This window comes from Drosophila suzukii, chromosome 2R, assembly GCF_043229965.1.
Source record: "Drosophila suzukii chromosome 2R, CBGP_Dsuzu_IsoJpt1.0, whole genome shotgun sequence".
Classification (NCBI taxonomy): Eukaryota; Metazoa; Arthropoda; class Insecta; order Diptera; family Drosophilidae; genus Drosophila; species Drosophila suzukii.
Genome location: NC_092081.1, coordinates 21564006 through 21991932, shown reverse-complemented (window position 1 = coordinate 21991932; position 427927 = coordinate 21564006). Strand labels below are relative to the sequence as shown.

The 427927-nt window shown below is 41.7% G+C and overlaps 40 protein-coding genes, 3 long non-coding RNA genes and 1 other non-coding gene across 78 annotated transcripts; 22 read left to right on the top strand and 22 right to left on the bottom strand.

The window, feature by feature from the left end:
• Positions 1–12755: 12755 nt before the first annotated feature.
• LOC108008249 (putative serine protease 42) lies at positions 12756–13416 on the top strand. The gene is made up of 3 exons (XM_070994772.1): positions 12756–13007; positions 13074–13128; positions 13182–13416. Exons 1-3 carry the CDS (start codon positions 12785–12787, stop codon positions 13414–13416), a joined length of 513 nt encoding a protein of 170 aa, XP_070850873.1. The 5' UTR covers positions 12756–12784.
• Positions 13417–14263: 847 nt separating this feature from the next.
• On the top strand, positions 14264–19385 carry Uba1 (ubiquitin-like activating enzyme 1). The gene is made up of 4 exons (XM_017074130.4): positions 14264–15336; positions 15944–17665; positions 17749–18057; positions 18115–19385. The coding sequence occupies exons 1-4, from the start codon at positions 14563–14565 to the stop codon at positions 18898–18900; spliced, it is 3591 nt and encodes a 1196-aa protein (XP_016929619.2). The 5' UTR covers positions 14264–14562; the 3' UTR covers positions 18901–19385.
• A 2838-nt stretch (positions 19386–22223) lies between these two features.
• On the top strand, positions 22224–23761 carry LOC139352475 (uncharacterized). Its single transcript, XR_011603682.1, has 2 exons — positions 22224–22686; positions 22746–23761. It is a non-coding gene; the product is annotated as an uncharacterized lncRNA (long non-coding RNA).
• Positions 23762–24855: 1094 nt separating this feature from the next.
• Mmp2 (Matrix metalloproteinase 2) lies at positions 24856–103503 on the top strand. 4 transcript variants are annotated; one of them, XR_011603681.1, is made up of 8 exons: positions 24856–25883; positions 42079–42180; positions 42274–42476; positions 69145–69433; positions 89792–89851; positions 99223–99363; positions 99737–99882; positions 100904–101164. XR_011603681.1 is itself a non-coding variant. In XM_017074322.4 (8 exons), the coding sequence occupies exons 1-8, from the start codon at positions 25473–25475 to the stop codon at positions 102673–102675; spliced, it is 2373 nt and encodes a 790-aa protein (XP_016929811.3). In that variant the 5' UTR covers positions 24868–25472; the 3' UTR covers positions 102676–103503. The 4 variants fall into 4 exon arrangements, 3 of the variants coding, with proteins under 3 accessions (XP_016929811.3, XP_065719322.2, XP_070850769.1); XM_017074322.4 differs by lacking the exons at positions 69145–69433; positions 89792–89851 and adding exons at positions 101653–101794; positions 102131–103503 and having other exon boundaries at positions 24868–25883; positions 100904–101586; XM_065863250.2 differs by lacking the exons at positions 24856–25883; positions 42079–42180; positions 42274–42476; positions 69145–69433; positions 89792–89851 and adding exons at positions 53046–53674; positions 101653–101794; positions 102131–103503 and having other exon boundaries at positions 100904–101586.
• TRNAM-CAU (transfer RNA methionine (anticodon CAU)) lies at positions 49683–49754 on the bottom strand. The gene has a single exon. It is a non-coding gene; the product is annotated as a tRNA-Met (tRNA).
• Positions 103504–104514: 1011 nt separating the features above from the next.
• LOC108008436 (retinol-binding protein pinta) lies at positions 104515–106572 on the top strand. Its single transcript, XM_017072286.4, has 4 exons — positions 104515–104670; positions 105396–105729; positions 105789–106161; positions 106226–106572. The coding sequence occupies exons 2-4, from the start codon at positions 105416–105418 to the stop codon at positions 106478–106480; spliced, it is 942 nt and encodes a 313-aa protein (XP_016927775.2). The 5' UTR covers positions 104515–104670; positions 105396–105415; the 3' UTR covers positions 106481–106572.
• Positions 106498–107585, bottom strand: GstT2 (Glutathione S transferase T2). Its single transcript, XM_017072284.4, has 4 exons — positions 107375–107585; positions 107214–107316; positions 106832–107148; positions 106498–106776 (listed from the first exon to the last, which is right to left on the bottom strand). The coding sequence occupies exons 1-4, from the start codon at positions 107490–107492 to the stop codon at positions 106628–106630; spliced, it is 687 nt and encodes a 228-aa protein (XP_016927773.2). The 5' UTR covers positions 107493–107585; the 3' UTR covers positions 106498–106627.
• Positions 107586–107807: 222 nt separating this feature from the next.
• GstT1 (Glutathione S transferase T1) lies at positions 107808–108838 on the bottom strand. The gene is made up of 4 exons (XM_017073255.4): positions 108634–108838; positions 108466–108568; positions 108085–108401; positions 107808–108023 (listed from the first exon to the last, which is right to left on the bottom strand). The coding sequence occupies exons 1-4, from the start codon at positions 108749–108751 to the stop codon at positions 107875–107877; spliced, it is 687 nt and encodes a 228-aa protein (XP_016928744.2). The 5' UTR covers positions 108752–108838; the 3' UTR covers positions 107808–107874.
• Positions 108839–109166: 328 nt separating this feature from the next.
• Positions 109167–120921, bottom strand: LOC108009146 (alpha-tocopherol transfer protein-like). Its single transcript, XM_017073250.4, has 4 exons — positions 120783–120921; positions 110650–110961; positions 110223–110589; positions 109167–110158 (listed from the first exon to the last, which is right to left on the bottom strand). Exons 2-4 carry the CDS (start codon positions 110946–110948, stop codon positions 109886–109888), a joined length of 939 nt encoding a protein of 312 aa, XP_016928739.2. The 5' UTR covers positions 110949–110961; positions 120783–120921; the 3' UTR covers positions 109167–109885.
• LOC108009148 (alpha-tocopherol transfer protein-like) lies at positions 111886–113414 on the top strand. Its single transcript, XM_017073251.4, has 3 exons — positions 111886–112282; positions 112342–112714; positions 113084–113414. The coding sequence occupies exons 1-3, from the start codon at positions 111984–111986 to the stop codon at positions 113336–113338; spliced, it is 927 nt and encodes a 308-aa protein (XP_016928740.1). The 5' UTR covers positions 111886–111983; the 3' UTR covers positions 113339–113414.
• Positions 113528–115011, top strand: LOC108009145 (neuropeptide FF receptor 2). Its single transcript, XM_017073249.4, has 3 exons — positions 113528–113661; positions 113716–114345; positions 114405–115011. Exons 1-3 carry the CDS (start codon positions 113635–113637, stop codon positions 114948–114950), a joined length of 1203 nt encoding a protein of 400 aa, XP_016928738.2. The 5' UTR covers positions 113528–113634; the 3' UTR covers positions 114951–115011.
• clos (closca) lies at positions 115154–126876 on the top strand. Its single transcript, XM_017073246.4, has 13 exons — positions 115154–115413; positions 116486–117339; positions 117397–117571; positions 117627–117793; positions 117849–117914; positions 117969–118703; positions 118764–119853; positions 119910–120295; positions 120357–120538; positions 121165–121934; positions 121991–122167; positions 126028–126442; positions 126501–126876. The coding sequence occupies exons 1-13, from the start codon at positions 115242–115244 to the stop codon at positions 126823–126825; spliced, it is 5514 nt and encodes a 1837-aa protein (XP_016928735.2). The 5' UTR covers positions 115154–115241; the 3' UTR covers positions 126826–126876.
• On the bottom strand, positions 115415–120920 carry LOC108009149 (RWD domain-containing protein 2A). The gene is made up of 2 exons (XM_017073252.4): positions 120783–120920; positions 115415–116339 (listed from the first exon to the last, which is right to left on the bottom strand). Exon 2 carries the CDS (start codon positions 116335–116337, stop codon positions 115471–115473), a length of 867 nt encoding a protein of 288 aa, XP_016928741.2. The 5' UTR covers positions 116338–116339; positions 120783–120920; the 3' UTR covers positions 115415–115470.
• On the bottom strand, positions 122163–124055 carry Map60 (Microtubule-associated protein 60). Its single transcript, XM_017073247.4, has 2 exons — positions 123603–124055; positions 122163–123539 (listed from the first exon to the last, which is right to left on the bottom strand). The coding sequence occupies exons 1-2, from the start codon at positions 123875–123877 to the stop codon at positions 122486–122488; spliced, it is 1329 nt and encodes a 442-aa protein (XP_016928736.2). The 5' UTR covers positions 123878–124055; the 3' UTR covers positions 122163–122485.
• On the bottom strand, positions 124370–125779 carry LOC108009144 (putative N(4)-(beta-N-acetylglucosaminyl)-L-asparaginase GE19290). Its single transcript, XM_017073248.4, has 2 exons — positions 125563–125779; positions 124370–125510 (listed from the first exon to the last, which is right to left on the bottom strand). The coding sequence occupies exons 1-2, from the start codon at positions 125670–125672 to the stop codon at positions 124421–124423; spliced, it is 1200 nt and encodes a 399-aa protein (XP_016928737.2). The 5' UTR covers positions 125673–125779; the 3' UTR covers positions 124370–124420.
• On the bottom strand, positions 126831–173094 carry RpL31 (ribosomal protein L31). 2 transcript variants are annotated; one of them, XM_070994666.1, is made up of 3 exons: positions 173084–173094; positions 127118–127371; positions 126831–127053 (listed from the first exon to the last, which is right to left on the bottom strand). In XM_070994666.1, exons 2-3 carry the CDS (start codon positions 127339–127341, stop codon positions 126903–126905), a joined length of 375 nt encoding a protein of 124 aa, XP_070850767.1. In that variant the 5' UTR covers positions 127342–127371; positions 173084–173094; the 3' UTR covers positions 126831–126902. The 2 variants fall into 2 exon arrangements, with proteins under 2 accessions (XP_070850767.1, XP_070850766.1); XM_070994665.1 differs by lacking the exon at positions 173084–173094 and adding an exon at positions 127653–127671.
• Positions 128307–128982, top strand: LOC108008386 (transmembrane protein 234 homolog). Its single transcript, XM_017072231.4, has 3 exons — positions 128307–128435; positions 128503–128808; positions 128864–128982. The coding sequence occupies exons 1-3, from the start codon at positions 128420–128422 to the stop codon at positions 128968–128970; spliced, it is 429 nt and encodes a 142-aa protein (XP_016927720.2). The 5' UTR covers positions 128307–128419; the 3' UTR covers positions 128971–128982.
• Urod (uroporphyrinogen decarboxylase) lies at positions 128968–130480 on the bottom strand. 2 transcript variants are annotated; one of them, XM_017072230.4, is made up of 3 exons: positions 130286–130480; positions 129420–130163; positions 128968–129364 (listed from the first exon to the last, which is right to left on the bottom strand). In XM_017072230.4, exons 1-3 carry the CDS (start codon positions 130298–130300, stop codon positions 129053–129055), a joined length of 1071 nt encoding a protein of 356 aa, XP_016927719.2. In that variant the 5' UTR covers positions 130301–130480; the 3' UTR covers positions 128968–129052. The 2 variants fall into 2 exon arrangements, with proteins under 2 accessions (XP_016927719.2, XP_016927717.2); XM_017072228.4 differs by lacking the exon at positions 130286–130480 and having other exon boundaries at positions 129420–130244.
• Smyd4-1 (SET and MYND domain containing, class 4, member 1) lies at positions 131007–133605 on the top strand. Its single transcript, XM_017073086.4, has 4 exons — positions 131007–131696; positions 131753–132773; positions 132912–133233; positions 133290–133605. The coding sequence occupies exons 1-4, from the start codon at positions 131038–131040 to the stop codon at positions 133556–133558; spliced, it is 2271 nt and encodes a 756-aa protein (XP_016928575.2). The 5' UTR covers positions 131007–131037; the 3' UTR covers positions 133559–133605.
• Nt5c (5' nucleotidase C) lies at positions 133512–135864 on the bottom strand. 2 transcript variants are annotated; one of them, XM_017073087.4, is made up of 7 exons: positions 135497–135864; positions 134963–135366; positions 134587–134882; positions 134337–134523; positions 134136–134276; positions 133934–134085; positions 133512–133873 (listed from the first exon to the last, which is right to left on the bottom strand). In XM_017073087.4, the coding sequence occupies exons 1-7, from the start codon at positions 135759–135761 to the stop codon at positions 133669–133671; spliced, it is 1650 nt and encodes a 549-aa protein (XP_016928576.2). In that variant the 5' UTR covers positions 135762–135864; the 3' UTR covers positions 133512–133668. The 2 variants fall into 2 exon arrangements, with proteins under 2 accessions (XP_016928576.2, XP_016928577.1); XM_017073088.4 differs by having other exon boundaries at positions 135546–135742.
• On the top strand, positions 136380–147467 carry Not1 (CCR4-NOT transcription complex subunit 1). Of its 3 annotated transcripts, none has more exons than XM_017073085.4 (10): positions 136383–137205; positions 138672–138878; positions 138940–139467; positions 139528–139990; positions 140055–141272; positions 141369–142151; positions 142417–145022; positions 145110–146281; positions 146344–146703; positions 146864–147022. In XM_017073085.4, the coding sequence occupies exons 1-10, from the start codon at positions 137101–137103 to the stop codon at positions 146931–146933; spliced, it is 7512 nt and encodes a 2503-aa protein (XP_016928574.2). In that variant the 5' UTR covers positions 136383–137100; the 3' UTR covers positions 146934–147022. The 3 variants fall into 3 exon arrangements, with proteins under 3 accessions (XP_065719617.2, XP_016928574.2, XP_016928573.2); XM_017073084.4 differs by lacking the exon at positions 146864–147022 and adding an exon at positions 147140–147467 and having other exon boundaries at positions 136385–137205; XM_065863545.2 differs by lacking the exons at positions 145110–146281; positions 146344–146703; positions 146864–147022 and adding an exon at positions 145077–145100 and having other exon boundaries at positions 136380–137205.
• On the bottom strand, positions 151635–154662 carry Alp6 (Alkaline phosphatase 6). Its single transcript, XM_017072361.4, has 3 exons — positions 154504–154662; positions 152625–153781; positions 151635–151957 (listed from the first exon to the last, which is right to left on the bottom strand). Exons 1-3 carry the CDS (start codon positions 154571–154573, stop codon positions 151637–151639), a joined length of 1548 nt encoding a protein of 515 aa, XP_016927850.2. The 5' UTR covers positions 154574–154662; the 3' UTR covers positions 151635–151636.
• Or45b (Odorant receptor 45b) lies at positions 155184–157195 on the bottom strand. Its single transcript, XM_017072839.4, has 6 exons — positions 156422–157195; positions 156174–156361; positions 155690–155865; positions 155536–155634; positions 155329–155481; positions 155184–155267 (listed from the first exon to the last, which is right to left on the bottom strand). The coding sequence occupies exons 1-6, from the start codon at positions 156943–156945 to the stop codon at positions 155217–155219; spliced, it is 1191 nt and encodes a 396-aa protein (XP_016928328.2). The 5' UTR covers positions 156946–157195; the 3' UTR covers positions 155184–155216.
• LOC108010209 (uncharacterized) lies at positions 171504–173641 on the top strand. Its single transcript, XM_017075053.4, has 2 exons — positions 171504–171886; positions 172500–173641. Exons 1-2 carry the CDS (start codon positions 171565–171567, stop codon positions 173453–173455), a joined length of 1278 nt encoding a protein of 425 aa, XP_016930542.2. The 5' UTR covers positions 171504–171564; the 3' UTR covers positions 173456–173641.
• A 936-nt stretch (positions 173642–174577) lies between these two features.
• Positions 174578–175518, top strand: LOC108008856 (uncharacterized). The gene is made up of 3 exons (XR_001767420.4): positions 174578–174790; positions 174846–174946; positions 175171–175518. It is a non-coding gene; the product is annotated as an uncharacterized lncRNA (long non-coding RNA).
• Positions 175519–179768: 4250 nt separating this feature from the next.
• brp (ELKS/RAB6-interacting/CAST family member bruchpilot) lies at positions 179769–216927 on the bottom strand. 9 transcript variants are annotated; one of them, XM_070994661.1, is made up of 22 exons: positions 216834–216927; positions 215285–215727; positions 212402–212770; positions 210725–210841; positions 209814–210247; positions 209042–209288; positions 208921–208976; positions 195239–196609; positions 192226–192315; positions 191920–192165; positions 190735–191223; positions 189710–189748; positions 189218–189334; positions 186737–186919; positions 186318–186638; positions 185769–185957; positions 183711–185492; positions 183202–183432; positions 182698–183140; positions 182208–182342; positions 182072–182135; positions 179769–182007 (listed from the first exon to the last, which is right to left on the bottom strand). In XM_070994661.1, exons 3-22 carry the CDS (start codon positions 212535–212537, stop codon positions 181972–181974), a joined length of 6726 nt encoding a protein of 2241 aa, XP_070850762.1. In that variant the 5' UTR covers positions 212538–212770; positions 215285–215727; positions 216834–216927; the 3' UTR covers positions 179769–181971. The 9 variants fall into 9 exon arrangements, with proteins under 9 accessions (XP_070850762.1, XP_065719627.2, XP_016928687.2 ...); XM_065863555.2 differs by lacking the exon at positions 195239–196609 and adding an exon at positions 188566–188586 and having other exon boundaries at positions 190729–191223; positions 216834–216925; XM_017073198.4 differs by lacking the exons at positions 189710–189748; positions 195239–196609 and adding exons at positions 188566–188586; positions 190388–190420 and having other exon boundaries at positions 216834–216925.
• Positions 216928–218146: 1219 nt separating this feature from the next.
• On the bottom strand, positions 218147–229251 carry Wnt2 (Wnt oncogene analog 2). 2 transcript variants are annotated; one of them, XM_017072482.4, is made up of 5 exons: positions 228148–229251; positions 220538–220755; positions 219501–219784; positions 219248–219435; positions 218147–218638 (listed from the first exon to the last, which is right to left on the bottom strand). In XM_017072482.4, exons 1-5 carry the CDS (start codon positions 228201–228203, stop codon positions 218326–218328), a joined length of 1059 nt encoding a protein of 352 aa, XP_016927971.3. In that variant the 5' UTR covers positions 228204–229251; the 3' UTR covers positions 218147–218325. The 2 variants fall into 2 exon arrangements, with proteins under 2 accessions (XP_016927971.3, XP_016927972.3); XM_017072483.4 differs by having other exon boundaries at positions 220538–220750.
• A 3976-nt stretch (positions 229252–233227) lies between these two features.
• On the bottom strand, positions 233228–269967 carry Camta (Calmodulin-binding transcription activator). Of its 9 annotated transcripts, XM_017073711.4 has the most exons (21): positions 269503–269967; positions 265517–266124; positions 264920–265454; positions 248298–248389; positions 244731–244798; positions 244116–244251; positions 242952–243023; positions 242734–242878; positions 241712–241767; positions 240390–241649; positions 239354–240316; positions 238697–239295; positions 238516–238629; positions 238353–238462; positions 238139–238255; positions 237364–237431; positions 236524–237296; positions 236386–236460; positions 236276–236303; positions 236045–236158; positions 233228–235984 (listed from the first exon to the last, which is right to left on the bottom strand). In XM_017073711.4, the coding sequence occupies exons 1-20, from the start codon at positions 269579–269581 to the stop codon at positions 236045–236047; spliced, it is 6012 nt and encodes a 2003-aa protein (XP_016929200.2). In that variant the 5' UTR covers positions 269582–269967; the 3' UTR covers positions 233228–235984. The 9 variants fall into 9 exon arrangements, with proteins under 9 accessions (XP_016929200.2, XP_016929203.2, XP_016929197.2 ...); XM_017073714.4 differs by lacking the exon at positions 238139–238255 and having other exon boundaries at positions 239354–240313; XM_017073708.4 differs by lacking the exon at positions 236276–236303 and having other exon boundaries at positions 269503–269966.
• Positions 269968–275578: 5611 nt separating this feature from the next.
• Positions 275579–283432, top strand: ced-6 (PTB domain-containing adapter protein ced-6). Of its 2 annotated transcripts, none has more exons than XM_017074632.4 (7): positions 275579–275970; positions 280004–280319; positions 281277–281713; positions 281774–282015; positions 282075–282497; positions 282564–282694; positions 282753–283432. In XM_017074632.4, the coding sequence occupies exons 2-7, from the start codon at positions 280041–280043 to the stop codon at positions 282810–282812; spliced, it is 1572 nt and encodes a 523-aa protein (XP_016930121.2). In that variant the 5' UTR covers positions 275579–275970; positions 280004–280040; the 3' UTR covers positions 282813–283432. The 2 variants fall into 2 exon arrangements, with proteins under 2 accessions (XP_016930121.2, XP_016930122.2); XM_017074633.4 differs by lacking the exon at positions 275579–275970 and adding an exon at positions 276335–276486.
• A 9-nt stretch (positions 283433–283441) lies between these two features.
• Pdk (pyruvate dehydrogenase kinase) lies at positions 283442–291958 on the bottom strand. Of its 2 annotated transcripts, none has more exons than XM_017074755.4 (6): positions 291179–291958; positions 286161–286368; positions 285914–286104; positions 285274–285848; positions 284863–284961; positions 283442–283909 (listed from the first exon to the last, which is right to left on the bottom strand). In XM_017074755.4, the coding sequence occupies exons 1-6, from the start codon at positions 291300–291302 to the stop codon at positions 283859–283861; spliced, it is 1248 nt and encodes a 415-aa protein (XP_016930244.1). In that variant the 5' UTR covers positions 291303–291958; the 3' UTR covers positions 283442–283858. The 2 variants fall into 2 exon arrangements, with proteins under 2 accessions (XP_016930244.1, XP_016930243.1); XM_017074754.4 differs by having other exon boundaries at positions 283442–283753.
• Positions 291959–292382: 424 nt separating this feature from the next.
• Positions 292383–294796, bottom strand: prel (preli-like). The gene is made up of 3 exons (XM_070994659.1): positions 294408–294796; positions 293958–294335; positions 292383–293243 (listed from the first exon to the last, which is right to left on the bottom strand). The coding sequence occupies exons 2-3, from the start codon at positions 294274–294276 to the stop codon at positions 292849–292851; spliced, it is 714 nt and encodes a 237-aa protein (XP_070850760.1). The 5' UTR covers positions 294277–294335; positions 294408–294796; the 3' UTR covers positions 292383–292848.
• A 682-nt stretch (positions 294797–295478) lies between these two features.
• On the top strand, positions 295479–297103 carry LOC108008990 (cilia- and flagella-associated protein 53). Its single transcript, XM_017072933.4, has 4 exons — positions 295479–295800; positions 295854–296156; positions 296406–296628; positions 296690–297103. The coding sequence occupies exons 1-4, from the start codon at positions 295505–295507 to the stop codon at positions 296846–296848; spliced, it is 981 nt and encodes a 326-aa protein (XP_016928422.2). The 5' UTR covers positions 295479–295504; the 3' UTR covers positions 296849–297103.
• Positions 297104–301986: 4883 nt separating this feature from the next.
• wun2 (wunen-2) lies at positions 301987–305427 on the bottom strand. The gene is made up of 6 exons (XM_017072299.4): positions 304435–305427; positions 303030–303181; positions 302751–302969; positions 302508–302684; positions 302272–302448; positions 301987–302209 (listed from the first exon to the last, which is right to left on the bottom strand). Exons 1-6 carry the CDS (start codon positions 304748–304750, stop codon positions 302192–302194), a joined length of 1059 nt encoding a protein of 352 aa, XP_016927788.2. The 5' UTR covers positions 304751–305427; the 3' UTR covers positions 301987–302191.
• Positions 305428–306414: 987 nt separating this feature from the next.
• Positions 306415–319475, top strand: wun (wunen). Of its 2 annotated transcripts, none has more exons than XM_017075070.4 (7): positions 306415–306634; positions 310341–310820; positions 315557–315708; positions 316048–316266; positions 317233–317412; positions 317484–317660; positions 318012–318160. In XM_017075070.4, the coding sequence occupies exons 2-7, from the start codon at positions 310544–310546 to the stop codon at positions 318078–318080; spliced, it is 1074 nt and encodes a 357-aa protein (XP_016930559.2). In that variant the 5' UTR covers positions 306415–306634; positions 310341–310543; the 3' UTR covers positions 318081–318160. The 2 variants fall into 2 exon arrangements, with proteins under 2 accessions (XP_016930559.2, XP_016930558.2); XM_017075069.4 differs by lacking the exon at positions 318012–318160 and adding an exon at positions 318942–319475 and having other exon boundaries at positions 306416–306634.
• A 468-nt stretch (positions 319476–319943) lies between these two features.
• Positions 319944–320537, top strand: LOC108008687 (dolichyl-diphosphooligosaccharide--protein glycosyltransferase subunit 4). The gene is made up of 3 exons (XM_070994658.1): positions 319944–320052; positions 320238–320350; positions 320422–320537. Exons 2-3 carry the CDS (start codon positions 320250–320252, stop codon positions 320441–320443), a joined length of 123 nt encoding a protein of 40 aa, XP_070850759.1. The 5' UTR covers positions 319944–320052; positions 320238–320249; the 3' UTR covers positions 320444–320537.
• l(2)k10201 (lethal (2) k10201) lies at positions 320393–321236 on the bottom strand. The gene has a single exon (XM_017072579.3). It carries the CDS (start codon positions 321185–321187, stop codon positions 320534–320536), a length of 654 nt encoding a protein of 217 aa, XP_016928068.2. The 5' UTR covers positions 321188–321236; the 3' UTR covers positions 320393–320533.
• Positions 321237–321710: 474 nt separating this feature from the next.
• On the top strand, positions 321711–324101 carry Non1 (nucleolar GTP-binding protein 1). Its single transcript, XM_017072101.4, has 3 exons — positions 321711–321876; positions 322001–322275; positions 322339–324101. The coding sequence occupies exons 1-3, from the start codon at positions 321829–321831 to the stop codon at positions 323972–323974; spliced, it is 1959 nt and encodes a 652-aa protein (XP_016927590.1). The 5' UTR covers positions 321711–321828; the 3' UTR covers positions 323975–324101.
• Positions 324102–324305: 204 nt separating this feature from the next.
• ODA-Dnal1 (Outer dynein arm dynein axonemal light chain 1) lies at positions 324306–325210 on the top strand. Its single transcript, XM_017075257.4, has 3 exons — positions 324306–324667; positions 324730–324841; positions 324908–325210. The coding sequence occupies exons 1-3, from the start codon at positions 324516–324518 to the stop codon at positions 325208–325210; spliced, it is 567 nt and encodes a 188-aa protein (XP_016930746.1). The 5' UTR covers positions 324306–324515.
• A 327-nt stretch (positions 325211–325537) lies between these two features.
• Positions 325538–330149, bottom strand: l(2)03659 (lethal (2) 03659). Its single transcript, XM_017075254.4, has 9 exons — positions 329997–330149; positions 329838–329923; positions 329459–329767; positions 329194–329402; positions 327653–329142; positions 327108–327577; positions 326792–327057; positions 325656–326585; positions 325538–325594 (listed from the first exon to the last, which is right to left on the bottom strand). Exons 1-9 carry the CDS (start codon positions 330071–330073, stop codon positions 325538–325540), a joined length of 3894 nt encoding a protein of 1297 aa, XP_016930743.2. The 5' UTR covers positions 330074–330149.
• A 603-nt stretch (positions 330150–330752) lies between these two features.
• Positions 330753–417754, top strand: LOC108009354 (uncharacterized). 7 transcript variants are annotated; one of them, XM_017073655.4, is made up of 8 exons: positions 330753–330889; positions 348923–350336; positions 350966–351656; positions 351740–351845; positions 352643–352789; positions 353754–353829; positions 353894–354023; positions 414396–417754. In XM_017073655.4, the coding sequence occupies exons 2-8, from the start codon at positions 349284–349286 to the stop codon at positions 414521–414523; spliced, it is 2331 nt and encodes a 776-aa protein (XP_016929144.2). In that variant the 5' UTR covers positions 330753–330889; positions 348923–349283; the 3' UTR covers positions 414524–417754. The 7 variants fall into 7 exon arrangements, 3 of the variants coding, with proteins under 3 accessions (XP_016929144.2, XP_065719340.2, XP_016929143.2); XM_065863268.2 differs by lacking the exon at positions 330753–330889 and adding an exon at positions 332159–332484; XM_017073654.4 differs by lacking the exon at positions 330753–330889 and adding an exon at positions 332159–332665.
• On the top strand, positions 361947–362358 carry LOC108009356 (uncharacterized). Its single transcript, XM_017073656.3, has 2 exons — positions 361947–362071; positions 362126–362358. The coding sequence occupies exons 1-2, from the start codon at positions 362018–362020 to the stop codon at positions 362264–362266; spliced, it is 195 nt and encodes a 64-aa protein (XP_016929145.1). The 5' UTR covers positions 361947–362017; the 3' UTR covers positions 362267–362358.
• Or45a (Odorant receptor 45a) lies at positions 370341–371615 on the bottom strand. The gene is made up of 2 exons (XM_017071893.2): positions 370454–371615; positions 370341–370403 (listed from the first exon to the last, which is right to left on the bottom strand). Exons 1-2 carry the CDS (start codon positions 371537–371539, stop codon positions 370341–370343), a joined length of 1149 nt encoding a protein of 382 aa, XP_016927382.2. The 5' UTR covers positions 371540–371615.
• LOC139352474 (uncharacterized) lies at positions 375975–380592 on the bottom strand. The gene is made up of 2 exons (XR_011603680.1): positions 379253–380592; positions 375975–377815 (listed from the first exon to the last, which is right to left on the bottom strand). It is a non-coding gene; the product is annotated as an uncharacterized lncRNA (long non-coding RNA).
• Positions 417755–419370: 1616 nt separating the features above from the next.
• On the top strand, positions 419371–424478 carry Myd88 (myeloid differentiation primary response protein MyD88). The gene is made up of 5 exons (XM_017073595.4): positions 419371–420541; positions 422108–422397; positions 422460–422628; positions 422705–422891; positions 423348–424478. Exons 1-5 carry the CDS (start codon positions 419995–419997, stop codon positions 423781–423783), a joined length of 1629 nt encoding a protein of 542 aa, XP_016929084.2. The 5' UTR covers positions 419371–419994; the 3' UTR covers positions 423784–424478.
• The last annotated feature ends 3449 nt before the right edge of the window (positions 424479–427927 follow it).

The following is a 427927-nucleotide window of genomic DNA, read 5'->3' as shown; positions in this document are numbered from 1 at the left end:
GTTCTTGAAATATTTTACAAGCACTTCAATTTTAACACCATTTTAGTTTTTGGAACAGTCATTTAAATTATAGAATTTTTAAAGATTTATTTTTCTTCTTTATAAAATTGTCGATGTTTAAAAGTAATATTATTATTATATTATCAACATATTTATACCCGTTACTCGTAGAGTAAAAGGGTATACTAGATTCGTCGGAAAGTATGTAACAGGCAGAATGAAGCGTTTCCGACCCCATAAAGTATATATATTCTTGATCAGGATCACTAGCCGAGTCGATCTAGCCATGTCCGTCTGTCCGTCTGTCCGTCTGTCCGTTTGTCTGTCCGGATGAACGCTGAGATCTCGGAAACTATGAGAGCTAGGCTATTGAGATTTGGCGTACAGATTCCTGAGCTTCTTACGCAGCGCAAGTTTGTTTCAGTAGACTGCCACGCCCACTCTAACGCCCACAAACCGCCCAAAACTGTAACTCCTACAGTTTTGACGCTAGATATAAAATTTTAACTGAAATGTATTGTTCTCGTCAATACCTATCGATTGACCTAAAAAAAAGTTTGCCACGCCCACTTAAACGCCCACAAACCGCGAAAACCTGTGACGCCCACAATTTGCATGCTAGATAAAAAATTTTAACTGAAATGTATTGGTGTCGTCAATACCTATCGATTGATCCAAAAATAAATTTTCCACGCCCACTCTAACGCCCTTAACGCTTAAATCTGTCTACCGCCGGTAGGTGGCGCATTTTAATCTCGCTTTGCTGCTTGCATATCTCCATTTCCCTTTGAGTAACGGGTATCTGATAGTCGAGGTACTCGACTATAGCGTTCTTCCTTGTTTTTCTGTGTACTGTTGCTTGGGAAAGAAAATTTGTCGCTGCCTTTTGGGGTTTGAGGGAAATTAAACGGATTTCCTCGAGAGCTTGAGCTGACAATGTGTGATGTGGTAGTTGCTTGAAGTCATTGTCGAAGCACATGCTAATTAGATTTATGCACAAAAAAAGTTAGGGAGAAAAAAGGGGAAAATGTGAGCTGAATACCCCATTCAAATGGCATCTTTAAACTTTAAGGACCGTTTACTCGTCCGCTTGTTAAACCGAAAGTAAGTTTTAAGCTGTAATTTTCTACAAGCTTTGATAATAAGAACTACAATTTAACAAGTTGTACTTTACAAAATATATTTTCCTGTCTTTCAAGTACACAATTTAATTAAATAAAATAAAAAAAGTACTTCATATCTTGTTTTTCTAAGCCAAAATTAAATTGTCTTTTAATCTCTAGAGGATTGCTATCTCAAAGCAGTTTGTTCCCATAACCTACTGTCCCGCATTTTTCGACTAGCCCACAAACACACAAATCATTGAGCGTTTTCCCTTTCTGATTTTGGTTTGAAAACGCATTAATAATAATTAGTACAAACATGGAAGAGTTTTAAAGGAACTGCAACTCATGTCATTAATGGTCTCTTTCGAAACGGAAAGTGAGGGGCTTCAACAGCATTTGGGCGTGGTCAGCAGGAAGCTTGAATTCATTTGTCAGTCGAGTCAGAGGCCAAACATTAAAAATGGTCCAAAGTCAGCTAAAAATAGACGCGGAAATTAATATTTTTAGCGAATATTCGGCCATCAAAATATTTACTGGGCTCGTAAAGATGCATACTTTACGACGAGCCAACGGAAAATCTCTCTATGTAATTGCTTATAATTTTTATAGGACATCCGCAGGAGCAGGAGCCTCAGCAAGGGGTAAAGGACCGAGGGGAGTGGAGAAAGGACACTCCCATTGATAATGCGAGAGCAGACATCAATCCGTCCCAGATTCGTGAGTTTCCTTTCGCATCCCGGTCGTCGTTCCTCTGCCAAAGTGTCAGGACAAATCAATAAACTTCTAATTTTATTACGAACGTTTCAGATACCGATCTGTCACTTCACATTGTCGAGCTGACAATTGATATCTCACACATCATTTGGTTCGAGTGCGCACAATGAGATTGTTTATGCCATTTTTGGGTAAGCGACTTGCGAAATACTTCCCCCGGGTAGTTCTACTTCTATTCCTGTGGACCTTCTCGCAGGGATTCGTCTAGGTATCGAGTTTTCACCTTTCCCTTTTTCGGTCTCAGATGCCGCTTTCTACTTTCGTTTCTAGGGGTTGTCTCAACTTGCGGTTTTCCCTGAGAAATCGACGTGATTTTTCCGCATTTTCTGCTGGCATTTTGTCCACTTAACGTTGCTCTGTGGTCAGAGTTCAAATATGGGACCATTGACTAATGACAGTTGTCCGCAAATGTTTGCATAATCCTCTGATCAGATCGGATCGGCTTTTCTGGGTCAATGTGCTGGGTGCCGAAGGAGAAAGCGGGTGGGGGATTAGGTGAAAGGTCCTTGCCTAATAATGCGGTTTATGACCTACTTGGCGTATTGATTTTAAGGATTTTGGATATTAGTAATCTAAGTAGGTATTTAAAAAAAGGGGCTAAGCTGGTTAGCCTAAGCATTTGTTAAATCCAGTTTTTAATTTTTCACTCTAAATAATATTAAAATCCATTTTTAAATAATTATTGATTTTTATAAAATGGTTTCTTGGTATAATATAGTATTTTAAAACAGTTTCTTTAGTATTTGAGTACCGCCAACAGTTTTTGGTTCTTAGTGTATATAATGTATTCCCTTAATCTTCCGATATTTCTCCCTCTGTAATATGTCATTTATTTGGCATAGGTAGATTATAATTTATAATTATGTCAACTTTCCCATATCTAAGGACCTTTCCCATAAATCCCCTTGTAAGACTCTTGTAAACCCCAACTAAATTATGCAAAAGCCACGCTCTACATCATGTTAAGGACTCGAGTGATCAATCCCAGTGATTTTTGAGTTTCTGACACTTTTGCAGGCAGATCCTGCCAAGGACAATGGAGAAAGCGATCCTTGTACCAGTTTTCCAATTCGCCATGCCCGTCGCACTTGGATGTTACTTTCGCTTTCGCCGATCTGCAGATCAATCAAAGTTGGTCACGCTGTCGGGAATTATGTCACTCGCTTACTCAAATTGCAGGATTCGCAGGACGAGCATGATGAACTGACGGTTAAACTGATTTGCATATGAGGAGAGCAGAGTTTTCCTCGGCAGCTGCGGCTGGGTTTTCCCATCCCCATCCCCAGGGAAAACTTTACTTGACAAAGGTTGAAAGTTTTCTTGTGTTTTTTCTCCTTTTTCCTTCATTTTTTCTAGGTTTTTTTACTGTCAGCACATCAATCATGCATTTTATGTTTGCATCTTTTAGGCAAAACGATCTTTTGTAACTCCGTTTGCAATTAAGTAAAATCTTTTTAATTTGGCAGCCAGGTTATTTGATACTTTCCGAGGCTTACCCTAGTCCTTTTTAATTCATATGGTAATTCGGCCTGCTGAAAGCTAATACTTTTGCGCCTGCGCAGATGTGAGAAAATTCGGACGAGCAAACTTAAATGAGACATAAGGTCTAAGGGAAAAATCAGGCCAGCTCTGCCATATATCAATCAATTGTCATATGGCCCATAAACGATTTTATAATGACCAGCTGCCCGATAGTGATATAAAATCATTGGATGGGCATGCCAAAATCGCACTTTATGGCCGTATAAAATTGGGATCTACTCCCGAAAAGCAACCAAAAAAAAAAACAGATGTGGAAGTGCCAAATTAAATCCAAGATTCGTGTAAGTCCAGAAGTTATGGCTCACCCTCCATCGAGGCACTCCGAATCAGACTTCCTGTGTGCCCATCGCTCCACTAATTGCCCGAAGGATGCGACATTGCCGGGACAGGAAGCGGAAACTAAAGTGGTCGGGGGTGAGGGACATTCGGTCCTCTAACTAAGCGACTAGCTAGCGGCAAAAAGTCATAACACCAAACAAAACACACGCAATCTCCTTAAGCAAATTTAAATTACGTGAGCTCTTCCTTGCCCCGGGTGCATTCATTAAATGTCTGGTCCTCTGCCCGATAATTAACGCCCTTATGTCCGGGAAGCAGTGTCTAGGAATTCCCCAGTCCGCAAAAAGGGACACTTCCATAGGCCCATTGTCCTGCCTCCGAGGGCCATTGTGACTAATTGATTTGCTCTAACAAATGTCCCGTCGCTACCCTCAGTTCGTCGACTTAATTTTGTATAGAATACCATATACCTGGGCAAAAACATTTGAATTTGCGGCGGCTAGTTAATAGGATTCTAATGCGGTCTTGAGTATATTTTAGTGGCAGGACAAAGGAGAATTTGTCATGGGAGGATGCATTTCAACTTGAAATGGCAACCAATAAAATATTGAGCATAAATTAACGGCCAAAGGAATAATACAAAATCAAATTTGAGACGGAAACTTCATTAAAATTGCAGCATGTCTTGCATATTTTATTGCCCACAGATAAACTCCACTAGTTTATTTTATGCGATGTTGAGAATTAATGTGGGATACATTTCGTACAGATTTAATTTTTTTCGTTAAATAAAATCAATAAGTAATCTTCTTTGAACTGCTCAACAAGATAGAAATCTAAGTCATTGAAATCTCCAACTGCAGATTTCAGTTTGTCAACAAAAATACAAATTTCTATGAGATAATAAATTAAATAAATAAATAGTTTTTAATAGCTACTTAATAAACTTTAACATAAAACTAAAGATACGATTTTACGAATTTTACACTTAAGTGCGATGGCAGAATAGCGCTTAATCCAATTAGAATAAACAAAATAAATGATATAAAAACGAATTTGAAGTAAACTAAATCAAATATTGAAATTCCAATTTGCCTGAATATTAATTCCTTTTATAATAAAATGAAATTACAAGACAACTAAAATAAATGACAACTATATGACCAATTATAATTCTAGCAAAATCAGTGAATGTAAATTAGGAAACACAAATTCGTTTTACCTACCAGAAACGTATTCACTTTAATGGAGTTAAGGGAAACTACCTTAAATTTAATTTAATTTTATCCAACTACATGCAACGAACTTTCACCTGGAGTTTCCTCCCCGATTAGCAGCATCACTGCAGCACAGAATTAAAGTTTTGCCAGATTTTTAATAAAATTTCTTTGTGCCAGTTGGCAGATGAGTTTACCTGATTTCGAGCAGCTTTCCCTTACATGGCAGCCACCCTTTTGGGATGACCATTGCCGAGTTTTCCTCTTATTCCGCAGGACCAGGAAAACCTTGTCCAGAGTCAGAGTTGTGAAAACAAAGGGTTTGCAATCGGGAAAAGTTCTCAGTGCCCGAGAACCCTTTTGTTTTTCCCACATGACACATAAATAACTGCAACTGGTCAGCCTCAGTTTTAGTTTCCACTGCAGATTCAGATTCATATTCAGCTTCGAATTCAAATTCAGCCTCAGCTGCTCTGTTAATTGAATCATTAGGGTTGTGGAACCAGAGACAATGCCTCCATAATCATTATGAGTGATTGCAGGCAGGCCGAAAACAAAGGACCGGTGCCCGTTTAAAATGTATTTGAATAAGTCACCCAGCTGGCCATTTCACTCGTGTAACTCCAGATGCAATTCCTTGTAATCCTCTCAAAGGGTTGCCGAAAACCGGGAACCACTTGAGAATCGGGTTTGGAGTGTTCCCCGTAGATGATCCACCAAGTCGGGGAGGATGTGACTTGAGGATTTTCCAGACTGATACACTCCAGTGCCCCTGGTACGGGTCAATAACTCTATGCCGAGTGCAATGGTATTATTTTTGGAGAGTGCAGAGGTCGTGGGCTGCAAAACGGAAGAAGTTTCTATACTTTCTTGTCTGGTTTGAGTCTCAAAATAAAATGTTATAAATTATATTATATTTTCACTTGGAAAACTGGGTTACCATTTGAAGCATATTTGTTCTATTGATACAACATAAAGTGAACTTGTGACCCAAGGTAAGCTTATTCGTAATATTCTTACCATGAATCTTTGTTAACTTTAAAGTGAGAAATGCTAATATGTCCTTGTTTTCAAGTTCCATAACTTGGTATTTCATCTAGCTGTGCTATCGATATGCCTAGATGCCTCTTTGTTCCAGGCCAGGACAACTCTCCTCAGCTCATCCGCAGGCAAGCTCATCCTTTAGTGGCCCAGCTGTTGTCTAAGCTCGGTTTCACATCCATCCCAGAGTGCCAGACTCGCAGACTCGAAGCCACAGTGTCGGCTTACTGCGGGGATATCATGTCAACGCTTTGACTGGCATTTAACTTGCCCTTGTCGCCGTGTTTTACCCAGGCAGCAACATTTAGGGCTTAAAACTTTAATTAAAAGGCGCTGGAACAGGGGCGAGCACAGCTGGGTCCTTTGGCATTTGATCTATGCGCTGACAGGACGACGGAGGAGAAGGCTCGTCGCTTTGGTTCCCAGTTCGCAGTTCCCAGTTCCCAGTGCATTCCGTAATCGGATACTTTTATTGCTGAAAGGATAAACCGCAAACTGCTTGGCACGACCATCACATAATACATTTTATAAGAATATTTCTTGCCCCGCTCGCGTAAGCAGCTTAAAGTCGCTGCCTGCATCGAAACTTTACGACAGTTGTAACGATTCCTGGCCGATTTTTTTCTTACTTTGCTGGCTTCTTTTGTTTCAGGAAGTGTCGTTTTTGTTCGGGGGCTGATCGCAAATAAAAATATATTCCTGGCTGGCAATAAAATTGATGGATTCGTTGCGGGCCGAGCTCAATAAAAATGTTGCAAGCGGGGAAAAAACGTATGGGGAGGCATCAGAAAGACATTAAACTCGGGATCCCGATTCCCAGACAGGAAGTGTTTAACACACCTCGAGATGGGGACTAAGCACATTATAGCGTTAACTGGGCATTATTCAAATGCTGTCCGCAGTAAGCACATTAAACGGGATTATGCATGGGCAATAAAACGAACCCAGACTCCATTTATCCTATACTTCCTATGAGCTATATATGCAAAGTTCATCCGATCCTCGCTGCATTTTCGGTGGTGGCACCAAGGGGTTAGAACTGCTGTATTCCACGATTACATATCATCTGCTGTCTGTCCGTTTTGCAAAATCCCTTTATGTTTTCTTTCAGTTGAATGAAATCGTCGCATCTTAAGTAGCTGCCGAAAAGGGTTGCAACTGGGTGTTGTAATAAAATGTTTACAAATTTCTGCAAAATGATTTTGCATGTGCCAAATTGAATGGTGATAAGTTCTCGGTTGATTTATCACTCAACGGGTTTTCGCGAAGTGGGAAAGTATAGGAAAGTCTGCTTGATGGCTTGATCAAAGGGAGGGGAAAATCTGTGGAGGGAGTGAGAACATATTCTTGCATATAAGTAGGTACATATTGGCATATCAATCATATGTTGATAAGGAGTTTTTCATAGTTTAGATTTAGATAAAGATTTAAAGTTAAGCTTTAAGTTAAGCTTCTAATCATGAAAATATTGTCTCATATTTATAGTGAGTATAGTTTTGTCTTTACATTTTATCTCTTCTTTTCTCGATTACCCGAATATGAAATATCAAACTCATTGATTAACCCCTTTCTCTCCACATAAACTACCAAAATTTCGCCTAAGACTTAGTGAATTTTCCCAAAGAGCAAATTCCGAGCCCATTAATCTATGTTGAATGTAATTTGAATAGCCAAACCCTTTGGCCATAATGAAAAATGACTCGCAATTGAAAAATGACGCCAATCGTGGCCCATATGCAAATTTACCCAAAGACAAAAAACGGAGAGCTGAGAACTGAGAAATGTGTCTCTCGATATTCGCGCATTAATTACAAACGCAATATTTACAAAACAAATGTGTCGCTTTATGCAGTCTCCCTAGAAAGTGAAAAATGTAGGGGAAGTAAAGGGAGTGAGGCAGCTGTCCGCTGTCAACCCCTTGGAGTGACAAAAATTACAAAGATTACAACTTAATTTCGACTTTCAGCCCTCTGGGTTGAGTGCTGGACGGGCATTTACATACATAAATCCTGGATCTCCTCTGACTCGGCCTCTTCTGTGCTGGAAAAGACACTCGAAATAGTTGAAAATATTTTGTCGTGCCCTCCATTGTTGGGAACCCCTTCTTGAGATCCAGGTAAGTCGGCATTTGCATTTTCCTGACAGCTCTCACAGCTCCGCATTGTCCTTTCACACCTTTAAAACTCGAGTTCCTTGCCGAACTCACACTCCACTGCATTTGTAAATATTTTGATTGCATTCGGTGGGACTTTTCTATGCACAGATAGAAATACTTCTCTATATCAAATTGATGTGGGCAGTTTAAATAAGGAATACTATTGTAATATAATAGAGTTAATAAAATGTTACAGAGAAACTTATACCGTAACAACCAGAAGAACAACCAGAAGAAACTAGAGTAAGCGTTCTTCTCATTAATCGAGTTAAAATGTTCTTGATATCAAGACAAAAGTAATTTCAAGCTTGTTTTTAAAACGAACGAACCCTTGATTTTCATTTTCAAGACGAAAGTAGTCATGAAATCCGAGAAGTCTTTATATTGATTTAAAGAATTTAAGATCAAATCAAACTTAATTTCCTTTGAACTCAAGAGAACAGTTTTGAGAGTATCTGAGCTCTTCTGTGAAAAGGACAGTTTCCCCCTGCTTTTGTGTTAAGTTTGATTTTGATATTATGTTTTTATTCTCCAGACTCATACATCATATCAGTTGTTTCTCTGTAAGACGAAAGAGTTGTGCTCCACCGAAGGCACCAATTAGCAGTTACCTGGGCAGCGGACGCACTCACCTGTGGCCAACTGTCTACGCCCTCGTACAACTGCAACAATGCCATCGCCTCGGGGCCAAATCAAAATTGCAGCCAGCACTTCCTTCGGGGTTTCGTTTGAGCTCTGAGCTCTGAATACTGGGTTCTGGGTTCCTTCCCCCGACTTTCACACGTTATTCAGTGAGCATAAAGCGGCGCGTATTTAGGCCAGAAAAAAACAAGAAAATAGGGGAAGACCAGCAGCAACTACAATCCACTTGACCAACTCGCTGGATGCCAAAAGCCAAATCGCCGAAGCGTTGGATTTGTAACGTATTTTCCATTTACGAGAAGTCAGAAGGGGACACTTCTTTAATTGTTCTGACTGTTAGCATTTACGCCGGGGCCACCGTCTTCGTTTTCTCCTTATAGATGGTGGCTGTGCGATAATATATATTTTCCCAGACAATTAAAGTGAGGGAAAAACTCGTCATTTGGTGGCAATAGAAGGAAGATCTGGAGATCGCTATAAAAGATATATTTGCTCCTTGATAAACGCAATACGAGACACTGGGCTAGGATAGTTCTTTGGTTATTACGGGGCAGTAAGGAGCAGTTTTCACTGCCTGGGGTTAGTTGAAGAATTGATGTTTCCGAAAATAGTAGTAGTAGCAGTAGTTAAAAATTTAGGCCACCTATGACAAAAGAAATTGGATCTACGTTTCCTTTATTGTTTAATTTCTTAAGGAAATTGTGATCTAACAGTAATGACACAAATGCCAATAATATGTATAAGCTGTTTTGAAAATTTTTACACTTTTCTTGGATTGTGGAACATTTACACATTGAGATTCTATTAATATAAGGGAATTTTTAGTTTTTTAAAATGAACATACATACATTTTGAAGAAACATTACCATTTGCCAATTGTCCATTTGCTGTTAAATAAAAAACCCAAAGCCATTTGCCAATTTTGGGAATAGGCATTCTACCCTGCTGTTGACAGCAATGAAATTAATAGTGCCAACCATTTTTTTACCGAGTTTTCATATTCAAATTACATTCCAAATTGATTAATGGGTGAAAATTTGCATAGGGATGATGCGGTGCCATATGTGATGAGGCTTAATTAAGGAAGGTAGGAATGTTCGCCACTCTCCCCGAGTGCATTCTCTATGTGCACCCATTTTATATATCTCCTCAAAGGCACGCGATACAGGATATTTGGAGGACAGATGGGCAGCAGACACCCCCGCTTTGTGCAGGATCAGTATGCTAATTTATCCTGAATTTCTGTTATTTTCGGGTTTTACCACGCGACAAGGACGAAGGACACACCGCACGCGATAAAGTCCGCGGCTAGTTTTCATTACTATCGCAGATCAGACTAAAATTAGAGTCCCGAAGGGGGGAGAATTTTCCAAAACGGGAGCAGTATTTCGCGCAGCTGTAGGCGTAAATTAAAATGCATTTTACGCAACTGTGCGACGAGATCCGGGTTTTAGATCCTGCAGCTGTTGTCCCTCGTATTTTCCTAATGGCACGCTCTCAACACTTGAAAAGGACACCCCCGCCGCACTGTGAAAACCGGGATAGCTCTCTGTTTTTCGTGGAAATTTACGCATTTTCATGCTCGACTACCGTTGAACAGAACGAGAACCCCCGACCGAAAATAGATTAGCCGCTCTCAAAGGATATTGAACCCGGCCAGGACGAGGGGCAGCCAAAGGACTTCGCTGTAGGTCAGCTCGAGAGTTGGACAATCGCCGAAGGGCACGCGCCGCGATCGGAGTTTTGGCCCAGGATAATTGCTTCAAGTGCCGACAGATTGATGACTAGTCCCATTCAAGGATATATTTCAATTCACGACTAATGGGTTAGAAAGTGAAAGAAACTGAGGTAGAAAGACAATTACTTTTTGATTTTGAAAATTATTACTTTTTATTTTCAATGTGTTGACTGTTTTTCAAGATACCGACATACAAAAAATGCTCAATGAAACATTTAAGTTTAAAACAAAAATGTATGTGCATATACATATGTATACAATTTAACTGCGGTTTTTATTAATTCATACTTAAGTGCATAAACAATTTTTAAGACACAGAAAATTAAAACTGTACTACTATTGTACTACCGATAGTAAAAACAATTTGCAAATAAATTCAGTAATGTCACATTTCAATATAACATTTTCGATACACTCAAAAAATAAACAAAAGTCAAAAAGTCCTAACATTCTAGTTCGATTTCTATACCAAAGACTCTCTATTTTCGATTTGTGGTATTATTTCAAGCCCAGGAAAAATTAAATGATTTTCATCTATTAAAAATATGAAAACAAATTATAAAGTATACTTAAAGATTTTAAATGTAGGATATTATGAGTTTATTTATAATTCAACTTAAATAGGCTTAAGTTAACCAAATATTAATAAACTTAGTTAACCAAAAAAGCAAAAAAAAACAAACGGGAAAATGATTAGTTTACTATCAAATTCAAAAGTGGCGCCAAAGTACATTTACCAACACTGGCCTTCGAGACAACCTATCCAGGTCTCCTAAAAAATATGACACAAAATAGTGCTGCCACTTAAGGGTCAAGTCTTTGGTTTAGCCGAGCTCTGCACCATCAAGAGTTACTTTTTCCAATTGGAATGTCCTTAGGAGGTAGTTAAATTGTGTTACAAAATTCGTTTTGAATCGCCATTTTTAAATGTGTTCTATAAAAATTTCCTCTACTCAAGAATTCTACGAAAAAGAACGTCAAATTTGAAATATTTTTTAAGAGAGATATTAACGAAAGAAGACATAGGTAGAGACAAAGGAGCATTACATTTTGAGGACCCACAGCAGTATGCCCAAAAGCATGATTTTTAAAATTACAACAAAATCTTGTTTCTAATTATAAAATCAAAAAATTTAATTTAATTAGATACCTATATTTTTTAATCAAAACAAATCAAATGCGTACAAATGAAGCTTTTAAAATACAAATATCTATGTGACATATATGAGGTAATTGGTTATATTTTTACTGAGGTAGAGTGAAAAGTACTTAAAATTTTACAAGTATTTGGAGTCTAGATACTTCATGCTTTTGATTTTTCCACATGTTCCACCGCGGTGCATCGTATCCATCTGATGAAGTGCGAAGTTTTTTATAAACAGCTGGTCGAAATCCGCATGTCCGGTCAAAACTTCCCCCATACGAGGTGATTCCGGCTAGATATTGAAATTCATCCATCCCCCATAAAATATGTAATTTACCGATTATAGTTAATATAAAGGTCTTAAAATTTAAATTTAATATGAAAAAATATTGGTTTTAATGATGTAAAATATTTAAAGAACACTTTTAAAATAAACCTAAGTTCTACCTGATTTAAATATTTTCTAATTAAATCACACAATAAAAATTAAGTTTTTGTATTTTTATCCCATATTTAATACGAAAATTTGAATTCTATAAATACATTTATATGTATTATTCTAACTTTTTGAGAGAATTAAAATAAAATATCAACGAATAAAGTCAAAAAGTGTAAAGACGATAACCCATAACCCGAAATAATTTCGCGGAATTCGATTAGATTCGTCGGAAGCTTTCCACGCCCATTAAAGTTGTAAGCAGGAAATGTGTGCAGTCTTGGGAACAGTCGCTTTGTATATCTCCATCTTTCCCTCCTTAACTATATCGTTTTTTCTTGTTATACCCATTACTCGTAGAGTAAAAGGGTTACACTAAAATCGTCGAAGAGTATGTACCAGGTAGCAGAAAGTGCTTTCCATTTTAAAAATTGTTGTCTTTTTCGAAATCTAGGGGCACTTTTAAAGTGTTATTGTGTAAGCTAGTGTAATAAAAAACTTCGGTTTGGTACAAAAGCTTATCACATTGAGTGTTTTATAAAAAAGATTACTTTTTAAATGTTTCTTAAATTTTGCCTTATTTATAGATTGGTATAAAATTGTATTTGGAAAACCCAAAAATAATCTTTCGAAGACAATGAAAAAGCTTCGGCTTGCTATAAAAGAATATCGCCCCTGATGCGTGATCAGAGTTCAGTCTTCGCCTCAAGATGAAGATCGTCTTAGCTGGAATCGTGGTGGCAGCCTGCCTTTTTCTGGAAGCTAGCAAAGGATCAGCATCCTTACTTGACGAAAATTGTGGAACTACAAAACGTCCTTGGAGAGTTCGGCGGGTAGTTGGAGGCGTTTCTGCTGATAGATTCGCGAATCCTTGGATGGTGATGGTGTTCTCTAAAAACAGGTTCATGTGCGGCGGCTCGCTTTTCACCTCTCGTACGTATTTTCATAAAATATTTTTATTTAAATTGGTATACTTAAAAACGCGACTGATGCTTTTAGGCTTCGTTCTGACAGCAGCAAATTGCCTTTCTGAATTTCGCTTATTTCCGATCAGGTAAGTGCAGTGCTTTTATGTTCAAGTAGCATAGCAATCTTATTTTCTTTTAGTAAGGTGCGTCTTGGCGGATTCGACATGGATATCAGCGAAAACACTTATGAGGTTAACATCGATCGGAATATTTCTCATCCACAATTCCAATTAGATGGATCGATTAAGTATGACATAGCTCTCCTTCGAATGGCTCAAGAAGTTTCGTTTTCAGGTAATTATTTGAGATGGGCAAACAATTCCCCATTAAATCAGAGGCACCCTTCGAGTTTTATTTTAGTTATATATCTTTAGGAGTGGGGTCGGTAGGTTTGGACACATTCTGTCTTCGGTCGGTTTTGTGGTTTAATTTATATTGATGATTGTAACATTTAATTTTTTTAAACTTTAAATTACGCATACAAAAAATCAGCATAGAACGAGGTTGGGAGCAAATGGAAGCTATAGAATTTAGACCGATCGTCCCGCGCTTTTCCCCTGTTCAAGGTATGCATAAAAAATATGATTTCGAAGGATTCATGTAAATGGATTTGACACTGCGCGAAATATCTTTGAATTTCGCATGTTATATCCGATCGTTCTTATGGGAGCTATGAGTACTTGATCTTCGTCGGATGGCTATATTAGACATGGCTGATAAAAGCCAGGCCAAAAGTAAAGAATTCGTTGGTGAACATTTTAGGGAATACTTTAATTGTAATTTCTTATATATATTTATATATTTTACGGTATTTACGATTCAATTGTAATACCATATTGCCATCTTCTAAAAACACGATACTTACTCTTCAAGTTGGTAATTAAATGAAACATTTAGGAACAAATCTCTTAGACAAGTGAATTTTCAAATTCTGCCGCCTTCGCGTTTGACAGTGGTGAGTTTCAAAACGGTCCCGATTGGCCAAATCCTAAATTAAGTATAAATCGAGTAAGCTAAGGAGGCATGGTCTGCGCACTCAATTCACATGCCATCCTAATTTAAGACAAATAGGGGCTACCTATTAGTCGACAATTCAAATCTCGACCCGCCAAAAGAAGATAACCGATTAGTTTTTCTGGCAATAACGCTGGTATCGATAGGCATAGATTTTTTGTCCACCTCTAGCCCGCTCTGTGCCACGGGCACACTGGTTTGGTTTGCCAATTTCAACAGCCGCGGCCACACTGATGCGAATTCTATATTGCAACTCGATCGTGCGTGTTCTGTATTTTTGGGAGTGCGAGGTGTGAAATTTCGCCACGAACGGGATCCGCTGTCCTGGAAAGCCTGCTAAGTCCTCATCCGCTGGAAATCCACTTCCCAACGCCTTCGCGTGTTTCCGACTGTCCAGCCGTGTGCGTGTGTCCGCGTTCAGCAGTGTGCGTGTGTGCGACAGAGAGAGGGCGAGCGGTGCAGCCGCAACTGGGAAATTAGATTGCCAATATTTCAGCGAGAAAACAATGTCGAGCGGTCAGCAATTGATGGCCGATTCGCCAGCCTGCAGCTCCACTGACCATTCGCCGCTGGCCAAGAAAAGGCGATTGGAGCTGGTGGGTGACGGTGAGGGGCGAGTGGGGATGGAGGAGGAAGAAGCCGGCGGAGCGACGAGCAGCAGCGGTAGCAGCAACAACTACGAAAATCACGACAAAGCAGCAGGCGGCGTTGACATTTCGAGCAAGTGCCAGAGCGAGACGACTAGTGAGCGCCAGCTGGAATTGTGCGTATCGTCGTCCACCTCTGACACATGCGGCGTAAATGCGACGACGAAGCGGGCCGAAAAGCAGAAACCGAAACAGAATCAGGGAAGCGGCGACGACGTTAGTACCTCGTCAGCAGTGGAAAAGGAAGGAAGCAAGCGGCCGGAGAAGCGCAATTACCTGGACACCACCACAGCAGAATCGCAAGAAGCCTCCTCCAGTGGATCCAGCACCACTACCACCACGAACAACAACAAAGTCAGCTCCAGCAACAACAATAGCAGTAATAACAGTACCGATAATCGGCAACCGGAGGGCAATAGCAGCATGACTGGAAACAGTGCCGCCGCCGGCGGAGATATCGATGAATCGCTGTACTCGCGCCAATTGTACGTCCTGGGTCACGATGCCATGCGCCGGATGGCCAACTCGGACATCCTGCTGTCGGGACTGGGAGGACTCGGTCTGGAAATTGCCAAGAATGTGATTCTGGGCGGAGTGAAATCGATCACCCTGCATGACACAGCAACTTGTGGGGTATGTGTGTGGGGGCGAAGAAGAAAAAATCGATAATTTTCCAGGCAGACGCGGGAAATGCCCGGGAAGGCAGTTTGTCCAGCCCTGGTCTTCGGTGATTCATTTAGAGTTTTTCATTTCATCCCAGTGTCTGGACTCCGCGCGAATTTAGGTTAGGTTATCATCTCTATTTGCTTGCAAAAAGGTTTTGTGTGTGTAATTCGGTTTTCCTTCTTTTTCTATTTGCCTCAAAATGTCTGCGCCATGCGAAAAGTGTGCGAGCGGGACGACCGTATGCGCACAGCGGGCTGCAATTGTTTTTGCATTCCCTTTTGCTCCGCTTATTCGCTTTTGTTTTATGCACTGAAAGATACAATTACGTGGAAACATAAATTTAAGAGAACTTGAATGTTGTAACTAAAAAGTACCAAGTCAATATATTCAAACATTTACATTTGTTAGTTAAATATCTTAAACTATTGGTTAAATATGTTAATTATTTTGATACTAGGATTTTCGTTCTGTGTAGCTGGAAACTCAACAAATATTCTTTTGTTAGTCATAGCCTGTCGCCTTTGCTAATTTCATCACTTGTGCAATATATTAATTTTCGGTTTCTGCCTTGCAGCTCCATGATTTGTCATCGCAATTCTATCTTACGGAGGCCGACTTCGGCAAGAACCGGGCGGAGGCCTCCTGCGCCCAGCTGGCCGAGCTAAACAGCTATGTGCGCACCTTGTCGCACACGGGACCGCTCACCGACGAGTTCCTGCGCCAGTTCCGCGTCGTGGTACTGACCAACTCGGATGCGGAGGAGCAGCAGAGGATCGGCAAGTTTGCCCACGAAAACGGCATTGCTTTGATCATCGCCGAGACGCGGGGACTGTTTGCCAAGGTGTTCTGCGACTTTGGCGATAACTTCACCATCTACGACCAGGATGGCACCCAGCCGGTGTCCACCATGGTTGCCAGCATCACGCACGACGCCCAGGGAGTGGTCACCTGCCTGGATGAGACGCGACATGGCTTCAACGACGGCGACTATGTCACCTTCTCGGAGGTGCAGGGCATGCAAGAGCTGAATGGCTGCCAGCCCCTTAAAATCACCGTGCTGGGACCGTACACCTTCAGCATCGGCGACACCAGCAAGTTCGGCGAATACAAGAGCGGCGGTGTGGCCACACAGGTTAAGATGCCCAAGACCATCAGCTTCAAGCCCCTGGCGCAGGCCACCGAGGAGCCCGAGTTCCTGATCTCCGACTTCGCCAAGCTGGACTCCCCGGCCACGCTGCACGTGGCCTTTAATGCACTCTCCTGCTACCGCAAGGCCCACAATGGAGCCTTGCCGCGGCCGTGGAACGAGGAGGACGCCAACAGCTTCCTGGAGGTGTGCCGGGCCAGCAGCAGCGCAGAAGTCGATGAAAAGCTGGTGCTGCAATTCGCCAAGATCTGCTCGGGCAACACGTGCCCGCTGGACGCGGCTGTTGGTGGAATTGTGGCCCAGGAGGTTCTCAAGGCATGCAGCGGAAAGTTCACTCCGATCTACCAGTGGCTGTACTTTGACGCCCTGGAGTGCCTGCCCACTGAGGGCGTTACGGAGGCGGATGCCCAGCCCGTGGGCTCGCGATACGATTCTCAGATTGCCATTTTTGGCAAGAAGTTCCAGGAGAAACTGGCCGACGCCAAGTGGTTCATTGTCGGCGCTGGAGCCATCGGTTGTGAGCTGTTGAAGAACTTTGGAATGCTGGGCTTGGGAGCTGGCAAGGGCCAGATTTTCGTCACCGACATGGATCTCATCGAGAAGTCGAATCTGAACCGGCAGTTCTTGTTCCGGCCGCACGATGTACAGAAGCCGAAATCTATGACGGCCGCCGACGCCATCAAACGCATGAATCCGGAAGTCAATGTCACCGCCTACGAGCTGCGTGTGGGCGCCGAAACGGAGAAGGTCTTCTCCGAAGACTTCTTTGGCAAACTGCACGGTGTAGCCAATGCTTTGGACAACGTGGATGCACGTATCTATATGGATCGCAAGTGCATCTTCAACCGCATCCCGCTGGTCGAGACCGGAACACTGGGAACCTTGGGCAACGTCCAGGTGATCGTGCCGTTCGCCACCGAGTCGTACAGCTCGTCGCAGGATCCTCCCGAGAAGAGTATACCCATCTGCACGCTGAAGAATTTCCCCAATGCCATTGAGCACACTCTGCAGTGGGCGCGCGACGCCTTTGAGGGCGTTTTTAAACAGTCCGCCGAAAATGCAGCCCAGTACATTGCTGATCCCCAGTTCACTGAGCGAATTGCCAAGTTGCCGGGTATTCAGCCTCTGGAGATCCTCGATTCCATCAAGGTAAGAATTGCTTTAATTTTACCTTAACCTGTTCTCAAGATTTTACAATCTCTAACCGTTGTATTTTTCTGTATATTCTGTAGAAAGCCCTGATCGACGACAAGCCCAAGAGCTTCGCCCACTGCGTGGAGTGGGCCCGCCTCTACTGGGAGGATCAGTATGTCAACCAGATCAAACAGCTGCTCTTCAACTTCCCACCCGATCAGATCACCTCCAGTGGTCAACCGTTTTGGTCCGGTCCCAAGCGGTGCCCCGATCCGCTGGTCTTCGATGTCAACGACCCCATGCATCTGGACTTTATATATGCGGGAGCCAATCTGCGAGCGGAGGTCTATGGCATTGAGCAGGTGCGCAATCGGGAGACGATTGCGGAGCTGGTGCAACAGGTTAAGGTAAGTGGTCGAGTTTAATCCAGTCGAAAACCATCTCTCAATTATTATAAATTATAGGTGCCAGAGTTCAAGCCCCGTTCGGGCGTGAAAATCGAGACCAATGAGGCAGCCGCCGCCGCGTCGGCCAACAACTTCGATGATGGTGAATTGGACCAGGATCGCGTGGACAAGATCATCACTGAGCTACTCAAGAATGCCGACAAGAGCTCAAAGATCACACCTCTGGAGTTCGAGAAGGACGACGACAACAACTTACACATGGACTTCATTGTGGCCTGCTCAAATCTGCGCGCCGCCAACTACAAGATCCCACCTGCCGATCGCCACAAGTCCAAGCTGATTGCGGGAAAGATCATACCTGCCATTGCCACCACTACGTCGGTGCTGTCTGGCCTGGCTGTGCTCGAGGTGATTAAGCTGATTGTCGGCCACCGGGATCTCGAAAAGTTCAAGAACGGCTTCGCCAATCTTGCTCTGCCTTTCATGGCGTTTTCTGAGCCGCTGCCCGCTGCCAAGAACACATACTACGGCAAGGAGTGGACGCTGTGGGACCGCTTCGAGGTGACCGGCGAGCTGTCGCTGCAGGAGTTCCTCAACTACTTCGAGGAGAACGAGAAGCTGAAGATCACCATGCTGTCGCAGGGCGTTTCCATGCTGTACTCCTTCTTCATGCCCAAGGCCAAGTGCTCGGAGCGCCTGCCGCTGCCCATGTCGGAGGTTGTGCGTCGCGTGTCCAAACGCCGCCTGGAATCGCACGAGCGATCCCTGGTCTTCGAGATCTGCTGCAACGACGTCGACGGCGAGGATGTTGAGGTGCCCTACGTCCGCTACACGCTCCCCTAAGTCCATATATATTCCTAATTTAACCATTAAATTATTTTACGATCCCGTTTTGTTGTCGGCGCTGCGTTTTGGAATCGCATAGCCCTAACGCAGAAGTAATGTCTAGCTGTTTGCATTTTAATTTTCACAACCACCATTACGAGGAGCAGCCCAGATCTAGAAATTATATATTATGTGTGTGTATCCTCTAAGGAATGGCAAATGAATTCGCATCATACGAAATACAAAGACTCGACTTAAAGCAAAAACTTAACTGCATCTGAAGAAACTCTCTGCTCAGCATAGTTGTAAAAGTAACAAATTGCGGAAAACTGAAGGCGGATTTTAATCGCATTGAGTAATTGGAAATTGGAAACTGAATGAGCCAGACGGAAAATTTCACACTTCACTCATATATTTTTTTTATATGAAAGTATAAACTAATTACATCATTGTATTAAAAAGGAGTAAAGCAAATGAATAAAGCTGTATATTTCATATGGTAATCGCCCCTTCAAGATGACTCACATAATTTCGTTCAGCACTTGACGTCTGGTAATCTCATTTCCCCCGTCAGTTCAGAAATTAAAATTGTAATGCATACTGCTCTGCAAGTGGAGTATATAAGGGATGCCATCTATATCCGTACGCCAGTCAGTTGGCAGAAAGTTACGTGACACAATTAAATATTTTATGCCCTGCCCTCCCAAGACGTTTATGCCACCCCCGAGGAGGCGGCTGCCACCAAAGTGCAATTGGCAAGTGCCGTAAAGTTGCACTGTTCGAGGATGGTGTGGGCGGGATGCAGGGGCGGCGTCTTATAATTAAATATTACACGCAATGCAACTGAAGTATGGCCAAAGTTAGGCAGTTTCGCTTCTCACTCTTGGCCTCTTGCGGCTTTTCGGGAAACTTGCCTGAATTATGCAGTTAATGAAACAAACAGGCGGGGAAAGTGGATATGGCCGAAAAGGATAGACGTGGAACCCCGGTGGATCCCGACACACCACTCCTATATTCGGCTAAGAAGTATGTTTCAGGCAGGCCAATCAAAGTTTTGCGTTCGTCGTCCGATTCATGATAGCTTCTTGTTTTGGCTATCATTAATGTACAAGTTTAACTTATTATTTAAAACCTAAAGCTGAACTATCTGTTAGGTAGGAATGGATCCAGCATATTGTAAACTTTTTATCGCGTTTTTTTTTCTAAGCTAATGATTCTCAAATTGATAGTGTCCAATTAATTTTCGCAGCCTAGTGACTTAACTTAACTGTAAATTAGTCGGAAATGCCAAACGAAAATGATCCTGGATGGATAATATATATATTGCCAGTTTCAAGCTACAACCTCTGTAAAGTTCGAAAGATTTCCAAATATTTTGTAATATTTAAATAATCAATTTTAAATTTCAATCGAGAAAAAAAATGTAGAAAACTGCAGGCTCTTACAGGTTTAAAAGAAAGTGACAGAATAGTTATTTCTAAGCCATGGTTCCGTTTTATACGCTCATATTTGTTGAGCTCACTTTTGGGCTGAGCACACTTTGTAAACCAGTACCAGAGGTGGCAACACTGCCAAGCGTTATTCCTGGAAATATTTGAATTTAAGACAAAGGCGACTTCTTGAAATTTGCTTTGCAATCTTAAAATTCAAAACGCTCGTTTGAGTCATGACAAAAATACGAGTGTTTGATCTCTTCTTTAAAAACACGACATCAATAATGTTGTGGTTGTCTTGGAAATGACTATGTCTGATTACATGGGAGGTCTTGCATAATGATTACGTAATCATTTTATATATATTTTTCAAAAATCACCGAAAATGTAATTACGTAATATATGGACAGCCCCTTATGTCAGTAAAGTCTTTCTGGGGTAACCAGTAAAATTTAAGGTACGTATTTTAGTTTACCATGCGTACAAGAAAACTTCCCTGAAACTGATAAGACCCGAGTTTTTGATTCTTAGTCATTGAAATGCACACTGTCATTTGGAAATTTCAAAAATGCAATCCAATTCCTGTCAATCACATTCGTCCAGAGATGTGATTCTACGTACATTCAAAATACTTTCTTTGTTCGGCCTGCCGCTTTCTGTGTGATTCGTGGGGATGAGCCCATAGATTTAAGTTGTGCGTCAGTTTTTTGGCTGACGATCTGGGGCCTGTTGACTCATTGGATAAAGAGGGCCACCGGGGGTATTTTTTATTCTCTTTTGGAAATCACTCACCCATGGAGCTGCTTTTACATAGGTGTGAACAGAACGCAAGAATTATACTCGTAAATTATACATCGAATACCTCGACTTCGGATCGAGCTAAAAGCTCTCTGTGTGGTTTTCAGGGTAGGGCGTTAAAATGTCGTTCAGCGCCAGCCAAAAATTAAAATCTTTTGTTTTATTACCCACAACCTGTTGGTTAATATACAAAGTATGCGGTGGTCTCATTACTCGGATTTTTCGGTCGACAGGTCGGCATTTCTCATGCAAATCGGATGTGGAATTTTAATGTGTACTTGTTTTTATATTAATTGTCTGTTTCTCTTGCCATTGAGTGAGTGAATTCAATAAATTGCACGTTTGCCGTGTGACACTTTCTCGGCGATAATGAGCCAAACTCCTCCGAATGTGATTAATGGACCTGTTAAATGGAAATCACTGGATGCCGTTTTCCCAGATGGACACATCAAGGCGAGGCGAGAGCATCGGACGAGTCCAGGGAAAGCGGAGAGCCGAGTGCACTGGATGCATATTTTAATTAATTACTCGGATACAGATACATCTGCCCGTGGGCGGGGAAGGTCAATTGGGCTGGCATTTCCTGCCCATTTGGCCATAAGTCGCACTTCGGTGTGTGTCATGTTGAGAAAGTTTGGGGCTGTGTAAAACACAATTAGTAATTGCTTTGATTTCCTGCCTGTGGAGGAACGTGTTCGATTTCGCACGCTTGGGAAATGGTAGTATGTAAATCGCATGTCCGACCATTTTGGATCAGCCGAACACCTCAAATTGAGTCATTGTAAAATGGGAAGTGATACCCCCACCCCTGAGTGCACTAACAAAAATGATAAGCCCATGTTATGAGGCTTTGTAGAATATAAGACTTGTGAGTTGGATACATCTATAAAAGTTTGTAGCTGGACTTTGATATTCTCTGTATTTTAATACTACTGAGTTTGCTGGCGTTATTTTATGATGTTCTCAAATGGCTTGGTTATGAAGTTGTAAATTTGATATACATTTAAATGTATCAATCTAGGTAGCTGCATTTTTCCGAATGATGAGATATGAAATGGGAATGGAAAAATATGCTTTTATACTAAAAAAAATTATTTACTCTTCAAAATCATCAAATAAAGGTGAAAAGGTAAAGTTGTTTCATAGTATATCTTATTTTCGAACATAAGCAGTTCGACCTTTAAAGACATTTCATTTAATATCTTCTATATAAACACATACATTTTTCAGTGTAGGCTCAGGAACGCCATTCATTTGTAGACACGCATATAAATAAATAAGTTTCCCCATATCGGCCCGACGTCCATGCCACCACCCACACAAATAATGCAATACTAGTACGAGCAGCCCGACAGGCGGACGCATCGGAGATACCCATACCCGTATTCCGTACCCGTAGTCGTACACACTCCATAATTGATATATCACGAACTTGCTCCCGGCGATCTTAAATCGAGGACTGCTCTTCCGACCGGCCCAAGTGGGATGGAAAGAGCTATAGATACGCTTATCAGCGCTCGTGGAGAAAGGCAATAAACATGATAGTACCCCGCTGAGTCACTGACATTAAAAAGTTACTAACCTTTCTTATGCTGTCGCCGATCCGTATTATCGTCTCTTTCCCTTCCGCAGGAAACAGTCGATAACTGACTTCTCGATCCTGACCATGGAAACCGCAACCCAGAACGGCTATACGTATATATTAAGTAATGAACACAGAGACCTATTCCGCCGAAACCCACATATCTTCCATTGAGTAATGAGCAAACACCTTCGAACCGATAAGCCAAAAATGAAGTGATTCCGTAGCCTCGAAAATTACGCACCTTTCGAGGGCTGATCATGTGTCACTGCCATTTGTTCTTAATTTAGGTCAGCTGCAGAGCAGAATCGGTTTTGCATTCGTTTTCGTGTTCAATTATCACTTGAACTCAAGACCTCAGTCTAAGTTCAGAAATTGCCGGCAAGTTGTTTCGGATATCTGTGGATACAGTGCTGCGCGACTCAATAAGATCAAAACCGATAGATATGATATGATATTCGCTCCGAACTTAAAAGAATCTAAATAATCATATATCAGAATTCTAGTTAAATACCTGATTTCAAGACTACTCCTAGATTTTTTTAAGTGTTTAACAGGGCTGACCATTATCATTTTGTCAAAATTATCTTATTTTTGTGGTTACGATTAGTAAGCTGGGTTTATTCTTGATCTACGCACGTAAAACCCGTAAATTTGTTCCACTTTCCTTCTAGTCATCAATAGACAAGATCAACTTGAGTGTGTTGTAAATTCAATTTAAATAGACATTGATCATTATCATATAAATTTTTATCAAGCTTGTTTGTGCTACGGAATTATCAATGACTTTCTGGGATTCCCTAATGTTGTGATAAAGTTTCTGATACTGTTGAGTAGTACGATGAGTAACCGGCTAGCAGTCAATATTCGTGCGTAAATTGATTAGCCGTTCATTCAAAAATAAAACCGGTACGTGGAATGAGGCACAGAAAAATGGGAAACCAAAATGAAACCAACCAAAATTCGTAGTCTTTTTTAAATTTCTTTTATTCACAACATACTCCATTGATAAACATATAAAATCTTAGATCCTAAAATATACCATTTCTTATTTAATCCGTCACCATTTTCAACTCTTTTAATTTTCTTGGCTTTGACACAGAACTGATTCATTAATCATTATTAAACACTCTGCTTTGTATGTATTGTGCAATCTGTGGTGGCTCCAGTCTTGGTAAAACCGTGTTGTGTCTAAAATTATTTAGGTAGCCAAAATCGCAGACACCCACAACGATCATATGCTCTCTCTTAAATACTTTTAAGAGATACCGAAAAATTATCCATACAAAAGAAAAAAGGAATATTTAATAAAAAAAAGGCCATTAAAAAAAACCTTAGGATTATTCACATTTATTAATTTAAAAAAGATTTTGAAAATTATGGTCTCCGTTTTTCTCTCTTCAAAAATACTTATTAATATAATATATATGTCACGATTTAAGTTGAAAATGGTACGCAATTTTATCAAATTCTACATTTACCTGGACTTACTAAGTTTAAAAAAGATTTTTCAGTTACCTAAGAGTGAAAGACCTAAAACATGATATTATTGTTAAATTTAGGTGTAGTCAGAATCGGTTTTGCATTGTACATACTGCTTGTACATACTTTTCCTAAATTTCGAAAACATTGATGTGACTTGAATCTTGAGTGTACCATGTAATTTTAAAGTGATACATCTCATAAAATACATTCTCTAACTATTTAAAACATTTGTATTTTTTTTAATCTTTGAAATCAAAATTACCTGGTTGACTTGATCACAAAAAAGATTTACAATTTTTTTTTTTTTGGCTTTCTTTGGAAAATCACTTTAAAATTATGCAAGTATTACCAATAAAGGTAATTATAGTTTTAAAGAGCTTAGATGTTTCTGTACATAGTAAGTATATAGTAAGTAAGTATATAGTAAGTAAGTACATAGTAAGTAAGTATATAGTAAGTATTGATCAAGACATATTTTTCTTTTCTTTCTGTGCACTTTTAAGAGAGCGCGAACTACATGCGTTTTTTACCATTTAGAAAACGAACGTTTTCGAAAATTACAACGATCGCTTTCTCTTGCTCTCTTCTCTCGCGTTGTGTGCGGGAAAAAAGAGAAGCGACCCGCTCTTTGAGCTCTTTGTGCTCGCGGTGGCAAGTCGCTTCACGTCGCGTCAAGTCCACAGTCACCGCCAGAACTTCACGCGGTAAACCCGCTTTTTAGCGGTCTAACGACATTTTTCAGTTCGAACAACACAGAAATAAATAAATGTGAAAATCAAAAAAAAGTCCACGGGATTTATGCTTACACGAAAGACGCGAATAAAGAGAGCACCGCCCACCCGCCCACTTCTTGTCTATTCTTTTGTGGGGGCGCGAACAAAGCCGCGAAACGGTTAATGGTTAACGGGCAACGGGAATCGGGAATCGGTATCGGGAATGTACTAAAAAACGAAAGAACAAGGAAAGTCTCTCCTTTGTGCAGGCACTGCGTGCTAATTAATTGTCTTTTTGTGACCAAGTGGCTAATGTGCATTTGATATTGAAATTCACATTTAAATTCAATCCAGCCCAACCCAATTCAACGCCCCCTGCTCCTGTTTGTCCCCCCATTCGTATGCGTCATATGTAAAAGAGCGGAAAAAGGGCGAAAAGGAGAGAGAAAGCCAAGAAGCAGTGGCCACAACAAAAGCAGCAAACACAGAACAAGAAGCGCAAAACAGAACAACAAGGGCACCCCCCACCCTGCAACTCCCCCCCCCCATTGTGGTTGTTGCTGTTGCTGCAGCTGTTTTATGCTGCCGGCTATTTGTGTGCGTGCCGCCAATGCGCATGTGTGTCTGTGTCAACCCCCGCGGACAAAAAACCACAACGAAAACAAAGCAAAAGTGAAAAGTTCTATTCCCTGTTTATCATCTGGAATCGTTAGTCCGGCCCATCAATTAATTAGGCCTCGAAAGAAAATAAAGAAAAATTGTTGTGATCCGAGTGATCGAGGAAAAGTTTTAGAGTGTTCTTTATACCGGGAAAGAAAGAGAGCTGGAAAATCTAGAAAAATGAGTTCCACAAGTGTCGTCGTCGTTCTGCTCGCACTCGTTCCTCTGGCCTCGTGCATCCAGGACCTGTCCCTCCCACACCAAAGATCTCCGCCCACCTCCGAGCAGCTGGACATGCAGACAACCAAGCCCCTCTCCCACGATATTTTGGTGAGTTATACCTATTAAGAAATAGAGCTGTTTTCCTTAGTCCTACGTTTCAAAAACATAGAAATTATAATGGTTCTAATGTTATTTTGATATTTTTATAATCTTTAATCAAAGCGAATCACAATATTAAAAATTATAAACCATTTTCACATTTGTAGCTTTTATAAATCGCTTCGAGTGTCCTATCTCCCATTGAGTTTGTCAAGTATTCACTTAAATAACCCACAAATATAATCAATCAATGCATAACTGATGATAAATGCTTAAACACTGTTTGACACAATTGCCCGTTTCAATAAAAATGCATCAATTATTAACTTTTGAACCCCCTACAGACAGTTGAGTGGTTGTATAAAGTCCGCAAATGTTTGCGATACAAATTGGAACAGCCATTGCTGCTGCTCTGGCATAAATAATTAAACTTTATAAATAGGAAGACGTAAAATATGAAATTATATTTATAGGAAAGGTAAAAAATATAGTCAGTGTGTATTAAATCAGCATACAGAAGGAGCATTCTCATTAGAGTGGCAGTTGCATCTTCAGATAGTCAATCCGTATCTATATGTACGGGAGCAGACAGTAAATCGGGGCTGGGGTATCGAGATAAGGCGGATCTGAAGGCCCCAAACATCCCCTCTTCACTCCGCGATGCAGATGCTGCTGGGCTGCTTATGCCTATGACCTGAAAATCCCAAAACGGTCTACATATGCATAAACAGCACGAGTCATGTTTATAATATGTAATACATCCCATTTTAAAAGACTATGTTAAAACTGTACAAAACATTTTAACAAAATCCTTCAAGTTTTTTATTTTTTGGCTTTAAGCTATTATATATTTTAAAGGTTTAAAATATAACATAAGAAGAAAACTGTTAAAAAATATATTTCTGTAGATTTCTGTAGCAACAAATTACTATAACAAAACAAATATACATTTTTAACAAAGGACGCACTTAAATTAGCGTTTTAGAATGTTAAAACTATTTCAATACTCGAAAGAGAGAATTTAAGGAAGTTTTGTAATAAAAAAAATAAAAAAAAAAAAATATTAAGGAACATAATGAAAGAAAAAGAAATCAAGTTTTTTAATAAAATCTTAATTTCATTACGCGGAAGAAGCCTTGTTGATATTAAGTATGTCATTTGTTTTCCTGAAAGAAGATCGTGTTAACCTTTCGAAACGCACTTTACATGTGTGCATTCAGACGCCACGAGATGGGGGCCCCCAGTAGTGCTGCAGTTCGTACTGCACAATGCACGCTTATTGTTTGGGGCCATGCATCCCAATCCCATGGCTCTTAATGCATTTGTGGGTCCGTGCCCCCCTTCGTCGCCGGCCATGCAGGGCCCTCGCCACTAGGACATTTGCTCGCGGATTGCTGCAGTTAATGAGCGCGGGCGCCTTTTTAATCAGAATAACAAAATATGAGCAATTTACCCATTATGGCTGCCTTTTGTTTTTGTTTTCTGTGTGCCAAGGAGTCGCCGTGGAATTCTTGAAGGCGCGCCAGGACATTGAACCCGCGCCACTGACTCAACAGCGCCAGACATGCGAGCCGGCCAGGATGAACTATTTATGTACTCCGCCAGTCGGCCATTCAGCCATTCAGCCAGCCATTCAGGCGGTTCTGCTCACATGGCAGGCCGAATCTTGGCGTTTATTAAAGTGCGAAAGCCGTAATTGAAGGGTCTGAAACGTTTGGGAAAAATATGAAAGATTGAGCGAAGTAGGGCGCATATAAGCCCTGTTTCGAGGATGTAAGGCAAAGACTATCTTAGGGATTTTCTTAGAATTTAAATAATATACGTTTTGCATGAGAACTATTTTATATAACGCTTTGACAGGAAATATTAAGAAATAAAAATTAAGCTTTAAGACAATGAAGATTATGGGGCTTTTCCTAGAATTTACAAAATTATAAACAGTCAGACCTTTTTAATTAAACATCTCAGTGAATATGTTTAATATTAAAAGATATTTGAATATTCAAACTGACTCATGTGACTCATGTGACTCAAAACCGTACCACATCATTTTAAAATACTGGCTACTATTGTACATCTCATAAGAGAACTTCCCCATATCCCTCTGGCGTTATATTCTTATAATGTTTTATAGTGATAAAAGTGTTACAGTTGACCCCATTAAATCCGCAATCACAATTAAGATCTAAATATAAACTGTTAAAATTTAATATTTAAATTTATTTTTAAGTATAGTATAATTAAACGATTTAACTTTAATCATAGATGTACTGCTAATACAAAACCTAAAGTTAAAAAATTGGTATGGTATCATATGGTATTCCTTGCACTTTATCCCTGAAACGGTGTTTAGGTCGAGGTCGTCACACAGCCCGCATATTGTTTATTTAATAAGGATATCGAAAGCGATGGATGTCCCCGCTCTTCAGCTGCCCGTTGGATGAGGCGAACATATGCCATATAGAGATAGGTACATATATGCATATGGATATAAGAAGCACTATATATAGCTGTGATATGAGCGGAACTGGGAAGAAAAGAACTGAGTTGGGAAGTCGACTCGGCTCGAGTTGAGTTTGGTTGGGTTGAGTTCGACTGAGTGTCGCCAGCTAGGCGATGCCATGAAGTCAATAAACGCACTCGTACTCCCCATCCATCACCCCCCTCACACACACACACACACTCACGGCCCACTCACACACTCGCTGGATTGTTCGAATACACTCACGCTTATGAGTGGCGTGTAATCAAATAAATGATGAAAATGGAGCCAAGACGAAGCGAAAGATGCCGTACACTGTGGAAAAAGACAGGACTTTATTTGTTGAAAAACTAAATATCTACTGGAAATTAATAGGTTTTAAAATACCTCTTTTGTGTGCCGAAAAGTAGGCAATACTATTTTTATATTAGTATTTTGTAAAGAAACATATAGTATTTATTCAGTAAATAAAATCTATTAGGAATATAAAATTATAGCTTAACTATAAATTATAACATAATATTCGTTATGATATCTCCAAATAAACTTAAAAACTTGGATGTTTTACCGTGTAGTGGGTTTATTCTTCGGGGTGTTAGGGGAGGGCCTTGGATAGATGGATGGAAGGAGTGGGGCTGGCGGGTGGCAGGGTCACGGCACTGCAGTGCGGTTGCATGCCCCAGCGGAAGTAGTCCGGAAAATGTACAAACACACATAGAAAGTGAAGTGAAGTTAACTTATCTGCACAACCACACACATTTGCATGTCGCCACGCACAAGCGTCTTTATAAAACTGTGGATATATCTGTCTGGAGAAGAAGGGCCTCCCGAGATATATATAAGATCCCGCTGCCACTGACACTGAGACAGGGACAGGGACAAAATGGAAGACAGAGAGAGAGACAGAGACAGCCCTAACAAACTGTTGCAAATTTGCTTTCGAGTTTTCGCAAAATTCTAATTGGCACAACTAAGGAAACAGCAAAAGGAAGCGTTGTCATCCGCAGACTTTGGGGACTTTCAACTTCGTGTTTGTATTTGTAATTGCTATTTGCGGCCGGGGTCTTTCTGCCACTCGAGGGTAGTTTTCTAATGAATTCCGCAGAAGAAAGCACAAAGAAGTTTTGGTCAGTGGCAGGAACAGGTGTTTCCTGTTCGTCATGGGAAACGAAAGCGATCGGAACGTGTGCATGATTCATTTCCAATTCGAAGAAGACCTTTGCAATTTCTTGAGAGTTCCAAACACTTTTGAGGCATGTTTCCAAATATTGCCAGCTGAGATAATATACAATGTGAGGTTTTCATATATATATATATATTTGAACACCATTATATTAGATATTTAGAACACTAGCCATCATTATAAAGTATAAGTATAATTCGGAATGGTATGTCAGGCAAGATGACCTTTTCAAAATTTTAATATTGAATGATTACTAAAGGCTTTCTCCTATATGGAAAATTTCCAGTAAGAATCCCTGCCATGATGCACAATCCTTATTTATGCAGCCGTTTAAGGCAGTTTGCACAATGTAGTTATACGCTTTATTACTCATTTTTAATTGATCCATTGTCGGGCCCACCGAATTCCTTAATATTCATCAAATTCCTCATTTTCGGAATGCAATTAACGCAGTTGCAACTGATGGAAGTCATTCTGGGCATTTTCGTTGATTGTTTTATGGCTTCCTGGTAGGAGGGCCAGTCCCCAGTTCGAAATGCAACCCTCCCCGATCGGTGGCATGACTTTTATGGCACTCTCAAGACAGGGAAGGGCAACCCCGAGCCTCTGACAAAAACAATCGGCCACTTAATAGGCTTATGACAATTCTTGGAGCGCCAGTTGAATGCGCCGAGCGGTAACAGTCATATAGAGGCAGCCAGATCAGATCGTATAATTTTTAAATGCCAACTCCATATGCGATAATCTGAAACAGGAACGGCGAGGGAGTGATTCGAGTCAGATCCAACTTGGTACAGATTAAAATTGCCGCTATTAATTAGCCGGCGATGATCTCCAGGCACATTAAGTCTCAAGTCAGAGCTGCTGATTCAGTGTTGTTCCGAAAGTCGTGGGGATTTTTAATAAATTGATCCGTGCATTAATGCTATTATCAATTACAATAACAGATATTTCCGCTCGAATCGTTGACACCACACCGATGCCCGCTTCATTCGAATAAATTAACATTTTTGTAAGTTAATTTGTCAGCCAATGAGTGCGACCCACTGACAAATGCCGCTTGACACCTGTAAAATGCGTTAATGAGACCTGCCCGGCTACTTGGACAGCTAACTGAATCGATTCGAGAGTAGGAAATCCCTGATCCCATATTAAGTCAATGACTAACAGCTTTATACCACTTTTTGCGTGTCATGGGAATATGGAAACAATGAAGGCATACGTTTAGTGATGAAATATATACTTTTAATTTAAAGATCGTGATTCACAGCTTATCAAAACTCACAAAATTAAAAAAATTAAGTACTATCAATCCTACGTGATTTTGCCTCTTAAAAGGCAACGAAAAAGGTAGTATACAAAGCTTGCAAATACAAAAGATAAAGAAAATAAAAATGAAGAACTCGTAATAAACTGAAATATACTTTTAAGTTTTCCAAATTTGTTCTGCTTTGTTCAGAGGCAAATAGAATTCATTTTAATATTTTTGTGGAATACCTTGTTTTAATTAGAGTAGGTTTCTATGGAAAACGCCAATTTTCCACTGACTTTTAACCGAGCACAAATTTAATCCTGTGTGAAGTAAAAGGACCCTGTTAACTGGCGCCCCCTGCTGGCCAGCCATGCAACATGCACATGCATTTACCTGGTAAAAAAGTTTTTATTAAATTTCGCTTTCAATACATAATGCTGTGGGTGGCAGTGCAGTCGCTGCGGGTTTGCTTTCTATTTATTTTTTTAATTGTGTCACGTAGGGACCTATAGAAAAAACCCAGCTGCCTTTTTGGCTTTACTTGCTGGCTGCCCAGGAAAAAAGGTAGAATAAACTACATCCGATACGTGTTTGTGTGAGTGCTGCCACTAAACACGCATTGAAATGCAAGAAGCGGAAAAATTTTCGAGCCGAGCACAAGAACAAATAATGCCCAATTTGCATTGGCAAAAGAGTGGAATACAAAGGCACCGCTAATACCAAACGGAATTTTATGCACTAAAAAATGTGTGCGGAAATAGGGAAAAGGGAGGCCTTTGTGGGATATCCTGATATCAAATATATTTCAAATATGAAAATAATATTTGAATGTATATCAGGTTTTATTATAAGAGTTCTATGAACTTAGCTGTAAAATATAATTTACAGAATAGATTTTTTGACGAATTTCTTATAAAGGTATTACTCAGAATTTTATTTTAAATATTCCATAAATGTTTCCAACATCCTACATAAATTATTTAATTTTGTTGAGGTATATCCTGCTTAGTATTCTGTTGAAGCTTAATTCTCTTAACTTTTTAAAAAAAGAGTAAAGACAGTCGTGTTTTTAATATTGCAATCTCAGCACTCTCGACTACCTTACAATTACACGGCTTCGAAATGAAAACGTGCTCGTTTCAGCTAATGCATAAGAGATACACGAGTATATAGGAAGCATTTCCAATTATATATATATACTTAATTAAACACTGATAACACACAAAAAGTCGCATCCAAAAGGAAACACTCAGCTGGGGCGATAAGCCTGCGAGCAGAAGCATCAACAGAAGCCGTCCGATTTCCATTGTTGTTGTCTTATTCATTAATTTTATGTGCCATTGATTGATTTTTAATGTCATTGGGGGGATGGGAAATTCAGAGGGAGACAGGGAAAATGAGGAGATTGAAGTGTTATCGTCTGGCCGACCCACGCAGCGTATGATTGATGCATTTATGTTGATTTTCTTTCGCTTTCCGCTCATTTTTTCGTTGTCTCACTGCATTTTATGCATCATTATGGCTGCGTACCCAAAAATATGAGACATTTGTTGTGCATACACAATTTCTGACAGTCTGCCCGCCAGCCAGCGCTCCACTCAATCTGCATGCACATTAGCCGATGGAACGCCAACGCGGATACGGATGTGGACGTGGATGTGCATGTGGATGTGGATGTGGATGAGGATGTGGATGTGGATGTGGATGTGGATGTGGATGTGGATGTGGATGTGGATGTGGATGTGGATGCGGATGAGGACGCGGACTCCAGTGCGGACATCCGTACGGACGACCAATCTCCTCGTCCAAAAACTTTCAGCAACATATCTACATATATATGTTCGCTGAGCTGTCCCCAATTTTGGTTAGCAGTTTCCATGATTCATGCACACATGGGTAGGGAAAAAATTCCTGGTAGAAGAAACTAATAACTCATATGTTAACAGATATCATTTGTGTGTAAAATAGTCTTCAGGTAATAATAATAATGGATTTGAAGAAACGTGAGGATATATATTTAATAAAAATAGGGACCAATAAATAATAGGCGATTCAGATTACAGAACAGAGAGTCTTGTGTGATAACACCTTAACCTAAGATAACCTGAAAGTGTGTCGTTATACATATATGTTAACACACATTATCTCTTAATATAAAGGTAAAATGCGTATTTCTCTCAAGTCCTCCACTATAATAATACCAAAGGAGGGCACCATATGATTACCTCAATTGACATAAAGATATAAATTTATTTATGTCTTAGCCATTCGTGCATATCACTCAAGTAAGTGCTGAAAAACCGAATAATGCATTATCGGAATTGAACAATCGTTATTGTTATTGTGAGTGCGGAGAGTTCCAGCTCTATCTGCTTTGCATTTCACTGGAGCACAACCCAAGAAGGATTGAAAGATATACTTATAAAGGGGGTGCAATAGAGGAGTGCTGAAAGGAGGTAGGAGGATCGATCCGGACGTCCAGCCATTAGCAGAAACACATGCATCCACACTCAAAATACCGTATGCAGATTTGTTTCCAACGGTCTATAATGGCAGGAAGAATAAAAGCGCGATAAATCCAAGAGGTTGGCGCTGGCAAAGGTGGAAGTGCATAAATAAATGTATATGTACGTATAGCCCAAGCCAGAAATTCGTTGGCGGAGTTCTAAGAGGGCCACGAAAAGCTGCACAAAAGAAAAATATAAACAAAATATAAAGCAATTGGATTGACCCAGATTCATGGCTGCCTGCCGTCGGTTCATTCCCTTTATTTTGGATTTGTGCTTGTATTAATTATCACATTTTTGTGCCCCAACGCGCGCTTTTGATTGCAGCAGCACAGAACGGGGAAAAAATACATCAACAATCGGGAACATATAAAAACAATTTATTTTCGATTTATTTATTTTGGCTTGGCTTTATTTGGGGGAACCGAAATGCCGAGGAGCACGCGAGCTAACGGGAGTTGTTAAGCCCCAGCGAGGGGTACACTCGATAAAGAATTTGCCCAGGAACCAAGCTGCGGCGGAATGAAAAATCTTTGACATTTTGGCAGACGGCAGTATGGCAGAACGGCAGAGTCTTGATTCCTTGACTTGATTTTAATGATGCACATGATGCCGCAGCTGCTCGGCCTGGCCTTTTCCGGAGAAACATCCAACCAACCACTGACATCCAGCAGCAACAATGGCAATGACAACGCCTTTTTGGGCGACATTTGTGCAGCGAGCAGGTTTCCTTTTAAGCGCTGCATGTGCCATCAATTATGCGGCATGTTGCCCGATCTGAGGCTGAGGCCCCAGCTCGAGATCCAGCCGCAGTTACAGCCTCGAAACCCGGCTCCAACTTCAAAGCCAAAGAAGGTACGAAAGGAACATCAAGACTCGTAGGTGTTGCCGTGCGTGTGTCAGAGATTTGTGCACTGAAACAAAATTATTACTAATATATTGTGGGAAAATAATTTCAGAACTAAATTCTTCTCTAACTTTAAATTACTTGAAAATCCCATCACTCAGGATTCAAAATGCTCTTCCTTATGAAATATATACATATTTGTTGAGAGATCTTAAGATCATTTAAAATCACAAACTTTAGGAAGAAAGTAATAATGTCGCACTTGATTATATATTATTATGTACTTTAAGATCTCAATTTACGCAAAGAACAATGAGTATAGAGTTGTAATATTGTCTCAAATAACGATATAATGTAATCGAAAATTAAAAGACGTTATCTGTAATGAATTGTAACATTTCAGGATTTGATTAACTTTGAGTCATTGCTATGAATTTTTAACATTCACTGATATATTTTGGCAGTGTGATTTGTCTGCTTACCTGTTTGCCACCAATAATATTGTAAGCCCTGTCTTCTGAGTCAGCGACATTCCCTGGGAGCTCTTTCTCATCTTCACCTCATCTTTGTCTCAGAGTGCACAAATATTGACCAACTCATTTGGCCGTTCGGGGGTTTTATTTTTCCGCTTAGCCACCTAATTTTGCCACACTCATCAGCGACTCAACTCAGCTAATTTCATCAAACGGTAGTCGGGAAACGGGTTTTGGCAGTGCCACAAAATATGTATATATGCAGCCAGATGCTGGCGATGGTAATCCAACTAGGCTGTTCAAAATAATGGCAGCTTGCAGCAGGTTTCTGGATTTATTTATATAAGACTAACTACTAGACCTGGCGCCAAACAACCAGTAGCACTGCATGAGATAGTATCTTGACTCAGTAATATTAAATGGACTTCGTATTGCAGCAAGAGATTAACCCAAAAGAGATCATATTACGGGGATGGAAAAAATGTCATGAATGAGTGATTGAAAAGTTTTAAAGAAATCAATGACATACCATATTATTATATATATTTGTAATTTATTATAAATTGAACATTCATATTTATTTTTATAAACTTTTTTTTATGGCTATGAGTCAGTAGACATTTTTTATAATGTCCCACAGAACCGTGCTTCGATTCCAGAACTTTAAGATCCCTGCTTCTTTTGAATGTTCACCAACTTATGACTGTTGTTTGAGCTGCTGCCACTGACCAAGGGAATAAAGTTAGTTAAAATACGGCACCCCCAATTGAATTATTAAGCGAATTTATGCACTATCCCCTGAAAGCAGAAAGCTGACTCTAAACCACGGGAGGTGGAGATATCCGACAATATATCACCGACCATATCGAGTTGCCGCCGCATTTATGTGCCGTCTGCAAATGGTCTTAATGTCACAAGTGAAAACCTTTTAGCCAGGCTGGTTGTGGTGACTTTGCATACGAGTGTAATTGGCCAGCCATATGCTGCAGCTATTCCAGATTTCAGATTTCAGATTCCAGATTCCATATTCGAGATCTCGGATCTCAAGGCGTTGCATGTCCACACATCGGTTTCTGTTTATTTAACTGTCGTGCAAAGTCATTGAACGCAAACTTGGGTGCTTTGTTTTTGAGCGGAACAGAGCGCCAGAGTGCGTTGATATAAATAATGATTTATTTGTTTATTGCAAACTGCTCTCGGACACAAAGCGTAGTTAATCAAGAGTGCAGTTCGCCTTGGCGTCCCGACTCTTTGCCATTTCCATTTCCAGTCTCATTTCCATTTTCCCATCTTTGCTATTAACGCGCCCCTCTTCGGGGGACCGGACCCATTGTCTGGGGTGATTGAGGGCGGGCATAGCTATGGTATGGATTGATTGGGAACGGAACAGAATGATTGAGGTTTGGGGGTTCGGGGCGCCTTTGATGACTTGTTGCTCGGGCGCGGCGACAAAGTAAACGCTCGAGCCTGGGGAACCTGGCGGCTGGCTGTCAAGTGCCGAGTATCTCATCACTTTCCCATAAACTCTGGGCCCCAGATGGGGCTGCCAGTCGGCCGTGGGCGGGGATATTGCAATTTACGTCCTGTGGTCTAATTAAAGTGCAAGCACAAACACAAACACCACCGCCAACTCAACTTGTGGCAGGTTGAAAGACGGACCACGAGCCATTCGCCAGGCGCATTGAACGTTGCGTGTTTGCAGCTTTGCGGTAAGTTCATTTGATGGACTACACTGTGGATAAAAACTGTTGTCCAGAAAAAATAGACTACTTTTTAAAAAATAAATATTGGTTATATAACAAAACAGTATGAAAATTCTGAGAACCCACATACTAAGGTGTTTTTAATGTTGTCTTTAAAATAACTAACTCTTAGAGGTATATTTAATGGTATAATGTTTACTTAAGGAATACTTAATGGTTTTTGTGGTTTAAAGCACGTACACTTTTAAAATACAGTTTTCAGAATGTAATAAAATATGAGAAATTTGTTTTTCTTATGACAAAGATAATTATGATCATATGATACGTGTCTAAATTTCGACTATATAGCTATATATAGGTATATTAAGAAAAGTCAGAGAAAAAAGTTGAACTTATAATAAATAAATAAAAATATTAATGTTTACAGCCTATATATCTAATATCTTATATATATTTGGCCATTACTCTTTAATTATAAGCACCCAAAGAGTTTGTCGGATTTTATGCAAGTCCTTAGGAAACTGGACTAGATTGCTTGCCTTATTAACCACCAATTTCTCTCGCTGTACTGACGACTATAGAGCCAACAAAGCAACTTTCAATAATATAGTATCCAACCCTATCTCTCTGCTCTCTTCTTTGGCTTCGTTGCTTTTCTTATCCCACATTAATCAATGTTGATTTCAATTAATTTAACCATCTCTTCACTTTGTCCAGCCTTTTGAAGGAGTGTGTGGGTGGGTTGGTTTGTTGAGTATGTGTTTTTTCTTTATTATTAAATGTTTGCAATGGTGGGCGTGGTCATCACTCGAGCCGCTAGCTGGCACATCCTTTTTATTAAAATTCGCAGTCTATAAATTGCCAAGGAGCTGCAGTGGGTTGGATGGCCGTGGGATTGGATGGGATGAGGAAATGGGGTATGACTCGCGCACATGTTCCGAAAGACGTGTGTGTATCCAAGACTTTTATGAGACAGCAACAGGAAATGCATGGGAATGCTCTGGGCAGGGCCCCCAAAAGTGGGAACGTGTGTTTCTTTAAATGGAGCAGGTCAACCGAAGAATGTGGAAGAATGCGTAGGGGACCGAAAATAAAAGTCCTATTTTGCATACAAGATACACGCCCAAAGAATTATATTAACAGAACTGTTATAGAGGTTGAGTAATTTAGTATAAAATACAAGATTGTATAATAAATAAACATATAACACACATATATGTACTCACAAAGAAAAGGGAATAGCATTTAAACGAGATTTTATAGCAGTAAAAAACATTACTTTTAATTCCATTTCCCACGTAAACCCAATAAATCCATTAATATGATTGATTTAGGAACCATTTCACACACTCACTTGCAGTAAATTTGTTTGTGGCAAGGACCTGTTGTCCTGCCGACACATTTAAGTCCATTTCCGTGCGACTTGGCCTCGATTTCATGCTCTTTGTGGTTTCGCCTTCTCCAGTTCCCTGCTCTATCTGATTTTCCTTTCTCCATGGCGCATTTCCCAGAATTTGTGGCAGGATCTAAGGCAGTGTCCTTCTTGGCAGGCACCGAGTGCATATGATTCGGGGGAGTGCGGAGGGCCTAGATGGATGCGCTCGTTTGTTGCAGTCGCCTGTCATTTTTATAGGTTTGTTTGCCTGCCGATCCGGCGACATTTGTAGGTGCTTTTTATTAGCCACTGTCGCATGTGGGGCAGAGAGTTATGGCCAGCATATGAACCATTATGATTTGTTTTTGCGGTTTCCAACGCCCCAGCATAGAGTTCTAAAATCTGAGATTTTTCCAACCCCATAACCTATAATATTTAGAGATCAGTAACAGTGAAATCATGTCTTAAGCATCTGTGAAATAGTTAAACATTTTATGTAAAAAAACATATTTGGGTCAAATCACATCCAATTTATTATCAAGTTTCCCTGGAAATTGAATGTTTACAATGACTTTAAATATAATCCAAAGTATTGTAAAGTATTTAAAGTAATCTTCTTATAATTTCAGTTTCAATAGCTTACCTCAAGTGTGATTTTAATTAATTTTCCTCCTTGACCCTTCTACACATTCCTTAATTATCCCCCTTCCCCATCAACAGAACAAACTCTCGCCCGGAATTAATTAAATTAGGCGCCCGATAAGCCCTTTATTTTTATTTCTGTGCGACTCGCCCTCGTATAATTATAAGCCAATAAAATAATAAACATATCGCCTCGTTCATCGTTCAATTTACTTTCACACTTTCACCGAGAAGTTTTCCTTGTGACACGCCAACTTAACTAAATTAAGCCCCACAATTATTGGATGGCAGTGGGGAAAAGCCGTACCCTCGTACACTCTGGCCTCTGGACCCCGCCTTTCGCACTTTTCTCAATTGTTTTTTCGATATTGCTTTCCGTTATTATATTTTGATAACATGATTTTGTTTACACGACAAATACTCACGTAGCAATGTTTTACTATTATTGTTTCTGATACGATGCTCTCACCTCTTTTCCCTCGGCTTTTTCCACTCCACTGGCGCTTTTCTATTAGTCAGAATCATGGCTTGGCCACGTACGTAAACCCCGCTGCCACTTCCCCGCTTTTCCCGCCCGATTTTCCAGCACGTAGCCCGGGCCACAAATTTCCCATTAAAAACGCAAAAGGCCAATGCATAAATGATTGATACCAAAAGGGGGCGGGGGACTACGTTGTTTAAAAGCGCTGGTGGGGGTGGTGAGTCCGTCGCTCGAAGACTTGAGCAATTCATTCACATACCCATCCATTCATAACTACGAATTATAGTTTATTGTCGTCGTAAAATGCTCGGCTCTCTGCCATTTGGCACACCTTTCCCCAGAACTGTTTACAGTCCGCAAAGCCTTCGATTAGCCAAATTGACTAGTTGAGTTCGCTGGAAAGGAACGCAGGCTCTACCAATTGAAATACCTCCATTATCCGGGCTCCTCGACGGACAAGTCTTCCATTCATTAAGAAACTCGAAGCGTCTGCAGTTGTCTCCGCTGGCCAGACATTCGGCTTCCGCTGTGTGCCACATTATTCTTATCCCCACCCGCAAATGGTACAGGCAGGATTGCCTAAAGTAGACACAGCTTGTGGTTCCCAAAAAAATTATATTCCATTATGATGGTTTAAATATTGTTTTTAAGATTGATTAATTTTATTTTGTTATAAATTTTACTTGAATGGAATCTTAATTGTAATGTTATTATAAGGTTTTAAAAGATCCTTCATTATTATCGTAACTAGTTGTTTATTATTTTAACGTACAGTTTTCATTGAAAGATTTTAAATGTTTATTTTACAAAATTTCAATTTATTGGTAACATAAGGTTTTAAAAAATGTAGTTATACATAAAATATTGGATATAAGCATTTTAATAATATTTAGTTTTTGAGTTTGATATATTTTTTTCAAGATAAAGTAAGTTTATATAAAAGTGAGATATAGGTACGACATTGGGTATAAAGTTTTTGGAACCCACGATAGTGCGAGCTTATGGAGTTTAGGGGTTGAGTAACAGATATTAATAAAGTATAATACATTTTAGGCACCTTTAAGTACATTTGTTTATCGAATTGCGACAGTACTTGGATTTCTCCTTTGCATTTCAGCATACATATATTAATTGATATTGTTTTCGTGTAGTTGACAAAGGAAGGGGGGTTCCTAGGGGGAGACAAAGACAGTGGCGGAGACAGAGAGCTCTCATACATAGCTGTGGGGGATCGTTATGTGAATTTCAATTCCCCAGTGTGGGCTTTCTTACGTTACCCGGCGTTACGTATGGCCGGTGACGCGTTCCGAGCAACGTGACAACGGAACCCATTCAGGGAGATTGAGGGAGGGTCTAAGCCAACTTTTTTGTGACGCACATTTGGCTGGAATCAGTGCTAACCGGGGGTCAGGAGCTGGTTTATGCTGCACCTGCCGCAAGCCCAGCGCTGGGTTTATTTCCATTGCTTCTCCTGGGTCCTTTATTGCGGACCCGATGCACTTGCATCGCTGCGGGAGTTACGTAAAAAAATAATAAATAAAATGGCAGAAGCATACGAAATGCAGCCATTCCGACCAAGAAAGTTTCCTTCTGGCTTAAACTACAACATGTGGTTACTTTAGTGTGACTTTTGTGGCCTTTTAAATGCCGCATTCGGGGCGAAAGTCACAAAAGTGGAATCAAATCTGCTTACTTTTATGCTCCTTTGAGGGCAAACAATTAAAAGCAGAATGTTTTTGATCTAGAAAGTAGTGGAGCAATCAACTTAAGCTAACTTCTTTAAAGCCCAGTTAGCTGGAACCCAAATCAAACCTGATTTCTGCATTTATATGCATCGCACATAGCTACTTTTCAGCACCTAAACACGATGTAGATGGGCCATTCATCATTCGAAATAAATCCCAACTAATCGCCACACATCACGTTGCCTCTATAAGAATGCCAATACCCATCCAGCCGCAACTTTTGGCTAACGATTCTTTTCATGAAATTTGCAAATCGTTTGGCCATTCAAAAGTTTGTATTCCACGCAATTTTTTAAGCGACTGACAATAGCAAGTGAGTCGAAAATCGAAAAGTTCCGGGGGCGAGGGATTGGAAAAACGTGGTGCGAGTGTGACAATTTTCTCATATGTGGGGAAAATGAAAGAGAAAATTTAATTTGCAGGTCACGTAATTTGCTGGTGTATGTGTCAAGTTTGCTCGGCGTGCCAGTGTGTGCGTTAGTTAATAAATATATGTATGTGTAATATATGTAAAAATATGTAAATCCAGAGGCAACTCACATATGGCCACCGAATCGAGTCGATATTCGAGTTGGGTTCTATTTGTTTTCTGTTTTTCTGTACTCGCACTTTACAGTTATGACCCAGTATACATGCAAACTTTGGGTCTGTACCAAATTCCCTAGGGAATACGGCCATTTGATGGGGGAAACAAGAGTCCAAGTAACGTAATCCCCAAGATAAACTTGAAAGCGTGTATGGGCTGGTTAAATATCAAGTTAAGATCAAGCCTTTTAAAGTCTTTTAAGATATTTTAAGAGCTTTAAATATGAATAATATGTGGCAAGTTAAATATAATTACAGTATAATAATTATAAATATGTGGTTTATATAACTCTTTTATATAATAGATATGCAGATAACTCGTAAGGCAGCAATAACAATTCTAAATACTTTTGCTAGGTTCGATTCAGGTATATCCTAAATCTTAGGTATATATAGTTCCCAAAATTCTTGACAAACTCCATAGATAGCTGATAAAACATACCTAAATGTATGCAATGCCTTTAAGTGGCCCTCGAAGGCAGCTTTATGATTGCGGCCAGGAGATATGGAAATGGCTTAAAATGGCTGCCAAGCTTTCTTCCTTCGAGCACTTCTCCATCAACGTTTCCTTGCACTTTTTTCTGTGGCATACTTTTTGGGTTATTAATGTTAAAGTTTTTGTTGCTGTTTATGTTTTGTTGTTGCCGCCCGCCGCCCTATCTGGCGTTGCTTTTATCATTAACTTTATGCAAAAAGTTTTGGTTCTGGTCCTTTCGTTTTTTTGGGACTGGTTTTTTCCGTTGTTGATGCTGGCAGGCAAGCAGGCAGGCAGGCAGCATCATTTGCAAAACGACAAATAGTTTGGCTCACCAAACTGGCCATATGGCAGGGCATTGCAGGGCAGGGCAGACAGGGCAGACAGGGCCATTGTTGCGATACCCGTTCCTTTGGCACACTTCCCTAATGTATCTATCCATCTCTCTTTGCAGTACAATTACCTCATGCAGTTTGATTACCTGCCCAAGTCGAGCCTGGAATCGGGTAATCTTCTCTCCGACGTGAAGCTGACACAAGCAATCGAGAATCTCCAGGTAAGGGCCATTCCGATACCCATTCCACAACACGGCACCCCAGTCCCCCGCATCCATTATGCACAATTTCACAACTAACATTACCGTCTGCAGACTTTTGGCAACATTCCAGTTACGGGCAAAATCGACGCGGCAACGGCCCGGCTAATACAGAAGCCCCGATGCGGCGTGGGCGACGACCAGTCGGCCAATAGCTTCTCGCCAGATAATCTCTATCACGACAGCGGCCACGGTCTGCGGGTGCGGCGCTACGTTCTACAGGGACCCAAGTGGTCGAGGACGGATCTTACGTGGAGGTAAGTCGCCTTATTGCTGGTTAATGGAATCGGAACAGGATAGAATTATGCAATGAAATGAACCAAGCTGAGGGTTACAAATACGATTTCCCCTATATTTGATGATTAGACTGTAATACCTTGTACATAGATACTGACTGTCTCAAGTACACCCAATAAACAACATGTGTTGGTCCTAGATTACTTAACAATTTCAAAATTTTCGTATTTATTGCTGATCTATTTTTTGGTCATCAATTAGTAATACAATAAAGTAGAGCAACTATTAACGAAGTTTTCAGGTATTTTCTTGATTTATTTTTGGGGAAGTTAATAGTATCATTACAACTTAAATCACATTATTCAAAATTTTAAATATTGCTCTTAAATGTCTCTATTTCAAAAAGTAAAATTGAAAATGTTTTTAAATTAAAATATAAAATATTCTTCCCATGGGAATTTACAAAAGTTTTAACAATTATATTTGTTGTTTTAACTTAGTTAAATTTTTTCTATAATAATAAATGGTTTATCTATTCAAAAACTCAGGCTAACACATCTTTTAGCTTCCTAAAACAATTCTATAGTTAAAAGTATTTAAAATGTTTAAAAATGAAAAAGATAAATTTTAAATTATTAGCCTAATCTTGAGTTCATATACCTTTGCTACACAGGGAAGCCATCATTGATGTAGACTAACAATTGTGAGCTTAAGATATTGATATCATCTCCTGCATTTTTCCTAATTAAAAAGGTTTCTTAACCTTGCCGATTTCGAGGGGGTTTTATGCACTCTCGATTCACCTCGGAAAACCCCTCATTGTGAATTTTCCTGGGAAACCCCCCATCTACTGACACTCCCTTTCGCCCCGCCCCCTGCGGATGTTCATTTCAATTAAACTGCATGCAGTTCATTAATTTTGCAGCGTTCATTTAGATGCGAATTTATAATTTTACAAGGAGCTGCTGCTCCTGACATCCTTGGTCCTGCTCCCGGTTTTTGCCCGGTTGTCCTGTGCATACGCGCTGTCAATTAATTCAAAACTCAAACGTTGCGTAGCTTGTTAATTTTTATTACGGCCATTGCACTCGCCCCCAGAATGGTATTGCATAATTTTGGTGCCTGGCCAGGGCTTGTTTTTATTTTTATGCAAAACAATTCAGTGCTTTCCGGGGTCGAGCTTAGTTGGCTGCTGTTCTGCCGTTTTGTTCCAAGATGACCCGCTGGGCAGGAAAAACTTAAAAGGGGGGTGCGCTGCCTTTCATTAAACACTTTGCGCCAAATTGAATTTTACGATGAGCTGAAACGAAGGCGCTCTGATTGCAGCTGTCACTTTTAGTGTTGTGTTTGATTTTTAATGCGCAGCTGCATAATTGCGCTTGAAATATTAAACTCGAAGCAGCGGAGGAGAGTGGAACGAGTCTATCTCATTAGGAAATTTTCCAATTAAATTTGCATAGCTTCGAGGAGTTGGTCTTTCGCCAGCGAGTTGCATACTTTCGGGCTGAGCTGGTTGAAAGTTGAAAGCTCATCGCAGCCACATTGCACATACGCCGTGGTGGCCCTGCCCCTTTAAACTGCTGCTGGTTCGGTTCATTGGGGTTCATGCAGCGATAGCTATTTAATTATTTCTTGTGTCGTCTACCCTTAATTGGCCATTAAGTGGCAAGCGACCAAAAGGGGCAGAAACGGCAGGACAATATTGCGACTAAATTAAAGCATTACGCAGCATCCAGAATCGTGAGGACTCCCGTATCCCCGGATCCCCGGATCACAGCGGTGGCTGTTCGCTTCAAATTGACTTTACATGAAATATACATATCCCGATGAGGCGGTCCCCCCGCGGGCGATGGGATATCAATATGTATTGACCTGGTTTTGGTCTAGCTGCATGTGTTCTCCTTAATTGCTGCACAAAGCGAAAACGAGGCGACGAAATGGAAAGGGGCGGTGTGTTGTGTTGGCAAGTGTTTTTCCATTTCCGCTCAGCATGGAAATTGTGGGACGGAAGTCGTTCTTAGCAGTTTTGTACTCATTTTGTTTTCACCGCATTTTCGCGAAAACACACAATGACAACATCCTGCCACAAAGTTGTCGCCATCTCAGAATTCCTTAAGATATTAACTGTTGGCTGCACAGAGAAAAAGTGTTGGAACTGCAACATTTGGCATACAAGAGGTATATAATGGGTTTTATAAAAGGTTTTAGTCAAATGTTTGTTACTATAAAATATATTTTGTGTATTATTTAGACCCTTTAATTAAAGAAAGAGGTATATTATAAGGATCATAAAGTTTTGTGATATGAACATTTTCAGAAATAACAATATTTTGTTCTAAGAATTCAAGATAGTGTTGATAGTATTCCCCAAATTTTCCTAGTTCAGTTATGGGTAATACAAGTACATAATATATAATATAATATGTAATTTTATCTGTATCTTGATACATTTAGCTTTCAGTGCAGCCACAAATCAAGTGACAGCAGCAGCTTCAGCTTCAGCGGAAGTGACCAAAAACTTGCACTTTGCTCAAATGTTTAAACCAAATTGGCAATTGTCCTGCAGGAGAATAGGGGGAGAGTCCTTGTTTGGCAATGGCAATGCTCGTAATGTGGCATTTACTTGGCTGGAAATGAAGCTTTCACACTCTGCCCATTGTGGAGTGTTGACTCACTTTTCCTCTAACTTAAATCTGTCTTAATTAAGTTGGTTATGCAGTCGAGCTTGTCGCCCAGAGTCAACTTGTCAAATGGCCATTGAGTGGAGCAAAAAATGCTTTTTCTTCATTCACTCTGTTTAAGCTACCATTTTTCATTTTCCATTTTCCATTTCTCCCTTAATGCATCGGCAAACAATTGTCCAAGCTTGGGAAAGTGTCAATAAAAGGCGAACTAGTCGTAGCACCTGTTGCTTTTCCCCATTTACCTTTTGTCCCAGCTTAAAGTGTACTTCATTCATTTCAATTCTTTTTGTTAGAAAGCCTGGCAAAATTGTTTGGAAAAATTCTTGGAATATTGCAAAGGGAAAGTTTCCCCGAGCTGTGCAGAATTTTTTGCCTAATTGTTGAGTGTTTCATGTTGGCCAGTTTGTTTCCACAGCTTTCTCTCTATTAGCAGCAACAATGTGGTTGGTCAAGAACTGGCCATTAATTGCTCCTTTTTGTGGCATTAATAAACCGCAGCGAATGTGCATTGCGCACTGGCTGGGCATTTGTTAGATTTTTAACAACATTAATAAAGTGCACGCTGAAGTCAGGGGAGCAAGGAGCAAAGGATCTCAGGGAGTCCTTAGCACGCACATTCTTGCGTTTGCGTTTATGCTTATTAGCGTGCATGCGAGCCATTAATACGGTGCACTGAAAGAAAAGTGGAACAAGAATGGGGGACGGGCACGTGGCCCAACCTTTTAGCTGCTGCCGCATAAAGAGGCGACGTGGACGGATGCCTTGTGGCAAACGTCATAAAAACTTTGCGCCACTCGGCAAAATATCGAGGAGACAAGGACCTGCCCAAAAGCGCCATCTTGTTGTCCATGTTACAATGATAAAAAGTAATTTTATGACGGCCACTCACACGCCCACAAAAGAAAAGGACCGGATCCTTGGACCAGAATGCAGCTCCACCTCGAGTTGCACTCATTGTGTCCTTGGCCCGTTTGGTGTGCCAGCTCCTGATGGGAAAGCTTTTAACCAAAGGACGTAACCGGAAACTCGCAGGAAAACTCCTGATCAAGCTGGGATCAAAACGTAAAGTGTTGAATTTTTTCCGGTAAATGTTTCTAACACTTTTTCTCTTTAAACTTTAAAGTTTAATTTTCTCCAATTCAATTATATTCTTATTTATTTTTTTAGATATAGGGTTGCATCACAAATCGTTTTAAACATCATTGTCATTTTAGGTGTCTAAAAGTATGCAGTAAAAATTTTAATTCATTGTACTTCATAGTTTAATATGTAGTCTTGCATACTTTTAGACACCTAAAATACATTTTAAAGTGCTTTCAAAACCCTTGTGACCGATAGAGTAGAATTATTATCATAAAATCTAGACTAAAACGATATTTTCACCATCTGTGGCATATAAAAGTCATTAAGAAGAACTCAGAAAAGAAGTTGATGTGTGGAAGGGGAGATGGTTTTTGGCTAAATCAATTTTGGATTGCAAAACAATAACGAAATTGTGGTCAACTGACCACCCAATTTAAACATATTAAATCTCACCATTTATGGTTCCTTTCCACATTTATCCCTCTTATACTCTCTTTATTTATAACATATTTTTTACGATTTTTAATTTGCATAAAATAATTCGCTGATCAACACCAGCGAGCGTTTTTCTCATCATAATTTATTCCCCAGGCGGAGTAAATCACACGCACCAGGCTGAAAGAGATGGCAGCTACGGAGTGCGAGAGAGAGGGGTATTTGGGGGAAGAGAGAGAGGGAAGAACGGGGGCATTTACTGCCGCAAACAGAACATGGCAATAGTTTTATGCTGCTTCAGCTTCTGTTGCTGCTGTTGTTGCTGTTTATTTTGCAGCAGTCATTCGCAGAGTTGCCTTTACTGCACTTTGTCCTTTCATCCTGCTCGTCCTTTTCCTCCTCCTCCTCCTCCGCCTCTGACCCCCAACCCCTGCACTCTCCTGACATTCCTCAGTTTGTCCGCTGTGCATTTTTTCGGTGGGCGGTCAGGGCTAATGGGCGTCCATTGGCCATAGTTTTCTGACTTTTCGTATGCTGTCAAGTGCTCGGCACTCGAAATTATTATCTGCCATTAATCATGGCCATAATGTTTGCCAGCTATAAAACGGAGCAAGTGCAGCCAGAACAGCACTGCAACAGCGAACCGGACTGTACTCAGTAACTGCCGCCAGTAAGCAACTGGCAGAGGGCGGCTTTAAGGAAGTTCCCTAATGGAATATTATAACTTCGAGCTGAGCTATAAAGGTAAAAACATGTTTGGCTAATGGAAAGGCTCTTCAGCAGGTGAATTTGGCAAGCTGGAGATGGTAAATAGGCGTAGAAACGCAGCTCTGCCGCCACACGCACAGTGTGCTGCAGGCATCTCAATAATAACCAGATCAAATGAATGACAAGGTGTCATTAGATAACATTTTTCGCACTGTAGGTATTTGGAAATTAATATTTTAGTAGATACTATTACCTTTTACTAGATATTCAGGACCCTTTGTGTAGGGTCCCAATACTCTATGATCTGCCCTCCAAAGGGTCAGTTATAATTTCGTGCATTGCTTTATTACTGTGACAATTATTTTAACTGCTGGAGATTTTTATTATGATATTTTTTTCATAGAATTCCATATCTGTGCGCTTTTTTAAGTCATTTGCCACTTGTCTGGGGCGATTTTTATGGGCCAAAAGAGTGAATAAAAGGGGGGGAGGGATGGCACAGGGAGCCCGAGAAACAAAAGTGCCGCGTACAGTAGGGAACAAAAGCAGCTTGAGGTAAAGCTGGCAAGTATTGTAAACTAAGCTCGTGCATAAATAAAATCCTCAATTTGGGTTCATATTAAAATAGACATTTTGTGCTGAGCTCAGACGGAGCTCAAGGAAACTGTGTCAACATCTGTCTGTGTGCGGGCAGTGTCTGTGAAAGGATTGCACTCACCCACACAAACCCCCGGCAATTCCGTGATATATGCCAAATTTATGATGTGGCATATTTTCTTATGCTGGCTCTTGGGTCTTTGAATTTTGCATGAACTTTGATAGCATATAGGTTAGGGTTTCCCCTTCCTTCCCCGCCCCATACCGATATGTACGTGCAGTATATCCTTTGTCTTAGCGATTACTCCTTGAGTCGGCAATCCGATACCGCACAAGGTGTAGCATTTCAAAATTTAATAACCGAGTGGGCTGCAGGAATTGCCACCGCACAAATGCCTATAAGTCCCTCGCTTCCTGTTCGAGCTGCGGGCGAACCGAATTCGAGCCATCGACTGGAGGACTGGGCTTCCGAGGGAGGGGCGGGACTGGAGGAAGAGGGGACGGAACCCATTGAAAACCCATTTGCCAACCGCCCGCTGACACAGCCGCAACAACAGCAGATGGCGGGGGGAGTGGGGAGTTGAGCGGATGGACGAGCGGTCCGCTTCTTTGTATGTGTCAATTCTAAAGGGTAGAAGACTGGTTTATGCACACACAAAAAATATGTTTCCATTTCATACTTGTTTTACCCATTTTTAAATCCCATACTTTGTTTCTTTTAGGAAAACATGCAGAAAAAGTTAGGAACTGTACTGAATTGTTCTTATATAACGAAAAAGTTAGGAACTGTTTTGAAATATTCTTATATAATGACATATATAATAAGTTTAGAAAAGTTTAACGTAGGTATTACACAAAAATACCTATTCATTTAAATGTTTCCGTCTCCATCAATTTAAAAAATATTTGTTTTTAAAAGTATTCCATGCAATCTAACAATCCTAACTATCTTTATAGGAACATACCTTACTTCGCTGTAATAACAGTTTACATAAAACACTTTATTTATTGATCTACTTTCTTTTCCTTAAGTTATAATAGTTCTTTAATATATTTATGTTTCTAGATTGCCATTTAATTTTATATTATATCATATTTCATGCCTCATATTTCTTACAAATTACTATATTATTTCTGTGAAAGTACCCTGTCAGTTCTCCCCAGTGCAAAGTGTAGGGTCTGTGTTTTTCCACTGGCTACTAGTCAGTCAGGCTGGGCATTCGGTTTTTGTGCCACATCAGTCACTGCGCCACAGAAACATCAGGAGCAGCACAAACACACATCCGCCGTTGCAGAACGTCCTTTTTGGGCAACTTAACACTCGCAGGCTGTCGCTTAGCCATCTATCCACCCAGAATCACCCAAAAGCACCCCAGACCACCCAGACCGCCCACTCTGCCCCACCGAAACCGTTAGTGCATCAGTTTTGTGTGCTAATTTAGCGTCTAATTTTCCATGGACAGCAAATGAGCAGCTTCAGCTGACGCTTTTCGGATGCCTTTGTTGCTCTGTTGTGTCAAAACCATCAAAACGAGATGACGCTGCAATCGGAGGTACATACATGGGAAAGCGATTGCGTTTTGTCACTTTTGTGATTCGACACTGAAATTCGCACAGCGAAACTCCATTAAAAGTGGACAAATTGTTGAGTGACATACTTACCTGCTGAAGTAATAGAGGAAATAATAGTTCGAAACTCAAAAAAAAAAAAAAACCCTATAGCAGAGCAAGGTTTCGATCCTCGGACCTCTGGGTTATGGGCCCAGCACGCTTCCACTGCGCCACTCTGCTCATGTGAAGTACTACAAATAGATGTCTGGTTATAAGGAGGCCAACAGGCAAACTAAAATAAGATACAATACCAATGGATCTGGTGAAATAGAACCAACAAATTATATGCTTGATATTTAGTAATGATATAAAAACTGGATCCTATGAAACCAGATTAGATAAAATCGGGTATTTCGGTGTGTCGATTAAATATTATGATGGCTGATCAAGAAGTAGCACTACGAGTTTTTGCAAATTGGTCTTCAAATCAAATGTGTTAGAACTTAAACTGCTTTTCAAACATTTTCTAAAACCATTGTCTCAACCTTACAAACTAATAGTTCCTGAAAATTCTATTCCCATTTTAAACGCATCTGATAATTGGCATAAATTGGCCAATGCCACATTATATTGCCATAAATTAACCTCTAGGAAACTCAGACCATGACGCAAATGCCAATGACGCTGACCGAGGATTCAACGCACACAATTTATATATCTATATGAAAGTATACGCGTTTTGATCCTGCTATAATATTATACACGTCTGTGTAGCATTGGCATCCGCGTAATTATGTTTGCTTCCGTGGCCGACGACGCCAGGAGCAGCGGGAACCGCAAGGATGCGGATACGGAATGCCAGGACGACCAGGATGGCCAGGATGCGGGGTTCGGGGCTCGGAGACGGAGCCAACAATGTGTGGCTTGAAATTTGACACTTTCACAGTTGGTCAGTTGATTTGCTCGCCCCCGAACCAAACCCCCTCCCCTCCTCCCCTCTGCAGGCTGTCTGCATTTTGTTAGATTAATGTCCTGTTCAATCATCAATGGTTCGGCGTAGAGCGCCATCTTTGTTTGTATAGCACTTGTTTATCGCTGTCCTGGCTGAGCGGAGACATTCGGAGGGCAGGAATAAAGGTGCACTGGGAAAGTAGTATATATGATTGGGGAAAATAAATTATAGTCATTAACACAACTGTACTAGGTGTGATTCAGGTAACAAAATTCTAAAAATATTTTTTTGGATTAAAGTTGTTTAAGTATTTATGAAATACGATTTATGATTTGATGATTTATTTAGGAAATGCTTTTATTGAAATTACTAAAAATGTCAAAGTCTTTAACGTTGTTTAAAAGTATCTTTTAATATAAGATGGTGTATCATTTCTATATAATATCAATTATTAACTAATTACATTGATTTATGATTTGATGATTTATTTAGAAAATGCATTTATTGAAATTACTAAAAATGTCAAGGTCTTTAACGTTGTTTAAAAGTATCTTTTAATATAAGATGGTACACCATTTCTTTATATAATCAATTGTTAACTAATAACAATGTTGGTTCAATTTTTAGTTCAGTAAAATATTCTAAAAATCTTCCCCGTATTTTCATTTCTAAAAATGAAAAAATTGCTATAACTTAATAAGAAATGAGTTGGGTACTATTATTTTTCCGAGTGCAGGACTGGTCAGCGATAACGGTCATTGTCGGTGTGCCTGTGTGCGTAAGCGTTCGCTGTTTGTGTTGGGTTTCATCCTTCGGTTGTTCCTGCTGCTCTTTGGTTTCCTCTTCTGTAGCTTCTTTTCCTTTCGTTTCCCGTTCATTTGCTGCTTCGCTCTGTTCCCGATTCCTTCTGCTCCTTCCGTTTATCGCTCTGCCCTGTGCATTCATCCTTTGTTTTGTCCTTTCGTTTACTTTTAATTCATTTAGGTTTCGATTTGATTGATGACCACTTTAATTGCGGATATTAAATGACAAGCGCCAGAACCAAATCGCACCGAAAAACCAAAAAAAATTGGGGGTTCTAATTTTCTGGCATTTTTTCTGACCAGAATTTTTGAGAACATGGGATTTAAGGCTTTTCGCAATGAGTTAATGAAGGGGATACAGAATACTATGCAGAAAATATTCATAAAGTAAGAAAAAACTATATCCCAACGATATATTTATCAAGTTCTTGGAATACTTTATGGAAAGTGGTTTCTGAATTCAGTTAATAAAGTAAGCTTTCCCCTTGAAAACTTATTTAAAAAACTAGCTCTTATGCTCAGTTACATTTCTTTTTCTTCCTTGTAATTTTCCACCCACTCTTTGAGGCTTTCCCGTGAACTCTGCACTACGCATAGACCCAGGACCTTTTGATTAAAGGTCTCTTGTCCACACAATTTTACGCCTTTGATGTGGGCGCGATATAATGCTGTTGATCTAGGGTTGTTGTTGCTTCGGAAGGGGGAGGGGGAGGGGGGACTGCAATCGCAAGTGGGTTATACCCGCTGTAACTACATAATAATTCTAATGAAAAATGTCAGGAGGCAAATTTGATTACTGGCTTTGATTGTCAATTAAAGCCCAACAACAATTTGCCGTGCGGTGAAATCTCGTTACGTTTATATGGCCGCCAAGTCGCCGGCAGACAATCTATATACTTTGTGCACACAGAGATATTTATGGCACTATGTGTCAGAGTTGATGACGAGCGAATCCTAATTAATTTTGCAGTACATATGTATTTTCGGGGGAGCCGTGCATTAAGTGACACAGCAACGAGTCACAGTTCGCCTGCTCATTAGCCGCATTAATTGATAAATTGATATTGGCTTGGGGGTCTGAATGGGTGGGGATTGTTTGGAATACCGGGGAATATGAGGTCCCGAACCGCCCGGTTATGCTGCACTGACCAAAGTTTCCACTCCAGGCTGAAGTTTTCGGGCGAATCGGAAAGAACAACATCAATTCCGGGCATCCTTTCTCGGCTGCTGGCTTTCTGTTTGTCTGGCTGTCAAATCAAACTTTGATTTGATTCGATATACCAACTGGCCGGCGTCCAAACTTTTATTCAAACTGACAAGTTTCCCTGCCCAGGGACCAACAACAATCAGTTAATGCAGGCGGTACGCTTACTTTTTCGCCTGTTTTTGGGTGTTTTTTTGGTGTTTTCAGCTCTATTCTGATCCCCAGTTGATTAATAGATGGTAGTTTTAGTGTCACAACTGTCTTGATTAATGTTTGGTCCTACGGAATTTGTTTGTTTGCTAAAACCGGAAGAGAAAAAAAAGTGAGGGAGGCCAATTGTTAATTGTGGTTAAGCGCTTTTAATTTTCACATGTGAGCCGAGTTGAGCAGGCACGAAGGAAATGCAGCCGAAGTAGGGCCAGCCGAACCCGAACGAAACCCGAGTGGCAATTAAGGATGCGCATGCGCAGCAATCTCTTATACGCAGCCAAAAAAGCTCTGCGAAAAAGCTCCGAGATCGAACCGAGCTTGGTGACAGTTTTCGTTGAAATACGGCGGCACACTTGCCGCACAGCTCAGTTGCTGCCAAGTGGTCAGTGCGAGTGGTGCTCCCCAGGAAAAGCAATCATCAGGAAAATGGAAGGTCTCAGGAGGAATAGGACCACCAAGATCATCTGCCAGAGGAAATGGAAGTGGAAATGGAAGGGGAAGAGGAAGGGGAAGAGGAAGTGCCACTCTAGACACGAATCATGAATCAGCGGCGCATTCAACGTCAACACGTAATCCTGCCCAAGGACTCTTCGCTGTGGCGGCATCATAATAATGCCCCCGATTAAAGAACAAAAAGCCAGGCTGAAGTGCTGCAAGTCATTTGTGTGCTCATTGTGCAAACAGATCCCGGGTCCTTGTTCCCGGTTCCCAGTTCCTTGTGCCCTGTGCCTGATTCCTGATTCCTGAGTCCTGATTCCTGCGCCGGAAACGCTTTAAGAGCCCCCCCAAGCAGAGGGCTTAGTGCAGGCACATAATGTCTGCTAATATTTGAAGAGTGCGTCGCATTAATTGACATGAAAGAAAGTCACGAAAAAAAAAATGGAAAAGGACGAAGAGCAAGTGCAGTCGGCAGAAAAGGATGTGGATGTGGATGTGGATGTGGATGTGCTCCTCCTAATGAGTGCACGACAAAGAGGAGCCTTCTTGATGGGTAAGTGCCTTTGGCTAAGACGGCTTTGGCCCCCTTTAACCCCCGAACACAACCCCTTTGAGTGCTGTGATTTTAGCCAGTGATTTATGCGCCAATAAATGCAGGCGGCCACAGGGCATTAATATTAGATTGCACTACCGACCATCTGCCGGGTCATATATTCTGGTTCGAAATTAGCCCCGATAGCCTCTGTGGATCTCCGATTCCCAACGATTCCCAACGATTCCCAACGATTCCCAACGATTCCTGGCTCCATGTTAATTAAGTGCCGTACGAATCTCTTCATAAATTACACAATTTTCACCCGCTTTTCCGGCTACGGCCATTAGCCCTACTGGCATATGGCAGCAATCAATTTGAAATTATACACCACAATTTCTCATCGTTGTTGTTTCTGCCGCTTGTCAGCCTGCCAATTAGGCGATATATATATGCTTATATATATAGCTATATAGCACTAAAATGCAAATAGGTTTGCTGATTTTTTGTTGTTGTCCCCACTTTGTCTGTCCGCAATCAACCATCAATTGTCAAACATTTTCTAGTTGATTACTGGCTTTTTTTGGTCTGCCATTTCTAACGATTTTCATTCTTTGTTTGCCATCCTCGTTTGGGGTTTTTAATTTTGGGGTCATTCAGCTTTTCGACTGACTCTGAATTAATTGAATGTTTTGTGAAATTTATATTATTGATTCGGCTACGTGTTGTCCATTAAGTAATTATATTTGCATTCATAATATTCTCTTTATATTTAACGCAAACATATGCTTATTGTTACGTCAAAGCGATTGTTAAAAGGTAAGAGGATTAGAATATTACGGGGGAAATTGGTAAACTGATTTTTGTATTATTTAACTAGATTAGGGGACATTTTAGTATTTTAATGTGTTTAAAAGATTTAAAAAAAATTGTTCCTTTGACCCTGAAGATAATTAAATATATATCATATATTGAAAATATATCTAACTCTTAATATCCTCTATGAAACATATAAAATCCAAAGTTAAAGTATCATACCAGTCTTAAGCTTTAGCCGATAGTATATGTAAGATATTCATAGAGAAGTTATCCTTGGAATATGCCAAATTAGCTCACCAATAGCTTCCTAACAAACTTTCCTTTCCACTGCCCCCTTCTCCATAAATCTCCGGCTTTGTTTCGAGCCACTCGCCACAAAACAAAACCAAAAGATTTTAAGCCAAAAAGTCAACCCTCCTCTGCCTTTTCCCCGTTTTGCCCCGAGTCCTGGCATCTTTTGTAGATTTGCGTGAGAAACAAAGACCGGCTAAAAATTCAATTAAAGAGAAAGGAAGTGAAAATCGTTTGTCGCTGGCACAAAATGCTCCATATTATATTTAAATGGAATTAGTTTTAATTAAGTCCCTGGCTAGGTTAGGCGCAGCCACAAAGAAAATTCCCTTCCTGGCCAGAAAAATGTTAACAGACTCAAATTACCAGCTCGCAGCCCCAAAAACCCCTCCCGAAAAACCAAAAAAAAAATGAAGGACCCAACCAAATTAAGCAACAGCAACAAAATGAAACCAAAATGTAGCCGCCGAAGGAAGTGATTAAAATTTTACCTAGCCCCAAAGCCCCCGAAACTCGGAACCCAGTCCCCAAAAACGAAGACCCGTTGGCCTTTTGCTCCCTTTTACCTTTTCGCTGTTGTATATTTTTTTGTAATAAGTATTAATTAATGCAAAAATGAAGACGAAACGTAAGTAGGGCTTCTGCTACTGCCTCTGCTGATTTTGCCTCTTGTTTTACAAAAGGGCAGCCGCTTGGCAGTTGTTTCCCTTTTAGTGGATTTTTTTTGTTTTTTGCTGAAATTCGAGACCCGCCGTCCAAGCAAAGTGACGCAAATTAAGAGAACCCCTGGTCAGGAACAAGTCAAGCAGAAGCAACTTAATGAAAACGAAATTGACACCTAGCTACCTGGGAAAGGGAACGGGATGTCTGTCGTCCTCTTTTCCCGACCGCAACTGTAAAGTTATACGCACGTCTGGAGTTACTGGGTGTACATATACATATACATGTGCCATGTGGAAGGGCAGCTTTTTAGTTTTCTTTTTTTCCGGTGGAAAGGACATGTCAATAGTGGCCCGCTTCGCACTTCCTGTGACATTCTGCTGCCCATCATCGGGCGACACACACACAGTGTGCTGTCCTGTCGGCTCATAAATCTTCCGCTCGCATATTTCTGGCTGTGTGTGTGGGCTTTTATCTGGCTTTCACGCTTCCGGGCGCTTCTTCAGGACCCCCCAAATCCCTATCCAGAGGTCCAGAGGAACCCGCTTCCAATACGAAAGCCCAAAAACCGAACAACCGAATTGTGTCTCCAGTTATTTGAGTTTCGTTGTTTAGCTCATAAATCTGCTTATCTGGGGAGTCGGATCCATCCCCTGCAAAAGGGCTAAAAGTTTTTGTTTTTCCAGCTTTTCCAGCCAAGGGCTTTTGCAACTTGACCCTGTTGCAGTCATGCATAAATTTCTTAGATTCCCAGCCAATTGACAAGCCACACGAAGAAATATAAATTAAAATATGTTTCTGTACTCGGTAGCAAACCATATTGGGGCCCGAGAGTTATAAATATTTTTGGGGGAATTAATTAAGCCCCTGCTCGGGCCAGGACCAAAATATGCACAAAATGGAATTAGAGCCGAAAAAAGATAAAAACGTAATGAAATGAAATGCGGCCTAAATGTTTTGGGACATTTTGGGATTGTCGCAGCCGGTGGAAAAACAATGAAGGGGCAATAAATTGGCAGGAAGCTCGAGAGGAGCGGGAATGGCCAGGGGAAATTGAAATATGTTTGGCCTACAAATGGGTTGAAAGGATGCTGTGTGAACTGGAGTGTAAAGTACAGGGCTCCTAATGAACGATTACGAGGGGCGGGGGAAGTGCCATAAGGATTATGGCTGCAGGTTCGAGATGATCCATTGTTATCGGCAGAGAAACCAGAGTAATATATATTATGGGGTGGGGAAATTGGAAAAGGGACGACGGCAAAGTCAGGAAAGGACTGCCCAAATAATGTGGCGTTAATTGTGAAAGAAAGTGGAAACGAAATATAGCAATTATATTAAGACGTTTAGCGTATTGAAAGATGGTCTTAAAAGCTTTATGTAATTGAAATTAACTTCGACTGTTTGCCCAATTAATAACTAAGCCTCTAATTAGCTGGGCTTATGGAAATGGCCATAATATTTTTAGGTATTCAACTTTTAATCTCCTGAGCCATTTAATTTAAATTTCGATTTGCGGTCAAAAATTCCTGCCCGGTCATATGCGACAATTTCTTTCGGTTATTTCTATTTTATGTGGCGCACGTACATATTTTTTTCCTTGGCCGAGCAGCAGGATGCGGACAGGATGCGGACAGGGCGCTCTGCAGGACACTTTCGGCTGCAGTCTGCATACGTCATCGAACTGTTGACCGAGTTGGCGGCGAGCCAACATGTTGCCTGTTGCCTGTCAGCACAATTTCCAGATAGTCACGGACTCGGAACTCGGTTCTCTGGACTCTCGACTGTAGACTCCAGTGGCAGGAGCAGGCAAGATTCAGGACCCAACTGCAGGGCCAGGACACGCAGCTAGGACACACTGTTTTATGCATGGCAGGCACTAAGGCGCAAAGTGTTGATAGGGCACACCCAAACCCAAACTTGTACCCATTCCCCAGTACATTCTCCCCAGGACAGCGACTCTGACACAGACAGATGCAGATTTCTTTTCTGCTGAGGCTGCAGGGGGCTCCAGTGGCAGGACTCGAAGGATCCTGCAGCTGGCCCCGTCATAAAGAGGAAAACTGAGCCAAGCCAGAGCCAACTGCAGTGGCTACAGTGGGGGCACACAGAACCAGAACAGTGGCGTCAAAAAGTATACTATCTTGAAATTATAAAGAGCAGAAGGCACAAGTTGTGTAGGTTTGCATGTCCGCCTTGAAAATATATATTTTTTAAAGGTTTTATTAGTAAGAATTAGTGTTCAGATGTTTATGTTAAATGGTGTCCTTCGAATGGTAGTTTGATATCTGCCATAAGAATATTGTAACATTTAACCGATAAAGTACCATTTAAAGACAATAATACTTAACTTCATTTTTCTGAATATTTACCTATGCCAAATCTTGGATTCATCCATTTTCCGGGTAAAGAATATTATTTTTTAAACAGAAAAATTAGAAGTAGTTCATCTATAATCACCTAGTTTCAAAGTCAGCTTCAAACTAGCCATTTAAAACCCAGAAAAAGAAAGAAAAAGGTGTTTCCCCCCGTTTGATTGACTGTAGTGTCACTTTAGGTATATGTGATTCGGCAAGACATTTTTCTGAATGTAAGCGGTAACCGGGTAACCGCAGAAAAATGAGTGGAGGCCAGTTTCCACCTGAGCGGCCACCTGGAGCCCGTGGATTCCGTGGCTGCCGTGGCTCCGGTGGCTGCCATTCTGCCACTGATGATGCCTGCTCCTCGGCTGGCATCCATCAAACGCCGCCATATTGAATCAACGCAAAATAATTGCTTTTTAAATGGGTTTTTATACTGGCAGCGGGGTGAGAGAACAGGATCCTGGACATGGCGGAAGGCCCATAAATTCAAGGCATCGCCACCGCCTTATATTATGGATCCACAACTGCCCCCGGGGTGAAGTTTTTCTCTCCTCGCGAATCGTTCATCGCTTTTCTTCTTGAATTCCCGCCGATTTGTGAGCTTTAATTTTGAGATTTATGCCCATGGCTGCAAGGACATTTTTAATGAGATTTCGCCTGGCTAGTCCGAGAAGGATAATAGGGGGAGTGGCAAGAGAAAGTCGAGTCCGAGGCGTTGACAGACACAGATTATGCGAGATATGCCAAAAAGTCAGTGCGGTTAAGCAGCTGCCTCTGGTGGAGGGGATTGGCATGGAATGGAATGGAAATGGATGAGGGCTATATGTAAGCCAACTTAAGTTCTCCATCGGATGATGAAAGTATACATAATTTGCCCAGTCCTCCTTTCTCGTCCGCAAAAGTTTCCCTTGTTTTCAGTAAATTTGCGTTAGGAAAAGTGGTTAGAATTTTCTACCCATCTCCATCGCCATGGCCATCTTTTTCTCGCAATGACAACATAATTAGCTCATTTATCACTGAGTCTGTTTTGGTTAAGATGAGTAAATCAAAAGTAGAAAATTTATATTTCAAGAAATTTACAACTATTTTAATTTACTGATTTTTCAGTTGCTATCGGTTGGTCACGAAAATGTAGAATAAATTTGAAAAAGACGTTATCATAAATTAGCAAAAAAAATTAAGAAAATATTCTTCTCAATATCAAGACTTATTCTAAGGAATTCCAAACTTTTTTGCTTTAGAAGTTATTGATTTGTGGTCCCAAAACATGTTCGCTAAAATATGAACCAAACAAATATCTCACTTAAAATCTCGATTTATTTCTTTAGCGTTTTAAAATTCGATACAAAAATAGAGGCAGTTGCTAAAACCAAATTGAATATTTTGTCGCTGACAGCAATCAAATACAATTTGCATCGCGACCGAGGGGAAAATCAAGAGCCATAAGGAAGGGTAGACTGTTAGGGGGAATCCATTCGAGTCATCGAGGTTGTTTATGCACGAACTTAATTGAGTTCAACTGAAAGTGTCAAGTCATGTGGCCGAACTTCAATGCGAGATTCATACGCAAATCGAGAGCAAACATTTGTATCTTATACCTACTAGTAAGTACACCAATGAATGGGTAATTTATGGGGCAGCCAAGCAGCTCATATCACTGCCCAGATAATTGCACACATCGGCAGGATAAAAGATAATGTCTGGCTATTAAAGAAAGGGCGGAGTTGGCATAAAACGCAGCGTTTTAGCATTTCCGTTTTGGCACCGGAAACGGAAGTGTAACTGCCGCAGGGGCGCATGTGCTTTGTGTCCTTTTTGTCCTGCCACGCCCCCTGCTTTGAGCCAAGGCGTAGCCGGTTGCATTTATAATTAACATAATGATGGCATTTTGCTAAACACCGTTTTCCGTATGTAACACACACGGCCAAAGAGATAGGTTGAGTGGCAAGTGGAAGATGGGAATGGGGATGGGGTGGGGCTAAGGGTTTCGGGGTGGCACTCAACAACGGCTGCATAGTTGACATGAAATGCCAACTTAATGTCAGAAAGTTAACATGCCACTTGAAATTAACAAGCCGCGCCGAGTCCTTCTGTTTCCTTCTCCCCCCTACAACCTCCGCCTCCCGAAAACCCACCTCATCAACGGAATCCTTTCTGCATTGTTTTGCGCATGCATACATATACCCACATTTATATATATATATTCAGGTACACACTCGTCCTTATATGTGTCCTGCTGAAGGGCCTGGCCCGACTTGACACAGGCGACTGGCGTGTCAGGTGAGGCGCATTAAAAATGTAGAATTTCATCTTTTAGTCAGCAATTGTAGCGTTTTTTGCCAAGTGTTTTCGGCCCTGTCTAAGTTAAAGGGCCTCGAGTGCCTGGCTTTGTTCTACGGTTTTCGAAAACTGTCGCGCTATTAAAAAACCACATGCGACACATGCCGCATCCCTTTCGCTTTACATAACTAATGAAGCTCCGTAACTCTGATAGGCAAATGTTGTGCAACAATGGATATAACACAATGAACTTGGCTGGCTGGCTGCCCGGGAGAATTGCGCGGTTCATTTGGCCAGCCAAAAATTGATTGGATGGGAAACATTCGAACCACTTTACTAACCAAAAATGCAGTTTATGCAACCCGAAAGAGTTTCGCCCAATTGAGCTTATGATATTTGTGGCATTTCCCTGTATAATCTGTCAAACGTGTTGCCATTATACAAAGGTGTTTGTTTTTGTAGCTAAAAATACACCAAATTCCTGGCATACTCGAAAAATGCGAAATATGTATTAATTAAAAAGAACAGCATGAAATTCCTGTATCAAGCACACACGATTTTTTACTCAGCCAGAGAAACCCGAACTCACTTTAAAATACATTTAATTTAATATTCAAAATACATGCGTGTAAAAAACAACAATGGCTCGGGGGTAGATATTTTGGGGCCCAAATTGGTCGTTAGCACATTGACGGGGGTGAAGGGTGGGGTGATGGGTGATGGGTGGGCGTGGGTGGAAAAGGTCGCTGCAAATTACACGTGACATGCTAAATGGCTGGAGGTGAGGATGGGCAGGGGCAGGAAGACGTTTCTCGGTTGACACCAGCACACGTCCCTCCCGGCCGCCGTGCCAAAATGATCATAAAATTAGCGCGCAAAAGTAAAACATATGAGACGCGATTTGAATTTGACGCCATTACCTTCATTTGGTAACAGTCATTTACAGTGAGAAAAAAAAATAAACCTAAGATTAAATGGAAAATATTTCAAGGCTACACAACAACTAACTAAAGTATACCAAACTAAAAGTAGGATAAACCAGTTTGGTTTGAAAATTACAAAAATTTAATTTCTTAAAGCTAAAGATTCTGTTAAGGTGTTAAAAAAAAATAAACTAAATTATCCCAAAAACATTTAACATTTCATAAAGTCAATCTTAAAATTTTCAAGATTAATTAGAGGTTAGTCGCTTATTTAACAATCGATAAAAACTTTTCGAGGTAATATTACGAAATTCCATTTAAAACATTTTAAGATTCTGTTAAGGTATTTTTACTAATTAATATAAACATTTTTAAGATACATTTTTGAAAATTAAAAAATTCTTTTTGATTATAGTTCCATTATAATCTAGTTTCAAATCAAAATTTTAGCGCTGTGCACCATTAGTTGCTGAAGAATCCATTATTTTCAATTTCTAAAATTTCTAGATTGATTTGAGATTGGGTAAAACACATTTCGAGGTAAAATTACGATTTTATTATCAACAAATTTATTTAAAAATTTTTACTATCAACATTTTTAAGTCACATTTTTCAAAGTTCAAAAATTGTACTTGATCGAAGGTTCCATTATAAACTCCAATATGTAATTCTTTAAAAATGTCATATGTTTCAAAACCAAAATTTTAGCACTGTGCACCATCAGTGGCTGAAGAATCCAGACTTTGGGGTGGGGGCGGGAGACACGCATAATGACGCACCAGGCGCCAAAGTCATTTGCATATGCCAACCTAACCAAAAAACGGAATCGCCCCACTCTTCGCTGAAGAACCGAGGGATATGGGGGAGTTGTGTATTTTTATTGGCAGCTGCCTACGGCGGAGACTGCGTCTGCCTGTCTGGCATACTAAGTGAGCTTTCACCACCCCCGTGGAAAGTGGGGAAAAAACTGGAAGAGCGGGAAAGCCCCCTCCCCCTTGATAATAATCGTACATTATAATGTGTTTGCCCACTGATAGCGTTAATTATGCAGGGGCCGCAGCGCTAATTATGATTTGTAAGCTTTGAAAGTGCTCCGTGCTGCCTACTTGCAGGCGCCGCGCTTTTAATGAACCCATATCGTACGTGTTCGCCGGCCAATCAATGGGCCATTGTATTCCATTGGATTCGAAATTCGAACTGAAAATGTGCGCAATCTACAATCGTAGAGAGGGGGTTTCCAGGAGGGTATGGCTAAAATGCCACTTGAGGAGGACAAAAGGATGCAGCAGCAGCAGAATGTAGCTGTAGCGGATACAGCAGTCCCGCAATTATGTTACAAAACGTTGCAATTAAGCAAACTGTAACAAAGGCATGACCGAGCGTTGTAACTAGATATGAAGTGGAAGGGGGATTGGAGATTCGGCTGACAGGAGTTGGAAAAAATCGGAGAAACAAAAAACTTCCGCTGTCAACGCTGTATCTCCATCTCCATCTCCACCTACCTCACTTTCCGCACTCAAGTGCACTCTAAGCTCGACAACTTGAGGAGGAATTCGTACTGTATTGTGTGTGTGGAAACGTGTTCAATTGATATTTCAGAACGCGCAAGGAAAAACTTATAAATAGCAAGGGTCCCTCCGCCCCCCCTTCCAGCAACTTGAGCCAAAAACTGCAATATTGCTTTTCTTCCGCTCCTCCGAAAAGCCAGACTATGGTCTAAAAATACAAACGAGATATGGTGAGAGTGGGAAAAGGTCACTTGAGGCCAGCTTTGGACTTAAAAAGCTGGTGGGAGCGGAGCCACTGGAGCTACTTTGCCTCGAGTCTTGGCCGGGCCAAGAAAGCCAAACAAGTGGCTGCTCCATATTGATTGCTGAGCCAACGCTCCGGGCTGCACTCGAGTTGAGTCGAGTCTAGTCGAGACTGGCCCACTTCACCCCACTTTTTGCACTTTCGTTTAGATGTCACACCCCCAACCCAACACCAAATGAGCCCCAAAATACCTGTGCACTCGGGGAAAACTTTACTGGATTAGGCTGTCGAAATTGGGAAAGTTTCGCCAACTGATCGGAAATATTCAATTGAAATTCAATGATGATTTTGGAGTTCCTAAGAATTTAAAACAGAGTTTGTGGCCCCTAATGTACAGCTATATAATATTTTTGTAAATTTATCTTGGGCTTTACAAATTATTTAAATAATATAATGGTTTTTCAAATAAGGGGCCATTGTTGAGGTAGCTTAGGTAAATTTTGAATTTAAATTGTGGTTTTCAAGACCTTTAGTGTGACTCCAAAAGTACATTCCAAGATACTAACAATTAATAGTATATTTGCAAATTGCAGCTAAGCTGTATTGTATTTTTAACTTAAAGCTTAAAATCTATATATTATAAATGATCCCTTATTATCCATTGTTTTTATTTTCTAAAAATATATTGGTTTTTCCTTTCAAGAAGCTATTAAGTTCGATAATAGCTTTACAAATGGTACTTCTACCCAATATTTGTTATCCCAAGATTTGTAATATCCTCTGTGTAACCAAAACTGAACGCCGAGCCACCTGCCCTGATGTTCAAATGACTTTTCCCAGCTGCATATTGAAATTTTATTGCATTCGGCCCAGAGGGGCTGAAAACCAGGGGGACTAGAGAGGAGTACGATTCCGGAGTCAGACTTTTGGGGTCGCCAGTCAAGTCAGTCAAGCGGCACAAATTCAAACATTTGTATTGCTGAAATTGAAAAAGGTGTCGGGATGAAAATGAAAAATTATCCCAGGGCTGGTGGGGAATCCTGGGGGGCAGGGCAGTCATAGTCCACCGACTGGTCAGCGATGATAGCAGCAATGTTTTGTCTTCATTGCCGTACTGCCTCTATGGGTCTGCTGATGGGATGACCGATGTCTGGCCGACTTGACGGGCCCTCTGATGGTTCTGATGTTTCTGATGGTTCGGATCGGTTTGGTTTGGTTAAAACAAGAGTTAACCGTTGATTGGCTGCTGCTGCTGGTGGCTTAATTGTTATATACCAGCCACATTGCCGGGGCTTAATGAAATGAAACACCAGCCTTAATTGATCGATTACATTCGCATATACAAATACGTGTATGATGAACTTTATTACGTACACTATCGGCCAGTGACGCCATAAATCATTGCCCTATAGTTGCGAGTACATAAATTAATGCGGTGCATAAAGAAAATTGTTCGATTTATATTTATGACTTTCCAAAACTATTAAAACTGGTTATTAACAATGTTGATTTATCGGGTGGCATGTGCCAATGCTTTATATCAATTAATTTGTCGATGTCACGGGACACCGAATAAGGTTTTAATTATTTTTGGTAATTAATATTTAAAGTCGAGTTTAAAGGGTTATTGCAAAGGATGAAGTATTTAAAATTTATAAAAATATAAATGGGAGAGCCACAAGTCACTAGGGTTGTGAAATCTTTTTTAAATGTCATCAGAGGTGTCTAAAAGTATGCAACAATATCAGAAGTACAATGAATTTATTTACTGCATACTTTTATGCACCTCCCAAATATTCCATTTTCAATATTGTTTAATTAAGCAAACATATTTTTATCTCTTCGCGAAATCCCCTTTTTGATTGAAACTTTTCTTATTCCGTGATTTCCGGATGTGTGCGAAATTTATCTTTCATTTTGACACTTTTGCTGATGCCACAGTTGGATTTTATGCAAACATATGCGGCGTGAACGGCAAAAGTCGCGATGCGGCCTCGTGGAAAAAAGCGTAGACATGCCAAAAAGTTTTTGCCAGCTTTTCCGAGGCAGGGGCACTCAGTCCGAGGCATGAGCCTCGACCAGACAGCTGTCAACAGTCAAATATGCAGGCAGCCAACAATGCAGGGCCAAAAAAGGAAAAAAAACCTGGCCAGAAGAGCGAAAAACCTATGCGCGCTTTCATTTTCCTAAAAATTCCTAGCTGAGACTGACATATGTGAGGTACAACCGAGCCGGAATGTGTACCTTCTATTTAGCTTATTTCGGCTGGTCGACAAAATCTTTTTCACACTTTTTTTTAACCAAAATATGGGTACTTAATGATTCAAAAGGGGCGGACAATTTATTATTCAGGCGTAAGCCCCATTAAAACAGCTGACTCTAATGTCAATCCAAAGCGAAGCCATGGCTTAAAGCAAATTTCAATAATTCTAATTTAGCAGGAAAAACACGGCGGATGGCTAAAAACTCTGGGAATGTTTACCGAGAGCAAACAATGCCCACAGACAGGGGATAAAATGGGGAAAAAAAAGGACTGGGTAGGGATGCCTCATCCCCTGGAAACGTGCAACTCACTTGGTCGTTTTGTTATTTTGGCTTTTTCATGCTCCATTTATATAACCAACGTTCCCTGGGTTCCCTGGCAGCTGAGACGGCTCCTTGGTCCTGGGCCCTTGGTCCTTAGTCCTTAGTCCTTGCCCTTAACCCACCGATGCCTTCGGTCTGGCCAAGAATTTGACGTGTGCTCGTTTATCATTCATTTTGCGCTCGCTTACATTATTCGAACGGAACCTGAAACATTAAATTTTAGCACGTTTTGCGCTAACGTGCGCTCATTTCTACTTTGGCATTACGCACGCCATAAAGCTTAGCCTTTTTCCCCAGCTTTTCCTTTCACCCATTTTCCCCATTTTCCCCTCCACCGGCTTTTCATATACTTGGGCATCAGCCGTAATGAAGTTAAGTGACGGCATTCTGCTGGCGGCTTAACAATCTTGTCGGATGGGCGAAATTGTTGCCACCATTATTGTAAAACAAAACAATAATGTTGAGTCTGAAATCCTTGAGCAAATGGATTCAGGAGAATTAAGAGAGCCCCTTGATCGCTTGGCTTTTTTCAAAGGATTTTTAAGGAATTGCTTAAATCCCTTTGGTATGTCAAGAAAATCAGAATTTAAGAAAAATAAAAAAGTACCATTGGTTAAAAACCTCTCTGAGCCACCCGAGCTAATTGACAAAAACCATTCGAAAACCGATAATCATTTAAATATTTTAAATACTTTTTCGATTGCATTCCCATACTTTTTTTTAATCCCCTTCGACATGTACAATATTGACCATTAATCACTATTAAACACACACGTAGTATCGTCAATTTTTTCCACTTTATTCCAGTCATAAATTTGTTTTATTTACGAATGTTCACTAAGTTAGTTTGGAATAAATTTGTAAATGGATTTGCCATTGGCTTATTGCTGTTTGCATTTTTTGCGCCACTTTCAAAGTGGCTTTTATGACGCAACAATGTTTTAATGCTGTTTGCCCTGTCCATTAGTCCCTCAATATGAGCGGCAATTTAATTAGAGCACAGCGAAAAATAGAGAAATAATTTATTTATAGAGCGTATGGCGCAAGAAAAGCGGAAGTAGCACATGACTTTAAAACAGGTGAAACGGCCATTTCCGCTTTTGGTTGGGCTAAAAGCCCCACAGTTTTGCGACATTTAAAATTCAATAAACATAATTAAATAGCCAAAATGCCAAAAGGCAGTTGAGGAATCGCTAAAAGCTCCACTGGGGAAATCCACCGAAAACAAAAAAAAATCCGAATTCAGAATCAGAAATCAGAAATATAAACCGAGGCAGCAGAAACAACAGCGAGGCATAACTTTTAATGTTTCTAACTACTCGGCAAGCAAAGTTGCCCCATGCTCCTCGACGTGCAGCCATATAATGGAAAACTTGTTTAAAACTTTTAAATTAATTTTATTTTCGCCCAACTTCAGATGCAGCGTTAGATTTAGTTTTCGTTTCGTTCCATTCGAAATGGCAGCTCCAGCTGAAATTTCCAGCTCCCATTTCTCGCCACCCATTATTTCCGGTTTCATTTGTCTAGAATCTGGATTGTGGACTGTTGGATTGGATTGTTGGCCCGCTTTTTGTCGCAGTCCGTGTCAGTCCGAGCCAGCAATTAAGACAACACAATTGCACACAAGTTTTGGTCGCACATCTCCGTCTTTGTATCTGTATCTGTAGCTGTATACGTAGCTGTATCTGTATCTGTATCTGCATCTGCCTGAGAAGTTCTGGCTCTGCAGTCGCATTCGCATTCGCATTCATTGAGCTTTAGCTTTCGACTGTCTGCAGTTAGTTATTATAATTGCACTTGACTCTCGACTTGGCTATTTGGCTGGGGAAATTGCCCCGGGGGAGAGGGGAGAGGGGAAAGGGGAGGGGGCAGGGGCAGGGGCAGGGGTCATCCCCTGGTGGGAATCGGGTTTAGTCTGCATAAATTTATAAATGGCTTAGCTTTCTTCCGCACAAAGGGATACAAACTGTCGCAATTTATTCTTGATCTGCATTCACAATAAATGTTTACTTAAGCATTATATAACAAAAGAAATAAGTCTCAGGGATATTGAGTTTTTAGGGGTTAAAAGTGTGAATAAAGGTAGAGTACGAAAAATATTGATGCATTCTGATTTCATTTCAGGCAATTGATAACCCTAAGAACGCATTTTAAGTTAACTTAAATGTCTAGTTTGGCTTAGTAAAAATCTAATAATAATTATTGTTATTATTACTACTTATTGTCACAGGCTTCCTAGAATATTCTCAATAGATGGAATATTGGTTCTTAAATCTAGGGACATACTTTGTTATATAGATTGTTGGATAATATTGCATATTTTTAAGAAACATGTTAGATAAGAACTTCTATGAAAAGCTTTAATAGCTTACTCTTGTTTATACTAATGATAAACACACATTAATATGTTTCTAATAGATATGTAACTTATGAACTACCCAAATAACTATTATAATGGACAGAAACTTTAGGAGGGAAAGTAATCAGAATCATTAATTATTCGGTCTAATATCACCATTAATATTGATACATGCTTGCGTTATGGCAATTGGATCGTAATTATTCATAAGTTATTAGGACTCCATTTTGCTATTCCCCCGGAAGTCCTATTGAATTAGATTGACGCAGATTGAGTCCGCTCGGATCAATATTGTCGAAGGTCTATTTGGAAAAAGTTGGACACGCAAACAACCTGGTCAAGAGTCCTGGGGCAACAGGATAACAGCAGTTAACCCAACCAGCCCCTGGGCGTGGCAGCCAGACCATTTTGCCAGGACCCGTAAGCCGTTGGCCGTGAGCCCATGTCGGCTTTTTTCATGTACGGGCATTTTGTTTGTTGTCGCGGTGTCACGTTAACCATGACACCCCCTTCGCCCCCTCACATGCGCGCCTATGTACACAGAGGAACACCCACCCCCTGCCAAGAAGTGCTGACTGATGAAACACGCACAGTTTGATCAATGGGGGGCGGAAAACGGATTGGGGGCGGGGCCGACAGAAAAAAGGACGACGCTGACCAAGTGTTGTTTACCAAAAACAAAGCGCCAGCAAAAAGTTTTCAAATTACATTTTGTGTTCTGCGTTTTAACTTTGTTGTGGCTCTTTATTTTAACATAAACATTTCTGATCCTATAGAGTATGAATATTGGATTTCGGAAATATCTGTGTTTTACATTCTTTTTGGTATAACATATACCTTTGATCCTGAAGTAAAAATGGCTACGTTTCCTGAACTTGTTTTTCTGATAGATTGAGCTATGGGAACCCCCTTTTTAGTATCAACGTCAATATCACGTCAAAAAAACTCCTTAAAAATGTATTTAAATTAAACTAGATTATAAGATGACTTTATCTTGAAAACTTACAATCCCAATGATCGAACTTAAAACCTCTTGACAGATTTTCTATCAATATCCTTAGAAAATTATTAAATAATTGATCTAATCTTAAACATGATGATGAGGTGGCATTATCTTGAAAACTAAAATTCGCAATGATCTGAATTTTAACATACCTCATTAGAACAGAGAAATAATGTATCATATAATTTTTCATATTGACTGACAGAAAACTAACTGTTTTATTTACTAATTATGTATTTAACCAGCGGCTAATAGCCACTTTGTCCTATAAGCTCTTAGCATTTTCCACTGAATGAAAAGGTCATGGTTGTCCCTTAGCAAATGTCTTTTTGGGCAATGCCAATTAAGAAAGTAGATGGCGTAACTTGTTCGAATGGCCATGGGGCGTCAGTTGACTGAAATTTTAGCGGCAAAGCCTTTATTAATATTTCCCAACCTCTCTTTCCGTCTCATTGCAGGTATGTATCTATATCTATCGATGGTGGGCAAACGTCAAATGGCGAGAAGGGCGCCATTTTCCGCTGCCGCGGCGCGTTTTCAACTTTTCATTTCGCAGCGGAAAAGTGGAAAACGGGAAAAGCGAGGGGCGAGTGGAGAGTGGGGAGGAGCTCACAACATGCTGTCGTTATGGCCAAGGCGACAGTTTTCCACTGCAGCAGACTTGCTCCATTTCGGGTGCACTTGGTCTTTACTCTTTGCCACTCGACTCGCTGTAATTTCTTGGCGTTTATTTTTGTGCTTTCTGCGGTAAGTTTTTGCGCTTGCCGCTTGCCGGTTGACAAAGTTTCAAGTGTTCGCTTTCTAATGTAATTAAAATGCTTACAAATGTTTGCCAACAGCGATAAAATAATCATTTGAAGCTGCCAGTTGAAGGGGAGAAGGGAAAGATAAGGGTCTTGTACCCCAAAAAAAAAAGGAACCAAATAGAATTATAATTTAAGTGGAGCACGGCAGCGTTATCAACATCTAATTTGTAGCATCAAATAAAAATCAAATAAAATTATCAGTGCAACGTGTGAATGCTTAACAAATTGACGAAAGCCAGGGCCCCGGGTTGAGATACAGATACAGATACATTCATACACTGCCCGCACATCCACGTGGCCAACTTCGACTCACTTGGGCTCCCAGCTCACGTAGGCGATAATGTTTGCCTGCCAAGTGAGTTGGGTTCTCGCAAGGATTCTGGTTTCAGGATTCTATGTTCAGGATCCAGGGGGCGAGTCAGACGCCCCCAGGCTGACATGTCACGTTAAAATAGAAGCAAAAAATTGCAAAATAGTGCGACGTGTCGTTTGCCGTGCTTTCAGTGTTTTCATCCTCACATAAATCTCCTTGTTTAACATATGCAGGAACAAACGTATCCTCATATATATTATACATATATAAACGTATATATTTCCATGATGTCACCATTTTATGTGTTATAGTCAAGTGGAAGTTCAACTTTTCACACCGCTTGCAGGCAGACAAGCAAAGCTTATTATTCATTGACTTGTATTGCAGTTTCCCCAAATGTAATTAAACCAATTTGTTCATTAAAAGTGACCTTTTATTTATAAATGGCTCAACATTTCAATTAAGTATTGGCATTATTACGCAACCAGCAAGAGGGAGTGATAAAAAAGTAATGAATGCGTAAAACAGGAGTGTTCACAGTGGATTCCTTGTGGGAAGTTCATGAATTTGACAGTCACTTTTAGCATTTTACTATCTGTCTAGAATGGAAATATTAAACTTTTATTAAATGATAAAGTTTAACTAACTAACTAAACTAAAATATTTATAAGAACGAGTATTAAAAATTTGAGCGTATACGTTTTATACTTGATGTTTTATACTTACCACTAGACAAGAAGACAATAAACCTTAGTCCCAGCTTATTAAACATACATGGAACCTGCCCTATGTTGATCCTAACTACATATGCTTTATATCTATAGTTTACTGTACCGGCCATAAACCGTTTTCGAGTACCAGGCCGACCTATCTCCCTCCCACCCTTTTGGCCATTGTCACGCAACCGCAAAACAAAGAGCGGAAAAAATGGGAATAACGAAAAAAGACGACCATAAAGCTGCTACAATGCCAGATATTTATCTGGCTTTATTGACAAAAGCGTTTTGTCGATTGTTCAAATAAATTATGCCTTTATCAATAAAGTCTAGGTTCCTCGATCCTCGCTCCGCCTCACTTTTCCCACTTTTCCATCGCTTTTCCAATGGCTGTTGCTACGTGACGTCGGCTGTAACTGGGGCGAAGATTTGTTATAGCCATAATTCAGACCAGACCAAAAATAGAAGGAAAAAAAATCTATGACAGGAGAGGAGAGTAGAGTAAATCCAAAATCAACTGGGTTTTATGCGTGTATTTATGAACTGGGGAGCGCAGAAAACTCTATAAATCTTTAAGCATGAGGGCTGAGAATCGGGGCCTAACAGGCAGGCAAATCAAATATCAAATTGTTTAAGTGATTTTTCATTTTGCGCTTTCACCTTGTTACCGTTAACATAATTTCAGGGCAACAACTTTGCCATAAGTGATTTCACCCATACCATCCCCCAGTTCTTTTTTTTTGCCCACCCAGTACATTTTGTTGTTCCCACTTTGATATAGATTGTTCTGAACAAGGAAGCTCGGGGATGTGCGGCACCAGCCGTCATTTAATTTTATCGTGCGGAAGTTCTAAGTGCAATGAGGTTGTAGGTTGTTGTTTCTGTCAGGTGGGGGAGTACCTTGAACATTGCTTAAAAGCCCGCTAAAATGTTCAATTTACGTGTACTTTTCATTTTTTCTTGTCGTTTATTTTGAAACATTGGAAATAAATTGGAACTGCTGGCTGGCAGTTCGGCTTTTCGCCCCCCGAAAAAAAAAATAAAAGATTAAAAAGGTTTGCTGACAACATGGGACCCCGTCACATCACTCTGTTGTTTGCCTGCACAATGTGTAATAATAAAAACTGTATTTATTTATTATGATTTTCCATTCCATGCCGAGTCGGCAAAAAATTTAAAAATTGGCACAAACTGCGCCCCCGGGCGCTTTCCTCCATTTGCCTTAGCCCACACCATTCGGGCCCTGTGAAAACATTTTTTCCCTTGTTTAACAACGGGAATGAATAGGTGGCCTGAGTGGGGGAAAAAGAATGATGTTGAAAAGAAATTAAGGAAAATATTTAAACTGTCCTCGGGGCCAGAGAATATACATTAAAAAAAATACAAAAAACCAAAAAAGAAAACATTGAAAACTAAGTAAACATTGGTTACATGATACGGCAATGATGTTGATTGTGGGTATAACAAGGTTTTTTTTTGCTGGTGACCATCCAAAAAAAGGTTCATCATTCAACTCTTATTTTTATTTCGCTCCATGGAACTGCAGCCATAACAATAAATGAGCTCATTGCTCATGTCAGGCGGGTATAAAATGTAAATTTCTGTGTATCTATCGTTAAATCCGTGGTAAAATATATACCCCGAACTTTCGGCGCGCAGAACATATATCAAGCAATTTTTCAGAGACTTGTTCAAGTACAAAGTCAGTTCAGCTGCAGTCTCGCTGCTCCGCTAGTCATACATTTATGTACGTGTCCTTAGCAGCACAAGCAACTCAATAAGCCAGGCCACAACTTCCGCACAAAAAACAAGGAAAATGCGCTGGAAAAATCGCTGGGAAAAAGAAATATACATAAAAATAGCTCGGGAAAAAGGAAAAACTTTCAACAAATTTGCCCGCATTTTGTGCGCATATTTTAACTACAGCGCATTATGTTTTGAGTGATTTACGGGCCCAGATGGTTGGGGAAATGGGGGAAATGAGTGGCGAAAATATAGGAAATAAAAAAGAACGGGGCCCTGTTGTTTCTGCACTTGAGCAAATGATTTGCGACGAAGACCCAGGGCAAAATGCTAATGCTGCGAAGTATGCTACGCAATCCAGCCAGGGCTGTTGTAGTTGTAGTGCCACTGCCATTAGTGTCGCCAACTAACTTTAGATAACTAATTAGGGAGCGACGGCCAGGCCCCGCTGACTTAACTGTAGTGCTGTGTTAACCTTAGCGCAGCTAATTACATTTAATGTGTCTAGTAAGCAACTTGGCAGCGCGAATTGTGTTACTTCGGCGGGCCAAGGGAGTGGGTTACAGCCGGCTTATTAAAACACTTGGAGGCGGCACGTAGAGTGCTCAGGACTACGGACTACGGGCAACGTGTGCTCCAACTTAATTATAACTAATTTGTAGCATATGTAGAGGCGGAGGGCTAGATGAAAAAGTGGACGCAACAAACCTCAACTTTGTCGGCTCAAGTGGCCATTAAAGCATTAAAGCCATAGCCAAACGATACAGCAATTAGTCGTGCGCACGTGTGTGTGGTGAAAGCACTCAGAAAAATTTAGGTATTGATTTAAGGAAGTTAGCTTTTAATATGTGTACCAGAAGGCGTTACAAATATAATTAAGGAAAATGAATTTACCGCTTCTGCAACGGAAATACTGATAGAGATCCAAGAGAAACAAGGTCGAACAACTCACAAAGGGCTCTTGCGACGCTATAATTCCCAACAAGTTCTAGCGTTGCTTGCATGTTAAGCCACTTCTATTACAGTAAAACCTCTTCGTTACTATTGTGTGTGTTAACATAACTTCGTGACTTAGGATTCTTGAAATCGAACTTTAAATTAATCGTAAAAATTCGAATTACAGTGCTGCTATAAAAAAGTGAGCAACGTATAAATAGGGGAAATAGGGGAAAATCTGTTCGACGCTAATCGCATTTGTGCGCTCATCGCCCACGCATTTGCATAATTATTAACGTTGATTTTCAAGTGCCATTCCAACTTAACACCCACTTCCTGACCCTTTGGCAAAAACCAACTAACCAACCAGCCAACCGACCAACCGACTAACCAAGTGAACGAGCCACCGGCCAAATGATTGAAATTAAAACCACTGGCGAACATAAAAAATCGCTTACGTTAAAAGCTCATACAAGAGATACAGCGTAGAGCGGTTTGCCGGAAAATCGGAAAGTGGAAAAGTGGAGGAAAAAAGGGGGAGGATGGGGATGGGGGAGGCGGCACCACTCCAATGAATTCACGTAACCGCATAAAATCAAACGAAATAAGCCAAGCGCCGTGGAAAAATGGCAACAAAATGCACTTTATGCCAAACTACAAGGGAACAACTCCACGTGCCACTCAACACCACCAACCCGCCCACTTTTCCGATCGAGGAGAGGTGTAATAATGGCCAACGGCACGCACGTTGTACCAACCGCAAGACCCACGGACAAATGTTCTCTACGGGTTTTTCAGGTTCCCCGGGCTTCCAGTTTCCCCAGTTTCCACAGTTTCCCTGTTCGGTGGCCATCACACAATACTGAAATGCATTGGAGAAGCGGAGAAACTGTTGGAAAAATCCAGAGGATAGTAGGTGAAAAAAAGTGCAAACTTTTAACCATAAATGTAGAGGTAGCCACCCAAAATGGCCAACCGAAAAAACACAGAGGCAGCAAGAAATTGCCAGAGCAAATACGAAAATCAAGTTTAAATTTGGTGAGCTCGAGTGCGAACACAGAGTGCCGGATAGCATGACATTGGGTTTATTTTGGGGAAAAGGGGTAGGAAAATTGGGTGGCCCAGGTGCCCGAGCAGAAAATATTTAATTTTCCAGTAGTAGTGAGCCGAGATTGCGTTAAAGTTTCCATTACAAGTGCTCTTGCTTAATGGTTGAATAAATGCAGTGCTGGGAGAATATTTTGCCAATTTTCCGAAATTCCCCAGAACTCATTAGCCTGCAAAATTCAAGTGGAATTCGAAGCTAATTACGGAAGTTTGTTGAGAGGCAAACTAGCTACTCCGTGCCACTAATTATATTCCCAAACTTGAGTATCAATAACTCTGTTCGGATTATGAGACAAGAGTGTAGCTCAAATTACTCTCCATAGCATATGCAAGGCACTTCCTTTGGATAACTGAAGTGCATTTAATAAATGACATTATAAATCCGAATATGTGATGCACAATTAATCAATCAATCGATGCTTAACCCCATTCTGACTAATCCCCTTTTGAGTCAGTCGCCCAAAAGCACATGCATAAAATCCAATTATCTTCAGGTGTGCGGCAAGTGCTCTCGCCTGAGGCAAACGAAATCCCAGACTAATGCCAAATTGTCGGATAGTCCATACATATGTGTGGGCTCAGTCAATTGGCCATGGACAGATATCAGCATGCAACATGCAACATTCATTGCCGACGGCAGATCGCACGGCAGGCATTAAAGATTGCGGCTCCCTTGGGCCGAGTTCGGTTGCATTTCCAATTCGGAATGCAACTGGAGTAGAAAGACAATAACCCAAATGCAACTGCCAATATTAGTTACGCTTGGCAACAGCTTGCACAGAATCGGATCGAATCCAAACGAATCGAAACGAAAAATGCTGAATGGATTGGCTTCGAGTGGCTGAGACGACAGATGGAGCTGGCTTTGAATGGGGAATAGAGTTGGGCTAACGACATAAACGACATATACGTGCCAGAATTGCAGCACAAAAGGAGCAGCAGCAGGAGCAGGAGCAGGAGCACCAGGAAAGCTGACAGCAAACCGTCAAAAAGTAAATATGCAACAAACAATGGCATTATATAACTTAAAGTGCACAACGTGGCTCCACCAGCTCCACAACTGCCAGGCACAATGGCTCGGAAATCGGATTAATGCAGCTGCTGCTCCTGCTGAAAAGCGGGGAAACCCAATCCGCAATCCATAGAGCTGCTCCTCCGCTAAATACAATGAAAACTTCCACCGAAAGACACACACACTCGCCTCTCGCATGGCAGAGCCAATAAACAAAAGGACAAATGCGACGCGTCGCGCCGCCCCAGAGCCAATCAATCGCTATGGCACCCAAGGGGATCGGAACCCCCCCGAAAAGGGGGTGAAAGGGGCGTAGGGGGCGAGGCGATTGAACGCAATCTGACACGCGACCAGTTCAATGCACGTTGCCCCTCGCATAGGTCAAAACCAAAAAGCAAGAGCAGAGTAATAGATTTTTTGCCCAACACTAGAGAATTGAAGCACTGTGAAAAAAATAAGTGGCGCCCAACGGTGGGCATTCAGATATTACGTCAAATAATCACTATATATTAAACCGAATTTTTTGGGTGTATTATTTATGCTGGATAATATATTGAAATTTAAAAAGTTATAAGACTATGTGTTATAAATTTGGTATTTTAATAGAACACATTTTCAACAATTTTTTTAAATAGTAAAAATATTTAAACTTATGTCCTGAAAATCGAAAGCTGCTCAGCTGATTGAATAACTGCATCCAAATTAAACCAACCAGCTTACAACTGAGAAACCTTTAATGTAAAGCTCACCAACAGTACGTTTCATATCCCCCTTCACTTCCGATTAATGGTGGCTCATGAAATCGGTTTAAGCCTGAAATCAGCAGTATCGGATGTTGCCCCAAGTTACCCTGTATTTGACCGGGTCGTTGTCTCTAGTCGCCTAATTCAATTACATAAACCGAAACCAGCAGCAGACAGTATTCGGAAACTTTAATTTGTATGCAAAGTCAATGCGAATGGAGGGGAAATCGGTGCATGTGGATCCACAGGGGTCTGAAGGGAGGGTCATACCCCCACGTAGACGAATCGCAGTGCTGTCATGTCCTTGCGCACTCAAGCGCTTAATCCTTTGAAATTGCCACGCAGCATTCGGTACATCGCTATATGTACAACGTACATGCGGTATATTCGGTGGCCCGGGGGCGTATGAATATTACGCATACGCCGCGTGCGCTGCAGCCACTCATAAACAAACTAGACAGCGAAATAACATTCAATTTTATGCAAAAGTGTTGCATAATAAGATTACCAGCGCTAACTGGCGTACGAAATCAGTTAAAAGCCAGAGAAAAAAGCAGGACCAGCAAATAGAGCCCCTCATTCATTTACGAATAATATTCGGCATTAAAATTGCATGGCATAAGCGGAGTCCCCTTCGTCGTCCCCCGAGCTGAAATATTTTTCTCATTTCCGCCAGCGAGCGAAAATATTTTTGCGATTTCCGCACGGCCATCGCCGGGATCCTGCCGAATCCCGCTGAATCCTGAATCCTGAGTCCTGGTGCGGCGGCCCAGCATGAAATATAAATACAATACAAATAAACGCGTGTCGTGCATATTGTACAATCTGCAGTGTTGTATTTATTTACACGCCAACAGCAATGGCAACATCGATGGCAAACAGAAAACAGAGCCCGAACCAACAGAACTGAAATGGCAACAAATGTTGGTTGTTTCCCTGTTTGGTTGTTTGGTTGTTTGGCTGTTTGGCCGTTTCACTGGCTGGTCGCTTTAACAATTTGTCAGCCACCCATTTAGCCAAGTTAGGGCCACATAAGCTGAGCAGCACAACGACCTCGCATGAAAATGTTTGCAAATGTGCTGTGAAAATTTGTCGCGCGCTGCATTAAACTCGTGTGCACAGCCCCAAAACACTGGCAACAATAATAAAATGGCACTATAAACTATCTGCTGGAAGGGACATGCCAGGATAACAAGGATGGGGAGTACAATGTGGGCACACCCCGGCGGCTGATTTAGATTTAGATATTTATTCAAACAAATGGGTTGATGGTAATGGTGATTTTTCAGAAGTACCATCTAATATAATTTCTAAAATTGTAAAACAAAGTAGAAACTTTTTTAGATTATATACTGAAATTTACCTCTATTATATTTAAAACCACAGAGCTATTCCAGTAGAAGGCCTCAAAGGTCCTTGAGTTTGTTCAGTTCAGATATTTACACTATTATAATAGGCACCAATTTCCTTACTCTTGTTATGTTTTATTTGGAAGTTTAGAACTATGTAGGAATCCGTTTTCTACTTCAGTTTTATATATTTTTGCTTTTTCTTCTCTATAAATAGTAGTCTAAGTTCTGTTTTCTAAACTATTTCCAAAGAATCAGAATACCAATACAGAAAGTTGTGGCCTTAGTAACAGGTAGTACATCTTAATAAGACCAACACTTCAGGGTTTTCTTGAATATAACCGAATTGTCTTTACGTTTTTGATGTGCAAATATGTGTCGCCAAGTTAGGAAATGTGTTCGCAATGATATGCATATTTCTCTTTCTCGCATGGCCCCTTCATCATACCGTTTCACTTTCCCCTTTACCCCAAAAGAAGCCAGGCAAAGGGCAAAGGGCAAAGAGCGTTGAAGCAATGAAATGACTTTGCACGCGCTCATAAATATTTTACATATGCATATTGGCCAACTCCGGGGGCCGTAACTCAGTTCGCAACCTGAAGATGTTGGCTGTTGCTGCTGCAGCTACGTGAAATGAATAGATAGACACAACACGCTCTCCCAACGAGGCTGCAAATTATTGTGACATAAAGTGCTTTGACGGCGACACCAGTTCCGAGTTCACATAACACAACAATCACACAGAAAGAAAAAGTATGTCATATATCGATTCAAGATAAGTCTAGGTCTAGATTTTAGGTGTTCCAAAATTCCAATATAATGAAAAAATATTGTTCATATTATTGTTAAATCATACTTGGTACATTAGTACTGCTGATAAACAAGGATAGAGACGAATAAACTAAAAAAATTTACAACGACATTACAAAAAAGTAGAGAAAAAAAGACCTCCGGAAAATAAAATGCAATAGATTTCCTTTTTGCAATATAGAAAATCCGGATAAAAATCTATAAGTATATAATACGATTTCATAATAATTTTCGAGCTTCAATAATAAATGTGATTATACTAGTAAAATAATATGTAGGTAGCTGAAGGACTCGAACCTGGCCCTAAGCTGAGTCAAATGTTCTATGCATAAGCCTCTTAACTATTTTTCCTTTTTTATAGCATTACGCATCAGAACGATGTGATTTCCCTAAATACCCCTGTACTTGACTTGCGAATATCGAACTTATATTGAGCTGCGACTTTTTTTCCTGTGCAGATCCTGGGCATTCGCATCCACATCCGCATCCTGGCTGACATTTAAGCTGGATGGCGCTGCTGTTTGTGACATTCATGCGCTACATATTTCATTGCACACTTGGAGGGGCGTGTGCCGGCATTGGAAATTCAAATGCCGAGCCGTGTGATTAGGCGGGGGTGTCGCTGGTGTGCACATGACATATTTAAGTGGGTTATGTGCCAGCAGGCAGTGCTAACATTTTTGCTCATTAAGCCGCGGGGCGGGGGAAAAAGATTGGGGATCGGGGATTGGGGATTGGGAAGATGGTAAAGCTCGTAAGTCCTCGACAAATGCAGCACGCACTCGCATAGACAGAAGCAATTACTGTCTGCGTAAGCGTCTTAGCCATGTTGGGAGGCCTTATTGCCTCATATGCATATGAGCCAAATGCAAATTCAGCCAGTCGTATAAATTTAAAGCAATTTATGCCTGCATCCCACTGCTTTTTCGACAGCGTAAAGTGTGAAACTAATTACAATTTGGCCAATTTATTGCATTAGCAAGAGACGAGCCGACGGGCTTTCATTTTAATTGACGTCTCAATTTAATTACCAACTGTAAGTGGAAATTCTGACTCTTGCCGGAAAAGCCTGCGTTTATTCAATTGCTAGGCTAAATATCAAACAAATTCCATGACATTCATGTAGAGGCGGCAGTCTGTGATTAATCACGTGACATAACTTAAGGGTAAGAAGTGTTTTTCCCCATCCGATTTTCCAGTGAAATGTCGTAACGTAAGCTAATGAGATCAACATCTGGCCATTCCGTTTGCTTACGCAAATCACTTAAGGCGGTGGAGACAACTGTCAGGCACTTTTCACCGGCTTTTCCACGACTTTTCCACGGCCTTTCTCACGATTTTCTTCGCCCAGGACACTTGTCGCCTCGTGACGGCTTAATTTTTTCGTTATTTCTTCCACTTTGCCTGATCCAAAAGCAATTACTTTCCATTCAACGTAATAATGATGCCTGGACAATGATAACAGCGAGGGTCCTGCGAGGGGAATTAAATTATGCGCAGGACTTTATATTTTTTTCCGACCTCCCAGGGAGATGCCGCAGGCGCGGACAACACTTACAATTGCCGTGTTGGTGTCGCATGAAAAAATAAAAATAAACAAAAAATATTATAAGAGAGGCGACGAAAAAATCATACAACAATAAGTGCTGCCGGCAATCTCGTCGAGGTTTGTTGAACGTAACCATAAACCGGCTCAGTGCACTTGATCGACGGGGAAAATGGCTTTAGCTTTGGCCCTCGAACACCCCGTTTTTCGTCCTTTTAGGCCGGGGCCAAAGTGTACGCCTCGCTGGCTTTGTATGCGTTTATCAGACCCGTTCGTTTATGCTATATGCTATATGCTATATGGTATGGTATGCTATGCTATGCTACATAATGTGTGCTATATTTTGTACGTATTTTCCGCTCCTCGCCGGCATTATCCGATTCGTCTGCTCCTCACGCCATTTCCATGGCCTGCACATTATAACAAATTTCTCGCTTGCATAAGCAACACACTCAACATGCATGAGTGTGTGTGTTTCGGTGTTTGGCTGTGTGAGTGAGTGTCCTGACGGCTCTGGGCATATTTTTCAGAGGTGTGTGCGTGAGCTGAAAGTTATGGATGATTTATTAGAATACTTTACAGATATATTTTAGGCAAATCGAATTTTTATAGAGCTAGAATGTGAAAATCTTTTCCTTTTTCGTCCTAGAAAAACCATTGAAAATAATTAGAATCCTTTTTTAAAGCAAGTTTAAATTTTAAAATATTAAATTAAGTATTTATGACAAAATAATACCATTTGTTCAAGTCGAATTCGATTAAAGTACTGGCCTGATAATTCCAAAGTTGGATATAAAGTAATGATTTTGATATAGGTCTTGTTAGGATAATGTGTTTCTTATTTGTATCCAAATTATATGATCTATGTGATGGCTTCTTCCTTATCAGCCCATCTTTATTATCAAATAAAGCAGAGTTTTCTCCTATTTGTCCAATACAATCTGTCATCCTGTTTGGCTTATCACGCACCCATCTCTAATGGGATTGTTATGTAAAGCACACAAAAAGCTGCTAGGCCAGCCTGATGCCATATCACTGCATAACAAATGGCCGACACACACACACTCACACTTGGGGCACAAACACATGCTTAGAAAGGAGAAAGGAGAAGGGAGAAAGGAGAAAGGGGAAAGCGTGATGGCGGCAGTCCATAAAAATGGAACGGAACTGCAAGTAAATTAACAGGCAGGACGCATGAAGATGAAGGCGGCCAAGACGTCGGCGAGCAAAGGCGGTACATCCTGCGGATCTGCATGTGTGTGAGTGAGGGGAGGGTGTGCAAGGATGTGTGTTTTACATAAGCAGCACACCCCCACACTTCTTCCCTCTCTGTGAACCATCCCCCTTCTCCCATTTCCCATTTTCCATTTCCCATTTCGCATGCCGGCTACTTAAGTTACACAATGACATTTTTCAATGTGTCAGAATTTTATTGTTGCAACTTGGGGCATTGTTGTTGACAACTGACATCTTTCTTTCTGCAGCTGTCAGTCGGCGTTGGCTGCTTTTGTTGCTTCTGTTGCTTTTGTTGCCTCCCTGGCTGCTGATACCGTAGAAGCTGTTGCCACTGTTTCTGCTGCTTTTGCTGCTCTTGCTGTTTTGTCTTGGCTGGAAATGTTGACAACTGTTTTGCCACTTTTGCCGTAATTGAAAAAATGTATTCAAATTCAGAGCCCGGTCTACGAGTTCAGCAAAATGTAAATACAGGGCTGGCCACACTGTCTACACAGGAAAACGGAAAGTTGCATGTTCAGCAGAATAATCAAATAGGAGTGGAAGGAAAATAGTTTTAAAACCAATTAATAGGAGTTTGAAATCACTATGGTTTTGAAACCACTTTTAAATGTAATTTTGGGTGTCTAAAAGTATGCAACAATATATTTAGAACTCAAACTTTATTTACTGCATACTTTTAGACACCTTTGTAGGTTCACATGTGAAGAAAACTAAGCTTACCACAACTAAATAAAATCTTGTATAACAAAATACAAGGAAATATACCATTGAAAAGCACTGCTAAATTTATTCCAAACTTAGTCGATGCCTTCTTTTGAATTCAATTCAATCAATTTTAGGCAAACAAATCGGCCAAAGTTGTTGTATTTTTTCCTTCGATCTCTGGTTTATTATTTGATTTGAAGTTGATGCTGTCTGCTTTGCAATTTGCCAAAAATGTCCACAAACTTGGCCCAAGAAAGTGACGGGCAAAAGGGGTCGTTAATGGATTAAGCCAAGCTGCACAATGAATAAATTTGTCAGATTGCTTGACACAGAGAAGGCAGCCACAGGACCGTTTCTTTGCAGATAAAGACCTCGGAAGTTGGAAAGGAAGGCCGGCCTAACATTTCAATACCATCCTTTTCGACGGCCCCTCTTAAACTGTTGCAAATGCCAACTGTCAACTTTTTTGTGCGTGGCTTTTGTTTCGAAACTTAACTTTTGCCGCCTCACAGACACCGCAAAGGGATAAACCGAAAATATTTGCCATTAAACCAGACCGTATACCCATTTCAGCTCAGTTCAGTTCGGTTGGTGGCCACTTTGATTGGACTTTAAGCTGTGCGTGGGCCTTAAATGCCGGCCACTCCAATATCCAATTTTGCAAATCAGCGTGCAAATTACCCGAGCAGAGCAGCCCCCTCCCTCCACAAACCCCCCTTCAAAATTTGCTTTTTGGTCCATGTAGTTGGCAACTGTATTAAGTTCATTTTTCATCTGGCGCTCATGCATTAGGCAGCGAAGTGAGTTGCCCTCAGGACTCACACAGATACTCACAAACACAGCAGCAACACACACAGATACAGATACACATGCCGAGTTACTTTTTCACTTAGGATCTTTGTGTGCTGCCTTTTGGCATGCAAATAAACCGGGCAAGGCAACCCAAAACCGAGACCAAAAACCAAGCCAAGTTAAGCCCAACACGTTAGAGAACACAGCGCGCACAATTTGCTGGGACCCCCTTTCCCATTCCCTTTCTCATCGCCGCCTCTGGAACAATAAGAAAAATGTTCAAGTGCCAGAATGTGTGCAAAGAACTCAAGTTTGCCGCGCACACACACACACACACGCGGGGAAGGACCAACGAGCAAGGACCAAGGAAACCAACTCCAAACTTCAACTTTGGATACTGAGTCCGGTTACACAAGTCCGTTTGCATCTTCAGCAGTTCACACTGAGAGAAAAGGGGATTTCGAGAAAAAGGAAAAAGCAATCATTTCTTATGTACTTCTTGATACGTTGATTGTATTAACAGCTACAAATATTTTTTTGAAAGGGATTTTAAATCTTTTGAAAGTTTGCCTAAGGTTGGCTTGCTTTTTTAACAACTATTGATTAACTTCAATACTAATATAATACTTTTCTTGAAATGAAAAACTAGAACGTAGCTCTTAAACAGAAAACAAGAAAATTTTTAATATTTTGAAATATTTGATTAGTAAGCCTAAAAGCATGCTGTGAAAACTTTTTATTTATATGGGGACCTAGGAATTTGAAAGCATATCCTTACCCCGAAATAATTTATAAGTGAACGTACTGTGATCACTTTTCCCCAATTTCTCTGGGTTACGATTAAAGGATTTTTTAAAGTTGGTTGAAAAAATGATTTAATATAGTTACAACCATTTTTTCACAGTGCATAGCATTGTTTCGCTGCATTTTCGCTCGTTTTGCCGCTAACAGATAATTTGAATTCTTCCCATTTGCTTGCTTTGGCTGGTGTTCCTTTTTGGAACCCATTCCCATTCCCTTCCCATTCCCATTCCCTTACCGCCTGCTGGTGGCAGGTCAGTTTCGGTTCAGGTTCAGTTTCAGTTTCAGTTGCATGCCTCGCCGCTTTGCCTGTTTTAAGAACTGTAAATTGCTTTAGTTGGCGCACAATTTCATCGCGCGAGAGAAAGCGGGGTGCCGTATTTATGGATGCGCGGATGGTAATAGCAAGTGGTTCTGTTCTGGGTTCTGTTCTGGGCTCTGTTCTCCTGCCAGTTATGCACGAAACTTATAGCATGTGCTTATCTATGCAATGGAATGGCAGTCGGCACTTGTGTTTCTCTTTTTCTCGGTCCCCTTTTTATTTGCTCACAGTTGCACTTCTTCGGCACTCGAAAAATGTTTCGGGGAATTTCTTGAATTTCTTGGGCCAGGAGTTGGCGGCGCTGAAAGCTACTGCTCTGGTGAAAATTAATTTGCAGCTCCTTCCTTGTGGGTTGCACCCTCAATAAATATTCCGCTTCGATCCCTTAAAATGCATAAATTCCATTTCGTGTTCTGTTTAAATTGCAATGCAAACTGCTGGGCAATTCAGTTATAACTGTTTGCATAAAAATAAAATTGATTAGCAGCTGCAGTACCTTGAGGCTCAAAATTGAGTTATATTGGAGTAATGTTTGTAATGTAAACGGTAAGGAAATGCAACTTTTGCTGCTTGCAATTTACAAATCTTTCAGGATTGATTGATTGTTGCATGAGTTATGGGCTTATGACACTTGCTTGATTTTTGACTTACTGATTGGACTTATTTTAACAGTCATGGGAACCAAAAATTGATTTAATAATTAGTATTTGTTGTTTAGGTGTATACTATTTTTACTCTAGGTTGCCAGGACCTTAAATAAAAATCAATCAAGGCTCATAAGGCAATTAAAAAGCAAATAAGTACCTTTCTTAAACTGGATAATAACGGCTGGATATATTATTAAAGCAAAAAAACCTCCAAAAAGGGCTTTGAAAAACATTTACCTCCATATGATTAGATGTCCAAAGGATTTTTTGTAACTTTACTTAGTTAATATAGTAAACAAGTACCTTCTGCAGTTTTAACTGGATAATTAGGGCAGTCCAAATTTTCAAAATATAATATTCCCCCAATAAAGATTTTAAAAGTAGTCCCCCTTCTTTTGGTCACCTGCCCACTAGGTGGCCTACTTTTCGGGGCTTACACCCGCAAATGCAAAATAGCTGCTGCTGTTTACGCAGCCTGACAGCTAATGCACTTAAAACTTCAGAAATGTCTTGTCAGTGTTTGAATATGGCACCGACAGCACGAGTTGCAGGTGCAAGTGCAACACCCCAGCAGCGACTGGTGGCACTTGCAACACGAGCCTTGGCGACTTGAGTGCAAAATTCAATTAACTTGCTTAAGCACGGACACATGCAAACCGCACACCCACACACACACACACTCACTCGTATATGCACATGTGGGTGAGCTATCAATTTCATGTCCAATCAACCTGGCAGACAGGACTCACCCACCGCCCACCACCCACTGCCACCCCCTTTCCGGGCGGAACAGGACCATCAGCATCTGCTAAAGGCCAGGTGCACTGCCATGGCCCAAAACCCCGGGCCACTTAAGCAGATGTCAGCTTGATTTTTGCATATGCGACAGCGCAGGGAGCTACGGGTATATATATACGGATATACGGGTATAACTATGGCTATAGCTCCTCGGCACCCGATTGAAAAACCTTGGCGTGATTTCGAAGGATCTCGACCAGCTGCGGCTGGCTCCTGCATGTCCTGTCCTGCCTGCTAATTGTTTTGCGGTTCATTGTTTAATTATTATGTGTGTACGTACCTCTTCGTATATGTAGTATGCACTGGGGAAAAGGTATACGAGGGTTCCTCAACAATTACTAGGTGTCTGAAAGTATGCAACAATTTATTTTTAGCTCAGTAGTACAATATATCTGTTCTGTTTAACATTTTTACAAAGATAAAAGGTTTTGGTGTTAAATTACCATTCTATTACCATTCTAAAATTCTTTAGAAGGTTTAACTATCAGAAAATCAGAGAATGATGGACTATGAAAAAGTTTTAACATAGATGATGAAAAGTAAACTTCTTATAGGTACTTTGAACTTTCGTTTTGGAACTAATTTTTTTTATCCGTAAAATACTTATAAGGGAACTACATAAATACAGTTACCATGTAGTTTTCTCAGTGCTCACCGGCTACATTACTATTTAGCGCAGTTCATTGTATGTACGATGTTTTGTGGCCAGATGGAGTTCTGGCCGAACTCTAATTAAAGCGCTTTGCATAATAAATCAGGCGTGGACTGCGACTATAATTGTGGCGCCGCCTGTGGTCGCAGCTGTTCGCTGTAACGTCGTGTCACTGCCAAATGGCCTGTCAAATAAGAAGGCATTTTGTCCAAATGTTGCCGTTGCCAGCACACGAACAACTGGTATGGCCAACCAGTTTGACATTTTATGATATGACCACATGGCCCCCGAAACCCAAACCAGGAACCCTTCAACCACCTAACCACCCAGCCAACCAGCCATCCTTTAGCTGTCAATTACATCAAAATTGTGAATTTTTCTCGTTATGCATTTGACATTTTCGACTCAATATAAAACGGAAATAACTCACAACCACTCGCTACATATTCATTCGGGTTGTACATACACATAAACCATATACAATTGAATCTGTCAAACAACGCTCGGTACACCTTTCGCATGCCATAAATAAATAATCAATGGATTTGTGCCCATTTCAATCCGAGGCAACCTCGCAACATGCGACGTATACGTAATATGCTCAGCAATTTGTTTGCCATTCAAAGGATAATTTCACTTTGTTCTGATTTATATAACGGAAGTGACGAAGAAAGAATGGAAATTGGCATTCTTAGTATCGCATCGAATTGAATTAAATTGAATTGAATTGAGTGGCAAGTGAACGATAAGCCCTAAGTAAGTAAGGCTTTCAGTCCGAAATAGCTAATAAATGGGGGATATTAATGCATCAGTTTCAGTTTAACAAGCATTCATCACACAATGCGCAGGGATTTTCTGCTCCACAGGAAATCATGTATAATTCACAATGGGTTTGGAATTAATTTGAGTTCGCTTATTTCGCCAGAAGTCTGAAACTGAGCTTTGACTTGTGCTAAAAAAATTGCTGCACTCAAAGCCATTCAACTTTGCGACAAAACTTTGGCCAAACTTTCTGTGGAGGAAAATAGAAAAATCAACACCAGAAATAAAAATGCTAAGTAAACATGGAAATACCAGGCAATCCCCTGGGAATAAATTGGCAAATAGAAAATTGAAAGAGAAGCACTGAAAATAAGTTTTAAATAAGTGATTGCACTGCAGTATAACACTATAACAAATAGGTAAATAAAACGCTTTTCGATTAAAGTAAATTGGTACAGGTCACTTCTATGATATAGATCAAATTTAAAATTCATAATAATTTTTAAAATCCTCTTGAATACGGAAGTTCCTAAATTTTATTTGTATTTTTAGTTGAGCTGCATTGCTTAAATAGTAAGGCATAAGTTTCTCTGTTAAATACCCCTCATCCTGCCTAATACCATTTTTGTTATCCTGTTTCGGGACAAATTCTATCCACTTTCTTTCGGATTGGCTTTCGCCCAGCAGTTATTTTTTCCCCCCGGCTTTGGTTTAGTTTTCTCTCATATTTTTTTTCACCTCCACCAACTGCAAGGATAAACGAACCGAAAACCCAAACAGCTGAAGGATAACGACGGCCAGAAGAAGGAGCAGGCGGGGCAGGACCAACTCGTGTTAACTACACATTTGGGTATTTGTGTATTAACACTTTGCCAGGGAGCCAAGCCAGAAGGATCCAGGATACAGCATACAGGATCCTGTGGGGCGGCAGGATCAGCAGTGGGGAGTTGGCAGTCGGTTTAACACAAACAGACAGTGGCCAATGGACTGATGTTCCTGGGGTTCAGGGGCTAAAGTTTAATTGGCTAGTTTAATTGTCAGAGGGACGGACAAACACACACACTCCCCAATAGAAACAACAAAGAAATTTAATCAAGCGACGAACAATTGCAGGGGAACATAAATAAAAAGTGCAAACGTTTATTGAGTTTAACGAGCGCCGTCTGCACTCAGTCTCTCTTCAACAACTGGATCTGTATTCGAATGACAGTATCTGTGTGTACACGAAAGGACTTTTAGCGATGGTTAAGGGGAAATGGGTTGGTATAGCGATGGTTTGGGGCATTGGGAAACGGCAGCAGCTTAATTTAAATGTCACCTGCACTAAACAAATACGCTAAAAGGGGGCGGGAATAGCAGGGGGCGGCGGACAAACAGAGTATGATATTGTTAGTGACACTCTTTCAGCATTAAGTGTGTACATGACAAGTTCCCAGACCCACACACTCTGCACCCACACGGCTCTACAAAGGGCATTACATATGCCCCGCTCCCGGGGAATTCTCTTCAGAAGCCGCTCAACCCATCAACGAACCAACCAGACCGATTTGATAGGATAGTTTTAAGAGGGAAATACTGGCTAAAGGCTTAGTAAAACCCGTTGGTTAAAATAATGCGCTTAGGCTCAGCTAAAGGTTTTGTAGTCTTTTCAATAGTGATCTCCATACCAAAACTTAAGCAGGTAAACTATACTTACCAGTAACTATTGACAAAGCGTTTAAATTTCCTTGAAAAATCTTCATTTATTATAGTAATGAGTTAACATCTATCAAGTTTAACCAAACATTTTATACAGGAAAATGCTGAATCCCAAAGATCTTGAAGCTAAAGAGCCAGAACCATACGTCATAGACTGACACTTGCTTATCCAATTTCTGCGCTTTCTGCAGCTGCTTAAATATTTGGATTAAATGAAATTAAAATAAACAAAGTCCCCTCAGCAGGACTTCAGCCAGCTCCATTTCCATCGTCATTATCACAGCCAGAAATCATAATGATGCCAATAAAAATAAATAATTGACAAGTCGGCAAACTGTGCGGCGATGACACTGGCCATTTGGCTAAGCAGAAACGTCAAAGTGGTTAGCAGTGGGTGGTATTTACAGATGGGCGGGGCTTATATGGCATAATGGCAGGACCTCTCTAGCTCTCTAGCTCTCGGGCGATGTCCTGTGCTCCCTGCGTGTGGGTAATGGGCCGCGTCTCGCGTCCCATATCATTATGCATCATTAAGTTGATGGTCTCCCCAGCATCGAGACACTTCGATTTTATGGATGTAGCATATGGATGGCAGTACAGTCCAGTCGAGTCCCTTTGCCAAATGCTCCGCCATTGCTATTAACCACATATTACTCATCGAACAATGTTTTTGTGGCCCCTTTTGAATTGCCCATAGTTTTATGTGGCGAACTATGCGAAATGTGGGTAATATTTTGATGGGCTTTGTTTGGGTCGTGGGGTGCTTAGAACTGGGAAACTGACTTTGGGAAGTGTTCTGTTTAAGTTGGGGAAAAATATTGTTGTGAGATATAAAACAGATACAAGTTGAACCCTATTTTGGAAATATTTCTTATATAAAAAGGTTTATATATCGCCCGAGCTTAATTGGCCACACACCATACTATATAGCCTCAAAATATTAAGAGGTAGACAATCAATATATTATAAATTATATATTAAATCTTGAGCATATTTAAATACATAAAATGTTGTATTAGCTTTATAACGTTATTAGCCAGATCTACTAATCTAATTGGCAATATAGCGCAGTTTTTGTATCAGTTTCATAACGTTATTAGCCATATTGAGTCCATATTTCTCGCAACCTGTTAGGTGTATTATATTAACGCTCCTTCGACTGGCTGACGTAAGTCCTTGCGTCATTGCATTAAGGATTCTCGACCGTACTCCTTGTTTGTCCTCGACGCGCTGCTCCTTCCTGCTGTTTCTGTTTCTGTTTGCCTTGCCCTGTTTGTTTGTTCGCCATAAGTTACCCATTGGCTGGCATCAACTTTTGGCACATTTGTTTGACAAATTGTTTTGTTTTTTGGCCCCGCCGACGTCACCCGGTAATCGATATGTGAGCGAGCAAGGATACAGGACCCACACCTCAATCCAGGGTCCTCAATCCTTGGTACTCAATTCTCAGTTCTCAGTTGTCCCCGGCAACCAGTTTTCGCGAGCTTAGGTTGTCAGCAAAATAAACATAAATATATGTATACGTACATATGGCGTGGTATATAAACAGGGAGTGTTTTCGCTATATACAATTGACTAAAATTTCAATTTCTTTCTATGGTTTCTTTGCAGGTGAGTTTGCCTTTCGAGACACTTTGGCTTTGCCTTTGCCCGACGGGTTGTAAAATCAAAGTACGTACTTCGGCTGACACCTCCGACACTCCCCCAAAAGTAGCACAATGGGAAAAGTGGAAAAGTGGAAAAGCGGGTAGCTGGTGGAATCAATAAAGTCGAGCGTATCCGGCTGATAGCTGTTTAATGTTTACAATATGTCTTTATCTGTCCTCCACCACCCGGTATATGTATGTGCATTGCACGCCCTTCGAAAGCCATGACTTTGACTAAACCTTGGGGCCCAAGTGGAGAATTGACTTCTCCTGCAGCGAGTGCCATGCAAAACGCTTCGATAATGCCAAGCGTTATGGCCAACTGCATCTGGAGCTGTTATGATAGCCCAGGGTGCGAATTCATTCTCTGAAGGGACAAAGGAGGGGGAGGTGCACTCCTAATGCCAAACAATTTAGTGCAGTGTCGACGCCCCGGCAGGAAAAGGTATCCTCCATCTCCATTATCCGATTTGCATTTAGGTGAATGCGCTCAAATGTGCAATTCAATTTGAGCAAACTCCATCCCAAACAAACAAGGCAGTACAAGTTGAGCTGTAGGTGCTACACTGAACATTTTTATTTCATAGTGAATTTCACCTTTAAAATATAAACAGATAAAATTTCAATATTATGCATTGTATGTATATCTATTATAAGCATTTATGACTTGATCTGAACAATATAAAGTACCATCATTTTGAAATTTACACAGGGAAACAATACAGAGGAAAAATGTATCTAAAATCCGTTATTATACTTATTATTGAAGCTCGAAATAAAATATTTCATATTTATGAGCTTACTATAATAACTTGACATCGTATTTTATGCAAAACAGTCTTCTTAATATTGGACTCCAGGCAAAAAAAATATTTTATGAATCTGAAAAAATAATTCTTGAAAAAAAACTAACTTTGTTAATGATTATCTAAAGATGTAATCAAGACTATTGGTAAAATAATTTATCTTGCATAAAGGTTCGCATGTTTAGAATAGGTATTTATTTGACCCAACGATTTATGATTACTGACAACCCTTTCTATTTAATTTTTTCATTTTTTTGGTATTTTTGATAAAATACACATTAAATCAGCTTTAAATACACCGCTTATAGTCAGTAATCAGTTTACAATCAAATTCCTTGAGCATATTTCCGAATTGATAGGAACTTTCGAGCTGTGCTTTTGGGGGCAACCGGAGGACATGGGTTCGAGGCATGCAGTTAACCAGAAAAGCAGCAAAGCAGCTTAGCCCGCCTGTGAACCGGAGGAGACCGCTTGCCGGGGTCGACTTAGCGCATAAAAAATTCAAAGTCAGTGAAACGCAGCTTAAGCTGTTTTTTACACAGCCAACAAAACACACAAAGAGGGGCGCACAAAATCGGGATAAACACACATGTACAACACAGATGTTGGCGGATGATGATGGGCTGGAGTGGAAACTGGGGACTGGGGGTCAAGGGTCGGGTTTTCAGGATTTCAGGTTTCGGTTTTCGGTTTCGGGGGAGGGAAAATCCCACGGAAGAGCCAATGGCAAACGGATGGGAAAGCTGCAGCATAAGCAAAGTAGATTAAACACCGCAAAGCAGTAAGCGCCCAATGAGTCGACAGTCGCCAGTGTAAATACCGTCGAAAAGTTGCTTTTTGGGTCCGAAAGCAAGGCCAAAGCAAAGCAAAGCCGACAAAAGCGCGCTTAAAAATGTCCAAAAAGCAAACCAGGTCGTCCTGCTGCTGTCCCACTGATGGAATCAGCTTTTGGCCCTATCCAATCCCTGTGGCTCACAGAGTTTAAATATTTAGCAACAGTTTTCGGTCAGAAGTTTTTCGGGGGTCTGACCGGCAAAGTTATGGGACACATGATATATGCCTGATATTTCTGGCCCTTTTGGGACGAGCTGTAATAACGTAATTAAGTGGCTCACTTGTTGAGAGTTTCCAGTGACTGGGTTTCATTTTTTGGTCACTCCATCGGAAGCAAAGTTGCAGTAATAATGAAATATCACAAACTTTGTAATGAGTTGAGGCAAATATTTGTAGTAAAAACTGTAACTTTGGCCAGCACGAAAAACAGATTACTATTAAAATTGTTCAAAATTAAAATATTTTGTGAAATTCTTTTGACTGGCCACTTATATTCCCAAATTGTAATTTGTAAAACACAACCCCTTGAATAAACAATTTTGTATTGTTTTATTGGTCATTTTGCTAGCTTGTTTCTTATATATTTTCTAACTATAATTTTGTTCTATTGTACTTTTTCCTGTTTCTTGCCATAATAACCTACCTATTCAAATAAATTGGAAAGCATTTGCGTCAGGAAATATACATGTAACGTGTAATTTATTATTTATTGCACTTCACTTGATAACTTTTCTTTGTGATTTTACAATTGCTCAACCTTTTGGCATATTAAAGTACTGATTATAAAGTAACTTCCATGTACATAATTATATTAAAATGCATTTAAGGATGACAAACCATTAAGTTGGATATACGAAAAGTGCTAAATTCTACTGACAGAGTACTTTACTTTTAATTATTATGCTCATCAAGCTCCCAAGACATTTTCCACATTGATTAAACCTTAATTTTCAAACTTATTAAGATGCTTGAGACATTTTAATTGCATATATTGATGGCCCGAAGTTATGCAAATTCATTTAAACATTTGCCACCGCCTGACACACAGATTGCATATTAAATATGCATTAACCGCAGTTCACTTTGTGCCTTTCCTGGCTCTGGCTGGGGCTCCTTGGTAACCAAACCACCGCATATCCGCAGGATACCAGGATACTCCTGCCCCATGTGGCCCCAATTTGTGTGTGCTACACTTTCCTCCGCTCGGTAATGTGTTAAATTTTCACAGTTGAATTTGTGTCGTCTGTGTGCTGAGTAAATTTGAATTTGATTGAAAAGCGTGCGACAGCGCTTCGATCCTTTTACCTGATGGGGGGGGGGATTGGAGGTTACCTTTCCTTTTACTGCCCTGGCAAACCCAGACCACATTTGTCGAAGTTTAGATAACGTTGCGCATCATTTGGCGCCCAGGCTTGACTGCTTACTTTGCCACGATGTGGTGCGCCTTTGCTTGTCAAATGGTTTTGTATAGATCTCCCCAACCCCCATCTATTTCCCTCTATTTTTTCCATCTATATGGCATGGGTTTTTGTGACAGCTTGTTAGACGTATCCTGGCAGTTGCAGGAAAAAGCGGAACTCTGAATGGGGCATTGTGTCCTGACGGCGATGAATGTAAGCGATTTATTTTATGATTTATTGCGTATACTTATTGTGTATGCTGTCCAAGGATTCACTATACCCACACACATTTATCTGTGCCCCATTGTTAGCACTTGCAAATCGCCGGGCTTTTCAGATTTTCCTTTTCCTGCGCTGAAGCGTTTAAAAATTTCAATTCAATCAAGTGTCAAATTAGTGCGGATTCTTAATTTAAGCAGTCGTTCCACGTCAAGTCGGCTCCTTCTTTTGTTTCATTTTATGTGTTTTTGGTACCCTGCTCCGTTCATAAATAAAACATGCGACTGCCACTCAATTAGGGCGAAAGTCCGGGTCCGGTTTTCGGGTACGAATCTTCCGGACTCGGACGTACAAATCAAAAAATGTATAAAACATGCAATTTGTTTGCCAAAAGTCATGCGTAAAGTGGTCCCTTTTCAGGCCCTTTTTTAAGGTCTTCAGGTCTTCAGGCCCCAGGAAGCGGACTTAGTCCCTCCACTTCAAATTGAAACTGTTGCTGTTGGCCCGAGTGTTAGTGTTATTGTTACCCAAGGCCCGGCCAAAGTTGCCAAATGAAGTGCCAAAAGTTGCTTGTCTAGACAAAAAGTGAAACCGATGCAAAGTTAGCAGCTTTTGTCTTGCTTTGACTCACTCAACCTGGGTGTGATGTTATTTCGATATGGTATCCATCACAACCTCCTTGAGTGAGCGATAGCAGGACAGAGTATCCACGAAACTAACTGGCACATTTACGAAATATTGAAAAAATAGTTGAAGAAAATATAAGCAACACAGATATATGTAGAAAATCTATAAGATGTGTATACGAAATATTACAAATTAACGTTAACTAAACGTTATACAAATTTAAAGATCATTTTTATATAACAAACGACTCAGGCGCTAAACTTTATCTAAAAATAGTCAAAATAATCAATGACACATTTAAAAAATAACAATGAAAAATAACAATGTGCATCTATTATAATATATATTAAATTCTACAAAAAAAGTGTTTGAAATATTTCAAGTTAAAGCAAAACCAACAATTCAATCTTCAAACCAATTTAAAAAACAAAGCACACACAAATGATTTAATATTTATGAGAATGCGTGAGGTGTTTTCCATATTAAAAACAAAAAAAGCACTCCAATTATGAATAAAAAAACAACCAGCGCTTTAAAGTAATTCGTAGAAAAAGCAAACTGTCAAGAAATTTTTGGAGGCCACGGGCGAAATTCAGCAGCATGTCAGTTTAATAATGCTTAATGGCTAGAATCATTTTGGGCAATAAATTTATAAGTGCATATGGCATTCGCAGGGGAAGGAATGCCATTTGATACCGCCAAGCTCCGGAAGTCTGGGGCACCTCCTCCTCCTACCCAAACCGCCCCCATTCCTGGATTTCCTCCCCGGGGGCAAACGGATGGCAGGATGGCATGATGGCATACTTCGGGCAGCTTCTTGTGGCAAATATTTACCTTTTGGGGCCTCTGGCATCCCGCATGTGTCGGTCGTCCGTCTGGTTGTGTGCTCTCTATGAGAAAATAACATTTGCAATTTTAAGCACTTGAGACTTGTCACTGGGAAGTGCCTGGGATATCTGTGTATGGAGACTCTGTCAATTTCTGGGATCTCTGGCTAATGGTAAATTCCCATTTATAACCATCTCGTACTTTTTTTTCGTTATTACTCTTGTGGCTAAATTGCGATTATTTATTAATTAAATTTGTTATGACAACACAAGATGCAAAGTCATTTGTTTCCCTCGCCGCGTGTGGGTTATTGTGGCTTTCAACCGGGGAAAATCCAGGGAAATCCAGGGAAAACCACGTAAAGCCCAGTTGGACAGTCTGACCGGGCTATTATTTTAAGACTTAGCCGGGTGGCTGTCCTGCTTTTAAGCTATTTTATTGAGTTTTCCACTCCAACTCCCACTTCCTGATGTAAAAACCCTTTTTGGCCCACTCACACACACACTTCCCATAACAAAGGCTTAAATTTTTAATGTTGAGCAGACGGTTAAGCATAATTATGTTTGTCGTTGGGGCGGAGTTCAGATTTTCGACCCCGAGAACAGGTGCACGAAAGTAAAACGATATACCCACGGAATTTTGAGGTTGGCTCAAAGACAGTTCGCCTGCTTTAAATTAACCCAGCGCTTTTGCCTTAATATCCAGCGTAAATTCAACTTGAGCTCGACACTTATAAGACATGTTCTTGCCACTTTGCACTTCGGGGAATATTCCAGCCCCCAGCACTTTTCACTCTCATGTCGAAATGCGTCCAGCTGAGCAACAAGAGTTATGTAATTGACTCAGAACATCCACGGAACATTTGAAATTTTAAGCAGGAGCAAAGTTTTCGCGCGACGACAAGGAAAAATTGCCAGAAAAAGAGAAGATTTCTTATTTTCCAAGCGTTTTAATTTGTGCGAAATTAAGCAAAAAATAAACTCATCTTGCTAGCTGCAGCAGCCGAAGCACAAACATGGGGAAACTTTTTCGATAGCTGTCTGACAACAAAGCGAAAATCTAAAAAAAAATAAGATATATATATGTATACCCGTAGAATGCTGGGAAAACTTTCGGCGGAAGTTGATGGCAGGAAAACTCAAGTAAAATGTGCACGAAATTGTCTCTGCGCGAAAGAAAAATCTATGCGATTGAGGAGAAATTGCAAAATTCAATGCCCGCAGTCGTCTGAGCCGCCGGCCTTTTCCATTACGGCTTTTGGGTGTTTTTTCCTAGGTATTTTGGCCATGACTTAGTTGCCGACTTCATGCAAAAGCCTTTCCCACTGCCGACGGTGATTTAGTTGTTAGCCTGCGGACAAACATTTCATGGCCCGATGTGCTCAATTCAATCAATTGCCATCGACAGACGACTTTCCACGACGGTGGACTGCAAGGATACCCCCGTGATATCCTGTGATATCCCGTACCGGTGCAATTTTAATCAAAATTCGCATGTGTGTGTCGGCTGACATATTGCGGCTCCACAACCTTCAGTTGTCACAGGTTGGCGTAATGGCGACGTCGCAGGAGATGAACAAGGATGCCATCCCAAGGATTTGCTTGCGTTGAAAATATCAAAGGCTTACGAGCAGGTTAAGCCCTTGTTACCACACTTGATATTTGCAAATGTCGGGCATTACCAATCTGTTTCAATCGACAGAATCAAGTTGTTCGCTACCCTACCTACCCCATTATTACAATAAAGTCTTTAAGAAACTAGTACTAAAGATCTGAAATACCGCAGAAGTGGATAAAGATTTCTTTTTTCCATATTTAGAAATCATTGAATCTCGTGGTTCTTATTCCTTTAAAACTCTTTACCAAGATGATGCAGTTTGAGGTAGGAAGGATAAGATTAAAAACAAATGTTTAATTTATAAAGGTGCTAAACAAATACATTATTATATGTATAGTCCTTCATAATTCAGAGTAACGAATGGCATTCTTTTATATCTCAAGGATGCGGTGGATCCACATTCGACTGTTGGCCACCAAGGACCTCGTATAGACTGTTTTCCAGCTCAAAGGACTCGCATGCAACGCAGCCAACTGATTTCCTTTTGTTATTCAACGGCCAAAAAGGTGGACTCCATCCATTTGGCTAATTGTTCAGTTTGTTTTACGTGTAAGGCTACAAATTGGCCGAAGCACACGTTTCCCCAGACAGCCAGGCAGTTGGAACCCCAAATGCACGTTCCGGTTCACCCTTTTCCCCGCAGAACCCCTGAAAAACCCCTGCAAACGTCCTGCCGTCCGTCAGGTTCATAATAATTTAAATGCTGGGCACACAGAGTGACATGGCAAAGACAAACAGAGGTCAAGCTGCAGCCGAGGGGGCGACGGCGACTGTTGCAGCAGAAGCAACTGCAAATGGCTACGTGACCGGATGCACTGCAGCGGTTTGCATTTAAATCCAAAGGCGGCAGCAACAGAATTAGCACGACAAAGGGTCGCCAGTCGGGAGTCGGAGTGTCCTAACAGCCGGGGGATTAGAAGGTGCCCCCTTCTTGAGTTAATTTACCCTGGCAAGCAGCAAGCAACAAGCTCTGCGCAAATATCAAACGACAAACGGTCCTTAGTTCCACTACCCTATCAAAACCCTTCCCGAACCCCTTCCCGAACCCCTTCCCCAACCCCTTCCCTAACCCCTTCTGTAACCGAATCTAAAAGGCTTGGGCCTTTCAGATCAACGGCCGAGCAAACAAATGGCGTTGCAATTGAGCACGTTTTTGTCGAGCGATGGAAATGAACTGCGACACGGTGATTCAGTTTGGCCAACGGCAAGAGTCGAACCGAAAGTCGCACTAGGAGTCGGAGGTCGGGCTTAAGTTTCAGCCTGTCCAGAGACCCCTTCCTGTTCCTGTCCCCGGTTCCTGTCCATGTGGCAGGTCAAGTGGCATGCGGCAGTTGACAGCACGTGCGTCCAAAGATGTTTTCGCAGGATGTGTGTGCCACTGAGTAAGCAAATTGCTGGGAGATGAGTAGAAGCTAAACTGCGCTGAGTCCTTGGATTCCATTGCAATGACAAATTAAGGAGTAGCAAAGCACTTTGTGATGAAAGTTTCTCTTTTTTACTCTCTAACAGATAATATTATAGTCCATATTATAAGGTTATATATTATAGGGATGTGTATAAGCCAAAACAGTGAAACTCTTTGCATTGGGAAAAATCCCATTTTACACTCTCTTACAAAATAATCTTAAACGGAACTCATATGAGAATGAAAACCTAATCCCTAGGGATCCAGATATTCAGAAAAGGCAGGGAATACTATAAATAATTATTTTAATGAGACTTTATTCAAACACAGACCGTTTTCTCATTCACATGTGAAACTAACCAAATATTTTGAGCTTAAAACCTAGAGTTTAACGTACAGACAAGAATCGATCCTTAAAAGAGGGGCCAAACCGAGTTGGTTAACCACGTTAGTTTATTAGCAAAGGCATTTTTTCGCTTCCCGTTCTCCGGCCAATATCAAAGGGCTTTATTGGAGGCTAGGGAATCTGCCCGTCCCCTGGCTTAATGGCTCGAAAAAATGTAATTGGAAGCGAAGCAGTTTGGAACAAGAGACAACAAGGCTGTCCCTTTTAAGTGGACCGATCACTCCGGCTGCAAGTGGCTAAATGCCTCAATGCATATTGAAGAACAACACGCACCTACAGAATCCTGGCCAAAAAGTCAACCCAAGGGGAGGGAAAAAACCCGGCAAATTGGAAAGGAGAAAGCATACGGCAGAGAGGCAGGCAAACAAGGTCCTGGCCAGACCGCAAAAGGGATCAACTTTCGGCCCTGTATTTTTTCTACGCTAGTTTGCTGCAGCAGCAGACGGGTCCGGCATAAAAGAAACATAACTAATTTGCATAAAATGCGGAAACACGGCAGCAGCACACAGATATCTCAGTTTGCTCGGAACGAAGGGAGCTGCTAACTTTGTTGACTGAAATCGGGGAAAAGACGCCAGTGCAGAGATGTCCCCAAAAGCCAAACCCTCTGCGGTTTCGACCCCGGGCACCCAGGTACACTGTGTGTGTTTGCCAAACTTTGCGCAAAATTTACCAAATACTAAACTAAGTGAAAACCACTAAGGTCCGTTCCGCCCAAGTCTTTAAGTGAGCGAAACTTTTAGCATGACAAAGTGAAAGTGGAGTGTGTGGGTGGGTGAAAGTTGGCACTGGCCACCATATTAGCGGTTTGCAAAATATTCCAAGATAAGACAAGGACCCAAGGCCTACATGGGTGCAGAGAAAGAAATATTTAGGGATCTTCTTCAAACAGCATTGTTTTGAACTACTTTGCTTTTTAAGCCTAAATGAATATTTCCAAGGACTGGTTAGGTGAGTTTTACTCAAGGATTAAAAATAAATCAAACGCGAATTCTTCAGGAGGGGAAAAAATTGAGTTTTGGTATCATTAGAACACTTTGTATGATTAGTAATATTTTTCGAGATCTGGTTTTAATATTTAATAATAATGATATAAGGTTGAAAATCATAAGTAAACTCTTAAAATCACACATATATTTCTTCCTGTGTGTGTAAGAAACTTTCCCGTACTTTTTGTATTATGTAAAAGAGGGAACGCTTACAAAGTGGAATATCTTAGCATGCTGATATCATGTTTCCCGTCTTCCTTTGCAGCCTGGTCAACCGGACGATGCCCGATGCCCAGAAAGTCCGGATGATGGTGAGCCGTGCCCTGAGCGTTTGGGAGAACAACTCGAAGCTGACTTTCCGCGAGGTCTACAGCGACCAGGCCGACATCCAGATAGTCTTTGCACGGTGCGTACTCGAAATTCTAGGGGATTGAAGATGTATCCATATCCAAGAGCACTGGTAGGTGGGGAGATCATAAAAAGCGAGTCTTTAGTGCCATAAACAAGCGCACATAAAATTGCACTTAAAACCAGGCGAACGATAAATAAGCCAAGTATTAAATCCATGGAACGACGTCGATGATGAAATGCCACCGATGACAAAGTCGATGGCCGTGCCAGGAGCAACTGGATCCTGTGTGAATCAAAGAGTTTATGTGGCTGCTGCTTGTTCCTAGATAAGCTGTGAATATGATTTCTCCCTGGCCGTGCTCGTAATTCCTCTGAAAACCCATACTAATCCGGGGTATCCACTCTGGATCTCCGTTTCCTCTTCACAGGCTCCAGCACGGCGATGGCTATAAATTCGATGGACCTGGCCAGGTGCTGGCCCACGCCTTCTATCCCGGCGAGGGGCGTGGCGGAGATGCCCACTTCGATGCGGACGAGACCTGGGACTTCGATGGCGGAGCCGATGACAGCCGCGGTAGGTGCAGTTCATCAAATCTGATGGAGTCCTTGCCACATAATTGCATTACGCTCTTGACGTTTATTAATTGCATTAGCGGGCAATAGTGTTTTTTGGCGGTGCCATCTGGTCTGCGGCATTTTTGGGCCTACACTCGGGGAAAGTAGAATGCACTGAAAACTTTATGATTTGAATAGGCTTTAAACCTTTTAATTTTTTAATTTATAAAAGTTATCAATTTTTTTTATAATTGTCCTTCAAGTAAAGCGTTTATTGTTGGTTAATAACCCTTTCTAAATTCTGAAACAGTTACATTTTTGTTATTCTTAGTCAACAATATTCTTAATTTAAAGCAAACAAAATTTCCACTGAATTTTGAAATTAAATTATAAAATTCATGGTAAATACTTTTTTAATATTAGTCAATTAAATTATTACCTTTTCTTAGGTACCTAAATTAGTATTAATTATAATACCGTCAAGCAGAATCTAATTTAATTTAAATAATGCATTTTTTTACCTAATTACCCCCCTGTTTTTGTAAGTGCAGGGCGTGAAAAACTGAAACCACACGCGGCAAAATCAATAAATGCTGCATACGTTGCGGCGGGAAATGGGTCGGGTAGATGGGCAAACCCCGAATCCTGGAGAAAGTGGAAGAGGAGACCCTGACTGGCGACGCGATGCCTGCAGGCTGCCGCTTGCGTTTTGTAATTTAGCACAATAAATCGTCAGGCCAGACCCCAGACCCCAGACCCCGTAAACCCCGCTGGAAACCCCTGAAATGCCCGAACAGCTCTTCGGCATTTTTAATGGTTTTTAATGCCAATAAAAAATTGTCAGCATGACGCGTGACGTTGGCAGCCATTTTAAAATGTTGCAAGCGTCGCCATTTTTATGCCACTTACAAAGTCGTCAAGGCGACGAACGCGTCTTAACCCCCAACTCCCCTCCTCTGTCCTCTTTTGACCCCCTTTTTTTTCGCCCGCCATTAACCAGTCAGCGTATTTATGTTGCATTCCGTGTCCTGTCGTTGCAGGAACCAATTTTCTGAACGTGGCCCTGCACGAACTGGGTCACTCCCTGGGACTGGGCCACTCCTCAGACGTGAATGCCATCATGTATCCCTGGTACCAGAACAACGAGGTGGATGGCAAGCTGCCCGACGACGATCGCCATGGCATCCAGGAGCTGTACGGCTCGAAGGAGAAGACCTGGGGACCCTATAGACCGCGTCCGACGACCACCAGCACCACCACGACGACCATGCGAACGATGAGCTACTACCCGGACAAGCCAGTCTACAGACCCAACAAGGAACGGGAGCGGGCCAGGGATCGCCAGGAGCAGGAGCGGAAGCGCCAGGCGCAGGAGCGTCAGGAGCAGGAGGATCGTCGGCGGGAACGGGAGTGGGAACGACAGCGCCAGGAGAGGGAGCGCCAGGAGAGGGAACGCCAGGATCGAGACCGCCAGGATCGGGACCGCCAGGATCGGAAGCGCCTGGAGTGGGAGCGTGCCGAAAGGGAAAGGAATACAAGTCAGAACCCAGTAACTCGCCCAACACCAACCACCAGGAGACCCACTACCAGGCCATACCAAAATGGATGGCACCGGCAGAGCCATCACCACAACAAACCACGGAAGCCCAAACCGGACACCTGTATGACCTCATACGATGCCATCTCAATGATTCGCGGCGAACTGTTCATCTTCCGGGGACCGGTAAGATTTACAAGACAAGAAATAATAATACCCGGAAACTTATAGAAATAAAATCTTTTTCAACAGTTCCTGTGGCGCATTGGAGCATCCGGCTTGTATCCTGGTTATCCCACGGAGACCAGGAGGCATTGGTCTGCTCTACCCGAAAACCTCACTAAAGTGGATGCTGTATATGAAAACAAACAGCGACAGATTGTGTTCTTCATAGGTAAGTTAGAAAATGTTTTAGTAAATACTAAAAACTTTGTTATTTCAATGTTTCAAACATTACTGATGAAAAATAAAGTATTATATTGTTAGGTTTTGCATCCAACATATTAAATAAAAACATATTAAATCACATGATATTCTTCACTTTAACTATTCACTTAAATTTTAATCAGCATTGTTAAAAGTAATAATTTAAATTATCAAAGATTAATAAAATGGGTGTCATATGTTAGACACTATTGAATCCTAGTATCTTTTAAAGTATGAAAATGCATATCATAAACGTGAAAACAGTCATATCTCTTGTTTATAATATTGATTTTTCTCCTCGTAGGTCGTGAGTATTACGTGTTCAACTCGGTGAACCTGGCTCCCGGCTTCCCCAAGCCGCTCTCCAATCTGGGTCTGCCGTCCACTCTATCCCACATTGATGCCTCCTTCGTGTGGGGCCACAACAACAATACCTTCTTCACCAGCGGCACTCTGTACTGGCGATTCAACGACACCACGGGTCAGGTGGACCCATTTTATCCGCGGGACATGAGCATCTGGTCGGGAGTGGGCTACAACATTGACACGGCGTTCCAGTACTTGGATGGCAAGACTTACTTCTTCAAGAACCTGGGATACTGGGAGTTCAGCGACGACCTCATGAAGGTGGCCCATGCCAGGCCCAAGTTGTCGTCCCGGAAATGGATGCAGTGCGCCCGAAGTGCCAACGAGGTGGATGACGAGCAGCGATATACGGCGTCCTTGGTTTCCGGGGAGAACGAGGGCGACGGGAGCGAGGAAACGGGGAGGAGTGGCGCCAGAGAGCACAGGATCAGCCTCTTCCTGCTCCCGATCCTCCTGATTGCCTTGACGATCTGCCGGAGTTAAGATTGAATGCAGGGCTTAGGCTAAGCAATCTCTAGCATTAGGATCCACGGTTCGCCTCGTATTTTTCACAAAAGGCCTTTTTAGGACTTGTTCCAAATTTGGGTTCAAGTGAGAACCATTTTTTTCTCTCCAAAAAGATAGGGACTACATTGTAAATTGTAATAATTAGAGCAGATCTAAGAAGATCTATATAGCAGAGCGCAACTGTGTGACAGTCTGGCGCTTGAATGCCCCCAAAGACGACACCGAGCGGCCTTTCCTTAGATATAATGGAAATAAATCAACACCCAAGTGAGATTCGCAAATAGATGAAAATTCTACGATTCGCCCACTGGCTGATTTATTCATGGACACTTGCCAATTGTGCACACTGGCGCCATCTATTGAACAAATAGCAGGGCTGTTTTACCAGATCTATATACCATACTTATAAGATAAATCAACATGATTATACCGTAACTATAAGTCTACTTAAGTGTGGAAATAAATAATGTTTTAAGTATATACAGGAAGCGTCGAATATCCAATGATGAAATTCGAAACCACAACTGCCTTATAAATAAGTATTTTATTGCTTTTTATTGACGAACGTATGCTCCGCTTTTCTTGATTTGACGAACCTTTCTAACTATTTATATTTATGAATGTGATATTATCATAAATTTTGCGCGATTGTAAACGAAAGAAAAACTGAGCTGAGAACGAAATTCTTACATTTTGGTTAGTTTTTAGTTCAGTTTATATAAGATACTTAGCTGCTAACTATCTTTTTATATACATTGTACCGAAACAAAATCAAATAAATATGAATACATTTCGACACAAAAAGGAAGTAGTTTTTCTGGGAAGTAAAATGTAGTTAAGAGTTTCAAATTAACCCATAGTAATGCTGAAGTCGGCCAAAACCAATTCTATTTTAGTGCCTAGCGAATATGCCAGTTTTTCACAAAATGCAGGGTTGAGGGTGGAACTGTCAGAATTAGAATCGTTTTTATTTTAAAATTTTTACCGTCTAAAATTTTTACGAACGTCCAAAGCAACTCCCGTATTTGAATGTCATAAATCAATGAAATAAATGTAGTGAAACACAGTAAAAGTAACGATTTTATTATCACAACTTAACAAGCCCTAATCTATTTGGAAGTCAGAAAAAAAGTAAGTTTATTTTCATAATTGAAGGATTGCGCAAAAAACCCCCAAAGCATATCTACCAACCCCATTTCGAATGACCTGATGCACACAAAACTGACATAACCATGATGACGGAGCTAAAAATGAAACAAAAAGTCCATTCCGATATTATATTATTGTATATGTATTATCGTATCACTGATATAAGCAAATGTATCGTTAGCGATAATATCGTTATCTTCATATATAGAAAAGTCTATAGCAAATCTGAAAAATTGGTGTGCAATAATGCCGGGTGTCAGGAGAATGTTTGGGGCGCTCTTCGTGTAAGGAATACTTATGGTAGGTATATATGGAACATGCCGACTGAAACGGAACTTTCTGTTGGTTCATCTTTGACCCAGTGTTATCTGGAGCAGTGTAGATCCCCACCGATCGTGATGGTATTGTAATGATTACACCGCCGGTAATGGACTACAATGATGTTATCTTATCACCGGGCATTAGCTGCCGTTTGACACAAGTCAATTCAGTCACCACCTGGTCGGTAATGGCTGTAATATGTGGGATCTTTCGCTCCGTTATACCTGAGTATCGCTCTACTGTCATTAGGCTATGCGTCACCTAGTAATGACGTCCACACAGTTCCACAGTTCCACCGTTCTCGATGCAGTCCCGTCCCAGAACCATACCCAAAATCGGCGATTCCACGGCGACTCGGTGACAGTCGCGCGCCCACAGTCAAGCCCAGCGGTTCAACACTCGATTTTCGCGAGGAGGCGGCATATATCACAAATATTCTATATATGTACATTCACATGCATATATGTATATAGCGCAGCTAATATTAAATTAAAGACAATTGTGAGTAAAGGTCGCGACAACGTAAAGCCAGACCCGGTACGGTTGCTTTTGATCCCAGTGCAAGACAACCTGATATCTGGGTTTACGAGCACTTGAAAACTGATTGGTGATCCCTGTCGATAAGGGGTATCTTTCGTTGCACTAAGGGGCGGTGTGTTCTTGATTTCGAATAGGACGTGAGCCTCCATGCTAATTACTAGCTAATATATTCGGCTGATAGCAACCGGGATGACTAAAATTCTGTTTTACTGAAGTAAATATGAATTACTCCCACTGATCGTTGTTGATTATTCTATATTTATCACCTAAACAAGGCCGGTGCTTTGATATTTTGATCCCTGGTTATGCACTAATCCAAAGATTAGACATCGCAAACAAGTTGATTATATATTGATAAGCAATATCATTACTTTGCAACGACTTAAGATTGCTTTTCAAGAGCCTTCATGTTATTAATCACTTTATGGCTGTCCCCAACTGGGAATCCTACAAAGATTTAGATCTTTACTTAAGTGGGAGCTTCTTAAATCTAATCGAAAACAAGACTATGTGAAACTTCAGTGACGAAGAAATGGTGGCCATATGGCAAGGGTACTATCTAATCAGCTAACCAAAGACACCAGTTACTGTCATAACTAGGCGGAAATTGGGGCCAAAAGCAACCGGTTGACTAATCGTACCTGAAAAAATTTCAATAAATCAAACCTATGCTTTGCATCGAACAGGTGGTGATAAGAAAATAACCATGTCGGACGCCCACTCGAATTCCATACGCAGCCTGAGCCCAGAGTTGGCCAAAAAGGCGCACGACGAGCTAGGGGAGGTGCCCGAGAGGATCGATGAGGACATCGAAACGCTGCGCACTTGGATCTCCAAGCAGCCGCATCTGAATGCTCGCCAGGATGCCCAGTTCCTGATCGCCTTTCTGCGGGGCTGCAAATACAGTTTGGAGAAGACCAAACTCAAGTTGGACAACTTCTACGCGATGAGGGGAGCGGTACCAGAGCTCTACAAGAATCGCATTGTGGGCGAGAAGCAGCTAAGCATTCTGGAAACAGGGTGAGATATTATATAAGGTGTTTTCAGGGTACCCTGTAATAATATTTGTTATCTTACAGTTGCCTTCTTCGCTTGCCCCAGCCATTGACGCCAGATGGTCCGCGGATCCATATTTCCCGCTATGGACAGTACGATTCCAAGAAGTACTCCATTGCCGAGGTCATCCAGGTAAACACCATGTTCGGCGAGATTCAGATACGCGAGGATGACAATGCCATGATATCTGGATTTGTGGAGATCATCGACATGAAGGGCGTTGGGGCAGGTCACATATTCCAGTTTGATGCTGTTCTAGTGAAGAAACTAGCCGTTTTGGGCGATAAGGCTTATCCATACAGGCCCAAGGGTTTCCACTTTATCAATGCTCCCGCCAGTGCCGAGAAGTTAATGTCTATTGCCAAGAGTCTGATGAGTGAGAAGATACGGAAACGGGTGAGTTCTTCATATATAAATATTAAGATATCGAAATATCTAATAGCGATATTTGATCTCATAGTTCCACATACACTCCAAACTGGAAACCCTGTACCAATATGTGCCCAAGGAATGCCTACCAGCTGAATATGGTGGCAGTAATGGAACCATCCAAGATGTCGTCAGTACATGGAGGACAAAGCTCTTGGACTATAAACCCTTCTTCGAAGAGGAGGCTTCCTATGGCACAAATGAAAAGCTGAGGCGAGGACAACCCGTCAATGCCGAGTCCCTGTTTGGAATCGAGGGATCCTTCAGGAAACTCGATATCGACTAACCTACAAACACTCTATATAGAAAACAGTAATTTTTAATCTTTGTACAAATGCAGACTAATCGGAACTAAAGAACAAGTTAAATTTTAATAACTGGCAGGGAAGCTTAATATCAAAATATTTTTGTTGGGTGGTTAGTATTTCAGTCTTTACAACTTTGCAACAGTTGCCTGCTTTGCCTTTTGGTTAATGAACTTTAGTCCCTCGTCATGGTAAGGATTAGTGGCTTCCCTGACGCGATCCAGCCATTTGACCACCTTCGGGAACTTTTTCCCATCCACTTGGAATCGGCAGAGCCCTGAAATGAATAAAGATTAGTTCCCTTTAAGACTCTCCATTCTATTTAAACGTACTCAGTTGATTGATTTCCGAAGAACCGAGGATATCAGCCATTGTCAGTTTCTGTCCCACCAGAAAGTCCTTTTCCAGCCACAGAAGCTCTAGGAGACCCAAGTTGGTTTCTACTCCATCAATCAGCGATTGAAGCTGTTCTGTCTTGGGTTTGGGTGCTATTCCATTCATGGGAAACAGCCAGGCATCTCGGAAGTACAAGGAACAGGCTAGACGGATATTCAAGTGCTGCCACTCCAGGAATTCATCCACTCGAGCACGAGCCTCCACTGATTTGGGGTAAAGCTTTTCGTCGAACTGACCTTTGTCTGCGAGATAACTATAGGGGGCAATGTACTATCTAAATACGCTATGAAAGCAAATATAAGAATACAAGTACCTTACCGTATGATGGCGATAGTTTCTGATAAATGGAAGTCGCCGTCCACTATAGCGGGCACCTTCTGGAACCTATTGATCTTCTTGTACTCGTCGGTCAATTGCTCAACTGAAAAAATGAAATAAATTAGCCGCTGAAGTCTATAAGGTTTACCTCTACTACTCACATTTACGGAGGGCAATGGGGCAATACTCAATGGGCGAATTGCCCAATTTTAAAGCTAACCACAGTGCACGGGAGATCGGGGACAACAAATCGTAATAGAATTTAATTGGCGTGGACATGGCGGTCAATTGCTATGGTTCCTCAATCCAAAACTAAGCAGCCGGCGAATGTTTTGATCCCAACAGCTGGGAAAAAGAGAAAATAAACAAAGCTCCAGTCCAAAGATCAATAGCGCCACCTTGCAGCACTGGTTTGCTTTTATGGTTGTCTCGCTCTTGTGGGCATATTTAAAGATATGTACTAAGTTTGGAACTCCGAATATGTGTATACTTTATAAAGAGTCGAGACAAGGATACTTTTTTTTATCAGAATAAAATCTTTAATTTAACATTAAGAGATTGAACACAGTAAACACATAACAAGGCACAAACTGGTTACAGTAATGTCTTACAATTTTAATATTATAAATGCAAAAAAAACAAGTGATCAACATTAAAAAAATTAAATTTTAGCACTGGCTGCCTGCTTGGAGACCTTGTACAGAAAACTATGGGCCTCGTCGTGGTAGGGATTGGTGGCCTCTCGCACGCGTTCCAGCCACTTGGCTATCTTGGGGAATTGCTTCTCATTTACATTGTATTGGCAGAGCTCTGAAACAGATAGGTTACGATATAAGATCATATTCTTCTTATACCTTAAGCCAAGAGCTACTCATTTGATTGATTTCCGAAGCTCCAAAGATATCCGCCACTGTGAGTTTATTACCAACTAGGAAGTCCTTCTCTAGCCAGACGCGTTCCAGGAGACCCAAATTGCCCTCCACGTCCTTTATAAGCTTCTTTACAGCCTCGGGTTTTGGGGCCGGAGCCAGTCCCTTTGCCGGAAGAAGCCAAACTTGACGGAAGAACAGGGAGCAGACCAGGCGAACATTGAAGTGCTGCCACTCCAGGAACTCATCAACACGGGCACGATCCTCCAAGGACTTGGGATACAGCTGCTCGCTGAAGACACCTTTGTCCGAGAGGTAACTGAAATATAAGAAACATATAGTATGTAGTGCCAATATACCTATGGAATTGATAGGAAACTTACCGCACTATGGAGACACTCTCGCCCAACTGGAATTTACAATCCACGATGGCCGGAACCTTTTGGAACCTATTGATGTTCCGGTACTCGTCGGTTAACTGCTCTTCTGGAATAAACATTTTCGAAAAATTTCATAGGCCGGCTTTATGATTAACTTGTTGTTATTCTTACGCTTTCGCAGGGCAACCGGGCAGTCTTCAAAAGGGGTCTTGCTCATTTTCATTCCAATCCAAAGGGCGCGTGATGGCTGCGACAGGAAATCATAATAGTACTTGATTGCCTTTGACATCTTGACAAATTATGTTTTTGTTTAACAATCAACAATTAAGGAAACAATTTTTAATAAGGTAAACAGATGGAATGTCAAAAAGCTGGGGAGAAAGCTTTATATCGTTCCAAAGTTCAAATGCGTCGGTTTTCAACACTGTACTCGAAAAGATATAGTTATCCCGCTCTATTAATAAGCGGGTAAAAATTTAAATTCAAATTTGTAGGGTAAAATATATATTACAAAGAAAACCACACAATCAAATAATTTCCGTGCTTTTGACACACTTCAAAGTATATTTATATGACTCCTACAAACTTTTGTCCAAGCATCGACACGCTATCCAGACTTCAGGCGTTTATCTAAACCAGATAAAAAGTATTACCCCCATTAATACAGAAACAATACCCCCAAGTAATAAATCTCTTTACTTAAATTTTAGTTGTACCGACAGTTAAACAAATTCGCTTTAATTTATTAACGCACTCAACATGGGGTCTACAATACATTGTCACTTTAACTGTAGTCATTTAACTATGTATGTATTATCCATAAATATAGATGCATGTATATATGTAAACTAGTATCAAAAATTAGTAGAAACGACACTTAACCAACGGAAAAAAATATCGAAAATATATGTATATATATATACTCATGTACCGTATGTTTGCGATAAAATAAAAGCCAACAACAACTTAGCACGCAAGTATTTAGAAGACGTTGAGGATTTCACCATGAAAATGCAGTATGGGATCATGTTAGGATGAATCGATCGGGTATACTCTACACTCGATACGACCGGACGTTAGAATGTGTTTAAGTATGTGCGTTGATAAGAACAACAATAAATTAAAATCGACAATAATGTGAGGTTTTTGTTTGTTGTGCCATTAAATGGCGTTCCATTTTCTTCTTATTTCTTTTTAGTGTGCACTTTTTATCATATTGTTCAATTTGCTTTTAGTTTCGATGTTGCTCATTTATGTTTCCATTTATAAAATATCAGGTTCTGCTATGACCAATGATCGCTATAGCGCTGTAGTGTCTATACATTCCAGTGTGTATATATATATATTGGGCTGTGTGTGTGTTTAGAGGGGCGTACTTATAGGATGTGCATCAGAATATACAACTAACTGCCCGGTGATCGCCTCAATCGAAGTTCAGCTTCCGAAAGGTTCCGTCGTTGGGCACGCTGGCCACCAAGGGAGCGGACCTGTCCTGATCCTTCTCGCTGGCCGCCCGCAACTTCTCGTTCACGCCATACCGCTCGTCTTCCTTGAAGTACGTGGAGAAGCCGATCAACTGGGTCTCGTACCGGGACATGGCATCCGCCAGGGAGCCATTTTCGCCACCCAACTCAGCGGGCAGGTACTCCTTGCCGATGGCCTTGTTCAGGGACTCGATGTTGGAGTGGATGTGCAGCTGCATGAAGGGATATCGTAAATTTAGATTCATAATTTACACAGGGTTTTCCTTTCAAACTCACCAGCTCCTTTTGTTTCATGACATTTCGGACTAGACCCAGCACAAACTGCGTCTCCCTGGAAGCATTGACAATGTGGGTGGCCACTAGATTCGCCGGAATACCATGCTCTAGGAAGGCGTTCATCCGCTTGAACATCCCCGGATCGAACTGCAAGAGCAGGGAGTAGGGGATTTTGGTAAAGTCGATGATCTCCACCACGCCGGACACGTTCCAGTTGTCATCGGTGTTGACCTCGATCTCGGCTCGGAAGGCATGGAAGCGGAAAATGTCGCTGACGCTGTGCTTGGAAGTTTCGATGTGGCCCATTCGTGTGTAGTGGATGCGGGGGCCCCCCGGGCCAATGGGGTTGGGCAATGTGGCGAAGATTCTGCAAAAGAAGATTCTATAAGAATTTGTAACTTCAGAGGTAGGGGAATCCCCGACTTACCCTGAGCGAGCCAGTTCCAGCAGCTTATCGTCCACAAGACGACCCTTGAGCAATTCGCGCTCCTTGGACTTGTAGGTGTAGTAGAAGAGCACCCTCTTCTTGGCGTCGTCCACGTCCCAGCGGCAGAATCGCAGGAAGGCCACCAGGAACTGGTCGTCCGTCCGGGCCTCCAGGTAGTTCTGTTCGTTGATCCAGGTCCGCAGGGCCTCGATCTTCGTTGCTACGGCGGAGGGGTCTTCGCCCAGTTGCAGTCGAGCCACCTCGGCCAGCTCCGGCACCAGCGATCGTATCTTGGCCATGGTCAAAGGGGATCTGCAAAACGATCGAAACTTGCCTTAAATTTTGAGATACGATGCCAAAGGCTTGGACTGTGCCGAGGGGTGTGTGTGTGCTGTGCCCAGGTACGAGCACGAATAATCGAAAAATCGGTGTCGGCCTGCCTAAACTCTGTTCCGAACTTCTGATCGGAACGGGAACCCTCTCGCTTCGATAGCAGGCACACTGGTGCAAGAGCCCCCGAAAAACGCTGCCAGATGGAGCAAACTCAGAGTGACACACCATTTGGAGCGCCAGATTACGCGATATCAGAGACCGATAGAGCAAACTCAAATAGACGTGTTTTTAAGATATGATAACCACCCGGTCGATCTACCTGTACTGAAACTAATCACATTGGTTTGACTTTCATTATATATAATAATGTTGTTATACCAATAAGAGATTAAGCTACTTGATAAACATGTTTTTAAAGAACTGTTTACGTTTGATTAATGGTAATAATAATAGTTTCTGTTATTAGTTCTTAGACAAGGTGAACGTGACTATTTTTTAAACTTGAACTGAACTGATAGGATCTTAAAATAGACTAAAAATAGCTAGAGGGCCTCTTGAAAAGTTATCAACTTTTAGGGCCCATAATTGGGTATTTCCATCCAACTGTGCCTTTTAGAACCGGCGATAAGATATGGGCCTGCATAAACACACACACCCATTTAAACTGTGGCGTGGTTCAATTCGTAGACTCTGCAATAAAACAGCTACCCGGCAGCTGCAAACATATTCCCGCCACCGATGCAGTGGAGCCGTAACCTTATCTCCTCCGCCGAGAGACTTCGACCGCCCACTCCGCGGATCGGATGGAATCTCGTGGGACGACAAGCCAAAAAGAGAGAGTGGCGGGAGTGGCCAAGTGCGCTATCAGCTAAATGAGCGGCCATAAAGGCACCAGATTAGCTTTTGACGGTTACGTTTCGGCCGGGGATCTCGGCTAGCGTTTGATTACGAGAAGCGTTTAGTAGCCTTCCAGCTGCCACGAAGCAAGCGACTCCCCAGAAATGGCCAATCTGCGTCCCCTGAGCGCCGAACTTCGTCGCATTGCCGAAACGGAGCTAAACGAGGTGGAGGAGCGGCTGCCCGCCGATCTGCAGGCTCTGCGGGATTGGGTGGCCAAGCAGCCGCATCTGAGGGCCCGTACGGATGACCAGTTTCTGGTCGGCTTCCTGCGGGGCTGCAAGTTCAGCTTGGAGAAGACCAAGTCCAAGTTGGATCACTTCTACACCATCAAAACCCTAATGCCAGAGCTCTTTGGCCGTCGGGAGGTGGACGAAAAGACCCTAACTTTGTGTCGAACGGGGTGAGTGGATTTCAGATACACCAAACAAGGACTATGGATAATCTAAATATTAATTACAGAACCTATGTTCGGCTGCCTAAGCCCTGGGGACCCGGTGGCCCCCGTCTGCAGCTCACAAACTATGAGAAGTTCGAGCCCAAGCAATTCAAGTTACTGGATCTCTTCCGCTACCAAACTATGATATCAGAACAATCAATCATTGATGATGACAACAGCAATGTTAGTGGTTACGTCGAGATCATCGACATGGCCAAACTGAGTGTTAGTTTCCTAGCCCAACTGGATTTTACGCTTATCAAAAAGATGGGTATATTCGCGGAGAAGGCACAACCTACTCGCCTAAAGGGAGTACACCTATTCAACTGTCCCAAGGAGGGAGTTGCTCTACTGAATCTGGCCAAAAGCCTTATGCCCAGCAAGCTTCAACAACGGGTGAGTAGTATTCTAAAAAATTCGGAATAGTCGGAGGCACTTTAGCTAATTTATTTCCGTGGCTTATCAAACACTTCACGGGGATTATCAGCTAGCCTGGCAGGCAACTGATAAGCGTTGAAGTGTTCTGCCACTCTCTCACCCTTGAACTATTAATTAATATTTCATAAATCACAGCAATTAACTTTCGAGGAATGCTCGCCCATTGTCAAGAGTGGAAAAGCATTGCCTAAGGTCAGTTGACCACGCACATGGGCTCTTATCATTAAAACGCTAGGCCGAGGCCTAGAGAAAAACAAGGGGATATAAATATTTATATCATCAGATAGGCTGCAATCTATATCGTGACTAACACTTTACTCTTCGCAGTTTCAAGTGTACAAGAATCTGGAGAAATTAAACGAGGTGATACCGCGAGAATATCTTCCAGAGGAATATGGCGGCACTAATGGACGTATAGCCGATATCCAGGCGGAGGCTGAGAAGCAATTGCTGTCCTACAAGAACTATTTTGCAGAGGAGTCAAAGTACGGAGTGGATGAGCATCTGCGGCCTGGCAAGCGGGTTAGTGCCGATTCCCTTTTCGGCGTTGAGGGATCCTTCCGCAAACTCGACATCGATTAAAAACCGAAAGTGTTCAAATTAGTTGTATAATGAGATAAGGGAGAAATGTCTCAATTAAAAGCAAATGCAATCCTCACCAGTGCCTACTACTTGACTTCATGAGAATCGCCGAGAGAGGCGCAACAGATGGCCAAATCGCAGAGCCATTAGCTTTTAGCGAGCACTATCTGTGACACTTGTTAATAGCTTTGTCAATCAGCAAACTGAATTATGTGGGATCAGTCTTCGGTCATGTTAATTTGCTGCACGCGAGGACAGTTCCTCTGTGGAAGGTGTCGAAGCAGGAAGCCAACAAAATGACCACGCTCTCAAGCAGCAATGAAGTTCGTAGGATCGTATACTCTAACTACATGGTTAGTGAAACCTTTATCCTTTAGTTTGACTTCAGCAAGTGGGATTTCCCAGCCGAACGCATCTGGCTGCACAAGTCCAACGGCGAGATCACATGGAAGATCTGCACCTTTGTACCTCTGATTGCCTTTGGTCTGTATGGAAACTTCACTATGGTCTATCTGATAGCCGCCAACCGCTCATTGAGGTCGCCCACCAACCTGATCATTGCCAACATGGCCGTGGCGGATCTGCTGACTTTGGCCATTTGCCCGGCTATGTTTATGCTGAACGACTTCTATCAGAACTACCAGTTGGGCTACGTGGGTTGTAAGATGGAGGGTTTTCTCGTGGTGGTATTCCTCATCACAGCCGTTCTGAATCTTTCGGTGGTCAGCTATGATCGTCTCACGGCCATCGTTCTGCCAATGGAGACGCGTCTCACTGTGAGGGGTGTCCAGATTGTGGTGGTCTGCACCTGGATCCTAGGTATCCTCTTTGCATCACCCTTGGCCTTGTACCGAGCCTACAGGGTGCGGATCTGGAAGAACTTTACGGAGCGTTATTGCAAGGAGAACACCTCCATTCTGCCCAAGTACTGGTATGTGCTCATTACCATCCTAGTTTGGTTGCCTTTGGGCATTATGCTCATCTGCTACATAGCCATTTTTTATAAGGTAAGCAAAGACAGTTCCCTTATCTTGGTTCTTTCTCTAACAAGTCACCCTGAATCCAGCTGGATCGATATGAAAAACGAGTCCTAAGTCGCGAGAATCCACTTACAGTCAGCTATAAACGCAGCGTGGCGAAAACGCTTTTTATTGTGGTCGTGGTTTTTGCAGCTCTTCGGCTGCCATTCACAATCCTAGTGGTTCTGAGGGAAAAATACTTCGGCGAGGATGTCTCCGTGAGCAGTGGAATGCAACTCTTCTGGTACATCTCGCAGTACTTAATGTTTTTAAATGCCGCCGTCAATCCATTGATCTATGGATTTAACAATGAAAACTTTAGACGGGCCTACTATCAAATCTCCTGGGTTCGGCGGTGGAGGGAGGCTGCGAAAATGAGAAAACTTTCTGGAACATCAAAACATTGCTGCTACTGTGACTTTATGAAGAGGGGAAAACCAAAAACAGATGAACCACAGCAGTCAGGGAATGTTGAGAGGGATATGAGTAAGACGTTATCCACAGAGGAACCAACGGCCAAGTCAACTGAAAGAATTCGAGATGATCCGGCTGATTTACTTGCGACAGAAATCGAGGCAGATGGGTTTATATAGGGACCACTTTAAACTTATAATACCACCAGTGTATAACTTAAATTTTAATCAAAACTACTACTAAATCAAATAATAATAATAATAATAATAATAATACCCTCTAGTTCTTGTCAGTTATAATACACACTATACATTAATGGGTAACCAAACAGCTGACAATATCTTTGAGACAGAGCTTTAACAACCGTTCTAGAAATATTCTCTTGGTAGTAAAAAGTATTTGGCAATCAGTGCACGTGGTACAATTGTACAGAGTATTTCGTTTTGTATCGTTTACAAAAAAATAAATATATGTATCAAATGTGTCGCGTTTTGTTTATATTGATATTTGCCGGTGTGTTTGCCCAGGGGTTCAGTTTTGAAGTGAACTTCCAGGAATCCTATCCCACACACTACCTCAGTTCGGATGACGAATCTATTCTGCATAAACGAGCGCCGAACGTGCCTCAGTTTTTCGACCAAGGTTTGAAATGAAATAACAAACTTTATTTACAACTTAAATTTTGCGGGCCAAACCCGCTCAGGCTAAACCAAACAATTCAGACTTCATGTATCCAAAGCCGTGGGCCTCTAGGAATCGGATGAACTGGCCCATGTTCATCACGCCCTCCTCGGCGTTGAACAGCTGTTCGCTAAAGTCCTCGAATCCCCGCTTTCGTTGACGTGGTTCCGTTCGCACCACGCTGATCTTTTGCCATCGCAGTGCCTTGATGGTGCGCCAGAACTCCTGGACATTTTCAGAGTCACCTTCCACGCAGATGATGCCCGGTTTTCCAGGTCTGCTGAAGCCAGTTAGTTGCAGCTGGCGGGCCTGACGAATCAACTCCTGCCGCTTGGCGGTGGATTTAATGTGGTGCGAGTAGATCCACATTCGTTCGAGATGGGAGGCAGCGGGTGGCGGGAGATCTTGTGGTTCTTGGGCAGGCTGCTCTGACTGAAACTCGGAGGCAGGACGTTTCATTAGATCTTCGATGTGCTCCTGCAGCCAGCTCAGCAACTGATAGATGTACGGCTCAGGCTCCTCCTCTCGCCTTTCGCTCTGGAACAGCTCCAAGTCTATTTTCAAGCGCTGCTCCTTAGCTTTCCCTAGCAGTGGTGTATGAACACTGACTCTTGCCTGCTCTAAAAGCGGATATAGATGTGGCAGCTCCACTCGAACCTCCACACTCTGTTTGGCGGGCAGGCTTAACTTCACCATGTACTCCAGATGTGAGCGGAGATTGGCAGCGGGTTTATACTCCTCGAGGAACTCATTGAAATCGGCCACGACGCCCGCATCGAGCATTTCCAGCTCTCCAGATGCGCAATATATGGAGCTCATCAGCTCCAGCTCCTCCAGCTGCTTGCCAATGCAGCGGCGGTACGTTTGCAGCTCCTCCTCGGCCATGGCTGAGAAGAGAATTGTTTGGTTTAGTCAGCGGACGGCTTACGATCCTAACCTACAGAATGACTTAAAGATCAAGAAAACTGGTGGTTAATCCAAGCAATTAATTACATTTTAAAGAGAATCTAAAACTTTTACAACCCACTCCCAGCTAGTTTTAGTTTCGATGGCCTGACGCGAGTGTCTTCCGTGCCCGTGTCCTTTCCCCTGGACATTTGCATGCTCCAATTGCCCACAGTTAAGTATGCTACAGCACTACACAAAGATGCCACTGGACTGCGTCACTTTGCCGTGTTCACCTGGCGGCCAGCAGAGAAGGATTATCAGCTCCTCGTGGAGCTGGCGGCCCCGCAAGCAGTGGCTCTGGATTGCCTGGCCTTCGCTGGACGTGGCTACGTGGCTGTGAGCTACAACCTCACCGAACCCGTGGGCCAGGCACGTGAGGGATCACCCATCTACGAGATCTCCCCGGAAACAGGAATACGGACAGTGCAGTACTTTTCGGGAACACAACTGAGGGGAATGTACCTGCGGATCAGCAGCCAGGAGCTGACTCTGCTGCAGGCCTTCGAAAAGGAAGCACAGTGCCCGTACTTCAAGTGGATGGGCATGAGTTTCCAGCGGCTGGGAGCGATTCCCTGCAGCAATGCTCGACGACTGGAGGCCTTTGGAATCGACTACACCGACTACGTGGCCGTGGCCAACTATGCAGATGCAGAGGGACGTACTGCGACTCGCTCGGAGATCTTTAGGTGGGATGCCAAGTCCCAGAGATTTCAGCTTTTCCAACGACTGCGCAGCAATGGAGCCGTGGACGTGAAGTATTTCAGTCTCCCAGTGAACGAGGTCAGCCGTAGGCACTTCCTCATCCTGAGCAACACAATTGGAGGATCCAGCTCCGGAGTGGGAGAGGCAGACACTGTAATCTATGTCTTTGAAAAGGGTCAGTTTGTGCCCTATCAGCGGTTGAGCTTCTATGCAGTGGAAAGGGTTCTGCCAGTTCAGGTAACTTGCGTTTATATAGCCATAGTCATCACATTATCAGGATTCCCTACTTTTCAGCACTCAATATCCGAGAAGTTTCTACTCCTGGTGGCCTGTAATAAGCAGGATGTCAAGATTTACAACCTCAACGACTGGAGATTTGAGGAATCCAAGGTGCAGTTCACTGAAGGAGCTTTAAGCCGTGGAGTGGCCAGAATGAGAAGCTATGAGGAGGGGGATTATAGCTATTTGGGTAAGCAGTCATAGGATTATTGATATATCATGAAGTGAGATCTGATTTTCCTCAGTAATTGCCAATGAGAACATGGCTGCCAATGAGACGAACATATTCCAGCCGCTCTACAAGCAGGATGAGCATGCCAATATACTCCGCCAGCAAATCATTGATTGGGCTCGGGACCAGAGAAAGCGATTGGAGCAGGTGAATGTGGAGCAGCTTTTGAAGAGACTGGAGGTAAGTGGATTACAAATTATAAGATTCCGTGATGTTAACACACATGAGTATTTAGGAAAAGCTGAAGCAACGTGAGGAGAAACTAGGGTGGTCAGAAATTAAAGAAGTGAAAGCGAAATCGGTAAGATGGAACCCGTAAAATCAAATCGTATTGTTTAGTAACTTATTTCTTTAGTTTGAGGATAAGCACATGAAGCTAACACCGAACTACTGGAAAGCTCTACAGCTAACCAAGCAGGCTTTGGATACAATCGAAGAGAAAATAATTCCTGCCAGCACCAAACATCCCGTCAAGAGATCGTTGGACAGGCTACATGAAGAACACGATTTCGAGGAGGTCACAGTGGACACTCTGGTGGTGCACGGAACCGTAAAAGCAGACCATATCAATAGAGTTGATACGAAGAACCCTGTTTACGAGTCCGTGACGGCCAGTAAAGTATATGTAAGCGAGAAGTACACCGAACCTTTAAGAAAACAAAGGAAACCCCTGCTAGAGAAACTGACAGTGAAGGAACTGCAACTAGAGGGTAGGCTCAATGGCCTCAAGTGGTCAGAGCTTCAGGATCAGACCCTAAAACGCAGCGGAAAGGATGTGCAGTTCATCAAGGCAGCCGTGGACTTGGACCATTTCCAAGCGGATGCTTTGCAGGTCAACAGCAATGAGGTTAACGATCGCCCGGTGAGTCAGCTCATCCCTGTGGACGGTGGAGACTTCGTAGTTCAACAGGATGTGCAGTTTGCGCAGCCTGTCCAGGTGAATCGACTGCTCATCAACCAGCGGCTTAACCACATCCATGTCGATCGTCAGCGTTTCGATGTGCTGCTCAGGCAGGCCAATCACACGCAGGTAATCGAGGGTGCCAAGCGATTCGAGAATGTGCGTGTCTTGGAACCAATTACCATTGCGGTGAGTACACACAGGTATATAATTATTTGGAAGTAATCTAATAAACTGTTATCCCTTAAGGGTCAAATGATGGGCGCTGAACTAAGAGCCATGTCACCGGCAAAGGTCAACCACAAATCGCTGCAACTCCAGGGGGATTTCGTTATAGAAGGCGATGTGACCATTGGACGCCTGTTGCAAATGAGGAATTTAGTAGACGAGCCCACTCAGCGATCAGCCGCTGAAGCTTTGAGTCGGGGCGTACGATTGGATCAACTTGTAGAGAATGTTAATCTGAACTTTCTGCAACCACTTATTGCCAACAACACGGAACTGAGCTTCCTCAACACCCAAGATTTGCAAAATCTAGTCCAACTGAACGTGGGTAAAGTACAGTTGGTGCAGGCCACTAAGACGTTTCCGCAAAATGTGGAGATAACCGATGGCTTCGGTGAGGTCAAGTGGTTGAATGGCATTGATACGGAGAGGCTCCCAAACATGCTGCTATCCAAGAGTGGCAACCAATCTATTTCTACTCCAATACAACTGCATGGCTTGGATGTGGAGCATATAAATTCATCCCAGATCTTATTGAATGGCTTGGGATTGGACGACTATCTTCAGTTTAACAAGGATCAGAAGTCAAATGGAACCCTGTTCGTAGACAACTTAAATGCTGAGGAGATGAGCGTGGAAGATCTGCACCTCAATGGCCTCCTCTTTGGCCAACCATTGTCCTCCATCTACGAGCATGGAAGTAAATCCCTGGACAGCTGGCATCTTCCACACGACTTCAATGGCACCCTCCATGCTCAGAACCTGTGGCTCAGTGGCGAGATTAACCAGGTGAACGTCGTCCACTTGGAGCAGCAGTTGCAACAACTGGCGGGAAACATCAAATATGTGGGCGACATTAGCTTCGAGCACGATGTTAACATCAGTTCCCTCAGCTTTGAAAACTCCCTGAATGGAATTGAAGCCCATAGGTTTGGTCGTTGTTGGCTGGAGTCCGAGGGAGACCAGAATTTCACGGCTCCCCAGGAGCTGGCCTCGCTGGACAGCAGCAAAGGCGTCTGGCTAAGTGGTCAACTGAACAACCATACCCTGGAAGACCTGGTCAGCCGTAGCTACAGGCTTAATGGATCAGAGCACCTGCAAGCAGTGCGATTTGGTGAGCATTAGCAAATTCATTATGATAGTAGCAACATTAAGAACTTTACCTCTTAGAGAATCCCATTGTCTTGCAATCGGAGCTACAGTTGGGCAAAGTGAATGGACTTCGTGTGCCGGAGGATATTATTTACCATAATGGTGGGGGCTACCTCTCTGCTCCAGTTAGCATAGAAGGTAACTTAGAGGCAGCAGAGACGTCTAACATAACCAACCTGAATGGTTATCCACTGGCGACGTTGGATAAATACTTAAGTGGACAGACACTGGACACTTTTCTGGCGGAGAATGTGAAATTTGGCGGAGGAGCACCCTCTTACCAGCTGCTGAATGGCCAGGAACTGGGCAAACTACTGGATCAGGTGTGGCTGGAGAATGAGCAGATTGAGCTGAGAGGATTGGAATTGGATTCCGGTCAATTTAAGGGCCTGCTGGAGTTCCAGGTGGGTGGCGAAACCGGGCAGAAAGCTATGGTGTGTTCAAGCTCAACTTCTTATCCCCCAGGGAGCCATTAATGGCCAGCATGTGGACCACATCAGGCACAACTATTTCAGCCGGACGCGCAGCAATCAGATGAAAACTCCCCTGAGCTTCCAGCATGACGTCACGTTCGTACAGCCTCCAGTCGCCAAATACGTGGAACTGCGACGTGGCACAAGTGACGTTTTAATGGAGGGCCGCGGCAGGTAAGTGAAATTGGAACAACGATCGCGGGGCAAAGGGTAATGGGCAGGTGGAATTGTAGCTATAGGTATCACGTTTCACTTTCGCAATTGTTTACGCGCTAACAGTTTGGCAGGCACTGCATGTGCACACAAGTCAGCTGTGCATTCCGTTTGGCAGGTGAAATTTCTGTACACGTTTGCATTTTGCGCGCGGCGTGCGGGGGGATTGCACTCGTTAGTAACACTTGCAGGTGTGCTTAATTACCTCGTCAATTGGTCGCTGATTGGGTTTGGTTAAATGCACTTTTTACGGTCGGGGCAGTTTCGGCAGAGCAGAGGTTTGTGGTTTGAAACAACAAAAACACCTTCGATGGAATCGCAAACTTGTGGGAAAAATACCGAAAATATTTGATGAACGGCCACACTGAAGGGCCAGGAGAGCGTCTTTGCTAACAAAGCAGAGACACCATCCAGATAGTAGGCACACCAACCAATCGGTATAGCGGAGATGCCCTCCCGACAAAGCAGTCCGAATTTTGGGCAAGAAATACGTTACTTTTTTTGAACAGGAAATGTGTTTTTAAAATCAACATTGAATGTAATATTCAATATTCCACCAGCTTATCTAATTTCTTTTATTTTCCTAGCAACTTTTCACTGGACTTCAACGACATTGTAGCCCACACTTTAAAAACTGGCGGAGAGCATGCCATTAGTGGAAAATGGGAACTTCCAGAGGTCTCGGTCTCGGGAGATTTAAAGAATGTCCTGATAAATCAGTTGAACTTAGCTGATGATATTGTAAGAATTCCAGAAAACAACAAGAGTAGCAATCCCTTGACCGTTGAGGCACTGAAAACCGTCAATAGCGCCAATATAAACCGCCTGCATAGTACACCCGAAAGTCGAGTGGCGGAGGTTCCATTGGTCCAGTGGATCAATGAAGCAGCCTATATCTATGGGAATCACAGCATTCCCGGCACTACCCGCGTGGATAATGTAAACCTCTACAATGACCTCACCGTAAAGGGAACAGTAAATGGCGTCCTCTGGCAGCCGGATAAGCTCCTTCTGCGGGACAAAGAGCAGGATGTTCGGGGATCCCTGCTAGTGGCTAACAGTCTGCCTGAGAGCCGTCGAATTTTCAGCAACAATGTGGAGAACCTTTGGGTGGATTCCGTCAATGGGTTGCCTGTGAATGAGTTGCTGGACAACAAGGCCCAGAATCGTCCAGATCTTCACGTTGAAAGCCAACTGATCTTCACCCAGCCACTAACAGTGGGTCTCTACGAGGTCAGCAATGGAAATGGTCTGCTGGATAAGTACTACAAAAGAAAGCGGGGCATCGGCGCGAGTGCCAACGAGGCTTGGCAGCAGTTGCAGGAAAACGTAGCAGCTGTAAAGAACAGATTGGACAGTAAGTAAAAAATATTATTACCAACTATAGTATGTTACATTTCCATCCTCCATCAGAGCCACCAAAAGTGCTGGAAAACTTCGCCCTTCTGCAGAAACTTCCTCATAAGGCCTCATCCTTGAAGATAATCTCCTCGAACGACATCGATACACTGGCCATTTGGGAACAGAAATCGAACAATGCCATCCTTTATACCTGGCAACCGGATAGGCAGCTCTTTGCGCTCAATTCAAGTAAGTTATGTAGCTTTATTTGCAAATGAACGTATTTAAAATCAAGTGACACATTGGACCTTAGGCTAGGGACTTTCGAATTCGGCTCAAATCTAAAACTTACAAATACATTTAAAATTCAGCGTTGTGGCACCCACAGAGAAGCGCTTTAAATCGAAAGAGTACGTACATAGGGCTGCCACAACGCTGACGTTTAAACACGAATCAAATAATACAGTGAATACGAGAAAGGTTTTGGGCAGGTCTACATAACTACCGTCAAGTTTGTCTAATAAGTAAGCTGATTATTCATTTAAATTGAGAGTATCAGTCGGGCTACTACTCCAGCTCGTCGCTCTGCACATCGAGAATGGCGCGCAAGATGCCCAGCTCCAGCTTGGCGGAGGCACGCGAAGAGAGTCGGTTCATCACATTGGCCACGTACAGCCCGAGGGACTCGTGTCGCGACGAGTTGCACAGATTCTTGAAGAAAGTCGGCGGCAGCGAATTGTCAAAGTTGCCCAGGTTGATAATCTCGGGTGTGTTGGAGGAGGTGGCGTTGATCTTCGAGTCGAAGATGATGTCGTTCTTGAAGTCCAGCTCCTCGATGTGCGGCGAAAAGCCGTTCGTGGATGCCACTGAGGTGGAAGCAATGGTGGCGGCCGTAGACGAGGTGGGTCCTCCACCACCGCCGTTAATCTGTTGCGAAGCCGGAATAGTGATGATGTTGATGCCCGGCGGCGGTGTCTGGTTGTCCTCCCGTTCCTTCTTAACCTGCATCAGCTGGGCGGTTGTTGTGTGCACTACACTGCCGGTGGGCAGGGCGTCTGGAACACTGGAGACAGCTGGAGAGGAGGCTGCAGGTGCAGCTGTTTGTTTGGGGCTCGTGATCTTGGTCTGCTTTTTGTGTGACGGCAAGGGAGTGTACTCCTCGGAGAGTTTACGCTTCAGGGACTCTGGCAGCTGAATGGTAGTGCGCGAGGAATTGGTTTTTGAGCCACCGGCCGATGCCTGCTGGCCAGGCGTCGATTTGAGCGCAGCTCCTGATCCGGAGCCGGTCGTCTTCTTCACAGTGATGCCCTTCTTTTGGAGCACTGCTGCGGCGGCGGACAGCGAGCTGTTTGTCGTAGAGCGCGGTGTGTTGTTGGCCAGCGTGTTGAGCAGCTTCTTCTCCTCGAAGGCCGGACGCGGAGTGTCTACGTTGGGCTTGGAGTACACGCGCTCATCCTTCTCCGGCGAGCCGGTGCTGTGCGACTTTGTGGGGCTCTCGCCGTCGGAGGCCGAGCCAGTGGAGTTGGCTGGCTGTCCGAACTGGTGGGCTTCGTCGTCGTCCTCCTGCTCCTGCACCTCCAGCATCTCATATTCCTCGACCTCCTCCATGGGGACTTGATCGCTATAATGGATTAGGAGGACTGTTAGGTCTATTGATGGGTCAAAAGCTATTGCAGACACTTACTCCTCCTCCTCCTTGACCGAGGCCTTGGGCTCCTGGTGGATCTGGTGCATCAGGCTGAACAGCTTCCACGCCGAGTTTCCCTTGAGCTTCTCCTGCTCGTACTTCTTCTGCAGCACGATGAAGATGGATCGCGACTCGTGCACGGAGAGCTTGTTGAGGCGCCCGATCCTGGCCCACGCCTCCTCCTGCTCCTGCTTGCTGGCGCCGCCATTGTTTGGATGCAGCGCCTTCTCCTTGGCGATGTCCTGCAGAATCTTGTCCAGTTGAATTGCCATCTTAGTCAGCGACTTGCGGCCCGCTGGTTGCGCGTTCTTAAGAATTTTGAAGGCTGTTTTGTTTACACCGCGAGCCACGAAATAATATTTGTCACTTGATTTTTGCTCTCCGCTTTTTGCACCTTTCGCTTCTCTTTTCCTCTTCTGTATTTGGCGTCGGTAATTTGGCGGAAAATGTGACCGTTCCACGCGCAAATGCCGAAAATGCCGCCGTTTGGTACAGTAAATTTGCAATGACTAGTGATGGGAGAAAAAGTGGTACAGTGAAAGCCTACAATATAAATATTTCATATAATTTATATATTAACCCCCAAATTTTAGTGTAAATATTATATACATATATTTTCGGTTCATTAGCTGGGCCAGATTTTATTTCTGTAAGTACTCTATCCCATTTCTCTTCAGTGTACTGTGTTTAGTGAACAGTATTTTAGGGTGACCATTTTGACGATAATTTCATCTATCGTTAATCAACGGTAAATGTACAGTGGGTCAAATTTTAAATTCGATTTTATTAAATTCATGTTTACACTTTCCGCCTCTTTACAAAGGCACCACATTTACTTTTTCTGGACCCGCTATGCACTTGACTGTTTCCATACGCGTAGGCCCATTCGCTCCTGCTGGACTACTGACCATAAAGGGGAACTCCTCCAATCCGTAGCAGGCGGCCCCATAGTTTCCCAGCCGATCCACAGCAATTACGGCGCCCATGAAGTCCTTGTGGTGCTTCATAATCCTCCGGATGCCCACCTCGGCGGCCTCAGCCGGAGGCTTTCCCGCCCGCATGGCCTCGACGGCGAGGAGCGAGGGCAGGAAGCGCATCATCACATCTCCGTCTCCGGTGGCCACGGCGGCACCCACCTCGTTGTCTGCATAAGCACCGGCACCCGGAATCGGGGAGTCTCCGACCCGTCCGGGAATCTTATGGCGCGCTCCATTGGTGGAGGTGCCCGCATGAATGTTGCTCTCCACATCGATGGCGATCATACCGATGGTGTCGTGGTTCTTGCGCCCGATCTCGTACTCATTGCGGGCACGATCCTCCTTCCACCGGGTCAGCGGAGTGGGCCGTGGCTTGTAAGGACCGCAGGAGACCTTGGGATCGGGGTGCACGTTATACCAGAAGTTGGGCTGGCAGTTCTCCGCCGTCCACTGCAGCCACATGTCCTTCGACTCCGGCGTGACCAGCGACTCGGACTCGAATCCCATGGCATTGGCGAAAGCGGAGGCCGCATCACCCACCAGCATGGTGTGGTGTGTGTGCTCCAGGACATGTCGCGCCACCTTGATGGCGTCCTTGATGCGTCGCAGACCAGCCACTGCACCGACATCCATGGTGGCGCCGTCCATGACCATGGCGTCCAGCGTGGTCTCGCCCGACTCGTCCGGAGATCCGCCGTAGCCCACCGTGCGATCGCACTGCAGTTTCTCGCACTTGGAGCAGCCCTCTACCACTGCATTGCGCGTCTGCCGGAGGCCGCCCTTGCTCTGCTTGAGGATTCTCCAGGCCAACACATTGGCTGCCGTGAAGTTCCATGTGTTGATGACCATGGGCAGCAGTTCATCCTTGGTTCCACTGGTCTTATTCGTCTTCAAAGCATTGGAGGCAGCGGGAGTTGTGGATTGCGAGCTGCAAGAGGCGGTTCTAAATGAACAAAGAACTGGCAACCTACATTGCTTACCTGAAGGCCGATGTTAGCGTTGGTTTGGGCGAAGTAGAATCTGCCAGGATGGTCAACGCCATCGACGCCAAACAACAGAGGCAAAGGCATCCTGCCAATTTTATTTCCATGGTTAATTCTAGTGTGGGCGTTGGTCTATTGGCAATCTACTTCGAAACTGCAGGGAATTGGTCGAGAGCTGCTTTTAAATGCTAGCAGTCTAACCTCACTCATATGTTTTCTTATCGGTTGTTTTGATATACCCTATGAAAGAGTCCTACTTATGGCATGGTCATGAAATTTTCTATAAAAGTATGGAATTTATCAATGCACTTTTTAGAGTTTTACACTCTTAACTTGGCTTAAATGTTGTAAACCCAAGTTGATTCTCAAAATGTCCCATACAAAGACAGCACTTTGTTAAACCAAATTTGAAGAGTGTAACCTGGTCCACATATCTACATTCAAGTTTTTTGTTTTCTCTAGGTTCGTCAGCACTGACACAGCTCAATAAGCAGAACTTGGATACCAAGGATGGGGAGACCTCAAACAAATTCGAGTTTGGACAACTCGGGTTTCAGTGCAGGGGACTTCAAAAAGCCAACCATATTGTAATCCAATGCCTAGATAAACAGAACAACAGCAGGGAGGCAATCTTGGACAGACAGACAGATGTAAAACAGTTGTTGGCAGTCGCCGATACAGATGACATGCCCATTCTACTGAGGACATCCAGGGCTGTGGAGCTCTGGAAATGGAGCAATGGCAATTACAACCTAGAGAGCAGACTGGTAGATGGGCAGGTGGAGCAAATAGAGCGGATCCAACGAGGAGCCGGCATGGAGAGCGGTTATGTGGCTATCTTGGCTTCAACGCCAGCAGCAGAGATACGCATTTACAGGTAGATCTTTTAATACTACATTTAGCCGGCTTTTACAATGATCTATTCCAATTCAAAGCTTTAACAGCGGCGACATGAGTGATTTCCAACTGGACCAGGTCCTTGGGCTACAGGATTCGCGTCATCCTCGACAAATGCGGTTTATGTATTTGCCGGAGTCTGAGGATCTGCTGCTCTGCGTATCAAATGTGCTGCCACAACAACCGCTCACCATCTACCAGCATCTTGGAGCAGCTGGGTTCCAGCAAATCCTCGGCGACAGTGCTCTGCCGAAGGCCCGTGCCTTGGAAGTGCTCCAGCTGCCCAGCCGTGAGCTCCACCTGCTATCCATGGCCACGGAGGAGGCCGTATACTTGCTGCAGCCGCAGTTTACCACACTTTAAGGCACTTTTGTTTTGTTTTTTCTAAATAAAAATTACTTTTTATTAACCGTATTTGTGTTGGCCGTCAATTACGTTGCTTAGTCGTCGCTGGACTCGACATTCTCGGTCTGCAAGTTCTTGAACGTGGACACCGGCACATAGGTCACGTAGGTGTACAGCTTGTTGGGGGAGTCCTCATCGTCGTTGCGACGACGCGCCAGGCGCACGCGGATGCGGAATGGAGTGGACCTGAAGGGAATAAATAGTGCGATTAGCATGGATGATCTGTCGGGGGATTTAGAGGTCTACGCACCTGATACCCTTGGACCAGATGTGCTTGTTCAGACGGGTGTCGATCCTCACATCGGTGGTGCCCATCTCCCGCTCGGCGAACTTGCGGATCTCCTTGATGGCGCGGGGAGCGCGCTTCTTGAAGCCGATGTTGTGGACGCGCTTGGCCAAGTGAATGGTGCACTCGCGGGTCACAACTTCGTTGATCGCCGATTTGTTGATTTTCTCGCCCTTGGTCTTGGTCATTGTTAGGCCGCAACGGTGCTATTTGATATCCTGCAAGGGTTCAAGTTTAACAACCAATTAGTAAACTGCACAACATAAACAACACTCCACATATAGGAATATTTCTCTATCCGGCAGATGCCCTCCATGGATTCTTGGTCTGAGACATGTGCACATAGTTTTCTTGAAACACAGTTTAGTAGAAAACTTCCATGTTTCGCGATTAAAGCGTACGATTGCCGAATAACGCAGCTATTCCGCAAAATAGCTACGCTAATTTTCCAAATTTACACGTGGTTTAACGTTAAAATACAGAAATTCCCAATACCAACCTCTCCGGAAACGCAACGAAAAGAAAAGGAAAGAAGAAGAGGTGCTAGAGGTGAGCAGAAATTAATGTGGCTGCACTGGCGTGACTATCGGGCTGCTACTTGTTCCTTCACAAGAACCAATTAGGAGCTTAAAATAATTCAAGTAAACAACCTATAATATTGTACATATGAACTATTAAGTTATACGTCCGTCCGCATTTTAATTGTGTCTTATATTGTTGTGTTTTTTAAATATTCATTGAAAAATAGGGATGCCAATCGGTTTTTTAGTCTGGTAAGGAAATGCCAACTCGTTCGTAGGAAGAAGAAAAGCGCTAGAGATGGTAGCAGCGAAAAACAAGGCACTATTGGTGCGTTGATAAGCCATCGATTGACTGAATTGCCCAAATAGACCAAATTTTTATGATTTTTACTAGGTTTTGAACGAAAATAAAATAACTGTTTTATTATTGTCCTCGCTCAGCAGAACAACCGTGAATTTAAAACATGTTATTTGCTCAATTTTTAAATTCAATTTAAGATTGGCGTGTGAGGGGATTCTCTTTTAATGTGCATTAGAACTTTCCTTTTGAATTTCAGATGTTCCATTTATTTTATTATAAAATTCAAAAATTAAAGAAAATAAAATATGTAATATTAAATTTTAATTTATTTCTGCTAACTAATTATAATAAATAAAGTATTACATTTTAACTAAGGAATCCCCTATCTAAATTTATTATTAGTTTTTAGTATTGGTTTTATTGTATTGATGTAAACAAGTAAGAATGCTGGAGGTCGCCGGTAGGTACTTAAAAATAGTACCTGTTTGATGTAATTAAAAAACCCTTATCGATTTGCATAAATTTAGCTCAACTTCTTGCCGTTGGTCTCTTGTGGGGAGTTACCAATCCGTTCATCCGGCTCGGGAGCCAGGGAATTGAGTCGGTCAAAGATACGGGCTCCAAGTGGAGGAACTTTGTCCAGGAAGCCCGCACAATCGGCTCCCGGTGGAGATACTGGATACCTTTCGGTCTAAACCAGTGCGGGAGTGCCCTGTACGTTTGGACCCTCCAGAGTGCCAGCATTACGGTGGCGGTGCCAGTGGCCAATTCCCTGAGTTTTGCTTTCACAGCAATAACCGGATATGCTTTGGGCGAAAAGCTGCCGGGGAGGAGTAAGAGAAATGTATTGCACGCATCTATCCATACATTATAAATCCTCTTTTGCAGAAGTCATCCTGGGCACCCTACTCATCTGTTGCGGCAGCATCCTTATGATCTACGATAAGATCCTGCAAGAAGAGTCGCAGCAACAACTAAATATAACATTCCAATAATCTTACCCTAAACCCAAGGCCAATTGTCTTTATTGCATTCGATAAAAGCATGATTAAATTAACGGATAAAGAGAGCCGGCGCTTATAAAGCCTTGTGCACTGCCTCCACCAGCACCTCCATGCTCGTAATAGGGGTCTGGGGCGTGATTCCGTGTCCCAGGTTGGCAATGTAGCGCGACTTGCCGAACTTGTGCACCATCTCGGTAGTCAGATTGCGCAGCTCTTCAGGATCCCGGTACATGTCCTGCGGATCCAGATTGCCCTGCAGAGTAATGTTCGGGCCAACCACATTGCGTGCCTCCACGGGATCCACAGTCCAGTCCAGTCCAATAACGTCGTAGCCCAGTTCGCTCTGCTCCTTCAGCGAGTGTCCAGCACCCTTAGCGAACAGCGTCTGTAAAAGAACTAAATTAAGTACATCAGCAATCTAAAGCTTAGGTCGGACATACCATGGGAACCAATGGGATTGCCTTCTTGGTGAGACGATCAACCAGCTCATCGCGTATCCTCTTCAGGTAGGGCACTGCCCACTGCAGGAACTGCTCCTTTGAGAGGTGTTCCGCGGACGACTCAAAGACTTGCAACATTTGAGCGCCAGCCTTCACCTGCATTTCCAGGTAGTCAACAATGGCGTCGGTCAGCAAGCTAAGGAACAGCTTGGAGTCCTCCGGATAGTCGGTGAGCCATGCCTTGGATTTGGACATGGTCTTGCTGCCGCCGCCCTCGATCATGTAGCCCATGAGCGTCCAGGGAGCTCCGGTGAAGCCAATGAGGGGCACTCGGCCGTCGAGCTTGTGGCGCATCATGGTGATGGCGTCGCCGACGTAGCTAAGGCGGGACAGGGCTCCGTCCGGTGTGAGGCGCTTCAGATCCTCGGGCACCACGATGGGCTGCGGCAAGACGGGGCCCACTCCTGCGTGCATCTCAACGGAGATACCAAGAGCCTGCGGGATGACCAGGATGTCCGAGAAGATAATGGAGGCGTCCAGGTCAAAACGGCGCAGCGGCTGCATGGTCACCTCACAGGCTAGTTCAGGGGTGCGGCAGACGGTGAAGAAGTCGTGTTGCTTGCGAAGCTCCTGGAATTCGGGAAGGTAGCGCCCCGCCTGGCGCATTACCCATACGGGCACGCGATCCACCACCTCGCCACGTGCGGCACGGAGCAGGTTATCATTTTTCAGCACTGGAAATGGCTGAAAGTTTCCAATTTGATCAGTTTTCACGATATTTAGGGCAAGCCACCAAAAACACATCAGCCGAAGTCCAAACCACATGATGTAACTGCGGGGCCACTTCAACATGCCGGGGAACTCACCTTGGCGTCTTTCATTCTGATTCTGACTATTGGCTGCCGGAAAGGTTGATAAAATCTCCTTAATTTGTTCGTGTACTGAGTATTCCGGTCTAATTTGATGAAATTCGTTACGGAATTCTGCAATCCTGCATGAGTGTGCGTTCTGCCGCTTTTTTGTTTACGTTTTCTCCCTGGCGGTGGGAGATCAGCAATAATCGCAAAATCGATTTCGATTGATTACAAGAAGTTGCCATAGCAAGAAATAACGGTATATAACCTTCAAGTCTGGTAAAACCTTTGTAATATAAAAAAATAGATTGCTCATAATATAAAGTTTAAATAAATGAAAAAAAAAATTTGAAACCCAGGTACATTTGCTTGAATGAATGCTAGGCTTTGTAACAGTTAGAACAATTTTATGGGCCCTATAAATATGTACATCTAGTCTTAATGAGGATCACAAAGTCCAGATGAAATCCTATGAAAAATATTGTTTAAAAAAATGGTAGCAACAATATGTGCATTATACAATGTACAATGTACAATATATTAAATTGATGGCGTTTAGATCCTTAATGAATAGATTATCCTATTATTTATGATAATAATAATAATTATTATATTAATAAATATATTTCTGAACTGAAGTGTGTTTGAAAACTAATTTAAAATACGGACAATCGATAGTCTTAACTCGCGCTTTCACCAAAAACCGCTAAAAATAGCCAACTGCGTTATTAAATATTTGTAAACAATTTGGATAGCCGGCGAAAATGGATCGTTTGGCCAGAGTTTTTTCAAAGCAGGACGAACTAATAACCCTGGATGGAGGATATAAGGATGAATATGAAACCTTTAAGTCATTGGACTCTCTGCCGGCGGAAAAGCTCTTGAGATTCCAGCAGCTTTCAGTCAACCTGCTGCAGGATTTGGAGAAGCCGCACGACAGGAAGAAATGCACGGAAAGATCGCGTAGTCTTCGCGAGGAGGGGAACATTGTGTTCCGAGGAACCGGATCAGGATCTCCCCCGGACTCGGATCGGGTTCTAAATGCCTGCAGACTCTATACGGGAGCAGTTTTTGAGGCGGAAGATGCTCTTGATGAGCTGGCCCTGGCTTTCGCCAACCGGGGAATGGCCCTGCAGGAGTATGGGTACTACCGAGAAGCCTACGATGACTGCGCCAATTCCCTGGAGTTTGGCTATCCGGAGAGGTTGCGCCACAAGGTGATCATGCGGCAGGCCCACTGCGCCTGGAAGCTGGAGAAAATCGAGCCTTTGGAGGAGCATCTGAGGTGTCTGGAGCAGCTGCAGCTGAACGATACCTTCAGGCAGCAGCTACAGGACTTGAAGGAGAAACTCCAGCTCCTAAAGAACCAATCCAATGAGCTGGATATACTAGAAGACTCAAAAAATAAAGATCTAGAGGAAATGTAGGTTTACCTTGCCAGTTGACTTATTTTCTACTCTCTAAACTCTTCTTTTCCAGCCACACAGATCCTGGTCAGCGTGGGCGCTTTATGGTGGCCAAAGAAACGATAGCCAGGGGTAAAATCATCTTCTCCGAGAAAGCCTCCTGCTTCGTTCCCTTGGAACAGCGGCTAATTTGTCAGCAGTGCGCCGCCACTTTGATGAGTGCACCCATTCCGTGTCCGAAGTGCCATCAAAGAGTGGTTTACTGCTCCAGGAAATGTCGAGAAGCGCACTCAGCCATCCACAGATACGAATGCGCCGCCTACCAAAGGGATCTTCTCAAACTACTGGGCGTTTCGCACTTGGCCCTCCGGCTGGTCCTTACTTACCTGCCTCAGATGCTGTCCCATCTGCAGGAAGGCACCAGTGCGCAGGAAATTTGGAATGGTATCATTGATATGACCAAGAAACAAGAAGCGCGGGAAACCACTCCAGAATATTTGCTAAGCCTGCGCATGGTCAGCCATCTGGATAAGGCTTCTCAGGCGGAGTTAGTCTATCATATCCTGTGTGCAAACCTGCTCCAAGTTTATCTAAAGGAGCACACCGACTTTTTCGATCAGTTCCATTCCTCGTCAGCCAGCACTAAGGACTGGCAACTGATTACATCAGCATTGATTCTTCGATCCGCCGGCCAACTGCTTGCGAATGGTCATGTGGGCGATGCCCTGCTGCCAGTTGGCTTGGAGCCAAACGAGTTTGCTCTGCTGCAACCGGATTTGTGGCAGAAGCCGCGACACCTTAAGCTCGGTCAATTGCACAATCTAGCCCATTCGGAGCTGATCACAGCCATCAATCTGCCCTACTTAAGCCTGTGCAACCATGCCTGCGCTCCCTCTATTCGGACCAAGTTCGATGGGTGTTCTGTGGTTAACTACGCGGCAAGGGACATTTCAGCGGGAGAGGAAATATTCAATTGTTATACTAGGGATTACAAAAACAGTTTAAAGATTCAGCGATCTGAACCCTTAAAGGAGGTCTACAAATTCCAGTGCAGCTGCGCCCAGTGCACCCAAACTAATCCCGATCAAGACTATGTGAGTGTTTAATCAAAATTTCTGCCTGGTCTAAATTCCTTAATTGAAATGGATATTTCATTGATATAAAAATCGTACATATTCCTTGAAATGTAGACTCAATAAAGAACTATAACTATTTACGTAACTTACTTTCAGCTTAATTTCCATCGCTATCGCTGCGAAAAATCCAACTGCCGTCAGGAATTTCTTCCAGACGTCAAACTTCAGCGAAATAATCTCAGCTGGTGGCTTCCATCCAATGCAGACAACTTGATTATTTGCACAGTGTGCAAGGAAAGGCAATATTTTGCCTGGTACAATGACTTCCTTGACCTCGTGGAGAGCTGTGCAGACTCGTTAAAAAGGAAGGCGCTTTTCCAGGCTTTTGATGATCTAGACAAATGGCTGGTAGACCACCACATTCTCAAAAGAAATCTGGCAGAGGAACTGATTACAGCCTGCTTTGTAGAAATTGACGGTACATAATCGGTGCTTATATAGTTTGAATATTTATAACGATGCTCTTTCTTACAGAGGGGACTTCATTGGATAAGAAAGACTATGAAAACCTTGCGAGGATTATTCGAAAACAACTGGAGGGCACTGCTGCCCAGTGTGGCGATACCTCCATGGAGTACATCGCCCAAATGACCTATCTCTGGGACCTCATTGCCCTGAGAAAATGCCAAAGCAACAAAAAGGAAATTCTAGAGCTAAATGGTAAGCTGGAATATCTGGCCAAAGAGCAAAGCGAGGTTTTCCTGAACTATTACAACGATTTTATTGAGCAACAATGTAAATAACGATATACACGCATTAAATTCACTAGTTTCGAGCTACAAGCAATCAACACTGGCACTGTTTTACCTACAACTAATCTGAGCTTGCTAACAGGCGTTCTTCTCCACATTCTTTAGATGAAGTGGGAGGCATATTCGTGGGGCATCACACCCCGGCGGGGGTAGAAGGTGTGGGTTGTGGAGAACTTCAGCAGGTTTGTTATGTCACTGGTGTAGATGTCGGCAAAGCGGAAGAGGCGTCTCGAGAAGTACGTGGGGTTGTGATAGGTGCGGAAAACGCTGCCGAATTGCTCGTTGAACACGTTCTTCGTTTTGTTGCTGTTAGAAGTTGAATACTTAATGAGGTACTATATTGCACAACAAATTAACTATACATACCGCAGCTGATCCCGCTCTTCCATCCACTCCCTAAGGCATATCTGGGCTGCCTCGCTCTCATCGTCCTGGGTCTCCTCGATCAGCTGTGTCAGCATTTGCAGCCAGTTGGCACTCATCTTGAAGTCCTTACGATTGAGGGTTTTAATTTCGTGCTGCAAAATCAGAGACATTTAAAACAGAAAAGTAAAAAGCAGATACCCACATCCAGTTCACTTATAATGGCACCTGTTCTCCAGCTGTGCTTGAGAGTAACATCTGCCAGGTCGCTGTACGGATGATCGCCGAAATAGAGCACAGAACCGCCGCGCCACCCCTTAAGCTCTTGAAGCTGTCTGACCGAACCCTGCAAAGAACCATTCAATTAGATCATATGCTAGCCAAATTTGGAAAAGAAAACCTCCACCTCATAGTAGATTTTTCCCTTCTCCAGTTTAAAGACTCGATCCCATAGATGAGACTTCGTTCGCTCATCAAAAAGCCTTATAGGGCGAGACTCATCTGTGAAGAACTTGGGTTTGCGAGCCTGCACAATGATCACATCGAAAAAGTCACGCCAGTTGGAGCCCACCAGCCAGGACATGCCGCAGTTCCTAAAAAAAAGAAGATTTGTGAGTTCAAAAAATCTGATTCAAGGGGTAGAAAGGGGTTCTTACACAAACGAGTACGGACTGTTGGTGACCAGAAAGAGATTCTTGCCCGCCTGCTGTAGCTTCTCCAGAAACTTGACCAGCTTCGGGTTGCGTTCAATGTACTTTTCGGTGTTCAGCATAACCTTGCCGTGCATTATGGGATGGCAGGAGCCCATGGCGGTCCTGGTGTCATGGAAAACAATCTCGGGATTATAATCGATGCGATTGCGCTCAAAGTATTCGATCACATTGCACAGCAGGCACATTTCAGGTACAGAAAATAAATCGGCCAGTTGCACCATTTTGGAGTTGGTGTTGTGCTGTTCGGCGAGGAGGAGGAGGAAGATCGTAAATCACTGATTGATAAAACTAAACCCGATCCAGGTGATAAGATACGAACCCTGTAGCTATTGTTTGGCCCCTCCACGTAGGCAATGGGCAGCAGGCGGTTGTGGTAGAGCTTCAGCACCTCCTCCGCCCCCACCTTGGTGCGTCCCCGGTAGACTGAGCCCAACTGGAGCTGCAGGAAGCTGTCCAGTTTCACCAGCAGACCCTTCTCCACGTCGTAGTGCAGACCGCGCACCGCAAAGTTGGGCTCGTACTCCAGGTCCAGAATGTCCTCGGGGTAGCGAAACCTCTTCACCAGCATCTCGCGGGCCAGATTGTAGAGCAGGTCCTCCAGGATCGGCTTATAGCAGGCTAGGGTATAGTCGTAGTCGAACCCGTACACCTGCACCTCGCTGAGATCCAGCTCATTGCAGGCGAACACCGCATCCGGATGCACATCTGCGGGCAGTTTCTTGGCTGAAAATGTCAAGTGATTCGAAAGGGGGGTGTTACTAATTGGACCACTCTGCGAATTTGTATTTATAGATCGGACACATATGTATGTACTACGCATATGTGAATATGCCTGCGAGTGGTTGAGGCTTACATTGGAACTTCTTTTTGGTGGCTTCGTGAAGCTTTTGGAAATCACTCACTGTTTTTGGCTGCGAGATCGAGATCTGGCCGGAAGCAGCTGGAGCGGAAGCCCCAGCGTCCGACGAAAAAGCGCGGGATTCGGATCTAGAGTTCGGTTTGCACGGGTTGGAGGACAGGAGGGAGATGGAGTCCCCGTTCCGGAGGACGCCACCGGCTCGCAGGAGAACATTCTGCCGGAGGAGCGCACTGACTATAGGACTGCCTGCCGCGCACATTTAACTTGATACTAAATTGCCAATTAAGCCCGCTTGTTATGTACACTACGTGGGGGCGGAGTGGGTTGATGCGTGGGGTTGGTGGTTGGTGTGACCGGCAGAAGGCCCCCCAAAAAATACCAACTCGCGGCTATAATAATATGGTAATTTGGGGGCCATATTACCATTCCATATTGCCAGTGTGTGATTGTATACTTTAAATATTTGTTTAGCATTTAAGACACATAATTCTTGACTGTCCTTATTCGTATGAATAATATATAAATAGTAATCTCTATTAAATCTAGAATTTACTCAAACTTTAATAAGGAATTTAAAAAAAAATTAAGCAAATACTTTAAAAAACGAGGCCTTACAATATAAAAAGGGAAGAATTAATCTTTTGAAACTATGAACACAATTTATTTAATTTTTTATTCAAAACTTTAAATAAAAAAATATCTGACTTTTGACCGTTATAAGCCGGCAACATTTTTTACCTGCCTAATTTGGCAACCCTAAAACCTGTTCTGCAATATTTCCTCTGTTAAAAATACCAAATCTGTTATCTCTGCCAACGAACCGTGATTTGTGACTTTTCGGGGTGAATGCCCACCGGTCGTGACCAGAGTATCGGTTTCTGAGCACGTTTCCAAGCGAATGCTTAATTTTCATTTTCGGCAATAATTAAAAATCCACGAGTGCAAACAAATCTGAAGTGATTTACCCGCAAACGAAACAAAGCGAGCCCATAAACCGATTCGAAACCCAAACTTCCGGAGGGATTTTGGGGGCCACAGAGGACGAGGAGCACCTACATATTTTCCCCCTTGCCAGTGTGTGCGTGCGTGTGTCTGGTAGTAGTAGTATTTTTTCATTTCTGTTTTCGCTGTACGTGCGGATTGATTCATATTATTTCATTACGTGAGCTATTGCAATATATGTATAGTCGGGCGAGGACAAAGCCAAACCGATACCGATTTCACCCAGCCCGTGAACCCGAGCTTGTTGTTTATTTGATTTATGCGTAAATAGATGCCGCCAGCGATGTAGAGCTGCTGATGGCCCCTTTTCACGGGGGCCGCGGCCAATGAATCCACAGAACCAAAAAAGAACAAAAAAAAGAAGAGCAGAGCGGAGACAAAAACAAATTACGCCGTAGATGAAAAGAAAAGCGCCAAGAAGCAGAAGAAGCAACAGCGAGTACGTCAAATATCTCTAATCTCCAATACCATCGCACGGTAAACGTGTGTGCTGTGCTCAACAAGAACAACAAATTCTGGTGGCCAACCAACAAATCAACAACAACGACAACATTAGGAAACATCCGCTCAGGAGTTGACAACTGATACGTAGAATTATGAACGTAGAGAGCCAACTGAAGACACCGCTAACGCACATACGCAATCTGGTCAAGCACGTGAACAAGCGAAATTTTAATGAGAGCAGCGAGCAAATAAAGCAGGTGAGCGATGTATTGAATTCAATTGAATTATTTTCCACTAAATTTCAAGAACAATCCATTTTTGTCAACAATAACAACAACACAAGGTGGCAGGGGTAGTGTTGCCAAATCGTTAACATATCGCACCTGGTTGCCTGGCCAGAGTTGCCAATAGTTTGCGCACTCACGACTGGCCGAGCGAACTATTGCCATTTCACTCGCTCGTGCATTTTTGCCGACGCCATTACAGTTTTTTGGTAAAGGCAGCTGAAAAAATTTCTCTGCACGGCGTTGCGCGTTTTGTGACCGTTTTGTTTAAGCTAAAAGTGGTTTAGAATGTGTAAAATCAGGCTATTCGGGTGCGCTTAGCCACGCACGCGATTCGTGGGTGGTCGGCCGTGTGAAATTCGCATCAAAGCAGTGCGAAATCGAGTTGCAAAAATCGAATTGGGAAGACCAAGCCAAGCGAAGGGCTTTTCGGCCCCGAAACGTCTTTTTTCTCAGTGCTAGTTGAAAAAAACCCATCTGAATAGTAAGTTTATACGGTTTACTAGAGGGGAATATTAATTGCGGCCGCTTTCTTTTCGCTGGAGTTGCAATATGTCGCACTTTTTCCTGTGACCCCCTTCCTTTCTCGCACCGTCATGCTCTCTCCCATCCCCTCTCCGCCCCTTCCATGTAACGTTTGGCCAGCGAGTGCGAGTGGGAGGGCGTGAGTGTAATTTGTTGTGGAGCAGCTGCGGCGGCGGGGTCACAGCTGTTGTCTCGCTCACGCGCGCGGAGAGAGGCCTTGAGTCCGGACTCCGAACTCCGGAATCCGTATTTCATGCATAGGTGGATCGAAGGGGGGAGCGGGAATACTGGGCCCCCAAAAGTTTTCTTATTAAACGTAGTATCATAACAAATCCTGTGTTTAGTAATGGCCCAATTTGGAACATAGTGTTCCAATAGCCCTTAAGAGAAGTTTGAAGTCCTTTTACTTTGGTCCCATCCAAAGGGTGAAGAACATGTACAAATACTTTAATCTCTGAAACCCGTAATTCAAATGGTAATCGGATATACTACATTTAAAATGAAGGTTTCGATAAATAAATATATGTTCCTAACAATAAAACCAGACATACGGTTATCCATTAAATGAATTTCATTTTTCAAACAGTTGCCTTGAGCTCAAAAATTAGCCCACAAAATTTTACTTCAGATCCGACTACGAATCCGTAAACACACTCCCAAAACTAGGGCAGTTAAAGATTGACACACGCACAGAACAGAACCTGTCAAAATTTCCAAGTTTGCGATGAAAATCATATAAAAAAAAGTCGGTCACCGCATAACCCGAGGAATCGCTAAAAAAAACGTCCATTGTCCACTTTTCCAGTGATATGTGTCCCAGGTGGCGGGCAGCAGCTGTCCGGGCACTTCTGCTGGCCTCGAAAACTAGTCCAATGACTCTCACCGATACTGATAGCTTGTCCGATTTATTGCAGTTCGTCAAAGAGCACGGCCTGGAAGCGGATCGCAGCAGCCTGCGCCACCTGTTCTCCGTGATCAACTTCAGCGATCCCGCGCCATCGGTTACAGCCCAGCTGCAGGCGAAGCTCCTGGGCGTCCAGTTGCAGCGGCAGCTGCAAAGCTCCTCGTTTGTGTCCAACATCTGCTACGCCTTCGACCAGTACTTTGCCAGCAACCAGAAGGTAAGTCTCGACCAATCCTCGGAAGAGTTTGGATAACTTATGGCTACCCTTTTCTGAGCAGTCCTTGAAGCCTGCTGTGGTAGCGGATCTCGTTGGCCAGGTCGCCCGAGTGACCGGCATTAACAAGCTCTGCGAGTGCATTTTTGCCTTGGCTGTGACCCATTCCTCGCATCCGGAGCTCCGACATTCGGCCACGAACAACCTGAAAAGCAGCATCAGTGAACTGATTGACTCCTACCTTGGCAAAAACAACAGTAGTCCGGCAAGCAGTGGTCTTCAGGAGATCTCCTTTGATCTGCTGCAGTATTTGTTGTGCTGCCTCAGTGAGTACGTGAAACCGCAACTGGAGGCGCAGTTTTTGGTCAAGCTTCGTGAGGAGTTCCCGCGCCAGGCGGTGCCGCTGATACTAGCGCCGTTTCTGTACGGCTCGACGACGGCGACGATTGCGGGAGCAGGTGCCAGCGAAACGGATGCGGAGGCCGAAGCGACGGCCAGCAGCAACAGCTCCAGTTCCGAGGCAGATGCTCTGAACGAGGTGGGAATCGAGGATATCTATGATCATTTAAGCGAGATAATATTCACCAACCAGGTGCGCATATCAATTAATTCTGAGAATGAAGCATTTTACTTATTCAATCTGTTATTGCAGGGCAAAAATAATATTATGGACACATCCTGGATTAATTTAATCCTCGAAATCGGTTATGAATTTACATCGAGCGTTGAAGAGTGCAAGAATCATTTGTGTTCCCGCGAACGAGAACGCGCTGAGCTCCAGTCCAAAGATGTCGCCAAGATCGTGGGACTTATGTGCCGTCGGCACTCGTCACTGCTCGATTGTAATGTAAACCTACCGACGCCGGCGAACTTCTGGCCTGGTCGGGGGCAGAGTGCTGGCAGCAATAGCAGCGGCTCCTCGCAGGCACAAAGCACTCCGCAGCAGCAGAATTCAGGCAGCAGCAACAACAACGATGGCGCCGAAGGCAACTCGTCCAGTGATAAGAAGGACAAGAAGGAGACGTCGGAGGCCACGCAAACTTGGAAGCCAGATGTCTTCGTGCAAGCCCTCAAGGAAGTGGTGCCACAGCTCAACTGGAAGGACGTGTGCATGGGTAATTGCTTGCCAGCCGCAACAAAGCACAAACACCAATCTAATTCGTTACCTTATTCTTTCAGAATTCGATCATCCCGAGTTCGTGTTGAAGGATCGCATCGGTTTGGAGCTACTGCTGACCATCCTTCGGCTGGCCACCGGCTCTAACATATTCCCACATCCAGAATGCATTTACCGTCACTGGGCAAACACGGAGGGTCAGCTGTCGCTCATCGCGACGATGCTGAAGAACCCGGATCTCTTCTCCTTCGCCGATTTTGTATTTAGTCAGCCAGCGTTGGACGTTTTGAAGACGGCCCCGGATGCGGACAACAAGGAGATCTCGGCCTGGAAGTCACTTCACCTGGTGGAGGTGTTGCTATCCATTGCGGACAAGGGATACTATACTCAGGTCCATGACCTTTTTAAGTTTCCTGCGCAGAATTGTCCCGATGTGCTGTTTCTGGCCTTACTGCACATAAATCCACCTCTGACGCCGCTGCGCCAAGATCTGTTTAACCAACTGATACCAACGTTCCTTGGAAACCATCCCAACTCGAACGTGATCCTGGCCAGCGCCTGGAGCTCGACCAACTTCCAATTGCGCCCCAACATCATGAATGCCATGTCCGAGTGGTATTTGCGAGGCAATGAGTTCGACCAGGTGAAGCTGTCGCGCATTCTGGACCTTGCCCAGGACCTGAAGGCGCTATCTGCGCTGCTCAACGCCCGCTCATTTTTATTCATTATCGACCTGGCTTGCCTTGCCTCGCGGCGCGAGTACCTGAAGCTGGAGAAGTGGCTCACCGATAAGATTCGTGACCATGGGGAGCCCTTCATGCTGGCCATAATCAAAGTGCTGCACCGCCGCTGCCCGCAGGTGATCAACGCAAAAGTGCCCGAGGACCAGCTGCCTCCCAAACAGGCTCAGCTCTTGCCCGAGACGGTTACCACAATGATAAACTGTCTGCAAACCTGCATAAATACCTGCATCCAACCTGATACGGTCGAAATGATCCTTCAGATGACAGCGAACGTGGCCATTATGGCTAACAAGGCGCGTGCCCAACAGCAGCAGCCAGGATTGGTTCCGCCGCCTCCTCCAACCATTCTACGAGGCCATCGTGGCATGGATCTGCCTGGCGGTATCGTTCCTCCGCCACCGCAGCAACCATTCTCTGGAAACCTCAATGCGCAAATGTTCGGACCCGGAATGGATCCGCTGACAAATATGTCCAATAACCTGGCCGGCCTCAACCTAAGCGGTCCAAACGGAGCTTTTAACTTTGGCAACATGCTGAGTAAGTCTTGGAGTTTTTCGAAATTGCGTCTAGAAATGCAGAATCGCTTAAAGATGTTATCTTGTATCTAACTTTAATACTTCTTTGTCATTGCAGCCTCTCCATCTCGTTTAATGACTCCGGGAGCCAGTCCCTATCCGCTGAACCCTATGCAGATGCCGCAGGCTCCGCCGCCACCCAACGTCGGAAATCTTGGGCGTATGCTGCCGGGGGGTCCACAACAGCAGACTCCTACGCCGACTCCAACGGCCCCCAATCCAACAAATCCTGTGATGGCCGACCTCCAAATACCTGTTTCCAAGGAAGTGGAAGACGAGGTCAACTCATACTTCCAGCGCATCTATAATCACCAGCCCAATCCAACGCTCTCCATTGACGAGGTGCTTGACATTCTGCAGCGCTTTAAGGAGTCGAGTAACCGGCGCGAGCAGGAGGTCTTTCTGTGCATGCTGCGCAATCTTTTCGAGGAATACCGCTTCTTCTGCCAATATCCAGAGAAGGAGCTGCAGATCACGGCGCAGCTGTTCGGAGGCATCATCGACCGCAACCTGGTGCCCACCTTTGTGGCTCTGGGACTTTCCCTGCGCTGTGTCCTCGATGCGCTTCGTAAACCCGATGGCTCCAAGCTTTACTATTTCGGTGTGACTGCTCTGGACAGATTCAGGACCCGATTGCACACGTACAACAAATACTGTGAGCATATCCGCTCCATTCCTCACTTCTCGGACTTTCCGCCGCATCTTATCCAATATGTGGAATATGGTATGCACGGCCAGGAGCCGCCGCCGCAAAAGCTGATTGGCCTCAGCAATACGATTCCGTCTGCGATTTCCACCGGACCACCAACCGAACCGCTTTTCAGGAGCAACTCCATGCTAGGTAACTATCAGTTCTTTGTATTAATGATAGGTGTTGAGGCCATGAGTTTGTGAACAGAAATGCGTTACTCATCTTCCTTTTTTTTTAAACGTATGTTAGTGATCAATTAACTCTTGTAATTTATTACAAAACTAACTAAGCGAGAACGCGGTTAGGTAAACAGTGAGGATGGGTAACGCTCACTAAACGTTAGTTTACTGAAGACAGCACAGTCTTTCAGCAGTTACTGCCAGAAAATAACGTTGATTCTCATGCTCTTCCATAGGTAACATGCCATCTGCCACAGCCGGATCGGGACCCAAGTCAAGCGCGGTGTCGCATGCCACGAGGATGAAATCTATTGCCAATGCCACTAATATCGACACCCTTTTGGTGGCCAACCAAGAGGAGAAGGTGACTGTGCCTCCGGAGCCTGTACAGGACAAAACTGCCTTTATATTCAACAACCTGAGCCAGCTGAACATCCCTCAGAAGTGCGACGAGATTAAGGAGATCATGACCAAGGAGTATTGGCCATGGTTGGCCCAGTATCTAGTGCTCAAACGTGCATCAATGGAGTTCAACTTCCACACCCTGTACTACAACTTCCTGGACGCTCTTAAAAACGGCGAGATCAATCGATTCGTGACAAAGGAGACGCTGCGCAATATCAAGGTGCTCCTGCGCTCTGATAAGGGAGTTATCAACTTCTCCGATCGCAGTTTGCTAAAGAACCTTGGTCACTGGCTGGGTATGATGACCCTAGGTCGCAATCGGCCCATCCTTCAGTTGGATCTAGATCTGAAATCTCTTTTGGCTGAGGCCTATCACAAGGGCCAGCAGGAACTGCTCTTTGTGGTGCCCTTTGTAGCCAAGATCCTTGAGTCATCCGCCAAGTCACGCATCTTCAAATCGCCCAATCCATGGACAATGGGCATCATGTATGTGCTGGGCGAACTCCACCAGGAACCGGACCTCAAGCTGAACCTCAAGTTTGAAATCGAGGTGCTGTGTAAGACACTTAATCTGGAGCTGGCCAAGCTGAGGCCAGTGATCTACCTAAAGGATCCGAGTCGAGCTTTACTCATTGAACAGCAGATGTCGCAACCAAAGCCCAAACAACTGGATCCAGTAGCTTCCGCGCCTTCTTTGCCACGTGAGCACCAGTCCCCGGCACAACCACCGCCGCCACCACAGCAGCAGCAACAACAGCAGCAGCAGCAGCCACCGCCACAGCAGCAGCAGCAACAACAGCAGGCACCACCACCGCCACCCTCGGCTGATGTGGACGCCCAAAATGCGGCCGCCATGATGATGGCAGCAGGAGGAGCCAACAGCACTCCCGGATCGGTGTCTTCGCCCAATCTTCCCACCGATCCCAGCCAGGTGGTACTACCACCACCGGAGCCGCGCTATTCCTATGTGGACGTAAACGTGAGCAACTTCCAGCTCATTGGTCAACATTTGGTGCTGCCACCCAATTTACCTTTCCTGCACGGAAATCCCGGAATCAAACATATTGTGGTCAACGCCGTGGAGCGGACAATCACCGACTGGCTTCAGCCTATTGTCGACCGAAGCATTCGCATTGCCTGCGCCACCACAGAACAGATAATCCGCAAGGATTTCGCGTTGGATGCTGACGAGCACCGAATGCGCACTGCCGCTCATCAGATGGTACGCAACCTGGCCGCCGGCATGGCCATGATTACCGGTAAGGATGAGATTGCTCGTGCGATTAGCCAGAATTTGCACAAGGCCTTGCTGTCGGCTCTGTCGGGAATGCCCAGTATGACGGAGATCCAAGCTGCCGCCATGCAGTTGGCCAGCGAGAATGTGGAGCTGGTGTGCGCCTTTATCCAGAAGACATCGGCCGAAAAGGCAGCCGCTGAGATTGACAGGCGTCTGAGCACCGATTTCGAGACTAGGAAAATTGCCCGTGAAGAGGGAAGTCGATTTGTGGATGCCCAGATCCTCAGCTACCAACAGGAGCGTCTTCCAGAAGCAGTGCGTATCAAGGTGGGTCCTGCTCCAGCTACACTCTATGCTGTGTACTCGGAGTTCGCAAGAAGCATACCTGGATTCCAGCAGATGAGCGATCGGGATATTGCTCTGTTTGTGCCCAAGCCACAGGATTTGTCGCAACCAAATGTGTTTGCCAATGATGAGAGCAGTTTGGTATACGCGGAATTGGCCAGCAAGATGGAGGCCTTTATGAACACGGCAATCGGTGTGCCGTCACTGCAGGTGCAGGCCAGCAAGATGCACATGCTCCTCAACGCCCTGATGTCGACGCGTCGACTGCGTGACCAAGAGTCTGCCTTCAACCTGCTGACCCGCGCCGTCGAGGGCTTGACCGAAGGACTGGTTAATATGCACGAAAACTTAGAGCAGATGAAGCTCTACCAAAACATCCACCTGCGTATCATTGGTCTGCTGCACAACAGCTTCGGTGCCCCGAACACAGAGCGAGCGGTGACCAAGTGCTTCTTTGACATCCGCGAGGAGGTGCGATATAACGTAGAGGCTGCTCGTGCGCTGATTACCTCGCACTTTGTCAACCTCAATCAGTTTGATGGAATGCTGCGCGATTGCATGGACAACGGAAACAACTATGTAGCCATCTCGTTCGGCATTGCCCTGCTGGAGCGCCTTATCATGGACGATCGAGTGATAAATATTGTGTCTGACAACGAATTCATGGCCACCGTGGAGCTCTTGGGTAGGCTTACCCAGCATCGTCATCGGTATCCCGAGTGCATCGTGAATGCCATCGATACGCTGTGGAGCGGAAACTTCAACTCGAGCACCGAGTACAGCCCGTTTAACGCAAGTGAGCGTTACTTGGCAGGTGCCTCCCACTACATCCACTCCGGCATGCATCACGTGAGGGTAAGGAAGAAGACAACACTTTATTTTGAGACATCTGCATGACTGTCAAATTAGCATTTATAACACATTACCTTTCTCTTCCACCAGTCATGCGATACGGACGACCCGCCAGGCCTGCAGGAGAAGACCGAGTTTCTGCTCAAGGATTGGGTGGCACTGTACACCCAACAAAACCAGCAATCCACGCGCGATGCCCGCAACTTCGGTGCATTCGTCCAGAAAATGAACACCTACGGAATCCTGAAGACGGACGACCTGATCACACGTTTTTTCCGCCAGGCCACGCACATTTGCACGGACGTGGTGTACAGAATGTTCGCCGAGCCCAGTCTGCCAATCAACCAGGCCAAAAACAAAATATTCCAGTGGATCGATGCGTTCGTACACCTGATCGCAATGCTCGTCCGACACTCGGGTGAAGCAGGCAATCCGACCACCAAGATCAACCTGCTCAACAAGGTGCTGGGCATTGTACTGGGCACGCTGCTTAAAGACCACGAGATGCGAGGCGTGAGCTTCCAGCAGGTGGGCTACCACCGTTTCTTCATGATGCTTTTCATGGAGCTCTGCTCGGCCGACGTGATCCTCGAGTCCTTGATGCACAGCATCGTGTCGGCCTTCGCCTACACATATCACCTGCTGAATCCCAGCGTGGCTCCAGGCTTCTGCTTTGCTTGGCTTGAGCTCATTTCGCACCGCGTCTTCCTGGGTCGCATCCTCGTCCAGATTCCCGGCCAAAAGGGCTGGCCGCTTTACGCGCAACTGCTGCAGGACCTCTTTAAATATCTCGCGCCCTTCCTACGCAACACGGAGCTGGGCAAACCAGTCCAACTTCTGTACAAGGGCACGCTGCGTGTTCTACTCGTTCTGCTGCACGATTTCCCCGAGTTTTTGTGTGACTACCATTTTGGGTTCTGTGACACCATCCCACCCAACTGTGTCCAGATGCGTAACATCATCCTGTCTGCCTTTCCACGCAACATGCGGCTGCCCGATCCCTTCACGCCCAATCTGAAGGTCGACATGCTGTCTGACAGCAGCAATGCACCCAAGGTGCTTAGCAGCTACATCATGAACATCCAGCCGCCGAACTTCAAGAAGGATCTGGACTCGTACCTCAAGGCTCGGGCTCCGGTTACTTTCCTTTCGGAGTTGCGTGGTCATTTGCAGGTGACAAGCGAACCAGGAACGCGTTACAACATGACGCTGATGAACGCTCTGGTCATGTATGTGGGTACCCAGGCGATTGCTTTGATTAGGTGAGTGTTAAATCGTGGCTACCCCTCGAAAATGTTTTCCTAATCTATATTAACATTTGCAGAAACAAGAACTTTGTGCCCAACACTTCCAACATTGCACACAGCGCTCACATGGACATCTTCCAGAACCTAGCTGTTGATCTGGATACAGAAGGTCGCTATCTGTTCCTGAATGCGATTGCCAACCAGTTGCGCTATCCCAACAGCCACACGCACTACTTCAGCTGTGCGGTGCTTCATCTGTTTGCCGAAGCCAACTCGGAAGCAATTCAGGAGCAGATCACGCGTGTGCTCCTCGAACGTTTGATCGTGAACCGCCCGCATCCATGGGGACTGCTCATCACGTTCATTGAGCTGATCAAGAATCCGATCTACAAGTTCTGGGACCATGACTTTGTGCACTGCGCGCCGGAGATTACCAAGTGAGTTGGCCTGATAAATAGATTCATAACGAATAAGATAATGCGTAATGATTGTAGTTTGTAGTAGATTTGCAGTGCACCCCAAAAATGAAACCCGCTTTTTCACTCACTAACCCACAATCCCACCTAACTCACAGTTTACCACCCCTTCTGTTTTCAGATATTTCGGTGAATGTCTGATTGTAGTTAAGCGGTTTGAGCATTTAATTGGCATTCAGTGTGCATCGTAGCAAGAGATCAAGTTCAAGCCTCAAAGCGAATCAACCAGTCCCATCCCACTCATTTTGCATGTTAACCTTTCTTTATATTCGTTTGTAACCTCCTATTTTATACAATTTAGCATTAATCTATGAAAATATAACTTTTTAGTAAGCAAGTCGCTCCCAAAGCAAGAAGAGTTGATATTAAACTGCAATGTGTTCTTGGTATTCCGTAGGCTCTTCGAATCGGTGGCTCGGTCCTGTCTGGCCAAGTCGAACGTCACTCAGCAGCTGAACATGCCCGTCGTCGATGGCGAGGGCCAGGAGGTGGCCAACATCAACTGAGAAAACGCCACCGTCCGACGCTTCTGCCTGGAGGTCTGCGCGAGGCCCAGACGCAGGCAGTAGCTGCCTGGGCAGCACGCCACATGCCGCATGCCTCATGCCACACGGCACACAGCATTCATTGAATTCTACTAACCATTACTGCGTTTAGTTCTTAGTAAATCGTTTTAAGAAGACAGTGAAATCAGCAACAGCAGACACAAACATTTACAAAACAACCGCAACAATAAGAATAGAGCATAAGGCAGGCCAGGCCAACTGCTGTGCTAGGAACCGATATTCGACTTGTATTTAAACGAACGGAAACGATAATATTTTAAATGCCTCCCCCCTCGCCGGGGGAAATGTTACAAATTTTTAATTGAGTTGTATTATAAATGGTAGATGAAGGCGTTAAACTGTTGATGACAGATACTGTGTAAAGAAATCAATCAAACAGATAAAAAAGATAAAAACAAAAAACCAAAAAACAAAAAAAATGAAAATCGAAAAAAGAAAAATATTTTCTACAAAAAAATTGCAAAAAGAACAATGAAAATGCGAAAAAACTAACAAATGCGAACGGCCACATATGAAATTTGTGTACACATATTGAAAGAGCGAAGGAACCAGGAAGCAGAGACCTAGTAAACCTACTCTCAAACGCGCTGAGAGCGATATTTATAGACGTGAATCGAAAAGCAGAAGCAGAAAGTTTTGAAAGATCCTCAAGTCAATAATAATTCGAGTTGTCAAAGTAGCTCTTACCTCCCAGCCAACTCAATAATGTATCATTTGCAAATTCGTAACCTCTAAGAGTCCCTCAGTTAGTCTACTCGTATACGTTAACTTTTTTAAAATGTTCCCGCACAACAACGGCAGTCACTGCAAAAGTAATCGTAACAGTAACCAGAACCAACCAATGTTTGATCTTCTTATACGCATTGTAAGCGATACGTTTTGTTTTAACCTACATACTTTTATGAACTGATTATTAACTGAAATGGAAATACATTGAACACCTCTAGCTTGTTAAACGTATAATCGATCATCCATGTAAAGATAAACGCTGTTAGAATCAGAGAGAGATATAGAGAGAGCGTGGCGCGGAGTCGAGGCCATTATCTATATAGATCTTTATATAAATATATAAAATATGTATTTCTAAATATAAATACGTAATGTAAATCGAGTTTGATAGCCGCGCAGCGAGTGGAAGTGGAAGGGCAGCGGAGCGAGATCGAGATCGATTCTAAATTCATTATCCTACGTTAGGCAATTTGCGAGTTATGTACGTGTTATTAGCCCCTCTCCCACTCGTCACTCAAGCACCCACTGCACTGCAGCAACTCTATTAGTTTATAGTCTCTACCGCAAATGAACATTCATTGTATTTACGCAAGTCAGATCTATTTTGAATTAAACTGAATTGAAGCCTGAAGCCGAGCAAAGTGCATATGTAGAAAGCGATTAGTGGAGGAGAGAGTAGAAGAAAGAAGATAGGGCTAGCTTATTAGCCAAAGGCCCAACTCATTTATAGACTAATTCCGTTTGCGATGGCTAAGAAGTATGTATATGATGGATGTACAGACATTCGTTCACCGATCGACCGACACATTCATATTAACGAAAGCTGCGACACAAGAAACCACAACAAATCTACATTGATAAATGATAATCCATTAAATCGAAATAAGTAACACTATGCATTAAGAGAACAATATATATATAAAAATTAATATGTATACAAAACAAATATTAAATGTATAAATGGCAAAATTTTAAAAAGCCCTGCGTTTGAGATACTCTTTTTTCCTTAAGGCCGTGATGTCAGTGTGTATGTGTGTGGGCTAACACTTAAAAAAGCTCGTTTTGTTGGAGCAAAGGCCCCATGTATTATATACATAGTGCCCCCCAGTACATATGTAGCCCATTTCCGTACCCAGGCTTACATAACCCACCGACCCCCTGGGTTCGGTGGGGCGCATTTGGGTTAAGTAAACACAAACGTCGATAAATGCGGAGAGAGCGGTTACAGCTTGGAAAACTGAAATGTACGGGTGTATCTATGTATCTATTGTGCGACACGAATTCAGCATTAATTGAAATGCTGCAGTCATCGCAGTGCCCCCGCCGCCGCTTGTTTTCGTTGCCAATTCACATGAATTTGTCATAAGGCTGATAAACGACGATAGTGTTGGAGTGCACTCCTAAAAAATGAGCATAGAATGGGGGAAAATGTATCTTTCTGAGAAGAAGAATATGTAAAAAAAATGTTTTTTGTTATGATTTTTGTACGTAATATACCATATGTAGCTCAAACAGAAATAAAATATTTTTTGTTATTTTAAAGCAACAGATAAAGGACATAGATAAATAGTTTTCCTTAAAATCTTTTACAAATATGTAAAAAATAGAGCTCCGTTTTTTTGCAAGTGTTTAGTGTAGAGTAGAAAAAATGCCAGTGTGCGAGTGTGCGGCGTATCTGTGTGAGCGCTTGGAAACAGAATGTGGCACACTTAGCGCTCTGCCGACGTCGCTGCGCAAAAGCAAAAAATTCCCCTACTGGCACTGGCCTGGCCGTACATTATGTGGCCCCCAATTCGAGGCGCAATGTATCCGAAAGATACAAAAAGCGGCGCTGCAGCTTTGTGGCTCTGCCTCTGGCTCTACATGGCCATTTGAATCGGCTTAGAAGTGCGCGCGCGCGCTGCCGTGCGAGAGGGACGGAGATGGAGTTTCGTTAAAAAGCTTTCCAGTCCGGTCGCTCCAACACAGTCACGTGTTTTTTGTATCTGTGACTGCGTGTATCTTTGTATCTTTGCGGCAAGCTTCTTGGCTGAGTCAGCTAAAGCAGCAGCATTAGTTGTGAGCACATTTTGTGTATGCTGCCATTAGTTTTTTTCTCTTCCTCTTTTTCTTCTTCTTCTGGCCCTGCAGATACAGATACAGATATACATAATTGGTAAAAAAAAGGAACCACTCCCCCCATCTGGGTGGTGGAAAACCCAAGAACCAGACCGCAGCTGCATTTCTTTGGACGTCCCCGCACTCTTGATGACCCAGTTTCAGTTTCTCTAGGCCCGATGCACCGCCTCTGTGGCTTGAAAACCCTGTGATTAGGCCCAGTCCAGTTGAAACTGGGTCTCCTTTTATCCGCACAAATCGAAATTGAGAAACTGAGCGAACTGAACCTCGCCTTAAACAGAAATTGCAGCGGAAATTGCCCGAAAATAAAAATCTGGCCCCGACCAAGTGAAATCGGAAATGAAACCCAACCCATTACCAAATATTCCTCTTGGCCTCTGGGAATCGTCAATCATCGCATGTTGACACTAAATGGAAAACATAATTCAATCATTCATATTGGGCGTTTCAAGCTATGTACGTTTATGGGAGACCTTTCGCCAAAGGGAAATTATTTGTAGATATGTACCTTCAGACATTCCAGAATTAAATGGAAATGAAAGGCACTGATTTGCAGATACGAACTCGTTTTTATACTTCGAATTATATCAGGCCCTGAAACGATTAGACTATATGATTTTATATACTTACATATGCTGTGTTTATGCTATTCCTATTTTATGAAATCATTTCAAAGAGTTATTTTCTTAAATGACAAGAAATGTAAAATGTGTAACTGATGGCCATTTTCATAATCTTTAATATACTGCGGTTCATGAAATACATTTATTTTCCTATAAAACATAAAATTGTATCTAAAAATGAAAACCTTGTTTTTGGTATATAGTTCTTCATATATACACAATCGCATAAACGTAATGAAAGCTAAGGAAAAAACAAAAATGGTTTTACAAATTTTCTGCAGTAGATGCATTGATTTTTGTTTGGATGAAAATGGAGCACCACCCCAAAACCACCACGCAATTGGTGTTTTTTTTGGTGGGCGGCTTGGCAACTAGAGCTCATTTATATGTAAATATCCCTACTAATTCATGGACTCCCTCCACTCGGAAAAAACCCAAGGACTCCCAACGGACTCCTGACATATGCCATATTTCCTAGAATATATGATTGTCAACGACAAAAAACTGGTCGCGATTTGCGCTCCACTTGGCCAGTAACCACCTGGTCAATTGGCTCAGACCGAGCGTGATTGCAACTGACTGATTGGGGCTGCTTGCAGGTTGTCAGATGCCAGTTGCCATTGCTAGTTAATTGAATTCGCCGTCAGGTGGCATTTATCGAGGAGCAACTCTGCAGCTCTCCTCCGCAGGAAATTGCGCAGCTTGCCAGTTCAATTAGAAGGAATTCGATTTGCCCCACTCCCAACCGATCCCGTTTCCCATGCAATATTCGTTTAGCTATGATGCATTTTAATTGGTTTATGTCAGTCGGAGAAGTTTTAAATACGCCAAACTGCCAAAAAAAAATAGAAATTTATCCTAGGCATAGGGACCGATGCCAGCTGCCCGGCCCATTAGTGCTGGGATGTTGCTCTGCTCGTAGTTCCCACTGAAGTACTGGGCGAAGGGTCCAGAGGCATACACCGCCACATCGTCTCCGCCGTGGGTCTCCGAATCCAGGGGCGCCAGTGTGGGATACCGAAAGTCCGAATCGACCACCGACTTCTCCTGCAGCAAGGTTCGTCCCTCAGCTTCGTTGTAGGCGGAGTAATAACCTGGTCCATTGGCATAGGATAGAACCGTGTAGGGCAGGTTGTCATCCGCCAGCTGGGCCAAACCAAAGATCTCCTGGTCGCGGTACTGCGGGAAGAAAGAGTTCACAGGTCAAAAAAACACTTCTCAGATCGAAAAAAAAGAAAAGTTAGCTCCTAATATTACTCAAGACAGCAATATTCGAAACTCTCACAAATTGAGAATGAGAGCTAAAAGCAAGATGGCGAACATATCGAACTGATACCCATATCTATACAGAACGAATACTGATCATCATCATATCTTATCTTTTTTTCTCAATGTAATCGTTTTGCAATCGGAATTTTAATTAATTAAAATGCCTCTTCCAAAATTCTCTCAAATTAAACATAAGAGGAGAGAGTGAGATACTCTGGGTTAGATAGAGAGCGAACTCTCTCTAATCGAAAAAGAGAGCAAAAAGCAATATGGCAAACATATCGAACTGATACTTCATATCTATACAGAACGAATACTGATCATCATATCTTATCTTTTTTTCTCTACGTAATCGGTTTGAAGGCGGAATCTTAATTAATTAGCACAAAGGGAAGAACTCGATATATGCAAGGTAAATTTATAAAATATAAAATGGCTATTTAAAAATTCTCTAAAATTTCAAATGAGAGAAAAGAGCGGGATACTCTACTCTATTCAAATTTCTCCGAAATCGGAAAAGGGAGCAAAGAGCAAGATGGCAAACATATTCAAACATATCAATCCCCCAGTTACTCACAGGATACCCATTGATGGACATGACATGCGCATGATCGGCGGTCACCACGATGAGAGTGTCCTCCTCGGAGGTCATCTCGCGGGCCTTCTGGACGGCCGCCGCGAACTCGGCGGTGTCCTCAAGGGATCTCCTGGCATAGGTTTCGTGGTGGGCCATGTCGATGCGGGCACCCTCGACGAAGAGGAAGAATCCCTCCTGGTTGCGACTCAAGACCTTGATGGCCGCCTCTGTGAGCTCACTCAGCGAAGGATCCGCCAGCTGGCTGCGCTTCCTGTGCCGATCGCCGTTGTAGGGCAAGTGATCGTTGGCAAAGAGACCCAGGAGATAGTCCGTGTTGTCCAGATCCACCAGGCTGAGACCCTTGCGACTCCAAACGTAGTTGGCCGAGACATTGGCCTGCCTCTTCTGATCCAACCAGCTGTTAATTAAGTGGCGACCATCGGTGCGCTTGCCTGGATATCCCTCCTCATCGTTGACCGTGGTGTCAATGAAGTGCTTGCGTCCTCCTCCAAGGATAACCTTAAGCTGCTGACCCACGGGCTGCTCCACCAGCTGGCGGGCAATGTCGATGGTCTGCTCGGGATCGCAGCCTCCGTTGGCCACCTCATAGTCGTTCTCCCAGTTGCGATCCGCGATGTGGGCATAAACGCCGGCTGGCGAGGCATGGGTCACCCTGGCCGTGGTCACCAGTCCGGCATCCTTTCCCGCCGCCTGTGCCCACTGGGCAATGCTGAGCACTCGATCCTCCTCCCTCAAGGCGCCATCACAGCTGTACCTGCTCACATTGGCATTCACGCCAATGGTTGCGTAGTTGGCCTTAACTCCACCCAAGTAGGCGGTGGCGGTGCAGGCGGAATCGGCCACCTGGCGGTTAATACAATACGTCTTGGACAGGCCCGTGTAGGGGAATCCCTCGAAGAACACCTGTTCCGCACTGTCGCCCAGCAGATTCCGGGTGGCCGTCACCGTGTGAACGGACATTCCGTCGCCCAGGAACATGATCACGTTCTTCGCCTTGTTCGTGCTCAGCGACTGTGCCTCGGCCAGCTTGGACAGAAGCTTCTCCTGGGCCTTGTCCACCCAGTACTGGGTCTGCTGCTCCTCCGCATGCTTGATGGGATGCGATTCGGCATCGAAGGATCGCCCACGTGGGTGGTCTGAAAAGTGGGAGAAGTTAAGCGTATTATAACAAGCGGCTAAGCATTTTCAAAAATTCCACTATTGTAATGCTCTTCTGCGTATAATTGGTAAAAAAAAATTCTATCTGTACGATTTTAGCTACCATCCGATTACAAATCTGGAAGAAATTGGTATTTTTTACGATAATTAAGGATTATAAATAACTATAAGCTCAGCGGCTTCTCAATATTCCTTAAAGACTGTTTTCTATAGAAAAACGGTTAGGGAACATAAATATCAATAGGATTAATTGAGTCTTATCTCTACGCATGGCTTAGCAGCAAACACACGTATTGTGAGATAAGAAGCTATATTGAAAAATGTTATCTTAAAGTACCTCGTCCTAGAAGCTTATAATACCAATAATCCATTAATTAGCTGCTATAAATAAGACATCATCCTTTAGTTATATTTAATTTATACCCTTCTTTATAGGAACTTCGATCTGTAATAAAAAAATTTCAGAAACTTATTGGTCCTTCTAAGTACACCATATTTTTAGGACATTTATACCTTAATCTTTAGTCTTTTGATTTCTTTAAGTAGTTTTGTTAAATAATTCCAGCACGATTACGACACTTTATTTTGTTAAGAAAAACGCCAACATTTTGTAGGATCCTTAAAACTATGGTTCTACCAAAACTTCCAATCTTTTGATTTAAAAGATATTACGGTTTTTGAACCAGGATCAGAACACTACCTCTCTGTCCGCTGGCATTTCCGCTCAGCGAAATGGCGACGAAAAGCAGAAGAATGAATCTCTTGGCCATTTTTCACTAATCCCAGGTAACCCAAGCGACTTATTTGGCGACCAGACCTTGGTTGAAGACTAAACCGACTGACCGACCAAGAAAACTAGCCATCGTTTTGGACTTATCGCTCGATATCAGAGTAAATCTAATCAAAGGAAACTAATCTAGACGGTTCAATCAAATCATCATTTATGGCTGGTTAAGAATTGGTTGACTGAAGTCGTAGAGCGGACCAAAACCAATGCCAAAAACCTGCTCACGTGTCAGGGCCACAAATGTTTATATACCTTTGTATATATAGTTGGTCTGAAAATCCCAGCTCATAACTGATTACGTATACGATCTGTGTAACCAATTTGAAGCTGGTACATTTTTTCATTCTTAAACTTTTCAAACTTTATTTACGACAGGGGCTTAATAAAGTTCTTGGCGTTTTTGTGGCTTCATAAGAAGTTGCAGCACTTAACTTCCTCAACTCTTGGAGTATGACATTTGAACCCTTGACCCCGACCCCCGTTAAGTAATTGACTTAAGTCTGCACAACTCTTCATCTTTAATTGTCGGAATTGCATACTTTCGGGCTAGCCCACAACCACAAATTAATTTAAAGGAAAACAAGAACTTTAAATACATAGATACAGATTTTTTAATAGTGCCTCCCTTACAATATGGTTTTAGCCAGGGCTACAATGGAACCCGTAAACTTGATGACCTAAAGAGATATAAGTTAGTTATAACCTTTAATGCAATACAGATAGATATATACAACCCACCGAAGTGAAGACTGGTAAAGAAGGTGCAAAAAAGGGCACCCTTACGGTAATGGGTCGTTGGGCTCTCAGGATAATGAGAAAAACCCTCCTGCGGGTCTCCCGATCCCATTGATACCAGGCACTTGTGTAGGCCGCTTCTCCGAAGGAGAGGCTCTACAAATAGCATAGAAATATTAAAGTTAATTTAATATATTTGTCTTTACTCACCTCAGTGGACATTTCCGTGCCACCATAGCAATAAAGAAATATAGCCGAGGACACGGCGAACGTATAGAGCACATAGCGGATGATATTGTAGCCGGAATACTAAAGAAATAATTCGTTTAAGTTAGAGCACTTATCACTTAGAGCAAATTATCACCAATAGTATATCAATTACACTGGTGGCTATCACCAGGCTGGCTGACACAAAGTGGACAAAAGTGGGAGTAGCCATGATTCCAGAGAACACCTGGACAATCTTCTCTATTTCGTTGTGGCGATCCACGATATCCGCCAAGCGCTGGCAGCAGATATTGGACTCCCTAACCGAGGGATCTAAAAACGGGGAAAATCACAAAAGGATCATTTTGATATTCGCATGGTAAATGTATTATTTATCATTATTCTATCTCTAAAATTCTACTATCGAAAAAGAGACAAAAAAAGGAGAAAGCGCCTAGCAAAACGCTGGGTAACAGCTAGACAGCAATATTCGACTCTCTGAAAAATAGAAAAAGAGAGCACAAGAAAGATGTTCAAAGATATCAAAGTGTTGCGCCCTGTATCTAGATAGAATTGAAACTAAATTTCATCAGAAAGATCATCATATCTTATAAATTTCTTTCTCTGTGTTATACACCCACCTTGAACTGGCTTGAGGGCATCCTGAACATCGTATCTCAGGGCCTGTAGGAGAAAGGCCATATAGAGAGTAACGCCGAAGAAGAAACCATCTGTTCCAGCAAAGGCATATACCGTGACCTGACCACTCCAAGTGGAGTAGAGGTAGAATATGGGAAACCAGGGCATTCGGTGAGCAAACTCGGGGAACCTGTAGATCATTCAAGGGCTCAGATAATTAAATTTAGGTAGAGTCTAGAGCACAACCCACAGCATGCGAAAGGGCATATCGTATTTGAACTCCTGTCGTCGACGCACCCACATTTCCCAAAGGGATCGCAGGACGAAGGCGCTAGTGGTGACACTGCCCAAGGTGAAGACCAGCATGCCACACCTGGTGACCATGACATAGTAGCTCCTCTGTGCCGCATCCTTGCGCGAATCTCCCCTAATTTCCTGCTCCTTGATGAGCAAGCGGATGCGTTCCATCAGCTCAGACACCTCCTGACGACGCCACCACATCCACCCCAGCTTGAAGAGCGTGGTGAGACTGCAGGCCAGGGGACAGAAGGCATCCATGGCATCCACGGGACTGGTGCGCAGGTGACTCCAGCCGAAGACAAACTCCGCCTGGCAGCAGTGAGCCAGATTCACGAAATTGAAGACCAACCATGAGAGATGGAACCACGATTGCTTCCCACCAAATCCCAGACCCAAAAGGCCAAAGGAGTATCTAGTCACGAAGAACAGATGCTTCGCCAACGGATAGTTGCGGTCGAGAAATCGCGGATACATGACTTTTCCGGGTTGAAAAGGCTCCTCCTTTATATAGACCCCAACGAGTACCTCCTAATTGTTTAATAATTGTTTTCCAGCCCGAACAAACGACACCTGGCCGTGTTTAATGACAGGATTAGTCGGAGGACCTAATTGAGTGGGCGACAGACCCAGCACGCCCCCCACACGTGTCATTATGGTCATAAGCCAGCCTTATTTTTGGTTTTGGAACCTAGTAATTAAACAATTTCCATAAGTTCTTTCAAAACATTGAAAGGGGAACCACCTTAAGACTTCGTTCTGGGGGGAATTTAAATTGATGGATTGAAATTTGGTCAGTTTATCACAGAAATTCGGCTGGAAAGCAGGTATCTTAAGTAATGGGTAATTCATATTTAAGATAAGATTCGTTTATACTAGTAAATGTTTCCTTGTAGGTTGCGAATTTGTAAAAGCAAGAATATCTGGATACACGATAATACATTGCTTAGTTTTGGTAACATAAAGCCCTATGAGAGTTCTTCAAAAAAAGAGGCAGATTATACTTCAGAGCAAACCGAACCGTTTTTGAAATCTTTTATTCTATAAATAGAGAATATATTTCCGTTTAAGTAAGATTGCGAATTCTTCAGAGCAAGGCATTAAAATTCCAATACGATATTTTATCACACGCGAATTCTTTAGAACAATCTGATTTCGTTATTTTTGTTAAGCTTGTGTTCATCCAATATGGAAAGCAAGGATTGGGAAGACCCAAAACCATTTTAGGAAACCTTATATAAATGTTAAAATATGTAATGCAGTATTATAATTTTTAAAACTGTGTAATAAAAGTTTTAACGATTTCTTATCTAGGCTATCTTCAAAACTTTAAATGTAAGTCAATTTTATTTTGTTTTTTTTTTACTGAAAAACTGTGATTTCTTTTTTTTAAAAATAACATACTTAATAATATTAAAATGTATCTGGAAAACAAGTTTGATGATGGCGCAAGGAATTCCTGAACGACAGTGCCTTCACTTCATCCAATTTAAAATACTGTTTGGCTTGCGCCAAACCAAATCAAAACGGCATCCATAAATATGAGCTTCCTTTTGTTGTGGGTCTCGAGCATAAATTTGTGTTTGCCCTTTTTCGCTGTGTTTTGGCTTGTTTGCCGGAGTGCCGATGAACTCGGGACAAATTCGAATTTCAAATCAGATGGATGGGAGATGTGGGTCAGGCGAAAAAGAAGCGTTCGCGGATTTGCATGGAATTTGCCACACACAGATTTATGTTGATGCATGCAACGCTCGCTGGCAGTTGCCTTTCCTTGGGGTGAATCACTTTTAATTAAGTTCTTTGTCCGGCTCACGTTGCGTATGAGCAATAATGCTGCGCCCTATGCATGATATTGATTTCCAGTAGGGCACTTTTGATTACGATTATTTGTGCAGGGGGTAGGTTTAATCTTAGTTCCTCGTACTGCTTGCGGAAAAACATCCACCCCAGGGCTGATATCATCGCCGAGAACCCGAGAGCCCCAGAACCCAAGCTTCAAGCGCCTCGTTTTATGGTTAACCACCCCCGAAAAAACAGCTACAAAGGTGACCCCGACACACCCTGTTGGGCCACCCAGCCACCCCCCTTGGAAAATCTGGCCTGGAAAAGCACCCCTTCCCCCCAACCCCACTCATTACAACATTTTCCCCTGATTTTCCGATCCTGCTGCAGGAAAATGAGGAAAATCAGCACAAGCACAGCAAGTGGAAAAGTTAGGAGTGCCAGCACTGGAACCGAGGAAAAAGGAGGCCAGCGTGTCAGCGAGTCGCCAAAAAACAGTTGCAGAACCCGAATGAAAAACCCGTTTTCCCACCAACACAGAAGACTTGCTGGTTGGCCCACATTCACATTCGCATTCGCCGTGTCGCTGTGGAAATTGGAAGCGAGTTTTCCCAGTTTAAAGGGGGGGCCGTGCTGGGGTGTGGATACTACGAAACAGGTTGATTTTCCTGCTGACGCCGTTGGCCATTAGCCAAATGGGATTTCACACGCTTCCTTTGGGCTCCGCTCTGATGCGTCGCCTCACGTCATGGCCCAGTTGGAGTTGGCATCGCTGGAGTCGCTGGATTCGGTGCCTGTCAGCACCACCATCTATCCTATGCCATAAACCATACCCCACCATTCCAACCCGTGCACACAGGAAAAAAGCATATGTAATTCTTATAATTCCAGGTGAATTAGTACTTTGATGTATCTTTTTGATGAGTTAATGAGTTAATAATTCATACTTCTGTTCTGTTCCATCTATCCCAAGCCATAAACAACCAACCACACTATTCCATCCCGTGCTCCAAAAAAAGTTTCATATAAATCTTGTATTTGCAGGGTAATTAGTACACTGCCATATATATTTTTGATGAGTGAATAATATTACACTCCTTCGCCTTATACCATTCCACACCATCCCAACCCATGCACAGACGAAACATTTGAGATAAAGCTGATATTTCCACGTGTACGAGTATTATTACATTCCTAGACCCTAAAATTATTTATCTTTTCTATCCCGTCTATCCACACAATATACTATACCACACCATCCCAAAACGTAAGTATATATAAAAAGTTCGATTTAAATCTGGAATGTATATTCCGACGAGGTATTGCCATATCTTGTTCATGGTTTATTAATATCGTTCTTCTTTTATTTTCATCATTTCATATTTCTATATCATACATTCCATCATTCCATACCATCCCAAACCCTACATATATGAAAAGTTGCATGTAAATCTTGAATATATATTCAGGAGTAGTATTGTAGTATGTTTTTTATTCTTACATATATCATACATCTTGTATTTACGTTATATCATATCATATCATATCATATAATATCATATCATATAGTATACCATATTATATCATATAGCATTTTCTGACTGTGTACTCATCCATCCCATCCGACCCCTCCACTGCCATCATCATCGTCATCCAGCTGCAGGCGGGATCAATTATTAAGGCGCCGCTCGGGATGTACGTATGTGCGACAACCTGATTGACAACCTGCTCAGAGGCTTTCAGCACGTCATCCGAATGGCATAAACTCATTCATGGTGGTAAATCGCTGGGGCTGAAATAATAGCCTAAAATGATTCTGTAGTTAATATAGACCTATGCTTTCCAAAACGTGTGCTGTGTGGTCTATACATAGATTTAGGCCTAATAATAAATGTGGTTTTGTAGACATGTTTGGTACACATTTATGGATCAAACATAAAGCCTTGCTGACGATAACCAAATAAATTATTTAAATAAGGGTTAAAATGCAGCGGAAAATAATTATAGATATCAACTTAAAATGTATAGCACGAACCTTTCAAAACGAAAAACTTAGAACTTGTGCATTATTCTTAGAACCATTTAATCAAGATATACGAAACAAAGCTTTCGCTTTAGTTCTATACGTTCTTGACACGACATTGTATATAGTTGGGTGTGCGTGATCGCATAGACACGCCAGAAGCAGTTAACCCAAATGATTCTTATCTAAATGAAAGCATTACTTACTGATAATTTCTGATATTCCCGGCTAATCCGAAACAACTATTTTCCATTGGGGTAAGCAGAGGCCCTCGGATGCTTCGTTTTCCGCTGGTTAATTTGCAAAGCGGCGTTAATTATAATTAAAACAGGCGAACTAAATGAATAAACGTATAAATAGCATGTACATGACTATGGGCCAGAGTCATATCTATATGGCCTGGCACTACGAGTGCTCGCATGTGCAAATAAAACTATACTATATGTATATGTTTATATAGCCCAGTAAATACACATATGAATATGTGGGGCTTATATCCCCGTTCGCATGGCCGCAGATCGAGCGTGACACAATACAATTTGTGGCGCTTTGTTCTAAGCGCTTGAAACTCTTCGGCTTCCCCCACCGGTTTTCCCCCCTTTTCGGCACTGAGCAGACGTGACATAAGCTAAATTGTTTTAAATTTTGTTGAATCGCTTTCCCAATGACTGCCAAGCGTTCTCAGTACGATAAATTGGAACCGCTTGGCATGTCATGTGGTTGAGTTCTCGAGGGATTGCGATTGGGGGTGGTACTATCTTGTTCTGGGTGAGCTGAGGTCTGGAACTTGTGGCCAACTCATTCGCAGATAGAGAGATCTTTAAACGGTGGCCTATGCCTACACATGTGGGCTTTCCCAGTGGATAGTGCAGTGGATAATTGCGGACCGAATGGAGATGTCAGCTGACCGACCCTATGGATAACCCACCCCCCCCTTCTTTTCCCAGACAAACAAACGCCTCTGATTAATGGCAATTAGCGCGGATCGATGTTGTATCGGCGGCCTCCAGTTTGGCCACATTTACAGACCGAAACACAAGCATTTATTTCCTCTAATTTGGGGCGACAAATGAGCTGACATCAACATAACAAGGCTGCACAATACGAGGGGAATGAATGGTGTTGAAATCGAGTTGACATTAATTAATGTCCATTTTTGTGGATAATTGTTCTTAGTATGGTATTGTTGGGGTCAGAAAAGTATCAAATCTCTCAAAATTCTTTATGTACTTTTGTTGCTTTGATAGCATCATATGGTCTAACCAACCATTCTAATAAATGTGAGATCTATAAATAGTCTTAATTATTATAGTTATATTACATTTTTAAAGCCGTTTTCTCAAACGCATGTTAAACTAAAAGTTGCGTTTAACTTCAATAGGAAACCTAAAACTACTTACTACAATAAGGACCTTTTAATAATTTTAAAAAACATCTGGTAGCTCATAAACCTTATAAAATTGTTTCAAAACAGAATAGATAATTCGAAAATTCCTATTTGCTTAAGAGTATTACAAAGTTCTTAAAAACAATCTAAGTAAAACCTCTTTGTTTCTCCTACTCATTTTAGGTACATATATCGGCTTTAAAAATTATAATTAATTTTGCCTGTTACTTGTTTTTGGGCTTCCCACAAATCCCTGAATCGTGCCATTTTTAACCCACCTGGATTTTCTTAGGTGGCTTAACCCTTTGATGCATCAAAAGCGAAAAGCTCAAAGCTCCAATGGAGTCAAAGCCGAATTCAAAGCCAAGCGCAGGCCTCTCTAACCGCAATAAGCCCCATTAATCACACACACTCGGCACAAAGTGTTGTGTTCTGGGGCTGAAGTGCGGCTCAGAAACCGAATCCACAAATTTCAAACTGGCTGCCTTCAAGGCCAACTTCTTATTAAATGCCAAGATGTGAGTCGCCGAGTGGAAGCCGCACCGAAAAGTTGCAAGGGGCAGCTGAAGGACTGACTGGATTATAATTACACACCGACCAAAGATCAAGTATTATGGGCTGGGCCTTAGATACATAGTTCAGTTCTATTGGTTTATTGTAAAACTAGCTTTCAACGATCATCAAATGCAAGATGGCGTCATTTTCGCTTAGCAACTGATGTGGAATCATCCCGGATGGTTATGGTTGCTTGAAGAAGGGGTTCGGCTCGGGGGATGGGGATGTCTCCGCTAATGAGTAACAAGTATGGGCAGATACTACAGTCAGACATCCAGAATTCCATCCATTTATATCTATCACATACTAGCTTAGAACTGCATGAGTAACAGGAAATAAATATCTGTGGAGTATACTTCAAAACTCTTGGGTCGCAAAATTGTTATGATAAGGGCAGTTTCCAAATATTCTTAAGTTTCATTTCATTCTATTTTATTCATGTCTGTTGATGTTACGCTATTATAATGACAACTTAATACTTAAAATTGTTGTTTCTTAAAAGTTTCGAATTGAAAGTGCCATATGGTTTTATTACCCTGTAGTTCAGCTTCAAGTTTTGTATTAGATTTATAAACCAGTTAGGACTGACATAAGGAATCTATATACAAGTACCTATCACATGAGACTACCTAATATACCCCATTGAAAGCAAAAAGACAATCCAATTATTACATCTATATCTAATTTATTGTAGTTTACCTTTTACAGTTTGGGATAACAAACATATAATTTGAATAAAATGTGATATTAATTCTACAGCAACAATTAGACGACGATATATTTAGATAAGGAAAAGTTATTGAAATGATTAAAGTTAAATGGGTTTTATAGGAACCTTAGATATTTTATTTACAGGTTTATGTGAAAAAAAGTACTCTTATTCACCATTTAATATCATGATGATACTGCAGTACTGATCAAAAAGTATTAGTTCGAGCTATAGAAGTCGGACTGTAGATATTAGATAAAGACAATATCTGTTTGCTCCGATCGCCCGTCTCTTTCTGTCGCTTTGTTTGTCCGTTGGCTTTGTCTCGCTCTCAAGGTCAGCTGCTGCAGGCGTTAGAAAGAGATAGAGCAGCCTCGACTCCGGACTGCAAAGTCGAAGTTTCGAATGCAAAAAATAAATTATACATTGCGAATAGCAATAGTTATTGTGTGAATTTCCAAGGTCCACACAAATCGTTCTGCGAACGCAATTACCTCGAACACTGTGCATTCTATACTAATATAATATCTCTAATCGAGTTGTTGGCATGCCATTCCCCGTATATCTATATTTCCAAGCGAATGATTCGTGTAACGAGCACCTGAAAAGCCAATTTATATAATTTTTGCAAATAATTTCAGTGACGGCGGGAATTGCATCACCAGCAATTGCAATTCTTAGTCATAACGCCTTAATTAATGGGAAAAATAAGTGCCAGCCAAAGTCCCATGACAAATGGAGATTGTTCAGAAGACTGGGGGCTTATTCTGCGGAATCGGAATATGATTCATTCCGTCGATAGAAACTTGATTTTCTACTTCTCCTTTTCGAAAAACTAGAAACATAATTCACACACAAGCACACACACACCGATGCGTAGACATGCGTGTTTACGTAAGTTTCGCTTTTGTTGTACTTCGAGTTTGCCTCTCTCTCGCTCTATTCCTCCTCCTTGCCCACCGCCGTTCATTGTACAGTTTCATTTGCCTCCATACAACAATAATATATCATTCACTCTTGGCAACAGCAAAAAGACCAACAACAAGCACGCGCTGTCGTAACGGTTCTCGGCGCGCCCTCTCCCTCCCACCCGTTAGCTTTGCCCGTCCTCGTCCAAAACTTTGTGAGCGTGTAAGTGTGTGTGTGGAATGATAAAACATAAAACGTGTAATAAAGTGATTGGAGAGGAGAGGATAGAAGAGAGCACACTGGAAAGAGACAGTTTCAGTTGAATGGCTGCTGCTGGAAATATAGAGGGCATTTATTCATTTCAATTACAAACAAGTCTGCTTAATAAGTAGGCACAAAACTATGGTTAATTCGTGGCACACCACAATCCACACTCCACTCGGCTATTGGTGATACGCCCGCAATTTGTATAGGAGAGAGAAAAAGACTGACTTCTTAATAAGCACAGTGAGTCCCCGTCTCGCTCCCACATAGGTTGCAGTACGTTACGTTGTGTGGCTGTGGCTGCGGTGATAAATAATGAAAACTAGTCCACACTGTTCGCTGGCAAAAAACACACTCGCGGCCGCAAAAAATTCCATTAGATTGGCGCGAAGGCGAAGGAGAGGCGAGGCAAAGCGCGGAAAAAACGCGGCCAACTTTGTCCGCTGTGCAGCTGCAAATGACGCGAGTTGACGAAGCGAAACCAAGGCAACGGACTTGACGAAAGCCAAAACTGAACGAAGCGAAAGCGTTTCGTTAGAATTCACGCGTGCGTAGGTATGTGTGTGTCAGTGTCCGTGTCTGTTCCATAAAAATATGACGTCGCCGGAGCTTTTGCGCTCTCTCTTTGAATTTGGGTGAAAAAATATGTATGTGTGAGGTTTTTTTTCCGACTTGCCGTTTGTCTTCGTCTTCCGATAATGAAAAGCACACATTTACGGGGCCTTAGAAACACGCGAGCGGGCGGGCGAGCGAGATAGCAACAGCGGGCAGCGCCATTTGCAAGTTGCGTAATTGATTCGGAAAAAGAAATGTGTCATCCAGTTCCTGCTGCCGTCTCCCTCTTTTCTTTTTTTAATACGCCTCTCCTTGGGAATACTCTGCTCTTTACGTAATCGTAATCCGCGGCGATTGCTTTTGGCAATTTAAATTGTCTGCTTTCTTTAGTTGTTCTCGATTTATGGCTCTGCAGGCAAAGTTCACTGGGAAAACCACCACCAACTCAATCAACTCAACCGTCGCGACTATTTTCGACGTTAGCAACAGCGTAGGACGCGCTCGCCCTCTCTCTCTTGCTTTTTCGCTCTCGGCTGGCAGCGCTCTCCTTGGGGTTTTCCCATGCAGGGTTTTAATATTACTTTATACTTTGTGTTCGGTGTTTTATATTTCCAACTATCCAACTGCAAGCGCTGAACCGCTGAACCAACCGCACTGTTCGACGTTTCGGCGGCGAATAAAACGGTTTCGGCGGCGAATACAACGCAGATCGGAAAAACGCGAGCCAAAATCGCTTCCAAGCGCGCGAGTGGAGAGTTGGCGTCGACGTCGGCGTTGTGGAGAGTTGCGCGCAAGTACAGTACAGCGCTATGTACTCCGCGCGAGTGCGAGCGAGAGGGCAGCGCGAAGCTTTCTGTTCTGTATATAAACGGCCTTATGTGCGAGTGTGTGTGCTGGTGCTGCTTTGTCGCTGACACACATTTGTTGTTGCTGGTTTTCCATTGAAGTGTAGCTTTGTGGCCCTGTCGCGCACTTTTGATGAAATTTTCCGCGTCTCGTTGTTTTTCCATTGAAACGGCAACGTAACCATGTAAATTACGAAAGATAAACCTGCAATCTAATTAGAAATCTGCATGTTGGCCAAAGAAAGTGGGTTAGTTTGATTAGTTGTAAGGCACATGCACATGTGTGTTCTTGGCTAAGCATGTGTGCAAAAGTGTGTCATCACTTGTTATGTGTAGGTTATGTATATACTTTTGTAAGCACATACATACAAACATATACATATATACCAGTTTTTCCACTGCACACACACACACAGAAAGTTCTTTGTGTACTAGTAAGTGCCAACTAGAAACGGAAAACTGAAAACTGGGTTATTGGCGCGCGAATCTTTTGCGAATCTTGCCTCTTTCCCTTCTTCTCTTTCCCATTCCCGTTCTCCTTCCATTTTCCACTTGGCACGCAAAGCTGCAGCTGCACCGTTGTTTTTGTTTCTGCTTCCAATTCTTTTCTTTTTTCGGTTGCCTGGCAACGGGATCCGAGGGGGCGGACTTGGAAAAGAGGCGAAAAGCGGAAATTGATGCAATTTTTGGGATCTTCGCGATGACGACATCAGAAACAACAAAAAAAAAACATCCAAACCAGTTCGAAAGCGAAACAAATTTTCGGCGATGACGCCACAGTTGCCTTTTGCGTTTTATGTTTTTATGCTCGAAAATTAAAAGCCACACGGGAGTAAAACGAGAAACGCAAGGCAGAGGCAAAAGAAAGCTGGCAAGAGCGCTATCGCCATCCCGCTCGCTCTGCAGACGTGCGTTGCATGTGATTTCTTTTAATTTTCGTCTCTGTTTACGTTTACTTAACCACAAAACAGAAACCGAAAAAGACCACAAAATCTCGTCGTTCTTTTTTTTGGGTTAAAAGTTAATGCGCTCCAGGCACGAATCTCTTGTTCTTCTGGTCTCTTGGTTCTTCCCCCAAATCTTCGCAGACTGTCTTTCAATTACTCCGAGCACGCACAAATGGTTTAGGGAATTACAAGGGGGTCTCTATAACTCTCTGGGAATAATTTACAATTTCAGATCTTTACAATTTTTTTATAAATATTAGAATTTCACTGGAAATTCTTATTTCTTTCGTAGAATTGGTCAATTTTAAGTAGTGAAAGTAAGACTGCTCGTGGAAAAACCTATACAAACAATGGAAATTCAAATTAAGTTTTCCAAAATCAAGACGATTCTGTTTTTGGTTTCTCCAAAGACTCCTCCAATTGTTTTCAATGTATTCCACCAAAGAGAATCTTGTCAAAAAACGATCTTTTTCGAGCATTTTCTGTGGTTCTACTGGGTACCCATTTTTAAACAGGTTTCTCTAATCCCACAACATAACCACTTTTAATTGGAGGCGAGCTACAGCCTTGTGGACTGAGCTTTTGAACTTTAAATTCTAATCCATCAGCTGGGGACTGGGGTCTGGGGTCTGGGAACAAAAAGTCGTACACCTTGAAACCCCCACACGTATTAGCGACTAATTAGAGAGTCCGTTGCCGAGAATAACTAGAAAAAATCGATGTCGAGTCGAATGATACAGCTGAGAGCGTTCGTTAGTTTCTGTAATTTTATGCAATTATAGTGCCTGCAGGTCGGCCGCTTGCCAATAGCTATTAATATTTAATGGTAGCTGCCCCGACATCTGCATCTGGCATCTGGTTGGACTTTAAACAGATGTGATTTGGTTGGGGGTATGGGGCGATGTCGATAGAAGTAATGCCAGTGCTTGTTATCAGTAGGCCGACACTATGAGGTCGAAATTCCATTACTGAAAGTTTATATTTGGATCGAACTTGATTCTTAACTTTTTTCAACGAACTAATCAGTATAACTATCATTTCACAATAATATGTAAAACCTAACTTTCTCTGAATGTATTTATAAGTCCATTAAACTGATGTTTTATATTGCAAGACTAACATGAAATACCAAAACAAATCCTTTCCTGCACTATAAAGTCCATTTATTTGACTTTCTATTACAAAAAGATATTATAGAACAGTTTTAACCCAACTTTCAAACGAAATGTCATAAAAAGCCATTGGAAAGTTGCCATATGAGTCACTTAAATGCGATTTCCGTAACGAAAAGTCAACATACTTCCCATTTTTATGTGACAGATGTCAGATGGTTCGATCTAGAGATTCCCGTCTGTTTTTCGTTACTTACTCGGTTCAGAATTTTCAGGAACTGGTTTATCAGCCAACTGATAAGCGAAATCGCGCGCTACACACCCATACACTCGCCACCGAGTGAGCAACGCGTCTAATGCCAGCGGATCAAGATTGGCGAATGCCCCATCGGACTCCAACTCGCTTTCTGCTCGGCCAAAAATCGTTTCTATATGCGTAGCACGGAGCACGGAGCACGGAGCATGGAGCCCACAAAAGCCCCAGCACATGGCCATAAAAGTGTACATAAAGTTAAGTTCTGTATAAGCTTTTTCATGTACTTTACAGGGTGGGCGAGGAGGTGACGAAGGGGGTACGGCTTTTGGGGTCTTTGGGGGTGTGCCAGTGTGTAGGTCACCGAGGCACGGCGCCGACGTCGACGTCGCTGCTCACGGGGCCCCCAAGATGTCTGCGGCAGAATCTCAGACCTCGAAAAGCCCCATTTAACGCATACAGCTCGAGAGGGAAACGCTCTTGAATGGAGGAGATCTGAAACTTGGGACTGGGACTGGGAATTGCGCACAAAAGGCGGAAAAACTTGCCAAGCTGCTGCGCAGTTGATAAGAAAAATGAAAACTTAGCCACTTCCAGGCGATACAAGTTATAGTGTTTCCGCCTTTGCATTGATTAGGCCAGTGGTGGGTCCCAGAAGGGGTTTCCGGGTTCGAGTCCCCTAAAATGATTGGAAGTTATAAGGCACCAAAATACAAATCTCAGCTAATCCTAGTTCCCATCTGGCTTTCGGTATTCCTGGCAAACAAATGCCGATGCAACTCCATTGTATCACCATTTCCCGAAAAAATATCGAGTCACCCCTGGGCTTTTTCCCGCCTCAAAACCTCAAAACCTCCCTGGAAAGTCGGACGGTATTGCGCATGTTTCCACATTCTTTCGCAGTTTCCTTTTGTGAAACAATTCGCCCTGCATATAGAACATATAGGGGCAGAAAATGTCTCTTTGTTTCTTTATGCTACCTGGTGGCCAAAGAATTTTTCATTAGAATGATAACTTGGCAAGAAATTGCGTCTTATCAAGGGGGCTTCCTCTTCCTTTGTTTACGTTTTCCTTTCTCCAAATGCAATTGCCATGATAGGGGAGGGAATTTTGAAACAGAACCAGTTTACTGACATTTGCATATACTCGTAGGTTCCCTTGTAAAATAGGTTTTATAATTTATGGCTTGATCGCCCAGTTCAGAAAGTTCAGTTTGTAATGCATGTAATCAGCTCGTTTCATTAACTGTTGCATGTAAATGGGAAAGAGCCTTACTGTAAACCGTACAAATGGCTTAATGAATATTTGTATGGGTTCTAAAACTTTAGTATCATACTGTTGCTATCCCGATTAATGGGTTTATATCTTAGATATTTTTTAGCAGTCATGAAAAGGTTTTCAGAGTTCAGTATGTAATGCATGTAATCAGCTCGTTTCATTAACTGTTGCATGTAAATAGGACAGAGCCTTACGATAGATCATACAAATGGCTTAATGAATATTTGTATGGGTTCTAAAAGTTAAGAATCTTTCTACTAATGGGTTTATGTATACCTTAGATATTTTTTTAGCAGTCATGAAAAGGTTTTCAGAGTTCAGTATGTACTGCATGTAATCAGCTAGTTTCATTAACTGTTGCATGTAAATGGGAAAGAGCCCTATGATAAACAATACAAATGGTTTAATGAATATTTGTATGGGTTATACAACTTCAGAATCATACTGTTTCTATCCCGATTAATGGGTTTATATCTTACATATTTTTTTAGCAAAGTCGTGAAAAGATTTCTGAAGATATATACTCTTAGATACTGTAACTGGTCTATTAACTATTACTTCTAATAAACAAACAATCTACCTATTAATGACCAATTTAGAGATGCTTGTTTGACAGGGCTAAATTTCCTGGCCGCAATCTTGGCCAAAGGCAAACAATCTGCATCTAATTGGTAACCAAAGAGCTCGTTGCCTCTGAAATAAATATAATTAGAAGGTTTTCAGCGTTTGAATTACGGATTTCGGGTATGAGTTTTCCGTACCAGTGAGCTTGGGGTGGGGAAATTCCCTCAGGTCAGGTAGAGGTTGCGAAAAATGTAAACCGAAACGGATTCCAGGGGATGAGAAGGTCGTTTGCCCTGGGAGTGAGTGTCCGGGAATCCGTGACACGGAATTTCCATTTGGCTCCCCGCATTTCCCGGTTGTGTGCGTCGTTAATGAAGGCATTTGAACCAAACAAGTTGCAGTTCCCCTTCTTTGAAAGAGGAAACCCGAAAAGACTGAAGAAACCGAAACTCCGACTCCGGAAAGTCGTCGTCCAAAAAATGAAAGAAGAAAGCAAAGGGCGGCCGACACAGACACACAGCGACAATGCAGCTAAGTAAACAAAAAGAGGGAGCCGAGGGAGAACAGAGGGAGGGGAGGGACGCGGAGAGAGAGAGCGAAGAAAGGAAAACATTTACAAAAGAAAGTTCATTGAACCGGTGTGCCAGCTACTTCACTTATGAGCCATGGATGGTGATGACGTCTTGAGGTTGAATTTCAAACCAATTTTTCAAACACCCAGCCACGCAGAAGTGTCGGCGTCAGTGACCGCTGATTTCCCTCCATCCACCCACTTTTCAGAATTGGAGAACTACTTTAAACTGAGATCGTCTTACTTAAGCTAGAGAAGAAAGCTAAACCCCGTTCTAAGAAAACCAATCTGACAATTTGATATATGTACATTCCCGGAACCGAAAGAATAACACTTATTTGACGATAGAAAGTTAAAAACTAAGTAATGTTTTATAATTCAAACATGTAGAGTTCCTGAATCTAAAAATTAAAGTTGAAAACAAGATAGAAGATTTGCATTTTGTAGTTCTTAGTTATTCTTAGGCTTGGTCAGACATTTATTTTTCATACATTATTATTATTCTATTATTATATTATTATTAAGTTCCTATAACTTCCTCTTTAAAGTCAAGTTAAAACATTAAAAAAAAAGCTAAGTATTTGGAAATCGATATTACCGTTACTGTTTAGTATTGGATTTCCTTTTTTAAATACTTTTCAAACCATATTGAAAAAATTCGAATGATTTTCGAAATTTATACATATGTTAAAACAAAATTCTAGGATATGAAATTCATATACATACATAATACTTAATACATTTAACATGGATGTATTTTGAAAGTCCAAAATTGTATTGATCGAGACTGTGTATGTATGTATGTACAAGTACAATGTACAATGTACAATGTACATCTGTGCGTACTGCTGTACATGCATATCTATGAACAATGTATACTTCATAAACTGTAGTTACGTACATATGTTCATAAACATTTGTTTAATACAAATAAGGGTAGTAAGCGATCGGTCTCATCTGTTTGGTGTTTGAAGCGCTAGCATGCTGTTAAAATGTATCAATAAACAATCAAACAAACTTATGTGTGTATGTACAGCTACAAAAAACACGAAGAAACGAAAACCACCGCTGTATTTTTGCAGGCAAGATTGTATGTCGGTATGAGTGTAGTCAACATTAGATCTAGAGGGGGTCGTTTAACAAATACAACTTTCTTCATAGCCCAACAAAACCTGCAAAATAAACTGAATGCTCAAATTCATAACAGCTAAAACATTTTAAGCGGCACGCAGTTGACCCCCTTTTCCCGTGCCCGACTACGCCCTTGGTACATACGCTGTTCGTTGAGTTTGCGAAGCCGACTACGAATGAACGAAACAAAAACGATGAAGAATAGAACGCGATGAAACCGAGACGAAAACCGTACATATGTATGTATGCGTCGGTTTGTGTGCGGCGAGGGACGGGAGAGAACATCGCGCCTGTTGCAAAATTCAGTGCTGCACTCTTATTCGTGACGAAAGGATGTACGCTCGGTTGTAGTCGAATGAATCCGTGTACATCATCGCCCCCGCAGATGCCACGTGGCTCTGGATCTGTGGACAACTCCGCCCTGGAATCGCACGGCCTGCAGCTGCTCGAGATGGCTGGAAAGGAGGACTACGAGGAGCTGCGCGAACTTCTTCAGTCCTGGGATGTGGCAGATCTGCTGCCCCACCTTCAAGGTATGTATGTATGTATGTACGTACTTATGTACAGCATGTAAACAAACCAAAACAGAAGCGCCGATAAAGAGCGGTGGAAAAAAGAGCGCGACTTTAACCCCTAGTGTGTCGCTGCGGGTTAATTTTAAACTTTAGTATCGTTGAGTTGAGATCTAGCCATTCATTTTTGTAACTATTATAAATAGATTATATGCTAACAAACCTTTCTAGTCTGATGTTATGTTAAAATGAATTATGATATTATGATGTAAAAAAAAAGGTTTTCAAAAATAATCAATATAAGTAAATATTATTGTATTGACAAATTTGGATAGCCTTGTACTTTTTAAAAAATGTATTTGGCTAATTATGGGCCTTGAAATTCATTACATATAAATTTCATTATATTTTCTGTTCATTAGGCTATAAATGATAGTCATGATCTTAAGTAACTTTCCAAAGTAAATAGCAATTCCTTTTAAACAAACGGCAAAAGTAGACTGGGAATGTTGGGATTAAATGGTTAAAAAAATTGTTTTTAAGATAAATGTAGCCCATAGATTCGGATGCTCGAAAATAATTAAGAGATAACCTAATTTTCAGCCTAGAAAATCTATTAATGACTATTTTCCAGATGAGGCCATCAACGTAGACGAGCTGCAGATGATTAAACGTCATCACCTGTCCGAGCTGCTGCGGAACTTTCGCTTCGGGACCCGCATTCGCTTTGAGCACCACTTGGAGCGGTGGCGCCGATGGCTGAACGTGCCGCTGCAGGGCGTGCAGGGTCAGGGGTCGAGCCACTGCACCGGTTGCCGCTGCCAGGAGGTTCACACCCAGCCCCAGACGCAGTCCCATTTCCCTGGACAGAACCCAGCGGATGTGGACCATCCATCCGAGCAGGAAGATATACCGAAACCCGAGGATCCTGCCAAGACAATACCGGCGGAATCACTAGTGGCCCTCGGTCAGCCCAGGACAATGCCCGTTCCCTTTCCAATGCCCGTTGTTCAGCCTCCTGCGCAGGCTGTCAACGACATGGTAATCGTTAAGAACGAGCATGCGATGGCGATGCAGCAGCCTAGGGTAGTGGATAGTGGATCGGGCCCTGGCTCTTCGGGAGGAACACCAGTCTGCAAGGACGAACCAATTGCAGCTGCTGACCATGAAGTCAGCATTCTGGGCATCCTGCGAGCCTCGGGCCCGAAGGCCCAGCACCTAATGGAACGCATTGGACACAACGAGCCTCTGGATGCAGTGCAGCGGCTATTGCTCATTCAGCTGGTGTGCAGCTTTTACGAGGAAAATCAGTTGCACCTGACCCTGCAGCGGAGTCACCTCTTGGAAAACGAGATCCTGGAACTGTTCCCGCAGGAGCAGCTACATTTTTACCGCACCGAGAGGCGGGGTAAAATTTACGTGAGATTTACCAACATGAAGAGGAGCAAGAGGCTCAGTTCCTCGCGCCAGGAGCTCAAACGTCGCCGTTCCGAAATCTCAAGACCGACGCCGGCGGGTGAAGCACCTGGACATGTTGTCAATGCGTCCTACGCCGGTGAACCAATCTCAAGTCCCGACCGCTCCGATTGAGCCTGTTTTGACAAGCCCTTAGGCAGCTAATCCAAATACCTTAATGTACGGCTAATCCTAGGCTAAGCTATCTCATTGATGTGTAAATTCTGTATGTAATCTCTGTGAATCGACGATGTATAGGGTATTTTGCGGGTCGACGCGATCCGCCGACTGACGGAACTAAATCGAAACTGATTTTGGTTACATGCGCTGTTTTTCTTGAATTGGGGGCTCTGTTGTGTTCTGGCTAAAAAAAATGATTACATCAGCGGCGAAAATAGCCGGACGACGGCGTGTTAACAATCGGCAAACACGGCAAGCGCGGCCAGAGACTTGCTAGCTACTTTGCTGACTAACTGCAAAGTGCGGCCAGCAGTTATCCGCACTGTGGAAAAATGTAGTACATCAAATTCAGAACTCTACTGGTTCTTCAATAAATGTCTTGGATTTGTAGATATTCTATTGGAGCATTTTTATACCGAAGGTTTGAGTTAAACTCCATGCAGTGACTTACAATTTGGTGAAGATACTTTTATTGTACATACCTAGCATCAGATAGTTTTTTAGACACGAATATAGTTGTTTTAAAATTTAGTCTATACTTTTTCATTTCTCCTAAGAGTTTAAAAAATTAGTATTTTAGAGCTTAACACCATGAAAATAATTTTTAATCTTCGAGATACTTTTGATTTTTTTGTTCTCTGTGTGGAAGATACGAGATGGCAGAGGGGCGTTTACGGTCGAAACTAATTAATTAAGTTGCTCGCTTAGCGCTGCGCTTTCATTGCTTTTTGTCAGACATTCTGGTCTTTTCGATTCTCCAGTTTCGCCGCACATGTTCGCTGCTAATTGCCCTTTATCAGTGTCGCGCCGGAGAGCAAACAAAACTATCTGCGGGCCCCAAAAGATAGCGTGTAATTGCCTTTCGTGGCTCGATTTCAGCTTTCAGCTTTTAGCCAGCGCCTCCAGTGGGCGGTGATTTTCAGCATTTTCGCATTTTCAGCATTGTTCGATTCCGCAGCTAGCCGCATTCCAATAGATCTCTCAGGAACCCCTTCTTTTTTTGTTGTATTTTCAATTGTTCTGTGCATGTATCTGATGGATATGCCGTAGTAAATAGGTCGCCAGCCACATGGCAACAAATGTCGCTCGCTACAGGGCGACAAACTATTTCATTTGTGGCCAAAGCGTATCTGTGAGCTTTGTTGGCGGCAAAAGCTCCTATATACTTCGTATCTGCAAGATACTTTTTACATTTTTCTTGCTTTAATTACACAAATTCTGGTTTATTACACACGATCAGGGTTCTACAGATACATATATATGAATGTTTGTATATCAGACCCACTCTTGGTGAGTAATGGTGTACTTGTTTCGTTTATCTTATCTAGGTTTTGAGCTTTTTCAGCCGCCTCTTCTGCTCGTACCACTCTTTTTTCCGCTTTTTTCTATGGCATCCAAATAGCTGGACAGGCAACTCACACAGATACACTTTTTCGAGTGGGGAAAGTAGGTCAATTACACGTGTCGTGTGTGTATGTACATCTGTATTTTGTATTTTGTATCTGCGGCATACGTTTGTACATAGGGGTTTTATGCTTGGCCAGCATAATCAAACAAGCGCTTTGTTGTCGCTTCTTCGTGGCCCGATCAAAAGTCTACTTTATGCCCAGTTCTCCATTCTCCATTCTTTGTTTTCTCTTTTTTTTCTCACTCTCTGGTTTCTTTTCTAGGCCAAAACGCTGCATTGGAATGGGCGTTCTTCTTGTTTATCTTTTGTGGAGTTTTATGGACGGAAAACTCGGACCGAAGATAAACCCGCTAGATGATAAATTGGGGGCACTCTGTGTGGTGCTTTACAAAGCAGAGATTGGGAAATGGTCAGACTAAACATTGTTTTCAAATCTGTAGGAATAGCTTAAAATTCGAAATTGAAACACAGAATCTCCAGAAAATCACTATTATTAATAGCTATTATAAATCACTATTGTATTATAGATTTCTTCCATTTGAATTAACTTTCAAAAGGTATAGGATTCTTAACAACATTTAAATTAACTTTCAAAAGGTATAGGATTTTTTGATACCATAACATTTAAACAAAAAAGATACATTTATTGGGTCCCCATTAAAGATACTGAAAGACACTTACAAATTATAATTAAGAAAACCTTGAACTAAATTGTATCGCTATTTTGAAAGTCTTTTTCTTAGTTCTTCCTCAGTAAAAATAGTCCTCTCAAGAACTCCTTTGGAGTGTAATTTTCCCGTGTGGAAAGGAAAGGACGTTGAAAGGACAAGGAAACCATTGGAATGTGCGGGGGTGGATACAAATTGTATATGTACATACTGCGAATGGCGCAATTTAGTCGGGGGGTTGGGTTGGGCTGCGTTGGGCGGGTGAGATAAAAAAGCGCCGAACTACTATATGCCCGCAAATTGGGTCAATCGATAAAAGAGGCAGCGACGGAGGCGTCGGCTGTGGCACATGCGCCCAAAAGGGGCGGGGGGTGGTTGGGTGCGGTGCGGTTCGGTGCCCAAGGAGCTTTTCCATCGTTTTTCCTTTTTCCGAGAGCCTGTTGTTGGTAATCCAATTGTAGGTGGGCCAGAAGCGTTCTAAATATATATGGGGCCATGTAATGTACATTACACATAGGAGTCATGTGTCTTATATACAGAGCCGCGTACATATATATGGTATACCCTTCCTGCGTTACATGGCTCGCAATATGGATTACATCACACGAGGTTCTGCAGCCCGGTTCTGTGTGTGTGTGCGACTTTTAATATTTTATAGGGCAGCTGTCACTGCTCCACTGGCCACCCCCCGAAAACCCTCTGGAAAACCCCAAAATACCACCCATCGCACCCACTAAATGCGGCCTCGTAAAGCGGAGTTTGTCGTTCCAAGCTGATAAAATAAATAAAGGAGCCGTAATGAATGTTTTTCTTCCAGGGCTGATTAAATTTTTGCCAGCAATTCTAAATATTTTATCCCACAAGAATGTTAAACATTGCGGCTGGCAAAAGTTTCACTGGAACTTGTAACTTTATTCTCAGCGGTCTAAAATTGATTTTGTAAGTGCTGTAGGCTATTTTACATTACAAGCGGCTTAGAGGAGATACATTTTGTTCTTCCTTGTAGTTTTCTTTGTACGATTTTGTATTATATATGTATTCTTGATACCATAAAAGGGCCAACTTAGTATAGGCTCTAAAAATAAGTAAATAAGCAACCTTTGTCATAGACTTTCTTTTTTCTTGGAAATCAGACCTTAGATATAGACATATTTGTTCAGAACAACATAATCTTTTAATAAAGTAATGTTAAAAGAACCATCTAAGTTCAACGAAGTTATTTTTTCCATGCTAAAAATAAAATACTTTTCTTATCTTAGCTTGTCGACTATTACTTACACTAAAAAAACTGTAAGGATCAACTTTAACTTCATATATATTCACACAAATTCGTTCATATTCAAACACAATCAATACATTTTCATACGTTTTCATACATTTTCATTCGTTTTCATACATTTTCATACATTTTCATACATCTTTATACATTTTCATACAGCTTTATACATTTTCATACATTTCATACATTTTCATACATTTTCATACATTTTCATACATTTTATACATCTTCATACATATTCATACATTTTTATACAATTTCATACATCTTTATACATTTTCATAAATATTAATACATTTTCATAATTTTTCATACATTTTAATACATTTCCATACATTTTCATACATCTTCATACATTTTAATACATTTTATTAAATTTTCATACTTTTTCATACATTTTCATACATTTTCATACATTTTCATACATTTTCATACATTTTCATCAATTTCATACATTTTCATACATTTTTATACATTTTCATATATTTTCATATGTTTTCATACATCTTCATACATTTTCATATTAATAAATTCAGTAAATTTATTCGGACTTGTATGGTACTATTGCGAAACGCTATAGTGGACCATCAAATTTGAAGTAATGGCGCCAATTAACTGCTGCCCTTTTCGTTCTTCCTCTTCCTTGACGAGTCTCCATTTTTCCAGTCTGGCAGCATCAATACCGTTCATTTTCATCTGGCCAGATTTGAATTTAAAATATATATTGTAAGCAAAGACTCGAACCATTTTACATTGTGTGTCGAATGGTTAGTGGAAAATAATGTGGCAGCTCTGCATTAATCCGATTGGCAGCACTGTTTTAGAAGGCGGGTATTTCAAAAATGGTAGGCCTTATGTTTATGGTCACTTCGCCTTCGTCCGAATATTCAGCAGTATACAAATTCCCCTCCCAAAGCTCAGTTTATTTATCACAACACTGGTTGATATTATTTGAAATATATTTTATTGGTAGGCAGTTTTGAAGAACATTTGTAATGACATTTATATATAATGAACATGTTTCAAATAATCATTTTCATCTCGCTTTCATTTTGCTCGACTTTCTCCCATTTGTAATATTCTTCTATGTATGTATGTATATAATAAATTTATTTACTTTATTATTATTATATTTCCCACCTCATCTCTAATCCTTTACTTTGTTTAGTTTCTGCGGTTGCGTTTTTTTTGTTTTTACCTTTTATGTTGCTCTTTGTTGTTGTGGTTGATTCTTAATTTGGTTTTTGTTGTTTGTTGTTTTTGTCATATACCTTGTAAACTTATGTAGTTTCATATATGTATAATTTATATATATGTGTGTATATATAATGGCTTACTATAAGTTACTTAAAAAACATTATATAATAAATATTTACTCGTACTTTATGTATGCCTCCCCTTGTTTCCATTCTTTTTTGCCTACTCCTGCTTAAAGTCGTGTGCTCAGATCGGCAAAATTAGTTAGAATCGTAAAATATTTAATTGAAATCGGGCCAAAGTGTAAAATAGAAATTAGACAGCACAGTGTGGCCGCTCAACTATCGGTGATTTTAATCTATTGACTGATCACACTGTGTAAAATCATTATCCTTTCGCTTTCCAAAAAAAATTGTCGTTCTGAGCACTAGACTTTACTTCATATATTTGTATAATATATATCATTTTATTTAATTTAATTTTATTTATCAATAATTATTACCAATATCGTAGATCACCAAACTTGTTTAAAAAAATGTTTACACGAAATTGTTGTTCGTCTTTTGTTTTATCTTTTCTCATTTCTCTGCGGATATTTCGGTATCGGTTTCAGTTTGGGGACTTGGTTTTTTGGGGTTTTGGGTTTACACTTCTGCTCTGCTCCTCCTCTCTATCCAAGTTTTTGCTCTGACTACGATCTTCGGCTTTGATCTTTGATGGATGATGCTGTAGTATCTATATAATTTGCGCTCTCTTTTCATATCTGCTATGTATATGTTTTTGTATCCGTATATTCCTATATTCATCTATCGTATGCTTTGCTCTATTCGTAAATGTTATATATATATATATAGGTCTATGTACAGAGAAGTACACACTGGGGTTAATTCTTCGCTTGCATTATCATTATCGTTAGGTAATGCTCGACTCTGGATCGAGACCTTCCCATTAAATTCATTTAATCTGCCATCATTTTCGCTTGATACTCGGTTCTGTTTGTGATAGAGAGTGTGTGCCTATATTGAGTTTACAATTTGCTAAATTACATTACTCGAGATTTGGGTTTTTGTCTGTTAGATTTATTTGTTATATTCGCTAGATTTGTATAGAAAAAGTTGTCGAAGCTTTCCTTGCTATCCGTTAGTTTCGTATTTGTATTTGTAAGTAGGGTACACGACGGCGGGGATAATATGATTAAAGTGTTACGGCAAATACTATAAGTAGATAGACCGTTAGTTCATGTTCTTATTCTCAGTTTGTTCGTCACTGCTGCTGCTGCTGTAATTGAGACTATCTAGGCTAACAATACGATACGTGGTAAGTTAAGTTAAGTAGTTAAAGGCAAACGTTTCATCTTCTATAACTGGAAATCGAGATCGAGATCGGAGATCGAAGGTGAAAGTGACTGAGGGACCAAGTGACCAAGAAATCAACTCGAAGCGTTAGGAAATCGATTTGAAAATGTCGGTTCATACATATACATGTATGATATCTGGTTAGTCCCCAGTTAACATGAGATTTTCGCTATCTTGATTCGGATATGTTGGCTTCCATCTAGCGTTAATGGATCGTCATTGTGTGGGTGTGATCAAAAAGGGTTGTTTAGTGTTTAAAGTGTTTTTGTGGGTTGTTGTATTGTCAACGTGGTGTGTAATTTTATCATTTAGCTCTTGTAGCCAGAGTTTCGTGTTCTACGGTGAAGTTTGTTCGGTTTGATTTGTCGATAGTTAATTGTTCTCGTGTTCTCAATGGTCTGCATATAGATTGATGATTACATTGTAATGTATATAGTAAACTTTCATATATAATACAGTTTCTGTTATGCTTACATAACTAGACACTTATGTACACTTCTGTCGAACATGAAGATGTTACTAAATTTTACTTGACTCGCGAACTCGTATTGTTTCCTGCCCTTCAGCTGCACCGTAAAACCCGAGGTTCCTGGTATAGGAACTTGTTGGGGAACTTTTTTGGCGCAAGAGGGGCGAAAAGGAGGACCCTAACTTATGTACACAAATCGAACGATCGCAAAACTGAAATCAAAGCAGAGAGTGCAGCTCTATCGTAATTTAGTTGGTCGTTAATCGATTACCTAAGTGGTGGAGGGTCTCTATCAATTGAATAATCGATCCTTTCTATTATGTGTGGAAAGATCTGAGGATAATTTAAAGCGCTAAAGAGTTTTCCTCTAGGGTCTACTATCCTTTCGTTCTTGGGGCTATGATATAGGCTCGTATGATATGATTGTGTTGTGTACTTAGCTTCGTCTTTTGCTGAATGTCTTCGTGGCTGGTTTTCTACAGTAACCGAAAGTCAAATGAGGTCTAATGATAAGCCCTATGATTAAACGAACTTTGAAATTCCATTCTATCATTATTCTTGCTTACACTGGCAGTGATAACTCCTCCATACGATTCCTCTCCTAAATGTATACCTTCTTCTAAATTATAATGAACAAAATTGAAAACACTAATTTCCTGCTAGTCAAATATGGTACTCTATAATTTGTACACATCTTTGCAACTATTCCTGAATAGCTATGTAAATATGCATTATATGGGTATAGGTCATTTATGTCTGGTAACAATAACACTCTGCACTTTATCTAAACCAAAAGCAACGTACGAGCGACCCTTGACTAGAGTGGAACTATCGATCTACTATAAGTAATCGTACTAATGCGCATTCACAGCTGACTTGGGTAAAGCTTGCGTACTGGACTCGATCTATTTAGTCTGGGGCTAAGGAACGTGGGGATATCGTGTAGATTTAACTAATTAAAATAGAGATTGCACTTGTTTGTAGTTGATGTTCGAGTTTATTTTTATCGATAATATCCATAATAGCTGATACGAATGGTAGGTAGTGTTCTCCGTTCTCTTTTCGGGGTCTATATCGATAGTTCTTTGGTACACGGCTAAAGGCTAGGCAATATAATTTCTTTAATCGTATTAATTTTACATATGGTACTCGTATCTATATCATATTTGCATTATCTGTGGTTTATCATTTATTGCTCTACATATTGTATCCGTATCTGTATCTATACTTTTCCGTTATGAGTCTGATGCCAATGCTTTATGTACAGTGTGATAGTGTGGGTGTATGATAAGCCGATTTTCATGTTTAACTAACTATAACAGAGGCTAGCATATATATATCCTCGATAATTGTAAGTACATGCTGCACTTTGGGTCCAAAGTTGCTTTTTCATCAATTGTAATGCAATTACTCCTTTGCTTTCCTTCTTGTTTCGATATCATCACATTCGCGCAGTGGGAAAACTAATGCCTGATGGGGGGATGGGTGGGTCATAGGGGTAATATTATTGGATTGATGGGGGGATGCAGTGCCCGAGGACGTAGTCTACGTTCCGCAGCTCCGACCGACAGAGAGAAAGTGAAGGACAGAAAGCTCTCAAGGGGAAAGTGGGGCTTAGAAGGTGTCTTGACTAACGATAAACTTTAAGTTGAGTTCGAGTTTGAGTTCGAAAAAGGATTGAGTTAGTGAGTTAGAGAGAGTTAAGAGAGTTTACAAAGTACGCTATACGAGCTGACTTTTAAATGCATCCACAATTTGAGTATAGCGGCAACCTAATTACACAATACACATAAATATCAAATAATTTGCATTTCGCATTGCATTTACATGGTGTCATTTACAAATGTGTGTGTGTGTGGGTGTGTGTCTGTCTGAGTTTGTGTGTGTATCGAGTGTATGTGTGAGTCGTAGAAATACTGCATAGTTGGTATTGGTATCGGCATCGGTAGTATACAAAATAGTAGACAGTGCTTTTGATAATTTCTTGCTGCTTTTTGGTTTTCCATTATCGCTTTGGGTAAATAGTACGGGTGTATTCCTTTTGCCTCATCTGCATCTGAAGATGTGTGAATCTTTGGTTTTCCAGGGGCACTGTTTAGAAAAAGCTCTTCAAGAAGCCAGCTGGCCCAGCCTAAGTGGGATATAGAAATGATTTAGGGATATCTTAACTACTGTTTAGGACTCTATGTACTTACATCCTGCTGCTGCTGTTGCTGCGTTTGTGCTTGTTTGACTTTGGCTTGAGCGATCTTTAAGGCTCTAAAAAAGGGATAAATATTAGAAAGTAAGGCTATGTTTAAATGGTAGATCAAAGATTAGTCAATAACTCACTGTTGCAAATCCATGATGGTCTTCTCCTTGGCATTCTGCTCCTCCTGAGACATTTGTACCAATTGCAGCAAACGCTCCGTTTCGGTTGCCGCCTTCTTGTGCTCCTCCTTTGTGTTCTGCAGCTCCTTGACGCATCTGAGATAGAGGAAAGATTGTATATAATAATTGATAAGAAACGTACTAAAATATAAGAAGCTTATAAAAACTCATTAGATTGTATTGCATATAGATATAGGATATTAATACTCAAGTTTTAAATTGAGGCAAAGATGGTACAACTCTTAGCAGCTTTTTGAGCAGGTACATTGATTTCTGAATATATCATTTGATTAATATCTGACCATTTTGGGATTTGTTATAGCCACTAAAAATGGTTGGATTTTAAGCACAAGACAAAATCTAGTTTTCTCTTCATGTATGTACGTCTATCCACCCGGGGGCGCCACAAAATTGAAACACCTTTGAAAAGTCCCCGTTTTTAAACACTTACGCTTCCAGCTGTCGCTGCGTGTCCATGAGCTTCTTGTTGAGCTCGCCGGCGGCCGCCGCTCCGCCTCCTTGCGTCTGGAGGGACTTCTCCAGCTGGTCCATCTGCTCCTTGCGCTTGCGCAGCTGGACGTCGAACTCGGTCATCTTCTTCTCCTTGTCCTCGATGTCCTTGCGCTTGGCGTCGATCTGCTTGCGCTGCTCGTCGATGATCTTGCGCTCGCCCTCGGTGGCCTTGGCCTGGTTGTCGATCTGCTTGCGCACCTCCTCCAGTTGCTTCTGCTGCTGCTCCAGCTGCTGGCGCTGCACATCGGTGGCGCCTGCTCCCGCACTGGCGGCCTGCTGCAGTTGTTGCATCTGCTGTTGCAGCTGTTGTACCTGTTGCTGCAGTTGCTGCACTTGTTGCTGCGCGGTCTGCAGTTGCTTGGCCTGCTCCTGGTTGGACATCTGGGATGGGTTTACTCAGTTAGGAGGGGTATTATTATTTATAGATCAGTAGGATATCCACCTTGCTCTTTTCCAGCTCTGTGACCAGGAGTTCCAGCTGCTGCTGGAAGCGATCCCGCTCGGTGCAGGCTGCCTGGAGCTCGCCCCTGACCTTCTCCATCTCCTTGGCGTCCGCTCCGCCGGCACTTGCTGCGGACTGTTGCTGCTGCGCCGCCTGCTGCTGCTGCTGTTGCATCTGCTGCTGCATCTTCTGCATCTGGGCGTGCTGATCCTTGATGTGTTGGTCCATAAGCTAGGGGGTTAAAGTTCATTGCCATATTAGTTAGGAAGCTCGTATATGTATTACAACATGTGTAACTCAACACTCATTCAAAAGTAATGTTTATAATTTCAAACGCATAACCCATAATGATCTAACTACCAAATGATAACGTTAAATACTTACATATTGACATAAAAAATGTGATTAAATGTGTTGGAAAGTATCAGAATGTTAAGTTGTGTTAAAGATAAAAGTCTCTTGGTGCTCAGTGTGACCTGGTGTGGCAAGTACATCCACCTGACCCTCACCTGAATGCGCTTGTGCATCTCCTGGGCGGCCTTGTCGGCCATGTCGGCCCGACCCTTCTCCTGCTCGATGACCTTGCGCCAGTGCTCGATCTCCTCGCGACTCGCTCCTTGGGCCGCCGCTGCAGCCTGAGCCTGCTGGGGACCAGCTGCCTGGAGGGCGCGCTCCGACTCCTGCAGCTTCTGCTGCAGCGTCTGGATCTCCTTCTGCATGGCCTGAATCTCGGCGGGAGAGGCTCCGGGTGTTGGGGCAGGGGCGGCGGCAGCGGCTGGTGGAACTTGGTGGCCATTGCGCAGCTTGCGATTCTCTTCGCGCGTCTTTTGCAGCTCCACCTCGGCGTTCTGCAGCTCCTTCTGGAAGTTCATGAGGATCTCCTGGCTCTTCTCCAGTTGCAGCACCAGTTGTTCCCGCTCCACCGCCAGCTGCTTGACATCGGACTCCAGCTTCTGGACATGCTTCTCCAGCTGTGGATGGGGGGCAGCTGCGGCTGCGCCGCCTCGGCTGGACTGACGCAGCGCTTCCCGCTCGGCCTCCGCCTTCTCGAGGCGATCGTGGAGGCGTCCCAGCTCGGCGCCCATGCGCTCGAACTCGATGCGCGTGGACTCGGTGTTCTCCTGCTGCTTGGCCAGATGCATTTGCGCCTTCTCCAGTTCCTTGGCCAAGCGACCGGCCTCCAGCTCGGTGGCGTCGCGCGACTGCAGCGCCTTCTCGAGGCGATCCCGCAGGCGGTCGATCTCCTGCCGCTCGCCAGCGGACAGAGCGGCGGATGAGGACGTCGACGCTCGGACCGGATCGCCGGGGCTCACCGAGGACTGTTGCAGGCGCAAACGATCGACCTCCTTCAGCAGCTTCTCGTGCTTGTCCCGCGCCTTCTCCCGCTCGATGTGGGCCCTCTCCAGTTCGGATCGCTGCTTGTCCTGCATGGCCAGCATCTTGGCCACCTCGCCCTTGGACAGCTCCAGCTGCAGGCTGGTCTCGTGCAGCTTCGACTCCATGTTCTGCACCTCGTTCTCGATCTTCTCGTACTTGTCCTTGTACTTCTCGAAGGACTCCGACTCGTACTGCGACTTGCCGCGAATGGTCTCCAGTTCCATGAGGGTCTTGTCCAGCTTCTCGCGCAGTCGCTCGTTTTCCTCCTTGAGGCGTCGGGTCTCCCGGCCAAAGGTGTCCACGTCCTGGAGCTTGCGCAGCTCCACCTGGCTCTTCTCGTACCGATCGCGCATCTTCTCCAGCTCGACGGCATAGTGGGCAGCCTCCTCCTTGGCCGCCTCCACGCTGGCACCAGCCTTGGTCTGGGCGGCATGGGCACGCTCCAGCTCGTAGGTGACTCGCTCCAGCTCCGACTGGAAGTGATCCTTCTCGCCCTGGGCCCTGCGGATGTCCGTTTGCAGCTTGTCGAAGCGATCGCGACTGTGCTCCAGCTCGCTGCGCGCATTATCCTCGCACTCCTTGGCGCGGCTCAGCTGGAGCGCCGCCCGATCGCAGGCCTCCTGCAGCCGAGTGCTCTCGTCCTGCAGCTTGCGCAGATCCTCGCGAGCCTTGCCGGCTGCCAGTCCAGATCGTTCCGCCTCCACCTCCAGGCGAGCTCGATCCGCCTCTGCCGTATCGCAGCGGGACTGCAGGCGGTATATCTCGTTCTGGGCCCGATCGTACTTCTCCAGCATCTTCTCGAACTCCTTGTTGGAGGTGTCCTTCTCGTCGATCAGCTTTTGGCTGGCATACAGTGCCTTGTCCAGCTTCTCCTTGAGGATCTCCACCTCGGTGACCGCATCGTCACGCTCCATCTGAAAAGGAATTAATAATATATGGGTTATATTTAAAAATTCCATTTTCTAATGGCACATAGCTACAGTTTTACACAAACAGCCAATTGTTCTGGTTTTTCAGTTCAGTTCTCATGCGGTTTTCAAACAATATATGCAGTACAGACAATGTATTTTAGTATAGAGTTTAGTAGGGGTTGGGTGATAGCCAATTGTTTTGGGGTTTCGTTTTCTCCAAGAGGAGGGATGTACCTGAAGAATTTGCGTTCGATGGGGGGGGTTTTGGTTGTCAATTACCTGGAGTTTCTGCTGGATGGCATGGGACTTCTCGTAGCGCTCCTTCAGAACTTCCAGATCCGTTTGCATCGCCTCCCGATCGCGGGCGGCCTTCATCAAGAGGGTCTGCGCCGATTCCGAGCGCTCCTTGAGCGTCTCCAGCTCGTCGGAGAATTGATCCCGCTCCTTCTGGATGCGACCCAGTTGCACCTGGTATTTCGTAGTTGTGTGTTTTTATTGTAAGTGTTGTGGGGTGTTACGGTCGAAAGATAGTTACGCATACGTAGAGATATATGTTAGGGATAAATAGTTTTAGTTATATACAAGGCGTGTTATGGGGTTAAGGGGTATAGGTGATTTGGGGTTAAGCAATAGCAATCACATCGATCTAAGCGAGGTTTCGGTGGTATTTTAGTCTATAGTTTATCTCTGGGGGGTTAGCACAACACAGTTACGTTTACAGTCACAGATTTTCGGTTAGCTAGTCTCGAAGATGGGTGTGTGGTTCAGAGTGTGTGTGTGTGGGGTGTAGGTGGTTCTGGGGGGGTTGGGATTGGGACCCGGGCATACCTGCGTCTTCTCCAGCTTCTCGCGTATGCGATCCGTGTCCAACGAGAGGGTCTCGCGCTCCTTCTGCATCCTGGCCGCCTGGCCCAAGGCCTTGTCCAGTTGCGACTGCAGGTTGTCGTAGTCGTAGGTGAGCTTCTCCTTCTCGAGGACCAGGCGACGGTTCTCCGTGCCCATCTTGTCCAGCTTATCCTGCAGATGATCGACCTCGTTCTGGGCCTTGTCCAGCGAATTCTGCAGCTTCTCGTGCTGCAGCTGCGACTTGCCCAACGTGGCCTGAGTGCGCTCCATCTCCTCCTTGATCTTTTCCACCTCGGAGAAGGCCTGTGCAACGGATGGTGGTTTTGGGTGAGTGAGTGAGGATGGTTGGGTGGGGGGTTTCGTTTTGGGTGGAAAGCCTATAGCTAAACGGTTTTGCCTACCCGATCGCGATCGGCGTGGATGCGAGAGACACCGCTCTGCGCCTTCTCCAGCTCCTGGCGCAGACTCTCCTGCTCGCCCTGGGCATTCTCCAGTTTCGCCTTGAGTCGGTACACCTCGCCCTGGCTCTTCTCCAGTTTCTCCTGCAGGGCGGCCGCCTCTTCACGTGCTCTCTCCGCATCCGACTGTTTTCGGTTGGTTTCGTTTTTGGTTTTGTCGGTTTTCATTATCATTCGATCGTGGAATCGAAGGGTTTATCATGTTGTCGGGGGGGTAGAGTGGATGTTGGATAACGGATATTATTTACAGGCCATTATGTGGGACAAAGGTTCTTAAATGACTGATTCGACTGACTGACTGACTGAATGTCTGACTGATTAGTAGACACGAAATAGAGGTTAAGGTGACAAACGACAAATATAACGACAAATAGTACTTAAATTACGATAACGATTACGAACACGATCACAACGTCTAGCGAGCGATAGAGAGCGATTTATGCTGCGAGCGAGAGGCTGACATTGAGAGAGATATAGCACAGGAATCGAAAGTAAGGGGATGGTGGATAGTTTGAAGGATACAGCTTTTAAAGGAAGTGGTTTATGGATGTAATACGGTGTTCGCCAGCAGAAGCAGAGCATATGTACGTAGAGATTCTGGAGTTTCGTTAGTGTTCGTGACGGCACAACTTCAGTAGAGCACAGACTACTTCTAATGGCGAACACTGATTAAAAATTTTGCTAGATGAAAATACAGCTTATGTTGGTATCTTAAGAAGGGTTTCGTTTAGACATAAAGAACAGGTGACGTTTGTAAAAAAGTTAAACAAAAATGAGTGAAAGAAAAACATGAAGGAGGTATAAATCATTGGAATGGCTTAGCAACATTAAAGGAATTTTAAATTTGTTTCAAGAAAAAAGTTAACAATATAAGTAGGGTATAGGTACAGGTATTGGAAACTTCAGGTTATATTAAAAACAGACTGACAAAAAGGAAACTCTTATGAAACATACTCACGAGAAGATTTCAAAACAGATATAAAAATGTTAACCAAGTATACAAAAGGCCAAGTACTAAGTAATGGAACAATTAAAAAAAGGGTAATACTCGTTAATGGGTTAAGACAGACGGACTAAAAGCACTGGACCAACTTCTTATGGGACACATGGCGGTCATTTGAGAATGAGTTCGCGATGGAGTAGACAACCACAGATGGCTCATTAGTGCAAGAGGAAAATTAGGGGAAATTAGAGAAAGTGCGAGAGCAAAGTAAGGCAAAGTGTGCGTTAGAAAAGCTAGCGGATGTGTGGGTGTCAATGTTTTTGTGAGAGCGAGTGAGTAAGTCAATAACCTGGGGATATAATGGGCAACTTTCGGCTTCCTTAAGTCCTGGTACGTGTCAGTGTGTGGGTGAAAGTCCAAGGGAAACGCTCCGGGAGCTAAGGATACTTTGTCATACTTTGCTTGCATCCGGTTTTCGGGGCAGGTTTATTTTCATTTTTTTCGGACTACACCGGAAGTGTGACAGATGAGCTCGAGGCAATATCGTACAAGGTCAATCGATGTATGTATGTATGCTATATTTATAAGCATGTCTGTATGGGTATGTATATGCTGGTATGGCAATGTTAGTACATCAGGCAATGCAAGTTACATTAAATTGAACAAGTGACAGATTGCAACTAGCTTTGGTTATCTTTTTTTTGGGTTTTCTTTGGATTACTTTGGCATAGTCAGATGCAGTTCAAGTTTGCAATCGAATTCAATTACGGTTAGTTGCTTTACTAAAAACTTGTTTGATTGATTGATTGTTTGGAAGCGGTTTACTCACAAAACGTTTTTCAGTTTCGCCCTATATTTAGAGAATGAATGTAAGCACAACGGTTTAGATAGAGTTTGGTTTTAGTATACATTGTCTCAACGGTGGTATTCGCAATAAAGTTCTTTACAATTACGATTACATTTACAGTTTACTAATACATTTACGGTTACGTTAAGGATAAAGTTACGAAAGAAGCAAAATCAAAAGGAGTTTAAAAACTTTATGGTCCCTAGCCCCGTAAAAAGGACTCTGCGTGTTTGGTGCTCGGGTTGTGTGTAGTTGGGATGGCATGTTGCAGCTGAGAGAGAGTTATAGACAGGTGGGTGGTGGTGGGTCCCTTGCTTGTGTTCAGTGTGGGTGCGAAGAAATCTCCTCATAGCCAGGCGAAAGTTTTGGTCCATCAACAAAGCACACGCACACCGAGATATAGGTATATATATATATGTTATAGAAAGTTTAGCACTCGTATATACATATACACACACAGATAGTCGTATATGAGAATTGCACTTGCAATTGCGATATCGGAGTTCGATTTATACATAAATTATACGTAAATAATATATGTAAAGCTAACTAAAAGAGCATTCAGATATGCATATTGATATATGTATATGGCTGTCTCGGTTTGCAGGCAAATGGGGAAGCTCTTGGACCATACCTGTGTGACTCTCAGTTCGGCCTGGGTGCGTCGCAGTTCGGCCGAGGCCTTATCGGCCCTCTCCTGGGCTCGATCCAGTTCCTGGGACGTGGTCATCGTGGTCCTGCCAAACGTTGTCTTTCGGCGAAACGGGAAACATTCAAATTAGTTGGTTGACCACAATGGGGGTGGTTGGGATAACAAGTGCAAAACAACAATCGAAAGCAGTTTAAGGCATTAGCAAATGTGTGTTACAAATGATGATGGTTTCGAATACGGATGAACGGATGATGTCAGGATGAGTCCAGCAGGCAAGCTGTTTACAATGGATCCAATCCATGAAGCTGCGAATGATTCAATGAGATTTGGACAGATATTTCGCTTATACAATTTGCTGTGCATTTGGGTGCATTTGACGCTTGGTTCTCTAAATTCGATTTATAATTTATAATTGGGCTGCTATTGCGTTTGGTGGACTATGTTAGGCTGGGTCAGCGGCTTTGGCCGACTTACCGATATCTTGCCCGTTTCGAACATTAACTTTTGTACATTCTGCAAGAGTACGATACGAACATAGTTATATCTTAATCTTAGGACACGCTTATACGTATGTATGCGTGTTCGGTGGCAATTCAACTTATTCACACCTTCGTTTGTCTGCACAGCGATTAAATCAAAACCCAACTAGGCGAGTGCTGCTAATCCTGTCTAAGTATCTAAGTGCGCAATATGTCAGGGCTCTATCGGATCTGAAATCGTTGGTGGTGGTGGGTGGTCGGTGTTGGCTAAGTAAGACTTCAGCCTGCTGGCTCTAAATGGCGAATGAGAGTTCAGTTCAGGGCAGACGAACAAAGGTTATACGTGTTTTGGGTAACGAGTGCTAGTCACATGGTACGATATGCGATATATACGATACATATATATGTGTTGGCGATACATAAAAGGTGCGTTGTTGCATAATAGCGATATTCGACATGTTTTCGATTAACTATTGGATCTTTAAAAATCAAAATCAACGAGTTACTTTACGATATTACCAAATTCTACATTTATTCTTCATACCAAAAACTTAATACCATACTCATGATACATGATGGGATTCTTCAAACATATTACTCGAAAACTACAATATTCGATATTATGCAATCTAGTTGGTAATTGGAAGTTTGGAATTCGGATTTTTGGGCTTACTTTGTGTAGTGTGGTCTGTTCTTCTAGCTGCATCTATATTTGGTTTATATGTTGGGTGAGTTTTTTAGGTTGATTGGTTGTTGTAGTTATTATTATTGTTGTTGTAGTTGGGTAGTTGGGATGCGTAATGTGTACATGTAAATACATATTCAGATATAGATATATAGATATAAATGTAGATACAGATAGCACATAGATATGTGTATGCATATGGGTTCATAGATTATCGATAGCAGTATGTATGCAAGTCTCTCGATTATATGTACACAGCGCAAACATACATACGAATAGACTGATGATAAGTTATTAGGGTAAGGTCTGGGGAACTGGTCATAATGCACGAGTACCTGCGAACGTTCCAGATCGTGTTTCAGCCGCTCGTTCTCCAGTTCCAAACGGGCGATTCTCTGCTTGGTGGACTCCCAGTCGGCGCTGCTCCGGCCCATTTCGCAGGTGGCCTTCTCCAGCTCGGCCTTCGACTTGCCCAGTTCGCTCTGCGAGGCCTCCAGCTTGATCTCCAGCCGCTCCCGCTCGGTGACCGCCCGCTCCAAACGCGTCTGCAGCTTTTCCACCTCACTCTCGGCGGCGCGGAGCTTGATTTTGTAGTCGGCCACCTCGCGCTCATGGAGATCCCGCTCCTCCTGCTTCTCGTGCTCGGCACGATCCCGCTGATCCCGCAGCTGGGCCATCTGCTTCTCCTTGTCGCCGATGGCCTCCTCTAGGCTGGTCAGGGCCCCCTCGGAGCTGCTGTGGTGGGCCTGCATGGCTGACAGACGGGCCCGCGCCATGTCCACCTGGTTGTCCTTCTCCTTGAGGAGATCCTCCAGGTTCTCGATCTAGTGGAAGAGAGCGGGGTTTGAGGAGAGAGTACCCGGAGTGACGATTGCCTAAACTCTGCGTGAGCCTTATTTTCTGAGAAACTCTGATGACCTGGCTATCGTAGTTAAGTAAGCAATGCTTATATGGTGAGACTGTAAGCTCAATCTTTTAGTGATTAAAAGTAGGTTCTAATAAATTATATTAATTAAGGTTAGGCACCCTTGTTAGAGATTGCAGAAAAAGAAAAATATGAATTCGAATAAAACAACCGATTTCATCTTACTTTTCAATAAAAATGTCTCAGAACGTTTAGTTTTAAATTTCAAGTAATACATAAAAACTTTTTTCAAATATTTTATGGTTTTTAAAGTCAAGGTCGCATTAGCTATTTTAAGCAAACTTTTGTTAAAAGCCTTTGTATTTTTTAGAACCTGACTTGACCAGAGGGTATATACATTTTTATAAAGACCCCACTAAAGAAATAATGTTTTGGCCCTATTAAAAAAATATATTTAAGAAGATTAAAAGGCTGTCTTTTGTTTAACAAAAAAAATATATTTAACGTATTTAGAAAAAGTCTTTTAAAGCATTTATCAAATTAGTAAAGTAAGGCGTTTCCTTTCTCATTGCCTTAATGGACAAAACCCGCATTTTGGTACTACCTTAGTTTTCTAGGAGTGGATAAAGAAAGGATAGGGGATAGGCAGTCTAACCTTGCGCTGCAGCACGCTGATCTTGCGGTCCTTGATGTCCATGTGGTCCTTGAGCTCGGTGAGCTCGCTGGTGAGGCGATTGCGCTCCTGAACAGTCTGCAGGGTGCCCTGGGTCTTCTTCTCGATCAGGCGGTTCTTCTCCTCAAGGCGGGCTCGCATCTCCTCGACATCCGTCTGCAGCATGTTGTAGTGCTCCTCTTTGGCACATAGCGACTCCTTGAGCACCGCTATGTGCCGCTGGTAGTCCTGACGGGAATTACTTTACTGTGCAAACGACAAACTTGGGCGCTAGCGTTTTGAATTTACCTGGTGCTGCTCCTCGAGGGTTTTCATTTTGGCCGCCATCGCCAGGATCTCTTGATCCCTTCTCTGTATTTCAAGACGGAATTCGTCCAGCTGAGGGTCATTACGGATGGGAGTTGGGTGGTAGTATTTTTGGGTTGGTTGGAAAGGAACAAGTACAGATAGAATTAGATCAGAAAGTGTTGCCACACATGGGGTTGCCTGGGCCGGGAACTGATAGTGATCCATAGCCAGGACTACAAATGCTTGGTGATTGGTTGGTGTTCGTGGTCTGCTTGTTGTCTCAAAGTATCATTTGCTGTTGCAACTGAGTGTGAAATGAGCGATTAAGAGGTGCGGACAGCGAGCTTACGCTTTGTAGAGAATGAGAGTTGGTGGATGGATAATGTCTGGGGCCCCCCAAATCCCAGATATAGGGTTTAGTTTGGTACTCCTCTTATCCTAACCGCCCTCGTTGGGTGTCCTTTTCAGTATTATCGTGTGGATGGATGGTCTGTTTTGGTGTATGTCTGATGGTTTCTTTTGGGGGTTCGGAAAGTGGGGTTTTCTGAACTAGTTATTGGTTTGGTTTTTAGTTGCTCTTTCGGTACGATGTTCGACGTTCGGTTTTCGTATGTAATTTTATTGTTTGCTTTCGAAAAGTTTCCATTTTATAATGCTTACAGCTTAAGTTAAGTTTAACAGATTTCGAGAATATTCTTGCTTGTCGGAATTAAGTCTGAATGCAATCTTAATTAGGTTTACAGTTAAATCATTGTATAAATAGTACATCCCATGGGATCATAAATGTATATGCGTATAATCAGAATATTAACCATAATTATTTAAATACAATACAAGTATATAGAGAGTTATGTATAATGTGTATATCTTATATCAATATTCAAATGCCTCATTGTTCTGTTCGTCGTCTTGTAGAAAAAGGTTACAAATCAAACTGAGTCGGAGAGGAGAATCAAGTTTGGCTGAGCAACAAGAACAGAAGTAGGAAAAGCTAGTGGATAGTATCTTTGTATCTTTGTATCTATTTATCTATTCACACGCTCGCACAGAGTGCTGTCTTTCGAATTGGCTAGTGATAAGCTTTTTATCTTTCGGTTACGCTCACATTCATTGATGTACATATATTTATATATATATATAAACAATTGAAAAAGAGTTTATCTATGAACACAATTTCTGTTTTATGTTTTGTTTTACGATTGCTGCATATTTTAGGGGTTCTCGAACTACCAACTACGACTAGGCAAAATTAAAGTAACTTCCGATTCACTTTCCCGTATCAATTCATCTAGTATATATTTAAACACTACTTTAACAAGAATTTTTACTTTCTTTGAGAAATATCTATGCGTAATTTCGATTTTTAAGCACAAAAACAAGTTAGCAAGTTATAATCGATAGTCCGACTAAAAGATATTAACTACTCAAAAGTATTCCGTAGTTTAGCATGCATTCAATGTGAGTTTCGAGTAAATTTTGGTTTCCTTGGGGCATAAAACTGAACGAAACGTTTGCCAGAGGTTTAGGGGTATAGCGTTCTATATATTTTGTATACTTATCGATGACTACCGATTTATGAGTGTATAAAGCGCTTCTTCGAATACGAAATACAGTCGAATACATAATAATACAATATAATATTCGCATAGACACATTTTGAATGCTTCTTCGTTTCACTTTGCTTGTTGTCTCAGACATACAAAAACTAATTCCGATGCGATCCTATTCGATTCTGACCTATTCGGTTATAGATTGCACATATAAATTTCCATGTTTTCGTTCATAATTGACCTTCATTGCTAATCACACGCTAGTTCGTTTATAACTCTTGCATTTGCTTTTGCTGGGGAAGGCTTTTGGGAGAGTTTAAACTTAGTGTTACAATAGTGGAGGCGGAAGAAAGTTAAGTTAAGTAAATAATGTCTCTATGCAACTTATGCCCACTAATGCGAGAGAGAAAGTTATAATTGGATTAGGCTCTGGTTAGTTAGGTAGTTAGTAGGTTGGGTATAGGAGGAGGTCCTTGATGGCGTGGAAATACTATGACCATGCAAGGGTTTGTTACTTATTCTTGTATGCTTAGGTATAGATAGAGTGTGTGTCTGTGCTGCACTAACAATTGGCTAAGTTGTCGAATGTTCATACTAAGTACGAGTTACTCTATAGGTTTTGATTTAATAAATTTTAAGCTTCGTTTTTGTTTTTTCTTTTTTCGTTTTTTGTTTTGTCGTCTCGTAAAACTTGCAACTTTCACAGGCGAGACAAGTTTAAAGTAAATGTTATTTCATTTCGCATTTCTCTTTTTGTGTATATATAAATTGTTGTTATTTGTGAGTAAATCTCATTTAGTTTTATATACAGTCTTTTACTTTTGAGAGTCAAGAGCAAGGTTCTACAATTTCCAAAAAAACATCCACAACAATTTGAATTCTCAGCCGAATTCGGCCTTCGGTTTTCTCTATGCCCTGAGTGCTCTATGCAAAGAACTTAAATCAAAATGGTCAAATAAAAAATCGAAGTAACTTTAAGGTATTTTCGCTTTTTGTTTCGCTTTCACTGTTGCTACTTTAAAATGGCACATGAAACAATAGTTCTCCTCCTCCACATTCTCCATTGCGAACTTTTCTTAGCCTAGAACTACTAAGAGTATTCCACTTTATTATCATATATGTTGTATATTGTATGTATAATACTTGGTGTCTTATCTTCTCCCTACGCGAGAACTGGTTGATGCAGAGGAAAGCGTTAAATGCAGATCGGCCAGCCGTCTATATCGTATAACTGCATATAGCTATATAGACGGTAGGACTTTCCAATTGGATTCGATCGTTCTCTGATTGTTATATATTTATAGGATGCTGATTGATGATCTTTTCGATTTCGATTTTCGAATACGATTTTTCGATGGTGGCGAATTTCGATGTTGGGGTGGTTAGATTTCAGAAATGGGGACTGGGTCATGGTATCTTTAGGAGTCTAGGGATAGCGTGTCTACGTCAAATTTAAAACTTACTTGTCGCTTATGCTCTTGCGGCAGTTTCGGGTAATCTAAGTCTAGTTTCGAGTATGGCAGATGGTGGTGATGGTGGGCTTGATGCGGCTGCTGCTGCTGATGGTGCGAATGCGAGTGCGGATATGCCGTGTGATGCGAATGATGCGAGGAGTGGTGCGGATGCGAATGCGGATGCGTATGCGGATGCGTATGTGAGTGGGCCGCATGATGCAGTCCGTCCACATAGTCCCTGGCACTGCTGGCCAGCGTACCGCCAAACGGTCCGCTCGTATTGGCCAACGCCGCCAGCGGATGTGTCTGCAGGTGATTCTGATGCTGGTGCACATGGTACTGGTACTGCGGATGCATCTGCTGCTGCACCGACGCCTGGATGTGCGAGTGTCCCAACGGTGGGCCCTGAGATCCGCCTCCGTAGTGCTGCGTTCCCGCGAACTGTTGCTGCAGATTGTAGGCCAACGCCGCCGCCGTTGCTCCCGATCCCGCGCCCAATCCCTGATTCTGGTAATACTGCGAAATGGCGGGATTGGAGGCATGCAGCGACTGGTGGGCCATCAGCTGGCGCTGCTGGAAGGGGGCCAGGGGATTCCCGTAGCCCAAATCACTCTGGTAGGGATTCCCATAGCCCCCGTACTTGCAGGCGCCATAGCCCGCCGTATTTGTCGACGGGTAGTTGGACACCAAATTCGTCACGGAGTAGGCCGGTCGAAGTCGGGCAGCCGCTGCAGCGGCACTCTGGGCCGCCGTCAGCTGACTGGGCAGGACTTGCTGCACCTGCTGCCCCTGCGGCTGGAAGTACATGTTGGGCTGCGAGGAGAAGCTCGTGGACATTTGCATTAGGTTGTCGTTGAGGTACGGTGGCGAGGTGTCCCCCGGATGAAGGGTGGGGTAGCTGGAGACCACTCGACCCAGGCCCATGCCCACGGGGCCGCCCAGGGGCGTCGTCACCAGCTGACCCAATTGACGGGCCTGATTCGTGAGATTCAGGATCTGCGAGCTGCGCGATATCGACTTGTGGGCCTCGTTCAGCAGATTCACTATGTTCGAGGAGCTGGTCTGCTGCAGCGGAGGTGCGGGATAGCCGTAGACATCATTGTACATGGTGGCCGAGGGCAGGCCGGCAATGCTGTAGCGCCTCCTGCGGATCGGAGAGGTCTGACACGGTCCGTAGATCTGGGGATCGTACAGTCCGTATCCCCCCACGGCTGCCTGCGAGGTCGAGGGTCCGTACAGATCGTAGCCCGCTGGGGCGTAACCATTGCCCGAGCCGTAGGACAGGGGGCCCGGACCCAGAGTTCCCGGCCCGTAGTACTGCCCAATAATGTCCGGCAATGGGGGACTGCTTCCACTGGCGCCCGAGTAGGTATTGTACATCTGAAACGGGGCGATTTCAAATGGTTGGTTGCTGTAACTGCTGTGACTGACTGACTGACTGGTGGTTGGGTTTTGGTTGGTTGGTTTTGATTTTTATTTATTTCTGGTTTCTGTTATATCTGATTTCTGTGGTGTCTACAGAGAGAGCTCTCTTTTGGGTCTGTTGTTATTGGGTCTGGTGTTATCTGTTTTGATTCTCCGGCTTCGATGCGATTTCGCTCACGCAGCTTTTGGCGGTTTTTGCTTTTGCTTTCATGATCATGATCGTGGCTTAACAAACATTAGCTATCTATATACATTCATAGAGGTGGTTTTGCATATATATGGTAGAAATTCTTGAATTGGCTTACATTTAACATAGCGAATGCGATTTTTACCCGAAACACTTACGGACTATTCTGGCCCCATATTTGAAACGTGATTGATTTGCTTAGTTCTTGTTATCATTATTTTTTGTTGTTTTTCTACAAGTTCTTCAGTTTGTATATATCTTTTCTTGTTCGACTTTTTACACTTTTTGCGCTTAATTTACAATAGGGTTTTGTAATAGAATGAGATTTGTTGATTATGAGTTATGATTTTTCGGTACTGTTTGGTTCTCTTTTCGTTTTTTTCCATTGGTTAACTTTCGTTTGGCTTTATATGGTTAGTTATATAGTTAGTTCTGAGGCACTTTCAACGGCTCTTGTTGGCACCCAAAAAAAGTTCAACAAGGGCGGGGGGTTGGGCGTAATTGTGAGTGTGTGTGTGTGTGTGTGTGTGTGTGAGTTTAATGTGTGTGCGAGAAAAGGGGGTGTGGTTTCGGGTTTGGTTTTGGGGGGCGAAGAGGAGGCGCAACATGAAATGTGTGTCACTTGGTTGACAGCCACGAGGATGTCGCTGGTTTTTGTATCTATTTATGTGTGGATGGCTGTATCTTAGTGGCTGAGAGTGTGTATGTCCCTGTATGTGTGTGTCTTATATCTGTGTGTGTCGATGCTTCTCTTTTTTTCGCTGTTTTGACTTGGTTCGTGTGATCATCGTGGCATACAAATGCAACTCGGATTCTGATTTCGTATTTCTCAGGTATATTTTTGGGTATTTTTGGTATTTTGGTATTTTGGTATTTTTTGTTTTGTACAATTTGCTTTTGGTATCTTGTTTGTACGCAGAAAAGAAACATAAATATTCGTATAACAATATATAGTTCAGATGCATTATAGAAATAACGTGCAAAAGTATATTTGTTAAATAATTTGGTTCGGTGTGTTGGAGAAAACAAACAAAATATATATTCATATAGTTGTTTAGACAGACAGTGAAAGAGAGAGAGAGAGTGTGTGTGAAAGAGACAGTCAGAGTTTGAGATTGAGTTAGAGAGAGACGGTTACAAAGAGACTTATAGAGAGAGAGAGAGAGAGATGGAAAGAACGCAAGTTGTGTGTGTCAGACAGAGCAGAGTATCTTTTCTTAATCCTTTCTTTATAGAGAGTGTTTTCTCCAGTGTACTTGTGTTGGTGAGAGAGGGTCAGAACTGTGTGTGTGTGTGTGTGAGTGTGCGAGTGGAACCCATCATGAACAGAGTGTTGTAGTTGTTGCATTGCGTGTTGTGTGAGAGTTCGAGTTCGAATTCGAGTGGATCCGGTCAACGTTCTTAAGATTAGTTGGTAAGTCCGATATTTACAAAAACCAAAAAGTAATATATCATACACAAACACGAGCACACATCCATATGTGCACACAGACACATGTGCATGTGTGTAAGTCAGGTGCAACGACACGGCAACAATTGTTGCCTATTTTTCGGCCTTGAGAAGGGCTTGGAATCTGGGTTTTCTTTATATTTTGAGGGGTGTGGGTCGGAAGATCGGGGGTTTTTGGGTCTCGGTCTGTCGTAAGCGGAATATAACGCAATCAATATCAAAAACAACATACTGCAGAGTAACATATTTATATATATAGTTGTAGTTGCTGATATTCGTATATATATAAAGAGCGACAGAGACAGAGAGAGAGAGAGAGAGACAGAGAGGAAGAGAGAGTGAGTGGGAGAAACAGAGACAGAAACAGAGAGGTAGAGTATATATTCATATGTTTGTTAGCCATATTGTGGATATATATACACGTCGTAATTGTTTTATCATTTTATCGTCAAAGAGTTGTCAGTAAATGAAAGATTCGCTTTCTTCTTCTTTTCCTTTCTTTCCTTCCTTCCGTCTACTCGAAGTATTAATCAATTGGTTATTGCTTTCCCTTGGTCTTTTCTTGTTATTTATATTTATTTTGATATTATTTTTTGGTATCGTGCGAAAATATTACAAAAGCATATTGTAAATAGTTGCATACGTTTTTTTCGATTCTTGGTAAACAAATTTGTTTTCATATTTGTCATTGCATTTCTTCAATTGTTTTTTTTGGTTTACTTTTTTTTTGGGTGATTGCTTTTAGAACAACAACAAAATATATGTTTTTTGATGTAATTAAAAAAGATCAATTCTGGAAACAAATATATATTTTGAATTCATTAATTGAGTCGCTTGATTTGGTTATTTATCAGTCAAGACTGCTTGCCTACGTTTTGTGTGGATTTAATTTTGGTTCATGAAGCCAATTAGTGGAGCCATTACAATCGATAAGTTTCGTGAAAAAATCATCTGCATCTTTTGGCAATAAAATGACAAAAGAATTATTCTTGTATGCTAAACAGATCACAGTTCACTAATGGTTGTTAATTCGTATCTGATCATTTCAGTTGGGATTTTGCTTTCTGATTTCTGATTTTTGATATCTTGATTTTGTATCTTGATTTCTAAGGTTTGCTCTTTGGTGTGTTGGTTAAATGTTATATATTACTTTTTGATTATGTAAGAACAGTAAGAAAAAGGAGTTCAAAAATCAGCGTTCCGTTCAAAATGCTAAGTTTAAAGTTTAACAAACATTGTGTGAGTGTATATGAGGGTGTGTGTGTGTGTGTGGTGGGGTCATTAAATAAAATCAAAGTACAAAGCGAGTGTGGAAAACTATGCTATATACTAGAATTAAACGGTTACACAAACAACATTAAGACACAAAACACACATTTACATATTTTAAGGCTCGGAGTAAAACAAAGATTAGTATAAATTTGGAAAACGATGCCGCGAAGAGAGGGGAAGAGAGAGAGAGAGAGGGGCGCGAGAAAGAGAGCACAGGTGAGCAGAACACTTAAAATAATGCCAAGAACTTTTGCTCACCCACACAAACACATGGAAATGGCGAACCGAAATAACAACATTTTGGTTACAAGGTTACGTATACGTCACGTGTGTTTGTGTGCGACTACAAAGGAAAGAGAAGGGGCTACAGAGACAAAGAGAGAGAGCGAGAAAGAGAGAGAGAAAGAGAGAGGGAGAACAAAGCCAAAGTAAGAGGCGAAATCAAAAGCCGAGTGGGTGGGTGAGTGTGTGTGTGTGTGAGTAAAGTGTGTTAAGTGCCGAATACATGTAGCAGAGTGTATTTTCTGGCTTTTCAACCGTTTTGTTGCTATTTTCGTTTGTTGCGTGCCCAGCAGAAATCATAAAATTCAAAAACAAACACATAAAACGGAGTATTGCAAACTGAAAATAAAGCATACAGCTGGGGGAAAACAATTTCAACTTTTATGACTCCTTCAGGGAAAGCGAGAGAAAGAGGGAGACCGGGAGAAGAAAGAAGAGAGAGAGACGGCACCCCCCCCACCGCACGACATTGACATGTGAGCAAACAAAGAGAATGCAAAAAAATTAAAGTGGTCGAGGGGAAGTCCCGCTTTTCAATGGGGATCCCCTTTTGCCTCGCGTTAATCATGACAAATCATCACGTTCACGTTTCGTTTCGTTTGTGCATGTGTTTTTCCCTTTTTTGTGTGTGAGCAAGGCCAGACAGAGTCCTTTTCCCCATTGTGTCCTGTCTGCCCTCCACTAACCATCACCCCTAACATCTATTCCAACCCCCAAACCCCCCTCCCCACTTTAACCCATTGTCAGTTGTTGTCCCATCTTTTGCCTCCACGCACGTGCCTGATGGAAATGTATTTCAAGTGACACATTATGAAGTGCATCCCTGTCGGTTCTAGCTTTTTGTTGAATTTCGGTAGGCCTTTCAGTTAATGAGCATGGATGCCAAAGGGTTAAGGCTTAGGGGGGTGTTAAGGTTATATATTTGCGCCTGTGCTGTCTATGCTTCTTGCACTTTTCTGCAGGCCCTGTTGCCGAATTTCACTAATTACGCAGAAAAGCAGGCAATGCGCTTTCCCCTTTTTAGCCAGCATTTGTGCACTAGTGTGTGTTCGTTTTAGCCAGAAAGTCTGTTAGTCTGTCAGTGTGTGTGTGTGAGTGTGCTGATATGTGCCACTGTATGTGTGAAATTTAATTTGCAACTCGAGGCCACAAAAGGACAGGCTAAACAGAAGAAGTTTAACCAGTTTTGTTTGTTTTGCGTGCTAGTTGCTGAACATGGGGAAAAAGTTAAGAACTTTTGGGTCATTCTATTTTTGTCAAATATTCAATTTGTTTCTAGAGAATTCCTAAGAAATATTTATCTAAAGTATCAATTTAGCAAAGAATACTAAAGTATTAAGCTTTAAACATTTGTTATACCATTTAAATATTTTTAAGAATATTTAAAATAATAACTTTCTCAAACCGAAAAGAACTCAACGTTTTAAAAGTACCATTTACCAAGTATTTAGTGAATTTGGAATGATGTGCTTAGCATCTTAAATAATATGTAGTTTCCCTGTAGGTTCTGATTTCTATTCCTATTGAAACTACTTTTACAGAACATGTTTTTCTCTGTGCGCAGTTTTTTATAGCCTTTCCCTCTCTCTTTGCATTTTCTTGGTTTTCCCATCCCTCAATCTCTGCCCCCTTGGGAGTTGCTCATGTTACGCCTTGACAGGACATTTAAATGGCTTTCGGTGTCTGGGTGCCTTGCAGCGCCTACTGCAGCGGCCCCATTGATGGGGCAGCCAACCCATTGATTTACACTACGCCCATTATAAAGTACCATAACCACCCCTGGAATTTCCACCCACAGACATTTCGGTTAGATGCATTTCGTCGCTTTGGTTTGGGCCTGCTTTGGTTGGTTTGTTATGCGAGTTGCCTTTTGGCTGATTGACTTTTGAATGAAGTTGAAGGTTCTTGTGTGCCTGATGATGAGTAATGACATTTCGAGCTGAGCTGTTTTGATGACTGGATGATGATACGCTGTTGGTTTTCTGTTTGCTGTTGGCTGTTTCTGTTTTTTTCGTGGGTCTCAGTTGCCGCAGTTGTCTGACTGACTGACTGGATGATTGGGTGACTGTTTCCGGTGGGCGTTACAAGTACAATACCTTGTAGTAGACATAGGCATTGTCCATAGGTTTCTGGGTCTCTCGGCTGGGTCTTTAGGAGCTAATGTTGCTGCAATCGCAATGTTGCAGTGTTGCAATGTTGCAGTGTTGCAGTATTGCAGTATCGCAGTTTTGCAGTTCGTTGTACTGGGGCTTAGTGCTGCCTGGCTGCTATTTATGTAATTTGAGCTGCCCGCAGCTGTGTGTGTGTGTTTCTGTGTGTGTGTTGTTGTAATACAATAATAGACTGCGCTTCCCCGTTACTTTTGACTTTTCCACGGGGGAAAACTTGTGTTTGCTTCTTGGGCGCTGCTTCCTGATTCTTAGCGCTGTCTGCTTAATGCAAATGCGAACGGGAGTGTAACCTTCTGGCCCACCGCACACACTCACACATTCTCACTGGGAGAAAGGGGGCAGACTCGCACACACACACACGCAGGCACTTTGCCACACACACACAGACAGGCAGGACGACGAGCTATAAAAAGAAATGTTGTTGTTTTTCTCGTTGTCCTCTGTTGTTGCTAGTTAATGTTTGCTGCGAAGGATTTTTTTCGGCTGCTGCGGCTGCTTAAGCAAAAATTATTGATTTTATGCTGCTGCTCTGCTTTTCAGCTTTTCCTCTGCTGCTTTTCCTTCAGCTGCTGCTGCTGCCAAACGTTGGGGATGCAGGGATTGAAAAATTGCACTGGCACTCTCGATTTAAGCTATTATTTTCACACAGACACAGACACGTTTACAGGTAAAGGCACAATAATGAAATGGTCGACATTCCCCTTTTATCTACATCCTTTTGCGGTCAAGGAATGGAATTTCCATCTATATATCCTCTTTTTCTATCCACAGCACACGCGTTCGCGCCACGAATGGGATATTCTTTCGCGAATCTCTATGAATGATATGGGGGTTCGTGTGGATTTTGCGTATCCTGGCTCGATCCCAATTCGCTTGGCTCTGGCTCGCTGCCCACTACACAATTTTTTTTATCATTTGCTGTGCCAAAAACTTTCTTTTTTCTGTGCGACTCGCGACGCGTTCTGCTCGCTTCAGTTCCTGTTTTTTCGGTCCGTAACTCGGCTCGTCGGCTGGAGCGTTGCGTGTACAACTGTTCGCGCCTGCGGAGCTTTTGCGACCACGAGGCACGAGGCCACTCAGCAGCACGGCAAATCGCTCATCCGCACCGTGGCTCGACATTCGGCTCTCCACTCGGCAGCTCAGCTTTCACTCGCTGCTTGCCACTCAGTTTTCGGCACTTTGGGAGCTCAACTTTCGGTCCTCGGTACTTAGGGTTTCCCAGTAAGCCAGTGCCCCATTCATTGGGATCTAGAACGATTCGCAGCTGCTTCATCTTTTAGGTTCTGACACTATCTCTCTGGGTTTTTGAGATAATTTTATTTTGATTCCATATAATATCTCTAAATGTACAAGTCTATTCAGTTCCTTTAAGTGACTTTAGTTACATTCATCTAAAAAATCTAAACACAGAATCTAGTAAAACTATGTTTGAACCATTCCACTTCATTTCCAGGTTAATTCTGTATGTCTACAGATCGTTTAACTTCCTTGAAGATTATTTACTTACACTTATTTCTGTGCACCAAATTATTACAAAAAGGACCAAAGGCACCTATTAGTATGAATATTTCCCTTATAAGCGTAGTTTTGTAATCCCTATCTTATTATATTTAATCAGTATACATGCTTCAGGTTCAACTTTAGTTCAATAGAAAATGTTTACCCACTAGGGCATTGAACAGCCAGACATTCTTCCAAAATTAGTTGCCTTTCCTTACAAAACATATATTTCCCACATATTAAGTAGGAAAATCTGAGTTATGAAGACTTCCTGTAAACTATAACACATTTTTTCAGTCTCTTCTATAAATAATTTTATTTAACCCCTTTCTATCGCTTACATAGCGTTCGTCACTAGTCTAAAATCTCATTTAATCTTTCCCAACTAAGCAAAGAACATAACTCATGATGCCCTGAGCTTTAAGTACTTAGCTCTCAGTCGGTCGGCTTTCGGCACTAAGCCAAACCACTCATCCTCTCAGCTTTTGGGATTCGGCTCTCCTGCCGATTGAGCACTTTTTCCATTTCCGCTCACGAGTCCAGTCATGTGGTCTGTGCCACCCGAAAAGCTTTGCAAGTCAGGCGAGAGCTTTTACGTTCATTTACGCTCAAAAGCTGGCGGCAATATTGATTGCTTGATAAAGGGCAGGGGAGTGGGATGAAGTGGGGAGGGGGAGGGAGTGGGCGAACTCGTTTTACAGCTACTCGCTGCAAGCTTAACCCTGCACTGGCCGCGGCGGGTTGAAACGGCCTTTCCTGCAACTGAAGGCCTGCGCATGGCATGGGCTGCACTTTCCGAGCAGCTGACTAGCGGGCGGTCCACCTGCCCCGCCCCCTTTTCCCCTACCCCCCCTTCCGGTTGAGCCCCCTTCAAAAACGCCCCCCCCCAACAAATGGCATTCCGGGCAAACTGGCCCGCAAAAGTAGGCAACACTTTGCATATTAAGGCAGCTTCCATTCAATTATTATGCTAAGTGGGCAACTCATTAGGCAGTCATTTGTTTTCGGATATGCCATTTCAAATTGAATTCCTGTGCGCCCGGGGCAATCGATAAATCGAAGTGGAAATTCCTTTAGCTACCCATCTCTTTAAAATGCACTTGTATTCCCTTAACAAACTTAACTTTGCAGTGGTTTCTTTTTTCATATTTTTTCTTCCAACGCTGGCAAAATGAATTTTGCGGTAGGCCGCGTAATTATTTTATGCCCCCGCAAAACAAAGAGCTCCGGCAAACCAGCAGCATAATATATCAAGCGTTGAGCGCGGCCCACTGGCAGCCATAACGAGTTCCCGGAACCCAGAGCCCAGAGCCCAGTGCCCAGCAACCAGTCGCCTTTCGTAACCCCGTCGTAACCCCCGTGTTTTCCGTGCTCCATGCCCATTATTATTTATGCTTATGCATAGGACACACAGGGCTGGCACTTTCTTTGTGTGGGTGTGTGTGTGTGTGTGTGGGGGTGTCGTGTGAGTTTTATTTAGTGACCTGCGAGTGAAATGCCCGTCCGCAATCATGGATGTCGGGGTAAATTTAATATAGAGCTGCCCAGTATTTTATGGTATTTCAGTCATGAATTAAAGCCTTGTATTTTAGCCTTTATATTTACGATATGGCACCATTTTCACTGCTTTCCTGCAGGGTGATTAATACCTCCCCCAATTAAAGCCAAATTTATGCTTTGTTTACGTAATCTTAGTGGTGCAAATAAGCGCTCTATTTATGAGAAAATGGTTCTGAATTTGGGATTTATGCTAAAAACATGGTTGGTTTATATCTTAGGTGATCAATCTTTCATTTAGTTATTTGATTATTTTAAATTTACGACATAATAAAACAAATTATACTAATTATGATATACTCTTGAAGGTCCTGTTCTTAGTTGGTGTGTGTCTAAAGTATTCCTTTTCAATCACCAAATATTAAGTGAGTTTTTAAAGGGTGTGCTGCCTGTGAGCTACCATAAATATATGAATCCTAAACCCTATAGAAGTTTTGCCTAAGATGCTTATTATATAATATGTTTATATTCCCTTCCCTTAGTTTCTTTTTTGTGAAACCTTTCCAGGATATCCTCAGGCTTAGCCCCCTTCCTTAGTTCTGCCCCAACGCACTTGAGTCCGCTCCTGATTCGGCATGTGCCGATCCCCAATCCCCGTAAAACATCTGAAGGCCCCGCTTACCCCTTTGGTGCCTTTTGGCTTAGGTTGCTAATTAAAATTCAGCCATTGGCATCGTTTTGCATAGTTTCTAATTTGCCAGAGTAACAGAGAGAGAGAGAGAGATAGAAAGGAGAAAGCAAGACGGGTGATAAAACCAAGTGAGGGCGAGCCAAACAACATGAATATTTGAATATGGATTTGTGTGGTCTGGCATACTGAGCAGCATACTAAGCTTTGGTCATCGGCAGTCGGGGGTTAAGACGGGTTGGATTGGCCCTAAGAAGGTCTTTAGCTCTGAGTTTTTTTTTCTTTTATTTTTTTTTTGTTCTACGAGTAGCAAACATACACTCACCCTAACCCCTTGCTCCTCCTGAGCGTATTTCTTGATTTCACGCTCCAAATCAAGCTGTCTCGTTGTTGTTGTTTTGTTGTTAAGTTGTTGGTTTCGTTGTTTTTGTTGTTTCGTTGTTGGGGTCACCAGAAGTGAGAAGGTTGAGTATCGCATAAGTTTGTTAGATTTGTGTACATATTATATGTAAGCGTGCAAGAGTGCCTGGTTTGGTGGGGGGGTTTTGGGCAAAATGTAAGCCGAAAGTTTGAGCATCAAGCAGACAAAGTGGCGTCGGTTAAATGGCCATAAGAAGTAGACAATAAAACCAAGAGGACTCTCGTAAAAAGTATATTCGCCTATATGTATTCCTATATTCCAGCCGAGATACATATCTGTACATATACATGCGTGCACGGGGCCTCTGGCCTTACATAAGAGTGCCAAAAGTCGGGAAAAGTCGATTCAATGCGGCTCAACTTGGGCCAACTTGCTAAACAAGATGAATTATTGAAAGTTTTTTTCGAATGGGGGCTTGCAACTGCAGTTTGCAATAAATAGAATCTGCACCGAAAATAGGAAATGTAAAACGCAGTGACCTCGAAAGAACTGCGCCAGCCGATTGCTCTCTTTTCCGGCCCTGTTAACGCGGCGTATACGCAACAACTTTTAATTGCTCGCCCTGTTAAAAAAAAATAGGGAAAAAAGCCGAAGAGCGAGGCGAAATTTGTTTTCTTTTGTATGGGCATGTGGGCGGGCTGTCCCCCCCTCTTAGCCCGGTTTTGTGGGCTGATTTTTAATTACTGCTGTCCGGGCCGTGTAACTATGGCGCATTTCCTCCCACCATTTGTTTGCTTTATCAGTGACAAATTAATTTCGAGCCTCGCCAATCGCCGGTCAAGGCATTTGTTGTCCTTCCCTTCCCTCAATTGGTATAATATAATATAAGCCATAGACCCCCTGGTGAAAAAATGTACAAAGCATTACGCAGAAATGAAATGCGATTCCCGAAAAATGCCAGTGGGCAGTGAGCCAAAAAAAAAAGGGGCACCAAAAAACGCCATTTGAATACTTATTGTGCTGGGGGAATGCCATAGAAATGGTGCCTCGAAAAAAGGATGTTGAGCTTATGCAAATGGTTTTAACGCCACGGGGACTCAATGCAGTGCACAGATAAAATATGAAGTTCAAAATTGAGTCAAGGATGGTGGCCATTCTGGGCTAATATCTGTCATTTTTATGGCCATTCATTGATGCACAAAGCGCATAAAACTGGACTTCTTTGACTTTTCAGCCAGATGAATTACCATTGATAGATGCACAAAAGGCAGGGTTTAAAGAAAGTTGAGCTGTCAGCTTCGAAGAAACTTAAATGCCAATCGGATAATAAGAATATTTTCCCATTTGTACTGGCAACTGTGTATTCCCTTTGGCCTTTTCTCTGCTCTCCAGCGTCTGTTGTCCTTAAATAGATTTTGTTTCGGTATCAAGGTTATTTATGCTGCCCACTGGGAATGTGCCCAACTGTCTGACCATGCTCTGGAAATGCCTTTTCCCATTTTCCTTCCGCTTTCCCGCTTTTCCCCAGCTTGGCTGGCTGCCTTTTGTTTCTGTTTGCGCTTAATATTACGCATACGCCGTGTGTGGTTGTGTGGGAGTTTAGCTCGGGGCAAACATGTAATTACAGGGGGAGGGGGGGGGATACAGAACTTTGGATCAGTAATAAGCAGTTGGTAGTTTGCCATGTCCTTGGGGAGGTCGGTGGGTAAAAAGTTAAGCTGCATTTGCCGCAACTCCAGACTTATTTCAGATTGATTTCCCAGGGGGGGGGGGGGATGGAGGGTCTGGCACTACCCTCGATAAATAATGGAATGCAACAATGGAAATGGTGCGGGAAAATGCACTTTTCCTCGGCACTGGCAATGCATTACTGGCAAACGCTGCATACATAAATGGGCCACGCGAAGATGCATCCATTGTGGCGCCGAAAAGTGTGCAACAAAATCGAGATTTTATTGGGCGGCGAACAATGAAATGACTAAGCTGCCGTCTGAGTGTGCGTGACTGTGAGTGTGTGGGTGTTTTGCAAAGATGCATGTACATGTATGGGTAGTGCACTGCACTTAATGTTAATTTGAACGACGTTCATTGATGTTGACTGTAGACTGCTGACTGCTGACTGCTGACTGCCTCCACTGTCCTCATTCTCGTCGGCACAAAGTTGCAAATTAATTAAGCGACAACGGCAACAAGAACAAAACAGTGCAAAATATGCAAAACATGTAGCAAACTGAATGAAACGTGTCATTGTGCTGTGTGTACGTGTGTGTGTGTGTGTGTGACAATGTGGGAAATGAAAAATCAACAGTGGAAAACTGTGTGAAAACACTACGAACTCAACTCAAGCTTCAGTTGGCATAAAAGCGAACATTTTCTAGGCTCTACTTTAGGATTTTTTTTTCACTAGTTTGTAACAGTTATAAAGCGGTATGTATATATAAGTTAAGTGTGTGTGTGTGTAGGTAAGGTATATAGAGTATATAAGGCTTAGTTTATGCGTGTGTGTATGGGGGTTAAAATAAAAGTTGTTAAAGTTCTGATGTTGCATCAAATGTTTTTTAAACTCAAGATGCATAAAAAGTGTTTTTTTCGTGTTCAGAGAAATTGGGCAGGCGGGGAGAAAGGGAGAAAGCCCTCCCTCTCTCCCCCCGCTGCCCGTGTACGAAATCATTCTCTAGAGCATTGTTTGCCGAACGAAAGAAAATTAGAGAGATAGAGATTGACAGAGATATACGAAGGTAGACAGAGAGATGGCGGAGATTGGGGAGCGAGATTGGGTATAGTCGACCTAGACCTCGTCCCTTTTCCGGGGAAGAGGAGTGGCAAGGGGCTCCAAAGCATCTGATCGGGGGACTTACCTGTTTCTGAGCCATGGCCTGCATCTGCTGGAACATCTGGCGCTCCTCCTCTTTGCCTGGAAACGGAGGAAAGTATCTCAGTTAGTGGATCTATTAATCCCTTACTGTACTAAGAACCTACCCATTCCCTTGGCCTGCAGCATTTCCAGCAGCTTCTTGATGCTCTCGTCGCGGGCAATCAGCGTTTGCTTCTGGGTCTCCACCCGGCACTCGAGATCCTTGATCGTCTCGCGCAGAATGCTGATCTCCCGCTGCAAGTGGTCGTTCTCCGCGTAGATCGCCTCCATCTGCTGCTGCATCTCCAAGTTGGGCTGCCGCATCCGCAGGCGCAGCTCCTCCTCCAGCTGACGCACCAACATGGCTTGTTTCTAAGGGGGATTCATTAGGAATATAGTATTAGAAGAGGTACAAAAGATATCCCAAATGTAGTTCCAAGGATATCTGTTAAATATTTCTAGCTTTAATAATTCGAATTCCATAGAATCTCGGTTTAACTGTATTAAATTCTCCAAATATATTATTATGGCTCTTTGGGTTCTCTTGGGTTAGTACTATATAGTAAACGAGCTTCGGATTACAGGTAAAATAATTTTTGAAGCTTAGGTTATTCAGAGATCCTTAACTTAAAAAAGGTGTTACATACAATCATAATTTAAATGAATTATCTTTTAATAAGAAAAGTATCAAAGTATCAGTACATAAGAATGAGGATTTCCTATACAATCGAAAATCTAATACCACTTATCGCTTTAGGATTATGGGACTTGGATAGTTGGTTTTTATGACCTTCTCCTTTGAACAAGAACAAATAGCATTGGCAAAATCATAAAGTTACAAACATCAATGTATATACTCCCCATAGAGTTTGGGCAAATACCACTTTATCCACTCACCTGATTCTCCGTGCTGAGTAGCTTCAACTGATCATTGATCAGACTGTACTTGGCACTCTCCTCCTTGCGCAGGGCCCGCTCCTTCTTGAGCTCCGGCGACCAGAAGGTCTTGATGCTGTGCATCGAACTGCCCAGCTTTTGGTTGGTCAGCTCCAGTTCCCTTTTCAGGTTGCCCAGCTCCCGCTGCAGGTCGGTGTTCTGGTGCTGCAGGTCGCCCAGATAAGCTCGATCCGATGTGGGGCCCATGCCCGTATTATATCCACCCATGGCACTGGGACTCTGCCTGGCCGATCTGCCATAGAGCTCGTCCTCTAGGTACAGTCCCCGCTCGAGGGACCTGTCCCGGGAACGATCGCGAGGCTCCCGAATGGGTATGAACTCGCGATCGTGGGGATCGACGAGTCCGCCGCGATCCAGCGATTGGTAGCGGGTTCCTAGGGGGATATTCCAAATTAAGCATTAGTTTATCGGTTTATAACTTAGAGTTTCATAGAGCGAGATCAGATCTAAGACCTAGTTTATATATTTCGAAGTCAATTTGAAGCGGTTCTTCCTTGAATACATTTTATCCTTTATATCATTAAAATAGAAACCTATTTAATGATTGCCAAGAAAAACATTTTCCTTTTTAGAAAATAAGCGATCATTGGCATTGATATGTATTGAATCTTTGGTCTATAAATACTTTTTATCTTTTATTAGAAACACGCTTAGACTTTTAGCTATGTTTAATGTAATATAATATATTATTAATTATTTAATGTTGAGAATACAAGGTAAGGTGGACCATGATATAGATATTATTTGTAATTATATATATATTATTTGGAATGATAAATCCTAATTCCAAAAACCGACTCAGATTGACTTCGATAATATGTCATTTTTAAAAGTGCTCAGACGGTCATTACTTGGATAGTCCATGGCATGGGCCATCGGTGGTCTGCTGGCGCTCCGGCTGCGATGGTGACCCGCTCCGGCCGGACTGGTTGGCTCATCCATGTCGCGGTAGTATGGACTGCCCATTGCTGAAAGTCACACACACACAGAATTCATGAGGATGACCAAATGAGGATGACAGAACGGACGGGTGGTGGTTTTATCTCTGGTGGTGGTTCAGGTGGTTGTTTCGTGTTTTTCGTTTCGGCTCCTCATCCGGCCACCAGAACAAAAAGAACGCAACCAAAAAAAAAAGTATACAGAGTGTTTTTCTTTTTTTTTCTAGAGGTGGCAACTAGTGCAGTGGAGTCTCTGCCTCATTTTCTTCTTCGGGTTTTTCTTATTTTTTCGGTTAGGTTAGGTTAGTGGCAAGGAACGCAGGTAACTCAGGAGTAAAAAAAGGAAATGCAAACGGAAAATAAAGGAAAAGTCAACAAACGAAGGCTGGGAAAAGTGTTTGTCGTGTTCTGGCTTTGCTTTCTACTCCCACATTTCCCGACCCACAGACCTCAGCCCACAGCTCGTAAACCCGCTACATTGTGTGTCCTGACTTCTGGCTTATTTCTCATATTTCAGCCCACCTTCGAGGGCTATAAACTAAGTTTTCCCCGGCACGAAATCATTTTGCACGTCGAGAGCACGAAACTAAATTTGCGGTTCCACCAACGTCCTTGTTCGTCAGTTTCCAGTGTTTGCTGTTCAGTGTTCAGTGCTCAGTGCTCAGCTCATATTAAATGGTTTATTTAAGAGGCCCCCAATGGCGGCCAAATGCTAATTAGCTGGCGTAATCAAGTGCTGACCCCGTTCAAGTGCAAAACAGTTTAGCTAACCATAATTGTAATCCAGTTTGAGGCTTTGATATCAAACGCGCGGCTCCGGGCAAAGTTTCCAGTGATAGTGATGGCTTCAAGGTGCTCTTTTCCGCAGTGGTTTTCCTCGCTACTTCTTTTTTTTTGCGTCAATGGCTCAGCTGTGGGCCATTTCCCAGTCCTGTTTTTCTTGGCTCGCCCGGTTCTAATGCAATTTCCCGGCAGCTGCAACTGCGTGGCGGAAAATTCGCAACCAATTCCCCCGCATGGAATTCAATTTGCATGTGTTTGAGTGCCGTTTGTGTGGGTTAATTGAAATGAAAATCGGTTCGAGATTCGCAGGATGAGTGAAGCGAAACGAAATACGAAATAAATGAAAATCGAATCAAGTGAAATGAAATGAAATCAAATCAAATTTATGTACCATGCGCATGCGTGTGATGTTAGACAGAAATAATAGAGTTTAGTTAGAAATTGCATTAGTTGAGTCGACTACAAATAGTACGAAATGAAAATAGTTATATCTATGTATATATGGCGGTTATACAAGAAGAGAGCTAGCGAGCGTAATACATGAATCTTGAAACAGAAGCGTTAATTTTGCATAATTTTGGGGGAATTTGGAATAACATTTTCTAGATCGGTTTAAGCATGGCCAATTGATCGTAATGGGGGGAGAAATAATCAGCAAATGTTCGCCGGGCTCTCGGGCACAAAGAAGATACTGGCCAAAGTGCTGGACTACGTTTGTGCACAGATTGCAAGGACTATGTCCAGAGATTCGGTTCGGTATCGGTTCTTAGTTTTGGTTGTTGTTTATGGATTGGAGTGATCATTCACCTAAAGGACTTCCGCGTGGAGCGCCGTAGTCCCGGGATGGGGATCGATCGACCGTCGGCAATTCCTGGAGACGCCGCACGCGACCCGGACTGCGCACACCAGAGCTAGTTACTGGATTATAATCGTCACGTGACATAATCCGCGGCTCATCCGCGGCATGCAATCAAGTGCCAAATGGAACTGCAACTGGAACAGGAACAGGAAGTCGAACTGGGCAAACGCTAAATGCAACGTTGAACTTTGATTTCGGTTCTCTGGTTGGTTTATTGTATTGGCCTCTCGGTTGATATGCTCGGTTTTGATTGATTAATTGATTGATCTATTCGCGACTCTCTCTCTCTCTCTCTTTCTCTCTCTCTTGTGCGGCATCTGCAAGTGGAAGAAGTGAGAAGAGAACGAAAAACATACACACAAATAGTACAATGCGCTTTCTCGTGATAAAACAGTGTATTACATTACGCATACGCCCCGCTGCCCACTGAAAGCCAAGGCTTCTTTGCATTTAAATTGGCCCTAGCTCAACTTGCATATCCTTAACCTTTTTACCTAAATCTCAGCCAGTAGCTGTCTCACTACCGGGCCATAAGCGCATAAACAAATAGCATAAACAGTCTGAAAAGGACTCAAACGTAAGGGGGATGGCTGCGGTGGGGCGAACACATCTCGCCGAGCATTGCATTATGGCCGCTCTATGCAAATGCGTGTTTTCTATGGAGACGGCAACAAATCGCATGCAAATTGCCACTTGAGCGGTTGCTTCTCGGCTAAAAAGGAAGTCTCCCACAGAAGCTGTCGAGCGGAGTTTATGCGGAGCATCTAGTATTGATTTTGGCCTGGGTTTGAATACTACTCTGTTAAAGGTATTTTAAAACTGGGAACATGACTGCGTATATATTTTCTTAATTTTGGTTTAAGATACATGTATTGTATTGTATAATATAATTTGTATTGCTAGGTATTTTGAAGTATACCAACAACTTTTAGAGCACTGTCATTGGTTCTTAAAAAAGAAACTTAAGTTTAAGAGAATAAACAAAGCTTTTCTTCAATCTAAATATTTTAGAAAGTCATGTATTCAGAACGTACTTTGTATTTAAAAATGTGATTTAAAAAACGGTCAAGAACTTTCTAAATGCAGTTTTCTACAAACTATTCATTAAATTCCACTAGGGAAATAAGATATAGTTTCATATATTGTTATGTTCTGTCTTTGCCTTGATTTATTTCATCTTATATAGCTTGCATTGTGCCAATAAATCTTTTTAAAGAAATTCCAGAATTATCTTCTAGGCATTTATATCATCATTTTTGCCTTAAGTCTGTGATTTTATAGGCTTTAGAGATTTTAGATATTTTCGTGAATGCCCTGAATAGCAAATTGCAATTAAGCCGCCCGCATAAACAATGCGACATGGCGAATGCTGATTTTTTTTGCCTAGGCTGCTTTGAATGGGCCAAGAGTGCGGATATCAACGGCAGCAGCTGCAGCGGCTCAAATGAAAGCTAAACGAATCAGCAAGCCGGAAGCCCATTCACACAGCCATGAGAAGGAAGTCTCCAACCAAGCCGGAGCCTGAACCAGTGCCTCTGTGTGCCAGAGAATGGCGACATAAAAAGATGGAGGAAGCGCCAGCAGATGAGGTCAGGATATGGCAGACAGGCCATAAAATATCAGGCCCAGATTCGATTACATCGCCATGCCATTAGGGAGCCCCAGGCACTGCACTTTGCTGGGCAAACATATCCCTATATATAGACCAGTGTATGTGTATATATGCAGAGAGGGAGACAGATTGCACTTTGAGCTGCATACTTAAGGGACCTGGAGCTAAAACTGGAACCCCGTACGATTGTTGTCCGTACTTCGGACTTCGGACAGCCGGAGGCCATCTTATCAGGCTATCTGCTCCGGGGGCCTCCACCCCAAAACAAACATGTTGAATAGCCCCGAAAAAATAGAGGAAATAGAGAGGCGTCCCCGGAGAAAGCCGGAGAATGGAGAGAGAACTCACCACACTGTGGGTAGTGCGCAAATGCGTATCCTCTACCATCTACCGTACCATCGCTTTCTCCGCTCCCCGCTCACAACAATAGCGTCATCGTAAAATATTTTGCCGTATTTTGTTGTTACCACTGCCCCAATGTATGGATTGGCGGCGTTTTCTTTACACACACACATACACACAGGGGCACATGTAAAATAAGGTTAAAATTTGAAATCAATAAAAGTTATTCGACTGATCTAAAATTAGAGCAGGCAACTCAAATAACAACCGAAAGAAATAAATAATAAAGGCAAACACCGCAGCATTGACACGCAACCCCCATAAAAAAGGAGAAACTCGAAAAAAAACTGGCAAATCATGCGAGCATTCGAATGCGTTGAGCCTGCCCCACAAAGAACCATCCACACAGATCTAATTATAAGTTTCCAAATTGCTTGCCAATCTCTGAATGATTGATTGATCGAACGGGGCGTATGGGTAATGCATGGAAAGAAGACTAAAGTTACTCGCTAAACTAAGTTACTCGGCTACTAGTACTAGTACTCCAACTAAGTCTAGGCAATCGGGAATTGGATTCGCTCTCTTTTTTTAGTAGAATCAAATAAATCACAACAGATACGAACAGGAGATATAGGGAGTTATTAAGAGAGAAACAAAGGCAGGCATGAAAACAGATTACTCATAACTGATAACGGTTAAATTATGGGAGCTCCTGTTACACAAGGCAAACGCACACAAATCAGAAATCAATATCGCTTACGGTTCACATCACAAATTGAAGTTCTTTCTGTGTGTCTCCGGGTGGTTATGTTAGTATGTGTGTGTGAGTGTGAGTATGGGTGTCGTTACGTATACGTAATATGGTTAAATAGCTCACCCGCTTTGCTTAGGCGATGAATTTTGAATGATTTTCCTTAACGAACTGCGGGCGAATGAAAAACTGGCCAATCTAGCTGCGCCTCCTGCTCCTCCAGCTCCTCTTTCTGATCCTTCTAATCCGGCTGCTCCTCGACTTCCGCTTCCGGTTTTCAGAGCCCGCACACACTGACACACACGCGCGCTGCAACTACATGTGTGTGTGGGCGATTTGTTGCTCGTCTTTATGGCCGCTGGCAATGCAATGGCGCTTGTGTTTGTTTATGTGTTCGTTGTCGGGCGGCTCAATGGGCATTTCCGGTTCCGGTCGGCTAGCTGCTTGCACTAATTTAGTTCACTCGATGACACTGGCTTAGTTAGTTTGTTGACTCTCGTGGCGTGCGCTCGCTGGCTAATTGCATTTTGTGTTTATGATTTAAACGGCTTTTGGTTTTATGTACATGGCTGTGTTGGGAGGATAATTAAACCGCGTGAGTTTCTAGCTAAACTAATTAAAGTCTTCATTCACTTTGAGGTTGTTCTGTGTGTTTCTGTTTTCTGTTTTATGCTTTGTGTTTCTATATTTTTTTGAAGTGGTTTTGGTGGCTTCGTGCTTAACGAGGATATTTTTTACACTCGCTCCCAATGACACACATTCGAGGCACTCACACTCACACACACACACACAGCGATACAGAGAGATACGGAGTTGAAGAGTGCTCCGTAAAAATGGAGTGGAGAGTGCTCTACGCACGAGTTACGCTTACGAACAACGTAAGGCTCGACGTAACGCAAGGGGGTTGGGGCTGGGAGCTGAGTGGGTGTTTAGGGTGGCCCAACATTATGCTGGCGAGCCCCCGCTCCACCTTCTGCCACTCTAGGCTCTGTTATACAGCTTATGGCTTTTCAAACTTAATGTCTCTCTGTAGGCGTAAGTGTGTGCGATGGAGTGTGTGTGTGTGTGTATAACTCGCATGGCTTATATGTAGGTTGAAGCAATTTATAATAATTTTTCTGCTTTTTGCCCCAATCGATAGGCAGCGTTTAGTGGGCCAGATTACTCCTTTTGATTGACAGTGTGTGTGAGTGCTTGTCTTATACACACACACACAAGTGAAAACTTATACATATATACAGAGGGTGTATCTTTAATGGTTTCTTGAGTTTTTCACACGATTTTGGGCGCTGTAGGCGGCTTTTTGCCTCACTTTTAGCTAGCCTTTTTGCACTTTTTTTTGCAGGAAATCACTTTTCTGTATCCAGGGAGCAGCCTCTAGCGCTATTGCTGCTACTCACGCACACTCACTCACTCGCACTAGCACACACACACACATTCACAGCGATACACACACATTAATGGTTACTTTATATATTTAATTGAAGCACTTTTTGCCAGTCAATGGAATTTTCTCGCGCTGTTTTTTCACTTTTCTCCGCTGCGAATGCAATTAAGTTGCTTTTTTCTTGGCCTTATACATTTCTCAGCCAGATACATATACTGAGCGTGTGTTCGTGTGTGTGTGGGCATGCGAGAGTGTGTGGGTATTCGTGTCAGTGTGTGTGTTCCTAACCCAAAAATGTATTGTGCGGCAGCTGAGGTGGCCCGTTTTCGGCAACGCCGTGTCCAACTAACTACCCTCAAAGAACTGAGCGCCGCTCGTGCGAGCCAGTCGCTAATATAGTCGCCGATTCCGCTGGCAAGTGGTGAGTTTTCCGACTTTTCCGACCAGCTCTTGGCATAGTGAGAGCGCTGGCGGGAGAGCGAGTGCGATTGCAATCAATGAATTTTCCTTTTGGCGCTCGCGCAGTTCGGCGAGTGCTGGCATTTCGAGGCGGCGCGAGCTGCCAGGCAATGGGTTCCGGAATTCCAATACCAAAATATGAAGCCAGCGCATTGCGTTACGCCAGCCGAAAGTGGGTCTTACGTACCGTTCCACATTTCCTGCTGGCAATGCTGAGCGCCAACTATTCGAACCGCCCTCAAAAGTGGGCTACATATTTATAAAGTAATAACAAACGGTGACGAGGAAAAAAAATATTATATTATCTATTTCTTAATAGAGGTAACTAAGGTATTTCATTTTATCATTTATTTTATTTACACAAGTCTAGCCTAAAAGTCAAAACAAAAATCCTTTCCTAAGACATGCTTGGATTAATTTAAACCAAACCTAAGCATGTTTATAACTATCTATATCTACCTTTTTGAAAATAGGCTATGCGTATAAAAAAAGTATAAAAGATTTTGTTGGAAATAGTTCGTAGAGATTAAGTTAGCATTTGTAATACTAATAAGTTTTTAATTTTTAAGTTTCGTGATGCTTTATGAGAGCTTTGGTAGGATATTTTTGATAGTAAAGTAAGCGTTATAATTATGTGAACTTAGTAATTTTGTGAAGATTATTGATAAATATTTCAAAATCAATTTGAACATAAAAAAATGCTTTCAAGTCAATTTGACATTAAGAAATACTGAAATTATTAAAACGAACGAAAATAAAAATCAAACGTTTAACACAAGTAACAGAAAGTTGATATCTCTAATTCAAAGGACTGAATTCATATTCATGAAAATAACAATTTGACTGGTATCGTTTATAAGGTTTAGGCAGCTTCTAAGATAAACTTTATAATATTAATATTTTGTGTGCTAAACAATATTTTCATTCCGTAAACCAATTGGTAAATGTGGTGAAACTTCTAAAAGTGCTGATAACTCCCATACGCTATAAGGTATATATACACAAAAATGTTGATGGTCAAAATATTGTTTGCGTATTTTGGGCAGTAAATCTTTTGTCAGTTGACGAATTGCTTTAACTAAAAGCCTTTTAATAACGCTCATATCCGCATTTTAACCCCCAATTTAATAAATGAATCTCTCTTTGTGAATGTTAACTTGTTGTATTTATTCTGGAATGTGTTTGTATGGTGGTATGGTGCGTGTCTGTGGGTGTAATACATTTCTCATAATACTTAATTAACGCATTTTCTATGACATAGCCCTAGTACTAGCTGCGTTCTGGTCCTGCTCCTGCTCATCTCCTCCCCCTCCTCCTCCGTCTATTTACAGGTGAACTCCTCGTAGCTCTCGTCGCACTCGTCGCACCTGACCTCGCAGCACCAGCGGAACTGGCAGCGGCACTGCTTGGTCCGCCGGATGTGCTGGGTTTTGTGGCCCCGCCCACAGCAGAGCAGGTCGCAGCTCTGGGGGCCGTGGCCGGTCCGCTGGCAGACTCGGCCGGCGGTGCCCTGGCTGCCCGTCTGCAGACTCCGTTCGCAGTAGTTGGGCGACGCCTCCAGGTAGATCAGCTCCATTCGCTTCGGCCAATCGAGGACCGGTTTCTGAGCACGAGCGGTGCCGGCATGCTTCTTTCTGGAAGAATATGATGATGAGATGGGGTTAAGTGGGTACTCTACATAAGCATCTCTTACTGCAAGTCAAAGCTACAGATTATTAAACGCTTTTATACTCGTATTTATATTTCCACAAACTGAATGGAATTATTTAAATAAGTAAAAGAAAACTAGAAAAAAAGGTATATTTATATTATATTAATATATCCACTCGAAACTAAGGATAAAGTCACACGATCAAAGTATTAGGTAAAATTGTTCTAAGGAGGAGAAAATATTTCGATTTAAATGTTCATACCTGTTCTATGAAAGAGGGTAGCCATCTTATCTACGTATTTGTTTTCAAGTAACTTGACTGACACTAATAAAATTCGTAGTATTCAATTTTTTTTATCTCTTCAATTGGAAAAACGAAGAGTTCTGTGCGCTAAGCCGCTAAAGGGGTTTTACATATATGGTATAGGTTCTCATGATTCTTTAAAACAAATCCAGTCATTTAGTAGTAATTAAGGTTTGTTTCATATAGGCATTATTATTTCCTCTCTTGATATTGAAGTGGCTGTTTATTTGGACTCCAGGTTAATATATTCCATTTAAAGTTTTCTTTGAATTTATTTTAAGGTCTCACCTGCTTAATACTAATCTCAGTCCACGTTTGCCTTTGACGGCTTGAACAGTTTTGGCTTTTTGATACTTCTGCATGAGCTTATCGCCGATCAGGCGAAAGGGCGGCAGGCTCTTCCAGCAGGTCTTCATCACGCAGGAGCCACTCACGCCATGGCACTTGCAGTCCGTGCGTAGCATCTTCTTGACCAGCTATAGGATTATAAAAGATTAATAGTAATATATATAAATATTAAGTAAGTGTTGATCATACGCACCGTTCTCCCTGCCCGATTGTTGTGGAGATTCATCAGGGTGCGGGCATCTCGCTCCAGTTCGCGGGCATCCATGAACCTGCGCGCGTACCGCATTCCGAAGTCCACGTCCGCCGAACAGCCCCCCCACTTCCAGGGCTCCTCTGGCGTTCCCCCGGCAGTGGGCGTGGCCTTGTGCCGCACGTCGCAGCCGCAGGTGGAGATGTTGCCGCGGGCACAGGCGGCGGTCACCGCATAGGCCGCTCCGGCACTGGCTATCGCATACGTGTAGGCAGCCTCACGTGAAGCTGGGGAGGAAATATATATTAGAGATTTACATTAAATAATAGGGGACATTCATTTTATTAATAATTTGCATTTTTCGTCTTTCAAATTATCACCGGTTGTCAAGGTATTTTAAGCGAAATTGTTAAAATTGAAGTTTTCATAACTAACATATCTTACGAAAATTCTTTATAAGCAATTTTTGTGGTCCCAATATTATTGAAAAGTTTTATTATTATGTTTGTTATGTTTAAAATTTATTTTTATATATAATACAATCAAGATATTTAGGTCTAAACCAATTAACTACTAACATTTTGATATTTAATTGCTAGAAAGTATTTTTATATAAGATAAATCTTGAATAAAATCTAGTCATTAACTTTTTTGGGATGAATAATAATCAAGTAAGAAGTTTGAATACATAAGTTTTTAATCCAAAACAGTGAGACTCTCATGTTCTAAACAGTTTTAACAGGGTTAAAGAGATCATCACCCTGAATTCTATTTTCTATTGGTTCAAAGTAATTTTCGGGGTTCATCTAGTTAATTACCTTTCTAAATTTAATTCCAAAATGTCTTAGAATTAGAGAAAGCCATTTTTATTATGTCTGGTTTCTCTAGAGATCTTGATCATGTGACTCATCCCAATTATCACATAAAATCGTAGATCACCAATAAAATGTAAATTATTTTATTAAGCTCCCTGCGAGGGCGTTTGTTTCGTGATGGGACTGGGATTGGGATTGGGATGGGGATGGGGCACCGGCACTCACCTGTGGGTATGACATGGGCGAAGACGTTGCGCTGCCACACCTCCGAGCAGTTCCAGCGGTGGCCCCGGAACTGGTGCTGGCACTCCTGGGCGCCCAGTTGGTGGCCCTCGCCCAGGGCGATCAGGGCATCGGGCATCTCGCGGCACATGTTCCGCTGGCCGGGAGTCAGGCCCGGGATTCGGCCACAGAGCATGGCGGATGTAAAGCTGGACACTAATCTGACAAGAAGGCAAAACAAACAGAACCATAAATAACACCCTGTAGAGCCACAATAAACAAATAAATAAATAACAAACGAATGGCGATCGATCGATCGATGGTGATCCGCAGCCAAATCGATCGTTCGATTGGCAATGGCTGAAAAGCTGAAAAGTCGTGCACAGCAAACGCCGGCGGCTCTTTTGGGCTGGCTGAGGCGGAATGCATTTCCATTTCGTTTGCCATTGGAGGCTTCAGTTTCAGCTTGGAGCTCAGAGCTCCCAGCCCCGAGCCCCAGCTCCAGATCTCAGCCAATCGAGTCGAGTCTGGCCAAGATTAATGCGCTGCAGTTGTCAGTCGCACAGGGACAAATTTATTTATATTTTATCAACCGAACTAGATGGGTTTTCTCTTAGAAAAATGACGATTTCAGACAGCACATCCATTTTTTATTGCATACGACACAAGCCATGAATTATAATATGAAAACAGTGCCTAAAGATTCTAAGAGTATATTAGAAAGTATACAGTTCTCTCATGAAATAAATCGCCTTTAAATTTCTAGTTCATACGACAATATATGAAAACAAGTATATGAAAACTGTATCTAAATGATGTTTCTACCTATCTATCTTTCAAAAAGTACCTATATTTTAAGTTATCAATTTAATGTCAATAGCTTTAAATATATTTTAAAATTACTTTTAGCTTTTTTTTATATGCTCAAAATACATTTCAAGTTTAACCAAATTTATATTTATATTAAAAAAATTGTAAATTTGTTATACCAATAATATTTTTAAGAATTAACTTTTATAAATATTATTATTTTATTAGTTTATGAGCAACAGATATATTTATTATTAAAATTGGTTTACTGTTTTCCCATAAAATTCTCACAAGATAGGGATATGCGGTTCTGATCTATTTACTCCAGTGATCCCCATTTTTTCCCGTGTACCTGTGGCAGGTGGCTTGGGCTTGGGCGTTGTACTGTCAGCTTTAGTCAAATCCCAGCCGCCAGCTGTATTATTAGCCATAATTGCACGGAGATGCAGATGGCGAAGTGGAGAAGCCTGGCCATCCGTCGTGACTCGCTGGGGTGTCTAATCAAGTCGCGTTTACTTCAGCTCCACTTGAGTTGTCGGGTTAAATGGCGAAATTAATGCTAACAGTCAAAAATGGCAAATGGGATTAATGAGTTTTGACAATGAGTTGCAAATTGCCAATTTTAGATATTTCTCTCTCTCTTTCTGCACCGCCTCCCACCTGCCACCCACTCCTGAGACGTGTCGGCTGTCTAACCTGTCGACTTGCGGCTGCCAAGCCAATCAGCATCAAACAGCTGCGGCAATAATCATGCGATCGATCGATCGCCTGCTCGCCTTTTGTCCATGGTTACAGCCAGGTTGAAAAAATAAGCCAGGAAAAGCCAAAGAAACACATCCCGGGGCCAAACAACTGGCGCACGGGTGGGCAACTCCGGTTAAAATACAAATGGAACGTTAACTCCAATTGCCATATGGTTACACAGGAAAAATGTATATAATGGGTAATAAGATATTACGGTATGCCATTTTCAGAAGCCTAAAAATTTCATCAAGGGGTTCTAAAATACTATTATTAAATATTATAAGATGTTATCCTTGTGACCTTATAGAAGGGCGTTCTTTTCTGGTAGGGACTGCAAGCAAAACAGCTATAAGACTGAAAAATATCAGAGACTAAAAAGTATCTAGCAGATACTATGTAGTGGTTCCGGAATTAATTTTTTTTGGCCCAATATTCCAAATCCAGCATAATTTATACATAATAATTATTCTAAGATTTTTGTTTTATACTTAAAGCCTAATAATTTATTAAGTTAAGCTACATGTTATAAGTAATAACTGTTGAGCTTTGAGCTTTAAATAGGTTTGTGACAGTTGTTATGATAAACGAGGCTTAACAGATTTTCATAGAATTTTAGTCAGTGATTCATACTGTTCATATAATATTTTACATCAATGTTCAGAAACGTCTTTCATATATATCCTAACATTTTCGAAATGGTTCGACATAAAAAGGTTGTCTTCCTTTGCAACTAGCTGAGAAATAAATTCTCAAAAATTTTTTCTACCAATCAAATAATTTTATTGATATCGATATCAAGAAGCCGGAAGTGTAAACACTTTTTTTCTGTGTGTGTACAAATGTAATTGGCTTTCGCTGCCTGCCACTCGAGTGTCTCCAACTCCAACTCCAACTCCATTTCCAGCTCCAAGTTGAGCCCCAACTACAGCCCCAACTTACGAGGCACTCTTAAACGCAGCAATTAAATCAATTTACAGAAATTACACATTTTACCAACCGCAGAGGAGCACGAAGACATGAGCTTAAACCCTCGGCAAAACGTCGATTGTCGATTGCTGATTTCTGATATGGGATCGCTTTCGTTGTTGCTGGCTTGTTGAACACGCTGTTAACATGGCTCAAAAACCGTCGACGATCGACGACCAACGATCGCCGGCGAAATTGGTGGTAAAACTAATAATTAGGCCCGTTTAACAGGGCCAAAAGGAGGGGACATGACCGCAAACCTTCAACTCTGCGGCCGAAGTTGGCCCGAAATACGCGATCGATCTGTCAGCGCATCCGCTCTGCTAGTCAGTCATCCAATCAGTCAGTCAGTCAGTCAGTCAATAGCTTTTACGTGCGTTCGCCCAGCGTGACCGGCAAGGCCCCCGCACCCCGATAAATATGGTATGGGGGTATATATACGACTATACTACTCCAAAACCAGCCGGCAATCAAGGCGGCCATCTCCAGCTCCTCGGAACCCTTTTGTTTTTAGCTGCTTTATTTAATTTGTCGCTTGGCCCGCCCGTCTGCTGTTTGCCTGTTGCATGTCAACGCCGACAATTTCATCATCATCATCGCCATTACCAGAACAGATTTTAGTTTCAGACCCGTGCACAGCGAGAAAAACATGCAACTTACTATTAAAAATGTCAGTTTAAAGTGGCTTAATAATAACATATTTAAGTAATCCAAATAATTTATGTTTGTGCTTTAAATGCGAAAAAGATTGATGGGTTAATAAAATAGATCTTTTTTAGATATACATTATGTTATTTAGCCTTCATATGTTATATGTAAGCAATCACCCTTTATAAATATTAATATTAAATATGATAAATCATGAGGTATTTAGTTTAAGTGAGCAGTTTGTATAAAGATTTATTATCTGCCAGTTAACAACGGACCTGTCATTTTCAAAACATTAAACTACAAAGCACTACCTTGTTTATTTATTATTTATTTCAGAAAACAGACAGTTTTTTTTACCCACATATCGCATGATATAGATGTTTCAAGGAACTATTCTGCTTTAGTTATTTCAGGGACATCTCCCTTCTGTTTTCCCTCTGTAAACCCATTTCGAAATCCACTCCATGATCTTCAGGCTCTTGAACAGTCCGAGTCACGTGTGCTTGATTTGCGCTTTGTTTTGAGTCCCCCTTTTTTGTAGTCCTTAGACCGCCTTACCTCTTTATTTATCTCTGGTTCTATATCGGGGTTCTCACTCGCTTCGTGACCCTTTGTGCTGCGTGAGAGAGCAAGGACCTGTCATGAACTTGATACCACTTCCGCCTCCGCCATTCACCAGATCTCTCGACCCCTGCATCGAACCAAAAATAGAGCTGGCATTTTACAAAACACCAAAACTAGTTCCATTGACAGTCTTATGGCTTCTGCTGCCCGACAAATTGGTGATTCCTCAGGCACTAATTTGCAGAAAAATATTTGCCACGACAACGTGGTCTCATTAAAAATGGATTAAGCCTGGTGCATAATTCAGCGGCAGCTGTAGCCACTGGCCACTTATGAGTTGGCCACGAGCAGCATAAATGGCCAATAATGCGGCTCCAGTGGCAAAAAAGAGGGAAAAAGCCAAGAAACGCTAACTTAATGCGCACTTTGGAGCCTCATAAAAATATGACTTTAATATTTTCACGCGCAGGCGTAGCAGCTCGCTCCTCCACTGGACCAAACTGGCGATCCAAGCCGCGAATTCCCCGATCTCCGCATATGTATCCCCCCTCTTAGCCCATTTGTAAACTAGGGCCCTGTCATAATTGTGCGAATCTAGTCGGCCAAATAGTTTCGACCCACCGCTGCGCGCAGGCGGCTGTTGTTTGGGCCTTGCTCTCCTCCATGGAGTCCATGGCTCTTGACCAGTAGCGCCTCCAATAGCAGGCAGATATATATGGCCGGCGCTCCGTCTGGTAATTACATGCCTTGCTGACATGTTCATGGGCCTCCTCCTCGTGCTCTCCTCCTCCACTAAAAATATAAAAACCAAGCGCCAATTGGAGGCGGAAGCAACAAAGGCGCTTTAATCCGGCCAAAACAATGCGTTGGTCCGGGGGAATAATGTTCATTGGAGTCCCTCGAACCACTGGTCCCTGGGACCCTCTATCCCTCGCTTTTGGGGGCATTTGAAAGTTTTGTGTGCGCTGATAAAACAGCTTTGCTCTGCCGTCCACAGCTGCATGTAAAGTGGGCGGGGCTGGGAGGGAGTGGTCGGCTGTGGGAGCGGGCAAACCGAAAACCCATAAAGGCTGTTCAACATGCCATCAATAAAACACAAATATTCCAAGGGGCCAGTTGGTGGAGCAGGAGGAGCAGTAGGAGCCGAAGGAGCAGTGGAGCGGAGCAAAGCTGACCATGGTCATGGCCAAGAAAAATGTCGCTGCCACGCTCAGACAAACGGCCAGCAACAATTGCTGGCCATCCTGGCCACAAAAACGACGACGTAATTGACCAGAGAAAGACATATGTACGGGCACTGCGAGAAAAGGCAGTCAATAGGTTAGGGATAAGAAAAGTTTCCGTCTTTGATACTGGGATCTCAGGTAGGTTCTTACTAGATGTACATATAATATAAAACATTTTTGTTAAATAAATGGAAAGTGTTTTTTCCGAAATTTTATATAGGTCACCCGGCTGAACTTAAAAAAATCATTTTATGATTGTGGTAAGACCTACAAAACTAGGATTAATAAAGGAACTTTTAGTATACTAGCTGCCAATGCTATCGACTATACCAATATAAGGATTATGATAACTAGACTTTGGATCTTATGTGAAATTGTTCTCTCAAAAATTAAAGCCACCTGGGATTGGTTAATTAGTATTTTAATAAAATCATAATCAGATTTAAGCCAACTCCGACTTTTGCTTTCTGCAACAACTCATAAGAATCAGGGATCGAAATCAAAGTGATAAAAAAAATTGAAGAGAAACATTTTATTTAGTCTTAGTTAAGACTCGAATTGTGTTCCAAGATTTTTAGAAATTGGTATGAACCTGTTTGTCTGTTGTTTAAGAAATGGAAAAAATAATATCAAGAAGCGTCAAGTAAGTAAGTACTGAACAACTCGTAGCTTAACATATTGATATTTGTTTTCTATGCCTTGCTTTAGCAATGGCCCATTTCCTTGTTGAGTCAGCACTCTTTCGCTCAGTGTACGCAATGCCGTGTCCATGTAACAGGTAAAAGCCAAAACGGATCGTTCGTCATGGACAATTGGCAGAGACCAAGTGGTCGAATGGCCACTCAGGCAGTTAGTCAGTCGGCCAACCGCTCTCGCACTCGCCCTTGCCTTCCCCATCCCAATCCCAATCCCAACCCATCACGCCCTGGCAAACAGATCAGCGCAGATAGTTTTGTTTGGCTTTTGGTTTGGGCTTTGAGGTTTGCAGTCGATCACTCATCCATAGCCGCAGAAAAATGGTAAGAGCAAAAAGCGCCAACAATGCCAGCGACCAGTGACCAGTGACCAGGCAGAGATTCAGATTCCTCGACCACCGCACCGACGGCTCCCGCACAGCGATTTTATTTTGCAGGTTGGCCTGGGAAACGTGGAAACCTGGCAAACTGGCTACGGCCAAGAGTTTATGCCATTTTGGGCTTGTAAATGCAGCCGCAACTGGCGCAAAGTGATCTTGATCGCAATTTGAGCGTTTGTCTGTACGTTCATGCGTTCCAATTGTCCATGTAAGAGCACGAGTACGAGTACGAGGAGATGTATCTGGAGGATGCAGCTGGTTTCCTGCCTTAAAATTGCAGTAACCTCAATTACACGAGCTAAGCATTTCTGGGTTAAGACCCTTTGAAGGCTCTTGCTTTTTTCGGTTAAGTTCAGGTTCAGTTTGGCGCAGTTCTGCCCACAAGTCCAGCCCACTGACAAGAAGAGCAGAAAAAACAAGAAAAGAAGCCAAGCTGGACAATCAGAAGTCTAAATACTCTTGAAGTTAAACAAATCGATCAATATATATATATATATATTTCACAAGTTAGTTAAAGATATAGTTCTCCTAAAGTATATGATCTTTTAAGTTTGTAGAACAATAATATAGAATATGGGTTCCTTAAGACAATATCTCATTAGATGTGCATATATTACAGAAAAAAGAGTTAAAGAGAAGGAGGAAATACTTTATAGAACCTTATATATCTTAACCAAAATAGCCTTTGCCATAATAAACAGCACAGTTCATGGTCTTTAAGCTATATTCAACGAAACTATCTCACTTGATATACACTTAATTATTAAATAAAATGTTATGGAGGGATACTATAGGTCTGTATTGATCTGCACATGTGATAGGCTCTAATAAGAAACTTCAAACATCAGACCAAAGTCAAAATACCCTTTGCAAGGGTATCAAATGCAGAAAGTGGTGAGGGAAAAACACCGCGTATCTTTGAGATACACTCAACTTATTGCAACTGCAACTGCATCAAGGCAATTAGATAGGAGTCGAAACACACACAGACACACACACAGTGATACAGAGGCACCGTTGATGAGTTTATGGCAAAAATTGATTTCCAGTTGTCGTAGCCCCGCCCACCGCCCCAATCCGATTTTAGACGCGGTTTTTAGCTGCTCCTCGCTACAAATGAGAGACCGCTGTCTTTCTGTCAGTTTTGTGCTTTACTTGCTGCCTGCCATTTAATTGCCAATTTTAATGAGATTTTTTCCAGCGTTTTCCCAACGTTTCGCCCCCCGTAACTTTCGATCGGGATCGGGGTCCCAACTATCTATGTATATATATAGAACGAGGCGTTTACTGTTTGGGCGTTCGATAAGGATTTAACATACATGGCGCTGTGGCTTCGCAGATAAAATTAGCGATCGTGTCCGGCGATGTGCGCGATATAACGAAAGGTAACGAAAGAGTTGTCAACTCGTGCAGATCTGTCAGCGATAAACGCAGAAAACCGCTGGAAAAGCCAAAGGAAATCCAAAAGAAATACCAAAATCAAAACCCAACCCAACACCGCCGTGGGGATCACAGCCAGCTACATAACTGTTTGGCCGTTAAAGTTAATGGGCATACCGTTTATGGGGCTACTATACCTTATTTCCATAATCCAGAGTATGTAGATTAAGAGCTTGTTATGTATTTTCCACATGACGATGCAAATCCGAGGCACACAACACGAATTCGAGCCCAACAGCTGGCACTATCATCATATTCTATTCGCACTAAAAGTCTCAATACTCAATGCATTTGAGGCTTAATTTCCTTTTCTTGCCTTTCCTTTCGCGCTGAGCTTAGCAGTCTCCGATTTCCGCAGTTCCACAATACCGAAAGGGCCTTCGGTTTTTTTTATTTTTAATATTTTTACCCATAAAACGCGGCCATAGGAGTCGAGAATCTGGAGGGCCAAACTATTGGATGTAAACCGAACGCCTCTGCTGTTGTTATTAATGAACCGAAAACGCAGACGGCAGCATTCAGTTCAATACTTCTGCGAATGCGAATGTGTCCAAAACCGACGATCGAATGCCGAAATACAATATACGAGAGATACGGAATACACGCGAGCTTTTGTCCATTTGTTCGTATGCTAATTAACACCTTCTTCAGCTCCGGCCAGCGGCGTTTCAATTAAGTCATCGCGAGATCGGATCACCAAACAGTTTTCGGGCAACGCGTGCGTTTCATTCATGCAAATCTCCGACCTGGCCCGGCCATAACTCAGACCCGAAACAGCCATCAGCGGCAGCATCATCCATCAGTGGATGTGGATGGGCATCAGGGGGCGGGGCTGTCCGAAGATATGGCGATCTGGCGGTCCCTCGCCGACTACACGATTTTTTAATTTATGATAAAGCGCCTCCGACTGTCACAACGGAATTGCGGCAATAACCATAAACGGCTCAGCAGGTGAAAACTACCAAAAAAGAAAAGCAAAAGAAGTGCCGATGGCCGAATGCCGAATGCCGCGATGAAGATCCCTCCGTGGGATCCCAAAATCTTTAGATCGTGTAGCGCTTAGACGTCCCGGGTGCGGAGATTAACATAAATGCAGCTCATTAGTGACGCAATTAAAGAGCCGAGACGAGCCGCCAAACGGAGTGGTCCAGGAACGGAATCCCGAGATAGATGGATCGTTCGAGTCCTATCGAGTGGAGGTACTGAAAGATCGCTCGACCGACGGGCGCGAGTGTCGTATAAGAACTGAGCGGTCCCCAAAAAACTATCCACGCTCTACCTACAGCACTTGGCCAACAAGTTGCAGTTCGATGCGGTTCCATAGGCGTTAAAAGGTTTTTGGACAATTGGGTATGGAAAGGAAACTTGTTGAATCTCTGTGGTATTAAACTTCAAATATAAACCTTTGATAGATATATAATAAGATAGATAGATAGAAAGACAGATAGATAGATAGATCAATAGATAGATAGATAGGTAGATACATAAATATATATATTTTGATATATATATATAGATAGATTGATAGGTAGATATATAGATAGAAAGACAGAAAGATAGAAAGATATGTAGATATATAGCTAGGAAGACAGAATGATAGAAATATAGATAGATAGATAGATAGATAGATAGATAGATAGATAGATAGATATAAAGATAGATAGATAGATAGATAGATAGATAGATGGATAGATGGATAGATGGATAGATGGATAGATGGATAGATGGATAGATGGATAGATGGATAGATGGATAGATGGATAGATGGATAGATGGATAGATGGATAGATGGATAGATGGATAGATGGATAGATGGATAGATGGATAGATGGATAGATGGATAGATGGATAGATGGATAGATGGATAGATGGGTAGATGGATAGATGGATAGATGGATAGATGGATAGATGGATAGATGGATAGATGGATAGATGGATAGATGGATAGATGGATAGATGGATAGATGGATAGATGGATAGATGGATAGATGGATAGATGGATAGATGGATAGATGGATAGATGGATAGATGGATAGATGGATAGATAGATAGATATATAGATTATAGAAAAATAGATAGATAGGCAGACACAAGGAAAGATAAATAGCTCTTGCTTACTTTGATAAAACTATTCTTTAAAGAGGACTCAGAAAATTGCGTGATATATGTAAAGTCCTTTTAAAATTTTAAGATTTCTTTGATATTATTGGTATCTTCTAAACACATGCTTTCAAAATGTCTTTAAATTTGTTATTATTATTAATAACTAAGTATAATCTTAAGTTGTCAATGAAGTAAACATAACAACAAGTTAAAAAAGGATCTCCACATTTCATAATATTTTGATCAAAGTTTAGAGGATTTAAAGTTCCAGCCCGAAATCTTTTTCACCCCCACAACTGGTTAGTTCGATCAGGACTGCAACTCCAACTCAACTCAAGTCGCGACTTTTGTATGGGCTCGAGTTCAAGCCTCGACCATGTTGGAGAGCCCTGTTCGAATGGAACTGGCCAAGTTTTAAGTGATGGGATTCTCCAATGATGGCCAATAAGCGATCCTGCACGTGACTCGTTCTTTTGGCTGAATGATAATGACGGAGACCTCAATTTTGACGGTCGGGCCTTTTTGGGGGAGCAACTTTCATCGGCAATCAAATCAATTATGTGGGTAAAAGTCGTGTTTCCCCCGGCTGCAGAATGCTTGGAGTGCCCAAACGCAGGGGCTCCTCTTCGGAACCGATCGAATCTTCATGGTCCCATGGATGCTTTTGGTGATTTGTCAGCGTGTCGAACAAAACACAAATCATGTTCATCAAAGTGTGGCTACAAATGTGTGTTTTGTGGCTTTTTTTTTGTTTGTGGCAAATTTATAACTTGTTGTGTTGACTCCAGCTTCAACTGCGATTGCTGCAGTTTGCAGTTTTACAAATTGTTTTTGAACATTTGTTCAAAGTGATTTATTGTCGGCTGTTTACAGCCCGCCTCTTGACCAGTTGGGAAAATTGTTCATTTTTTACTATTTTTTTATACGATTTCCACGCGCCTCGGCTTCTTCATACGGTAGCTGAATGGCCAAAAGGAAGGAGGAGGCATGGCGAAAACCTAAGGCCAGCATCTAATGCATTTCTCGGATACGTGTGTCGCCTTAATTGATATGTCATTTATGCTAATTCCTGCCAGAGAGCACAGGAATTCGCTATCTTGACGGGCTACAAGATGTGTTTAGTGCAGTTGGAGTAACAGTCGAGTAACATTCGATGGCAGCCTATTAAATGCAATTAAGTTAATTTAAACAGTTTTGTGGAAAGCGCTGACAGCTAACGATAAACAGGTGCCCGCGGCTCAGGCTCGAAAACAATTGAACAACCATTGTTATTTACTTTGCTTTGGCCAGACTCTAAACTCTGAGTCACTCGGATGATGCGCTAGTAGTAATCCCAATAGTAGTTGACGTTGACGTCAATTATCGGCAATTGAGTGAGTACTAAGTACGCGCACTTCAACCAGAGTTTAGTTCAGCCTGACCCAGATTGCAGACGGAGTCGAGTACCTGCTACATACTTTATTGTGTGCCAAGACTTTTAAATTCCAGATAATTGTTTTATGGCCCCTGCAAAGTCTCTTTATGGCAGCCAATCGATTGTTGATTAGCCGCAGCAGCGTGAAAATATCACCGGCAACATTGTAGTCCCACTCTCGAGGATCGTGGGTGTCTCAGTGGGGAAATCGGCTATTGTTTTAATATCGCTGTAATTTGCACTTGAGCTCCTAAAACCCCTGCAGATTAAAAGCACATTAAAACGATACTTTTATGCTCCAAAGCCGTTATTAAGTCGTAGTTTTGCAATAGGTATTTCTCAACATTTTACAAATATTTCAAGAGAACTACACAAAGTAACGTTTGAGTTTTTCTGAAATAATATGGTTTTCTATTATTTTTTTCGTTTTTAGTACTTAAAAAATTGTAAATGTATTAATAAGACTTTAAATATTCTTCTTTTGTAATTTCTTTCCCATCTGATTTGACATCTTCTCATTTAATTATGCCTCAAAGGAAAGTCAAGTTTTTTGTTTAAGTCTTTTGTATTCTCTTTATAATTTACATTTTGGTATAGAAGAAATACTAAAATACCAAAATTAATAGAAGGAAAGTTTGAAGCTTTGCTTTTGTTTACTGTTAAACTTGTAGTGATTGAAATAGATCCCTTTTAAGTAGACCTACCTAATTACTTGCCATAAAATTAGGAGCTAAAAAACCCATTCCAAATTTTATTGGCTACCTTTGGCCTTTGGATGAATTGAAGCTGGCTTACGCCACGCCAGTGGCAGCGTCATTCAATGACCATAAAATAATGTATATAAAACACACAAAAACAAAGGCACTGCCATGGAACAACAATCAGAATGGCCCGAAAATTCCAACTAAACACAACTTTACCAAAAACCGAAATACAATAAAAATGCGAAGAGAGAGGAGAATTGCTTTAGGAGTTTATTGTTGTGGCTGGAAAGCGCTAACGGAGGGGCAACGCTTGGTTTCACATTACTCCCAGCTTCCGCTGACAGACCGAATGTCAAGCAGCCAAAACAACCAAACAAACAACCCAGCAAACAACCAAAAACAACCAGACAGCCAGTGAAGCGATCAGAGGCCGCCGAGAAGCGAGAAAATCGCATTGGGAAAATGATTTTCTGGACTCAACTGCAATTGCCCATAAACAAGTGTAAATTGAGCTGGAAAAGCGGAAAACGCAGCCCAACGCATCCGATTTCAGGCAGCGGCAAAAGGTCGAGACCAGGCCGATTTATTAACAAGACACTGCGAACGCCTTGGCATTTTGCATTGTGCTCGTAATTACGAAACAACGCAGCCAGCAGATACAGATACAGATGTATCTACGCCCCATTAGCTCGTCCTCACCCCCGCCACGCAGCAAGTGTTAATTGAGCTGAACCAGAAAAAAAAGGAAGGTGCAAAAGGAAAACTGGGAAAAAAGGAAATGCCCGCTGACCCGAGCAGCTGGAGGTTACCTGCTCTTTTCTCTCCTCCTTACCTGAAGATACTTTCTTCAGACCGATAGGGTTAGCGCTAAGGACAATCCATTGATAATGAATGGCGCCAGCTGTTTGGCGGCTCACTTAGACAAATTGATTACTAATTGGTTCGTCAGGTCGGCAGGAAGAGGGGCAGATAACCCAAGGGTATCCCAAAGCACCATTTAAAGTGTTGAATTAAACTTTATTGGATGTAATTACAATTTTACAGAAACTGGAAAGTCGTTTTACAATATATATATATATATATAACTCTATGTTGTGTGTGTGGTTGGGGTGTGTGTATCAGTGTCTGTGTCTGTACATTTATAATACGTTGATTCGTTAAACATTCTTTAGTTTGCAGATATATGTGTTTAGTTCATGCTAAGTATCCCATACAAGTAAGGTATAATATTTAAAAAGGTTACTCTCTAGGTATATTTCGCTTAAAAGTTTAGTTAACAGTTTCATATCCGTTCCTATTTGCTGGTCTACTAAGCTGAAAGTCGGAAACAAACAGTTCAATTAGCTGAATTTTGGATTTCTTGGGACAAACTTGGATGGTAGGTTGATTAGTTAGTTAGTTGAAGTTGAAGTAGAATGCTTGCTTCGTACATGCGCCGCACTTGGAAGTTCTATTAGGACGAAGTGTAGGTATAAATTATCTAACAGATATGTGAGTACCAAATATCCAATTACATTAGCTATAATAGTTTTTCGTATTGTATAGAGTTTCGTTAGATATCAACAATTTTGGTGTTGCATTTTAGTTTTAGTTCAGTTGAAGAAAAAGGGGTTCAAACAAAACTAGGTCGGGGGAAATGCCCTACGATCGCAGACACCACCACTTCGATATAGATCCATAGTCTGTTATAGGTATTTATAATTGTTTGTTAGATTTAAGTTTAGTTTTAGTGCCAATTGGCTTAAGGTACTTAAGTTTTCTTTGCCTTTTGGCCTTCCTCTATCTAAAAAGACTTCCCACCTTTAAAACACACTCAGGTTGCTACTTTGAGGTTTATAAATTGTGTGTGTGTTTACTTTTCTTATTTTTTGTGAGCCAGGCGTGTCCTGTGTGTGTGTAGTATGTGCAAATATTGCAATTAATTGGGCTTAGTATTCAGCTGGTACATGTCTAACACCCTGCCAAAACAGTTAACAAAATTGATTGCAATTCTTAAGTCAGTTGAGTAGTGAAATCGTATTTAGTCTTCATTTCGAATCAGTTGATCAGATTTATACATAGTTAAGTTAGAGCAAAATGCAATCAAAGTTTCGTAGAGTAATAATATAGTGCGAATTAAGTATAATAGTTCGTAGTTAAATAGTTAACAATGTGATAGATCCTAATTCCCACCCAATCCACCCTCAACAGCTGCGCTTCTGGTTGTGACAAACATTCGCAGATTTCACTTTCTCGCACTTGAAGTTGCTATACTTTGCACTTGGGTTTTGTGAGTTTGTTTGTTTTGTGGCTTCTTTTTGGGACTACTGGAGGTAAGTGTCTCTGATCCTATGTGCTGGACATAGGTTTCGAGCTGGTGTATGTACATTCATCGTTCAACTGTCGCCGGGGTTTGTTATTTCGAACTTGAAGGGTCCTTTAAAAATTGTTTCTTGAGTTATCGTATCGAATCAGTATCAGCTCCTTCTATGTTATATATATTGTATATTTGTAAGTATATATGTTCTTGTTGGTATGTTATGAAAGCTAACAATGTGGACGGACAAAAATAATTTACAAAAATTCATTTATTGTTACATTTAGTTTAAAAACTTTTCTCTCTTGCATGTTTTGGTTTTTTGGCTGTGTCTTCAAGCAGTTAAGTTTGGGGGAAGCAGCAGCAGAAAGTCGGAAATTCCAGATCTCAAAATCCTGAATCTCCTTTATGGCAGACCGTCCACAGATTTGGATGTATTTCGGTCTTAGTGCCCTTGCAATACATTATCCTTTCTTTTGATTTCTTCTATCATTAGCTAGGCTTAGTCTATGTAGTCGGATAAGTTAAGACTTAGTACACATTATCGTAAGTACTTGCGTTCTAGAAATTAGAATAGGGTTTATTTTCTTTGAAACATGATAGATTGGTAGTTGCTGCGCACTCCACACGAATCTGATTTTAGAAATCAACAACAACTTTGGACTTTCAGTAGAGTCTTATGCTTAAACCTAAAGAGCAGTTAGCAACTAGTTAGGATCGAGGATTAATGCTTTAGGTTTTCATTTTTTGTTTAGTTTTTTTCGTATTTTGCTTTAGAGACAAGCTTAGTCGCATCGCAGAGCTTGGTAGTACGTTAAAATAGACTAGAATTTAGTTAGTTAGGCAATATCTATATACAAATGTAACTATATAGATGCATACACATGCGTAATATTGGTTTAAATCGTATGTATATAATATGTATATATTGCAGGCTACGTTTTTCTACTACAATTGGAGTTAAAAAGTTTTTCAAAGGCGTCAGTAATAAGTTCTTTCGAGTTTACAAATGGAAAAATTGTGTTCTCATCTTCTCCCTGGAGTCCGATCTTGAGTTAAGATTAGGTTTAAGTAATACCTTAAAAGACCACTAACCTAAGCTATGTTCACTTCGAAAACAATGTGTGTTTCTATTCATAATTTTCTTAAAATTCGTTAGGCAAATGAATCAAAGTGCAGGTAGTTTCTACATATTCAGAGTGTGTGTGTTGTCAGTGTTGTAGAGAGTTTTGAAACAAAGTTCCACTACAGAGGTGCTTGGGATTGTTTTCCAAATCGGAACAAATACGAAAGTAGAAAGTTTCACTCGGTTTTAAAGCTATTCATAAATTCTTATGGAACCGTGCAGCCGTGTTCCTATGTTAAAAATTCACTCAGTTGACCCTCACTGATTGGATTGTATTTGGTGTAGATTGTTGTTGCCCGCATTGGTGTTGCCACTGCTCGGCACAGAAATGCTATAAAAAAGTGATTTATTAGTTTATATCGATTAGGAACACCAAAATGAGCTGACTTACTTATTTTCGTGGCACACCAACATTTCCTGCTGCCCTTGAAACTGCAAGTTTTGAAGGTATTCCGCCCTGCGTTGGTGCACCAGCTTCTCTTTTTCGGCTCGTTCTTTCTGTAGTCTGTGTAGGGGAAAAATAAATGGTGTTAATAAAATATAAAACCAATATATACAAAATTATAAAAAATTAATTAAAGTCTGAAAAAGAAACAAACCAAAACCTTATACACGTTCTTACCAAAGTCGTCAAATTGCCATCCCAAATGCTTGCGTGCAATTACATTACCCATGAGTGTTAGCTTAGTGTTAAATTAAGTCTACTTAGTCGGCTCAATTAGTGGTACTTACTTGATGCGTGATTGTCTCATAAACTGCTGAATTTTTCTGGCAGCTTGATTCTGGGTGGACTGTGAATAGGTACGCCTGGGAAATGGCATGGAAATGGGTTAGTAAATGTTTTGTAGAGTGGTAAGTTCATCCACTCACTTCAAGGGCCCCGAGGGACTGGTTTCCTTGGGCGTGCTGGGCTGGGAACCCATCTCGTGCAGCTGCTGCTGATCCTGCTTGTAGTGATCGTAGAAGCTCGACAAGCACTGCGAATTGCTGCTCACACTGCCGTGATCACTGGAGCTGCCCAGGCCCAGGCCGCTCTTCTTGAATCTCTTGTTCCGGCGATAGGACCGATAGCCATGTTGGATAACCAGCGCGGCATTGGTCATCTGCCTGTAGTAGGCGTACTGCTTGTACCGCCTGTAATAGTTCTGGATCACTGTGGCGGCGCTCCGCTCTTTGTTCTGCTCCTCCAGCTTCTGCCTGCCCTTGTACGAGCGATAGGCCTTCTGGATGCACTTGGCCGCCTCGTAGAGCTCTCGCTGCTCCGTATCCGTAAGGGTTAGCTTGGAGAAGTCCGCCTCGAAGGGATACTGCGAGATGCTGGAGGCGTGCAGGAACTCCGTCAGCTGTTTGGTGGAGGGCGGAGGACTGGGTGAGCTGACCGAGGGATCGGTTCCCAGTATCGAATAGCTCGCTGGCGACTGCAGCGGTCCCGAACTGGCCGGACTCAAGCTGGAGCAGGGCGTGCTGACATCATGATAGCGATAGCTGTGGTCATGGAAGTCGAAGCTAAAGTCGCTGTCGAAGTGGGTATTAGGCAACGAATCCAGCAGGGGATCCATAAAGCTGTCTGTTAGCGCCGAAGACTCCGAAGTGAGGGGTTCCGTCAAGGGACTACCAAGCACCATCATTTCATCGGCTTCATTCTGGAGAGATTATACAAAATATGTATAGAGTATTTAAGGGATATTAAAAAAGACTCTAAAAACCCACCTTGATCCTTTCTGGCATAGCTGCTATTATGTGTTCAGCTAGGGTCAGTACTTTGGCATCAGAGTCCCCTGAAAATATTCCAAAAATATTACTAAACCAGTTCCAAACTTCAAGATTCATACAAATACATGACAAACGAGTCTACATAATTGAATTGGACATTTTCATGTACAGATTTACATTTTCATATATATTTGTCTTTCTAGCTTTAAGCTCAATTAGCCAAAATGTTTTAATTGAGCCTAAATTGACAAAGCTACAGTAATGAGTCTCCAAATTGATCACGATAAACAAAGTCGTTGTTGGGCACGGTTAATTATTATTATTTGTATTATACACCGACAAGCATTGAGTGTTTAGCTAGCTATTTACATACACCTCGGTTTATTCATATTTACAACGATCAATTCGTGGTTAATTAGGCGGCGAGTGTTTGTTAGTTCAAAATTAGTAATCGGTTAAGTGTAGACATCGATAAAAGCGCACATTTAGGGGCGCACAACCAGCAACCAATATTAATAACGAACATTTACATTGATTAAACGAGCTCCCCAACCCCCGCCCCCCAAAAATACACATGAGTACATATAACAACAAACAGCAATAGCAACAACAACATCAACAACATCGATTAGCCAGCCCCATATGGTTAGTTAGTATGCTTTTTTTTTAGTTTTTAGCTACAGTACAGATAACGGGTGAATTGGTTACGGGTTTGACAGTTTGAGATTGGATTGAGAGTGGAGCTGGGCGGGATCGGTCCGCCATCACTGACCTACAACGGCATCGGGCAGGGCCAAGTCATTGCCAATGGTCACGTCGGTCGCGCTCGTCGAGTTGTCGTCGCAATCTTTCTCGTGCACGGGACTCGATTCGCCCGTGGACACCTCGCCTAGTTTGAATTTACCGAGAAAATTTGAGCATTTGGTTCCATATAGTAGTCTATAACTAGGAGTTAAGTACATGCAGAAACTCATCCCCCGACTTACAGAGGGCAAAGTCCATTTTGCGCAGCGGTGACAGCAGGCAGTTGGTTCCGGTCAGGGAGTCCAGTGGGGAATCCACACCCAGAGCATAGTTGTCATGGCTGTCAAAGTTGCTGGAAAGAAGGTAGAGCTATAGAGGTTCCAAGGATTGGTTTTTCTGTCTTACCTATGAAGCCTGGCCAAGGGTTTGCCCGATTTGCTGCGTATATCCATGTTAATGCCACTATCGATGGAGGAACGCTTGGAGTAGCGACTGCTGTTGTTGGGTGGACTCTGATTGCTTTGGTTGGGATATACATATATATATATAATACCAATTAATTCGAATTTAATCAATGAAGCCCTACCTATGCACAGCAACAGGTCTCAGAAACACCCCATCATGCTTGCGCTGGAGTTCCAGATCAAAGCCACTGAAGCTCTGGTGTTGCTCCTCCGTCTCCGCTTCCACACCAATGTTCATGGACAGATTGGCCAGGCCACCGCGCAATTGTGGCTTCCGGCAGCGCTCCTTCTCCAGCCGGAACATCTGGGCCAGCAAATGTTTGTGTCCCCGCATGCTAGCCAAATCCAGTGGCGTCTGCTGCGCTTGGGTCTTGATCTTCAGCGCATTGTGGTTCCACTTGTAGAGCAACAGAGAGCACTCCACATGGCCACGCACACAGGCCCAGGCGAGGGGGGTAAAGCCATAGACATCCTGGCTGAGTGCATCCAGTTCGGTTTCCAGTATGATATGTGGATTCTCCGACCGCCAATTGAGCATGGCGCCTACCAGTTTGGCATAGCCCAAGGCGGCGGCCAAATGGAGCAGGGTCATGCCACGCAATCCCACTGACCAGGAGGCAGCTGTGCTGGGCATGCTCCAGGCGTGCTTGATCAGCCGGTGGCAATAGGCCACCAGCTTCTCCTCAAAGTTGGGCTCCAAATAGAGAGCAGAGTGATCGGTCTGGTAAAAAGGGAATTTTTTTAATGTAAGATATACACATACAGAAACCATTCCGTACCGTAAGCTCTCGCTCCGTCTTCACCTGCAGCTTCTCATCGATGGTGGACAGGCGATTGAGCAGGGTGAACTTGTACAGGCAATCGTTGGAGCTGCTGGCATCGAAGGGAGCATCGGCCAGCAGGGACAGCTTGTACTCGAACATCACCGAGTTGGAGACGAGGAATCCGCCGCAGGCCACTTGGAGGGTCACAAAGCCCGCCTCGTGGGCGGGACAATAGCAGCGAAGCACTCCCTCCTGCACCAGTTGCGTGGGCACGGGTTGGGCATCGAAGAGCACCGTGTAGGCCCCGCCACTCGAGCTCGTCCATGGACCGGCCACCAGAACCTTGACGCCTCCCTCCGTATACGACCACTCTGGACTGAAATCGCATATGTTATGGACTTTGCGGTGTGGCTGCGATGGCGGTGCCTCTCCCAAGAAGGAGCTCTGCTCCAGGGCTGTGTTATTCAGGGCCTGCTTGTCGTCCAGATCCAGCTCGGGAAACTCCACGAGCATATCGAACGCGTCCAGATTGGCGAACACATCGTCCGTTTCATCCTCTTCCACCTCCGTTTCGGGTTCAGCTGCCCCTTGTGAGGGTTTCTTCTCCGCCTCCTGGGGATTGGTCTCCAGTTTGCTGCTGCCTGTTGCTATCGTTGTACTGGGTGGCGTCACTCCTCCTGTTGCTCCTGTCCCATTGTACGGCATGTTGGCTATCAAGGTGCGCTGGATATCCTCGTGGGACAGATCCAGCGTTTCGTTGAAGAAGCTCAACGCCTCTGCCGGGGGCTCCTCCTCGCTGCTGCTGCTGCTGCTGTGGCTGCTGTTCTGATTGTTGCCGCCAAAGCTGCTGCTCTCGTCACTAATTTGGCTGCTGTTATCACTGGAAGCACTGAAGGTTGCACAACCATTTTGGGTGAGGGGCTGGGCCGGCTGACTCCTGCTGAGGGCTTCTGTGGCCTGATTGTTGCTGCTGTCCTGCTGTCGAAATAAGTTTGAATTTAATCAACATAAATACAATGATTGCAGGCGATTCTGCGGTCGGGCTACTCACCTCAGAGAGCGCATTGGCGCTCATTAAATTATCACAAGTTGCTGCCGTCGACGTCGTTGTAATTTGTTGCTGCTGATTGCCATCGATAATCGATTGTAAGGAACTCGAAGTGGACGAAGTGCCCGATGTGGGTGTGGATGTGGATGTGGATGTAGGTGCGGATATTGTTGATATGGAGGAGGGGTTGCTGCCGGCCGAAGATGTTGCAGGTGGTGGTGGCTGCTGGCGATGCTCGGGCGACATGCACATGGCCTCCACGGGAGGATGGGGCTGCACTTGCGCCAGAGGAGGCGGCTGACCACTAGCTGGGGTTGCTGTTGTCTGTTGCAATTTATAATAATGTTGCTGCTGCTGCTGGCTGCTGTTGTTGCTGTTGCTGGAAGCATTAAGTTGCTGCTGTTGATTGTACATAAAGTTATTGTTGCCGGGGTCGTTATTATTTACGACATTTAATTCGTTGTTTGTTTGAGCTGCTAATTGCTTGCTGGCATTGCTGCTACTGCTATTGCTGCTGCTGCCGGGGTTTGTGATTTTGTTTGCGGTCATGTGGCTTTGGTTTTCAATTAGTTCGGTGTCCATAACATTTGAGGCGACCGCCGCTGCTGCAGAAGTCGTCCCAGGATCTCTGGCTGTGGCTGTGATCGTTGTATTGGCTATTTGCAGCCTGTGCTGCTGATTGAGATGCACCGAATTCTGACTTTGACTGGCAACAAATCGCTGCAGGCTCAAGTGTTGCTGCTGCTGCTGCTGTTGCTGGTGCTGCTGCTGTTGCTGGTGGTATTGCTGCTGCTGTTGCTGTTGCATCACCAGATTGTTCCTGGCAGCCAGCATTTGACTGGCTCCTCGATACTGCTGCTGCTGCTGATAGTTCCCATCCTGCTGCTGCTGCTGTTGCTGCTGCTGCGGCGGAATGATCTGGAACTTGATGGCCGACTCCTGCGGCAACTGTTGCGTCACATTGTGGAACTGGCCGTGATTGTCCAGGTGCTGCCGGGGCCGCTCCGCCCATCGGGAGTAGAGCTTGCTGGCCACCACCACGTTGGGCGTGTTGCCGTTGAAGGTCTCGCCCAGCCGCTTCTCCTGCACCGAGGACTTCAGCATGGCGCCCGACCGCCGCATCACCGGATGCGTGCAGTTCTTCCCGTCCGCACATCCTCCATCCCCGCAGCCGCAGTCCAGCTGCTTCACCAGCGCCGCCTGGCGGGACAGCCTCTGCTTCTCCATCAGCTGGCAAACTATGGACTCCACCGTCTCAGCCGTCTAAGTAGGGAAATCCAACTTAGTTATCTTTAAGACAGGGTTTCAATCAGCTCTGCACTCACCGAAATCTCTATATCGTTGCCCGAGTCGGAGTCATCATCCGAATTAACTGTGGAGACTAAAAACATGCCAGATGTTAATAATGTCATTAAAAACAAACTGAATAAGTTAATTGTTTTCATAAGCTCTGTGTATCAATATTTAAGCTCATAAGATTAAATAATTTTTTTGAAAATGTCTTTAGAAATTGGAAAAAGTATCTACTCCTTAAATACCTTTATTTAAATAAATAAAATGTACTAAATATAAATAAAATTGACAAAGAACTATATTAAAAAACTGCTTTAGTTCAACAAATTACAACAAGTTCTAGATTATAAATCTTAAGTCATACTAAGAAAGTATATACCTTATATAAAGATTAATGTCTTGCTTATAAGAAAGGGGTTCTTCTCTAACATGGATATTTAGAAATATATGGTTCCTAAAGGATGCAGGCCCAATAGCATTTACAGACACTTTTAATGTACAGATACTCACAAATAAAAAATAAGGAAGAACGCTATAGTCCAGTACCTCGACTATCAGATACCCGTTACTCAGCTAAAGGGACCAAAGGGAAATGGAAATATGCAAGCAGCAAATCGAGATTTAAATACGCCACCTACCGGCGGTAGACAGTTAAAATTTTTTATCTAGCATGAAAACTGTGGCCGACACAGGCTTGGGCGGTTTGTGGGCGTTAGTGTGGGCATGGCACATTGCTGAAACAAACTTGCGCTGCATAAGAAGCTCAGGAATCTGCACGCCAAATCTCAATAGCCTAGCTCCCATAGTTTCCGAGATCTCAGCGTTCATCCGGACGGACAGACAGACGGACAGACGGACATGGCTAGATCGACTCGGCTAGTGATCCTGATCAAGAATATATATACTACGGGAACGCTTCCTTCTGCCTGTTACATACTTTCCGACGAATCTAGTATACCCTTTTACTCTACGAGTAACGGGTATAATTAATATTAAAATTAAAATATAAACTAAAAATTAAGAATCATAAATATTAGTAAAAATCTAAACTTACGCATAGGCTTCAGCTGGCTGACCAACTCTTCCTTGGTCCACTCCTTTTTATCGCCCCACAGCGTGATACTGGGTGCAATCACGGCCATTTTATTATCATCCGGATACGGGACATTCAGGTAGTGCACCAAAACAATGTCCGGATTCTATTTATAGAAGGTGGAAAACATCCTCCCGGGATTAAAATGTGTCAGAAGAACCGAGGGATTCCGAACTTACCTGCAACAGCCAGTAACATCTGCGATGAAATGTGGGCAATATGGCCGAGTGTACATAACAACCATAGATGCACTGTGGAAAAGAGGGGGCAGCAATCGAAGGAAATTCAATTTATCAATTCGGCAAGACAAACAAGAGCATAAAAAAGGGCTAAAACTTGGGGAATTCCCACTCAGCTCCACACGCAGCTCGTTTTGCCCCGTGGAGAAGAAATCCATTTAATTGGAAAACATAAAAACGAAGAGCTAGTGGAGCTCAAATTAAATTACCAACCGCCCACGCTAGGGGGCGCCACTTGGTCTTGGTAAGTGCCAAAAATCAGGACTCAAACTCAAACTCAGGCCGAAAAACCAACGGTTCGAAACGGAAGAGCTGAGGAAAAGGGTTTCCCTGACTTATAAAACATTTCGTTGCGCATTTTTCTTGTCCTTTGGAGTTTTTTCCTTCCCTTTTTTCTATCTTAGTTTATATATTTTTTTGTAAGGAATTTCTTCTACCCGCTGATAAATTTGTTGGCTCTCTCGTTGGCCGCGATATGCCGCTGACTTCTTCAGCTTCGCCTTGGCATTTCCTTTGTACTATCTGCCTCGTTTGGGCCCAGTTATCATGTAAGAAGACGGCACCCCGCCGGCACTGCCAACTGCATAAATCTTCGCCGGCCACGTTCACTTGCGAATGTATTAAAATAAAAATTAAAATAAAAACAAACGGCGAAGGAGCTGTTGGAAAAAATTGGCGTGAAATTGCCAAATGTTTTTATGTTTCTGTAATGGCCTGGTTGGGGGATAGATACTCCGACAGACAGACATTATAAATAAGCTTAACCCTTGGCAAGGCTTATTTCATTAGCAGGCAGCGGCGACGTTGCACACATCCTTGGGCAAACACTTGCCACGGACGGATTGCCTGGAGGAATAAGGGGAGGACACCGTAAGTTTCTGTCAACTTCCGGCGGGAAATCATAACTCACCCAAAGGAACCCCCATACGGTCAAGAACGAAAAAGAAAAAAAAACAGGGAGCTCCAAGGAAGTCGGGAAATTGAAGTCCCTTTTTTTAAACCCTTGACAAATGATGGTAATGGCTGAAAAACGATTCCGGCTAATTGCCTAATTGTGCAGCCAGAAATGGCTCTAGATCACGACAAATAGGTATCTGAACTCACCTCAGTGCCTTGGACTTTCAGCTTCATGTGATCCTCGCGCGTTGTCTTCCCATCCTTGCGTTTCTTCCAGCAGTATCCATCGCGTCTATAGCGCACCTTCTTCCTAGAGTACAGCAACAGCGATCCGCTCTTGGGTCTAAAGTGGGATAATACAAAGGTTATTTAGGAAATAAAGTTAAGATCTTAAGCTAAAAATGTATCAAGTTTGTAATAATTATTGAAAATTACTTTAAATAATACTATAAAGGACTGATATTACAATGTAATGTTAAGGTTGTAGTTTGCTATATGTCAGATAAAGCTAACCTGAAGTTAAATTGTTTGCAGAGATAAGTTTGTTTTCTCAATGTGATGTTTTACGAACAGAGTCTGTAAACATACGTTTGAGTTAGTAATTGCAAACTAACATGATATTGAGAAACTACATGTTTTTAACACGAGAATTTAACTTTATGACAAAAGTTAACATGACATTGAGAAATCGGCACTAATTTGTTTTTTAGCCGAAACCAAAGAAGGTATAAATATTTAAGATGTGTTATAACATTATAATATAATACAAATTCCTATTGAATTGGGATTTCTTAGAAGGCATTTTTATTTTTAATGACTCACCTGGTTCGAACCTCTTTGGACTGCCACTCGCCATGCTTATCAAAGCTGATAAGAATCGCAGCGATTTCCTAGAATACATAAATACAGCCTATAGTAAATATTTCTATATTTGCATATCAAATACATCTTGGTGAAAATACTTAGAAGATATAGCACGAGCAGCCTTATCATCGCTGCGACATTGTGGAAAGTTATTTCCCAACCTCCCCAACTTCTCGGTGGTCCCCAGCTCGCCCGCTAACTTGGCTAACTGACCTTAACTAACGTGCTAACAATTTCCGGACTTAATGGGCAAACGGATCCGCTGCCCAGTCACGGAACTCGCGGCATTTCCTACGCCAGAACCAAAAGCTGGAGGCGAGGAGGGATTTCTGCGCCATAAAACAAAGGAAAACATTTTAGAAATTTCATTTGACCGCAAAGCGGACACTGCCACCAAAAAAGAAGGGAAGGCAGGGATGGTGGCCGTGTGTTAACCACAATTTACAGGTGTCGCCGGCAGTTGACACTTAACCAGGTTGGTGGCCAAAAGACCAAAAGGGCTATAAGCCAGCACAGACGCATCCCGAGTGCAATTTGTGTGCATACTTGAAATGCCCTGTCACCAAGGAATATAAAATCTTGAAATAACCAACGGGGTGGAGCTTAAGATTTAGACAGTCAGAAACGATTCGAATGCAAATCACACAACAGTCAGCGAAAGTTCATGGGGAATTCAGCCATTTTAGACATTTCATTGCATGTTTTGCCGATAAAGTTATCAATTTGTTTGCTTCCTTGACGTTGCATGAATAATGCAAAGTGGCCATCCATCCATTCCCAACATTCAACATCCTCAGCTGTGCAGCCAAACATTCTCCATGTGTCTCAGGGTTTTTGGGGAAGATATCGCAGCATTTGCGAGTGTCATAAAAATTGTATATCGGGAATGAAGTAGGAAGGTTGAGCAAATCACAGGCGCGTGTTTGTCAAGTGGCAAACGTTTGCATTTTGCCCAATATTGCCCCTGACTTGGCTGAAGAGCATATGGAAGGACATATGGAAAGATAGATAGATATATAGATGGATGGCTGTTGCTTATTTATGCATGGCTCGGGGCCCGAGGTTCGAGGCTGGAGCGACCTACTCCAAACTCTTTCCCCGCTTTATGATGAATTCCAGGCACATACTCCAAAATCCAAAAGGCGGGGCATTAAGAATTTATGCCCACCTCAGCGCATAACCCGTTCTTTTTGCTATGGGCGTGGCTTTAGTCAAATGTTGTTTCAACACTTTCTCCCGAGCGTTGAAAAAACGATGCATTAATCATATGAGGAATATATTGAAAAGGAAAGAGGGAAGCTTTCAAGTACGAAGTAATATAAATTTAAATTATTTCTAGGAAAAAGTTGTACAATTATGTTCAATTCAAAAACCTCATAAGGTTTAAATACTAAAATATTTCTGTACTAAAGTCTTAATAAGATGTTTTGGGAAAAGGGTGATATTTACTATAAGAATTTATAAGTTATAAGATATAATAAAATATTCTGTTGAATCATAATAAGCCTCTCTTTTCCTCGATTTGTTTGGAATACATTGGCTTGGTTGAGTACGATTTATAAAATCCTAAAGATTCCAACCATATTTCCAACTTGCTGTCCTTAGAACAACCAGCAGGGACTAATTTAAAGCCTGCTACTTAATCATTTCCAGTCAAGTGGTCCTTTTGGTGACCAACGCAGAAAGACCAGTTCGGGTCACCCAGAAAACGAATGGGGCGCAAAAAAATAAACATAAAATTGCGACTCATTATCAATTTAACCTTTTGATTTTTAAGCTGCGCCTTTTTGCAACCACACACGGTCGGCTGTTCCCGTTGTTGCTATTATTTTGCAGTTGCTTTATGAGCAGGGTCGAGTGTCCTGGCCCCTGGCTACTGCTTAAATGCCAAATTAAAACCATGTGGTTAAAGCGACAGTCGCAGGTTCGGCTGGTTCGGGTTCGGGTTCGGGGTCACCCAGCCACTTTTCCACTTTTCCACTTTTCCGCTTTTCCATCCCCCAACTGCCCCGTTTTCCCTGTAAGCAGACTAAAATAAGCGTGCGTAATTTTATTTATGCCCCGTACACGGCTACATTTTGTAATTTTTGCATGCTGATGCAGGGAGGTGAGAAAAAGAGGTCCTGTAGGTAGTTCAGTTCTCGGGTCCTGCTGCTGAACTCACAGTTCTTTGCTTTCGGTTCGCAAACTTTATTTTAATCAACTATGAGATGCTCTTACGGGGGAAGGGATTTAAATAAATATTTTAATCAGAGGTCACATAAGTTAAAAAGCGCTTTGGATAGCTAAAAACTACGGGTTCATGTCGGAGCTACAGAAATTGTATAGTTTGTATGTAAGAAAACGGTATATTCTGATAAAATGACTTAGCTAAGATAATATTTTTGGAATCATCGTTTAGTTCTTTTGTAATTTGATAAACCTGAGATTGATGTATACTTCGAGTTCAGTACTTTTCTATTATTAAACTTTAAGAAACTATTAGGGGTACTTAAATCGTGTACCCCTAAGAGCTTCTTAAAGTTAATAAGTTACTGGAAGGACACATTATTCTTAAGCTCTGTCGACAGCTACGAGGAAATTTCATATCGATCGTCTTTTGCCAGATTTCTTCTTGCTTACTGTCTTTAAAAATGTTACTTTATTATATATTTTATAACTATAAGTTTCCAAATTTAGTGCTCACCCAAGATTACAGGTAAATTTTAAAAAGACACTTAATACTCAATTTAAATAATGTATATGGAATATCTTTTAAATCTTCGAGTTTATAACTTTAGTATAATTTTATTTTTCCCTCCCCAGCTTCGTTTAATTTAGTCAACGCTGTAACGATAGAGTGTAAAAATCCCCCTACCCCGTACCAGCTAAAAACCCCACCGGCTTGAACTTAACAACTGTCCAAATGAATATTTGCGGTTGCGCTTAATTCACAAGTAAAACAACAAGCCAAGCTCATTGCAAAGAATTCCCCCCGTTTTTTTCTCATTTTCCGCGAACGAAAACTTTTATTGCAAACCGAACTGAATCCCCAGAAAAAAATGTGGATGGGGAATACGGGGAAGCGAACTTTTCGGCGACGCGTGGTCAGGTTTTTAAAAGCGGGTCCCCGAACACAGATCGCATAGTTCTGGTTTTACTGGTGTTTGCATTATAGTTTGTGGCGCGATAAAAACGTCGCGGGGCCCCTGGTCCTAATGGACTGTCCACCATCTCATTAATCTGCATATATAGAAACTCAAAAGAGTGTGTGGCGCCCCGAGGAAACGGGGGCAAGGAAGAGCCGTCGTCGAAGGCTGTCAAAGTGTCCTGGCGAAGGACTGGCAGGCTCATCCGCCTGTCAGCCGTCCAAGGACCCACCGAAGTCGTCGACTTCCTTTCGCCTTTCACTTGACTTCCCCGTTTCGACAATTTTATGTGCAATCAAATGCAAATAGAAACACAAATACCAACGGTCTTGGGAAAAAACAAACAGAAACCGAAACAGAAACAGAACAGAAATACCAACTTAGAACTAAAACTGACCTCATTTGTATTCCAACGATGACGTTGTGATGGAAAACTGTCGGCTCTTGGCAGGCTCTCCAAATTGTCGGGCAGCTTGATGGGTTCGCCATCTGAAAAGCGGGATGGGAAATAGAAAAGAAAAACAGATGTTAAGTGCATTGAAAGCGCAAGTCGGGAAATCAATTTCGCATATCTCTCTAGCAGTTTTTCCAAACCCACTCCCTAAAACCCTTCCCACATTACCAACTCCATTTCCATTTCCACCTGACGACACCCAACAGGTGCAACTGTCGGACATTCATAAATGCGACAAAAATGTAAATCAGTTTAGAGCGATGATTTATAGTTGAGGCATACGAAAAAAAAGGGGGAAGAAATCCTATAATGTCAACATTAATAAACGAGTTTTTCCATCTCTCCATTTATCAAATCCGCTCTTCAACATTAGCCGGGCAGAATGCGTGGCAAACTTTTCGAGTCGGTTTTGAGTCATTGAATAATTACCCACACTTAATGGAGCTTGCAACGTAAATCGAACCAACTTTCGGTTTATTAAAATGCCACGCAACTGGCGACGGGTAAATAAACTTTGCGGCCAAACTGTAATTTAGCAAAAATGTGTAATAAAAGCGGACACATCTACGCGACATCCCCCTCTGAGTCCCTGCCTTCTAGCTCGTCGTATATCAAAGAGCCAATAGGTTGCACTCGAAGAGCCATAAAAAGTATTTGTACACGATTTATATAAAGTGCTCGGAGCGGAGCGAAGCGACTTCGCTTACCAGTTCGCCAGTTCGCCAGTAAAGGCCGTGTAACCGAAATGTGTTGCCAAATTGCAAATGCCAGACGTTGGGCGGCGGAAGGGGGTGGGCTCTTCTGGGTGCGTGGGGTTGGCCCCTCAGTGAGGTGAGCACACACGACCAGGGATGTCCCAGTGAATTCAGGATCATAAGTTACACCCCAGTCTATAAATATAAACTTAAAACTCCAGTTTATCAGCGAACAATTGCTCATCATATAAGATGACTCTTCATTATAATAGCTAAAAATCAAGTTTATAAATTATTTACACTGATCTAAGCTCATTTTATATAGAAATGTTGATCATATATCATATATCATTTTTTATCAAGTTTTTTCATCATGTATACCATATACCATATGTTTCACAAGGTTAATTATTATGATTTTAAAGACTCTAAAATTTAAAAAACTAAAAAGTCAGAAAAAATTAAATCTCTTTAAACAAACCCTTACTATACCATCTAGACTCGATAAGTCGAGCTCTTTTCTTTAACAATAGATAATATATATTTAAACGAAATGAATTCTCTGGAGTTACAGAACGTTGTCTTTAAGTACAAAACCATATTACAACATTCTTTTATGCAGGGCTTGCTTCACATCGTAATATTTCAACCCAAAATAATCATCATTGTAGAAAAAACCTTCAAATCACGCACGCATCCCTGGCGAGGATGGCAAGGATTTACCGGGCCCCTCGTCACACTTTGGTCCCAATGATGACGTTGATGTAGTTACTTTTTCAGGGCGTTGTTGTAGTGGCAGTTGAAGTTGTTTATGCGATTTTTATATGGCCCACGTTTTGGCAGAGGACACACTTCCCCCCAAAAACAAGGCGGTTTTCCAGGGGGGCAGTGGGGTGAATTGGCGACAAATTGTTTGCTTTGATCGCACTCTCCAGTTTTATGGCCAAACTAATTTGTCATCGCTGCCTTGAGCTCGAAACGCTCACCCCAAGGAGATTCCATTGAAAAATGCTGAAGCGATAATTGTCAAAAATGTCGAAACAATCACAGCACCTTCAAGTCCCCCCTTTTACCAGACAGCCCTTGCACCTATTTATAATGCAGTTGCTGCCATTGTTGTCAAAAGTGAGAGGAGGGGAGGGGGAAAAGAATAACTCTGTTTGATTAATACAAATAAAAAGTTTTTTTAACTGCTCTTTGCATATTTCATGGCGAAGAGCTTCAAAAACTGACGTTGCCCGCCATCATAATAGACTGGCAAAAAATAAAGATGGGGAGTGGGTTGAAAGCCAAGGCCCAGCAGCCGGGACTGCCAAAAAAGAAGGTGAACCGCAGGTGAGAGGACCGCGAGATGAGGGGACCGCGGTCCCATGTCGCCAATGTCGATGGCAACGTCAACGTGGCAGAAGTTTTTCCCTTTTTCATTTACCTTTTCTCGGTGGTTTTGCATTATTACAACTTTAACAGGGGCTACGTTAAACCCCCTCCATGATATTATCCCCTGCTTAATTGTGACAAATGCTCTTTGGTACACACGATTTTCTCATAATTTGGCTGAAGAATTTAAGCTCTGGGGAAGGTGGTTGGGGAATGGTGTGACTGAGAGGCTAAGTGGATGGGATAACCTCGGCCATGTCCCACGAATTGACACGGCAAATAGCACAAAAGAGTTGATATAAATAATAAATTTCCGTTTTATGAACCCCTGTCCAGGTGGACTGAGTGAATCGCGAGAGCTGCCAATTTGTGCTGCCTGCCAAATTGTGGCTAATAAATATCTCACCAAAAAATGCCAACATGGGTGGCATGTCTGGGTGGGCAGCTGATGCAGTTTTTGGTTTTGGTTTTGGGTTGTGGATAGGTCCTATAAAACATACAAAAGAAAAATTGTTTTGCACTTTCGTGGACGACGCCGCCGAAAAGTCAGCGAGTGTGAAATTACTTTTGTTCAGTCACACACTCTTGCCACAATTAAAAGCCATTAAAGTGTCTCGGAAATAGCTACAAAGCAACTGCCAAATAGAACCCATAGAAGAGGCCTTGTCTACGCAATTCTTTATCGCAAGTGTGCCACCAGAGAAACGGGGAAATAAATATCGCTGTGCAGGGATTTTTGTGAAGATAACGCATGATGACGTCTCCGGCGAAAACAAAGACCAATAATGAATTGAGATAGCCGAAGATAGAGTGTGTGGGAAAGAAGGCCAGAACAGACGTCATGGTTAAAACGAATGGCCAAAGGAAACGGCGAAGTAAAAGTTATTCAAGATAGTATATACAAATATTTGTTTATGTCTAAACTCGGCAGTAACAAGGGGGTAATAGAATTGTGAAATCCAACCTTATCAACTAAGAACTTATTATTACTCATAGGGTAAACGAGAACTTAACCTCCAGTTAAGAGTTTCAATTCCGAAAAAGAACTAACATGTTATTGAAAAACTTAATTTTTCCGAAATGGTAACTTAACTCATTGTCAAAAGCTAATCCACAGCTTATGTCTAAACCAAAGGGCAAGTAACAACGGGGTAATATAATTTAAAAATGCAACTTTTCCACTATGAAATGATTCTCAATGTTGAGCTGACTAAGAAAGTTAACATGAACTTAACCTCTAGTCAAGAGTTTTCAATCCGATAAAAAACTAAAGTGATATTGAAGACATATACGTTTCCGAAACAGCAATTTAACTCTACGTCAAAAGTTAACATGACATTGAGAAATCCATTAAATTATTTAAACATCGTTCCATTACCTTAAATATTCCCAAAACATGCATGCTTATCTTGAGCATCAAGACTTAGTTTAAAAGTTGTGAATATCAAGACAGACACAACGTCACTGTTTACCAGATATAAAATTCCGAAGAAAAAGCTTCTCACTAAGCGAACTCCACATAAATGACAGATGTGCGGATGATTTATCGCGTTAGCAAACCCAAAACAAACACACACTGCTCCACACGTTGCGGTTGATAAAAATCACATTTTGGCAAACGGCAGCGACTAAGTCACTCGTTTTGCATTTTTCCTTAGCCGTTGTGGCATTACAAGGAAACATTTCTCATCCAGTTTTGCATATTTCGCCTTGGCGAGTGGCAAGAACAGCAATTAAAAGACACATAACAGCAAATATGCATGTCAGGCGCGACGGGGCCAAACAATAATTAGCCCAAAAGCAGCGGCAAAATGCAATTTCACCTCAAATGAGGAATATTTGCAAAAGCCATAGGAAACGTTGGAAACAGAAAATACAGAACAGAACTGAGCACAACAGCGATTAACATAAAAATGCAACAAATGGGGGCCAAAGGGGAAGTCTGAAAGTCATAAAAGTCCTATTAATGAATGAAATCTAAACAGAATTTATGAAAAACAAAGCCAAAGCCAAACAAAAGTTTGCAAAAATGTTATAAATTATTTACAAGTTATGGCTGGGTCAGAGGGGCTTTATACAGGGTGGAATAATGGAGTGGAATGGAGGGGTTTAACTCACATTGTCAACGTCTTTTGTGTCTACGGGCAATGCAATTACGTGCGGATTTCATTACTTTTCCTTGGCTTGTTACTTCTAAGGTTTAAGTTCTCTTTGTATGGACATTATATGAATTTTAAGGGCTGACTTCATTACGAGAGAAGTTTTTCAATGATGAATTGGGACTAATTTAATGGAAATAAAAAGTGTTCTTAGGACCGATTTCTCAATGTCCGGTTAATTTATGTCGTTACCTTAAAATTCTTTAACGAGAACATGCTCTTAGCGTTTATCTGACATTTAAAAACTTAACTAGAGAAAAGGTTTAACTTCATGTTAACTTTCTCTGACAGATAGCAAACTAGAACCCTAACCTGACATTGAGAAATCGGTCTTTGAGCTATTTTATTTTACTAAGAGAACTCCCTACTTCGTATTTACCCCTTTTCTTAAGCCAGTTTGTTATTTTCAAGGAGGCATTTCCCCCTATTGGCTTAAGCGCCTTGGCATAAACCGCGAAAAGAATGAATTTAATGCACTTTGGGTGAGGTAAACTAAAAGGTTGCCTCCCTTGTGTGTCTGATTTGCTGACAGGAGGGCAAAGGATAAAAAGGGGAGACACTCAGTTAAGCTGCCTGCAAATTATATTAATATTGGGGCTCTTCATAGCATATATTTTTTCCGGATTCATTCCACATTTTTTCGCCTCGTCCGGATTGCATGCAACGTTTGTATAAGTTTCCCAATTTCCTTCTTTTTTCGGTTTGTTCTCCTTCTGTGAGTATATTAAAAACACTTTTTTTCGATATAAATTCAAAGGTAGCGGAGAGGTGCAGGGGCAACCGAAAGCTGTAATTTATTTTAATGTCGGGTATTTATCATGATACACATACGTTTCACAGGCTGGGCAGAGAAAAAAATGTTATTTCTATGTGGATATTTTGGGTATTTTGTTTTTACATAAATTGTAAATTAAACATTTAAAGTGCCATGAAATTGGCACCGACTAACCGGAGCCTAAAAACACATGGCCTCCGGTAATGCCGGGCAATGGTTCATTAAAAATACATAAAATCGAAACACAGTCCGACGCTCCCCGCTGCCGGATCGACTGAAAACTAATATTTATCTAACAAAATTAATATGGTTTGTAAGCCAAATAGAGAGGCAGCAAAGCGAGTGGTATGGTATAAACTGGTAAACTGGCAAAAACTGTTTGTCTAACCAAAAACAAACGACCGAATGTAGCACAATTTTCGGCATTTCGGCAACGCATCCTGGCGACCGGAGGGCAAACCCTTTTGGAGCGATAAGCCAAATAAATAACGCAGGTCGAACGGGAGGAGTTGGGCGGAATGGAGGGCAGGTAGCATCCATTGCATGGATGCATTGTTCAATAAATCTATTTGGCCTCTAATCGAAGGCACACATACACAGAGAGAGTTGGGGTTTGCCACCTGGAAAAGGCAACAAATTGCCATTCGATAGGCACAAGACCGGAAGCAGCAACAACATATTAATCCAAATTAGCATCAAAGTGATTTAATTGCTTGGAATTTCGGCGTTGGCAAACACTTTTCGACTTTTCGGCCCCGGGTCGAAGGACACTTGTAAACAAGCCCCAAAAGAGGCAATGCAGGACCCACCTGGCTGCATTTTGTCAACATTTGGCCATCGATCAGGCTAAAAACCAACACACACATATATGTGCTGCACTTTAAAGTGATTTTGAAGGCGATGCTTCAAACTCCTGGAGTCCTGGAATCCTGAAGCGAAATGGGCAATAGAAGCGCTCATCCAAAGCCCTTGGCACGATTTATGTGGCTTTTAGTAATATGAGCAAATATATTACGTGACGGATCAGCAGCAGTTCAGGTCCTGAGCGAAGGACAACTAATTGAATTGCTGCCGCTGAAAAGGAACAAACTCGAAATTAATAGGCGCACATCAAACACAAAAAATGAGCAAAGGCCCAAACACGAAAAAAGAGCAAAAAACGCCCACCAGCTGCCGGCGAAATTAAAGGGAAACCTATAAAGGCAGGACATTAGGACTTGGCCGAAAGGATAACAAGTGTAGCCAACTGTGTGCGAGCATTCGAAGCTTGAGTAATATTTATTGAGTACGTGATCTTCTGACCAAATCCGAATGTGAGCGAGAGTTTTGAATTTTTTATTGCGCCCCGGGATGGCCGGCACACACCATCAAAAGTGTCCTCCCCACAAGGATAAATGTATATGTATATAGAACATATATGGGTGTGTGAGTCCTGACAGCTGCCAACTTCTGGATTTCTTTGCTGGCCTCTTTTGGCATGCAAAAGGCGGACAGCAAAGTGGCTTATTAAAAATTTTGTCAACTTGCGAGTTTGCCCCACGAACTCCACCCAGCTCTTCCACTTTTTATGACTTTTTCACACTCCCCTGGCCCCATGCATACATATTAGATAGAAGATGCCTCAACTTTGGTTTCTCAAATGATTAAAGACCAGTCATGACTTAGTTTCAGGGGAATTTTTCACGAGTTTATTCTTCTTGTGTTCTAATGACTGTTAGAATTATAGTCCTGCATTTACATTAAAAACTCATGGCATATAACTAGGTCTTCCAAATGTTTTGATTTTTAACATTGTATTTTGAATTAGACCAGCTATAACTTGAACTTTTTCACACTTTCCTGTTCCCATGCATACATATAAAATAGAAGGTGCCTCAACTTTGGTTTTCTCAAATCATTAAAGACCAGTCATGAGGAAATTTATGCCCTATACCAAGGACTTCTAAGTGTCTTAAGTCCTTATGACTCTTGCCGAATTTTTGTTAGAATAAATTTATTTCAAAAAGTCATGACAACCTACAGAAAAAAGGGTCTACAGCTTAACATCATTGAATAAATTGATATATTAAATCATGTTTAAAGTGCCATGACATTCAGTCAGCTTGACAAAAATTTAGTAAGTGTTATAAGGACTTAAGTACTATAGATAGCACAATTTAAACCTATTTATGTAGCAAATGAGCCGTGTGAAATTAAAGATCTTGGCTTCCCAAAGAAGACAACGAACTCCTGGGTGTCACAAAAACCATCCAATTGACTGGGAAGAACAATAGCCCCACCCCCACACGCCTAAACAAACACAAAACTCCGCACTTGTTGGTTTTTCACAACCCCAAAAAGTATGCTACATAAAATGAGGCGCATAATGAAGCCACTCATAAACGAAGTGTCCCTGTGTGTGGGCGTGGTGTGCGTTGGTGTGTGAAATGTTTACTTGCAACCGAGTGCAGCCACACCCACACTTGGGCCCTCAAAGGAGCCATTGTTTGGGGATCTCGTAAAAAACACTTAAAACGCCGTTAAGTTAAAATAATAAAGTTAAGCGGCCGCCGGGCAGCAACAAAATCTAATGTGACAATGGCCACATGGCGGCAACAATAAGAAAAACAATAACAACGAAAGTTGCAACAATCGCTGACATATTTCACAATGTGCAACAAAAGACAAGGAAAAGGGACAGGTGAGGTGACAAAAAACTAAGCCAGCACAAAAGCTGGGGGCACACATCGCAATGAATGGAAAAAAGACGCCGAATGTTGGGCATATTTTGCATTGTTGCCCACACACACTCACACACGCACACGGAGAGAGGGGGGAAAGGAAAGGAGAAAGGAGAAAGCCTTTCCTTTGGGCCTCCTTTCGGTGGCCTTTTGTTTCAATTGTCTGTAGTTTAGGTTTTAGGCGTGCGAGCCTCGTTATAGGTAACTGTAACTGTAACTGGTTACAGCGTACATGTGGCCACATCCTTCGTGTTTCAGTGTGTGTGTGTGCCTCAGTGTTTGTGTGTGTGTGCCCGGTGTCCTTTGCAAACAATAAACGACTGTCAACATATGCGCGGGCCACCCGTGCACGCGTCTCTGGAATGGCGTGCGAATTATTGCCCAGGAAGATATGACATAAAATTTAATGAAATGTTCAGAAAATGCTAAAATCCATGTTCTCGGCTCCCCCAAGTGTGTGTTTTCCAAAGGGGTGAACTTAAGTGAAAATCGAAGTCGCGGGGAAACTCGGTTTAAACTTGAGTCGGCTGTGATTTAAAAGCTTTGCGAGCTTACTCTTTTCAAAAACCCTTTGTTGTAGTGACTTTAAATTTGTAAAAACATAAAACTAGGCAATACAAAGTGGAAAATGTTGTAGAAGAACATTAGGTTAGTGTGTTCCTTTATAAGGTATTACTCGAAAAGCTCTTCGTCAAAATAATATATATATATTTTTTAAGAAAACTCTTATGTATGGGCCTACATATACCTTGAGTAAGTAAAACTAAAATATAATATACACATTATGTTCATTGAACATTGTTCATGGAAGAAGAAAATGAAGTATGTGTTGATGAATAAGATGTTACTTCTATTTTTCAATCTTCTCTACATAGATAAACACACTAAAACAACATTTATAATAAGAATTTAAGGGTCTTTTTGGCATATATGCCAATACATATATCAATATATTGATATTTCTAACAGAAATACACACACATTGAGTTAAAAAATATATTAAATACACACAACATCGATAGTAGAAGCACTTAAAGAACAGAACATGCGACACCAATAAATCTTTAGATCAAAGGCTATTGTAAGTTGGTAAAGATGATCTTTAGAAAAGTTACTGAGGAAATTCAAACTAAATTTATCATTCACTATTGAAATTTTATAAAAAAGCAACATAGGCAATTGACTTAGGAACTTCTTATTATTTAATTTTTCTTTTTAAAACATTTCTCTAAAGCGATCTCTGAGTTCTTTTCACTTTACCAACTTCAATAGTCATCAAATTTATACATATAGTCCAACCTTAATTTCCGATCCCTCATTAATAAATTGGACCTGCCACGCCCCGTTCGAGGGGCCTTGAGAGGGCATACTTACTGACACTGAGCGGCATTAGGGCGCTCTGCAGATGACTGAAGATCTGCCGATGGTGGTGGTGGTGACCCAAACTGGCACCGCTGAAGTACAGGTGGTTCTGGTGCAGCGACAACTGCTGGTGGTGGTGGTGGTGATGATGGTGGTGGTGCTGTTGCTGCTGCTGCAGTTGCTGTTGCTGCTGCAGGTGTTGGTGGTGTTGCTGCTGAGCCACCGAGTGTTGCTGATGGGTCATCAGTTGTTGCTGCTGGTGTTGCTGTTGCTGCTGCTGCTGCTGATGTTGCTGATGGCTCTGCTGGGCAAGATGCTGCTGCTGCTGGTGATGTTGCTGCTGCTGCTGCTGTCCGTAGGCTGCATGTTGCTGCGGTGCTGCGGCTGTTGCTGCTGCCGTCGGTAGTGCAACAACTGCTGCTGCCGCCGCCGCTGCAGCGGTTGCTGTTGCAGCTGCCGCCGCCGCTGTTGCAGTCGCCGTCGCTGTTGCGGTGGCTAGAATGTGATGATGGGTGGTGGTTGAGGATCGGTGCTGGCTCTGGACCGTATTGAGGCTGTGAATGGAGGCGTGCACCGCCGACTGATAGATAATACCGTTGTTCGACATCGCCGTCATCGATTGGTGGTGGGCGTAGGCAGCCATCGTGGGTGGCACTCCGCCCATCGTGGGTTGCACCGCCGCCGTTGCAGCCACCGGAGCCAAAGGCAGCGATCTGTAGCCCGCCATGGCTGAAACTTTCCGTTAACTGTTCACCGATCACCGATCACTGATCACTAAAATCACACTTTATGCACCCCGATATCGTTTTTTTTGGTCCACCTTAAACGTCTGATCGCTCGGGGATACGTGAGTTGACTGAATGGACCGACCGGAGCGGATTATTTCCTACAATTTTGTTCGTTAAATTTGTAAGTTGTATTATTTTTTTCTCAGCCATAAATTAGTACGGGGAGTAGATTTTAGGCTTAGTTCGGGTTGATAATGTCACTTCGTGATGCTGATAAGGTAGGCCGCCTATCTTGACATCTCCTTCTCCTTCATCTCGAGTCGTCGTGTGTCAACACAGATCTCAAAACGGTCGGCACTGAAATTTCACAAATTTCCTGGACAACCCAACTAACTATGTTTAAATATTTATGTTTGTAACTTAACTTTAACTATTGGATTTGTTTGCATTTCCCCCAGTCGAGAGACTGAACCTTGAACTAGAGTTCAACCTTAAAGCAGTTGGCCAAGCCGCGAGGGAGTTTTGGCAGATCCAAGGAAAATATATATATTTATCCGACTTATCAAGTGACAGCTGCCAGTTGAAAACTAGACTCAGATAAGCTCAAGTCTCGTGTCCCTAAACAATGTCTAAAAATTTCGTGATTCACAATTGCCGGGGGCATATCAAAAATATATTTCTTATCTTACTCGTTCTTAAAATATATGTCATACAAATAGGTGTGTTTACACTAAAACATCAATTAACAACATCAATCAACCAATAAACCACTACAGAAATAAACATACAGTAGACACATAAAACACACATATTTATAAGTAGGGAATATTATATGGTATAGTCCAGAGATCTTAAGTACACCAATTTAAATTGACCACACACAACATCGAATGGAACAACAACAAGAACGGAAAGCAAACAACAAATAGAGTCGAAGGGGCTGGAGTAAAGTGTAAACAAATTACATAAACAAATTGAGGCAAATTGGAAGATTCCGCGAACGAAGCTCTCCCGATTAAATCATGTTTGTGTAAACCTTATTGCCAGATCAACCAGTCTGTGGACATTTAATGTCGATGCACGGGCAAATATTGGAAGAGCCATCTTCACGTAAGCATGGCGATAGGGCGATATGGCGATATACGTAGAACGGTACGTAACGTAGCTAGTTTTTCCGCAGGGCCAAGAGAAAGCCACGTCCGACACGCTTGGCCAAGGTCTGAAAACTGAAAACTGAAAGCGGCAGGCTGAAAGCTGGCAACTGCCAGCGGATGGCAAGGACATTCGGCTAGCCGACAGGATCCGAGTCCTGTGGTTCGGGCCGAGTTATTGCATTTGGGCCCGGATTCGTCGGTTGCCAGCAGCTTTAAACCTAAGCAAGAGCGAGCGAGAGGGTAATCGAGATGATGGATATCGTGGGGGGTGGTAAAGGAGTTTAGGTCTTCAAAATACTGAATAGGTGGGAGGCTATACAACTTATTCTTAAATCTAAAAATATGTTCTAAGACCATCAACTTATTTTTAAAGCAATCTACAAACCCTAAACAATAGTTAACCATTGATTATGGTTAAATTACCGCTATTCTTATCCTGTAAATAAACCATGACAATCGACATTAGCCTAATTTCCCTGGAATGCCGAAAGAACTGTGTGGGTTGGTCCACAAAAGGCACCTACACATTTCTATTGCACAACAATATTTAGGGGTTGTTCCCGACCGTTAGAGACCTGCGCAATAGATTAACCCCAAACCGCCGACCATCGCCCACCTAAAAACTGAGAGGCTCTTCGTCGGATCCATTTGGTCCTACCCCAAAAAACCCGGAGAAACCAAAACAATAACAAAATCCAGGAAGCACAACAAACAAAACAAAAAAGCAGAGTCCATGGAGGGGTAGGTGAGGAATTTACACGTGCCTGGAAAACCTTTGCACACCTTCCGGTGGGCAGCCAAGTTGACGCTGGAATTTTTAATCAAACCCGAAGCGCAACTATGCAACATGGACACGGACGCACCTGCAACACACGCCACAACGCATGGGATTTATTTAATATATACTTCATAATAACTATATATTTTAAACCGAAATTAATATTAGCATAGTATTTGGGTTATTGATAGAAATATTCCAGGGAAGAATTTTGGTATTACTTTACCTAAACCCAAAAGCGACAGAATGTGCAGATAACATCAGTTTGCATAATTAAATCGTTAAAATGGTAGTTGGATTTTAAGTAAATTTCAGCAGCTGAGCATAAAATCAAGCTTGAAAACAGTTTCGTCTTTAGTTTATAGAGTTTTCTATAAAAAGATTTACATAGAAATGTTGTTTAGTTGCTAACACTTCATCCTTGTAAATATTGGTTTGTTTGTTAGGTTATGTTGAAGAACTTATTGAAGAAAAATAGCCGGAAGTTTTAGAAAATATTGCCTTGTTGCCATTTTATGGTTCACTTCCTAAGTAACTTGTCATTTTAATTATAAATTTCATTAAGTGAATCCGCCGAGTCGATTTTTATAGCAATACATAATCGTCTTTTGATTTTTAATTCAATTCAGTTCTTTTTTCGACCCCCAGGATGATAGCAGTTCTTATCTTTAGAATAGTTGCCCTGTCATCTTTGAAGGTGAAGACCATGTTCAAGAGTCTTCACTGTACCACTGAACGGCGACATTTTGTTGTGCAGAATCAATTTCATCAACCGATATAGGAACTCAATCCATTTATTCTTACGCTGTCGATTGTTCAATCACAAGTCTTACATTTTTTTAAAATACCATTTCATTCATTCACTCTAAAACGCCCCAAACCATCACCTTAGATATTACTAATGATTCTTGGTGCAAAATTCCTCTAAAACGAGGATCCTGTCCTGTTTCATCGTTTCTAAGTCATAATAGGCAGTAAGCTCAAAGAGTATGCTAAGAGATAAAACGTAAAATTAATTTCTATCAACCGCTAACTAACGATGTAGTTAATTATTTGTAATTTTTAGTGATTTAAAAAAAAAATATGTTTGTCATATAATTTTTCGTCCATCCCAATAGCTTATCATATATTTTCTTAAGTAAGTTTAAAGTTTTAAATAAAGCTTATTTAAAATTAATAATAAAAGTTTGGTCAAACCACCAAAAAAAGGTTTTGAGACTTAATAAAAATTTAAATTTTAAGTAGCGTTTTGTATGTTAGTGGTGCTATTATACTTTTCACAGCTCTATATAAGCATATTATTAGCAGCTGCGTGGCGAAAGCACTCAATTTCAATAAACTGCTAGGAACCATTTAATGAAGTTATGACCAAAATAAGAGTGAGAACAGATCTAAAAATATGGTCATAGACTTTTTTTGTAATAATTACCACAAGGATTTCTGGGAAAATCTTTAAAACGGGCAATGATTGGCGTCCGATTTTTCTATATTATATACTATAACTTGTGCTGTTGGTAACCAGGTATTGAGTTTGGTGACCTACCCTAAATGTAAATAAAGTACAAATATTTAACTCGGTTAGCAATTATTTACTTTTGGGCCAATGCGTTTTACATTTTTTAAGATTACGTTCCCCCATAGGCTCTCATATCGACCCGCCCCATTGTGTAAAATTTACAATTGTGTAAGTGATTATGATTTTCAAACTAAAATTCGCTTGGGAATTTTAAAAATAAATTATTTAAATGCATCAAATTTGTCACCTTTGACGTGACTGCAATTAAACTGCAGCCTCGCTTAAATGAGCGGTGAAAAACGAGCATTGAATTTGAGGAAATAATGTGTGATTAGAGTTCTAAATGAAATGCGGCACAAATGGCCAAAGCAAATCAGGGCATGGCAAACACCGACTGAAAGTGGGTAAAAGACCAAAGAAAACAAGAGCCAGGACTTTGACACAATAATCAAACGAGGTGTCCCATGTTCGTGTGTTTCTGCACAGGAAAAACAAGTGAAAAGCAAGGGCGGCGGCGGCCAGTGGGCGTGGCAGCGTCAAATTAGGCCCAGTGTTATCTAATTAGCCACCTACAGGAGGACACCTTCCACGATCCCACCTCTTTTTTTTGGCCCTGTGTGAAGTGGTGCCAGGCGCCGGCCATCATATTTTGTAATTTAACTCACACGAAAAGATTGTAGAGCCGACCCTATTCTTCCTTTTTTTCAGACACTTTTTTCACTCACTTCTGGCACTCTCTAACAGCTTTTTTTCTTATTTTTTTGGACGCGCTCAAGTTTCATAACAACGGAAATGCAAAAGTTTTGTGCAAAACAAAGCACCAACTTTTTTATTTCTCTTGGCAATTATGTGCTCAAGGAAAGAGACAGAGGAACGGACTCAAATAATGATAATGAAGCACACAAGGCTCGGCCAAAAGGATTTCTGAAGAAAAGTGCACAAAAAACAGTGGAAAACGAATTGTAACGCTTGTTCTGATTTTTTTAGATTCTTTTTCTTTTTTGACGAGACTTGCATGCAAAAGTATCTCAGGGCTCCACATGTGTGTGGGGGTAATTTGTTTAATTTGCTTGCCTTTGGGGCGAAAAAAAAGAGTGATAGAAGAGCCCACCGAAAGGCAAATTTCGTGGCTTTATTTCAGTTTTACTTATTTTTTTTGAAGGTTGGCCGCCTTTTAGCTAATGGCCATGGCGAATATGATAGGATAACAGGAAAACAACAACAACGGGGGCCCAAAAACTAAAGCCAAACTAAATTAAAATATTTTAAATTCAGAGCCGGCCAAAGTTTTATCAATAAAATGCAAGCGGGCAAAGTTGCCGGCTTTGCTTTTGCATTTGTTTAACTGCAAATCAGATAGAGATCTTCTAAAAGTCTGCATTCAACACACATATGTAGACACGCTCGTTGGGCAATTGAAACATCAGCAATACTTGAGCAATATTGCAAATATGCCGACGACAACTCAGCAGCTCAACACCCCCACGAACGAACGAACGAGATGTTGCCTTTGGCCATAACTCGAATCTGGCTTAAAAATCACTTAGACACTTCGCCCATCGTTTTGGCCCGTCAGCAGAATCGCCGGCCAAGAAGACACTCATGTATCGAGTGCAATAATCATCGCTGCTCCCCCACGAATCTCTCGAGTGCGACTTTTTCTGTGGACCTCAGCACATTGCCCGTTTCCCAGGGCGTTGCCCAATCGCTTTCGAGTTGTCAACTTGGCTAATCGGCACTTGGATCTCTGGGGAATTTTCCGAAAATTTATTAAGCGCTGCTTAAATGCGTGGGCATGACCAAGGAGTAGTTTAAAGTACTCATTGCCCATTGGATAATATTTAGTGCCGGGAAATATATTTATAATGTCCCAATAATTGAAATCAAAGATCCTTAGTTATTTAAGAATGACAGCTTTAGGTCATATGACACTTGCTTGATTTATTAAAATCAACATGGCATCCAAGAAAATAAAGTCTGCACTTTTAAATGTTTTATAAATTTGTATTTTGAATGAATTAAAGATGCTAACACATATGATATAGATTGCTATGACTTTTTATAACAGAACCAGTCAGTTAGTTAATACTTTAGCAAGTGTCATATGGTCTTTGATAAGAACTCTAATATTAATACCTGAAAGGACTATAATAATAATAGGCTCTTAATTGAATCCCGTTCATATGTGATGGAATATAACCAAAGGAACGTTATATTCATATAATATTGGAATTTTAAGCAAGTGTCATATTTTTTTTAGTAAGAAAAAAAGAACAAAACAATTATATGTAAGTTAATTTATTGTAATGGATTTTAATGTGATGGAGTATAAACAAATAAACGTAAAATTCAAAAAAAATTTGATTTTTTTATATGAAAAAGATTTTTAAAGACAACTTAACGGTTCCCTATGTTAAGTTCCAAATTTCAATAGTTCTTAAGTGATAAAAAATTCATATACAAGGTCTCAATGGATAATGCCAAAGATCGTCAGTTGTGGAAAAATTACTGCTTAGTAAGAAATATAATATTGATAATGATCAATTAAAAGGAGTTAAATAATAATAGGTTGTTAATTAAGTGCCATTCCAACGTTATAAAATATACAAGAAAGAATGTTTATATCATACAGCTTCGAATTTTTCGAAATAAAAAGATTTCCCAACTTAAGTTGCAACTTTCAATTGGCTCAAATTGGAATCATTGAAAGTCTTGAGCACTTTACGCCCAAACGAATTGATTTGTTTTCGTTTTTTCTTTGTGTTCCTTAGGAATTCATTGAGCCGGCCGCCACTTGGTGGAAACTTTCTGATAACTCGTAACTTGTTACTCAGCACACACAGCGCTAATGAAGACGGCACACACAGGCTGGTCAGCCCCTTGTTGTTGGCTGTTTGTTTTGCCCTGGCCAAAAGCAAAACACCGGACACCAGGGAGTAGCCGACTGATTCGGGTGTGAAAATCAATGGCATTCACAGCTGAGTGCAGATGAAGCCCCGAGGGGGCGGTCAAGACGCTATGCGATTTAATTGAATAATTGTTAGGCAGGCCACGTTCGCCGAAATTCCTGGTAAATCAGCGAAAATTTCGAAACTAAACAGAAATAGAAGTTAGACCAAAGAGAGAGATAGTCCCAAAATGAGCTAACAAAGAAGGGATATCTTCAGCCAGGAGACTGCGCCAGGCTTTGTTTCCCGGTCCCGATGCAAATGCACCTGCAGCAGCAACACCTGCCGAAATCGCCGCTGGCAATTTATGCGTCCCATTTGAAATTCGGTGATACCAAATCCTCGAGACTTACCGTTCCCAAGTGGCACATTCGTTTGCGTTGTTGTCGATGGTTGCTGCTGTGGCTGCTGCTCGGTTGTCACCGCGTTGGGCAATTTATTTGATGTTGTCGTTGTCACTGTGGCTGCTGCTGTTGCTGTTGCTGCTGTGTTTGTCGTTGCCTCTAGCTTGCTGCCTCCATTGATGGCCAATGTGGTGGCGCTTTTTCCTAGCCTTAGGATAGTGGTGGCTGTGGATGACGAGGTTGCTCCGGCTGATGTTGCTCCTCCACTGGTGGCCACTGTTGCTGCCGCCGCCTTGAGCTTGTGCAGAGCTCCTGCCACGCCCTTGGTCGCCTTCGAGGTGCGTGTCACGCTTAGAATACTGGAGGTGGCAAGACCATTGCCAGTTGGTGGCGAGGTGGCCATGGAAGTGTTGGCTGCCGCCGACGTGGCCGCTGAGTTGCGTATGACCAGTATGGACTGAGACTTCTCCAGACGCTTCAGCGTTTGCAAGACAAAGGGTGATTTGCTGTCGCAGTTGCTCTCAGAACTGAGGCTGCGGGAGGCCTGTAAATAGTATTTAAATAAGTTATTAAAATATATTAGGAAATAAATATATATACCCTTACATGTTTCAGCATAAAGGGCCGCTCCACCATCTTGGTTTGCGTGGCATTCGCCTGTTTGGAACGCTCCTGGGCCTTTAAAACGCTCTCCAACTGACTGGCATTGATGGGGGTTTGCAGAAGGATCGTGTTGCTGCTGGCCTCTTTGTTGTTGCTGTTGCCACTGGCCACAATGGAAATGGTGGAGTTGCTGCCGCTGGTTGTTCCACTGGAGGTCTGCACAATGGTCTTCCTAGCCACCGTGGTGGCCGTGGGCAATTGATTGAGCGTGATGGCCGTGGAGGAGTGGCTCTTCTCCTGCTGCTGCTGCTGCTGTTGTTCGCTGAGCAGGCTGAGTATGTCCTGTTTGTTCTGGATGATGATCTGGCCATTCTCGTTGCGAGTGCCGCGCAGCAGGATAATGTTGCTGCCGTTCGCCGTCTGGTGTTGCTGCTGCTGCTGCTGCTGGAGTTGCTGCTTCTGCTGTTGCATGGCCCCGATCTTGAGCTTGGCCGCTCGCAGAGTCGTCGTTGTACTGGTTGCTGCTGTTGCCTTCGCTGATTTTGCTTCATTGCTGCTTAGCTTGCCGCTGCTCTGCGATCGGATCAGGACATTTTTGGAATTTATTTGGCCTAAGGGGAAAACAAGAAAAAATGCAATAAGTATATATTTAATAAAATAATTTAAGTATTTAATGTAAGCTAGGATTTAAGGGATTTATAGGGTTGGTATCAGGATATTACTGGAATCGATTTGGACTAAAGGGAATCCAAGAAAAATGTTTAATATAGTTCGTATTTTTAAATAAAACATTAAGTAATAAATGACATGTTAGGTGATCTATATTAGATCATAGGATAAGTACAATATAAGGAAATGAATCCTCTCGTAAAACATTATAAATTCGTAAGACTACTAGGTAATGGGCTAGAACAGTTTTGGAATTTATTTGGTCTAAATGGAAACCATGAAAAAAATGCATACAGTATTTTCCACTAGAGTTGCTAACAATCAAATCATTATTAGTTCAAGGGAAAAATATAATATGGTACAATTTATTTACTTGTATGTGATCTTAAATTCAGATCTCAAGAGATAGAAACCACATATGTACATTCAACATCTTTAATGATAGAACTAACTATGAATACTGGAAAGCCCTTACCAAATACGGATTTTGAAAAAAAAAGGATAGAACTTGATAAAAAATCTTCCCTATTCCGATCCTAAATCCTGACAGCTCCTTTATGATTTAAGTGCTTTCGAAACGTTTTGTTCTCGATTTCGAGACCACATTCTTGAATTGAGCAATTTAGAGTGGCCCCAAAAAGCAACCAGCCCCATTGTATGCAGATTCAATGGAAACTTCATGAGCGGCACAAGATTTATGACTCCATCTCGATCGAGTGCCGAAAGCTTTGAATTAGAAGCGCATGTGACAGAGCAGGAGGCGTGGCTCCCATTGTTGCACTTTCCCAGGGTCCGCAAAAAAAAAGAAAAAGGGACATCGAGCATTACGTATACGCGGCGTATGCCTAGAGCGGTCAGTGGCTCGGACACTCTATTTTGTTGGCCAACAATTGGGGGGATAAGGGGGTCCACCAAACGCTAAATCAAGCGAAAGACGACATGTTTATGGCAGGGACGAAGGACTACTTAGCCGAGCAACCCCGGCACAAAACGCAATAAAAGTGCAACAAACAAACAGCGAGCTGCCAGCCAAGAAAGGAGGAGAAAGTAATGGGGGTAGCTTTTCCGAGGGGGGTAGATTTAGGGACAGAGGAAAATGGGGGTCCCTGCCCCGGCATGCGTTGCCAAATATAGACTCTCAAGGCTGAAAGCGACACGGAACGTAAAGTGCGCGCCGGAAACATTTCAAAATGTAGCCTAAACACTTGTCCGGCTCCCCTAGTTTCCCCCCCCCCCCTGCTTCCCTGAATTTTCCCGCCACCCCTGCTCAGCCAGTGTTTTCCACACCCCCAAGCCATGTGTGTTTGTTTTCGCAAAAACGTGCGGGTCATAATTAGCCGTTGACGCCGCCTTCAGTTGGCTGTGTTTTGGGGAAAAGCGGAAAAGTGGGTGGGTGGAAAGCGCCACATGACCCCAAGTGGACAAGTGTCTGCGCCCCCTGCTCCTGATTTTTTGGCTGTCTGTGCGAAAAGGTCGCCTGCCGCCAGGCAAAATAAACCTCCTGATTCGGCCCAGGATCGGAATAGAACACATAGGTGGGGCCGCTGGCTGTTGGCTGGCCATCCATTCGGGCGCACATACTTCATTGTAATGTATGGCAGAGCAGCCACAACAACCCAGGGATAGGCATCCGAGGATTCAGGGGATTCGGGGGATCGGGGCGCAGGGAGCCGCGTTACACATAAAACACTCTTGGCTGAAGCTTCGCATATTTTTGCGCTCGTCGCGGCTTTGATGTGCAACGGGCCAGCCACAGTGGGGCAAATCAGTTTCAAATTAGATTTTAAAAAATATTTTTGAAGCATAAATCGTATTTTTGTTTATTTTGTCAGATTTTATTGAAAACGGCTGTAAAATGTTCAAACCTGGACTATCAATGCAAATTCAAATTAAACTGAAATAACCTAAAGGTCCTAAAGCTTAAATAAATAGAAGATAGAATAGAATAGTTAATAGGTAATATTATCCTTTTAAAATATTTGGTTATATTAATTTCGATTTCTTTAGCATACCTATACCCCAGCTCCATGATTAATATTATTGCCAAGTATACAATTTTTTTACAAGTGAACGATAAGAATTTTAGCTGTTAAAAACAAATGTATTTAAAACTTAAATACTAAAATTAATATTTTTAACTTTCTTTTATTTCAATTTTTATTTCAATAAGATCGTGTATTAATTTCAATATTGTACAAAATTATTATAATTTATAAAATGAAAAATCTGTGTTTAAATATTCTGTAATATTTTTTTAAAATTTTTTCTGCATTGTCCCACCGTGCTTTACCACGTGCTTTGCACTATTGGTGGAGTAGGAGCTATGGGGAAACAAAACTTTCTGGGTAGCTGGACAAATTGCAAGTCTATTGAATTTTTATTAGAAGCATAAATCAAAAGAGCGTTAGATATGCCAGCTGGGGAAGGAGTTCGATAAATATGTCAATAGATTCTGCACATAGATTGTCGCCAAAGGGTTAAGAAAGAGGACAAATCAAAGATGACTAAACCACATAATATTCAAGAACTTTGGATGGGAAGTACACTTTGGCTGAGTAGACTAAATATTTTTGATAGGGTTTATCAGCTTATGATTGGTTCAACTGATTGTAATTCAAAGTCTAGACATTATATTTGCCTATTTTGTTTTTTGACTTTTTTGTTTATCACTTATTTTCAAATTGTGTGTTATAAAAAATATACATTGAAACTCTTGGAATTTTTCTGATATTTTCCCTAATTGTTCTATTCTTCCAATAAAATTCGAAAGCCTAAAAAACGCATAGTAAGGGTAGAGATAGCCTATCTATAATAAATTATTTAAAGATTGGTTTTGTCTTGAAAACTTTATCTTATCTAAACTCATAAAACTATGTGTAATGAGCAAGTAGGGGCTTACAAATGTATAAACAAAGTGAAATTCCAGCACCTATATTATGATTTTGAGAGTTGCCATACATATATTAAACGAATCTAGAGAACAGCTGATGGGGTCTATAGGAATTTTCAAACAATCCATCCTACCATTTAAAAACCATAGTAATCTTATAATGATGAAACACTATTGGGATTTAAACCATACTACAAAATTTGTAATAATACCAATGCGCACCAATGGGTTAACGGCCCAAAGAAACCCCCAACCACGTAAAAACAAAACGCAACGCGAAGCGAAACACAACAAAACAAAAACTAATTGGAAAACCAATATCAGAGAGAGCCTGGTTATCAGGTCGAAAATCGGAGATACAGGGGAGATACAATGCCGCAGATATGAAATGTATATTGAGAGGGGGGCGGGGGAGTTGGGGCCAACTTACTTTGGAGTTTCAGTGTGGAAGTAGAAGTAGAAGAAGAAGAAGACGAAGCGCTGGTGGATATATCGGGCACATTTTCCATGTGCGCAGCTTTAGCAACCAATTTTAGAATGCACTACTTTTTAGCGGTTGGCACATTTGTTTGATTTTATTTTATTGAGAATGCATTTCCATTTTTGCACACCAGCTCACACACACACACACAGGCACACACGGGCACTCGCACACGCACACAGTGGCAGGGAAATCGCAGAACTCTGGGATATCGAAAAAAAGGTAAACAAAACTTTTTCACTGCCTCCGTGTGCGAGATCCGCAGAGTCTTTCACCGGATTTCGATCTGTCCCAGCTGGCCAGTGCATTAAATGCAATAGAAAATCAATAATATCACCGTTTCACACACGAAATTATTAAAAAAAAACCATAGCGAAAATATTTTGAGTTACTCCAAAACTGTGTGCATGTCAAACTGTAGAACAGATGGCGGCAGAGTTGCCAGACTCCGGTACTGAAAATTAGATAAAGGCGCTCAAAGGAATTTTGTTATCGTTTGTATTTGAATACAAATCTATACTTTTATTTACCTTCAGAACTAGGGTTACCTAACATTCAAAAACCGAGATGCCCAAAAAGTCCTAATAAATGAAAAAAATATATTTTTAATATTAAATATAGTATTTTGAATAGGCGACCGGAGCAGAATCGATATCACAGTGCTTCGCGCCACCTGGCAGCACCAAAGCAAATAACTGTGCGCAGTGTAGTTCGGCTGTTTTACAGCACTGCTGATAAATCGATAATCATGTTAATCGGAAATGCCAACTTGTTTTAAGGGTTAGTTAACGCGCCGGCGCGCTTTTTTAAACACATTTTGAATTTATTTATTTTTATAGTATTTATTTAGCAATCTTATATTTGTGTGTCTCATAGTTAAAATAGTTTCGAAAGAGATAAGTTTATAATTGAAAAACATATCTTTGTTGTCGCAGGTATTATCTATTATATCTTTTTATAATCAATCATACAGTTTTGTTATCTTAATGCGATTATTCCAAAGCTTTAAATTAATAACATTGTCGATAAAAGTCCATATTATATTTATATGGGCAAATTTGTTAGCTAAATTAATTACCACTTTTGAATACATTTTGATGTTATTGTATTCAATTAACAATACAATTTAAAATTTATTTTTCAGCTATTATACTAGCAGCACATTAGTTCGGAGAATTTACATAAAAAGAGAACAAGGGAACGTAAATAATAATAATCTTAAGCAGGACAGACAGCGACATCATTAGATTTTTATAATATTATTTAATCTTTTTATTCAGTATTTTAATGTTCCATAGTATGTACATATAAAGCGAGCAGTTTTATTTTAAAATTCCTTTATGGCGCATGAAAAAAGAATAACAATTTAATGACGTTTTAACGTGGTGTTCAGTTCGTGTAAATAGTTATGTGGGTTATGAAACTGTCTTTAAAGCTATTGTGGTTTCAAACAATTATAGGGTGTCACAGATTTTTTTGGGCGACATTTGAATGAAACTTGAATTTATGAATACGTACATTTCCCCCGAATTTCAAGCGAAGAGATTTCGGTGATACCCTCAAATATAATGTATTCATATAATATTACCTTTTGGCTTCCCTTTTTCGATAGGCCCCGACTTTCGCCAAATTTCCTTGGACTTTTCCAGCCGCCGACCCCGCGGTTTTCCGCCCCTCCTCCTCCCCCTTTGCAGCCCACCGCCCCCTCGGCCAGCGGAAGTCTCGGGCTCTATCAAAATCAACGGGCGGCGACTGAGGCGAACACAGAATAATTGCTATGGCTGTAGCTGTGGCTGTGGCTGTGGCTGTGTGCCAGTGCCAGTCAGTGCCAGTTTGAAATCGACGACAACATCAGCAGCAGCAACAGCAACAGCAACAGCAACAAGCATTGCAACAACAGCAGCAACACGTTGATAAGTCGCCTGTATTGCTATTGCCGCTGGCTTGTTATTTTATTGTCGCTTTTGTTGCACATTGAAAATAATACACAAAATAATTGAATTACTCGAAATGTGTGCATGCCCGTGTGCGTGAGATTTGCGTATGTGTTTCGTGTTTTTATTGGGGGCGTTCAGGGCCCGCTGATAAGCACTGATCAACGGCTAAACGAGATAAGCGCTGCTCATTTGCATACACAGGGGGAGTCCCCTAAGATGAACCAGCATTGGGGATTTTTGAGTCTTTGTAACAAAAAAAAAAAGGTACATTTTGCTTAATTTTGAGCATTAGTGATGAGCGAATATCTTGAAAAAAGGTATAAGAATATACTATCATCTTAAAATGCACATGTGTAGTTCCTTAGGTATTCCAACAAAAATTTCAGTTAGCACAACAAGCTGAAAAATTTATTTAAGTCTCTTCTGCAATGAATTTTAAATTATGGACTCCATGATATGGATGTTTGACTGTATTTATAAAATCAAATTTAAATTGAAATGCAAAAAATTTTAAATTGTATCAATTCGTTTTATTGAAGGTTTACACTTTTATTAAAACTGGTCATAGCTAGAAAGAAGAAATAAGGATTAGTCTAAAATTGTAGCACTTTTCACCTATGTAATTGTCTTTATAGCTATAATAAGTATGAGGGTTGATTACCATAAGCTCAATTTATGGAGACCTTATGTAAATATGATTGTAAATAGTTTTCATAAATGATTTGAATCAATTCCAGTTTTATTTCTTTTTTTTTGTGTATGTACATTAGTCAATGAATATACTTCATACTACTATTCAAGCTTCTGAATTTTAAATTATGCTCCATTCATAAATATATTTTATCAAGCGTTTCAAGTTCTGAAAAGTTATAACCATAATGGACTTTTGATGTTCAGGTTATATAAATTTAAAGTAGAGACAGTTCGACTTCTAGAGTCTTAACAGTAGCCCACACATCTAGCATGTACTTTGAATTTCTCCGATTTTCTACAAGTGTTTCTCTGCTTAACGACATGTGATAAGGAGCGTGAGTTGGAAACGTGACTCTCGGATGGGCGGGCATCGGCACGTAAATTATGCTGATGACACCGGCTCCGCACCCAGGCTCATAAGCTAAAAAGCTCAAAACCCAAATGAAAACCCAAGCGATTGCGCTTGAAAAATACCAGCACGTTCCTACGAGCTGCAAAGGCAACAAGAATAACTGGCTTCGCCTGCCATTTGATCGCTGCACACAAATATTTACAATACCATTTAATGACATTTCGCCTTATAAAACAATGAGTAAAAAAAGTGTTTTCTGGTTTCATGCATTTTATTTGGTTAATTGGGCCTTTGAACTCTATTGCGACGATGATGAAAACGACGCCAAGATAAAGTCATGTGCGACGAAACTTGAAGTCCCCCCCGTCAGACCCGTCAGTCTTTCCCCTTACCAAACATCCGCTGTCAACGCCCCTTGGCGACGATAGCAATTTTAAAGACTCCAATCAGAATGCAATTGTGAATTTTTAAAGGCCATTATTACTTGCAAATAAGGGGCGTTTCTACGCCCCCTCGATAAGTACACATTGAACAAAGTTGGTACTTGCTTTATAGCTTGTTATTTTATGTTCTTAGTTAAGGAACTGCTAGTAAGAAGTTATAAAATCGTATAAGTGTAAGTATAAAGAAATGTTGAAATTATCAGAACACCGGGAGTTTTTTTTATTTATTGTTAGGATAACTTAATATTTTATAAATTAAAAAAATATTTTTTTTTTGGTTTTAACGAAGAAAAAAAAATTATTAATTCAACAAGATCTTCAAAGATAAAATTCAAAAATTGTACGTACTTCAAACGATTTTCCATTTAAACCTTTTTAAAACACAATTCTAAAGTAATTAAAGGCTATACAGGTTGAAAATATTTACATGCGCACAGGTCACCCTGTTGCTCCCCAGGAAAATCTCTCAATGAAAAGCCTTTCGGAGTTTTCCTTTTGGCCGGCGGAAAGGAAACTGGTAATAAAATTGCAGCGGGAGAGAAAATGCCAATAATAGCTGCAATATTTGCTGTCAGCGGCGCAGCGAGCGGCCTCTAACTGTAAATGGTCAATATTGAGCGGAGATGTAAGCCCAAACAGGAGCTTAAAAGCCAGAGATAAAGAGAGAGATCGTGGTGACGGAGAGCCGGGTGTGGGAAAAATGGAAGTGTAAGTGTGTATAGATGCAACGATACGACAAGGAGAGCACAGTGGGTCAAAAAACTAAGACAGTGGGAAGGGCCATCCATCCATTTACTAATCCAAATTTAAAATCAAAAACACAAAACATATAAAATGAAATATACTTACCATTGACCAGTAGAAGATCACAGCAGAAATCAAGATAAAATGTCCTTGTAAAAATTTAATTTTGTATTTTGGAAACACGTTGTTCTCCACTCTAAAAATGTAAATTTGTTCCAGATGATTGGAAACGCTTCATAAAAACAAGAAATAGTTGGCTCTTTTTATCGAACCTCATTACAATTTTCAAACACGGAGCCACATTAGTTTCCTAGAAACCAAATAACCATCTGATCCCAAGTACCAAAAACTATTTGCGGTATTTAAGCTTTCACGCCAATTTAATTTGCTAACTGGCTTTTCCATTCCACGGTGCCTGCATCCAAGCTGAAACTCCAAATGCAGTTGCCCCATACACACACACACTTGCATCCTCACGCACACTCCTGTATGTCAAGCCGGTTTTTTTTGAAGGGGGTGGAAAAGGGGCGGTTGAAGGGGAAGGGACTGCTGTTAAAATGTGGCAAAATGGAAAAGGAAAATGTGTACTGGAAAAATGCAAGGCATGCAACAAAACAATAGCAACGCCACTGCAACAACAACAACAACGGAACAGGGGGTAACGACAACAATAATCAAAATCCTGGTACATTATTATACGCTCGACCTGGGGAACCAGTTTTATTGCAATTTGTGTATTTGAAGCGGCCAAACAGCACCAGAAATTACGTATCACGAAAATAAATATATTTTTCTCGTCGCCGCCTCTTCTTCTTCTTCGTCGTCTTCTGCGGCTAATAACAAAAACAACAACAGCAATGCTGTGTCTTTGTTTTTACGTCAGGTCGAGATTACAAACTCACACACACACACTCGCACAGGTACAAACCACGTTACATGTGTGCGTGTGAGCCCCACCTGTTGTTGTAATTTTAATTGGCCAAAAGCATTTCGGTGGAATCCCGAGACAGCGCCGTATGTTCTGGCAATTGTGGAAAAATCACTTTTCTGGCAAAATGTAAAACAATTGAAAAGCAACAGGTAAACAAGCAGAAATACCCCCACACATATACAGGCATTACTAAGCGGACATATGTTTGTATGGGAGTGAGGCTCCAACCGCAAAAGAGAAAACTACAACCGATCACGGATCACCTACGCTGGAAAGGGTCGGTCTTTCGAGTGTGGGTGGTGGGGATTTCAAGTGCACTTGCACTTGGCTGATGTGAATAAGATTCTAGTTCTATTCGAGTTGAAGGTTAAATATTTTGTATAATACTTATGACTCATAAGTTAAGAGACACATCAATTAAAATAACAAAACGAAAAAAGATTTAGCTATTTACTTCATACCAAAACTGTAAGCCTAGTGTTTTTAACTCGGAGGAATCATATTGCTCATTATTGAAAAGAGGGACACATCTGAAAAAATTTGATTTCGAGATAAAAGTTTTCTTTATAGTAAATGAACGATATGTAAGGTGGGTCGGTATCGAACAAAGTTTTGAAATGGGTAAATGTGTATTTTGAACACATTAAATCTGTTTTAAAAATTTGTCTTTCTAAGCCTTATAGTTTACCTAAGACCAGTTTAACGGATGAATCACTCGCTGTAGGGCGCACACCTGCTTCCACCTGGCCGACCACCTGTCCCATAACTAGTTTTACATCTGTGGCCTCTCTCGCGAAGTGCATCCAAGCCGGAGAGCCGGAGAGGGAGAGAGGGCCCGTTTCGAGTCCGACTGCGCAGCTTGGAGAGCAGAGCCGTGTTTTGGTCGCCGTCCGAATGAATATGAATCGCAGTCAAGTCAGTCAGTTTGTTGATGGGCGCGTGATCGGTAAATCGAAGTAGCGGACCGTGAAGGTGCAGAGGATATTCCACATAGCACACTGTTGTTGTTGTCGCTGGTCGTTGTTGTTGTTGCTGCTGCTGTGTTATCGTGTAAATTTGCGCAGTTCAGCTTGAAAAGAGAGAGAGAGAGATAGAAGACCTGAAAAGAGAGCTCGCGCGCTAAATCAAAAACTAAACCGTTGTTTTTGTAACTCTCCCTGCCAGCATCCCGCCATTGTTGTTGTTGTTGTTAGTGTTTGTTTCCTTTTCGCATCGCGTGTAATTAAAACATTAGAAGTTACAACTAATTTCATTAATCAACGGGCAAGGCGAGCCTAACGAGTGAAAACAGGCGAAAATAGTTTGGCGGCAGCAAAAGTAAGTGAGCGATTAACTAAAGCCAAAGTCGCGCTTTAAAACGTTATTTTCTGCAGAGTCATTAACGAAAGGCAGGTCAAGAGAGAGAGAGAGAGATGGTGAAGAGGGCGAGAGCGATGAGTGGGAGGAAAATGAGAGACAGAAAAGTCTAGAAAAAGAGAGATAGAGAGAGAGCAAGAGATCCACACAAAGTCTTTGTTTAATTTTAATGGCACTTGAAAAAATTAAAATTACAAATCACCATTGCTCTCTTGCTCTAATCTTTACAATTGTTTATCTCTCACATCTGCTCTCTCTCTCTCTGTCTCTTGTTCTCTTGCTCTCCCAAGTGAATCAAAGCGAATTGACTTGAAAAAGTTGGAGCCCAGCTTTTTTGTTGTGCTATTCGCTGCTGTCTCCCGTCGCGTTCGTTTGTGTTTGGCGCCGTGGCGCTCCAGAAATAGCGGTGAATTGTTGTGCCTGTGCCTGTGACTGTGACTGTGCCAGCTCCTCCTTCTCCTCCTTCCACTTGTAACGGTATGCGTGCGTGCAGAAAAGCAAAAGGAGATGAAGATGAAGAAAGCCAAAAGCAAAAGTGCTCAAAGAGCCATTACAATAACCACTGAAATTAACGTTTTCTGTGCCAGTGTGCCTAATGAAATCCCATGTTGTGTTTATTATATCGCCCCGCATCGCTAGTACACAGAAAGAAAATCAGTTTTGGGATGATATGATATAAAGAGAAATGGTTGGGTTCTTCTATGCAACATTGTAATGTTTGCATCTATAGGATCTATAAATATAGTAACAAGTTTTGTCGAATTGCAAGAAAAAGGTTTTAGTAAGATATGATATCATCAAGAGAGAAGTTGTTAAGTTCTCCTTTATAACATTGTATAGATTATTTTCATAGGATACATAAATATTTCAAAAAGTGTTGTTGAATAACTAGAAAATGGAATATATTGTAGTTTATAACAACTCAGATTTTGCTTTTACCAACCTTTTTGGAGAAAGGTAGATTTAATTTCGATTAAACACATTATTTGCTTGTAAAACATGTATGAAAATACCTAAATAACAGAGTTTCGACCTGTTTTTTTCTGTGTACACTTAGAGAAACAGTCACGCACAATGGAAATAGACACGCAAGGTCCGCGTGTCCCAGCTTCAGCTTCTGCTAATTATGAAAGTTGAAAAAAACACCGACGCTTCACTTTGTTTGTTTGTTTTTGTTAGCCTTGTGCAATGCCTTGTGTTGGCCAAACACCTGTTGAATGCCGCCTGAAAAATGACTGCAAAACGGCAACGGCAAAGAAAGTGTCTGGCCAGCATGAAAAGAAAATGCCCGTAAACACATGGCAACATAAAGCCATAAAACTAAACTCCAAAAAACACATAGTCAGCAAAGAGAGTGAAAATGGAGGACCGAAAATGGTTCACAATAATTTCACAGTCAGTGCGCAGGCCCAATTGAATTTAAATTTCCCCCCCTCCGCCTTATCCGCCCCCTTGTGGCCACATTCCCTTACCGCATTTGCATATCTGATGTGTACTTTACGACTTTGTCTAATCTCAGTCGCTGGCAATCTCAGTAACTAGTGCTGACAGCCTGGCTTGTTCCAAGCCAAATCTTGTCGGGTTACTAGATCATTAAATGTAATATTTATGAAGCAGAAGTTGTAGTGGGAGGTAACCTCAAGGCACTCACTCTTATAGACTTACAAAATCAAAAAATCTTTAAGAGCTAAAAATTTTGAAGATTTACATGGGTGATCCAAACTTTTGCTAAACCCTGGAAGATAAAATATAGTGTTAAATACATAAATAACATGTTTGGTAATTGAGGTTTTAAAATAATAAAAATAACGACAAAAGTCCTTCTGCTTAGTTGTATATTATAAAAATGAGTTCCAAATTGAGAATAAAAATGTAACCCATTAAGTCCGAACAATCCATATCTCATTCTTGGTTTACTTTGTTTGGCTTCAACTCTATCCAAACAAGTATAGTTTTGCACTTCTTTGTTAGGTCTTAAAAATAAATGAAATTTAAGCTTGATATATGAATACACAAAAAAAAGGAAGACATCAAAAACGCCCTCTAAAAAAGCTGATTGCGAAATACTAAGAAAAACCTCTATTATCTGCACAAGTTCTGTAAAGTGACAGTCCCCGAGAAATAGTGTCAAGTTGCTCTCGTCCGCTAATATCAATTTAGACGATATACGGCCAGATCTGGCACGCAGTCTGCATTCCTAACGATGCGGGAAGAAATGTGGGGGCGGAATCCATAAGTGCGATAAGATGGGGAGGACTACTTCCGCGAATCGGATTTTTTTTGTTAGATATATGTGCGTAGTGCTCGGACTTGTACGGTGTACATAAACATATGCATATCTGCGGTTTAGTTGTCGACATTATCTTTTGTTCGTCGCTTGCAAAACGTGTGTAGTTGTTGGGGTAATTGCGCACAATTGCCGGGGAACAGGGTGCTTCGAGTCTTAATTTTCTTTTTTTTTTTTGTTTAGCTACGAAAGCCAAGCGTTGTGCTATTTTCGAATTTTGTATTTTATAACCCGGGCTGTCGTCATCAGCGTCGCTTTGCCGTTTTTGGCCAATTTAGCTTTCGCTTTTGTGCGATTGCCTAACGAAACCCCCATTCCCAGTCCCCCAGTCCCCCAACCCCCACACACTCCCCTGCCTTTTGGCCAACTCCAAAATAAATCAAACTTATAAAATACACACATGCAGGAGGGAAACAAAGCCAAAAAACCAGAAGAGCTTCATTAATTTTTTGCAAGATATTTTTCTTAATTATGAGACGGCACGAAATGTGAGAATTGCACGAAAGAACGAGCTCACAAAAGATCCGTTCGTCACATCATCATCATCATCTCTGTCCACAAGGTGTGACTTTGATCCGATGTGAGCTCAGCTTAGCTTAGCGACTTTGTTCTAATTTTGGTTTATGGTTTTTCCTCTTTTTTTTTTGTTTGTGTGGTTTTATTTCTGTGAAACTGTTGCCTTATTGTCTTTGCACAATGACGTCTGTTGGAGTGCAATTTTACAGCCGTACAGTGCGTTTCGTAACTGTGGATTTGGAAAAAACTAGATCCAAAGCCTGAAATATTGATAAACCAGTCATTTTACCAGCTCAAGAATTTCACAAGCTGAGTCAACCTCTTATAATAATATAGATACATGTAAAGTCGGCGGTTAAGTGACCTCATTGATGATAACGAATTAAAAATTATACAAAAGAAAGCTCCCTTTGGGTCTCATTTCGTAAATATTTCTCGAAGGGTGCAAACGGAGTTCTGGAATAGTTAAAAACACAATGGATCTTTTCTCACTTTTTGTAAACACTCAAATTAAACATTACTCTAGGCTCACGCATCCCAAAAAACTTAGGTGCTCAACTTGTAAACCCATATAAAACTATTAATAAAAATCAATTAATCAATAACCATACTTCAGGGCTTTATAAACAGCTTCATTGTGATTCTTTGTTCGATTTGAGAAATACCAAATTATAAATCCAAGGTTGATGAACAAGTGATTTAAATTTCCTAGAATATCGGTTGTTTATTGATATGTGTTATTATGTTGGTTGTTGGAATGGTAATTTTTCTTTGTGTAACTCCAAAACAAGCTGTTTGTGTATTTTTATAGAAATGTCTAGGTCCAAGTGCACCGATCTCGACAGCTGACGGAGGCAACAGGTTTAAGTCTGCGGTGACGCAGATGGGATTGGCTTTCATGGATCCGAATCTCCCATACCCCCATACCACCTCCCCATTCGGGCATTGTAGATTCTTTGCTGTCCCTCTCTCGCGCTCTGAACACGATTTGCAATTAGCCAAAAGAATACATTCAGATTCAGTTGGTTGTATAACGATAATTAGCAGTACAGCGACAGCTGGAATTTGTATGCACATTATATTTTATACTCGAGGGATTTGAGAGGAAAAACCCAATGATGCCGATGCCGGGCAAAGTTCGATCCGCAACTCATTTGTCAATTCTGATTCCATTTCCATTTCCATTTGCAGCTCCCTGAAACGCTTAAAGACGGCGCCGACCACCACAATGCCTTATCAGCCAGCCAACAGCGGCGGGACGTCTGGCGGCAGCAAGGCGGCGGCCAAGATGGCCCAGCTGAAGTTCTGGAACAAGCAGAACAGCAGCAAGCAGCAGCAACAGGACAAGGACAAGGACGCCGCCGATGGGGGCAGCAACACCAGTGGCGTCGGCGGCACCGGCAGCAACAGCAACGGGGATGCCAAAGGCGAGGCCAAGAGCGGCAAGCGCAACTGGCTGCACACGCCGGAGCAGCTCATCAGCGGACACGCGGTCTATCTAGTCAAGGTGAGCAAGGGACAACCCACCTGAGACGACCCCGATAGTTGGTACACGGCGAGAAAATACTACGCTCGGTTTCGGTTTCTTGTTGGGTCTTAAAATCGCTGATCACTTCCCAGTTCCATGATGGAAAATGAGACCAAAATCAATGACATTATATAGCATATGGGAAAGTTTAAATTGAAAAGGTGTGATCTGTTTAAAAGTCTACTTTTCATTGGTATAATATGTACAAAAGACAACTTTTCATTCTTAAGTGGCCTTCGTTACGTATACGCAATGTCAAGTACAAGCCTTGAACCTTTCAATATTAACCTCTAGGTAAAGAGGTAAAATATTCTGACAAACCTTAATGGGCACTCTATTTAACATTGATAAGAACAACCATTACTTTAATCTTTATTATCGTTCATTAATTCCCATCGCCATGTTTCATTGACACATTAAAAAGTTTAATGTTTTTTTAACGCGTTATTAAGAACAGCGATATGATTAAAATATACAAATACTTTCTTAACAAACAATTTACCTACTAATGGAAGTAATGCTATTCAGATTAAGATAAAAATTACAATAGCACCTTAATAACATTTCTGATGGAAATTTCTGTAACCTAAAACCTTTAAAGCTAGAGTAAGAAAATGTTGACTTAAAGTCAGACCAACAAACTTTTATTGCTTTGTACATGAGTGCATTGTATTGCCTTTAAATCGACCGTGAAATGGAACACCTTTTTTAAGAGCAAACTTATTTATGTACCAAATTTTACTATAATAGCTAAATTCCTTTCTGATTGCCAAAGTACCTCAATAAAAATAGTTAAAGCATTACTTATTAAATGATAAAGATTTCGTAAAAATATTTTAATAAAACAAATCAAAAAACTTTGAAAAAATATAAAAAGTAATACGAACATGATAATTAAATTGTTCTCACTGTTTCCATTGTTTGCCCGCCTTTCAGTTCTTTGGTAACCTGAGCGTGGACCAGCCCAAGGGCATCGAGGTGGTCAAGGAGGCCATTCGGAAGCTGCAGTTTGCCCAGCAGATGAAGAAGGCGGAGACGGGCACCCAGGAGAAGTTCAAGAAGCTGGAGATCACCATTAGCATCAAGGGCGTGGCCATCCAGGAGCCGCGCACCCACAAGATCCTGCACCAATTTCCGCTCTACAACATATCGTACTGTGCGGACGAGAAGGGTGTTAAGAAGTTCTTCAGTTTTATTGCCAAGTCGGTGAAGACGCGGGACGGCAGTGATCCGGCGACAAATGGCCATGCGAACGGAAATGGCGATGGCAGTGCCAAAGCGGAGGAGACCCACGAGTGCTTTGTGTTCATTTCCAACAAATTGGCCTCGGATATCACGTTGACCATTGGTCAGGCCTTCGATTTGGCCTACAGGTGTGTTAATTTAAGGTTTTTTACTACCCATATCATTAAATGTTTCGCTTTTATTAACAGGAAGTACATGGACAGCACTGAGAAGACGAATCTGAGCAAGGCGCAGCAGCAGATCAACCATCTGCAGCAAACTGTAAACGTTTACAAGGAGCGACTGCGTGAAATTTCCGCCAAATTGCCAAAGGCTGAGCTGGATGCCCTGCTCTTCAATATGGGCATCAAGGATATCCTGGAAGCGCCAGTCACAGAGCCACAGAATGGAATCGAGGTGGCCAGCGAAGCCCTGAGCAACGGCAAGCTGGGTAGGATTACATATAAAACGAATTGTCGTTATCAAATTAATCCTTGCAATGTATTTCAGATGATGACAAACTGCTGATTGACACCAATTCCACCACGGCATCGACCCACTCGGCGTCGCCCAGCTCGTTCTTGCCCATTGTCCCGCCGCGGAACAATCTGTCCAGCCAGATTAGCATCGGTGGCAAGAGCAACAGCCAGAAGATGGACGAGCTGCTGCTGAACTCCGATTCCGACAGCGACTTCGATCCGCGGGCTGATGAGATTCAGGACAACGGCAGCAACGGTCGGAATGCGATCAGCAACGATCTGTTTGGCTTTGAGCCGTCCAAGAGTTTCGGCCAGCAGCTGTTTGTTAACAACAACGATCACAAGCTGCAGAATAACAACAACACGAGCAACAGCAGCTTACTGATCACAAGCAATAATAGTACTATTAATAGCAGTGGTTTCTCCAGCGAGCTGAACATCACGCCGCCATTGTGTATGTTTTAACATTTATAGTTTAAATGTAAGGCTACTTTATTAACGATGTGATTTCCTTTTGCAGTGGCGCCACCGCCAAAGATTGCTGCTCCCAGGCGCCTAACCTCGGTGACAACGGGCAACGGCCTAAATGGAAATACGGATCTATTCGGTTCAGATCCCTTTGAAATGAACAATGGACCGACCATTTTCAAGGTGGGTTATTCTTACTTAACATTAAAAATGAGTATTAATATTTATATCTTCTTTACAGCAAAATCAGCTGAACCTTGACGACTTCTCGCTGGAGAGTTTGGATCCCCTGCGCAAGTAGAGCGGTGCTACCAAGGCCATTTTCACTTTTCAAATTGATTTAAGCTTTGGGACATCCCAGAAGTTTGCCTCATCGTTTATCCTTCTACGTTTCTCCGTTTCGCATGCATTCAAATCCAATTGCAATTTGATTTATTTAATGTGTATTATTGTTTATATATTGTATTGTATTTATTATCATTGATTTTTTGTCGATTTTATATTGCATATTATGATTTCTACTATTATTATTATAATTATAAATACGATTATTATCTGAGGTCGAGATCAAAAGAACAACACAACAACAATCAACCGCAATGCACTTTGTTTAAACGTATCAATTTGTTGCTGTAGTTAAATAGATTAATTGATTGTCAAGTAAAGCGAATGAAAAAATGTTAACAAGTGATAAATGTGAAAAAATGCTAAACAATGCTAACTGAATGTGAGAATTTTGTATAAAATAATTATAAAGACATAACCGGAAGCAAATGAATCGATTATTGTATAGAGCCGAAGTATGAGGAGAATCAAAGCAAAATGAACAATATTTAATGTTATTGATGCAATATAGAGAAATATTATTATTACTATTATTATTGTGTATGTAAAGAATAAAATGTAGTGCTTAAAAGAAAACTCAAACGCTTGATCTTTAACAATTTGCATTATTTATTATGCATCCGTTTTTTTCGTTTTCAAATAACAACACGATAACTACACGTTACTGCCATGAATACAAATTTCAGTTGCTTCTGTTGCTGCTGCAGTTTGGGAATGTTTGCCTAGGGCCAGTGATATATATCGAGATTTTGACATCCACGTAACATTTTGTTCCTGAATCGTCCTGTTGCCTAAACCTGAGTAGCGGCTGCCACAGCGCCTCCTTCAAGCGTCCTGAATAAAGTCGCAGCGCTTTGGTATGCTGGCCGACAGCTGGCGTGCATTCATATCGGAGCTCTAGAAGATCAGAGAGTTTCGTGAGCTTAATAGAGTTACAGAGTAACCTGGGTGACGAGAAATCAAAACCAAAGAACTGCAAACGCATCTCGGCCGGATACAGTCTTATAAATTCTTTAAAAAACCATACAAATAACGCCAACGATTGGAAAAGTTCTGAAAGAAATTATCATTTGAGAGTATATAAGTAAAGAAAGAGGTAACCAAAGAAAGTAACAGAAATTACCATAAACTCTTAGTTGGGAGTCAACTGTTATATTGGGAAATTAAAAGAATAAAGGAAATGTATATGAAAGTCAGTGAGTTCAGGGCTTGCAAAAACTGCGGTCGATATTAAAGAATTTAGTTAATAATACCTTCAAAAATATTATGGTATTGTTCTTGGTATAACTCAAACATAAATAGACAAATCATGTTGTTTTGGTGTATACTTTCCAGTTTATTTGTTTAAAACGTTTATAACTTAGCCAATACAACTAAATAGTGCGCTCAAAAAGATAAATGTATTTTAACATTGCATGCAGTTCGGGCTGTAGCCTAAATAAAATCCGCAAATTAAAGCTAATTTCGTAAATGTTTCAAAACATCTTTTTACTTTAGAGTATAAATGTTTATCGTGTATATAGGTATGTATATATAAATATGTATTGCTACAAACGTAATTATAAAGCCAAGGGCTCTGCGCCACTCGCTCCCCACAAAAAAACACTAAACAGAACTTCAGCCCGCTTCGAAATAGGCAAAAATGTTTGTGGAATGTCAAATGTTAAATGACACTGTGTATAAAAGAAGTTTTTGAAAACTATTCGGGTTGGGGGGAGTGTGGGGCACATACAAACATAAGTCATATTAATTAACATTAAACATTAAACAATAAATAAACACTTTTCACTTGACTGGGTTGCGGATGCGGGAAGTGGGTTGCTTGCTTGCTGGGATTGGGTTGATTGGATTGAATTCAATTGGTGCAGGGTGGCGCAAACTCTTTACACAGCCAGGCGGGTTCGTTTCATTTTTCATCTCAATATTCTTTTTTTTCTTTGCTTTTTGGCATTTTTACACGTCTACTGGATGACAGCGCTCGTCTTCTTCTTTTTAGCGTATTTTACCTGATTGGACCAGTCACCCGTTGGCACGGTGGCGCGATAGAACTTAGAGCTTGTCTTGTTGAAGATCGGCAGCAATTCGTTGGCCTCGTCGGACAGTGCCTGAAAAAGAGTCCAGTTTTAATAGGGATGGTTTAAAGCAATGCTCAATGCTCTAACATGATATGATCATCATATGATCTAAAATTAACTTTAATTTACATTTTAGAGTTTCATAAACTTAATACATCTTAATGTTGGCAATGCTTTAAAGCTTTAATGATGCTAGCCTACGTTAACATTCTGTATTAGATATTATTATAAGTCTCATTATAATATAAAATTTGAACCCATAACAATGACACAATCAAAAAATATTAAAAAATTAAGCATTAAATAGATAGCATATAAGGCACCACGTAGTCCCCAACCCACCTTCAGATAGATGATTGCATCGGTGCCAAATCCCTCGCAGGAGAGCAGCACAATGTCGCCGTGGAAATAGCGGGCGTAGAGCCTTGAGATCGGCAGACCATATCCGTAGCCCGCTAAAGGCACCGTGTGCAGGTCCGATTTCGAGGGCTGCGGCGCTGTGCTGTACATGTACTTGAAGAGCTGGTCGGTCTGGGAGCGGGGAATACCGCCACCCTGGTCAGAGATCTTTACGCAGATGTCCTCCTTGCCCTTGCAAATGGCCACCTTCAGCGGCGGCAATGTGTCGTTGTTGTCATGGCCATGGTGCTCCACAACCGCACGCATGGAGTTCTTGAAGAGCTCGAAAAGCATGTAGTACAGGTGAGAGGGCACGTACACTGTGCGGATGGGCAGGTTGTCGCCAGGCTCGCTGCTGTGCTGCTGGATCTCCAGCGCCGGACTGGTCAGGTAGTACTGATCACACAGGAAGCGGGCATTCTCGTAGGCATCGCGAACCACATCCGACAGATCACAGGCGGGATCCAGACACCCAATGTGGCGACCACCCGCATGCGGATTTCCTCCAAAGAGCAGGGCTTTAAGCAAAGGTAGATAACAATCAGTAAATATTATATTTGGCAGAACTTAGGGTTATACTCACTGTGCTGGTTGATCAGCATGCGAATGCTGATCCGTGACATGTAGAGCCTGTCGAGAAAGTACTGAATGGAGCTCTCGGTGGGGGCATCCACCTGGCCGCCCTCGTTCTCCTTCATTTCGATGACACCCTGAGCCATCGTTTGCACTACATCGTTGTGTCGATTTCTAATGAGATCTAAATCGGCCACAAACCTAAGAGGTACAAGTCATTAGTAAAATATGGTTATGTTAAGAATCTTAGGACTCACTTTTGCAGATTGTCGTGGGTGGGCTCGGCTTTCTCGTAAATGAGCACATCTTCGAAGCTCTTGACGTACCAGGAGCTCACTTCGCTTACGGATCTTGTGTGCAACAGGTTATCCGGGAGAAGGGCGATCTCCTTCATGATATTCGCCAGTCGAACTGGGAGCTCCTTGCGCAGGAATATATATGATTTCTTTTCGCAGGCATTTTGACCTAAGAAAAAAAAGAGATGGAATTAAAATTTCTGTTTTGATATGGTAAAAAAGTTAAAATTAGTGTAAATGAAGTTGAAGGGTCTATTCGTTTAATAAGTTTAATACAAAGTATTCTATAAAAGAGATACTGGCTTGGTCGATAGAAGTTCGATTTTATTATCAGTGCTCGAACCAATAAATGTGACATGAGATCAAATCAATTTCCTCGAATAGAGCAAGTGGTTCTTTTGATTATTCGTATGTGTTCTAGTTATTTATATATGTTTGTTTCGTGTTCTAGATTATTTAAAATATTTTCCCGGGTAGCTTATCAATGCAGCTATCATCCAGCGATCATGAGCTCACGAGTGAAAACCTCATGGGGACGAACGGCCCAACTAGAATAAACAACCTCGACGTATACACAAAAGAAAACAATTCTGAAACCCACATAAATTCAATTGGATTAATTATCAAAAGAGCCCCAAAAGTACTTGAGCTAAATACATACCTACATTTGGTATGTACTATACGTTCGTACATCATATGTCTGTACTTTTTTATAAACAAGTTAAGTTCAAAGCTCCGCGGACAAATGTGAAATAAATCAACCGCAGAAAACTTTGCCCTCGTCAAGCTTTGGAATATGCCTTTGTGTTTGTTATTTTGTTGGTTATTTTGTATTTGCTTACGATTCTCTTAGTGTATGTGTTTGGTTTTTTCTGTTTGTTTGTCGACAGTCAACAGTTTCGTAACAAAGAGAAAAATCAAGAAACGCCTGCCACGGTGATAGCGATGGATCCACCTTATTGATAAGGCCTTGACCAGCCGGCAAAGACACGCCTTCTTTTTCAGCAATTGTTTTTTTGCCAAAAGTTAATAAAGATAATAATAATTTGGGGGTTTGAAAAATTCGCCATGGTTTATTAAAATTCTAGACACAACGCAAAAACAAACTAGATATAGACATACGTGGCTTTGCCTTATAAATTGGACTGGAACCGCTTTATGAGTCAATTGTAACGAATTGGCCAAACAAAACAGAATCAATAAAACAAGTTATATAGGCGGGCGAAAAATACGGAAAGAGAGGCGATAACCTGATGATTTGGTTATAAGAACCTGCCAGAAAGCTATTGAAAAAGCGAAAGATCTCAGTTTAGCGATACGGAGAGTGCGAGATAAACGCCCCTCTATACACGCTCTCCTGCCCACTAACCCCCCTAGAAGTCCCTAGCAGATGACCTCAAAACAAAGCTTTTAATGCTTTGTTTTTGTTTACTTGTTTGCCATTTTAGACCCTCTCTTTCCCCTATCTCTCTCTCTCCGTCAACTCGCTTGTTTTGATAGTAGTTCGAAAAAAATACAATATAAAGAAACCTCCAGACTCGATCGGCCTGTCAGCTAAATACATTCATACATCCATACATTTGTCGTCTGGCACTCCACAAAATGTAGACTTTGATGCATTGCTTTTTTGCTTGATAAGTCTCACCCTCGCTTTCATCGGCGATAAATTCGCAAAGCGTTAAGTGTCTTAATCATAAGTGCTGTATGCATTTAGACAATTGCCCCCTATAAAAAAGGAAGTTAAGCTGAGGGGCTTGAGGATTGAAAATGTGCTTCAAAACAAATGATAATTCAAGAAACATTTATACAAAATTTGGGAAAAGTGTAATGTAAAGTGTAATCCATTTTGATCACTCTTCTACAAGGTCTCATTATAATGCTTAAATATTTACTTGGTCATCTTACTTTAAATAATAGTCGAATGATAATAGCAAGGACTTTTCAAGCGTTAAGATGCTTAACGGCCTTGTAATCAAATGGGAAGAGAACATATTTTGGATCATATTGGAATATTATTAGCTGGGGTACAAATATTTAAGCATTGCTAAATTTGGTTTCATGTAAGTAGGAGTTGATTGCTAATAGGCGAAAAACTGTTGCGTGTTGTAGTCGTGAAATTGAAAACTAGGCACCGCACGAATTCAATACTAGAGGTTAGAATCGAAAATGAGCTGCGGTTTCAATTCCATCCTCATTATCAGCTTGAGCCTTTCAATTGGCGATACACATAGAGTAATTTAGTCGCCAATGGCGCATTAAATAATTTACAACGCATGGCACGCAATCAGCTGAAAGCACTAAGAAATGCAATTTCTGCAAACGACTCAATTGTCCCCTCATTGCGGCAATGCAATTACATTAGAAAGGGGAAAATTGTACCTATAGATAGAACCGCTGACGTCACAGCTGGCTCCTCCTTTAAAATACGACTGACCATCCCCCTTTTTTGTAAAACAGCTGTTCGAGAGCATGGTAATCGCACTCTTCTATTGCATCAGCTCAGCTATTGGCAGCCAATTTTTGGGAGAATTTCTCTCAAAGTCTTTCGAATTTGTATGTATATTTGACTCACATTCGCCCTGTGACAAAAATAAGGCGCGTGCGACTACGTCTTTATTATCGCCGGGGTGCTCACTCTTTTTCTGGCCTTTCGTTTCTGTTTTGCGTTTATTTCGGCCAACTGTTGACGTCCGCTGTTTTTCGTTTCTTTCCTAAAGAGGTTCCAAAGTTCAGGTCCGATTTGTGGGCGAAATGAGGTGACAGCATCCTGGACTTTGTCCTATATGGTCATTGTGATCTGATCCATCATAATGCATCCATTATACAATACACATTCGAATTGTCAGACCCTCTTCCTCCAGTCAAATAATTAAGTCTCTTTGTCCCAAGAAAAGTTGGCACATGATCAACCTCATCATCAATTCCAAATTGGATTCCCGATATATACCATATATATTTGATATTTTCCATTGAAATAAACACTTGGCCTTCGGATATTTGTGTCAAAATATTATGAATTTTGCATTAATGTTATAGGCTTAGTGGGCGCCCTCGAAAAATACTGTGGACTCCGTCACTCAGGCGCGAGTTTTAGAACCTCGTTTCCATTTCTTGCACTTTGCTTACTTAGTCTACCAAGCGCTAATCGATGGTTAACCTGAATCATCACATTCTAGGGTGCATGATAATATATTAACAATGTCCCAATTCAATAACAAGCCATACTCTACAGATATAAACATAATTACTCCAAGTTTATGGACCCCCACAAACGCCAGGAAAACACAATTAAGTGCCGGGTACAGTTGAGGACAAAACAAAAGCGAAAAACCTTATCTACAGACCGACATCAAAGTTCAAGTATAGCCAGGTATATATTAGTTATTTATTCGGTCAGTTCGATGAGGGGTGGCGAATTGGGAGGCTATAAAAGCTTGTAAACTAATTCCCGTGTTTTGTGGCTCATAAAAAAGCCCCTAGACTGCTTAAAAAAGAAAACATCAAGGCACAGGCGGCCTTAAAAGGACTAGAAAACATGCAACAAAGCCTGTTGTTTGGTTCTAAATTTAGATGATGATAGCCCAGCCTCCGGAGGCCAACCATTTTCCCTGCCATTTTCCAGCCGAGCTACTTGGCCTGGCTTTTATTTCTGTTCACGTCAGGTTGCCAGTTTTTCAACAAGAATGCCCTAGAAGTTTGCACTCAAGTATGTTCGTTACACGGGAAAAAATTGACTATTTTGGATGGGTTACAGGAATGAGAAGGGGTTTGAAATTACTTATAAAGGTGATTATAGAACTAGGCAGTTTAGACATAGAGATATTTTAACGTTTCTATACTATATTCACAAATCATCACAATTTAGAAAATATAAATTTTATATGGGTTATATTTGGTAACACCTCGAGTACAAAGGAATAGGACTAAATATCATATTGCTCTGCACTAGATCCACTCAGTTAGAGTGTTGCGTGTTTAATTATTGGGGCAGGTTGAAGCCCTGAATTTCGGGATATAGTAGGGGGTGGTGGGACTGACATTGAAACGTCATTGAGGGCCACGTGCCGGCTGTCGCGTTCAATGAAGTGTGGGCGGAAAAAACGCTTTTCTCGTCCCATCCTCATGTTTCATAGTCGAGACTTGTTTATGGATTCAAATAAGGCCATCTCATAAACAGGTTGAGTAGTTCTAACTTCCGTTTTTGCAACAGGCGGTTGGGTGAGAAGCGGAATAGAAAAAAAAACTCGGGGGGCTGAGGAAAAGCCCAGGCTAAGCTGAATTGAACTGTGCATTCAATTGTTTATACAGCCTGACTCTGTCTGCCTCTCAGTCTCGCTCACAGGCCACAGATTGCCGGGCACAAAATAATATAAACGCAAATGCTTAATTGACAATTCAATGAAACGAAATTGGCTATTAGACAACGGGAATTTTGCGCAGTTTAGCAGTACAGAAAGATCGGGTTATGCCATAAACGAAATTTTAGACTAAATGAAAAATCATATTATTTTTCAAAGATATAAAGTTGTTCAATATGGACAATTAATTGTGGGTATTGTTAAAGGGAGGAAGTCAATAATTACAAATTATTTATTGCCCTTGGTTAAACTTGTTAGTTTCAAAAATGTTAGACCTCCAATTAAATACAATTACTGAGGGAATACAGATTATTATAAGTACAAGTTCTAGAAAAACTTGGAAAGTTATGTAAGAATACAAGTAAGACCAATTTTACTGGTTTAGTTATGTGTTTACAAAACTAAAAATTGTTATCGCAAGCCTTTTTTTTAGTAAATGTCATAACAATTCAAATTACATTTTTCCATAACACTAATAAGACCTACAAATGGTAATCTCTAAAACGTAATCGATTACTTCGACTACTCGACAGCTTTTTGATAAGATCGTTTAAAAAATACTCAAAAATAGGGTTAAAGAACCCTCCCCTAACTTAATAACCCAAGTTGTGCGTTACTCACCAAAGTCCATAAACTGCTTTATCGAGAGGGGCGACGGATTGAAGCCCGAGTAAAAGTCGAGCATTTTGGCCAGACTCCCCAGCGAAGAGGAGGCGGCGGAGAATCGGACTGGAAACAGGCGCATTTTGGGTCTATTTTTCTGGTTCGCGGGGGATTACGTTGCTGATTACGATTACGTTTGCCGGCCTGTGGGCCTTATCTTTAACAACTTTGTTTGCCACTTCAGATTTACTTTAAATTATTTCGCGGCGAAGAAGAAGAGGCCGCCGGTGTCCTTTCGCTCACCTTCGCTGCTATCGCGGTCTCTCTGTCTTTCTCTCTCTCTTCGCAGGACGTTGACCGCGCTCTCGCTTTCTTTAGAGCAAGGAGGAGGAAAGATGGGGAGACGAAGAGTGGTGGAAACAGCTGGCAACGTCTTGAAAAACTTGAAAACTCGGCAGTGTGCTCAATAAATCAATGGAGCGTTCTTAGTGTTAACCATACAAAAGTGGTAGCAAAAATATATATGTAAGGTATTTTGTGTTAGCTCTGCTCCTTGTTGTTGTTGTTGTTTGTGTGATGAAAGGCGGGGGCGACGGGGCGCAGACTCTTCCTCTTCTCCTGATGCGCCATAAACGTAGCTGATTTGTACGGTATTTGCTTGGTTTTGTGCTCTATTGTCTCGCGATTTCAGCTGCAGTTCTTCATGCGATTAATTGTTCTCGGTGTTTTAGCGCGACTTCGACGCGAACAGTATGAATTTCGGATTGAGAATGCGACTCCAGAGAGCTCTGGAGAGAGAACGCCGACTTTACCTGATTTTATACCGCTCGCAGCGCTTGCCATTCACAACGAAGCGGAGAGCTTTTGGCGGGGGCGTAGGTGTTGTGTTGTAAATGGTTAAAACCTCGTTAAAGGTCTGGCAACGCTGGGTGTGACCAAGCTCACTTTAAATATCTGGCAGCGTTGGCTCTAACGAATATTTTTAGTTTGCACTGAGAAACAGAAAGTAATGATATATATTTAAAATACATTGCAACCTTAGAAAAATACACCAGTAAAAAAAAAGAAAATGTTTAAAAAGAAAAATGTGCTTTGCCATTCTAACGAATAGATTTTATTTAAATTGAGAGATTTTTAATACTTAATTATAAGAGTTAAAAAGAAAGTCCTCCCTTTTTGTGGCACATGCCATATATCAACTAAATCCAAAACAACAAACCAGTTATTAATGCCGTGCATTTCTAGCAAACTAAATGTATTTTAATAATTACAATTTTATGAACTACACGTGTGTGCGATTTTCTTGAAAAAATATACAACAGTTTACAAACAAATCCCGAATTTGTCACACGGCTTTTTGTTTCCTTTTCGACCTAACAGAAGATACATAATAATGTAAAGCAAATGACGAAATATAAATGATATAATTTTGTAGGATGCAGGAAATGTGTTCAGCAAATAGTGCCTCCGTTCTAATCAGCCGGCTGGCTCGCGCACACACGGAATGAAATGCAGCAAAGTATGGTTTGTTTTTGCTTTGGAATACATGTTTTAAAACAGCCGCCGACCCGACGCCTCCGCCTCTCTTCCTTTTCCATCCTGGCAAATTCATTCACTCCGGATCCGAAGGTATCACTAGGTAGATTCCTCAGTCCCAAACAACATTAAGTCCCGGTTTAGCTCGTCTTTCAGTTCTTGACAGAAAAGAGTTGCGCAATCTTGGATGCGTGGCACTTGAAGAACTCGTAGCCCACTTTGGCAGCGCTCTTCAGACTGCCTGTATTGTTGTGATTGCCGGGTGAGGTGACTACGGCGGTGGTGGTGGCCACAGGAAGTTCCGCGGCTGAGGTGCTCGACGTCACCGCTGGCTGGTGGTGTCCTCCACCCACCAGGCTGTGCGGAAACATGCGTCGCAGGACATGGTTAAATCCGCTGGAAGCCTTGTTGCCATTGGACTTGAACCGCTCTATTCCGAAGGCACGAATGGCCCGCGAGAATCCAAACACCTGGGAGCTGATGTAGGCTCTTCGCACTGCCAGTGTGCTACCATCCTTCTGCTCGCTGTATACAACGATTTCGTCGACTTTCTGTAAAAGACAAAAGGGATATTAATATTAAATAACAAAAATATAGTATCGCATTATTCCGATTTCAAATCGCTGCATAATAAAAATCATTTTGAATATTCCTTTACCTAGTAAGTAGCTTATAAGTTTAATAAAATTGGCTTGCAACCGGTGGATCTCGACAAGATCTTCGCTAAGAAACAATGTTTATAACGAATTCCCATGTATTGAGGAATATATCGTTCATATACTTGTAACAGCAATAAAAAGAAATAGGTTAAAATGTCATAATCTTATATAAAAGTATTTGATCAACACTTTTAAGGTGATTCCAATCGGCTTTTAAATATTTGCCCAGAACTATGACTAATCTGAGTATGTGACTGATATTTAATTCTTTATGAAATTAAATTAAATGAAATTAAACTTATATGCCTGCTTGGTCTACTATTTATATCCAATTAGTCATGGTATGTTAGGTAACAAAATTGGCCTTGATTATGTGCAATGGGTAGACCTTAGTTAAATTTGCTCATCTCATATTTGACAAGGTGAATTATGCCTACAAATCCTAGGAGAAAAGTTACAGCATAACATTATCTTGGTACTAGACCATAAACTCGGCTTATTAGAGAATTAACCACATTCTAAAATGTGATATTTTCTCTACAGATCGTAGTAGGTAAACCGACTTATGTATCAATCTATTGGGTAAATAAACTCTCTTTCACTTGCCATGATCTTGGTCATGCCCAGGTTCCTGGTAAATGTGGTAAAGGTCTTCTTGACCGGGTCCAGCACGGAGTCCTCAACAATCTTGACCGGCAGATTGTTGTAAAAGCGTGCTCCCCACTTGGGCACGGGATTGGTTTTCGACAGGAGGCGGCGGGAGAAGAGCTTCCCATCGCGCACCTCCCTCTGGATGGTGTCCTCGGTGAGGACGTGGGCGCTGGACGGATTCGGGTAGCGGTTCCAGTAGGCAACCACCACGTTCTTCCAGCTGTAGTCAAAGACCGTCTCCGTGCGACAAGTGGATGCTGCGACGACCATTGCGAAGGTTGACCAATGAACTCGTCAAGTCTAAAAGTGAAAGCCGCCGTGTCCCTGAGCTGAAAAGTGAACCGATAATCAATTGCATCGCATGTTCCCGGCTATAAATAGGCCCCAATCGATGGACGTACCTTAGCGAGGGGGTCAAAAATGGGGGCCTGACGGGTATAGACCTCCGGAGTGCAGTGTGAGTGGGCACCAATTAGCTGTGGCTCACGTTTATTCAGCTAGCAGCTTGTTATTGCCCCGACTTTGGGCGCCTACTGAGAATTTTGTTGTGTAACTGCGTCACAAACTCCGGCACAGGGTGCCTCGGGTTCTGCTCCTAGGATTTCTGGCTTTATGCCGGCGATGTCCTGTTTTTCCTTAGTTGGCTCGACCTTCAGTGCCCCCTTCTCCTGGCTGTCCACAGTTTCATCTCTCGATTCCTTAGGGTTTTGTGCCAATTCGAGTCCAATTTTATGCCTGTTCAAAGGCCATCCGGAAACATCTGCGCTGCCTGCTCGCGGCGTTGCCAGATAGTAAATGCGGAAATAATACCAAGAATGCATTTTCCCAAAAATCTAGTATTTTTCGGTTCGATTTTCAGATCGCAGATAATTAGGGTATTCCTAAAACAGTATCGTTATCAACAATATTGATCGTTTAATTTTAATTACAAGTATTAATGAATACTATATCCGATTGATTAGATACTTCGACGTTGCTTTAGCAATTCTGGGTTGCTCTCAGCATTGCTGAACTTTTATAGACACTTCAAGACTTTAGGAGCACCCAAATAATAATTAAAAAATTGCGCCAAGTTTGAATTTAAATTTATTTTACATAGTGGTTTCAATTATATTGCTTGGTATTATTAATGGATTGAATTATATATATTATTATATTATATTATATTATAAATTGAGCTGAAACTTAAAACATTATTAAGACACAAGTAAAAATTAAGAAAATGTGTTTCGAAAGGAAAGAAATCAAGGAGAGAAACTGCTCACATATGTACATATAAAATAAAATTTTTTTAATATTAAATTATAATTAAAGATTTAAAAAAAATAATAAATTCACTACAAATTTACTACATTTAGTTTTACTGAAGACCAATGGTTACCATAGAAATGATTGAATTATTTTTACCAAGCTTCATTCCTTCCGAGTTGCGCTTAGAAACCAAACTATAGAAAAAGCTACCGTACCTTAGTAATTACAGAGACAAGTGGCTTATAGCATGGAGGTTGTGGAATTTCTCACTCGGACCGATCGACGCAACCTCAAATCCCAAATAGGATTCCAGGTGGCGCAAAGGATGCGAGAATGGTATGAGGATGTGGACAATCGCCGTTGGAATCTTAGTCTCTTACTCCAAAAGGAGGCTTTGGAAGCGGATGAGAAGATTGCAGAAATGCTCCAGGAGCAAGCCGATGAGGCGGATCGAAAGCGGCACGAGTGGATCGAAATGGAGAGATTGAAAAGAGAGGAGGCCGAAAAGGAACTGGTCAAGGTTAAAAAGCAGCAAAGGGAGATGTACGAAATAGGTCAATCCTTAACTTCCCAGTTAAAAATTATATTTGTTTTAGTGAAAACTCTGAGGCCCATCGTCATATGCTAACAAAGGAGATCCTCTTGGAATCGAAACAAGCTCAACTCCACCAAATCGAGGAGAAAAAGGCTTTGAAACGCCGTCAGGCCTGCGTAGAGATCCTTTGGCAGCGCGTGTGGCAGCGACTGGATGAAAGTAGAGCCCAGCAGGAGCAATATGAGCTGCAATTGAGGAACTTGATAGAAAACAGGTGCCAGACCCAAAATCTGGACAGGGATAGGGAGCAAAAGGCCCAGTTGGCAAAGGATGTGTTTGCAGAGCAACGCGAATGTTCCCAGGCGTAAGTACTTCAAAAACTTGAAAGGAACTTTGTATCTTCAATTAAACTAGATTTATTCTTAAGAAAGAAAAAAAAAAACATTTTTTGTTTTAGTGCAACATGCGTAGAAGTTAAAGTATAATTATGTTAAGTAATATGATATAATTCGGAAAATGTCTATTAACTTGTTAAATAAGTTTATATGAAACATTATAATATTATTAACACACACTCATTTTGTTTCATAACTTATCCTTCTAACCTATACAGTCTGGAATTCGCTGCCGAAATGGATGTTCTCAAGAAACAACAGGACATCAAGAAAGTGAAAGACAAGCGGCGCCAGCAACTCACTGACTTGCAGGATCAGATCAAACAGAACCTGATGATCAGTGCCCGGCAATCGCAGGCCAATATACGTGAGGATTTGGGGAGCAACATACTCGAAGATCGACAGATTTACGAGGAGCTCATGGAGAAGCGTTGCGCCAGGGTGAGATGAAATCACCTTTACTACCTGTATTTGTAACCCCAAAACCTTTGTTCTGCCTTAGACCCACAATCGCGATTGGCACCAGAGCTATATGACACATACGGCTGAGGAGCGTGCCGCCCGAAAGGAAGAAGATCGGCGGCTGGACCGGAAATATCTGGGCACTGGGTGTGTGCTCAGCCAGCAGCAGAAGCAACCATACGGCAAAGAAGTGCGCTAATACGAGTGGACTCATCATCACCACCGATCGATGGACGCACTCCATGTCACGCCTCATATTTGGATACCATATTGCAATTATATTTATGACTGATATAAATCAGCCGATGGCAGCGATAAGGAAAAGCGTATCACGCACGGGCGGCATAAAACCCCTGATAATGCCCACCATCAACGTCACCCCGTGGAAGCTGACCAGCTTTGGCCAGACGCCAGCGGCATATATGCAAATGATAAATGCCAGTACAGTAAAGCTTCGCTATAAATAATGAAAACATTAAGAACAAAGCTTCGTACTTTAAAAAAACATTTTTATATAAAACATAATAAATTACATTAAAGGATAGTCATGTTTAAGTTTTTTATACAGTTATATGTTAATAAAGAATTTCCAATTAAAATAAAAGTTTGAAATCCTTAATACATTTTTAAAAATAAAAAAACATGCATTATATTTAATGGATCCAAAGAGAGATTAAAATAAACACCTGCATACTTCCAGGCATCATTTCTTATAAATATAGATCCTTAAAGATTAAAAAATACACATTTTGTTAGGAAAATAGCTTATATATTTTTAAACCCTTAATCTAAACCATATATATGTATATATAGGTATACCTTTTAAGTTTAAAGTTAGGCTTTCAAAGATATATAAGAATTTATTTAAGGCTCTCACGAAATGTTAGGTTATAGAAGTTGACCTGTATGATCGATAAAGGTTGTAAGTGTGGTTCGAGCAGCGACTTTGACAATATTTCTGACACTTGGACAGGACTTGGAACTTACCTCCTGGCAACCCCTCTACATGGAGTATTTATAATTGACCACTTCCGCAGCGATTGTCTCCTCAACTGGTTGCCGCTAATTAGAGTTGATCGGTGGCCATGTCGCCGGCAGCAGCTGCAACTGTTGCACGTTGCACGCTGCACGCTGCAACTGCTGCTGGTGCACTCGCGAATGTAAACACACTAACCGCTGTGTTTATTCAATTAAAAAAGTGCGGGGTTGAGATTTTTCGGCGGGGAGCGGCTAGCAAATTGCCATGGCAATTTCCATTGCAATGTACTTAGCCAAATGGCCAACAACGGGTCATTTGGCAAAAGAGTGCATACTCGTTTATTTGCCCATGGTTGATAAGCAATTTCAATTTCAGCGGGATTAGACCCATCGAGGTAATCTGTGCTCATCCATTCCCGGCATACATGGAGTGTTTATTTATAATATGCCAGGCTCTTGTTTACTGTCCAAACAACTATCTGAAGTACTTTGTAAGATGCACTGGGGAAACGGCTTAGTAATACCAAAAAAGAGTTTGCTTTGCTTTATTTATAGAGGTCTATTTGGAGTAATGTTTTGTAGTAGCTACATATTTGAAGTCAAAAAGGTAGATTATGGTTTTATGGTTTTGCCCAATAAACTCTAATCCACCTAAATAACCTGTCGAAAAGGGGATTAAAAAATACTGGACACACAAATTGGACCTTTCTTTTTACCTCAAAAAATGTGTAAGGGACCGTATTGGTTATGATTAAAAATATGTAACAAAAATCACTCCATACACAAGGATTCTGAGGATTCTTGTAATTAAATATGATTTTTGTCAAATATGGTTTTGCCGTACAAATTAATTGCGAACTAAGTGATAATTTGATAATTTTTCTTTATTCTAAATTTAGGGAAGAAAAATTATAACAAACATTTTTAAATAGGTATATAATAATAACAATATCCTAATCAATTTTTTTTCCAGTGTTTCTGTAAAAATCAGTTTTTAAATGTGCCTTTCAAATCAAGTTACGTTTAATTGTTTAAGTGTATTAAGCGAATTAATTATTTAAGTGTACTTTTTTAAACGTTTTTAATTTTGGCAAACCAGTTGCCATAATAAAAAATGATTGAATACAATTCCATTAATCAATAAACATGTCTGTATAGACTTGTGATGATATCATGTTCCTTATGGATAACACATTTAAATATAAACATTCCTGTTACTTGAAAAGTAATTCATTAATTGATGAATGGTAATTAATTTATGGAACGTGTTCTCAAAGATACATTTTCCCACTGTGTACAAGGCATAGGTAAGTAGTTACCCCTTCCCTTCAGAAAGCCTGTCCAGTTGCATAACACGGTTCCATACATCACGCAGTTTTAACTCCAGCTCCAGCCAAGCCTGAGAACCAAGTGAACCGTAGGAAAATCCAGGCGGCGCGTTTTCAAAGAGAGGTGTCAAAGTCGGCTCAGAATTACCTCAGCCTGGTACTCCTCCTGCTGGGATTTTTCACGGCATGTCATTAGCCCCTAAAGGGGTGGCTGTCCGGGTTATTTATGTGACACTTACAATCGTGACAACATTTGCCAAATGCCATGGCATTGAGAAAAATGCATTCAAATGGAAATATCTCAAGAACAATGCTGCCACATTAGTTAACAGGCATCGGAGTACAAAATAATAGGGAGGTGTTGCCCAGGCAACGAGTATTCTCTAATATCCGCATAAATCTGATTCCTTTGGTAACGCCTCGTAGCTAAACTTAAATACGGTTTTATCTGGGGATCTGCAAGATTTATAGATTCTACCTTGGGGCCCCGAAGCTCGACTTGTACGCATTAATAAGCGTTTAGAGCCAGGGCTAATTGCCAACGCCCACAGAAGCAGGCCAGGAAAAGGGAAAATCCAGAATGGCAAGTCGACCAAATAATTGTTTATGTGGGCGAGCAGGACATGTCGGGTCGATCGGTCCAGGTCCATGGCCCTCCTATGGTGAGGTTGCACACGTTGCACGTACACATAGTGCAACTAGACATCGGGAAATCGGGACAAAAGGCTGCGGTCAAGCACTGATTGAAATGCCCACGCCTGCCCACGTCCTGCGATTGTGGAGACCTCCTGCCAACCGCCCCCTGCCCCGCCTCCTTTTATCCCTATCGAGCTGTACGTGCCGGACAAATTTAACGCCTGGGTTCCAGGCATGAATTGTTGGTTCCGCCGCCGGCGACGCGGCAAAATAATGTTGCACCAATGTAGCGTGCAGGCAGAACAAGTGAGGTAAACACAATAAGGAGTCGGAACTATTGTTACCCTAGTGTTTCCCCAACATATAGAGTAGTTACAAAGGGTTACGAAATAAATTGAGTTAAGGAAATAGAAAATTTAATACAAATAAAGATATATTACCTTTTAGTTTCCCTAAATAGTGATAGTTATAATAACATTTAGTAGTTAAAAGCTAGATGGGGATTGTTATTTGATCCTGAAAAAACATCAAGCTTTAAGATCCACTTTTTAAATCTATAAACTGAAATAGGTAATTACATAATAAATAAGTAAAATGAATTGCGGTAAGCTGTGATAGACTAGATTTTATAATAATTGAAAGGGTCTAAATATAAACCACATCCACAGGTTCCGCAAATCTAACCGCAACATTTTATTGGGATTAGAAGGGTTTGTTTTATGTAAAGTTTTTCCAAATCATAATAAGTCACAGTTTAAATACGAATTTGATTGACCTACGTATATGACTTTTAATATTTCGGTTATCACGCTTTATGAGCGGAATTTGCGAAATTTTTTACAGAACAGGTATGAGTCACAAAGGTATTTCCCAAAAATGTGTCAATATCATAAATTGCTCACATTTTGTATGGTCCTAAAAAAACGTAAAGCAAAATTTAGTTACTGTGACAAAATTATGATAAATCCTGGTGCACGGTATCAAGCTGTGCTCCCTGTAATAATTTTTAGACAATAACCATCTCTTCTCCCTTATAAAAAGGGGCGTTCTACCTTTGTGTGCCACGGTGTTGTTGCAATTTTCATGCCTCGAAATGAATTTCGCGCCTGAAATTCGCTAGCCAATTTTCATTATGGTCCCGACTGTCGAAAATTGCCAACCCGCTGGCCATTGTCATAGGAAAAAACTATCTCGCACCCCTCCTCCTTGATGGCCAATGTAATTTTTGTGCATCTGCTTTCTTCAATCTATCCATTCCCCAGAGGTTTCATCATAAACTTGAAGCCATTGACAGACACGCGTAGAACCCGAATCTTTCCCCACATTTGAATCCGAAAAAAACTTAAATTGACAGCAGATGCGGGCAATTGAAATTGGGGAAATTGGGGAATCGACTGGGGAGAAATGCAATTATGCGATAAAAGCGAAATAAAAAATTGTGTTAATTGTTGAAAAGGCTTGCATGGAAATTCGGTGCGATCCACTCCATGGAATGGCTATGTCTTGTTTGTCTTTCGATCTTTTACGGCCGCATCAATCTCCTCGGGATGTCCGAGTGGCCTGAGTGCTGATAGCAGGAATGGTGTTCACTGTACAGTAATAACAACTGCGCGGACGAAGTGAGTGAGTGGCACTTGGCTGTCGCTCCGCCTGATTGAGTGATGCATCATCCCGTGGCTCCTGGTCTCCCGGTTGGTTCCTGTTCATCTTGCTGAGTGGCCAGGGCAATAAATTCGTTTAATATGCAAATCGAATGCAAATTGATCTGGTGTGAATCGGGATGAGGGGTGGTGAAGGTGCCATTGACTAATTAAAAATCACAAATTGGTCTGCTGACTTTGCGCCAATTGCTAATTAGCCATAGATCAGAGATCTCTCAACATGGCCAGTGTCCAAAAGACAGGTTTCCGATATCTGGCCAGGTCTCCTCGAAATACTAATGGCCAGCAACTGGCTGTTTGCCTATAAAAAAGAAATCCAAAGCCAGTTGGCAATACTTTGGGGTTATTAATCTCTGCTGTCAAGGACATTTCCTTGTGTAATTTGATTTAAATTGCTTGTTTTGCTCACATAATTTCGTCATTTTTTACACAGATCATATCAATTGATTTGCATTACTGCGATCGGCCAAAACAAACCATTAATCGTTGGAACCGCTGATTTCAACATTTGCTAGAAAACTTGATTTTGGGGAGTGTCCTCTTGTGAATAATACCATATGCAGTTAGGTGTAAAGATCGAGACTCGGAATGTCGGCAGATAAGAGTGGCTTTGCATGGGAATTTCTTAATAGCCATTCTAAATACTACTTCAAGTTGCCAAACTCGAGTTCGTATAGCTTACAAATCTCTAACACAAACGTTTTACAAAATAAGTACAAGTTACCATAGTAAAGTTAAGGGTAAAACACACTAAACTGAAATTTATTAAGTAAAATCTTTCACACATAGATAAATAGATACTCCTTATCAGACATGGTCAAACTTAAAACTATGATAAAACTGAAATTTCTGCAGCTAAGACATCTTAAAGCGAAAGCAGCTCAACGCGGTGGGTTAAAGGGTTTGCAACCCCTATAAAGTCAAGGATCCAGATCCCAACTACCACATAGTTGACGTCTGCAAAAAAAGCATATAATCTTAAAGAATTTTCATGTTTATAGGGAAACATCAGAACCCACCACAATAACGGCATAGGTGAGACCGATTCCTGATCCTGCCAAAACATCGGACCAGTGGTGCTTATAGTCGGAAACTCTGGTAAGAGCCGTGTACCAGGCGAACATGAGCAGCAGGAATTGGAGGAGGTGCCTCAGCATTCTCAAGCGTTTCCATTGCATTCTACGTTGTAGGTAAATCTGATCAAGATCGTTTGTTTTAATAATATACTAAAAATTATAACTTGTACTGAACTTACCACCAAATAGAGCATGGAATAGCAGGCAAAGCTGGCATGTCCACTGGGAAAGGATAGTCGCATGTCCTTAAATTGCTTTGAAGTTATATCCACTGCCGCACATGAGAATTCCTCGATATAACGTCCAGCATTTAAGGGATTACTGCAATCGGTGCCGTTAATACGGGGCTGGCAGAGCTATAGATGTGATTTAAAATGAAATATTACCTTTTTAAAAAAAATTCTATTAAGAGTTTAGCTTACAGTGAAGAAGTGAGGCCGAAGTCTGCCAACAGAGTACTTGGCTATATTAGTGGTTAGCTGTTCTACGCCTAAACCGAATATAAAGATTCCTATCCTATGATAGCATTCCAGCAGCCAGGAGGGCAACTCCAAGTGGCAAAGGTGATAGCCACTGCCCAACCTGTGCTTCTGGAAAGAACCGCGCTTATCCTGAGCCCTAAAGAATTCCACCACAATCATCTAAAAGAAGTAAACTGATCAGTTACTTGATAAATACTTATAAAATACTCCCCAACTTACCACAGAAAAAGGCAAGGCGCCACACATTAAGTAAAGAATCCAGCTGGGCATGGTGGATTCTTTATAGGGATGTCTCAACGAAGAATCATTGCAGAAGAATCCACGTTTAAAGGCTTCGCCATAAAGCGAAAATCCCAACATGGGTAGACCAACTGAAATTGTTAGAACATTAAAAGGATTATAATAAAATTCACAGGGTTATCACATATGCCCCAGTTTTTTATCTTTTGCAATTCGAGCAGGGCTTTTTGGGTGGCCCAGAACCGCAGTGGTGTCCAATTCATTTATAGGCAAGGTCTGCTGCTGAACCAGCCTTAATTGGACTAGTGTAAACACAAAGATAACAATAACGATGATGGTGGGTAAAATGAGTTCAGCACAATCAAATGAAAAGTTCTCCCCTCACAAAAAAAAACACTGACCACAAATTGAATAAAATAAATCAGTCCGAACTCGATGATGCGCGAATAAATATTTTTTGTGTAGTATCTCTTTTGGGGTTCGCTTGCGTGAAAAGTGCTTGTTGGGCACTGAAACATTGAAACGCACAACAAAAAGCCACAAAGGAAACAAGTACATAAACATTTTAGAGCAATTTGGAAATGTTTTGGTTTGAAAAGGCGGGAAATAGGTGCTTGCTCACCTACGGTTTTATAAAGCAGATACTATATATGATTATACAGTTCGGGAGCACTAGGTATATAGATGATGATGGTAGAACCCCTATGGTTTCTGTGTGATGGACTCAGATGAGAAATATGCTCATGACTGGCCAGTGCAAGAGATCAATGGCTGCCACATGATAACAGATCACAAAACGTGTGAAAGGCCGCCGGGAAAAAGTGATAATACTTTTTCTAAAGCTTCAAATCGGGTAGGAGGAGTATAAGCTTCATAAAATGCAGTTGATCAGAAGCATGATTTATTTAAAATTTTGATTAGAAAAGCTATTCTCAAGGGCTGAGCGGTACGAAATGGGAACATTAAAATGTCTAAGTTTTGAACAAAAGATCCCAATTCCTAGGCATCAAATGTAAACAAACTATGTTGTATTGTTTGAAATGCAAATGAAACTTTCTTAACTCTTTATGCTTTGACTAAATCTTATGAAGACAATGACCACCTCCAAAAACATAGATTTCTCGTTAATTTCAATTATGAAATGGGAACAAAAATATGAAATGTAAACAATCTTTATGCTGAAATTCTTTTGTAGGTCGTAGACTTTGCCTAACAAAAAACAAAGATTATTGGGTAAAACATTTAAAAATGCTAAGAAACTAATCCAATGCAAATTCTCCGGAACCGAGTCGAATTATTAGTATAACATGTACTTATCTAAGAGTTACTTCCGAGTCATGAGGCAACATTATTCACTTGAAATTTAGCAGAACGTCTTACTCACCGCAGCTGAGCAAACAAAGGTCCATGAGAATCCTTCCGAAGATTTGTCGGGGGCCACGTAATGCCGGCTTGTTGTTGGGGACAATGTACCCATGGCTTCCGGAGTTACCAACGAAAGTTGGCAGCTGTAGGTCCAGTTTCACATTATTGTTGTTGTGGTTGGGGGTTTTGTTTGAAGACGCAGCAGCGGCGGCGGCGGCAGCGGCTATAATACTAGAAGCCGTCGGCGAAGAGGGTTCTTCGCCGCTGCTGCTCTGGCTTTCAAATCTCTGGAGCGGCGTGGTATCACTAACGCTGCCCGGGCGCAGGGTGCTCATCGTGGATAAGGGGGGAATTTCTGGGGTTCTAATCTGATTGAGCTTGGTGAACCCAAAACCTGGCTTCAATTTATGGCACTATTGCACCTGGACACCACTCCGGTGGTCATCTTATCGCCCAGCGAAGAGGGCAGACACACAAATATTTGAATAATCCTCGGTAGGTTTTTTTCCTGTTTTAGAATGTGCTAATGGGCTCTCCCTGTGATAAGACTCTGCAGGTATGTAAATAGAGCCAACGAATCGATACTGTTGTAAGAAAAACACGCGCCGTCGGCGTTTTGTGGGCGGTACGAAATTGGGTAAGGTAAACGCAATTGCGCAAGCGATAAGCGATGAGTGATCGCGATCGGCTAAGTCCGAGTCAAAATGTTGCTCAAATAATACTGCTGGCAACGCACAATGGTAAATAAGTGGTAAAAATCTCTGCCATTATTTGGACTGCATTTTCCGCTGCACTTTAATTGTTGTTTGTTTTCTTTTTGTCACATCGAAGGTATTATTATTATCGTTCTTGCTCTAGTTCTTTTCGCACTTGGTTCTGCTTTTCTATTTGTTTCGCATGCGCAGCGGGCTCTACGAAAATGGTAAACCGAAGAACCAAAACTAAAACCCAACCCGAACCCGACGAAAAACCATCCGCACCGTTCAACGCCGCCCGAAGAAGTGAACGCCGATTTTAAGAGCAGAGCTGCGTTGTCCAAATATCCAGCAGCGAATGCAAACAGCTGTGCGCTCTCTCTCATGCTTTCTACTAAAACTCTCTACTTTACTTTACTCTCACCCGATCTAGTACTGTGTACGAACGAAATACTGGAATGGAACAGGGTATAGAGCGATCCCAAAAGGATATTTGAAATATGTTTCTAGTAAAAGAAAAAGGCGAAGTTATTGATCGTTTCTATAAGGTTCGTGTAAAACTTATATGATTAGCGGTAAGCGATTTTTTTGGCACCCCGAATGTAAGAAATTAAAATATAATAAGCACTAAAATGTTTATGGTGTTTATGAAAGAATTTATTCTGAGAATTAGAAAACACGAAACTTTTTATTTATTCCTCATAAATCGTTTGTGACATCCCCGTATATTAAAAATGAGGAAAAATATGAATGATTTTTGGCCACCTGAAAGAATTATATCTGACAAATAATAAAGCGAGAAAACATTAATATATATTTTAAAGAACAACGCAACGCCCATTATTGGGTGTTTAGAATAATAAAACTTAATCCTCTAACTCATACGAAGCTTTTCAATTTTAGTGATCAGTACTCTCTCCAAATTCATTATTTTCAGTTATTTTCTTTCCTCTATTTTCTATTGGTATACATTTTTTAAGCATTTTAGAGAGTACTTTGAGAATTTTGGTTTTAATAACTCTTTTATTGTTAAGGTAATGTTAGTAGTTGCAGAACTAGAACTAGTCCTAAAATTCCCGTAAGACTTTCTCCTCCACCCTTCACCCTCCATTCTTCTTGTTCTAACTTTCTTTGTAACTATGAAGATAACTTTTCCGTATTGTCCTTTCTTGGACCGATTCCAAATTCCGCCTTCGTTCATAGACAACCCGAGAGAACTTTTCCACTCTCACCATGATATTTCGCTCTTTTTCGCCTGACAAACAAGCAACAGCAATCTTATCTCAGTTCACTTTTTCCAGCGGGCGGGTTCGGTTCGAATTGTCAGTGTCGCTCGTCCATTAAACCAAAACAAAGTGCGAGTACGGGAATCGGGCGTATATAAGTACTCGTATAACCCTTAGCCATTGATACTGAATCTGGTGAACACATCTCTTTGCGTAACAAAAACAAAGCCACATATAACTATGACGGAGCAATCAAGGCTTGCCTAAAAAACTTTCGCAACTCGGTTATTCGGTAAAGGTAAATTAATTAAACAAAGACCGTGTTTATTTGTACTTAGCAAAATGAATGTGGATATATCTTTGGGATTTAATCGATTTGCTTGGCCGGCAAACAAAAAGTGTCTGTGGAGCCTCACAAATTGATGGTCACATAAACAAATTGCGAAGAGTGTTTTCAGGTGGAAAGGGAAATTGCGTGGGTGTTTTTCGTTTGGCTTAAAATCGATTTTCCGTCCCACAAATGGATTGCGTTCTTCCATGGTCAAGGTTGTTGTTGTTCTGGTTGTTGCAGAAATTAATTCCATACACTTATCCGAAAAATCAGCCCATTGAGTTCGCGGAACCATCTGACCGATAGCTTATCAATTGTTAAAACGCAAAACGCAATTTATGGGAAAAGCAGCATTCGGCTTTTCATGGTTATTGGGCTTTATTGGTTGATCCCACGTCCGATTTTACCATTATCGGCGAGAGTTTTCCGCCATTTAGATCCCATCCCAGAATTCTGGCATCTGGCCAAGTTACTAGCTCTTACAGAATTATTTCCGAACCGAACTGATATTCGCATTTGCCTTATAAAATACTTTGCATTGTTCCTGCCGCAATAAGTCCATCAATCAAGTGGGCTCTATTATTCATATGTAGAATTTTGAATGCTTTTGGCGTATAATTTTTGCACACTTTTTGGGGCAATTTGTAAATATTTATAGTGCAAATGGTTGCACTTGGACAGCTTTTCTTAGATTCTGAACATGTTAATGAAGAATATTGGAAAAGAATTTTGAAAAACATTTTTGGTTTTCATCATTATGAAATGTGTACCTTTATTTTGTTTTTGCATATTAAAGAACCGCTTAAAGTTATGTAAATATTAATAGAATCTAAATTTAGATGTCAGCCTAAGCAATCTGTCCTTAACTTATTGGTTTCAATACGCAACATTTCTTACCCATTCGTATTGGATTTCGTTGTCGAGCGCGTGTAAAATGTTGGCAAACTTCTGCTGATCTCAGCCGGAATGAAAATGCATTCAATAATAATCGTTAGCAAAGCAAATAAACAAGCATTTTACATACACCGATGGGTTGGTTGAACTTGAGACCACGGGCAGCGTTTCAGGTGTCGATTTTCCTTCCTTCTCGTCGACAAGTTGTCTGCAAGGTGGCCCCCTTGAAATCGAACCCCTTAGTCTTGGATAATGAAATTGTTGCTCCTCTGCAAAATAATGTTTTCGTGCATGAAAAGAACGCGTACACCACCCTTTCCTTATTCAATCCGAAATCTTTCGCGTGCACTTGTTGGATTTTTAATGATGCTGCCTGGCGCCTGTTGTTTATGTAAATTGTGAAGCATTTCATTTACCGATATGCATATTTTTCGAATTTTAAATTATTTTTCCATCTCCGATGACCTTAATTTGCGTTGAGATATTCCAAAAAATGACATTCGATTCGAGGGAGGGAGGGCTGCTCAGCTTGTGGTCGTTGCCCCACAAAAGTTAATCGTTCGTGTCTGAAATTAAAGTGATGAGGAGGAGGATTTGGGGGGCTTCAGCTGCTTTGGAATATCATGATTTTATAATTACTTGTAATGCCGGGTTGAACTGACACGTCCTGAGACATGATAAACTTTTCGAATTAATCTGTTTGTGGTGTTAAATTAAACGTTGAGACGAAAATACAATTTGAAAAGTCATTCAATGAAATATTCAGCAGGATTCCATGTAGTATACCCTAAAGTATTTTAAAGTGAGTGCAAATAAACAAACCAAAACACCACAAACCAAACTATGGACTTGCTGCCAAGGGCTACACAAATAGATTGATCTACTTTGGAAGAAAACGAAATGATCGGGCTACGAAATGTTTACTCAAATCAATTTATTAAACAATAGTTTATGTCGACATTTAAATTATTTACCAACCCAAATAGGTTACTCAACTGAAATTAGTTAGTCATAAATCGTTGCCCCTTCAACTGCGCTGATATCATACCTATACGTATACCACCTATCTTTTTTATCGCTGTCACAGTTGAATGCTAGCGATAAGATAGTGCAAAGATTTGCAGATATAAAGCAAGATTAATCGTTCATTAATGGGTCAACATGTTCGACGCCCCTGCAACATGCAGGCTATTCTTAGCTTGATTAATACGCTTTTTATTTCCGGGAGCCAAGCTGACAATTAAAAAATAATCTCAAAGCAAGCAATCTCAAGTGCGTGGAAGCACGCTCTTCAATCCATGTTCGATAATATCGCGGTATTATTCTGTTCTCTTTTTTATTTTTTAATTAAGACGCTGCCTGCTGTTTTGTCATTCGTTCAAAGAGGGGATTGGGGTTAGGAGGGAAATAAATAACATTGATCAGAAGAATCTGAATCTCTAGGCTCTGGAGACCCGGGCCGGCATAAAATTACAGCAGAGGAGTTGAGGATCGCTTGCTATCTATAAATAGTCGTTGCCCGATCGAAAGCATTGGCCCGGTTGCCTTGGCCTGGCCATAATCGAGACTGACAACTGCAATTCCTCTCATCCTCCTCGTTTTCTGTTCTGTAGTTCCTTGCTCCTTCATCGCTGAAGTACTGACTGACGTTTGCCACTTTTCGAGTTGTGGTTTGTCAAATTAGGGCCTTGTTGGACTCCAAGCAGCTTGCAGAAAGATCTATACTTGGTCATTATAACGCCCCGTTGATGGTCAAGTTGATTGCACAAAATTATACAAGTTCAATGGGCACTAGATGAAGAAACGGGAATGGAAAGAATTTATGCAGGATAGTTCGACAGTGGGACTTCTATGGTTAAAATTTCTTTTGTGATTTTTTGTTAAATTCGAATAATAAAGTTATGACATGAAATATAAAGTTGTTGGTAAACCTAGCATTCAAAAACATTTTGATTAAAAGTCTAGAGTAAAAAAAAATATTGTATGTTTCATAAAATATATTGAAATTCGTGGAAGGCACTTAATCAGCATGAGCGTATTTTTAACTAAATTCTTTGTGTATAGAATTTTAACGAAAAAAATGTATATGGTATTCATTCCTTAAAAAATAAATGTTTTTTAATAATATTTTACTTATAGAAAATTTAAAAACAAGTAACATTATACTTCATTTTCAAATTATAATATAATAAACTATGTTCTCCAAACAAAACATAGAGAAAAGAAATGAAAAAAATTTGAAAATTTATTGCACTTGGAAAAACTTAAAGTCGAAAAGTGTTTTCGGAACCCTTACTTTCGTAGCATACTCTTTTAATTAAACATTTTGCAGAAGATTTTACTTTGTACATGTGTATGTACACATATTTATATTGTTACCACCTTATAAGGAGTCCTTAATGAGATCCTTAACAAATTATCTTTAAGTTTAAACATCAGAAGTCTGACTGTAGCGCCAAAGTCCATTAAAATACCATTCAAGGGTGAAAAAATGGAAAGTTTATTGTTCATTTGAACGACGTCACTTAACCCATTTGAGAGTTGTCGTCTATTCACTGCCACTTGAGTGCTAATAAATCATGGGATTCTTCAATCAGCCATTTAAAAGACGCGTCTTTGTGACTCAGGAAAAGGGGCAGGGGCTGAAAAAAAACGCGTCACAACCTCTGTCTGTCTTTATCGCCAGGGAATCCTCGGCTTATTACTCACACTCACCCCCAGCACTATTCAAAAATTTCATTTATTAATTTATCTTTATGTTTTCTCCTCCATTCTGCAGCTGAAGAAGATTCACCCCAGTGATACAATGACGTAGGGGAATACATAAAACCCGATTTTGATTTGCACCTAGTGCTGCTCTTAAGCTCAAGTTCACTGCCAAGCACCCAGAAGAGAAAGAAGAAAGAGAGAGCGCGAAAGCTTGAGATTGAGCTTGGAGCTTTTGCAAGGGGCACCTACAAAACCAGAGACGTGAGAATTATAATGAGTAACGAAACTTCATCCAGCGAGACAACACCGCTCCGGCGGCCGGAGACCCAATCACCTTATAACGTGGCCGAAAGCGGGCGACAGACAACGGTTAACACCACCCACACCCACGGTAACGGCAACAACAACAACTACGGTGATTCGGTGGAAGTGCGCCTGCAAGAGGGAGACAGAGATAGCACGCAACAGCAGCAACAACAAACTATTACCATGGATACCAACAAACGAATTCTCTGCCGCGTGGGCTTGGATATTTTAATCTTGCTCTGCGGTAAGTAAAAATTCCGAAAGTTACAACTCCCCCTTGAAAAGCACACCTGTTCACCTCCAAACTCAATGCGAAATTTCAATCGCATCAAGTTATTTACACTATACGCGGTGTTTATTTTCATTCGCAATGTTTATTGTTTCTTCTGTCTGCTTCCATCTCACTCGCACACCCCTGGTTTTATGTAATTGCAAAAGCTCAGTGGCTCTTTCGCTCTATTTCTGCCGCTCTTTTCAGTAGATTCTCTTAGAAGAATCCGATTTTGTTTAGGAATTACATAGTTATCTTATAAGTAATGTGTAGCGAAACCAATATAGAAACCCCTAATCGGTGACTCAAGCCTATATTTAGTTAAGTATTTTCCGGTTTATAAATAAAAACATAATATTTGTTATTTGTCATCAATAATATTATATTATGCCTCATTATTTAAATATGTTTCTTTATAACTTTTAAAAATAACTAGTCAGTATTATCAACAAACCCTCTTTGTCTCATCTTACTAATCTTGTTTTTAATGAATAACAATAAGGTTTGGTTGCTATTTTTAAAGACGAAATGTTATTATAATAATATTTCCAATAGATAACGAAGAATATTTCACTGTGTGAGCTGTTTTTAGTTTCCTGCTTGCCTTACCTTTATTTTTATTTGCTGTGCAAACAAAGGCAGCGACAGTTAAATTGTGTCAGGTAAAGGTGGACAACCTGCAGTGGCTGACTGTTGCATTCGATTGGGGGAGTTACACAATTCACACAATCAGCAGTTTTTACTTTTCATTAAACTTTATCAGCATTTTGCTGTGCAACTCTATAAAGTTGAGAAACCAATATGAAATAAAAAACTGAAGTTATGGGAAAAAACTGTGTAAGACCTGGAAATAATATCCCCAAGAAAGTATAGATAACATCAATACGTTGTAATGACCTTCCCATTGTTTTTATTTTTTTGTTTTTTAAACCGAATAGTAAAGCTTTTTCCCGGTCCCCATAGAGACCTTCTTCATATGAGAACCTTTATCTGAATTGTGCCCTCTGAATACTTTGAAATTCCGCCGTCAATAGCTTGCATTGAATCGGAACCGGTTTACCTGAGAATGTTCGTTATTTCACTTTGCTGATTAGCTTACCTGGCTGACTCATAAAGCACCACCTTATTGTAGCAGTGGCATTTTGTGGATCTTTGCAATTGGCACTACTTGAAAACAATCTTGGGTCGCCATATTTGAGCAACTGATATGAGACGGCTACCATAAATAGTTGATCGTTCTGTTTTGCCAATTAACCAAAGACCTCGCACCGAATTTACGACTATATTATTGGTGTAGATTGGCGCCATGTTCTCAAGGATTAAATACAACAGCATATTTACTTTTTCTTGGCATAACAGCATGACACATATTTTGGACCAGGTAACCAACTTTCGCGTTATGGTTGACTCACCTTAAGCGCCATTAATATCCAGGCGGTAAGCCAAAATCCCAAATGAATCATCAGCAATATCCCCTTTCTTAACTGCGGAAAAAATCAGTTCTAAAAAAGTAGACTAATCTGTATATTAAAAGATAAGAGACAGTAATAAACTTTTGGGCTAGTATCCTAATCTAAAACTCGTGCCGTGCGCACATTGCACGTTCCCATAATCAAAAAAAGTTTCCATCGATTTGTCAACAATGTGCTGAGTAAGGCGCCCTGAAGAGTTCTGTGAATATATTAAAAAACTTGGACAGAGTATCGATCTGTTTCCCGAATAAATTCTAATTAGTTAAATCTGTTATAAAATGTCTTAGGACTGTATCTGACAAAAGAATCTAGGAGGCCATTCTGTGGGCCATTTAAAATTCGTGTTTTTAGTGGGTCGAGATTAGTTTGCCATGCCGCATCTATCGGATGCATCTAATGGCCTTTCCGCCGTGTGCGCTCGTCTGTCGACGGCTAATTTTTGGGTGTAAATTACTTTTGACGCTAGGCAAACGCTGATAAAGTGATTTTCTTGGCAAGGGGGTGACGAGAGTGTCGGTGGCACTTAACCAAACAAATTCTTCGGGCTCCGAAGAAACCCCAAAACTTCAGAAACTCCGTTTGACGTTAATTGAATGCGAACGAGCTGCGGCACAAACTTCTTCGTTCTCTGCTTCTTTCACCTTTCTCCTTGAGGTGGAGTCATTAAACCCATAAAATATATACACAAATGCATATCGGAGGTCGTCTTCCAGATTTTTACCCCCGACTATCCATGCACTTCAATAATTTATCGAGCGTGATTGCGTGTGCGTGTTTGCTTTTTGGGGGGCGGAGAAATTCTCCCATTCAGTTTGACCAAAACTAAGTAGAAAGAATAATATTTATGCAATGCATTTCGGGCTTGAGGCAATTGTTGGATCATTGTTGTTGTTTACCTTCTAGCCAACAACAAATATAGCCCAAAAAAGAGAGATACAGATACATATGTGGCCACAATAGATGGAAACGAAGATACATGGGGCTGCCAAGATGGATGTTGATTTTCCATGTGTTTTTTGCGCTACAATTCCCGGGACAAAAGTAATGAACATTTAATTGCCAGCAGAGCTCATGACTCATGACCTGTCAGTGGAGGAAAGGTTCGGATCGGATTGGGAATCGAAATCTTTACCTGTGTGACACCTTTTGTTTTTCGAGAAATCTAGATGCGGGTGACCTGGGAAGATTCCTGGTAATAATCTTCGGTTTCTTGGCAGCCATGAAATTGCCAAAACCCGCATCAATAATTTTCATTTTTTAAAGGACTGTATCTGATTGACTTGCCTTTGTCCTTGGTCGATCGAATCAATTGAAGAGGTTAAAGTTCGACTGCTTCTTCAGTCATCCTTAATCTGTTCGAATGGCGAAGTTGTCTTAAAGTCTTTAAGTTCATCTCTGGGCACTAATTGCCTTTAATTTGACTTCCGTCATGTCTAATTAATGCGGCAAGTGCTAGTCAGACGCTTTTAATTAGATGCTGCCCCGTATTTGAGGTCAGATTTCAGTAAAGAGGCTCTTCTTTTCTTTGCCTGCAACTCGGCAAATAGATACTTGGATAACAAGAGATAACGTGCTAAGAGCAAACATTTGGTAACTTGAAAGCAGGCCGAGCGGCACTTGCAGCATCCGAAAGATACAAAGATACAAAGATGCATCTTCAGCGTAGGCCGGTGGCTTTTGAGGCCAAGGAAACGGTTAAAGAAAGCGGCGGCGAAGTACTGATCTTTTACAGAAATCTGATTGTTGAGCAGCCTGAAGTGGGCGTGTTTACCTCTTTGTTTAACAAACAATTTGTTTATGCTGCCCTCTTCGCTGTTGGTTCAATTAGACCAGTATATCTGCGGAGCAGGCGGCGTCTTTATGATTAAAATGAACTTGACACCAAATGGACAGCATTTGGTTCGTATTGTTTGCTATGAAAGTGCGACATAGGTGCGTTACAATTCGGTTGAATGCAGTCCCCATTCGAAAAAATTAAATTAAACATTTCCGCTGAAGGTACAGCTCAGCTCCCATATAATAATTTTTAAACGGCTTATGTCACCCTCATAACAAGAACAGAAACACGCACAAAACCATCACTGAAATTGTTTTGTTTTTTCTGCCATTTAACACAATTCTTCCCTTTTCATTTTTTCCATTTTCTAATTTCACTTTATCAACGTTAAGTTCGAACTATGTAGGTAATCTCTTGCTTATGTAGATCAGGCTAGACACTTTCATTTTCCAAGCCTCGAAGTCATAAAAACATTTTAGTGCTACCGGGTGGTTGGCAGAGGATTAGGGATCTATCTGGGGATCGAAAAAAGGAGGTCTCCTAAGGCCAACAATGGGCCACTTGCTGTTTGTAATATGACGCTAATCTCTGCAAGAATTCCAGCTCTATAACTTTCCCAGCCGCATCAGTAGCAGTCGGCGATCGTTAAACATCTTCAGACAATGCCACTGATCTAGATTTTGGGACCTGATGCAGCTGCAGGAAGAATCGAATGTTATTAAGGGAGAGGGGTCTTGGGATCGAAAGATGCGGCATTGTGTCACCCACCTTTGTGGGACCTCAAAGATCACCATCTCTATTCACCCTGGCAAAAATAAAGAATGCCATTAAACTGCAGACAAGTCGCCATCGAGTACTGGCTATATGCACTTCACTTCCATATCCTACATATTTCTAGCCTAATGAGCACTTCAGAACTCAGAACTTTCCCAATTTTCAACGCCTCGCTGACTTGGGCCAGTTCATCGACATCTCTAGAGTTCTGTGCCGCCTGCAGGTAGTATGCCTCATTGCAGAAGGGCAATTAGGCAAACTGGAGCGTTGGAGCCAGGGCTAATGCAGTTTTAATTATGCACTAGATAAATGTTCTGCGGAGTAAAACAAATAAAGAAGCCCGGGAATGTTGAGACAGGCAATCAATCAGCATGTACGCTTCACAATTCCTATGGGTTATTATTAATGGCAGCGAATTTTCAATTAGACAGGCCAAAAAGTCGCTGACAGATTTCCCTAGTCGGAATTATTTTATGATCCCCAATTGAAACCCCGCACACGTTCGCTTGTCACTGGGAATCTTATCGCTGGCTTAGACATATCATAAGTCAATAGGGTTTCCGTCAATCCCCCCGACAAGATAATGTCACAGCACTTAGGGCCCGATGACCTACTAAGATGAAGGGGGGTGGAAAATATATATTGATAAATGAGTGGTTTTTATAATTTTCTACTTCTAATTTCAGTTGGCTTTCCCATACTGCTGTTTTTCCTGCTGGGCGATCCCTATAAGCGGGGTTTCTTCTGCGATGACGAGACGCTAAAGCATCCGTTCCACGATTCTACGGTCCGGAATTGGATGTTATACTTTATTGGAGTGGTGATACCAGTTGGCGTGGTAAGTGAACGGGCTGAATGGGGTGGGTGTTTGATGGACAGCCAGAAATTGTGTCAAGCAGCTGTCTGATACTTGAGCGAAGATTGCGCAATCGCCTCAAGTTCAGTTGTCGGCACTATGGAGCTATGATGCAAGATACACATACCACATGCATGCTCCCAGTGTCCACATGTCGGCAATTAAAACTAGAGCAACATGTGTATGGCCCTAATTGGCCTAGAAAAGATATTCGGCCCATTTCGGATGCTATAAATATTTGCATGCGCGCCCTTAAGACTTCCAGGGAAAAGGGTTCAGGTTTAACGATGTGCTAACTCACGGAACTCACTCCCATTTCAGATAGTAATCGTAGAGGTGATAATTTCACAGAACAAGGCCAAACAGGATAATGGCAATGCCACCAGTCGGCGGTATGTCCTTATGAACCACGATCTGCCCGACTGGCTGATCGAGTGCTACAAGAAGGTCGGCATCTATGCATTCGGCGCCGTTGTCAGCCAGTTGACCACGGATATAGCGAAATACTCCATCGGCCGGCTGCGTCCCCATTTTATGGCGGTAAGTACACATATCTGCGTGTCCGTGGTTGGCAATTCCACAGCGGTATCCCCGTTCTGACATTGCCAATTAATTTTAATCTGCAACATGTGCAGCAAGACAGGCGACACTGACAGCGACAACGAAGACAAATCCAATATCGAAGTAGGAGACGGACTGGTACAGGCGGTTCGGAGACAATGTCAAAAACACACACGATGTGGGGAAAGGTTATTAATAGGACTGGGCTAAAAGGGGTTGGATGGCAGTTGGTTGCAATGCGTTAAGTGTAATACCCTATCTAAGAAGTATAGTTCTAGTAATACTCTGATAATGGGGTTACTCGAAATATATAACATAGTGAAGCCCTTTAAAATCAGTTTGATGATATAATATAAATTAAATATCTTTTTAAAGTAGTTAAAAACATATAATACTAAATAAGTCGATGTTTATTACAAGATTAAACTTTGATATTATACATTTAGGTACCAAACGAAAGGAATCTGTTTCAGTGCTTTTTAGATCTGTTTATTTACAGTTCGTCAGGGTATTTCAGATTTCCATCAACCCCGAATTCCCAGATCACTTGCTTTGTTTATTTATGATATTTTGACTGGATGTCAGACAATTTCATAAATATTCGCGGCGGCAAGTGGCTTGTTAGCTTGTTATCGTGCGCCTCATTTGGGGAGATGGTATAGGGATTGCTGTAGGGATCGGTATAGGGATAGCTATAGGGATCACTTTAGAAGGGGAGCCGCCGCACAGAGCCGCCCTATTGTTTAGTGAAATGCGGCAACCATGCAGAAAATGCAATGCAACTGCAGCTGTTGCCTCATTTTGAGCAGTCAGCTCTCTAATTTGCGGCACATGTAGCGCGGAGTAGCCCCAGTGGAGGCTCCACAAATAAGCCCTAAGCAGCTTAAGTCCAAGTCATCGTATCGCTGCTCATGCCACCAATACCTTCCTTCCTGCCGCCCACAGGTGTGCCAGCCCCAGATGCCCGACGGCACCACCTGCGACGATCCCATCAATGTGGGGAAATATATCCAGGAGTTCGAGTGCAAGGGAGTCGGCTCGTCGGCGCGCATGCTCAAAGAGATGCGGCTCTCCTTCCCCAGCGGCCACTCCAGCTTCACCTTCTTCGCCATGGTCTATCTGGCGGTAAGTCCATTGTTATAGTCACACGATCCGGGGCCTCATTGTTTCTCCATATATGTAATTCCATTTTGCAGCTGTACCTGCAGGCACGCATGACCTGGCGGGGCTCCAAGCTGCTGCGTCACCTCCTCCAGTTCGTGTTCATCATGGTGGCCTGGTACACGGCTTTGAGCCGCGTCTCGGACTACAAACACCACTGGTCCGATGTGCTGGCAGGATCGCTCATTGGCTCTGCATGCGCCTTGGTTGTGGTAAGTAACGCCGTCTTTGAAGATCCCATTTAAATCAGTGCAGTTTTCAATTTAAATACTGGATGAATACATTCTCGAACAACTTATCAGAAGTTACATCATCCACAAAAATATCCTGCTAACTCATTTAACATTAAATTGTTTCAATCATTTTAAAATCTTAAAATTATATCAACCTTGACATATACTCTTCTAAAAACCCTTAGGAAAAATATATTGTGCTCGAAAGCTAGAAACTTTTTATCCCATTTAATGATATTCATCCTTTTTACCTGTCCCAATTCTTGGTTCTAGACCTTTTAAGCGAAATTTGCCAAACATTCATTTGCAACACTTCCATCATCTTTTTAGAGCTACGGTTTGCCCAAGAGTTGGTTCAATTTTCAAACAGTTTGGCCCGCCAAAAGCAAGGCTAAGTGATCGAGGAGCACAGACAGAATCAGCTTATGACATTGTAAAAAAGATTAGCAATTAGCAATTAAAGCATCACAAATTCTGCATACCCCGACTATTCATTATTAACCTGGTGGTGGCCATTAGCCTTAATTGAACTGCGGGATACGTTCTCCAAATTGGCAGAACTCAACACCTAGCCGTGGCTCCTCTGCCGTTGCGTGTGGTGCCAATCAATGCCATCCGCAGCACGAAACCTTGTTTCCAGGTCGGGTTGACTTTTCCACCCAGCTGGCCATGCAGCTGTCCAGTTGTAATTTCACGCTTCACCAGGGATAGGGGGTATTTCCAAGGGGGAGGTCATGTACACGATCATATTCTAAAGCGATTCAATTAAAGAGATATGAAGGGGTAAGGAAGCACCAACGCATACTTTTAGGATCACTTGTTTAATGTTGCAGAGGTTCTTCTTAAATTTGTAAAGATCTATTCTGATCAGTAATATTTGTAATGTATTTGAGTTTAACTTTAAGCTTGGGATCTTATTTTTACCTATACAAAACATTCTTACCCATAAGTAATGACTAGGGAAATTAAGTATAAATGTAAAAAAAGCATTTGCTCTAAATTTAACGGGTAGTTCCAAATGAAACAAGCGGCCTTTATCAACGTTCCAGGGAAACTGATAAAAATAAATATTTTACTAAATATTTAATTCCCTTTGATAAGGTTAGAAATTTGTACTACAAAAGTATGACTTAAAATTTTGAGATATGAAATATGTGGATGCTTTTAACTGTTTTACTGATTAAAATGTGAACGAATTTTAAAAAGATTTTTCCATTTATTTTAATACATTTTGTTCATTTTACGTATTTTTACTTGCAGGCCAATTTTGTCTCGGACCTATTTCAAAAGCCCAACACGAAGCCATATTTGGCGCGTACAGTGCAAGACATGAATGCATCCACGCCCCAGGGAATTACTATTACTTCAAACTAACCCCCAGGAGAAGTGCACCATAGTAACTACAAATTCCATGAGTTGTAGCCGAGGCTTGGACCGTCAGCCTGGAATTCTATCGGAACTACTTTATCGGGACAGTGAAGCCAAGCTTTGCAAAGCTCCTATTTAATTTATTCCTGTAATGGCATTTTAAGAACTCTGTGAGTGTGCATGAGTGTGTGTGTGCTAGCTAAGAGAACACTTAAATGTCTTTTTTAATTTTTAAGCTAGAGCAATTGAGAGATATGTGTATGATGGTAATTACTGTACAATACTAAACAATTTTAAACTGACGCAACAATTTCCACAAAACAAGTGACCTTTACAACAGAGCAGCACAAGAAATAAATGGAAGCAATAAGTATTATGTAAACTAAGACATAAGCCTTAAATAAGAAAATATATTTAAATAATTTATAAGATGACTATAAAATGTGTTTTAGTTATAATTGCAACAAGTTTGAATTGCGCTAAACGTTTTCAATGCAAAAAAATTTAGAAATGAAAAACAGTGCACACTTTTTTAATGAGTAGTAAAATAATTTTTAAATAAAAATGCTGAATTTATGTCTGAAAGCAATAAACATGATTGATTGTTTAAAAATAACATATTCGTTTAATTAAATAAAAAAAAACAAATCCGAAACTTATAGTTTTTATATTAGGTAGATGGTTTAAATGGATCTTTTTTGCAACATATTGAGGCCTGTGTAAAAGTAATTTTCCATACGTGTTTTGGGCTTTGAACTTAGTTACAGCCAGATTTATTTTCAGACCAAAGAAATTAATTAAAACTATTCGTTGACTTTTATAAATTTAAAATAAAACTTCATGAGCCATTTGTGGAATAACCTTACTATTGTTTTGGTATATTTAGTATGTTTAAAAAGTTTAGTAACTGCGTGGGACCTTTTGGTATATTTTTCTGGTCTACGCACGGTCACCCTAGATTATTTGTACACAATAAAAACCGGCTCGTTTTTCGCTGAAAAAGGTAAAATACTTGAATTAAAACAGGAAAAAGGGACAATTTGAGTAGCTCCCAGGGCAACGAAGAAGGTCCACCTTCCGCTGATCCTTAATTGGGAGAGGAATTACCAGAAATACTTGAAGTTTACGCCCCGCACCCATGACGTGTCACTCGCCCACTTGGTTCTAATTGATTAAAAACCTTTTTAGACATTCTCCAAAATGATCACCGACGTGCAATTGGCCATTTTCTCCAACGTCCTGGGCGTCTTCCTGTTCCTGCTGGTGGTTGCCTATCACTATATCAATGCTAATACCGGAAAGTAAGTAATCCACAGGGAAGAAGAAGAGAATGCAGCCGGGAATCAACAATAAAACTCAATTTTATTTACAGGCCCAGTGCCAAGGCAAAATGATCTACCATGTTTCCGCTAACAGACTAATGTAGTTGTACCAGGATAATGATAATGCTGCTTCATTCGCAAAATAAATAGTTGTATAAATATCTAATCCAAGATATCGTTGATAGCATCCTTCATGGATTGGACATCATCGAGGGTTTCGCCAGATTTTTGGGCCTTGCGAGAATAGAAGGTCCTGTGTGTTTGGTGGCCAAAACTAAAGGCCTTGATATAGGGCAAACTTCTGGTCTCCGCGGGCACCTCGTCCACTTCCATGGAATTCGTTTTGCTTTTGGGTTTACGCTTTTCCTTGGCTTTATCCCTGCCCTGATCGAACCGATAGTTGGCAGGAAACTTGTGCACTATTATACAGTGATCCTTGCGCTGCCGAGGGGTATGAAACTTGGTGGTGCACTCCTCCAGGAAGCAGGCAAACATGGGCTTATCCCCTCGATCCACGCTGGCGGCGAAGTAGAAGTCGTGCTGCTCGGTGATGTGCAAATCCAGTAAATGGGCCGTGGGCAACATCCTGCGACATTCCGCGCAGCTGTACGATTGCTCCTTGTCACTGATTTTCACCGCCTTCTCCTGGTCGCCCACTATATCATCAATTTCCACGAGAACTCCTAGTTTCTTGAACGGCGGCAGGCTTGGTGAGGGTGGATCGGTGGGTTTTATAAACCCCGCTGGCGTCTCGCTTAATATCTTAGTTATTTGTTCTCTGGAGAGAAACACAGATCCCACAGCATCCGAATCCATTTTGTTTTTGTTCCCAAATTGTTTTGTTTTGGTTCCTACGTGTCGATTAAGATGTTCCCACTGGCTTGTATCATGGCAGTGGAATCATTACTTTATTATTTATTTATTTTTTTTAAAGTTATATATAATAGAAAATGTATATATTGTTAAAGTTTAGCTTAACTTATTGATAAACCTATAGTTTGTTTTAACTTCGCATAAAAGTGCAGTGGGAGATAAAAAAGATTTACACTTGTTGCTTCTATTGCAAGAAGTACATGGAAATTTTCATTGTACAAACTTTTTTTATAATAAATAAATTTTGAAAATTGGCTCAAAATTGTTTAGTTCGAGTTAAAAATGGTACAGCTTATCTGAATCCATTATTTTGTCAAAAGTAATTTTCTTTATTTTTGTATTTATTTATTAATAAATTTGTTCAGTGGAAACATTTCATTTGCAAAGGATTTTATGCCACATCGTCAGATTGAGAAAAACAATCATAAACAGTGGCAACCTCGGCATGCACATGTGAACGTGAACTGGTTCCGCCCAAGAAACGGTTCTTTTTGGAATACGAAGCTGACACCGCGTGGTGTTTTTGCTGTCGATTCCCTTTTATTTTCCTTTCATCGCTTGGAAAATAAACAAATCCTGTCAAGATGAGTCTGTACAACTTCAAGAAGATCATGGTGGTTCCACCAGCCAAGGTAAGTGTCCCCGGGAAGCCCCGTCCAGCGGAGCACCCCTTGTAGCACCAACATAACCTCACTGCAGGTGTTTACCAAATGCGCAATATGTAAATAATACCATGGATTTATCCTTTCCTTTCAGGACTTCATCGACATTATGCTGTCGAAGACACAGCGTAAGACCCCGACAGTGGTTCACAAGGGCTACAAGATATCCAGAATTCGGGCGTTCTACACCCGCAAGGTGAAGTACACGCAGCAGAACTTCCACGATCGTTTGTCGCAGATCATTCAGGATTTCCCCAAGCTGGACGATGTGCATCCATTCTACGCCGATCTGATGAACGTGCTGTACGACAAGGATCATTACAAGCTGGCGCTGGGTCAGCTGAACACAGCCAGGCATTTGGTGGACAAGTGAGTGTCCTAAAACGACCTCAGAACCAGTGTTTCATTATTAATATCGATTCTTTTTTTCAGTGTGGCTAAGGACTACGTCCGCCTGCTGAAATACGGAGATTCCCTGTACCGCTGCAAGCAGCTGAAGAAAGCGGCTCTAGGTCGCATGGCCACTATCATGAAGCGACAGGCCTCCAACCTCACCTATCTGGAGCAAGTGCGTCAGCATCTCTCGCGTCTGCCCACCATCGATCCCTACTCCCGTACCATCATCATTTGCGGCTTCCCCAATGTGGGCAAATCCTCGTTCATCAACAAGATCACCCGTGCCGATGTGGAGGTTCAGCCCTACGCCTTCACCACTAAATCCCTGTATGTGGGCCACACAGACTACAAATACCTGCGCTGGCAGGTTATCGACACACCCGGAATTCTGGATCATCCTCTGGAGGAACGTAACGTGATCGAAATGCAGGCCATCACTGCCTTGGCCCATCTGCGCGCCTGTGTCCTGTACTTCATGGACATATCCGAGCAGTGCGGTCACTCCTTGGAGGAACAGGTCAAGCTGTTCGAGAGCATCAAGCCTCTGTTTACCAACAAACCCCTGATCCTGGCCATCAACAAGATCGATATCCTGACTCCAGAGGATTTGCCAGAGGAGCGCAGGGAGATCATTACCAAGCTGCAGGAGGACAAGAACATACCCGTGATGCTCATGTCCACCGTTCAGGAAACGGGTGTCATGGAGGTGAAAACCGAAGCCTGCGAGCGTCTGCTCTCCTACCGCGTGGACCAGAAGATGCGCACAAAGAAGGTGGACAACATCTTGAACCGCCTGCACGTGGCCATGCCAGCGCCGCGAGATGACAAACTTCGTGAACCCTGCATCCCAGAAAAGGCATCGGCCCGCCTCCAACAGAATGCCGAGAAGGCGGAGCGCAAACGCAAGCTGGAGAAGGAGATCGAGGAGGAGATGGGCGACGACTACACGCTGGACCTCAAGAAGAACTACAGCGAAATCCCCGAGGAGGAGCGCTACGATGTGATTCCAGAGTTCTGGCAGGGACACAACATTGCCGACTACATCGACGCCGACATCTTCGACAAGCTGGAGGAGCTGGAGCGCGAGGAGGGTCTGCGGGAGGAGAGCGGCGTCTACACAGTGCCCGATATGACCATGGACGAGACGCTCAAGGAGATCCGCGAGATGGCCAAGCAGATCCGAGGCAAGCGCTTCGAGTTGCGGGACGAGAAGCGACTGTCATCGCGAAAGAACAAGCCGGTCATCCCACGAAACAAGCAGCCGAAGGTGCGCGACCGTTCTGTGCAGAAACTGGTGTCGACGATGGAGGGTCTGGGTGTGGACATGTCCGGCAGCGAGAACGCCAACTTCACCAAGTCCGTGGTGGATTTGCGCCGTGGCCAGGTGGCCGTTGGCTCCAAGAAGGTGCCCATGCAGCCGCTGCTCGACAAGGAGTCCTCGGCGGTGGTCAGGAAGACTGGTCTGCCACTGAAGCGGGCGCCGTCGCGCGACTCGCTGGGCATCAAGAATCTGGCCATCCGCAAGAAGGCGCAGATCATGGCCAAGCGGGATATTGCCAAGAAGGTCACAAGCAGGGGTCTCAAGGGAGAGGCGGATCGCTTCATCGGCACAAAGATGCCCAAGCATTTGTATTCCGGCAAGCGTGGAAATGGCAAGACGGACCGTCGTTAATTGCCACAGCCCTAGCTGGTTAAGTGATTCTACCTGGTGGGTCTGCCCGCCCCTCTGTATAAACTAAGCGATGTATCTTTATGCCCCTTTAACACTTTGAAATACAATATTGTATTTTTACAAAACATTTTGGTGGCTATTCTATTGGGGTCAACAGTTAAGAAGTCATTCTCAGGAATGGCAAACAAGTAAAACGCTACAAGATTTAACTAATATTAGCTTTTAGTGAGGAAAGGAATCTTATAATACAGCTAGTTTGTAAAGGATTATAGCTGACTATTATAAATTTAGAAACGTAAGTGAGAAATCGTAACAAAAGACTTCTTTCTCAAATTATATTATCCTTTGTCTATTATGAAGAAAGTTCCAGAAAAGGGTGATTACCTCAAAGGAATGTTCCGCATTTGTTGGTGTTCAGCAAAAACAAAGTTTGCCTCTATTGATACTTGTTCCTTCCTTGGTTCACCTTGGCAACGAAGAAGTTTGTTTAGTTTTCACCAATTTTCTTGCCCATTGGGTAAAAGTTTTTCGATGCAGCAGCATGTCCAAAGCAACCACAATTAAGGAGGCACTGAAGCGCTGGGAGGAGCGGGAGCAGCAAAATTCCCTGACGGCCAAGAACATTGATCTGCAGTTCCAGTGGCCGCCCATCGAGAAAATGGACAGCACATTGGGCACGCTGGTGCAGTGCGAGTAAGTTTAATTTAAACTATTCTTTGGGAAGGCCCAATGACCAATTTATTTTCCTTTTTAAGGAGAATCAGCATGTCCACTAATATGATTGAAAAGATATTCGGTTTATCGGGCATGAAGTGCCTCAAGGTATTGTCTTTATCTCGTAACTACATCAAGCAGATTTCAGGATTGGTAAAGAGAACATAGGTAAAATTCTTAAAAATTATATAAGTAACTATGTAGTGAATGTTTTTTTAGGAAGCTGTAGCGGAAACGCTGGAGGAGCTGTGGCTCAGCTATAACCTTATAGAGAAAATCAAAGGTTTGACAGGATTAAAATGTCTAAAAGTTCTCTACATAAGCAACAATTTGATTAAGGACTGGTCAGAGTTTAATCGCTTGGCTGAGATCGAGTCTCTCGAAGATCTAGTGGTGGTGGGGAATCCCCTATCCGAAGGATTAGACGAACCTTCTTGGAGGGCCGAGTGCATCAAGAGGTTGCCCACCATTCGTAAGCTCGACGGAGAACCTGTAGTGCTCAATGAGGAGCCACAGCTTTAAAGTTTTATTAAAAGAAAAACTGTCTGATAAGCTTTGATATTATAGAAAACGGGTAACCATAAAATTAATGTTATTAACAAATCATAAATAAAGGTGTACAGTATTTTAATGTTTTTTGAATTGACGAAATATTAGAAGAGAAGAAATGGAAGAAGTACCATTTCTCAATATAAACTGAACACTATTCCATGGTAAAAATGATACTTAACATGTTAACCATGTGAATATCATATTGATTCTTTCACTTTTGTTTGTTAGGTACTTAAACTAATGGTTACAGTATAAAAAATCGACCACAAGTCCCTAAACTAAATTCATAAATATAGTTTACAAAAAAGTAGATTCTTTTGTGGAAGGACTGTGGATATGGGCGGTTTCGAATGCCTGAAATTAATAATTAAGATTGGAAACAAATAATTGTTAAGCAAATTAAATGTCAACGTACCTTTTGAGCGATTTTCAGTAGACCTACGTAAGTGGCGTGACCCGTTTTCTTGACCATGTCATGGAAGACGGTAGAATTCTTATCTGTCAACAGCTCATAGGGCGTTCCAAACTCCACAACTCTTCCAGCATCCATGACCAGGACCTTATCAGAATCCATGATTGTGTGCAATCTATGGGCTATCGTTAACACTGTGCACTCCTTGAACTTCTCTCGAATAGTGCTTTGAATGAGGCCATCCGTCTGGGGATCCACATTGGCCGTGGCTTCGTCCAAGACAAGAATCCTATTATTTCTTAGAATGGCCCGTGCCAAGCAGACCAACTGGCGCTGACCCACGCTGAAGTTGGTTCCGCCCTCGTTGATTTTGCTCTGCAGGCCACTTGGAAGATTTGCCACCAGATCCTTCAGCTTCACCTCCTCCAGCGAACTCCACAGCCTCTCATCGGTGTACTTGTCGAAGGGATCCAAGTTGTATCGCATTGTGCCGGAGAAGAGAACGGGTTCCTGGGGTATAATTGAGATCTGGCTGCGCAGGTCGTGCAGACCCATCTTGCTCGTATCCATCGTGTCTATAAGCACGGATCCCTCGTTGTAGGACAGCCGGAAGAGGGCGTTAATCAGCGAGGATTTACCCGCCCCAGTGCGTCCCACGATGCCCACCTTTTCCCTCGGATTTATGACGAAGCTGAGAGACTTCAGCACTTTCTCCGCCCTCGGATCCGGCGTATAGCGAAGACTCAGGTCATCAAACACTATTTTTCCCTGCTCTGGCCAGGAATTGGGTGGCTTCCTATCCACCGGCGCTTCAAGTGCTTCTTCAGGCTCAATGTTCTCGTACTCCACCACCCGCTCCACAGCAGTCATTGTGTTCTCCAGCTCGGCGGATTGACGTACTCCCCACTGGACCAGGCCCATTAGTCCCAAGGCCTTAAGGAAAAAAAAATATTTGAAAATCAAGAAACAATTTTCTTAAATCAAGAACAATTATTTCAAAATCAAGATAAAATGTTCCCAAATCATGAATACTCTTTTTATATTTCCGATTTTTTGTTTTAGAATTCATCTTCGTTAATTAGGAATGTTTTTTTCTTGATTCAAGAAAAACTGTTCTTGAATAAATTCCTTACTCTTACCTGAGTTATGGCCAGGCCAACTTCAGCTCCATTGTTCGGAGGAAAGGCAAAGAAGCTGAGCGTAATGATCGCTATGTAAATCACACATAAGCATTCCATCCAGTAACCAAAGGCACTCGATGTACTAATGGACATGTAAAGTGCCGAGCTGTGCATATCCTGGAAGTTGTCGAACTCCATCTCCAGGATCCTCTGAGCTTCGAAAGCACGGATGGTTGACAAGCCGGTCAGGGAAGCAGACAAATGGGAGTAGACTGGAGACCGACCTGTACCAATATTAAAATATTAAAAAATAAAAAAAAAAATTAATGCTTACTTATAGCTTCAATTCGCTTCAAATCCCTCGAAGTTTTGAGATAGAAATTGCGTAGCTTATAGAATATTACGGTCAAAATAGATGTTGGAACCAGCAACAGAGGGTTGACAATGGCTATAACGCAAATTATTCCAGCCAACCAAAAAATAGTCTGTAACAAATCGACTATCAAATCAGGCAGTTTTTCGTCCACTTGGCTTATATCCTTGGAGAACCGATTCAGAATGCTTCCGTGTTCATGCGCTCCAAAGAAATCCATGGGAGCTCGAGTGATGCCAACGAAAATGGAGTTGTGGAAACGAATGGATGCTTTCTTGGCCATATTATATATTAAAATCGAGGACGTCAAGGTCATTAAAATGGAAAACAATATAATCAGTGTGAATATGTTTATATCCATTCTTTTGGAGTTCATAATCCCCAGAACTTCTGTTTGGTTTTGGATAGCAGCATTGCTGTTCTTGGTGACCCTACAAAATATATATAATTAAATTTGCTAGCTTATAGGGAAAAGATATAGGATAGGTACTCAATGTTGGACCTACCAGTAAGTTAAGAAGTAGTCTCCTCCCGAAACTAAAATCTGTGCCAGAAAAGAGCAGCTCATGATGGTTAAGAAAGCTAGCAATCCACCGCCTGCTTGAAAGTACTTCTTGTATAATTCCAGACCTATGCCACCTGACTCTTGGCGCTCCTTTATGATGTTTTTAGGAATAGAATCGTCGACGGACTGTAAAGATTTCTGGATGATTTCTGTTGGGGATTTTCTACAACTATCCTGATTCTTCTGTTCTTCATCTTCCTTCCCCGCTTTGCCAAGTATGGTGACAAAGTCGAGGCCCGTTTTAAGAAGCGACTGGTAGGTGCCCACAGCCCTAATTTCTCCCTTCTCCAAGATCACTATCTGATCGACCATTTGCAAAAACTGCTGCTGATGAGTAATCAGAACTACAGTGCTTCCATTTAGATGGCCAAGCACGCATTGCTCGAAAAGATGGCGGGCCACATTGGTGTCCACTGCGTTAAGAGGATCGTCTAGTAGGTAAATGGAGGCCTTCCGGTAGACAGCCCTGGCCAAACTGATCCTGGCCCTTTGGCCACCCGATAGGAAGGCTCCGCGCTCTCCAACTATGGTTTTATCTTTAAGAGAAAGCTGCTCGAAATCGCGCTCCAGGGCACACTTTTTTACTACATCCTCGTAGCGCTGGCGGTCCATGGGCTGGCCAAAGAGAATATTCTGGCGAATGGTACCGGAAAAGAGCCACGGCTCTTGGGAGGAGTAAGAAACAATACCATTCACTTTTATCTGGCCGCACTCTGCTTTCAGCTCACCTAGAATGGCCTGGATAAGACTGGATTTCCCCGATCCCGTGGCTCCCATGATGGCCACTAAAGATCCGGTCTGAATTCGCAGATTTAACCCATTAAGTGTGTAGTCTGGACATTTAGGATCCCATTTGCCCTTGAGTCCGGTGATGGAGACGGCAGTATTTTGGAGAACAGATGTGGGATGCTCCTTATCTTCTGTCATCCTTGGTCGTTTATGAACCTCCTCGGATTGCATAAACTTATTCACACGCTTAAAGGAGGCCAGGACTTGGGCCGTTTGTATGATGGCTGCTGGAAAATATATGGACATGGCGGTCAGCAGTACGTTGTAGTAGGCGGTTATAAGAAAGGCCACTTCCGTTGTGAAAAACTGTTCCAAGATCACGTAGCCCACCAAGCTGAGGAAGATGGCCACGCGGGAGACAATGATTCTGCAGGTGAAGCGAAAGCCCTTTACGTACTGTCCTTGGCGAATGGAGCTCATCTCCTTCTTGCGAGCCAGGGCCACCATCTTTTCAAAGGGCAGTTCCCAGGCGTACATCTTGAGCACTCGAATCCCAGAGATTATTTCATTCACCATACGAATCCGATTGTCCGTTCTTTCTGCAGCTTTTAGATGTAGGTGCCAGGTCTTTGTGCCCAGAAACATTTGCAGAGGTATGAGAAGTAGCATAAAGATCATACCAAACACTGCAGCAATTCCAATCTGCAGAGGGAATTTTAAAATATTTTTTCAGGAAGCTACAGATCCATTTACCTTCTGGTACATCAGGTATGTGATCAGCAGAACTTGAAGGGGCCCCACCCATAAATAGTGTACTGTGTAGACTCCACTATCCAAACGGGGTATATCGTTGGAAATTAGGTTGACCACATGACCGGAAGTCGTCTCGCCTAAAGCTCTCTTGCTCAAACGAAGGGCCTTTCGGTATATCAGGCTGGTCATCGCCACCCGCATCTTAAAGCCTACAAAAATTAAAAAGTTTAAAGATATTATAGCTATGTCTACGTATTAGACTCACACGCATGATGAATGCCGAAATTGGCAGGTGCTATGATCATCAGGCTTAGCATACTATTTAGGATCAGTGCAATGGCATAAAAATAGCCCATCACTACAGGTTCTGAGTCGCTTGAGAAGTACGAAATAAGCTTTACCAATAAAATAGGCTGAAAAGTTCTTAGTCCCAGCTCCACTAGGAAAAGTGCCAGTCCAGGGAATCCAAGTTGCCAGCCGAAAGCACGAAGAACAGCTCTCAACAGTTTCGGATTTCCCTTATCATTTTTAAGTTCTCGGTCCCAAGAGGCACACAATTTATTGCCAAGAGTATCTGAAAAAGTTGGACAAGTTTATAATCGATAGTGTTTTTGGCAGATATATGTAATACGCATTAGTCATACCTGATTTATGTTCCGCCAAATGTCTGTAGAGGTCCTTTGCATCTAAGGTTTTTCTAGATCCCTTTATAAATATGGGTATGGTATACCTAATTTGTTTTTTAACAATTGTAAGCTTACCTCAAGCTTTTCAATAAACTTGTATAGTGCAAAATTCCTTACCAAAACCATGACGCCACAATACAATTCGATCGCTCTCGAGGATTTTCCTGCAGGTCTTCAGTCTTTCCCGAATGCATTTCATCTGACAATACAGAGCGGAAAAAGTGAGCATGACACCTGCTTCTTCAATTCACTGTGACTTTTATGATTAGTAAAATTAGTCACAGCATGGCCAGGTTATTTTAGAGATATTTAAAACTTACATAATACTTGTCGAGAAAATAAATATTTTAAATATTAACTAATGCTGAAAAGGATAAAAAAAGTGTGAAATTAACATTTAAATAATACTAACCATTCAGTTTTTAATAACGATTGTACAAAAAATTTTAAATGAGTTAAATCCAATATTTTATTTTATTTTATAAAGAATGCATAGCGTTAAGATACGATGGGATTCTAAAAATAATAAAACATTGTATTAGTGCAACAACGTGACATTAAGTTAACTATTGAGATTAAGTTCTTCTAATTAATCTCAGTGTCTGTTGATGGACGTGTTAATATTTAACAGCGGAGTTGGCCAAGAGCTGCGTCAAATGGCAGGTCCTGAGTTCTGGCCACTGCAGTGTAACTGACCTATTGGCCAACTTTTGGACCAGTCGCTGTTAGCGCTCTGTTAGCCGGGCTCTCAAGGCTTTCGGCATCCTGGCCGTCGCATTGCTGTTGCCGTCTCCGTTCCTGTTGGCCCTAAAATTAAATGTTAAATTCCCCGCCCACTCACTTTCGATTTCAGTCGCAGTTCGGGGCTCAAAGCGTTCGCAGCTGTTGCGGTGAGATTGCTGAAAATCGGCGCATATTAATAAACGAGCTAGTCGGGCATCGAATTAAATGTGGTTTAGGCTCGACTCAAGTTGTGGGCCCCCCGAAAACGTAATATGCCCAATTAAATGGTGCGTGCTCTTCAAATAAAACTCAAATACAAGAGCGTTTAGGTACCATATAAATGTAGATGTGTTCCCAGGATACTTTAGGCTCGCCATTAGCCAACTTATGTGTATATATGTGTGTGTATATAGGCCTTTACGCACACTGCCGAGCCAACAACAACAGCTTTTTGGAGGCTGCGCGGGGCGGCCATTTTGGGTAGGCTTCAATTTTCGGGCCTCCATTTTTCGGCAACACATGGTTCCGTTCTTTGTGTATTTAATATAAAAATCCCCATAGTTCTGGTTTTAAAATATACGCATGAAACTGGGTGGGCAGGTGACCGAGTGGAAGGATGCTCGCCTATAATAACACACTTAAACGCTTGGCATAAAGTAAGAGTTTTCCGCTTGGGCAGCGGAAGCAGAACCATAAAATGCGCTCTCCATAAACAAAACATACTAAACACGACGAGAAAAAAAGGATAACATCATGTATCAAAATCCTTATACAAAATAAATAAATCTTTGTAAAGTTTAGAAATTAAATTTCGTTTAAAAATATAAATCGATAATAAATATAATTACTCTCTCGTTCTGCTTAACTATTATCATGACTCCCTAAATAAACCAATATACAAATACATATGTTAATTACTAATGTCATTCAGTTTTCCTGAATAAATATAATATGTACAAAATATTCTGATAAAAATGTTGTTTTCTAAAAATATCTTTTATAAGTCGTTTGCAGAAATTCACATGAATTTTTAAACATTTCTTAATTGCTTGAATAAAATTCCGATAAAAATTTCCATTGCCGAGAATATTACGTATACGCCATGTGTGTTTTTATGTGGAAGCTTATAATCTCATTAACTATTAAAATCTTGAAATTATTATCTATAGTTTTAGTTGGTAGACTGTTTAAAATGTTTAAGGTTGATATTTTCTCAATGTGTACGCAAAAAAACTACAGACTACTTAGCAGGACGGCTCGTAAACAGTGCACGCCCAACCACCCACCACTACCACCCATTCCCACCCACACACATGCGTAGAGCGGCAACAAAGTTGTGATAGAAAACAGATGCTTGAAATATGCAACAGCGTATAAATAACAGACTAAGGCTAGCCAGATTGGCCAAGTGCGGTGTGCGATGTGCGATGTGTTGTGTGCGATGCAGGTGTCTCTGTTATTAGCACTGACCTATAGTGTTAGCCTAACAGGGGCTGTTAACAGGGGCAGCGGCGTCGACGGCGGCAGCGACGCGGGCAGCGAGCAGAAGTGATGCCAAGGGTAATTCAGTGTTGGGCGAGATTTCCATCTGTGGACACGTCGGTCGGTCGGCGGAGGTTTTTCCGAGCGATACCACAGCCAAAAAAAGGAAAAAAGAGAAATATCCAACGTGAAAAAAAGACAACCGTATTGGTGTGTGCGTGCGTGTTTGTGTTGGTTAGCTCATAAAAGATTCAACAGCCTGCCGAGCTAAAAAATAAATAAAAAGTTAACGTGCGTTAAATAAAACAAAAAAAATTTGAAAAAATTATATATAAATAGCCAGGCAGAAACAACAAAAATTAATGCTAAAAAGTGTTAAATAAATAAAGAAAAAAAGAAGGTGAGAGGCCAGGGCATCAATAAAAAAGAAAGCGAACCAGGCTATAATGAAATTAAAACAATCAAATTTCGGATGAAACGAAAATTAACAACATAAAATTCGACAAGAGCAGTAAAAAGGAGCCTCGTTCCGTCTCTTTCTCGCTGGCTTTCTTTTCTTGGAGTAGTCCCCGAATGTAACGGTAATAAGCAAGTGTATTTCGGGCAGCATCCTTGTGTGTGTGTCTGTGTGTGTGGAGTTCTTCTGCGGCTCCTTCTGCGCTCTCTCCACTTTCTCAACTTTCTCCCTCCCTTCCCCCCTTTCATCTTTTTCGTTTGTTTGCTGCGAGACATTTATTTGCTCTTTAACGTTTCAGCAGGACCAGGCCTGTTTCGTTCCGGCATTCTTTCTTTCGTTCTCATCCTCCTCTCGTTTCGTTCTCCACCATTTCCGTTTCCCCTGCCCCGCTTCCGCCCCCTCGCTGCGTCCCGCTCGCTCTTTTGGGCACTGGCATGCCGCAAAACAGTTAGTCCAACACTCGAGTCTCCCCGTCCGTGTGTCTGCATGCCTGTGTTGGTGTTGTATGTAGAGCGAGTGGAAAAAAATACAGGACTTCGTCATATATCCGGAACTTAAAAACGTCATTATAACAAATTCGGTTTAAAATACTTAAATATTCTGAAATTTTCAAAGAAGAAAAGTTTAAAAGAGTTCAGTTCTAACTAATGGTTAAAAATGAAGAAATTTCACTGTTGTTTATAGTACTTTTAGGTTTCAAGTTCATAATTTAATAGTAATTCGTTGAATTCTTTTTAACATACTTTTACTTTAAGAATATTATGTGAAACTGTAATAAAGTTAAATTCTAAAATGAAATTAAATTTTCGAAAGAAACTATTAGAAGTAACGTAAGTTACGTTAAGTTGCAGTGAAGCTCACTAACTATTAACATTTTTTAATACCATGGTGATTGAAGCAAAATCTTAATGATATTTTATTTCAATTTATATAACTTATTAAACCATTAGCTTAAAAAATAAATTGCAAATGGATCCTTTAAACTCGAGGTCTTTAAAACATTGCTTTGTGGAAATAGTTCCAGATAAGTATCTCCAAGTATACAATTTAATTTCTGGCCACAACAAGAGGTTCAAATTAGGGTTGCTGCACTGTAACACAAGCCCGCCCACACAGACTCGAAAAGTACATGTACATTCAACAATTTGCTGGTTCCCTATGCCTGGTGATTTTATTTTTTTCGTCCTTTACGCCCACCACTCGCCGTGAAGCTGGGGCCAACGTCAACAAGTTGAAGCTGTTGCCGCTGCCCAGCTACACTGAAAAAATAGTCATAGAAAAGCAACTATTGGAGTCTATAAGATGAGTATTTAATTAATACTTTCCAAAGTATTACACTGAAATTAATTGGCTTACAAATAAAAACTCAAATCCAAATTGTAGACTCTTTAATATTTATCTGTAAAATATAGACTGTATATTGCTTAGTCTTGAATCTATACTTTTAAATAAATACTGCCTCTGGTGTACTTTTAAGAGAAGAGATATTACATCTAAACTTTATAGTTTTTTTTTGGGTGTAGCCTCGTTAGTGCGGGCCTCTCGAGTATCTGTGTGAGTGTTCCAGTGTGTGTGCGTGGAGGCGCCCCGAAGTATGCCACAGATAAGGATAAATCATAAGCCTGCTAAGTTCATTTTGATGTCGCAAAGTGACGAGAATCGATGCCAATGTCATTTGCTAATTGAAAAATATCTTGGCCAGCACGTTAACCCTTTTGCACAACTAGCCATTTATCTTGGCCCGTGAGATACGGGTCTTAATTAAAATGAATGCACAATTAATTGTCGGCGAACAGGGCCAAAACTATAAACAAAGCCATGTGTGCGTATATTTATACACAATTCATATATAAACAGAGTTCTCTAAGCAGCACAAACAGCAGAAATTCTTGGTCTTTGAAGTGAAATATGATTAAGATGTTTATACAAGAGAGGGAAATACAAAATAAGAGGGAGAGAGCCCGAGGAATACTTGTATTTACCCATCGATACCCACTCGATTTTGTCCCCAGGTTGCCCAAAGATAAAGTACATATATACGCAAAAAGTTCAGCTTAAAAGGAATTAGAGGGATAAAAATAAATAAAGGAATCAGGAAAATGGTAAATTTATTTTTCCCTTTGTGGGCGGCATTTCAAGCATTTTTAATTCGCTTATTGAGCCAACTTAAGCGAGTTAAGAGGGCGGCACTTGATCAAAGCTGACCAACCCTTCCAAACTTTGTCACAATATATATTGCTATCTGAAGCTGACACATCATTAAAACTTTTAGCAGCAGATGCTAAAGTGTAGATTACTTGACATGAAGGAACCATTTAGCAAATCGTTGGGGTACAGGGTATAGCCCGGGACTGGATTTTGTACCCTCAGCTTTGGAACATCAATCTCTGGGATGTATCTAGAAAGTGATTGGAAGCCAACATGTCGTATGGGCAATATGACAAAAAACTGGAAACTCTGGGCGATGATGGCCAAGCTTTTGGCTCGTTCATTATAAACTGTTTTCGGTTCTGTTCTTTTCGTTGGCCATTTTTTCCTTTTCACTGAGCTGTGGGTGTGTGCGTGATGGGTGTGCGTTGGGTGTGCGATGTGTGTGCATGTGACATGTCTGACGTCTCATTTTCTGCCATATAAACCCGATTTCGCATTAGGGCGTTTCAATGGAAACTCATTTGAAACTTTCTTTTCGCAAATCTGTGCATAGGCTTCCTGTGCACCCAAAAAAAAAGAGAAAACCTTAATATTTATATGCGCATATTTGTGTGATTGTGTGTGTGTTTCTGCGCCTGACCGAGCACTGCCTCAATATTATTTTTTTCGACTGAGAATCCAGCAGATGTTTGCCCAGGCTGGAGGAATGTAGGTATATATTACATACATATGCGAGGTATGTATTTGGCAGCACGCTGTTGGCGGTATAAATAATACATATAAATCAGTATATGGCTGGCGCGTATTGGCCAAACTTCTCGTACGCCAAAATAATGGTGGAAGGACCCTCTAATCATCGATGTATGGAAGCGTATATCAAGTATGTTCAAGCCTTTGGGCCACATTTAACTGACTAACCTTGCACTCGTACATATATCTCCCAACTGACCGATTTTTGAACCATAAATCGGCATTGACATTTCGATCCACATTTTACATACGCACTTGTGGTGCCTAATTGATGAGCTTGCTGCATACCTTATGCAGGATATACTGGCCATAAATCATGAGCAAATCATTGCATATTCAATGCAAATTGCGGCAGGCTAATAAATCGCCTGACCTCTATTGATCTTTGCCTGCGGCTATATGTAAAGATTAAAAAAATCAAAAAAAAACTAAAACTAGCTTGAAATGAACAGCAAATTGTGCCGTATTGAATTAGCCAGCAATTCTGTGGCTCGAATGCGGTTTTGCGGGATGGCCTTGCCAGCTGGCTGCCCCTTGTCTTCGGCAACTATTTTCCGTAATTACATTTGCTCCGAGCAGGTTGGCAGACAAAATGCAATTAGCATTAACAAGGAAGGCAGCTCCGACTACGGCCACAACTACGGAACCCTTGAAGCCAACCCCTTGCAACTGGACAAAAAAGGCAAACCATTTTGGCCACAATTTAAGCAAACATTTACTCAAACAGGATACCGCAAACGAATAGCATTGAAGTGCTCGGCTAACACGATTTAAATTTCGCTCTAAAGCGCGCTCGATATTTGAACAGTCAACCGGTTGGGGGGAAATTCCAATTAAACTAAGTCAACATCAGCATTTACAGTTGATAAAGTCAAACAGAAAGGAATTCAAACGGGTGAAATACTAGACTGTCTTAAGCGGAAACTATTGGACACAAATAGTGGGTTCAATAGCTTGGCATTTTTTAATTTAATCACTCAATCGATGCACAAAATATTCGAAAATGTGCATTGAGTAATTTACAAAGTTTGTTTATCAACTCATTTTACCTAAAAGTTCAAAATTTATCCAGCTTTTACTGAAGATAATTAATGGCTGAAAATAGTTTTAAAGTTTTTGACTTAATGAGAAAACTATAACAAGATTCAGGAAAAGTTAAATAAATTCTTAAAGTTTGGCATAGCTTAATGAATATTTTTCCACCTGGCTCAACTAAGGCTATACTGTGGATTAAAGCCTGGCTCTTTTGGTCTCTCTGTGCTGAAATTAAAATGAACTATTTTGACTTGACCCACTTTCAGCGGGTTTATCCCAAGCATTAAGACTGCCAACCGAAACCCCAGCAAATGCGAGTAAGTCAACTGCCAGCATTTCGGCATTAAGGATTCACAAAGCGGGCCAACGAAAAGTTTCTTAAAGGTGTTTAACAGGTCACCGAATTTTAGGCAGCTGGGGGAATGCAACTGTTGCACAGGCGGACCTGTAAAGTAATTGTCGAGCACCTGTAAGTGCCTGCAGCATCTGCATATTTGTATGTGCAACTGGCTCTCCAAGTGCCCCACAAATGCTGCTCATACGCCGCGTGGCACGGCCAACAATTTCCCATGCCAGCCGGGCAAAGAGACAACAGGCCACAAATTGACATAGCTGCGTTGGGGGAGTGTGGGAATGGAACTGGGTAATCCCGGGGTGCACTGAAAGGAATCGGATAGTTGAAGTGGTAGACTTAGAATAATATACTTGGTAAATTAAATATTATAGTTATTTCTGTTTAGTTGCTTATGGCTGTGTGATACTGGCCAAAGTTTCTACAGACTGTATTTATTTATTAGTATCTTGGCAACCTAGATAATAAAGCTTTATAATAATATAATGAATTTATTTACAAATGTTTAAGAGGTTCATTAACTCCTTAACTATGTTAGTCAAATTTAGACATGTTCTATATAACCTTTAAAATTCCATAGTTTATTTAATTAGTTATTAAAGAGTTTAAATAATATAATATATTTCTTTGAATCTTATATATGGACTTAAATACGTTGTAAAATATTTATTAAATATTTATGAAAAAGCTTAACAATACCTTATGATTTTCTTACAATTATTTTAGAGGTTGCTATAACTTCATAAATACACAATTTCAATGCATCCAGGCATCTTCCTTATGACCTTTAAGATAGCACAGATTGTTTAACTAGTTATAAAAAAGCTTACATCAAATAATGCAATACTTTGGAATCTTAAACATGCGAATTCGGCATTTAAGGACGTTGCAAAATACTTTAATATTTGGTGGTTTTAAATCTTTGCAGACCTTTCGTTCACCTGTAAAGTTATTTACAATCGCTGGAGATTTCTGTGGCCAAATGTAAAAAATAACTGACATATTTCACCCATTTTGCATTAAATTATTTGGAATCATAAAAGGGGAATTTCCGTGTTTTGCCGTGTGCAAAAAGTGTGGGGCAACATGACATTGACTAACGTGCAATGTGGCAGCAGGAACTCACACACTAGCACACACACTAGCACACACACACACACACTAACGCCCAGGCACGCAGACACATGCACAACGACAATTTGCGGCGGTGAAATTTAACACGAACAATTTAATTTCAATAAAAACGCACACAGCCAGCACAACAACAAGCACAACAACAAAGCCAGCTCAAAGACAAAAGGATTGCTCATACGACACGTGTTCCTGTCTGCCTGTGTGTGTGCGTGTGCGTATGCTGTGTGTGTGGCTGCGTGGGTGAGGCGACATGCATAAATGCAATTTAATTTAATTGCTCGAACTTTTTCCACCTGGGGATTCTGATGTTGATTTGCCACCATGCGCTAATCTGCGGCACGTAATTCAGGATTAAAGTGCCAAATAAACTATTCCATTTCCCACTTCCACTCTAACACACTTTTTCCCATCAATGCAATTGACTAAAAAGTCACACGGAGAAGGGGCGTGGCAGGGGCGGGGGAATTCCTTTGGTGGAAACGCGTGCTGCAAGGTTACGGCTGTGTGTGTGTGTGTGTGTATCTGTGTGTTTGCCTTTGTGCACGTGTCTGGGTGTGTGTGTTTTCATGCTTGTGTGAGTGCTATGCATACGCCCGAGTTGCTTAAATGTCAGTTTATATCTCAAGGATAAGCTGTTTTGCCCCATGGCTCGGTTTGTTGGGTAACTGATGCCGACTTTTCCTTCTCCGCCACCTTACCCCCCACCCCCTCCCCCGGATCCACGATTCTTCCCTGCAACAAGACGCAACGTACATAAACATAAACACAGATATGCATATAAGCAAACATTCTGCTTAGGTCGCATTCACACACGTTATCCCTGCGCCAAAGCCTTCGTATTTTTGTGGCTCTTGGGGTGTTGGCCTTAATAAATGCCACTTAAAGCTAGCAGCAAGTGCGAGGCTAAAGCGAACGGCTAAAATTGGATTTCAACTGGAAGGGTGAGTGGCCAGGTCCCGCCTGAATTCCAATCGATATGAGATTTCTGCCCCGATTGTCAGCGACTTCCTTCGGTCCATTGAAATGCAGACTGGCAAATCGTTAACTCAAATGAAAGGCACACAGAAAAAATAGCTCAACAATCTTTGGTTTCCTAAGGACCTTTCATGTATCTTTCAGTATCTTTAGTGACACTTGGTCTTAAATTAACTTAACTAAAAAAATATTTTACAAAATATTAAAATTAAACTTCAGATTTTATATATTTTTGACAAGCTTTTATTTTCTAACAGCTTGTATTTTAAATGGACTATTTTAAAAGTCTTAGATTTATTAGACCGCAGACAAAAAAACCATAATCCGATGACTCGCTATAATTCTTTTTATTTTCGTTTCAAAATTGTTAGTAAATTCCTGCTTTATATTTTACAAATAACCTTTAACTATTAAATTAACTTAGTTAGTAAACTTCGAGATAAGGCTTATTTGGGTTAAGAAAGTAAGATAGCTCTGTTAATTTAAATGAAAGCCTGGCACGTAAATGTTTCATTAGTGAAACGTCTCCAAAACATCATCCTTTACATTTTATATAAAACTGTTGTTCGGCTTAAAGATTCTACAAATTCAATTACCAACCAACTGTTTAATATTTAATAGTTATTCCAATTAACCACTCAGATTAAACTCTTGCAGATAGAGAATACTGTATTGGTAGAAACACATACATAATACATATTCCAATGACATTTGGTTGCCGTTCAAAAGAGCAATGAATCAGCAATCGTCAGGAAAAGCAGACTGGGAAAACAGATTTCTGTCAATTGAAAATCAAATTAGCCCCATCACCAAATCATAACCTGCCACTTTACGAATGCCGAAAATTGCAATTGAAAATTGCAGATGGAGTTTCCACCCTCCGGAGGTCGTTTCCCCTCCATTATCCACTCAATAACTGCGTGATTTCGGTAGCCTTACAATTATTTGCACCGCGTTCAATCGTGTGGCAAATAATAAAAAACGTTGTTTACTCACTGGAATCTGTGGATATTTTTGCGCACAGCCAGCAGGATATCGGCGGCTGCTGAAAGGGAAGTCCCAGGGTTTCATTAGCCATCATCCATCCATCCATTCGGCCATTTATCCATTTATCCCAACCGGGGTCGTAATGAGCATCCGTTAGCAGGAAGACGAGATAAACTTGTTGCAGCGATAAAAAGCTATAAATTTCGCCAGCTTCGCGGTGAGTGGGGGTGTATTTGTGTGCATGTGAACGTTCTAATTAATAGCTTAACGAAGGAAAAGCGCCCACACATCCCTCCACCCCCCTATTCCCAAGGACCGTTAAATGCCAGCAATTAAATAGTACTAAAAATGCGTGAGAAAGTTTCCATGGCAGATGTTGCCAGTGCGCCCAATTCTTCTGTTTTCCGTTGGCGGGGCCAAGTCGAAAATGTTGTTTCATAGCCCGGGACCATTAAATTTACAAGTGTTTGGGCATTACCCGCAAGTAAAACATGAGCAAATGCCACGGCAAACTTTCCTGGGACACGGCAAGGGCAACAAAAAACAAGCTATAGTGAAAGGTTTCGACTATCAGACACCTGCTACTCAGCTAAAGGGAGTGCGAGAGATATGGAGATATGCATGCAGCAAATCAGCTATTTTCGATATTGCACACTTTATTTGCTTATAACTTTTTAATGGATAATCCGATTTGAAAAATGTTTTCCATGTCGGTGGATATTGATAATCAGCACAAAATCTCATTTAAACTTTAAAGAAATCTTAACAAATGCGGGCGCAAGAAATGGCACGGTGCTGAAATAAACTTGCGCTGCGCAAGAATCTCTAGAATCTGCATGCCTAATCTCAACTTTCAAACTTTTAAAGTTTCTTGAATATATATACTTTATAGGGGGGAAACGCTTCTTTCCACCTGTTACATACTTTCCGACGAATCAAGTACACCTTTTACTCTACTAGTAACGGGTATAAAAAGGGGCGAACTTCCAGTGGACTCCACTTGAAAGTACGGGCCAAGGTCTGGTCCGACCAGAACGGCCACAACAACCAATCCTGGCCAGGCCAATTGTGTAATGCATATTTGATTTGTATTTACGCTCTTTGCGTTCGCAAATCGATTGTCATTTAAGTGCTGGCCCCACTGCTTTCCCCCCTTTCCCCATTTCCCCTGCTTCCGGTTCGGTTTTGGGAGCGTGAACAAATGTGGCGCCATTACCAACACCAACAGTACAACGCCAGCCAATTTTAAAAACAACAATATAAATACTGCAGCGCTACTTTTTCCCCGAGCCGAAAGTATCTTGCTCTCTGTAGAGTCAATAAAAATGATTGCCCCATATATTTTGGTTTACAGAGAGTGGCAGGGTTAACTGCATGCAACTAGGATTATTTTTAAGTTCTTGAGTTATTTGCTGATCATTTTCGGAACGATAAATCATTCTGGCAAATGGGTTTCCCTAGCCCTGGGAAATCATTATGTTTTCTTTGACATGTTCTTATACTCTGGGGTAATTATAATGAGCACTTTAATCTGTCAGGCACAGTATAGTCGGTATTTAGCTAATTATATATACAGTCAAGCTTTCTTAATTGCCACCAAAAAAGTTCGAGTTATGTAGACTTTCAGTTATGAATATTTATAACTACAATTAAGGCCGATAAAACTATTTCTGCTTATATATCCTTAGTAGAAAGGAAAGTCTTTGAAAGTTATGAAAGTTATTATATATGTTTCAAACATTGGCTCATTTTACTACGAAAGTAGTTTAAGATTGAAATATTTAATTTCCTAACTTATTTAACTAAGCACCTTACAAAATAAAAGAAAACAAATATATTTGCCTTGGGTCCATATTATTTAAAATATCTATATTTCTTGAATAATTTTGATATGTAAATTATACTTTCGAATTCAATACATGGCTTAGTGGAAGGAGTAAACTCAAGAGCTTTTTTCAAAACCCCACTGGATAATCCATAGACCCCAGCTCAAGTTAAGGGCAATCGAAGGTACTCATGACTTTCAATGGAAATTAATGGAATGCGAGTTTCATTATTTTCCTGTTTTCCTCCGCCGACCTTTCTGCTTCACCGGACAAGGGCAACTTGACAAGGCTGGACTGGGCTGGGCCTCCAATTATGTGGGCCTTCATGCGTATACGCAATATTTGCCCATTTCCCTTTAATCTTGCTGAATTCATTGCGTACATCTTGTACGACAGCGGGTAAATTAAACACAAAAATTAACCGGAAAAGTAAATGGTATATATTTAATTGGTTTCGCCTGGATCGTTTGTTGCTGTTGTTGCCTAGACAATGGAATTTGCTGGGAAGCCCAGAAGAGCCTGGGGCCATTCATAAAAATGCCAAACGCACAATGCCAAAACCAATCGAACTGAAACCGGACGGAGTCGAAAAAAGCGGAACGGAACACAAAGGAAAAGTGTTGCAGGGAGAAGAAGGTGGGGCGGCGAACAAACATGGAATGAAAACAGAAAACGACGTGTAAATATTTAGTTCGGATTCGGGTGTGTTTATATCAACCCCGACACCGAAAAACAAAAATCTCCATTTGATAGTTTGATTTGTGCGATATCGACGGATGAACCAGCCCAAATCGCAAGTTGATGTGGCTGATGTATTTCTGAAAGGTCTATAAATACGAGCGGTACGGCGTGTCTTCGATAAATAAACAAGACGCGACGCATTCCAAGGCCCGAATTCATGATGGGTTAACAATTACGCATACGCCACGTGAGCCCCATTTGAGTTGCGGCCGGGGTTCAAGGTCGGGTCAGGAAACCCGAGATCCCCTGCAGCAGTTGGGGAATATGCGAACTTGAGCTGAGGCAGCACATCAGCAGTAAAAAAGGGAGAAGGGCTACCATGTCCACAGTTGTCACAGTTTCCCTGTAACAGTAACCACTGCTACGGCTGCAACACACATACCAAGGTGCCGCAAAGGCATGCATACGAACCTCTGTGTCATAAAACTGTCAGCCTGCATTTCAGACGCTCCACAAAAGGCACAATTACACCATGGGATCAGGGCTCGGAATAATTGCACAGCATTCCTCCAATTATTTATTTTTGCTGCATTTAAATTACTTCATTTGAGGGGGATGGGAGTGGGGACACGAATACTGTCAAAGGGTCTGTTGCTTTTGCTCTAGGAATACGCTTTGTCGAAGAGGGGATTTGGGTTCGCCAAGTTCAACTATATGTTACATTCTTAAAATTTTAATCATTTTTAAAATACTTTTTAAGAAACTAAATCTTATTTTAAGTCTGCAACATTTTAATTACAATTTGTATGCTGCAAATTGGTAGCTCTTTGATATTTTCAAGATATTTCCAGACTATCAAATTCGTTTTTACTCACAATAAAGTAACTCACCATTTTGCTTTTATCTTTCCTCTGCTATTTAAGAGCTTTTCGCGAGGAGAGAGAAAAGATAAAAACAATTTTCACTACCTGCTTTGCATCAATGAAGATTTTACAACATTTAATAAAACAAATTGTTTGCTCTTTTTTAGTTTGGTTTATCAAATTGGTAGTGACACTATTTATTTCTGCTACCACTACTATTACTATTACAACTAAAAACTACTTCTATTTTAAAAATTTGAAAAAGTAAAACATTCAAACATCAATTTTTTTTCTGGTCTACATAACTACAATGTCCTTAAGCTTCGTCTATCATATATAATAAACATTTAAGCTGTTCCTTTATGATATAGAATTATTGTCTCTAAGGAACTTCAAGAAGAAGAATTTGTTCATCTTATTTAGGATTAAGAGCTTAGTTGGGTTTAGAAGAGGATAGTATTTCATTCTGTCGCGAACATTTATGGTATGGTATCATATGATACCTTTAGATAATTTTAACTTGATAATTGACAACCTTTCAATATTGTTATTTTCCTAGAAAGACATACAAATTGGCATTATAAAAATTAAAAGCTTAGAAAAACATAAAATAACACCATCACCCATGGTACTGGTCTCCGGTTTACACAGGCGTACTCATGTTCAGATGTTCAGCTGTTCAGACATTCAGACTTTCAGCTGTTGCCATTGCCAGGGACATGCACGTGGACATGGATGCAGATCTGTATCCGAATCTGCCTCTGTATCTGTACCTGTATCTGTATTTGTGGATGTGCCTCTGAACATACACGTTTGGATGGTCCCATGGACCTGGCGACAGACGGACGTTTCTTCACAGACAGTTTTCACTAATTATCTGACACGCTGATGGCTGCTGGGCCGTGGCAGTTGCAGTTGCACTTGATGCAAGGGGGTAAGGTGGCAGGGGGGGGTCCCATTTTGCTGCAGCTCGTTGCGGCCAAGGACTCATTTGAATGTGTGTTGTTCTTGTCCTCACTTTCTCACTCACACGAACACACCAACTTTACGTCGTACACATCTCAGAACTCTAATTTCAAAGGTCGTGCCTGGGAAAAGTGAGATGAGGAGGGGAAGTGGACGCTGTTTTCAGCTTTATTTTTGGGTCCTTTTTCCAGCACTTTTTTTTTCCTTGGTCGGACAAACCGACGTCTCTCGTTTCGGTGTCATGTGTTTTAAGCCATGAGCATGTTTTATTTGCCAAACAGCGTTTTTTCGTTCTTTCGTTTTGTGTGTTTTGTTATGTTTGGGCTGCATCGGTTGGCGAAACCGAAAAATGTGCGAAGGACAACGGCGAAAAGAGGCGTCAATAATTGAACGCCCCCGGCTGAGAGTTTTGGGGTATCCAGTATCCCCTATATATTATCGGGCAGCTGGAAGTTGATTAAATTTAAGTATTCGCCAGCTCCGGAATTTTTGGTGGACTATCTTTCGCCATCCGGCTGCAACTCCGGCGAATTTGCATTTGCTATTCCGTTCTTGATTTGAGCGCGGGTAATTGTGCTGCGGAATTATTAACAATTACGTATTTATGCGCCCCTTAGTTGGGGCGTGGAATTTGGGGCATCCGTTGGCCGAGTGTTGGCCATCGCGGAATATGCGAAATGCCCTTGATTATCACGTATACGACACAGAAACGTGCGAAATCTAGAATTTATTTTTGTCATTTGGTTAGTGCGCAAAATTGTACGGAATTAAATGGGATCCATACTGCAAGTAAAACCTTGTAAATATTTGTATTTAGGGATAACTTATAAAATTAAATATCTAATATGAGCTACTATGACCTACATCTAAAAAAATGTTATTACCTTGAAAAGTAAACTGTCAAATTAATTTAAATTTAATTTGAGTTCTCATTTATATCATGAGTAAATTAAACAGTTTAATTGATTATTTACTTTAAATTAGTAATATAAACATGACTTTCAAATAATTACTATAACTACAATTTATTCGTAATCAACAGTCAGTATAACACTAAATTCCCAACAATCAAACACCCTCTATTTTCAATCAACAACGCCATTTATTAAATTCATAATTATTCATTGCGATTAGCATTCAAAACGTACTAGGATAACTTTTAAACTTTATTTTTAACCGGATATGCCACAAAAACCGTACATGTGTGGCTTTATGCTTTATTCTAACACTAAATTAAAATGAGATTTCGCAACTTTTCTTGCAGTACTAATATGCTTAAAATATACAAATAATGGTTTCATTTTAGTTTTATTTTATAAATTTGTTTAACATCAAACTGTCAAGCAAATACCGCTTAAACCATATAACTTGTGCTAATTGTAGTCTTCATAGTGAATCCAAACTCATTCAAAACCAACTAGAAACAACTTTTAAGCTTAATTTTTAACCGGTTATGCCACAAAAACCGTACAGCTGTGGTTTTTGCTCTATTCTACCACTAAATTAAGATGAGCTCTCCCAACTTTTCCTATCCAAGTGCCGTCATTAAATAAACCCATTCAACGCAAACTGAAACCACTCGCAGCCAGGCGATGTGTGTCGCCAATTAGGCAGTTGTTTGGCTTGTCATTGACACCAAACTCGGCAGCCCTGAAAGTTACTCCCGGCGAGCACAAACTACCGAATACAATCGCATAAATCTAATGGAAATGGAAAAAACTGTCAACTACTTGGCTAAAAAGTTCAGATGTCCCATTATAAACACACACCCTCTGGGAGATCGTGGGAGGCAAACATTCCTTGAATTAGCAGGGCCAGCAACAAGCAGAAAATGTTAACAGTGGCCACAAACATTCGAGTGCCCAAAAAGTTGGCATCTGCGCAGAGAGAAAGCGGAGAAAGTACTCTCTCTCTCTCTGGGAGAGGCCCTTTTCCTCTGCTTCTGCACAACTGTTGAATTTTCCTCTGCCGACAGATGTTGCCGCTGTTAACTGTTATTTACTTTTGCGGCAGTGGCAGCAACAGTTATAATTTTTGCCTGGCTTCGTTTTATGTCCTCGGATGATTTATTTTCGTACCGCCTGAAACTGAGACGGAGGAGTATGTGGTAGTAGGTACTACCAATGGCCCTGGCTATAAGGCATGTGGTCTTTGTTTGGATTTATGCGTGTGTGTTTGCCATGCCACCCCCTACTTTTAGCCCCTTTTTTTCAGCCCAACACTCCATCCCCCATCCTCTCGTTTTCATTTGCCTAGATTGTTTGCACGCCTGGCTGGTTGGATATTGTGTTTGGGCCAGAGATAAGACGCTTAGGCTGTGTGCACTCACAAAAATTGTTATTGTTGTCGCTCTCGCTTTGAGGATTGGATTCATTGAAATTGTTCTGTGGTCAGTGAATGGCTTTAAGCCAATTTTCAGGCGAGTCCCAAAGGGATCAAGGTGAATGTCTGTGTGTGACTTGCTTAGGTTTTCAGTAGCCAGTTCAGGTAATTCGATTTCGGTTCATCTTTGCCTTGCAGGTTATTCACACAAGTTTTGCTGGGGTCGGAAGTTAACTTTTGTTCAATGGTCCTCGTTGTTTGTTTCAGAACAGATGGGGATGAAATGAGTTTATACAGAAATAAGATGGAGATACAAAACAGTAAGTTATTTTTGAAGTCACTTAACTTCAATAGTGAGAATCGCAGAGAAGGGCGTTTCACAGAAATAAAATTTAGATACAAGGCTCTTATCAGAAAGTAGAGCCCTTATACACCAATATGCTTAGCTATTGAGCAAAATAATAGTAATTTACTTCAATTCCTTTTAAACATTACATTCTTAAAAGAAGGAGATTTGCAGGGAAGGGTGATTTACAGAAAACAAGGGATATACAAATTGAATGTCAAAAAGTATCGTCATTATCCAACAAAAACCTTAGCTTATTAAACAGCATTAGAGTAAATTACTTTACTTTCGAAATAACTTACTTTCAAAGTTACTTGCATTCAAAGTTACTTACTTTTAATAATAAGAATCGCAGAGAGAGGCGATTTATTCCAAAGAATCATTTTGTATCAATTATTCTCTGAGTGTGAAAATGTGTGCATCTGGGCCAAGTATTTGATCCCGTTAACTGAAATTTATGCAAACTGGCGGCCTCAACTTTTTCTATTACCCAACCATATCGTTTAATTAGCGATTGCCTCAGGATTTCCAGAGTCACGCCAGTCGTGGCAGGACATAGGATTCAGGGTTCCAGTATTCAGGGTCTGCTCCGCCCTTTGCATGTTGTGTTCGAGCATTGTTGTGCATTATTTTCTTCTACTTTGCATTTAATCATTTTTTAGATGATGGGGCTGCTGCTGTTGATGGCGCCTATTGTGGCGACCCTTTTGTGTGCCATTTGCATCACGCTGGCGTCGACATTCACGAACATGCGACTGAGATTGCAATAGCGACTGTGCACTGCGGAAATGAAAACAATATCCATTTCCATTGTAGGTTTTTATTCGGTCTATATGCATACATATACATGCATATGGAATGAAGGGCCGCAAAAAGCGCATTGGAGGCCATAAGGGACTCCTGTCGCTGTCATTTTCCCACGGGCCTAGGGCCCAGAGCTCCCATACATACATACATACTCACATTTCACACGGCAACCGAGGGCCTGGGCTTTAACAGTAACTCGTACTCCCACTTACCTGTCATAGCCCGATGCTTTCGATTCACTTGTCCTGACTCAGTGATGAGCGCTTGGCTTTGGTTTTCACTAAGAGCGGAAATGTAATTTAGCGGGTTAGTCGGTAAAGGGTATTTGGGATATTCCCTCTATCTCAAAATTTCAATATGAAATTCCCAAAATGAGAGATAAAGTCTCTTCGCTTTTCAAACATGTTTTCGTCAAGAGTAACTTCGTGTTGATTTTTAAGAACGTTTCTTGAAAAAGTAAGAAGGCAAAATCCTGAAAATTCAAGAACGTTTCTTCTTGAAAAAGTAAGAAGAAAAATTATTAAAATTTCAAGAGCGATTCCTTTGAAAAAGTAAGAAGACGAATTCTTAAAATTTCAAGAGCGATTCTTCTTGAAAAAAAGAAAAGACGAGTTCCAAAAATTTAAATCATCAAATATATGTATGTATATGTATGTATATATATAAATATGTTATGACATGAAGTAGAAAAATAAATATAAATGTATTCCTGAATTAGTTATGAATAAAAAATAAGGGAAGACATGGTCTAAGATAAAATATATTCCAAAACAATTTAATTTTTTTTCGCTCTCCTCATTGTGGCAGAAAAATTCCAAAGAATGTGGGTCATCACTGACCACTCGACATTGAGTGCTGCTAGGATGCCATGAATGCCGTCCCTCGCGTGTATTGGGGTCCTGTTCGCATGAGTGTGTATATTTTCCCCCACAAATATGTGCGTGCAACAAGTTGAAATCTGCTACACTCATGCATAATGGAGGCAGACGCGAATCCGAGCCAGAAAAGTGAGCAAAACTATTGGCAAGCTGTCCTGGCCGGGTGGATTCTCTTACCTCTTTTGTGAGTCCTTGAATTGGGGGAAAGTAGGGTAAGGCGGGCAAAGGATATTGGGCGATGATTGTCTATTGAATCGAGTGGCAGAGTCGGTCTAATGTTCTGCTGCCTCTTGTTCTTGTTGTTGCAGGTGCAGCCGTCGCCTTTAAGCGCCACTTGATGCCATCGTGACACACAAAAGAGAATCCATTGAAAAGGCAATTGACGAGGAGGAGTAGGACCAAGAGACGGGGTAACCAGGGGGCGACGGCGATGACACTGACGCATCCAAAAACGTCGCCACCCAGATGACGGGCAGGGGGGCATCAGCAGGAGGAGCCGGAACACCACAGCCCCGAGGACAAAACAAACCGATCAACGTGTCAACGCGTCGAGTAGAATGCAAATAGGCGCCAAGAACAAGCACAGCAGCCACAGCAGCAACAACCGCCTCCAACCACCAGATCCCAAGTCTGAGCCAGAGCCACCACCTAGCATCCAACTGGGCCAACATGGCGGATGCGGACGATAGCAAGAGTGGTGACAGCGGGAGTGGCGCCGAGTCCCTGCAGCTGCTGACCAAACTGGACAAGGCCGTCTCCACCAACGATGTGCTGCTGGATCTCCAGCGGGCCCTCACCTACGAGGCTGTCTTCAGCACCCTGGTGGAGCACAAGATGCAGGCCCTCAAGCGGGATTACGAGGAGCACAAGCGGGCCAAGCGACGCAAGCGGAAGTCCATCGGTCGCATTTTTCTGCCCAGGAAGCTCTTTGGCAGCTCCAGTCGTCGTTCCAGCAGGGAGGACACCCCGCCACCGGAGGAGCACCAATCTCCACCAGCCACTAGTACCAGTGGTGGCAAGACCAAGGCCAAGACAAAAGCCAAGGGCCGGGCGGATGAGATTGAGGAGGCCTCTGGCTCCTTGGCCAGTATGCAGCGATCTCATCCGAAGCGGCCGGAGAACCTGGAGGACAGCCTGGCCAGCACATTGAGCAATTCCTCGGAAGCCCAGCACCGGCAGCATCGTCATAGCCATAGTTTACTGGTTCGAGCCCAGACCCACACGCCGGCACACCAGGTGGTGGATATGGATGCGGAGCGGAGATCCATCAGCTCGGTGGAGGAGGGGCAGAGATCGAGGACCCAGCTGCCCGCCAAACATTCCACAACGATCAACGGCGAGTCGGAACTACTGCCCCCGATCTCCGGACACGACAATACCTCGACGACTGCCACAGCAACTGCCACAGTGACCGCCACAGGAGGAGGCGCCTCCTCTGGCGCCGGAGGAGTCCTCCACAGCTCCACTTTGGCGGACGACAGCCTGACCGCCTCGCTGCGCGGCAGCCTGGAGAGCCTCTCCTACAGCAGCTCCCGCTGCACCGTCAGTTTTGGTGGAGCGGAGGTGATTGTCCCCTCCATGTTGGAGGCGGAGTCGCGGGAGCGGGTGCGACTGGCCAAGCGACTGAGGATCCTGGAGGCCAAGTCCATCAGCGCCCAGTGCAGCCCCATCTTTCCCAGGCACGTGGTGCGCTCTTTTCCGATGCAGTCGCCTCAACAGGGGGTGAGTTTTCATTTGAATATATCTAAATTATAATGTGAATAGGAAAATGCAGTCGAGATTCCATATGTGAAACCGACTTCTTCCATCAAATAAGGGGAAATTGTGTAGACTTTCATTAAATGAATACATTTGATGTGCCCTTATATAGAATATTCCGGTTTTCAGGCTCTAGTGTTTCACTCGAATTCGATTTGCACAAATGGTTAAAGTTAATCGGTATAATGATTTATTAATTATTTGATAAACGTATTTATTGTAATTGTCTCGTTCATTAGAATTCAGATTATAGATATTTATATAGTCTATTCCGACTTTCACGTTCTAATGTTTCACTCGAATTTGATTTGCACAAATGGTAAAAGTTAATCGGTTTAAATGATTTGTGATGTTTTTGATAAACGTAGTTTATTAATTGTATTATTCACTAGAATTCAGATTGTAGATATTTATTATTCAGATGCTATTATTATATTGATTTACAATCTTTACCAATAAAACTAGTTCAACTTAGGGAAGTTAAGCTTAGGGAAGTTAAACTTAGGTAAGTTAGGTAAATTCGTTTTAATTTTTTGAGATATGTTAATTTAAAAATATTTTAATATTGAAACCATTTATTTTCCGTCCCCCAGCGCCTGCACATCAATGTTCCCTCCAGCTTGGCCAAGCCTCAGCCGCAGTTGCAGTTGCAGCAGCAGCAGCAGCAGTTGCAACCCCACGTGGCCTTGGAGATTGAGACGTTGCCCGCTCCGCTGCCCCAGCGAAGGCGACTCCTGCCCAAGCAGATATCCTGCACGGAGAGCGGGGCCGCTGGGGACTTTGGAGTGGGCGGAGCGGAGGCCTACACCCGGTACTTCTCCCGCCAGAACACCTCGGAGGACAGCGCCAATGTGACGGTGAGCACGGTGTTGGCCCAGAGCGACTCCCAGTCGCTGCATGCCACGCCCAGCTACGCGAATACGCCCCCGGCAACGGGCAGCCGGATTCAGGAGCGCCGCAAGTCCCGGAGCACTGGACTGCTGGCTGTGCGTCCGCCATATGGCATGGAACCCAGTGCCGTGGTGATCACCATGGAGGAGGGGAGCGAGGGCGAGGGCGGGCAGAGGGGCAGGACGAGGACGCTGGTGCCCGACAAGCTGCACCGGATGACCTCCACGTCGACGGGCTCCAGTGTGGCCGCCACCGGCTGCTGCAGTGCAACGAAGCCGAAGGAGAAGCCGGGTGAAGCCTTCAGGCCCTCCGCCATGGCCTCCTCCGCAGCAAGGACAACGGCCCAGAGCACGGGCAGCGACGACGAGTACCGCCGCCGGAAGCGGAAGTACAGTAAGTGACAGTGAGCCGATGTGGAGGAGGGGTTCCTCAATCATTCAGTCCTTCTTACCCCCCATCTCATCCGTCTCCCCCAGAGCGCCATCATCGCTGCTCGGACCCCGCACTGGTCTATCCCACGCCCAGTGGTCTCCAGCACTACGTGCACGTGCTCGGCATCAATCCGGACACACAGCAGCCCATGTAAGTCGGTTTAAGGGAAAGGAAAATCCTATACAGTCATAAAGCCACCGATATGGATTGGATTGTAAAGAAAAGTCTTTTATTATGGGGGAAGATACTCAGAGGATGTGAAAAGTAACCAACAAATCAAGAGAATTCGGATTTCTTCATTTTCTATTTATACCCTTGGGAAAATAGACGGAATATACATATTTCTGGGTTTATAAAACTTGATTTTTATAATAATAATACAACTGATAACTGTTGATTATACAGCAACTTTGCTTTACTTACCAAGCAGGCTTCGGAATTTAATTTTCATATCTCAGTCGTAAAAATTCGTAACTTTAAATTCCTAAACTTTTCATTACGAAACAAAACGGTACACCAAAAAATGTATCTGTAATATGGACTTAGAAAAGTATAACATTTTAATTTTGTTTTTCATAGACCCCTATTACGACGTTAAGGAATTAGTATGACATTATATAGTATCAAACTGTTTTTAAATGATATATCTACTAAGCTCTTGTTTTTAATACCATTAGTTTACAGTAATTAAAGCTATCTGGCATTTATTCAATTGAATTATCTACGACTATCAGTACCTATGTACACAATGAAATATAGTCTTAATTTTCATTATAGAGGCTTAAACCTGTATTATTGGTATTTACCAGGCAGTTCATTAAAACATTAATCAAGCTAAATTGAAAAGCCATTAAATTTAATAGCGTGTAGTAAAATAATCCTTATATTAAAGGTTATGTCTGCAAATAGGCCATGTTTTCAATGCCGATGTAATTTATTGTCCGCAGACAATGCCCGTACGGTGAGGACTCGCCCTGCGACCTGCAGCTGGACATGGACGTGGACTTGGACCTGGACCTGGATGCCGATAAAATCGACGACCTTGAGCAGATGGTCCCCAGTGGTGGTCATCAGCGGCATCGCCGCAAGCATCGGTGAGTGGGCACTGGATAGCCCCCAAAATCCTTTCAGCAAGACACATTGTCCTTGATGGCCAGGCCAAAATCGGCTTGAGTTGAGAAATGATCGGAGGGCACATAAATAATAGCGCGTTTTCGGGGGGCCAACTGATGGATGAATGGTTGCTCAGTTGGACAGAAAGACAGGACAGACAGACAGATTCTGGACAGGTGCAGCAACAAAGGAGCGGCCGTGTCCTTGGGCTGCACTAATAAATGTCCTGCCGATTGGCGATTGCGATGGCGATGGCGATGGCCAAATGTGCCCTAATGCGTTGCCCTCCTTTTTTAGCCGCCACCACCCACATTTCCCTCGGGAGCCTCGCGTGACGTTGAGCAGGCAAAAATTGATTGACAAGCTTTGTGCGACTATTTTGTGGGGCGGAGATGGCAGTGGATTTGGGTGGTTCAGTGGGTGGATGGGTGGCTGGGTGGCACAATGGCATTGACTGTCAGCAGGACGATGTCTGATGTTGTTTCTGCCGCCGCTCTCCATTTTCCGCCCACCGCCAGGAGCAACTTCCGTTGCAAAAATCGAGCCAGGTTGTTTGTAGCGAGAGCTGCTGCGGTGCAGGGGAAATTGCGGCAGCTTTGTAATGCGGAAGTTTTGCAAAACCCAAACGGAAATAGAGCAAATATGTTTAAGCTTCTGTTGCAGGTGGAGCCCACATATGTGTGGCCGAAAGGAGGTGGATGCTCAGGCGCACAAGCTAAACAGATTAATGTGCAACATTTCTGCCAGAAATAATCATTAAACAGCTTTAAAAGCAATGCCATGTTACTGAAACTCTATTTCCTCTTACAAGCACTTAATCAATTTATGCTTTTTCCAAGCCAACAAGTAATTTCCTTTGAATAACCTCCGAAATCCATTTATCTAGGGGAAGTTTGTTTCTGTAATATTGCCCTTAATATAGCTTACTTTATTTACAATCTTCAGGCATCGCCACAAAAAACGACATCGGCACAAAAAACCCAAAATTCTGGTGCAGGACTTGGACACTGAGGTTGTTAAGGTGGGTATTATCTAAAAATAAACTGAAACTTCAAATAGATTATATATTTTCTTTATCCTGCCAGGTAATCGATCCTCATGATCTGTCTCAGCGTGCCCGCTGGACAATAATTGCCACCGCCTGTTTATTGCTACTCATGTGCCTCATGTTGATTGGGGTTACTTTGCGTATGGCTCCGATAATCGATGATATGGGTAAGTCCCCCAAGATAAATACCTATTAAGTTTATTGCCCGCATACCGAAGTGCTTTATCCCAAATAGTGATAGTACCTAGTGTGCCCTGCTTGAATTGCAGTCCATTTAGATATTAAGCGAATGTAACTCTAATGGAACAAGTTATCAGACGTAGTATAAGATATATAACTATAATACATGAAATGCGCCTCGTTATTATCCTAGAACTGCAGCAGTACAAACATTGTGAATATGATATTACATTGATATTGTATTCAATAGTGACTTAAGACCTTATCGATAAAGATCACCTATCTAATGCGTTGTGTGTTGTGTTTTGCTTTGTTATATTTCAAATTTAGAATACCTAACGAAAAGTAAGTACAAGTACACAAACCAAAAACCCAAGACAACGGTTATACGAAGATGGTATAATCCTGAGTTTTCTAGGGTTATAATAATGGTCGTTATAATTATTAAATGTTAGTGTGTGTTTTGTATTGGAACCCCCTTTAAGGGACCTCCATGTGTTGCTGTTAGAAAAGCTTTACTGTTATCCTGGTGGCGATGTAGAAAGGCTTTGGGAAAAGCTCTCGAATCCTGTAAGCTTGTGTTATAATTTCAGGATATAGCTTTAAGTTTGGGACATTTTAAGCTTGAGTTTGTTTTGGCGAAGCTTGAGCCAGCTTTTCGAGTGTTTTTTTTTCGGGAAAGCTTCTTTAGGTGTCACTCAATCTCAATGTTTTTTGCAACACCCGCCCAACTTTGCCACCCCCTGCTGCTGCGTTTATGTGTGCCATTGTGTTGCATAACAACGCAGTAACGGACGCGGAACTAGGACAGTGTATCACATGTTGCATCTCACACAAACACAAAACAGCCAGCCAGGCATTAGTATTGGTCCCTGTGTTTTTGGCATAGATTTGCGAGCTGCTTGATTTGCCTTGCCATTGATGTTGTTGTGGATGTTTGATTTTGGGTGGGTCTCAGTGCCCCTCCTTCGTAATTATCAATCATCAATCATGCATGCCTTGGCTCACCTTCATTAGAGTGGCGAGCGATATAATTAGATGTTGATTAGAAGACGTTTCCCCCTTCACACGCCCCCTTCCCACCGATAAGGCGGCACCCCCTGCAATGCAAAGTTTTGGCCGTAAGGCATTGAAATGTCAACAGGCAGCAGCTGCGACTCCTGCTTCTAGTTCTAGTTATATAGTGCCTCTATCGCTAGGTTTGGTTCCCGTACTCCTGGTCCCATGGCCCTCCTCCAAGGCGAAGCACTTAATCGGCAGCCACGATGGTGGCAGCACAATGGGGCTCACCGCAGCGTGACAGGGGCTGGTTAAAACTAATTTGTGTTGGCACGGCGGGGCACAGTGGATCAAAGTACCGAAAGAGTTCTTAGAGATTTTTAATCACCTATTAAAAAGTCTAGGAAAATTTAGTGATATAAGATGGTCTTTCAGTATTTTCCAATGTTACAATAAATTAGCCTACATTAAAATGGAGCTTCTGTTTCAGGGAAGACAATCGTAGATCTAAGAGATTTTTATAGTTCTTAAGAGCATTCAGTAATATAAGAAGATCTCTTAAAATATAACTCTTATGACATGGATTTCTTATCACTTCACCCTTTTGTTCCAAAAAGAACATAGGCCTTCCAAAACCATATAATCAAAGCCTTAAAATTATCTGAGTTTTTAAATACAAGTTACAAAGTGGTTATTTACATATACATATATCACTTTTGGACCTATACATTCCCATATTCAAATTCCCATGCTGAAGATGTGTATAATAAATGGAGTAACAAACCACCATTTGTATTAACTTATCAGTAACTTCAGGTTACTCCTTAGCTTTTTAAGTGTTTCATAAACACACGCAATCAGGCGACTGGGACAACGACTCAACATAAAAGCTGTATATGACTTTTCTAGTTTTCCAATTCTTTCTTTGGAATCCTTTAGCCAGGAAAACATAAAGAGACATAATCAGATTAAGAGACTGTTTCCAAAGGGGAGGATGATAATGGCTTTCAGGTAACTGCAGCTGCGACATAAAAAAGATGGATAGAAATGGCAGTCCTGGCCTTCAGAGGAATCAGGGGAAAATGAAGATAGAAATAAAAACTAGTGCGCAGGGGAAAAGCGAATCGGTGACCTTGAGCAAATAAAACGCCTAGGTAAGGCCAAGAACGTGGAATCGGAGGACATAAGTTTGTTAATATCCCAGGGAAGATAATAGCCTGGATATCGGGTATCTCAGAGGTGTGAACCACAGTTCGTTGGGAAAACGCTAACTGCTGAATGCACGAGCGCCCTTCTTGGCCAAAATGGCGGCCAGGCGCTGCATCCTGTTCCTGTTCTTGTTCCTCCTCCAACCAGCCCACCCAACCAGGTCGCCCCCCACTGCTTTTCCCACCGCTTTTCCACCGCTTTTCCTGCTGGTGCGTTCATTGTGAGCGCCGAGTGGAAAATGTGGAATGCTGCTATGCATTTCTTAAACCAAATCAGCGGCCATGACAAAGCAAAGGAGTCGGTGTGTGTGCCAGCGTGTGTTTGTGTGTGTTTGGGCCCTGTCCTGCTGTTTATCTTGGCTTTGTGTTAGCACTCGAAATGGGCGAAAGGAAAACACCACCCAACCACCCACCACCCACCACCACCCCCACCAACCAGTTGATGACGCTGAAGCCTCTTGCTCTTGACTTCGACCCGGCGAAAAAGTTTTCCACTATGCACGCAATTTCCTCGGAAGAAAAGGGAACCATAGTTTGTTGCTCTGCTCCTGGTTTTTTTTCGTGTGTTTCCTGCTGCAATTCTTGCAGCTTTGATGCACGGAGACAAAAGCATAATTACTCCATTCACTTATTGCCATTTGCATTTTTCATCGTGTTCTTTGCTAATGAAAATTCGCTTTTCTAGTACTCTCTAATTTATAAATATTTATAATCACTGATTTGAAGGTGTTTATTCTATTCACACTATTCTTTATAAGGTATTCTGAAAAATGTATATAAGCAACAAGGTTTTCTTAAATTTACTGATGATTTCCTGAATTGAAACTAATCCAGTTATTACGAAATGAAATGTCTATGCCATCTTTTTAATTAAAATATTACATGTTTCCAAATGTAATATATACTAATATTTTTACATTAGACAAAGTTAAATTCTAAACCATTTTTAATGCAAAAATGTATGACCTTGCATTTAAAAAATCGATAGTGACTAAGTAATAACAAATTTGTATCGATTCCAATATTAGATTCCTTAAAAATATAAAAAACAGATTTTTATATTTTAATGAAAATGAATTTCAACCCATTTTGATCCCAAATTAAGAAAGATATTTTTATAATGATAAATCATGGTGTTATTTCATTTTTCTCAGCGCTTTTGTTTATTTGATCATTGTTCTTCTGTTAAATTCAAAATTAAATATTTCTAGATATAGAAAAGAGAACTTATTTATATGTTGAAAATAAAATATCCCATTAAATAATGACTAATTAAGGTGGTATTTGTTTTTCTCAGCGTTTCCATTGTTATTATTGTTGTTCTGTTGCGGTTTGCCCCGCTGATGTTGTTGTACCGCCCAAAGGCAGCGGGCGCCTTGTCATTTTTGGATGCTGCGCGTGGATGGTCTTGCTGTTCCGTACTGTTCTGTTGTTTCATTACTTTGCTGCATAAAACAAATGCGCATAGTTGCCGTCAGTTATTATCCACTTGCAGCGGCACTTTGTGGCAGCCACCATGTCACCATTTCACGGGGAATACGCCGGAGTGCCGGGGAATACGGGGAGTACGGCGGGAATCATGGCAACAATGCGCCCCCTTGGCCAGAACGCGTTTTCTTTTGGCTTTGGCTTTGGCTTTTGGGAGCTGCGAGCTGCGAGCCGGCTTAATCAACGCGATGACGACGACGTTACTGCGAGCCACAAAAGGCATTCCAATTGCCCAGGCTCATCCGCAGAGAGGCTCAGTTCCAGGAGCCGGGATCCAAAGGACCTAGCCACGGACAGGCCACGCCCCCTTTGCACCTCCTGCCCCCAACTCGGCCGCAAGTATTTCTGGGACCAAATTATTTTCATAGCTTTAGCTTAAAAGCTGAATATGCCGCTGCCCCTCTGGCGCTGGCAAAGAATTAAAAATATTTACAGTATTTCCAAGTGAGCTGCACAAAATAAAACCCAACCAAACAAAAACAGCATGTTTTAAACAAAAGGAACGCAGGAAACTTGGACGAGCATGAGACAAAGGAAATGTCATCTCTGTGTGTGAGGGATCGTGTGTGTTTGGTAGCCACAACGGGGTGGAAAAATGCAAAGTATTCCAAACAAATATGATAAACCATAATTCCGCTAGCGACAGAAATAAATATATAGCCCAGCTTGGCAGGACCAGAACTTTTGTCATTTTCATTTTCCCCAATTTGGGCAAGAACCACAGGCAAATATCGACAGCTCTACAAAGGCTTACGCCATGGACAGGGATTAGAACCGATAGAACAACCGACCGACCGACCGACCGACCCAACTTTTCATGATTAATGATGCTTTGAAAAGTTCGCCTTTGCCCTTGCCACATTTCCCGATTTCCCATTTCCCATTTTCCCGGCGTGCGTTTGTTTCAGTCAACTGTCGGCAGTCGGCAGTCATCACATCATTCCAAAGCGATTTCCTTGATGATGGCCCATGGTTGTGGCTGTGTACCATGCTCAACCCATTTATTTTTGCCCCACTGCATAACTGATTTAATCAGACTCAAGCTGCATTCAAAAGTATTTTAACAGCATTTAGAGCAATGCGCTTTTTAATAGACCAAAGCCCTACGACCCACTCGACTCTCTGCGGCCCAACTTAATTGCTTGCCGGGGCCAAAAGTGAAAAGTGAAAAGCGAAACAGCGACCAGCAGGCTGATTTTGGCAAGCTGCCCTGTCTGCAGCCGAAAATTAAATTGGCCGTGTTTAAACAGCAAATTTGGACAAAATTAGGCGGGGCTTTTATCGTTATCCAAGGGCCGCACAAAGGCAGAGTGGCCTACCAGAGAATTATTCAGAACTCGGCTTGCCAGTGAAATGAAGCAAAGCCACAGCCGCAGCCACAGTCATTTGAGGTAATACCCTGTAATAGACCACTGCCCCAAAGTTGGGACCACAAAGCATCTACCCGGCCAAGGATAACCGAATGCGAAACCCCGAACATGCGGATGGAAACCCTCCCAGTCCATCAGGCTGAATCCGTAATGAGATGAGAACTTACGCAAATATTTGGCAATTATCTAGTTTTGGTTTCGGTGGAGGCCCTGAGTAACCAGAACACTGGACCCTCAGACCCTCTCCACGAAGCATCCTCACCGGCATTATTATAATGACTGAACATCGCAGCAAATTAGTCAAAACAAAAAAGTTGCTGGTGCGAATGAGAGTGCGGAAAAAACAGAAAAGTAAACTCTGGGGATACAGACGAACATTGGGATACACTACCAGGATAAACTAAATTATAACAAATTACCAGAACACTGAGAAGTGTGAAAAGTATTTGATATATCTAGCTGTTTTATACACATTGCTGAAATTAATCCTTGTAATCTCGTGATATAATCACATATCATATAATAACCATCTATTATTTATTTTTATTTGATAGACCAACTATATTAGAATTTCAAAATATTATAACAAAGAAATAAAATTTATTCTTTTAGATGTTCGGTTTATATTTAGAAACACTTTAAATTAGATAATTAAAAGTGATCTTAAGTGATCCAAAAAGTTTATTTTACTTAACTTCCTTCATCAAAACAATTGAGTTTAAAATAAAAGTCTCTTAAATTAGGTAGCACTGTTCCTGACACCCCTAAAGGACCCCATCTTAGGATGTCAACCATAAATGGTCCTGCCAACAAGGACTGCCCTGTGATAAGAGGGCGGTGGTGGCGGGGGGCGTGGTCAGGAAAAGTTGAGTGGGCATCGGGCGTGTCAAAAGACAAACACCAAAACTGCTCGCTGCGGGTCTCTTTGTGTGTGAGTGTGCTGTCTCTGTTTGTTGAAATGCGAGTGTCTTTTAAATACTCATTACAAAATTAATTCGGGAAAAGTTTTGATAAAAATCCTATTATAAACATAAATAAATAGGTTCCCCGGAGAAGGCAGCGTGAAAGCGGGGTCAAAGGACAAAGCAGTGACTGGGCAAACATTTGTGAGTAAGCAAACTGGAAAGGAAAAGGGGCCGGGGAGGTGAAAGGTAGTGGCAAAGTCAAAGTCAAACAATGAGGCAGCCAGCTGTAAAGGACGAGAGCTGAGACTTCATTAGTGCTCATCCACAATGTATGCTGGTGTCGTCTTGGTCCCGGAATTTCGGCCTCTCGGTCCTTTGTACGGCCACCCATATCCTTTCTTGCCACCGCGTCCTGGTGAAATGGTTATGTGCCATCATGGTTTCGCCACTCGCTTGCGGTTTTTTCAGCGGCTCAGTCCGCGGCTATAGGCATATTCAATATTCATATTTCGCTGCGGCAGAGACATTTATTACCCTTAAAACCCGCACACAAGAACACTGAGAAAATCGTTGTGAAGTTATTACAAGCTTTGAATGAAAAAAGTTTTGAAAATGAAAATGTTCTTTAATATTGAAAAGTTTGGAAAATGTTTTTTATTATAAGAAATTTATTACAAATTTCGAAAATCAAAAAATATCATATTAAAAAATTTGAAAGAAGTTTTTTATTATAAGAAATTTTTTATAAATCTTCAGGGATTCTTTGACACTTTTTTTTAAATAAACTATAAACCTATCTTTCTGTCAAAAAAAGTATTAATAATATTAACATTAATTGTACTATTTTGTTACTTAAGAAAAGGTATATAACTATCATTTGGGAAATAAAACCATTATTAAGATTATTAACATTAACTGTATTATTTGGTAGAAGCTAATAGATTTCTTCAAGGCTTCCTTGATATTTACCACTAGAAAACATATATTTTAGGATATTTCAAGTTTATCTCAATGATCATTGAATAAATAGCCTTTTCTTCCTGTCTACACACATTGATATGGCTACACCTGACAGGTGAAAAGTGGGCGGAGCCCATTGCCTCTTGGTAAACTAGAAAGTCTTGTTTCTGTTTGGCCAACGTTTGGCAAAATTTAATCTCAAACTGAAACCGAAGACATTTTGCCAGTCAACGCTCGAAAATGCCAAGCGAAATTGCTTTGCCCGACCGTGCCCCCAAGGTGATTTGCATAGCACAGGTGAGGGCGAGGGGCAAGTGGCTAAGTGGGTGGATGGGCGTATGTTTGCCCCGGTTACCGGCATATGAAACGGGTACTCTAAGTCAAAGAATGGTAGCACATGGGTGTTGGTGTACCGGTTGTTTCCCAACATACGCTCAAATTAAAAGGCCGAATAAAAATAGAAAATCGAGTTTGAATAATAGATAGTTTACTCTGCCTAGACAAACCTTATGAAAATATAATAATGCCAAAGTTAATTGATTTCGAGAGCTTTATGGTGTGTGAGTCGAGACAAATTGAATGAAGAACATTTAATATTTTTTGGGTTTCTAAGACAACGACAGGAGAAATGCCTTGGCCTTTCTTGGGCAACATTTTAAAAAGATAGAATTGCTTTCAATGTAGGCTTAAACTTGCCAGTTATTGGCTATTTAAACGGAAAGTTTTTAGTTTCAGATGCATGTGATTCTACTTAATTGTTTTAAGTTTATTTTCCCAATTGCCTACCTAAATAATAGTTCCTCCTTTTCCATTTGTTTTGTCCAATATATCTGCGATCAGACGTGACACTTGCAATTAAGGCATTATAAATCAGATTCGAGCGGCGCAAATAACAAATTCATTTAATTACCGAATTACAGAACGATTTTACAAATAGTTCCCAAGCATGAGCGTTAATTGCCCAAGATTGTAATCTTTCGGGGCCAACTATGGGGTTATAGGGCCTATATAAGGCCAAAGGTGGCGACAATGTGTCAGTATCAAATTCAACATGAAGCAGTTCGCATTGTTCAGCATTTTCCTCCTGATTCTGGTTGTGGGATTGGTAAGCGTGGATGGGTTTTCAATCAGCCGCTTGGCCTAACGAGAGGTTTTCCAGGCCCAGATGCCCCAGCAGGTCTCTGCCCAGGGCCAAAATGGACAGCAGCAGCAGGGCCAGCCGCCAAGACCGCCAAATGGCAATGGAAACGGCAACGGCAACCAGCCGGGTGGACAAGGACAAAGTGGACAAAACAACTAGGACAACTAGGAACAGAATGTTTCTGGGGTGGACACACCTCCTGGGCACTTTCCCGGTTACTTAAATAAACACTTTATTCAGCAAACTTAAAACTTCGTCTCTTGAACTTCCTAAGCTTTTCAAAGGCAAGCTACATTTTTATGGGATAGGGAAAGGGAGGAATTTAAATGTAGAATTTAGAACTATAAAAAAATATTTAAACATTAAATGGGAATAGCTTAGGCAACGTCGAAACCTCAAACTTCGTTTCTCTACCATCTTAAATGTAGGAATTTTAAAGTAAAATACATCAAAATTATAAATATCATTTCTAATACTATGAAAATCAGAATATGACTAAGGAAAACGGTGGTAAGCGTAGAATTCTTAAAGAAATTGTTATTATAACTTCCAAAACTTTTTAAGCGAAGCATAATATTAATGACAAACAGAAAATGTAGGAATTTAAATGTATATTTAGGAAATATATTTTTAAGTTTCTTGAAAGAAAGGGAATGGTTAGAAAACTTTGTGTTTGATCTTCCTATGGGTTTTAAGGGCAAGCACTTTAATTTTAAAAAATTAAACATTTCAATTTCAATCGATTGGAAAACTGTCATGGCTAAAAGAACTTCCCTCATCAATCAAAAACATTGCAACGCATCGGAAAAGTCTCGTGGTTTAGCTTATGTGACTAAAGAGAGTGTTTTGCTTTACACAAGTTCTTAGAGCTTTATTGTTTTAAAATTGTTATAACATTTTTTTCATCTCTGGCCGGCTTTGTGTATTTCCACTCTGTCTGGGCCAAGCCGAGTTGGCAAACTTTATTAATAAAGTGCACAAATTATGAGCATGAAACTCATGCCACGCGAACATGGCCGTAGGTCCATTCCAGCTGATGAGGAAGGCAGGGGGTTGGTGTTAGGGTTACGAAAAGAGGGTCTGGCTACAAAGCGGCAACTTCTTCGGCGACTTGTGTTCTACATTCTGTGAAAATGCAAATGCTTATTACTCGTTCCAAAGGAGCCGAGCCGCCAGGCAATGCTTAATTGCATTATGGCGCCCGGAGTTTGGATGCAGCTAACCTTCTGTTCAAAGTCCCCCTCGCCGTAACCCCTTTACATCGCCCCATCTCCAGGAAAACACCTTCTAAGCCGCTCTACTTGAGCAACTGCTGTGCAGCCATGTGTGAATGCTCTTTGGAGAATAACCGAAAAAGTTTTGCTATCGCTATCAGTCAAGAAGTGTATATGGTTACCAAAATGGGAGTTGGTCTCTCAGGGAAAAAGTAACACTGCATAGGGCATGGATATTTTTTAGTTTACATTTAAATAAATGCTTATTTTGACTTAGTTTGTTACAATATATATTTATTTATATATCATATACCAAAATTCAATGCTAAAAGCTTCAAGGACAAGGTCCTATTAAATGTACTACTTTAAATATTTTGGACCATGTCCTTTTTTATCATATCTGATATATGATAACATATCATATCATTGTATCATATTTATTATGCCAATAAAAACAGTTGGGACCAAGAATTAGGAGCTTATATTGGTTATTAAAATGGGTATTAATTTGGTAGCTCTATGAATACAATCTATTAGAATGCCTTTGGAATGAAAGAGTCTCAATCCAATTACTCCACTTTTAAGTCAAACTGTTGTCGTAGGACTTCTGTATATTATTCTAAAAATAAACAAAATGTAAACTCTTTTCCTCGGTGTGCAAAAAGAAAGAAGCCCATGCTCAATTACCAAATGCTGATGAAAACTCAGAGCCAAGTTGAATAGCGAGGCAGAGCAAGCGGCCCAAGCAAAGCGAAGCGCATTCCCTTTGTTCGATGGCAAAGTAATACATATCTCGTCATATATAATTTCCGCTGCGAAGGATATCCAATGTTCGGGAACGAGGACGCAGCTCATCATCGTCATCGGAATGGAGGAGCTTCCTGGGGAGTCCACGACCCACTCATTGGGCGTAGGCGAGGCGAGGAAAACAAATGGAGCTTTCACTCCAATTTCACTCCATGCCAATGCCACAAGGAGCAACACGTGACGACACAGGACGAGTGAGTTGCGCTCGACTTTTTGAGATTTTCTAGGGCCAACAGGAGCCAAGGATGTGGATGTGGATGTGGCTGTAGCTGTGATGTGTCCAACATGTTGCTTCCCGAGCGCAGGACACGAACACGAACACGAAAACGAACACGAACACGGCAACACGAGTCACGAAGCGAGTCCTGCCCACCGAGCCGAAGGACGAAAGTGCCGAGCTGATTGCTGGCCGAGCGATTTTAGCCACGAGCTGATAAAGCCGCAGCTTCTCTGCTGGTCTACAGGATAGCCACTCGGTCAGTTGAACATTTTCCATGCTGTGATCAAGTTGTCTTATCCTCTGAGCGCCGAGCGCTGTGCACGCCTTGGACTTGGAACGTTTCGAAATCGGGCTAAAGAAATATTCAAACAAAAATATATATATTCACAGAAAATATTCAAGAAATATTCTAGAAATTCGAGATTCGAATATAATAATAACTACAGTTTAGTGTGCAATTTCCAAGCAGCAAGTGTGTGAGCCAAGTGCAAATGGTTAGCGGAATTGTCGTGGCGAAATAGGCGTGGCAGTTTGGTGGGTGCGGCTGTCCTCAGCATGCACTTGTTGTTCCCCCAGTTGCAGTTTTTTACCAAACTGCAAACTAGCTGCAACTTTCCCACGATAATTGCTTTTCAATCGCTTGCGCTTGCCTCCAAAATGGCTGTGCTTCAAATATCACATATTAAGTTTCGAACTCAAGTGCTCACGCTTATATTACCTTACAGCAAAGCCAACAAAATATACAAGACATACAAAAAAAATGTTGAAACGACGGACTGACTTACATGCATTTTATTAGTAAATAACAAATACGAAACGAAAAAATATCAATACAATTGAAAAACACCAACGGAAAAAACAGCCGCAAACATTTTTGTAAATTAAATCATATAAAAAAGGTTTCGACAGCAAAGAAAAACAAACAAGCGCGTGGAAATCGCATGCTGAAAATCGCCCATAAAATGCATTAATAAATAAACTATGGTCAAAAGAATTTAATTTAAAAAAAAAGCAGGAAGGCAAATCCAATGAGGCAAAATAATTAAAACCGTAAGCAAACACAGGAAGTAAAAACATCGCCCATATCCTACCGCAAAATTGAAAATATCCGGTGAACCGAGGAGAAAAGGGCCGAGAAAGAGAAGGGGCGCTGCGAAAAGAAAGAGAGGGAGCCATGAAGTCGACGAAGGCTAACCCCAAGCCCGGAGTGGATCCCAAAATTGTAATGTACACAAGAGAAAGAAAATATAACGATTTGCAAATAATTGAATTCATATTACACACTTTCAAGTCCACTGTCAATAGAAAAAAATATCACTCACAAAGAAATCACCAGCTCATGCGACATTGCAACAAGAAAAACGCAGACTCATTCGCATTCCTTAAAAAATCTTTATAAAAGAAAAGTCATTTTTCAAATATTTTTGGCCCATTGCTCTGCGTTTTTCTTGTCGCGCGTTGCTTCTAAACAATTTCACATTGTCTGACTTTGGCACAAACAATGGCATTTGTAATTTCCATATCATCTGCCCTCACTCTGCAATCCCCCCCACCCCACCCCACTTTCTCTCTGTCTGTCTTAATGTATTATAATCACAATACCATTTTTATCTGTGCATCTCTCAAGTCCGCCAGGATTCACAGAATTGAGTCGAGTCAAGACCCCATGCTGTATCGACCCCTAAAATAACATAATACACTACGAACAAATATGTATTTATGGGGGTAACAGGTACCAGCCACCCATAAAGTCATACATTTTAAGCTTATTGATTTACCCTCATTCGATTGTGAATTTGGAAACGTATTCGCCATTGGTAATATTTAATTGCTGTGATTTAGACGCGTCCGGGCCCTTGGCTCATGTCTAATGAATTATAATTTAATTATGCATAAAGTAATTGCAATTTGGGTGGGCTCTGCGGCAGCATCAATTATTGTTTATGAGTGGTCCGGGCAATAACGATAATGATGTGCTGATTATTTAATTGCATATCAGGAAGACATCGGGAAGCATTTTTGGTGTTTTAATTACCACTTGCTCGGTTTTTGCTCTCGGGGAAATTGCAATTTCGAAATGAGTTTAAAAGCAGACATTTCTTTAAAATGTGCAAATATGTTGATTGCTTTTTATGCGCAGTTTTTACTCCACCGAAATATGTGAGATTTTTTAAGCAATTTAATTTACTGCATGCTTGCACTCGTTAACATTTATTAAAAACCATAATTGTTTAACTCTTTCTTAATGGGAAATATTATTATATCATTTTCACACTGCCACTGCACTTATTAACATTTATGAAAATATTATTTTAAAAATTGTTCAATCATTTTTGCACAGCTTAGAGAGTTGGTATGCGAATTTACTTTAAGTATTTCTTTCATTTTCAGTGTAAATTAAATCCTTTTACAAATTTTAAAGGCTCTACTGAGTTTTCATACTGACTGCAAAACTGTAATCTGCCCAAAGTGTTATGAGCCATATTCACTTTAACTCGCATACACTCATTGAAGTTTGTTACACATTTTTATGTTTTATGGTTTATTTTAATTTTGCTTTATCCAAAACTTGCTGCTGCACAGCCCCATCGAAATTCGGGCAAATAAAGTCGAATCCTCTGCCCGCACATAAGTACGCCATATAATTTGCATAAGTGCTTGTCATGCATGTGGCATCGACTCAAGGGAAAAAAGGTCCCGCTGCAAGCCGAAAGTTCAAATGGGTCACACAAAGTCCCATAAAAGTGGGTTAGCATTCGGGGCGGCGTAAATCAAAGTTGCCAAACTGAGCTGAAGAGACAAAAATAGCCATGGAGATAACCGATGGGGGAATCCCGTCTCGAGGGGAATAACAAGTCGATTTGGACCATGTCCAAAACACTGGCAATTATGTGGGGAAAAACAGTCAATAAAACATTGTAATCACCGACGCTATTTTCGCTACATGTTCTTGTCAATTTTCATATAGCATTCGCTATGGTCAGCAATTAAAATTGGATTTAACCAAATAAACAACAAATTAAGTGGGCGTATTTTAATTAGCCAAATCCCCGTTTAGGTTGGGATGACATCGGGTTTTTGGCTCAAATTCGTTGTTAGTTCCAGTCACGTTTCATTGTTTACTTGCTGTGTAATGTATGCTGTATGCTGTGTGTGTGCCGGCCCGTATTAATTAATGCATAGAAATGTGTATTTAAGCATATTTTAAAAATTTATTAATGTAATTTCTATTAAAACGGTCTATCTGCCCGGTCCCCTTGCCCTGCAGCCAGCCACTTCTGTGATAAACCTTTCAACAAGCCGCACAATTTTAATTAGAAAAGTTTCAGCACGGCCCTTGTATGCTCAGCCGAAAAATATGTTATATATACAGATGGAAATATAGCTTTGGCAAACAGAAGACCGATTAAAGCGGGACACTTTTTTCCGTTTTCCCTTCTCAGGGGGCCAAAGAGGTGGAATTGCCGTGAAAGCGGTTGAGTTTCTGCATTTAATTTGAATTAGCATTTGTACACGGAATTTTCAATTTGAATGTTTGGCCACTCTTTGGCTTTACTAACTTGCAAATAGTGAATTTAGTTGGCATTTTGGCATAAATTGGCATTTTACGCACTTTTTGTTGCCTGCATTTCGGCGGAAAAATGTTATTGAATTTGTAATATCAGTTTTGTTAGCGGTGCCACAGAAATCGCAATGGTTTTGAAATCACTTTTAAATATTATTTTTGGGTGCCTAAAAGTATGCAGTGGATAAAGGATAGTTGTTTTCCTGAATAAATTTATTGCACTTGTGGGCTTAAAATATATTGTTGCATACTTTTAGGCATCTGAAATGATTTCTGTGACATTTTAGGTATAATAATAAATGCGTAGCCACATTGGCATTACTTACTTGCAAATAGTGCATTTATTAGGAATTTGGTTTAAATTTACATTTTAATTTACTTTTTGTTGTCTACAATTAGGCAGAACATGTTATCGAACTTGGAATATACATTTTATAAGGGATGCCACAGAAATCGCTGGGGGCTTGAAATCACTTATAAATGTCATTTTATGGTTCCTAAAAGAAGGCAGTTGTTAAAGGATAATTGTCTTCCTGAATGAACTTATTGTACTTGTGTTTTTAAAATATATTGTTGCATACTTTTAGACACCTTAAATGACATTTCGAGTGATTTCTGTGGCACCCCTGTATAACTTTTTAGTATTTTAAAACCAATTGTTTTGTGTTATATAGCTTTAAGGTTTCTTTTTTGGACATATGTTAACCATACACCCTGAGGTTCTGAAAAATTGTTAGTGCGGGCAAAATATGTAAAAATTAAGACTTTTAATTTGCATTGACATTTGAATTTGATATTTTGCATATCAATTTAGATTGAATAAATGGTTGCCGGGAGCTCAACAGCTTTAAGGACTTTTTTGTTCGATTATTAACCATTCGCCCTGTGGTACTGACCACACAATACACGACAACAACGGCAGAAAAAGCAGTTCAGCGAAAGTACTGCCGGCACTTTTATCTTTCTCCTACCGCCCCATTTCTCCCACTTTTCCTGCTGCTGCTGATGGAATTATTGTGTGCTCAACGAACCGCAAACAAAATCTGTGCTCAGCTCCTGGTCGTTTTTGTTCCCCATTTTTAATACACATAAAATGCTGCTTTTTTCGCCACTATTTCCAACTTGTGCTTGGCCCTCTTATCTTGGCCACAATTTGCTGTAAAGTTATATATCCCCATTCCAGGTTAATGCCCGATTTGGCCGTTTATGCCGCAGGTGCGATTCCCGTTTATTAATCGCTGCTCATTTGTTTTTGGGAAGCCAAGCCAAAGATGCTGACCAACGCAGACCAATAAATCAAATGTCAGAGACAAAAATTAATTATGCCCGCAATGGCTATGTGGTAATTTGTTACATAATCCAAGGTGCCAGCTCCCACGCCCGCACAATTTGTCAAAGATTTTGTTTGGCATCAGAGAGAAAGTCATATACTTAGCTAGTTGCAAAATTTAATAAAACAAATTCCGTCCGAGCGACTTGGCCTCCAACTGGATTCAAATCTCGGCAGCGGCAGTTGGAAGCCCAAAATTCCGTAACAGGCAACATTCCGCAATCCAAAGGGGGGACTAAAGGTATACGGATAAGGGCAGGGGCTCTGAGACCGCATTCCACCTGATCCCGATCCTGGAACCCCCCAAAACTAGCTCAAGATGAGCCGCCCGGAGTCGGAAAAGGGCCGAGGGCCATTGGCTGGATGGCAAACAGAATGGCGTACATAGTTCGAGTAGCTATTTTTCAGCAACTTGTTCTCCACCCGAACGATGCTGCTTTGCTGCTGCATACTTTCAGTTAACAAATTCCGACTCCGGCTACCTGGGATATGACTATATCTATATATATGTATCTCCGCCCTTCCCAGCTGCCTTCATGGATGCCACACGCATGAGCTGCTCCTGCCGAGCTGCCTTTGTGGAATTCGCTCATGAATTTCATATCCTACTCCGCCTGCAGTGGCATCGGCCCGTGGCATGTGTGCATGTGCTTACTGCATCCGGAAAAGATTCCTCCGGGGCTGCCGGGCTGGGGAACCGTCAAAAACATGCTCGTATAACGCAAAAATCAAATGCCAACTAATTAGGACTTAGGTCCGGAGATATAGAATGTTTCCAACTTTGAGTCGTATAAAATATTATATTTGGGGGTTCTTGCTAGGGGCTTTCTCGGGAATATTTTCAATACATTTTAATATTGTATCTTAACAAAAGGGGGACGTACAACGTATACGCATATTGTATTTCTGACTAACAAGATTCTTAACTAGATAAAGTGTTGTAGGTAAATTTGTCGACCTACAAAACCAAAAAGGGCACTAGAAAGTTCACAAAATGTAATAAGTTAGTCGGAAATCAAAAGGCCTTAACAGATGTAGATTAATATATATCAACAGAGGATATTTTTTCCATAAAAGTTGCAGTTTTCAATGTTAAACTAAGTTGGAGAACGCTCGAAGGTCCTTAGTAATGCCAAAAATGAGCCCGCTGTTTTAATGACCTGTAAACAAAAAAAATTACTATATAATAAAGTCAATACTAGAAGCTTACCCAAAGAAGCAGTGGCAGATCTACCACGAACATGTAGCCAAAAATCCTGGCCGGTTTCTGGGCCCTCATGATCATCAATTGCCACAATCTTCTTTTTTTCGGCGGCATTTCTGGCCAATTGCAATTATCATAAACAGCCTGAGCTATTCCCAAACTCTGCTGCTTGAGGTATTCACCTCCATAGCAATACGAGCTTAGTTGAATGATACTGGCTAATAGAAAGGTGGCTCTAAAAGGCACCTGGGCACTCCAACCACTTTGGCTAAAACGAAAGGCCAACATGCAGAGTTGCAGGTAACTAAGCATGTATTTTACAAAAACGATTTCGGCGAAAATCGAACTTAGTTCCTTAGCCAACTCCAGAGCCAAACGATGTTGATGAATGCATTCGACTAGGTGAAAATCTTCCTGATTAGGAGGATCTCTCTTTTCCAGCTGTAACTCTAGTAGTTGGAACTGAACCACCACATTGTGAATTAGCCAGGAGAACAAGGTGTCCGTTGCAATGGCCAACCAGGCGGCAGCTGCCACGCCCAAAACGCCCCAAAGGTAGATGGGCCAAAAAAATTTGGGGTTTCGCTCATCCAGCCAGAAATTGAAATCCATGGGTGTGGTTGGCATAAACTCACCAGTTCTTATGTATCCCCACAATCCAAGCAAAATGGGAGCAATGCCTGAGGCGCATATAACACCATAGGCAGCATTTCTGAAGGATCTCGAGACATACCTATCCAGTTGGTTTTCCTTTTCGATCTTTTTCCGCTGACTGGGAGTGGCACTGGCCTTCTGGTTTAGCTCATGTAATCGGTGAATTAAGGAACCAATTCTTTTTCGCTTTGCCGCAATGGCCACAAATTTGAAGGTACTCAGTGATCCTTGCATAAACACAGCAAAGTTGTCCGTGAGACGGGTTAGATCGGAAAGATCCTGGAGAGCATACACCACCATTGGCCAGTTGTGGGAAACCAAGGAGAGTACGAGTATTCCTGCCCAAATGGGATGTTTCAGCTTCAGGTGGGGAGTACCAGGATCGAATCCCACGATTTCCAGAGCTCTTCTCTGAACAGCAAAGTAACTAGAGTCCATGTTGGGTTTTCAACCAGTCTGTATTTTGTGTCCAACTTATATACATGCCACTGGGGGGCGAACAAAAAAATACGAGGGACACACTAAGTGGAGGCCATTGCCGTTGCCGCCCCCGAAATTGTGCCTGAAATATTTATTTCTTCCGTTAACAGACTACGTGATACGGTTACCACTAACACTGGGCAGTGTTGTTTTGATTGGAAATATTCCCATTTCCATTTAAGGGGCGTAAATATCGTATTAACAAACAAGAGAAAAAGGGTGGAGACTGTCTGTTTATTTTCACTTTAACATTTAAATGTCTTTATATGACCACATGGGTTATAAGTATGGACAATTTGTGATTAATATCTATACTTAATTGAGCCTTGACATCAGACCAAAAACATTAGATGAATATTCCATCATGCCCAGCCCCATAATAATTTTTAAAATTGCTATTAAAATTGTGTATTCAGTCCCAAAAAGTTGGCCCCGAAAATTCCCAGTAAATACACCAAAATGAAATTAATTTTTGGCTCGGGCAGCCTTTTGCCCAATTTGTTTGCCCTTTGGGTGGAAAATGTCGGGACCCATTTCGTGCGCACTTTATTCGCGGGTAATTCAATTACGGTGGAAATCAACAAGTAAATCTGTTTTCCAATTTTATCGCTGCGACTAGGTCAAATCGAGTGAAATAGCCTGGGTAGATTATGTGTAACCATTCTTTTTTTTCGATTAACTGAAGGGTTCTTAATTTTGGGTCCAGCTTAATGTCACCTTAAATGCTCTCAATTAATCTTAAGTGGGTGGGTGGCGAATAAAGACCTTTTCCAGGCATTTTGATAACCCTCATTTGCATTTCCCCAAACCCAGAAAGTTTATTCGGATCTGATTTTTGTACAAAGTTGAGGCCTCAAATGTTATACTACATTATAGCCTCTGGCAGATTTTTTAGGAAAGCAAGTTTGCTAAAAAAAACAGGTTCCATAATTTATTTAGTTTGCACTGGCAACTTTTTATTTAAGTTTCATTAAGTTAAAGTCGTTATTGCAGTCGCACATTTTCATATGTTGGCACGTTTGCATGTGAAATTGATATTTTATGCAAAATATTTACCAAAAAGCCACAAAAGCAATAAAGCCAGCAGCTGCGAGAAAGAGAGGGGGAGAGAAGAGGAAATGTGAGAAAGAGACGGGGAGTTTCCGGGAAAAAGAGAGGGAGAATGGGGAAAGAGGAGACGAACACACCTGCTGCTCGATAATTTTGACAGCGGTCCGGCTTTTGGTCTCCCCAGCAATTTGCTGGCCACCCTTCTCTTTCTTCTCGGGTTTCTCCCTCTCTTTCACTCACACTATCCCCATCTCCCTCGCTCCGCTGAGGTTTGAGAGTCTTTCTGCGGCTTTGTTTATTTCATTGCCTTAGTGTGAGTGAGGGTGAGCCTGTGTGAGTGCAACTCCTTTGTGTGTCACCCATTTTGGAGGTTTTTTATGTGCTTGTGGCGAACCGTAAAAAACGTCTTCCAAATGGAGTGGTATACCAGGCTTAACCAGCTTGGCGAGCTCTTTCTTTCCCCCCTCCCCGACTCTTTTGTTCAGTTTAAGGAACTAGCAAAATGTTTCACATCATGTTGCTCATTTGTTGCCCCATCAGCGGGAAATGAGGGGTACAAATGGGGTATATGGAGATGGGAGGTTACCAAAGATACCACAGGGAATACTTTTTATTTAAAGCTAGCATGGATCCCTTTTGTTGATTAGATTGTGGCTGGGTTGGTTTTTATTTTGGAACAGCTGTTTTGTCGTCCGCATGTTAAACTAAAGGGAGGTTTTAAATTTTGGTTAGGACAAACAAATATCAAGGTTTTAGTAAAAGTTAATCTGAGCATTTCTTTAGTTTTCTAAAATTAAATGTATCATTTGAATGCTTATAACACTTCTACCTTTATAATCCAATTTATCTTTATTTCCAAGGGTATCATTGAATCGATTGCACTCAATCGCCAGCCCTTCAACTGGGATGCGTTCTAAAGTACTGGCAATTTTTCAGGCACATTACACGGCTCCTCTTGTCCGGCTTAAAATAGAGAAAGCAACTAAGGTAGAAAGGGAGGATGGGATGCAGTTAGAGGGAGATGGATGGAGGGACAGGACATCGAGTGAGTGTTCCACATGAGCAGCGGAGGAATTGAATAAAGTTAGCATGTCGCCGCAGGGAATGAGCCACCCCCTGTGCTGCGTGGAAGTATGCTGTATGCTAGATGGGGGAAAAAAAGCATCATTCAATAAAAAATTAATAGGAAAACATTCAATGAACGTGGCACAAAGGCGCCAAAGGGCCACCAGCAGATATCCCAATCGCTTCGTGCTCGACTGCAACGCTGATGAACAAGCCATCCTGTGTGTGTTCGGAAATCACAGGTAATGTGGTTTTACGAGCACCGTGAGACAGGTGAATCCTCACGAAACCCCCGGCCAAAACCCCTTCCCATACCTTCTATCCAACTGATAAATGCAGCCCCAACTTGGTCGTGAGCCTGACAGCATACAGGGCATACAAAGCATGCTAATAAAAACATATACTACGTCATCTCCATGTTGATGGGGGGTTTTGCTGCGAGTGTGGGTTATGTAAGCGGATGTGCAACACTTTTTTGTATAGCCCGGCAGCCAGCCAACCGTTGATTATACTAAACTTGTTTACTTATGCTGTTCGTGTGTGTGTGTGTGAGCTCGGAAAAGTGCAAAATTCAGCATAACCAAGCATACTCAACAACCAACTCGCTGTGCCTGTGTAAATTTTGGCTTAGCCACGCGGGTGCTTAGCAGCGGCAAGAGCAAAGCAAGCAGTGTTGTTAAAGAAGGGGTAAGGAAGGGGTATGGAAGGGGTTTGGAAGGGGTATGGAAGGGGTATAGAAGGGGTACAGAAGGGGTTCAGAAGGTGGTTAGTAAGGGGTGAAAATTGGGAAAGAAGGGGTGAAAAATGGGAGAAGGGGCGCATCACGGTAATGCAGATGGTTAGGAACGGGCAAAACTGGGGTCCTGCTATTACCAAGTGCAAAGTGAGGCTCGGTGTGATGAACGACGCCAAAAAATTTGATGGTACCCGATTAACATAATGATTTGCATACGTTTAGCTTGTCCTTGCAGCATGAAAATCTTGCAAAGCGTGAAAACGAGCTCTACTAACGAAAGAAGAGTATCATCTTGATTGATGCCGAAACGAGAGGCGGATGAGGGAAGTGTCAATGTTGCCATCCAAGCAGATGCAGCATATTTTAACATCCTAGGTGCTTATAGCTATACCTACTTGAATAGTTGAAAATTCATGGTTGTATTCAAGATTATCAAACATTTCGTTCTATTGAACTGTTTGGCTGCACAGAAAATGTTATACAATTTTTACCTACTTTTTATTTCTGATTGGTTAACAAGTTTCAACTTGTCTTTTTTATCTGTAACCATTGAATTTGTAATGTGTGTAAGTAGCCCAATATTTGAAAATATGCAGAAATTCTATGTGGCAACCATGGCAATTTACGATGGTTTTTAAAGTGGTTTCGCATGTAACATTTTGTCCATGAACAGGCATTACCCCACATGCTATCGCAATGCATACATGAACAGCAATGCACTCTTTTGGCCTGGCTGAAATTAATTTGAAGCGTAGAAAGTATAAACAGGGGCAAACACAAAGCCATTACCTTCCGAGGGGAGAATTGAGCGGATTGCACAGCAAGCGGTTTAAATAAATAAACGAACTAACGAAAATCGAACATGCTGCGCGAGTTGTTCAACTGCAAGAGCAACATAAAAAAGTTCTGATAGGGGAAACTCCAGGCGAAAAAAGTTGCAATTGAATAAGTGAAAACTTACCAGACGATTGCAGAGTCACTGGAAGTGATTGCTATTTGCTTAAAGCCTCGGCTGCAGCGGGACAAATCTCAAGGCCCATGGGAAGCGTATTAATTATAGACAAATATGTGGTAATTGACTATAGCAAGACACACAACCCAGAAGCAGACCGAAACTGAGATATATATAAACGCACACAATGGAGTCTGAATCTGAGCTTGAACTGCACGTTATCCGGCGCACAATGAGCTAATTTTAAGCTAATATTTATGCAGCAATTAAAACGCTTCAGTTGAGTTGGGTTCGAGCTACGGTGACGCCATCTCGACGGGGCTCCTCCCGGGGAACCACCCACACGAAACCCGCTGAAACTCCACCACAACATTTGCTGAGCAAACAACGTCGGGAACAAAGTCTCACTGCAGAAACATGAATGATAAATGGGCGCAAGCTGCAGGAAAGCACTCCCGCTAAAACTATTCCGGATCATGAATAATATTTGATCTATTTGCATACTCACCACGAGTTGCGGGAATTTTGTTTAAGGAGTCGCGAAGTTTTAAAAAAAATAAATTATTTGTAAGTAAAACACGTCAAGCGGGTTTGGTGGGCAAAAATCAACTGAATATTCTTTATTGATAATGTTTTAAAGAAAACTTAATTTAGGTTTACAGAAGTGCTTATTACGAATTATTCTGGTCGACATGTGTAAGATCGTTGGCCTCTAGTTAGCCTGAATTTAATACCGATCGATGAACTATGCATTTCCTGTTTACTGTGTTATATTGCTTATTTGGATTCTTAGAACTTATTTTGGTTGGCAAGTGCCAGATCGTTAACCTGTGCATTTCCTGTTTGCTGTATTACTTTAATATATTGTTTATTTAGCATTTAATGAGTTAAGCAATTCTTGTACTTTATTATTAAGAGGTGGTAAAGAAGAAATTGGGTTTTTGACATATGTGGGAAGTGAAGTGGGGTTATACGTAACTTCTCCCCCTTTTAGATAAGAATTCTCCTGAATTCTATTGTTATTGAGCTGAATTTTAATTTTCTTGTGTTTTAAAGCAATGTAAGCAATTAATACAATTATTGACAAAAGTATGGTTGCATTAAAAAAATAATTTATGTCTTTATGTGTTTTTAATTTTCTTATGTTCGACCAGTTAATCTTATTATTTTCCAATATTTTCTCAAAAGTGATTTGTTTAGTAAAATTTTGAGTTTGATTTGATTTCTCATATAAAATTCTTTTCTTATCTAATTCGTATGAATTTGTAAAATAATTATTTTCTATACCTATTGTACAATTTGTAAAGTGTATTAAAATATTTTTTTTCATTTTAATTTCATTGCTGTTACAATTTTGATATAATGTTTCATTTTTAGCATTCTTAATTACTACGGTTTCTTCGTCTAGTTCTAATATTTGCATTTCATTTCTTTGTACCAGTTTGCAATTTTTCTTAAATACACAATGTTTACTTTTTCGCATTTCTTTTAATTTTTTATTTGTTTTATAGGTGTATGTTGAATTTTTATAGTTAAATATCAGTTCTGATTCCTGATCTATTTCAAAGTTTTCTTCATTAGGCATCGGTATTATCTGTTGTATTTTTACTGTTATAAAGTTTTTTGGTATTTCTATTGCGAATACTAAAAGATTATTTCTGAACATAGCCGTAGCTAACTTTATATGGTTTAGTTTGTTGAAATCGATATTGTATTTTTTTATTTCGTGATCTGTTAATATGCTGGGATGTAATATATTGTATCTAGCAGAAGCAACGTTATCCTGCAAATGTTCAATCTTATTTTTTATTAACTGAATTTTTATCTGTTGGTCGTAATATAAGTTCTCTTGGTATCTGTTATTTTCGAATTTGCTAATTGCATTCAATTGTCTCTCTATTGCCTCTCTATCTGATTTAACTATTTGTTCAATGTATTTTATTGTATCATTGAAATACGTATTTATGTAAATTTGCTTGTTTAGTGCTTCATCTGTTTCCTGCATGTTTTCTTTAAATGTAGAGATATGATTCTCAACTTCTTTCCTGTCTTCATCGTCCATTGTTCCAAACAACCATTTTGCTGAACTACCTACTACATTAATTAATCCTCTTCTTTCGCGATTGTGGTTTCCGTATAGGGTATACAATTTGTTTTTTGTTTCAGTTAGTTCCGATTGTAATATGTGTTTGTTGTCATTGTTTGTCATTTCTATGTTTTTTCCTATTTCGTTCAAAATATTGTCAATATCTTTTAAGTTTATTATATGTACTACTATATCTGTTGTGATAATTATATCTTGATTTTTCATCTCTATTTGCGCATACCCGTCCTGATCAGGTATTTCTTGAATCGTTAGTGTTCCCGCTGTTGTTGTTATTGCCATTGTCATTAGTATTGTCGTCAGCAACATAGTCGTCGTTAGTATTTTCTGTAAATTTATAAGGGCGTTTAATATTTATTGGGTCAATATTACCGAGATTTGCTTTTTTGAATTTCGGAGCTTCTTTGTGTCTGACTGCCTTGTAGTTCTTTATAAAACCCTCTTCTCGTTTTTCTTCATAATGCTCCCTGTTGCCGTTGTGCTTTTCTAACATTTTTTGTTTAGCGCTATCTATATTTTCTTTTATTTTTGTCAATTCTATCTTATTGTTGTGGGCTTCGCTGGGGGTACATTTGATTGTGGAGTGATATCTTTCATTGTAATTTCTCACTGCTCTCTGCATAATTTGTTTTACTGACATATTCGACGCTTCCGTTTTATATGTTATTCTAAACTTTTCTGCTAGTGAATTGTGTAGTCTTTCTACATCTGAATTGCCAGTGTGACTATTCGGTTTTGTTAAGTGTAATTCTATCCCTTCTTGTCTTAGTAGTTCTTTAATCCTGAATGAATCAAATTCGTTATCAGCTATTATTTTACCTGGTTTGCCTATTTTCGTAAAATGTTCCTCCAATTGTTCTACTATAGTGATATGATTTCTATCATTTAATGGGTATACTGCTGCGAACTTTGAAAATTTATCTATGGTCGTTAAAAAATGTGTATTTTTTATTACATATGTATCCAAGTGTATTATCTGATTTTTATCTGATGGGGTTTCCGTTTTACTGAATTTATTTTTAATAGGATTTCTATCATATTTTATTTCTTTGCAAAAATCGCATTGATTTATAACTATTTGCACCAACTCTAACAATTTTGGAAAGTAAATCTTGTTTTTCAATTGGTTATATGTTTCCTGAATTCCTGAGTGCATACTTTCTCTTACATGATAAAACGAAATTTGTCTTACTGCTTCTGTTTCATGTTCAATATCTTGAGCTCTGAGTGTGCATTTTATGAATTCTAATTGTTTGTTGTCTGAAAACATTTCTATTAGTTTTTCTTGTACTATGTTATACTCTTGATAAGATAATTCTGAATAGATTCCGACTTTTCCTTTGTGTATATATTTCCTGAAAATGTCTCCCATTGTTGAAAAGTCGTGTTTTGCTATAAATATTATTGATTTTCCATGTATTGTTTTATACTCGTCTGTTTTACTGTCTGTAATAATTATTTGTGTTTTATATTTGTTAACTATTTCCTCTTTTATATAAAAATGATTGTGTAAATTTTCTTCGGCTGAGTGTACTGTTGATGTTGAGAGATTATCTTCAATGTTTGCTATCATGTTTATGTCTGAAATATTATCTTTGTATTCATTGTCTCTTTCGTTTTCGGTTTTGTTCGTGAGGTCGCTGTCTTCCAGTCTGCTAAGAAAATCTGCCACTCTGTTCTCTTTTCCTTTCAAGTAATCTATCTCAAATTGATATTCTCCTAATTTTAATAACCATCTCTGGTGTCTGGGTGAAATATCTTTACCTTTATGTTTTGAGTGTAAGAATTTTATTGGCTGGTGGTCAGTTAATATTTTGAATTTATTCCCGTAAAGGTATGGTCTGAAATAATTGACGCTCCATAGTATTGCTAGGAATTCTTTGTCTGTTGCTGAGTAATTTTTTTCATGATTGTTTAGCGTTCTTGATGCAAAGCAGATTGGATGACCGTCTTGAGATAGGACAGATCCAATTGCATAATTTGATGCATCTGTAGTTAATGTAAATTTTTTTTCAAAATTGGGATATCTTAAAATTGGGTGAGAACTGATTAAATGTTTTAATTTTTCAAATGCTTCGACATAGGTGGGGTCTTTTAGATTTATTTTAACATTTTTTTTCAAATACTTGGTTATTGGCTGTGCTACTTTAGCATAATCTTTTATAAATTTTCTGTAATAACCTGTTATACCTAAGAAGCTTTTTATTTGCTTCTCTGTTCGTGGTAACAGTAATTTTTCTATGATTGCGATCTTATTTGGATTTGGCTTAATGCCCTCTTTTGTAAGGATATGTCCTAGAAATTCAGTTTCCTTTTTCATAAAGTTACACTTGTCAATCTGTATTTTTAAATTTTTCTTTTCTAATATTTGGAATATTTCGTTAATAGCTTGAATATGTTCTTTTAATGAGGTGCTGAAAATAAGTATATCGTCTAGATACACGACGCATTTTTTATTAATGTGATCCCTAAGTATTTCATTCATAAGTCTTTGGAATGTGGCAGGGGCATTTTTCAACCCAAATGGCATTCTTATAAACTCATATAGTCCATGTGGCGTTACGAATGCCGTTTTTTTTCTGTCTGATTCTCGGACTAAGATCTGATGGTAGCCTTTGGCTAAATCTATTGTAGTGAAGTATTGAGCTCTTCCTAGTTTATCCAAAATAGAATTAATGTTCGGAATCGGAAATTTGTCGTCTATGGTTATTTCATTTAACTTCCTGTAGTCTATTACTATCCTAAACTTTTTCTTTCCTGAGTTGTCGATCTTCTTCGGGATTACTATAAGTGGGCTAGAGTATCTTGAATTACTCTTTCTAATTATACCCTGTTCTTCCATTTCTTTTATTTGTTTCCTAACTTCTTCCTCGTGTTGTGGTGGGTATCTATAAAGTTTTGAGTTTAACTGTTCCTCTGTATTGGTCCGTATTTCGTGTTCAATTTCTGTCGTACTAGTTAGTTGGTCTCCCTCCTTAAAAAAAAGTTTGCTAAATCGTTGTACAATGACTTTAATTTCTCTGACTTCTTCTTCATTTAAGTGGTCGAGTTTCAAATTCTCTAAGTTTTTACTGCTACTTTCTAATACAGAAACTTCTTCGTATTGATATGGATTGTTTATAATTACGTTTTCTTTTTGATTTAAAGTTAAAACTTTCCTCTCAATGTTTATAAATGCATTCAAAAAATTTAGGAGGTCTATCCCTATGATAAAATTGTATTTTCTTCCCTTAAGCGGGGCTAATTTCCATCGTACTCTTGCGTTATTTGGTAAGTTAAATTCTTTTGGGGCTGTGGTATGAATTTCGTACGCTATTACGTCTTTGCTGTTAATTGTAGTGTATGGTATGGGCGTATTTAGTCTCATTTTTCTGTAACCGTTAATCTGGTCGCTAACTAAACTCAAGGTTGCTCCTGTGTCTATTAAGGCCACGTATTTCTGTTTGTCTATGTTAAGTTCTATTAGTGGTAACACATCCGAGGCGGCTTCGTAAAAAAAACCGTATTATTGAATTCTGCCTGTGGATAGTTTTCCATTTGATTATTATCGTGTTTCCTGTTCGAGTTATGGTCACTGTTGTAGTTGTCATTTTCGTATCTGCTTTGGTCGGTATTGTTTTGGTGTTGGTTGGCTTCTATGTTATCTACCTCCATAGGTACCACATTCGCTGGCCTATTTTGCCTAGACTGATGTGATCCTGCTTGTTGATTCCACTGATTATTTTGATATCGTCTACTTTGTCCGGAGTTATTGCCTCTAAAATTCTGAGGGGTATTGTTCTGTCTAACTTGTCCTGAATTGTTGCTCTGATAATTTTGATGTACATTTTGCATTGTATTGTTTTGCTGATTATATTGTTGATTGGTATTCTTATTTTGATGTACATTTTGCATTGTATTGTTTTGCTGATTATATTGTTGATTGGTATTCTGGTTGTTGTTCCTGTAATTGTTTTGATTAGGTCTACCTTTCCTATACTGATACCTAATGCAACTATTCTCATATCTGCGTTGCATCATTATCTTTAATATAGTGCTTAAATCTCTGACTTCGTAGATCTTGTCTAGTAAAGTGCCTTGTGTCATTTCTTTGGCTGTGTTAACTAATAAACTTTCGACATTACTTAAATCTATAAAATTATCATTCATATGATACACAATTAATTCATCATTTTTATATTTTATATTTTGAATTTCTATTGCAAGCTCGCTCACCGAATTCACTCTCAGGTCACATATCCTCTTGTAGATTTGGTGCGGCTCCGTGTCTGGTCTGTACCTTAACTTCAAGGTGGCTTTTATCAGGTCCCAGTTGTCCGGCTCCGGGATATTTATTACTGCATCCTTTGCTTGACCCTGAATTGTCCTGTAGAATATTGTCCTTGTGGCTTCTCTCTTGAGTTGTGGGTCCTCTACCGTCTGTAACAGGTACTCCACGCTACTGAAGAAGGAGTTGATGGAGATTTCCCCGGTTCCCGTAAAGGTTGCCAAACGATTGATGTTTTTGAACAACCGCTCTTGTTGGGCTGGGTTGTTTCCATTTCCTTGGAGCTGTACATACGCTTGTTGCAGTTGCTCCAGCTGTCTTTCCCTTATGGCCAATTGTTCCAAAAGATCCGCTTGGGGCATCTGGCCGTTTTCGTGAGCCATCCTGCTGTTGTCGTATGAAGCGATCCTTCGCTGCCTTCTTATATCCAGGTTGAGTTGATTTCCTTCTTAGCGCTGTCTAAGTCGATTTTAGTTCGATCTCTACAGGCATTAATCCACTGATTTTTAGTTGGATTTAATGCTGTTGCGCTGCTTGGTCTGGTTTTGCTCTGATCAATGCACTTTTTTATGCACTGCACCACGTTCACTTAGCGGACTGATTTTTAGTTCGCTTCTGTTCGCTGACTTTTTGTGTTTTTTTTATTTATCACAAAAAAATGTTTGTTATTTTTTTTTTCTTCGCGTTACGTTCGATTTGAATAATCACTGGACCCTCTTTAATTAAAAAGGATCCTACCGACTGCGCCAATTTTGTTTAAGGAGTCGCGAAGTTTTAAAAAAAATAAATTATTTGTAAGTAAAACACGTCAAGCGGGTTTGGTGGGCAAAAATCAACTGAATATTCTTTATTGATAATGTTTTAAAGAAAACTTAATTTAGGTTTACAGAAGTGCTTATTACGAATTATTCTGGTCGACATGTGTAAGATCGTTGGCCTCTAGTTAGCCTGAATTTAATACCGATCGATGAACTATGCATTTCCTGTTTACTGTGTTATATTGCTTATTTGGATTCTTAGAACTTATTTTGGTTGGCAAGTGCCAGATCGTTAACCTGTGCATTTCCTGTTTGCTGTATTACTTTAATATATTGTTTATTTAGCATTTAATGAGTTAAGCAATTCTTGTACTTTATTATTAAGAGGTGGTAAAGAAGAAATTGGGTTTTTGACATATGTGGGAAGTGAAGTGGGGTTATACGTAACTCGGGTGAAGCGGCTGGAGTCCTATCTTCATCAGAACTAGGAGGAATATTATATTATTATATAAGATAAACCGTTCTTGACATTCTAAATGAAATATCGGGGCAACTTTATAAAATGCTCTTTAAATTTGTCTAAGGAATTGGAAATATTTGCTCTATTTGGAATTAAGATATTCAGAATCTCTAGAAGGTATATGAACTCTGTTCTTAACTTTATAAATTTATTCCCGGGAGGAAATCTCTTTAATGTCTATAATATCTACTCTATTTAGATTGTATAAATATTTATTAGAAACGCACTGCAAGTATTTCGATTCCATTTTGAGCTGGGGGATTATGAGAGTGCAGTTCTGATTGCCTTTCATAAAAATACCGAATAACCGCTCTTATCCCCCAATCGATGGCACTGTGTGGATATATTGAAAAGTTGAGCTCTAAGCCCCTGGAACTCATCTCTGGCCCGGGATCAGCAACATCAGCTTAGTCACAACTTGAGGCCAATAAGGCGTCCTCATCCGGATCCGGGCATGTGAAGTGTCAGATGTCTCTGACTTTTGCCTTTGCCTTTGACTTGGCCAGCACTTTTATATCGGGCCATCCTATACACTCTTACGCCCACATTCATATGGCCACTCATCTGCCTAATTGAATTCCTTAACGCCTGCCACCCAGGCCCCTGTTGTTCGAGAGGAAATCTCGGGGAATGTTTCCTTTTCCGTTTTGAGTGCCAGTGGCATGCCATCTCGACATCGACAAGGGCCGTGGCACCCTGCTGTTGGCCACTTTGCACGCCTGTCAGCCCAGTTAGCCCCCTGGCCACTCCGCTCCCCAGTCCCCAGTAACCAGTCCCCATTCCTCAATCCTGAATCCTTGTTCCTCGGCCCTGTCAAACTATGTGCCTAAGTATGTCGATGGCCATGTCGTTGCCCGCATGCCTGAATGCCAATTCTACATGTCGTTTTTAATAACTGTGTCAATCGTGTGCTCCACCGCCTTGCCACCCCCCTCAGATTTCCACCCCTCCGCACTTTTCCAGCCAGCTTAGGACCGCTCAAAGAGGTCACTCATCGGTGGCCATTATGACATCAAAGCGAGTGTTCCAGGGGGACGGAGAGATCGCAATTAGTGGTCCGAGATTGGCCAGAAATATATCGACCAGTCCTCAACTTATGCACATGCACTGGACGCTTACATTTACATTTGGATTAATTAATTGCAATGTCCGCAATTGTCAATACCCACACTAATTGGTCTAATCGACTGGCGGCCATGGTGTCCGTTCTGACCCTTCAGCCCGCCGGCCTGCTCATTAATAGTAATGTTTTGTGTGTAATAATTGACCATATGCTGCAGGATGGCAGCAGCAAATTGGAGACCTGAGCCACTGACAAGTGTGTCACATTACACTGAGGCACTGGGATTGTTAATGCTTCATAAACAGAATTACAGACATATGTATATAGAGATTTTGATGAAAGATAGAAAATATTTCTATGAAAGCTGCCAAAAGTATAACAAATTAAGAAAATCCAATCCCATATATATTTAGAGATTTCAAGAAAAATATTTCTATAAGACCTTTCAAGATTATATTAAATTTAGAAAATGCTATCTTCAAAGTATTACTTCTTTTAGCATTATATAAAAACTTATTGTTTTTGTTAATTTGTATTTCCATCATGTTAGTTTTTGTCTGGGTAAAAATCTATAATATATAAAAAGTCTATAAGAGTTAGAAAGATTATAATTTATTCAGAAAATATAATCTTTAAAGTATTACTTCTGTTTAAAATATTTAAAATCCTATGATTTGTATTCTGGGTTAAACTAAACAATATTTTCTAAATTTGTAAATGTAAGCATATTTTTTTTAACCATATGGCAATGTAGTTTTTTTTCTGATCCAATTATGATAATATATACATTTTTAAATTTAACCAAAAACCATTTCGATATTTTATTTAAAGATTGACTACCCCTTACCTTTTGTTTTTGGATACCTTTAACCTTGGATAACCTTTTCCAGTTTGATATACCATTTTATAAGGAATTATTTAACAGTCTTATACTCGAAGTTTTTGTTCCTCAAATGCAACCTTTTTTTTAGCAGTGCCTGGTTGCAGTGGTCTGGCAAAGAACTCACTATCGGCTTAATTAGAACCAGATTAGATGCCTTGGCAGTTGAGCATCGTTTACCTGAGTGCATTTTCCGACCGAATCGAATCTCTAATTGATTTTAATACACTCTCTTGCCATCTGGGCAGTATCTATCTAATTGGGTCTGCCCCCGCTCTCGCTTATCTCCAAATTGATTTGCCAGCTGCCAGTTGCTGGTGTTCCTGGCTCTCATGTTGGCTTAATCGCTTGTCAAACGGCCGACAGTTGACCACCCACTCGCTACAGCCACCCACTCACCGGGTTTTCCCAGCTTTCCATCTTTCCACTGGCCGAGCGGTTGGCATGCCAAACTGTTTTTCTCATTACCATGCCTCGATTGGCGCTTGACAAGCGCGTTATTTGATGTTTTATTCAAGGCCTTTGATCTTTTATGCGCTTTATCTATGAGAAATGCTGAAAAAATAAGCAGCGGTGGTCGGTGGGTGGTGGGTGGTGGTTGGGTGGGCGAATGAAAAATTGCGTTGACAATGGAAGGCAAACAAAATGTTTAAAAAATGCGAACGACCTTGATGCGAACGATTATGATGGGCGCAGCAACAAAGGAGCTCTGGCCACCAAACAATGGCTGCATTAATCCTTAATAATGGCGGCTAATCTAGCCGGGCGAAAGTTGATTAAACAAAACTGATTATGCGAGGCAATGGAAAGGAAAACACGGGGGAAAACGCGAAAGGAAAATCCACAACAGCTGGTGCGGACTGATGTCAGCTGCAGGCTCACGTGGCGTATGCGCAATGTCATCAGCATCAGGCGGCGCTGGATGTAAGCCATGGTCTGCAGCTGAAGGGGGGGGGGTTAGGAAAATTGGGCGTGGGTGGTGGAAAATCCCGCCCTTGCTGGAGAGCAACACTCAGCGTTTTTCTTTTCGAATAGTTTGGCCGGGCTAAGTGGAGGCTTAATTAACATAAGCGAGCGAGCGAACGAGCGCATTTCACTGAAATGGGATTCCCCTTTTTCCACGTTCTCATCCACCCCACTTTCTCCGCCCATGAGTGTGTGTGCTTGAAAGCTTTTACCACACTCACACCAACACGCAGATCAGTAGCTGTAGCCTGGCCAAAATGGAGAAACAAAACTGTCAAAAAGTGCGCTTGAGCTGGGCGAAAAAGAAAAACCCCGCACATTTTCAAGTGCAAAATTGTCAAGTGCTGCAAATGCAAAAGTTGTTTGCCATTTTTTGTCTTTTTTTAAAGGTCCTGTATCTGGACAGACATCAATATGCAACAAGGAATGCGAACAAAGCAATGTGATTAAAAAGGCAACAGAAACAAAGGACGAGATGCAAAAAATAGTTATTTATGTGCATTCATTTGTTCATAGATACATATGTACACAAAACGGGCACAATGTCCTTTCTGGGGGATGTCCTTTGTAAGTGGGGCAGTCCATTTCCTTGACCGAAACGCAACCCAAGGCTAAACCAGCCGCACTCCTTAATATTTACAGCCGCCATTGTCCAAGTTCTTGAGTGAACCAAAAATAAATGCACTTCAGTTCGTGTTTGCCCATGTGTATCTGTGACGTCAGCTGATTCTTATCGAGGAGCAGAGGAAAATCAATCTTGCCTCAGCCTCGATTGAGAATCGAACTTGTCTCGAGTGCAAATTTGCACAAATTTGCAACAAAAATGAGCTTGAGCCGGAGGAAAGAACCAGGAACAATTTCCGATTACATGCAGGAATAAGTTTCCAGCTGTTGAGAGGGTTAAAGTCCTTAAAGGGTCACTTGGGATGGAGGATAAGAATAAAATCCAGCAGGAGATTATGCAGAAACGAAGCTTACAGCTGTCCTTCGACTGACAAAAGATTTCGCAATGAATATTTAGCACCTTCAAGGAATGATAACTCCTCAACTCGCCTGCAGGTTGTATCAAAGTTGCATTATGAGTGCGGCAAGAATGGTATGCAAATCAGTCAAACTTTAGCACTGAGCCCGGATTGAAGACTTGGCCAACAGAAAAAGAAGGGCCAACGGGCTGGCAAGCAAGCTGGCAAACAATCAACTCCCGTTAAGCCTTTGTTTCTTTTGTTGCATTTGTTGACAGACGAAAGCGCGATATGCGCGCAGGAAATTGAGTGTGCAACATCCTGGGGCCAGTAAACCGCCCACTCGGCAGCCTCCTTTTGGGCCAACCCCAGTCTTACCAGCCTTATCAACCTTTCCAGCCTCCGCAGCCCTTCCATCCTTCCTTCGACTTTCATTCCGCTGAGACCACGGGTTACATGGAATTGCTGGGCCAGGTGGTTTTTCTCGACCTTGGTGGATCATGTGGCAGCCGAAACTACACTGAAATATATTTAATAAATTTAAAAACAAAATTATTTCTGTTCCTATTTGTTATTATAATTTCTAGAACGGGCATATGCTTATTTCGCTAAGATACTTTAAACTCAACAATTATAAAGGTTTATTTGTATGACATTATAAGTCTCAAAAAAGGTTTTTATATTCCAAATTTGATAAATTTTAAGAAACAAATAAGCAGTTGTAAATAAATAAACACTTAAATAATATTTTTATGACAGAACGAAACTGTTCTTTCTTCTTTACCATAGCAAAATTTGTAAAATACCCCACATTGATGTAGATTTGAAGAGAAATTCAGTAAAAGAGATTGCTTACATGGGTTGATATATCACTTATAATCTTAGGATCCTAGAACTTGATATATAATCTTAGGATCTGAGGATCCTATAACCTTTGCAATAGAATATTATATTATAATGTTTTTCCCGTGTAGCCGCATCATCTTCAATCAGCTGCCCACTTGGGCAGCCACTTTCGCCACACTTGAACCCTTTGTTTATGCAAATCAAAAACCGTTGCCCATGGCCCACATTTCTGTGGAATCCTTTCGCTACCTCTGTCTCCCGAATCCTCCCATCTACTGCCACAATTTTTCATTTTCATTCATTGTCAGTTTCGCCTTGGCTCGCTTCCGCCATCGCAAGTTATTTGCATCAGGCATTCTTTTCAGCTGCCACATCAGCTTCTCCGCCATTTGGGCCAAAAAGCGGCGCATTCTTCAAGGCAAGGGCCCAATTTGTTGCAGCCTCTTTCGCTGATGCAGCTGCTCTTCTGCCGTAATGGCCACTAACTTGCGTGTGTATGGGGGAAAGAGCAATTAAGTCTTTGTCTAAGGGTCCGCCTGCCCACCCCCACAAAAAAAACACCACCCTTTTTAATGTCTTTCGCGAACTTGACCAGGCCAGGACTCAGCTGGCAATTCGCAGGACTTGACACGCCAGGACAATGCATCAGTCAAGTTGTTTTTAATTAACCGAGCCGAGTGGAAGGGGCAACTTTACTACTTACTTACCAGCATTGTTGTCTACTTTGGCATGCAATGTTTGAGGAGCTTCGAGTCGAGTCTACTCGAGTCAAGACAAGCAATTTAAGTCAAACAATGGGAATTCGAGTCAGAAAGTCAGCTTGAAGTGCCAAAGCAGTCAGCAAAGTTCTACACATTACCCCGTACCGACCGACCTGTTCTCAACTTTCGGAACTGTTTAACTCAATAAGAGCAGTACAAATACGAGAGTACAAGGCATCTTCAAACGGAAACTTTCCTCTTTCTGTTCGCCATTGTAATCGGAGTCATGGCTGAGAAACTTTTTTGGCAGCCAACGGACTGAGCAGGGCTAATAAAAAAAGTAAATTTTAATATGCATAAATCGCTACTTCAAAGGCGGCGACCATGACGCAGGATGTCCAGCTCACACATCGCATCCTGCTCGGGCTGTCCGTCATATCAGGAGACTTGAGGATCCGCCGGATCCGCTGCTGCTGACACAAAACTGACGGAATCTCCCTGCTCGGATGAGTCGAACCCTTCGCTCGCGAACCTTTGTCCCCTTTTGGGGATGTGAGGGTCGGGTCTGTCAGCCCGGGATTGACCGGGCCACATCCATTTGCGGTCATCATTGACATTCGCATCGGCCCCAACATTTCCGCCAAGCAAACGACACAAAGTTCCAGCCCTCATTTCAGCTGGCGATGACAGGGCCATCTAATCGGGTCCTGAAATAGAATTCCCCAGCATTAATCTGTCATCCGTTCGCGATGACAGCCTCCGTTTGCACTTCAGCTTCACCCTTCAATCCCGGCGAAAATAGAAAATGCATTTTACCACCATTTTCCATAGCCCCATCCCAGGGGGCGTCCATGCTCTGCATCATGCTGTGACACCAGTTGGTTGCGAAATTCACTGCCCGCTGCGAAAAATTCGTACAATCGACTGGGTCAGCCCGTTCCCAAATTGCGTATACGCCGCGTGTTACCGTAGTTGCAACAGCGGCGACATGAGGCCACCGTCTATTTGCTCAAATTAGCTGGCGAATTTCTTGCCGGCAAGTTGGCCTGGCAAACGAGTTTAACTAGTGGCCAAATAGGTGGACTTGAATGTTAGGTGTACTTAATTCCAAGAGTAACTGGCTGTGAGTGCTCCTTATGCGGGCAGGGAATACGTGGAATATCCTTGGGTGATTACGATTACAAAGTTTGTACGCTCCCAACTCACATCAACTTTAAGTCAAACATGTTAAGTCCCATTTGGCTCTATTAAAACTTCTTAACATCTTTTTAACCTTTGAAATATTAATTTATTTTACATTTCCAAGTATATTTTCCTACTTGTCTTTAGTAAACTTTACAATCTCTTCTTAAACTTTAAGATATTTCACTTTATTTAGTTTCGTAAATATAAAAGTTCTGGTTTAGATTATCGAATTAAATATTTAAAACGTTCTGGGATTTTATTTGATTATTTAAATCTAAATTAATAAACATTGCTATGTTTTATTCATATGAAAAAGTGCTTTATTTTAAATCCTTGTCAAATTAAGAGTCAACATTTAATCCGCTATAAACGAACAATTATTTTATCAAGCCGTTCATAAATATTTTTATTTCTCTCAAGTGTTTTTTGGTTTTGTTTTGAAAGTCAGCTGGTAAACCAGCAGGTGTTAATCCATTATTAAAATGTTCCATTTGTGAAAAAATCTGCAATAATCCTTTAAAAAAATATGAATTTTAATTGAAAGGCATGTTTATTTTGGTTTTTAAACGTTTTCGTTTTATATATTAAAGACTAAACGATAGGGATATGAAATATTTCCCTTTTGATTTTTTAATGTGAAAAGTTGAAAGGTGAAAGTAAAACTTTATTTTCGCATAAAACTTAATCGGCAACCATCTTTAAATTTAATTTTCCCTCGAGACCCGAAACGTATGATTTCGTGAACTTAATCCGGCCAAGAGCTCCTTCTCTCACCATGTTCCTCCGTATTTTTTCTTTCATTTACTTTACGGGGGAAAATCTTAAGATTTCCGACACGAACACTTAAAAAACGATCCAAGGCCTCTTTCCTTGTTGCGCTCCATCGACGCGGCCTAAACGTGCCAGGAGTTATGCTACATGGCCTAATGTCATTTGCATACTTCGTCCGCCGTTTTGCACTCAGACACATAAACACAAGGGCCCAAACGCACACAAGCAATTTATCCCTTTCTCATTTTTATTTTCCGCCTGGATTTCATTTCATTGTTGAGCACAAGCAAATATTGAAATTAGAATACAAATTAAAAAGCTTTCAGTGTAAACAGGCCAAAGGTTTCGACTACGGTCCCCGGTCAAAGTTATCGTCTGGTTTTGGTTTTCTGTGAAAACTCTCGTTGTTTATGGCTGGAAAAGCCACGCCCTTTTAAAGGGCTGCAGGCCGCTGCTGTTGACTTTGGCCTTGGCGCCCAGGGGGCCGAGAATTTATTTCAACCCATATATTTGCCGGTTCTGATTTGCGATTTGTCGATTCTATTACAAAAACGCAGTGACCGACCGCAACGATTTGCGTTTTGGCAGCTGTAAATTGATTTTAACATAAGCTCGGGCAGCGAAAAGTTTTTAAAACCATCAGAGTTAACTGAAACTGAATGGAAATTCGGTAGGTGATGGAACTATATACAGAGAAAAATGAATCCTTACTATATGATTTTTTAAGATTTTAGAAAGCTCTAAAGGACTTTATTTGAGGATTATAATTGCACTCTAAAAAAATATATAAAACTTATTCAAAACGTACTGAAAAAAACATTATAAAATCCAAGGTTAACCGATGAATGATCATAAAAGAACTAATAAAATATTCATGAATATTAAATTAATAATAAAACTACTAAAATTTCTTAATTTATTAATGTTTGATTACTTTAAAGAAAACCATTTTTCTAAAGATCATAAATATTATTTTAAAATAAATACTTGATCATTAATCATAAAAAACTAGTAAATATTGGATATTAAATTAATAAAAATGGTATAACAATTCATTTTAGATACAAAGCATTTAGTTTTGTAGTAGTTTTTATAAATATATAATAAACCTACATGTTATTTATTTTATTAATATTCATTATTTCCAAATTCATAGTGGGGTAAATAACAAGTCACATTAGGAAAAATCCTTTCTGTGTAATACTATGTTGGCTTCCAAAAAAAGGAACCAGAAATGGCCGTAAAATTTGTCAGTTGATGGCCAAAACCAGGAGCCGTGACCAATAGCCAAAATGTTATGCTTTAATTCAGCATTTTTAGACTTTTTCCTTATTCATCCTATGTGTGTCCCCAACCACCGCCGCTATATCCTCATATATCCCCATATCCTCTCCGATTTTGCAGTTCCTATCGCTGTTCCTTTTTCCTGTACGGCCGAAAGCAAACAGCCAGCCGAACTGGGCCTCGACAACGACTGAATAAACAGGGAAAACCAAACAAACAAAAAAACAATTTTACGTTTCACTTTGCACAGGGCGAAGATATAGGGGGATCTGTAGTGGCAACAAAAAACACAAAAGTATTGACCTGCTTTTGTTCACATGATGCTAAATGCGCCGCATAAGTATGTGTGCTCGGGTGGGCGTGCGTGTGTGCGAGTATCTGTGTGTGCGAGTATCTGTGTGAGTGTGCCCCAACATGTCCAATATTTTGACAATCCTTGTGCGACATATGGAATGGCTCTACATTGATGGTCCCGAGTGCTGCGGGCTGTTCGCTTCTGCGGTTATTGCAAAAACTCCCAAGCACCAGACGCACAAAAAGTGGATGACGGGCGGAAAATGGGCGGGAAATTGGGTGGGAAAATCCAGCAGCTGGTCGGCGATAACAGTTTAGTTCTGGCTGTATCTATAGGCCTGCAGCAGTTTCTTTGTCCGACCATCCGTTCCCGCACTCGAACCCTTTTGTATAATTACCGCAACATAAATAATCCATCAGCACGGCCATGTGCGTTGGATAATGGATTGTGTTTCGAACTTTTTTGCCCTCCGCTTTCGCTTTCTTTATCCATTGCAGGCAGTTGCATAATTGAATATTAATTATTCACAAATTGTTAAATTGCCAATCCTCGCTTAATGAGGCCCGCAAATGTTTGCCCTTCCTATCGCCCCCCTCAGGGGGCAACAAATCAAGAGGCTTACGTTATAGAGTTACCTATATACCTATATATATCTACTGAATAGCTCACTTTTAGCCAAGGCTGCCTGCCTATGGAAATCACCTCTTGCAACTGAAAAGAAACTGTTGCAAGTTGATTGATTAATCCAATAATGCGCCGATAGACCCTTGCATTCACTCTGTTGCCCTTTTCCACCTTTTTGCATGGGAACAAACTCAATTCAGCCAGGCCAAACAAAATGAGATGAATATCCATTTCGCAGATTGCCTTCAAAGGGGGGAAAAAGCAGCTCACCTTTGATGATTAGAGTAATGCACTAGGGGAATAAAAATATTGCCTTCTGATGCTGCAAGTGTGGCGAGAGCGTATCCGTAAACTGCATCGAATATTAACGGAAAAAGTCAATTTCGAGTGCCAGTCCTCAGTTTTCCATTGCCAGGCGACAGCAAATGGAAAAGAAAATGAAATGAAAAGGCAGCGCGAAGCTGTCAATGTGTCGCAAGAAGCTGAGGTAGAAACAAAAAAACTGGAGACAGTAAGCCAACTGGGGCAGGCCGATTCTTAAACACTCTTGCGATTTCTCGTCCTCAAAATAACCCTAAATGTATGCTATGAAAATGTATAACAATTCTATAATCAGAATTTATGGATATATAAAAATTACTATTACAGCTAGGTTTTATAATACATTTTTTTTCTTAATATATATATTTAAATATGTATTTATATTTTATATTAATACTTAAATATATGGCAACTGTTAGTTAGTCAAAATAAATAAGTAACTAAGAATCCCATTTTCAAGGGTAGATATGCTTCTGAAGCCTTTTTTTGGAGATCCTGCGTTTTTAGTCAAACCCAAGGGGCAACATTTGCCAAATATCGTAATATCCTTTATGAGAAATACCAAATATAGGGAAGGACAAGACACGTCTTTAATTTAGCCCAGCTCTTCGGCGAAATATGGCTGTTGGAAAAGTCAATTTCAATAACCTTATCGGTAAACGAGACCTCGGAAGAGACAAACAGCGAAATGTGCCAGCGGAATTGATGCAAATGAAAAATGTCAACTATTTGCGAAATATGAACACTGACTGTGCGACAGGAAAGGAAAGGAGGGGACATTGGGGGGTTGTGAAAGGTGAAAGGACACAACATATGGGGGGACACACACTCGCAGGACCTGTGCATAGTACATTTGTGCGTTTGCACGATCCCATGTTTATTTATTCATTGCAAGTAATAAGCCAACTTCCCCCTCTCTCTCTGGAGCTCTACACAGCTGTCCTAGACATCCGAGCGTAATGTAATATTTTTACAAATTTATATTCATTCCATTTGGCAATGTGAATTTTTTAAAACCAACTTTGAACACACCCGGGCGAAGTGGCCTCATATCATACATGAGATACATGAGTACAGTTTGGGGGGCCTTTGGGGGCAAGAGGTGGAGAGCGGGGGCGTGGCCGGTTTCAGGTGGCTGGCAGCACTTGTAATTACGCAAAGAGCATAAGCAATTTGCAGTCTGACCAAGCTCTGGAATACTGAAAACCTGAAAACTGAAAACCTGAAAAGCGGGAGCAGGCGGATGAGCCCTTAAGCTGCTTGGTTTTTGGCCAGGTACCATTAACCGACTTGGTTACATGTGCAGGAATTGTAAATTAAAAGGCAGAATTGCTTTGAGAGATTTCAAAAGTCATTGCAAGAAAGGAAACATTTGTAGGAGGTCCGTGAAGCTAAATATGTCAGATGATAGAATAAGTTTGTAGCATATTCTTGTTCAAATTAATAAACCTGCCTTATAAGGATTTAAGATAGGATAATCACTTTGATACAATTCAGTATCAATTTTGGTCGCCATCTAGCTTTTTGCTCTCTTTTTCTCTTTCGAATACTTGGAATATGGCCATCTCTCTCTTACCCAGAGTAATTTGAGCGCTTTTACGTTCTTTTCTCTCTTTTTCGATTTCGGAGAGTTTTCAAAGAGAGAAAATGATATTTTATAATATTGCATACATTAAATTGATTATAATGTGAATTATTATTTACTTTGTAATATCCTTTTACTGCTAAAATTTAATTCAAACAGCCTAACATCCAACCAATAACCTTGTATATATTTTCAAGACATCCCAGATTAACTGCCCTCTGTCACTTTCAATATAAATGTTCACTCCGGCCTTCAAACTACACACAAAATGTTGTGTATTTCTCGCCTGGTTTTAAAGCTCGATTAAGAAAGGCAAATCAAACAGCTTAACAATCAATCAAGTCAGTCGGTTGTAATTTATCCTGACAACCCGGATTAAATGTTAATATTTGTTGGTCGTGGAGTAAGCGCTATGGTAGAGTGAGTGAATCTGAATTCAAGGTATTGTTGAATGTTGACTGTGATCCGGAGAACAAAGACACGATGGACACTGACCACCCAACTCGCCTGCTGTTGCATAAATTTGCAGCGTGTGCGCCTGGTTAAGCATACGCACTGTGTTCCCAGGCGTGAGAAGGTCGGGGCGACAGGCTTTTGTATTCATAAATTAGCATGAAAAACATCGAAAATGCAGAGGCAGCACGAGTTCGTGGCACACTGTATTGGTTATGGATGTTTTGCATTTGCAGAAAAAATAATAATAATGCAATCGACCAACCAGCTCATTTACCATTGTCAATGGTTCGCCCTTCCACTTGGCAGCAATTTGCATTTTGTCAAAACGCTGCAAATTGTCTTTGTCGTTAATTGCATGCAATTATTGTTTATGGCCACAAGTGAAAATTGCGTAATTAAATTGCTTGGCCAACAGGTGACCGAGTTTTGCGGCAGGTGTCGTCGGATGGGCGGCCTTTGATTGGATCACATTTCCCATTACTTTCTTTTTTCCTGCAAAATAATCATGGGAATGGGGCGAAAACAAACCTTGGCCCCGAGACCTCGCTTTTTGCCCTTCCCGACCGTAAATTGAATGTAAACAGCTCCTGTGCGTTTGCTCTGGCCTTCTCGCACGCAGAGGGATTCATGAATTTTCAAATTTTCCAACCTGCAGCAGACGTAAACGAGTTACAGCCGGACTGGCGATGCTGGTTTTCCCCGGCAAAAGCCAGGAAAACCCAACCAGGACAATGTGGCCGGGCCCATTAATATGATGCAACATTCCACTGGCCAATGGACCCTGCACACAGGAGGGGACTCCACACACTCGGACACAGATTGACAACTGTGCTAATTCCACACTCAAATGTAATTTGAGCTCAAATTACATTTCCAACTTGACGCCGAGATTGGATGGATGTGGGATTCGGGCTGTGGGATATAGGATATGAGAGTAGTCCAGCGGTAATGTGAGGGATTAGATTTATATTACCAATTCTAATTTATTTCCCACTTAACTGTTGCCAATTTTAATGGAAATGACTGACTGACTAACAAACTGACTGATGGCTGGTGGGTGTCCACTTGCGTATGACATGCATGGCAAAAACTCGTTATCCCAAAACACTTTATCCCATCCACTCGACCAGTCGTTGACCCAAAGTGCAGCTGAATCTCTGGCGAACTTTTCCAAATGGCCAACATTTTCGATTGCGGACATCCTTTGCCTTTGTCAGGCTATTAATGGAACGCTTTTGACCGATTCGAAGTGCTCTAAAAGGGGCCAAGTTGATGAGTGCCGAACTCGATTTGGCATCTTCCATGGCTCATTTGAGTGTCTCATTCAACCACTTTTAAGCCGATCAAATTTTGGCTTCATCATTATTTTCTATTGTTTGCCAAACACTTGCTTTTTCTAAGTTCTTGACTTGCTTCTGTTTTTATATGAATGCATGTTTCTGAAACCATTAAAGCCTTGTCCAATTAAAACTGTCGGAATTGAAAAATAAACTACCATAATCAAGCCTTTTCGGCTTGAAATTCAATTAAAACGAATGCATAACATTAAACATTTCCTTTTGCCCAACGGAGTGAAAAACAAAATACCATAAATGGATTTCTTCATCGATGACTGCATGCCAAATTGTATCTATAATATTTATGCTGGCCATGGAAAATATTGACTTTCCATCTCCCCCAATAAATTCTTGTCAGGCCCACGCACATTCGTTTCTCCCTGAGTTGCGCTAATCTTTCAATGGGAAAAATAAAGCAGACGATATCCTTGAATTGTAATCAGCTTACATGTGCAAAGCAAAAATGCTCAAATGGAGGAGACTACAAATAGTTAGGAGCTCCATCATGAATGCAAAAAATACGTATACGTATAATACGTATACGCCGTGCGTTACTGTATACCATTCATTCTGTTGTTGCTCTGAACTGGAGTATAGTCGACGAATACAAAACGATTGCGAGCGGTGAAGTCATTTCCTATTCATAATTTCTGCGCGACTCGGAGTCTACCATCTGCATTTCCTATTCCTAAGGGCACTGAGAAAAAATTCAGATGTTTTCTAAAAAAAGTTAAAACCATTTTATAATAACAATTTTTGATCAAGATATTATTTAGTGGTTAATTTAGTTTATCATTGCGCGTTCTGTTGATTAAGTTCCATTTTAGGTTTCTAAAAGTATGCAACAAAATACTTTAGGCTCAGAAGTTCATTCAGAAAAACGACTTCCTTTATTCACTGCATACTTTTGGGCAAATATTATTTAAAAGTGATTTCAAAACCCAATATATTAAAATTGAGAGTAAATGTAAGATGGTATGTATAGGATGGTATGATTCTTTCCAACTGAACTGTTCAACTTAAACATATTTTGATTAGAATATTTTCCTGTGTAGAGAGTGCACTTTAGTCCGGGGAATGGACACTATCAGTCTATTTTTTGTTACTCTTGCTGGAGATTCGAGAGATTTATGCGATTCAGTTCGGTGCCATTTCTATGCAACTGTCGTTGACAAACTGCAAACTAGCGAAAGGGGAGTGGGGTCAGAGATCCAGGTGCGATGAGGTATGAGAAGTTGGGGGTTTCGAGGGCGGCAACAAATGAACATGCTCCGTATGATGGAGCACCTGAATGGCAGTGACGACACTTGAAATTGTTTTGCGTGCTGTTCCAGCCAGAGACATTCGTCAAAAGAGAGGGGGAACATCTTCTGGAGACATTCATCACGTCATTCGTGTCGAGCATCAGTGTCAGCGTTTAGAATGCGCTTACTTTAAGTGCGTGTTGGTGGATGTGCCCCAGTGTTTTTCATATACAAACATGCCTACACACCACATGTACTCATATCCATAACCCAGCTGGGAAATGATGTTGAGAGCTGTTGCGAAAATTCCCAGCCCAAATGCCAAAATAAGATTAATTAGCCGGGGAGCTGTTTAGACGCGAGCAGCTGGCTCGGGCAAAAAGGAAAGCGGGGGAGAGAGGGGAAAGTACCGGGAAAGCGGAAAAGCGAGAGCCAGCAACAAAGGCTCGAGCAAACACCTGAGATTTCCGCTTCCGCTGGGGAAACGTTCTCTGTTCTGTTCTGTTCTGTTTGCCTTTGTTCCAGCTCGTGCCGCTCCTTTTGTTTCTATTCCTGCCTTTGCCGCTGTCGCTTCCTGTTGCCATGCCAATATCCGTCCTCCCACTGTCGTCATTCCGCTGGCCTAATTTATTTATGTTTGTCAAATTACACAACATAAACGAATCAATATGGTCCAAGGAACCCAGGTCACGTTTCCAGGTTTTTCCCAGCCACTGTGGTGGCAGCCTTCAAACATTTTCCAATTTCGACTGCACCAGCTGCTTTCTGAGCTGCATTTGAGTTATTGCGAAAAATTGTGCAGCACTGGTCGGGCATGCGTGCTGATTATGCTACAGAATTAAATTACACGCGGAGAAATTTTAAATTGGGGAGATTAGATTTTTACCCTTGTTTAATCTTTAATTATTTTGCAAAGTAGACAAATACATTTTAATTTATTCCTAAATTAGTTAAAGCTTTGGAATCACTTATATAAGTGATATTAAGGGCATCGGGTATACATATATAATAAAGAAAACAGAATACATGAATACATTTTATTTTGCTATTAAGTTAATACCGTTCTTTATTTAAAACTTAAAATATTTTAAATAGTTGTCAAAAAGAAGATAAATGTTTCTGTTCTGGGTTCACTCATATAAGTGTCTATAAGTATGCAGTGAAAACAATAAAATTGTCATTTGGAATGAATCCATGATATTACTTGAGTGAAAAGCCTTGATAATGAGCCTTGATAATAAATAGTCAGAACACAAACATTTTTAAAAAATTTAAAATATCATTTATTAATTATTTAAAACTAAGACTTGATATTTTTTGTTAACTATTATTTTTTTAATGGTGCAGGAATTGTTTATAAGCCTAAGACTAACTGCCAAGGACATCGACTATTTAGTCATACTATTTAGTAATACTCGAATTTGAGCCATTCTTTTAATATATTTTAGATTTTAAGTAAGAAGCAAGACATTTTTCCCTGTGCATCGTTCGTTTCTATGTATAAACATCCCATTTTCCTTTGCCGCTGGCAGCATAAATCAATTAATTTCCCCTGTCACGTTACATTGTAAGCACAAACAACGGAAAAGTTTCTCAGGCGACAAGAGCTGCGCCACAAGAGTTTCACAAATCGAACTTGGAAAACGCGCCACGCATTCGTCCCCATGTATTTCTGTATATTTTTGGCCATGACAGCCATTTGTTTGCGTTTCTTATTTATGCGCTGTCATCTAATGAAGTCCTAAGACCTGCCCGCCCATCAATATATCCGTACTTAGATTATCTACTTTGGCAAATCCCGTTTGACTGAATTTATAATACTTCTGGGTTGGTTTTTATTCCGAACTTTTGAGTGAAAGTCTCTGACAAAGCTGGTGGAAAGTTTTTAAATCCTTTCCAGGCAAACAGTATTAATTTAGACATTTTCCCTTTGTTTTTTTTCTCTCACTTCAAGGTTAAATTAAGTTGCCAGCTTTTGAGGAAAGTTGTGCGTGTGTGTTTCAGAGAAACAATTACACAACCCATAGACAAAACATATTAAACAACAATTTACCGAGCAGAAGGAGTCCGTGCGAATTTATGAATCAGGCGAAAGAAAAGCAAAACACATGCACATGCGAGTGCGAGTGCCGTAAACAAGAATTTCCTTAAGTCCAAAAGAAGCTGGCTGCCTTCGGGGCAGGGCCGGAAAATTTTGTTTGTCTTCCGTTTTCCCTGGGTTTTCCCTGCTTTTTCCCTCGACTTCTGTTTTTGTTTGGCCAGCATACGGCTGCTATCTGCTGAAAATGAAACTTTATGCCGGGGCCTTCATTACGGATTGGTTGGTCGGTGCGGTGCCCAAAAGCGATAAGTGAAATAAAATGAGGCACCCCCATCAGCCGGAAAAGATCCACGTTGAATCTCAGCTAGCCCAGTCGCTCTGTGGTCACTGCACACTCATTTCAAGCCGACCACACGCTTCAATGTGAGTGGATAAAGTTTTGGGGGCCACAGTTTTTAGCTCATTCCGGGCCACTTATACATTTGCTGGTCAACAATTCATCAGACCTGGCTTAGATGGCCCTGGAAGTCGCTGTTGAAACGGGGGGGGAACTCGAATCTCGGACCTCACTTTGGGTTGCAACTTTGTGGAATGTTTTCTGCGGCGACAGAATGTGTATAAATTTTGTCAAAAGCGTAGCAAGGCATTCAAGAATTTGTTGAATTGTGTTTTGCGAAAGTTTTCTGTGCAGTTATTTAATTGAATTTGCCACCGAAGGCGCTGGGGCAGCTAGAAATGCACTGGAAAAAAATTCTATTAAACATTACTACAGCTTGAATCTCTTTTTTTAAGAATAACAGATGGGTTTTTGTTTAATCTTGTGCTGCTAACATAAATAAATAATACACTCTTTAAAATTATAGGTTAAGTGGCTCTTAATACACTGGGTGTTTTTACATTGGGCGTTATTTCACTGGGCGTTTTTCCATTGGGCGTTATTTCACTGCACCCCCTCTAAAATCATATTTTAAGGAATATAATTATTTAATGCCTAAAGTGGTTGTCTCAGTCTTCTCAAACCTCCTCAAGTCTTTCATTTATAAAGTTCCTGAGATTTAATTTGAGACTCTTTTGAAGGACCATTAAATCCTTAGATTTGAACTACATTTTCCTCTCTGCACCGCCCGTCACAAAAGTTGAGTTCTTAAACTCGGTGTGTGTGAGTTCGTAATTTCTCGTTTAGATTTGCCCTCTCTGTGCGGTGAGGGATAAGCGGAAATAATGTGGCTGAAATACAGGACTCTTGGCTGCACTCGCCAGGGTTTCGAAAGTTTTTACGATTGTTTATTAAGGAACAGAGCGCACTTAATAAGATTATGGACAGGGCGTGGTCATGCTCGAGCTCTTAGTAGCACTAAAAATGCTTGCCATCCGCAAACAATTCAAATTAAACTGGTAGTCCAAAACGCCCCACTAACGGGCATTCCGTTCGACTTTGGCTTTTGCATTTGCCGCTGACAGCAGCAACCGAGAAATGTTGGCAGCTACAAAAAATAGAAATAGAAAAACAAGAAAAAACACAAGAAAAGGGTGTGCTTTTGCATTGTAAAAGTGGAATTTGCTTTAAAATAATATTGCATAACTGCAGGCGCTGCTTTCACTCAAAGAGCGGAAGAAGCTGCTGAGTTGCTGAAAGAATGAGCGAAATGTGTTATGGCCAGTGGTAGCAGTACTTGGTCGAAACATTAAAGCATTTTATGGTTATGGATTGTAAATACGGAGCTCGAAGTTTCACAGAAATACTGTGTGGAAATTTGAGATGGAAAATGCAGTTATCAGAAAGAAAGCAGGAAAATGTTTGTGGGTTGAAGTTGAAAACAACCCATTTCATTGGAGCTGGCATTTTGGGATACGGAAAAATAAGTGCAGTACAGACAGGTATTTTATTAGCAAGTAAATCAATATCACACTAAAAGCAGATTGTGTGGGCTTGGCCACTGCATTCACAAATGGCCAAACGTTGGCTCTATTTAATCATCTTGCCCAAATGCAATGCTTTTAAAGAGCTCTCGAAAGCTCTCCAAAATATGTTAATCCCGGTTCAATCTCTTAGAAACACTTCTCAATGTGATGGAATCTAAAGAGATTACGACTACGATTACGAACAGCCCTCTCTGCGGCAAATGATCATTATTCCGTGTAAGGGATGATATAAACTGAGATATAAAATGAAATCAGTGGGGGAATTTTAATTGTGCCAAAGGATGGGTAGGCGAAGGCTTCAGCTCCTTCGGCGCTCTCGAGGACACCGCTTTGCCGGGGAAGAATGCATTCCCTTGCATAATTTTCGTCATTTAATCGGATTACGGCGACGTCACAGCAGGACGTACGTACGTACACATACTCGCTTCCATATATATACCAAAAATCACGCTGAGTCGTCCTTGTGTAAATACATTTATGGGCCAAAAAAGATTTAAGGCAAACACGGTGCACAGATTTAATAACATTAAGTGACATCTGTTGTCTTCACTGGTGGCAATCTCCTCGGTTGTTTACGACAACCGTAGCCGCCAGAAACTCGAGAAATTAATTGGTCGCATTTACGGCCACGCCCCCTTTTTCAAGGGGCGGAGGGGATTGGGGGATGGGTGTTACTACTGCCAACCAGATATCCAACCAAATTCTGACCAAGTGCGTGGGCGTGCGTTTAATGCCACTTTGATTTTCACACTAGGTCGGGCAGAGGGGCCCCCTGCCCCCTCTCACATTCGCCGCCCATGAAACCACTTGGAGATATGGCCAAGAGGGGGCGTGGCACGCCCAGGGGCTGACTTAATTACGCACGTATGGCTGTTTAAATTGGGTTTGCCATCGAGTCGGGAATGTTAGTTTTATGTTAATTAAGCATTGTTCATGTCAATTAGGGCGAGCGGAATCAAAAGGGGGGAAATGGGATACAAATTGTATTAACTTGGGCGAAAGAACCGGGAAATTAATAGAGCTCGTGCCCTACGAGGTGGCAACAGACGTCCTAATAGGGTCATATACTTCTTAGAAGGGTGAGGAGTGTTAAACATACAATTAAGATAGGCTAAACCTTGGTTAGGGAAAGGAAAATAATCAGTAGAGGTTTCCCATAAAGGATTAGAAGTATTTCCACTTGTTGTGACTTAGCAGCCTATTGTGATGGATCATCCATTAAGTTAAATTAAAATATTAAAAACAAAAATTAAAATTCATTATGCAGTTTTTTTTTTTTTTTTTTTTGTAATGAGTGTATTAAAAGGAATACCAATGAAGGGTTTCTTAATGAATTCCACTTAAAAATAGCATTTATTTACATTTAAAGATCAAGCATAATTTGGGTAATGTGTAAAAATCAAAGCAATTATTAAGAACCAAAGAAATTTGCTCTTTCCCATGCAATACTTAAGTGAGTGCTTTTAACCAGGGAACCACAGAACATCATCTTTCATTTTTCACCTTTCACCCAGCATGCCGGCACTGTATGAACCTGTTTAGGATTACGTAGCATATCACAGTTGAACCTCTGGCCCCAACACGATTTTGAAATTAAATCCGGACCCGACCAGGAATCCATCTCACAAAAATGTGACACAAAAGACCTCAAAAGAGGCAAGTGGCATGTGGCAAGTGTCGCTGCACAAAGGGAGCGACTAAGACACTCGATAGGCCGGTGGCACCTAACCACCTAACCAGTCCCCGATTATTCCGGCAAACTTGTGATATAATGCCAGTAACAGACGTTGCCATTGACAATGGCATATGGTTTCAGGAACAGCAGATGCAGACTTCGAAGCAATTGTGGGACCCTGCTTATGTGTGCCACATATATCTCTTGCACGTTTATTTCTTACTGCCTTTCATTCCACTTAAGCTCCGTTAAACATATTTAAAGTACGTGATGTTAAGTGTCTCCCGAGCTTTTGGGGACCTCTCTGCCCTTTTTGCATAAGCAAATTTTAATATGTTTAACTCGTTTTGGTTGCCAGTGGAGGTTCCGGAGGCTCAAGTGTGGGATGCTTTGGGATGGTACGCTATGAGATGGGATGGTATAGGGGTTAAGTGTGGCCAAGCCAGGCCAAGCTGATGGCGTTAATTTTTAACGGGCTGCTAGCTGGCATCATTTGTGCAAGTCTAGGCCGGCATCGTACATAAATGTCAACCGACGCGCTCATCCATCAATGAGCTCTGAAAAATTAACACTGTGAGTGACAGTGGCAAAGGACTTTCGCTCCACGAAGCCTTTTTTGCCAAGTGGTCCTGGATGAGCAAGTGGAAGTGGAATGGGAAGTGGAAGTGGCTGGCTGTGTGGCCTGTCGTTTTAAATTATGCAAAACGTTACAATTCCTCGACTCGTGGCCTGCCAAAGGTATAGCCGAATGATGAATTGTGTTGGCCAAAGAGTTGCCGGTAAAATCCCCACGACCGATTTAACGAGGCCGAACTGGGAATTTGCGGCTACGAGGGCAGTTTCATAGATTAAATTTGATTATGCTACATTACCCGACAACGAGTCCGCTACGTGATCGACTTACGGCCGGCAATCGCAAAAGGCCGTAAAGCCATTCCGCAGCGAGGTCAAAAACTAAAGGGATTATCTTTTTAAAAATGTATGGAAAAAGTTTCAAACGAAACTCGGGGGGCGATTAAGAGCATTTCCCAAACGGCAGGACCTAACTGAATTAATTATCTGTTTGAAAATGTATTAAAAACTATGTCAAACTTGAATTTTACGGTTTACTAAAGTTTGGTAAGCGTTTGCTTCTGAAAAACTATGCTGATTTAGATTGCTTACTTGTATGACACGGGTAATTAAAAGGAAAAATTATATATCTCATACTAATTTTGCTATAATTTATTTTATGTGTGCCTGTTTTATGAATATCATAAGTTCTTGAATATGTTAAATCATAATTTCCTGTTTATGCAACACTAGCAAAATAATAAAATGATATAAGCAGGGGTATCACATTTATTAAACTGTGCTTCACTTGAATAAATTTAAAATTTATTATTTTAAATGGGTTATAAAATGGGTAGAATAATAAAACATGATGCTTCCAGCTCGCATAATTTCCAAGCTTAGCCTACAAGGATTCTCAAACTTTGGTTTTCAGAAAAGTTGTATAATTGAAATTCCGAAATAAAGTTTTAAAAACCCAAAAGAACTCTTAAGCTCAGTGAACCATTCTGAATGACTCATTAATTAGAGCTTGACTCGGCTCAATTAGGAAAATCTGTGGCGTGTTTTTCCCCATTTCCTTCCATTTTAGCTTTTATTCGATTCGTTTTCAGACTCCTCCACTTGTTCTCTCCAACATTTTGAGGCTGTTTTCCATCACTTTCTCTGCACATGGCACAAACACCAAACAACATTAACACCCATCACCACCCCCTCACAGTCCCTAGCTTGCTAATACGTTTTTTACGAATTTCTCTCTTCTCTACTTCTAGTTGTGCTTTTGTATTTGCCAATTTTAATGAGTTTAGCAAGCAAACCAAGCAAAAAGAAACAAAAAACAAATCCAAAAAACAGAAACCAAAAACTTTAGCAAACAACAAAAAACACAAAAAACAGCAACTACATAGCATTTTGTACAACCACAACAACAAGATAGCAAAGTCCCATCATTATCATCAAAAGCAACAAAGACTCATTTGAAATAATTAAAACAACAACAACAACAAGCACGTACACAATGTGACAATAAAAAACAGTGAGCGCAGTAGCCCAAAAAAGCTAAAAAGGAATTTAATTGCACGCACTAGACGAGAAGTAGCCATAAATGAGCCAGCAGAAACAACCAAAACAGCCAACAAAAAGACACCAAAAACAGCAGAAACAGTGATATAAAAAAGCAATCCCCAAAAAACGCACAAGCAGAGAGAAATCCGCAAAGCAGCCGCAGAAATTATACAAAAACGCATATTTTTCCCTGTCTTTTGTCCACGAATGTCCTTGCACCTTTAAGCTCTCGCTGTGTGTGTGTGTGTGTACCCCGTTCACATATGTGTATGTGTGTGTCTCCCAGCCACCCAAAAAACCTTTCCCCCACATCCGTACCACGATCGGTGTAGCACCAACTAGAGCAATCCAGCAACCAGCACTAATAAAACAGTATATATAAAAAGCACCCTCACGAAACAAAAAAGTAATCACTAAAACAGCTATCACAATAACAACTGCAACACCTGCAATCGACACTGCGGTGCAGCCAGAGTAACCCCAAGAATCGGCCGAACCAGCCGAACCACCCGAACCACCTGAACCACCGATCTCTGGGGCTGACAGGTCAGAGTGAACCACCCACTAGCCAACCCAATAGCCTCCTGGTAGCTCCCGACAGCTCCACTCCCGATTGATCCACTCCACATAACCACATACCAGCACCACAATTGCACATTACTACCATAGATATCCCCGGCAGTACTACTACCGCATGGAGCGCGGCACCAGCGGTGGTCAGCAGTCATCGCACCACCACCAGCAGCAGCAGCAACAGTCGTCGCACCATCACCAGCAACAGTCGTCGCACCACCAGCAGCAGCAACACCAACAGCAGCAACAGCGACACCACCAACATGTGGTCGCCGTGCACAGTTTCGATCCCTATTTGACCGCCGGCGGGGCGGACGAGGAGCACACGTCGGGCACCTCGTCCTTTGACAATCCCGCCACCAAAAAGAAACCGCCCAAGCTGAAGCCCATCCATCGATCCCTGTCCATGGCCATCGATAATTATGCACCCGCTTCCGGTGATCTCGACATCGATTTGGATATGGAAATGGGCATGGAGATGGGCATGGACATGGACCTGGATATGGAGATGGATCTGGAGGGCGAGGGCATTGTCATCAGTGAGAAGCCGCTGATCCACCGCTCGGCCTCGCCCCTGCCACATACCCGATCCGGCGCCCTACCCCCGCAGACCCTAGCAATCCCAGCACAACAGCAACAGCAACAACATATTTTAACCCATCCCAGCCAGCGTGGTGGCGGTGGCAGTGGTGCCGTTTCGCCAGCCCTTTCTGCCCGCCAGCAACACCATCACCTCCTCCAACAACAACAACAACAGTTACACCATCAGCAACAACAACAACAACACCAACAACAACAGCAACATCAGTTGCACCTGCACACTTTTCAACAACTTGCCGCACAGGCAGCTGCTGCCCGGCATCAAACAACAACCCACCTGCACCGCCAACATCCGCAACAACATTCGCATCCACATTCGCAGCTTCAACATCCGCATCCGCATCCGCATGCGCACTCGAAGAGCTCACCAACCTCACACGCGGTTAGCCCGGTGCTGGGCCAACAGCACCGCCAGCAGCCGGACATTTACCTGGTCAGCAGCAGCAGCAGCCTGGGCGATGGTGTCGGTGTGGGCATGGGCATGGGCAGCTTGGGTGTGGGCGTGGGAATGGGCAGATCGTTGGGTGGTGGGAGCACCTCGCCCATTCAGTTCATTGACATGGACGATCTGCCACCAAATCCGACGATTGCCCCGCAACAACAACGCCCAATGCTGAAGAAGAACCTATTCCGGCGATCCGACACCATTGACGTCCATCCGTCTACCAATTTTCAGATGAAGAAAACGCATTCCTTCCACGCGCAACAGGATCCCGCCGCCCTGGACCAAATCCAACTCGCCGTGGCAGCCGGATCGGCGGCCTCGAGTCGTCGCACCAGTTCGGTGAGGGGCAACTTCCTAATGCCCGGTCCGCCCGGGGGCGCCAAGGAGATATCCCGTTCGCCGTCGCCCAGCCGGAGGGGCTGTCGCTCGCATCGATCGTTCAATGATCCGGCTCGAAGGCCCAGTGTTAAGCCCGAATCGGTGGTGGAATCGCAGATACGACATCCGTCGCTGAACGACGACCTGATGGAGCCGATGAACGGACGGAATTTGTTTGCCGGACCGACCAATCTGTCGCTGGAGAACGAGCTGTTCGTGGACACGCGTTCGCGCAGCAATAGCCACACCAAGATGGAGGAGCTCGGTCTGGCGGAGATCACCGCCGCCGCTGTGGCTGTGCAGCGATTGCGCAAGCACTCCGGAGCGGGCTCCTTCGAGGATGCAGCCGCCGGCCACAGTGCCACCCACCCGCCTTCAGCATCGAATAGCGTTAAACAGAAGCGGGAAGCGCACCACCCACACGCCCGCCAACTAATGAAGAAAACGCATTCCTTCCATGCGCAACAGGATCCCAGCCAGGAGGAGGCGGAATCGCAACTGGGCCATGTGGCTAATCGCATTGGGTACTATCTGATTAATCCAGCTTTAGTTAAACTTCATTTTGTTTTACTTTCACCCGAGTCTTCCACAGTGATATAAACTTTCGGCAATCAAATTAGATTAGGAGTCGATCAAAACCTTTTTTTTATCCTTTTGCATCTTCATTACAACACTTAAAACTCGGGATATACTTTCATATACTTAATCTGTCTTTTCTTATAAAAGGGTTGGGCATCTCTCTAATTTCCTCAATTCAATTGTAAGCATGTTAATGAATTATCATTTTAAGATTTAGACTCCAAGGAGGTCCCAAAATAAAATAATTGTATGTCCTTATGTAATCTTGAAGGTTAAGCATTATCACTGTGGACAGTGGTTAGCCGGTGTTTTTCTATAATTTCGTAATACCTCAAATCTATCATCAGTCCTATTGTCGAATAGAGCAAATATGAATGGTCATTGGCGCACGGTTAAAACACAAATTTGTAATCTGATATTTATCCGAAAATGGCAAATAATTTCCTAGTATATCTCGAGGAAAGGCATCCAACACGTACTTGTATCTCTCAAGCCTGAACACTTCTGTCCAATTTCTGACTATAATCTTAAAATTTGTCTTATATATTAACGAACTAATTAATTTTCCTATTAAAAAAAAGGAACTGAGGTTAATCCAATCTTTTGAAGGTCAATGATCAAACAATAACTACAGTAATATCTTTAAAAGGCTGTGCTGCTTTGATAGCTTTCATATTTGCTACTGCTCCAAAGTCAAAGAGAACAACGTTTGTAGTACAGTGACCATTTCTCTTAATCAAAAATGTTGTAGCACACACAGTTTGGAGCTCGACGGACGTCCATCGACTTCGGCGGCAGCGGCAGCGGCGGCCGCAGCAGCGGGCGGACATGGCCTGCAGCTCCACAGTGCGGCGGCGGCGGCCAGTGCAGCGTACCACTTCAAGCGGGGCGCCCAGCACGGTCGTTCGCTCTACCTGTCGCCCAGCAATCTGGAGGAGCTGGCCGTCCATCGGCCAGGTGTCCTAGCGGCGGCAGCGGCCTTTCAGGGCACCAACGCCAGTGCCAGCGTGAAGCAGGCCAAGGCCCTGCACAGCGCCAGCGTGCGCCTGCGTAGCTATCGGGAGACCCTGAACGCTTCCAAGAAGTCCAAGAGCTTCATCGGGGACGCCGGTGCTGTCGGCGGTCCGCAGGCGGGCGACGACTTCGAGCTTAGCTCGCCCCACCGACGCAACAGTCGCCCGCTATCCACAGTCGTGCCTGGGTCCAGCATCGAGGAGATCAAGAGGAGTCCACGACCCATTTCCGCATCGGCGGCGGCGGCTGCCTTCATCGAGGAGAAGCGCCCTAGCTTCGAAAGGAAATCATCGCTGACATACGATCATGAGTTGAGCGATGCCGCATTTGCTGCCCAGGTCCTGAGACCATTTCATCACAAGTTGTCGGGCGGAAGGAAGGGATCCGTGACCGGAGGCTCGCACAAACTGAAGAAGAAATCGCTGAGCGATGACACCGACGAGGAGGAGGCGGCGGATCGCAAGCGCAAGCGGATCGTCTGCATTGTCCTATCCACGGTCCTACTGTGCCTGGTCTGCGCCAGCGTTTTCGTGCTGACCATCACGCTGACCTCCAGCTCCGGTCAGGGCGGAAAGAAGGCGCATTCGTTCAGCAGGGACACCCCCGTTCACTGGACGGGCATGCGGCCCTCATGAACTCCATCGCAGAGGCTGTGCTCCGGCCCAATCACCCACCTGCCAGCTGGTTATCCCCTGACTTTGGACTCGATTTCGTTAACGTTTGCGTTTTCGCTTCCGCTTCGATTCCGTGCTGTCGTTCCGCTCCACGTTTTGTTTCCTCTGAGTCTCCGGGTCTCCGGTTGCCCCCGACGGCATAACTGACGTCCAACGATTGTGGGAGAGGAGCAAGTAGAAGAGATACAGCAGCAACTATCGAGGAGTCTGTAAGTAGGATAGGCCTTGAGTATGGGTTTCCGAAAGTAGAAATGGATGCTGTTTAATCGGGACAAGGCCAAAAGCTCAGAAAACTTCGATTGTTGTCTTTAAAGCATCGTTACATTTGTGCCCCACGTTGGGCGCCAACTATTTACATTCACAATTCCCAACATTATTCATATTTCTAGCATTGACCTCTTATCAATCACACATCAACAATCGAAATTCTCTGCTGACTGCCGTTTTTATACCTAACAACTCTGAAATTCAATATATTTGCCATAAATACTTAAGCTGAAATGAAAAATTCTTTAAACTGCATTCCATCTCTGCTCCATCGATGCAAATCAATGAACGAGGTCAGCTTTGGTACATTATCGGGCTTAAGGGACCACAGTCAGTGTGGCCATATTGCCATATGTCCTCACAGACCATAAAACTGTGCAAATACAAATATGTATGCCAGTTCCGGCTCCATCTCCCTTCTGTCCACCAACCTAAATGCCCCCACCCTCCCACTTCTCAAACACCGAACACACAAACAAAGGCAAACAAACATGCAAACACACGACGCAGTAGCTGGGAAGGAATTTTCAAATATTGAGCTGGCAAAAGCTCAGCAAAATCTCGAGCATTACATAACTGACTAACTGACTAACCTGCCAGGCAAACACGCACACGGCCATAAAAAATGATGCTGTACTTACTTACCATGACTTTAATGACTTTAACTGCATCAGGAGCCGCAGCATCTTCTTGCCGCAAAGCCAAACTAATCAGCACGTGTGTGCGTGAGCGTGTGTGGGTATGTGAGTGTTATTTAGCCGAGGACAAACAATGCTTAACCGACTCTCAGTGGGTGGCAGTGGGTGACTTACTGACCGACAGACAGTCAGACAGACAGAGCGACTGGCAGACTGGCAGGCTGAGCAGCCAAGGCCTGCGAAGACCTTTCCCTTGGTTATCCTGCTCTTTTTTTATACACTCGCTTAATAGTTTTGTTTGTTAACGTGTGTGCGTGTGTCTGTGGGTGTGCAGCATCATTACGGCACGGTACGCTTGGTTTCCTTTTTATTATGTGTGCGTGTGCCCACAGACAGGAGGCACGCTCACACCCATAGCCTTAATTTTACGTTGACGACATGGAAACTAGGTTACTTTTTCAACTGCGCCTCAGTGAGCATCAGAAAAGGGAAAGTGCAACAACAGCAGTAGCAAAAAAAAAAGAATAAATATAAACTAACAACAATTGTTTATTATAAGGCAGCTGCAACAGCAGAAGCAACTCATGCTAGTGACATTGCCTCCCCCATCAACCGATGGCCTTGTGAAAGCCTCATGTCCCATGTGACCGCTAAAGTCCCCAAATTGCCAAGCCCACTGGTTAAGTAAGTTGCAGCATACACATAAAAAATGCGACAAATTGACAGTTCGCGCTAAAAGAAAGTTTGAGGTCAGAGAAAAATCCAGCCAGAAAGTTATTTCTTTCTTATCGAAAAGTTCAACTGCAAACTGTAAAATAAACCGCTTTATCAAGCTGTAGAAAGTCCAAACTTGTTTGTCATAGGACGTAGAAAACATATCTTATGGATTCATTCCTCAGAGTGCGATTAACTGGCATGCTTAGCCCTAATCGAAAAGTTTAACTGCGAACTCCAACAGAAACCTTTTGGTAATGCAATAGGTATGGGAGGCCCCACGTTGGGCGCCACTTTATTTGAACAACACTTTTCAATGCACTCTCATCTCGCTTAGTTATTATTTACACTTGACGTAGTTCCTATTGTGATATTCATAATTGAAAGCAATAATGGACGAGTTGTTTCAACAAGCTTTCCATTACCAAGGCAAATCTGTTGCATGTTACATCTCCATCATGCTCTAGTTAAATCACAAAAGGGAGAAAAAAAAGCTAATGCCACTGGCAAACCAGACGGCGGAGGCAACAAAAGTGCATCAATAAATTCAATTTGAAGGTACAATAGATGCAAAACAATCCCTAGAGCCATAACCAGAGCCAGTTCCATTCCCAGGCTGCTAATTAGGCGTCGGTCGACCATCCGTCAGGCAAACTGGCGTGACGGCCAGGACACAGAATCTGAGGGAGCACCAGAGGGCGGGGGTCTTTTGCTTTCAACGGCACATTTATAATTAAACAACATGAAAGACAAAGCGCCCGGCAGACAGAGCAGGCAGCTGAATGGAAAGTGTGGGCAGGCCGGGGGATCTGGAGGCCCAAAGTTGCTCGGCAGCATTTATGAGCGCCCATAATGGCTGTTAACAATTTAACTTGTTTACCGGTGGGAAAGTTATATGTTAATTGGTCTCGTATAGCCTCGCACACACAGGCGCACGTGAGCCGCTCCAGGAACTGGGCACGCACATGGTTCACCACGTCCTTGAGGACACGGGGAATGATCAACTAGGCCGTGTCCTGTAATCAAGGGTAGTTTGATTTAAATGGTAGTTGTTTTAACAGGATAATCTTAAATAATTTAGAAATTTTGAGGCTCCTTTTAACTAATTTAAGACATTTAACTTTTGGTTAATATCATTTCAAAAGTATTTTTTGATAAAGCGGTTGTTAGAAAAAAAATTGGCAATTCAAAAATAACAATATTTAGATCCTAGGACTTCTAAGTTATATATTTCAGTTTCAGTATTTACTTTAAATACCATAGTGACTCTAAACATCCCTCCCAACTAACTGAAGGAATAAGGATATATGGCTTATTAGTTACTATAGATACTAGTGTTACCCAGAGGATTCCCCGGGGCCCCATAGACTCTCTGCATGCAGGAGATTATTAATCTGCAAATATATAATACCCAAGAAGCAGCCAAATCCACCCTTCACCAGCCGGCCAACTCCAGTGCCCGAAAGCAGGCCAAAAGGAGGAGGCATTGTGCTGAGTAACTCCTACTTAGTTGAGCAGCAACAAAGCCAGCCACAAACAGCACTTGGCCAAGTGAATAATGGCAGGCAGCGTCACCTGTTCCTGGCCACTCCCACATTTCCACTTTCTCACTCCCATTTCCCACTGCCACTTCCCCACTTTGGCATTAACACGTTGCGATTACGCCTCATAGCCCATGCAAAGGCACGGGCTGGGGGAGATGGGTAGCTGGATGGATGGACATGGACACATCCTGGCCAGGAGGGTGGAAACCACCACCATGCGGCCTTTGGCCCACATATATGCATATGAATTTGATGACGACAGCGGCAACGATGTGTGATGTTGCATCGTGGTTGCACTTCCACTCGTTAAAGTCCCTGGCTGCGGGTGGAAATGGGATTACTAATTTTTGCAATTAAATGAGAGCGTAAAAAGGGGAAAATTACTTAAATTTTTGCACTAGCCTTGCAGCAGATTGTATGTGTGTGTGCCTGTGTTTTTGTTTGCCTTCGTTGGTCGTCCATTTGGGGCAAGAATTTTTTAATTAAATTTCAGCCGAGCACAAAGTGTGTGCTTGTAAACTGCGCAATGGCAGAAAAATATACACAAATATTCAACCCGATCTCTGGAACTCTGTGAATTAGCAGCTTTTCCAGCAAATCAATCAAATTACACACACAACAACACCGGACTTTAACGTACAAAAACCAGGCAACTAAAACATTAAGGGCTATATATGCAACAGTTTCGCTGGCGAATAAACAAAACAACCAAACATTGTGACTGAAATTGTGGCAACTGTGTCCGCGTGTATGTTTGTGATTGATTGGCAAACAAATTTTGACACTTTACACAACACCCACGGGGCAGGTGACCAATGTTTGTCCATCCAATTCGCACCCCCTCACCACCGATCACCGATTTCCATGCCGAATCCCATTCCCATTTCCATTGCCAATCCCGTTTGCCATCTCCAGTTTGTTGAGCGTTAATTAAAACTGCTGTAAAATGCACAAAAGCGTTGAGCAAACAGCAACCGCGACGACAATCGCAGGGGGTCATGTCAAGGGGGTTTTATAAGGGGGGTTTTGGGAGGGTTTTCTTTTTTTTAAGGGGGGTGCGAAAAAACGAGAACCGTGTGTGAAATGGGGTATATGTACTTGATAACTGCGCACATATGCAAACGTGATAACGCACAGCGGAAACGGAAATAAAAACAGCGCAAGATGAAAAATGTTGGACTGTGTTTAAAGTAAATAGTCTGGATTGATGAAAGTTGCATTCGAGAATTCATCAACAGGCATTTACTTCAACTGCAGTTTGAACGAAATGCAACAGGAAAATAACGAGTGCGCAGTGATTTTTGAAGTATGTTTATTTAGTACGCCTAAGATCTTGTTCCATTAGAGTTATTAAGTGTTGAGAAGTAGGAACCAAAGATATGATTTCCTTAAAGTATTGCTCATTTACCAAATATCGAAACAGCTAAAACATCATACAATCATACGGTTTATACAGATTTTCCTTCAAATTAACATATATTCAAAGGTTTTTTGAGGCTGTTAAGATGTTTTAGTAAATGAGCAAAGTACTTAGCATTCCTTTAAATAAAAATATTTATATCTTAGATATATACCTTCGTTATTGTTAAAAGCACTTTGCTTCAGGGCAATTTATAACAAATAAAAACCGAAATCATTTACACCGATCTTTATTCCTGACAGTGCGACAGGAGAACGAGCGGAACATCCGCGAGAATCTGGAGCGCACCTGGATGATGAGGAACCGCACCGAGTTGAATCTGCAGCGCCAGCAGATGGAGATGCAGATGCGGATGCAAGGCGTTCCCTGAGCCGAAGGAAGGAAGTGACACCGCTGCAGCAGCGCCATTTGCGACCGGAAGAGAGATGTCAGCGCGTGCTGGAAATGCCAACGGTTGGCAACAGGAACAACAAGTTTGTGGCAGGAAGCCGAAGGACCCTTCTTCCTGCAAGCCCCCCACAACTCCCCTTTTTCTCCCATGCCCCCCCAATCAAAGTTATGCGCACAAAAGCTACAAAGAATAACAGAAGAATCCAAGAAAACGAAACAAAAGAAATTGTTAACTAAAAAATACAAAATAACTAATTGAGGATGGAGCACTCCGAAGTGCTCGGCTAAAGCTAAAGTTAATGCTAATTGTAGTTAAGTCTGCCCGAGCGGAAATCACTTGTTTTATATCTAACTGAGAGGTAGACTCCACTTAGAGCAAACAAAATATAAAATCAAAAGTGATGAAGTTTAGTCAATAGTTAAAAACGTTGTTTATAGAGTTACTTCGATGGCATTTTAAATGTTAGATCAGGAACGTTCTGGTACTCAAATTTGCCCGCAAACAATTTATTCAGATTTAATATCACTTGAAAATGCGCCTAAAAGTATGCCATAGTAGTTTTTATTCCAATAAAATCCATGTACAAAACTAGTTTGTACTTTTTTTCACAGTATATATTAGGCATATTTTCAGGTGGTTTTAAGTCACTTAAAAATTCTAGGCTGCCCCAATATTACTTACTTTCAAATTTGTAGAAATACTGAGTTTAATAAATTCTTTTAAGATTTCAAAAATATTTAATATTTATAAGTTATTACTTTACAACTGCAAATCTAGTGGCGAAATTGTTCACCAGAACGGTCCTGATTGTCCTGTAATTATTGTGCTAGGATATGATCTAGTTGAGGCTGCAGGACGACGCCAATTGGAGGGAGCAATTAAGCGAAAGGTTTCGAGTGTTCAGTTGATTAGCCAAATGGTTTCAATTTTTCTTTAGCAGAGTTTTTACACCCCTTGGTTTTCCCACCCAAAAAAAGAACTCCCCTCCTGAATGGCGTCGACTGGGCAGCTGACGAGTGGAAAAAGTTGGTCAATAGTTACGTCTGAAACTAAGTTGTTAACTGAAAAGTACTCCTAAGTAAATGTTAATAGCAATAAACAACGGAAAAGTTTTTGTATCTCTTAGAAGACGTTGGAGAAGAGTTAGCTGAGGAGCGCAAGCCGAAGTATCAAGTATTCCAAGAACCATTTTGAGTAAAAATACGATTTTCATAGGTTAACAATAATTGTAAAAGCGCAGCAAAGAAACATTCAATAGATTTACTCATACTTGGAAAACACAACTTGTGCCAATGACAAAGAAAAACAAAAACCTACAAAATCCTAATGAGAACCTGCAGAAAAATGTGTGGCGTAGCGTAAATTAATAAACAATTGAATTATAATAACAAGGAAAGTTAGATAATTAGCGGATCGATGTGAAAAAAACTGTTACTTAAGTGCAAAACGAGCTTGTTGTCGAATTAATTTTTAAATGGATTTAAACTAAGTGAAACTAAGCTAAATGTTAAATGTTTTTTTAGGTGTTCAATGTTACAATTAATTTGTGGTCAGGCAGCCGAAATGAGGTCGAATTGATTGCCAGCCTTTGCCAAATGAATAATTTTACGAACCTGTGCTAACTCAGTTGCAAAGTTTAACGACAAAATTTAGCTTGAAGCAAACTTCTATCGGTTTCAGCCAACTAAAGCTTGAATACAAAGTTGTGAACGAACTTCCCTGTCCGCCCGTCTCCGTCTCCGTCTCTCTGCCCAATTACCAATTATCCGGAAATGTATTTTACATCGCAAATGTTTCCTAATATTCGCCCGAATGCACAAGGGCAATTTGATAGGTTTTTGGTTTCTGGCGTTAAATTAATGTGAGATCCACAGATAGGAATAATATTGTTTTGCACAGCTTTCACCTGCATAAACCTAATAAAGATACAAAGAGAAAATGGCAAAATATTTGTGGGACAAGCACACTATCTTTTAGCAAAATCTCTTTGTTCTTCTTTGAGGCATTAGCCCTCTAAAAATAATCAATAATATTTTTCAATGTCTACGAATCTATGCCAATATACATACATGTCGCTTACAAATTTTATTTATAATTTATTCTGTTAGTATACCAAGTATCTATATTCCTGGCAAGCGGGGAAGCAAAAGTTCAAGGATGGGCAGGACGAAAACAAATGGAAAGCTTTAAATTAGCTCAATAAATTGTAATCTTATACATTTAATCGGATCGTTGTTAAATGCAATGCAAGTACGTCAAAGACATGGACTCACACACCTCATTCAGATTTGTAAGATTTGCATTTCGGTCTAGGAATCAATTTCGTATTTGACCAGCCGTCAGGTCGCAGAGGCTAAACACATTCAAATTTAGGCAAGGAAACCGCAAAGGATACTTAATAATATAAACAATCAAGCAACACATTGTACTTAGTAATTGCATTTAACATGTGGGGCGGAGAATATTTACTAGGTTCGCATAATTGATTTAACTGCATGCTTATAAAAATAACGAAAGTAAAGGGGATATTAACTGAGTGGAGGTGAAGAGACCTAATTGAAACAATATAACTAATGTGTGTAATTACGGCTAGCTAAGTGTAAAAATGTAAGCTGAATTATTATACAACCAACTACAATCGAAGCAAGTAAATTGATGTAATTGAAATACTCGTAACGTTTTAGGGCAAAATACCAATGAATAATGGGCGATGACACAGGTTCAACACAAACACGCAGCATGAATAAATTAATGAATAACGAAATTATTTCTCGAGAAAAAATCAAACTTTTTAGCCTTTGAACGAGAGACTTTTGGTGCCCAATCCAGTTTGAGCAATTATTTACAAGTGAATACCAAAAAAAGTAACGAAACACAAAGAAAGACACTCACTCAGCAGAAGAGCCACACACACAGCATACGTATTGTAAATAGAACAACAAACCAAATGAGTAAATACCAAGTAGGTACATAAATTAATAATGTAAAAGGCTTATCCCAAGTAAATCAACATTAAATAAATTAACAACGGAAACGGAAATCAAACAAAAACAGGTAATACTTCAACTTGTGTGCAAGGAATCAACTTTTACTGTTAATTGTTGCTGGCAATGCAAAACGCAGAGCCAACCGAAAAACAAAAAACAAAAAACCAAAAACGAAAATTACAAAAATAAACCATGAAAAATGCAAAACAAATATATTTAAAAAACGCCTTCAGCGTTTTATTCATCAAGCAAGAAATGTTGAATCGAAAGAAAAAGTCAAACAAAAGCCATACAAGCGATAAATCAATTTGTGTCACCTGTGTAGTAAGTATATCTCAGTATTTGTAACTGAAATTGAAAAAGCGTTGAGGTGCAGGCTTCAACCACGGCGACAACAAGAAAAATCAAATGAAAATAAACTGAATTTACAAGTGGACTTTTTGTATTATTTACGACCATGCGGTGCTTGTCTAGAAATGCCATGTCCTTTGATAAGGCGAAATTTCTCCGGGGGGAGGGGCAATAAATCATAATTTGCGTTAAAGTAAGTATACATTTATCCATATTTTTATTGAACATTTTAAGAAAACAACTAGATTCTGCATAAGGCAATCTTACACCGAAAAAATATAATCAAAGACAAAAGAATTCTATGCTATTGAGAATTAAATTCGTCCCATTAAGATAAATAAGTGTTAACTTAATATTTTCGTAAGACTAACATTGGAACTTAGTGTTGTATTTATTTAAATCTTCTGAGTATTGAATTTAAACTCTGTTATATAATAACTGTAAACTTTTAAAAGAATATTTGTTGGTATTCATATAATACTTTCGTAACTATAAACTTAAAGCTAAAGTTTTGTATTAATTTTAATCCCCAAAATATAACATTTATATTCCGATGAATTTACTTTCGAATGAATAAATTTAAAACTCAGATAAGTATTAACATATTACATTTGAAAGTAAAAATTTTAAATAAAGTTAGTATTAATTTAAAAATCGCGAAGCTGCTCAGGGAAGGAATGTAAACGATTGGGCACTAGTGGATTCGTTACAAGACATTTCGGTTTAAAGTGTGAGTGTTAGGATCTAGTTGATCTATTAACACAAAATTAGTTAATATTCTTTCTATAAAAACCCAAACTAAAAAAAAAGTTTAAATTTGTTCACAACAATATATTACCCGATCACTGAAAATTATTTAAAAGATAAAACTAGTTCCTAGTACCTAGTACCAAGCGATTAATGGCATATTCAGATATTATTGGATTGCTAAATAAAAAAGGCATTTACACTTTAAAAAATTAGTTTTAAAGTTTAAGATGTTAGATTAAGCAATTTTATTGCGTTGTATCTTATGGATGCATGGTATCCATCCGATTTCCCCAAGGTAAGGCCGAAATTGTTGGAGCGCCCTCTCTTGAAAGCTTTTGGAACGATAGGTGAAAGCTTTGGGGCTGTCAGTGTGCCCCACCAGCACAAAATACCGCAGCCCCAACCGATAACTGGTGCCCCCTCGAAAAATACCAAAACCCCCACCGATGACTGATGACTGGCGCCCCAAAAGCTCCTCCCGCCAGCTTTTGCCCATCGATCGTCGTGAGCTTATCGGACTCGCGATCTGATCCGAAAAGTGGAAACAAAGTGAAGATAAATTAATAAGCAATTAGCCAGTGTAAATAGACTGTTGTCAGCCGACTTGCCGACTAGCCGAAGCAGCTGAGCAGATACAGATTGTTCCGCTGCAGCACCGCCCCGCGTGGAACCAAAATAAACAGGCGGCGGTGGAGAAAGGGGGCAGGGTGAAAGGGGTTGGAAAGAGGGGTCGCAGGGGGAGCAAGGGGAGCGGACAACGAGGCAGAAACAAAAGCACAAAACGGCGGACAGAACCAGTCGAAACAAAACAACAAACCGGAGCGGACGCACTCGAAAAAGCGAATAAAATTTATTTCTGTGCTTATAGTGTGTGCACATGTGTGTGTGTGTGTGCGTGCCTTGTGTATATTTAAACAATATTTAAAAAAATCATACGCCAGACGAAAAACGTAAAAACGTATAAGCGAAGATCATCTCCCCGCCGCCACAGCGAAGCGGAGCAGACAGATAAATAAAAACAGAATCGGAGACAAAAACAACGCGACTGTGACGCGGCAAGGTGCTGGAGGTCACTCGGCCCATTTCGCATAGCAGCGCCACCCCCAACCCCTTCCCAAGCATTTCCAGTTCCAGTTCCAGCCGCCCGCAAACAGCACGCGCGATCTGAAAAAAATTAAAAAAAATAGTAATAATAGAAAAAAAAACACACCAGCAAACTCACGCGCTTCATCGTTTTATTGCCCGCCCTCTCGACTGATAAACGTCCCGTTGATAAATACATATATCATCGCATCACACCAAAAACAAACACAGCAGCGCAGCAAACACCAATTATTCCAATAAAGCCAGCGCCAAGTGCGAATGCGCCCTCGGTTTGTATGCCATCAGCAGCACTCGGTGGCCCATTCCCACTTCCATCCCCTGTCTCACTTCCAGACCCATTCCCATACCCATACCCACTTCCAGCGCCATCCCAATCCCCATCCCCATCCCCATCACTTTTACGACGCCACTGACGTCGGCTATCGGCGTTATCGCACCGCCAACATGGTGGTGGCCGAGGGAGTTATGGACTCCGGATCGGGGATCGGTACGGGAATGGGAATGGGGCACTTCAACGAGACCCCCTTATCCGAGCTGGGCGTGGAGACCCGCTCGCAGCTGTCCCGCATGCTGAACCGCAAGAAGGTGCTGCGCTCCGAGGAGGGCTACCAGCGGGACTGGCGGGGCATCTCGGAGCTGGCCAAGCAGAAGGGATTCGTCGACGAGAACGCCAACAATCCCATGGATCTGGTGCTGATCAGCTGGAGCCAGCGGAGCCCCCAGACCGCCAAGGTGGGCCATCTCGAGAACTTCCTGGGCATCATCGATCGGTGGGATGTCTGCGACGATATCCAGGAGAATCTGGGTAGGTACTGCCTATACTTAACTTGTTCTAGATAGTTCTACGTAGTCCTTATCTATAATTGCAAATATCAATTTGAGTTCCATTAGTTTCAGGTTAAAGTTATCGCCCATAGATTATATTTTGATTAGCGGTGTGTCTGCGGGATTGACCAGATTAACTATCTTTAAAATATTGATTGTAAATCTTCTATTATTTAAAAAACTTTAGAGAAGTATATACAGTTCTCTAAGTAATAGAAATTTACAATCAATATTTTAAAGATGACTGACTAAGAATTAGATATATTCTTAGATACATCAGAAATAGCTTTATGATCTTTAATACTATTTGTAACAGATCAACATAAAATAATATTTCAAATATTAATATAAGTTATCAAGTGCCAATGTAAAGGATTACCTAGTTAGGAACTATCCTTCATTAATACATTAAAACTTGACGTATTAAGAAAACTGAAATTACTCATCTGAATTCTTTTTGAGTTACAAATAACGATTTTATTCTTCTTTTGGTTGATTCGCTTTTGGATTTATGATAGGAAAAGCCATTTTGTCATCGCACTTATAAGGATGTTGGCAACGATATCGGGTGTATGCGGAACGCATATGTATTTAACTTATCTGTGACGAATTTATCTAAATCAAACAATGGCTATCAATGAATACACAAATAAATTGACAACAATGGCTATCAATAAATACATAAACAAATTGAGTTATGATGAATACTAGATATGTAGCTACAAAAATAAAAGTCACCCACTTTTGAATGATTTATTTTTGTTCGCTTATTACTTTCAACAAAAGGTTTACTGGTAATACTTTTTGCTATCCACCTGAAAATACTAGTGTCATAAATGAAAATCTCCAGACAACAATTTGTTAGCTACAGTAAAATGTCCATCATTTAAGAATGTTGACTGTTTAATTATTTGCACAAAGGGGATTCACCTGACAAAAATGGTAGCCATCCATAAAAAGTCTCGGAGCAGACATTTTTGTTTGGGAATGTTTATTTGTATAGAAATATTTGTTTTGGTCGAACTTTTCTATGATCACATTGTATGGAAAAACAAATTAAATAGCTGAGAAGGTCAAAGCTGATGTACGAAAAGCAAATTTATTGCAACACGAGACGAATTTTTAATACAAATTATGGTATTTCCTGTACTCCAAAAGCATTGGAATTCTGTCTAATTAGAATTTTCAATTGTACAATAAAAATTAAACATAAAACATTGCAGTCATCTTTTTAAGTATTAACTGGTTGAATCTGGAATATGTGATTTATAACTAATTTGGGTTTGACTCATTTAAGGCAAAATATGTTTAAATATGAGACATATGTCAGATATAAAAGCAGATTGTTTTTGTTGAATTCCAAAAAACATATTTTTAAATTCAGAATATATAAGTATTTTGTTTATCAACTAAGAAATGAAAACAGTTCTAGAAATATCTATATTGTTTAGAAGACTTACAGGATTTTAGGAGTTATAAATCTTTTATTATTAGATATTAGTATTATTAGTAGATATCATTATTAATTTATAATACTCCACTACAGCCAAGGACACCCGGCGCTTTATTACAAAGCAGGAGCAGCGGCAGACCTCTCTGGTGGAGGCGTGTCCCCCGCCCCCTAGCGACTGTTTCGAGACCAACAACAACTACAGCAGCAACAACAACATCACGGTGGGCCAAAGTGTCCAGATCCTGAGCGACGAGGACCAGAGATGTGTGCAGATGGGCCAACCGCTGCCCAGATACAATGCCTGTGTTCTGTACGCAGAGGCAGACATCGATCATGCCACCGAGATCATGAATAACCTAGAGTCTGAGCGATACAATCTCAGGGTGAGTGGGATCTCTTGGGTGTTGTATCTTCAAACGAATAACCGATGAACATTCCATGACAGCTTTTCCTGCGCCATCGCGACATGCTAATGGGCGTACCCTTCGAGCATGTCCAACTCTCCCACTTCATGGCCACCCGCTGTAATCACCTGATCGTCGTGCTCACAGAGGAGTTTCTTCGGAGTCCGGAGAACACGTACCTCGTGAACTTCACCCAGAAGATACAGATCGGTGAGTAGCTACTGCGCCGTTCGTAACTCAGGGTCGGCAGACCACATAACAAGTTACCCGCTCTGCTCTTTCGTAGAGAACCACACTCGCAAGATCATACCGATTCTGTACAAGCCAGACATGCACATACCCCAGACCCTGGGCATCTATACGCACATCAAGTACGCCGGGGACTCCAAGTTGTTCAACTTCTGGGACAAGTTGGCGCGTTCGCTTCATGATCTGGATGCCTGTTCCATCTACTCCACGCGACAGGTGCAAACGTAAGTGTTGATTTTATATTAAACTTTTAAGGTTATAGATAAATAAGGTTTACAAATGACTAACATGAGGAGAAATTAATTAAAGTCAATTTCTAAAACCCAACAATGCTTTATAGTATTCACACAAAATTCTTAAATGTATACCAACTGCTAGTAAACAAAATATATAAGCAAATAGCACCTACCATATGAGCGATCAGCCTAAGAACGAACTAGCCGGAATTTTTATTTAATTTCTTGTGTTAGAAAAAGATACTTTTATGTTTTTAAGATAAATGATCGGGAAGTAATACACTGCGTATGAGTAATATACTTTTAAGGAAATACAAAACGGAAATATCCTTCATTACATAATAAAGCTGCTAGAAATTCTTAGGGTATTATCAGAACTAAACGATAAGACTCATTCCAAAAAACCTTTGTATCATAAGTAATGCTAAAAATCTCTCCCCACAGACCCTCGCCGGTGGAGGAATCGGCTCCCCAGCGGGTGACCACGCCCAGCATTCGGATACAGATCAACGACAAGGATGTGACCGACATGCCCAACTTCAAGGTGCCAGAGGCGGAGACCACCATCGTTTCGGTATCCGGCGATACCGGTTCCCCCCTGCCGGAGCACAAGCCGAAGAAAAAGGATCGCTTTTTGCGCAGAATCACGCACAGTTTCGCCAAGACGCCGAAGAATGAGGGTGGCAGTGCAAAGACCCTGCGGCACGCGCACTCCGTCAGCACCATAAATGTCACGGAACGGGAGAGGACACTCAGTGCCAGCAGCTCCAATATCTCCACCACGTCGGAGAGCAAGAAGAGCTTCATCAAGTGGCAGCCGAATATCCTGAAGAAGGCCCTATTCTCCCGATCCAGCAACAAGCTGCAGACGCCGGGTTGAGAGATCCTAGAGTTAGGATAGCCATTCATTCGATTCCTGGATTCCGTGTCGTGTGCCCAGTCTAGTTGCGGCCAGAAAGAGTCGCCAACGTCGTCACCCTCCACACTTAGTGATAGTCCTTAGCCTAATCCCTATCAAAGTCAACTAACTTAATATACTTAGACGCACTTGTTAACTTACAATACATAAGACAACAACGAATAAAGACAATACCACGTATACGCACAAATGTATCACAAAGCACGCATAGAGGACCAAAAACGATACGATATGCTCTATATATGTATACTGTAGGCTGTAGATTTGATAAACAGACAAATTGGCAATTGCGTTGAGTGAGGTTAAATGCGCGACACTGCTAATCGAAGTGCTCAATTAACTGTTAGTCACGCGTTCGATAAGTGACTTACTTAATTAAATTATCTCTGTTCTCGCAACTCAGAACTCAGACCCCATCTCGGATGAGTAATGAGTAATGACCATATATAAACTATATGTACGTATCATCACATTGTAAATTGCTCAAGCAGTTCTAACCGACTGCCAGCAATAGGTAAACTGTTTGTTTTGGGTACCGCCTTGGGCCGGTCTCCCATGTGATTAGCCTTACTGTTACCGATTGTTACTTGATTGTATGCCCGATGTGCACTGAAAACACACACCTAATAAAAAGCAAAGCGAAGATTATCAATACAGTTCAGATACGTAATCACATAAAACAAAGGCATTGACTTTTTTTGATGTATTGACAGTCTTTGGCAGTGCGTTTCGAAATCATAAGGGGTCAACAACCATAGTAAAATAAATATTATTATTTAAAATACTAAAACAAGACCCGCTCAATGTCGGGCATCGATCGCTAGAACTTCGACCTTCGCGCCACGCGTCATTTATGGTTATGAAACGCACCGTGACCGTATCGGAAATGATCTCGCTCCAGTTGAGCGGCAATAAACTGTTCAATGTTTGGCTCAATAATTTATTGTTGGATGTAGACAACCTTTAGTTCGTTTATATGGTTAATAAACATTGCAGTTCATGTGTGAATCCCCCGTATATTTACATACAGTTCTGCGCATACATACATATTGAGTGGAAATGTTTATCAAGATCAGTTCCGGTTAATCTACAAGACAGTTCGAATCGGTTTAAATTTTTGTATTTTTTTTGTTTTATTTATTTTCTGTTTTTTATTGTTTAAATCGTTTAATGTTTTAATAATAGCTCCTCGCTCACATTCCTCACTTCGCCTCTTCCTGCGTTTAATTTCGCTCTCTGTGTGTTACAATTTACACTGTGAACAAATTTGTTTTTCATTTTAGCCTTACTGCTTGAGCTTGTTCTTTAAACTTTGTTTTTTGTTTTTTGTTTTTCTGTTTTGGTTTTTGTTACTTTTTAATTGAATTTATGTTTTGTTGTTTGGTTGTTTCTCTGCTCAATGTTGTTTTCATGTGAGTGTGTGTATTTATATATATCGATTTATATATGTTATTAATTTTAATCTGTCGTTTGTTATCCGCTTAGCTTGGTTTTCCTTTGTTAGAGTTATTTTAATGATTTCATTATCGTTAACAAAATTAATAAAAACAGTTTGTAATTTGTTTGCTCTTTGCTGTATGTATATGTTAATTGATCAATTTATTCGTAATTCGCAATATTAAAACAATGTAACGCATGATGTTGCATCTTCTGCCTCGACTCGCGCTCTATGAGTATTATTTGCAAATTGTTTCGTAGCTTAATTAATGCCTCTCTTTTGGGGATGTCTTACATTCGTTTCGACTTGTTATTCATCTTATAAATCTAACTGATTGCATTTACACAGAGTGTGTTCGACGACGAGTCTGAGTGGAGGGGCAGGGCAGATCGGGGCATGGGCCTCGAAGTGGAACTGGAATCTGGTAACTGGTAACTGGTAACTGGCAACTTGGACTCAATTCGGGGGCTCAGGATCGGAATCGGGATCGGGATCGAACAGAACCTAACTAACTCAACCGGAACCAAGGGTCGTGTAAGTGTCTGTTTGTTCTTTTAAAGCGTTATCTTCTATATTTAAGTGTTAACAATGATTATGATTATGGAAGTCAGCTGAAGAAGTCTGTATCGGTTTGGAAGTTGAGTTATCATCGTATTGCGAGTTCCCGTCTTATAACTATGTTATGCTGCTTGAGTACGCATAGGTATTTCCGAATCACCTTCCTCAATATCTATAACTCGACTCCCCTCCCTCGTACTCCGTCCTTTAATCATACATACATACACATGGAGATATATTCATCGTCGTGTTTTGGGTCGCTTGCCGCTTTCGACTTACTAATAAATTAAAACAACGCTAATGAATCTGTTTTTCGCCTCGCTAATTGTGAATTCTCGTTTAACGTTCTTCTTCATCGCTTTGCTCCTCCTCATTTCTAACTTTTCGTTTATTATCGTTATCAATCAATTATCAATTTCAATTTTCATTTATACATACTAGGTTTTCATTTAATTTTCTCGCATCAATGCTTTAGATTTGTGCCTTGGACAAACGTCATTTAAAAATCGCTTTCTTTTTTTCGCTTTTTATTTCCGTATTACATTAAAGTTAGTTTTTGGTTTAGAGCGCAATACAGTATTGGTTGAGCTCAGCATTGTTTAAGTTATTTAACCATTTTGCCTACTACTCAAGGTGTCTGAGGATCTGATGGAGCAGCAGAAGTTTCGAAATCAAATGACCATAGATCTTATCCAGGACAGAATGACGAGCCACGTAGACCAGCTACGACTGCTCTTAACTTTCTAAAGGGACACTACAGATAATGTAGGAATAAAATTCAGAAAAATGTCTACTATAAACATAGAAAAAAATTCTTGATTGAAGAACAAGACTATCTAAAGCTAGGAATTTTAAATTCAAGTTTGAAATATCACTTTGGAAACTCTTTTCAAACGTTCTTGTATGATAAAATATTACAGAACTTAGAGTTAAGAATTTAAAATGTATTTTTGAAACATCACTTTGAAAACTGCTTATAAACTATCCTACCAGATGAAATATTGCAGAACTTAAGGTTTTCTAACACTGCCAAAATGTAATTAGTATGGATAACTTTAAAGACAACTTAAGAACTCTTTTTAACAGTTTTAAAATGGTTTAAGTATTAAGCCATATTTTTTTAAACTTTGAAACTCGTTGTTCTTGACATCGAAAACATATTCTTTACTTCAGAAGACCAATCTTTTGAACGTCCTGTGTCCCAGAATCCTTAAAACTACTGCTCTATCATTTTACCCCGATTGCTTGATACCCGTATGGAACAGTCACAGTTCCGGAAGTTGAAAGTCTAAGCCAACGGATGCAGATGCAGATGCGAATGCTAATGGCGATGTTGGCAGTGTTTTCGCTTTACGCATTTGTTCAATTACAATTTCGATTGCGATCGTGTGATGTCTTCTGATAGATACTCCCAATGGATCTACGGCTGATTTTGGAGGCCATGCGGGGGCGGTCTATATCTACTACACACATATTTTAGTCTGTTCGTCGGGCATTTTGCGAGCATCGAGCATCGAGCCTCGAGCATCTTGCTTATTGTTTCTATTCTCTGTGTTTAATTTTAACATTGTGCGCGATTTTGTTGAACGTTTGACAACACTACAAATAACGGCAGTTTTACATGCTGATGCGGATGATTTGTGGAGTGTATCTTTTTTTCGGGGGATAAATGCAACAACATTAACAAATAATAGGCTTCAAACAGAGAGTTGCGCTATCCAGGAACTATACAAATGCTGGGGTGGGTCGAAAAGCAAACTGAGGAACTCACTACATCATAGGAAACGAGAGACCGACTGAACCTATCAGTTAGAACCCGTCATCTTTTTCTTTTCTGGCAACAACAATTTATAGTCTCTGTTATCTATATCTCTTTCACAACTTATAGTCTTTGGGTTTTAGATTAGATTTCCTGACTCGAGTGGCAGTCTGTGTGTGGGGCTATCCAACTAAATAAGGCTATTTTGGCACACAATCACAACGGAACACGAAACATCTATTGTACAACAACGATAACAACACAGGGATGGGTGTTCGGGCGGGGATTACAACTGATCTATGGGTTGAATTTCGGGGAGTTTGAATTCGAAATGGATACGCTGAGCAGCT

What these genes read in the sequence shown, in the direction of transcription:
- wun (XM_017075069.4), top strand. Translation starts at nt 310,544, where the DNA reads ATGAGTAACGAAACTTCATCCAGCGAGACAACACCGCTCCGGCGGCCG. An exon ending in TGGTGATACCAGTTGGCGTG is followed by an intron (nt 315,709 to 316,047) that starts GTAAGTGAACGG and finishes CTCCCATTTCAG; the next exon opens with ATAGTAATCGTAGAGGTGAT. An exon ending in TGCGTCCCCATTTTATGGCG is followed by an intron (nt 316,267 to 317,232) that starts GTAAGTACACAT and finishes TGCCGCCCACAG; the next exon opens with GTGTGCCAGCCCCAGATGCC.
- Non1 (XM_017072101.4), top strand. Translation starts at nt 321,829, where the DNA reads ATGAGTCTGTACAACTTCAAGAAGATCATGGTGGTTCCACCAGCCAAG. An exon ending in TGGTGGTTCCACCAGCCAAG is followed by an intron (nt 321,877 to 322,000) that starts GTAAGTGTCCCC and finishes CTTTCCTTTCAG; the next exon opens with GACTTCATCGACATTATGCT. An exon ending in GCCAGGCATTTGGTGGACAA is followed by an intron (nt 322,276 to 322,338) that starts GTGAGTGTCCTA and finishes TCTTTTTTTCAG; the next exon opens with TGTGGCTAAGGACTACGTCC.
- LOC108009149 (XM_017073252.4), bottom strand. Translation starts at nt 116,337, where the DNA reads ATGGCCGAGGAGGAGCTGCAAACGTACCGCCGCTGCATTGGCAAGCAG.
- Pdk (XM_017074754.4), bottom strand. Translation starts at nt 291,302, where the DNA reads ATGCGCCTGTTTCCAGTCCGATTCTCCGCCGCCTCCTCTTCGCTGGGG. An exon ending in CATGCTGATCAACCAGCACA is followed by an intron (nt 285,849 to 285,913) that starts GTGAGTATAACC and finishes CTTTGCTTAAAG; the next exon opens with CCCTGCTCTTTGGAGGAAAT. An exon ending in CGGGTGACTGGTCCAATCAG is followed by an intron (nt 283,754 to 284,862) that starts GTAAAATACGCT and finishes CTGATCTTCTAG; the next exon opens with AGCTCCGATATGAATGCACG.
- GstT2 (XM_017072284.4), bottom strand. Translation starts at nt 107,492, where the DNA reads ATGTCCACGCCAATTAAATTCTATTACGATTTGTTGTCCCCGATCTCC. An exon ending in CCCCATTGCCCTCCGTAAAT is followed by an intron (nt 107,317 to 107,374) that starts GTGAGTAGTAGA and finishes TCATTTTTTCAG; the next exon opens with TTGAGCAATTGACCGACGAG. An exon ending in TTCGGAAATCAATCAACTGA is followed by an intron (nt 106,777 to 106,831) that starts GTACGTTTAAAT and finishes TATTCATTTCAG; the next exon opens with GGCTCTGCCGATTCCAAGTG.
- Map60 (XM_017073247.4), bottom strand. Translation starts at nt 123,877, where the DNA reads ATGGCAATTCAACTGGACAAGATTCTGCAGGACATCGCCAAGGAGAAG. An exon ending in TCGGTCAAGGAGGAGGAGGA is followed by an intron (nt 123,540 to 123,602) that starts GTAAGTGTCTGC and finishes AATCCATTATAG; the next exon opens with CGATCAAGTCCCCATGGAGG.
- Nt5c (XM_017073087.4), bottom strand. Translation starts at nt 135,761, where the DNA reads ATGTGCGCGGCAGGCAGTCCTATAGTCAGTGCGCTCCTCCGGCAGAAT. An exon ending in CACCAAAAAGAAGTTCCAAT is followed by an intron (nt 135,367 to 135,496) that starts GTAAGCCTCAAC and finishes TGACATTTTCAG; the next exon opens with CCAAGAAACTGCCCGCAGAT. An exon ending in GGCCAAACAATAGCTACAGG is followed by an intron (nt 134,883 to 134,962) that starts GTTCGTATCTTA and finishes CTCGCCGAACAG; the next exon opens with CACAACACCAACTCCAAAAT.
- Urod (XM_017072228.4), bottom strand. Translation starts at nt 130,244, where the DNA reads ATGTGGTTTGGACTTCGGCTGATGTGTTTTTGGTGGCTTGCCCTAAAT. An exon ending in CAATCCCATTGGTTCCCATG is followed by an intron (nt 129,365 to 129,419) that starts GTATGTCCGACC and finishes GTTCTTTTACAG; the next exon opens with ACGCTGTTCGCTAAGGGTGC.
- RpL31 (XM_070994666.1), bottom strand. Translation starts at nt 127,341, where the DNA reads ATGACCAAGACCAAGGGCGAGAAAATCAACAAATCGGCGATCAACGAA. An exon ending in ATCTGGTCCAAGGGTATCAG is followed by an intron (nt 127,054 to 127,117) that starts GTGCGTAGACCT and finishes TATTCCCTTCAG; the next exon opens with GTCCACTCCATTCCGCATCC.
- LOC108010209 (XM_017075053.4), top strand. Translation starts at nt 171,565, where the DNA reads ATGAAACCGAGACGAAAACCGTACATATGTATGTATGCGTCGGTTTGT. An exon ending in TCTGCTGCCCCACCTTCAAG is followed by an intron (nt 171,887 to 172,499) that starts GTATGTATGTAT and finishes ACTATTTTCCAG; the next exon opens with ATGAGGCCATCAACGTAGAC.
- Uba1 (XM_017074130.4), top strand. Translation starts at nt 14,563, where the DNA reads ATGTCGAGCGGTCAGCAATTGATGGCCGATTCGCCAGCCTGCAGCTCC. An exon ending in ATGACACAGCAACTTGTGGG is followed by an intron (nt 15,337 to 15,943) that starts GTATGTGTGTGG and finishes TCTGCCTTGCAG; the next exon opens with CTCCATGATTTGTCATCGCA. An exon ending in AGCTGGTGCAACAGGTTAAG is followed by an intron (nt 18,058 to 18,114) that starts GTAAGTGGTCGA and finishes TATAAATTATAG; the next exon opens with GTGCCAGAGTTCAAGCCCCG.
- Or45a (XM_017071893.2), bottom strand. Translation starts at nt 371,539, where the DNA reads ATGGACTCTAGTTACTTTGCTGTTCAGAGAAGAGCTCTGGAAATCGTG. An exon ending in ATCTGCCACTGCTTCTTTGG is followed by an intron (nt 370,404 to 370,453) that starts GTAAGCTTCTAG and finishes TTTTGTTTACAG; the next exon opens with GTCATTAAAACAGCGGGCTC.
- ODA-Dnal1 (XM_017075257.4), top strand. Translation starts at nt 324,516, where the DNA reads ATGTCCAAAGCAACCACAATTAAGGAGGCACTGAAGCGCTGGGAGGAG. An exon ending in GGCACGCTGGTGCAGTGCGA is followed by an intron (nt 324,668 to 324,729) that starts GTAAGTTTAATT and finishes TTCCTTTTTAAG; the next exon opens with GAGAATCAGCATGTCCACTA. An exon ending in TCAAGCAGATTTCAGGATTG is followed by an intron (nt 324,842 to 324,907) that starts GTAAAGAGAACA and finishes ATGTTTTTTTAG; the next exon opens with GAAGCTGTAGCGGAAACGCT.
- LOC108008687 (XM_070994658.1), top strand. Translation starts at nt 320,250, where the DNA reads ATGATCACCGACGTGCAATTGGCCATTTTCTCCAACGTCCTGGGCGTC. An exon ending in ATCAATGCTAATACCGGAAA is followed by an intron (nt 320,351 to 320,421) that starts GTAAGTAATCCA and finishes TTTTATTTACAG; the next exon opens with GCCCAGTGCCAAGGCAAAAT.
- LOC108008386 (XM_017072231.4), top strand. An exon ending in CGAAAAGCTGCCGGGGAGGA is followed by an intron (nt 128,809 to 128,863) that starts GTAAGAGAAATG and finishes CCTCTTTTGCAG; the next exon opens with AAGTCATCCTGGGCACCCTA.
- Camta (XM_017073708.4), bottom strand. Translation starts at nt 269,581, where the DNA reads ATGGAAAATGTGCCCGATATATCCACCAGCGCTTCGTCTTCTTCTTCT. An exon ending in TGAAAGTCCAAGGCACTGAG is followed by an intron (nt 243,024 to 244,115) that starts GTGAGTTCAGAT and finishes TCTTTTCCACAG; the next exon opens with TGCATCTATGGTTGTTATGT. An exon ending in GCGCCAATGCGCTCTCTGAG is followed by an intron (nt 240,317 to 240,389) that starts GTGAGTAGCCCG and finishes TTATTTCGACAG; the next exon opens with CAGGACAGCAGCAACAATCA.
- prel (XM_070994659.1), bottom strand. Translation starts at nt 294,276, where the DNA reads ATGGTCGTCGCAGCATCCACTTGTCGCACGGAGACGGTCTTTGACTAC. An exon ending in CATGACCAAGATCATGGCAA is followed by an intron (nt 293,244 to 293,957) that starts GTGAAAGAGAGT and finishes TTTTACAGAAAG; the next exon opens with TCGACGAAATCGTTGTATAC.
- LOC108009148 (XM_017073251.4), top strand. Translation starts at nt 111,984, where the DNA reads ATGGCCAATCTGCGTCCCCTGAGCGCCGAACTTCGTCGCATTGCCGAA. An exon ending in CTAACTTTGTGTCGAACGGG is followed by an intron (nt 112,283 to 112,341) that starts GTGAGTGGATTT and finishes TATTAATTACAG; the next exon opens with AACCTATGTTCGGCTGCCTA. An exon ending in CCAGCAAGCTTCAACAACGG is followed by an intron (nt 112,715 to 113,083) that starts GTGAGTAGTATT and finishes TACTCTTCGCAG; the next exon opens with TTTCAAGTGTACAAGAATCT.
- LOC108008436 (XM_017072286.4), top strand. Translation starts at nt 105,416, where the DNA reads ATGTCGGACGCCCACTCGAATTCCATACGCAGCCTGAGCCCAGAGTTG. An exon ending in CTAAGCATTCTGGAAACAGG is followed by an intron (nt 105,730 to 105,788) that starts GTGAGATATTAT and finishes GTTATCTTACAG; the next exon opens with TTGCCTTCTTCGCTTGCCCC. An exon ending in GTGAGAAGATACGGAAACGG is followed by an intron (nt 106,162 to 106,225) that starts GTGAGTTCTTCA and finishes TTGATCTCATAG; the next exon opens with TTCCACATACACTCCAAACT.
- ced-6 (XM_017074632.4), top strand. Translation starts at nt 280,041, where the DNA reads ATGCCTTATCAGCCAGCCAACAGCGGCGGGACGTCTGGCGGCAGCAAG. An exon ending in GCCTTCGATTTGGCCTACAG is followed by an intron (nt 281,714 to 281,773) that starts GTGTGTTAATTT and finishes TTTTATTAACAG; the next exon opens with GAAGTACATGGACAGCACTG. An exon ending in GAACATCACGCCGCCATTGT is followed by an intron (nt 282,498 to 282,563) that starts GTATGTTTTAAC and finishes TTCCTTTTGCAG; the next exon opens with TGGCGCCACCGCCAAAGATT.
- LOC108008249 (XM_070994772.1), top strand. Translation starts at nt 12,785, where the DNA reads ATGAAGATCGTCTTAGCTGGAATCGTGGTGGCAGCCTGCCTTTTTCTG. An exon ending in CGGCTCGCTTTTCACCTCTC is followed by an intron (nt 13,008 to 13,073) that starts GTACGTATTTTC and finishes TGATGCTTTTAG; the next exon opens with GCTTCGTTCTGACAGCAGCA. An exon ending in TTTCGCTTATTTCCGATCAG is followed by an intron (nt 13,129 to 13,181) that starts GTAAGTGCAGTG and finishes ATTTTCTTTTAG; the next exon opens with TAAGGTGCGTCTTGGCGGAT.
- LOC108009356 (XM_017073656.3), top strand. Translation starts at nt 362,018, where the DNA reads ATGAAGCAGTTCGCATTGTTCAGCATTTTCCTCCTGATTCTGGTTGTG. An exon ending in TGATTCTGGTTGTGGGATTG is followed by an intron (nt 362,072 to 362,125) that starts GTAAGCGTGGAT and finishes GAGGTTTTCCAG; the next exon opens with GCCCAGATGCCCCAGCAGGT.
- LOC108009145 (XM_017073249.4), top strand. Translation starts at nt 113,635, where the DNA reads ATGACCACGCTCTCAAGCAGCAATGAA. An exon ending in CGCTCTCAAGCAGCAATGAA is followed by an intron (nt 113,662 to 113,715) that starts GTTCGTAGGATC and finishes TTTATCCTTTAG; the next exon opens with TTTGACTTCAGCAAGTGGGA. An exon ending in ACATAGCCATTTTTTATAAG is followed by an intron (nt 114,346 to 114,404) that starts GTAAGCAAAGAC and finishes CCCTGAATCCAG; the next exon opens with CTGGATCGATATGAAAAACG.
- Or45b (XM_017072839.4), bottom strand. Translation starts at nt 156,945, where the DNA reads ATGTATCCGCGATTTCTCGACCGCAACTATCCGTTGGCGAAGCATCTG. An exon ending in GCACGGAAATGTCCACTGAG is followed by an intron (nt 155,482 to 155,535) that starts GTGAGTAAAGAC and finishes TGCTATTTGTAG; the next exon opens with AGCCTCTCCTTCGGAGAAGC. An exon ending in CTTTACCAGTCTTCACTTCG is followed by an intron (nt 155,268 to 155,328) that starts GTGGGTTGTATA and finishes ATATCTCTTTAG; the next exon opens with GTCATCAAGTTTACGGGTTC.
- wun2 (XM_017072299.4), bottom strand. Translation starts at nt 304,750, where the DNA reads ATGAGCACCCTGCGCCCGGGCAGCGTTAGTGATACCACGCCGCTCCAG. An exon ending in CCTTTGTTTGCTCAGCTGCG is followed by an intron (nt 303,182 to 304,434) that starts GTGAGTAAGACG and finishes TAACAATTTCAG; the next exon opens with TTGGTCTACCCATGTTGGGA. An exon ending in TTCGGCCTCACTTCTTCACT is followed by an intron (nt 302,685 to 302,750) that starts GTAAGCTAAACT and finishes TCACATCTATAG; the next exon opens with CTCTGCCAGCCCCGTATTAA.
- Alp6 (XM_017072361.4), bottom strand. Translation starts at nt 154,573, where the DNA reads ATGGCCAAGAGATTCATTCTTCTGCTTTTCGTCGCCATTTCGCTGAGC. An exon ending in AAATGCCAGCGGACAGAGAG is followed by an intron (nt 153,782 to 154,503) that starts GTAGTGTTCTGA and finishes CCCACTTTTCAG; the next exon opens with ACCACCCACGTGGGCGATCC. An exon ending in TGTCCATCAATGGGTATCCT is followed by an intron (nt 151,958 to 152,624) that starts GTGAGTAACTGG and finishes TTCTTCCCGCAG; the next exon opens with TACCGCGACCAGGAGATCTT.
- LOC108008990 (XM_017072933.4), top strand. Translation starts at nt 295,505, where the DNA reads ATGGAGGTTGTGGAATTTCTCACTCGGACCGATCGACGCAACCTCAAA. An exon ending in AAAAAGCAGCAAAGGGAGAT is followed by an intron (nt 295,801 to 295,853) that starts GTACGAAATAGG and finishes TATTTGTTTTAG; the next exon opens with TGAAAACTCTGAGGCCCATC. An exon ending in TGGAGAAGCGTTGCGCCAGG is followed by an intron (nt 296,629 to 296,689) that starts GTGAGATGAAAT and finishes GTTCTGCCTTAG; the next exon opens with ACCCACAATCGCGATTGGCA.
- LOC108009146 (XM_017073250.4), bottom strand. Translation starts at nt 110,948, where the DNA reads ATGGCCAAGATACGATCGCTGGTGCCGGAGCTGGCCGAGGTGGCTCGA. An exon ending in CTGGAACTGGCTCGCTCAGG is followed by an intron (nt 110,590 to 110,649) that starts GTAAGTCGGGGA and finishes CTTCTTTTGCAG; the next exon opens with AATCTTCGCCACATTGCCCA. An exon ending in TCATGAAACAAAAGGAGCTG is followed by an intron (nt 110,159 to 110,222) that starts GTGAGTTTGAAA and finishes CCCTTCATGCAG; the next exon opens with CTGCACATCCACTCCAACAT.
- GstT1 (XM_017073255.4), bottom strand. Translation starts at nt 108,751, where the DNA reads ATGTCAAAGGCAATCAAGTACTATTATGATTTCCTGTCGCAGCCATCA. An exon ending in CCCGGTTGCCCTGCGAAAGC is followed by an intron (nt 108,569 to 108,633) that starts GTAAGAATAACA and finishes TGTTTATTCCAG; the next exon opens with AAGAGCAGTTAACCGACGAG. An exon ending in TTCGGAAATCAATCAAATGA is followed by an intron (nt 108,024 to 108,084) that starts GTAGCTCTTGGC and finishes TATCTGTTTCAG; the next exon opens with AGCTCTGCCAATACAATGTA.
- Myd88 (XM_017073595.4), top strand. Translation starts at nt 419,995, where the DNA reads ATGCGCCCTCGGTTTGTATGCCATCAGCAGCACTCGGTGGCCCATTCC. An exon ending in CGATATCCAGGAGAATCTGG is followed by an intron (nt 420,542 to 422,107) that starts GTAGGTACTGCC and finishes ACTCCACTACAG; the next exon opens with CCAAGGACACCCGGCGCTTT. An exon ending in CTGAGCGATACAATCTCAGG is followed by an intron (nt 422,398 to 422,459) that starts GTGAGTGGGATC and finishes ATTCCATGACAG; the next exon opens with CTTTTCCTGCGCCATCGCGA.
- brp (XM_070994661.1), bottom strand. Translation starts at nt 212,537, where the DNA reads ATGTCACGTGACGATTATAATCCAGTAACTAGCTCTGGTGTGCGCAGT. An exon ending in CCATCCAGCAGAAACTCCAG is followed by an intron (nt 185,493 to 185,768) that starts GTAATTGACAAC and finishes ATTCCTTTTCAG; the next exon opens with ATGGAGCGTGACGATGCGGT. An exon ending in ACGCAGCGACAGCTGGAAGC is followed by an intron (nt 182,343 to 182,697) that starts GTAAGTGTTTAA and finishes CCTCTATCTCAG; the next exon opens with ATGCGTCAAGGAGCTGCAGA.
- Wnt2 (XM_017072482.4), bottom strand. Translation starts at nt 228,203, where the DNA reads ATGTGGAAAATACATAACAAGCTCTTAATCTACATACTCTGGATTATG. An exon ending in ACAATCGGGCAGGGAGAACG is followed by an intron (nt 219,436 to 219,500) that starts GTGCGTATGATC and finishes ATAATCCTATAG; the next exon opens with CTGGTCAAGAAGATGCTACG. An exon ending in CTGAGATTAGTATTAAGCAG is followed by an intron (nt 218,639 to 219,247) that starts GTGAGACCTTAA and finishes ATATTCTTCCAG; the next exon opens with AAAGAAGCATGCCGGCACCG.
- LOC108009144 (XM_017073248.4), bottom strand. Translation starts at nt 125,672, where the DNA reads ATGGAAATAAAATTGGCAGGATGCCTTTGCCTCTGTTGTTTGGCGTCG. An exon ending in ACGCTAACATCGGCCTTCAG is followed by an intron (nt 125,511 to 125,562) that starts GTAAGCAATGTA and finishes CGCCTCTTGCAG; the next exon opens with CTCGCAATCCACAACTCCCG.
- Smyd4-1 (XM_017073086.4), top strand. Translation starts at nt 131,038, where the DNA reads ATGGATCGTTTGGCCAGAGTTTTTTCAAAGCAGGACGAACTAATAACC. An exon ending in CTAATCCCGATCAAGACTAT is followed by an intron (nt 132,774 to 132,911) that starts GTGAGTGTTTAA and finishes ACTTACTTTCAG; the next exon opens with CTTAATTTCCATCGCTATCG. An exon ending in CTGCTTTGTAGAAATTGACG is followed by an intron (nt 133,234 to 133,289) that starts GTACATAATCGG and finishes TCTTTCTTACAG; the next exon opens with AGGGGACTTCATTGGATAAG.
- LOC108009354 (XM_017073655.4), top strand. Translation starts at nt 349,284, where the DNA reads ATGGCGGATGCGGACGATAGCAAGAGTGGTGACAGCGGGAGTGGCGCC. An exon ending in TGGACACTGAGGTTGTTAAG is followed by an intron (nt 353,830 to 353,893) that starts GTGGGTATTATC and finishes TTATCCTGCCAG; the next exon opens with GTAATCGATCCTCATGATCT. An exon ending in TCCGATAATCGATGATATGG is followed by an intron (nt 354,024 to 414,395) that starts GTAAGTCCCCCA and finishes TATTCCTGACAG; the next exon opens with TGCGACAGGAGAACGAGCGG.
- Mmp2 (XM_017074322.4), top strand. Translation starts at nt 25,473, where the DNA reads ATGCTGCCGGCTATTTGTGTGCGTGCCGCCAATGCGCATGTGTGTCTG. An exon ending in CGGAGCCGATGACAGCCGCG is followed by an intron (nt 99,883 to 100,903) that starts GTAGGTGCAGTT and finishes CTGTCGTTGCAG; the next exon opens with GAACCAATTTTCTGAACGTG. An exon ending in ACAGATTGTGTTCTTCATAG is followed by an intron (nt 101,795 to 102,130) that starts GTAAGTTAGAAA and finishes TTCTCCTCGTAG; the next exon opens with GTCGTGAGTATTACGTGTTC.
- Not1 (XM_017073084.4), top strand. Translation starts at nt 137,101, where the DNA reads ATGAACGTAGAGAGCCAACTGAAGACACCGCTAACGCACATACGCAAT. An exon ending in GCAGCGAGCAAATAAAGCAG is followed by an intron (nt 137,206 to 138,671) that starts GTGAGCGATGTA and finishes GATTTATTGCAG; the next exon opens with TTCGTCAAAGAGCACGGCCT. An exon ending in TAACTTTGGCAACATGCTGA is followed by an intron (nt 141,273 to 141,368) that starts GTAAGTCTTGGA and finishes TTGTCATTGCAG; the next exon opens with CCTCTCCATCTCGTTTAATG.
- clos (XM_017073246.4), top strand. Translation starts at nt 115,242, where the DNA reads ATGTATCAAATGTGTCGCGTTTTGTTTATATTGATATTTGCCGGTGTG. An exon ending in GCCTCAGTTTTTCGACCAAG is followed by an intron (nt 115,414 to 116,485) that starts GTTTGAAATGAA and finishes ACCCACTCCCAG; the next exon opens with CTAGTTTTAGTTTCGATGGC. An exon ending in TTAATGGAGGGCCGCGGCAG is followed by an intron (nt 120,539 to 121,164) that starts GTAAGTGAAATT and finishes TTATTTTCCTAG; the next exon opens with CAACTTTTCACTGGACTTCA.